The 552,721-nt window shown below is 46.9% G+C and overlaps 1 protein-coding gene and 4 long non-coding RNA genes across 8 annotated transcripts; 1 reads left to right on the plus strand and 4 right to left on the minus strand.

Moving 5' to 3' along the window:
- Positions 1-39,903: 39,903 nt before the first annotated feature.
- On the minus strand, positions 39,904-350,158 carry LOC128115253 (uncharacterized). 4 transcript variants are annotated; one of them, XR_008220050.1, is made up of 21 exons: positions 338,142-350,158; positions 335,270-335,463; positions 305,918-306,039; positions 214,962-215,040; positions 213,270-213,610; positions 202,506-202,633; positions 199,750-199,937; positions 199,156-199,207; positions 183,572-183,705; positions 175,378-175,443; positions 173,247-173,816; positions 172,162-172,293; positions 161,959-162,047; positions 157,705-157,855; positions 139,082-139,243; positions 138,371-138,475; positions 132,996-133,077; positions 122,361-122,833; positions 118,902-119,092; positions 43,973-44,020; positions 39,904-42,631 (listed from the first exon to the last, which is right to left on the minus strand). It is a non-coding gene; the product is annotated as an uncharacterized LOC128115253 (long non-coding RNA). The 4 variants fall into 4 exon arrangements; XR_008220049.1 differs by lacking the exons at positions 118,902-119,092; positions 122,361-122,833; positions 132,996-133,077 and having other exon boundaries at positions 199,750-199,899; positions 338,142-350,155; XR_008220051.1 differs by lacking the exons at positions 118,902-119,092; positions 122,361-122,833; positions 132,996-133,077; positions 199,156-199,207; positions 199,750-199,937 and having other exon boundaries at positions 338,142-350,155.
- On the minus strand, positions 148,251-156,462 carry LOC128115255 (uncharacterized). Its single transcript, XR_008220053.1, has 2 exons — positions 151,233-156,462; positions 148,251-149,349 (listed from the first exon to the last, which is right to left on the minus strand). It is a non-coding gene; the product is annotated as an uncharacterized LOC128115255 (long non-coding RNA).
- On the plus strand, positions 195,570-206,952 carry LOC128115256 (uncharacterized). The gene is made up of 3 exons (XR_008220054.1): positions 195,570-195,966; positions 197,258-197,367; positions 204,849-206,952. It is a non-coding gene; the product is annotated as an uncharacterized LOC128115256 (long non-coding RNA).
- Positions 350,159-441,698: 91,540 nt separating the features above from the next.
- On the minus strand, positions 441,699-551,135 carry Eipr1 (EARP complex and GARP complex interacting protein 1). The gene is made up of 9 exons (XM_052745762.1): positions 550,945-551,135; positions 542,901-542,984; positions 535,328-535,460; positions 480,944-481,100; positions 462,153-462,252; positions 449,232-449,368; positions 446,080-446,247; positions 444,319-444,483; positions 441,699-442,250 (listed from the first exon to the last, which is right to left on the minus strand). Exons 1-9 carry the CDS (start codon positions 550,984-550,986, stop codon positions 442,076-442,078), a joined length of 1,161 nt encoding a protein of 386 aa, XP_052601722.1. The 5' UTR covers positions 550,987-551,135; the 3' UTR covers positions 441,699-442,075.
- On the minus strand, positions 508,567-528,002 carry LOC128115258 (uncharacterized). Its single transcript, XR_008220055.1, has 2 exons — positions 527,325-528,002; positions 508,567-508,779 (listed from the first exon to the last, which is right to left on the minus strand). It is a non-coding gene; the product is annotated as an uncharacterized LOC128115258 (long non-coding RNA).
- Positions 551,136-552,721: the final 1,586 nt, after the last annotated feature.

The following is a 552,721-nucleotide window of genomic DNA, read 5'->3' on the forward strand; positions in this document are numbered from 1 at the left end:
AGTGTGCTTTGTGAAGGTGGATTATTGTCTCCACTTTCTTTTTTCCAGAACCTCAGTCTCCTCCATATTGAATTGTATGTTTCTCTGACCATTGTATGTTTCTCTGATATTGAATTGTATGTTTCTCTAAAGGAAGGATACTGATTAACTGCTCCCAAAGGCTAACCCTGCCCCAGGGAATGGAAATGTTCAGAAAGGAGGAAGGCATGGGGAAATGGCTAAGTGAATGAGCCTAAGAAATAAGCACCTAAGGGACGACTTGGGCAACTCCAGGCCCAGAGCAGGTGGTGACCTAGGAAAGGCTATAGCATGCTGGACTAACCTGGCAGGAAGAAGAGGAGGAAGAGGAGGAGTGGAAGAGGAGAAGGAAGTGGATGAAGAGAAGGAAGAGGAGGGGAAGGAAGAGTAGGGAAAGAGGAGGGGAAGAGGAGGAGGGGAAGAGGAGGAGGGGAAGAGGAGGAGGGGAAGAGGAGAAGGAAGAGGAGGGGAAGGAAGAGGAGTGGAAGAGGAGGAGGAAGTGGATAAGGAGAAGGAAGAAGAGGGAAAGAGGAGAATGAGGAAGAAGAGGAAGAGAAGGAGGTTGAGGAAGAGGAGGAGGAGAAGAGGAGGAAGAAGAGAATAGGGAGGAGAAAGAGGAAGAAGAGGAGGAGGAAGAGGAGGCAGCAGTGGTGGCCTATCTCATCACTGCATATCATAGAAACAGCCAACTTCCGTGTGCACCAGGGGTGAAAAACAGAGTCCTAGAAACAAAACAGTAGTGTTGGTGTGGATGTCATGATAGGATGTGAGGGTGTGACACCTCACTCTGTAGCCCACATGTCCATTTACAACACTCGCTTGCCATAAATGAGAGACACTTGCTCTGGAGACATACAACTTAGGAGGGCAACGTCAGCCAGGCACTTGCGCTGACAGTCTGGGGTGAGCTCCCTGGGATGTCTGCACACTCCAGCTATACTGCCAGATAAATGAGTGTTCCAAAGGCCTCATAGGATGTACTGTAGGGAACCAAGAGGAAAAGAGCCGGAGAGCTTGAGGGAAACCTGGGTAGTAGGTACAGCTGTCCTGTGCTGGGGGCATGGTACTATCCATGTTCAGGGAAAAACCACATATTTGAATCAGAATGTTATGGCTGCCAGTATATATCAAGTCCTCATCTAGAATGAACTCTGTACTTAGACTCTCAGCTGTGGTATGACAGGTTTCAAAGGGGCACTGAGGCATTACAATCTGTAAGGTTCAGCAGATTTTCATGTTGAGATCAAAGGGAAAATCACCAAGTTGCTGCCAACCAAAACAGCCTTCTAGGTCATTCCACAGTCCAAGGAAGAACAATCAGATATGGTATAGTCTTTTAGGGAGAGCATTCAGGAAGCTCTCTAGGGGGCATAACATAGCATACCCTCACCCCAACCAATGCACACAGAAGTGGATGTTTTCCTGGGAGGAGGAACGTAGCATGAGGTATATACAGAGTTCAGGCATACTTTAGAACCATACAGCTCTGTTGTCATTGGAAGTGAGGTCTCAAGAGGTAGGGTGGCTGCTCAGGGCTGGCTCCCTCCAGCAGCCACAGGGACTGGCTAGTCTAGCCTTGCAAGATGGACCAAAGGCAGCATGATTTAAAGAGGAGGAAGGCTCTGAACTGTGGTCATCACATTACCACCAGAATGTTCTAGGGACCAGTAGATGGAGAAGTGATAACAATTAAGAGGAATTTTACAGGAAATAGCATTAGGGATAGATGTGGTCTCAAAGCCCCAATTGCCATTGTCTCTGTGGCAGGATGGCTGACAACAGGCAAATGGGCTTCCAGTAACGTGCCCAGCTGCCGGGATTTGCATGTTGAGATGCTAACCACACACCATGAGGGAGGAGGGATCAGATGGCTCTGGCAGCGGGCCACAGTGAAGGGCCAGTCACTCAGTACAGAAAACAAGGCTCATCAGGGCACAGGTCCACGGACAACACTTCCTAGGTGAAGCGCTGCTGGAGGACCTTTGGGGAGCGGAGCTCCACCAAGTTCCACTGGTGGTACAGTTCATGCTGGGATTGGAAGGCAAGGATGCATCACTGGCTCTCCTTAGGAAAGTGGAAATGTGTAAGAGCCAGGCCAGGGAGCAGCGGGCGGGCTTGGAGAGAAAAGATGAACCAGACACAGCTGAAGTTCCTGGGTGAAGTGTCCTGAAGCAAAGCACCAGCAAGCTCGGGCTGCTATTAGGCATCTGATCACATGACTCCTCTGAGACGCTGTCAGTCAGAGGTTTCACTGGAATCCCAGTGTGGACATTTCATTCTCAGCCAAAAATTTCTCTTGTCACCGGAAATCCCTGTGACCAACCTCATTCGTTCAGTGTCCTGTTTTATGTAGGACATATTAAGAGACATACTCTCACCTGTCTGATCCAGGTTCAATTGGAGAGAACACCATGGGGTCAGGGACTGCTGCCTTGAAGACGCTGCTCTGCTTCCCTTATTATTGTGACTTGGAGGAGATCTATCTCCAAGAGGTGATATTGGAAACTTGTTGTCCAATGTGGGTATGTTATGAGTTGGAGAAATTTTTAAGAAGTCGAATCCAGTAAGACATCACCAGTGATGCTGCCCTAGAGGGATTTAATAGTTCTTGAGGAACCCTCAATAGTCATTACGAGTGAGCTATTGTAAAAGAAGAGAATGTCCCTTATTTCTGAGTGGGAAGGTGAGCTCCATGGACCTTGCTTCTTCATAAAGTTATGCCACCTTGGCATTATGGTACTAAGACAGAAAATAAACTAACACAGTTAGGTGGGTACAGTATTTAAAAGAATGAGCCCAAGCCAGGTACCTGAGGCCAGTTCACTCTACGACATCTGTAAATATGAGCTAGACATAGGGTGTATGCCTATAAACTCAGCACTCTAGAGGTGGAGGAAAGGAGATCACAAGTTAAAGCTTGCTTTTGACTGGCATGAACATGGGCTCCATGGTAGGACCCTGTCTCAAAAATATCAGTATAATCCATCACGTAAGTAGGCTAAACAATGAAAACCCTCATGTCAGGGCTGAAGAGGTGGTTCAATAGTTAACAGCACTGATTTCTCTGGCAAAACACCCTGACTCAGTTTCCAGCACCCATATGGTGGCTCCCCATGGCCCCTTGGATCCAGAACAGGGGGTCCAAGGCCCTCTTCTGGACTCTGCATGTACTGCACACACATGGCACACATAGGTACATGCAGGCAAATATTCAAACATGTAAGACAAATTATGTGATACTATCAATAGGTGCAGAAAAAAACTTGACAAAATTAAGCCCATATGAATGATTAAAAACTGAAAAATACTAGAATCAGAGAGAAACTTCCTCTGGTTGAAAGAAAACCTACTAAAATACTTTATACCTACAATTTTAGTTTCCATGAGAAACTGGGGTTCTTTTTCACTGTGGCCAAATTCAAGGCACAGATTTTTCCCCTCATTTCTAGTCAGCATACTGGAAGTCATAGCCAATACAATAAAGATAAAATATATAGATTTGGAAAAAAGAAAGAAATCTGTTTGCAGATGTCATGATCATCCATAAATAAAAGACACCAGGAATAAGCAGTTTTGACAATTTTACAGGATACAATCTTAAAATCAGGAAGCTTGTCACTGCCCTCTATAGCAGCAAGGAGAACTGGGGTTCAAAGCGAAATACAAGGTACCATTTACGTTCACACAACCCAAGTGAAATTTCCTGTCTGTGTCTAATAAAATACATCTAGTTTAAGAAATTCTTGTGAGTGAAATAGAACTGAATGGAAGGAGGGATGCTCCATGGTCGTGGGTAGGATGATTCAGTGTTGAAAAGAGGATAGTTCTGTGGATTCAACATCATTCCAAGGAAAGTCTCAGCCCCTAATAACTGTGATATTGACAGACTGACTCAAGTATGTGGAGAGGCAAAAGACCCAGGTTACTCAACCCAATACTGAAGAGAAGGAATACAGTGACTTTATTTACACTGACTTCAAGATAGACAATGATGCTATACAGTCTTGAAGACAATTTGATGTTAGTAAAAGAAGAGATAAATAGATGGTTGAAAAAGAACAGAGGATCCTTACAGATGAGCAAAGCCACACAATGAAACAAAGTTAGTGTTTGAACACAAGTCCCTAGAATGACTGGACATCTACATGACAAAATAAATAATGCATCAATAAAATAAAATAGAGACATAGAGCATGCACCTATTATGAAAGCTAACTCAAAATCAATCAGACTGCAATGTAAAACACATAACTATAACATCCCTGGAGCGTAACAGAGGAGAAATGTCCTGATGACCTTAGAAATGAAGATGACATTTTACCTACAGGAGCAAAGGCATGGGCCTTGAAAAAGCAGTAATCTGTATTGCCACAAAAAATAAAAACTTCTCCATGAAAGAAGATGATAGTAGGAGAATATTAAGACTAGCCACATACTACGTTGATCTATTTTCAAAAGACTTACAAGGTAAAGACCTGTTATTCGAACTATGAAAAGAACTTTTCAACAAGAAAATGAAGGGATTAAAGTATTTGCGGAAACCATACAGTTCACCAAAAACAGATGGAAAACTAGCATGTCAAGAGAGTATCCTCAGCACTCCTCATTTAGAGAAATGCACATTGAAAGCAGACATCTCTCCATCCTCACCAGGGTGACAGGAACAGAGCACACCATGACCCATGGGGAGTAACACGGACTCCTATTCACTGAGGCAAGAAATGCAGAATGGGGCAGTATAGTACGGCTCACTTAGTAAAGTGCTTGCCTCCCAGGCATCATCACCTGATTTTAATTCCCAGAACCCACATGCAAAAACCAAGGTGTGGTGGTGCATTTCTGTAACATCACTGCTAGCAAAGAGAAGACAGGTGGATCCCTGGACTCTTGGAAAAGCAGTTTAGCCTACATGTTCCTGGCCAATGAGACTTTGAGACTCTGTCCCCAAATGAGGTGAAATTGTGCCTCAACCTGAAGTTGAAATCTGACTTCCACATGCGTGTGTACACACATGCATGCACACACTTGTACATGTTTGCATACACAAGTACATTCACATGTATACACATCCAAAGTACAGGATGATGCAGCCAGTTTTGATGGACAGCCTGGTAGTTTCACACACACACACACACACACACACACACACACACACACACACACACACACATACACACACACACAGAGTCCATAGAATCTAGCAGTTAAACCCCTTAATATTTTCCCAAAAGAAGTAACAACTGTTATTGACACTAAACCCTGAACACAGATATTTACAGTAGCTTTCTTTCTGGGTTTCTAAACCTTGCAAGTAAATAATGTCTTCGGTGGGGGAGTTAATGAAGGGGGTGTACTCATATTACATGATAGTATTCAGCACAAATAGAATGGAACTCCAGAGCCATTCAAAACATGAGGGAAACTCAAATATCTGTTCATAAGTAGACGGTGTGAAAGTGCTACCATCATGGGAGTCCACTGTGATGAGGTTCAGGTATAGGTGAAGCTAAGAGAGGAGACAGTGGTGGGGCACTCCAGGGACTGGGGTGAGATGGACGGGATGGCAGAGCACAGAAGAATTGCAGGCAGTGATGGTACTTTATCATATAGATTTCATATGATCCACAATAATGGATCATGTCACTGCATGCATGCAAATACATCCATAGGCAGGATGAATATAAATGTGAACTGTGAACTTTGAGTGACCATCACGCATCAGGGGTCCTTCACTGACTGTGACAAATGTACATTCACCCTGGTGGGCATGCTTACAACAATGGATACATGTGCAGACAGGATATGTATGGGAAATCTCTTTGCTTTTGACCTCAAAAATAGAAAGAAAAGAAAGGAAGGAAGTCAACGAAGATGGGCAGGACCCTATGAGAAGCAACCATTTCCGGGTTAGATGCTAGCTGCAGAGTGGATTTGGGATAGATGACAGGAAGTGCCCAAGCCTCCATGCCAGTCCCACCTGGCAGTGCAGTCTCTGGACTACAGGGACTCAGGATATCAGCGATGCTGAGGCCCAGAGAAGGCAGGCCAGGGGGAGAACGATGAGTGTGTCTCAGTGAGCATCAAAGTGCCATCGGGGTCAACTGTGCACTTCCCCTACCCAGCTGGTCCTGAAGCTCTTCACAAGTACAGGGCCCCCAGGACTGTTCTACCCCAAACCTGGGCCTATACCCACTCATCCTGAAGCCTAGGATGTGTTGGCTCTCTGTATGTGCATGCCTCCTTCCCATTTTCAGGCTTGTTTAGTATCACGCTGTCCGACGACTCTTCCTTACTACCACGCCACTGCTCATGACAACCATCATCTGCTGTCCACTGTGTACTGACTTGCTCTCTGTTGTACTCTTCACCACAAGACAGGACCAGGGATCAGATGGCTTGCCTATGGTCTGTGCCATGTACCATGCATAGTGGGGAGCAGGGCAGGCTTGCTGTTTGCCTCACAGCTTATGCTAAGTTTCATCCAGTGTGTTCCTACTGAAGCACTGTCTCCACTTGGCATCCCCTGAATGCTTTTGGTCTTTATGTCTCTCATTAGCTTTTCTAAGCAATCCACCCAGGGGAACAGGCTGATTTCCCTTCCAAAAAGCCTTTGTTCCCATCCCACATCTCTATCCCTCCCCTCTCTGGTCAGTAGGGTCATGGTCCCCACATTGTCCATGTGTTCCAGCTCCCTGCCTTCAGGGCAGTGACGTGTCATACCCAGCTGCCCCCTAGTCTTGTCATGCCCATACTTTGGCTTTCCCCACTTAATTCACAAACTGCTCCACTCCAGCCCTGTATGGTCAGCCTCCCTGACTTCCCAGCTGTCCCATGGGGATAATCAAGCATGCATGCCCTGCCCAGACAGTGGGATGCTGTAGACAGCAGAGTCAGACTGGAGCCTGCTCCACCCAAGGCCATTTTTCCCGAGTGCTTCCTCTGGCTCCTCTGAGCCAGTTGACTCCCTGCTGTGCTGGTTCCTGGTTCAGGGACTAATACCTTGAAACTCCATTTGCATGTGTCTCACTTCTACCAGATGCTCTTTCTCTAAACAGAATTCTACCCTCTCTTCTCATTTCTGTAGATACATCCCTGGCTAGCAATGGCTAGCATCCATATCCATTGTTCTTTTCTGGAAACAGAGTAGCTCTGCTGGACATCTGGCATCCTTGACTGAGATCCTTGAGCCCCACTCATCCAAAACTACACAGGACGTCTCAGTACCCCTTGGTTGAGCAGAACATGTATAGGCCCGGAAAGGCCCACTCAATTCTTATGTGCTGGCAGATGTGAGCATCTTAGCCCTGACTTACACAGCTCAGGATTTTTTGCAGAAGATTTTCTGGGGCCAGACATCCTGGGCTCTGTGGTGTCTACTGCCCCAGAGACCTGGGCTTGTCACTCAGGGCCACCCAAAAGAATGTATCATCTTTACTCTCCATTCCCAGGTTCAGACCTCTAATGTCTGAACCACATGCAGGAGTGAATGGCCTGCTGTTTTCTGTGAAAAGATTGGACAGATGTACTAATACGTGGAATGGTATTTGCTCCAGCAAAAAACAGCTCCCAGGTCCACATCTGTCCCATCTTATTGTTCACAGACTGACCTTCAGGATGAGCCATGACAGCCACACCCTTCCTGGACATCTGGGACCTACAGTTGGGCCTAACTGTAGTCTGTCTACTCTGGCAGCTCCTCTGCCAGGGCTTCTGTCCCAGGGGGTAGAGGGACAGGAGTTTCAATGAGTATTGAATGTTGACAGCAAATGAGATTAACACCATTAGCGAGAGTGTGTGGGTTTTACTTCTGATTCGCCTCACCCTCCCTCTGAAAGACTCAGTGATGGCCTCAAAGACATTAAATGGCTCATTTTTATAAGGGAGGCAAAGTCAATTTGAAAAGTCTTCTAAGTAATTTGATTGTCAGGCTTTTCCCATCAATGAAAAAAATAAAACACACAGAGAGACAACATACCTCTAATACGCAGAGACAGAATACCCCTCACACACAGACCGTGCACCCCTAATACACAGACACAGCACACCCCTGACACACAGACACCACATCCTTACCCAGAAGCTGCATGCCCTTCACAAAGAGAGACTGCACACCACCCTTCCTTACACAGAGTGACAGCATGTACCTCTGATAGAGACAACATATACCTCACACAAAGAGACACCACCACCACATATGGGCAGCCATACACTAAACACCCAAGTGTGCTGTGTACTCCTGATAGAGACAGCACACACCTCACACAAAGAGACACCACCACCACATATGGGCAGCCATACACTAAACACCCAAGTGTGCTATGTACTCCTACCTCTCACTACACACACACAAATAAGACACATGAAATCACACATACTCTATAACACTAGAAGGTTCCTTCCAGAAAAATAATGTTGAAATAGATAACATTTCCTACAAAAACCTAGGCACTAAAGTACGTCGCTCAGCACCAAGGACCATGTTTCCCTGTGTGTCTGCCAATAAGAGTCATGGAGGTACAGATTAACAGAAACAAAAGTTTCCTTCGCCTGACCCACTGAAGGCTGTTCCTAGGTAGGTCATGGGGATTTCACGGTGCTCTTGTGGGAATTACTCCAACTGGAGGTTGGACATAATAGACTCAGGTCCCAAGTTCCATGAGGATTGTCACCTACACAGGGCTGGCTGGGCACAGGGGTTAGCCTTAGACCTGGGATCTGCTAGGTGGTCCAGGCTACAGATGGAAGGCTTGTCTAGTCTTAGCAGAACACTGGGTAACAGGAGACAACCCAGAGCAGCAGATGAGCACTTGGACAGAGTTGCTCAGTGGTCAGAGTTGAGCTTAGGACTCTGGATGAAATATGATAAGCACCTCTTAGTCAAGTGTCAAATGAGGCTCAGAGAACCCTAACATGTGGAGTCTCAACTGTCAGAGGAACCAGGCATGGACCAAGGTACATGGACAGGGGTGAACCTCAACCAGAAACTTCCCAATTGTGTTAGCCTGTTCTAAACTGTCACCTGGTCTATTGAGGTATGAAGAAACACAGCAGGTCTTGAACAAGGAGCCTTTTGTTGATTGTGGCTGTCACAGACCCTGCAGCTACCCAAGCTCTCCTTGGCTCCTTGGCATACCACCACCCTCTGGACAAGGATAGCATGGAGCTTGTGTTCCTGCCCTGACCTGAGTCTTTGCTGGACCACTCTTCGCCTTCTATCTCTCCTCCCAACACTGATCCTGTTTTCTCCCCACCTGGCCTGTGTTGCCCAGGGTATTGTTCATGCTCATCCTGAGTCTTCATAGTTTACCCAAGGGTGATTAGAGCTTTTTCTCTAGAGTTGTTTTTTCTTGGCAAGGAAAATCCCCACAGACTTTTAGAGCCTGGGAGGTTGAGCTTATACATGATATAACTACAGCTGCTGTGATGTGTGGGCCAGAGAACTCCAAAAGACTCAAGGAGCATGAGACCTGGGCTCTGCCCATGAGGTGTCTACAACCTAGCAAAACAACTTGGGCTAAGCCAGGCCTAAATTCCATCCCTATGTGCACAATGATTTCCACCTTGATACACCAAAGAGCTGAGCTCCTGGCTTGTATTGGCTGATAAATGCTGATTGCTCAGTTGTCAGTAGTTCTGTGAACTGAATGATAGATAGCGAACTGGTGGCCTGAAATCAGCCATAATGGCAGAATTTATGCCACAGACAAGAGCAAATGGAACAGCATTTACCAGCCCGACATTTATTCAACTCACTGATTAATTGGTTTATTTAGTGGCAATTGGCTATTAAGTAGCAGGTATGTGCTGGGAACTCACCTAACACAAAATGCATGCAAGATAATTAGGAAATGAGTCTTGCCCCCTAAATATCTCGCTCTATAGTTTTGAAACCCTGAAAGTTGGTGTATGTGATAGATGTATATGATAGAAGTACCGAGAGTGTGGCACACAATGTCAGGTGTGGAATAAAGGAGGATCGCACTCCCCAGGGAGCTGTCCCTGACTTCCTCAGCTGCCTCAGACCACGCTCAAAGCTTACCCTTCCAACATCTTGAGAGGCCCATCACCAAGGCCTTAAGCTTTGACAGCCTATGTGCCTCTCAGTCTTCCAACACCAGAGTGAAGGAAACTTGACATAAGGGTCCTTAACTGTGGGTAACAAGAGAGACTGTGACACACAGCAAGGAGCGTTGCCTCCGAAATGACATCCACCGCTGCGGTCCAGGGCTCAGCAACTTCACTGTTTCAAACCCTGGTCTCTAGGATGCTCACTCATGGCTCAGCTGTGCCTGCTGCAGGAAGTGCTGACTTTGATGGGCCTGCCTCCTTCTGGCAGGCCTGGAATAGCATAAGGACTCTCGGCTTTGTCTCCCTGGAACTCCTGACAGAGCTGAAGAGAGTTGAGGACTGGCTAACTCTTGTTATATAAATGAATGAATAAAATGAAGATAAAGGTGTGGGCCTGGTCAAACACTCAGCAGGTAAAGTCACTTACCACCAAGACCAATAATTTGAGTTTTGTCCCTGGGACCCACACAGTAAAGAGCTGGCTTCCACAAGTTGTCCTCTGACCACCACACACGCAGCACGGCACATGCATAAAAGTAACTAGTAAAATTAGGCTAAAGGACACTTTTCCAGGTGATCCCAAACATGTGCCAACGTGTGTACATACACACCTGTATTCCTAAATGCATGCATGTATGTGCCTATGCACGCTGCTTTGATGTGAGCTGTTGGATGGCCTGAGACCTGGTATGTTCTTCTTTGATGCTAGAGGTTTCACTTCCCCCCACCTCCTGCCTCCTTCCTGAAACTGCCATTCCCAGACTCCTTACTCAGACACTGGCTGGGGAGGTTGTAGCCTTTTTTAAGAAAGGGGAGAAAATCTTTGTGGCCATGGATTGTTTCTTAGACATAGCCAAACATTTTTTTTTTTTCAAACCACAAACTCAACAAAAGTTCTGTATCCAGAATGTACGATCAGTTCTCAAGCTGGGCAGTAAGAAATAAGCTGTCCAATTCCAGAATGGACCAACGCCTACCATACCCTTCACCAAAGAAGACCAGGAACCCATGAATGCATCTGACCTCACTGACCACTGACAAAAGCCGATTTGCTGGATGTCCTCAAGATGACAGATTTTCCCTGAAAGAGTACAGGTCACTGGTGCTCAGGGTTCAGCAGTAGACAGAGGCTGTGACCACAGTGACAGTACTGGGGAAGGGAAGTCCCCTACATTGTGTAACAAAATCTCAGAGAATGGTCCACATCTCTCCCCAGACACGGAAACACCTACAAAAGCTGGCAAATGTGAACAAGCCCACACTTAACGTTATTTCAGACCTCGTTTTCCCACTGCTGATACATGCTCCCTGTTAGATCATAGGTCATCCTTTCTGGGAGCTAGTAGGGAATATTCTAGGCCTCTTCACTCTTTCTGGAAGCTCTGAGTGATGCTAAAATCATCTTGGAATGAAGGCTCTTTAGAGTTTTTACTAGATTGCTAGTCTGACAAAAACACTTTAGGAACTCCAGACTCCATGACAGGACATTGTAACTGCTCTTCCCCACTCTCCTCCCCGATCTCCAGGATCTCTGGCCTCCACTTGGTCAGATGGTCTGCTCCCTCTACGTTTGTAAACTTGCTGATGCCTATAGCCTACTATATCTATGGAAGGAAAACCTCAATGCGGCTCAGCAACCCCAAACCCTTCTGCTGCCTATATCTACTGCCCATGACACTTCTCACAGAGTTTTCTCAGAGCTTGTGCATTAGTCCATAAGCAGAGAAAAGCACTAGACCTCCCTCTCTGCCGTGACCAGAGTGAGGTGGGCCTTCTTCAGTGTAGAATAAACACATGACATACAAAGCTCATGAACGTTAATCTTTGAATCAGTGCCAGCAACACCAAACGCCACAGTGCCATTGGTGCGGACAGGTCAGGGTGGTATCACTATCACACCCAGGAGCAATGGGCTCTGTTTAGGACCTGGTCCTATAGAATAGCTATAGACCTGCACGTGCTGCCCTAAAAGGGCACATGAAGGGTTTGTCTCCCCCTTCTTCCTTCTCTGTAAACTTTTTCCAAAATTATTTTGAATGAGTGTTCCTTGCCTAGCCTCACTAAAGCCCATGAGCGTGTAAGTAACTCACAGTCCAGCAAATACACGGAAGGACAAATCATCCACAGAGAACAGTGAACTCTCTGCGCCAGGGGACAAGGAAGGGTACTGTTTAAATCCTCATGGCTTCCTAGTGGCTTCTATTAGCTGATAGAGACTCTTATATTTGTTCAATGTTGATCTTTTGTTTTGTTTTTTTTTGTTTTTGCTGTCTTTACCTGTTTATTCAAGCTATGCAAACGTGTAACTATCTAGGACATTTTGATTACAAATCCATTTACAATAAGATTATTCGCAGAAGGCTGGTATAGATGCAATACTAAATGCACTCATGGAACACATTTGGAAAGCCCCCATGTTCAACTGACTGAAAATTTTAAAGTGAAAAGGAGACTATCACTCATGAGAAGTGCAGTGAGGTACCTGGCTTCAGCGAGAGGCTGGAGCAAGAACAGGGGCTCCTCGGACAGAGCCTGCACACCCTGTGCTCACAGGCAGCCCTAGGCAAATACAGGTATTCTATTGCCTTACCACCATTAGCTTTGGCTGTGTTTTCCAAAATGAACCTTCCTCCAGCTGGGATTCATGGGTCTTTGCCATCCTGGCCCCTGACACTGTTAGACCAAACTCTAGACATTTTACTTCTAAATCCAGCTTTCCTGGAAGAGAGGTGGGGAAGGGAGCTTCTGAAGCCAACCTTGATCCTACCAAAATGCTCCAGTCTCACCCGGAGTGACTCCCCTATGCCTAAAAGATGAAGCGGACTTGATTAACCAGACCGCCAAGTGGACTGCACAGAGCCATGAAGCTGCCACACACTGGTGTCTCCACCTTCAGGGAGTGTTGCTCTTCACCAATGGAGATTGTTTTTCTGTTTGTGACTAGATTTTCTAAAAACCTCAGTTGTTTTTCTTAGTCTCCTCTCCTTCTTGCTTAGGAAACTCATTCTCTTCAAGGGAGTCCTTGTCTTTAACTCAGGATCTCAGGTGACTCAGCATCTCTGGGCAGTGGAGGAGCACCCAGCCCTTATACTACTTCTCTGTCAAGGTGACATTTATGTGGCTTTAAACTGTTCCTTCCAGCACAACCCCTTAACATAGTACTTCTCAGGCTTTGTGACATATTAGATACACCCCTAGGAGATGGTAACACTCACTTGTTTCTATATTTTCTACTTTAGCTGGGCAGGGGTACACCCTGAATGCTTGTGTTTGTGGAGTCCTCTCAGTTGGGGGAAAGTGCAGCCCAGCTGAGAGGCAACAGGAACGTAGTAGGGCAGTCCCTCAAAGTTTGATCAATGTGCAACTCATATGTGCCCCAGGATGCATGGCCAGAGCTCCTGGAGACCTCACAGCAAATACTGAGTTCTAGTGGTTGTTCACTGAGGCCGAAGACAGCTCATCTGCACTGCATCACTCGGAACCAACATTTGGATGCATTATTCAATGTGGTCCTCATGAGAACCCCACATATTGTTAGGAAGACACTGTTTTCCTTGTCTTTTAAAGGTTCTGAGGCCTTAGATAGATGGACACCAGTACTTAAGAAATGATCTCCAAGTACACGGCTTCTAAGTGTCACAAACAACACACATGCCCTAGCTCTCTGTTCTCCCTCTACCTCACTATATATGACAAGGAAAGCTGAGGCTGCTGGGAAAATAGAGTCCACCCTCACCAGAGCAAGCCTTTGTGACCTTATAAACCTGCCTGCCTCCTCGCTGTTCCTCATCCTTCTTTGCAGAGGGCACAGACCACACTGTGATAGGTGGGAGCTAAGTGTCTCTACCTGCTCCAGTTCCCCTTCGCCAGTTCCAAGGGGCTTCATCTAAGTACCTGTTCGTTTACCCAGTTAAACCCGTCTCCGTGGCTTCGGACCCCTAACAAAGGTATTACAAGCCTTACATTTCCGTGTTCCTTTGTAGTTTTCAGAGCACTCTCCCGGTGACCACCTCATGATCTGAAGACAGTTAGTTGCTGGGATGCCACGCTTATCCTCCTCATGGAGGAGAATCTTCCTGATTTGTAGCACAGCTGGTGAGAGGGAGGTGTGAACTCTGTATCTAAGCCACGGGCTTCACTCAGTCAAGAGACTGCATACTTGCCGAGGACAATAAGGCAGTACTGGAGGGACACCAGCACCTGGGAGGCAGATCAAGTCAGATCTCAGTGTCCCATTCCAGCCATGTCACCCTGGTTGAGTCACAGAATCTCCACCCAGTTCCTTCAGCCTGCTTAGCTGAGCTCGGTGAGGTCTGAGGATAATGCGCTGTGCACCCAGGTTTTCGATGACATCTGGCTTCCTGGGCTGCCTCTTCTCAGCTCTGATTATACCTGGCTACTTAAGTCATAATAGCCTGATTTTATTCCGTATATTTTCAGAGGGTAAGAGAAGATACGTTGAGAATGCAGATGCTCAACCTAATTCTTTCTTCTGAGCTTCAGGCTGCCCATAAAATCCCTGCTTGATCTTTGGATTGTGTATAGCAGAAGCTTAACACCAGATGATTATAATCCAAAGAGTAAGAAAGGTGCAGCTGAAAGAGCATAATACAGTAACCGGCCTTGGGAAAAAGAAGAAAAAAAGAACATAATCGTGTGTGTGTGTGTGTGTGTGTGTGTGTGTGTGTGTGTGTGTGTGTGTGTGTAAGAAAGCATGAGCTTCACCAAGCTTGCCAGCAATGAGGAGAGATCCTCACTGACGGGGCTGACAAATGCTCAGTGCATTTTTCGGATCCTCTGTTTAAAAAAAAAAGTCACTCAAGGAGCATCTGCCTGGCCCAGGAAACCCCTCTATGCTGTGACTCTTAGAACTTCAAGTGCACCAGGAAAAAGACCCTCTCTAAAAGCTACCCAGATAGGATGGCTGTTGGTGATCTGTCTTTGGCCTAATTTAAACCCAAGCACTTTGGGCAGGGCTCTGTGGGTCAGGACTGGTCCTACCTGGATGCAGGTCAGGAACATGTCTGGTCTTCAGGCTCCACCTTCGTCAGCTCCCCAGAGAGGAGGCAGCTAACCCATCACTGAGCAAGACACCTATGCTGGTTAATTATTTGTCCATTTGCCACAAGCTAGGGTCATCAGGGAAGAGGGAACCTCAACTGAGAAAATGCCTCCATCAGACTGGCATACACCAATGGGGCACTTTCTTGATTGTTTCTTGTGGGAGGGCTCAGCCCATTCTGGTCATCCTGGTCAGGTGGTCCTGGGCTGTATACAAAAGCAAGTCAGAAAGCGTGGTCTCCTCCATGGTCCCTGCTTCAGTTCCTGTCTCCAGGTTCTTGGTCCAACTTCCCTTCCTGATGGACTATAAACTGTAACATAAATCGACCCCTTTCTCCCCAATTTGCTGTCGGTCAGTATTTTATCACAGCAGTAGAAAAGCAAAACAGGACAGCGTCTTTGCAGGAACCAGTGCCCAGCTCTTCTTGTCAACCCGAGAATCTGGGAATCTGGATTTCAGTCTGGTGTGGCCTCTCACTAACTGTGGTGACAAATCTTGATTGTCAGCTCCTGTTCTCAGGAGGGATTAGCCAGGAACAAAGACCCTCCCCCACCTTCCAGCAGGTGGCAGCTGTTGCTATTGCTGCCACCCTTTGTCAATATTAGAACACAGCTTCTTCAGCATCCCAGTGTGGAATGAAAAGTAATAATTCTCCAGGGATCTTCTAGGTCTTCAGCACCAGATTGGGATGCTGAGACATCCAGAGGAGTGGACTGTGGGCAGCCTTTGGGCTCGCAGCCTTTCTAGAGCGTGATGGTTACTGTTAGACCACTCAGTCAGTCTGTTGTATGAGCCAACCTGGTGAAGCATCATGTACACATTCTATTGGTCTGGTTCACCTAGAGAATCCTGCTTGATACACAGAGCTGTGATCTTGCATATACCAAGATAGGGACTAAACACAAATGTTCCAGCACAGCCACAGGTCAGCGCCATAGCTAAGGGAATCCATTGCTCCTGTTGTGATTCTGTGAATAAAATGTAGGCTGGCAAGTGTTGCCCTGAGTTGTTCATGGGGAGGGGTCAGTCTGTTATGTGCTAGGGATGTGGTCATATTGTGTGAGACTTTTCTGGGGAGATGAGAACAATCATCTACTCATACCAGTTAGGGAAATGACAGACCAAAGTAACCATTGCATCAAGGTCCAATCTGGCAATCCACTGGGTGTCTCAGAGTGAAAGAACATGGCATCCGCATTCCTGAAAAGTCTACCCTAACCTGGGTTTCCAACCCGTGGGAGCTGTAACCCCAGATCCCTTTGCATGACTGAAGGAGACAGGGCGAATAGTCATCCACAGGCAGCTCGTCTGGTTAGAGAGCCTCCTCACCAAACAGTTGTTTACTGCATCCATAACCTGGGTGAAAGGGCCTTGAGATCTGGTTAGTTTCAGGGATTTCCTGAGTCTTATGGGCCTCCCTCCTCCTCCCTTCAGGGGGGAAGGCTTCAGTTTGAAGTAAATGCTTGAGTTATCATATCTCCTAGGTCTACTGGAGCCTCCTCATCATAGAGGCTCACTGTGGAGTCAAGGGTGTCACTGATGCTGGCCCTCCATCCATGGTGCACTAAGCTGGACAGCGGTGAGGCTGCCTCTCTGGTCCTGTTCTGTCTTGTTGCTTTCGCACAAGTGAATTTTCACCCCAATAGCATTATGTGTGATTCCTCGTTTTCATAATTTGGTTCTGAGATGATTTATAGCTGGTGTGTTAATTATGAATACACGCATTACCATTTTTATAGCCTTCTCGGATATGGATCAGCGGAGAACCAACCGTTACCCTATTGTTTCCATTTATCAAGGAGCTCAGGCCCATGCGTTTGTAAGCCAAGAGCTGGGATGCAGACCCCAGGGGCCAGGCAGCTGCTCCTCAGGCTCCTCAGACTCCTCCACCAAATACATACTGCCCAGCTTCCTCCCAAGAGCTGCCTGCCAGAAGCCCTCGATGGAGCCTTCCCTACTTTTCCTCCAACATGTTATAGAAACACAGAGGAAGCCAGCGCATCACACAGATGCTGGAAAATGAAGCCTTCAAACCCTCCTTCCTCCTTCCTCCTTCCAGAGGCTGAGAGGGAATAGACTCTGAAGAACTGAAAGGGCAGAGTTGAAAGGGAGAAGATTGGACAGAGGAAATCTGAAGTCCTCAGTTCAAATGCCAGCAACACCCAGAAGTTAACAGTATTCAGGGTTCATCTCGGTTCCTGATCCTGGCCCTACCCTGTAATCTCAGTTTAAATGGTAACTGTACTCAGGGTCATCCCTTGACACCCAGGACTCCATTAAAATCACACCTGAAGTCCACTATCCACAGTGCAGTCTCGACCTCGTCTGTGCTCCTGGATCCTGTGCCTTAGACATAATATCCTTGTGGGATGGAGAGATAGATAGAATGCTCCTTTTCCTTTGTCCCAGAGAGCCAAAAGTTCTGCCACTAAAGGTATCCCAGTCCTCATGGCATAGCCTGGCACAAGGCTTCACCCTCAGTGTTAGTTATTTATCTGGTAAACGGGGACAGTGGCCCCAATCATTCAATTAGAGGCAAATGTAGACCGAATGAGTTCAGTGTCTGGACTATGGGCTCAAGAGAAGTAGCCACAGAAATTCTGTTAATAAACAGACTGCAGCATATGTAGCCTCTCCCAGTTTCCATGGGGCTCTTGAAGCCTTCTGGCATTATTCTGAGTGGAGCACTTCTTGAAACGCCAAGATTTGCCCTGGAAAGAGAAGCATCTGGGAGGGCAGACTGGGGATGTAGAAAGCTGGGCTGCCTGAGCAATGCCTGGGGATGAGCCTCTGGGGATGGTGGAGGGAGAAAAGAGGGGATGGGACCCACTTGGTTCTATACGGCTTAGTCCTGTCTCTGACGCTGAGCATTCCTGTGTTGTCAACACACTGACTTAGGTCTATTGTGACAGACGGTAGTTTCCTAAGAAGACTCTACCCTGGGTGTAAGGTGGAGGGTATCAGAGAGAAGGGCCAACAGCCTCAGAGCAGAGAAGTACGGGAAATGAATTGCGAGCACAGAGCCGATGAGATCCACGAGTTAGCTCTGCACTTAGTACAGGTGAGAGAGGTGTTACAGCAATGACTTAAATCTTAGGGCCTGTCGGGTCCCTGCAGCTCCTCGGCTCTCTCACACACAGTTTGCCTCTCTCGTCTACTTAGTAGACTACATCCAAACAACTGCATCCTTGGTGATGGCCCAGGCATAGGGATTATCTACTTTCAATACATCTTCCTGAAACACACGGTCTGTTTTTCTGAGTCTGATGTTTTAGGGTCTCCCAGTGATCCTGTCCTAAATCCCAGTCCTCCATTCTGTGCATCTGCCGACCTGTTAGAACATCAGCACATGACAGAGATGGTTGGAAGTCATTTGACGCTGTCAGGAAAGACTCCAGCTTTGGGGCGGGGGGGGGGGGGGGGTTCAGTCAGTAGAGTTCTTGTCTTACAAACATGAGGACCTGAGTTTGATCCCTAGAGCCTACGTTTCCAGTTGCACATGGTAGCACACATGTGTAATTCCAGTGCTGGGGGCAGAGATAAGTGGACTTCTATGGCTCACTTGACAGTCAGACTAACCTTCTTAGTGATCTCTGGACACTGTGAGAGACTATCAAACACATACACACACACACACACACACACACACACACACACACACACACACACACACGTACACGCGCGCACACACACACACACACACGCACACACACGTACACGTATACACGCGCACACCAAGATGAGAAGGAGGGAGAGTGGGATAGATGAATAGATGCTGCCTGGGGAATAACACCCGAGGTTGTCCTCTGGCCTCCACATGCACACATACTCTCACATATATGTGCACCCTCACACAAACATGTACATACGCACACTCAAGACAGATTTAACTCTTTCCCCTCTCTCCCAAACTCTCTTTCTCCAAAGACACAAGATGTACCATCCAAAGATTCACAGGCACCCAATGACTTACTTCTTTCAACTGAGCCTTACCTCCCATGTTCCACTACCCCCCAGTAATGACATCCCATGACGAATTCATGCATGGATGAATCTATTATTCGGATATAATCTATCATCCACTCTGGTGATTTCCAAGCTGCCTCTTAGCTGCCCACCCCCTACCCCAGATAAACCAAGAAAAAGATTTTCTGGCAGAAGCCTGTACTGGTTCATATCAAGGTTCATTATAATGTTGTGTTTTCAATAGATGTGACTTTATACTTAGACCTATCAAAAGTGACAATAAAACCTTACTGATTCTGAATGAGTCAAAATGTTTTTCTAATGAAGTTAATAGCTCAACTGCTGTGGCTCTGCCTCTGAGGTGTGTGTGTGTTGTGATGATGCTCTCATGCCACAATCTTTCCACACATCTTCACGGTTTATCTATGACCCCACAGACACTTTTCATAACTTTTTTCCTTAAGGAAAGTTTGAGGACATACATGACTATTTTGCTCAATTTTAGGTCACAGGCAATGTCACAATCACTTAAGCCATAGGCTCAGCTCAGAAACTAGATTGTGGAGAGCAGGCACTGAGGTTCTGAGCTCAGTGTCACATCAGGAACTCCTCCACTTCAGAGTGGAAATGGCAAGGGTTTGAGTGTGTCTGTTTCTCCCCAAGATTTGCTCCTTCCCAGACCATCTATGGTCCTCTGCTTGGCACATGGCACAGCAGGGTGGACTCTGAGAACTGTAAGCCCTCTCAACACAGCTCCTGTTGGCTCAGCAGCAGGGACATACAGGACTCTCTGTGAGCTGCTCTCCCCATGATGAGAGACATGTAACAGCACTCTCAGGCTCCATTGCATCCTGCTTCTGCCTCTTCCCCGAGCCTACCAATTTTATATTACAAGTGAGTGAAGTTTGAGAAGTGGCTTTGAATAACCTCCATTGCTGAGTCTCCGTGTAGGACTGACTGTCTCCTTCCTTCGTGCCTGTGGAAGGGAATCTGCTCATATTAACAGATCATGGGGGTGAGCTTGGGGGGACTTCGAATGTGTTTCCAACAAGCTTCCAGCTGCTGGTCTGAGGGCTCCACCTTGGGAACAGTGCTATTACCCTAGCCCACTTTCCCTGGACACATTTCCCTCTCTTCTCCCTTCCTAAGGACTCATGAGTGGTTACAGTCAGCCTGTGTGTAATCAGGGTATGGCACTGTCACACCTAGGCACACCTGGTTGGGTTTTTTATTTTACTAGGCTAGGAGGATTAAGTGATGAACATGTGGATCTCAGGAGCCTTGTGGTATCACAGCCAGCTGACCACAGCTAATTGGTTCTATGATGAAAAGAAATGAGCTCAGTCTTTAAGGGGGGGGGGGGGTACTTTGCACATGGTAAAAATGGCCATGATGGAAATAAGTTACAGTCACACCAACCCAAGTCCCTCTGAAAAAGTGTTTATCTTTATGAAGACCCATCCAGTGCCAAACATTTTACCAGGTTTGCAAGTTGAAGCTAATAATATAATTTCTTTCAATATTAATGCTACACTTCAGCAGATTCTAAAACACACCCAGAAAACATATGTTGTATGCTTTTGCCCACTGTTGGGTATATTTAAGGAGTCACATAAGTATGGTGGAAAAGGGAAAAAATAAATAAATAAAAAAGAAGTAATTTAATATTGAAAACTGAGTATTCATTTGGAATAAACCAATTTATAAAGCTGGAAGTGACAGGCTGGAATTAAATGCACTTTCCTTTCATCACTGTTTTTCTAACCCTTCATCAGCCAATTACGCTCTCAAATCATTTAGCAGAAGGATCATCTTTACTCGCTTTTAAAGTAGATAAATTCGTCTTAAAAATCCATTTTAATATCTAGTTGACAGCTAATTTACATTTGTATTTATCATTTCCCCGAGTCTTCTCTGTGGGAAGAAGGTTTTCATTCAGAAGCTATGATCTGGACCTAGGCAGGTATCCCAGCACAAGGGCATCTGAGTACAGCAAATCACTAAGACAGTGTAACATGCTTCCAGACGGCCCTGAAGTCCTCCATCCAGTGGGCAGGTTTTCTACCCTCAGGAATACTTTCAGTATATTTGGTTACTCATGCCATGGCTGCAACAAGATACTTAACAAAAGCAACTTAAGGATGAGAGAATATATATTTGGCTCACAGTTTAGAATACACCTCATTTTGGTAAGGAAGTCATGGCAGCAGGAACACGAGGCAGCTGATCACATGGCATCCAAAGTCAGGAAGTAGAGAGAGATGAATGTTGGTGCTCACCTCGCTTTCTCCTTTGTAATCAGTCCAAAACACAAGCCCGTGATTCGGTGTTGTCTGAGGTTAGTGTGCATGTCTTCCTACCTCAGCTAATCTAGATAATCCCTGAGACATTCCCAGACACTTGTCTCCAAGGTAATTCTAGATCCTGTCAAGTTGACAATCAACGTAAGCCATCTCAGTAAGCACATTCATTACAGGCTCTGTCTTTGAGGGTACATGTACACACCCACACACATGCAACATGACTGAAGTCAATTTAAGTACAAAACTCATCTCTTGTCCTGGGTAATGGACGTTTAAACAAGAGGTGGATCACGATATGGTGCAGAGAGCTTCTATTCCCTCCTTATCTCAAAATGACCTGATTTAATTTTGAATGTATATTTTACTTGTATTAAATGCATGTCACACATCTGTGGTTTGATCCACACTGGAATATTTATGGAAGCAGTCAACAGGAGCATCATCCACGGGCAGGGGTCCTTTCCCTTCCAGCTGCTAGGTGACTGGGGGAGAAAACACGTCATCCAGCTACCTATGTGCACACTGGTCTTCCGCTGACTGGGGTACATTTATCAATACCTCAATTCCACTCAGCCTCTGAGTCTTAAACTATGGGGGATGGTAAACTCTATCATGAACAACTATTAAGAGCAATGGGGCCGGGCAGTGGTGGCACACGCCTTTAATCCCAGCACTCGGGAGGCAGAGGCAGGTGGATCTCTGTGAGTTCGAGGCCAGCCTGGGCTACCAAGTGAGTTCCAGGAAAGGCGCAAAGCTACACAGAGAAACCCTGTCTCAAAAAACCAAAAAAAAAAAAAAAAAAAAAAAAAAAAAAAAAAAAAAAAAAAAAGAGCAATGGGAATTATGCATCACTAGGGGACAGCACCAATAACAATGCTTTACTACAAACCCATCCCTCATATCGACCCCACTCACCTTCTCTCATACTCCAAACAACCTTCCACAGTTCCTGCATTCACACCCCACTTTCTCGTTTCCAAGGTGCCTGTCAACTTTCTAGTTAATACTAACAACAAGCCAATGGGCTGTCCCTCCCAAGGTTGTTTCTCTTGAAATAGCATTTTCTCAGAGAATGGGTTACCTAGTTGAAGCAGAAGTCCCTCTGGGCTGTGGTGATCTACAACTGAAGACAAGAGGATGCCTACTCTCTCCAGAGGCTCTTCACTTTGAGGGATGTGCTGAGTGGTTTTCTCACTATCACAGAACACCTGACAGAGCATCATAAGGGAAGATGAACTTATCTAGCTCACAGATTAAAGGGCATATTTCATCACAGTGGGGAAGAAATACCAGCTAGAAAGGCTCCATCTGCAGTCACAGCAGCTGTTAGCTGCTGGTCACATGGTGGTGGTAGACAGGAAGAGAGTTGGGGCTAGAAGAGGAATCATGAACCTTACACTGAAGGTTCCTGTCCTATGGTCTATGTGCAAGTCATGCTGTTTCTCTTCAATCACTTTAATGATCAGCACTTTAACAAATTAAGCTGCTTTGTCCTCAGTAAACAGTTTCTCCATCCTGACCCGTTCTGCAGCCACTTCCAAATAATCATTCAAAGGCTTATATTAATTATAAATGATTGGCTGATGGCTCAGGCCTATTACTAGCTAGCTCTTATATTTAAATTAACCCATTTCTATTAATCTATGCATTGCCACAAGGCCCGTAGCTTACCGGTTCTCTGGCATCTTGTTCCTTGGGCTGCTGGCTGGAGTCTCTTGACTCTGCCCTTCTTCATCTCCATCTGGAGTTTGATTGTACCACCTAAGCTTATTCTTGCCATTGGCCAAGCAGCTTCATTATCAACCAATGAGAACAACACATTTCCACAGCGTACAGGATCCCACAGCAGCCCCTCACCTTCTTCACATCTTTAAATGAGTGCTTTCTCCTGTTCCCACCAAGCTGCACGTTTTTCACATCTTTCCGCTCTGCTGTCTGATCTGCTTTCTCCCTTTAAATATGGCTAACGTCAGCAAAAGCAATCTGAATGCCATACCGTCTTTAAATTTCCTCCACCAAATTAATTATTTCATTACTTTTGAATCCAACCTCACTAGATTTCCTGGAAACAAGAACATAGTTATAGCCTTTCACAGAATGTCACAGGAATTGCCCCTCAGCCAGACAGAGGTCCCATCTGAAACCTCACATATGTAGTCTCTCCTGACCGCATTGATATTGGATTCCTCTCTTCTGAACTCCCACCAACATCACCCTCTGAACTTTGCCTGCACAATTCTCAGGCTTCTCTGGCTCAGGACTCTGAATTCTTCCACATTCTTCCCACGGACCAGTTGTAAAAGCATACAAAGCGCATGGCCTTGTTGATCACAGCAACAACCTCCTCTCCTCAGGGGCAATTTGCTGTGTTACTTTCCTTTTCACAGTGACAGAATTCCCTACAGGACAATTTAAAGGGAGGAAGATATATTTTTGGATTACAATTTCAGAAGAGATAGAGACAGACAGACCCAAAGACAGAATCCATCATGGTGGAGCAGGCATGATGCTGAGACAGGTCCACTGGTGGTGAAGGGAACACTGTGGGAGCCCACTTTCAGGTTCCTAGTGGCTTTATCCAGCAGGTCTGCACAGAGAGGATGATTGGACCACGGGCCTGAGTGCAGGTGTCTGAGATGGTCTGCACTTGGTAGTTCTGGGGGCAGGTCTTTTGCTCCACCCCTTAGCATTCCTACAAATACTGTAGAGCAGAGACAGTCAGGGCCCGATGGAAGTTCCAGGCCCTCTCGGGGCTATCCTGTATTTTTGATCCCCTCTATATCCTTCTAACTAATATTTTCTGTTGCTCCTAACTCAAGAGTACTCTGGGGAAATGTGGGGCTGGTGGGTAGCCCCTCCACACCACACCATGAAGCAGAGGACTCAGGGCAGAAGCAGAAGTGAGCATCACCCTCAAGGCTAGCCCCATGTGGCTCACTTCTGCTGGCTAGTTCACATATTCCAAAGGAGTCCCACAAACTCCCCAAACAGTACCCTCACCTGAGGACCAAACATTTTAACACATGAGCCTACAGAGGCATTTTACATTCATACTGCAATAGAGGTTTACAGCTTAAAGGAACCACAAGGACAAAGTGTTGGTGGAAAAAAACCCAGAAAATTCTTTGGGAGCAGTGAAGGTATCCACAGTGTTCTTTTTTAACAGACAAGATTTCAGATTGTGTACAGCAAGACAGTAGCCCTTCAGATGGATGGTATTTAGTCTAGACCATATTAGTGGCATTTAAAACTGGTCCTGCATACATCTTGGACCCACATTTTCATTTATTTTATGATCATGGTATTTTTAAAATGCCTGAGGACAAAAGTGAAGAGTACTTCAAACCTTGAAACTCATGTTTCAGTCCAGCCTTGGGCTGAATGATGTATTGTGAATTCTCTGACTTCTGAGGGAGGCCTGTGGAAATCAGCCCTGGGAAACCCAAGGGAAGTTCAATCAGGGCAGTCAAGAATTGCCAGAAATGGAAACTACTGCTTGGACTCCCTGTGCTCACTTGGATGTGGATTCATCTACCAAATCAAGCCTGGAAACTTCAAGCTCGCATGGCTGAGTCTGTGCAGGTTCTTCGAGCATCTCTAACCCACAGGTGTGAGTCCAGCTGGACTGTGCATGCCTGGGTCTATGGGGAAACACTTGGCTGTGGGCTGCTCCGCACCATGGCTGTGCCTGCTATCCTGAACAACTGTGTCACACTCCGAGAGTAAGATACACGTATACCCTTTCAGCTCCCCATCTTCTTAAATCTGTCTTCCTCCTTGGCTTTTCTGTTTCTCCTTAGCAGTCAACCCCATGTGCCCTTAAACTCATGCTTACCTAGTGAGAAAGGAATACTGCAAGAAAATTACAAGACAATGTTCTAGATGAAAATAGATACAAAAGTCCACCACAAAAATATTGACAAACCAATTCAACGTCACATTAAGATAACCATGTGACAATCACATGGCATTGGTCAGGACAGGGTCATGAGGGACTTATGAATGGGACGCCAGAGAGGAAAATGAAAAACTCAAGGACGGAAAGACATTCCATGTTAGCGGATTGTAAGAATTAATATTGTTTAGTTGTGTGCATGTCCCAGCGTGATCTAGAATCAAGTGCAATTGCTAACAGAGTCCAAATTGTACCTCCACCAAAGTAAAAAATAATTCCTAAAATACAGTTTCTCAAAAGACGTTTAGGCACCAAAACAAGTTAAGCAAACAGAATAAAACTATAGGCATCTTTGCCACTGGATATCCAAACATGCCACAAAACAATAGCAATAAGAAGGTCATTCTGGCATGATAAACATACAGACCAACTGAACAAATGGAAAATTGTGCATTTCTGACTGCTCTTTAGCCAGGGTCCCAGGAACACAAATGGGAAGGCAACATTCTCTTCACTAAATAGTGCCTAGGCAACACACAGAAAAATGAAATTAGACCTTTACACCACACAAACCATCACAAAATGAGTTGAAGACTTAAACACAAAATGTAAAACTATACAACTGGAAAATAAAATGAGGGTGCTTAGTAACATTGCTCTGAGAAAAGCTAATTCAGATATGAACACCAACGCACAAGCAGCAGGAGCACAAATACTCAAGTGGAATTGCGACACTTTATAAAAAATGGGGATATGTCACATTAAAATTTTCTGCAATACTAAAGAAGCCATCAGTAGTCAAGTGACCACTTATGTAGTGAGGGAAAGCAGTTATGAATCACACATCTACTAAAGGCCCACTATTCAAAATATATAGAATTCAACTCAGCAGCAAGTGAACTAATAACCCAAATCAAAAGAGAACAAATAAAGGAATTAAATAGTCATTTCTCAAAAGAAAAGACACACAAATGGCCGATATGTACATGAAAACTGTTAAACATCACAAATCATGGTACAATTAAAATCATGATATGATTTTTGCCTCATTCAATCAGGAATGTCTAGCACAGTGGTTCTCAACCTTCCTAAAGCTGTGACCCTTTAATACAGTTCCTCACGATGTGGTGACCCCCTCAAGCATAAAATTATTTTCCGTTGCTACTTCATAGCTATAATTTCGCTACCGTTATGAATTGTAATGTAAACATCTGTGTTTTCTGATGGTCTTAGGCAACCCCTGGGAAAGGGTCATTCAACCTCCCAAAGGGGTCACAGCTCACACATTGAGAACTGCTGGGTTGTCACCAAAAAGACAAAACACAGCCAACATTACCAAGGATGTGGATTTAAAGGACCCCTGGAGCACGGCTAATAGGAATGTAAATCAGCGCGACTGTATTGGTTGTTGGGGGTGCCGTGACAAAACACTGACCAAAAGCAACCTGAGGAGGAAAGGGTTTGTTTCAACTTACAGTTGCAGCCCACCATTGAGGGAAGCCAAGACAGGAACTGAAGCAGAGACCACATGGAGGAAGAAAAACAGGACCAACGCTGTTTACTGGCCTGCTACCCAGGGTGCACTCAGCTTGCTTTTTAGACAACCCAGAACCACCTGCCCAGGGATGGCACTGCCCACATTGGGCTAGGCCCTCCTAAATTAATCAGCGACCAAAAATTCCCCGCCCCTCACCCCCCACCACAGACATGGCCACAGGCAACTCTGATGAAGATGATTGCTCACCTCAAGTTTACTCTTCCCAGGTGTGTGGAGTTAACAAGGTAGCCACCACAACAGCCATTATGGAGGTGAGGATGGAGGTTCCCCAAAAGGTTAAAAAATGTAACTACCATATGACCCCACAATCACACTACCAGATAATACACCTGAAGGTATATGGGTATGATGGATTCTGATTCATGAATCAGTGCATCAAAATTTTAACTGTGGACCCATGTTTGTTACATCATTGCTACTAGCCATAATTACGTTATATACTACATCTGATGTTATTTTGCCTTTCTAGTTGAATTACTCCTTGATCACCCTCTCTCCAATCTCCCACATCTACCCCTGGCTATTGAAACTACTATTCTGTTCTTTATTCCTATGGATTATACTTTTCTGGACTCCATATATTAGCAAGAATACTCATGGAATACTTGTCTTCCTGTGTCTGGCTCATCCCTCTTAGACATAATGCCCTTAAGATTCATCCATGTTGTTGCTAGTTACAGAATTTCCTCTTTTTCAAAGGCTGAATAATAATTCAATGTGTATATACATCACACTTGTCATCCATTCATCTGTTGATAGATATGTAGGTTAATTCCAAATCACTTCAAATAAATATGTGATAGTGGATGTTAGTTTCTTGACCAAAACATTTCCTAATGCATGCATATGTCAAAACACCATGTTGTGTACTATAAATATACACACAAAATGTATTATTTAAAGTTCAAATTACAGGCATAAGACCAGCTCAGTGGTAAAGTGCTTCTCTTGCATGCGTTCAACGACTTGATTTGATCCTCAGAACTGAAAAAAAATATATATTAATTTAATTTAAAAACAGAAACAGGACTGGGGATATAGTTCAGTCAGTAGAGTGCATAGCTACACACACACACACACTAATGTACAAAATTAAATTTCAAAAGATGACTTTTCAGATTTTTTTTATTTCAAGACTAGCAATAATTCCCAGATGACTGGGGCTCCTTGGAGATTCGACCTTGTCAACTCTTCTTTGTTCAGCTGTATCTTAATTAGCTCCACTTTTTTTATTCTTCTTATTGTTATGTGTAAATTTCTTATATTGGTTAATTTTTCCTTAGGTTGACCTCACTTTCTCAGCCTGGTGCTAGCCAGTTTTGTGGCAAGGCAGGTTTTTGTTTGTTCTGTTTTGTGACAAGTTCCCAGGTCTTGCCAGAACTCAGGGTTGTGTGCAGGTTAAAGGGTGCAGGGTAGGAAGGCACAGACACATCCGGGCTTCTAACCTCGAGAGTTATGGAACTACACTTCCCAGCAGGCACTGCAGCTGGCCTTTTCCATGATGAAAGGTGTGGTCTCAGGCCAGCGTGCACTGAACGGAGACCATGCGGCTTCTATTAGGGGAATTATGGAGTACATTTCCCAGCATGCACTGCTCAGGGGTGTTGCCAGTCCGAAACGGAGCGCTGCAGACTACAATTACCACTATGCATTGGGCCAGAGCCGCTGGCGAGCATTGGAGAGCAAAGGACTGCAGTAACCAGCATGCTGCGCACTGCCCCAGCATGCCCCGCGGCCTGGGCATTTGCCCTGCTAAGCGGGCGCTGCCGAGGAGTGGTGAGCGCTGCAGTGTGGCCCCTGGCTCCTTGTGTTCTCTGTGTGAGACTGACTACTGTGGCATGCAGAGCGCCCCGATTGTTTAAATAAAGAAGCAGAGCGTGCATTTTAACACGGCTTGGTCAGCGCAGTGCAACCAAGAATTCTCATGTAGTAACCATGCATGACAGAAAGTCCGGGTTAGGGCCTCAATGACAGCTGGACAGCCGTAGTTTCAAAGCGATCGCCTTTGATTTTGGATGGGTGCCTGTGCACCTGTCATTCTGTGCATCTGTATGCAGTGTCTGAGTGCAGCGATCGAGGGTGGGTATGGCTTGAGTAGTTCCTTTCTCGGAAAGAATTCCTTATTGTTTGCAGCAAAATTTTCCAGATTAGTGGATTGTACAATCTACATCCACTCCCAGGCTTGTCTCGCCAGACAGTCTGGTACACTCAGCCATAGCCCCGACCTGGCTGGTACGTGATTTAGATTTCTGGTCAGTTTCCTGTGAGCCCCGCAGAAGTTCCACGGTGGTGGCCACTCTGTGCAGCACCTGCCCTCCTAGGAACTTGAGCAATCAGGACCTAATGTGCCCAACCTGAAGTGGCTGCCTGCAGCTTCTGCTGGTTATAGCTGGAGAAGCCCCACTTGCCAGTTCAAAAGAGAGCTAGGGCCACGTCGGCCTGTTCTCTTCCTTAGGATTCTATAGGAGCATGCTAGGTTTGGTGAGCTGTGTGCCTACAGGCTCTTGCTGGGGGATTGTGTGTCTGTGCTTGATTCTAGTTTAGATGCAAAGATAGAAGTCTGAGGAAAACATAACTATGAAACAAAATCTCGTGTGAGCCTCTAAATTGACTATGGTGATATTTTGTTGTACTCGAATAAAACCTGGCTGAAGATCATTGGACAGAGTCAGCCACAGAGTCAAACATAGAGGTCAGGCAGTGGTGGCACACACCTTTAATCCTAGCACTCTGGAGGCAGAGATCCGTCTGGATCTCTGTGAGTTCAAAGCCACCCTGGACTACATGAGATTGATCCAGTCTAGGAGAGAAACAGAGCCAGGCAGTGGTGGCACATACCTTTAACCCCAGTATTTGGGAAGCACACACACCATTAATCCCAGCACAAGGAAGGTTGAGAAAGGAGTGAAATGGCTGGGCGGAGAAACGCACATAAGGCGTGAGGAGACAGGAACTATGGCCTTTTCCGCTGAGGACTCAGAGGCATTCAGTCTGAGGATTTGTGGAGATAGGATCTTGCCTTCCTTTCAGACTGAGGATTCTGTAGTGGTAAGAAGTTTCTCTGGTGGCTTGTTCCTTTGTTTCTCTGGTCTTTCAGCATTTACCCCAATATCTGGCTCTGGGTTTTTATTATATGACCTTTTAGAATTCATGCAACAATTGGCCCTTACACGTGAGGAAAGGAAAGAGGTGTGCATCTGCCAATTCTGTCCAGTGACAGAGCATCCTGGTTTTCATGGTTGGAATCAATTGTAAACCCCCCTGCCAGACACTGAAGATGAGTTTCTGGCCCAGGGTGAACTTGAGCTCCAAAAACCCCAGCCTAGCTCCAATCATGCTATTGTTACTAACTTACAAATAGAGGGCTATGCATTTTTGTTTTGCACTGGCCCTCACAAATCCTGCAGCTTATCAAGAACTAGACATCTTCCCCTGGGCCTCAGTAAGATAGGAAAACCAGTGGGGAAAGCTTCCAAAGGTGTTTTAGCTGTAAAAGCCTTTTGCAAAGAAAAAGGTATGTAGAGCTCAGGCTTAACTCCTGGGATAGGCTGATCTCTTGGCCCTTCCTTTTCTTCTTCTTATGATAGAGAAGGTGTCTGGAGGAAGAAGAGTCAGTTAGGGAACCTGAAGCCTCCCTGACCACCAGAGGCAAGAAATCTGTTTCCCTGTGGATGTAAGTAAAGGTGATGCCAACATTTCCAATACATGCAGGTTCAAGGGTCCCCTGGCCTCCTTCACAATTTCCTTCTCTATGAATGAGGGCGAAGTTCTCAGCAGAAAAAAAAAACCCAACCCACATCTATATTAAAGATTCCACAAGACTAGCTGACCAGAACTTTATGGTTGTAGAGAGTTGAATGTTACAGATCTGTGATCAAATTTTCTTGTGTTTGCCTGATAACTATCCATTGTCTGCCTTTATGTCTGACCTACTATCTTGAGTATCAGGTAGGTCATTTTCAGAAGGTATTAAGAGAACACAAGCTTCCACTGACTCTAAAGCTGAGAATTTCATCACAGAACTTCTAAAATCTATAACAGATTCCTCTGCTTTTCTGTAAACCTTTCTGTTGCTGTGACAAAACATTCTGACCAAAAGCAACTTAGGGGACAGAGTGGTTTTAACTTGTACTTCCAGGTCAGTCTATCATGAAGGAATGTGAATTTCCAGCTTGTTCTCTGGCCTGTTCACAAGCTCATGCTTATCTAGCTCTCTCATACAGCATAGGACCATCTGTGTAGGAATGATGCCATCCACAGTGCGCTGGGCCCTCTTATATCAGTCATCAACCAAGACAATTCCTCACAGACATGACCAATTTGAACTAGGCAATTCTTGAGCTGAGACTTCCTTTCCCCTGATGACTCTAGATTGGGTTAAGTTGAAAAAAAAAAAAACTAGCCAGCACACTCAAATACCTGATATTTCCATCAATGTATTTGAAAAGTGTTTAGATTTATGACTTTCTTTTGTTCTCTAACTACAAAAACTTCATAAAACCATTTCTGTGTTAGTGCATGATACTTGAAGCCATCTGATTCTGTGTTCCAAGGACATGATCACACCCATTTGGTTTCAAGAATATACTATCTCTTAATCCCTTTCAATGAGAGCTATGTTTGATATTGGCACCCTACGCTGCCTGATGCTCACTAATGAAAAGCTGTAGTAGGTATCTAGGGAACACTTCACATAAGCATAAGGCTTGCTTTTTCACACAAATTATTATTGTTGGTAGACATCAGTGAAGAGTTCACTGCACACATGGAGTGCTGCCATGAATGCCTATGGACACTTTCTGGCCAAATGCAAGAAAGGAAATCTGATCAAGGAGCAAGAACAGTGGGCGAGGCTAGGTTGGGGAGGTGGAGGCAATGAATGAAATATTGCAGGCAGCATGCCAAATAAAATAATCACATACAGACTGATAATTACTTCAAGGTAACACTCACATGCAAGACCTGGAGCGTTTTGTTTATAGAGCAAGAATTCCCAGGCAATGGAAATCTTAGGTCTAAAGGGACCAGGCTGGTTTGGGAAGATGGGAGGTTCTGGAAATGGATGGTGGCAGTCATTCACAGCAACCTGTGTACTTAAGGAGGGATGAAATGACAAGGTTTTTAATATGTTTATTTCACTGTAGCAAAGACTGAAGGAAAATGTTGCAAAGTAGAACTCCTGGAAGTGAGGCAATGTCAGATTAAAAATTCAAGTCACAACCCAGGATTAACAGTAGAATGGACCTGCAGAAGGGAAGGGCAGTGGAATTAAGACATAGCTTTGAGAGCCGTCCAAGGGTGGAAGAAAATTAAAACTTAGGCAAAGTAGGAGAGGGCGCGCAAAGGTTACTAGAAAAACAGTGGCCAGGATTTTAATGCAAGAAGCGTATTGAGTGTTGGAGCAGAGCAGAGAAGAATAAAAGAGTAACGCCTTTAAGTTACTGACAACTAATCCGTAAACTGGAAATCTGAAGAATGGTCATAGGGAAATACACCACAGGACTTTTCCAAGGATTAATCACAAAAAAAGACAGCAGGTTTCTCAGACATGAAGAGCCAGAAGGTACTTGGACAACATTGATAATGCACTAGAAAAAAACATTCCAGCTTAGAATACTGTAGCAAGGATGCAGTAGGTTCATACCAAGCTAAATTATGAAGGAAGGGCCTCGTTTGTGAGGAAGGAAGTGGTCTGAGATGGGAGAAACTGGACTGACAGATACAGAGTGCATAAGAAAGACATCAGCAGATGAGCAGAAGGTAACCCACTTTAAGGGAATTGCCAAACTTAACCAAAGAAAGTAAGAGAGCAGGCGGCTCCTTGGAACGGGACTCTGTGCTCCTTGACAGGAGTAGAGTAAGGTGGAAATGCTACTTCTTTGCAAATTAAGGTATGGATGTAAACCTCTTTAGTGAAAAATTAAAATTGGATAGAAACATTCAAAATATTTCTAAGTTTCATTAGAAAAATAAATCATTTAATTGAAAATTTAATAGGGACTATTTCTCCCAACTGTTATAAAAATGTATGAAGATGTGATAATTAAGAAGGTTTTTTCCCCCACCCCTAGAGCTAAGAAAGGTGGCCTGGTAATGGAAAAGAACAGAAAGTGTGTTAGGTCAGAACTAATTTATAGAGCAGGTGAATATACAACGACAGTGATCCTAACCTTAAAGGGAGAGGGGCTTAATATGCTGGAAATAACAGTCTCACTTAAAAGCAGTCACCTCTAAAACTTCCAGGAGACAATTATGCAGCAGAACTCAAAAGCCTTAAATGTGCCTGGCTTTACCTCATAGGTTCTACTTCTAGAAATTTACTTAGGTACAAATGCCAAATGAGAACCTCCACGTGTCTGTGCAAGAGCTGTGACATTAATGTTCACAGCTGTGAAACAATTGAAGCAACTTCAGTTTCCTGTAGTGCGGTGGCAGATGAATCATGGGAGTAAGATGATTGGGTACCTGTTTTTTTTAAATTTATCAGTAACTGACATTATGTCATATGATCAAGCAAACTTCCACAATAGCTTTTCTTTTTCCATTTTCTCGTGTGTGTGTATGCATAGAGATACATGTGTGATCATGCATGCCTGTGCATATATGTATGCACATATATGTGGAGGCTTGACATTTATGTCCATAATTATTCTCCAGGACTCTTCCACCTTATACACTGAGTGATATAGGTCTTGGGATATCCTGTCCCTATTTCCCAATGCTAGGATTACAGGTGGACCACCATGCCCACCAGCATTCACGTGTGTTCTGGGGGATCCAAATTTAGTCCTCAGGTTGGCCACTGACCTGTCTCCCTGGACGTTGCAATAGCATTTAAAGGTTTGTTATATGGTATGTTAAGGAAACCATCTGCCTTAAGCACCAACCCAGAGCTGGAAGTACTGATGGAAGGCTAGACCTGGGGAAGGCATACAGCACTGGAGACAACCCATTGGAGAACCCAGCAGGAAAGTTACAGAAGGAGCCAGTCTATGGGCAGGACAAGATGGCCACTTTGACCGCTGCCCACAACACAGAAAGATCCTCTGAGTATTGGTGTCCACAGTCCCGGTGCACCCTTTTTGCTGACCCTCAGCGTTCTCCAAAGCAGATTATCGGCATAAGTGAGTATCTGGAAATAAAGTCCAACTAGAGTGAGACAGGAAAGGAGAACATTGGCTCCTCCCATGAAGCTGGTAGTTACATTTTTGTCATGGTTTGGATACAAAGCGCTCTCTCAAAGACATGTGTGCTGATAGCTTAGTCCCCAACTGGTGATGGGATCACAGGGGTGCTGTGGGTCAATCCTGTCACAGCTAGATGGAGCACCAGGAGGTGGAGCCCAGTTGGAGAAGTAGGTCATTGAGGGTACCTTTGAAGGGTGGATTTTTGACTCTGATCCCCTCTCCCCCTACTTCTTGTCTACCATTAAATGAGTGGTACAATCATCCACCATCATGTTTTGCCAGAACATCAAAGGCCAGGTGTCCCTGGACTGAAACCTCTGGCACATACACCAGGATAAATCTTCCTTTAAGTGACCTCAGGTGTTTTGCTGAAGTGGCAGAATGCAGATACATATTTATGGCGTGTAAACTTCCAAGTTTTTCTCTTCATCCTTGGGTATGCAGTATGATGATATTTGAAGGTGGGGTCTCTAGGGTGGGATCATCACACTATGATTAGTGCTCTTGTAAGAGGAGGAAGACACCAGAGTGCTATCCTTCAAAAGACAGTGTCTACAGCCAGAGAAAGCCTCATCTAGATTTGGTTATTACTCGGCTCAACCTCAGGCTTCCAACTTCCAGGACTGCAAGGAGGTGACAGTATCTCATCAGTGACATTCTGCCATGGTATCCTGAGCTGACAAGATACCTTATACCTTCTTTTCCTATGTCCTTTTGAGGTTGAAACCTCAGGATCATCACTGTCTTTTCTGACCCTGGTGGCTCAGTCTACCTTGCAGGCTTGTTTCTTCTAGCATTGAGAGGAAGATCCCCTGTGGGTCTCTGTCTTGGAGAGACACCCTCAAGCCTAGAATGTCTAGGCAGCTCTCTAGTGTCTTCAGATGAATGTTTCATTGGGCTTACCAGTATCTTCCTGGTGGGGCAATGATAAATATCTAGCTCCTACATGTTTGCATCAAACAAACTCCAGGTGTGGTTTGGATAGGGAAAAGTTCACATGAGCTGTTAGCAGCCAATCTGGAATATCTGGACACATCCACTGCTGCAAATGCCCCACCTAAGATGAGACAGGTCAGGCTCACGATCCTTCGGGTACAGTGTACAGTCCGTAGACAGACAGCATTCCTAACTGACCATCTCTACGGCCTCCCTCTGCAATGCCACCTCAAGAATCTTAACACAACCCCATGTGCTCGATAAACTCAAGCCCACATCACCTTCCTGCCCCACTTATAGATTTCTGATGGAGACGACTGCCAAGCCAAGTGACACAGCTGTTGTTGGAATTCAATAGCTTTTTAAAATGACATCATGGTTTTCTTGCCTAGATCCAGACTGACTTGATGTGTTGGAATAGTTTGTGTCTTTCCCCCTCTGCTTGAGAAATGAGAAGAATAAAGCCCGTGACTGGAAAGGAGGGTCAGGAAGACTACAAATATTTGGGAAGCGACATGGTTTGAGCTCTCAGAAGAGAAGTGCCATACAAATGATTGTTTTTAAAGTGCCACGTGTAGGAAATGCAATCCAGCTTTTTTAAAGAAGTGTTTTGGAGTTTCATCCCAATTTCCTGATGAATGGCAACTAATGAAATGTTTGTCTGGGACTCTGAAGAGGCAATTCAATTGGCTGCATGTAGATAGATAACACCAGTCGCTTTGATCTTGCAGACCAAAGCATCTTATATGATGATAAATTATACCAGGTTTCAAAATCCTCTAAATGATGTTATCTGCAATACCCTGCCTTCTTACTATCTCCCATTTTTATTTTCCCTCAGTGAAAGAAATAACAGTTTGTAAAGGCTTATAAATTCCAACCCTTATCTTTTAAAGTGGTTGTTCCTTTTCCTCATCTTAACATGCAAATAGACTGCCTTTCTGTAGCCTTTGATAAAGAGCTAGAGGAAAAGTTCACAAGGGTTTGATAAACCATCCTGAGAAGCCCAGCCAACAACAAAGACATACAAGGAATTTATTATCTGCAGTGCCATTGTGTACAGACCCTCACTTGACATCCTCAAGGATGCTGAGCACCATGGTAAAAGATGCTCAGAAAGGAGGCGGGGCTAGAGAGATGGCTCAGTCTTTAAAGTCAAGGCTCCCAACCAAAACATCAGAAAAGGGGGGAAATAAATAAGCAGAGATGTGGTACAGAGTGTGAATCTTCTGTCCACAGAAGAATGTCTTTATTTGTCTATGCAGTGCTGTGAGCGTGGCTCAGGGCCAAGAGACTGTCCTAGGCAGCTCATGCAATGTGATATTGCAGGATTCCATTGACCTTCAAGTCTACAGATGCCTCTGCTCAGCCACAAATTGCTATATTACCTTGGGAAGACCCTTGGATGGTTAATATCTTTCTCTGTGAAATGAGGGGTAAGCCTGACCTGAGCTGGCCATGGCGATGCTGTCTGCTTCCTCTGTCCACAGACTCATATATCCAGTCAAAGGGACTATAGAGAAGAGCCCAGCTCTCTCCACCTGCCCATATTCAGTCCCCACATGATAACTCAAACTCACAAATCTTCCTCTCTCTTTGTTTCTTCTCCCTATTTTCCTACTAATTTTTATCATGTTATTTGTGTTTGTAAACATTATCATGCTGATACCTGGCTAGCCTTGTATTTTATTCATAAGGAACCCTATTTTATATTTAAAAATAACTGGCAAAGATTGGGCATGTTCAAAGTATGCAGTGTGATGATTTGATACAAGTTCACATGCACTAATTGCTTAGCACACCACTCACCCATATGGTACCTTAGCTCCTCATCCATCCTTATCCAACTTAGGGTAAAGACTGGCAGCTGCTCCCCACCCCGGCTTCAGTGTGCGGCATGTGTGTAAGATGTACCTACAAGTAAGATGAGAGTGTTGGTCATACAGCATAGTATCATCTACCTTCATCCTGCTCAGGATGAACATTGTTCCAGGGCACGCGCACACACACACACACACACACACACACACACACACACACACACACACACACACACACACACACAGTTAGTAAGGGCCATACCCTTTTGGAAAAGTCCTCCATCATTTTGGTCAATTTCTGAAAATACAGTCATTTGGTTTCTAGAACTAAAGTAGCATGTTTTTTAGACTTACACCTTCCCCACCTCACATCTATTCATACACAGCCTGATGGCAAGCACATACTATGCATTACTCACCAATCATGGGGCACAGAACACCTTCCTCCATCTGAACACTGTAAGAAGGGATTTCGACTCTGCCCTGGGGACCTGGCTCTCCTCAGAGTCCCAGTCATGTTGTCTATATGTCTTTCTGTGACATTAATAACTCTCCTAATAGATCTGTTACCCCAAAGGACAGTCCGCCTCACTGTCCTCCTTAAGCCCCAAACCCAAAACCTTCCATGCCCCACACTTTCATTGTCCCTCATCCCCTGCTGGGCACTTGGGTTGTTTTCTTACGCTGGCATTGTTGAGTTACCCCATGCCCATGGGAACCCTCCGGTACTATAGTGGTCCTTCCCAGTGCGACCTTCCTTCCTTCCTCCCTTATAGGCATCTTCCCTTAGCTTTACCATCCCGTGTGCCTAGTGTGAGTCCTTGACCAACACTTACCTGAAGGGAGAAGCAATCCTCTAGAGGGGAATAAATGTGCAAATTAACACCAGTTATAAATCGTCAGTTGGCGTGAGGGCAGGGAAAGAAAGAAAATATCCGGGGAGGAGACGCTGATCCCCAGACAATAAGACCATCTGGGTACACTACCATGAGATTCACCCTCCTGTTGCAGCTCAGTAACCATCAGAGCAGATGAGAACTTACAGGTTGCGTCAGCCTCACCGCAGGCCTCAAGGACACAAAGAAGAACTGTGAGAGCATCCTTAGACTTGGGCCGGTGCTGGACCTGCTGCTCCTCTGGAAGGCATGGAAGAGAGAGAAAAGAGAGCCCCCACACGCCTACCCTGCCTTGCAATTCAACTTCAAAACCTCAGACTCAGCCCCTCAGTGGATCCTGTTCATGTCACCGTATCTGTCACCTTCTCTGTCACCTGGTCACTCTGACCTATATCTGCCCTGGACCTGCCCACCCAGCCCAGGCTCACTCTGACAGATTCCCCCAGGTACCACTGACATCTCAGCTGCCTGCTGCTCTGGCATGGGGAAGCCCACCCTAGCCTCTCCTCTGTTAAGAGGCTTCCACCCCCACCTCCATCCACCCACCCCTGTGATCCTGCTTCATTTTTCCCCTCTATGTTCTTGTTCCTTCACCCTACCCTAGTGTTTCTGTTTCCTCCCAGCAGCCCTGTGTTCCTGCCTGCCTGCCTGCCCTCTCCCTCCACATTCCTGCTTCCCCTCTCTGCCCAGCCCCAGTGTGTTCCCCCACCATATGATGTGCCTCTGCTTTCTTTCCTCCTAGACCTTTGCTTCCTTCACCTCCATCACACACACACACACACACACACACACACACACACACACACACACACACACAGCCACCTGATACATGGTATTCATTTGTCTGCTTTCTGGGAATACGGAGGCAGTCTTCCTTCCTCTCAAGTCCTGATCCAGCAGAGGTCATGACACACCCTGGATATACCCTCACCTCTTGGTATCCCTGAAGGACCTGTGTACCTGCTCCTGGGATGTCTTGACAACTAGCAGTTTCTGGCTAGCAGCTGCAGGATTGGGCCATCCCTTATGCCTATCACACAACAGGTGCTTAAATAGCCTTTTCTCAGGGCATTTGGAGCACTGGTAGTGCTCCCAATGTAACTAGAGCCACAGTGACCTCACTAGGACTTTGCTGCTGTGAGGAGGCCAGCTGCTGGCCCAGTCTGGGAACAGCAGTGCACTGCCCACTGGCATGGATGTGCCCTCTTCTGGTAATTGACCTTCTTGTTACTCTCAGGAAGTCCTGCTATGAAACTCCCCAGAGACTAGATAGAAGGGTCTTTCAGGGTTCCTAAGAATCAGTCCCTCCAGGTCACCCTCATAATTGCCACTTCCTTTTCTAGTGGCTGAACCACACTCTAGTTTCCCTGGCTACCCTGGGAGGAGAATTGAGCCACCTTGGGATCCTTAGACCCTTGAGGCTCAGAACTCCTGGCCACAGGAGCAGCCAGAGCAGAGTCAGGGGCTGACATCCTCCACAGGATGTCATCATGATCCTAAACACAAAGGAACCCCAGGGAGCGGTGCATTTTGTGCATCCCCACAAATAGCAGCTATCAGGCAAGGCTCAGTCTCAGTACCTAGTCCAGAGGGTCAATGAGTAACAACAACAATAACCAAGCAGCCAACCAGGATCCTGTCTCCTCGGTTCAGACACTTAAGCTTCTGAAGAAGGAACATGGGAACATGCAAGGGCGGGGTCCTGATTCTGGAATTCGAACACTGGGCAGGCTTCAGTATTCTTCTCTCCCATGATCCTGGGCGTGGCCTGAGGTAGCCCTCTACAGATGAGGGTGTTTGCCCAGATGGCCTCTGAGGTTCTGCACAGTTCCAAAGATCTCAAGGTCTCAGGTATCTATTTTACATATTCTTCTTCTCCTTTTTGATTTTATTTTATCTTATTGGAGACAGGGTCTCATGTAGCCCAGAGTAGCTTCAAACTCAGTATGTAACCAAAGAAAACCTTGAACTTCTGATTTCCTTCCAAGACTCCCATGTGCTGGGATCCTAGGAATGTACCACAATGCCCAGTTTATGCAGTGCTGGGAACTGAACTCCGGGCTTTCTGCATGTTGGTCAGGTTGTCTACCAGCTGAGCCACACCTATTTTTCTTTATCAAGATGGAATCCACTCCATCTTTCAAGGTAAATAATTGGGTGGCATTTAGTACATTCACAAAATGGTCCGACCAGATGGGTTATTATTTTTTTAATAGATAGGAAACAGAGAAAACAAAGGCCCTGAGAAATTAAAGGATGAGGTTTGGGTTGTCACTCTGTCCCCCCACCCCCAGGGAACATCACCATCCCTGCAGTGACAGGACTATGATGTGGGGCCCACCAAGCTGGCAGAAGCTCAGCAAGAGCCCAACTCCATGTCAGCCTTTGACTGGCATCCTGGATTTCACCTGACACCTGAGGTGGCATGCTGGCCCACTGGGACTGCAGGTGTTCAGCTCACAGCCGTCTTTCCTCTCACCTCGGGGTCTACATCCCCACAGATGTCCTTGTCACCAGCCGACAGCCATGAGCACAGGAGAGCCCTAGGAACTGTCACACCCGGGCTCTAAGGAATGAGATAAAATGCAAGCAGCCAGGCCTGCTGGATGAGGAGTGCCCTGGAGAGGCCAAGTCATGCCATCGGTGCCCCTGTGGAGTGCAGGGGCTGCCACAGACCCTGGCACCTGGAGATTTATCCAGCTCCTGCTCAGCATGTTGGCCGGGTGGAGAGGGGGAGTTGCTGTTCTGTACAGCAGCCAAGCATTTGTGGAATGGAATGCTAGTGGCACTGCAGTGAAGAGGGGTGAGCAGCCACACCACATGTGCCACGGTTCTCACAGCTAAAAATAAAGTCTGAAGCCAGCCCTGGCCTCAGGTTCCCGTCATGTCTCTAACGTCTGAAAACGGATGTTGATGCTTTCTTCTTTGGATGCATCTCTCCTCTTTGGTGTATGTGTGAGTGGTGTGCATTAATGTCAGTGCTCTGCTTTCTGGGGGAAAAAATCTGTGCATCTGTATTTGTTGTAGTTTTTAAATATATCATGATGACAGCTTTATGAAGATGGAGATAAAAATGCACACAGTGAATCTGTGCTTCTGTGTGCCTACCACTGTGCCTCCAGTGTCCTAGGTCCCTAGTCAGGAAGACAGGCATCCATGACCCTGTGGAGACAACGCCAGAGGCAGTAGATCAGTTGCAGCTCCGAGTAGAGGGTGGGGGGCTGGGCTCCTCCTGCACAAGCCTGGCTGCTAGGCATCTGCAGTCAGCATTCATTTCGCAGTGAGGAAGCTGAAGCTCCAGAGGTCGTCCAGGAAGTGACAGGTGGAGATGTCCCCAGCGTTGGGCTCTGGAGGGCCCTTGAGCCCTGGACTGTCTCAGCCCCTCCTCAGTCCTCACTTCCCTGGGTGAAATCTCTGATATGACCCCTAGCTGGAGCAATGGAAAGGTAATTTTCCCCTGGAGCACTGGGAACGTGGTTTATGGCTGCTGCAGAGAGCACTCTCCGAGAGACTCTAAATTACCCAGCTCGCTGAAACATGCTTGCATGAATAATAGATCCAGCCCAGATGCAGAGCGCCTCTTGTGCAATTTCTCAAGGCGCCTCGAGACTCTCTCAAGGGTGCTTGCTGAGGTCACAGCCTACTTGAGCTATTCCGGGCTGGGAGAAGCAGAAATCTGCAGGTGGGAAGACACCATTCCTCAGCAGTGTGGCCTCTTGCCTTTGTGAGGGAGGCAGGCTCTGCCAGGGCTATGTCTGTAGGAAGGGGAAGGCTGCTGTCAGCTCCTGCTCTGGAATAGAGTGCTGCTGCAGGCTTTGTGATAGCTGCTCCATTTAATCCTCCCCAATTAGCAAGGTGGGCACGTCCCGGTGTCATAGTGTGGAAATGGCTAGAAACACAGAGCTCTTCCTGGCCCATGAGTACGTGTCACAGCAGGTAAAGGGAGCTTTAAAATTTGAGAGCAAAATGCACGCCTTTCATGAGAGCTGCTCCCCAGGAAGGAGGGGGCTTTCCTCCTAGCCTCACACTGGGCTCAGCGACCTTGAGCATGTCACTGTCACCACAATGTTCCTGGATCACAGCGACCTTGATGTCACAGTGTGCAGGAGGTACCCACAGTGCTTCCCTGCTACATTCTTCTGATCTTGAAGAGAGGATGCTGTGCTCCCTCAACAGCATGTGACAGCCATTGTTCTGTTTCTGTGAAATCCGCAATAGCTTAGGGAGAGAACAGGAGGCTGCACAAACAGGCACCTCGCTTCATGTATTTGGGGTGACAAGAAAATCCCACCTGTATTCATGTCTGGAGCAGAGTAATGGCTCCCAGTGATGTCCTGGTTCCCACCCCTGTAAGCTACGAATGTGTCTGTCAGTAGCAAAGGGGACTTTGCAGGTGGGATGGCATTACAGATCCAGAGATGGGGAGATGAACTGAGGTGGGCCATGACACTCAGGGTCCTAAGAGAAGGAAGAGGGAGCGTCAGAACCAGAAGGAAGGTGATTATGGGAACAATTTGAAGGATATGACTCGCCTGCCAAGGAAACCAGCAGTAATCAGGAGCCCTTCCACCCTAGTGGAAGCCATTCATGACCCAGCTGTACTGTGCTGTTTCCCAGCATGCTGTTCTCATAGGTGTGATACTTGCAAATGCTGAACCACCATACTCCCTGTCCTGTGGAGCACCCTTCTTGGTCCAGAATACACATGTAGCCATCTCTGCACACTCAAGGAGGGAAGCACAGAGGCACTGTTGCCAGTCCCAGCCTGGTTTGCTGTTGGGCATTGGGTGTGCTCACTCAGGGATGGATTCAGAAGCCTCCTTTCTGATACCTCTCTATGAAGGCAGAAGCTGAAGACGTAGAGCAGAAGAGAGGGATCCACTGAAGCCATCTGGGGTGGGGTCCAGTTTCTTTTGGGATATCTGGGAATGAGACATGGCTCATGGTCTGGGCAGATAGTCCTCTTAAAGGCTGCTGCATCCTCCTCATCCACCACTGCTGAGTTTTCCAGTCCTCAAAGGCCATGTGCACATCCTTGCTTACCAGCTACCACCAGCCCTGAAGTGCTGTCCCAACTCAGGGGGTAGAAGACACCCCTCTGCCCATATACACCCAGCATGCACTCAAGAAAGTTCTGGGACCTAGTGAATTTAACATTAAGAGACAGGCACGGGGCAGGGATCTGAGACAGGTTTGTGGTAGGGAGGTAGGAAGGAGTATGGGTGCCAAGTCTGTCCTGGCTAGTTTTATGTCAACTTGTTACAAGCTGTAGTCATTTTGGAAAAGGAAACCTCAATTGAGAAAATGCCCCAACAAGCTTGTGGTGCGTTTTCTTGATTGATGGATGATGATTGGGCCCAGGTCACCACAGGTGGTGCTACCCTCGGACAGGTGGTCACTGGTGGCATAAGAAAGCATGGTGGGCAAGTTATAAGTGAGTAACCAGTAACCAGCAGTCTTACATGGTCTCTGCATCAGTTCCTTGAGTTCCTGCCCTAGATGATGGACTACAAGTCATAAGATGAAATAAACCCTTTCCTCCCCATGTTGCTTTTGGTCATGGTCAGCAATAGAAAATGTAACTAAGATAAAGACCCGTTGGGGGCCTGAGGCTTGCTCTGCATGAGTGTTTGTCAAGGCAAGAGTCTCTTGTAGGAAGCAGGAGGAAGGCAACATGTCAGAACTTCCAGTCATCACATGAGCTTACTGTGAACCTGGCTTTGCTATGCCCAGCATGATCCCAGAAGTGGTTTTGCCTCACTCGTGGTGTGATGACACAGGAAGCAGCTTTTTCAGAATCAGGGTTCAGGATTACATACACTGTATGCCCATAGGGGACCCAGGGTGGAATCCTAGGGTTCTGTTTAGTACATGCTCACAGGGAACCCTGAGTGGGATGCCAGGGTTCTGTGTAGTGCATGCTCACAGGTGACCCAGGGTGGGATCTCAGGGTTCTGTGTAGTGTGTATTCATAGGGGACCCAGGGTGGGATGCCAGGGTTCTGTGTAGTGTATACTCACAGGGGATCCAGGGTGGGATGTCAGGGTTCTGTGTAGTGTGTACTCACAGGGGACCCAGGGTGGGATGTCAGGGTTCTGTGTAGTGTGTACTCACAGGAAGCTCAAGGTGGGATGTCAGGATTCTGTATAGTGTATACTCACAGGGAACCCAGAGCTGCACATTAGAGTTCTGTACAGTATGGTGTCTGCTCATAGGAAGCCTGGGCTAGCTCATTAGGACTCTGGGTTATGCATCAGCCTTACCTTTCCCACTCAGCTGCAATCCACTCTCTCTGGAAATCCTCTTCATGCCTGCCAGAACATAATAAATGTAAGATGACTTCAGTTCTTAAAGCCAGTGTCACATGAGGGTTAAATCACATCACATGCCTCAAAGTCAGAGAGAGAAAGAGATTGTCTAGACAAATCTGGAAGGTCGTACATGGAACTGTCACATGTATGCATGTTGCTAAATATATATGTGCCGCCAAATCGAGCACAACATACATGGAAAGTTTGAGGCATTGAAAAATTTATTTTAAAAAGAAAGAGAAAGAAATGATGATGTGTTAATTTCTGAGATAATGCCTTAAATGCAAGACTTAACTATGGAAAAATTTTAAATTAAAATATTTTTCTGTACAGTTACAGAGAATAAAGCTTACAACTTATTATGCTGCATTTATCCTCATTTCAGTATCTTAATTTATATGCAATTTAAACCCAGCCAATAATAACTGTGGGAACATTACCTCCTAAGACAACCTTTGTGCAAATGGTTTCACATAAGCCTAAGAAGTTTTCAGTAATGCTTTCTCTTTTGCTCAAGCTTACAAATTATATTGGGAAAATATTTATATAAAAAGTAAGGGGCAAAGGGGCAGAGGGTTGTGTGAATGTATCTAGACAATTTGATACCTACCTACCCTTGGGTGAGTTGCCTTGCACTGTGTGTATGCCCAGGGAGCTGGGAGTCTAATACTGCAGGTGTTTCTGGCCCAGCCACTTGGAAATAGAAGCTTTGTGGCTTTGGGGGAGCCTGGTAAACAGGAGGTCAGAGACTCAGTCTGCTGGGCTGCAGTAAGTGCCAAGATAATGGGCAGATGATATTGATCCTCACCCTGGGGAGCAGAGCAGGGGCCATTCAGTAGCTATGTGGACCCAGACAGAAGCTGAGTGGGGAAAACTTAGGGTTCATGAGGGAGGCCCCTGTACCCCCACATCAGCACAGCATCAGGACCCAGGGTGTTCATCTCATAGCCACCCTGGAATACATCTCCACTCACCAGTCCCAGACATGTGCCTGACTGGACCTCCAATGGGGTCCTGGCTGTGCCCTGCATTCCCTGCAATTTGTCCCTCTTTCTGACCCTGGGAGGGGACCAAGGCCTAGGCCTAGCCTCCTCCTGGGATATTCAGAGAAACATTCAGAGTTCAGGCCACAGGAACCATGTCTGGCTTTCCAGCTGCTCCATATCAGCTTACTTTAGTCCAATGGCTCCATGGGTGCCCTGTTCAGCAGGAATGTGGGATTCTTGCTCTGTGGGGCCCTCAACCATAGCTATTTCTCCTTGTCTGATTCAGAGATGAAACTAATGAACATCTGCAGAATGCACATTGTAGCATTTGAAAACCCCTGGCCTCCTTCAATCCCATCTATCCTCATGAGGAAGGGCACTTGCCAGATGGCCTCAATCATTCCCTCAGAACTTTGTGAGGGAAGGTATGTTCTATATGGCCTCCTTCATTCCTGTTGGCCCCTGAAAGGAAGAGTAAATACCAAGCAGCCTCTGTGGTTTCATATGACCTCAGGAGAAAGGGCATGTCATAGACAATCCCCCTGATTCTGATATAACATCATGAAAAACAGCAAGTGTCATAAGGCCTCCATTACCCCATCAGCCTTTTGAGGAGGGCATGGCCCAGATGCAATGAGGCTCAACTGTAGCTAGAGTTTTCCTGCCTGGCCCACAGTCAGGACAAATCTCTCTCACCTGCCAGACTCACAGCCACTCAGACCCGACCAAGTAAACACAGAGACTTATATTGGTTATAAACTGTATGGCCGTGGCAGGCTTCTTGCTAACTGTTCTTACAGCTTAAATTAATCCATTTCCATTAATCTATACCTTGCCACATGGCTCGTGGCTTACCGGCATCTTCACATGCTGTTTCTCATCATGGCGGCTGGCAGTGTCTCTCTGACTCAGCCTTCCACTTCCCAGCTCTGTTCTCCTCCTTGTCCCGCCTACACTTCCTGCCTAGCCAATGGCCAATCAGTGTTTTATTTATTGACTAATCAGCAACACATTTGCCATACAGAACATCCCACAGCACTCAACATTCCTCCATATACAGCTGGACTCACATTTTCAGTCCATCTTGAAAATATCCCTGCTCAGTTAGAAGTGCTTCTTCCGGCTCAGGTACCCTGAATGCCTCTCTTCTCTCCCAATGATGGCTGGCTACAGAGGCTCTGGAAACCCACACCATGGAAAGATCTGGATCCTAAATGACAGCCTGTATCAGAGCTCTGCTGGGCTATACCCTCCTCTGAAACAAGGGACAGAAAAGTACTGGGTGGGGAAAACACTTTAGTGAACAGCTCAAGCAGGTGATCCTCCATGACCTACAGGTGCAACCCTTGGTTTCAGTTCTGCACCTGGCACACGTTGGTGTCTGCAGGGTCCTGGTCCAGTGAGAAAGAAATGTCAACAGTGCTGAGGCCCTGAAATGGGAGTGGGAGAGTAGAGTGGGAGATTAACCTATCCTGATAAAAATGCGTAAATTAATATTTTCTGCCTTCAAAATGAGAAGCCTACACTTTAAAGTTCTATAGGTTTTTTTTCCCTAAGCTTAGAAGCTGAGAACAAAGCAGACACTCCATGAGGCACCAGGTGCCAGGCAGGGTAGACCAGGTTAGCTTATGAATAACTTTATACAAGTCTCTCACAGAGCCCCACACATCATGGATTTCTCAAAAAAAAAAAATCGTTGAGTGGCTAATCCCAGGGTTAATGTAAGATGCAGGCTTTCTACAAATTAAGTTTATCAAATTAAATGTTAGTTTGGCTAATTATTGTTTACTTTGGGGAAAAAACTGTTGGATTTCTATTGTCAACAAGCTGTGAACGACCCTTGAGCTTAAAAGTTAGGGGAAAAATTAACACTCACAGCTTTAATTAAGGCATGGAAGAAGGACATGATATAAAGCTTAGAGCCTGTCACACCTACTCACATCCCCAGGAGCTTGTGGGGGCGACTACTGGGTGACTTCAAAAGTAGAGTTGAATTTGAACCCCTGTTGCAGCATGAAGGCTGTGAAACTTCTCCAACATTCACTTTTCTTTTCTATGAAATCATGTCCATAAAGTTCTGTTTCTAGAGTTGCTTATAAAATACCAATTTACTATGTGCTGAGATCCTCATATAAATGCATCCTGCCACCATGTATCCTCATGCTACCTGCCTCATCACATTGCCTGCCCCACCACACCACCCTGCATCAAATTACCTGCATCATGCCACCCTGAATTTTCACACCAACCTGCAACACACCATCCCAGATCATGCCACCCTGCATCATCACACCACCCTGCATCATCTCATCAACCTGCATCATCACCCTACATCACCACACCACCCTGCATCATCACCCTACATCATCTCATCATCCTGCATCATCTCATCACTCTGCATCATCATCCTGCATCATCTCATCACTCTGCATCATCATCTTGCATCATCATCCTGCATCATCTCATCACCTTACATCATCATCCTGCATCATCAGACCACCCTGAATCATCAGACCATCCTGCATCATCTCATCACTCTGCATCATCACCCTGCATCATCTCATCACCCTACATCATCATCCCACATCATCTTATCACTCTGCATCATCAGACCATCCTGCATCATCATCCTGCATCATCTCATCACTCTGCATCATCAGACCACCCTGCATCATCACACCATCCTGCATCATCTCATCACTCAGCACCATCACCCTGCATCATCACACCACCCTTCATCATACCACCTGTACCATCACACTGCCTGCAATATGCCACCCTACATTGTGCCACTGTGGCTGCAATGATCACAGTGCAATGGGGCACTGCTACCCCAATGCTACATTTAACCTGTTCTGAACTTCCATCAGGATACAAGGTGAATTACTATTGAAGAGGACCACTAGAAAATCTGAGATGAATGGTTGTCTAAGGGAACATCCACTGCCATCCTAATTGCCCCCTCCTTCATCCTTTCTCCTCTGAGAATGCCTTCCTCCCTCAGCCCACCTACACTCCTCCAAGAGTGCCCTCTTCCTTTAACCATCCTTCACCCCCCCTTATCAATCCTCTCTTCTTCCAGATTGCCCCTCTTTCTCAGCTCACCACCCCCTGTCCCTAGAGTACTCTTCTCCCTCATTACATCTTCCCTACTCTGAGTATTTTCCTCCCAGGGTCACTTCTTCCCTGGTCCACTCTCCTTCTACAGACAGTGCTCCCTCCCCACAGTCTGTGCTCCCTTCTCTCACTTGCTCAGTCTGACATGGAAATACAAACACCTAGGCTCTTGTTTTCTCTATGTGTCTTACTTCTTCAGTTGGTGGTGAGGGGGGGGGGGGATGTTTCAGAAGAGACATCATCACAGAACATTGTGGGAATTCAAAACTCCAGGTGGAGAGTGTCTCCCATCTGTGTTTAAAGATTCTATTTCTAGAGCAGGAGGTAGCTGGGACATGGCTCTGGACTTCAGGGGAAGCTGCTCTGAAGAAATGGGCCCAGAGAGGAGCAGCAATGTAAAGACCCCACAGCTCTTCCCAGGCCTTTCCTGCCCTTCCTAGAGAAGGTCTGTGAGATGAACACATCTGAGAGTAGAATACTGACTCCTACAAGGGACCCATACGTCCTTGGAGGTCATTGATGACACTTTGCCAACAGAAATCCTGACAACTGTAATCTGTATCTTGACTTGTGGACGATATTAAACATGGTGTCTCCTCTACTTGGGATCACCCCTGCTTGTGTTTGTGGGCTTCAGTCCACTCACCCTTTCAGCTCTCCTGACGAGATGAAGTCTTTCCTGGCAGTCTTTCATGGGATTCTCTCTACTGCATCACCATAAGATACTCATCAATAGTCCAAGTTCTGACGATGTACTGTGTCACTGCTTCTAGATCACCGTGACCAAATATCTAACAGAAACAGCTTCAAGGAGGAAAGTTCAGTTGAGAGGCTACAGATTGCCATGGCAAAGACAATCTCTCTCAGTTGTGGTACAAACTTGCAGGGTGGCTGCCCATACCTTGGTAGATTGGCAAATAGAGAGATCAGGCCAGAAACAGACCTGGGTTATACCCTCAAGGTCTGAGTTCCCCAATGACCTACTCTACTAACCATGCTCCCACTCCGAATATTCCACAGCCTCTATTCTATCAGTTGGTAACCAAGTGTATGTGCAAATGAACCTGAGAAGACCATGTCAGACTCAAACTGCCATTCCATTCCAGCCCCCACAGTCTCATCAAGATTTCATAATGTAAAAAAAAAATTCAGTCCTATAGTAGGACAGGCCCATAGGGTTGAGGAAATTGACTCAGACCAGTTGCCAAGGCATGCACATAACATACTCCTTAAGAGCCAAACTGGAGTCTGCCCGGGGCCTAGCAACAGGAGCTGTCAGAGTTCCTGGTCTCTGTCAGAGTTCCTGGTCGCTGTCAGAGTTCCTGATCATGCCCAGCCAACGAGGGACAACCACACAGACTGGGTGCTGGGAGGGGGGTATATAAGACCTTCCCTGTTATTGAATAAAGGAGTTCATTATTTGCATTCAACAGACTCCCGGTGTCTGTGTTGCTGATGCCGCACCTTCTCACCCCCTACCCCGAGGGATCTGTTAGAATCCAAGCAACACAGTCCAACTTCAAAAGTCTCCATAGTCTTAATGTTAAAAAGTCCAAAGTCTCTTTGTAAATTTGGGGCAATCTATGAATTATGAGTCTCTGTAAAATTAAAAACAAAAACTGAGTTACATGTTTCTAATTTATGATTACAGAGAGTAAATACTCCCTTCCTAAAGTGAGGAATGGGAGGATAAAAAGAAACTTTGGATCCAGAGAAGACCAAGATAAGCAGGGAAACATCAAGCCTTGTAGCTCTACATATGGCATGTAGCATGTCATGCGGGCTACCACAGGCTTGGTTCCATTCCTGCAACCCGTACACCAGCAGCTCAGGTGGTGTCTTGCTTAGATTGGACCCATCCAGCATGTGCAGCTCTCCTTGGAGGAAGTCCCATGTTCCTGACACTTCCAGCATTCTGGGGTCTTCCCTGAGACTGACACTTTGCCATCATAGTTCATTTACAGCTCTCAAGGGATCCTTGAGGATGCTCTGGCTTGCTAGGTATTACCTCTCTGTGTGTATGCCTAGTTTGCTTTCTCTTGCTGTGATAAAACACTCTGAGCAAAAGCAACTTAGAGTAGGAAAGGATTTATTTTATCTTAAAGGTTAAAGTCCACCACTGAGGGAAGCCAAGACGGGAACTCAAAGCAGAAGCCTGGACCAGAAACTGTGGAGGAACTCTGCTTACTGGTTTGCTCAACCAGCTTCTTCACACCGAGGGATGGCACCACCCAGAGTGGACTGGGCCCTCCTACATCAATCAACAACTTAGAAAATATGTCACAGCCATGCCCGCAGGCCAATTTGAGGTTCTCTCTTCTCAGGTGTGTCAAGCTGACAACAAACATTAACTGTCACACTTTGTCAGCCATCCTCTGGAACACTGGTGCAAGCCTCGTTGGTTCTGCATGCCTACAAAACCAGCATTGTATGGATGGTGTCAAATTCTGTTGTCAGCTTGAGATATATGCTGGAGCACTTGGACCCTGATTGCAGCAGTCTATGGATGGGTACCTGTGGGGCTGAACCTGGAAAACATTAACCTAGCTATCCCTATTTGAGCAAGGTACCTCAGAGCCTCTAATTTACCAGTCATATGTTTTAAAGGACACTTTTCCAAATGGGCTTGCATTTTACACCATGGAACTTCCTGTGGGTGATCAAGTCTTACCCTAAAGCCACCGTTCCTATTGGCCCAGTGAAAATGTATGATTTTTCTTTAATGATACCAATGCCCTTACCAATTATAGCCACTTGGTCTACAATTTTAAGTGTCCTGCATGCCTTTCTTTGCCAAACAGCACACTTTTGTTGTTGTTGTTGTATATTTCTGCTCTGTTTGGACTCTTCAGTCTTGATATAAATCTGGCTAAACACAATAGACAGTACCCATGCCACAGCCTAATGACTATGCTATCTTGGAATCCCTACCCCCCCCCCCAAAAAAATTAGTGCATTAGTTTTGAGTTGAGTTTCATTCATGATTTCAAGACAACACCAGAACTCAGACAAGTACTTTGCTAGGATGTAGTGTGAGTGGCCCTAGGTGACTTCCCAACAGAGTCCTTGTTTTTGTCCAAAGCTTCACTAGCACAGTTGTGTTTAGTTTCTCATTTCTATTACATTCTGGTCTTCCAAATTCCCAGAACAACCTGTAAAACATTAATCACAGCATTCTGTGCATCTCTGGCTCACTTTTTCAAGACTACATCAAACTGGTTCCAGGAGCCTAAAAACGATATAGAGTTAATATATCAACAATCCCATTTTGGGTACCAATTTTTTGTCTTGAGTTATTTTTTCTCATCACTGAGACAAAAAAACGCAAAACAGAACATGACAGTAACAACCTAGAGAGAAGAGGTCTGTTTAGCCCATGGGTTCAGGAATACAGCCTGTGGCGGTAGAGAAGGCCCAGTGCCGGGGCAGCTCAGGCCATGTTGGTTAGAACATACAGCACAGCCTCTCACAACTCAGCAAGTCAAGACACAGAAAGCAATTCCAGGCTACAACCCCAGAAGGCTGTCCTCCAGGGTCATACCCACTTCTGTCAGCCCTGTCTCCTGCCTCAGTGGCTCCACAACCTTCCACAGTGATGTCAAGAGCAGGAATCCAGGTATTTAAACATGTAAGTGCATGGGAGGCATTTTAGACTCAAACTATGACCTGTAGTGATTTGCTTTTATGTCTGTATACCATTTCCACATGGAGAGCATCTCTGCTCTGTGACTCAGAGATCATTGAAAATGCCTAGGTGAAATGAGACATAATGTACAATTTATCCAAAACAAGGTAAATTTAGAATTTAGATGGCTAATTCTAAACTACTGGTTCCATGCATAACAGAGACTCTAGTTTCTTTTCTTTTCTTTTCTTTTCTTCTCTTTCCTTCCTTCCTTCCTTCCTTTCTTTCTCCTCCTCCTTCTCTTCCTCCTCCTCCTCCTCCTCCTCCTCCTCCTCCTCTTCCTCCTCATCCTTTTTTTTTTTTTGGCACACTATTGTCCCCCACAGGTGACTTTGAACTACAACTTGCATATTCTGACCAACAGGAAAGAGGAAGTGAACTGGAACCTACATGCTGTCACCATTAAAACTACACTGCCTGGAACTCAGACTTGAACCTTTTGTTTAAGACTCTTGGAGGGGCGCCTTTCTCCCTAGTCACTCTTAGATACAAAGAAAATAACAAAGTAGATCCTTATTTTAGAGGACCAGATGCTCAACTAAGAATTTACAGTTAAGGAAGGAAGAAAAATGGATATTGGGTGAAAATATGACTGTCTGGAGCAGGAACAATAAAATCCACAAAGGAAGACCCTGAGACTCCTTGGGTCATCAACTCACACCTAGCACCGTGCAGAGTCAACAGCTGTAAGGAAGTGAGTAAAAATAAAAGAACACCTCCCCTAAGGACGGTTGCCTTGAGTCTTCAGAGAGGCGGCAGTAGCTACAGTCTTGAAAACCTCCCCTTTCCTGTGTGTTATTAAACACAGCATTAGCAAATCACTAGACTAAAAACAGGAAAAGATGATTCTGGTGAATGATCTCTCCCTCTCTTCTCAAGTGCAAGTAGAGTGATTGATTGGATTTCCCCATCCCAATCCCAGAACAAAGACCTCCTCTTTGTGTGGAGTCTAATCAGCCCAGCACATCCTCACGTCTCCCACCTGCACCCTCTCCATTTGTTCCCTCCCCTCAGTTATTAAGAAGGTTGGCATCATGCCCTGGGTCCCACTTGTGTAGCAGCCAGAATTAAAACCAGAGCACTTTCTAACCTTGACTCTGTCCCTCGCTTGAGACAAGCCTGGTTTTTCACAGCCAAGTTATAGGTGGGTAGTGGTCTTGCCCTGTTGTTCAGGAAGACGTTAGATTTAGGAGAACAGCTGGAGTTGGGAATCGGATTAATGGGAAGGCAGAGTCTTGGTCAAGGGGGGTCAAGAAAGGTGCCTTTGACTATTATCCTGTGATTTCTACTTCCTCAACTGCCTTTCCCTCAGATCTAGCCTCACGCCCTTAGAGAAAGAATGGCCATGGGGGAACTTTGGAGACAGGATGCAAGTCAGGGCTGGGCCAAGTTCAAGGGCTTGGACAGCCACTGAAGAAAAAGAGGGCATGAAAGGGTAAGACAAGGAGGAAGGTGTTGTCAGTATTTGTGGAGGAAGGTGAAGGGCTAAGAAGCTGGGCCGATCAATGGGAAAAGCAGAGTAGATACAAGGTTTTTGGGGGTGTGTGTGTGTGTGTGTGTGTGTGTGTGTGTGTGTGTGTGTGTGTGTGTGAGACCATTCCAGAAAATTTATTCCACTCTGAGGCTGGATTATGCAACTCATAGGTGCTGCCCTAAGCCAGGGCTCCTTGACTCAATCCCTAAAGGACTAAGTGGAACACTAATATCCCTGCCCTCCACAATCTCCCTGTGCCTCAGGTGGCCTCCTTGTTTCCTGTGCTTCTGATGGTCATTTAGCTCCCCAGGCTGCTGACAGTTGGAAGCCTGGCTGCAGAGTATGGCTGGCCCCATTGCTTGTACTTGGGCCTTTGGTACTAACTGGTCGTCAGAGGTTCCTTTGAAACAAGTTCCTAGAAGAGGTGGTGGCATGAACAGAACTATAGGCAGCTAGGCTGTGTAGACTCTCCTCTGGGGTTAGAGACCAAATGGGGCCTTGGCAAGCACCCAGCCCCACTCTGCTGCAAAAATGAGAATGGTGATCACTCCAGGGAAAGAAGGGAAGGGAGAAGGAAATGGAACCAAATTCTGCCCACTCCTGTATGATCCAGGCACCATACCTTTGATACCTCAGATACTGCCCCATAGCACAGGAGGCAACTTTACTGCCCCCACTAGTGACCCAGCTCTGAGCAACTAGGCAAGGTCGGCAACATCACAGGAGCTAATCAGAGCCTGACCAGCCCCATCTGTCCCCTCCACACCTTCAGTGCACAGAGGAGGCTTCTGCGGTCTTTCACTGCAAACCCTGAAAGAGGAGCAAAAATGTGGGTGGGGACAGGGTTGCTGTGCTGGCACAGAGTCTTGGAGGTCATTTCAAACCTGGGGCGCTCCTCTTATGTTGTCTTTGTTTAGAAAAGAAGCCACTCCTGTCCTCCACGGGGCCCAGAGACAAGGCTAATGCTAGGATTGTGTTATATGAGTGCCTTCCCCAGGGGTTTATATGCCGGAGTCTTTATGCTCGGTGTGATGACATGACATGGGGTTGGGGGCCATTTGGGAAGGAGGACACGTAAGTCATATGCACTGTCCTTGGGAGGGATGAAGGTGGTTCTTTTGGGATACCGACTTAATGCTCATGAGAACACTGCCATAGAAGAAGCAAGCCTGTCTCCTCTACAGCCACTCCCTGTCCACCTTCTCATCTAGTGACATCATCTCCCCTCTCTCATATTCTTACTGTGATGCCATCCGCCAAGGCATGGTGCAGCTAGGGGAGCCTCACTAGAGCCAGCACCATGCTATTTGCACTTTGGGGCTACAAAATACCCTAGATCTATTATCTTTTCCTTATAAACTACCTAGCCTTGGTATTTCCCTACAGTGTAGTCACATACCCTGAGCAGGAGACATGCAAACCGATGGAACATGTTGCTTCTAGACCCACTCCAGGCTGTAAGACTTCACGTTTTTCCAGCAACCCAGTGTTCAACCTCTTCTGCAGAGGAGCCTACATGACTTTGAACTGTGACCCATGACTTGGCAAATTTAAGTCATCGTCCAATAAGTCTGATGACATTGATGACATCATGCCTCATTGAGCATTGCTCGTGATATGATTGCCTAAAGAACTAATTCTGGGAAGAGTTTGGAATACTAAACAGGGAAAGAATTCAGTGATATGTCTCGATTCTAGCATCCTTCAGAATCCGTTTGAATCCCTGTGATGTATTTCCTGATGTTCCTGACAATGTTTAGCTTTCAATTCAATGTTAGAAACTCAGCTATATGTGTTAAAAACAGAAGAGCCATCAGCAAGGCCTTGATGTCAACAATCCTGCATGCAAACACAACTTGAATCATCCTTACTCACAGGCCTCTTCCTCTGACCACTACTTGAACTTTCCCGGATTCAGAAGAAGACTCAAGCCTTCCATGTCAGTGAAGAGCAAATGACAAGTGAATCTGGAGCATATGATCTGCAATTTCCCTCACTACAAGGAGCTCACTGATCACACATAAGGGTCCGCATAGATGTCCATGGAGAACCCACCTCAAAGCTTATGAACAAGGGATAGGACTGGAATTTCAGCTCTTATTCAAGACCCTCTGGGACCCTTCTGTTTTTTCTAGTCCCCACAGAAGTTCTATTTGCTAATGCATCAAGCCACAAGTCCAGGCTTTTGAAAACAGGTCATCTTATGGAGTGAGACACAACTAAAATATAAATTTGGCAAGGACATGGTCCATTGGAAGACAACTCTTTTATTTCACCCACGTAAAATAATGAGGCCTTTAAAAATTGCTCTAATTTTCTTGAAAAATAATAGCATTTGCGGTAGTATCAGTGGAGGGATTAATAAGGACAATAAAGCATACTTTGTAGACCAAGGAAAGAGAATGAAATAGGGAGCTGTGGTGGAGACTTAAAGGAATGACTGCACATGCAGGCGGCGAACATATGGAATAAATGAAGAGGCGAACAAACGTAGCAAGAAATTAATTCAAGCTCCTGACTTACTTCAGGGAGGGAGGCCCGTCGACAGATGGTAAAACATCAGGAATATGAGATTAAGATAAATTCTGAGAGGACAGGTATGCTGTATTAAGTGACCTCCCCCCTCCTTATATTCACCACTATTTGGACCCCAAACCACAGCCCTGACCCCACCATGAGATGCCCACCAAAATCCGTCTTGCAAATGGCCTTAGGTCTCATCTCTGCCGCAGGGCTGATCTGCAATCCATCCATCCCAAGAAAAAGGGGGTCCTCTTCTCTGCAGTGGGGACATTCAGGACCCTTCAATAAAGGGGGGATGCCTAAGTTATGAGCCCTTGCTGTTAATAGTTGGGAGTTAGGAAAAAAATGAATCTAATGTTCTTCCATAAAACTTCACACATCATAAAGAGGTGGGTACGTTTCACTACAGGAAAATGTAAAAGTTTTGTATATAGAAAGAATTGTGGCAAAATTAAATGACAAGAGCAAATGAGGATTTGCTATGTGTAACAGGTCAGTATTCGTAAGGCTCAGAGAAATTTCACAAAGAAACAAGGGGAAAATCACTGGCAATGAAAAGGAATAGCCCACAGAAAATATAAATGGTTAATAAACATGCAAAATTTTTCTCATCCACCAGAGTTACAGTTCAAATTAAAAGTTATGTATCTTTGTGTCTATGGAATTGATAGACAGGAAAATAAATGCAAGTGAGTATTTGGAAAGAAAGAAAATAAATAGTTATTTCATATGTTGGCCATAAGAATGCAAGCTGGTGTCATTTCTAGTTTAAAATTTGGCAAATTTATCAAGGTCCATATAAACACCCACAGTTTCTGATCATTAACATTTTGTTACAGAATTTTCCCTCAATTAACCGTAGAAATACACCTAAAGATTCGCATGAATGTGTCTTACTGTAGCATCATTTAAAACATCTACAAGGGAAAACAGAAAAGTCCATACATCATCAACAAATATTTGTTATATGAGCTACTGTGTATTATGCTGTGTTCTTTGTGTGAATTACTGACAAAAGAATGGCTGGGAAACCCTGTACACTGAAGCTTCTATTTTAGCTGAAGACCCTGAAACAACCAAATACACTGGACAATGACAGAGAGTCTTGCATGTTCAATTGGAAATGTAAAGAGTGAAGACAGGAAAAGGAAGAAAATGCCTTTTTAGCCAAAATATTCATCACTCACTGGAATAATGCTACAAAGAATCCCTGGTGGATGGTGTGGGAAGAGTAAGATATTTAAAACACCACAGGACTTTAAGAAGGAATAAACACAGAAGACTATCACAGAAACACACATAGTAACTGCTATGGTTGACTATGAGACTCCATTGCATCGTATGTTGAATGTGTGGTCCCCATCTACTGTTGATATCCTGGAAGGCTGTGGAAGCTTTAGGATGTGGGGTCTAATTATAAGAAGTAGATCACTGTGGACAAGACTGGGCCCCTAGTCCCTTCCTCTTTGCTTCTTATTCGCCACAAAAATGAACAGCCTTTTCTATAAGCTCATATCACCATGATGTTATGCCCAAGAATACAATGTATTGACCCACTGTACCACCATGATATTATACCCAAGAATACAATGTATGAACCCCACTGAAACCATGATGTTATGCCCAAGAATACAATGTATTGACCCTACTGAAACCATGAGCTACTGTATTCCTTCCTTTTAAAGAAAGCTTAACTATTATTATCATTGTATCTGTATGTGTATGATGGGGAAGAGGGTATATGCCACAGTCCACATGTGGAAGTGAGAGGACAAATTTGTGGAATCAGTTCTGTTCTTTTAAATTGTTCAGACAGTTATTTTGCAATAGCAACCAAAAACTATCACTAAACATAGAAAATTATATCGTTGAAATACAAACTGCTTCTGAGATTAAATCCCAGCATGTGATTCTTAAGTCCTTGGAACTTGTTTGTTGGGAGGAATTTGGAAGCTCTTAGAGATGGGGATTAGAGAAAACACAGAATATTATAAGCAGAACATAAAGGGTAACTTTAGTATAATCTCAGAGGACTCAAATGTCATTTAGAAGTCAGGTAGTGAAAACCTAACTCACAAGGCTTTAGATGGGCACAAAAATTCCACTGGGAATCGGATTCGGGCTGTGGCATGGCTGAGGCTAGCTGGTTTTAGCCAGGTTTTCACTATGGTTATGAACAAAAGGAAGAATATGAAGATTTGAAAAACTTAAAACTTGGCCAGAAAATGAGCATGCGAAGGTTTGACTATTTAAGAGCTTAGTTACTCCATGAAAAAGGCACATGCTTTTCAAAACGGAAGCAGGAAAGATGCCCCAAGAGAATCTCTCGAACTGGTTGGACCCCACCTAGGTTCAAGGATATCAAAGAGTAAACTCTTCTAAAAAGGACTCCCTTGAGAAGAGAGTGGGGCATGCTGCTTGCACAGGACCAGGGACTTGTTTCTCTATGAGTCACTATAGGGCATTCAGCCACCCAGGTATTCAGTGATGTCACAGCCTTAGTCCAAGTTGAGGAGAGCAGCCACCACTGGAGCTGGTGATAGACTTTGTATTGCCTATGTAATCTGGCTTTGCAGGCTTTTAATTTCATGTAATTTCTGCCCAGACTACAAAGAAAACCGTGAAGGTAAGGCAATACATAGTACGATTGGAGTCTTTGTAAACAAGGTTCCATGATACATTGGTAGTGAATTTGCAATGGAGAGTCCAAGAAGTTGGAGATAGCAAGAATGTAGAACATCTTCTGAGAAGACCTATAAGAAATAAATGCAGTCAGCACAGGAAAAGAAAGGTTACTGATGATAAAGATGTAGGAGTGGGGTTCCCCAGGCTGTTGGAGCTCATGCCATGACACCAGGTGCTCCAGATGTCAGACATGGAGACACAGGATTTAGTGTCTGCACTGCTGGGTTTCAGGGTTGCTGTGGTCCAACCCACCCTTCTATTCTATCCTTTCATAATAAGGGCATCTGCTCTGTGTTGCCATGTGTTAGAAGTTTGTAAATTATGCTTTACAGGGGTAACACCTAAGAGATTTCCTTGAGTCTTGATAGAGATACTTTTGAACAGTGATGGAATGATTGAGATTGAACTCTTGGAATCAAGTTGTAACTAAACTGGAAACTCTCCCTGTTGGCTAGCATTCAGAGTGCTGGAAGGAGCTATGCAGACTGCTGGGGTAGAAAACCCATCAATAGTCTCATACAGCCTTAGACCGTGCATGCTGCAGTACTGACCTGCCAAATAAGATGTGCCCACTGATGTAACAGTGGCATGACTATTTTAAGGTAACCAATTACTCTGTGATTGGATTAAAGGCCTGCACTATGAGAAGGAATAGATATCTGGTACTGTAAGCCTGGTCAAAAGCCTATGCCTAGCCTACACTACTGTTATTTCCCTAAGTAGACATGTTGTCAAAACTCCATTCTAAATGTTTGTTTTATAGACTTTGCAGAGAGTAATAGCTAACACAAAGTCTCCTATGTGGCCAAAGTGCTGAAAATAAGCGAGTGTTGAACACATGGCCCTAAACAGGACATCTAGCTCACCTCTCAAAGCCCAGGAAACATCAAGGAAGATAGGAGAAAAGAATTAAGATCTGGAAGAGTGTTGGCGGAAGTTTTTCTGTGTCCCACCAGGTCCTGCAGCTGCTCAGTCCCAAGAAAAAAACACACAGAGGCTTATATTAATTACAAAATGTCTCATCTATGGCTCAGGCTTCTTGCTTGCTAACTCTTATGACTTAACTCAACCCATTCCTATTAATCTATGTTTTGCCACATGGCTTTGTGGCAATACCTGTTCTCTCACATCTTGCTTCTCCTGCTGGTGGCTTACAGCACCTCACTGACCCCACCTTTCTTCCCTCTCTCTCTCTCTTGGATTTTCCCACCTGGCTCTATCCTACCCTGCAATAGGCCAATGCAGCTTTTTTAACCCTATTTATTAACCATATGGGAGCAACACATATTCACAGCATTCAGAAAGACATCCCACAGCAGAGGAGTGCCATGAAATGCTACCAACCAGATTATGACAAAACTGTTGCAATCATGAACACACAGCAGCAGTGGATGCCTGCCTCTGACTGGACCCCTTGACATCCATCAAGCAGAGGTGTCCCTATGCCTCACAGGAATGAGCATTCAATGATGAGCAGAGAAATTATCCTTGAGACTCCGGACTTCCTGGGAAGCTATTGACTATTAATGGCTGCTGGGGGGAGTTGGAGATCAAGGGTAGTGGTAGGGGTGGTGTCATTTTCTTCAGTGGTAAAGCTACTAGGGGCTCGATATTGTGAAGAAGAGGTTTAAGGGAAAGGGAAGGGAGCTAATAGAAGGTAAAGGGAGTAAATATAGTCACCGTGCATTGTGTATATGTGTGAAGCTGCCAAAAAGTAAAGAAATAAAAGATTTTTTTAAACATAGATTTGCACTCTTGGGAACAGACTAAATGCATCTAGCACTTTGGAAGTGGTCGTTGAACTTTGGCGACCCAAGGCAAAAATGTTGGAGTGTGAAAATGAAAGTCTTTTATGGATTCATGAATTGAACACTCAGTCTCAACTGGTGGTGCTTTTTTGCGGGGGCACTCTGGAAACTTTAGGACGTGGGACCTGACTGGAGGAAGCAGGCTGAAGAGTAGGCATGCTTTTGAATCAACCCCTTCTCTCTGTCTATGGTTCCTGTCTGCCATGTGGTAAAGGGGCTCCTCTATCACATGCTCCTACCAACACGATGTTCTGCTCAAGGGAGCAGAGCCGAGTACCTACAGGCCGAACCTTCCGAAAGCATGACATAGAATGAATCCTTGGTTTGAGTTGTTTTCTCAAGTGTTTGGCCAACACTATATACAGATAAAATAACAATTAACAACACCCATGAAGACAGAAATCACTGGAACGAATGCTTACAGTGACCTCATCTCTGTAGGATGAGACGACACATGGCACTTTTTGTTTTCAAAACCATGCCCTGCATTTTCAAAATGTCAACTTGATTGTGTACTTAACTCAAGAAATAAGTACATAAATAAACACATAAAAGGACTTTGATTTCTCCCGATTAAGCAACTTGCAAGTATGCCTAAGGGGATCTGATAAAGATGTAGCAGGAAATCAGACATGGCCAGAGCTGAGGAGCCGGCAGAGGTCTTTACTGGTGTGCAAAATGGTTGCTGTGGAGATCTCTGGGTGTTGTTCAAGAAAACAGGCTCAAATCTACCTGTCTCTGCTGTATGGGGCTCCATAGTCAGAAGTGGGACTTGAGGATCCTCTACCCCCCACCATTATTTTATCCTCATGCTAATGTTTGCCTCGGCTCACGCCCATGAACTCCAAAAAGCACCCACTACCTGGTTATTGAGAACACTCTTCAAAAATAGCCATGCTACAGCATTTTAGACTCAAATGAAAGGAAAAACCAAACTATGAAAAAATGTGTCCACAGAGAGGGCTGGGTTCAAAGAACACACCACACACACACACACACACACACACACACACACACACACACACAAACACACACAGGAGCAGTCTAGCTACAAGAGACGATGTTACACCCCAAACAGGCAGCATGTATATTACCTTGATTGCCCTGACTCTTTCCATTTATAAAATGCATATACTACTCAAATCACATCTGTCTTCCACACATCTCCAAGGGGAGTGGGGGCAGCTCTTATCTGCCCTTGACAGAAGTGGAAAGTGACCCACAGAGCAGCAGCTGCCCACCAGGGGCCCTGACTTTTGTGTCTTCCAGGTGGCAAGGTGATAAACCCAAAGCCCTTGCTGCTGGTGCTGGGTTAACAGCTAGCAGATAAGGGAAGCCGTGGTGTGCTCCTCCCAACACCAGACCAGAGAGCAGTTCATCTTATGCTCTCCATCCCCCAGGATTGGATTTGGCATTTTTAAACCCTCAGATTATAGCCTTTCACGGCTGAGTCTGGGCTTTATGAGAAAATGGATCTGAAGCCGGCAGCCGTGCATGGGAGAAACCTCTCCAGAAAGGCCAACCTTTTCCTCTGTGTCTCCATCGACCAGGGTTGCAAATGTCTCCCCTGGTGGGGCCAGCCAGCTTGCTCGCCTGCCTGCAGCCTCAGTGCCTTGGAAGTCTGCCAGGCTCCTCTGCTGTTTAACACTTTGCAGGAGGCAGTGCCTAGCACTGGCTCAGGCATTTGGGAAGAAAGAAAAGGATCGATGAGTCTGTAAAGCCAGGAGGGGAAATGTGAAACACGTTTGGAGTCAGCAGCAAGGAAAGGTGTTTCGAAGATATGCATGATACTCTGTGGATATGAGAAACTAAAATCCAGAGACCTGGAGAGAGGTTTAAGAACCTTGCAGAGTGTGCTAGTCCATGCCTCTGATGAGTCAGCTCCACCAGGCCCTACCCCACAGATGCCCCAGTACTGCTTTCTGGTCCTCCCTCTTTGGGTTCTGGTCCTCCCTCTTTGGGTTTTCCTATTCAAATCTGCTTATTTTCTGGGACTCTGATTCGTGTTTTGTTTCTGCACCTAACACTAGGGTGAGTTTGAAGCTCCTGAAGTTAGTAGAAAGTCCGTGCTCTGACCTTTGTCCACAGTCTGTGGAGACTCTGCAGAAGTCTTGGGATGCCTACATCTGCAACTGATGCAAACTCAGTCTATCTGGAGCTGGATGATTGCCTTTTGTTTACCCAGTCTGCCTCCCTTCCAAATGCCCAGCACTGCTATACTCCACATTACCCAGAGTCCCATCCAGCCTTTTTCTCCTGAGTAATGATCAAGTCCTAGATGCTGATTTTAAATCTCCACAGGTTCCCGATGGACAGCAAAGAATGTGAAGCTCATGGTGACATGCTACCCAAGGAAACAGCAAATAGCCGCTAACACTGTTCTCTACTTCTCTGTGTGCCTTGCACAGCCCTCTCAGCCTCAATCTCCTATGCCCTCCACACTTATGCCAACCCAGCCATTGTTTCTGCTGAGAGGCACCTGCTCTTCCTTCCATAAAACTAACATACCTTCAGTTCCTCCCTCCACTGCTTTGAGGCTGGGCTCCAGCCCTGGAGCTGTGCTACACCCCATCACCCCTCCTGAGGCAACCCCCAGCCCTCCTCAGACCGCATTCTGGTGTTTTCTGTCTGAGAAGCTTCATGTGCTTCTCATGGCCAATACATGCCAAGATAAAGAACATAAGCAATTTGAGGACAGAGAGGCCTGACTTCCAGCCCGATATGCTGACATCCAACAAGCCACTCCATCTTCCCATGTCTCAAGGGGTCTTTAGAGCAGACTGTTACCCTGCACCAGAAAACAGATGTGGTTGCCATAATGACCGCCATTGTCACAATAAACACATGTTTCCGGGCTTTCTGCCCTCTAGGTCTCTTTCACATCCCTGACTGCCCTTCTGCAGGAACCCCAGTGTCTTCAGAACCCCTGCTCCCCTTTCCTAGAACCCATGATAATCTGCCCATTTGGGAGGTCCCCAACAACTTCACCATGTTGCTAACTGTGGGTCAGGGTGTGGGGAGGTGACTTCAGTGGCACTAAGCTTGGAGAAGGCCAGACTCGGGGGCTGCTCCAAGGAAATGTCACCTTCTCCAAAGCACTGACTGCACAAACATGGACTAAGACTCCATCCAGCTGTGGGACGGTGTGTGTCCTGGGGTTAACAGGATTGGTGGGGATGGAAGCAGCGGTCATGGTCACTGGCTTTGAAGCCCACAGGGTTATAGGCGAAGAGTGAAGAGAGAAGGTTGATGCCTAGCATTGTTAGCAGGGTGAAACCAAACAGTCATTTTAAAACAGATGTAATTAATAATCATAGAGAATATATGCTTTATTTAAAAAAATCCAAAATACTATTAAAATACAAAGATGGTGACTATCATGATGTCAGTTGACTGCAACTGATTTCTACAGTGCCTCAGAGGCAGGAAGTGGTCACACTGAGCTAGGATGGGAGACAGAACCAGATGCTCCAGGGCTGCAAGAAAGGCTGTGAATTTCCAACAGGGTGGGGACCTGTGGTCAGAACTGTGGCATGCAAGCCTGCCTGCCTGTCTTTCCTCGTTGCTGTGATAACACACCTGACACATGTAACCTAAGTGAGACAGAGGCTTATTTGGCTCATCGTTCAAGATACAATCCATCCTGCCGGGGAATGCCAGGTCAACAAGAGCATCTGATCACTTGATACCCACACTTAGAAGCAGAGAGTGATGAGCACATGCATGCTCAGTTTCCCTTCTCCATTTTATTCAGTCTGGGATCACCTGTCCACAACAAGGATGGGTCTTCCCACATCCATTGATATAATCAAGATAATACCTCACAGGCATGTGAAGAGGCACATCTCCCATGTGAGTTCGGATCCTGTCATATTGGCAATTAACACTAGCCATTTCAAGGCAGGAAGCAAAACCCATGTGCTCATGTGAGACTCATACCCTGGTGGTACTAGCGTGGAGTGGGGCCAATGGCCCAAAGGTATATTATGTTGGGACAACACGGAACAAAACAGTCCCTAACTAAAGATGGGATCTTTGCTAGGGCTGATGAATCAACACAGCAGAAACTGATATGATAGATTGTTGTAGTTTAGTTTCCAAAACACAATGAAGGTATTGTGTAGTCATTCTTTCTGAGTTGAAACCTTCCATTCTGAAGAATTCAGAATGTAAACAACTCACCCAAGTCTCAGTAAGTACCTAAAACTTAGGAGATCCACAAGTCTCTTCCAATTCCAAATGTCTTGGTTGGGGCTACTATTGCTGTGATGAAACACCATTGCCAAAAGCAACTTGGGAGGACAGGGTTTATTTCAGCTTGCAATGCACATCACAGTCTGTCAGTGAGGTAAGTCAGGGCAGGAACTCAAACAAGATAAGAATCTGGAGGCAGGATCTGACTCTGAAGCCATGGAGGAGTGCTACTTACTGTCTTGCTCCTTATGGCTTGATCAGCCTGCTTTCTTACAGAATTCCAGGAAGAGTGTCACACAACAAAAGAACGGGTGACATTGTAGTCATGGAGAGAGCACAGCACAGGACACAATAGACCTGCCTAGCTTGTTGGTCTATATCACATGCATCCTTATTGTTGGTGATGATTCCATTTAGATTGGCCTTCCTGGTTACTGCCCAGATTCTCAAACTGACCAAGGCTAATTAATCTTCACAACTAGAGCTCAACGATGCTATATAGTGACTGTGTCTCCAAAGGGTCTGTCCAAGTTGAAATCCCCAGATCTCTGGATACTTCTTTGTCTGAAGAGCCTTTGCATATGTAATCAACTTGAGATTCTCATGCCCCTGTACCCACATGTCATGAAAGAACGTCATAGAGGCAGATAGAGGCATGCCTAGAGGGAAGACAGCTGTGTAACATTGGTTGAGGAGATGAGACTACAAACCAAGGACACGCGGGCCTCCAGAAGCTGGAGTAAATAAGGACCCCCACCCCTGTGCTCATCGGATTAGTACTGCGGCTAAGGACCTGGAGAACACTGCTGGAAGGAAAGCTTATGTGGTTCAGCATCAGAAACTTCCCTCCATTACCGCAGGAGGGCCTGGCACAGAAACCCAGGAGCAGAGTGCAGCCATAATGTATGGGACCAGGCCCTCAAGGACACATCTGACCAGTACCCAGCTTCTTCCAAACAAGCCCCATCTTCCACCCTCCCATGGAGTCCTGCTAGTCCCCTCCCATTTCACTCCATCCGATGGATTGAACCGTTCATCAGGTCTGAGCCCTCAAGCTCTGCCTCATCCCTGGTACACCCTCACACACAACACCCAGATGCACTTCACTAATCTGTGCTCTCTCAGTCCAATCAAATTGACAGTAGGATTCTCCAGCTCGCTCTCAGAGGCTTCAGGGGGATCACTGCATTGCCAACACCTGGCTTTGGGATTTCCAGACAGATCTGTGAACGAATCAGTCTCCGCCGCTGCTTTAAGCCTCCTCATGCTAATGTGTACAGCAGCTCTGCAAGAGCTCTCACTCTGGGGACCTCAGCTAGGTCCCTGGTCCCACTGAAGGGCCAATCTCCACTTCCACTTTGCAGACTCTAACTCCAAAGTTGAAATCTTCCTGGCATGGCATTTCGAGCCCCAGCAGTCAGAACCAGGCAAAGGGACACGGGATCAGGCTGGGCCTGGTTCTGGAGAGGTCAAGATGACATTACATCTGCCAGGACCAGCTTCCTAAGCACTCCTGAGGTCCACCCAGACTCAGCACTCCCTTCTGTCCCTGGCAGCTTCAATAGTAACTGTGACAGTTGAATAAGATGAACAATAGACAGGATCAAGCATTCTCGCAGTGAGCTCTCAAATGGCAAATTTCTTCTCCATTCTCCGTCACTCTAATAAATATATTCCTTAACGCTTATTTATTTCCAAGGATTTTCCCCCTATCAAGTTATTTCAGCATTGTGGGCACAATTTCAATGCCCATAAAACCTTCAAAATGGGACAGAAGTGGGCAAAAGGCAGATGTGCTTTGTCTTAGCAAATCTATTTGTGTCTCTAGCCCTTGCTCTGCCTCAGAGTCCTTGAGGATGAGCCCAAGCCTCCTGCAAAAATCTCAGCAGCTGGGAGTGAGACTAGTCCTTCCAAGGGTAGTGCTGAGTTTCCAGGAGTCGGAAGAGAGCCCCCAGACTGCAGCAAATCCAATCATCTACCTTACTTTCTGGCAGAAGGAGAGGGAAGGTAATTCTATGTGATTCTTGGATGTCGGTGGGCCTCTGAGCATCCAAGGCTTTGTATCACTGTCCACGCATACCCAGGAAGGTCATTCTGAATGCTCTGGCCCCAAGCACTGGCTCATTCACATACCCTGCATACTACTCAGATGCCTGGCACTCCCTGAACAACAAATCCAGCCTGCCTTCTCCAGGAAGTTCCCAGCTCTGGTTCCTTTACTGGGCTAGGGAAGATGGCTTCCTGGGGAATCTATTATCAACAGAGAACTGACTCCTGCAGAGTCTCGGGGTCCCTGTGAGAAGAAGGGGCTGTCTTTAATCTGCTCCTACTGAGTCAGAACTTTTAAAGCCCTCACCTCACACTGAAGGACCCATCTCCCCACCTCGGGGTACACATGAGGTGCCTTCCCCGCTCACAGCCTGGGGATGGGCTCTGCACTATGGCAACCTAATTCCCCAGGGTCTCGCTAGCACTGTGCCCAACACATGGGAAACAGACAATAAATATTGGTTATTTGTAAAGTACAATACCGAGCTTTCTTTCACTGGAAATAAAAGGCACACCTCCTCTCCACGGAGCAATAAGATGGAGTATAACTCAAATCCACGCCTGTGACATTTTTAGGAGGGAGAAACCTCATGGTAATGTTCCTCCTGCAAAAACTCCTTCTAAGTGTCTGCTTGAGCTTTTGTGAGCATCAGTCATAGATGCTAAATTGTGCTCTCTGGTAAAACCTGGATATAGACGCTGGGAAAAATAAGGACTGTCTCTCCCTTTTAAAGAAGCTGTATGTGCAGCCCTGATGTGTCCCTGAATTTGCTGGCTGCCCCAGAGACAAGGTTAAGGACACCCATAAGAGAACATGTTCAAGACCCCAACATGCCCAGGCAGGCTGCTCTTGGATGCTCAGCACAGTCTTGCTCTGCAGGGAGGACCAGAGCTTCATTCCTGTGCCTGAGTCCTTTCAGACTTTTATACTCATTCTGCAGGGAGGGAAAGGTAGATCACTCCATGTACCTAACAGGAGGAAATGTACACACAGGCTCTGATCTCAGCGTTTCTTATTAACGTCTTATATTAGGAACTGATGCAAAGCTTCCAGGGATATTCATGAGTCCCACACCTTCTGCATGACATCTCAGTGTTTAGACCAGCACCTAGGCCATCTTTACACTGTGCCATGAGCATGCAGAATGTCATCTAGTCCTGATTATAAAATCACCACATGGAGAGGAGCCACTTGACTAAGGAGGACAGAGAACAGCTGAACACGGCTCCCAGTCACTGCCCATACATGTTCAGGTATCAACATCTTCCCATAGAGAAGTGGCCCCTGAGTGGCTGGATACTCTGACACCAACCCTTTCTGGACAGTGTGGCCTGCCTTGATATTCACATTCTAGGTAAGGTCAAGAGAAGAGGAACCCTGAGCCCTCTTCCAAGTCCCTCTGAATGGATGGGGCATAGACCTGCATTTTTCTGGTCTGTCCCAAAGTCCACAGTCAAATGCAAAGGAGAGTCAGCTATGGGTCTGCCCTCTGATGAGCAGGGGAGTCACTGGGCTATGAAGAAGATGCTTTCCAAGTCACAGACATGTCCCAGAGCTGCAGACAAGTGAAACGGCCTTTCCAGAACATTGCCTCCTGGCATGCTGAGGCTGTTCAGTAAATACCAGCTCCAGCATTTTGCCACTTGCAGCCAGTGTTTATGAAGATACTGTTCCATGTAAATGTCAGATCTGAGGACAAAGGGACTTGGGCCTGAAGTATGGTGGGCGTCTCCTGGGTTTCAGAACCTAGTCTTTCTCTGAACCTCCGTGAAGACAAGCACCTTGCAGGGTCATCATTAAGTTGAACCACATATGGCTTCACAAACAGCATTCCATCAGTGGCGATTCTTCCTCTGGGCAGACAGATCCAGTGAATACTGACACAGTCAGGAGGTCTACTCTACAGCTCATGGTCCTTCTGTCTGAGCTCAGAAACTCTTAAGTCCCTGCACGAGTCTCCTCATTTGGCCAGCACTGGGACCAGCCTGGCAAGGTCTTACAATGGGGAAGAAACCAGACATGCAGTGACTCTAGAGAGGGTACAGGCTCCAAGGCAGCCCATCATTTACAGAGCTGGGAAATTACAGAAGCCAGACCTTGTTAAGAACAAGATTTGTGTGACCTGGGAGTCACCATGTTAGTCCTATAGCATGATTCAGATGCACCCAGAGACTGGATGAGCCCACCCTGAGGGCCATCAGACTCTTAGGGCATCTCGGTGTTTGGATGAGCCTCCAGTCTCTAGACCATCCTTGCGATATGCCATGAGCACCCAGAATACCATCCGCTCCTGATGAAAATCACCTTCTGGAGAGAAGCCACAAGGCTGATGAAGCCAGAGAGAAGCTGAGGACTGGCTGGAGTCAAGTCACTGCCCATGCAGGTTCAGGCAAAGTATACACTTCCTGCAGAGAAGTGACCCTTGGGTTGTGGCTGGACACTGTGACAAAGCTATGAGATTTGCTAGAGGATCTTTGATTTTTTTTTTTTTTAAAGAACAGCATTCTTGCCACTGTGGACATATAAAATTTCCCTTAAATCAATGCCCAATGATCCCAAACAGCCTTAGAGGAAACTGGTCAAGCTCTCAGTCTTCAGTGACCAGTGTCTGTCCAAGCCCTTGACCTCTGATCACAAGTCTTTATTAATGATCAGGGCTTGCTATAATCAGTGGGTTCTACTTCTGCATTCTTCCCACACATTCCTGATCATTCATGCCTGTAGACTCCTGGCTGAAAAATGCCAGGCATGCTTCCTCCTCCATCCAGCAGAAGAGCCTGCTGTCCTAAATTCTCATCAATGTTCACAGCCTGAGATGTGAGTGTGCAATGTGAGAATGTCTAGACCGCATGGAGCCCCCAGCTTACCTTTCATGCCTCACGATGTATCTGACCCAGTTCCAACCAAAGCTTAGCCAATTCCCAATCCAGAGTAGAACAAAGCAGCAGAGGCTGCCAGGGGGCAGGGGAACTGGAGGTCACTAAACATGGGCTTGAGTCTGCTACAGAAGAGCACTGAGCCCTTCCCTTGACTCATGAGATGTGGCACTCAGTTCACCAGAAAGAAAAGCACCCTAGGGCCAAGCCTTTCCCTTCTTCTCTTGTGTTTTCTGCTCAGTGGTACAGGCTAGGTGAGTAGAAAGCATGAAGCATCATCTCAAGTATGTCCACAGACCCTGGAGAAGAAGGAACTCCTCCATATCGTTCAGAGCTGGAGGATGGAATGATAATTCTTCCTAGACCCACAATTCCAGTCTTTAGAAAAGATCTAGGTCAAGACATCATTCTTTAGGAGCTCACTGTCTGTGTCCATCATACTGTCAGTGCCTCAAGGCTACAGCTGATTCCAGCTAGTCTTACTGCCCATAAGCCAACCTTGTTCAGCTACCTGCTCACCTGGGTCTCATCACCCCTAATCATTGAACCAGTGTTCAGGAGCACAATTGCACGTGTCGCCCATGGTCACCCAGCAGCTATATGATCCAGGGTAGATCTCTAGTCAGATTGCTTTCCCGGTCACCAGGATCCCAGCCACTTCAGAGGAACTCTCTGGGTGTTTAAGCCAGGGAAACATGACAAACTAGGCCTGGAGGAAGGATGTTTGAGGAAGAAGCGAGAGAATAGCACAGAACAAAGAGGGAAGGGAGATGAATCCCTGAATCCAGGGAAGAGAGACCGAGACTCTGGGTGTAGTCATCTTGACTCACCTTCTGCTCATGCCTCAGACATTAGCATGGTGACTCAGACCTCCCATCTTAGACTCCAGGCAGCTCTGCAGTCCCCTCACTCCCTGACAATGTCTGCCCTTGTCACTGAGCTGGTTCCAATGAATGCCTCTGCATTACATGGTCTAAGGCAATCACTGACTATCCAAGGGATAATTTTCCTCCATGCATATCATATGTAGAAAATTCATATCAAACCTAGGCTCCCAAATTATTTGACTTAATTTTATTATGTGGATTTTTTAAGTCAAAATTAAAACCCACAAGTACATTGCATGAGGCTACATGAGTGACAGCAAAAGAGGAAGATGATGAGCCCTGAGTCACTGGGCAGTCCAGGATATAATTTGTGCCAAGCCCAAGCCAGGCTTCTGACCGCTGCATTTTCTGTGCCAGCCCATGGGGCAGGGGTTTAAGAGTGCTTAGCCAGACAGCCCTTAGCTCAGCTCCACCTCCCTAATACTTCCTGACCTTGACTTGGTCCTGACTGTCCCCTCCTGTTCCTTAATCCCTGCAACCAGAAGCACTCTCCAAGCTGCAAGCCCAGCCATGCCATTTCCCCCTTCTTTGTCCTGCGGATTCCCAGGAACCAACCCTCACCACCACCCCCAACTCCAGCTTCACAATCCAGCCCTGGTTTCCTTCCAAGACCTACTTTGCTGACACTTGGGTACTGGAGGGGGAAAGGCAATGAACAATTAACCAAATAAAACCGACAGCTATAGAGTTCACTAACATTTATGAATTGTATGGAATGTGGGGTAAAGTGACATGCAAAATCCCACTGGGGAGTCCTCTGGCTGCCATTGATGAGTGACATATGAAGAAAGCTTGGAGCAGGTAGAGAGAACTGTACAGTGTGGAACACCCATCTGGGAAGAAAGGACCCAATCATGGAAGAATTCAGGCAGGCAAGTACCTAATACATGCAGGTAAAAGCAATAAGGAACTGGTGTGTCTTGTGCTGGGCAGGCACAGGGCAGCAGAGGAGCTAGAGCTGGACAGGTGACAGAGACTAACAGGAGGACTTGGCCACTACAAGGAAGGTGGCTTTTGTTCAGAGGATTTAGGACCATCTGAGGATTCTGAGCAATGGAAAAACAAAACCTGCTGGGCTATCTAAGTAGGGAGCTCTGGTCACTGTGGAAACAGTCTGTACCAGGAAAGAGTAGTGTCCACATGCTCCTTGGGCTGTTACCATAACCCAGCTGAGAGAGGACAGCCATGGAGAAAGTGGAAGGGGCCAGACAGACTGTGGCTGGGCTGTGGTGACAGATCTCCACCAGCGTTGGGTCCAACATGTGAGACCAAGAAGAAGATGTGGTGCTTCTACGTCCCCTTCCCTTGAGTCTTCACACAGAGCTCCACTCTATCGCCAGACACACTCTGGAGCTATCTGAGAAAAGGGAACCACAGCTGATAACATTCTTCTATCAGATTGGCCAGTAAGGAAACCTGGGGGTGGGGCACTATTTCCTAATTAGTAATTGATGAGGGAGGGGGATAGCCTGTTGTGTGTGGTGCCACCCCTGGACTGGTGGTCCTGAGGTCTACAACAAAGCAGACTTAGTAAGCCATGGGGAGCAAGCCAATAAGCAGCATTCCTCCATGGCTTCTACTTCACCTTCTGAATCCAGGCTCTCGCTTTGAGTTTCTGCCCTGACTTCCTTAGACAATGCATTGTGGTGTGGAAGGGTAACCCAAATAAACCTTTTCCTACAAAATTGCTTTTGGACGTGGTGTTTTATCACAACAATGGAAACCCTAACTAAGATGCAGCCCCTGCCCCAGGCTATCTTGTCTATGTAGCCCAGGATGACCTCAAACTTGACATTCTCCTGTATCCACTCCTGTATTCTGAGACTACAGATGTATGCCACAAGCCCTGCTAATGCTAAGGTCTTTTACCTGAGACTAATGAGGGCAAATAATCTCTCAGCTGAGGTGGGGAAGGCTGAAGGAGGAGGTTCAGTACGAAAGATAAGACAGTGGGCACTTAATGTCAAGTTGGCCATATCTGCCAGACGTCTGGATAGAGGTGTCGTTTGGACAGGTGGAAGAGCAGGCAGAGTCTGGAAATGTTTGTGAGCCAGAGATGTCAGGCAGTGAATCCCCTCCCCCACAGAGACATTTCAAACAAAGGGAAGAAAAACAAAAACAAACAAAAACCCCAGAGGTGGAGCCTTGTATCCCACCAAAGTGGCAAGGTCAAGATTTAAAGCCACGTTAGTGGTTGGTGCAAACCTTTAATCCCAGCACTAAGGAGGCAGAAGCAGGCAGATACCTGTGAGTTCAAGACCACCTGCTCTGTATAGTGAGTACTGGGCCAGCCATGGCTATGTAGTAGTGAAACCCTGACTCTCAGTAAAAGAAAAAACAAAGTTTGAAAGAACTAGAAATTAGGAGAGAAATAGTGACCTGGAAGGAAGCTGAGATGAGATGAGATGATTCGGTTTCCTCTGAGCCAGAAGGAGAGAACAACAGGAAGATTGAGCGGCATCAGTGGATTCCTAGTCCAGTCAACGACTACGGATCGAGCACCGTAAGAAGGAACTGGAAATCCCGGGTGAAGGCTACCCTAGCTCCAGATGTGCTGCGTGTTTATGGAGACTCTACTTCACAAGAAGGGGAAGGGCAGATCATCATTGCCTGGGTCTGCGTGGGCTGCTACCAACAAGACACCGTAGCTGTTTGTAAACACAGAAACATGTGCCTTCTAGCTGGTGATGCTGGGATCCAGGATTAATGAACCCTCAGAATCTCCTCTGGTGAAGGCTGCAACTCTGCCTCTATGATGGCATCCGTTGCCGCGCCCTCTTGTGGTGAAAACCAGAAATGCGAGGGGTCTCTATCTGCCCCAGACCTTTTGTCAGGACCTTAGTCTATGAATGCCCTCACTACCCAGTCGTGGATGAACTGTGGAGGGGCGTGGGGGCATGTGTGTTCAAGGTGCAGGGGACTGAGAGGCTCTGGGGCTGGGGTGGGAGTGGAGGGGTGGGGTGGAGATATCTAGCTGAGCAGAAGCAGGTACCTGCGGGGTTGGGCAGAATGCTAGAAAGTCTAATTTGTTTTCTATATAGGCAGTGTGCTTATTTCTCCTCGAGTACCCTTTTGGTGAGCTTGAGAGGACGAGGGAAGTAGAGGTTCTTCCAATATCCAAATCCAGTGGTGAATACACCAGGTGGAGTAGGGGAGGGTGGAAATCCTATGGAATACACAGCTCTTCCCTGGAACCACAGTAGCCCTGTGAAGGATTCTTCACTGGGCACCCCACACTCCTCCCTTGGCTCCTAAAATCCCCATCACCCCTGCCTGCCTGGGAGAGCTCAGTGCTCATGCTCCCCCTCCCTTACACCGTCCTTAGAGAATACCCATGCTCACTTGCCTCTCCCTCCCACGTTATTTCTTCGTCTTCCTCACTATTGGTACTTAGCACCATCTTTGGACCTGGGTCAGAAATAGGTCGGGAGAATAATTATACGATGTCATGGCTCGCAAGGATCTCAACTACTGAGTAGCCTCGCGCCCTCATTCCCTCTCAGAGAAGAATGGGGTGCCAGGCAGTGGAGAAACTCCAGGGAGTTAGCAGCCTGCTTTGAACTCAGTATCCAGTTCATTGTCCATTGCTTTCAGGACACCCTGCCCATGTCCAAAGTGTCAGATACCTGAAGGAGACGCCCGCTCTCGTGAAAGACGGGGCAATCACTTTGAACTCCAGCATTGCTTTTGGTCAAGGGCTTTGGGGACATCACATTCCTACCCTTTCTTGATCAAATAGGATGGACACTTTTTGCTTCGACTTAACCTGGCACATTTGCCCAGGCCCACCCTGCCATGAAAATGGAAAGAGCTAGGCATGGTGGATTTCTTCATACATTGCACAAACTTTTTTTTTTTTTTTTTTGAAAAAAAGCATTTTCCATTCTGCATCTGTTTTGTCTATTTCTCTGGTCTTCTCCTCGGCAGAGAGCCAGGGCCTCCTTGTTCATTTTTAACTTACCAGAGCGTCTCTCCCTCCCCCTTCCCACACTGCTGCTGGGGAGGCCATTATCTTTTGAGCAATCAATGGTTGGCAAAGGCCCAGGCAGAGGATGGCTGGGTCTGCAGGCTGTTCCTTAGTAGAGAACCCGGGATGCTATTCTAAATAAATGTGCAGGCTTACAAAAAGGACAAATATCAAGTAAATCTTGCCCATAATGTCCCATCAAGTAATATTCGTGAAGATTAGCTGCAAGAACCTATGAATTTGGGGACATATAAATAACCCTGCTTTTGACAAGTAACACATATACTTTTTTTTTAAGAGCGAAATGGCAGGAAATTCATTACTGGAGGTCCACGGAGACATGCACATCAACAGGCTGCTACCTTGGTAATAAACTTGGGGATATAAAATACAGCTTGCGTCTTTGAATTCTCACACCCTCATCAGCAGCCTCAAAGAATGAAAGCTGAGGGAGTCCTGACTTAAACCAGAGGCTGTGACTTTCTCTAGAAGCAATCTCCACCCTGATACTTCCCTCTGAGCCCGAACTGTGAGAAGAGAGGGTAGGGAACAGAAAACAGGCGAGGCTTCTCAGGATGAGCATGAGGAAAGAGTGGAGGCGGCAGTGGTTTGGCATTGATTGCAGACAGCATTATCAATACAGCCACTGACCACTCCCACTGGGAGAAGCACCTGGGCTCCATGAAAGGGTTGTGTGGACATTTTTTAATCTATCTTGTCATCGAGTGCATGGAAGGTGACTGTCCTCAGAGCATTTGCAGTGTGAGTCATTTCACCCAGTACCGTTTTAATTTGCAAGTCCAGATCTGAATCTAAATCCACGAGGATAAAAATATTTCTCAACCTCAGAATTTGGGTAATTTCTAATTCTTTTCATTTTAAGGCTTTACAGATCTCTAACATCTACCATTAAAAGCCTTGACCCGCAATCTTCTCTGGGCAGTAGAAAAGACGAAGGGGTTCACAGCAAGGCCTTGGGAGGCCTTCTAATGAGTTAATGCACAAACGCTTTTACTTTCAATGCATTTGCTGGGCTGTGGCTTAACTCAGATGGTAAAAGGAGGTTCAATTGATCGCCCGATCGGCCCGCTCCCTTCTGGGTTTCTTGTTTTGCTTATTTGGTTTCGTCTATCCCGAGAAATGTCTTTACCGGTCCCTGCTTCCCTGCATCTGAGATTGGTAGGGCAGACACAGCCCCAGTGAACCTGCATGTGCTAGTTCACTGCTGCCTCGGACCCAGCAGTGGGTGTTGTCTTCACCAGGAACACACTCTGCTGAGGGTGAGACAAGGGCGTTAGTTCCGGGGCTGATGAGGGCAGAGAGCCTCATTATGAGGCCCTTGTGGGCCTGCAGATGAATAGCCCTGCACTGCGCCACCCTTGGAAGCTCACATGAATGTCGACCTTGGGATTCAAGGTCAATGTGATAAGTGACACAATGCATCTTGTTAAAAAAGATCAAGGAGATTCAGGAGTGAGAACAGCACCTCCTGCTAGTGTCAAGGGAGATGCCCTAGGAGGCAAGGGAAGCTGTGGGCAGGGGAGGGGAGGTCAGGGGCAGTTACAAATTTTCCATGGCAGGGCGATCAGAGCCTCCAAAAGAAATGCATGTGCACATGAAGTTATGCATTAGCATACTCATAAGCAACTCAATTGTCTAATTGTGTGAAAAACATGTAGATAAACCACAGCAGATTCATGGAGAGAGATTGTCACACTGCCATGGAAGCCCCTATGGAGGGGAGAGTGTGGAGCTGTGAAGAATGGAGAGAGCAGAGGAGATAAGAAAATCAAAAGAACTAGAGAGATGGTGGCAGGAACAGAGGATATTCCAAGGTCACCTGTGCCAAGTGCTGTGAAGACTTAAGTGAGGTGAAGATCGGGGTGTGTCTATGCCATCATATTCAGGTGGGGGCATAAAAAAGCTTACTGGAACTTGGGACCAGAGCAATGGCAGAAGAGGAGGGCGGGATAGAGAAGGACTCCATGGACAGGGAAGCAAAAGGTGAGGAGGAAAGATGGTTCTCTGGGCAAAAAGATGTGAAAGAAAGACACGAACTGCCCTTCAGGTGGGTGGACCAAGAGCATCCTTCTCCTCTTCAGTGTGAGACAGGATCACATAGCAGGCCTACAGAGAGGACTTGCCCAAAAAGTGTGTGGGATATGCAGGTGTCAGGCAGTATCTCCTCTTGAAGAAGACAGGAGCTGGGAATGAGTCATGAGCAGGGCCAGGTCTATGAGGGACAGGCTGCCTGGCTTGTCCAGCTAGGTGCCTCTGATCTCACCTCAATGTCTGTGGACTTCACCAGCACAGATTCTGAACTATCCATGCACATATATCTGTACCATAGCCCTGCCTCCCTTCTCTGCTGGCCCACACGAGGCCCTGAGAGACGAACAGGGCTTTGGTGTACAAAGCTCACGGCTCCTCATTACTCCAGTTCAAGGTTACACACTCAGTTACCTTTCTTCTGCAAGGCCCCATCTCTGAAAGGCTCTGCCACCTCCTAATATCACCATTCTAGGGATCAAGCCTTTACTGCATGAGTCTTTAGCAGGCCCCCCTCCTGATCCTCACACCCTCATGGAATTGCCTTCCATTCCAATGAATAGGATGCTCCTATCATGTCACACGCATGTGTTACACCAGGGCTTGTTCTCTGCTGCCTGAATATATTCTCTCTCTCCCTTCCTCCCTCCCTCCCTCTCACTCCCCTGTCCCTCTTCCCCATCTCCACCCCCTCACCTTTCACTGTCACCCCTCACCCCTTCCTCCTTCTTTCCTATCCCCCTCCTCCCCCCTCACTCCTTATCTCCCTTTCCCCTCCACCTCTGCTTGTCTTAATGGATGGACTGTGGAAGTCCTACTGGGAAAGCCTATATGGCAATGAACGGAAGATGTCCTTGAGGAACTACCATTGATTTTCATTTCAGTAATAAAGGATGACCTTCAAGAGCTTAGGGTGGCCTCCAGCAGGTAACTGGCTATATAACCTAAAGGACATAGATTGTACCTACAGCATGAGCAAGGTTGAGAGTAGGCGATACATGGTTCAGCATCCAGATGAGGTGCAGACTGCTCCACATCACATCACAGTGGCCTCGGGAGAGCCTGAGCCAGAACCTACCTAGCCAGGCATGCTGCAAGGATTGGGTAATGAATGTGGGTTCCTGGAAGCCATGAAGATGGTGGTGATGGCTGCCAGCAGCAGGTATCACACATAGGCAAGAACAGGCCTGACATCAGCTCCTGTGCCTGTTCCTCCCTGTGTGGAGGTCTCTCTGGGCACATCTGATGTGTAAAGTCTGGTCCATCTGCAGCTACCTGCCTACATCACGGACAGGGGCTGCTGGCCTTGTGAGGACGCTAGTTCTGATTGGTCACAGGTCCCTCCCTGCTTTCTCACTTGAAGACCTAGACACATCACAGGGCTGTCTGATGAGGCATGACTCTGTGCTTGTCGATAGTCCTTATTGTCAAGACATGCTCCCCACCCTTGGGGCAGCTGTGGGCTTCGTCACCATAGTGCCTCTTAATCCTCTTGCCCAGATTTCAGAGCTTCTGCTCGCCAACAAAGGTTGTTTTTGTAGTTGGCGCAAACTTACGACTTCGTGAGGTCTCTGAGAACAGCTAACTGGCTCTGGTGGCTAACTGAAACATGGCATCCCAGTCAGAACAGTGAAGGAAATGCAGACAGCAATGGAGCATCCTTGCAGGATGATTTCCCAGTCTCCCACCTAGGCTGAGTCCTCTGCTGCTCTCTGGCTGTGTACCTCATCATTAAGTCAGAGGTAGGAGAGGCATTCGATCATCAAGATGGCTTCTTTGTAGGGCAGAATTGATCCCTGGGGGATATTATGTCTTTGCCTCATCTGGCCTTCCACATCTCGGGAAGCTCCACAGCTCCTCCGGGGACACCTTCCCTCTGAGCAATAGCGTTCACCACCTGCTCTTCCTGATTTCCCAACTTTTCCTCTCCCAACTCACCCTATTACTTGTGTCTTACCTCACATATCACACATAATGATTCTACTCACAGCCTCCTGTTAACTAGGGCTGCCAGTTCATACGACCTCTTCCCTCGTCACCAAAGTGTCATTTAATATGACTTACTGTCATTGCTTCTCTTGAACCCCCTGGTTCTGTGCCAGTCTGAATTCTGTGCACCTGAATGGTCCACTGCCCGTACTATCTTATGAAACATCCTTCTGTGGGCAGGGCATGCTATCCAGCTGTGTTCTCTCTGCAGCAATGGTCTGGAATAGACTCAAGCCCTCTGTACACAGGGACATTATCCAAATTTCTATGAATAGTGAGCAGAGATCTTACCAGGAATCCACGCCCTATCACAGCAGGGACACAGTGTTGCAAGAAAACCCTGCAAGCCTGACCAGGACAAGGCAATGTCATCAAGTTTCTGACCCAGGGCCAGGACTGTGGAGGAAGAAGTGATGGAGACCTTAGCATGGCATGTTCAGATGTGTCTGCATCGACAATTCCAAGTTGCCAGGCTTGGGGAGGAGTCTGTAGCATCTCTGTGACCAGGGCACAGTTCACATAAGGGGCAAGGGCTTCTCGACAGCCAGCTAGACTCTAAGGACTAGCAGAGACCTCTAAGGACCTAAGCCCCACAAGGTGCTGATGCCCAACATGGCTCCAGGAATATTTCCAAAGCCTACACATGGCTTCTCAGGTATGGTCTCAAACTTGTCTTTCCACACTCAGCTCCAGCCCTACAGGCAAGTGCTTAGGAATAAAAAACTGACATGTAAGATCTCTTAGTGACCTCATCTGGGAAACAGTATCTATGCCATTATGTCTGCTTCTGGTGGGGAGGGGCTCAGATCTGTTTCTCCAACCTGGGTTCCTGCTCCTCCTCTGACCTCTGCTTCTCCACAGGGTCTGGTGCCATACATATCAGACATATATACACGGAGAGACATATATACAATCACATGTTATTGAACTGAGTCATGTTCACCAGGGACCAGACTAATGCAGATAGTATCTTGACCATCCTCAATGTACCCAGAGCCACGTAGTCCATCCAAAGCATACAGTCCTCTAGAGAACATTGGCTGGTGCAGATTAATGTCTAAAAGGGGAGACCGAGAGTCAGCCCTATTTCTTGGGTACTGTGGTTATCGGACCCCTGAGTACTGCAGCACACAAGTCCACACTCACAGTTTTCTCCATCTCAGATAGGAAAGACCATGTAAACAGAGAAGGAAAAAAGTACCATAGCTTGTAAGTGCAGCACAAGACCTTGTAAGGACCATAGAGAAAGAGAGGGGCAGTGCCACCAGAACCAAAGGGCTGAGACAAGCTTCTTGAAAATCGTAACCTTTGAGCAGCTGGGTGAAATGGGGGCGGTGGTGGCACTGACATGCTGAGCCCACATGAAGACACTTGTGAAAGCCAGAGAGTAGAAGCTTGGATCTGTAACAAGTGATGGACAGGTAGGTGCAGAGGACAGAGCTTAGTGAAGATGAGCAAGTGCAGGGCCTAAGCATGCCAGGTACCAAGAACCCACGTACACCATTAGGAGTTCATGTCCCACCTTAGGGAAATGGACACCCCCTGGACATCCCCTGCAGGGAGGGACAGTCACGTTTACACTTTGTGTCTCTGTGATGGACCTGAGGAGCCAACCATAGCAGAAACATCCTCCAAGGAAGCTGCCCCTACAGCTCAGCTAAAGACCATGTCCTAGTTGAAGACTGAATGGAAAGGGGAACAGGCTGGAGTGATACCACTTTGCACCAAATCATCGTCCATGGGGGTCCAGGAAGAAATCAAGTGGGAGTTGTGGTTCTGACCTAAGAAGTAGGACAGGAAGTCTTGGGTAGCACAGGAAGAGAGGCAGGTTAGACAGGTGTGGCCATGCACTAGTATGAAAATGTCTCTTTCATTCTAAGAGACTGGAACTTGTGCTAGACATCACAGCCAGAGTTAATAATATACCTGGAGGTCATTTCAGACTGCCATCCTATTGTGTGTTCAGCCTGTTGGTTTAGACTGCCTTTAAAAGAACCATGTAACAACTACCTTAATTCCCTTGGGTTTCTCGTGTGATCATGGAATTAATGTTTATGACCTAGCTGGAATCTGAATATAATGTGTGTATCCTTCCATACCCCAGACCCATGAGTAATAAATGTGTATACAACAGAAAACAAGCCAAAAGCAGCCTTATAAAGTGAACATTCTCCATAAATGTTCAGGACAACATATGGATATTGTCTGATAGCACTGGTTTGTTTATCTAGGTCAGTTGGAGTCAGTAACTTAATCCCTTGAAAACCTTGTTAAAGATTTCTATAAAGGATTCCTCCTTCCTTCCTGATATGATGCTTTCCGTATTGCTCAATAAAGAAAGAGCAAAGCCCTTTGGGGGGGCGGGGTGGAGACAGACAGAGGGACAGAGACAGGTTCACCAGACAGGCACAGATTCAGACTCACAGTGCAGAAAGAAAATCACCGAAGACACCAGGAAAGAGAAGTAGAGAATTCAAATCTGGGCTTGTCCTCGGTTAAACTGCACCAAAGAGAATTGCTTCTTAACTTCTTTTCCTTAATGAGACACCTACGCTTTATCGGTAATTCTGAGTCCATCATTAATGGAGGCAAACTGATTCACTGACAGGGAAGGTGGCTGCTCCAGAGTAAGTGACCACAGACTTCAGCAGAGTATAGGGCATTGAGGTGAATGGACCCCATCTCCCTACACAGAGCCTTCCTCCAGCCCCTCTGCACTAAAAACATTCACAGTCATGTTGATGCTGATGCCTACCCTACTCCTTCATTGAAGACAAAACTGAGCAAACCAGATCTTCTTCACCTTCTTTTATTACCTATTATACTACTCAAGAGCAGTGGAGCCTCTCAGGTAAGGGGAGAAGAAGGTATCAGAGAAGGGATGCTGAGCCTGCCAATGTGAGGGCAAATCCCTGCAGCCTTCATTGCTCCTGCAGGCCTGATAGTCATGAGCAGCTGCCAAGTGCCAGGGGCCAGGCTGGAGGAAAGGAAGAAGCTAAGCATCCTGAGATGGCCTCTCAGCTGCTGTGGCACAAGGCCCTGTGAATGTGAAATCTCTGGCTGGCATCAGAGATGGCAGTCTAGCAAGAGCAGTGGGCATGCTGTAAAGCCGCAGATGATGCTGCAATTATCAGGGAGAGCACGTTCCCACCCCACAGTTGACAGGAAACTCATGTATCTGGGCCACGTGGGGCCTTATCTTCTACAGAGCAAACAGCATAGGCAGTCTCACTAGCTGCTTTGAGACAAGAGAGGCCCTTTCAAGTTTAGATCCCCGCTTTTCCTTGCTAGAGATGCACACCTCCTATTCACATGGGGAGGGGGACTGCAGTCACTGTGTCCTGTGCACAAACACACAGGTATTACAGAAAGAGGTACTGCTGAAATCTGAGGACATAACCAGAACTGAACCCCAAGATTCTGGAACACAAAGGAGGACAGCTCCATCTGTGGATCCCAGTCCCTCTCTGTTCCTTCTTAAAGCCCATCCCCTTTCTGTCCTTAGAAATGCAGAAAGGACGGTTAATAATTAATAGGCAAAGGCCTCTGCATTATTAAATGCCAGGATGCTAGGCCAGCCCAGCCCAGAGCTGGAGACAGCATGGATGGTGCAGGAGTCCTGGCAGCCATCTGGAGTCCTCTGGTCACCTGTCCCAGGAAACAAGGCCAAACCCAGATGCCAGGTAGTATACCCCGACCAGGAGAAGGCAGGAACTTGTGTGTAGGGTTGCATGGAGGACGGCCATGACTGAGAAGCCCTGTGCACCTGATGGATGGGGTGACAAGGGTTAGAGGCAGCAAAATGCAGGACTTTTTAAGAGAAAACAATGTGGCAGGTTTATGAAACGAACCCACTGTGACCCAAAATGTGTATCACATAACACACCGGGTACAGGCACATTGGGAGTTCATGACCAAGCCCATTTAAGAGATGTTTAAATGGAGGTGCAGTCGAGTTTGTCCAGAGGGCATCGATTTACCCAAGAGGTGTGCCCCTGATGGAGCATCCTGTCATTCTGAGATGCACGTCTGTTTTCCATATGCAGACATGGAGGGCTAGAGACGTCAGATTCAGAGGGTGTGCTGCATAAGCAAATATCTCATAATTAGCAGAATTGGTAGAAGCTCATTTGGTCTCAGACTGCTTCCTCCCCCTTTTAACTCTTCTGGTGTTCTGCTTCTTAGAAAACAAGAAACTCAGGAAGTCAAGTCCCAGGCTGGGGCTCCTCGCCTTTCCTTCTCCAGGACAATGCTTGCATGTAGGAATCAGGCTCTTTAAAGAAAAAAAAAAAAAAAAAAAGAGTCCTGTGGTGATAAGTGGGACAAACTCTGGAGCAAGACTCACAGAGGCTGAGCCCCAACATCCTGTCCTTCAACAGAGCATGTCCTCTGCCCCACAGTTGACAGGGAACTCATGTATCCTGACATCATGGGGCCTTATCTTCTACAGAGCAAACAGCATAGGCAGTCTCACTAGCTGCTTTGAAACAAGAGAGGCTCTTTCAAGTGTAGATCCCTGCTTTTCCTTGCTAGAGATGCACACCTCCTATTCACATGGGGAGGGGGACTGCAGTCACTGTGTCCTGTGCACACACACACAGGTATTACAGAAAGAGGTACTGCTGAAATCTGAGGTCATAACCAGAATTGAACCCCGAGATCCCGGAACACAAAGGAGGACAGCTCCATCTGGGATCTGTGGATCCCAGTCCCTCTCTCTTCTGTCTTAAAACCTGTTGTGACTTGGGGGCTTTCTGAACAATGAGCTCCACAGACTTCTGACTGTCATGTGCAGTCATTATGATGCCCTACTCGGTGGTTCACCCTGAGCATTTTCTTGGGCATGTCCAGCAGGTACAGCTAGAACACCTTCACTTGGCTGTGAGCTTCTTGAAGGCAAGCATGGTCTCATCAGCCCCTCTCTAAACCTGAAAATGTCCTTATAAGTGACAAAGAAAGCTTTCAAGTATGTTATGTGATCTCGTTTCTAATACTGTCATGCCAAGCTGGGCTGGCAGCAGTACTGTTTGTTTGTGATGAGCAAAACCCATACTAGCTTATTCTAGAATCCATAGTTAATATTCTGGCAAGACTTTTATAGGAAAGTCCCAACAATAATCCTGCCAATGGCCTCTGCATCTCTGGTGACCTCTCCCACTCATACTTTTCCCCTACAAGAAACAAAGAAATGAGAGACCAGCAGGTCTCCTCTGCAGCTAACTGAGCAGCCTCAGGTATAAGCCTCAGGCCTGTGCTTCTCTTTGAAGAGCAACCTGCAAGTCAGCTCCATGAAGTGAGTTCTAGACGCAGGCTCTTTACAGCAGTGAGCTTCTACCCTCTTCTGCTGATATGGCCTGGAAAGAGTTCTCCCTTGCAGTCTGGTGGTTTGTCCAGCATCCCCACGCTCTTGATAATTCTCAGGCACCAAGTGAGGCCGGCAAAATCCTTTTGCAGGCGGGTGCAGAATTGAGAAAGGTCACATGCAGTAGCGTGGGGACCTGCAAGAGGCCTGTGGGGTGGTGCAGGGTCATTGCTTTGAGTCTCAGGAGTGTGGCCAAAGCAAATGTGGTGGAGGAGGTGGCTTAGGGCTGACAGGCTGTCCATTTACCCAGCCTGGGTTTCTGCCCGCTACCTCAGACTCCATCCTGCCTGGCAGCTAAAGTGGCGGCTGGCTCCCTCCAAGGTTCTCAGCCTGAGCTATTATCGATCCACAGACACTTTGAATGAGGCAAGGGAGACAGGAGGAGAGAAAACAGCAGCCAACCAGAAATAATTAGGAGGAAGGAAAGACTCCCCAAATCCATCTCCTCTCCACAGCACCTGGGCAGTGCTCCCCACCACCCCAGCCCAGCTGTCTTTTGTCTTTCAAACACACACACACACACACACACACACACACACACACACACACACACGTGCACACACATACATACATACAAATATATTCACATGGAAACATCATACACACACAAATGCATGAACATTCCACACATAAAAATACAAGCGCACATATATTAATACACAAATACCACAAATAAACAATGCACCCATAAACATGCATACATAAACACACATACCCAGAAACAAAAACACATAAATACAAATACATATGCACACCCATTAGTACACCAACACCACACATACGAACACATACATGCACAGACACTAACAGCACAAACATGCTAACACACAAAACACACCAGAAACACAAACACCACACATAAAAACATACACCTATAAACATACAAGTAACACACAGATACACACAGATACACACACACACACACACACACACACACACACACACACACACACACACACACACACACCTCAAAAAGAAATGTTAAAAATCCAGGTTAGACGATGTGCTAGACCCCAGCTGCTTTGGCAGCTGTCCAGCAGTGTGACAGGGGCAGCAGCTGCTGTGGCCCACAGTGGTCATTTTTAACTTGCTCTGATTCCCTCCTCCCATGAATGTTCTGTGCACACAGCCTGAACCTAGAGCAACAAAACAATCTGTAGTTTGGAGAAGGAGCTGAATGAACCTCCCAAACTGGGTTTTAATGGCCCCATTTTACAGACTGGGACTCTGAAGGAACCGCAAAGGTTGACTCTTGATGGACAAAGAGCCCATTCCAGCCTTTCTCGCCGCAGGGTCTCCCTGTGGCCTCTCCACACCCTTTTTCACTATTCTGTGAGCATCTGACAGGTAGGAGGAATATATACAGCCTGAGTTCCGGGAGGCAGAACAGGAGACACATGGCACATAGGATCTCCGTGTCCAATCTTGGACGCTACAACTAGACTTGTCACCTACAAAGTTCCCAATCAAAAGCTATGCCTTGAAGTTTCAAAAACAGAAATTACAAAGTCTCACGGTGTTTCAGGTACATTTATAATTTTGCACTAGGCCTTATTCATAGCTCTCCTTGGCCACACTCAGCCCACGGACAGTGGGTTGGACACTCCTGTTCATCTGAACAAACAGGCCTGGAGGGGATTTTGGTGAAGGGGGGGACAAGGACATCATGTCTGTGGACTTTTACTTTCAAAACTATTAAATTGGCTTCTTTTCTGTGGTTCCTACAATAACTAAGCCACATAAAACAATGCCCAAATCAATGTGAACCCCTCTAAAGTCATGTGCTGCTAGATGAGAGAGAGAGCTGAGGGTGTGTGCAGAGAAACACTAGCATTTGGGGCAGTGTCCAACCCATCATGAGCCCCAGAAAGTAAGAACCAACCAAGGGGTCAACACTTGGATCTTAGCCTCCAAAGGGCAAGAGACGCATGGGGCCTTTCTCCTGTACAAACCGAAGGCCTGGATTCTTGGCTCACCTCTGCCTCACAGTGCAGTCTTGGCCCCACCTCAGACCACACAGGTCATCACCCTCTAACGTGTTCTGTGATTGGCTCACATTCTCTAGGAGAGAATAAACAGAGATCTGCCATGGAGCAGCTGAGGCTTTGTGAGAGGCAGATGTGAAATAGGAATAACACAACACACACACACACACACATACATACACACACACACACACACACCAACACACACGTGTGATTGGTGCACACACAGCCCTAGCCTGCTGCCCTGTGCTGTATTATCATAACCTCCCCCCCAATCCTTTCTGTGGCTGGCAGCCCTATCAACCACTTATGATCACAGGCCTGATCTCAACAAACTCACCCTACATTTGTCCTGTGGAGAGAATGGCTGAGGGACCCCCGCCCCCAGGCAGCTCTGCAGGAGGCAGGGATGCTTTTAGACACTCTCATTTGCATGAGCAGAGTGCTGTGTGTCTGGGAAGATGAAAGGCTGCCCCTTTCTTCTCTTGCTTCCCTGATCAGGCAGCAGCGGCCAGGCACTGACTCTTATCAGGAGAGGGGGCATAGCAGCACAGGCTCGCCTTCTCTCTCTTGCCCAGAGTCTCTGGCTGCATAATTGAAACCGAGGAAACGAAAATGCACAAAAGGGATGGCACAGATGTTTTCATCCCAGGTACCTCCAATAACTCCAAAGGCCCTCGCGAGCAGAGCCTGTGCATATATTTCATGCCTGGCTCACTGAGAATTAGCGTTAGAAATCATCGTTGTGAACGCAGGGAGCTGGATGGATTTCAATCCAGTGCAGAAACCAGACACTTCTGTTGCCGGATGTCACAGTCACATCAAGGCAGATTTCTCTGCAAGACCAGCAGAAGCCGGAGTGTCACTTTTGACACAGCATCTTGTCCCTTTTCCCTGCTCAAATGACAGCATGCCCAGTGCCCGCCTGCCTGTTGCTCTGCACTGAACAGACCCAGGTGCCCAGGCTGAATCTCTGGGGCTCTCTGGGAGATGTCAGCTCAACTCTGTGTCTTGGATGGCAGAGCTGCTGGACCAATTGATTTGCCTGCCAGCCGCACTGGCATCCAGGAGGGGAGATGGCAGGAACATCCACAGAAAGCTGAAGCCTCCTTCAAAGGAAGTCACATTGATTTTGGAGAGAGAGAAAGGTGAGGGGGAGAGGCTCAGCCTTGCCAGCACTGGCGTTATTTTTCTTCACTCTGTCCAGGGCAGCAGATACACCTGGGCAACTTGGAACCAGGTCACCATGGCTGTGACCCCTGCAGAAATGTTTTCTCCATTTTACATACTTTCATGTGTTAATTTATTTGCCATTTTTTAATTGCATGGAGGAAACCTCAGCACAGAGAGGAATAAAACCCACCAAGCCATGTACGCTTATCACTTCCTGGCCAGCCATTTTGTGGGAGGGAAAACTCCCTTTTCTTCCTATGGTGAGCTCTAGACAGAACACCACCTTTGTCCTGGTGCACTTCGGCAGATGTATGTAAGATGCCTCTGGGGCAGGGAGCAGTACAGAGACATGCACCTGCAGGTTCTGTGTGCATAAAGTTGAGACACGTGCACCTGTGTATGCCACCAAGAACGCACATTTCAAAAGTATGTACACAAGGTATTTATACAGTTTGGAATCCGAAAGATGACTATGGGCTGTTCTACTGAGGATGTGATCTATGGCCTGAGGCTATTCACTCGGCTTCTATGAGCTGTAGATCTTTTAACAATTAAGACAATGATCCTTCTATCCGTGCCCCTAACACAGATGCGCATGAACATTGAAATTGTCCTTCAGACCCTGAGAGCTGTGGTATGACCTAACCCCTTCCCCATCACCTTGAGTAGTTCACCTTTATCTTCACTCTCAAGAACACCACTGCTTTCCTCACTCTGGCCTCTGGGAAAACGAGGCTGAGGTAGCAGGTCAGAGAGGTGGATTAGTAGCCATGTATGAAGCTCTGTATGCATCTTTCCACTAAGCCTCACTAGAGCCCACAAAGTCTGAGGTTCAGTCTCTACCTTGTCAATGAAGAGTGTGACACTCGGGGAAAGAAGTTGTTCAGACTCAAATGCTGACAGCAGCAGCCAGATCCATCCCGGCTTGCTCTGCTTGTGGCCACGAGAGTCCCAAAACAGTGATTGCTGAACTAGATCTGGACTCCCAGGGCAGTTGACCTGTCCATCTGGCCCCGCCCCAAGGCTGACTATAGGATGGAAGTACACTGCACTTGGGCTGCTCTGGTTAGCTTTGTTGGGCTGAGCCACTCAAGGGCCCCAGAAGGAGAGTGTGTAGACAAAGAATGAGAAGAGAGTGTTTGATCCCCATATCCATCACACGATATCCTTGTAGATGCCAAATATCATCTGATGGCCACCATGAATCTTGCCTGCCTTTCTATTGTCTCCCATGTGGTGACCAACCACCTGACTCAACCAGCCCTATGTTGAGTAAACCACTGTGAGGCTGGGTCTCCATCCCATTCTCAGATTTCCAGAATAACCTCAATGCAGTGTGACTTTAAAGTCTGGACTTTTGGCCTGAGAATATATGGCAGAGTGCTCGCCTACAGTGTGTGAGGCCTTAGGTTTAATACCCATCTCCCAACACACACAATCTGAGCTTCCATATCCTGGAGAAGTCTTTGACCTTCTCTCAATGTTTCCTGGGGGAGGAGGTTAAACTCAAGGGAGCTGTGAATCTGGGGGAGGACTAGTACTGTCTCCCAAAGTGGGGGCTGCACTGATGACATGCAGGGATTTTGAAACAGGCAGAGGTATAGGAAAGGGGATTTTTCTGAGAGTATCCTGTGCTGCTGGAAGCAACTGTGTGGTTCTCCAGCTGAATTATTAAACATAATTTGGGAGCAAGAAATGGGATGCTATCAGAGTGGGTTCCTGGTTGTCCATTACTGAGCAGAGTTCTGACAATCCAAAGGGGGGATGAATCCAGCAGGGCTCATCCTTCCCCTGTGAGTCCAGCCTTTTTCAAGCCCCCCTCCTCCTAAGCTCTCAAGAGGAGGTTGTACCTGAATCAATCCCCTTTCAGATCTGTTACTTGCTCCTGGCAAGGTGAAAAGAAGAGGAAAGCCCTTCTGAAAAAAATGTTGCAAACACTGAGTGTGCACAGCCTTCCTCAATGGCATGAGTCTCAGATGGGGGACAGGAAAAGGTTCCCTATCTGTAACAGGACATCTGAGGGCCTTTCCTATGGAATGAGCCACCCTTATAGCTCAGCGGTGTCCTCTCTCATATTCTGCACTTGAAACAGCTGTCCTAACCACAGACATTTGTCCCACTCTCTGTGAAAACATAGAGGCCCAAACCAACCACCTTCATGTGGGACATTGTCATTCCTAGGAGCCATTTATCTCCTTTTAGTTCTGGAATTCCAAGCCCAAGCCTGTCACCCCTCAAGACTGTGAGAAAATCCAAGTCCTACTGCCAACCAACCAGACTCAACTGGGGAGTATGACTCCTAGTTTATGCAGTCAGCTTTGCGTTCTGTGAGTCTTCTGAGTAATAGGACAACACTGACAAGATCAAGTGTTAGTTTCCTGGTTATTGCAACAAAATGCTAGACAGAAAAACAACTTAACGAAGTGTTGATACTTTGAGTGAATATGGTGCATCATGGCAAGGACAACACAGTAGCAGAAATACAAGTCAACTGGTCACATTGTATCCACAATCAGGAAGCAGAGAGAGATGTCCAGAGGCTCGTCTCCTATTCTGGATCCTGTCAAGTTGACAATATTAATCATCATAGCATTTGCAGATTCCTGCTCCCTTGGCCTTATAAAGTTTCCTTGTTAGTGGAGAGGTCAGGCAGTAGTGGAGAACTAACTGGCAGAGGGAAAGGTAAAATGGTAGCCACAGTATGGCATGTGCATAAAAAGAATTTCTGGGGCAGTGACTGAGGTGCTTAGGGATGCTTTTAAGATATGGGGGGCACTGGTGGCATTAGGAATGGAGCTACGATGGCATGCATATGCTTGGTTGTACTCGAGTACTCTTTAAATTTCTCTGGAAAAAATAAACATAGGCTCCAAGTGACGATCAACAACTTTTAGATGCTTTCTTTAGGCAGCCATGTCTTTTAGGCTGGGGTAACCATGAACCTCGATTTGCAGGAGTCCCAGGTTGCAATGTCCTCCTCCTTCTCTGTCCTCCCTCCTCTACATAGGCCCGTTGAGGTTCCCTAAAGTTGTCTCCATATGCTGAGTCATCATTCTTCACTGGGCAGACCCCTCCACATCTCTCTCAGGCCCAGTCATCTGCCACCACACACCACTTCCCCTTCCAGCTTTACCACAGCTTACCCAGCCTCCTGCTGCCCTGGTCACACCAGAGAGCTGCCACTGATTTGTTGTTGTCCTGCTTCCTACCACCGACAGCTGATCCATCACTAACTGTTAGTCACCACCCCCCAATTCTTCCAGCCAAGATCTCTCCCTCTCCCTCTCCCTCTCCCTCTCCCTCTCCCTCTCCCTCTCCCTCTCCCTCTCCCTCTCCCACTCCCCCTCTCCCTCTCCCTCTCCCTCTCCCTCTATGTTTGAGTGAGAGAGAGATTTTTTTTTCATGGATATTTCTGTTTTATTGGTTGGTTTGGTATTATGAGGAGAGAGTCTACATATCTTCTTTTCTTCCATTTATATTTTTATTTTGTTTTGAGATAAGATCTATATTTTCCTCTATTTTGTTATGTTTCGGTTGGCTGGTTGGGTTGTTTTGTTTTATTTTGTTTGAGGATAGGGCTCATATGTTGCCTCTTGTTCGTCTGAATGTGTTTTGGTATGGGTTTGGGTTTGAGGGAGAGGGTCCATAGGCCTCCTCTTTTTTGTGTGACTATTTTAGTTTGCTTTTTTATAACAAATCTACATATCACCTTCAGCCACCTTCAACTCATGTATCACATGAGCGACCACCTTTTTTTGTTTCTCTTTGGTACCCTGCTTCCAGTCACCTTCCTGTCTATTAGTCTCTCTGGTACTGAAATCCAATCTGCTCAGACAGAACCAGGCCCAAGGCATCCTGGGGCCTGAGATCTGAATGTCATCTTTTTACCCTTTCCCTGAAATGCAGGCCACATGGTGTAGGCCTTCAGTTCCTCCAGATCTGCCATACTTCCCTAGGCTGCTTGAGAATTCCTGTTTAGGGTGTGCTGTACCCTCCCTTCTCTACTCAGAACACACTGTCCTGATTCCTGACTGAGTCTTTCTTCTTAGCTATGGTTGCATCTCCCCCCCATCTTCTAGGAGGCCTCCCCTGAATATCATGAAGGACCAGTCCCTCGTTTCAAGAGCACAGTGCTTGCTCTCAACCCTTGGAAAACTGTGGTCAGAGCCACAAGCCCTCATCTCCTTTCACCACACACTCTGGTGTGTGAACTCCACTCTAAACCAGGAAACAATAATTCCTCAAATGTGTGTTGGCCCCTCCCTCTCCTAGCACTTATTTCATTCAAAGTAAGTATCTTCCACTGAAGAAAGGCATAAACTACATTTTGTTCACTTAAGAAGTTAGAGAAATAGAAAGAAGAAAATAAATTACCCATAAACATTCTTTTAAAACCTGCCAGCCACTGCTCATCATCACACAAAAGAGATGAATGCCCATGAAGACTCAGCCACTCAGTGTTGAGATCACACAGAGCTCAGATGGAGTCATACTATGGACATAGAGATGCAGATACACAGGAAGATGCCAGAGGAGCCTTACATATACTGTACCTCATCCTTAGGGAGCCAGAGAATCTTAAATTTTGTATGAAAAACATATCTGGTTTCTAGAAGGGAGTGAGAACAAAGTTGAGAACACAGTGGAACAGAGATTAGCAGCAGCAGCAGCAGCACCTACTGTGTGGTCCAAGACAGCCTGAGAGATGGATGCTGGAGCTCAGGAATGTCTTCCCAACAGGAAATAGCATGAAGACAATCGTCTTAGCCAGGAAACCAGACCTGACCAGGAGAAAGCAGTGGATAATTGCTCCTTCCTTCTACCCTTGAATCTCTGGCAGTGTGGTCTAACTAGAGTAGTCTAACAAGATGTGATAGGACCATGGGGACCTTGCCTAGGGTGCTTGCTCTGGGAATGCATTCTGCAGGGTACTGCAACCATCACAGACACAGAGTGGAGGAGAGGCGGTAGGGCCAGTGCTTCAGTGGTGTGGCCCAATGAGAATGCAGCATAGAAAGTGATTTTTTCTCATTGAAGTGGTGTCTCATGCATCTAAGCTGGGCTCAAACTGAGGATGACCTTTGTAGTAAGACAGGCCCACAGGGTCGAGGAAATTGGCTCAAACCAGTTGCCAAGGCATGCACATAACGTACTTCCTTATGAGCCAACCTGGAGTCGGCCTGAGGGCCTAGCAACAGGTGCTGTCAGAGTTCCTGGTCACTGCCAGAGTTCCTGATCATGCCCAGCCAATGAGAGACAACCACACAATGCCACCAGATTGCAACACAGCCTGGGTACTGGGAGGAGGGTATATGAGGCCTTCCCTATTATTAAATAAATGAGTTTGTTGTTTGCCTTCAACTGACTCCCAGTGTCTGTGTCATTGACACCGCTCCTTCTTACCCCCTTCCCTGATGGAGCCGCTAGAATCCAGCAACAGACCTTGAATTCTTTCATTTTCTTGCATCAACCTCCCTAGCTTTGGGATTGAAGGCATGCACCATGATACCTGGCTTATGCAGTACTGGAGATCAAAACCAGGGCTTTGTACATACTAGACCAACACTCTCTTGACTGAACCCCAGTCCCAGCCTAGAGAGTGATCTCATGTGGCATCATCTCACATTCCCACACCAGCATCAGCCTAACAGCCTCATTGTGAGGCCCCTTGAGCTCATCATCTGACTTCTAATTCAAAACCAGAAGTGAGTGCAGCCTTCCACGTGTTTATAATCATTCACTAAAAGCCACGTGCTTACTGACCAGCAGAAACAGCCTAGGACACGGTGGTGTCCAGGCGAGGCAGGGTGCTCTCAAGGTGTTCCTTATGAGACAAGAGCAACTGTCAATGGGACAAACACAACAACCTCTACAGTGGAAGGAATGGCATGGCAGATGCCCAGCTTAGAAGAAAACAGTTAACTTGGTGCTAAAGGATGAAAGGTGGGGCTTGCTGGGGAGCTTAGAATGAGACATCTTCCTCAGAGTTGGGAATAAAAACTATCCCTGCTCCTCCAATAGATATGCATAAACACACAGACCTAAGTAACACACACTCACACCACTCACACACATCATACAGAAACATATCATACACACACATCACACAGAAACATCCCACATACACCACAGTGTAGACACATACCACACACATACACAACACATACCATAAACCACACATCATACACACAAACATACACACCACACACATTTCCACACATACACCATATACACACACATACATACACACCACACACATTTACCATACACATATCATATACACACACATACATACACACCACACACATTTCCCCACACACACACCATATACACACACATACATACACACCACACACATCCCCCCCACACTCATCATATACTCATGCATACTCCACACAAACACACACACATACATATACACACATTTATATACACATTTACTACACACACATACACTCTGTATACTACATACTACATGTACTACACACATGCAAATACACACACTCACACATATTCCACACACACCACCACCACACATTCACACACCACTATACACTACGCACGTGCTGCGATTTCCATAAAGCCTGAGCCGGGTGTCATCACTTTCTGCCATCACTGGAACAATCAATTTCGTCTCCACATAATCACCACATTTGTGGATTTTCGGTTCCCTCTTCATCACTGGTACCCTGTGATTAGTGTGCACAGGGTACTGCAGAGAGCCCTGCACACACCGTGTGCCTTCAGTTCCTGTGGAGGGTTGGCCTAAAACACTCGGGCTTTGTGGGAAATGATGCTGCCGCACACAGAGGCAGCAAGGACAAACTCCCCTTCTGCTGGAAGAGCTTCAGAATGTTTGTGGTCCTCACCTCAAACATTGCACACAGTCGCTTTGACATTTCCTGCTCTGGTGCTTCCATCCCTTGGTTTCCGTCCCCACTTCTGGATGGTGACATATCTACTGTGCTCATGGAACTCTGTTTGAGGTCTTTGCGAGCCACCCTCACCAAGCCCCCAGTCTGGTTCTCCTGCCTCACACCTGGACAGCCTCCACGTGCTCCTAGCAGGGCCCATGGCATCAGCTTTCCTCCACCTCTGCTGGTTCCCATTCACATCCCAATGTGTTACTCTCAAAATTCCTCAATTAGCCCATCTCTCCTTGAAGACCAAATCTTCAGGATGGACTCCAGGGCCTCCCCCTCTATCTCCACCCTCCCATGACCCCTTCTCTCCTCCCTCCTTTCCTTCCCTCACCCACTCCAGCCATCCCTGGAGCAGGCCTCCTGATATGCTGACCACACTGACCCATGCAGCCCGTGAGGCCTAATTGCCCTCTGGGACATCCTCCTCTTTTGTTCAGGCATTCCTTCACCAGCACCTTCAATGGCACCTCTATAAATAACACAGAAGCCTGCGCCCCCAGGCACTCTCCACCCTCACACTTGATTCCCTTGCTACTTTTAGAACTCAACTCCCAGTGCCCTGTCACTGAAGCATCACCCTATGGCTTCTTGTCTGCCTTCCTGAACTGCCGCAACGCTCAAGGACAGGGAGCATTTGCCTTTTTCAACCTTGCGTTCCCCAACTATCAAGCACGTGACCTGAAATACTCAGTAGGAGTCTTCTAGAAGCCACGTGGATGCTTCACAGCCATGTGGGTGAGCTCAGGGAATGGGCCCTGTCACCAAAGCTTCTGAGGGGACCTTCACCATTTTACTTTCCTGTAGGAGCCTCATTGGCCATAGTTCCAGCATTAGAACTAAAACACCCCAAAAACTAACACCCCATCATGACAGCACCAGTGTGAGGCATTTTCAGACTGGATGTTCCTCTCAAGTAGGGGAGAAACACTTGGGACTGTCACTTGAGGGATAGAAGACTCATGTCCGGTTGAGTAAAATGATGGGTAGCCAAGGAACATGGATGGTGATGTGATGTGTAAGGATAAGGATTCCACTAGCAAATGTGACCATGCTGAGAACTGAAGACAGGGAACTCTAACAGGGAACTGTGTCTCCAAGGGTCAGGAAGCTGAAAAGGCCGGGCAGCCAGAGAAGAGCCATTACTCCCAAGGGACAAGGGCTAATGATTAGATCTGCCTGGGAAAGAGAAGAGAGAGGTGAGGGACCCCAGAGACCAGAGTGACAGATGAGTCGTCTGTCTAGAAAGGTACATGGGGACAGTCCCCTACAGCTGTGGAAAGGCAGAGTCCCTGCCCCGCAGTACTAGGCCAGTGTGGAGAACAGTGAAGGCCATTTGCTGGGAGTCAGCAGGAACCATCCAGGCAGGCAGAAGAACCCCCGGCACTGGAGAAGTTGACTATTTTTAACCTGTAATCTTTTCCTTCTGATTTCCTCTTAGAATTTATAAAGGATTTTTCAAAAGTCACCCTGTCACCTCAGAGATAAGAAGAACCAAGAAAATGGGATTTTGGAAGAGCACAGGGACCTCCTGGAGTGTCCTGGTGGGGGAGGCACAGGGCCAAGGCAGGGAGCTCCCTGGAGAGGGAGACACACTACCATGCTGCTGGGGAAAATGTCATCTCTTTTCACCTGGAGTTTTCTCTCACTCCAGTCTCTTCTGAACTTCAGCATAGGGCCCTCCGTTTGGCTGCTCATTAGGGTCACTGGCCCTTCCTCAAAGGTTGGACTGCCCTCTACCCTTGGACTCCTGCCCTCCTCTAATGAAGAACCTCTGCCCTGCTCAATCTGTGGAATACCAGCCCTGACTTATGAGGACATCAAGCAGGAGACCAGTTTTATGGCAAGGACATAATAAATGCATTGGACACAAATCTCTCAGTTATAAATTCACGGCTTTGGGTCACCAGAGACACTTGTCTTTATCCAAGACACAACATTTCTACGTCGCCCAGTCTGGCTTTGAACCTAAGGCCCTCTTGCCTCTGCCCCCCGAGTTACAGGCGTGTGCCACCAGGCCTGGCAACTCATTTCTGACCATGCATCTCATAAAACCTGTGATTTTGGAAGCCAACATAAAAGAGCAAGAAGGGCCGGGCGGTGGTGGCGCACGCCTTTAATCCCAACACTCCTGAGGCAGAGCCAGGTGGATCTCTGTGAGTTCAAGGCCAGCCTGGTCTAAAGAGCAGGATCCAGGACAGGAAAAAAAAAAAAAGAGCCAGAAGGTTTCTCAGCTTACCATGACTGCTCACAATGGGACCATGACTTAAAGCAGTGTTTGAGGTAAGAGTGCCATGGCTTGGCTGTAGGTTGAGTGTGTCCTAGGGTATCAAGTGCTAGAAGTAGGTTTACCCAGTGTTAAAAGCACTGACACAGTAGGACCAGAGTGCACCACACTGGTCTCACTGGCCCTGACCTGGTGACACTCTGCACTGCCTTTGGGATCCACCAGTAAGAAAAATGCTGCCCTCCAAATGGTCCAGGAAGCATGAGCCAAAATAACTTTCTAGTATAACTTCCACAATTGTGGCATTATATGACTAGCAACCAAAAATGGTCTAAGATCACAGATAATACCCATTAACTCCCTCTCATGTATGCACTGTGGGCCTGAGCCTCATCGAGAAATCTCCCCAGCCAGGTCCAGCCTGACTCTCCACAGGGAATCTGATAGTGCTGGCTGTAATCCCTGAAGGAGACAGGTGAGTCTCAACCAGTTTACACAGCCACTAAGTGACCAAGCCAAGGTGGGAATAATAATAGTCAAAGTGTGAAACCCACTCCAGATACAACCCCATACCTCCCACCACACCATACCACCACAAGGACCCACCCTGCATTCCCCATCTGTTAATACTTTTGTATTCTTTAAGATTTAGGACTTCACACAGGGAACACCAGGGAAGAGGGGTGGGGGTGGGGGGTGAAGGGATGTAAGAACCAGAGGATGAGGATGGAGAGGAGTGTCGTGAAATGCTGACCTCTCAACCTGGCATGGCTGTCTCACCATGAGCTCACCGCAGCTGTGGTTCCCTACCTAAGACCTGCACAAGAAAAAGCCAATTAAAAGTTCCACACAAGGGCTGGAGAAATGGCTCAGCAGTTAAGAGCATGCACCATTATTACAGAGGGCCCACGTTTGCTTCCCAACAGCTACGTCCAGAGGCCCACTATAACTCCAGCTCTAAGGGTTCCAGTGCCTCTGGCTTCTTCAGGCATGCGTGCGCGCGCGCACACACACACACATGCGCACACACACGTAGATATGCACACACATATTTTTTCAATTCCAGTATTGATGGGGAAGGCTCCTGAGGCCCTACCCTGTGCTGAGGGTTATTAGCAGTGATGACTACTGGAGAGTCACTTTTCTTTCTTTTTAATTTCCTGTCAATTTATTTTCTTTCATTCTTCTCTTATACAATGCATCTCAACCACAGCCTCTCTTCCCTTCACTCTTCCCAGTTCCCCACCCCACATCTCCTCTCCCCCAGATCCACTCTATTTGCCTTCAAAAGAAAAAAGAACAGGCCTCCCAGAGATATCAACGGAACTGGGCATAACAAGTTACAATAAGACTAGGCACAAACCCTCATATCAAGGCTGGATGAGTAGGAGGAAAGAGGTCCCAAGAGCAGGCAAAAGAGTCGGAGACACCTCTCCCCCACTCCTAGTGTTAGGGGTCCCACAAGAAAACCCAACTGCATAACCATCACATATATGCAGAAGTCCTAGCTCAGACACTTTACAGGGTCCATGATTGTCAATTCAGTCTCTGGAGTCACTTTTCTTTGTGAGTATAGCAACTGGTTGGGTTCCCCATGTCCCAGTGGATGACCCCATGCCACATATGGGCAACAGTCATCAGACTGCATGGGTTATAAATAAATAAATTGTAAAGGGACATGAAGTTGGGAGGAAGATGAGATGGGGTCTTGCAGGGAGATGGATGGAGGAGTGAGGGATCGGTCATATCTACTATGATCAAGATACACCATATAAGTGTCTGAAAAACTGAAAATTAAAAAACTGACCCAGCTTCCTTCGTAGAATTATTTCTGACCCACATCTTTCCCTACGGTCCCTTGGTTCACCCTGGGAAGGATCCCTCCCTCTACTTACCAAATATACATTAATCTGTTATCACTTTTTCACGTAGAAGATTTTATATTAAAGAAATGCATGTCAACTAATATTTTCGCTTAGAGAATCTGAAGTAGAAAGGAAAAAAAGTTCTACGTTTTTCGTGTATGTTTATGTTTTTCTATTTTCTGAAAAGCCAGAAATTTCTCAAGAGAGAAGAGAAAGAGCTCTCCTGAACAATCACCAGTCACTGGATGCCTGGGTCATTTGGTGGAGGGAGAAGAGCCAGCTGTGTTCCACAGCCACCTAGAGTACCCATCAGGAGAATGCAGTGGTTGCTATCTGTGACACAGTTAAAGATGTTCTGCAAACCCCGCATAAGGGAATTGGGTAGCCCACCTTAGCAATGCTTCAGCTCAGCATCGACTTGTGAATCTATGCTTTGCAGCTCAAGCTGGTAAATTTTAGATGTCTGGGAGAGGCTTCTGTGTACAGCGTCCCGTCGTTCCACAGTGTTGGGCAGATGAAGCATTCCCAAAGCAGCATCAGGTACCGGCAGGGATAACAATAAATAAAACTTATTTCGACTCTAATGAAGTGTCATTTACATAGCCTTTTCAGAATCTACATGAAGCTGATTAGGACAGTTTTTAAAACAAGCCCACCAGGAGCAGCTGTAGTGTGGTCACTGCACTGAAAGCAAGCATGCATCATGCCGCAGTGAGTTCCTCCAAGTGGCCGGGACTCTCGTGGGGCACCAGCTGGACCTGCCACCTTATTAATGATGTAGAGGACAATGTATAGATACCATTAGTTTAAATTTTCAAGATTCAAAATTGTCCAACAGACCAGTATATGAGAGCAATATGCCCCTTGCCTTTGTAGAAGGTCTTGATGCTCCACACACATTCAATCCCACATCGCTACCTCAGGTGGGAGATGAAGTGCTGATCTCATTATACACCCCATCACAAGCTTCTGATAGGGGCTTACAGGAGGCTAGGAATGTGGCTCAGACCTCTGACATGTAACTGTGAACTAATATCATGCCACAGAGAAAGAAACAACACAAAGGTGAGAATACTCTGGATCCTGGAAAGGAATGAGGATAGCACCTAGTATCTGATGGGCAGATGTTTTGTGGATGTTGCACGGTACATACAGGGTTGCTTCACAAAGGCTGTGCATTTTAAAACTCATAACAACTGGACGACTCATGTATTGTGATCTTATTATCAAGACAAGGAAATAAAAAGGGGTTTCATTACTCCAGTTACTGTTTAACAAACTTATTCTCTTCTTCTAAGGCATCGATAGTTCTGTCTTACAAAATCTGTCAGCAGCTTCTCAAGAGAGAAGATAAAGAAGCCTTCTGAACACTCACCAGTCACTGGGTGTCTAGGTCATTTGGTGGAGAGAGAAAAGCTGACGGCATCCCACAGCCACCTAGAATACCCATTGGCAGGACACAACAGCTGATATTTATGACATTGGCGTATATATTATATACCACAAGTAACGAACACATGAATTTATTAATTCTATTAAGATCTCTTATTCTCCTACCAGGGTTTGTGCACTATGCTAGGCACTGGTGAAGGGTCTCCATGCCCGATCATCTCATTGCTGCCTTCATGGATGGAGTTATAAATAGGCAATTAAAATGCAGAGTCAGGGAGAGCACCATTGCAGGCAGAGTAAACAGCGTGAGCAATGATCTGGAGGTGAGAGGCAAGATGGCTCGTTTAATGAACTGAGAGTAATTGGTTGTGGCTTCAACAGAGGATAAATGGGAGCAGGGAGTTGAGACGTGGCTGGGAAGACATCCCTCGGGCCAAGGAGGGCATTTGTTCTCAGTCCCATGAGAGGTTAGACACTTGGTTCTCAGAGAATTGGTTGGTACTAAGCCAGGGAGTGACTGCAGAGGGTTCCAATTGCCTCAGGGTGCACAGTAGTAAAATGAGAACAGAAACAGAAACACTTGGGTTAGAAGATACTGTAACAATTTGGGCAAAGAGCACATTGTTGAAGTAAGTTATTGGGGAGAAGATACATAAAAGACTTCTCTGGCTTTAAGTACCTAGTACCCAGTACCCAGGATAGATCCTGGCAATGGAAGGTATCCAGTGGGTATCCATCAGAGACAGGAAGGAGACAGTCACTGGACTGTTATGCATAACCCAACACCTGTCTTTTCTTTAGTAGTCACAGTGAGACCTTAAAAGTAATGTTGGACTCTAGTTGGAGAACTGTGAACCCCTACTCCGCAGCTGCAGCAAGGAGTGCATGCATTCAGCTTGCAGGGAAATGGCCACAGATGGGCAGGATGATAAACTACCAAATCCTGGGATGGTTTGGCATGCTCTGAGAGGACTTTGTGCACGTGAGTGGGTAGGATGGGGAGTAGAGGATAGTTCACAGCAGAAACCATTGAAAGGCAGAGTTCCTGCCCAGCATCTCAGGGCTGCTCTATAGGCACAGGCAGATGTTCATGCTTCTTCTGAGAGTAGTTGGTAGGGCTGGTATCAGAGGGCAAGCTGCTTTCTGCTTGCCTGTGTTCCAGATCCACATGAACTCACAGCACATCCTGTGGCCATGCCACAGGGCCAGCTGCCCCTTTCCCTGGTGCAGGTTCTCAGTGTTATCTCAATGGTAGAATCCCATAGACACAGTAAAATGGGCTGAGTCTGAGTCTCAGCTCAAGACTTCGGACTGACTATCTTAGTTCAACTTGTGCACCACGATGTTTAATGATTGCCAAAGTTATTTTAACACACTGTGAGAACTACCGCCATGGGTCCAACAAAGTATATGCTCAAGCAGGGTCCTCCCTCAGCTTTCCTGAGTTCTGGGCCACACTGCCTCCTCTCTCAGGTCTTATATCCAGGGCCCTAACTCGTTACTCTGCCCCACGGCAGCTTCTGAGAGACCGAGTCCAGGTTGGTGATTGATCACCAAAGCCTCTCAGAATGGAGTGCCTGCCTGAGGTCCCCATCCTCAAAGCCATCTCACCCTCTTCCTACTTTGGCTCAAGTCACAGGTGGATGTGGTTTCCTGTATCCTTCACCCTTTACGGCATCCAGGAACCTGGCTATGAAAACATGTAGCAGGTGCAGAGAACAAAGTAGATTCTAAAGATAGACCACTGTTAGCCAGAAGGTAGACATGACGTTATCAAGATCCTTAGCCAGCCCTGCTGTGACCCTGCAGGTGACTTTACAACTGTATGTTCATGAACCATGAGCTGGAGCCCATCATTCTAGATCACACTATCAAAGAGATGCTAATGCAGGCCTGGGGGGGAAAAGAACTTCTGGTGGGTGTGAAGGGCTCCAAGATTCTTTATTATTATTATTATTATTATTATTATTATTATTATTATTATTATTATTTATTATATGTGTCTTTCATATCATGTATCTTGATCCCATTCATTCCTCCTCCCTTAGCATCCATCCTCAGCCCCTGTACCCCCTCAAAAAAAACTTCAAGAGAAAAATGGAAGAAAATTAAAAAATAAGAATAATGAAAAAATTAAAAAATCTCATCATGGAAGCTTCAGTGGGACCCAACGAGTCATACCATATACCCTTTTGTCCATCCATCTCTACATGCAAGTGTTCATTGTACAGTATCATTGATCTGGTTCAAGGCCCCTAGTCTCCACTACACAGTCTATGCTGGGCCCCCACTAGCACTCTTCCTGAACACCCCACTGGCACTCTGTGTTGTGGAGATCCTGCAGCTTTGGGTCTGTGGGTCAGGTCCCCGTGCTCTAGCAGATCATAGATGGGGTGAATGATGATGGGTCAGCCAAGTCATAACCCTGGGTCTGGGCCTGGGTAGTTGTAGGACTGGTCCACCAGATGAGAAATGGGGAACCTCTCTCCCATGGTCACAGTTTCGGGGCTGGCTCTCCCATACCTCTGCTAACAGGGTTGGCTCTATTGTGCTGCCCTGGTGAGGTGCAGGGCCTGTTCTCCTGAGTGCTGCTGCTGGTAGGGATCAGGGACAGTTCTTATGCTCTTATGACCACAGGGCCAGCTCTCCCACCTGCCCCAGGCATTGATGGGGGGGAGGCATCTCTCCCCAACCCATGTAGCTATGTGGCAGATGAGGGGTGGGACTAGGTCTCCTATGCTCATGTCCTCAGGGTTGGCTCACCTGTGTTCTCATTAACAGGGTCATCTCTGCTGTGCTGCCCAAATTGCAGGCCTCACCCAAGGGGTCAGTTCCCTCACCATCTCAGCCTGCTCCCTTCCTCTCTCAGCTCTTCAGATATGCCTTTGTCCACATAACCTGAACCATTCTGTCTGTCTGTCTCTATCTCTGTCTCTATCTCTCTGTCTGTTTCTCTCTGTTTCTCTCTGTTTCTGTTTCTCTCTCTCCCTCCCTCCCTCCCTCCCTCCCTCCCTCCCTCCCTCCCTCCCATAAGCCACTATACCATACCTCTGCTCACTCTAATAGTGCCCATGTGGCTGCAAGGTACCAGGTGGGCCTGTGCTTTCTCCTCAGAGCCCAGGTGGGCTGCCCCAGGTCTGCATGTGGGTGTCCCTGTCTCACTTAAGTGACCATGCCACTAGGCTTGGCCATGCTTCCTCATCACAAGCAGATCACTGTAGTGCCCAACGGCCCAGCTCCTGGTTGGTGCATTTGGCGTGGAGTGGGCACTTGGCTGGAGTTCTGCTGTGGGCCAGGGTTAGATTCCCCACCCCCACTCCATGACCAATTCAGATCCCAGGTTGAGTCGGCGGTTCCTGCTTGATGGTCGAGCTCCAAGATTCTTAAAGCTGGTTGATCCTGGAATTCAAATCCCTGAATCACTTAACCTCCAAGATACATATCTTCTCTGATAAAGAAGGAAAGTGAATTCACATCACTTCATTTAGTCTTTGTCAATGCCCTATATATGTGTCCTGCATCCGTCCCCACACATGATGAAGGAACCAAGTCTTATAGAGATGGGTACATGTTAAATCAACATTCCCTAAAGCTTGTCGTTTTCAGTTGTCTTGATTTCAGAAACCCATCCTCTGGTCCCTCCATGCTTCCAGATCATTCACTCTACAACAGTGGTTCTCAGTCTTCTAGATGCTGCCGTCCTTGAATAGTTCCTTGTGTTGTGACGACTGACCCCCAACCAGATATGCTGCCTTGAGCCAAGTCTGAACCAATGACTCAGTCAGTCTCCAGTCTTTACTTTTTTTTTAACAGACCTAATTCACTTTATTTTTCTTGTATAAAAATCCTTATATGGCAGCCACAGCCGGAGCCTGGAGCCTCTGAACAGAGACTCTGGTGTCGGTTTTCACAAGATGGTCAGTGAATTTCTGATAAGGAGACTTGGTGAACATAGTCTTTTTCCAGAGATCAGGGATCACATATTTGTAGGTCTTAGACATGGCATCAATGGTGGCCTTGGCAAAGTTGCCCAGGGTGGCAGTGCAGCCCCTGGCTGATGGGTAGCAGTCATCAATCCTGGCCACCATCAGTAGCTTCTTGGGCACAGGAGCAGAGACTGTGACAGTGTCTCTGGAAACAGGGATGAGATGCACCAACACAGAGCCACATTGGCTTGCCACTTTGCATGTAACATGTAGAGCTTGCCAGTCTTGTTCCCCTAGTAGTCTCTGCTTAGGGACGACAGAAAGCTTCGCTAAGATGATGGCCCCTCATACGGCAGTGCCTCCCTCCTTGGAGCACTTAACACCAAAACCAACATGACCATAGTAGTCTCCAATAGTGACAAAAGCCTTGAGCCTGGTCCGCTGGCCAGCCCGAGTCGGCTTCTGCACTGACATGATCTTTCCAATCATTCATAGCACATTTGGACACTGCCATGTGACAACATCACCTTCCAGCTGCTCTTTCTCCAGCTCCTCCTCATCTCTAGCCTCAGGCTTCACCCTCATGCTCTCCTCTGTGTTACTCTGAAGGCTGCTTCTTCTGGAACCATCACCTTGACTCTCTTCTGTAGGCTGCCGACCTTCTGTCTCTACCTCGGACCCTTGGCAACATTCCTGGCACAGGCTGATATTACCTGACCCCTGACAGGACTTCTGTTTACTGACTAACAGACATTCCCAGCTAAGCTTCAAAAGCAGAGTCCTGTTTTCCATCCCTGAGTCAGTCTTCACTGTCCTTGACGAAAGACGCCACCGTTCAGGACACCTTTGGCAAAACTTAATCATTCTTCATTTCTTCCTTTCCCTCAGATGGAGGCGCCATCCCATCTGTCAGTGGGGTTCCTGTTCTAGGCAAGGCCTCATCTTTGCTTCTGCCATAGGACTCCGCTACACGGTTACCTGTTGTCTGGATTATGGCCACAGCATGCTGTCCTAATCACCCTTCCCCATCCCTTTGTGCACAGCCAGGTTCTAAAATGCAGCCTCATTACTTCTGTGATCAAAGTCCTTGCTGCCTTATGTATTATCACTCTAGCAACAAAACTTCCACAGCCTTCCACAGACCTGAAATGGAAGATCCCTCCATCCAGCACCAGTGACCTCCGATCCCACGGCCCCTCTCCTCTCCTCAGACCAGTTTTGATCATACCAAATACACCTGCTAATCCCAGTTCCAGGTCACCAGTCTCCCACCCCACTAACCACAGGTCACCATACCAAGAGGGTCTTCCCACAGCCTGAGGGTAACAATCTCCACACTATCCCAGCTGGTCTCGCCTTCTCATTACCTTGAAGTGTGTGTGTGTGTGTGTGTGTGTGTGTGTGTGTGTGTGTGTGTGTGTGTGTGTGTGAAGGCTCCTATCACTCACCACACATTTCACTTGTCAAGTTTATGACTGTTTACAAGAATAGAGTTACTTGCAACTTCAGTTTGGGTTTGAGGTTTTTTGTTTTGTTTTTGTTTTTTTTTTTTGTTTGTTTGAGGTTTTTGTTGTTGTTGTTGTTGTTGAGGATCGAACCTGGGGCCTTGCACTTGCTAGGCAAGTGCTCTACCACTGAGCTAAATCCCCAACCCCTGGTTTGAGGTTTTAACTCAATCTTTTCTGACATTCCAGTACCTACAAAATTTTCTAGCTTACACCTGTTAACCCACAAAGAAATCAGAAGCCAGAGAAATGCATGTTAAAACTATATTGAGATAGCATCTCACCGATCAGAACAACTCTCACTGAGAAGAGTGACAAGAAATGCTGGTGAAGATATGGAGAAAGAAGAACACTTACGCACCACTGGTGGGGACGTAAACTGCTGCAGACACTTGGAAACCTGTATGGAATTTCCTCTGGAAGTTACAAAAACAGAACTACCCTATGATCCAGCTGCATACCTGGTTACAGACCCAAGGACTCAAAGTCAATACACCACAAAGATATTTGTATGTGTACTGCTGCACTAGTCCCGAGAGCCAAGTTGTAGAACCAGCCTCAATGTCTACCACCAGATGAATGAAAGTGTGGTACACACATGCAGTGGGGTTCTAGTTGACCCTAAGGAGGAATGAAATTATGCCACTTTCAGGAAAATTGATAGAACTGAAGATTATAGTGTTAGACAAGATAAACCAGACTCAGAAACCCAGGAAAACAAATATTGTTTGTTTATTATACACAATATTATTGTGTATAATGTTGCATGTTTTCTCTCATGTGCAGAATATAGATTATATAAGTTCATATATTAAAAACATACAATATGTATATTATATTATATTATATATTATATAATATGACATGTGAAGGGAGGGAAAGGAAGTGAAGGAGAGGCAGTAAAAGAAACAGAGGACCTAAGGGTGCTTACGACAGAGGCAAGGTGAGGCCCAAGGTCCCAGAACATCCCAGTCTATCTGTCTCAGTGGTATCCTGATTACTGGATTTAGATAGTCAGTCTTGTCTCAGATCATGCTGCCTGCATGCCTGGCCGTATATGATTACCCTGAACATGTGGCATCTCCATGCTAAAGTAAGTCCTTAATGAGGCACCTAAAGGAAAGGCAGGGACTAGCATTGAAATAAGGTTAGAGCTAAGAAAAAACACGTATCGAGTACTGCAGCGCACACCTGGAACCATGGCTCTCCTGACCACTGTGCCTTCTCTACACAGCCCTGAAATTCGCTGAGATGCTCTACAGGTATGGAAGGAAGATGGGCTTTATCCAGTGCCTGGGACGCTGTGAGGAGCAACAAGTGAGGCTGCACCAGCAACATCAAGTCCACAGGCCAGTGGGAGACTAAATTATCCCCTGCTTGATGGTCTCCCTCCACATCACGCACCAGGCTGGAGAGTATCCCTCCACCACAGTGAACCTGATGGCCTCCCTCCACATCACGCACCAGGCTGGAGAGTATTCCTCCACCACAGTGAACCCGATGGCCTCCCTCCACATCACGCACCAGGCTGGAGAGTATCCCTCTGCCACAGTGAACCTGGTGAGCTTTGGATGGATGGACAGACAGATGAATGGACAAGTAATCAGCACTCACACCTACTTCCCATGTACCAGTCTACCGTCCAGGCCTACCCTCCCTACCTTTTACAACCTTCTTTCTCACACTGTGCCCTGAAACGCTTTCTGAGGATTGACGGGATACCCTTCCTCATCTGAGCCACTTCCAGCCGAGCAGAGGACCTCTCATCCCCACATGCAACCTCTCCCCATGTTAGGAGACCAGGGGCCTGCACCCCCCTGCTTGTCAAGCTGCCTTCTTCTGAGACTTGTAGTAGTCTGTACCTCCTACTGATGGCAGCATTCGGGCCAGGTAGATTCTGAAGACAGAGGGAAGTCTGGGCATTTTATTAGGAGTGGGCTGTCTGGGGCAGGAATACCTAATACCTCAACTTTTAATAGCTATTTCATAGGTGGCTATGCCCTGGGGACAAAAGTCACCAGTGCCCCACAGTACCTCTAAAGGTGATGCATATATATGTACACATGCACACACAATACACAAATGTTCATATACAGTGCATACTATCTCCAGAGGCACAGGCCATACCACAGAGACTACACACATACAACATCACAATACACACACACACACACACACACACACACACACACACACACACACACACACACCTAGTTACGTTTTATTCTGCATCTTGACCCTCCTCTCTTCTGCCCTGCTCCTGGCTCATGTTTACTCTGCTACCTTGGTTCAATCTTGTTTCTACGTACCAAGCCGGGGCTGGTGTGTGTGGGAGAAATTAAATCAGTATGTGGAGGGGACAACAACCACCCTCTGTGTTGGCTGGTTGGTGTGTTGGCTCATGTTAGCTACAGTTGTTTTAGAAGAGGCAACCTCGGTTGAGAAAATTTTCTTAATTGATGATTGATGTAGGAGGGCCCAGCTCTCTATGGGTGGTACCATCCCTGGACTGGTGGTCCTGGATGCTAGAAGAAAGCAGACTGAGCAAGCCAAGAGGAGCAAGCCAGTAAGGAACACTCCTCCATGGCTTCTGCTTCAGTTCCTGCTTCCAGGTTCTTGAGTTCCTGCTCTGGCTTCCCCGAATGATGGACTGTAAGAAGAAATAAAGCCTTTCCTCCTGAAATTGCTTTTGGTCATGGTGTTTCTGAACAGGAAAAGAAACCCATACTCACATGTATATTGCAGCACAATTTACAAAGGTCAAGAAATGGAAAATATCTTGTTATCAGTGGGTACATGAATAATTACTATGTATGTAAGTATATAAACATAGACATGTGGATATGTGCTCAGCTTTCTCAGTTCTAACTCCACAAAGGGGATTCTACTGAGATCAGCTAACATCTGTGAAGGAAAAACGGATCTCCTTTGCCCTGTCTCTACCAACCACTCACCCTACCCTGGAGGGTGACTTGGGTCGGACAGCAGGCACTCTCTAAGCCCTGTGCATACCTGGGTTAAGACCTACGTACTGTCTCATCCCTCCCTCTACAGCTCAATGAAAGGACTGCACCCCAGATCCTCCCCACAGAGGGAAAACTCTGGATTCATCATCACCCCTGTTTAGAGCTTCTGGGCAGAGAGCTGGTGGTCTCTATCTTCCATCTCCCAACAGGACATGGGATGAGATCTGTCCACAGCCAGGGACCAGCTACAAAGTGTTAGTAGCTGTTGGAAGCCAAGAATCATACTTTGTAGGTCGCATTATCAAGGAACATGTCATCTACCTCACCCCTTCCAATCTCCCCGGATGCCTAGGGGAGCCACATCTCCCTGTGCGCCGTCTCGGCCTTTGTGAAAGAGACGCCCCGTCCTTCTCTGCGGAGCCCCAGTGAGAACTAAGGAAGTTCTCATCACCTGATGAGCAGCTGCTTCTGTCCTCAGGTCAGGGCATTGGGGTGGCAGAAACACGGTACCTGTCCAATATTCCACGTCCCGTGACTTCAACTCTGGGGAACACAGCTGCGACACAGGACACAAGCAGTCAAAAGAGAACTGAAGCCATGAAGAGGTTTTCAGGACACTCTCCCCATGACTGCCACATCCCCTTCCTTCTCACACTGACAGCAGCTGGTCCTTGAGCGTATGGCAGAAGGTCAACACGTAGGGCTGTGTACCACAGTGCACATCATGCACATAATGGTAGATGACAGCAGGAAAGGGAGAAAAACAAGACACTGGAGAAGCAAAACTGGAGGTAGAGAAGATGGGGGTCTGCATCCAGAGACGAGGGAGGTCTTCTGAACAGGGTAGCACCGGGAACACCCCAGATTCACACAGGGATAGGGACTCCTGATGGTGACCTCGCTAGCATCCCCTTGAGATGACAGGGATATAAGTAAGCAGACCGGGGTGCATTTAAGAAGGTGAACATCCTAAGAGCTTAGTGTATGTGCTCTCGAGCAGCCCCACCTGTGTGGGCTGTGGACTGGACAGCACCTCAGTGTCTGAATTAAGAAGAGCAGGGCATTTTTGCTGCCTCTGTACTTAGCCTTCTGTGGAACATGTCTTGGACCAGCCACCTGGCTGTAGTACAGAGAACCTGATGGCTATTTCAAGACTTGATCTTCCTAAGACTCAGTTTCCTCATTTATTAAAAAATAAAAAAATCACAGGAATTATTCCTTCGCCTGCTAATTCCTAAGTTTACTGGTGAACCAATAAGATACTATCCGTGAATATATTGTGCATAGTATAAACTGCATTGCAAAGTAAGGGCTTTTTTATAATTGTACAAATAAATGCACACACATACCCACTCAGGCAGCAGATGACAACTATGTAGTAATAAGTACTGGGGGGGTGGTTGAAGGAGCTGACTCCACATCTTCTCTCCCTCAACTCCCCCACCTACCACCCCACGCCATGATTCTATTAAATGCGTGCATAATTAACCTGGTATTCAACAGCCCGTTTCCTCAGTGAAATACAGGAGCATTATCATGATATATTGTGAGATTCTGCTGATTTGAGGTTGCAAAGTATGCAATTAGCTCGTGTCACTCTACATAGTTACCTGAGAGTAAATGGCACCATTCATTATGGTGTACAATGAAACATGAAAACGATAAAGGAAAACACCCCCAATTCCTTCATTACCGAGTTCAGGGACAATAAGAAGCTAATTGCAAAATTTCATTTATTTTGCAGAGTTTGTTGAACAAAAAAAAAAAAAATTAGCAAATCTGAGAGTTGGGAGTATGCCATTCCTCAGTTCAAGAGTGTCCCCAGGATGGAGTTGTCTGAGGATGCATGTCTCCCACATCACAAGGGAACTGGTGTGATGGAAAGAGACAAAGGCTAGGTGAACATCAGTCAGGGGCCTTGATGTGTTGAGTTCTGGTGCATGTTTCCCCTTCCTTCTCTGCTCTAGGTCGCTGACATGTGCACTGCCAGTTCCATACCACAGTGACGATCTTGGACTCATAGGAGGCAAGTTGTCACTACAGGGTGATGCCAGAGCTGGCTCAAGTCTGTGGACCTCCCACTGAATGTCTTTTCTAATGCACCCAAAACAGTGACTGACGCATGCTCTGGGCCACCCTCTCCCATGTGGTCCCCAAGCTGTCCCCACCTCATAGAGGAGGCAACTGATATGGAGAGTCTCCCAGCCATCCATGACAAACTCTGGTTCTTGCCAAGTTTTGTCTCATATTAATTCCATGAACCCCTACCCCCAGAAACAGCTATGGGCCACATACCAGGAAGACTATGGAAGCACTCAGTACCATCATACAGGCCTCATTCCCCAAGTGCACTGAGGTCAGTAGAGGCCACTCAAATCCTGCCAGGGATAGACATACAGCTCAAACTCAAGAGCACAGGGCCAAGGCATCTCTCAAAAGCAGTCTGGGATCACTGCCTCTTATTTCTACAAGGCTACAGATTAGGGGAAATAGATTAAAGCCCTCTGGAATTGGAATTACTACAAATCTCAGGCATCTGGGAAAATCTTAGACCTTACCTTTAAACTCCAACTACAAATATGGACCTTTTGAAAGTAATTTAAATGGTATAGAGCAAAGCCAAGCTTCTTGGCTGCCATGTTTATCTATTTACTGCTGTAATGAGAATACTTAACATTACATCAGTTCTTTTAAATTGTTTCAGAGACTTTTAAATTCAACTTTTTGTCTGATCAGACCACAAGCCACCTCAACAAAGCACTGGGTTTCCAGTCACAGAGCAGGTGTACAGAATGTTTAATATTCCAGCAACAAGTCTGGCTCAGATTGGACCCCACTTCCACAAAACAATGTCAAAGCCAGAAGTTAACAATGAAGAGAATCAGAATGCTGTTTGCTGTTGATGGGAATATGGCATGGTGCAACCACTGTAGAAAACAGTACAGAAATTCCTTAGAGAGTGTGTGGCAGGCGGAGTTCAACCCAGGCCTCAGCTGAGCGTGGATATTAGTTCTTAGAGATAGATAGCACCTTAAGCTTAGACTCAGTTGGAAGTCTGTGGCTGGCTGTGTGGCAAGTGCACAGTGTTGGATAGTGGTAAATGTTGGCACTGGGCTGGATACCCTTCCTGTGAACAGCACTTACTCATATGTATCCTCTAGTGCTGGGTACTGTTAAGGGGGGTGGATCAAGTCCCAGTGACTGCTGTTAAAACACTTTGGTAAGTAGATAGACTTGAAAGGGCTCTGAGAGATTTGAACATGACTTAATTACAGGTGTCTTGCTTTGATTTCACTGTCTAAAGTAGCCTAGTAAAAGTCATGGACTTTTCTCCAGTCGGCTCAAACCAGTTTGTATATAACTGATTAATTCTCTCATACCTCTGAATCCCATGTTCCTATCTGTAAAATGAGGGCTTGTTCTAGAAAATTCCTCCCACATGATCATCCATTAATGATGAGGCTATAGAGGGATATGTCCAATTACAGATGGCAGAGTCCTGCTCACAGTGTGATGCGGGCTTCTCCCACACAGTGCCTGGTCCATGGCCTTTTGTGCATCCAAGGACATCTGAGGGACTCATCAAACCCAAACCTCCCCAAAGGAAGACCAGGTTAGACCTTCCTGACAGGGACACTGACTCCCAAAGGGCAGGGAGACAGTGACAATTAGTTGTGATGTCCCCCAGTAACAGTCCATCTACAGAGCGTTGCTCACCTCAGCAATGAATATTTAACAAGAAAAGATGTCATCAGGACAAGCCCCCACAGCAAAAGAGTTAATATTAATGAGGCAAAAAACCCAGTGTCCTTTGAACTCTTGGCAGGGACAGTAAGGCATTGACGGCAGAGCTCATGGAGTCTCGGAACTGACCCTCAGCTGGAAAACACTCTGCAGGAGCCTCAGGAGAAGCATTAAATATTCATTGTGGTTGTTCCCCTGGCCCAAATTCTGGGGCTTAGGTGTTCCTCGTGTGGTGTTTCCAAGCTGATCTGCTAAAAGCCTGACAGGTTAGGAGGAGGGTCAGGCATGGTTCTGGAAAGCAGCAGGGTACCCATAAGGCCAACACTGTCCCACAGGCCCACATCGGGTTAGGAGCAGATGGAGCTGGAGGCTGCTGCAGGGAGGGATCTGATGTGAGGCAAACATTGCTTCCCACAGCTCTGTCCTTTCTGGTGCAGAAGATAATGAGAAAGAAAAAAATATATAATGGGTTGGAATTTTTCTCAACAACAAAAAAAAAGCATGAAAGGCAGATAAAAATAAGTGTGATAAAATTTAGATAGGGTGTTGATGGAAGTCTCACTAAGATGCTAAAACTAAGTAAGAGACTAGAAAAAAACAAGAGAGAAAGAGGACTTAGGGGCTGATGGAGGGTCACCAGTGAAGGAGAAGGAAGCAGATGCAGGGTTACCTGGGTAGAGGAGACTGCTGATAGAGGGTCATCTGAGAGGGGGAGGCTGATGGAAAGTCTCCTTGAAGAGGGGAGAGTGAATGATTGAGGGTCACCTGTGAGAAGAGGGAGCAGCTATGGAGGGTCATTTGAGTGAAGAAGGACGATTGAGGGTCACCTGGTAGTGGAGGGCGGAGTCTGGTGGTGGAGGGCAGGGTCTGGTGGTAGAGGGCGGGGTCTTTTGGTGGAGGGCGGGGTCTGTTGGTGGAGGGCAGGGTCTGGTGGTGGAGGGCAGGGTCTGGTGGTGGAGGGCGGGGTCACCTGAGTGAGGGAAGTGACAGGTGGAAGGTCACCTGTGGGAAGAGGGACAGACTGATGGGAAGTTACCTAGAGGAAGGAGGAGGAAAGGGATGGACACATAACTGAAGCAGAGAATAGCATGTGTAAAGATTCTGAATCCAAAGCTTGCCTGGTTTGTTAAGAGAAAGTGAGTCCTGTAAAATGAGCCCAGGGGAGTTGTATACAAACAGGTAGGAGACATGATGGGCTGGGTGGTGGTGGTGCATGCCTTTAATCCCAGCATTGGGGAGGCAGAGGCAGAGGCAAGCAGATCTCTGTGAGTTTGAGGCCAGCCTGGTCTACAGAGTGAGTTCCAGGACAGTCAGGACCATTACACAGAGAAACCAGAGAGAGAGAGAGAGAGAGAATACGAATGAGGATGAGGATGATGATGATGAAAGCCATATTACAGAGGACCCTATTTCTGCAGACATTTTTCTCCTAAGCACGAAAGACTTCTTTATCAATCATAGGAGTGACTAAATCTTACTCATGTTTTATGGAAACACATTGGTTCCACAATAGGAACTGACTGAGGTTCAAGGCATTGAGAGGATGGCCACAGGGCCACGTGTGATCCTGGCTTGAAGCTGCAATGAGGTGAATGGTGTAGGTAGTGGTCTGCAGGTGTGGCCCATGGGATTTGGTGACAAGTGGTGCTTTAAGAGAAAATAAGTAGTGAGGACACTCAGACATTTGGTTGAGAGACTCAAAGGATAGGACTGTCATTGCCTGGGATTTAGAAAAGAATGTGAGAGAGAAATATAAGAGAAACAGGATGTGAATAAGGAAGACCTGGCTTTGGTTTGGGCGTGGGATATTTAGGCCTCCTGTGTCCAAATGAGGCATCGAAAGAATAGTTTGATGAGTGGGTTTAAAGTTCATGGATGGGTTAGGTTGGTGTTTCTAACAGGACTCATCAGCATATGGACTATATCTATAACTGTCTAGATCTGAATGGTATCAATAAAGTATGACAGTAGAATTCAGATGCCCAAGGACGCAGCCCCAAAGCCTCCAATTTTAAGATTTTGGAGATATTCGGAAGGAGTTGTAATAGAGAAGGAGCCACCGTGAAGGTAGAATGAAAACCAGGAAGAGTATGCACCAAGGGCCAAGTAAATAAAGAGCTTGAAGAAGGAAAGAGCAATGTACTGTTGCTATGGCTAATGTCAGTCCCAGAGAAATGGGGACAGAGCTATTACTGCGTTCAATATGGTAGAGGTCACGGATGACTTTAACAAGAGCAATTTTTTTTTGGAGGTGTGCATTCAGGAGAGCATGGAAGAGGAGAAGTGGGCACTAATGGATACAGGCTACTCTTTCAAGGGCTGCTGCTCCAAAGCCAACTAGACAAACAGGATGACATCTCGAGGATAAAGAAATGCCAAGGGAAGTTCTTTAAAGGATAAAAATCAAAAAGTAAATCCCATTTTCTGCCATTGAAAATAAGACAGCAGAGCGGGAAATTTTATGATGCAGGGGATGGAGCAGAGAATGTGGAGAGGACAATGCCCTTCGGGAGAATAATGTGAGACCCAAAGAACAATGGAGGATGACCTTTAGCTAGAGGGCACCTCATCAAGAGAAGGCCCGAGTGGCTGGGTGGGTGAATGGGTAGATGGCTAGTTGAATGAACAAAGCACAGATGGATGGATTAGTGGATGAGTAAGTGGGAAGGTGATGAATAAATGGAGGATGAATAAATGGATGTGTGGACAAATGAATCTGTGAATATGTCACCAAATAGGAAATAGACACCCAGGGCCATAGCTAATAGCTGCAACCTCTCTTTCAGCACCCTAAATTATCAAGGACCTAAACCCTAGGGCAGTTGATAAATGTATTTAATGAGCATCTTAGCCATGACAGAGGCCAAGAGGTCACACACTGTTTTGCTGTGTTTTAAGCCCTTCCCTTTTGGCATGCCATGGTGCTCCAGGCCCATCTCCATTCCTGACTTTTGTTCTTGGTAGTCATTTCTCTAAGGTTCTCATCCTTTGAAGGTAAATCCCCTTGGGAATTTCTAAGGGACCAACCTTGGAAATACATAAAGGCATGACAGTCCAAGGAGGAAGCCCTCCTTCATCAGCTAAATGACTCTCCTCAGGAGACAGCTCAGCTGAATTCTTCCCAGGCTGGCCTACCTGTCCACAGGTCTCCTCGACCTCATTTCTATAGAAATGGCAAAGACAGCAGGTGTTCCTCTGAAGGAAAGCTCTGGGAACAGAGCCTATTGGCAAAAACCACATGGTTAGCATATCTTCTCTGGTACATAGCACTGATTTCTTGGAAAAATCAATGAATAGATAAACTACCTGGGAATGACCTAAGGTTGTTTTTTTTTTTTCTTCAGTAAAACAGATCTTGTTTCAAGTGGTAACTGCCTCAGTATGCCTGCACCAGCTGGAAGCCTTGGCCCATCACCAAACTCCTGAGCCACGGCCTCTAAAAATAGGGATGATGTGCCTGTACCAAGGGGTCATGAGGAATGAACTAGAATGCACTGAGGCACCTAGGGAGGTCTCAGCACAATGTAGATAATCAGTAAACACCAGTTGTTTCCATGTATGCCCCACTAATAACACATACTGATTCAGCCCCCACTGTAAATCCCAAACATGGAGTACAGACCCTTTCCACAGGTCCTGAGAGGTCCCTGGAATTTCTAACCAGCCCTGGGTTTGCCAGTGCGCCCAGCTGATCTCAAGAGGGCAATACCACCAGAAACTAGTCAGATGTTATTGCCCATAGATAAAAGATGAAGTAATAAGCAAGCCAGCTTCTGCAGTGATCACTGCACCTGGGTTTAGGGTGGCCAAGGAAATGGCCAGCTCAATAGAAGGGAAGGAAACCCACAGCCACGGCATCCACCTCCATCCCTCCCTCTTTCTGTCTTCCTCTCTCTTCCATCTCTCTCCCCTCCCCATACCTCCATTTCCTCTGTTAAAATTAAAGATAGAATATGACAGTGTGACAGAGTATAGCTTTGACACCTGTCTCGAGGCTATGTACACCTGACACTGGCCTCCCTTATTCAGAATGAGAATTTATATCTTCGCTTTCCTGGAACCTCATGCAACTGAGGCTCAGTCACTTGCCCTGCATTTTCCCACCATCTCCATCACCAGCATCTACCATAACACATGAAGAAATTGCCAGTTAATAACCTAACATTTTGCCAGAGGCAGGACTGTTCTGCATGCCTTTCTTCCTCAGGATTATCCTCCAAAAACACTAGCCAAGGACAGTTATCCAGAGCCATGCCCAGCAAGTGTGACCAAAGCTTGTTGAACACATCTTACCCTGGGTCAGGCTGGAGTAGAGGGCTGCATTCTGGAAAGCAGAGAGAAGCCAGAGTCAGCAGCAAAAAGGGGAGCCCCATGACAAGGTAGCCCAAATTCTGGGAGTGAAATTGAGAAAGATACTAAATCCAGAAGGTGCCTGTCAAGTATGAGAACTACATGGGTACACTGTAAACTCTCAGAGTTGAGGCACACCCAGGATAGGCAAAGTGTAACCACCTGACTGGAGGTGAGGATTCAGGCCATGAACCCTGTCATAGGCATGAGCTCCAGCAGCCACAAGTACCAAAGGATTTGCCAAAACAAGAGGGAACCTAGCATGAACTGTAAATATTGATAGAGCACATGCAACCAAAGAGCTGTGCTAAGGGTAGGTGCTAACTATTAGGTTAACAATTAGGAACAGAGCTGCACACTGATCTCCATTTCCCTAATAAATTTAAAACACCCCCTGAAAAATGAATCAGCCAGCTTAGAAAATTGCCTGAAACAGGAGCTAACCTTCATTGATAAATTAAAGGACTCTTCAAGAAAGGCATCCTGTCCTGGCAGAGGGCCACAGTCAAGGACACACTGCTGTGCAGTGGGAAGAGGAAGTTTTCAGTCACTCAGCTGTCTTCCTCTTCCTCCTCCCTGCTCAGCCAAAATGCCTGGGTCAGCACCTTTCCCATGTGATGCTGGTCCTCAGATGCAAATGTTAACTGCATCCTCAGCGGGGCCAAGACTTTCATTTATTTTCCTTGAATTTTGTATTTGCCAGAGAGGAGCCTGGTTTGGAGCATCTGAGGAAAAAAAATTGGAATTAAAGGTCAGGCCCAAGACCCAAAGTCCCTTCCAGTACTGGTTCTGCCTATCACCTTATGAAGGAAACTAGGGTCATGTGTGTGCCACCCTCATCTTCAACAGCAACTGGCCAGCCCTACATCCACAACAATGGGCTCTCCAGTAGTCATTTTAAATATAAAAGCACCTGGGTCTCCTTCCAAAGTGGCTTCTGGACTCCCATGCTCAAACTGGTTCTTGACCCCCACCCTCAGCATGAAACTACAGTGCAGCCTCTGGACATTTTTCTGCCCTGTCTGGCTTTCCTGCCTCTGCTCTCTCACCCTGCCCTTTGCTGTAGAGTTCTAGTTCAATGAACACCTCCGGGCCGCATATTAATATTCCCTGCAACACAGCAGCTTTCAGGCCCTTGCAGATCTTTAGACTTATATCTGTTACTTTTCTCACCCATTCTAGCCACGGTCACAGGACGCCTTAACTGTGACAACGCCCAAGCCCCTAGTGATAGAGATTGATGAAATTTGCCCCAGAGTGGAGGCTTTCTTTGGCAGGCTCTGAAATTCTAGGTAGCATGTGGTAGTGCTGGCTAGCCTGTGGCTAGCTCAGTAGGTCATCCCCATGCCCACCGAAGCTGTATATCAGCCAGTGGGGACATCCTGATACCCACCTCTGACTAGGGCTGCTTGGGCTGGCTCAGTTGATTTCTCCAGTAAGCTCTCACTGCCTAACAAATGACTCCACACCTTGAAGGTTTTAAAAAGCAATCATCTACTATATCACAGCATTTGTAGGAATCTGGGCAAGGCTCAGATGGCCATGGTGGCCATGCACTCATTCAGGAGTCAGTGTGGCCATCAGAGTCACTGTATCTGGCACGGTAGAAAAGTAAAGATGTAGACACCAGGCTGTCTCCAGACCATAATATCTCCACCTCCAAGAGGTCATCCCAGCAGGGAGCCGAAGTTCTTTCACTGGACTGGGAGATCCTGTATGCAAGCTTCTGGGAAGACCAGGCAGAAGTTCCAGATTAGCCGGAACTGGCTTCAAAGGTCCTGTGGTTAGGACACAATTGTAAGTGCAGCTCAGAGTCGAGGATGGAAGGAATGATGATGAGTGGTCGGAGGGCTCATCAGAGCACAGTTCTGAGAATGGAAAGAGCTAAGGACTCTGAGATTCCCAACAAGACAGGACAGCAGGAGGTGGGGGGCTGCTAACATATGGTGACCATTTACCCCACACAGTGTGGGACTGGCAGAGCCTTCTCTTTCTGTTCTGAAGCCAGATTGAGGAAAAGATACAATACATCCTTTCCTGAGTAGAGCCATGTTAGCGCTGCCTGGTCATGCCAGAGCCATGGTCACAAAGCTGAGCAAACCCAGGCCCCAGGAAGGTGGAAATTAGTGTGGAGGCTGTGCATGGGACACGTCCCAGATACCAGAAGAAAGACTTGGGACTCACCAGGTGTCCTGTAGTTCCCCGGACCCCACAGAGGAGAGAAAGAACTGACTTCCAAAAGTTGTCCTCTGCCCTCCACACATGTGCTATGGCATGCACATGTTGAATACATACATACATATATACATTCATGTATACACACACACACATGTGCCCACACAAATAATAAATATTTTAATTTTAAATTATATTTGTAAGGGAAGTTTTATATCCTTAACATAAATGGAGCATCAATGCCCTTTGTCCTGTGTAAGCATAAATACGATGAAAGTCGTATGGTGATGCTGGCTGGATAGGCCTGCTGTTGAGGGAGTGGGGAGAAGGGAGGAGGAGAGATATAGAGGGAGAGAGAGAAAATGGGAGGGGGAGGGGGAAAAGGAGAAAGGGAGAGACAGGGGTGGGGTGAAGACAAGGCCTCCTGCTGAAACATTCCCTATTGAAAGCATGATTTCAACTTCAAGCCCCGAAGAATAAACTAAAGAGACCCTCCTTCCACCTGAGACCCAGAACTTCCTAAAGTGACCCAGATCATCTATCTGGTGCACACCACCACTTGGAGAAACTGGGCTTCAGCAAAAACCAAGGCAAATATCCCACATGGAGCCAACTAAAGGATCCCTGAGCCACGACCCCACCCCTCACCCTCCACCCCCGTGCCAGCCAATAATGCCCTGGACTGGAAGGCCATTCACCTCATCTAGTGAGGTGATCAAGGACCACTGGAGGACACAAAAGCTCTCTCCTGCATCTCTGCAATACACCCTGAATCTCAAACTTATCTCACAGTCAAGGGCTATAAAACTCACGGCCCCATTACAGGGCTACTGCATGCTAGGTGGAAGGCGAGGGCAAGCTCGGACAAGCCTCTTATTGCTGTGGAGCAGACCAAGGGCCGCGGAAGACCCTCTCAAACCCCTTGGGTAGTGTGAGAAGCCCAAGACTGTCGAGGTGATCAGAGCCTTTCCCTCACTGAGCTTGGATGTGGTTCACCCCACCTTGGTCTTCTCATGGAGGTGGAGAGGAGAAGGCTCCGGGAAAAGCAAGCCAGCCATTCTTCAACTTCTGTTGTCCTTTCTCATGTCGTAGCTAGTGCCCCCAACTCCACCCTGGTGCTCCTCCATTCTCTCCTCCCATGTAGAGGGTGGGACTCCACACACCAGCTCCAGATAACCAAAGACCTATGTCTCTAGAGAAGAGGGAATGGCAAGTTTCTCTCATAAAATATGTGCCATGAAGTGCATATCCCAACCAATGAGGCCTCAACCTCTCTCCCTTCCCCAGTATCAAAGGACACTTTGACATGTTCCCAAACAGAATCTCCTGAGTTTCCATAGTCCTCGGGGCCTTCTGTTGGAATGTGGCTCTGTCCTCCAAGAGCTCCCCTGCCACAGGCTTGATCCCCAGTTCAGCAGGGAGTGTGTGAATCCTGATAGCTGCTAATACTTTTGTGACACTGAGCACATGGCTGAGCCTCAGTATTCCCTTCTCGAAAGTGGGAATAATGATGCTTCCCTGTGTGAGGTTTGTTATGAATACCTTTACATGATGACAACCAGAGTGAGGCACTGGAGAAAAGTGGAACTTGTTGATTTCTGTAGCCTAGAAGCCACACAGGTTCATGGCACTGCAGGCCTTGCGGTCTACACCTTTCTGTGGACACACTTCTGTTGACTGCTGCTTGACTTCATCTCTCAGGTACATGACACCACCAGTACCTGTGACCCATGGCTCACACTGAGAGATCTATGAGGATTAGAACCCTCTTGGTCTCCCTCTGACGATCCATGGAAGGCTTCTGGCCCTCCCATCAATGTCGTACATCCCCTGAAATTGCCAAGACTAGAACCATCACACACTGGCACCATGTATGTAGGCCTAGTGAGATCAGCTCAGGAATTGGACACCAGCATGGGCTGCTCACCTAGAAGGAGAGACCAGTGCTGAACCAGGGGGAAAAATGCAATGACAGGAATATACAGCAAGGCCAGAAACCAGGGTCACAGCAAGTGCATGGTGTGGTATCAGGTGAGAGCAGGAATGACCCAACATTGATGGGACAGCAGAAGGCACAGCCCTGCCCATACAGCATCAGAGGACCAGGGGACAGGTTGAATGTTAGGCATCTCCCTGTCATCTGTTAGACCTGTCATCCTCTATCCTAGATCACCAAGAGTCAACCTAGGTCTGCTCAGGTATGGGGCTGGACACAAACAGGGGATGTTCAGAACGACCCGAGCTCACTGTCCTGGGCCACACAGTCAAAGGGGCACAAGCAGAAGCAGAGCCTACCCACATCTGCACAGCAAGTGCCGTGGTCAAGCCTGTAACCACAGCAAACAGAGCTTTGGAGAAGCAGGGGAAAAGCAGGAAATTGACTATCATTTTCCAAATTAGCATACAGTGAGATAAACACGCTCTGTCTTTCCTCTGCCGTGAGGAAAGTGTGTCCAAGCCCATGCCACGACTCATCACCTCTGACAATGGAGTAGCTTATCCTGAACAGCAATATTTACCAGGTGTTTATGCACAAAGCTTCCCCATCAGTCATATCAATCATGTGCTGCGCTGCCTCTGACCTATGACATAGTATTTCAACATCAAATGTCAAATCATCTCCGCTGGTAAGATTCTTAACACGTGCCTCAATATCACCTTTGGACCACGTCCACAGGCTTACTGGCTGCACAGTAAAGTCTACCCAGCTTCACCACATGGAATGTAGATGACCAGTTGGACAAGAGCAGAAAAATACTGACATTGCATATTCTATAACCAAACCCCTGCTTGCATCCTCTAAGAATAAGACACTTTATCTCCTCCAGTGTCGCTCTCAGATACATCCCTGGTAGACACTTGTAACAGGCTGAACCATGTGATATCATACATCCCTCTCTGAGCATTGTATGGTTCTTGATGGTGGTGCTAGTCCCTAAAAATGTAGCCTTATTCAATACCAGCTCTGTGGGTCCCCCAGGAGGAGGAACCATGGCAAAGACCCCAGGAGAGGAGGCAGAGACAATTATTACTGGGGAAAGGCTGGGGGCCATAGCATAGGGTCTGTGGACCTCAGGAACTTGCTTTCAGTCTTTATGGAATGTAAGATGGAGCTCTCAGAAGATAATCAGCTGAAGAAGGGGAAGTTTTTTACTTCCCTGGAACTTTCTGAGCATCTATGTACAGAGACAGAGCAGGAGGGCCAGCATGGACATGGTGGCAACATGCCACCTTGGAAAGAATGGGCATACCCACCAGGGTGACCAGCAGGCCAAGGGTCCCATGTGGCTGAGAATGCAGCACCCACAGGACATGCAGGTGAGACTAGACCAGCTTCTTTCAGTTAGATCCTGCATAGAGTCTTGAGTTCTAAATCCTTGGACCTTGAAGTCAGGGTCCTCTGTCATGGGCCCTCATTGAGAGCTCTGATGGGTCCCTTGCTTCTGCAGTGACTTTCCAGGCCCTGCCTCACTTGGAAGCTATCCCTGATACTGAGCAACTCTGCTTCCTGCTCCCTGGTACCTCATGTCCAGCAGGTCTAGCTAGGCCAGCAGCTGTGTGTGGGTACCCTGCCTCAGTCCCTCACAGGTAAGTAACCAGGCCCTACTGAAGGCCCTTCTCTGGAGTGTATCTTTTGTGTGACTGGAAAGAAGGCATCTTCCATTTTCTGACCCCGGGCCTGTTGTCCACAAGACATGACTCTGTGATGTTACTCCTGATGACTCCAGCCTCCCTGGATCCCAGTGCCAGCACATTCTGTGATATAAAATAGATGGGCTGATGGGGTGAAGTGAGGGGTATAGCCACTAGACAGGTCATCCAGCTGCCAGCGAGCTGGGTACAGCAAGAAGCCAAGTAAAAGGGAGGAGTGTTTGGCTCTGACCGGAGGAGCATCCACCAGATGCCCGTGCTGAACTGACTGATGGAGACAGTTGTGGGAAGCCAGCTCCACCCACAGGCTGAAAGCAAGACAAGGCTTCACAGGCTCGGTTTGGGGTGTGGAAATTAGAGGTAGTGAGTGAATGGACCTGCAAGACAGAAGAGTATCCCATGTAGAGATGCAGACAGACCCTGCCAATGCAACAAGGCTAGAGGGACCTGAGTTCCTGGGCTCTAGTGAGAGCTAGAAGTAGGAGCCAAGGTGAGCTCAGGGGAATTTGGCTCTTCTGAGAGTGCTAGGGACAATAGAGACTCTCAAGGCTTTGGTCTCTCTGTATGAGGACCCTCCGTCTGAGTGGCATGGTGTGCCACTGCCCAGTGGTGTGGGGTCTGCTTTGTGCTGATTCCAGCAGAAGTGGAGTGCTCCATGGGTTCTGCCCTGGGACATAGGAAAACAATTCTAAAGACTGTAAAAGCGTACCCCAGTGCTGTCAGAGCCTCACAAATTGCCACACGAACCCCAGCATATCACAGCTACAGTAGCAGCCACAAATGGATACCCATGGCCTCTTTGATCTCACCTGAGGCCTTCTGGGGAGATGTGCAGACTGCATGCTCATGCCACCCCCATCCATGTACTATGATGGAGGAAGCTCCAAGAAAGGCCAGGCTGCCATCCTCTTATCCTTGGGGGAATGTCCTCCCGACAGGCGAAGCTGGAGCCCACGCTGTAAGACCTCTGCTGGGCCTCCTCTCTGAGTGAGAATGCCAATACCAGGTGAGATGATACATTGATCCATTTCTCATTGTGGCGCCGCCATCCATCAGTGCCTCTTTCCTGTTCACATGGGGCATCTGGATGCCAGGCACATACTGCTCCCCCTTAAAAGCCAAAGAGCAGTGGGTGGCTGGTTCAGGCCGACTCTGTAGGTGAACAAACCTCCGCCATGCTGGGGTGGACCCACACCTGTGCCCTCTGCCTCCTGAGAACTCTCCATCCTGGGGAAGGCTTCTGGCCTCTGCTTTTCCTCCTGAACCAATCCTAGGCTGTGCTCTTTGTTTCACGAAAAAAAAAAAAAAAAGGTTTAAAATCCTAGGAGAAGACACCAGGTGCTCAGTGGGGTTCCAGTAGAGATTTCTATTCTGGTGTTCCAAGAATCCATCCCTGAAGTAAAATGATCAGTGTTACGGGGCTAACTCAGTGGTAGAGCACAGGCCTAATGTACTCTTGACCTGACTTCTATTCCAGCACTGGAAAAATTGATAGGCACTGAGATCAAACTAGCCAGAGTTTATGTTACCTGCATGGTCCCAAGTGATGGGACGTGGGAGGCTTTATGACATAGAACCAGGCAATGGTGAGAAACAAAAGCAGGGGATGCTCAGGGAAGAGGCCAGGAATGCCTTCCTGAGCTGGGCAGTCCAACTCTGTGGGATTAGGGTGCTGTGCTGGGTAGTTTTTGTCAACTTGACACAAGCTGGAGTTATCTGGGAAGAGGGCACCTCAGTTAAGGAATTGCCTCCATCAGATTGGCTCGTGGGCATGCCTGTAGGGCATTTTCCTGATCCATGATGACTCTGAGAGGGCCCAGCCCACTGTAGGTGGTGCTACCCCTGAGCAGGTGGTTCTGGTTAAGAAAGCAAAATGAGCAAGCCGCAAGGACCAAACTGGTAAGCAGTAGCGCTGCTCTGTGGCCTCTGCCCTAGTTCCTGCTTCCAGAGTCCTGCCTCGAGTTCTTGCCCTAACTTCCCTTCATGATGGACTGTAAGCTTTTCACTGAAATAAATCCTTTCCTCCTTGGTCATGGTGCTTGTTACAGCGATAGAAAGCAAACCAGGGCAGAGGCTAAAGCCACCTCCATCCCTTCCCTGATGCCCAAAGGAGCTCAGAGGCCTTGGGACTCACAGTCAGCTCTGCAGAGGGTCAGTCCATTGCATAGTAAGTGGTTCTGTGAGAGAACCTTCAGGAACAAACTAGAACAGCTGCCTCCCGGGAAGCCAAGCTTGTCTCTGATAGGATAGGCTGGGAACACCAATCCCTAGAGACATCCAGGTCCATCCAGGTCTCTGTGGCCACTTACCTTGCCCCCAATATAACCCCATCCCACTCCGTCCACCAGCTGGGGGGACACAGAGATGTTTCAATTGTCCCTGTCATGAGGAGGACCCAGGAGTCCCAGGCACCAGCTGTCTACTCATGATGGTGTCCCACGTTACACATAGGGAAGCTGAGGCTCCAGGTGGTTGAATCTGGTTTCACCAGAACTTCAGCACTCACAGAGCATCTGGGATCTTCCAGCCCAGATGTCTGTCTTGCACAGTCAAAGAATCTATTATTATCTAACAATAAAAATGGAGTGTAGTGAAGGTCCTCGGGGGTACATCTGTCCATCTACAGCACCCTTCGCCCCTAAACCCTAACCCCAAGGCAGTGCTGCAAGGTATTCATAAGGGGTTGAGGAGCCCAAGGCACCAGAGATTGGAATTATGGCTCCCCAACATGTACTAGAAAAGGATAAAGTTAGACAAACACCAAGAGCAAGGAGCTCTGTGCTTCTTCCAGACTGTTCCCCCACACAGCACTTATCTCAACAAGGGACCCAGGTAGGAAGGCTTTGAAATGAGGATACAGATGCCACCATCCAGAGGGTCCATCACATGGGCTCACTCTCCACACCCTAAGAAGAGCAGGTTTCTAGACATCTGTGCCACTGAGAGGCCCATAGTTGGGAGGACGAGAAAGAGACATCTCCAGGCTCCCACACCATGTCCCCATACTGGCATCACAGACAAGACAAGCAGGGGCTCACCACAGAGATTTCACTGTCAGCACAGCGAGCCGTGGGGCTGGAGACCCTCCTGTCTGGAGGCCCCTCAAAGAGCAGGGAGTGGCTGTACCTTCCTGTGATTGCCAGAGTCTCACTTGTCTCTGACCCCAGCCAGACAAAAACAAGAAGCAGGGTCTGGGCCTTTGCAGAAAGAATCTCACATGAAAGAGCTCAAAGTGATCTTTGGAGCTCACATCCTCTCTAAAAATAAGGGCAGACAGTGGGGCAGGCTGAGGAAGAAGCTGGGGGCAGGGGAGGGATGAAGGGGACATGCGGCAAGAGGGAGGGAGAGGAGGGAAGAGAAAGAGAAAGGGGAAGAGGAAGAGAAGGGAAGAGGGAGAGAGGAGAGAGGGAGAGAGGAGAGAGGGAGGTGAAAGGGGGGAAGAAAGGAAGGTGGAGAAAGGGGGCTGTCTTATTCTGTCATCGAACACGTTTGGGGCATTAAGTTCTGGCAAGGAGTCTTCCCACCAGCTTCAGAGGCTAGCTGGGGTGAGCCAGTGAGGGTCTTCCTCGGGCTTTTTTTTTTTCAGGCCTCCGGTTGATTGCGTGTTGATGCCTGCTAGACTTTCAGAAGCTTCTGAGTGTCTGCAGAGTGTTGTGGGGCATAGGAACAAACACAAAGAGAAGGGCCAGGTACCATGGTGGCACTGTTACCCCAATGCTCCACGAAGTCCCTTCCCACCGAAACTCAGGGTATCACTATGTGTCTCTAGGGCCTTTATGAGAACTCTGACCTCGCAGATGGTGGATATGGGGCCGTAACACAGCAGCTCCCCCAAGTCTGTGAGAGGCAGGCCTCTGTAGCCAGTGTGCGGAGAGTCCACAGATCTAGCCACAGGATATCATCACCATGAGCTGACCCACCTAGCAGAGATGCTCATTAACGGCTAGACATGCAGTTCCCAGGTAATCCAGAACATCTTTCCAGGCCTTTACCACCTGGCCTGCTCTTGGCCAGGCCATTCTGTGCCTCCTGTGGCCTGGCCTCCTCTGGGAAGGCTCTCTGCCAGCTCCTGTCCCAGTCCATGATAAGTGGAGGTTTATAGGATGAATGAATGAATAAATGAGGGGGAGAATGTGGTATCAGTGGAAATTTCCAGTCTCCAAAAGAGGCTACAGTTTAATATTTTGAGTCTCTTAAAATCACCACATAGGAAGCAGCTTTGAAGACAATAGAGAAGGCATCTTCTGGGGTGGCCCTGCATCCATATACAGTCACCTGGTCCAGGCAAGACTGAGCTTTGACCGCACATCACATCCTTAGAAGACCTCACCAGGTTGTCCTGTAGACACCTAACCCAATGGCCCCGATTCCTTGGGTTGGAGACAATCTGGACGGGGTCTAGCTGTGCACAAGTTTCACCTGCAGCCAAGGCTGAGCCACTGCTCAAGATAACCCACCCAGGGTTCTCAAAACCTATGATGCTGGGCCTGTGGATTTGGTTCCCTGGGACCTCAGGACTCCTCACCTACGTCTCCTCCATCAGGACTCCTCCCCCTTAGGTCTTCCTGGTGCACCCTCTCTCCAGTTTCCCTCCACATAAGTGTTTTAAGCCCCCCCAAGCTCAATAACCCTCCTCCCCACTAAGTCTCTCCTCTCCCTTCTAGGCTCTAATCCCCCCTCAGGGTACCCTCCCATTGAGGCTCTGCCTCCCCAGCCAGGCTCCTTCCACAATATCCCTTGTCTTTGGACCTCCCTTCCCTTACAGCCTCCCTCCCTCCACCTCCATCCTCTCGCCTTCTCTGTCTCCCTCTTCCAAAGTCCTTCCCAGTTTGCTAGGCATCTGTGTACCATGGATGTCTTCACAGCCAGAGGTAGGAAGCAGAAACAGTCGTCAGAGAGGATGTGCCAGGTCAAGAGGGAAAGTGGGGTGGGGACAGGGACGGTCTGGACAGACAAAGGGAAAGGTGCCTTCCACCTCCAGCCTAGCTTCTCCCATCAATATAGCCTCTTTCATCAGCTCCAAGAGGATGGATTCTGTCTTCCAAGATTGGCTTCCAGCCATGTCTGTAGCTGGGAAGAGTGCTCTAATTAACAGCCCTCATTAATCAGGGCTCAAACTGGGCAGAACTGGAGATGGGGGCATTGAGAGGGGCATTTGTATTTCACTGATAAAGACATTGTCACCACACGAGCTTGAGTGAAGGTCCTTGAAGTCAGGCCTAAGATTTAATCAGAGGAAAACAGAGGCTAGGCCTGAACTTGGAGAAGACAGGTGGAGGTACGCTAGGGGACTGGCCACTTTAGAATATGCCTGTTTTCTGTTAGCTTCCTTGTGGAAACCTCCCAGACATTCTCCCAAAGCCCATAGAAACTCCAGGTCCCCAGAGGAACACGGACTACAGAAATGCAGCCAAGGCCAGGTCTGTCCAGCTCACAGTCATGCTCTCATGATTAGAGCAGACCTACGTTCCCTCCTCACTGTGGGCACCACACAATGGACCCACTGGGGGAAAAAATCTGAGTGAGCCCTGCACAGGACAACTGGGTGCTTCTGGGTCATTCCAGAGAGTCTGCTCTGCCTGCTCCTTTATGGAGCTCAGCAGCTCTCTGAACAGACATCACTCACCCTCCCTCCACTCAGGTTGGATGTGGGTCTTAGAGCTTCCACATCTCGTGATGCATTTTGTGTGTGTGTGTGTGTGTGTGTGTGTGTGTGTGTGTGTGTGTGTGTGTGTATTTGTCTGTCTGTCTGTGTCTGTATGCATGTGTACGTGCATATGTGTGTTTGAGAGGCAGTCTCTGTTTCACTAACCCATGCTAGTTTTGAACTCATGGTCTCAAGCAATCCTCCTACTGAGTAGCTGGGACCACAGACACATGACCATCACACCTCAACTACACCACTTAGAATTCAACTTCAGACCTAAAAGTTTGGAGGCCCCGCCTCCTTCACCCACATCTGAGCTTGTTCCTATGACTGTATCCTCCTCCATGACTCTATGTATGATGACCCTGGGCTCATTCAGGGGTTCAGCTTCGAGGGCCAATCCATCCCTGTAACTCTGGAAGTGGAACATTGTCTCCCTTTTGCTTTCAGAGAAATTGCTACACTTCACTCTTGCTGTCATTCAAATAATACTCCCCCACATTTTATCTGCCTTTAAGGCAAGGCTTATTTGATAAGTCCCCTGTGCTTCCCCCGCCCCCAAAAAATAAGGAGATGCAAGTGAGCATGTATTACAAAATTTCTAACAGAAAAGGCTTTGCCATCAGAACCAAACTTCCCTATGTATGCTTTACCTCCTTTTCAGATAACAGAGGGAAGGTGAAACTTGCTTATCTTAAATCTGATGACTTTTAAATAAGTCTAGAACAGGAGAATTTTATAGGTAACTACAGGTGAGTCCAAATTATCATTTTGGCTTTATTAGCAAAAAAAAAAATCTGTCTTAGAAAAGGCTATAATTGTTCTGAGCTGGTGCAGCTGTGTCTCTGTTAGCAGCTTGACCAAAGTGGATTTGGACCCCCTACTTGTGCTCCAGTAGCTGTTTCCTGTAACATGCACAGTGGGGTTTAATCTAACACTAGAAAGTTATTCAGGATTCAGTATAACTTCATGCACACATAGTGTGTCTCCATCTTCTACAAGTGGAAAGCAGCCTAAAGTACAGGGAAGCAGAAATATCTCCTTGCTTCTGGGCAACGGGAGCTCCCCATCTCCCTCTCCTGCTGTGTGTTTATGCTTCCAGATGAGCTGGATTTGATGGAGTCCTAGGAAACACCAAGTCATATGGCTCTTCAGAGAATTGCATTAACTGTGGGAGCCATGCAGGAGCACCCTGTGATTCCAATCCTCAGCTGGAGACATAGCTTTACTGTTATCAGGATCTCTCAATCCTTGTCTTCTTGAAAGAAAATATTTAGTGAAGCAACTTGTACAGTTCAAATAGAAGTCTATTTAGTAAAGAAAACACTCCAAAGAGAGATTAGGTGGGTTTCCCCAAAGCAGGGGGCAGTGAGGTGGGTTCTAGATTGTGGATTTTAAAGTTGTTACAAATATTTCTGAGGTGGGCAGTATGTTCATGTTATAAGCAACCATTTTTCTGCTCCCAAATCATGGTAGACCAGATCTCCTTTTTAAGATATTTCTTTTCATTGATTCCCACAAAAGAAAGGATGTCAAAAATCACAAAGCATGAGGTATCATAATGACATCAGACCTTCAAGGATGCAGATCCTTTGTGAATACACATGTGGGAAAACACCCTGGTACCTTGGTTTCTGATAAAGTGAGAACCGTCTAGCAGCAACCTCAAGAGTACTTAACCACGAAGAGGCTGACCATCAGGAGACACAGTTACCAAGATGCAGATACAGTGTTCCTCAGCTTCCTCATCTATAACTCCTTGTCTAGTCAGGATCACGACACTTCATTCACTAGATTTTGGAGTTGGCAGAGGGTCTATGAATCACCTTCCCTATCTGAAAACTGTTTAGAAATAGCCATCTCATTCCACAAACCCACTATGAATCTCAGGACAGCGTAAGAGAGACACCAAGGTTCTCTCTGCAATCAACAAGGCAACTCTCACATATGCCACCCAACACATACTGGACCTCTTCTCTTCCATTCCTTTCCTGTAGGAACCTCCCGAACCAGCTGCAGGTAGGAAGGTATAATCTGAAATCTTCAAGTCAAGCAGGTCCCAGGAAAAATGGAACCTGGGAGTACTTGGAGGACAACCATTCTTGAGAGAAGTACTTACCTGTGTGTACATGTTTGTGTGTGTGCCAGTGTACATGCATGAGGACATACATATACACACACTTGCCTGAGATGTAGGGGTCAGAAGTCAACTACATCTGTTTGTTTGTTGTTGTTGTTGTTTTTAAGATGACTCTAGAAATTAAGGGGTCCTTGTGCCTTGCTTCAGGGTAAACACTTCACTCATAGCTAGGAAGCTTCCTGCTGAGCCTCAGAAACATCTTTGGGCACAAAGATCAGCTAAGAACCAGAGAAATACAGGCCTGGTGAGACCAGGCAGACACTTCTGAACACTGGAGCCCGGCCACACTGCATTCTCATACTCTGTTGCTCAAGTGTTCTGAGAAAGCCTGTTGCAGTGGTGCATTGCCTGCTGCAGTGGTGCATTGCACCTGCCTGGGCATGTACTTGCCATCCTCCTCCAGCCTCCCGGGAGGTGTTTGAGCGGCCTCTCCTTGATGCCCATCTTCATTCTAATCTAGGAAAATTGGCTCATGGCTATCCTCACATCAAAATGAGAAAGAATCATAAGCCGTTGATCCTCCTGCAGTGAGGGCTAAGCTTTGAGATGACCATTTCTTGATTGTGCAAAATAGACATTGAGCTTTTTTATCCTCAATGGTGGTTTTAATCCCCCATCAGTTGGCTCAGGTATTTTCTGAACTTTATTTGCTGCCTCTGGCCAAACACATAATTTGGCCAAGGTTCTGTGTCAGAAATTGGGTCAGTAGTCTCTGTCTCCTTTAACCTTGCCATGCCATGGTATAGAAAAAGCAGATACATACATACATACATACACACACACACACACACACACACACACACACACACACACACACACCCCACAACACAGCTCCTACGTTCTTGGAATGTTAGGGTAATGGGAGTAACCTTCATTATGCATTGTGAGCCCTTCTATTTATGCTAATGAGATGACAGAGTGGAAAAAAAAGGAGGGGCTTCAGGTAGGCGACCTGCAGATGGGAGAGGCTGGTGTGTGATCAGAGGCTTAGAACTTCAGGCATGCTCCTCCACCCTTCTTGGAGGAGAGGAGACTAGAACCCACTGGCAATGGCCAATGATAGTTTCTGTGCCTTCTCCAAAATGCAAAGCTCATGATTGACCGGTCACACCTGAACAATGCAGTCTGAGGCCTGAGCAGTGACATCTGGGGAGCTTTAGGTGGAGAATGCATTCAAGGATTTGGAGGGAACTGTGACCAGAAACAGTGGGAAGCTCTGTCTACTTCCTAGACCTTGCCTGGTATGTCTCTTTATGTGACTATTTATTTATATCCTTCATGATAAAGGAGAATCAGAAGCACACATTTTTAAAATACTTTTTTGACTTGTTCTAGCAAATCTTCAGACCCAAAGGCATTTGTGGGAAGCCCCAAATGTAGAGCCAGTTGGCTTTGCAGCAGATATCTGAAACAAGGGCAGTTTGGGTCTTGTGAGTCTGGGTCTTGATTTTTATGAATCATACTAACTTCAAGTAGCTCATCCCAGTGCTGGCTAAATCCCTGAACATTCAGCTAGTATCCAGTAATGACTGCTGACAACTGTGCTTCCATGAGTGTGTGGCTCAGATCCAAGCCCTACCCATCCAGCTTCAAGTAGCTCAGATTCCCTGCCTTGTCCATAGCAGGCCTTTATCTGTTATCTGCAGCAGTCTGTCAAGAGAGTCTCATAACACGTACAATCCTGTTGGACTCAGCCCACCTTCCTCAACTCACAGCAGTTCAGTGTCAGCCTCACAACCCTAAGATTAATAATAGACCTCAACCCACGCGGGGGATTCCTTGTCTTTGGTCACAAGGTGTGTCGCAGAGCTCTCCTGCCAGCAGGTCATGAGCTGAGCCCTTCATTAGCCATGCTGAGTGGGTCCAGATGGCTACATGGTACCCAGGCAATAAGAAACCTCTTCCATTCCCAGACACATGGCCACACCATGCAAAATCTTTCCCCAAAGCGTAAGTTGCCACATGCAAAGTGATTTCCCATGATGAAGCTCAAACCACATAAATAGCATTTGTGTGCTCGGGGAGGTGGATGGAAAGGACTATAGCATGTGCCTTTCACCTAGTGATTTGGCTTAGTGAACCCTGGGAATGCATCTGGAGAATAAAGGACTGTGGCTCATTCTTCTCAAAGCTTGCTGGATTTCTGTTCTCCAGTGTCCTTGTAGCAAAACAGACTTCTCAAATAAAGAGGCATCTCCCCATACAGTTCCCATCTGGACTTAAAATAACAGACTCGCCTCCCATCCTATTATGACCTTGGGATAGGTTGGCACATCACGTTCTGGGGACACCGTGATCTATAAGGAAAGTCTCTTATTATTCCAGGACTTCCCTGGGCACTCTCCTCTGGATGAGTGGGGGGGAAGTGGAGGGAGACAGGATAGGGAAAGTGGAAGGAATGGAAAAGGTAGATGTTGGCAGCTAATTTTGCCTATATTAGTTCTTTTCTTGTTGCTATAACAAAATATGGAACAAAAGCAACTTAAGGAGAGAAGGTTTAAGGGTCTAGCCCATCATGTGAGGAAGGCTTAGTGCAGGGCAGTGGAAACAGCCATGTCTACAACCAGGAAATGGAAGAGGGTGGGGTGGGTTGACTTGTGCTTCACTTGTTTTCTCTTTTTTATTCATTCTGGGACCCTGACCATGGGATCTGAGTCACATTTAAAGTAGTTATTCCCACCTCAGTTAACACAGTCTAGAACCCCCTCAGTCATTCCTGGGGATGCGTTTCCATGGTGATTCTAAACACAGTCAAATTGGCAAGATGAACCACCAGGCTACCCAATATTCCTCACACTAGGTCCTGCCCCTCCAACAACTCCATTGTTGAGCCTGGTTAAGGAGTCACACTGGATGACTTTCCTGCCCATCCAGGCAAAACTCACCCAGCTCTCTGCACCCATGCTTTTCCTGGTGGGATAAGAAACGGCATTTATCACAATTGAGCCTCAGGTTTTCCCTCCTGACTGCAGCTTCTTGGGGGCAGAAACTACGTATGTGCATGTTGATAACAATGCCTGCAAAGCAGTTCTCCTCTAAGCCCCACCACCAAGCTTCTAGTTTGTATTCTTTCTGAAATCTCACCAAACTGTCCTCACTCTATAGATGAAGCATCGGAGGCAGAGAGAGATAGAGAGAGGGAGAGGGGGAGAGAAGGGGGGGAAGAGGGGAGAGGAGAAAGACAGGGAGGAAGGGAAGGAGGGAGTCAGAGAGACGAGAGAGGAAGGAAGGAGAGAAAGAGACGGAGTGAGATGGGGGAATGGTGAGAGACAGAGACAGACAGAGAGAAGGAAGGAGAGAGGGGGAGGGAGAGAAGGAAGAAGATAAAGAGAGTGAAGGAAGGAAGGAGAGAATGAGGTAGAGAAAGGGAGAGAGGGGAGAAGGGAGGGAAAGAGGGAGCAAGAAAGAGGAACTACCAAGGGACTCACAGCCAGGAAACCATGCAGCCAGAGTCTGAACCCGGGCAGAACGCTGAGTGAAGGTAGAGACTAGTGAAGCCTTCATCCTTGGCCCTGGGTACCACTGAAGTGGTTACAATATCAGCACTCCATCATCAGGACTAATGTCTGAGAAGAGAGATCACTCTGGTGGCTATTTTCCTTAAATAACGTCATTTATCATATTCTCAAATGGGACTTGAGGCAGATTGACAAGTACCTTTATTGTGGTGACAGATGAAGGTCCAGTCCCCAAAGTCTGTGTGAATGCAGAAGAAGAGATCTTGCTTAGGGGCTGACCCCTGGATGGCATGTGGAAAGAGGGAGAGAGATCACAGGGTTTGGATGCAGACAGGCAAATCTGTGGCCCCCAGGACAAATTTGGCCTGTATGGAGAGAAGAAATGTTGTTCTCGACTGAGCTAAGTCAGCAAGCCCTTCTCATCTGTCACTGAGAGAGAGAGAGTGTGTGTGGACATGAGAAAAAGATGGGGCAAAGAATGAGTACCTGCCCTTAAAATATATATATATATTCTTTCTCTGAGATTATTTTCATATGTAACCAAGACCACCAGCTTTGGTTGAAGAGGAATTGTGTTGAATGGATACAACAGAAATGAGTCACAGAAATCTTGGTGCACTGAAGTCAAAATGAATGCCTGTCATGATGCATCAGAGTTGTGACAGACAGAATCATAATGAATGGAAATAATGATGTATGGAAGACATGATTTTCACAAGTCATGATGTTCACAAGTCATGAAGCACAGTAGTTGTGGCGTTCAGAAGTCATGGTGTTTGTGGTCATGGTGCATTGCACAGAAATCATAATGTACCCAACTCATCATGAAGATCAGTCACGATGAACAGAAGCCACAATGCCCCAAAGTCATGAGTCATGAAAATAGCCATGTATAGAATCCACAGTATATAGGGCATAGAAATTATGATGCACAGAAATCCTAATACACATAAGTCATGATTCATGGACATAGTGATGCATGGAAGTTGGGATGTACAGAAATCATGGTGTACATGATGGGCATAAATTATGGTGCTTGTGCAAGCATGAAGTCATGGTACACAGAACTCATGAAACAGGGACACCATGATGTATAGACGTGAAAGTACACAGAGTCGTTGTACATGGAAGCCACAGTGCATGATTTAAGGAAGCTATGATGCACAGAGACCATGGCACATGGAAATCCTAACTGATGCACAGAAGTCATGATTCATAGAAGTCATAGCACATGGAAATCACAGAAGTTAGCAGAAGTCATGGTGTGTGCAAGTCTTGATTCATAAAAGCCATGATGCTTGGAAGTAACAACACTCCTTTCCCCCATCCTAGTCTCCCACAAGACTACCAAAACCTTGAAGACAAGACATAGACCTCAAACATCTGACAATAATACATGCTAACATCTGCCATGAAGGAGTAGATGCACAAATACATCTGACAAAATAATCACAGAATGGGACAAGTACTATTTACCTACCAGTTTGGCTTGGGAGACAGGGCCAGGCAATGTGCCTAGTGCTGCTTTGTTATGTAGAATCCTCCCTTTTTCCCTGATAATCATGGTTCTCTTAGACTACAAAAGCTTTCCATCCTTCATAAAACAGGCCTACATGATATCACAGAGCAATCTGGGCCCAGGATGTCCCAGGAGAATGGGTATGGCTCTGTTTCATAGTGTTTTTTTCTGAGAACATGGCATAGGGTTTTGGGGGGTTGGGGGCTTGGGGAGATAGCTTCTGGCAGCAGGCGGACACACCCCTTCTGGAGTCTCCAGGTTTTGTTCTAAGGAAACACCGCAGGAAAACAAAGGCGCTTGAAAGACAGGAGATTGGAAGGCTTTGGAGACCAGAACTGCAAGATCAAAGAACTTTAAAGCTTTTGAGGTGAGATGTATAAATGGAAACTAATTAATCTGAAGGAGGAGTTTGCTGTGATATTTGAGTTTGCATGAATGCCATCTGCTGGGTAATCACAGAGGAGGTCCCATAAACAGAGAAGCCCAAGAAAACATCTTGGAAATAGGCATTTGCCTGTGACTGCTACTCTCGGGGACATTTAGAATGTGGTGCATGTGGCTTCTGGTAATCTTAGCTCTATCTTTGCTTTGGGTTGGGAGACAAAACATCCAGGAAGAACTGACGAGTGGGATAAAGCACCAGATTCAATCCAGAGAGCTGGGTTCAAGTCTCAGGTGGGCATTTGCTTACAGGTAGCCTTGAGTGGGCTACTGAGCCTCTGTACCTCAGTCTCCCTCTGTACCACTCACATAGGGCCACAGTGGGATGATGTAGCCCAAGTGAGAGTCCACTTCAGCGTTCAAAGGCTCTGTAAGTGTCAGCTGCTACAGTATGAATTGAGTTGCCTCCCTCATTCAGAAAATACTGCTGAGAATGAAAGCTATAAAACCATACACTTCAATTTATTTACACCTTTGTATCTGAACACAGCTAACACTTAAGACACAGGACTGTCTCCCCCACCCCACCCCACCCCCGCACCGAAATAGATGACACTGGAAACACAGGACCTCCCCTTCCTGGCCTGATTGGACTCTAGTGACATCAGGAACCAGAGTCACCGGGTTCTGTGCAGCCACATTACTCTGCTGGCCCTCCCAATAGTGTTTACTGGCTCAATGGGTTTTCATGGTAGGTCTCTCCCTATATGCCTGTGATGGTTAATCTTGATTGGATCAAAATCAACTAAGAAATTGGTGTCTGGGTAGGCCTGTGAAGCACTGACAGGAATAGTAACTGGTTAGGTATAAACTTTCTCCTAAAGCAGTGGTTCTGAACCTGTGTGTCATGACCCCTTTGATGTCAACCAACCCTTTTACAGGGGTCACACATCAGATATCCTGCATGTGGTGGTTTGAAAGAAAATGGCCCCCAAAGAGAGTGACACTATTAGGAGGTGTGGACTTGGTGGAGGAAGTGTGTCACTGTGGGGGCAGGCTTTGTGGTCTCTTTTCTCAAGCTTTACTCAGTGTGACACTCAGCTGACTTCCCGCTGCCTTCTGGTCAAGATATAGCCAGCACCACATCTGCCTGCATGCTGTCAAACTCCTCATCATGATAATAGACTGAATCTCTGAAACTATAAGTCACCACCTCAATGAAATGTTTTCTTTGTAAGAGTTGCTGTGGTCATGATATCTCTTCATGGCAATTAAAAAAAAACCCTAATTAAGACATTGCACATCAGATTTACATTACATTATGATTCAAAACTACAATTATGAAGTGGCAATGAAAATAATGTTATGGTTGGGGGTCACCACAACATAAGGAACTGTAGTAAAGGGTCACAGCATTAGGGAGATTGAGAACCACTGCCCCAGAGAGAGTGGAACCTTCTGACAAGTGACCCAGATACAAAGAAGTCTGAGGAGAAAGTCATGCTGCTTGCTCATATGCCTTCATTAATTGATGATGAGCACATCTACTTGTCTGCTGTCCTTTCTTTATTTCTATCAAAACCCAGCTTCTTCCACATACTAATACACACTGAAGACCATGGCTCTCCAAGAACCCTCTGGGCCTCTAATGCTAGACTGGGACCACTAAAGCATCCAGCTTCAGGGACTGAGGAGTGATGGGGTCTCTCAATATCTCCAGCATACACATGACCATCATTGGACTATTCCATTTATAATATATATTGATTCTGTGGGTTCTGTTACTCTATAGAACATTGACTAATACACTGTCCAGGTGTGCATCACAGTCTGTGGTGAGGTTTGTGTGTGTATATGTATTTAAGAAAAACAATAATAAATTTAAATTTTTCTGGTGATGGAGATGGAACTCAAGGCCTCACAAATGATAGGCAGAGGCTTTACCTGAAAGTTGTAAAGAATTTCTGGACATACTTGTACTCCAAATCATGCTTAGGGGGAAAAGGCAACTAGAGGTTATGAAACTCAGCAACACAGACACTGGAAACTTTGGGAAGAGAGTGTATGGGAGCGGGGAGGTGCTTAGCAGACCTCCACTTCTAGTAGGACTTAGTTTGCTGGACACCAAGGTGTCCGGGCAGGATGATCGCCTGAGCGGTGCAACAGAAGCATGCAGGAGTGGCGGGACTGAACTCAGCTGCCTTGCAAAGAGAACCTACGTCAAGTTCGTCTTCATCCCTTGTCAGCCCTACTATTCCTCACACCACTGTTCTAACCTCGAAAGCACATGCAGTGCCTGCTGGGTTGATAGCTCAGCTCTGGAGATGGGCCCTGGAGTGTCCAGTCATCTTGAAGGTCAGTTCATTGTCTATCAGCCAGGTCTATCTGAATGTGTACATTGAGTTCATGTCCACAAATCAAATTAATCAGCCCGTCTTCTCATGCTCCAGTCGCCGAGGCTGAAACCTGCTACCGACCCACGCTGCTCCCCTGGGCCTCTCCTGCATCACCAACATGTTTAGTCCACACCATGTAGCCCGGCTCCTTCCTAAATATATTTTCACTCTGGCTTTGTACACACACCGCTGCCTGGTTCAGAAGCCCTTTGCTCTTAAACCTCCCTACCTGTACCCAGCCCTGCTTACCATCTCAGCTGGACCATCTGGCTACTCTGGAATCTCTCCCTTTTACAGCTTTTCAGAAAACTCAAGTTCCACTCCATGCAAGGCAACTACTTAACATGGCTTACAAAACCAGCCATAGAAGAATTCCCTTTTCCCCCAGAGTCACTTCTTCTGCCAAACACACCCACACCTGATCATTGTCCCCTTAGCCTCTTCCTGTCTCCCTCACTGACCACCTTTCCCCGGACTTCATCCTTTGCAGGGTTACCACCCCCAGGAAGCACCTCAAGTCCACCGAAGACAGCCTTCCCATGAACCCCCTTTCACCCCTCTCTAGCCTAGGACCATCAGACCTTAGTGAGAAGTGAAGGTTGGGACCCCCCCTTAGCAAGATGCTGCTGCAGATTCCACATCTAAATGTGAGAGCCAATGGCAAGCATCTGCTGAGGTTGACTGAGATCAGTCAGGAACAAAAAAGAACTCGAAGATGGGCAAGAATGAGAGCTATTGGTCAAAACCAGAAGCCTGCAGTCTGCCCTGAAAGACAACCAAGGAACAGCTCTGCAGAGCCTGCACCTGCCACTACGGTGCTCTCACAGAACCATGCCAGGTCCCAGCAGCTGTTACTCAAGTCTGTCCCCGCTGGGTTCTATGGTCCTAAAGCCTGCTGTCTCTGCCTCTTCCAGTGGAGTTGCTCACATGGATGGAGCGAGCAGTCAAAGATGGATGCTGTTTGCTCAAAGCCACCCTTCCCCTTTGCAGCATCGTGGAGACAGATGGAGAACTGACTCATTCATCATCCGTCAGCAACATTTGATGTGGGGGCTGCCCCCAGTCCATTAACAGGCTCTGCATTCACACCGCCTCCCCCCAAGGTTATAGGATCATGGGATCCCAGCACCTTCAGCCCACCCTGTCTCCCATGGAGCCCGGCAGGTGTCCCGCTCATCGCTCAAGAGTGACAATCGTGGTGACATGGAGGTCTGATTACAGCTTCCCCTACATTCCACCCGTGATTACATAATTAATATTAGAACACAGTTCACCCACCAATGAGCCACGTGCTACAATCCAAGATGTGACCACTCACGCCTCCATCTGTAGGGACCCATTATGGTTGCTCATAGAATCTCCTCTGTTTCCAGCCACACTGTCCTGTAAGGAGGAAAAGATCATCTGTAACAATTACACAGCTTCTTAGAAGCACTGGTCACCCTTGACCCTTGTCTCTTTTGGTGACTTTTCTCTGCAGCCCTGTTTATCAGGCCCTTGCCATGACTTCTCTATAGGGAGATACCTCTACTGGCCCACTGCCCCAGTCCCTGGGGCTATTGATGCCTGCATCTCCTGAGGCTGGTGTGTGCCAGAAAACAGCCTGTTTTATGAGGGATAGACAGTGATGTAGGAACAGACAGAGGAACAATCTGTCCCTTTTCAATGCCTTCAGGTGGCAGGGCATGGAAATCTCTCTGGGCTTCAGGGTCCAAGCTCCCTTTCCTGAAGACGAGAACCAGGGACATGACTTCTATGCTTGTTTCCCTCCTATTAAGGAGGTGCCAAGTGTGCCGGATGAACGTGAGACTTAGAAGAAAGACCTGGTCCCCAAGTTAGTGTTGTCCACATCTTCCTCACTCCTCATCCATCCAGACAAACAGCAAAGCCAACAGAAGAAAAGCCAGAACAACTCTGAAGGCTTCCAGACCCCCTTCTTGGTTCATACCTCACCCCCACACAGCCTCCCCTCATTAAGAAGTGACCTACCTCCTACCTTCGAGCCACGCTTTTTCTGCCAAGATTTTGAATGATCTCCACCTGGGGCTTGTGTACAGCATTCTCCAAATATCCGTTCTAATTCACAATTGCCTGTTTCTCTTCAGGCGCTGCATGGCTTGCTCTGACCCTCTGCTCTGCCCCAAACACATGCTAAAACATCGAAGAATGGGGAGGGGGAGGGACGATGACTGAAAATAGTATATTGCAAGGAAACGACAGTGTAGGATGGGGGTTTTCCTAACGATCTCGATGAACTTTCTTCGTGGGAGGCACCTGAGAAGAAACCCCAAGCTGGCTAAGTCTTCTGGTAATAATTTCCCAATTGGTGAGGCTTCAGGCTCCAAAGTAAACGCAGTTATTATATACACTGACTCAGTTTGGAGACCCCAAAATTGCCAGAAGCCAAGATGAGTTCATCTGCTTCCGTGGCATTTCAAGAACCTGGTAGGACATGCCCCAAGCGAGCTGGACTGCCCAGGTTACAGGGACAAGGCAGCTTTTCCAAGTCCTCATTATTTCAAAGTTTGCAGACACAGCCCTCCACACTTCAGCTCCAGACCATAGAGAACTGCCAATCAAAGTCTGTCCTAGGAGACGCATCCACAAAGTGCTCTGGAGCAATTTCCTAGGCACAGGAAACCACTAGGGAGCTCCCTGCCATCACAGGGACAAGGAGGTGACAAGGAAGGGTGGCATCCCAGTTCCTAGCTCACTGAACAAGCAGTTCTGACCCACAGGCCCCAGGATACACCCGTTTGCATCCCCTGGGGCAGATGGGCTTCAGGGAGAGAGGCAAGTGCAATCAAGGAATACAGGTGAGCACAATGACTTCCACATGGGTCCTGAGGCTGCCAAGCCCCTAAGGAGGGTACAAATCCACCAAAAACTGCAGGCATCTTCACGGTTGTACCTGTTGTTTTGGTTGGATGGTTGTTTGGATACAATGCATCTTAGTTGGGGTTTCTATTGCTGAGAAGAAATACCATGATCAAAAAGCAAGTTGGGGAGGAAAGGGTTTAATTGGCTTACACTTCCAGGTCATAGCCCATCATTGGAGGGTTAGAACAGGAACTGAAGCAGGGCAGGAACCTGGAGGCAGGAGCTGAGGCAGAAGCCATGGAGCAGTGCTGCTTACTGGCTTGCTTCCCCTGGCTTGCTTAGCCTGCTTTCTTGTAGAACCCAGGACCAACAGCCCAGGGATGGCACCACCCACCACAGGCTGGGCCCTCCCCATTCACCACTAATTGAGAAAACGCCTTACCGCTGGGTCTCATAGAGGCATTTCCTCAGCTAAGGCTCCTTCCTCTCTGATGACTCTAGCTTGTATTAAATTGACACACAAAACCAGCCAGCACATGTGTTTTGCGTCCCAGACTGGCCTCTAACTCACGATGCAGATGAGGATGAGCTTGATCTAATCCTCCAATCTCTTCCTCCTAAGTGCTTGACTGACAGGCATGCACCACCACACCTGGTTTATATAGTGCTGGGGGTCGGAACCCAGGACTTCATACACTCTAGACAGGCCCTCTATCAAGTGGACCACATTCCTAGCTCACACCTCCATTGCTTTTGATCAAAAATCAGATGGGAACATAGATGAAAATAGATGAAGTTTACCTTGCCAGGACCGACATCAGAACAATGACACAAGAGGGGCAAGTACAGCACCAAGTGATTTGGCTCCAATTCTCAGCTGCTGGGAAGCTTTGAGGACTGGGTCTGCACAGCGAGGACTGGGTCTGCACAGTCAGGACTGGGTCTGCACAGTCAGGACTGGGTCTGCACAGTCAGGACTGGATCTGCACAGTCAGGACTGGGTCTGCACAGCGAGGACTGGGTCTGCACAGCGAGGACTGGGTCTACACAGTCAGGACTGGGTCTGCACAGCGAGGACTGGGTCTGCACAGTCAGGACTGGGTCTGCACAGCGAGGACTGGGTCTGCACAGTCAGGACTGGGTCTGCACAGCGAGGACTGGGTCTGCACAGCGAGGACTGGGTCTGCACAGTCAGGACTGGGTCTGCACAGTCAGGACTGGGTCTGCACAGTCAGGACTGGGTCTGCACAGCGAGGACTGGGTCTGCACAGTCAGGACTGGATCTGCACAGTCAGGACTGGGTCTGCACAGTCAGGACTGGGTCTGCACAGCGAGGACTGGGTCTGCACAGCGAGGACTGGGTCTGCACAGTCAGAACTGGGTCTGCACAGTCAGGACTGGGTCTGCACAGCGAGGACTGGGTCTACACAGTCAGGACTGGGTCTGCACAGCGAGGACTGGGTCTGCACAGCGAGGACTGGGTCTGCACAGCGAGGACTGGGTCTGCACAGTCAGGACTGGGTCTGCACAGTCAGGACTGGGTCTGCACAGGAGACAGGCCCTGAGGACAGACCCCTTCAGAATGTGAGTCTTCACAGAGTCATCAGAGAGACTCCTGGAAGAGCTGAAGGATAGGAGGAGACCCTGGGTCTCACTGGAGGTGGAAAGCCTTGAAGCGCTCTCAGCACAGAGAAGAAAGACCAGTGGCCTTGGTGTGATGGAAGCTGCCAATAGATGGGGGCGAAAAGAGAAAAAGGGAACAAAATCTCCAGGACCCTTGCTGGAAGGAGGCAGACAAAGACATGGTGGAAGGATTTGAACTTGAGAGAGCGGTGTGTTTTCAGGTTACACATCTCAGAGGATGTTGAGACCAACTGCAAAGGCAGATGAGGAAGCAGGTAGAGAAGGGAGCCATGTCGGAGGAGTGAAGGTCTGGAGAGCTGGGAAGGCGTCAGAACTATGCACAGACTTTCAGAAGATATGAAAGACCCTCACCAAGCCCGTGTGGTCTGTTGGCGGTGACTTAGTGCAAACAGAACCTACTACAGTTGAGGTTCTGATCCTCGGTGGGTAGCCTTGGGCAATGAGGCCCCATGTGTGGCCTCTGCTGGGCATGGCATATCCACACAGAGATGCTGCTCTGTGTAAATGATGCCGGTCAGCACCTAAACTTTGGGCCTTGGCAGCAGTGTTCAACATCAAGAGGGAAGTGCGGCAGAGCTGAGGTTTCAGGAACGGGAGTGACTCCTTCAGGACACTCGCCCCACATCCCCACCAATGACAGTTTTCTGTGATGAAAGGGCAAAGCAGCTTTTGTAAAGGAAAGAAGTGTGTGAGAAATAAAGAGGTGGATGGGGGGGGGGGGAATGTAGAGGAAGAAACAAATGCTAATAGAACTAAGATTTCAATATGTTTTTTAAAATGTACCCTGAAACAATGGATGGAAACTGACTCATTACATTGACGGCATTGAGGGGATTGTCTATGGAGCAGGGGGGATGCAAAATGCAATTTTACTTTATTTCATACTAAAATATTAAAATTTAATAAATAGAATTTAAAAATAAAACCCTATGTAATGTGGACTGTTTCCACGCACTGGCTAGACAGCCCAAAGTAAGGTTCTGGATTGAACACATGTAGTCCAATTGAAGGCATTTTGTATATGATATCATACAAGCTACTCAGCCCCTTTAGACTTCAAATTTCTGATCTATGAAAAGAAGAGGAAAGATGCCCTGAAGACTAAATTAAATACTGCATCCACAGCATTTAGTATAAATCTAGCCCAGTGTATGATAAGTACCCACGTTGTGTTGGCTATTTATAGTGCTGTAATTGTTTGTATTTTATAAATACTTGCTACAATGGTGAGGAGACACTTTCTTCTCCTTGATAAAGCATTCTGTCTCTGGATGTTCAGGAATTATAACCAGCCATGTTCTTACTCACTGTGCACCCCAATTCCATTTCAGAGTCAGATAAAAAGCCTGGAGGCCCCTGCTGAGACAGAATGTCAGTGAGGGGGTCTTTGTGGTGGGTGTGAGTAGCAGAAATGATGAGCTCCAGGCTCCGTCCTGGTCTTCCATGAACACAGAAGATGTGATGTCCTCAGTCAGGTCATGAGATTGAAAGGAGCCAAGGCTAGTAAAGGACTCCTGTTCCCCTGCTCTGTGACTGACAGGCAATAAAGAGAGAAGTTTCCATGACAACACAGCAGGTAGGAATTGTGGTCTCCTTTGTAACAGAGAAGGGATCCTGGACTAAATGAGGTAACCCACACAGAGTCAGAACTTGGTTCACGGCAGAGCTGAGGTTTGAGTCATGAGGTTGGCCTGGTATCCTGTGGAATCCTCTTTGGTTAGACATACTCAGCTCTCAGAGCCTCGAGATAACCCTGTGGGCAGTGGCAAGCAGCCAGCCAGGTGGCTCCAGCACAGAGCCTGGACTACAGAAGATGCCCAAGCAAACTCTGTGCTGAGCTTTGAGGGGTGAAAAGCAGGTGTGGGACTTGAGTATGGCAGGAAGTCTAGGATGGAGTGGTCCAGAGAAGGCTTCCTCCTTAAAAGAATAATATTTTTAAAGAAAACTATACTTTAAAAAAAAAAGCAACCAAAAAACAAAAACACATAGGAAAACTCACATAAATACCAGCACCACCCCACCGAAGGGGGTTTGGCTGCAGAGCGGCACCATGTTCCCAAGTGGAACAATTTGACCTTGGTGACCTAGGTGAAATCCTGCCTGTCTCCATCACAGACACTCCACTTCTAGGAGAAAAAACAAGGACTGTAACTAAGATGGTCCCCAGGGGAGTCCCTGGATGCCTAGGCGCCGAATACAGAATCAAGGGCCTGTGGCTAATCTACCTATCTGTCAGGGCTGGAGGGGATATGCACAACCTTCAAGTCCTGTACCAGAAGCCTTTAGGACCATGCAGCTGGAAAAGATCCACCTGGCTTCATGGCTGCTATTCTGACCCTGAACTTAGAGAGAGGAGGCTCAGCCTTTGAAAGGAAAGGAATTACCGTTAACCTTCAGACCCACCGCAGAGCTGTCAAAACCAGAGTCTGCTCCCTAAGATAGACTACAACTCCACCCCCAGGAGCAGAGTAGAGTAGGAAGCCCCCAGGAGGCAGCTGAGCAGGCTCCTGCCTCTGCCCCAGACAATGACCCAGGCAGTTAATCTGTTTTCCAAACTCCATTTGTGGGAGTTCCAGTGAGCAATTGTGTTTCTATCGAGGTGACTCATCAGCCTCCTGCCCCGTGATGGTGCCCGGGGTTTCCATGTGCCTCACTCTGCAGACCAGCACTAGCCATGCAATCTCCCCTGCAGGACTGACCTTATTTAGGAGATAGAATCTTGTAACCTAAGTAACAGGAGGGCGGCCTATCTGAACGTGACAGATAACATATTTTCTGCCAGCTACACCATGAACCAGTTTCCCACCTCATTTTTTTTTTTTTTTAGATCAAAAATAAATGAGGAAATGGAAAGTCTCAGGAGATTTTGCCTTAAGCGGTGGCTGAGTTCCCCTGGGTGGTAGCAAAGTGCTCTGCCGGATGCCTTGAACATGAGAGGCGCTCTTAAGCAGCACCCAGTAGGCCCTCAGGACACTGACCCAGTTCTAGAGGACTTGATTCTTTCAGCAGAGTCCCCCACTGCCCCAGTAAGTCTTATGTCTAAGAGCACACCCCTCTACTGCCAGGAGAAGCAGACCCTTGGGTTTGTAGCCATCTGAGGAAACCATCCAGCAAATATCTCAAGATCAAACCTCAGCTCCCGTCATCACCTCATAACACTACTGGATGGCAATCTCTTTTAGAGAGGCATCTTGGGTCTGTCACCAACTCATCACCAATGAGACTAACAAAGCCCTCTTTGGAGCAATAACAAGTAGCCTGTGGTCTGAACTCAATCTTCCAGAACCTTACCTATGACCTTGGGCCTGGCTGCAGCTCTGCCCAGCCTTCCAGAAAGGAATGAAAGGGGTACAGAGAACTACCGTGTGCAGGAACTGGTGGTGGCAGTTGCTTTACAGAAGGCACATGGGCTCCTTGTTCCCAGCCAAGGGAGGAAGAATTTGTTCTAGGGCATGTCCGCTCACCAGGTGGGAGGAAGATGGAGCGTTTCCCCCAGAGCAGAGCTGGTATGAGCTGCTGTCCTGTAGCTTGGCACCCAGAGGCCCTTCCTTAAGTAGCCTCAATCTCACACTGGCCAGATTGTTCCACATGTTTAAGCCAGGCCCCATCTCTGCCCTGTAGAACATGCATCATCCAACTGGGTGACCAGGAGCTTCTCTCTTGGCCCTCCATCTCTCCTCTTTGAGCACATGTGGCACATTCTTATATGTCTTGCCAGACCCACAGCCTATGTGAAGACTTTACCCACAAAGCAAGACTGAAGGTGGTGGGATTTCCTTCCCCTAACACTTGAAAGACTCACCTCAAGCCTCTTTGGCCATAATGCTACTGCAGGGACCTGAGTCTCACTACCCCTGCATCTCCCTGACCCTCCTTCTGCTTCCTTCTAATCTCTGCCCGTTAAGCCAATGGCGCAGAATACTCTATTCCACGCCTCACTGTTTTCTGAAAATTCCTTCCCTACCCATGATTCTCTGAAGAAAGCAGTGTTGTTGGCCCAATCTTAAGATCCAGCCTGGACCTCACTTTCTGGTAAGGCTTACAGCCCTTTTCATGCAGGACATCACCTGTGTGCCCCCCTGGATCCTTCACTGGACTCTTTCACACAGCTGCCTGTCATGTGACTCTGTTTCACCATGCCATGTGCTTCTGAGGGTGCTCCTGGAGCATAAGGAAGCCCTTTGCCTCCAGTACCTGCCCTGGGGCCAGGCATGTGCCCAGCACACAGCAGTTGCTGGGAATGTGACGAGGAACACTGCAGACCACAGAGGCACCACATTGGGAAATTCAAGTCGAGAATCCAATAGTCATCACACCCTTCTATTAGAAACCCTGTGTGTGTGACAGAGGGGCAATTGGAAACCCAGAAAGAGACATTTGAGGTTCATTTCAAGATTCATGAGCTGGAAGGTCGCTGCAGAGACCTGTCAGGAGAGAGACATGCTCATTCCCTGCAGGGCTTCCTACAGGAAATGCACAAGCCACGAGCTGTGTGTACTGGGACCCAGCAAGGCATTAGAGGTTGAGGCTCCATTCCAACCTGGCTCCATCTCTAAAGCTCCATCTCTAAAGGCGTCTGCATGCAGTCCTTTTTAATTGAGCCTGTGAGTGGCTATTTATCAACATTGGCAATGGGCTGAGCCCTGCTCTTGACTCAAGGAAATGGAGCAGAGAAAAGCACCATTCCTCCATCCTTCCATGAGGTCTGTGAGCACAAGGCTGTCTGATAAATCAGGATGACTCCAGGCAAGGTGCACTCTGTGTGAAAATGCACTTGGCAGGGAGCCATGCTGAGGACAAGAGCTCCCCCACCATTCCCCAGAGGGTGTGAACCCAGTATTCTTCAAGTCTGTGTCCCTAATACTCTTAGCAAGACTTCTTGAAGAAGGTTAAATTTTCAAACATCAGCAAGCTTTGTCAAAGAGGCCAGACTTTCAGAACATGGCTGGTTGTCAACTCTGTAACGTATGAAATGCAATGCAAAGGGAAGTCCCTCTTTGCTAAAACAGCCACCACCATTACAGGGGAACTTGGCAGTGCTACTGGCCATTAGTCATCCCTTTATGTAAATCTTGTCTATGGGTCTGTACAGTGACTGGGGGAGTCCCTGCTTTATCCTATTTTGTAGATAGTGGACCCACACCACCTTAGGCAGACCTGCCATTTCCTCAAGGTCACACAGTTGGTAAAAAAAAAAAGGCTGAAGGATCCTTAGCTCTCAGAATGCTCCAGTACTGCTAGGTTCTGTTGTACTCTGGTGAGAACATGCTTGACTCCCCTCCCTCCTCCCTCCCTCCCTCCCTCCCTCCTGTCTCAGAACACAGAACACAGCTATTCACTGCCAGGTTAAGATTTGTGAGGCATCCTCCATGGTCGCAAGGAACACAGGGGTACAAGGTAAGCAGCAGTGAACTAGCATCTAATGGTCTACTTGGAGCATGATGCTGAGAGGTCTGTCTTCTCATTCACCACTGAGTCTCCTGCAGGTGGGAAGGCCCACGCTCAGGGACAGCATGCACTGCCAGTGGGATCATTCACTGGTCATGGCTACAGAACACATGCTATGTCTTCTGTGTCCTCCTAGGGAACCAGTGGAAGTGTCCTGAGAACACTAGGGCAACATGGTTATGTGACTCTTGAAATCACCCACCAGCAGCATATGGTGACCATACGACTCTAAACTGATAAGGTTGGGGCTCCTCAGCCACCAAGATGGCCACTCTCGCATCAATCAAAGCAAGGGCAATGGTGGTACGGTGGCCATGAGACCCAGGGCCAGTAGGTCACAGTGTACTCCTTGACCTTCTTCTGCCCTACTGCATATTAGACAAGAACAACTCTGGAGAGTGTGACCCACCGCAGGCAACAGAGCCTGCTAGGTATGACCAAGAAGTCACTCCTTTCTCACCTGTCCCACGGCATCCATTAAAAACCCAGTATTACATTGTGTCACTCTTTTTCTACTTTTTTAAAAAAAAAAGTATTTATGTATTTTGAAACAGGGTCTCACTCTGTGGCACAGGCTGGCCTTGAACTCGTAGCATTCCTCCTGTTTCAGCTTCCCAGAAGGAAGGATTACAGGCATACCACCACACGTAGCTACCAGCGTTCATTTTAAAATAGAATGAACTGTGAGCATGTGACTGTTATCTTCATAGTTGCCAAAGAAGAGCTCGCTACTCATCTGGTCTAGGTTCTCTCTTCACACTTGGAGATAAAGCCCCCAAATCCCCTCTGTGGCCATGGATACCTCTTAAAGTTTCTGATATGTCCCACTAAAACCAGAACTTCAGAGGAGGGGAGAAGGAGGACCACCCAAGGCCATTCTCCCTCTACCCAGGAAAAGGTTCTTGCTTGTCATCCCATCCTAGTTTGGCGGTGATTTTCCACCAAAATATGTGACTTGAGCAAACATATCTAGATGTCCTCTGGCTTGAATCTGATGAAGTCTCTCCCTTCATGAAAAGGACATTCAGACATCAGAACTGCCAGAGACCCAAGTGATCACTCTGTCCTTGTTGGTAAGTCTCTGGTGTCTGGTCTCCTGTGAGAGACCAAGAACCAACAGGGTGGACACAAAGCCCCGACTCTGGGGCCATTGAGCTTGTGACTCACTGACCCATGTGGTGACATCTGACTTCCTGAAAGTGTAACCAAGAACACCTGCTGGGAACAGACCATATGACAGCTGAAATAAATACTAAATTCTTACGTTTTAATAAATAGGGTATAAGAGAAGTGCCTCGAAGCAGGAACAAGGCTGCGTTCCTTTGAGAGCCATGCCAACTCCTGCCTATCAAACCAACCATACCTGTCGTCTGCCAGACTTGGTTCACAAAGGGAAACTGTAAACAGATACACATACACTTAGCAGCCACTTCACCCTGACTCACTGCTGGGTGGTGGTTGCTCTGAATCTACCTCAACAGACCCCTCCACTCACAGCCCTGCATTCTACCCACCCAGTCTAAGGCCTCTGGGCCTCAGTGCATGGGACTGGCTACCAGGGAATCAAACTTTCTCTTGTGTATCCCCCCAGGTCCCTGCCGGGAAGATCTCTTGCTATCCTGCAGTGTCCAGAACCCCATGGTGAGTGAGTGATCCCTAGGGAGCAAACCCACATACAGAGACAGTGCAGCCTCAGACTTGGGGGTCACAGTGGAAGCAGAAAAAGGAGAAAAACACGGCCTGCAGGGGTTCCGCAGGAGAGGGGCTGGGGCAGGAGCATGACATTCAGTTCAGAGCAAAACCAGCTCCTGGGGGAATCAATGTGCAGAGTGTGATAGTGTCTGTTGGCAGTGGAGCCTCCTACATAACCATGGTCCACGCACCAGTGCTGAGCACACAGAATATGTGACGTTGAACTGTTTATTTCTAATAGCAACATGTTTAAAGCAGCTCGTTCCAGTTTTATCTGGAGCATGCATCTGTCCAGAGTCATGCTGATGCCTCCAGGCCCATGTATGTCTCCTGTCTTCTGGGGGCTTCTCCATGGTTGGCTTCAGAGTGAGCATTAAGGTTGTGAGGTCTGAGCAGAACAATTGCTCCAGGACAGAGTGGTTTCCAGTCCTTATGGGGACATTTGTCCATCACGTCTCACCTTCGTGATCACTCCTTAAAGTCACAGTGTGCTATGGACAAGGTTCTCCATGCCCCTTTGGCCAGAGTCAACCTGGCTCCTTATTGGTGCTTTTCCCCAGACAGGTCTTGATTGTGAGGCTGTCTTGGTACTGTGGCTCTTCTAACTGGGCTTCAGGCTCCTGTCCACCAGATGACAGTGGCATTTCCAGGTCCTGAAAACCAAGTATGTCTCTAGAATTTAGTATGTTCTGTACAGGGACCACCCTGGCTATGAAGTACTGGACAACCAGGGCTTGTGTGGTTTTGGAGCCCATCAGCAGAAAGATGTTGGACAGGAGGTCTCCACATTTTCAGTAATGAAAAAAAAAAAAACAGTTTCAGAATCCCAGGGACTGATTATTAGTTGTCCACTTTCTTGGACTTTAAGCCAGAAATCTGCTGACCTCTGCAGGTGGTCACAAAAAAGAACAGGTTTGGGGGCTGGAAAGAGTCCACAGAAGTTAACAGTGCTTACTGCTCTTCCAGAGGACCCATGTTTGGTTCCCAACACCTACACAATGGCTAACAACCATCTGTAACTCCAGTCCCCAAGGATCTGAAGTCCCTTCTGGTCACTGTATGCATGTGGTGCACATATGCTCATGCAGACACACACACACACACACACACACACACACACACACACACACACAGGTACCCATGAAAATAAATAGATTGATAGATAGATGGATGATAGATAGATAGACAGATAGACAAATAGATGATAGATAGATAGATAGATAGACAGACAGACAGACATATAGATAGATAGATAGATAGATAGATAGATAGATAGATAGATAGATAGATAGATAGATGATAGATATGATGAATAAAAAGAACTGGCTCCACAGAGAAACATCACCCACCAGTGGGATTGTGGGGGATTGTGAGGTAGTGGAGGTCCCCTAGCAATCAAGTGGTAGAATAGAGATGCTCTTCCATATCCAGCTATAGAGACCTGGGAGGGAATAGCCCAGTCCCAGGATTGAGAGAGAACAATCCAGCAAATTTCTAAAGGACACTGGCCTTTTCTCCATCCCCCCACACCACCACCTCCTGGAGTAGCAAAGCCACAGCAGTGTGTCTGTGTCAGCGCTAGAATAAAAAGAATACAAGTGGATGTCTGTCTTCTCTGGTCTTCAGGGAAGCTGCCTCATGCACCCCCAGAACAAAATCAAGCTAAACAGTGCTACAAATGCATGTTGGGAACATCCCTGAGAGAGGGGAAGGAGTTCCTGCACCTGACTTCAAACATAATGACTCCCTAGAGCCTGCTTCCACAGAGGAGGATTTGACTCCACACCTGAGCTTATTAGGGTGCCCTGAGCAAATAAGGTCAGACTTAGCACTCTGTCTCAGAAATCAGCCCTGGAAAGCCTCCCAGCACTGAGGGGAGCTCTGTCCCAAGCAGGAGTGCACCTCTATGCACTCTAGTTCATATCCCTGGACAGGTCAGAAGTCTCCACTGAGGGCGCACACTGGGCTGTGGTGGGTGTGGCATAAGAGGCCAGCATGCTCAGGGGCTCAGATAAACTTCACAAAAACCAAGTGCCCTTCTCTACTGCTGACCAGCAGTTTGCCTGTCATCCCGAGCATCGGAAATGTGAGGATGTATTGCACGCTGATTGGACTCCAAATAATAGCTGATTCTGGATGAAAACAATCTCACTTTTTTAAAGAAAAAATACTATTCATTTGGATAATGAGCATTAGATCAGAATTCTTGGTAAATATTTAGAGTGAGTACCTGGGGAAGAAAGAGGCCAAATTAGTTATAATTAATCATGTATAACTCATTACTTAGTAACGTGCATCTCACTAGAGAACCACTGGGTGAAGGACCCTACAAGGCCCCAGACTCCAAGCCAAGCTCACTTGAAGGAGGCAACATCCCCTCTCATTCTGACAATGACAAATACAGGTTCAGTGGAGGCACTCTCTCAGGAGCCCTCCTCAGAGGGGCCAGTTACAGTCAGGAGTGGGCTACAATTCATTCTGAGCCTCCACATGGCTCATAGCTCAGAGGGGATCAAAGGGTCAGGATTGTAGTCACCTGAAAGTCTCCTGCAGTCCTCGAGTCCTTGGGAAGGCCACTCAAATGCAGGACCTAAGAACCTCTTCCTCTGCGGGAGGAAGCACCGGTTGGCATCATGGTGGGGCACTGCCATCCTTCGGAGAGAAGGGTCTAAATTACTACGTGTGTGAGTGATGGTTCTGAAAGGAAATGCAGCCAATGATGGGAAGGACACTGTGCATCCACCCACATGCACAGAAAAAGAACAGGAACCTGCAGACAGTGAGCACTGAGAAGAAAGGAACACAGCCCCGTCTCTATAGGGGGAACTCAGGCCAAGGGTTCCTACACAGATCAGCTGCTGCCTCAGGAGATGGTGGGAGGGTAGAAATAGGTTTCTTTTGGAGACTGAAGCCCTGGACCTGGAGGAGTCCCACATACGTTGCCTCCATGCCTCCTTGGCTTGTTCCTTACACCTTTCACTACCTCTGAGTCCTCTCCAACTCTGTGGCACACCTCCCCGCAGCCTCCCTCAGGTTATCTCCAGGCTGCAGCGTCTTGAAACACATGAGCCTCTGGGGACATTTCACATTCAAACCACAGGAAGGGCTGGGGGATCCCACGGGGAGTAAACTGCCTGCTGTATAAATGTGAGGACTGGAAGTTCAGATTCCCAAAAACCCATGCAAATGTCAGGAGGGCTGGCTCACCTAGAATGTCGCTGTTTGGACCCCAGAGACAGGGGAGTCCCACGGTGAGCCAACTAGCTGAGACTAGCCAAATCGGCCAGTTCAACTGAGCGATGTAAGATGGAGTGACAGAGAAGGGTACCTGAGGTCAACATGCAGTCTCTACATACATACATACACACACACACACACACACACACACACACACACACACATGGACATATAGACATACCACATGCATGTACACCAAAACAATTAAAAACACACAACACCTAAAACATCCACCTCACAGAAACATTCAGAACAACGTTTGACCAAAAATATCAGCAGAATTACTCTGCCGGCTGATGTAGCGTTGCACACAACTCCCCATCTCAGAGTGACACCATCCTCTGATCCTGCGTGTTCATCAACAGCCAATGTGTGGTTCATGTCTGATGTGGTCCTCCACTGGCAGGTTCCTTATAGGATACATCTTGGTCATCCACTGGCATAGAACTCCAGGGTCATGAGGCTGCACAGTCTTGTGGACTCACTTTCTCCAGCCAAACCCTACCTCCTGAAAGATCCACAACCTTGGGAAAGAGCGCTACCAGCCAGAGTGAGGATGTGAGTCATGGGGAGGGGGCAGGGGGGTTAAATGAGAGTCTAGAGCTTGGTCATATGCCCTGACCACTCTCTGATTCCTGTTCCTCCACGGTGTGAAGAGGTGAGAACCCCCTTGTCTATGCCTCTGCCAAGAGCAAGCCAGGTGTCACCGTGTCTCCCTCTGTACGGTGAACTGTATCCCCTCCAGGCCACGTCACTCCCTGTCAGATATCCCAGCAACCAGAAGAGTTACTGATGTAGACAAGTTTAACATTAACTCAGTGAACAGTGAGCAAAGGAGGTGACCCTCCCCAAGGTGGTGGCCTCCTCCAGATAGTCCCTTCCTGCTCTTAGTGACACAATACCACAGACCAGGTAGCTCCCTAAAGAAAAGAAGTTTGACTCATGGTTATGGAGGTGAAAGGTCAAGGGTTACATCCGGCGATGGCTTCTTGCTGGCAAAAATCTCAAGGTGATGAGGATGGTGAGGAATGGAGAGCTTATACACACCTTCTCGTGTCTTTCCCTTTTCCTATGAAACCACCAGGACTCACTCTTGGGCTTCAACCTGATGACCTAGTCCTAGTCGTTCCTGAGGCTGCCATGTAGACACCACAATGGAGGGGATTTCCCACTTCTATACCTCACACTAGAGAGTAAAGAGCAGTACAAATTTCATACGCAAATCATGGCACAGTTGAAGGCCTGCATAGAACAGAGTCCCAGGTCCTTGGAACAAGAGGGATTCACAGCAGATGACCTGACCCAGCCTGCAGTCTTGGCTCTTCTGCCAGGCCACTAGGAGCACTGTGGACTTACCCATCTGCATAACTGCACAAACCAGTTCCTAGAATAAGTCACTTTCCAGATACAAAGCTTTTCAACCCAATCAAGCTTTGTCAGATTGAAAATGCCATAAACTGAAAATGCGTGGCATACACCTGACCCTCTGACCTTGTATCTTAGCCTCTCCCACCCTAATCAAAACACTTACCTCAGCCTACACCTGAGGAAAATCACAAACTGATGGTGTAAGAAGAGGTTGGCAGTTCAGGTTGTGTGAAGAGAAGAAAAGGAAGAGCCAAGCAGCTGTGCAGGTATACTTCCACACCATCTCAAATCCAAAAGCCCGTCAAGTTGAACCTCCCAAACCAAGGATAAACTACATGTCTAGGCACATATCCTACCCATTCTATTTCTCTGGAATAACCCCTAAGAAACTCCCCATGATTGCCCAAGTAGCAACAGTTCAGTGACCACAACATGAGTTTGTAGAAGAATGAGAAAGAGCTTCCATGCTCCATCTGTCTTGGTGTCCATGGTCTTCCTGGCCATTGCCTCGCATGTCTGGCCTCTCAGCCTCTTTCTTTGTGCCCCAATCTGTCCCTGATTATAGTTCAACCCTGGGGCAGAAATGATATATAAGTACATAAGCCTTCCCTCCTCACCTTTGTTGCAGAGCCAGTCAAATTCTGGTTCAGGGACACAAGAGACTTTAGATCAGTGGTTCTCAACCTTCCTATGTGACCCTTCCATACAGTTCCTCATGTTGTGGTGACCCCCCAACCATAAAATTTTTTGTTGCTACTTCAAAACTGTAATTTTGCTACTGTTATGAATTGTCATGTCAATATTGGATATGCAGAATACCTGATATGCATGCCCCTGTGAAAGGGTCCTTCATCCCCAAAGGGGTCATGACCCACAGGTTGAAAACTGCTGCACTAAATAAAACTCAACCTGGGAAGGATCAGAAAAGAGCACCCCAGGCAAGAAGGTCACAGTGCCCTGCTGGGGCCTCAAAACTGCTTCCCTGGATAGTGGAAGAGATATCTGCTGCAACCATGAGGCTCATAGAGCATCAGCAGGCTCTCCTACAACCTTGTCTCCATCTCTCATCCCACAACTGAGACTATCTTCAGTCTCCTCACCTTGAGAACTTAGTGGATCCATTAACATAGACACACGCTGGCATGGAGAATCTAGGCAGTGTGGTAGGCACAATTAAGTGTGTTGGCTTGCAATGTCCCTGAGGAATGAGACTCAAAAGGACGTGACAGTTAGTTCTGTGCCCACAGACATTTAAAGCCTGGTGCATTTGGACTCACGGAAGCAAGCACGGGGCAATACTGGTGAGAGACCAGGGAGGGGAGCACCTGGGTATGTCATATGATGCTTGCCTTGGACATCTGCTGTTTCTCCTCCTTTCTGGCCCACCTTACCACAGAGCTGATGGAGAGAGCTGGCACTCCATGCTGCTCTAGAGAGGGTGCCTGGAGAGCTGTGAATACCTGCCGCCAAGTGAGAGAACAGGGAGGTGCGAACATCTAGGAACAGATTTGGCTCAACAGCACAACAGTGATGAAGCTCCTAACTGTTCCAGCTATCCCCATTGCCAATGCCTGCAGTCCTAGTGGGTGTCATCCAGAGGGACGGGGGCAAAGAGACAGTCGGGACTTAGAGACCCACAGAAGACTGTATTGCCTTGTTCTCGGCTTCCTCGTGATTTCCTATGGGAAGGCCCAGGTCATCTCTCTCCTTGGAAACCATCAACTCTGATTCTTAGGCAATATCTGTTCCCAGGCCACATAGCTCCAGAAGTTTGGAGCCACACTGTGTGGTAAACCACAATCATGGTGGGAGAGGATGGTATGGACAGATACAAAATGTGAACATTACCTAGACTCTGGGCAAGAAGAAGCCACCCACCCTTCTCAGGGAATGTCCAGCCTCCAGAGAACCACACACTGGGCCACGCTCACCCTGCTGAGACCTTATTTGCACAATGTACAGAGCGAGGCCACCCTGAATTCTACACAGTGACCCAATTTAACTTCCTAACTCAGTCCAGGCATCTGGAACTACCTTTATTTACAATGATGACACTTAACAGAGACCAAATCTGACCAAGTAAAAAGTTAACAACAGAAGTCTCTGTCCAGACACATAGGTTCGAATTCTGGATCCAGAATTTAATATGGGATATAGGAAGAGAGACTGCCATTCTCTACCCATTTTTGGAGGAGCCAGGACACAGGGACAGCTATGTTTTTGCACTGATTAGCCTAAATATTCACAGAATCAACTCTATTCCTGTCTTATCAAAATAACCATTATGTTAAGAGTTCTTTTTTTTTTAATCATCTTACTGTTTGGCACTTGGAAAAGCTACCATGCCAGTGTGGTGTGCACATGTGTGTTAAGACTTGCTCAGTACATTAATTCTAATTCTAAATGAGCTCTGAAAATAAAACTTCAAAGGCATTCTATCAACTTGTTATTTTTCTTAGAGCAACTACTGAGGTCCACAGGGAAGTGTGGCTTGTCCCCAGCAGCAGTACACCCTGCAAGGCTACCCCCATATAACAGGGATGTCACCAACAGAAGGGATTGGCTCTGGATGGCACCAATAAAAACAATAGTCATAATCTTAATGACACCAAAGTAAATGGACTGAAACAAGAAAAGTTCTCTGACAGAAAAATGCCAACAATCCTCACTGACCACAGCACAGCTCCACCAGTCTCCTCTCTGGCCCACTCTGCAGAGGGCAGTCTGGAAAACACACAACCCAGAGGCATCTTCCGAGGGCTGAATCTCCCTCTACCTCTGTTGCTCACTAAGAATGTAACTGTGAAAGTGTCACCTGACCTGCACCCTGCCCCTGGTCCCTGCTAAAACCTGAGGTTCAGAAAGCCCCAAGAGACTAGTGCACACTGGTGATTTAATGGGAGAGGTTAGCCAGCATAGAGCCTGGCACATAGTAAAGACTGATACTGTCCCCTTGCCAAATGTGGACAGGTGTACTAGAAACAAGGTCAGTGAGCATTTTGCTTTATACCCCCCAAAAGACCTTCTAATATCTGTGGAAAGAAAGAGGACCCAGGGTTTTATAATGGTCAGAGCATCCTCTAGAGGTAGGTACATATGAAAGAGAAGTGGGATGAGGGAGGGAGGGAGAGAGAGAGGGAGGGAGAGAGAGAGAGAGAGAGAGAGAAGAGAGAGAGAGAGAGAGAGAGAGAGAGAGAGAGAGAGAGAGAGAGAGAGCAGAGTCACTCAGAGGATGGACAGTCTTGAAGGGGAGGGAGGGTTATGGGGTGGCTCGGATAACAGAGGTATTACCTGGCACCAACTTTGCCACTAACCAAGTGATAACCACAGATTGTCAGTCAGGGTCCATGAACACATTTTCTCAAAGGACTGTGAAAGGATTGGGTAAGTTTACATATGGACACTATTTAGATTCCATCTTAAGTTCTCAGTATTAGTCATATGTGTAGATCCAGGGTCAGCAAAGTAAGACCCCTGCCTGTGTGTGCAAATAAAATCTTAGGTGAACCACTCAGCTCGTGGGCTTACACCCAAGGACTGCATGTGTAATAGGTTTTCACACTGCCATGGAACACCAGATCCCCAAGGCATTGGCTACAGGCTCTCCTAAATATAGCAGATGCTGTCACACTTTCCACTTCTATCTGCAGGTGACTTAGGATGCTAATACCCAGCCCTGAGTTAGTACAGAGAGATCGCTGCCCAGGCCAAGGACCGCTAAGGAGACTGTTGGTCTATTTCCTGTTGCTGTGGTAGAATACCCTGATTAAGGGAGAGGGGTTGAATTTGGCTTAGAGCTCCAGATGGATAGAGTCCACTGTATTGGGGAAGACATGGCCACACACAGGGGAGGCATGGAGGCAGAAGCGTGAAGCTGGTTGGTCACACTGCATCTACACGCAGAACACAGAGAAATGCATGCATGTATGCCTACTGCTCAGCTGGCTTCCTACATGGTTATACAGCCAGGACCCCCACATCAGTGAACAGTGGGTGCCCTCCACTTTCAGGTTGGGTCTTCCTACACCCATGAAGGCAGTGCAGACAATCCCCACACACATGTCCATGAGCCGATCTTATAGAGACAGCCTCTCACGGAGACCTGCTTTCCGGGTGATTCCAGGTTGTGCCAATTTGACACAACTGTGGCTGAGCCAAGACCAACAGTGAGATAGTACCTCTTAGTGTGTCAGGAGCATCTGCACCCAAGACCTGAGTAACAAGAACACTAGAGTGAGACAAGGCCTCTCAAGGTGTCAGACACTTGTCCCCATGGGTGACCTGAGTAACAGGAACACCAGCCCTTGAAACCCTCCCATCTTTCGGTCTTTGGAAGGAGTAACTGAAGCTCCGGTCCTTAGGCATTCCTAATTAGTAAGCTTAATTATCACATTAACACTTACCACTGGGATTTTTTTTTCACTTTCAGTCATCTTTTGTGCTGTTATTCCAATTAATTGTGTTGGGAGACCATGAGCCTGAGCTTCAAAGAATGATGTGCGATTTTTGAAGTATGGCATTTGATCACAGGATTGCCTCAGACAGTTTCAGCATCTGCAAGGGGGAGTTGGAATATTATGCAGTCCTTTACGCTTATAAAAATTGGCAATAGAGATATATCACAAGTAAATGTGTGAGTGCATACACACATACATTCATACATACACACACACACACATACATATGTGTATTGTGTCAGGGTGTTTTTATCTGACACCTGGGATAACTATCAGAAGAATTTCCCTGTTTCTGCTCATCCATTTGTCCCCATACACACCATCAACACATTCTAAAATGTAACCTCCTTTCACTGTTTCTCTTTCCCCAAAAGCTTAAGGTTGAGATTTCCCTGATGCCCTCTAAGCTGCCGCATGGAGCCTAATAGCCATGTTGACAATATGAATACAATGTTGCGGTCAGGTAGCCATGTTGACAATATAAATACAATGTTGCAGTCAGGGAGCCATGTTGACAATATGAATACAATGTTGCAGTCAGGTAGCCATGTTGACAATATGAATACAATGTTGCAGTCATGGTTCACATCAGGCCTCTCAGTCCTCCTCAGGCATGGTTGGCCACTGTTACTTTTCCTGTGTCTGTGATAAAAGACCATGATGTAAGCAACTTAAGGAAGGGTTTGTGTTGGCTTACAATCAAGGGAGCAGTCCTTATTGGTGGGAAAGTCATGGCAAGGAGACCTCGGGGTGAAAAATGTCACATTGCATACACAGCCTAGGCAAAGAGAGGTGAATGCTGGTGCTTAGCTTCGTCTGTCATATGCAGCCCAAGACCCCAAACCTAGAAATGGTGTTAACTACATTCCAAGTGTTCCTACTTCATCAGTTGTAATCAAACTCCTCTCTTGCAGCAGAGTCTGAAGGTTAACCCACTGCAAACAGTTCCGAGTAGGTGTGCCTGGGGACTTCTCCCCTATGTGATACCAGTCAAGTTAACATCCAATGTTAACCATCTCAGAGGCCTTTCCACTGGAGAACCTTCCAGCTCTGTTCACCCCATGAAAGGAACCAAGCATTGCAGGGTCATCTGTAAGTCACCATCATGGGCCAATGGGACTGAATGACCAGTTCCCACCAGTTCAGTGCAGGCCTGACTGGGCAGGGGCACAGCCTCCCACATGAGGAGGAGACCAGGTGGGATGAAGTCTGAGTCTGGGAGCTGAGCAACTCAACATTTTATTTCCCAAATCACACTCCACAGCAAGGATGGTTGTCAGTAATTGCCTCTGGGCAGCAGGGAGCAAAGAGGCCTGGAGGAGAGGAATGCTTACCCCAAGTGTAGGAAATGAGCAAAACCCAGACCCATGGGAGAAATCTCAGATCCAAATCCCAAAGCTAGCTTCACACCAAGGCCTGGACCCCTCCTCTGTGTCCAGAATGTCCAACTCTTTTTCCACCATAGGACATAACACTTCCCCTGTCTGTCTGGCATTCATTCTCTCCCTCAGAACCTGGCTTAATGGAGGACAGCTATATGTTATAGTAATCACACACAGGCCCCTCACTCTGTAAACTGAAGTGACGTTCCACTCATCACACAGCTGAGAACTCTCCAAATAATCAAAATGAGGGAAGAAAGGTCAAGAAACAAGAGTGAGGGACAGCCCATCTGAAGACCAATGACAACAGGTTGTCAAGATTTGATCTTTTTAAATCTATCAGCACATTTTCATATAGCTCAGTCTAATTTTCTGTTCCTTTGTGAACTGGAGTTCCCAGACATCACCTATGGGGGTTGGGTGGTCACATCATCTCTAGACATGACACTGGCTCTAGGGGTGACATTGGCTGTAGGATGACATCACCTCTGAGGATGTCAAAGGCTCTGGGAAGACATCAGACATCACTTCTAGGTTGACACTGGCTCTGGGGACTATCACCTCTCAGGTCATCTCCTCCCAAAGTGATACAGACTCTGAGACATGAAGAGAATGACTCAGCCACACAGGGAAAGTCCTAAGAAAGAAAAGAGGCAAAGGGGGGGGGGGTGAGGAAGCAAGGGTACTTCAAGGACACGGAAGAGTCTGAGCATTGGGAGATGAGGACCAGGTGAGGAGGAGCCAGATGGATGTGGTGGGGAGGAGGACACAGTGCTGAAGAGCTGACACTGGCCTAAGGCCAGCAGTGAGGAAGGCTCTGATGCTGAGAAGAGACGGGATATCACCTGTGTTCCTGGAGGCAGAAAAGTGAATATGGGGACAGCAGCAGCCAGGCAGGCTGGTTCTGACTGGATTAAGTCCAGACATAGAGATCACGGTACAGGGAGTAGCTGGATCATAACAGCTTTGGGCAGCAGAGCAAAAGGGTTTTGCTGACAGGCTGGGTTAGGGGCCAAGGGTGAAGGAACTTGAGGTACCAGCACATCTCTGGTTTCTCTTCGAGGAACTGGGACTCGGTGCCACATTGGCTAGATGTGCTGGGCAGTGTAACTTCAGACTATGACTATCCATCCACGCATGTCACAGCATGTGCTATCCTGCAAGTCTGATAGCTTATTAATCACTCTGAATCCCATCTCCCTAAGGGTAAAATTACAAGCTCTACTGTGGGAGCAAGGTTGAGTTGGCAAATAGAAAAGTGACAAACAGTTCCTGCCAGGCCGCAGATGCCTGAGAAAAGTTGTCAACTTTGGGTTGCAGCATAACCTGCAGCTTATAGAATGGCTAGCCCATGCCTGGACGCAGCATGCCACCTGCTACCAGAGTCACAGTGGCTTGATGGGAGGCCAGGAGAAGTGCCTGAGAGTTAGACACACCCAGGCACATTCAGCAAAGACACCAAATGGGCCTGCCTACTCCTGTTTTCTTGAGGGGTTCGAGTCTCCCCAGAGAGCCCTTGCAAAAAGAAGAGAGGGGGTCATGTGACACCGTAGCTTAAAGATGTCTCCAGGGACAGAGTCTCACACACCAAAATGTCACAATACAAGTCCTGTGTCAGTGAAAAGCTCAAAAAAAAAAAATAAACAAAACAAACATCTATAAATTAGTCCACAGAAGTCTGTGAGATCTAGGCGAGATGCCCCTGACTCCACTCTGTCACCAAATATTCTCTGCCAGGCTCCTGCGTGTCCCTGAGGCTTCAGTACACATGCAGAGCACCCATGCAACAGAGATGATGGGCCTTGGCCAGGCTTGGCTCACAGCTGCCCGTCAGGTTGGCAGAATCCAGGGGCTGGAGGAGGGTTGACCCCAGAGGCACAGAATAAAAAACTAGCTAGAGTAAGTGGGTGGCATCCTGTGAAGGCTGGAGGAACCATGGCAGCGTGGGGTGGGAACAGCTACCAGCATGCTTGTTTCCTGAGGGACCTGTTAGTTCAGGGGAGCTGCTCCTCAGGAATCCCCAGGGAAACCCTGTGGGAGGAGAGTTCCCCCAAAAGAGGCGGGCTCCACCTGCCCTGAGGCTCCAGACAACAGCTGCCAGGGATCAGATTTCACCCCACCCAGGAACCCCCAACCCAGGGGACATAAGTGTCACCTCTCCTGCCTGAGTTCCGAAGGCAGGTTCCCGCAAATTTGTGTGAAATCCAGATACTTTTGTTCTGATTTGAGCTCTTTGTGTGTGGAATGTATGTGCATGTGTACATGTGTGCGCATGTATGAGGTGAATGCATACATAAATGTGCATATCTGTGTGTACATGTATGTGAGTACACATGTACATTGTGTTTGTGTATATGGGTGCACATATAGGTGTGTGTGGGTACACATGTACATGTGTGTCCAAGTGTGTGGATGCACATGTACATGTGGGGGGTGCATGTGTATGTGTGTGTGACAAGCAAACACATGTACATGTTGTGGGGTACATGTATATGTGGGGAGTTACATATCTATGTTGGGGGCAAAGGGAAAACCTCAAATGTCTTTCTTCAGGTGCCACCCAACCTTGCTGAGTAGGTTAACTTGTCTGGTTAGTGAGCATGGTCCCCACCTCCACCTCTCCAGGTCTAGGATTACCCGTGTGTACCACGTGCATATGCAGTGGACACAGAATACATCACGTAGGCCAAGGCTGTAGTCACACACATGGCTGTGGACACGGTTCTCAGCAATTCTGAGAGCTGTGTTCTCTGTCCAGTGACAGGAACTTACAGCCCACGGCTCAATGCCTGGACCCGGGAGAGGTAGAGATTCTCACCTCAGATTCTCTGATGGGTGGTGAACCTGATGCTGTGGAAATCTGGGCCCAGGGATCCTCTTTCTCCAGCTGTACCCACAGCAACATGCCTGCAGGGAAAGACAGATGGGGAGACAGAACAGCTTGGAGACCATCTGTCCAGGAGTGTCGCTGTACAGTCCACTCCCCAGCTCTGGCCTGTCTGTGCTCACTGCCACCGGGGACTCTGTCCATGTTCAAGTCGACTCAAGTCATCTTTTCTCAAGGCTTTTTCCAGCCAGGAAAGAGTCGGAGCCTGAGCAACATGCTTAGCCACATGCTTAGCAACATGCTTAGCTATAGACTGAGAACCACCATGTAGGTATTCAGCGCTGAACTCCGTGTGCACCAGGCCAGCAAGCTCCATGATCCCATGCCCTTCTGTTCCCATCTGTTCTCTCCACAGCCAAGGAAGTCAAGTCTCTGTGCGATGAGTATAACCTGCCTGGGTCAGAATCCAGGTTCAAATCCAGACCAGGCCATGCTCCCAACTGCCAATGACATCAAGTTCATGGGCAGCAGGAGGACCAGAGACAAAGCTCAATCCTAAACACTTTCCTTCTCCTCAGAGGTGAAGCAAGTTGCAGGCCACCTGCCTCAAGCGCTCTGTGACTCTCCATATTAACTACCAGGGACATTCAACAACCATGTAATTAGAGCTTGTACTAGCCTGGGTTCCCTAGAGGAACAGAACTGATTGAACGAAACACACCACACACACACACACACACACACACACACACACACACACACACACACACACACACACAGAGAGATGCACACACACTCACATTCACATGGGATTTACTAGAGTAGCTCACAGGTTGTGGTCCAGCTAGTCCAGCAATGGCTGTCTACCCACGCAAAGTCCAAGAATCTGGTAGTTGTCCAGTCCAGGAGGCTGGATGCCTCTGCTGGTCTTCGGTATGTTCTGGAATCCAGAAGATGTGAACTCTAAGGCCAGGGAAGGAATGGACTTGCCAGCGAGAACAAGGTCAAGCAGGCAAGAAGCAAATTCCCCCTTCTTCCTCTACACAGGCTGCCGGCAGAAAGTATGGCCCGGATTAAAGGTGCTCTTCCTACCTACAAGATTTGAATTACAAGTGGATCATCCTACTTAAAGTAATTTAAGAAAAACCCCTTGCGGGCAAGCACAGCCTCTTTGGTTATAGTTAATTTCGGGTGTGGTCAAGCAGACAACCAAGAATAGCCATCACAGAGCTAATGACCCAGCGTTCATCATCAGGGTGAAGGATCTACCCACTCCCACTCCAGAGCAAGTTCACAAACACTTTCTGTAAAGCTGGAAGGAGCCCGGAGACGGTCTGAGACTGAAGGGGTCTCTTCAGGATCCACCCGCCTCAAGCCCACAGTAGAGGGATATCTGAGCGGCTCCCGTCACATTCAGCTTAGGCCTTGCCACCCCGCCCTGGGTAAGGTGACCCTGCCAGCTCCACCAGCACTCGGAGGGGCCCTTGAAGGTGCTTTCCCCATTTGCTGACTAAGGTCCTGTAGCCTGCCTTTTGCACCCCTGCCCACACCTTCCATCTGCCAAACCAGGCTATCATCAGCCAGGACGAGGCTTCCCGTTCCCACGGTGACATTCCCAGAAAGCCGCAGAAGTGATCGCTCCGGCAGGTTCCTCCATCATGTCAATATTTTCAATAAACAACCCTTTGCTTGAGTGCTCTCGGGGAATTTGATTAGCATAATTCTCTTCCTTTCCTCAAAATTCGATGTTGACAAGGCTATTCTGGTGAGAGCAGAATACAGGCGAATGGGGCAGAGTTGAACCCATACTCCGGCCAACTTGTAATCATCCTGCTGTAGGAGCTGCAGAGGCGGAAACACCAGCCCTTACTTCATCACTTCTCCGGGGCATTTTGTTGAGAAATGCTGATATTTCTCGGGTGGGGAAGGAGCCTATGAGCTCCGGGGAACCTGCAAGCTGAACCAGTGTCTACAATGGAGGCAGATTACCTACTTTTTAAACATCAGTTCCTGTTTCACCTCTTCTGAGAAGCCCTCCCAGCTCTGCTTTCTACTCTCTGCCAGTGGAGTTGAGCCCTTCTCCAAACTCCATTAGAATTCTTACCTCTGTTACTATGCTCATATTATTTGTCTTAGTTAGGGTTTCTATTACTGCGACCAAACACCATGACCAAAAAGCAAATTTGGGAGGAAAGGGTTTATTGGGCTTACACTTCCACATCTTAGTCCATCACTGAAGGAAGTCAGGACAGGCACTCAAACAGGGCAAGAAACCTGGAAGCAGGAGCTGATGCAGAAGCCATGGAGGGGTGCTGCTTACTGGCTTGTTCATCATGACTTGCTCAGTCTGCTTTTTTGCAGAACCCAGGACCACCAGCCCAGGGATGAAACCTCCCACAATGGACTGGGCCCTCCCTCATTGATCACTAATTAAGAAAATGCTCTACAGGCTGGCCTGCAGCCTGATCTTATGGAGACATTTTCTCAACTGAGGCTCCTTCCTCTCTGATGACTCTAGCATGTGTCAAGTTGACACATCAAACCAGCCAGTACAATATTGTACTAATATAAATGGAAAGGCTGGGGAGACAGCTCCGTCAGTGAAGTGACTGCCTTGTGTCGTGGTGTGAGCACGAAACCCCACCCCCACAGGCTAATGCGTTTGAACACTTGGTTCCAGTGATGCTGTTTGGGGAGCTCATGGAACCTTTAGGAGGTGGAGCCTTGCGGGAGGAAGTCTGTCACTGGAGCCGGGGTTGGAGGTTTTATTGACCAGATTCACTTCCTGTATCCTTCCTCTGCTTCCTGTGTGCAGATGAGATGTGATCAGCCTGCTTCCTGACTGCAATGTCAGCCTCCTGCTGCTGCTGCTGCTGCTGCTGCTGCTGCTGCTGCTGCTGCTGCTGACATGCCACCCCCACCGTGATGGATTGTAACCTTCCTGGAACTGGAAACCAAAATCAGCCCTTTTCTCCTTAACTTGTTGTGCTGGGTTGAATGGCCCTTATAGGCTCATTTGAATACTTGGTCCCAAGTTGGTGGAACTGTTTAGGAGGTGTGGCCTTTGTTGGAAGAGGCATCTCACTGCGGTCAGGCTTTGAGGTTTCTGAAACCCACACCATTCCCAGCATCCTCTCTGCCTCCTGCTTGTGGATCAGGATGTCAGCTCTCAGTAAGGCCTGCTGTCATAGTGCCTTCGACCCACCATGATGGACTCTAACCATCTGAAACCATGAGTTCTGGCAAATCCTTTCTTTTGTAAGTTGCTTTGGTCATGGTGTTTCATCACAGCCACAGAAAAGCCACTAAGACACCAGGCAAGTGCCAGGACCTGAAGTCAATCTCCAGAACCCACATAACAAAGAGCTGGGTGTGATGGTACACGTTGGTTATCCCAGCACATGGAGATGTGGTCAGGAGGGGCCCTGGGGCTCGCTGGCCCAAACCAGCCTTGCCTACTGAAAAAGTTCCAGGCCAAAGAGAGAGAGACCTTGTAAGAAAAACCAGTGCATCAATTCTAAACAATAAAACCCTAGGTTGTTCTCTGGCCTCCACACATGTGTCCACATGCAAGTACATACATAACTCACAAATGTGCCAGCACACACATGAACATGCACACATACGCTCTGCATAAATGTGCTACTATATCTGCTTCTAATACTCATTGACTCTGGAAAGGCAGGTATGGTGATGCAGGCCTATAATCCCAGCACTCTAGAGACCGAGGAGGATCATGGGTTCTGGATCAGCATAAGATACAGAGTTCCAGGCCAGCCAGGATGACACTTGGAAACCATATTTTAAAACAAAGAAATGTTACAGGACTAAAGAGTGCCCACAAGGCACTGAAGAAAATCACAATAGTCTGCATTGCTACAAAGAACCACTTAGCCCATGTCCGCGGTTCTCAAACTGTACCCCCAGGGCCCGCTGGGAGATGTGGACGCTGAATCTCTCCTAGGACAACAGGCATCACTTGTCCCAGGTTGTCACACACATGGTTGTTACCTTTGATTTTTTTAAGAGTCTGTTAAATGTGATACCTAAGAAGTCTGGCTATTTCATCTAGGATAAGGAGATTAACCTTGGTAGGATGTTCTTGTCCGCTATATCCAAATATGAAGTGAGGGCCACTTCGACTCACATCTGAGCCAAATAAGCAAAGCCTGGGGTCCTAAATGGATTAGTGCTTTTCTATAAGGTAGAAAAGTGATTACCCACCATACAGGGCTTGGCTTGCCCTACACATTAGCAGAGTGGCTGATCTGCCTTCTCACCGGCTGTCAGCAAAGTTCCTTTGATAGGAAGTTCTAGTGCAGCTAGAAACCCAAGTCTGGGAGAGGAGAGGTAAAGGTCTTTGGACAGGTCAGCCGCAGAGACAGCCACACCCACCAGGCTGGCCTTGGCTTCCGGCTACACTTGGACCATCTTGGTAACCATGAGTAGCAAATATTCTGGTTACTTCTGTGAGGAGTCATAGCCCAGCTAGGAGAACACTGAGTGAGAGGCCTCAGACTTGTCCCATGAACTAAGGACGAGCGGTCCATGGGAGCAGAGGGCTGGGGAGAGAGCAGGAGACACCTCCATGCTCTAAGGGGAGGGGCTGGGGAGGAGCCATGGGGCTGTGGGGACACAGCAGGGGTTTCCCACTGTGTTTCTGGAACCAGGGCGGTCAGCACACTGAAGTCAAGTTTCTAATGCCAACTCTTTGGGACTAATATTCATTCTCGCTGATTCTCTTTGCTCCCACTCTGTACTGTCCATGAGGAATTGGAATGATAAGACTTTGATATTTCTGAAGGTAGGCCCAACTCGGTTTTCATCTTCATGAGCTGATAAATGGGCGGAACTTATATAAATACATGAAAAGATCCTGAGTGCGTGTTCTGTGCGCTGCTGGCTCCTCTCTGGCCAGGGCACTCCAACTCTCTACACAAGCTCCAAGTGTAAGACTTTGTCTGAAGAAACGAGTGTCCGAGGCTGCACAGAGCCAATGACTCCAGAAAACAGTCGACCCCCAAGAGGGGGGGGGGGGGGGTCAGGGCCTAGTCCAGGACCACAGGCTGGCGATGCCGTCCTTCTCTGGCCTCGAAACTTCAAGGTACTCACTTTCTGCCTCAGAACCTCTGTCTCCATCTCATAAAACAAGTTTATGAGGATCCCAGCCTGACAAGAAAAGGCACGTGTTTTTATCCCCCTGATCTCTCAAAACCCTAATGAAACCACAAGGGAAGTTTTTAAAGAGCAGAAAGAAGAAATCTGTAACGCAAAAGACAGGGGGGAAGAGAGTAATACCAGTGGAGGAGACATGTCAGGGAGTTCCCAGGAGCAGCAGGCCAGAGAGCGCGACGCCACAAGCCAGGAAAGACACGGTGCCAAGTCTGCGGGAGTCCAGCTCCGACCTGCTCCCACCTTCCAAAGGTTAGTGCACACATGTTCAGATTCACATGAAACATGCATTTATATGTACATATGTGCACACACCTATGCACATAGAAACATACAGGTGCCAGTGCACACACGTGAGCAAATACATACACATGCACACGTACCTGTGCACAAGCTCATGCAGAGACTTATGCATAATTCTAATCTATGCCTACGTATTCACATATGCAAACACATGCACACACACCATTGCACACACATACGTGCACATGCACAAACACAGGCACACACATGCCTCCATGCATGCATGCACACTTGAAAACACACACATGGGCACACATGCATGTGCATGCACAAACAGATGCACGCACAATTACAAACATACATACCACCAGCAAACCCAAAAACACATACATGTACATGACTGTACTTGTAGTCCATACTCATGAGCACATTTATACAGACACACACACACACACACACACACACACACACACACACACACACACACACGTTAGTGCCGGAAGTGGAAACTACAGCCTCCCCTGACATGTACAACTGTGATCAGAAGCCGGTCCTGTGGCCCCCAAGTCACCTCCACTCGTGGCCCTGAAGTGACCAGGGCACCAGTCGGATCAGTGATCCAGAGTCTGCAGAGTGATGGGAGCTGGGTCTTCACTCCACCAACATGTGTAGCCCATGTTCTAACCTCACAGATCACAACCGTTCAGCCCAGCTCATCAGAGCCTCTGCCACGCAGCAGGCAAAACCCAGAATTTGGGACCTGTGAGCCTTGTCCAGCAGCTCCGTGGGGGCCAGGTGAGGGGCCCTAAGGCCATATCTGGCTGCTGTGTCCCTCAGCTGTGATGACTCCCTCATGCAGACACCTGTACAAGCCCCAAAACCAAGATTAATGAGCAATTAGTGTGAAAGTCTTGAAATAAGCACTGATTAAACAGCAGACGGAGTTTTACAGAAATCCTGCCCAGGTTTCAGATTATTACAGACTCAGACTCGTTCATCCCTTCATTTGGGGACAGTCTGAAAATGTAGAGGCTGATTTATTTATTTTGTTTCCATGTGTGTGTGGATGTGTGGAAGCAGGGGTTTGTGGCAACATTTTGTTTGTGCTGTGACAAATAAAGCTGCCTGGAGATCAGAGTGCAGAACCAGACACTAGTTAACCATAGAGGCCAGGCAGCGGTGGCACACACCTTTAATCCCAGCACTCAGGAAGTAGAGACAGGAGCTCGGCCCCTTTTTTGGACTAGGGAGTTGGAGAGGTGAGAAGTGGCTGTGGCTTGTTCCTTTACTTCTCTGATCTTTCAGCCTTTACCCTGATATCTGACTCCAGGTTTTTACTATTAAGACCAATTAGAATTCGTGCTACAGGGGTTAATGATGTGAATCATCCCCGATAGCTCCTTCTCTGCATTTATTTATTTGTTTGAACCAGGGCCTCTCACTGAACCTGAAACCAGCTGATTCAGCGAGACCAGCCGGCCAGCAAGCCTCACAGATCCTTCTCGGTTCCCTCCCAAACCAAATACACGCACAGCTGGAGTGAAAAGTACGCACTCCCACATCCAGCTGTTTCCTCCCATGGGTTCTGAGGGACTGAACTTGGACAGCGGGCATCCTCCTGAGCCATCACCCTCCCTGGGCACCTCTTTAAACAGGGAGAAGCACACTTGGCCCTGCCTAGGGCAGAGTGGGTCCGGCACATGTTTGTCTTCTGGGCTGACTCTTGCAGTGGAACCTCCCTCCCTGCAGATCCCATGTACTCAGCCTCGCCTGGACTCCAAGGCCTGCTAGATGGGTCAAGTCTCTAATCCATTTGGCTCCCAACCCATTGAGTCAGGCCTGCGGCATCTCACTCATATGCTGTGAGGCAGGTGGGTGTTGCTGTGTAACACAACTCTGGAAAGAAAGCCAGGGGCGCACACCTCTAGTCTCTCAGGAGGCAGATGCAGGAAACTTACAAGCCCAAAGGCATCCCAGGCTATGCAAGAAACCCTGTCTCTAAAAAGGAAAAATCAACACGCAAAGTATCCACCCCACCCGTGAAGGTGTCAGCTATCCGGCCACTAGGGTTTGACGACGTTTCAGGGAAAGTGGAGAAGCCTTTTCAGAAAACCAGCAGGATGAGTGGGCTGGGGGAGGCAGAGTAGACCTATCTCTTTCCCCTTGTGACCTGAGGATGAGGGCCTTGGACTCTTCCAATAGAGTACACCCAGAGCCCTTCCTTTCTCTCAACACTCAGAGACCAGTCCTGAGCCTGTTCTGACCATGATTGTCAACTTTCTGGCTTATCTTGTACTCAAAGGCTAATTAGGAAATGCCTAAACTAGCCTTGCTATTGGCCACCATCAACACAGGGAGGGTACCACCATGATGTCCCCATTTTTACATGGTTTTGTTGAGTCCTTCTCCCAGGGTCTGTGAAGAGGACTCTCTAAATATTTGGGGATTCTTTTTATTAATTAATTTCTTCATTTATTTTACATCCCTACCACAGTTTCCCCTCCCTTCTCTCTTCCTGCCCCCTTCCCATCTCCCCCTGCCACACCTTATCCACCCACTCCTTCTCTGTTTCTGTTCAGAAAGGGGCAATCCTCCCATGGGTATCAACAAAGCATGGCATACCGAGTTGAGGTAGGACTAAACTTCTCCTTTGTATTAAGGCTGGGCGAGGCGATCAAGTATGAGGAACAGGTTCCCAAAAGCCAGCCCAAGCATCAGGGACAGGCCCTGATCCCACTGCCAGGAGTCCCACTAATAGACCAAGCCACACATGTGTAGAGGGCCTAGGTCAGTCTCATGCAGGTTCCCTAGCTATCGGTCCAGAGTCTGTGAGCTCCTATGAGTCCAGGTTAGTCGTTTCTGTGGGTTGCCTTGTCATGATCTTGACATCCCCTGGTAATCCTTCCTCCGTCTTTTCATGATGACTGGCTTTGCATTGGTTGTGGTTTCAACAGGGTCCCTTTGGTGAATCCTACCCAGAGATGCAAACTCTCCCCACCCAAGCCAACACAGCTCCCTACAAACAGTCCACCTCATCAGCAGCTCCTGATGTCAGTCCCTGCCATATCTTCCAATTAGTGGCTCTGTAGCTTTGGGCGCAGACTGTGCCTCTCTCAGAACAGATCTGGTAACAGGATGTGTGGTGTTTCAGGAGCTCCAGGGTGATGGTGACAGGCTGAGGAGCACTGAGCTGGAAGCCGGGCTGCTGTTCTTCAGGTTTCTCTTGTAGACACCCGCCCACGCCTCTGCAGATTGCTGTCCTGGCCCCTTCACTAGTTGCCATGGGAAGATGAGAGCTGAAAGCAGGCGTGTTACAGCAGCTTGTTGAGGTTCCAGTCCCCACAGAGGAGTGCTCAGCAGGCTGGAGGCTAGCTCATTAGCGCGGAGCCCCTGGCCAGGCCTACTTACAGCCGCTCTGTACATGCCTGGCACCCAGGTCCCAGCTCCCTCCTCACTCAGCCGTGAGACTTGGGCCAACTTAAGACAGTTACAATTCACATCTCAATTGATGTTTTCATTATTTTTAGAGTGTGTGTGTGTGTGTGTGTGTGTGTGTGTGTGTGTGTGTGTGTGTGTGTGTGGTACATACACAGAGGCCTGAAAAGGATGTCAGATGCCCCCCTCTATCACTCTCCACTTTATTCCTTTGAGACAGGGTCTCTCACTGAATGGGAGGCTCACCATTTTGGCAAGGTGGCTGGTCCACAAATGCCAAGAATATTCCTGGCTCTGCCCCCCCTCCTTCCCATGCATAATCATACACAGCTTTTCATGGAGGTGCTGGGGATTGAAACCCAGGTACTTGTGTATACATAGAATGAGCTTTTACTCACTGAGCGACGGCCCGGCATCCCACCCCCTCTTATTCTCAATGCAAGTCTTACTCCAAAGATCTGAGGCTGAGTTTCAGACCCATGTGAGATACGGGAGCAAGGAACGGGGCAAAGACAAGCCCAGCTCAGCCAAGGATAGAAGCAGAAACAACCTTTTCCCAGGGTAGCCTCTGTCGGGTACTGTAACCAAACTACTTATGTGCATGGCCTCAACAAACCAGATGATGACCCTTGGAGTATGAGCAGGATGCCCATGTCATGGAGGAACAAACTGAGGCCCCCACGAGTACTAAACAGGCTTCTGGCCAGATGGCCGAGACCATTCTCCAGCCCAGTTCCCTGGAATAGACACAATTCACAGATTGTGGTCTCACCCTAAGCTCGGTTCTCTGTTTTGAAGGTCCATCCCTACCCTATCCCAAACCTTCCTTTATGTCGTGGCTCCCAAAGATTGCAGGTCTAGGTCCCTGGAAACCAGGGGAAAGGGCCTCTGCAGATGTGGTGGGGATGGGTACTCTAGACCAGCAGATAGGCCCTGACTGAGGCACAGCATTCTCACAAGAGTCAGGCAGAGGGAGAGTGGCACAGACAGGAAGAGGTTGTGTGACCAGAACAACACAAGCTGGAAGGATACAACTACACGTCAGGTCTACTGGCAGCCCCCAGACAATACAAGACTTGGGGAGTTCTAGTCTGGCTTCCAGAGCTAACAGAGTAAATTATTCCTATATGTAATGTTAAGTTTGTGGTCATTTTTGACTACAGCCCCAAACAACAGACCCCACACAATGGACCCGACTGACCAAACCCAAGCTCAGCAGAGGACAGCAGCAGCAGCCTCTCCCCAGGGTGTGGCACATGTCAGGTACCTCAACAAACGGCTTATAGGTGTGCCCTCACTAAACCAGAAGGTTGTCTGTCCTTGACTGACCTTGCAGTCACACACCTGTATTTTCTGCGTGCAGATTTGCAGGATGAGACGGACTGATGCCCAAGAAGAGGATATACACTCCAAACGTCCACTGCTATTATGTCCACAGTCCACCTCAACCCACTCCTTCCACAGAGATGACAGTAGCTGGAAACAGAAGGGAAGACTGGGAATTACCAACTTCAGCTGATTTCACAGCACCTGGTAAGAATAAACTCCCCCCCTCCTCCACCTCTACCTGACTGAGTATTCTGTTCCTGCCAGATGCTCACAAAGAGGCAGAAATGCCAATCTCTCCAGGACACCGTTCTTCCCAACAAGCACCATGCCTTAGTCTGCCCGTTCCTGCTTTTTTCACTTCCTAGACACACGGACAGCACTGTCCCCATAGTTCCCATCTCCACATACATCTTTAGAGCAGGAGTGGGCTTTCCACAGCTGTGGCTCAGGGAGACACAAGACTCAATTCTGTTTTCCTTGCCCAGTCCCTTTGCTTTATTGGACTCAGTTCTGTGTTCCCCAAGTCTCCAAAGCTCCCCTTGCCTTGAAATGATGAACACCAAGCCAGCAGTCAGTCTGGGACACTTCTTGGATTGTGAGTACCAAGCACCAAGCTCCCAGAATGCAGCCTGCCTCCAACAGACATAAAAGCAGCCTGGGTTTCTTTTTTTAATCTGTGAGAGCTCGGCAGATTCACATTCTACCCACATCTAAGAACAGGAGTTGGGCAGCTGCTCTCCACAGTGTGAGGCTGGCACAGCCTAGAAGCAGACGTGTTCAGCCCCAGGCGTATGTCCGACTGTCCACAGAGCTCAACTCCATGGAGACAGAGATGCTGCTCCCAGCAGCCAAGCCTCCACCCTACTTCTGTGCATGAGGGATGCCACTCCTGTGGAGGCTCACAATCTCTCCCTTATAGCATCTGTCACACAGGGCTTGACTAATGTCCCCTGGCTCATCCAAGCAGTACAGAAACATAAAATCCCCATTCTCTGATGGAATCCATGGTTGTTCAATGAAACATTAGAGATCATTCTCAAAGCATTTCGTTCAGAGCTCTGCACCTGTCTGCTAAACTTAGACACTAATCTGGAGAGTACCTGGTTTCCCTCTTGGGCAACATCAGCTCTAAGAGACGGTGACAGACATGTTGGCCGTCCACATCTGTGGTATTACCATAGTGTTTGGCCTTCATTGCAGCAGAGCCTCGTGTCTGTTTTAGACGGTGCCCCGTGAATGTCTGTTAGAGACTTGAAGACTTTTGTTGTTTAGAGTTGTTGAGAAGAAAACTGGGCCATTCCACTCCACGTGGAAGTAAGTGGCTGATGGTGGCCTGAAGGACACAAGGCAATGGAGGGGCTCCAGGGCCACACCAGGGATGATCATTCAGATGTCACTGGGAAAAACCTGCCTCTTCCAGAGAGCACACCTGGAAGGAGCCTCAGGGTCTCTAGTGTCTGAGGGAGATTAAATAAGGAGAGAGAGAAGAGGGAGGGAGAGATGGGAGGGAGGGAGGGAGAGGAAGAGGGGAGTGAGGAGAACTTCTAGGGAACACACCTAGGCACCAAGGACTGAGTGCCCCTGGCAGTGTCCACTGAGCTGGGGCAGCTCAGCACAACCTTGATGTTGGGAGCCTGAAGAAGTAGCAGCAAGCCTGCCTCAGACTGTACCTGTAATGGGGGAGGGAGCATATAGAGAAAGGAGAAAAACATTGTAATGAGTCTACACACACTGTGTAGCAGATTGAATTGACCTGAGACAATTAGCCAGGAAGCAGAAGTCATAATTCAAAAGCCAGTATCCTTACTGGACACCAAGTTAAAGAATATTAGGGGATGGGGATGATTCTCATCTGGCCCAGGTCCTATGTTTATCCCTCCCCCTCCATCTTCTCCTCTCCTCTCCCCCACTTCCCTCCTCCCCCTTCCTTTCCTCTCCTATTTCTTTATGTTTAGACAGATCTTGACTTGCCCTACCCCTCTGCTGCCTCAGTGGCCAGTGGATCCTGGGCCCTGGGATCCTCTCTGCATGACAGTAAGGCTGATGTCATCTCTTTGCTAACTGCTGTACATCAGACCTGGATATCTCAGTTAAATTTTGCTGACTCTGGGACCTGGGTGTGTGACTATCTTGGGGGGTGGGAGGTTATACAGTGTGTATGTGCATGGTTTCACCATCATGCAAAGCTATTTGTTCACCTACATGATTGTGCCTGCAGCACTGACAGGGCCCAAGCTTTCTGCCCATGCTGCATAGACATTCCACAAATGAATGAGCAGATAAGAATGCTATAAAGACTGGTCAGAAGGCAAATGGGAAGGCAGAGCTGTTGGAGAAACCCTAGGATGACAGTCACTGCTCAACTCATGATTCCTAAGTTTCCATGAACAGAAACACAGCATGTGCACTCACAACCTACCCCTACAAATAACTATACACAGAGAAAGAGAGAGAGAGAGAGAGAGAGAGAGAGAGAGAGAGAGAGAGAGAGAGAGAGAAGAGAGAGAGAGAGAGAGAGAGAGAGAGAGAGAGAGAGAGAGAGAGAGAGAAATGAGAAATGAGAAATGAGAAATGAGAAATGAGACTAGCCACAGTCAGGTATGGGCCTCCTCACCCTCTCCAGAAGGGACAGCATCTGCTTTAGGGAAAAGGTAGCCCTGCTGAAGATAATTTAGAATCGCAGGACTCTGACTCCTAGCTCCCAGTGCATCAGGGGAAGGCAAGTGGGTAGTCTGCTATGATTTAAATGTGTCCACTCCTTCCACTTTCAAGTAGAAGCCCTCTCCATATATTACTGTTGGGATGTGGGCTAAAGCAACTCAGGCCATTATGTCTCACCATAGGGTGGCCACTGGGAGAAAGGCTTGTAGGAGTTGGCTTACTCTCTTTCACTATGCCCCAAGAGAGCACAGCACTCATCTCATCTATCCCTGCCCACTGCCATACAGTGAGAAAGCCTTCACCGTCATCATTCCTAGACCATGAGATGTGAGTCTCTGCTCATGTAAATCATCTAGGTGTCCTGTGACAGCATCACTGACCATGTGCCCCTGTCTAGGAGGGCCAAAATGTCTGCTCTCCCACAGTGATTTACTTCTTGGGAATGAAGATTCCCAGGCTCTGGCCCACATCGATGCAATTGGAATCTGCATTGACTATAACATGTAAAATCTGTGCGTACATCAAGGTAAGAGAAATTCGAAGGCAAATTAAGTTCAGGGGGAAACAGACCTGAGTTCAAGGCCAAGCATGTTCATACCAGCAGCTGGTTACAGTGGAGCAGAGAACAAATCCCACCTGGGAGGAGGGGGACAGGAGAGACATGCATAAGCACTAACATCAAGGACTATCACTTTGAGGAAGAGGGATACTGTGTGATGCCTAAGACAAAGCAGGAGGTTCACTGGTCAGAGACAGGACAGGGAGAATAGGGAAATTCTGTGACCAGCCAGAGCCTCGAGTAAGATGAGGGGCAAGTGTGGCCTGTGTGAATGAGGTGGAAGGATGACAGTGTGCACATCCTTTTGTGACCACAATACAAATGCCTTGTGCATAACCCCCAAAAGAACAGGATGGGGATAACATAAGACGATTTTGATCCCAAAAAGGTCAAGGAAGGGTCCTGGCCATAGTGTGCAAGACTAGAATATGATGAAGTGAAGTGTGATCCTAATGGGTTTTAACAATAAAAACCTGGAGTCAGATATCAGGGCGAAAGCTGAAAGATCAGAGAAGCAGAGCAGCAGCCACTAGAGACTTCTTACCTCTACAAATCCTCAGACCGACTGGTGGGCCAAGATTCTGTCTCCACCCACCTCATATTCCTGTCTCCATCTCCCTGCTGCTGGGATTAAAGGCATGCACCACCAACCCCAGGCTCTGTTGCTCTTTTAGAATGGTTCAATCTCGTGTAGCCCAGGATGGCCTTGATCTTCCGGTTTCCTCCTCCCACATGCTGGGATTAAAGGTGTGCACAACCACCACCTGGCTCCTATGGTTAACTGGTGGCTAGCTCCACCCTCTGATCTCCAGGCAGCTTTATTTTTCAGAACACAAAATATCACACAACAGTGAAGGGCTGAGGCTGCATTAGAGGTTCAGTGGGAACCTGGCAGGACTGAATGTGGGTTCTGGCCTGTTTGTTTGGACCACATAGGAGGAGGTAGCATGCTATGATGGAAGCAGGTAGGCATTGTGGAGAAGTCAGAGAGTGGCCTGGGAGGCCCTGGAATATGGTGTTTCCTGAGGTTACGGAGTACGCTGGAAGGATTCTCTCTTTACAGTAAGAAGTCCCTACCTGGAACAGTTTGGAGAGTGGAAGAAGTGTGGTTCCTAAAGAGTCAGAGATGAGTAAAACCAGAATTCCAGACCCTGACTGTAGGAGACCTGAGGATGGGGTGTAGGTGACCACAAGCAGTGGTGAAAGCTTGCTTATATTCTAGTTTAGACTGGCAGTGGGGTGGGGGGGTGGGGAGTTAGGCCTCAAGAGGATGAATATAGATACAGTTGATGATGCAGGTACCATTAGGGAGAAAGTCACAAACTGCCCCAGGCTGCAGGTTTTGAATGTTCTGTGAGTCTGCAGCAGTGTACAGCACAGAGGCCTTGGGAAGCAGTGGGTGCAGCCTGAGAGCTCTGGACAGAAAGCAGAGCTCCAGGCAAAGATGGGATGTCTACCAGGGAGAGGCTAAAGCCACCCAGGGATTGGTGCTTGGTAGGAAGGATGTGAACAGACTCTGGGGGTTGGAACCATCAATAGGGTAGGGTGAGCTGGTACCAGGAAGACCAGGAAGCCGGTCTTCCCTCACCTAATCCCATGAAAGCCAGCTAGGAGGAAGCTCAATGGGTCTGCTGTGAGTGACCTCAAACAATCTTTCTTCTTTGCACTACAAACCTCTTCTCAGTTTTCGTGGTGCCCCATCTTCCAGAGGTGTGGGCTTAGAGAGTGACACCTGCAGAATCAGGAATGGGTGAATTGCTGCCTCTGGCCAGCAGCTGAGAGCCACCCCCAACTAGGAAGCTGGCCTCAGCTTAGGCTGTGCAGCCTCCAATGTAGCCAGTACAGCTGGCTGCAGCAGGACAAGCAGCCAAGCATGGAGCAGACTGGGCACACCAGTGACAGGTCAGAGCACAAGTGAGACACCTTCTAGGACTTCAGACACACAGGACATGTCCAGTGCCACCTCCCACTCTTTCTCCAGAACACCAGGCATATACACACGTGTGCATACCTGCATGTGCAAAAGTACATGGACCATGTACACACCCCCGTGTGTACAATTACATAAGGGTGCACATACACATGTTTACACACAGACGTACTCCACACCACCCATTGACTCCCTCGGGAATAAAAGCGTCCCTCTCCCCCTTACCTCCTTCGCAGCTTGGAGAACCTTCTGGCCTTCTGCCTCCCCAGTGAGCATTCTCTGAACACAGGGACTTCCCAGCCCTGTCCTGCCTGCCATGGGCTGCTCTCCTGCCATCTGGTCACAGAGTCTGATAAGCATGGGCAAGCAGCCAACTTGGCCCCAGCTCTGCTTGGAGGCTGGACTGGCAGATAAATTGGTTGTGGAGGGGAGCGAGGAGAGAGGGAGTGGGGGCCTGGGGGGGTGGGGTGCAGGCAGAGGAAGAATTTCAGATTCACCCTCTGCTAAGCCAGGCTCCAGCTTTCCAAACTCATTGCAGTGCTGTGAAGCTGAAGAGTGCCAGCCGGGAGCAGGCAGATGGTGCTGGGCGGGTGTGGGCCAAGTTGGAATGGGCAAGGACCTTGTCAGAATAAGCACAGGGCAGCAGACCCATTACTAAACCCTGCACCTAGGAAAGGTGTGGCCTGCCAACCTCACTACCTCTAGAGGACACTCTAACTCATCCTGGCTTACTCCTGTACTGAGAGGCATTGACCTGAAACCTAAGAGTTACTCAGGAAAAGACTTGGTCCTGGCCATGGGGCTACTGGTATACCCTGGGCAGGTGGCCAGCTGTCAGCTTTTGCACAGAGCAGTTCTGACACTAGTGTGGCCTCCAGGAGCTCCAGAGAGAAACCATGGATAGCATGAGATTTAGACTTCAAGATACACTGGCTTTGCTGTGACCGATCATTACTAGCTGCTGCCAGTGTGCTCCCTAAGAGGGATGAGGATTGCATGACAGAGGTCAGCAATGTGGTCCTCGTCACTTAAGTCAGTGTCTAGTAAAATGTACCTGCTTCTCACACCACAAACTGAGTCCCATCATTCCCTGTTGACCTTGTGAGCATTTCTTTGAAGTCTCACAATGAGTCAACTCCTGTAAGACAGGCCACAGACATATGTGGAGCCACCTGGCAGTGGCCAGCTGGTACCATTGTATATAGAGTGAGAAGACAACTATGTTCGCTGCAAAGGTTCTCTTGATTTCTAATTCCCCTGAATTTACTGCTTGGTCCAGAGCGGTTGTGAACTATAGGGCTGCTAGAGGCTGGAACGGGGAACACTGAGGGATGGATTTGGGTGTACTCCCATAGACAGGTCCACTCAGGCCTGCCTGGGCTATCTGTGGTATGTGAAACCACAGCTACTTGATGCCTCAAGCAGGTCCGAGGAAGTATATGGGAAGGGGAAACCCCAGTGGACATCAGCCAAAATCTATGTCATGTTCTGCCTTGGATTTGAACATGATATTCGCTGCTGTGAGATTAATCCTCTTGTACACTGTAAAGATTTGTCGTTCAAGTTGGTTTAATAAAACACTGATTGGCCAGTAGGCGAGCAGAAAGTATAGGCAGGGTGACCAAACTAAGAATGCTGGGAAGAGAAAGGGCAGAGTCAAGAGTCACCAGCAGACACAAAGGAAGCAAGATGAGAATACTAGAATGAGAAAAAGGTACCAAGCCATGTGACTAAACATAGATAAGAATTATGGGGTAATTCAAGTGTAAGAGCTAGTCAGTAAAAATCCTGAGCTACCGGCCAAGCATTTATGATTAATATAAGCCTCTGTGTGATCATTTGGGAAGCAGCTGCTGGGTATTTGGGAGTTGTTGGCAGGACAGAAACCTCCAGTTCCAGTTTGCCTGTCCTGAAACCCCAACTTCACCTGTTCTTAGCATGACATGCTACAGAAGGTAAAGTCTTCAAGGCCCTGAGCTGTCTAAATGCCAAATTGTCCTTGCAAATGCAATGCCACAGACATGCCGCAGCAGTAGAAATGTGCTCACTGGACCCTTTGATCTACCCTGTCACTCAGGTCTACGTAGGCCAGCATTTAACATCAAGCCTTTTTTTTTTTTTTTTTTTTTTTTTTTTGAGCAAAACCACTTGAAATCAGCAAGAGGATGCCAAGGCCAAAGTATCTCTCCAGCAGCCCACATTCACAGGGAAACTAAGTACTTTAAGGACATGGTCAATGACAGATCAAACTTATTCCCAAGAAAGCCAAGTGGATTTGCAACAGCATGAATATCAGAAGAGCATATGGCTACCCCAATCTCAAGCTAAACTTGTTTATGAGAATGGCCACTGTGTTCACCTCCAAACATCCCTGTATTAGGATCCTAACCCATAGGTAATAGTGTTCAGAGGAGCAGGTGGAACAGACCTTTTTGATATATGTTATATCATAAGAGCAGACCCTCCTGAAGGAGATTAGTTTATTTATAAAAAGGGGCCAAGAAAGCTCTCGCCCCATCTGTTATATAAGAACATGAGAAGACATTGATAAGGCACACAAGGATTCTTCTCCAGAATATACCAGATCTCTATCCTAAACTTCCTGCCCACCAGAACTATAATAAATAAACTTCTGTCATTTATAAGCCATTTGGTCTATGGCAATTAGCCATAAAAATCCACACAGAATGAGACAAGAATGGGGTCTTGCTGCAGTAAATACCTAAAGCCATGGAGACAGCTTTGGAACTGAGTGATGGGTATATGGAGTAGGGGAATTTGGAGACATGTTCCATGAAAAATCCATAGACGATTATTGGATGATTACTCTTGAGGGCTCAGGGAGGGGATGGGAGGGGGAGCCATGGAGAAAATGTCAGCTTCCTTAGAGAACATGTAAGTGGTTGTGGGGGAGGGGTTAGTAGTAATAAGAGTGGAGAGAATATTCTGATGAGGCATCAGGTCGAAGCTGGTAGCTAGGAGCACAATATTGGATTGAGGCAAACACCCTGGCCAAACCATGTTGATGATTGTAGAAGATAGAACCTGAGACTGATTAAATTGAATACTTGGCTGAGAAAACTAGATAACGTATTTATTCTATAGAATAAAATGTAAAACATGAAAAGATGTAAAAACAGAATTGTATATCAAAAGACAAATAGGACTTCATTTTTTAAGTATTTCTCAGCCAATCCAAGTTGGGAAATTTGAGAGAAGCCATTTGGGAGACAGCAGGAATAGATATGGACAAGTGAACACTTGACATGGAGATTAGTATGCCTTGTCCATCTAAATAGGAGCCAGGACCTGTCATCCAAAACCAATAGAAGAGAGACTCCCAAGGCATTTTGGAGTTCATCAAGTCTGAACCATCAGAGTGCAAGGCCCAGGAGCAGGGTAGAGCAAACTGAAAGAAGAGCTGTGGCTGCCCAGGGCCAATGTCGCTCCCCAACTGAATCATGGAGTTCCTGGAGCTCTAGGCAGGTGCAATGCTGGCAGACACTTGTGGAAGTTATGGCACATAGTTTGTGCAGCAAAGTACAGGGGCTTGGAACCTCCCGCTGTATTTCAAGATGCCCCAAAGAGTCATGGAACCCAGGCAGGGAATCAGCACAGGGATAAAGCCACTGCAGAAAGTCCTCTAGGCCCACGTCTATGACAGCCATGACAGATTGACTTGCTCAAGGCCATAGATGCAGGGCTGCCCTGTGCCTTGGTATGCAATCCTCACATGGCAAAGCCACAGAGATGTGATGCTCCAACACACATACACACACACACACACACACACACACACACACACACACACACACACACACACAGAGAGAGAGAGAGAGGCTCTAGAGCATGAGGACAAAGAAGGTGACTTTTGATTCTTAGGAGTCGAAATCTTTCCCTTTCCTCCTTCCTTCTCTCTCTCCTTCCTCTTTCCTCCCCCTTGGAACAGCAATGTCTGTCCTGTGTCTGCACCACTGTTGTGACATGTTTGATCACGCCTACCTACAGCTCACGGGGAATTTGTCTCAATATAAAACATACCTTCAAAACCCAGATCACTCCTGCTACTTAGAGGAGGCTTTGACAAACTGAGCCACCAAGACAGGATGGTCCTTGTCCTGTAGACATGCCTGTAGGTGTGCCGAATGCTGAGTGTACAGCTTTCATAAGGCACACGCCACGCTAGTTTGGAGTTTCGTAATGGCAACTGTCTTTTAGTACTTTCAGCTGCAGTAAGAAACCCCTTCCCCATATTCCTGTAAGTAACCCCAACAAAGTTCATTGGTTCAACAAGATGGATGGAAAAAAAATACCTTCCAGTCCCGCCTACATGTGATGAGGTGAGACTCGAAAATATTTGATGTAAGACTTTCCCCTAGAATTTAGATTGTGGAGTGATTGAGATGGAATGCGTTCTGCCAGTGAGAGGAACAAGCATTTGGTGAAGGGTGGGGCAGGATGCTGTTTTGAGTGTGTGTGTGTGTGTGTGTGTGTGTGTGTGTGTGTGTGTGTGTGTGTATGTGTGTGTGTGTGCACATGTGTATGTGTGAGTGCACATGTGTATGTGTGAGTGCATGTGTGTGTACATGTGTATGTGTGAGTGTACATGTGTATGTGTGAGTGCATATGTGTGTGTGCACATGTGTATGTGTGAGTGCATATGTGTGTGTGTGTGCATGTGTGTGTGTGCGTGTTCTCAAAATTCATATACTGTAACAAAGACCCTAAAGTGATGGTATTGAGATGAGGACCTTTGGGAGGTGACCAGCCCATGAGGGTTCCACCCACTCGCATGTGACTAACCTTGTCAGAGAAGCTTCAGAGTTCTCTGGCTTTTCTGGCTTTTGCTTTGTTCATTTAGTGGCTGTTCTACCTGCTGTCATGTGGGAACACATTAACAAGGCGCCATCTTGGAAACAGAAAACACTAAATCTGCCTGGCTGACCACCAGACCTTGGGCTTCCTAGATGCTAACCACTGTGAGAAATGGCTTCCAAATATTTGCAAATTACAAGGTCAAGTATTTTGTTATAGAAGCACGATTAATCTAGGACAGTTGCTGTTATATAATATATAATATACATTATATTATATTATATTCCCACAGAACTTCCTGCAATTTGTAGCATAATTTGGAAATGGGGCATTTAACACCCACCGGGGAAGGAAGGGGGTGGCAGATGTCTCCCTTCCTTTTAAAAAGTCTTGAAATCTGGTCACTGATCACCTCCTTCCTCCAGTTAGGAACATACCTAAAACCAACAGGGCCTAGTGGTAAATGACTAATCTCAGCTATTCAAAACACTTAGGGAAGAAGATTGCAAATTCAAGGTCTGCCTGGGCTGTTGAATGAGTGTGAAACCAGCAGGGACTTAGTGAGACCCTGTCTCAATGAAAAGAAAAAGGGGGGTGGCGGGGGACCAAAGAGATGGCTCAGTAGTTAAAAGCACTCACTGTTCTCACAGTGCCCAGGTTTGGTTCCCAGCACCAACATGGGATCTGATATTCTCTTCTGGCCTCCAAGATCACTATATGCACATGGTATAAAAATGGATAAACATGCATGCCCACATCCACATAAATAAAGATAAATGGTAAATAAAATTAAAAAGAAAAAAAAAACAAGTTGGTATCTCGGTGCTAGTGTGATTGCCTGGCATGTGTGAGGACCTTGATTCAAGCCCTGTACTTGGGGGTGGAGAGGACAGCTCACATTATGTTAATGGTAGCATCTCAGGAGTCATATTTCCCTCATCCATCTATAGGAGTCCATGGGGCCACGTAGGTACAGCCTCGGGTCCATGTATGTGTTCCCTCGTAGGTAGATACAACTTCAGCTCCAAGTAAAAGTTATTTATAACCTCAGACCCCTGTAGATGTGGCTTCAGATCCCCACAAACAGGGCCCCAAATGTATGTAGATATGTTCTATGATGTATACAGATATATCCTCAGGTTCTAGAATGCAGTTTCTGTCCCTTAATCTCCGTATAAGAATGCAACAGAATACCCAAATTTTAGAAATTTCCCATCCTTGGGGGCAGGAGATTCTACGGAGACAGGTTTGGTGTTTTTTTTTTCATATTTGCCCAGATGCACCATGTAAGGTCTGTATGGACATAGATTCACATGAAGTAAACAACAGATTGTCCACATAAAGTCACTTCATGGCTCACAGATACACAAAGCCAAGCACACACTAGACTGCCATATCAACCACAAGACTTCTCCAACAGTCTGACGAGGAAGGACCCCATTCTCCATTCCCTTGTTCACCTGGTGAAAGAGGCATCAGGGTTCAGGAGCTTCCTTTTCTCACTCAGAACTCAGTCCAGGGCTTCTCAGGAGGCACGATGCACCCTTTTCCCTCCCATGGTATTGGGGAGGTACCATGGTTCTTCCTCTCCTTGCTGAGGTAAAAAGGAGAAGAGGAGGCACGAAAAGACAGGAGGCTGGTCATGGTGTGGCCTGCAAGCCACAGGCAGCCTCTGTTTTAGCATGGCTGCAGATGAAGAATCACGTTTTTAGCCTATAAATACGCCAAGACCTTCTTTGCCCCTAACCTTCCCAGACTATACACTAGAGAGGAAGTCAGGGAAGCTCATCCCCTCTCCAGTCCCAGCTGCGCAGGCTGAGTGTATAACATGATCGAGATGGCAGGCCCCACTGAGGGTGGAAGCAAAGCCAGACCACCATCCAAGTTGAACATGGACCCTTTTCTACTGAAAAATCCCTCAACCTACCACAAAAGACACCACAGCCGACTCTTCCTGAAGAGATGGGCAGACCTCAAATGGCATTGCTGTCTCAAGAGTGTGGCACAGAAGTCTCTATGCACCTGGCATCTTGCAGTTCACACAAGCAGGAGTGTGAAGAAGGCAGACCTAAGCCAGCCAACAACACCCATGGATGTCATCTGCTGTCTGCTGCCGCGTGTAGACAGGTGCTTACACTCCTTCTGCACACCGAGGCAATGCTCCATGACACTGAGAAATTCTCTCCACCTGTTTCTGCCTCTCTCACACACACGTGTGTGTGCATGAAGACATGCATAGTGCAGACAGCTAGAGCTGGTCCCTGCAAGGATGCATTCTGTGTGGAAAGCCACAAGCTGGCATGGCCAGGGGCCTTGCTGCTCTTGCATTTTTTACCTTCCCGAGAGAGACCTCTGGAGAACTCTCCTCTCCTGCACATGGTTTCCTTTTGTCTGGATTGTCTTCTCTTCAGAGTGAGCACCCCGGACCAGGGAACGTCAGCAGCCCTGGGGACGTGTGGCTGACTGCTGACCTCTTCCTCTCTCCCCTCCCCTTGCTGGGACCCTTGTCCTCCGTCCTCAAGAGGATCCATCTCTTGGAGCATCCTTTGGACTTCTGTGCTCCCCAGGGGCCTCCTGTCCTGACACACTGTGATAAGGCTGTGGCGTCCTGTGGCTCCATGCTGCGGAGTCTGGAATGCTGATGCTTTGGGATCCGTGTGGAAATGTGAGTTAGAATGTGCGTTCCTCACCTTCTGCTAACTATTCAGGAAGGAAAACACATCTGGTCGGGACGGGGCAGCACCTGTCAGTCAGGAGGGGCAGCACCTGTCAGGAGGGGCAGCCCCTGTCAGTCAGGAGGGGCAGCCCCTGTCAGTCAGGAGGGACAGCCCTTGTCAGTCAGGACGGACAGCCCCTGTCAGTCAGGAGGGGCAGCACCTGTCAGTCAGGAGGGACAGCACCTGTCAGTCAGGAGAGACAGCACCTGTCAGTCAGGAGGGGCAGCACCTGTCAGTCAGGAGAGACAGCACCTGTCAGGAGGGACAGCACCTGTCAGTCAGGAGGGGCAGCACCTGTCAGCCAGGAGGGGCAGCACCTGTCAGTCAGGAGGGACAGCCCCTGTCAGTCAGGAGGGACAGCCCTTGTCAGTCAGGAGAGACAGCACCTGTCAGGAGGGACAGCCCCTGTCAGCCAGGAGGGACAGCACCTGTCAGGAGGGGCAGCACCTGTCAGTCAGGAGGGACAGCACCTGTCAGGAGGGACAGCACCTGTCAGCCAGGAGGGACAGCACCTGTCAGAAGGGACAGCACCTGTCAGTCAGGAGGGACAGCACCTGTCAGGAGGGGCAGCACCTGTCAGTCAGGAGGGACAGCACCTGTCAGGAGGGACAGCACCTGTCAGCCAGGAGGGACAGCACCTGTCAGGAGGGGCAGCCCCTGTCAGTCAGGAGGGACAGCACCTGTCAGTCAGGAGGGACAGCACCTGTCAGTCAGGAGGGACAGCACCTGTCAGTCAGGAGGGACAGCCCCTGTCAGTCAGGAGGGACAGCACCTGTCAGTCAGGAGGGGCAGCACCTGTCAGTCAGGAGGGACAGCCCCTGTCAGTCAGGAGGGACAGCACCTGTCAGTCAGGAGGGACAGCACCTGTCAGTCAGGAGGGACAGCACCTGTCAGGAGGGGCAGCCCCTGTCAGTCAGGAGGGGCAGCCCCTGTCAGTCAGCAGGGGCAGCACCTGTCAGTCAGGAGGGGCAGCCCCTGTCAGTCAGGAGGGACAGCCCTGTCAGTCAGCAGGGGCAGCACCTGTCAGTCAGGAGGGGCAGCACCTGTCAGTCAGGAGGGACAGCACCTGTCAGGAGGGGCAGCCCCTGTCAGTCAGGAGGGACAGCCCCTGTCAGTCAGCAGGGGCAACACCTGTCAGTCAGGAGGGACAGCACCTGTCAGTCAGCAGGGGCAGCACCTGTCTGTCAGCAGGGGCAGCTCCTGTCTGTCAGCAGGGGCAGCACCTGTCAGTCAGGAGGGACAGCACCTGTCAGTCAGGAGGGGCAGCACAATGCCCTCCTACTGTGATGGGGTGTGGCTAGGCTCTCTGCTCCAGGCCTTGGATATGATGCTTTAGAAAGACAGATGTCTATCCCCAAGACATCTGGGTCCCTCCTCTTCCTCACTGCAGGTCCTTCTGATACAGGGGCCTTGATCATGGCTCTGTGGAGACTCAGCAGGAAAGCTATTTCCCTGGCCTGTGCATTCCAAACTTCCCTAAACATAAAAGAGTTAATCCAACCGGGCCAGTCTCACCTGGCTAAGAGACAGCCAGTAGGGAAAGTGGGGCCACCCAAGGAAGGTCTACCTGCCTTAAACCACAGAAGAGTTAATGAAATGATGAACTTCCCTCATCAGTATTCCTGCCCCTGTGTAGCTGCTAAGCATGGCCAAGAGGTCCTGTTGGGTCTCTCCAACTCAGAAAGTTGCCGTTTCCCCTTTCTTCTGCCTCTTTCCCTGTAATTCTGGGTTTCCTTTCTCTGCCTCCGAGCCCCTCTTCCCTACCACACGTCTCTTTGTCTGGCACATAGTCGACCTTCATGCCAGCTTAGCTCAAGTGGAATTTCTCTTCCTCTTCATCTCCTTGAGGCAGCTACTGAGATTTAGTTTGCCTGTCCTGGGGTTTTTATTTTAAATTCTAATGAAAATTGTCCCAGAGTTTCCCTTTGAGTCCATTCTTAAATTTCTTTTATTAATGAGACTGAGAACCCCAAGAGAGGAGCCTAATTTCCCCCAATAATATGTGACAACTGTAGGGGGACCCCCAAATTTCCAGGAACACTCCTGTAGAGTCCTGCTCACTCTCCCATTTCCAAAGCCCCATTCCCCCCCCCCCCCGCCCCCGCCCAGTGCCTGAGTCTCAGCTCCAGGACACCTCCTGCTGAAGCTGCTCAAGCCTCATGAGTGGAGACACGGTCTTGTGTGTCTTCCAAGTCGCTGGCTTCAGAACAATGCTGCTGAGCAGGAAGTGGAGTGCCCAGCTGGTAGGGGAAGCCCTGGTGAAGATCTAGACCTGCCTGCAAAACCGTGATCAGACAGCAGGAGCCACTGTCTCACCAGAGCAGATGTTGCTAGATTGCTACCAGTGATGAAGCTGTCAGGATGGCCGGCACAAGGGTCACCAGGGCTCTGCTGTTGGGGCAGAAGTACACAAGGGTCACCAGGGCTCTGCTGCCAAGACAGCAATGGATGAGGGTCCCATCAGTAGCAGACAGGGTCATCAAGGGTCTTGTTATAGTGGAACTATTTCATTCAGGCCTCAACAAGCATTGGCCTTCAGACTACCTTGGCACCGTAGTTATGGCAACAAAATGCACGGAGAAGTACAGGGATAACTAGGTCTACTGCGGTCATAACAGAGCTGTTCACATTCCCTTACACAGTCGGGGGAGGGAAATGTTGCCAGGCCCTCAGCCGAGATTCACCAGCAGCTGGGACACCAGGGCTGCAGCCTTCACTCATCACCCATGATGGAATGAGGCTTTATGGTGAGGCAGCTGCTTCTGAGTCATCATGTTCCATAAGTAACCCGTCATCCATGCGCCTATAAATAGCCCCAATAAACTAACTGGCTCACCAAACCAGACCCGGACAAAATTATTTCCTTGATGTGTCAGTTGTCTATCCAGGGAAGAGAGATGTTTCTTTACATTTTCTTTACATTTTACATTACACAACAAATCGATAGCTGGACTGGGACAGGACAGAGCCAAGGATGAGTCTGGGAGCAGAGGTTGCATGTCTGCTTATGGTTAGTAAGACACGCAGCTGAGGCTGAGCCATCTGAAAGTGGGAAATCTGCGGGTGGCTCCTAGGGCCACCCTCTCTTTTAATGTGGTTCAGAGCAGTGACCCCCCATGATGAGGAGCCAACCTATGAAACAGAGATGGAAGGACTGAAAAGTGTATCTCAGTCCCTGAAAGAAGCATGTATGAAATGAGATTGCCAGGAAGCTATGGTGGCAGTCACATGGCCCCTGAGATGGGTATGTAGTATTGCAGGTTGAGCTATCCACCCATAGGGAGCATGCCCATGTAAGGAAGGAATTACAATAAGAAACAGACAAGTGGGAGGCATCTCCTACACTCGCCTCTGATGTAGCAGGGAAAATGGATGAGAAGGATGAGGCATCTCGGCTTTCTGTTTCCTACAGCTCCTGGGAGTCGTAAGGCAAAGAGTACAAGACCTGTCCTGAAGAAGCCCTCAGGGAATCCAAAACATGGAACCAATGGGAAGAGTTAGACGATGGGGAGAAACAGAATGAGGTATAAATCATTCGGAGGACTAAGGAACTGGGAGTGAGAGAGGTCGTGTTGGATGCTGGTTCACCAGGCCAGATGGGACTGCATCTAATGGAGAGGTGAGTTAGGGCTGACTTAGCAGAGACCTCAGGACTAGTGTGGCAAGCTAGTGGCATTCTCAAGCCTCCTTATGGGACAAGATCTTTTTGTGATGACTGATACTCTGGCAGATCTAAGTGACTTAGGTTGGCATGTAAACCGGGTTTGTGAAGTACTAAGGAAAGAGGAGGACATCGCAGCAGAGGGGCGGTCGTTTGAAGGCAAATGTGGCAAGCACTGTGTCGGGGAGGAGTTCCTATGGGGAAAACAAACCAAACGCGTGGCTTGAGGACTTCCAGGAGGCTTTGCAACCTGGGGCAGCGGTGCGCTGTGAAGGAGTGAAGGGAGATGGGGATGATCCTGTTGACCTTCTGCTGTGAAGGAAAAAGATCCTGAGGGTCAGGAGCCTCCCAAGTGCCTCCCTCACCAAGGACCACAGTTGCCCAAAGAAAGGTCCGTGCAGGGTGACTTGGGGTTCTATTTGATATTACATAATTATTGGGCTCCCTGGTGATATGTGCATTTTGAGGTTTTGGTGAGTGCTGGAGGCAGATCTACCTTATTCACAGAAACTTCCCCAAAATATCAGAGCAAAGGATGAATAGAGAGAGAGAATGGAAAAAAAAAAACTGAACAAGATAAAACTTGTCTTAGAGATGGAAGAGAACCTCCTAACCCAAGTATTATTGCTGTAGATGAAAATATCAGTGTCCTGAATTCCATGGTCCTGCTCCTGGCCAGCAGTCTCCATCCCATGTTGATCAAATGTAGTCTGTGTTGGGTTCTGAGTGTTGCTGGATCCTGATGGGCACCAATCTCTCAGCTCTCCCAGTTCCTACAAGTTGAACATGGGGTCCCAGACATATATAGCATCTATCCAGGATTCTAAATGCAGCCAATGACAGGACAAGCTTCATGTGTGCAGGGAAATTTGTGTCCACCATGCTGTGAAGGTTCCTAGTGTCTATGGATGTGCATGTGTACACAGTTTTAACTATATGTCTATGCACATATATTTTTCTGTGTGTCTTTTTTGTGTGAGCAAATACGTTCACATGTGTGGCCCCGGATCTCCCATCTGGACAAGAGGTGAGTGCCTGGGCTCAGCCTAGATCCCATCCCTGGGCACCAGCCATTCCAGGGAAGACCTGCCCAACTTGGCCCCAGGTTCTGGCCATCGGGCAGGATCCCCTCCACCCCCACCGGGAAGGCTCCCCTTCTCCAAGACCCCCAGCAGACCCTGCAATCTCCATGCCCTGCCCCCACACCCATCCACCCAAGATCCCAGCCACTTCTTGAGACTTAGAGACCAGCCTCCAGCTCCCATCCTGCCCCGGACCTCCCATCTAGACAAGAGCTCCCATCCCTCTCCCCTCCCCCCCCCCCCCAAGCTCCCATCTGGACAAGAGAGAGAGGCTTCCTGAATCTGTCAGCTCTGTCTGGACCAAGAGTGCAGAAAAGACCAAGAAAGAATCCACAAGGAGATGGGCAGACATCAAGGCAGAAGTAAATACAACAAACTGAAGAGCAATACAGCATCACCAGAACCTAGCCCTCCTCCAACATCTAGACCTGAACATCAAAAAATGGAAGAAGAAGAAGAAACCAGCCTTATGAATAACATCATGAAGAAGGTAGAGGCTTATATAGAAGGAATCACAAATGAAATTGAGGAAAAGACAAACAAAAAATGGGAAGAATGCTATAAAAAACTAGAGGAAAGGGCAAATAAAGCAGAAGAAAACAGTAAAGCCCTGGAAGAAAACAATAAAGCCCTGAAAGAAAATCATGAAAAAGCAATGACACAGATGAAGGAAACAGTCCAAGACCAGAAAAGGGAAATAGAAAAAATGAAGAAGACACAAACAGAGGGAATGCTGGAAATAGAAAATCTGAGTAAACGAACGGGAACTTCAGATGCAAGTATAACCAACAGAATGCAAGAGATGGAAGAGAGGATCTCTGGCATTGAAGATACAGTAGAAGAAATAGATTCATCAGTCAAAGAAAACACTAAAGCTAACAGAGTCATGACCCAAAATGTTCAAGAAATTTGGGACACCATGAAAAGACCAATCCTACGAATAATAGGGATAGAGGAAGGAGAATAATATCAACTCAAAGGCACAGAAAATATATTCAACAAGATCATAGAAGAAAACTTTCCCAACATTCACATGTGTGTCTATGTGTAAAACATGATACATTTGTGCATTTAGCTTTCATTATATTTATGGTATGAATATATGTATTTGCATACATGTGTGCACCCATATTATGTGTGTGTGTATCATTATGGCTGTGCATGATAGCTTAGATATAAATTTATGCACCTGTGTTTAACCATATATTTATGTGTATATGGACTACAGGTTAGGCTTATTCATAGTCAGGAATTCTGAGCCCAGGCTGACAGGGTATCTCAAAGGCCAAGTCCTTGATTATGTGAGAAAATGGACTCCTAAGCTAAGGCACATGCCTCCATCTGCACAGTGTTTGAATGAAGTCATGGGTGCTGTCACCAGCTCGCTGATCTTCAGTTCAAATCACCAAGGGAGGAGCAAGTGTGACTTCCACTGCTTCAAGGTGATAAAACCAAAGCTCAGAGAAGACTCGCCTGTCATTGTCCAGCAAAGAAAAGAAAAATGGAGGAATAGAATTGTGTCAACTCTTGTTTCTTCCCTGAAATGGCCAAGGTGAATCTTCTAGGCATCAGTGAATGTGATGCACAAGAGGTCAGGTGTCTCTTCCAGGTTTCAGTGAACTCATATGGTTCAGACATCCTTTACTTCTTCAAAGCCAGACTGTCCCATAGCCCACCCAGCAAAAAATGGTCAGTCTCTGTGTCTGTCTGGCCCAGTTACACACAGAAAGCCTGAACTTGGCTCCCTCCTGCTCCTCCTGGTGAAGGCCCTATAGACACGTGTCACCCTTGCAGCCCTTCTGGAGCCCACATGTCTCCTCGGCCACAGCCGAGGTCTCTACTTCAATTCTGCTCTCTCTGGAACATGATGAAGAGAATTCAGTGTTTTCTCCTCTCTTCCCCACACTAAAATGTAAAGATTCTATGTGGAATCTCTCAGGGTCCAATGAACTGAGGAAAGTTCTCTACTGGACAGGGCATTCAAAGGGCCACATTTCACAGGCAAACCCAAGGTACCTCAAACTCTGGAGGCTCACCTAAAATCTGAGTCTGACCTTTGTGCATCCACAGTGTGCACCCAGCTGCTGCTCCATCCACACCGCTGTCTCTTCTCCCACCAGGGACCACACTAGTACAGAGATCCCTACACCACCCTTCAGAAACAAGGGGAGGTAAGAACACAAAGGACAAAGCCATGAGTGTTGCCCCAAAATGCCTTTGAACTGGGGACAATCAAGAACCCTCTGATGATCACCAGGAGGTCAACTGAGAGGTGAAATTGAAGTCTGCCTCCAGTTAAGGATCTTTCACACGCTAAGCTAGTACCACAGACTTCGTTTAATAATTCCAAATGTCCAATCTTATCTTCCCAAGAGGGGCTTTCCCAGACAGCTGATCTGAGTTTATAACATCAGGACCAGTAGGGCCAACACTGGTACCTGCCCTGCTTAGCATCTTCCTACCCTCTTCACTTAGGTCAGGATACTGGCATTGTCTTAAGTTGCCTGAAACCACTGGGTCTATGTGCTGGAAGCTGCCCTTAGTCCTGAAAGAGCAACCGTCCCGGGGGTCACAGGTGAGGGCTTTGTGAATGGTGGCTTCAGCACTACTGTGGCACCGTGATTACTGTAGTCAAGAGGGAATGACCACTGAGCAGTTTAGGGACGGGCAGTGACACCTAAGAAAGTCCCCAGGGTCACCCACAGGGTCAGAGGGTGTCTTATGTCCAAGAGAAGGTTTCTCCTCTTTGAGGGGAGTCCCGGGGAGACCCCGCAGAGACCTAGGGCCTTGCTAGGGCATGACTGCAGGGGCCGACCTCTCCCTGCTTCCCAGTTCCCTGCATCCGACCCACTGTGGTCTCTAACACACCCCACCAGGCCCACAATACTGTGCCCATTTTTACAAAGACCAGAGGTTCTGTAGCTCCCCAGGGTCTCATCTGTGGTGAGCGGCGAGGCCTCTGGGCCTCTCTTCCCAGCCCTGAGGCTTGTGTCCCTAATTCGAGCATTAGTCCCTACCCGGGAGGACGGTCTGTGAGCTGTGACCATTCTTTTTCTGCCTGTGACCTGATTCTATAAACTCCAGTCTGGGAGAAACCTGGAGCAGCGGCCCAATCTACAGCTTCACGCCGAAGCGAGCACAGTTAACCGAGGAGAATGGAACCTCCGTGTGCCGGAGGCGACTGATCCCTCGCCCTGGAAGGGTGCAGCCAGTGTGGACAAATCGAAGTCGAAAACAGGAGAAGGAAGCCGAACTCTGTGAGGCAGGCGGGCTGCTGGCTGGTTTGGGCGGCGGGCTCTGCGCACACACAGGGAGGGCACGCCGTCCCGACACCTCTGCAAACCCGTGGTCACTGCTCTGCTGTCTCTCGTAAACCTTCCATAAAACCAGCGAGACCAAGCCCCCGGCTCCCCAGGCGCCCGTTCGGAAATTTCATTTGCATTTGCGGCTGACAGTTTATGGGCGGAGCGCCATCCGCCTGACAGACGGGGCTCCCGACCTAGCCGCACCTGAGAGAGCAGCCAGCGCACCCACACGCACACTGTGTCCCACCCCGGGAAACCGACCAGTTCCCCTGCCACGGCCACACCGGAAGCCAGGCCAGAGCGTGAGCATCAGTGAGCTCAGACTCTGCAAAGCCCTAGTAAGCACCTCGGCGGTCACCAGTCTTCACCCGGACACTGCGGTGTCTGAGTCCAACCAGTACATACACCTGTGCACAGAAACGCACATAATGCAGTTATACATGCAAGCAGGTGCATATGTCATATCTGTGTATCACAACACGAACACATGCATGAAACACACTCGCACGTGTGTAATGCACACTTAGGCCAAGTATTGTATTATGCATGATATGTGTGCACACATATAAAACACATGCACACCATGTACACCTTTGCATACCACATATAAGGATACAACACATCACAGAGGCATGTATACAATGTACAAATATGTACATATAAGTATGTCATATATCTCATACTAGGCACATCTGTACAACCCATAGTCATACACATACATGTGTGCATAGGCTATATTGCACACATTACACATAGAAAAACATATACACAACATCATATCATCCATTAATACCAGATACCACACAGATATAATCCATAATACATGCATACACATGCACAACACACATACAGGCCACATATTTGTACCTACATGCACATATATGCACATTTAAAACACACAGAGACATACAAACACATGGGCATGGCACATACCACATATTCATTTGGTATTGCATACTGCAAACATGTAAAACACAAATACTTGTGTGCACATCCGTCATCACACGCTGACTAGAGGCAGTGGCTGTGATTGTCTCTGCCCTGTGGTCCGTGTCAGGGCCACAGATCCCAGAAGGACGACGGGGGGGGGGGGGGGGGGGGGGGGGGCATGACCTCAGGAGGTCACCATCCCTGTCCTCACACTGTCCAGGCCAGATGCCAAGCAAAGACCGATTCACACGTGCAGTGACCCCCGTGACTACCTGGGCCGCGGTGATCACCAGGTCACCAGGCTGAGACCCAGAACTACCACAGGGCAAGCATGACACAGTCTCCCCTGCTCCACGCCACTCTCTTCCCATCAGCCGCCAAGGACCCATCGGACCTGACGGGTCTCAGAGCTGAACCCACCACATCCCCGTGCTATCATGTTGTCTTATCCTCTTCCTCCCGACACCCTGGACTTGCCTTTTACCTGCTTTGCCCCGTCCCCACCCCGTCTTCTCTGTCCTGAGAGCCATGCCCATGACATCATACCCATGACATCATCATACCCATGACATCATGCCCATGACATCACAGCCCTTTCTCCCCACTGGCCATTTGTCTCCCCAGCCACAGTGCTCTGGGGGTGAACAGAAAGGCTGCCATGGGTGCATGCAGAGCATCCTCAGCCGTTCGTGGCTGCTGGAGACAAAGAGACATGTTCTTCACAGCAGCTACAGTGAGGCCGTGGGCCTCTGTAAGTAGATTTTATTAAATTCTGGTACATACACATGAGCGTGCTCAATCACACACACATGCACGCATGAATACACTCACACACATCTGCACACACATGCCTATACCTACACATGTGTGTGCACACACATACACACGTGTGCACACATGCACATTCACATGCATGGATGCACACACACACACACACACACATGCACAGTGGAGTGAGCAGGAAGGAGAATATCTAGGAAGAGGAAGGGGATATGCAAGACTGAGGAGAGAAAAGATAAGATCCAAGTATAGACATGTATGAAAATGTAATAAAGCCTATTGTCATATACTTCATGCACGCTAATAAAAATATAAATAAATGAAATAGAGAAGAGCGCCCTAAAGGGAAAACTGAGCCAGGACCCTGCTGCCAGAGTTAGGGAGGACTGGGGTCCAGGCCACCTTCCTGCAGGGGTGCGGAGGCCTCCAGCATCCCCACACAGGTGAGCACACGAGGGCCCTGCCCTGCAGGGCAGCTCCTGAAATATGTCATATGTCCCTAACACACTCCATCCCTGGAGCTCCCTGTAACCTGTGTCCATTCTCTAGGAAGCAGGCATACGTGGAGGTCAGGAAACTCTGTTTTAGGACAGGCACTAACAGGGGTCTTTATGTCGCCAGTCACCTGGAAGAGCCACACGTGTGCACACAGGGTCTCCATCACCACCCTGGGCACATTGTGTCCCCAGGATCACCTGCATATGCCGTGAAGCTTCATATAGGGAACATGTTCTGAGTGTGCGCGCACGCACACACACACACACACACACACACACACACACACACACACACACACACACACACCCCGTGAGGCCACGGCCCCACTCCTCTCCTGGGACTCTGCTCAGCCCCCGGGGTAGCAGCACAGGAGCCTGACCAGCTGCCCGTATGTCATTGCTACAAAAAGCCTGAAATTGCCGCGGGTCTCCCCACCCCCACCCCGGTCCCCGAGCTGCCCCTCCCCCACACGGCCTGCTCACAGCAGCAGGTGCTTGGACAAGCCCTGCTAAGTGAGCTAATTATTTCAGGATTTCTCTAATCCACAGACCCAGACATCACCCTTTGTTGTTTTGAAGGGGATTTGGAGATATTCAGGGACCTCTCCGAACAAAATTATGGAGTCGATGTTGATGCGGGCGCTGATGCCGCTGTGGACCTTGGTCCCCTCCCCCTCCATCTGCAAGCCTCCCTCCCCCGGGGCTCCTGTCAATTCCAGCCAAATTCACTGCTAACGGCTCTCGCGACTGGCTGCACGGTGCAGGGGGCCTGTGTTTTAATGAATTGAGGCTCTACTGGGAAAGAGACTGCACGTGTCTGAGGACTTCTCAGACCCCATCACCTGGACAAAGGGACTTTTAAGAGAGGCCGTCATTACCCAGGGTAGGTGGGTCCCGTCTGGATAGAAAAGCCGGTGCTCTGCTTCCTAGTAACATTTTTAAATTTTCACTGGTAGGTTTGATCCTATGAGCATCAGGGTGTCTCCTTGACAACCTGAGGATCAGATTTCTCAAGGGCTTCTTTGATTCCATCTAGAACTAGACCCAGGAGACGGAAGAACCCACCTTATTCCAGGAACAGTTCAAGGTCAGGTCATTCATTCTATGAGGACAATATCTAACTGGCTGGTTTCACCTTGACTGTGACTCATGGAATTATTGTCAGAATTATCTCTAAATGTGAACCATGAGATCTCAGTCTCCTTCCCTCTCTCCCTCTTTCTCTCATTCTCTCTGTCCCTCTCCAGTCCCCTCCCCCAAGCCCCCTCCCTTCTTCCCATAACCACAATGACAATGAATCCAGAACTTTCCAAGCTCAGGAACATCCAAAGTGAGTCCTGGCTGCATGTCTCTAGGGCACCGAGGGATTCTGGCTCAGTCTGGCCTCTGGCCTCCCTGAAATGGGGATAGACATCAGGGGCGTAACTGTGTTCCCCAAAAGGATATGTTGTCATCCTAGCTGCCATCAACATGACCTCATTTGGAAATGGGGGCCTTTGCAGAAGTCATGAGCTGAGATGTCATTGGAATGGGCCCTAATCCACAGGATCAGTGTCCTCATAAGAGTAGAGACACCATGCTAGGAGGGAAGGGTGGTGTGAGAACAGACATCCAGACACTGGGGAAGACACAGGTAGAGGAAGTGAAGTCACATTGCCTCAGTCCAGGCATCTTGGATCAAACAAGGCTAAAGAACAGACAAGCCCCCTCTAGTGAGATGCCTGCAGGTGCTTAGATTTAAACCCCTGGCATCCAGAGCCCTTAGAGATCGGGTATCAGTCATCTGGAGCCCCCACTGTTCTTCCTGTGGCACACAGGGGTTCTGGAAGCAGGACCTGTAAGGCTGGGCTTATCCTGGGAAGACAGAGTCCTGTGTGTCTATGGGAGACGTACTCCAAGACCTCTGGACACCAGCATGAAGGCTAACACTGAACTCTGCGTGCATAGATGTGTGCCAGCATCCACAGCATTAATTCTGCTAGAGTTGAGGGGAAGGACCACTAATGGAGGTTAGAGCTATTGTTAGGGGGATTGGTTCTAGAACCCTCCACAAATACTGAACTCGGCCAATGCACATGGCCCTCGTGTGAAATGGCATGAACAGGAACAGGATCACTGTAATTGCATACTGCATTACAGTATGTAAAACATGGGACTTTCTATCTCATTGCCAGGCCTGAGGGGCTGACACTATGGATACTGTGGATAAGGAAGCAGCTGGATACTTTGCTTCACTCCTTGTAGGGACTTGATCCTGCCTCCTGTGAAGAGTGACACCAGTGAGGTAGGATACAGAGCTGATCCACATGTTCTTCAGACTCTGTCTATGGCTTCTGTGGCTGCTATGTGGATAAACATTGAAGGTTGTTTGTGTTTGTGTGTGTGTGTGTGTGTGTGTGTGTGTGTGTGTGTGTGTGTGTGTGTGTGTGTTTCTCTCTGTCTCTGTCTCTCTGTCTCACTGTCTCCCTCTGTCTGTCTCTGTTTCTCTGTCTCACTATCTCCCTCTGTCTGTCTCTGTCTCTGTGTTTCTCTCTCTGTCTCTCTGTCTCCCTCTGTCTGTCTGTCTCCCTGTCTCTGTTGTCTCTGTCCTCTCTCTCTCTCTCTCTCTCTCTCTCTCTCTCTCTCTCTCTCTCTCCCCCCTCCCTTTCAGCAGCTATACAGAGAAGAAACTTTGAGCACATTGTGAATTCTGAAGTCCATACTTCCTCTGGGGAAAAAAAAATATCCTTCAGGGCTACCTGGAATGGATTCAGTTTTCCTTTTTTGATGTTTCTACATAATTTTGAAGTTTTGCCTCCAAATCTCTAACCCCTACATCGTTGACCCTTCCCCTCAACTCTAGCAAAACTAGTGCTATGAGGCTCATGCATTTTATTATAGCACTTACCATTCCTGTGCCACTGTGAGTGAGATGGGCCTTCCTGACTACAAAATGATGTCAAAGGCCATGGCACTGCCTTCCCATTCCATATTCTCGGGACTTAATATCTAACAGGGACCAAAAAGTATTTAGCCAATGAAATACCAGTCACATGGAATAAAGAATGGATAAATGGACAAATAAGTAGACTAAAAATAAAATAAGGGAAGAGGGAAAGAACTCTGCAAATTGGGGAAATTTTAGAAATTGGGTTGTGTGAAATAGACATGGAAAGAGATCTCTGAAGAGGGAGAAGTTTTTCACAAGGAGGCAAATGAGGTAAGAAGGAAACGTAGCTTGGCAAAGAAGGGGCTTTGGGAGCCATCTGAGCCCACTGCCCCGTGCTCACAACCCATTACAAAGCACAGACCTGGCATAAACAGAAGCCCCAAGAGAACACCATCCCACACAGGGATCCACACAGGCATGGATGGTTGATTCAGAGTTTATAGCTAGGCATGGGAGCAGCCTTGAGCTAGCCACATCCCTCCTCCCTGTCTTGGGTTCCTTACCTAAAGCATACCTAAAACACAGGTCATTCATACCACTCTAGAAACAAGACCAAATGAGGCATGCAGGAAGGCCTGAGCCTGTCCCAAGGAAGACTTGAATGTTCTCTACTTTCTCAACCCCCCAACTTCCCACACTCCTGGCCAGTGGGAAGCCAAATTCAGAAGCACATGTCCTGTGTCCTCATACAGAATGAATGACAGTCATAACTGCTATCTATGGCTTCTGATGTCAGCCCCAGACACGGAGGACAGACTGAGAGAAGCTTGTGGCAGACTTCCTGGCACTCTTTAAGGTGGAACTTTCATAGCTCTAACATTCCAGCCATGAGCAGACATCCCAAAGACATTGCTTTATTCAAGCACAACTTCAGAAAGGCTAAAAGCATTGGGATCAGCAATAAGGAGGAAGCCCATCTGGGTTCTGAGACCCTCCGACTCCCCATGGAACCGCCACCTTCACTTGAAGCTTGCCATGACAATGACTTTGAAACCACGGGAGCCCAAGAAGTCTATATGCATCTCTTTGCATGAGGACTCCACTATGAAAATTCTCATTATTTCCCACTTCCACGGGGAAAAATGCATTTCCAATTATGTTAAATACATGATTCACATTATTGCTAATATAGGCTATACTTACCTGCTGGCACATTCAATCTGCACTCTCTGAACATCAATATTGCTCCAGATGCCTGCACGAAACAATTTCTATGCTATTGCCACTATTTTTTATTCTTTTTTAAAATTTATTCTTTAGAATTTCATATATGAGTTCTGTATTTGTATCATTTCCACCCCTTTCTTCCCTCCAACTCCTCCTCTGTCCCCCAATTCCTTCTCAAACTCATGATCTCTTATTATTTACAATGGTTACATATATATTCACATATAAATTAATAAACACAATCTACTGAGTTCATTTAGCATTACTCATATGTACATATGTGTTTAGTGCTGACCAGAGGGGATTGGATAATCTATCAAGGGCCTCAGTCCTGAAGAATACTGATTGTCCCTCCTCTCACAGCAGCGATTATCTACAGCTCTTTATCTAGGCATCCAGGGATGGGGGCCCTGTGACATTTCCTCCAACCCCATTGACACGTCAATTGGTTGTGTCATTTTTCTAGTCTTGCTTAGCTAGCCATATTGTTGAGACTTCATGGGTACAACTTCTCTGACATATGTAGAAGACACTACCTCCCAGCACCCATCTTGGTCCCTGGGCTCTTACAGTCTTTCTGTCCTATGTTCCAAAAAGTTCCCTGAGCCTTCGATGTAGAGGGTGTGTTGTAGATGTGTCACGTGGTGCTGGGTACCTCACGGTCAGGGTCAATTGTTCTCTGTGGTTTGACCAGTCGTGACTTTCGAGGATGGTCTCCATCTGCCGCAGAAAGAAGCCCCTTTGATGAGCAGTGGGAACTGTGCTTATGGACACAAGGATCAGTATTTAGAACAGAGTTAGCAGTTATACTAGTTCACAGAAGTAGCAGTGGTAGATTCTCCTCTAAGGTTATAACCCCACCAGCCACAGGGAGTGGATTAAGTTTCCAACACCAAGCATGAATTCCCTCCTATCAAGTGGACTTTAAATACAATTAGACAGCTGTTGGTTACCCCTGGGATAGAAGTACCACTGGTATACCTTTGATGCTATGGGTATTTGTTGTGGTATATAAGCATTATAGTTGGGTAAAACTATTGATCTCCTTTTCTTTCTTGGAAGCTTATATGGCTCCTTCTGGTATTGTGCAAGCTAGTCCTCCAGAAGGAGGCTTCCAGGTCAATTCCAGCTCAGTTGCTTTGTCCAAAGTGGGTGGTATGTCTTCAGTAATAGGTTCTTACCTTCCATTTCTGAGAACTGATCAATACTGGCACTATTTTTCCAAGCAACTAGAAAAAAAATTCTGGGAATTCTAACTCATGTCAATCACCTAAAAATCTGGCTTCAGGACAAGAAGGTTGTCGCATAATTTAGGGAGAAAGGGGATGCCTGTGCCCCAGCACTCAGAAGGCTAAGGCAGAAAGATCAAGGCCAGCTTGAGCCACAGAGAGAGACCTTTTTGAGAGAAAAGTGATGACTAGGAAAAAGAGGGAGATGCTACCTCTGTCCTGGCTGTCTAATGGCTACTTAATCTAAATTTTTTTTGTGCTTCAGTTTCCTGATTTATAAAACATAATATCACCCTAAGCCAGGGGTAGCTGGCATGTGACTGTGTTTAGCAAACCCTGCAGAGTGAGGAAGATCCTGGTGAGTGGAGTGGACTCATTGTCCAGCTGTGTTATTCAGTGATTGTCACAATTGCCTTTCTCTGGCTACCACACTGAACTCCGTCCAGGTCAGACTGGGCCTTGCACATGCCCTGCTAGCTGACCTAACCTGTGTTTGGGATGAGAGCCATCTCCTGGCTATGTCCGAGATAACCAAGTCTGAAGTTGAGGTCACGATGCCTCCCTGAGCAACCGACCAAGCCACTGATGTATCAGGTCCCTTGGGTAACCTACAAACACTGAAACTTGCACAAGTCCAAACAAGCTTCTCTCTTCCCCCAAGAATGGATCCTGTTCAATCATGTTCCCAGCTGATGGCACCACAGTGGAATTGACTCCCTGGAAGCCATAGGGCTCACATGTCAATCTGACCAATGTGGTAGGAGTCCAGGAACTTGGTCCTGAGCATTCTGGTGGAGTCAATTGCCTCTCCATTATCTGTTACCCGGAGTCCAAATGTCTAGGCTCATCCTCCCCCACTTGTAACTCTTGCTGAAGGTGGAGGTATCTCTGAGAAACCCCAAACTTGCTTTCATGTGGCCGTTTTTGCAGTTTTCACTGCCCAGATACCAAGTGTCGGGTCCCAGACTTGCAGTTAGTCAGTTTCATTTTTGCTGTGCTGGGGATGGAATCCAAGGCCTTGCACATGCCACGCCACATCCCCTGACTAACCCCGAGACTTTGTAAAAACTCAGATCAACTTCATGCTGCCAAGGTGTCCTTGCTCGTTACTTTCCTAGTCACTGTGACCAAACACCTGACAAGAAGTGGCTTTCAGGGAGGAGAGGTGCATTCTGGCTCCTCACAGCTTTGAGAGATACAGCCCACCAAGCGGGAGAGGAGGCAAGAGCCTGCGGGTATGACACCTCACCTCCTCACATCTCAATAGTACAAGAAGAGAAGGAGTTCAAATGAGGAACCAGGGTCCATCCCCAGCAGCCCACTTCCTCAGGCTAAGCCCCCTGTCCTAAAGGTTCCATGCCCTCCCCAAATAGTGCCACTGTGTGCAGACCAAGTGTTCATACACATTAGCCTGGGGAGGGGGGTTCAGGTCATCTTCAAGCCATAAGATCTGTGAGGGGCTGTCTCTGCTCTCTGACACATCCACCTCAGTGCACCAGCCCAAACACAGCACTGTGTGTTGTCTATGGATACAGGGATGCTGTCTCTCTATACTTCCCAGACACCATGACAACCAGATCTGTGCCCAAACTATTTGGAAGACAAAAATAAACAGCAAAGCATTTTCTCCACCAGCCATTGTGGTGGCTATTTATTAATGAGCAGCCAGTTTGTCATATAGGATTTTTTTTAAAGTTCCCAGACGTGTCTGTGAAAATCACCTACACAGGGACCAGATGTTGATGGTGACTTCTCTGAAATTGATGCAGCCTCTTGGTCTTTTAGGAGGTGACCCACTTATCCACACACATGTGGAGGTGCTGAGAGCAAGTGTCAGCCCTCCTGGCATACTCCAGGCCATTCTCAGGTCTCTGGATATCCTCTTGAGCTAATTGTTTCCTTCAGACATGCTTGGAGTACTGGCCTTCCCGGTATCCAGCATCAGACACGTTCCCCCATGTTCCTCCCACCCTTTTGCAAGTAGCATGTGTCTCTGCCATGATAGGACTCTGTTGCCTCTTAAACTGACCCCAAACTGCCCTCATTCACTGTAACATGGGACTGAGCATTGTAAGACAGACAGGTACCATCACTCACCTGTGACCCTCTGTTGAAAGCTTCTGGGATGCCAGTGGCTCATTCTTGGTCCCTGAGGGCTGCTGTATTTCTATTATGACACCCACAGAGGCACTAGCAGTGGTCCAGAGATGTCTCCACAATATCACCTGCACACAGTAGGCACCCAAGAAATTTATTAGCAATACTGTAGCTCACCTATAACCTCCCAGCCCTGGACAGTATATTGTATACTGTCACGTTTCTGCTGACCACCAGCTAGTGACATCTGCCTTTCACACTTAAACAATTTAATGTGTACATGCATTTATTCTGGTTAATAGTAAGTAAATAAAGACTACATTTTACTAGGAGGTGTGACAACACTATTAAACTCTCACGTATAGAAAGCCAGATGTATTAGCTACATATGTTTCCAGTCTTATTCTTCACTTCTATAATACTGGGTGAACTTCTAAGGAAAGAAAGATAAAGGAGGAAGAAGAAAAAGGAATGAAAGTGTCTGGCAGACACTTATTTTTAAAAGTCACCTTCCAGCTGAGGAATGGCTCAGTCTCTAAAATGCTTGCTGTCCAAGTGTGAGACTCACATTCAATCCTAATAACCCACTTTGAGAAGCCAAGCACGGTGGCACACACTTGTGATCCCAGTGCTGCAGAGGCAGAGACAGGTGGAGCCCTGGGTTGGCTGGGCAGCCAGCCTGCTCTGTCTGGTGAGCTCCAGACCAGTGACAGACAAAGTAGAGAATGCCTGACAAACAGCACTAAGGTGGACTCTGGCCTCCACTTGCATGCATGCATGCTCCAACACTCACCCCCACACACACTCACATACTCATACTTGCTCAATTGCATACTTACACAAACTTGCTCATCCACACACTTGCAAACTCACACATCATTCTTACACTCACTCATTCACATACATTCTCACTTGCACATTCATGAACTCACATACCCATACAATCATGTACTCACACTTACACAGTAATATACTCACAATTGCTCATTTGAATACTCAACTTTCACATATATTCACAGGCTCACACACGTACACGCTCTTACACACAGGTACTTGCAAACTCACATGCTTACACATGCAGTCACACACACACACACACACACACTCATACATATAGTTTCTGCTTAATGTATATTCACTTTCATGCTATCAAAAGTCAAACCATAATAAGCCGGAGGCCACCAGGTAACCAATGCTGATTCTTTGTTAGCGGGGAGATGCCCAAGAATGTGGGATTTTCTATATAAAATGTGGTTTGATGTACAATCTGATGTGTGATTATACCACCTTTAAAAATGCTGCTTTTTGAAGTATTTAATTACTTGAAGAAATGCTTAGGTGATGCACACAAACTTATTTGCACACCTTGATGTCAAGAAAAGTTCTACAGGAGGAGCTGAACAAAGGGCTAACAATGGTGATGGTGTCCCCTCACTGCACAGCTGAGGACAGCTGCTTTTACCTTCTTAAAAGCAAACCCTACAATGTTTGAACATTTCCCAGTAAACATATATAATAAGGTGCTCTGAAAATTGGTCTTAAAACTAAAGAAGGCTAGCACTGGCTTTTCTAGATTTTGTCTTCTTCATATCCCTCTTATGATGTGTCTGTAAGTTCAAAGGATAAGTCATCAATTTCCTCCCACAGATAAAGACTTAGTTTTAAAGCAACATGAGAGCCATAAACAGGAGGCTCTGAAGTTCCTGGGAGGGTGGGAGGGTCTCTCACAGCCAGCAAAGTGGGCTATCCAAAGAGAGGATGAAGAGTGTTGGCATCTCTGAAGAGAAGGGCATACTGATCTGGACTCCATCTCAAGAGGGAAATGAGTCAGCGACATGGTGCTGAGGAACCCTTGAGCCTAGCCCTTGGCGGCCAAGAGAAGAAGGTGCCTTCTCTTCCCTTCATCTCCACAGTGTGTAGACTTCAGAGCCCACCAGCTCCTCTCAGTCCTTTTCAAGCTGGAAGCCCACTTGCTGCCAGCTCGCTAAGGAGAAGCATCCAGCATCACATCAATAGGCAGTTCATCTGTTCAATGGGATTCTGACATGTAATGCAGCACTGGATCCTCAGACCCTCTCTCCTGCCTCTGCATTCTTCCTGGTGGGCTGAAGTATCATTTCTGGCTGATAAACCCTGAGGTTATATCCACAGCCATGACTCCTTTGGTAAACCCCCGATTCGTTTCCACCCGATGCCCTTCAGTGATTATAATGGCGAATTTCACAAGAAACTCAAATTTTAAATAAAAAAAAATGAGAAGGTCTGATTCCCCAATTCCCTAGCTCAGGATGCCTCCCATGGACATTCTCCTTGGTAAAATTGGGACTTGCTTGTATTTTCCAGGTCAAGAGAACTGAGAGCCATAGACCATTAGGTATGCGAACCATACTCAACCTGTTCTCCCTGGGAGAGAAGGTGATCCAAAGGACTCAGAGAACTTCTGGAACTTCTGGAAGCCATGCCTTTACATCTCCCCAAAGCCACAAAGTGAACTCTATGGTCACACCCTGTTGCCCCCACAGAGGACTCATGCAGACGTTGAACAAGCTCGCCACCCCTTGATACAATAGCTCAAGCTGCAATGGGGGCTCTGACCCTCAGAGAAATGGTACATCACATCCAATGGCAGGGGACCATCTGCTTGTCTCCTCTGCTTTGACTGTGTGGCCACCCAGGTAGGATGAGAATGTCCAAAACAAGGAAGGCCAGAAGGTTGGCTTGTCCATGTTGGCCACTCACCAAGTCAGCCAAACACAGAAGTATTCTTGGTTACATGGGAAGCAAAGGTGCCCTATAGATGTAGTTTTCCTGGTCCTGCCTGGCCCACGGTCAGGACAAATCTCTTTCACCCACCAGTCCCACATCTGCTTAGACCCAACTGAGTAAACACACAGAGACTTATATTGCTTGCAAACTGTATGGCCGCAGCAGGCTTCTTGTTATCTAGTTCTTCTATTTTAAATTAACCCATTTCTATTAGTCTATAAGTTGCCACGTGGCTCGTGGCTTATTGGTACCTTACATCTTGCTTGTCATGGTGGAGGCTGGCAGTGTCTCTCTTGACTCAGCCTTCCTGTTCCCAGAATTCTCCTCTCTCCTTGTCCCATCTATACTTCCTGCCTGGCTACTGGCCAATCAGTGTTTTATTTATTAACCAATCAGATCAACACATTTAACATACAGAACATCCCACAGTAGTGCCCTAGTCAGAAATGGAGTTGCTGGCAGCCCATGATAAGCTTCCATCAAAACTCTCTGGCTGGTGCCCACAGGCTCTGGTTTAACCCACACGCTGGTGAAGAATTATTCCACAATTCAGAAAAGCAGATAGCAAAGTCAAGTCAGTGTTTTCACGGCCCCGGAGGGGATGATGGTCACTGGGCTCCCAAGGTGGGGCAAGGCCCTCGGCACCTGATTAGTCACACCTTGAAATAGGATAGCATCCTCAGCTGCCAACCAGGAAAAGAAAACCTGGAGCCCTGCTCCCAGGGAAAGTATCCTCACACAGGCAGGTGGGTGTATTTCTCTCTTTGGTCCAAAGCAATTGGAATTTGGTATCTTTTCCCTTGCCTGGTGGGAACTCAGGTCGGGCATGCCCATACAGTAGCAGAGCTGCTGCTCTGAGTCATGTTTAGGGAGACACAGACAACCTCCCTATCCATAGTCAAGGAATCCCCCACACGATGGAATTACCTGGATAATGACAGACCTCGGGACCATCTGACGGCAGAAACCTGACTTCACCATCTCTCTCTTGAATTCTATAGACAGGGTACCCGGGGTCTAGGGAGAGTCACTGATCAAAGCCACATGGGGGAGTCAGTGAGATAAACAAACGAGCACCATACTCCTGGGTCCTTGGGTACCCAAATGCAAGCCGCTGGAGGACAGGTGGGTTGCAGAGCATGTAATTAGAACAAAGGGCTTTTCTGTATCAGAAAACCTTGACCTCTGTGAGGTCAAAGTTAAAACCTTCCTTTTGTTTAGACAGAAAAGGGGAAGTGATGAGGAAATGTCTTTCTGTAGGCTGTGAAAATATGTTGCTCTGATTGGTTGATAAATAAAGCCATTTGGCCAATGGTAGGGCAGCTTAGAGGCAGGCAGAAAATCCAAACAGATAGACAGGAAGAGCCTTGCCGGGCATGGTGGTGCACGCCTTTAATCCCAACACTTGGGAGGCAGAGGCAGGTGGATCTTTGTGAGTTCGAGGCCAGCCTGGTCTACAAAGGACAGCCAGGACTGTTAACACAGAGAAACTCTGTCTCGAAAAACCCAAAAAAAAACAAAAAACAAAAAAAACCAGATAGACAGGAAGAGAAAGGAGAGGCAAGGCAGATGCCAGACGCCACCAAAGGAACAACATGCTGGCAGACCGGTAAGCCTCGGCCACGTGGCAACTTACAGATTAATAGAAATGGGTTAACTTAAGATATAAGAGTTAGATAGCAAGGAGCCTGCCGTGGCCATAATTTAAAAATAGTATTAGCCTGTGTGTGTTTATTTGGGTCTGAGCGGCTGCAGGATGGGTGGGTGGGAGAGATTTGTCTTGACCATGGGCCAGGTGGGACACAGGAAAGCTTCAGCTACACAGCTGCATACCAGGTGTTGCACCAACCACTTCTTCATGTTGTCTCACTTCATCCCCAGCAGTCCTACAAGGGAGGTGCCATTGCTCCTGGCATGCTACTGACTTGGGTAAGGCTTTACACAATAACCATGACTTGAAAAGGCCACCAACAGTAGCTTGGCCTCCAGGAGAATGCCAAGTGTTCACATGCCCACAGGAACAAGAAGTCCCCAGCTGTCACAAAAGACTGAAAACAGTCCAGTGGAGCCCCAGTGTACTGTTGCAGCCATCAGGATACTGGCCCTCCATGGAGCAGGCAGATGTTCTGTGTGGCTTCCCACAGAGAGTGCTTGCAGGGACAGCCTACTTTTCTGCACGTTACAGATGAGAACCTCATCTGTGAGGGTTCTGTGACCATCTGGTGGTGAGAGTCCCCATCAGCAGGAAGAGCCACCACGGCTCCTCATGTAACAGGGCTGACCTATGTTCTTGGCCCATCTTAGACAAGCCAAGATGAGACACAGTGAAAGTTAAGGCCAGCATGACAGATGCCTTTGCTGGTCCAGCCCCTTGTGTCTTTCAAGACCCAAGAGTGGGCCCCACAGTCCCTCCCTCACCCTTCCATGCTATTCTGAGGGTCTACAGCTGTCTTAGTTGGTGTTCTATTCTATGAAGAGACACCATGACCAAGGCAACTCTTATAAAAGAAAGCACTTAATTGGGGCTTGCTTACAGTTTCAGAGGTTTAATTTATCAACATCATGGCAAGGAAGGACGGCAGCACCCAGGCAGCAGGGGCATTATAGAAATAGCTGAGAGCTATATCCTGATTCACTGGCCAAGAGAGAGACGCCAGCCTTGTCATGGGCCTTTGAAACCTCAAAGCCCATCCTCAGTGACACACTTTCTCCAACAGGCTACTACACCTGACACTTTCAAAGAATGCCACTCCCTGTGACCAAACATTCAAATTTATGGGCCTATGGAAGCCATTCTTATTCAAACCACAGCAGTAGCCATTGCCAAGGTGCTGCTCTAGATGCACTAGAAAGGATCCCCTCTGACCTGAAAAGTGCTCACAGGGTGGCCTCTGTACAACCCCAGAATCTTGCAGCATTTTCTAGTAATCCTGCCACACAGACACTAGGTGTCTGGAAGCTTTGAGAAACATCCTTCCTGGTTATTGTTTAGTGGAAGAGGCAGGAAGAGGCTCTGAGGTAGGGCACGTGGGTGCATATCAGGATCATGATGATTTTGTGCCATCCCTCAGACGGTTTGTGTGAGCCATGGTTCTCCCCACACAGAACAGACTAAGCTTCTCTAGTTGGTTTGGGAGTGACTGTCTTGTCAGGGGAGTCAGTATTCAGCCTGACCTTTCTAAAACGAAAACACCATGCTTATGTGAGCAAAGCCATTTTGAGCCAGGGTTTTCCCAGGCTGCCCCACGTCCATCACCCCGTCTCTAAAGATGATCCCCACAGGGCTGGTGACTCCGAGAATCCATTGCGTATCTTACTGGTTGTGAGAAGGGACACCGGGCATCTTATCACTGATTGCAGAACTTGGATCCTCAGGTCCAAGCTGAGAGAAGTGATCAATGAATTCAGAAGGGCAACAGCGGCCAATCACGGTGTCTTCCCAAGCCCTTCCTATCAGACTCCAGCTCTCCCCGCTGACAGAAGCCGTATCAGTTCCTACCCAGGGATCAGGATGACACCTCAATACAGCAAGTCTCCCCGAGACAGACGACAGGAGTGGAAGTGAAGTTGTCAGTGTTTGCTGCATCCTGACTCCACACAAAGGAAGGTTTGAGCAAGCACCACCTTCCCAAACGCTTACCGAGAATGCCTGCTAGCCAGAGCTTTCAGGGAGTGACAGTCCGGTCTCCATGGTAGGTACCGTCACATCGTCATTTGCAGAGGAAGACAGTGAGGCATGAGAGGTTGGGTAACTTGCCCCTGATCACACAGTGCAGCAGGTGCAGGCAAGGCTGGGCGATGACTGAGCGTCCCTACCATGGCACATTTATGCCTGAGGGGTGTGCTACACTCCTGTCTGCCATCCGTGTACTTATGCCACATGTCGTGTTCATCAACCCCCTCCCCCTATCATTAGAACAGCTCCATGGGGCAGGAAAAGGGATCCAGGCACCAGAGTATGGGAGAGAGCAACATTAAACCCAAATGAACAGGAACCGGTAAAAGGAAAAACACGGCCTGTGAGTGATAGGGAATGGCAGTCAGTGCCTGGAGGAGCAGCCCTCTGATACACAAGGTGACCTCACACATACATACACACACACACATACACACAAGCACGCACGCGCGCGCACACACACACGCGCACACACACACATAGGAAATATGTGCTGCAGGACCCACACAGTATTCTGGAAGACCCACACTGCAGGGCTGTTGCTCAAGTTCCTTCCCCCAGGGGAGATATAAACAATGTCTACCCCTCTTTCTACGGTCTCAATGACAAATAGAGGTATGATTCCACCAAAATGCACTCTGAGGGACAAATGAGTTTATTGGGCTTCCTTACAGAGTAGTGAGTGAGGGGCCCACAGAAACAGTCACCCTGAAAGATCTGCACCCAGTGAGGATGATAGCTCCCCCATGGCCACAGAGATGGAGGCCTCCTCCCTAGTCCTTCCAAACTATATACTTCTAGCCCCTCCCTGAGGCCACCTGCAATTGGAATACAAATGCATAGATCTGTTTAGGGGAATTTCTGGATACTGGGTGAGGGTTCTATAACCTCCTCTGGCTATCTTTTGGTGAGCAATGAGGAAACATGATTAGTCAACGAGCCTGGCTAGGATGATCTTTTGCAAGTGAGCATAGCTGAACTCATAAAAATGGTGGCTGTTTGGCTTATAGGATAATCCTGTATAACAAAGGAACACAGATCAGCTCCCACCAGGGCCAGGGCATGTCAGCTGCCCATGAAGGGGCTCAAATCCAATTTGGGAGGTTGGAATGTTCTATCTAGAATGATGGTGGAAGTGGATACACAGCTACATGTTATCACACTTTAAATACTGGACTTCACTATCTGAAAACCACACTCAATTAACCCAAATCCAAAAAGTGTATAGCCTGACCTGGTCTACTATGTATCTCTAGGAGAATTAAGCCTGGGGCCCTGGACCATGGAGTCCGTCAAAGCAGCCAGTAGGAGCCTGATCTCAGGGCACTGTCTTGTTCAGCCTCATGTGTTCCGGGGGGCACCGGGAATTTCTATTTGTTCAGTCATTTTTAGTCATACATTGTACAGCCTTGTGGTTAGCAAAATTGTAAGTGGGGAGACTTCTCTAGACCTGGATCTCACTCACTGCAGTGGATCAGAGGGCCCACTGTGGATAGATACGTGGGGACGCCAGTGGCATTTCTGAAGAGGATGTAGACAGAGGGAGTGAGCATCTCCTCACAGGAGCCCTTATTAGCATTCTCATCAACACCTCCACATGGATTAGCGAGGATCCCATGTTCCCACAAGGGACCTGCTTGTATTGAAGGAGGCAAAGCCTGGCTCTGTTTACACTCTGCCTTGTGCATTCACAATGAACTCCATTCGCAGAATGGCATGTTCACCAGCATGAGGAGGGTGCTTTCCCTAGATCCAAGGGAGAAACCACAGCACTGAGTCCTAAACACCTTTGCCATGTTAGTGAAAGTGCAAGCATAGTGTCCCTCCCATATCTGTAGGAACACAGTGTAAATCCCCATTGTTCTCACATCAGAGTGAGCTAGTTAGAGGATACCACTAGTAATCAGAGGGGGAAAGTGGGCTTCAGACTCTCCCCACTGTCCTGGTTCCAGAGGACAAAGAGCTCAGGTGTTGCCAATTCCCACAGCCATTACTCTAAGTCAAGAGCAAGACTATTGGCTGGGTATCTGTTTTATGGGCATTCATTCCCTGTGCTGTTATTAACCCTCAAGTATCTGTAACAATCCCCATCCCCATTGTCACACAGGCAGACACTGCAATTGGAGATCAGGGGATTTGTTTCTGAGACCTGCACAAGGTCATGATGGAGGCAGAGTCAGTGCTTTCTAGGTAGCAGCATTCACCCTGAGCTCTCTGCACCCTCCACTGAGCTTCATAACCACCCTGTAAGCTATGACATATGTGTCATGTGGCAGAGAGATCATCTCTGCACCAGAGCCCTGTGTCTTCTGCAACACGACACAGAACTGATACTGTTGGCTGTGGGTTGCTGACATCTGGGACAATCTCCTAGTCCCCTTGTTCCGCATGGAGCTGCATGATTCATTTCTGGGAATGGAAGTGAACAGAGATGATGTGTGTCAGTTCCTGGCAAGGCTCTTGAAGAGTGGGTGGGACTTCTTCTCATGTTCCTTCTCTTTCCACCCACAAGCAGAGGCCTCATGGGTCCTTGGGCCAGCATAACCATGTGATAGAAGGGTCATCCTCAGCTGCCAGCCCACACACTCACATGGACTCCTAGCAAGCTAAAGATGGGTTTATGGTGCCAAGTGCTTTTATAGAAGCTGTCTTCTCCTAGTGAACCTTGTGCTACTTCACCCATGTTACAAAAACCGAAGACCAGAGAGGTAAGCCCAGTGTGGGTTCTTACTGAACATCTCCTCTTCCAAGCCCTCTCTCTCAATCCCCTGACCTGCTTCGGAGATCTGAGTCTGCCGAGTCGCCCACTGCAGAAACCTGGAGTGAAGACAGGACTCCACCTCTAGAGGGAGTTAGCCCCACCCCCACAACAAGAATGATGGGACCCCACAGGATGAACAAGGTGCCCCTGGGAGGATCAATATTGGTGACTATGATGCCTCACATGGCAGCAGCAGAGTCTACCCTCCCTCCAAACATAGTCACGTTGTTTACCAGCTCCCCTGAGACCAACTGGATAGCTAGAGCTTCTCCCATTCCTAGGAACTCTTTTTGTCTTCCCAAATGGTAATTATGCATTTCTACATGACCATGGGATATTTTGTACCCAGATACTGAAGCAGCTCAGCCCTATTGCTACAAGAACCCATCATGAACCCTCGTTCTGACGGTAGTGAGCAGGCTGTGGGCCCAGGGAGCAGTATGGGACCTCCAAAGGTAAATGGGAAGGGAAACCAGATTCTTCTACAGTTCTGCTTGGCATGCATCAGACTCTCAGAAAATATTTGCTAAATATGCAGGTTCCATTTTAAGATGAGAAGCATGTCTGGGATGTGGGTCACTGGTCAAGTGCTTTGCTTAGAATGTACAAGGCACTGGGTCTGATCACCAGCTGGAGAGAGATACAGATGGGAGGGAGGGGAATAATTTGATCACTAAATGAGGGCATCCAAAAATTATACCCACCATCATTACCATTCCATGAAACAAAATATTTTATAATCAAAAGAAATAGAAAGACTGGGCCTGTAGCTCAGCTGGTAGAGGACCTGCCTAGCAAACATGAAGTCCTGGGTTCCATATCCAGCACTACATAAAACAGGCATGGTGGGAACACCTGTCTGTAGTCCTTGTACTCATGAGGTAGAAGCAAGAATATCAGAACCCAAGGTCATCCTTGGCTACTGTCCTGGTTAGTTTCAGCTGTCAACTTAACGTGGCCCAATGTCACTGGGGGAGTCTTAATTGCAGGATCAGCCTATGAGCATTGCTGTGATCGTCTTGTCAATTGATATTGGAGGGTCCAGCCTATTGTGGGCGGCACCATCCCTAGACCAGTGTTCCTGGGCTGTATAATAAGAAAACCAGCTAAACAGGAACCTGGGGTCAAAGTGAAAGCAGTGTTCCTCCATGGTTTCCGCTTGAGTTCCTGCCCTAGCTTTCTCAGTGATGGACCATGACCTCGAAGTGTGAGATGAAATAAACTCTTCCCTCTCCTACATGAATTTTGGTCATGGTGTTTATTAGAGCAACCCAAAGCAAACTAGAATGGTTACACAGTGAGTCCAAGGCCTGATGGAACTCCATGAAAACTTTTCCCAAAAATCAAAAAGTACCACCACCATCCAAAAATAAATAAAAAGAAAGAAAGAAAGAAAGAAAGAAAGAAAGAAAGAAAGAAAGAAAGAAAGAAAGAAAGAAAGAAAGAAAGAAGGAAGGAAGGAAAGGAAGGAAGGAAGGAAGGAAGGAAGGAAGGAAGGAAGGAAGGAAGGAAGGAAGGAAGGAAAAGGAAAAGGAAAGAGGAGGAAATAATCTCAAAATACCCTTTGCAGGCATGCTCTGGACACTCTGAGCAACACACATCTTATTTGTGTTTTCCTGGCTGTCCCACAGTGGTGACTTCTTGGAGGCTGCCACAGGCTTGTGCCCCTGTGAATAGAAGTGTCAGGTATCAGAGAGTTGGAGCAGACTGGGCCCTGGCTCTGCCTTCCCTTGCTTTGTGTCTTTGGCAGTCAACTGCTGTGCCAAGTTCCACTTCGGCAGCACTGGAATAGGAACCCCAAGGAGACTCTTCATCCTTCAGCACCACCGTGAGGTGGATGTCCTCAGAGCGCCACCCGAGGACACCTGCTGTGGCCCTGGTTGGGTCTTCAGGAATCAGAGGCTGTGGAGAAAGTGGGAAGCCTTGTGTGGAGATGGTGTAGCTTGACAGCTCAGCCCTCTCCTTCCCAAAGTACAGATGCATTAGGCTGGCCCTGCTGTGTCAGCCACACATCCTCACTGACACAAGGCAACTACTCTGTCAGTCCACCTCTTCTGCCATTTTTACCAGTGGAGGATTGAAAAGATTCAGGAGAATGCCTACCTACTTCAGTTATCAGCGCTCCTCACCTCCCCATTGGTGTGGTAACTTATAACTCCAGGCTAGACCTGGTTCCCTGCTGTGCCATATGGAGGGAGCTGGTGAGGAGCCTTGTACCAGATCAGCAGCACATATGAGCCCAAGTTACAAACGGTTGGGCAGGCTGGGCTGGGGAGGCAGGCTGGGGGCAGGGCAGAAAGAGACATCTTGATGGGAGGGGCATTTCAGGGGTTAGGGGAAAACCTGGTGCCAGGGAAACCCCCAGGAATCCACAAGGATGACCCCAGCTAAGACTCCTAGCAGTAGTGGAGAGGGTGCCTGAACTGGCCATCTACTATAATCAGACTGGTGACTACGTTAATTGTCATCAGAGAGCCTTTATCCAGTAACTGATGGAGCAGATACAGAGATCCACAGCCAGGCACTGGAGTCTTGCTGAAGAACAGGAGGAGGAATTGTATGAGCCAAGGGGGTCAAGGTCATGATGGGGGAACCCACAGAGACAACCAACCTGAGCTCCTGGGAGCTCATGGACTCTGGACCAACAGTTAGGGAGCCTGCATGGGACCGACCTTGGCGCTCTGTATGTGTGTGACAGTTGTGTAGTTTGGTCTGTTTGTAAGGCTCGTAGCAGTGAGTCTGTCCCTGGTGCTAACTAGGGGAGACTACATCCTCAGGTGAGACAAACCCTTCAGAATTTGAAGGTTCAGAGTCCTCAGCCACACATCTCCACTCCAAGTTAAAGGCTCCTTTTTTTAAAAACCAACCTGTGCCCTTACTTTACCCCCTGACATCCTCGGAGGCTGGGGCTTGAACTTTGACTGTGGGTTAGCCAACATTATAATGAGGGATTAGGTTTGATTTTCTGCAACTTGAGTTCTGTGGCTGCTGGAGAGGAAGATTCTCTTCCAGGGCACACTTACAAGCCCGTAGACTATTTAGGTACATTGGGAGCCAATTAGTTTTTTATTGAGCTCATGCTTTTCCATTGTCCTTTTAGAGCTTCTAGGAGCATCCAACATTGTTATCTTCCTTATTTATCCATAAATCGTCAAAAGTTTTATACATGGTCGCTAAATTTCTTCTTCCCCACAGTAAGCTCTTTAAATATTTCTAACCACAGGCTTTTAGCCCATGACTTTAGATGTCTTACCCAATCTGGTGCTGGGGTCCTGGGACCCCTAAACAGCTGCTGGTCTTCATTCTACATTGGAATCCTGAAGATGTTAGATCTTGTACAGACAGCAGCACAATAGATGAACCAGGTGGCAAGAGGAAGGGCAGGGAGGCAAAAAACAAAGTTGCCTACGTCAGTGTCCAGAAGGTGTGGTCAGACTTTGGGTAGATCTTCCTGTTTTAATAATCTGATTAAGGAAGTCCCTCACAGGGATGGCTGGCAGCTTGAGTTTTAGTTGATCACACAGTCAAGTTGACAACCAGGATTAGCCATCATATGGTGCTAATCATCCACTTCAGCACAAACCTCCTGACCTGTCGGGTCTACAGTCACACAGCCTCTGTCTAGTTCCTGGGACTTCCAGGCATCAGACACACTCACAACATGTGACTCCTGGCTGCTGCCACAGCTCTGTAGAGTCAGGGAGGGATCACCTGTACTATATGCATATGACCACAGTTCCTGAAATGTACGCAGCAGGCTTTTGTCAGGATCCATAATGACTTGAAAGCTCAATATGAACTAGACTTGGGGTCTCTTAAATTGTCCCATCACTTGTAGACCTTAAATCTAGACTCCACAGAGACTCCAGCATGTCACCAGCAACCCAGACAGAAAGCCACCTTTCACTAGATGGTTGGGTCCACCCACAGAGCCTCTATTTCTGGAAATGACACTGAACAAGGGAATGGAGCCTGCTTGGTGCTACAGGAAGATGATACACAGGAGAGGTGAAGAAGAGGAGGAGGAGGGACTGATCTCCAGATCACTCCCACCCAAGCTCTGCAAAATGGGACTGTGTATCCCCAAAACTGCCAGCTCATCTGACAGACAGAGCAGCAATAGCACCCACCTCAGCCTACTTTCTGGGGCTGTTGGGGGGATTACAGTGAGGTAACAGGGTCTCCAGGCTGCCCTCCAACCCTCACTGTCCTGCTTGCCAAATATTTCCAAATGCTGCTCCTTCCCTGAAACCCACCTCTCTGCAGATGAAGGCTCACCTGTGCCTCATACTTCATGTCTGAAGAGCCCCAATCTTCCAGAAGCTCCAGTCACCTGCCTTGTGAGTCTATGACTCTTCTTTTATGAAGGGCCAGAGGAGCCATGTTGACCAGACAAGGGACTTCCTCCCAGGAGACTGCTATCTGCCACCACCACCCCTTGCCTGCATGCTCTCTACTATGAAAGTTAGCAGTTTTAAAGAATGTTTCACTGGTGGAAGAGCCTAACCCAGGGACATTTCTCTACCTTACAAGGCCAGGTGCCCCTGTCACTTAGCAGGTCTCCACTCTCTGACTCTGGGTGGCTCAGGTCACGTGTCTGACACACACCAGTGCATCTTTGTTGGCAGTTGCCAAGTCTAGCTCCCCAGATGTCAGAGTGGTGTCTCCTGAGTCATTTTGAAATCATCTCCAGCTGAGTCATTTCCTAGAGGACTGGTGTCCTCAAGACCCCTCTGGGAGGTGGTTGTAACTGGCTGAACCATATCTACCTACCGCCTTCTCCCTCCCGTACATGGCACACCCACAAGGTATGTCTACACAGGTATAGGCAACTAACAGTTCTCATTGACTACCATGGTTACTTTATGTCCTTGAAGTACAGAAGGAGGCTGGGATGTCAGCTAAACTGAAGGCTTATGGGTAATTGGGAGCCCAAGGCATGCCCTGTGTATAGGAGAAGAGAGCCTAATACACCCAAAGATATTGCTTCCTTTCAAAAGAATGAGCCTTACTTCCTTGGGCCCTCTCCATTGCCATATCCCATCCATGTCCTGCCTTCCACCCAGCTCACGATGTAGCAGGACTGCTGACAAGTGCTGGTAATAAGGGCTATGTCCAAGATGGCAACCACTCTGGTTCTGCACCCCAATGTTCTGAATCAAAAATCGGCCCCACAAATAGCTGACCCGAGGTTAAGGCTCAGAGTCTCTAGGTGATTAGGGTGGATGAGGCACCAAAGGCAACAGGTGACCTTCACCTTGGATATGACCTTCCAGAGCAACAGAACTGGAGCTTGGTGGTGCAGACTTTAATCCCAGCACTCGGGATGCAGAGGTAGATGGGCTAATATGAGTTTGAGGCTACCCTGGTCTACACAGTGAGATTCAAAACTGAGTGACTGAGAGGACTGAACCAGTGGCCCACAGACCTTCTGTCCCCCACTCATTAAGTGCCTCTGCCAGCTCTACCACCTGGTTCTGTGCAGACAGGTGCAGACCATCCCTTATGTCCTGGAAGGAGAGAGAGGAGGGTGGTCCCTTTTGGAGCTCTTTGTGACTTGATGATGTTAAAGTCTTTTTACCCGTCAGGGGTGGTGGCATGCACACTCCCATCATTCTAGCTCTAGAGAGGCTGGGGAGGATGAGATCTCAAGTTCAAGGAAGTCCTAGGCTACACAGTGAGACCTATGCAGCTCAGTGGCAACGGGTCAGGAGGATGGACCCTGAGAGTCTTTGTGCAAAGCCTACAAAATTATCATCCCCGCCCTGCAAAAAAAAAAAAAAAAAACATGCTGGCACATACAAAGACTGGAACACGCTCCTCCACATACACACACACACACACACACACACACACACACACACACACACACACACACACACACACACACCTTGGACATGCCGCATGCAGAACACACAGAAGAAAGAGCACATTGCACAAACGACCCATGAAAGTCCCAATCCTTTCTGCATGGGTACCTTTCACCCCTGCTCCATCCCACTTCCTCCCTTGGAAGTGTGTGTGTCCGCAATACATTCTATTGTTTCACTTGCCACTATCTGTATGACCCTGTCCAATTCCTTGTTGGAGAGCACAAGTGCCTCCAAATCCTGACCGGTGCCCTTTGAACCCCAATATCTGTCAATATTAGTGCAGCACTTACTGAACACATACAAGGCTCTGGGTTCATCCACTGCAAAATAAATACATTTATAAATATATATATATATGTATATATACACACATATATACACTATATATATTGCACATATATATTTATGCGCACCCATAAAATCCAATAAGGCCATGACCTTGGGGTTTTCCTCAGAAAGATAGCAGGCACGATGGCACTATCCTGATTTACCCAGCACTCAACCTAAGACAGTCAGTCCTGGGCCAGGGCAGCCCCCTAGAAGATCCAAACAGAAGCTCTGGTGTCCCTACCTCGCTCCCTGAAAATAAACTCATCCTATGACTGTATCTGCATCTGGCTGTTTCTCGTGAAGATTTTTTTTTTCCTCTTCCTACCAAAAGGGTTCAAAAGTTTAGGGCTGATTTGTATTCCGAGCACCAGGCAGACTGCTGCAAAACCAGCTCTGTGGGGGAGGTTGATTGAACAGCCAGCCTGGGGCAGGCACTGCTCTTCAGAACTGGAAGGGCTTCCTGGGTGTCGCTGTCGCTCTCCCCTCCCCAAATCTTAGCCTCTCTAACCCTCCTGTCCCTGCTGGGAGCGGCTGCTCTTTGTGATGATAACAGCTGATCCACGGGCAGCAGTGGAATGCTGGGGAATCTCCAAGGAATTCCACGAGGGCTCTTTCAAGCACTTCATTTGCATACATTTGTATAAGTTATGCAGCAGTATACACTTCTCTTTAACATTGCACCCTAATGAAATCACTCAGATGGGCACATTAGAAACGGGATTTACTCCGGGAAGGCTGACCCTTTGCCTGTTAAATCATTTGAATGATCATTTGAATATATTTGCACCAATGGCACAAGGAAAGGGCTGGGACTGGTGTTTTCAGAATTAATGAACCGACTTGGCTACCTCTGGGAGGGGGGCATGGAGGACTCAGAAAACAGTCTCAGGCATTTGGATTCCCAACAGCAAGCAGCAGGAACCCCAGTCCTAAGACATTCCCAGGAGTCAAAAGCCACCCTAGAAGTTCTCACACACAAATTCCCTTCAGGAGCCCTCAGAGTATCTCTGTGGAGATAGGAGAGTCGAAACAAGCTAAACAAGAGGGTACAGACCCCAAAGCTGTTGGTACACCCTATGGAAGGAGAGGCATCCAGAGGAGGCTCTGCTGAGACCTGTGAGCAGCGACTGCTACTTGCTAGGTGGTAAGCTCACTGGCCTCAGATTGGCCTGCACTCAAGGGGTAAAGGCAGGCCCAGCAGGGCAGTGACTGGAGGCTGACTATGCCCCAGGAAGCCAGCACAGCCAGCAGCTATCCTGGAGGATTTAGGTGCAGTGTTTTTTCAGCTCTGTTGCAGCTCCAGGTGAGCTGTTCAGGGTCTCCAAGCCTCCAGGAGCAAATGGGGTTCAAAACTGTGTTGGAGGGGCAGCCCGGCAGAGGAGGACCCGGGCAGGAGAGCCCATGGCAACAGGGCTTCCACCTTCCTACTTTGTATTTCACAAAGCTTGTAATTTATTCTTTGTGAAAACCTCCAACTGACAGACAGAAACTAATCCAGAAGTGTAAGACTTGCTCCAGGTCATTTTGCGTATAGAGGGCAACACAAAAGTTAACTGTTCAAGTCCCAAAGCCCAGCCCCCGAATGCCTGTCATGAGTTCATTTATCACATAGGGGAAACCTCTTTCTAATACCGTGAGGGCCTAGACTTGACTTTACAGGCTCTACCTTAGGGAACAGGCCACCATCTCAGACCACCTGTACTCAGTTCCAGGAAGGACTTCAGGAATGTGGCCCTTGAAGAGATCTAGATAATCCTGCTGAACAGTCCAGATAATCCTGTTCAGCTGGTTGTGGTTCCCCGCCAAAAGTCTAACCCAATGGTTTCAAATGTGGTTTTGTGCTCAAAGTCTAGACCAATAGTTTAAAAAAAAATCACCTTGAGCCATATCCCTTCTACCCAATCCCAAGTTGCCAGTTCCCGGCTTGTGGTTTTTCCCTATAAAAACTCTCTACACCTGGGCTCCTGGCCGCCACATTTCCTTCCATCTGCCATGCAGTGGCCCAGATGAATGAAAGGACCTTTATGTGCTTGCATTGGAAACTGACTCCTTGGTGGTCTCTGGGGGTTTTGCGAGACGGGTACAACAATACATCTTGCTGAGGCATGGCATGTTTCTCAGGGAGCATTGCCTAACAAGTAGCAATGGAGTATGATGCCACTGAAACCACCTGGCCTCTGGATAGGCCCATTCCTCAGCCTCCACCTTAAGGAAAAGCCAGCTTTAATCCCAGGGTCCAGGGGTTTCCATCAGCTGCCAAGCTGGCAGAGGGTCCATATTATCCCTCTCCAGAATCAAGACAAAGACCAGCAAGCATATAGGCTGTCTGCCAGGAGTCAGAAAACACCCAGGAGACCCTGGCCAGGCCAGACACCAGAGCCACCAGTCAGAACAGCCTTTGTAGATCAGCTGCAAGGGGCAGGTGGTGTTGGTTGTTCTTTGGCTCTTTTGAGGGCCCCCCCACCCAGCTCCCAAATAAATCACACACGTTGGCTTATTCTTAATTATGAATGCCCGGCCTTAGCTTGACTTGTTTCTTGCCAGTTTTCCTTAACTTAAAATTATAACATCTACCTTTTGCCTCTGGGCTTTTCCCATTCTCTTACTTCTGTAAATCTTACTCTTACTCCGTGGCTTGCTGTATAGCTGGGTGGCTGGCCCCTGGAGACCTCCTCCTTCTCTGGCTACTTCTCCTTTTTTTCTCCCAAATTTCTCCTATATATTCTTCCAGCCTGCCAGTCCCACCTATCCTTTCTCTTGCCTCACTATTGGCCGTTCAGCTCTTTATTAGACCATCAGGTGTCTTTGACAGGCAAAGTAACACAGCTTCACAGAGTTAAACAAATGCAACATAAACAAAAGTAACACACCTTAAAATAATACTCTACAACAGGCAGGGGCCTAGCAGCTCCAGCCCTGAGAGAATGTGGGAATCTGTCCTTTGACCAATGACCCCACCACTGCTTTCTCCCCTGCAAAACGGCCTGCTGGAATGAACAGGAAGTTGTTCTTTGTTCCAGGAAGTCCACCAGAGATGACACAGTCTATAGCCAACTGAAAGTCTTTATTCCAGCGGGCTGGAACTACACTTGTGTATTGGGTGGTCCCAAGTATAGCCCTGAGCATTTAGACCGAGGGGCTAAAAACCACATCCTGTTACCTCAGTCAGTGGCGGGGGAGGGGGGGTGCGGTTAGCCCAAGCAGGTAGTTTAAAAGAAGCTAAGATATGCAGTTACCTGCTCAGGTCCCTGGAAGAGAGATGGGTAATTTTCCCATGGGATTCTTTATCAAGGAGATCAAATTCTAGTTAAGCCTGAAATGGAACCTCTGCATGGTCTTCCTCTGTCACTCTTTGACCAGCCTGTCAGTCATGACTGTATTTTACCTTTCCCTAAAACACATACTGATAGCATGTTTGGAGTTGAAGTCACATGTTTTTTTCCAGGGGATTGGATGGCTGGGTGGAGACAGGGTTTCACTGTGCAGTCCTGACTGACCTGGAACTTGTTTTGTAGACCAGGCTGGCCTTGAACTCACAGACTCAAAGAGATCTGCCTGCCTCTGTCCCCACTCTACCCCACATGCTGGAATTAAAAGCATGTGTTCTACATAGTCTCCTTCTAGATCTGGTGGAGGGAGAGCAATGAGGTCTGGCTTCCAGGGTCACTTTACCCCTCAGTGATCCAGTCACCGCCCCAGAACTATGTTCCACGCTCCCTCTGCTCTCATCCGTAGTGGCATCTAAATTGCCATCTGCAAAAGTGAGCTTTGCCTGTCTAGTGGGGTCTTAATCTTTCCCCATGCAATGATGCAGGCCTGTCAAAAGGGACCCCACATTCCTCGGGCAGTTAATGGCTATGTGTATTATATGGGTGTGCATCCACTCACCATTTTAACTGCTGCCTGGTTGTGTAGGATGATAGACATGTCTGCATTGTCTGCAAGAATATCACACACCAGGGCCCTGTGTCACAACAGCATTGATAGCCAACGTTTCCTGTGAGTGTGGAAGCCCCATTAAGCTGAGTTCAGATGCTACCAAAGCAGATTCTCCTAGTGAGGTCAAGGTTTAGTAGCTACTTTTCCATGGTTGTGATAAAACACTGTGACCGAAAGCAACACGGAGGAGGAGAAGGTTTATTTGGGCTCACACTTCTGGCTGAGATTCGGTCCATCGTAGTAGAGAACGTATAGGGCAGAAATGGGAAGCTGGGTGATCATAGTGCACTCAGGAAACAGAGCGAGAGTGAGAGTGAGAGTGAGAGTGAGAGTGAGAGTGAGAGTGAGAGTGAGAGAGAGAGAGAGAGAGAGAGAGAGAGAGAGAGAGAGAGAGAGAGAGAAAGAGAGAGAGAGAGAAAGAGAAATAGGAACAGGAAGTAGCACTAGGCTACAAACCGTCAAAGCCCACCCCCAGTGACATACTTCCTCCAGCAAGGCTCCACCTCCAAAAGGTCCTATAACATCCTATAAATAACCCCACCAACTGGGAACCAAGGGTTTAAATACATGAGCCCATGGTGGTGTTTCTCATTCAAACCACCACACACGACTTCTTGCTATACCCACTGAGGCAGGTGGCCTGGCAGAGTCATTCAGGAGCCAGGGGCTCAGAGGTGAATGCAGAGGCTGGCTGAAGGGTGTGACCATGTGACCTTCTCCCTATGTTTCTCTCCTATAAGACCCGTGCTTTGAGATCTAGTCTCCCAGAGACCTTCCAATCCACACCCTGGGCTCACTCTGGAACACCTCAGTCTCTAGCTAGTGTCTGGGGCTCACATGGAAGATTACACTCAAAATCTTGGGTTTTAATTTGTTACTGTAAGATTTCTCAAGCACCAAAGACTTCCCTACAAGGTTGACGTGGTCATACCATAGCTTTCTCATAGAAAAGAATCTTCAGATTAAATTTGTATTGCTGGGTAGCCAGTATTTGACTGTGGAGAAGGGCCTTCCAATTAGGAGAGGAAAGACATTGAGACAAAAGACAGTTGTGAATGGACGTACCATCTGTGCTTCTCAACATCTCGGGCCTTGGTGTACACCCTTCTTTTTCTGAGGCTTCCTTTAAAATGGGCCACAAATGAGGTGGGATAAGCTGTAGAAACTGAGAGTGTTGTCATTCTGAAGGTTGCAGATGAGAGCATCTACATGAAGAAGTCCGAGGGAGCCCTTTCCTGACTGTCCCCTGGTGTAGGTGACAGACAAGCACTTCCTTCTTCCCGTGGCACTCTTCTGTGTGTCTTCATAGCACCTTCCATGTGTGTCTGTTTCCCGCTTCCTTCCATGAATAAGGATATTAGTCTAGGACTGGCCTTGTATAAACTAAATCTGCAAGGCCATCATCAGCGTATAATGCCACCTTCTGAGCTCTGGGGGCACATAAACCCATAGCGCTGGGGAGACCATTGTGTATACTTCATTCTAAAGCACCTCTGCCGGTATAAACTGTCATAAATCAACTTAAGTAACTTGCTATAAGGACATTTATCCTGGGAAATAATCCCCAGTTTTCCTGACATCTTGAAAATGTATGTAAAACCATGAAGTCGCACTAAAAAAAAAAAATAAATAGTATTAATTGAAAACTTCACACACATGCAAAAATACTTTTTGGTTCCCTAGTGATACTTTCTCCAGCCACATGTGAGACACTGTGGATACTGCTTCTGCCCCACAGCCATCCTGTGACGTAGCTATTAACATTTTCCTGGTACGTATATATGTGTGCATGTGTGTGCACACGTGTGTGCAGGTGCACATGCATGCATGTGTGGGGTACATGTTGAAGCCAGAGAACAACCTTGTACGTTGTTCCTCGGGCTCACTTCTTTCTTTTTCGAAACAAGGTCTCTCGCTGGCCTGGAATTCTCCAAGTAGGCTAGTCTGGCTGGCCAGCAAGCCCCTGGGACCTGCCTGTCTCCAACTTCCCAGGACTGGGATAACAAGCACACATCTAACTTTTCCAGGTTGGGTTTGAGGACTGAACTCAGTTCTTTGCATCTGCAAAACAACTCCTTTTCCGACTGAACCACCTCCTGGGGACCCATCATGTCCCTTCCACAGGGGTTGAAAGTAAAGCCTTGTGAGTCAATAGCCTGCTGAGAGAAAAGATGTAGCTAGCCATGAAGGTTTGCCTCAAGCCTAAGCCTGTTTCACTTTGGAGATGGAGACCTTCTAGTCATGTGTGGCTGGTGTTTCCATCAATACACAGACACTAAGCACGTCTGTCACCTCTACTGTGAGGTCCCTTCTTCAACCATGGCCTCATACTGAGGCTGCCCCTGCCTAGGTCCTTACTATTCTGCTTCTGAGGATAGAATCCCATGAAGCCAACTAGAACTTCCCGTCAAACCATTAACACCAGCCACATCGTTGCTTGATGGTTGCTCCGGAATCAAGTTACACCCTAGAAATCTCCATGCCATTAAAAGCCATGTGACATCATCATATGACATAGATTCAACTATGTTGTAAACTATGTTCCTGTTGTAAAAGTCCTCTAGAGACTACCAGGCCCTCTGAGACTTTCCTGCCCACCTTTTACCCAACCACAGCTTCTTGACATCACCAGCCTGCAGAACAGGGGTTAGGATTTGAAATTAGCACAGGAGTGATTTACAGAAGGATGTGACAAACTCCTAGACTCCATCCAAAAGACCAATTAATGACATTCAAGGTGGAGGCAACCATGAACATTGCCTTAAAGCCACACTTGAGCCAGGTAACCCACTAGTAACTATCAAGAAGCTCTAAAAGGCCGGATGATTTTGGGGGGTAACTTCTAGAAATGGTATGTTCCTCAAGTCATAACAGGGGAGAAGATAAATAGATTTTACTTTCTACGTTTATTTTTTTTAAAGTTGCCAAAAGGCCTGCCCTTTTCCAGTGGACTCTAGTCCAATCTTTTAGGAGGGTGTGATCCTTGTTCCTCTTCCCTTGATGAGGATGAGCAAAGGGGTGTGAGAGATCTCCAGGAAAAGGCAGATACAGTGGAGCAGCAAAGAAAACACTGGGGAAAAAGTGCTCTCAGGAGCACTCTTGCTAATTGTGTAGTTTGTTTGGGCCTGTAATTACAGGAATCATTTTTGCAAGCTCGCATCAGGAAAGATGACATGAGGAAGGTTCTCAGCACAGACAAATAGAGTCCAAAGACTCGGTGGTGTGGGGGTCATGTGTCTGCTGTAATTGGCAGGATGTGTTTTGACTTGTTCTCTTGAAATGTGATAATCATGTGCCAGAGAGGTAAATGGGTAATTGCATTTTTCAGCCTTTAGAATCGAGTGTGCAAGTTGTAAAGCCACCTCTCTTTCATCTTTTCAATAACCTACTCTGCTATTGACAACAGACACTTGAACTGTGGCATTTTACTTCTTTTATGGCATAGATCTAAGAGAAAGGGAGGTTTGCCTTGCAAAGGTAACTTCCCAAATGGTCCCTCGTGGGGAAGGGAAAAGCCAAGCGTTCCATTTTGAGGTTTATTTAATTACAAAGAATAATTGGAGAAGGGATGAAAAACAACATCAAAACAAAATGTGGCTGACAGCCTGAGGGTAACATCAGAAAGCCTGCTGACCAGAGGTGCCTGGCATACTTTCCTCCACAGCACCTGAATAAAACAGAAAAAACAACAGCCATTTCCCTGGAGTATTTGAAGAGGGTGCCGGAGTTCAGTGGTGATGTGGCAGGGATGCCACGGAACACAGATGAGCCACGGCCTTAGAAAGAAAAGGACGGAAGCTCACGGAATCCACAATCCCACTTCCTGACTTCAACCCTGAACCACAGGGGGCCTCACTCAAAAAGGGGAGCCAGGAGGCTCAACAGTCATGACTGTTACCACAAACATGGAGTACACGCTATTGGAAAATCCTGCAGGGCACAGAGGCCCTGGGCCTATTGGAAGAGCTGTCTGTCTAGCGCAAGACTGCCTTACCCAGAGAGAGAACTCCGTAGGTGCTCTGCCCCCTCTCAGACTCCTGCTGCTCAGCCCAGCATTGCTTGAAACCCTACCCACCCAGGGTCTTATGATAGAGATATCAGAGGTCATAGGGAGCCATAAACAGAGTCAGGCGGTGGTAGCCCACACCCTTAATCCAATCACATGGCAAGCAGAGTCTCTGTGTGGTCAAGGACACAGCCAAGCTTGGTGACACATGCCTTTAATTCCAGTACCAACCATAGAGACCCGGAGGTCTATATAGATAGGCAGTGATGAGGAAGTGATGTGGCTAGGCTTAAAGCCAATGAGAAGGCAAAACAGGGAGGCAATAAAAGCACAGATCAGACAGGAAGAAGTTCCCTCTTGGGAAGCTATGGCATGGTGGTAAGCTAAGGTTAGTCAGTGGCTCTTCGCTATTTCTCGGATCTCTTCGACTATTACCCCTATATTTGGCTCTGCGTTTCTTATTTAATAAGACTGTTTAGAAATTCATCTATACAGCTCAATTTGATTACTCAGCTGACACATCCCTGTGAACCAACCAACAACCTTGCCCATCCATCCATGGCCCTGAGACACAACCTACCCAAGCAAGTGAACCCCCAGGGGCCCAGGAAGATTATCTGAGACATGCTCAGATCCTGATACACATGCCAGTCTGCTATCAAAGGTTCTGTGTCACATGCATCTGTGCTCACTGGAGTGGGTCACCTACACACAGCCCTTAAGCTGGCAGACACTGGCCTCTGCAATTGCAACTGCTACACCTTTTGCCACGTTGGGGTCCAGGGCAACCCCTCCTTTACAGACCCACAGAAATGAATAGGTTCCCTAGAGCCAGGCACACTGTACACAAAGTCATCAACCTACCTCGGAGAGGTGCATCCAGCCACAATCAAGTCCTGACTAGGCTACAGAGACCCCCGTACACATCACTGACTGTGCACTCAAATGTTTACCTGAAACCAAAACTGTCATGACTTTTCCAACCAGCACCATTGGTTAGCTCCCAGGAGGTCTGCTACTAAAGCCATTCTGTAAACAGTAGGACAGCCCAGACGCATGACTATCAATGAAGAGTCACGTGAAGCATGACATCATGCTGTCACTAGGCCCTTAGGTCTATAAACTTGACACTTGGTTTTCCTGCATTGTACAACAAGTCAGGAATTGGTACATAAAAATAAATTTATTTATAGTTGGGGGGGGCACGCCTAATTTCTGTGGCCATCTTAAAGAACATATGCACATTTAACTGTGCATCAGGATAATCAGCCCTTTTCTGGGTCATAGGAGCTGGAACAGAAAAACAGCTTCCTAGTTGTCTCTCTCAAGTTAGGGGCAGCCTGCAGGTTTGAGCTATTTTATGGTGGGTTTGTGGCATGCGGGCTTGACCTATGCTATGTTACACGGAGGTGTCTCCAAGCTGCGCACTATGTTATGTGTTGGATATAGTTTTTGCTAGTTAAAAAAATAAAAAGGAGGTTTCTGGGCTACACGCAGCTTTAATAGAACTGCTTCTGATAGTTGATGGTATACATGGCTCCAGACCCAGAGCTGGTGGTAAACTGTACCACCGCCATGTTAGGAAGCTGAGGTGGGCGGAGCCAACAGCCATAGTGGCCATTTTGGTCTTACAAATGCTACAGCTTAAAACAATAAATTTACAATAAGACAGATTCAGATGAAATAGTTTACAATGTGTGTAAAAATGTACGTAGGCTTGGAAGAGAGAAAAAAATAAATATATACAGTTATATAAAGAAATAGATAGTTTTTAAAAATAAAGTCTTTAAAGAGACAGTAAAGGTAGTATAAAAAACAAGCCACGTAAAGATGGATATTACACAGAGAATCTGGATTTTGTTGTCTTTGAGATTCTTAACTGCAAAAAAAAAAAAAAATTTGATTGTGAAAGCTGTTGAGTTAACCCAATATGTATATTTTAAAGATACCTTGACTTCAAAATTTGGATCTAAGGATATGTTGCTTTGGAAAGGAGGCTCTGCTTTTGTTTCCACAGAAAGCCAGAGGCTTTGGATTTGTTCCAGATTAAGATACATCAGGTTTGACCAGCCAAGAACCCCTGAAAGGTCTCCGATGACCCCATGGCCCAAATGATCCAACATCCAGAACGGTTTCAAGGCAACTGGCTCAGATGATACACCATCACGGACTACTCCATAAGCCTAAAATTTTCTTTGTGTCCCCATAAGATACAGCGCCCCCCTCCAGCAGGAAGTAGTAAGAGAAGCTACGCCCAAATTCCCAAATATACCAAGCTGGCTTTGGAGATGGAACTGGCTCACTCCTTCTCTAAACCCAAACATATTGCTAAAAAAAAAAAAAGGTTGAGAGATTCTTTTATCCCAAATCAGAAGAGCACTCTGGTGTGGAACAGAGAAAAACCAATATTTTTATTTAAATCAGGTTGATTATAATACAATATCTTTCTAAAGAAGAAAAGGGGATAGTTTAGATATGATAGGATGAAAGGGTAGATTAATGAACCTACTTTTAAAGAACAACAACTTGTTTGAAATGTTTTACATTGGTATAGATTTTAGTTTATTGATACCAGTTTAAACCTAATTTTGTTATACTTTATACATATTTCTATTCTCATTTGAGATACTATGTTTATGTAACTCATTTAGATTGTAATGGATAATTAAGAAATACAGATTAATAATTAGTCTTCTATGATAGTCAAACTTGTAGCATGTTAAGGTTTCTAGGTATACATAGATATATTTCAGATAGACAGGTAATCTTCAAACACTTCAAAGACCTTCAGAATATGGCATTTAAAATATTTTTTAAAATTTAGACTTTCTGGACAGTGAGACATGTCTGCTCCTGGCAGCACCAGATTTACTTCAGAGAGGAGGATGGGCATCAAAGATACTCCATATGGAGTTTATCCTCGCCTTGGCAAAAATAGCTATTTGGGCAAGAAACTGTTTTTGCCTGTACTGCATGATCGACTGGACATGCAGGACCCATGACCACTGAACTCTGCTTGGCAAAATGGTTCTTTAGGTTCCTGCTTCCAGAGGAAACTGCCAGACATTCTACAGGACACAGAGAAAAATGATTGAGAGACTCTAGCCCTGTGGGCTGAAGACAGATGCCCCAACTTTACAAGAGAACTTTGGATGACTGTCCAGGCTGTCAGCTGTCTCTGTCTACCCTGCAACACTCCCGAAAGTTGCTTGCATCCTTCTCCCATTTCTCAGGTAATAGTATGTCCTTCTGAGGTCTTTGATGTAGTTGAAGACTAGTTATAATTTTCCTTAGTTATGATAAAGATAAGTTAGATATAAAACCTTAGACTCACAAATATAAGATAGCTAGGATATCTTCTTTAATATTGTAACTGTAATTCTTGCTTGATAATTGTTTTGTTACATGTAATTTTACTATGTTAAAGTTAAAACTTTCCTTTCAAACTTTTTTTTGAAAAAAAAGAAAAAGGGGAAGTGCTGTGGATGACTGATTGATAAATAAAACACTGATTGGCCAGTGGCCAGGCAGGAAGTATAGGTGGGACTAACACAGAGGAGAATTGAGAGAACAGGAAGGCAGAGAAGGAGATGGAGACACTGCCAGCCGCTGCCATGACAAGCAGCATGTGAAGATGCCAGTAATCCACAAACCACGTGGCAAAGTATAGATTTATAGAAATGGGTTAATTTAAGATGTAAGAACTAGATAGCTAGAAGCCTGAGCCATTAGGTCAAACAGTTGGTAAGCAATATAAGTCTCTGTGTTTACTTGGTTGGGTCTGAGCGGCTGTGGGACTGGCAGGTGAAAGAGAGTTGTCCTGAGTATGGGGCAAGCAGGAAAACTCTAGCTACATGGAACAAAGAGAATTAGGTGGATTTTGGTTTGTTTGGTTTCTGTTGTTGTTGTTGTTTTGAGGGGGCATTCAAGACAGGTATTTCTGTGTAGCCCTGGCTATCCTGGAACTCACTCTGTAGATCAGGCTGGACTCAAACTCACAGAAATCTACCTACCTCTGCCCCCTGAGTGCTGGGATTAAAGGTGTGCACCACCACTGCTCCACATGAGAATCAGGTTTTAGAGATCCCCTACTTTGGGAAAAGAAAGAATCTTGGGGGTTGGTGGGATGAAGACTCTCACCTCTTCTAGACCTGGAAGCATCCTTTGTTCCTAAGTCACCTCCTTTCATGGGTGAAGATGAGAAACCTTTTGTGTTTATCTTTGAAACTCAAATTGAAGCTCCAAACTTCTGTGTTCCTGTTAAACACATCAGTTTTACAAGTGAAAAAAACATGGTAGTCTACCAACTAAAGGTAGGAGCATGAAGTGTATCTCTTGGAAATAGAGACGGCTCTGTGGTTAAAAGCACTTGCTGCTCTGCCAAAGTACCTAAGTTCAGTTCCCAGCACCTCATATCAGGCAGCTCACAACTGCCTGTAACCCCATTTTAGAGGACCTGATGAGCTCTTCTGGCCTCAGTGAGTACACACACACACACACACACACACACACACACACACACACACACACACACCATATACACACACATACACATGTGGCTACCCTCACATAGACATACACAGAGACATATAAATAAAAACAAATATTTAAAATATCTTCTCTCTCACCAGGACTTTACTATAGGATCACAGTCACCATGTCTCTAGAGCATTGGTTCTCAATCTGTGTGTCATGACCCCTTTGGGGGATCAAACAACCTTTTCACAGGGGTTGCATATCAGATATTTACATTACAGTCCGTAACAACAGCAAATTTACAGTTACGAAGTAGCAAGGAAAATTTATGGTTGGGGGTCACCACAACGTGAGGAACTGTACTAAAGGGTCACAGTATTAGGAAGGTTGAGAACTGCTGCCCTAGAGGAATATACTCTCTAGAAACTGCCTGAACAAGAATTCAGAATCATGATTATAAGGAATTCCAGTGGGAATTTGAAGGGAAAGGAGGAGAGAGGAGGGGAGAGAAGGGGAGGAGAGATGAGGAGGTTAATAATAATTATTGAAAAATTTTTAATTTGGGAAAGCTACAGACATCTGGGTCCAGAAAGCTCAAAGGAAGCCTAATAAGTTCAACCACAAATATCCTCCCAGTGATGTATTCTGGTCAGGGTTTTCTGACACCCCTAATGAATGGTGTGATAAAGTCCTAAAAGAAAAACCTGCCAACCAAGAATACTATACCCAGCACAGCTACCCATCGAAAGTGAGGAGTTATAAAGTCTTTTCAAAACAAGCAAACTTGGGAAGAATTCTTCACTGGACCAACCTTCCAGGAAATGCTTACAGAAGTCCTACACTAATGGTGGATAATAGTTACCACCATAAAAACTTGTCAATTAGAACATCCACAAACAGCAAATACACAGATCTTACCAGGGCAGCAAACTGCAAAGAAAACAAATAAAAAGAAGGAACAAAAAGATAATAAGAGTACAAGAGTGGGTCTTTATTTTCAACAATAGCCCTTGAATACAAATGTTTAATTCTCCAACTGAAAAAAAAAAAATAGGCTTGCTGAACTTATTTTAAAAAAAAACAAGGCCCAATGGCCATGCTGCCTGGAAGCAACTTGCCTCAACAGCAAAGATACACATGACCTGAAAGGGAAGAGATGAAAGAAGGCAGTTTACACAAAAGAAAACAACTGTGGTCAGGAATCATGGTATCAGTCACGCCCATAACTATGAAAAGAGGTGAGGAGGATTACTATCCAGGATGAAGGTATCAATTCCAAAGAAAATAAGCTAGAACAATATGCAGATTGATGCTGGAGCAGCTAATTAAACAAGGTAGAATCAGACCCTCGCACAATAATAATTCAATGCTTCACTTGCATTAATAGATCACCCAGATGCCAGGCTCAATGGCAGACTTCTTAGCAGAAATCTGACAAGCCTGCAGAACGGTGTGAGGTGGCAGACATATCATCAGATTTAAACTAAACTACAGAACAAAGGGACAAGCAAACACTTACCAGACATTTCGCTAACAGCTGCAGAACAAACATTGTCCTTATCAGGTCATAGGGCATTCTCTAGGAGACACCAAATACCCAAGCCAGACAGAGTCCAAAGTAGAGCTGACAACCAAGCTCCCAGATGGAGCTCTCAACCAGAAATCAAGGCCAACAGTACAACTGAAACACATAATACACTCAAGTAGAATTTATCCCAGGGATGTAAGGGTGGTTCAACACATGCAAACCAATAATGCATCACCACCCATCAGGAAGAACTAACGTCATATGACCATCTCAATATGCACAGGAAAGATACAATGTGATCCAATATCCTTTTATGATAAAAGAAAAGAAACCCTCAACCAGTTGGGTACAGAGGAAAGTCCCTGGACACAATAAAGGCTGGTTACCAGACGCCTGCAACCAACATTACAGTTTCCTCTAAGATCAGAAATAAGATGAGGGTGTCTCTGGTGGCATTTCCAGAGAGGATTAGCTAAAGAGGGAAGATCTGGCCTGAATGTGAGTGAGACCTTCCCAGAGACTGGAACCTGGATGGAGTAACAGAAGGAAAGGAGAAGGCCACTGCATTCTCTCCCTCCCTCTCCCTTCCCCTCCCCCTCTCCCTTTCCTTTCTCCCCTTTTCCCCTCTCTCCTCCCCTCTCCCCTTTCTCACTCATGGCTGCTATGATACTAGTCATCCCCTACCATGGACTTCCTCAATGGGATGAAATAAAATTTCTGAAACTATAGGTCAAAATAAATCATCTCCCCTTGTTTTTTCTCAGACATTTGTCACAGGGCTGAAAAGTCTGCCTCACACATCATTCAACTCAGAAAGAGTCACCATCCAGAATATATAGGGAATTCAAACAACTCAGTAGAAAAAAAACCTATAATTTAATTAAAAGGTGGGTAAATGAAATGCCTAGACATTTCTCCAAAGAAGATATACAAGTGGACCACATATCAATAATCATGATCAATATCACCAATCATCACAAGATGAAATCAAAACCAGAGTGTGATGTGATTTCACCATAGTTAGAATGATTATGATCAAAAAGAGCAAAAGAAATAAATGCTTAGAGGATGTGAATGAAGGGGAACTCTCCTACTATTGGTAGGAATATAAATTATAAAGGCCATTATGGAAAAAATAGAACTTTCTCAAAAAAATAAAACTGGAAACAGAGCCAACATATGATTTGGTATGTGTCCAACGGAAATGAAGATAGAATGCTAAAGAAGGATTGGCATTCATGTTTGTTACAATACTGTTTACTGTAGAAGCAACCAAGGTGTCTGCTGACTAATGAGGGGACAAATAGCATGTAAGATGGATGTATAGATGGAGCTACTTAGACATGTGTGCACATGGAATATAATTCAACCATGAGAAAATTAAGTTCTGTTACTTTTAGCAACATAGCAAACTGGACCTTATGGTGTAATGATGTCTGGAAACTCAAAAGTTTGTTTCGGAAAAGTTACCACAACCTGAGAAGTGGGGAGACATGGATGGCCCAGAGGTGCAGCTGGATGGGAGAAATGGCTTCTAGTGTGTAAGCAAACATGTAGATCTGTGGCTTCTACAGAACACCGGCAAAGATTCTTACTACAGAAGACTCTATGTTGAGCTATCATATCTAAGAACAAACAAAAAACCATCTGACAAGGATTCTCCTCTCTCTCTCTCTCTCTCTCTCTCTCTCTCTATATATATATATATATATATATATATATATATATATATATAGATAGATAGATAGATATAGATATAGATATAGATATAGATATAGATAGATGGATTCTCTTTAAAACACAAATAAATCAAATACAACCAACAAAAAATTCCATGGTGTCTTTTCTCTTCCGAATCCCCAATTTGTGCAACAGGAAAAAAAAAAAACCCCAAGGGGCCAGAATTCAGAAGGAGAAGCTATACTGTAACTTACAGCTGACAGTATGCAGTTGAATATTTCAGAGTCACTAATAGATTATGGATGTTTCCAATATAAAGAAATGACATGTCTCGAGTGATAGGTGTGGCAATGACCACAATCTGATCTTTATACAGGATACACGGGCTGAAATGTCACACAATAATACATATGAACAGTTAGCACACATCAATTGAAAATAAAAGATATATTAAGATGCAAATGTAAGTGATGAACATGTTAGTGGTTTCCAGTAGTTAAAATTGACTCTATGCCCAGGCCTTCCTTCTTCCTGAGATCCACTGTGCACACAGAATTATGATGCAAAGAGGATTCTGTCCTGGTCTGTAGCACAGACTGGGGTGTCCTTTCCTCCACACTGTGGTGTCCTGACTCATGTTGCCATCTGCAACACCCGTCTCAGAGAATCTCCATCTTCGCTCACATCAAGCCAGTTCCACCAGGACTCTAGTCACAGAGCAAAAGTAAGGCACAATCCAAAGTATGGGATTCCATGTGGTGAGTTGCGTGTGAGCTTTTGCATGCTGCCAAGTAGTCAGCTTCACTTCGTTCTTCCTTCTGAAGCCCCAGTGTGTGCAGCCGGCAGAAGACCCAAAGCCCTGAGATTCAGAAGGAGAAGCCTTGGCCCCCGCCTCCCACATACCAACTGGGTGCCATGGCTCTGAGCTGGAAGGAGCCGCAGAACCAGACTGCAGCCTGGCACACACCACTGCTCTCCCTCTTTCCGCTGCCGATTGCCCATGACGAGGATGCCTGGGCTGGCAGAAAGTGCTTATCTGAGAATGTTCCCCGGGCTGATCATAACTGATGCAGTGTGCTGTGTCAAATCGCTTCCTGTTTCCTGACTGCCGATGAGAAAGTGTGATCAGAGCAGAGAGCCTTTTGCCACAGCTCAGAGCCCATCACCCTGAACAGGTTGCAGCCTCCCCTCACGCCTCCTGCTCAGCCTGGCTGACACCCATCCCATCCGGGGCTGGTCTTGGCTCACTGTGGAAAAGCTGTGTACTGGTTTGGGGAGATACCGAGATAGACTCCACAGCAAAGAGCTCCACTGGAGTGAGCTTGTGGGTCGCAGCTTCTACAGGATGCCAGCAGAGATTCCTACTGCGAGATTGTCTGTGCTAAGCTGTCATGTCTAATAAAGCACCTCCTTCCACAGGCGACCTTACCTTGTCCCTTCTACCTCGCTACTTTTGCTCATATTCACCATCAGTCTTTGTCCGCTCTGGGAACTCCTCATCGAGCAGGCACTAGGACACACTCTTTGTTTTATTCCCATTTTGCACATAAATAAAATGAGCCTCGGAGAAGTAAATAGAGAAGCCATATGGCTGCAAACATCAGGGCTAGTCCTGGACATCCCACCCACAGTGACCCATTCCACACAGAGACTGCCCCGACAATGTGCAGTCTGCCTGCTAGACTACTGTGGTAACTTCAAGCCTAAATAACTCTAAGAAAACATCCTTCGAGCTAAAAGCCCTTTTAAAGGAAGAGTTTCCTGTCCCTTTCCCAGCCTCTGCTGAGTCCCTCATGCATCTGTCATCATTACAATGGCCAAAGCTGACCCAGGATTTAAAAGGTTGAGCACTGTTCTCTGTCATTACATAACTACCATTCAAATAAATAGAGCTAGATCTAAAGCTAAACAACTAACGAAGGGGTGCCAGATAAGAAGGGGGCAGCAAGGGAACGTAGACAGACTCTGAGCATCGAGATCACTCCAGGTGAGTAGGAGGGTAGCACCAGAGGGAAGGCAGAAGCTGTGAAAATGTCTTCAGGAACAGTCTCCCAAAAGACACAGGAGGAGACAGGGAGAGGATGAGGAAGGATGAGGAGAGCCATGGAAAGTACCCTAGGTGACAGCAAGCTCTCAGGGCATCAGGCACCACAGTGAAGACCTCAGGCATTTGCCTGGGTTTGACAGAACACTAAAAAGATTCCAAGCACCAATATGAAGAGACCAGGTAGTGCTGGGTTGAGAAAAGATGTAAATCTTCAGGAACAGCTGTAGAGACACTTGGGAGGCTGTGCCAAAAATCCAGGGAGGGTATTAGGACAGGCTGGGGTGGTGGGGAGCTTTTCAAGGCAGTGGGTGGGAAAGCTCAGAACTGTGACAGTTCCATGTCACAGCCTTCCATAGAGCAGGCACAAGTCCAACTTAGCAACTCCAGGAACTTTAGACACCGAGTGTCGTTGCTTTGGAATGAAGCCTTGTACTAATGCAGGAAAGCCTACTGAAGATGGGCGGTGTACCACGCACCACCACCGAGGGGCATGCTCACTAGAGGCCCAGCAAGGCATGCTGCCAGCACTGTGCCGTGGGCTCTGTGGTTCCATTTGCTTTGCTTTATTTGTTTTATACCTACTCATAAATAATCCAAACCATGTATTGAGGGCATCTCCTAACTCTGTTTTTGTACTAATTCTGAATATCACTATTTTAATCTTGTACAGTCTGAGGCTGTGTTTTTTTTTTTTTAACTTTATGTAGAATTATAGTCTGTGTCTTTCTGCATTTTCTTTTCCCATTCATAATTATTTTGAGATCTACTCATATTGGTTTCTATTGACCTGGTCTGATGGTTGCACTGCCATATACCACCCATTTTATGTGTGAGCAGCAGCCTCTCCATTCCCTGCTAAAAGACATCCAGGTCATTCCACTAAATCACAGATGCTCCACAAACATGAGACATGCCACTGCATATGTGTCTTACACATTTCATAAGACTGTGTGTCCTTGTTATGAACCAGGAAGTGGAACTTCTGGGCCAGTGATGCTGTGACATTTCACCCAGATCTTTTCAGAGAGTTCACCAAAACAAGGGTTCAGAGCCACCTTCGCCAGCAGAAATGGCTCCTGCTTCCATGTGGCTATCCTTACTAGATACGAGAGCTTCTGAATGACCCTCAACAATTCTATTACCAGGTTTATAATGCTTTCTTAATCTAATGATTATAAAATACAATGCCTTGTTATTTCATTTTTAAAATTCCCAGCATAGGGGCTGAGAAGGTGGCTCAACAGTTAAGAGCAGTGACTGCTTTACCAGAGGACCTGGGTTTGATTCCTAGCACCCACATGGAGGTTCACAACCATGTGTAACTCTAGTTCCAAGGAATCCAACACCTTCTTTTACTTCCAAGTGTACCAGGCATGCACACAGTGCACAGAAATGCATGCAGGCAAAACACCCACACAAATAAAATAAAAATAACAAATTTTAAGTAAAACAATGTTCGACTTACTGGGGAAGTCATATGTGTGATGAGCTGAGGATGAACTGCATTGCTTTTAAGATAGACTGCCATTGTTTTGTATCTAGCATTTAAAAATATCCTCTTGTCTGGGCCAGTGACATGGCTGAGTGACTAGGAGAGCCTGCCACAAAGCCTGAGGACTTGAGTTTGATCCTTGGGACTCAAAAAGTGGAAGAAGAGAAGTGACTGCCCCAAGTTGTTCTCTGACTTCCAAAACATGTGCTGTGGCATGTTCATATTCGCACACACACAAATAAAAATAGACAAATAAATGCAAAATCTTTCAACCATCTGTTCCTTTCCAATTTTGGTAGCTATTAATTTCTTACATTGAATGGATAACTTCTCCAATACAGTACAAATGGAGGTAAAATAGCCACTGTCATATTTGCTGCTTTAGTGAGAACATGCTACAGATGTGACACTGAGTATTGTATTTGTTATAAGCATAACAAGTCTTTCTCTGTCCCACCAGGCAGATCACAATATATGACATAGACTGCTTACTAATTATGAAAGCTTGGCCTATAGCTTGGGCTTGTTTCTAACTAGTTCTTATAACTTAAAATTAAGCCATTTCTATTCATCTACAGCCTGCCACATAACTCGTGGCTGTTACCTCTCCTCCTGCGTGTCTTCTGTGGGATGTCTTTCTGTATGCTGTGAATGTACGTTGTTCTCATTGGCTAATAAATAAGTTACTTTGACCTATGGCAAGGCAGCTTAGAGGCAGGTAGAAAATCCAAGCAGAGACAAAGAGAGAAGGGTGGAGTCAGAGGAGATGCCAGCCCACTGCCCAAGAAGCAACAAGATGCCAGCAGATGGGTAGCACCACAGCCATATGGCAACACATAGATTAATAGGAATAGGTTGAGTTAAGTTATAAGAGGTAGCTAGTAAAAGTCTGAGCTATAGGCCATACAGCTTGTAATTAATATTAAGCCTCTGAATGATTATTTTATGAGTGGCTGCAAGGGTTCCAGTGAGAGATTTGTCCTGACCTGAGGGCTTGGCAGAATCGAGAAACCTCTCCCTACACGTGTCCTTCTTCCTTTTTGTCTGGCCTTTCTTCTCCTAGTGTTCCTCTCTGCCCAGAAGTCCCACCTATACCTCCTGCCTGTGGTGATACTGTGTTCCCCAAAATATTGTGCAACCTAATAAGTTTATCTGGGGTCAGAGAACAGAACAGCCACTAGACATAGAGGCCAGAAAATGGTGGCACACACGCCTTTAATCCTATCACTTGGGAGGCAGAGATCCATCCGGATCTCTGTGAGTTTAAAGCCACACTGTAAACAGCCAGGCATAGTCACTCATGCCTTTAATCCCAGGAAGTGATGGCAGGAAGCAGAAAGGTATTTAAGGTGTGAGGACGAGGAGCTAGAGCCTGGTTAAGCTTTCAGGCTTTTGAGCAGCACAGTTCAGCTGAGAGACCTCCAGTCTGAGGAAGCAGGATCAGCTGAGGAATTGGCGAGGTGAGGAAGCTGTGGCTTGTTCTGTTTCTCTGATCTTCCAGCGTTGACCCCAATAACTGGCACCAGGTTTGTTTTTTATTAATAAGAACTTTTAAGATTCATGCTACACCTGCCTAGCTACTGGCCATTCAGCTTTTTATTACACCAATCACAGCAATACAGCTTCACACAGTATACAAATATCCCACAACACATGGTACTGTTGCTTTGGGTGGTTTTGTTCATGGAAAATAGGTTTCATTCTCCCTATCTCTGTAAGTCGTTCTATAACTAAGTGGTATGAAATTTTACTGAAACACTATTAAAATAATCAAAACTCAGGGTTGGTGAGGTGGTTCAGTAAGTAAAGTGCTGTCTGCACAAGTATGGAGACCTGAGTTCAGATCCTCAGTGCCCATGTAAGACACTCATGGTGTTAAACACTTGTAACCCCTTTGCTGAGAGAAGGGACGGGACGGGGGAGCTCTGGAGTACATTGACTGGCCCCCTTGACAGAGCCATGAACTTCCAGTTCAGTAAGAGACCCTTCCTCAAAAACTAGGTGAGGAGTGATTGAAGAAGACACTTGACATTGACCTATGGCCTACAAGTGTGTGTGTGTGACACACACACACACACACACACACACACACACACACACATCTGCATGTGTACCTCCACACACTTAAACACATAACACCACACACACATGCACACTATACCACACATGTAACATCACACACACAATACTACACATGCAGTATGCTACACACACATAAACAGAAAACCACACAAAGAACACTACAATATACTGCCTCATAACACACACACAAAAATGATCAAAACTTGTTTCATTCTTATTGAAAATTTTTATCCTTATTTTCTGATGTTAAGTTACCTTTCAGTTGTGAAGATGATTATAACTTGTAATGATCACAATGAATCTTTATACGCTGCTTAATTCATTTTGCAATTTAGCATATGCTTGGCTCATCCATATCCATAAGGAAGGTTAGCTTAAAAGATGATGTTTCTTGCGGACTTTTTCAATTGATGATGAAGTTTATACAAACCTCAGAATGTGACTTGGTTGCCTTTCAACAAACATTTGTCACCTTAAAGTAAAACTGTACAGCTATGGTAAATGTTTCTGAGAATTTTTTAAACTATCATTTCAGATTGTTAGTGAATAGTGATTTATTCCATTATATTAATTACATTAATATTTCTAGACTTTTTATACGCATTTATTATAGTAATTTTTTTTGTATTCTTGTTCTAGTTAGCATCAACTGTCACCTTGACACAGCCTATAGCCATCTGAGCCTCAGCGGAGGGATTGATCATGTCAGGCTGGCCTGTGGGTATGCCTATGGGGGATTGTCTTGACTAAAACTTCAAATTAATGTTGTCTAGAAAAAGTTATATCCAAACTCAAGGCTTCTACAAAAGACCTTACTGAAAACAAAAAAATTGTAGACCATACATATATTCATTGAAAAATAAATTGCAATCAACTCAGAAGAGAGTATTAAAAACTGCATGGATGTGGTCCTAGAAAGATTGCTCAGTGGTTAGGAGTACTTGCGGCTCTTGCAAAGGACCCAGGTTCACTTTCCCTCACACATCTGGCAGCTCACGACCATCTAAAGCACTAATCTGATGCTGTTTTCTGGCCTCTCTGACCATGAGGCAGTCACATGGTGCACATATACACGTGAAGACAAACAGAAAATATTAACAAATAAGTCTTAAATCCTCAAGAACAAAGACCATGCACAAAAGAAATAGAATTAGGGAAATCATGTGCCAGCAAATCTTAGAAGGTAATAGAAATAATAAATCAATAATCAAACTATGGATCAGTAACCGTGTTAACAGTTGGGATCTGCAGTGACGATGGCATTGACTGCATCCTTGGTTAGAAATGGGCTGTGCTTCTCACCTCAGGAATGAATGCCAGGGCATTTGGATTCCTAACTCCTTAAGCAATTAGGTTCTCCCTCCAATAATAAGGAATAAGAGGGGCTATAATGCCACAGACAGCAAGTGTGTAATGAAGGCGTGTGTGTCATAGAGGCTGCCACATACCCATGAAAAAACACAGCTCTCAACTCAGGGAATAAAAGAGTTCATTCTGAAGCCAAATGAGTGACCATGGCCCAGAGACACAGATTTGGGTCACAGAAAACACCATGTTCTGTTGTGGAATATTAGTTTAAGATATGTTACATTTGTTTATGCTGTGGAATATTTATTTAATGATGCAAAGATGTGCTGTATTCTTTTATGTTGCATGTGTTTAAAACTCTGTAAAGCTGTGTTCCTTTGTATTGGTCTATTAAGAGCTGAAGAACCGATAGCTATGCAGGGGAGAGAAATAGGTGGGGCTGACATGCAGAGAGAATAAATAGGAGGAGAAATTGAGAGAAGAGGGAGGAGTGAGAAAAGAACCCCCTCAGCAACTGCTGAAATGCCATGCCTGTCTGCTTCTCTCCATAATGATGATGGACTCACCTTTGAAACTGTAAGCCAGCCCCCAATTAAATGTCTTCTTTTATAAGAGTCGCATTGGTCTTGATGTCTCTGCACAATGACCAAGATAAAGGGTGTGAGGATAAACACCAAGATGGACACTGAATGGCTATGAGGAGGGCCAAATAAAGATAGCCCAACATAATTTGCCTCTTACTTGCAACATCTCAGATCTCCATAATCATAGAAGTGTAGTCAATTGGCCTTGTAGAATATTTAATATGCATAGAGATTTTCCTTCTAGGAACCCAGTTCACACACACATAGCTAAGAACTTTTGATCAAGAGAAAGAATGAAAACATAAATGTAGAAAAAAATAACCTGAAATATCTCTTAAACTAAAGTGAGGCAGACTGGCTTTATGGACTACTTAAAATTAACAAGAAGAAACCTACATGTGAGAATTTAAGGAATATAGCTGAGTCTGTCTCTATGCTCAGGAGAAATTATAACTGCAAATGCCTTTATTATCATTCAAAATTAAAATAAAAGAAGGAAAATTCATAGCAACAAGAATGTGATGGTTTCATCAGAAGGAAGACCAACAGCATTTTATTAAGAACTGAGTTAGGGTTTTGTAAGGGCAGTCTGTCTTACATCATCGTTGTGACACTGAAAATGGACAAGGCCTCTCAAAAGAGAAGTTTGTCAGTAAATATTCAAAGTTTTTAAACTATAGGTTCCTTTTCTGGTGGCCACATTTAAGAATTTACTCTAACAAAACAAGAATTAAAGTACATAGGGATTTTTCTCTAAGAAATTGCAGTACAAAGTTGTTTCTAGTAGAACCATAGGAAATGTGAGAAATGGCTCTTCTACATGAAGGTTGTGCTACCTCATCAAGATAACACAGCCTGTGTCAGCTTGACCCAAGCTAGGGTCATCTGGGAAGAGGAACCTCAACTGGGGGATTGCCTCCATCAAACTGGCCTATAGAAAAGTCTTCATTAATAATTGTGAGGAGTACCAATCCTGGGCAGTGGGGAGCAAGCCAGTAGGCAGCATTTCTCTATGAACTCTGCTTCGGTTCCTGCTTTGAACTCCTGCCTTGGCATCTCTCAATGATAAAATGTGACCTGTAAGATGAAATAAACCCTTCCCCGACAAATTTTAGTTATGATGTTTGTCACACAAACAAAGCCAACCAGGAAGGTGTGAATCGGAGTCCACTGAAATGTCCAGGAACATATAATTGAACCAGAACACATAGATAGTCAGAGAAACACAGACAGTTTAATAAGGGAGGGAAAGGGGTTCCTGAGAGTGGAAAGTAGGCCAGAGAGCCAAGGGAAAGCCCAAGGCTCAAAGACCCTTGGCTATGAGGTCCTGGATTTTTTGTGAGTCATTTACATAGCCCCTCCTGCTCCTGTACCTGTCAATCACTAAGAGTGTTGGCTTCATCCCCTTCTATTTCCACCCCCACACACGCTGTTTTGTTGTATGTAGATTGTGATTAGAGGAGTTTCTATTCTAGATGCCTCTGGGACCTCCCTTTCTACTCCCCTACCTCGAAAAGGGCCCATTCTAAGCTGAAAAACATGTCTCCACTTGACCCAGGGCAGTGTCCCAAAGACAGCCAAGGTCAGACTGTCTTCCTCAGCTGACCCCAGTGATGCAAAAGGTTCCTCAAGCAGAGGACATGTGTTTCTATAACTGAAGCATGGGAGGGGACAGCTTGGGGACACCAGTATTACTGAAAGGACAACCTCTCTAGCCCACTTACCCATCGGTGATACATGAAGTAATGGTAGGGCAGTCCTGAAATAGCTTTCTATCAAACCCCTGTGGGCTGCACAAGCAGAGACCTGCTGAGACCACAGACCGTGTCTTTCCTGCTCCCAAGAAGCACAGGTGCCAGGAAGGCTGTCACTTCTCCGGGAGCTGAGCTGCCAGCCCTACTCTTCAACCCACAGAGGAGCCGACTGTCGATGCAATGACTTCAAATTGGTTTTTAAGTCTGACTCAGTTGAAGAGGGTAATTTACCCTCCAGGGTGGGGTGCAGTAGTGGAGACATCTGTCGAGTGCCTGCCTTCTGGGAACCTGTGTCGGCATCCCCTGCTAGCGTGGGACTGTCTTCCCTGCTGTTTGCAAGAGATCTCCCACGTGTTGGGTTTTGAAGGTCGTTATGAAAAGAGGGGCCTTGAAAGAGGAAGCGAAAGGAAGGACAGCTTCGTGAAAGAGCCTTTGTGGATGCTGTCATCGAGATGTATGTCTCTATGGTGACCAAGGCCGGCTCAAATGCAAGCAGAACAGCCATGATGCACTCCAAGTCAGAGGCAAGTAGGGAAAGAGTACAGAGAAGGACAAAGACTTTACAACCCTGACTGGGGAGCTGGGGTCTTGCTCGTGCCTCACAGAAGAGAATGTGACTTTATCCACAAAATTCAAGCTCTTCAGACGAGAAATCGCAAGCCCCTCCTCAGGTGGCCAGTGAGGTTCTCAGAAGATCAAGGTTATAGAAGCTTCTTGCCAAGAGCTGTCAGTGGCAGGAAGATCAAAGGCCTCTGCTCATTCAATATTTATTCAACAAATACACAGAATCCAGCTTCAAACTGAGAGCTGAGTTCAGTAAGCCAGAGAGGTGTCTAAACAGGTCTCCCAAATCAAAGTGGAGTCTGAGAGTCAGGTATCAGACCTTGGGATGCCAACAGCTGCAGGAGGAAAGAGCTGTGGGAGGGGTCACTGCCCAGGACAGAGCTGGGCTCTCCATGGCACACTGTGAAGCCAGTAGAATAGGTCTGTGAAAAGGGGACAGAAAAAGGAATAAGCCAGAGAGTGTTCACAACAGGCACTACCATCCAAGATGCCTTCCAAAGGTAAGGCCAGAAGAGCACAGCCCTGGTCTTGGAGAAAGAGCCACCAAGACCCTAAGCAACTAAATTTTGCCCCAGGAATCACAGACCTGCCTGGAGAACACAGCAATGTGGCTGACATGGAGGCAGAGGGGATTATGGAGAAGAAGCACACGGTGCCTTTCCTTCAGGGTGGGAAGCAGTAGCTCATGGTCAGCTGAGAATACTACACAACTCCTTTTCCACCCACCTCTCCCTTTCTTCTGGTCTTTACCATCACCTCGTTTCCTGCATATGAGAAGCTGAGCTTCAGTTCTATCAATGGCCTTGCTCAGCCTGGATGTAGGGCCCCAGAACCCATGGCTGAACCATGACAGCCCTCCAGCCTGATTCCCACAAGCCCTGCCCTGTCTCAGCTACCCTCATTCCAACATGCCAGCTTTCAGGAGACTGAGCTTTGGACACACTGCTCCATTTGTCTCTTCTTCATCCTTTGGCCACCTACTAGCCCTGGCCAAAGCATCTTCAGTTCCCTGACCAATCCCCAGTGAGAGATCTCTTCTGGGATAATGCATGTCCCGGCACAAGGCCCACCCCAACAATGTGCCATTCCCCTCTGCTCAGGAGTTAGCCTCTCCTCCCTGTCTGGGGTCTCCCCTCCCTGGGAGCCTCAGCTCAGTTTGGGATGAGCTCCTTCTCTGTAAACCCCAGTATCTTTCACAGACCTGGTATATGGCATATACACACTAATCTGTGGTCAAGATCTCACTGACATATGAACTGAACCCAGTTACCACAATCACCAGTGACCTGACAGCTCTTGTCCCCGTAGGAAGACAGTACATACAGATCACACAGGCAGAACATCCCAGTAATGCTGTTAACATTCACCAAGCCTGGCATCTGTACTCAGGATGCCATACTCTTAAGCAGGACACATCAAACTCAGGCTGCCATGTCTCTTTCTGATTCCTAAGTGACGAAGCCATAAAATAGTTCCAATTTAGAAACTCAAGATTAACCTTATCCTCAGGCTTATACAGAGAACACAAGAATTCCAGAGGGGGTGAGGAACACAGGTTTCCTGCCCCACCAACTCCTTCTCCTGTTATACTTTTTACCACACTACAGATGAGATTGGGATGGGCCAAGGTTTTCTGTCTCTTTTTTACTGGAGATCAATTCCCATATGCCATCCTTAAACTACCACGTACTGTTCATTGTTGGAGTTGCTAACCACAATGCAGAGTCAAGTTTACTAAGAGCTGATGAGAAGGCACCAACTCCAGCACCGATACCCTATCAGCATTTGTGGAGGAGGGGTGACTTCATGCTTCTTTCCACAGACTAGAAGATTCACTGTCACCCATGAGAAGCTAGATCATGTGTGTCAAACTGTGTCCCCCACAGAACACTGATGCTCTGAGCCTGGAGGTACCCAAACAATGGAAAGAGCAGATCAATGGTCAGAATGGCCTGGGACTTTCACCCTGACTCCATCCCTTTGTTTAAGGAGAATGTTCCCACCTCTCTGAACCTAAAGCTTCTCAGACAGAAAGTCATAATGAGGCTAGTCCTCAGAATTATACAAAGAACCAGTCATGAAAAAGCAAAACGCATAACAGTTTCCTGGAAGGCAGTAGATGATCAATTAAGTAGACTTAATATAGATTCACTTATAAACTAAGGCAACATCTTGAATGCTATAGTGATGTCTCTTAATGAACACAACATAATGGAATACATGGAAATATCTAGTTTTAGTTCTTTATACTGTGAATCATTTCACTGTGACTCATTTGGTCTAAGATAGCATCTGATTTAGCACAAAATTAGTCTAGACATTTTAACTGTTCCGTGATTAATTCTATCAGTGTTCTTCCCTGAGAAGGGTCCTGACTTCAAGCCCTCCATGTCCTTCTGGTCAACTGTGGAGCTTTATTCTGAGTGGGAAAAAATTCAAAGTAAGATATGGAATAACATATGCGGACTTTACTTTCTACACTAGGGAAAAACAGCTTAGATGTATTTGGTGTGGCGCTGGGAGATTCCATATGCATCCCAGGAGCCATACTGTGCTTTGGGGACTTTAGGAACAACCCAGCATTTCTGATTTCTTATAGTCACCCCTCTGTCCCCACCAACTAAGCCATGCTCCTATTGCCCAGCCCCTCCCCACTAGAACACCACTGTCTCCTCAGACACACAGACCAACCACCACCTTGATGCCTTCCTGGGTAGTTTCTTCCCTTCTTGGATTGGTCTTGTCAGAAGTAACGTCTGCCACAGATAATTATTTAAGATGCCTACTGTGCACATTTTCTTTTAATGTTTAGGTTTGCTCAATGCATAGTCATTATTAGCACATTATTGTTCAATGCTAGATGTTCATTAAATACAACAGTTTAAAGCCTAATATCTATTCCTGGAGTCTGGACAAGCAGAGGGGCATGGGTGCTGATGTCCTGGGGAACCACAATTTCACAGAACTGAGAAAACATAACAAGGCTTTCTGAACCAACACAAGCTGATGCTGTAGATTCTGACCCACTCAGCACCCAATATGGATACTTCTGGGCCTATCATCTCTATAAAATCATTATAAAATAATTTAGAAATAACCCCTTTACTTAAGGACACCTGAATCTTGGGACTTTCCTCTGAGCTTCCAATGTGCTTATAGAGATCTACCTACCTGGTCCAGTGAGACAGGCTGGAGTATTATTCATGAAAAACCCCCAAACCTAACTTTGAGGGACACATACTGAGACATATCGGGTGAGGCTTAAGATATTTCAAAATTATGTGCTCAAATTACAGGAGAACGAGGCATTGTGTCACTGTGGCTCCTGTGTGGCCTTGGGAAGCTGCAGCATCCTTCACTTCCCCTTCTCCATCAATTACAGGCCAATAACTGCCCCTTTCCTGGTGGCTGCAGAAGCTCAATCTAGAAACTAGTGTTCTTCTTTGCCATGTTGGGGGGAGGTGGGTAATAGTCCCCAGAGGCCGATTTTTTTTTAGAGGCTTGGTCCACAGGGAGCCAGTGCTAGGAAGCAGCAGAACCTTGAAGAGCTGGGCCCAGTAGGATGTCGCTATGTCACTGGGAATAGGCCTATGAACAAGACAGTAGGACATAAGTCTGTTTGTCATCCTCTCTTTCACATCTGTGCCATGGGGTGGCAGTTTTCTCTGCCACATGTCACTACCATGATACATGGCTAGAGTTCCAAAGCAATGGAGATGACAGACCATGGACCCAAACCTCTACGTCTGTCCTTGTGATTGGTCAGCTCAAGCGGTGGGGAGTTGATAGACATTGTCCTTATTTAAAACTAAGTAACTCTACCTGGTGGAATTGTTTTTTTCTCTCCCACAGCTGTCTTCCATGTGTGGTAGCTGACTGTGGCAAGGTTGTCCCTTTGCAGAGGGCAGGTTCCTATATTGCTCTGAGGGGAGATATGAGACGGTATGAGGACACCAGTTTCCTGGGCTCTGGGAAGATGACAAGCATCCAAGGTCGTCCTTGATGCCCACTGTTCCTAAAGAGCTCAGGGTTGGCTGGTCCTTCCCGCTGGCCCTCTCCCATCAGTGTCAAGTGCTCTTCCCTCCCACTCTTTCCCCACACTTGAACCTGTATCGCTAACCTAAACAATGTCCACTCCTCTGCCTAAGGTCCCAGTGACAAACCAAGATAGGAGTCCTCCAGCGTTCACTCTGGAAGCCAATGAGTTTGTTGGACTTACTTTCAGAGCACAGGTGAAGGGTTACTCACAGGAATGTGGCTGCTTCCCCACAAAAGGCTGCACCAGAAATAATTTACCCTTTAGGAATGTTGGCTTTCCTAGAGACACATAGATGGAGCCTCCATCCCTAGCTGTCCCCAACTATATCCTCTAGCTCCTCCTGCAAAACACACCCCTACCCCCTCCATCATCCCACCACCCCCAACTCACCTTCTGTGAGGCCTGCTGCCATGAGGTGGGAATTGCATACAGCTGGCTGGGAGCAGCACCTGGATCTATGCGGGCAAGTGTCCCACGACCCTCCATGCTTCCTCCTTCTATGATCAGGAGGGTATTGGGAGTTGACTAAAAGGTCAACAGGCCCGCTTTGAAGTTTTGGGGGTTTTTTTGTTGTTTTTTTTTTTTTTTTTTTTTTTTTTTTTTTTTTTTTTTTTTTTTTTTTTTTTATGATCAGGCCCAGCCAAAACTCCTGAAGATGGCAACGGTTTGTCTCAGAGGATAATCCTATATAACATTCACTGTGGCCAAAGCATTGGACATGGCTTCCCAGTGTGACTAACCCAGCATAACGGGAGATGGTGATGGCCTTCAATGGGGGGAGGGGAGTAGCTGATGGTGCAGATAAAAATGGTATCTTCTCACTTCCAGTAAGTCACCCCACCACTCCCCTTCTCAAAAGGGCTGATAGTGAGTGATGGCCCAAATGTTCATCAAGCCCCTTACAGAGATGTCTGCTGTCTGTACAGAAAAGCATTCGAACCCCACAAACAGAAACTGTCCTTGTCCTCGGTGAGGTTGCATGAGTGGCTACTCCTCTGCCTCCCTTCCCAGCCCGGAGCTCAAGCAGAGCAGAACAGACAAAGTGATCACTGCTACCATAGCTGTAAGGATGCTTCAGCCTATACTGTGAAAGACGCTCTACATACAGCCTGCCCTCAAGGACAGGGGCACTGCAAGGCATTACAGAGACATTTTCTAGAGAAGATCAGGGCAAGCATGCAGGGTGGGGCCCAAGAGAAAACACAGCCAACTGTGGCCAGGGAAATCCGGCTCCTGCACAGCACCCTTTCCCACAGCAGAACAGTACCTCTGTCTGAAGAAAAAAGAAAATGCAGAGACTGGGAGAGGAGGGAAATGGCCTGCCTTCCAGGTCACTGTCCATCAACGATACCACTGCCTTGTGTGTATGTGACATTGTGAGAATCCTTGATCCAGGAGTTAGTGTCCATAAAAGTTTGTACTCAGTAGGTGATGACACTATGGATGCTTTCTCAACCCATCTGTGTCCTCAGGACTGGCCCAGCCCTGACGCCTGCTCAGTGCTGCATAAATGGTAGAGGAACAAGTACTGTGTCTTCTCGTGACATGGCTGCTAATGGCTGCCATTCATCAAGCTCTTATTATGTGCCAGGCAGGTAGTTTATATTTAATCCTGTGACCGCCTGATGGAGCAAATACAATCCCAACTTTTTAGATGGGAAAAATGACACCACCATGAATACTCAATAGGTTAGATGAGGTCCCAAGGATAAAGTGATGGGGCCGGGATTCACAATCCTGTTATGGAGGGAGAGACCTGCACGGTTGTGTTCCTGCCTCTGGCCTGTTGGTACAAGCTGAGTCTGTGACAGCTAGCACAACAGACATTGGAAGAATGACCAAGACTGTGCTCTGCCATTATAGAAACACAGACTCTGCTGAGCAGACTACCAGCCTCCACTCACAAATACCAAACCGCAGGTGCTAGACTCTCTTACTGGAGTTTCTGGGAGGAACCTCAGCCCATGAGCAGTCCACAGCAAAGGTGTGCCTCCTCACCTGTGTGTGTATCCCAGTCATCCCATATCCTTCATGAAGAATCCCAAAGGGAAACCTGGTGTGCCCAGGAGTCCATCTCCATGCCTACATCCACACAATCTTTAAACTCCCTCTGAGGAGTGATCCTGACACATTCTGCCATGAATATGCAGGGGAAGTGGTAATCTCCTGCTCTGCTTGGCAGCCTGTTCAGCTTTAAGATCATGAACTTTGGGCATTGCTGAGGCATAGGCCTTGGCTCTCCCTGAGACTGCCTGGATGTTTCTGTACACCTGTGCCTCTAGGAGTCGTCTTACTACTCTCCTGTGGGGCATCTGGTCTCGCAGGAGGAGGGACACATCCCCCCCCCCCCCACCTCACACCTACCCAAAAACTCAAGCTTACTGTGGGACACTCAGGTTCAGTTCATTTTTACTGTCAGGGATGCAGTACATGCAGGCTGAGTATTCACTGACCTCTAGGAAAACCATCAGTGGCTTGCAGACCAGAGCAAAATCCACACAGTAACTCCTGGATTTATTTCAACAGACACAGACGCCCTCCCTTGGCTTGTGTCTAACAAGAAGCAGAAAGAAAGGCAATGAAGAAGCCTCAGAGTGTGTGTGTGTGTGTGTGTGTGTGTGTGTGTGTGTGTGTGTGTGTGTGTGGTGGGGTGGGGTGGGAGGTCAGCTTTCTGTGAGCAGGGGAGATTGGGTTATCATGCAAATGAGGTGCACGTTCAAGGTCAAAGAGTGACAGTTGGTTCCACTGCACTTAAAAATTAACACTGTAGAGGCAAATACCACCAATCTGTTTAAGGCTACAGAAAAACGGGCTCAAGAGACGAACCAGCAGTTAAGAGCTCTGGCTGCTCTTTCAAAGACCAAGGTTCGAGTCTCAGCACCCACATGGATGGACCTTACAACCCTCTCTAACACCAATCCTAGGGATCAGCTACTGTCTTCTGACCTCCAAGGGCACTGCACACATGTGGTGCCTAGACTTACATGCAGGCAAAACACATAAAAAAAAAAAAATTAAGACTGCAAAAAAATTGCAAACACATTATTTTTAGGTTACTATAAACCAGAACAACATGTTTGTGTGAGGAAATGCTGATGAATTTGAAAAACCACACAGCAGAAAGAGTCTTGTGGGATGGCCCCTTCCCTTATCTGTTGGGGTTCGTACCCATGTTCCTGACACAAGAGATACAGTCTCTTGATGCTGCCATGGCCTTGACTCTTAACCCAGCCCTGCCTCCAAGGTGCAGGCAGTTAGTAGCCCAGGCAGTGCATTCATCCCTTTAGCTCACAGTCCTCCACAGAAAGGACCAGAGACGCAGGCTCTCTCCCCTCCTCGACTCTCAGCTCTCCGCTGTCTCCCTTCTGTCTTCTTCCGTGTGTCCCTCTGCTCCTATACTCCACATTCCTCTATGTATTTAGTGTCAGGAGTGCGAACCCTCCTTTAGAGTTGATCCTCAGCGGAGAAAACATACAGCTAATGTGCAATTCTGAAATCCAAATATCACTGTTTCTTCCCATTTTACTTCACATGTGGTAATTTTATCACCGCCAAATTCCTATTAATACTTGAAAAGAGACCAATCAGAAAATGGAGTGTTTTTTTTTTTTACAAGTATTTAGATAATCAAGTGATTTGTCTTTACTATTGCCTTCAGTAATTTCAAGTATGCACATTAATATATCAGGATATTATGTGCTATTGTTTTGTGCTGGAAAGCTATGGCTGAAGATGATTAAGAACTCTAAATGAGGCTCATGAGCCAAAACATGTACAGATAGTCAAACCTGAAAGAGAGTGATAAACAGAAAGTCCATACCTTGGAGACTACCCCAGGCAGCAAAGGAAGGCAAGAGAGGCCAATAGCCATGGAAGGTTACAGAAGAATGCACAGCTGGAACAAGCCATGTGGCCTGAGGGCAGGGGGCACACAAGGGGACCTCTGGAGAGGCACTGCATGCCCACAGCTACCAGGGGAGATAGACAGCAGGGAATAAACAGTGAGGTGAGAGAATGAGCTGTAGAGAAACTGAGGCTGGCAGTCACTGAGCAGTAGGTTTTGAGTAGCCATGAAATTTCAGATAAAACATAGAAAGCAACACAGCAATAAGACAATAATCTGTTTTCTTTCTCGCTGCAGGATAGGGGAGGTTTCCCAACAGGAAAGCTCACAGAATAATAACAAGTTTTCTATGACCTGCCCATGGCCAGCAGCACACCCCCCCACAGGATATCGTGGAAGTGCGACTCTGCACTGAGGGTGTGAGGGTGGACAAGGGTCCCTCCTCCTAGAGAAAGGCTCACAATGACTCTTCAAATTCATTCCTACTGAGATGCCATTGAATCCATACTCTGTTCTGTGTGGTTCCATACCCATACAATGGCACATGGTTCCCTGTGGGTCTGATGGTTGGCCATTATCAGGGGAGGGTTGGGGTGGCCATACTCCCCATGTCCTGACACAGCTGCCTGATGCCTCCTGGCCTTTCTTCCACCCCTCGTTGGCTGATAGCATTCCAGTCCCAACACTTGACTGAAATGTGTGGGCCACATATCCACCCACACTCTTGGGCTTCATGATCCAACTTGCATCCGGCCTCCTCTAGTACTTTCCAGCCATTCCACTATGAATCACTTCATTCACTCATTCATTCATTACAAAAATGCTTCCTGAACTCTTCCAAGTGTCCAGAACCAAGATTCATTTTCAGAAAGTCAAAAACAAACTAGCTATGGGTTTGTGTCTTCTTCGAGTCAGCCTGACAGTACAGTCGGATACAAATAAATAAGCAATTAAATGTAGCATAATGAGAGAGGAACTGTGTAATCAGGGCTGTGTAATTAGTTTCATAATAAATCGGGCATTGAACAGCATTCCGATTTTGCATTCACTCTGGGTGCTTCCAGCTTCACTACCCCTATTAACATGCAGCTTCTTGAAGACAGGGACTAGGTCCTAACCTAAACACCATTGCCTGTCAGACCCATACCACACCAAGCATGTGCTTGACATTCTCCTTTTCAGTTATTTACATTGGCATTTTATACATCATGCTCTGAGATACGTGTATGTAAGGAAATGATGCATCACAATTAACCAATTTATGTATCGATATCATCTACCACAGTGGAGTGTGTGTGTGTGTGTGTGTGTGTGTGTGTGTGTGTGTGTGTGTGTACACGCACATGTGCACGCAAGTACCTCTTCTGTGGGTATAATTTTTAGTACATTTTAAAATTGGGATAGTGCTGGGCAGTGGTGGTGCACGCCTTTAATCCCAGTACTTGGGAGGCAGAGCCAGGCAGATCTCTGTGAGTTCAAGGCCAGCCTGGTCTCCAAAGCAAGTTCTGGGAAAGGTGCAAAGCTACACAGGGAAACCCTGTCTCAAAAAAATAAATAAAAAAAGTAAAATAAAATAATAAAAAATAAAATAAAATTGGGATAGTTAAGTTTTTGTTATTAAATTATGTGGATTATTTTGGTTTCAAGTTATATTAAAAACAGTATCAAGATAGACACAAAGGCCAACAGAATAGTAACAGAGAACCCTAAAATAAATCCAACTACATACAGTCAAGTAATAGTCAACCAACCACCTAAAATATACAGTGGAAAAAGGACAGAATCTTCAACTAATGGTGAGGAAAAAACATTCACTCATGAAAGAAGAAAACTGATGGAGAAGGCCATGATAGCCAGCTCAACTAGATAAGGGATCTTAATAGAAACTTTAAAATCCCCAGAAGGAAACAAACCAACAAATTCCTTGGTATTGACTGAGGCAATGGGTTGGGGGAGGGGGTTTACTTGTTTGCTTTTACTATCACACCAAACTCCCCGGGCAAAAATAAATAAAAAAAAAAAATATAAGCTGGCGCCCCATCAAGGTGAAAACTCCACAGCAAAGGAAAGAATGGACGAAGAGAAAAGGGGGCAGCTATCAAACAAGAGGAAACATTTGCAAACCACAGTTCTAATGAGTGTTTGATACCTACCTATGGATTTTGTCTGAAGACTTTGAAAAGGAAATTACAGACACCTGTGGGAAATTCCAGCTATTAACATAAGGTTTGAGAAGTTTGTGTACTTGTTACTTACCTGGCACATGATGTCACTCTGAATGATGGCACAGGAGACACGGGCCCTCAACTCATGGGTGACTCACTCCTCAAGACTGTGTTCAACTGGATGAACACACAGGGTCCGAGGAGCAAGGTCAAGGGGCTCTGACTCAGGCAAAGTGTGCAGCTGATGAAGAGCATGGTTCCACAGCAGTCAACACCTTGACACCAAATCATTCCTGGCGTCAGGATTCAGAGTCTGATATACTCAATGGACAACTGCCCCCCCCCCAACTCCAGACGCTCTGCCATCCATGTTTTTAAAGTAATTTCTATTTGAAAGACATTTTTATCTACCCACTTATTACAGAGAAGTTGATAAGGCAGATGTGGAAAGGACAGCAGCATCCATTCAGTATGCCATAAGCAGAAACTTCATGAGCACCTACTATAGCAATCAATGCACAGGTGGTGGGCTGGGATCTGGGACTCCCGGTGATTCCTCATCCCGGGTTTCACCTCAAATCTGAACTTGGAAGTCTGTGATTCCAGAGCCTTTGCGACTGTTAACATTGTCTCACATTTTTAAAAGATGCAATTTTATTGATGTGTATGTGTATATGTGTGTGACATGTACACAAATGCCCACAGAGGCCAAAAAACAGTCATTGGATTCTCTGGAACTGGAATTACAGGTAGTTGTAAGCTATTTACCTGGGCGCTGTGAACCAAACTTATTGGTGAAATTATTAAAGCCACTCCACGTAGTTAAGAGGGAGGTTTATTTAGTGGCATAACTTACAAATTAAGGGATAGGTAGGTTGCAGGGTCTGGGAAAGGCGTGGCACAGTCCAGCGGTGTTCTCTGGAGAACTCTGCTTGGTCTACCTCCAGCGTCCAGGGTCCAGGAACCAAGAGAGCCGCCCATCTGGATCTCAGGTCTTCAGGGTCCTCTCTCGGCCCCGCCTTGTAGGCGTGACAGTTACCGAAGCCTCAGTGGGGGTTGGAACGGCTACCCACTACAGAAACTGATTCACAAACTTCCTCTGGAAGGACCAGGAGTGCTTTCAAGCCTATATCCATCTCTCATATCTTTGCTGCAGATCTGGATCTCCATCTAATTTTGTGTTCCCTTGCCGTCTACCTGGAAACGCTGCTATCATGGCAAGACCCACACACTTTCTGGCCAACCCCCTGTGGGATCTGTCCTTCACAGGGACACAAAGATGGCAGATGGGTGCCCTTTTTAGCTGTGTGGTGATGATCTGAAGCATTCTCCACACTTCTCCATCCTTTTGAAATTTGATCCTTGACGTTTGCTAGTGGGTTCCCCCATCCTTAAACTACTTGATTGATTTAAAAAGGCGTGTTCATTTTTTTCATAAAGAGAAGGTGAGCTTTAAAGTATTCAGTTACTGTCTATACTGTTTTCTTTTTCTTTTTTTTTTTTTTTTTTTTTTTTGGTTTTTTGAGACAGGGTTTCTCTGTGTAGCTTTGCGTCTTTCCTGGAACTCGCTTTGGAGACCAGGCTGGCCTCGAACTCACAGAGATCCGCCTGGCTCTGCCTCCCAAGTGCTGGGATTAAAGGTGTGCGCCACCACCGCCCGGCCTTGTCTATACTGTTAGATTAAGCTAAATCTATGGAGAGTACCCTGGTAGGTGACTGCAATGGACGAGGATGATTCCTGGATATTCTGGGACCTTCTCTATAAGCGTAGATAAATGGGCATTGTTGACTCTTATTCAGGAATGATGTCAATCTCTCTCTCCTCTCTCCCCTCTCCCCTCCCCCCTCTCTCTCCCCTCTCTCCTAATGATGCTCCTATGTATGTGGGTACACATATACATGTATGTGAATGCAAGTGCAAGGCCAGAGGTCAACCTTAGGTGTCATTCCTTGGAATCCATCCACTTTAGTTGTTTAGCAGTCTTTCACTGATCTGGAACTTGCTAAACAGATGAGACAATATGGCCAGTGAGCCCCAGAGATCATCTACCTCCCCAACACTGGGCTTATAAGCATGCATCACCACACTTGACTTCTCCTGAAGGCTCTGGAGTTCAAGCCCAGGTCTTCATACTCGAATGTCAAAGCACTTTACCCACCAAGCCCTTGGTTTCCTAATCAGTTTTCCTAAGGACATCATTGTTCATTGTTCAGTATCTAAAACCATACCCAGACTCCCACCCAACAGTAAGCCCAGGATCAGGCATCTACAGACATGGGCTGTGGGGTTTCAGGCATTTAGTATCCCTCCAAGGACCCAGTTTCTTTACTATCAATTTATATGATCTGTCCAGTCAAGTCTACAGTTAGGTCTACGTGCTGAAGGCAAAGCACAGAACAGAGCCATAAGAGATAACAAGCAAGACTAGATTCTGAGAGATGTTCACAGGCATTCTCTTAGGGATGCTAAACATCCTGGGACAGGTGCAGTTTAGGAGAAGATGGAGGAATGTAAAGGATCATCCTCTTTACTGCCAACAAGACAGACTGCCTCAAAAAAAAAATAGGGTTAAGAGATGTCTTAGAGGAAGGCTGGGACTTTTGGATGCAAGCATCAGGGCCAGAAGGACCATGAGAACCTAATTCCTGGAGAAGGAAATACTGGGCAGGGGCACAAGTGAATAGTTGGTTAGGATGGCATATGGATATCCTCTGTCAGATGGCGGCAACAAGCTAGAGAAATGGAGTCTCGGGGATGTGAACAATTTATCAAAATAGACGATGAGTGGATAAACAGAATTACTCTCTCCTATAAATGGGCAGGACATGGAAATCAGTAAACAGTTTCTGAGTAGTCTTATTTTACTTCAGTAAATAGTAGTTTTCTAGAGGAACAGTTACGGGTTAGAGCCCAGAAGGCTCCATGAGGGGAGCCCAGGAGACAAAGCTTGGGGTTCCAATTAGCAACCCCCCGCCACACACACACACAGGGCCTGCAGCATCCAGGAAAGCTTCACCTAACTGCGAGACAATAGGCAGCCACTGAAGATTTCTGAGCAGAAGTATTGCAGGAGCAAAGTCATTAAGGCAATTAATCTGGGGGCTGTGTCAATGGTGGCCTGGGAGTGGGGCAGAGACATGGCAATAACTCACCGAGGAGAAATTCGATGGAGAAAATGAAAGAAAGGTGGATTGAATGCCAGCGCGCTCACATTTGTCATGTTGGACCATCCCACGGTGACACTCCCACAATGCCGCTGGGCACACTGCGGGCCCCCTGCACATTGCTGGGGTGGGTGTCGGGGTGGTCCTCCCACGGGCATTATCACAGCTAAAGGTCTCAGAGATCACACCGCATTTGACATTTCGTTTGTTTTATTAAAGCACCATAAATCCTGTTCACGAGAGCTGCAAAAACACACTCGGTGCATGGGAGCCGTCGTCGTCATAAGGCAAAGGAGAAAAATCCCAGGAGTAATGGGGAAAAAACACTGCTGTCCTGCTCACACTGTTCACATGGGCACTGTCCCTTTCCACACCCAACGTCCAAGTGTGTATTTCTCAAAGACCCTCAGTCTTCGGTCTACAGCCCCACCATCTCTCCCTGCATGTCCCAGTTGTACCCGGGACTATGGAAGAAGCCAAGAGCAGCGGAGGCAGGTCAGCCAGAGCAGGGATCACCGGCCACACAGTAGGGAGACTCCACAAAGAACTCTGGGAATCTCCATGTCTGCTAAAATCTGCCAAAATTGCCTCTGTCTCCAATTAGAAGAAACATCTGGTGGTGGTGGGGGGGGGGGAACCTTACTTTTCTCCTTGTAAATTATATGTATGATCAGCTACCTTTACAAGTGGAGTCTCTCAGGGTTAATGTCATATTTTTAAATGGTTAGTAGACAGGTAGACATCTTTTTTTGGTGTCCTCCAGTAGTTACTCCTCCAGTCAAAAATCCCATAAATTTGCAAGGCAAGGTAGCTGGTGAGAAGATGATTGTCTTTTGAGTAGAAACTAGAAAGCAAGCTAACATCAGCAAACAACCATGTGTGGCTTGCTTGCGGCTTGTGGTCTGTGGCTGTTATCTCAGCACCAAGGAAGCTAAGGCAGAATGATTGCTGTGGATTCAAGTCCAGTCTGGGTCACAACAGTGAGTTCAAGACATCTTGGTCTAGAAAGAGAAGGCTCATCCCCCCAAAATCCTATGTAGGACCTGGGAAGATGGCTCCATAGTTAAGAGCACATACTGCTCTTGCAGGGACCAGAGTTTGATTCCCAGCACCTCTATCCAGGGGGGCTGATGCCCTGGCCTCCAAGGGTATTTGCACCCATGTGCACATACCCACACAGACACAGACACACACATAAAATAAATAAATAAAAGTAAATATTAAAAATAAAAAATATAAACGATAAAAATAAATTTAAAGTGTTAAAATACAATAAGCAAGTAAAAGAATAGGAGGAGGAAGGAGATGGGAAGAGAAATGGCAAATTTTATATATATATAATATATATATATATATAGATATATAGATATATATATATATAGTTTTTTGGTTTTTTTTTTTATTTGACAAGGTTTTGTGTAGCCTTGGCTGTCCTGGAACTTACTCTGTAGACCAGGATGGCCTCTAACTCACAGAGATCTGCCTGCCTCTGCCTCCAGAGTGCTGGGATTAAAGGCGTGTGCCACCACTGCCCAGCATATAATTATATTCTAATTAAAAATTATATTTAAAAATGTTTTATGTTTTAAAAAAATGGAAGAAATTGCCTAGATTTTTAGCAAGCCTCTTGTTTCAACTTTTCATTGCCCAAATTTTAGAGGGATGGAATTTATTATGCAAATCAGAATATAGGCCTGAGAGAATTACCATACTTCCTGATTCTCAGGTGCAGTCAATTAAAGATGCAACTCCTATTTATTAGCAGCTTTTCAGAAAGAAAAAAAAAAGAGATCATGTTAAAAGCATCCATCAATTACACTCGGCATTCAGCTCTCAGAACTACTTACAGGTGAAAAATATGCATCGTATCATCAAGAAATATGGTATTTTAACTCAAAGGTCATCATCAATTAATCATTTTAAAAGACTTAAACAAAATGGATTCTCGAGGATGGAGGACATCACAGATAAGCGACAGCCAGGCCATGTGAAAGATGAAGCAGGTAAGTACATCTCAGACATCCAAGGAAAACATCAGGGCTACTGGAAGCCCTGTTTATAAAACAGGAAGACTCTCGGGACAGAAAAGGTGCTGGTCTCAGCCCTGGTCTGATCCGAGGTTGGGCAGTGAGGGCTTGTGGGATAAAGATGTGTTTGCTGAGTCCTACAGTGCTTGACACATCGGGTGATATACAACCTGAACATGGGAAATCAGGTCCACCTTGATCCCAGCTCTCCTCCAGCACTCCTGCCCAGTCCCCACAGCACCCCATCCTTGCCTCCGGGCAGCTCCGTCCCCAGTCCCCCTGTAGTACAGTTTTGATCTTCCATCTCCATAGACTCCCACAGTCTCCCACAGAGATGGGAACCTGACTCGCACAGCAAAAGCTACAGACAACTTCTTCTGCCCAGCGAGCTAGCATGTGGCCACCGGTGGGTGCGCCATTGCGCCAGGCCACAGCAGGCTGCATCCTTCAGTTCTGTGGACAGGTCACTGGGAGGAGGGGGACCCCTGAAAGGAAGGAGCCATCCAGTGCTGGCCAGGCAGTGGGAGGTGGTGGGAGGTGTCAGTGTCCAGGTCTTAGCCCAGCTATACTCACACCACCGCCAAGATGTCTGGGAGCTGTCACAAGTCAAGAGGGAACACAGAGCAGTGGGGAAAGTTGAGTTACAATGGTACACAAGAACCAAGAGAAGTGTCTGACCCAATCCAAGTGAACGGCTGGCCTCTTCCCTTTACTCCTCTGATAACACATTTCTCTGTCCTCAATAGTTTCCCTTCTCCCAAACAACTTCTGCGATTTCATGCAACGCAGGGAGACAAATTCCCTCCGTTTCTGCCTATGTGGGAAAGCTCCCTCTTCCCCATTGGAGGAGCAATCTCGCCCAACACACAAGTGAGGCTGGAGGGAATTTTCTTCCAGCCCTTCAGCCTACCACTCACCCAGCTTGCTTGTGTCGTGCCTTGAAGGCAGCCAGGATGTAATTTATTTTCTCACTTCTCTATAGGTTTCCTAGATTGGGAGTTTGGTGTCCACCACTGATTTTTGAAATTTCTCAGCCTCTATGAAGACATTTTCCCCCATGCCTGTCATTATGAACACAGAACGTATTGTGCCCTTTGGAAATTAGCTTACATTCTTTGATCATCTGTTTTGAGTCTCTCTCTCTCTCTCTCTCTCTCTCTCTCTCTCTCTCTCTCTCTCTCTCTCTCTCTGTGTGTGTGTGTGTGTGTGTTTCAGTTTGGGGAGGTTCGTGATGCAGCTTCAGGGCTGTGTGTTCTCTTGCATTTTGCATGACAGCCATCTAATTGTCTGAAGAGCTGTTCCAATATGCTTCCATTCCTATGTGGTCAGCAACTGACCCAGTGGGTACAAACCAGTTACCCACCAAACTGCTACTAAATTGCCATCCAATAGTAAAACTTGGTATCCTCTACTCTTGCTTTTGCCTTATGGGTCTTTCCCTCCCCGCAAAAAAATCCAGATGTGTGTAGTTCTGAGTAGATGCACATTATACAACAATGCTAAAGAACAAGAGGTAACTGGGACCAGAGCTCCACATCTGTGCACACTCAAGGACCTATGTGTGTACTCTCATGAGGTTAAGTATGAACACGTATGTGTGAACCTGTATGCCCACACACATGCATACATATTCATATGTGCATGGTACAGAGGCACCTGCATGTGCACCTGTGTCCAAAGAACTCTCACAGAAACTAAGGGTTCTATATGATCACATTCTTAATCATGTGCACAAGGTCACATGGCAGGAAAGACCACACAGGATCTGTACTCAAACCTGAGCCTTGGGAGGAGGTGCCCACCCTGCACTGGCGTTCACACATCCCTCTCATACCAAGTTCAGGGCTCACCGAATACTTCTGCCTTCCTTCTGCCGTGAAGACTAAACTTGCATTTTCTGACTTCATTATATAATTACAAATGTATACTCTGACAGGCTTAGATATTTTATTCATTCTAAATATTCAGTTTCACACTTTGTCCTCTATAAACAAGCCTAAAAGCAACTCTCCATCCATGTCAAACAGAAAACTCCCAGAAATTGATATTACACAGGCCTCTATGTGCCTAGGCACATGGGGCAGAGGGTGGGGCAGGGTCCCAGAGTCTGGAGCATTCAAGTATCTTCATGCCAGTTCCCTCTGCCCTGGCCCAGCCACTGGTGTCTGTCCCTGCAGTCCCCACACTTCAGTAGTGTGAACACAGCAGAACACAGGCTGCTCCTCTAAGAGACAAAGCAGAATTCACTTTCATTCTCTCCCTGATCACATTACTCATGGCCTTGATTGATAAGCCAGGCTAAGTCTCCTCTGCAGGAGAGGCAGGTAGCCCAGCTGAAGCCCTGCAGGCGTCTTCTCCTGAGACACACTCTCCCTGTGTGTGCAGGGGCACCTAAGCACCTCCATCCAATGGCCCATCCTCCTCTGCAGGGCTGATGAGATAAGCAGGCTGCCCCACGGTGTCCTTGACCCAGAGGTTCCTGGCCCACGCTACACATCTACAGCACCCTGCAAGACTTTTAATTATAGGAATGAGAGGCTGGTGAGCATGAAGGCCAACACAGGGTTGCTGAATGAGTGACAGGAGATTTATGCCTTGGGCCTCCTAGGGTGATTTCACTATGTGTGTCTGGACAACAAAACCAAGACACACACACACACACACACACACACACACACACACACACACTCACTCACACACTGCTCACAGTTTGGAAGCATCTGAATTTCTCACACCAAAATCCACTTGACACAATCCTCCTTGCAGGGCCTTCCCTGTAGAGTTCCTCTACATTCTGGGGGCCCTAAGACTACCTGATAGGACTATACCACATCACCCAGGCCATTCATGCCTATGTGTCTTCCTCCTCTGTCACACTGGTAACTGTGAGCTCCTGGGCTAAATATTACTTTCAAACATGTACCCAAGTATTAGGTGGGAAGCAACCGAGGCCCTGAAAAACCGGAAGTCTCAAAGGCTGTAAAGGGTCTGTGTGTGCCTGAGGCCAGGGGCCTCACACATCCTTGTAAAAAAGCCTTGCCAGCCTCTTCATTTAGTGGAAGGGCCCTCTGATCCTGTGGGTACCACAGCTGAGGCACAGGCTACCACGCGGCCTGTCCCATGAATGGTGGCTTTGGGTAGGGTCTGTCCTGCTTATCTATGATTTTGAACATCTGCTCCAGACTGTCTCCAGCCAAGCATACTGGCTGTGTCTATCTAGTCTCCTCTATAGTATGTTGATAATCACAAAGACTTCAGCCCAAAGTGAAGCTTTTCATAGCCCTAGCAACACCAACCTCAAACACACTGGTACGCACAGTCCAGTGGCCTCTTGTGCATCCCCCAGTTCCTTGGGACTCAACATTTCACGGAAAGGGTTTGGTTAACCAACAGTAAGGATGTTCAGGGGATGAACAAAATGAAGAAATTCCTGGATAGGAAGTTGATTCTCACTTCATATTGGATGTTGGATTAAGTTTTACAAATATATAAAAATCCCATACTTATGCCTGTACAAGGAGCTCAAGGAGAATTCTCAAGCAGGGACTTGAATGATAGGGCCTGTTTTGATAGTCACTACTTTATCAAGTCCCTTCCACCCTGTGCCCTCATGACAGAACCCACAATGCACTCAACCTGCCCTCCTCCAGGCCCTGGACCACACCATGAAGTGTGAGTCTTGCTCTGGCAGCCTGGATTTGGCACAAGATGACATCCCAGGCCTGAGGGACTTTCTAAGACATTCTTCCTCATGACCCACCTCCCACTTTCCTTATTTCTCTACAATTATATCAACCACTAGTCTAGGGGTGTACACTCTTCAGTTCCCCCAAACATACAAGGCATGAAGAATAAGGGCTGCAGGATCACATACCAGAAGTGTAAACACAAGGACCCAGCGCTGCACAAGGGCCTGTAGCCTTATCAACCTGCCTGGGTTTCTTTGTTATCTGTAATGGCTGAGTGGACACAGCCTGTGGTCACTGACAGGAGAATGTCGGCTGGGGAATGGCCTCAGTCAGATCGGCCTGTGGGCATGTATGTGAAGGTTTGTCTTGATTATAAACGGATAGAGAAGAGTCCCAAGGTGGACAGTACCACCCTCTATGAGCCCTGTGATGAAAAAAAAAAAAAAAAGATATCCAAGCATGAGCCAGAGAGTGAGCCAGCAAGCAATATTCCTCTAATGTGTCCAAGTTCTCTCCATGACAGACTGTGTCCTCAAAGTGGAACCTGAAATAAACCCTTCCCAACCCAAATTGCTTTTGGTCAGAGTGTTTCGTTATAGCCACAGAATGAAACCAGAACATTGATTATTTTAAAAGAAAAAAAAAAAACAGCACAGCAAATCCCAGGACCACAGGACTGGGTGGGCTCTCTGAACACGGATCCTGGTCCTGGTAGAGAGGCTGGTGCTCACTGAGTCCTCATAGGGAGACCCTGGTGTCTGATGCCTGTGCTGGGCATCACAAAGCCTTCCTGCCTCACGAGACACCATCTTCAACTAATCCAAGCAGCCTGGCTTGTGCTGCAGGCAGAAGGAATTCAGTTGCTGACACACTCACGTGCATATTTACATCACATACATTAATGAATACATATATGTCCACATGTGCAGATGCATGTATTTACACACACACACACACACACACACACACACACACACACACACACACACAGATGCACCTGCACACATATGCCCCTACAGACACATATGCGCATGTGTATACACATTTACACAGACACATGCATTCCTGGATGCATGCATGTGCTCACAAACATGTATGCACACAGATTCATGCACACACACACACACATTGTGCCTCTGTGGACTCTCTTAGTGTCAGGATCCTCAGATCCTCAAAATCCTGGTGCTCTACTCCTTTCCTCACCCACCCATGTTCTGGGGAGTCTCTGACGGCCTCCTTTGACTTGTCTTCCTGTGAGTCTTAGCGTGCATCCCTTGGTACCTGGGCAGTTTTGCTGACGGGCTGGTGTAAGAGGATGGGCTTCCAATGCACCTGCTGAATGCAGCTAGTTGTGAGCAACAGGCCACCTGGCAGCTGGCTGCACAAAGGATGCTTCTCTCATCACAGAGCCCGTCTGGCGTGGCACTTCAAGGCTGGAGGACTGCCAGGCTCCCTTAAGGGACTGGCTACCCTATCTATCCAACCTCCCCCAGATTCTGCCCTCACAGTCCTGGGAGAGTGATGGATCGCCCACTTTCTGAGCCCAGATTCTGAAGTTCAAGACTCCTCGGTGCTCTCCTCCTTCTGGACCATGCAGAAGGCACATTTCTGCAGTCAAAGCACCAGGGCCCTGTCTCCCAGCTCTGAACACACGCTGCCCCATCCCATCACCCCACCCTGAGCTGTCTGTGAGACTCTACCTAACGGGTCTTCAAGCGGAGAGCTGCCATCCTCAGATCCCCCACCCCACTCTAGGACTGTTCTAGGAGAGCAATCGCCTCAGATGGGAGCCCCAAGAAGCCACTGTTGTCTTGTTGCTGTCTTCCATCCCAAGTTTTTCTTGGTACTGCGGAAGAGGAGACTGAGGCCTGTAGCTACTGCAGGTTTGTGCCGTGTAGGGGGAGAAACCAGAGCTAGACAGATCCTCAACAGGTCTGTCCTCTCCTGTGAATCAGCTGGGAGGAACTCAGCTCCGCACATCTTCCAGCAAATGTTGGAAGGTACCAGGTGGACCCTGGAATCTGCATGCTGCTTTCTTCAGACGATTGAACCACCTAAGCTGTTTCATTCCAACTGACTTGAGGCTCCATGACAGATTATAATTTTTCTGCCAGCCTCACAAGGGCGGTCTGTGAAGGGACCTGTCACCCACCTTCAGGAACAAAAGTCTTGCTGTCGGTATTAGATTCATCAGTATCACTGCGACGTGTGTATTTTGAGTAAATCTGGTGGCATGGGGGCAGGGCTGGGTACAGGGCACCCAAGGCTCTCCACAAGGTCTTGGCCACTGGTTCTGGAACTCCCGGACATCCTGGCCTTATGGCCCTGTTCCTGCCTCAAACTTCTCCCTGTCACCCACTCTCCAGGGGCTTCTGTATAGGAGTTCCATTTCCAGGGGATGTGATCTTGAGTGAGCAATGCCACGTTCCTGCCTTGCTGGCAGTACCAACTGGTACATGCTGAGGGCCGCTGCATCTTGCCACCCTGAGCCAAGCCTTGCACATGTCTCCGCATTGAGGTTAGGATCACCTGACTGCTCTGAGCTGGGGCTGTAGACTGTGGATATCTCCCAAACCTGATCAGGACTCGAGGATTAGGTGGGCTCCAGTCTGTGTCAGGACCAGCAGGGAGGCAGTGCCAAAACTGTATGTCTGCCTTGTTAAGCATCCCCGTGTAGGATGCTTTGGTATTTCTAAGTCAGTGAGAGGCAGTGGGGCAACCATAAAGTACAAATTGTCTGACTACATGATTCTGCGTGTGATTTACGTTCCTCCATTTGCACAAGAGCGATGAGAGAAAAACTTCATTCTGGTCATTTGAGTTTTTAATTTTTCTTTACTCAGAATTATACCCATCAAATAAAACAACACAAGCCAAGAGCACAATCATACAATAACGTGATTTATGTTCCTTTTAGCGCTGCTCCGTCTTGCTTTTAAACAGCCTCACGATTGCATTTTGCACACGGCCCTGAAAATGATGTAGCAGCCTTAATTCTAAATCCTCTAGGAGTGTGTCCAACCATTCCAAACCAGGTCTCTGGGCTGAGGAGAAGGGAACCACCTTCTCCAGTTGCTGGACACAAGAATTTCCCCCAGCTAACCGACTGGGCATGAAGCCTCTGCCTCTGGGGTGTGAGCTCTTTGTCTCTTGCCGCTCCGGTTCTGCGGCCCCAAAGTCTTCAGGTCAGAGAAGCGCAGCTCCTGACACCTCAGCGGGGAACGACGCCAGCCTCTCTCGGGTAGATTGGCCATGCCCAGCCTGATGAGATTGGCCAAACGCTTTAAACATCAAACGAACTGACCCCTGACATGAGACGGGTTGATTTATTACCCTGCCGACACCGCTGACAACAAACGCAGGCTCCGTCTGGTCATTTTTCAAGCTCTCTGCACAGGAGTGGCACCTATATCCTCGAACGCATTACTGCAGACAGCTCCGCTAGAATACTAAGAGGCTCCTATTGAGATTTTTTTTTTTTTTAAAGGCTCAAAAGAAGAGTCTAATTGAAGGAAACTGAAAATGTCTGCAGCGTGTGCATGTCGGGTAACGATGCCAAGTTATTAAACCCAAGCAAGCTGGAGGGGCTGGGGAGGGGGCTCTGGAGGGAGACATCTGCCCAAGGTCACCTTGCTCCCTGACTCCTGGCCCAGCCTGGGTGCCACTCCAAACTACCCTGGTGTCAAAGTGCTGGAGGACAGCAGTAAGTAGCTCCCATAGTTCTCCAGTGCTAGGGTCAATTCTGTCTTACATGGTTTATGAGGATCTATATACTGAAACAGTGCTAATTCAGGTGCTGTGTTATGCAGGGAACATTATCTACCACCTGCATAAGGAAATCATAAAGACAAGGAAACATGTCACCTGTTCACAACTGGAGATATGAGCTAGTACTTAGGGACTAAGTACTTCTGGGACATGATTTGGTCATTATCCTACTTTCCAAAGATTAAACCTGGGCTTGGAAGATGTCTTGTGAATGCTACTCCAGCTCTGAGTTCCACATGGCCACGTGTACCTGAATGTATGTTGGTTCCAACCCCAGGCTATAGTGGCAAGAGCCCTAAGATGCTGGTCTCCTCGTTCCTTTTTAATAGACCTGCTCATGAAGGAATCCTCTCAACTCCTGGAGCCTGAACTCACACTGAGTCAAATATGGCTGCTGACCTATACACTGTCTGGAGAATCTAGGCATCAAGGAATGTCAGAGAGCCCAAGGAGACATCACATCCAGGAAGCTGAGCTCACCCTCCTTCCTGCTGACAGAGCCGCCTCAGGCTTCCCAGCTCTGTACATCTTTCCTTTCTAGCTCTTCCCTGTTGCCCACTGAGGCACGGGGGAGCCTCTGCCTCTGGAGGAGAATCTAAAACCTGAGCATTGTGGAAACAGTCACAGAAGCAGAAGCAGTACCAGGCTCTACCATGTGCTTTCCTGGAGGGCCACAGGGCGGTTTTGCTAAGCGGCCTCTTCATAACTTTTATTCCTTCATAAACCAGAGTGATGGTGAGCTTGCATGCAGTCCCAGGCCTTTAAAAGAACAGCAAACAAAAGCCTTTTGCCCTGAGATGGAAAGTCTAATAACACGCACACTCCCGGGAAGTTGATGAGAAAGTTGTAACAAGGACATATTGCAGAGTTTAATTAAAATTTTAGGTCTATTTAGGCATTTTAAATAAGTAGCAATTTCCCAGCCTTGGGAAAGGAGTAATAAAAAGCAAGAGAGATGGGGGAGGGGCAGAATGGCAGAAATGCACCCATAAAGTCCCTTATCATTCAAGTGGTATGCTCTGCAAGAAGGAGGGTGGCTCATCTTCTAAGAGGCAGCCGTGCAGGAGGTAAAAGGGCCTCCTCTGGGGACTATGTCTCTGCAGAGAGGAAAGAGCAGAGGCTGTCCCCTGGAGGTCCTGTCAAGCCCTCCCAGAATGCTCTTGAGTGAAGCCCACGGTCGGCCGACTCCGCCCACACGTTCAGAGCTGCAGGACTGATTGCCGGGCTGTCATTCTTAATCATGAGCAGATGGTCAAGCAACACCAGACATCTGAGAAACACTTCTAACAAGGAAGCCAGTGACCAGAACAATCCGATGGGAACAAAAGCAATTTGCTGGAAGCAGAGACTGGACAGGAAAGGGGGAACGTGAGAGGGAGGGCCCACTGAAGAGGCCACGTCCATGTTGCAAGAATGAAGGGCTTACAAAGGAAAAAAAAAAAAAAGCAAGCAGAAAACAGAACAGCCATTTGGAAATTAAACACAGGAAGGTAGACTTCTGACCACCGTGCAACAGAGAGAGTGAGATCTCATTGTGTTCATCCTCACAATGCAGCCAGAGAAGGGTGCCTACACCCTCTAAAGGAACACCTGCACTCGGATCCCAAAGAGAGCCAAGGGCACAGTGAAGGAGATTTCCCCAGATCTTGAGGAGATGTAACATAGAGGAGAGCCCTCAGTGTTCACTCACAGCAGAACGTATGGATACTGGCAGGAGGGACTCAGGGAAATTTGAGCCAATTTCTAGGAGTCCAGTATGAGCTAATTGTGGGGAACTGCAGCCCTTGCAGAAAAAAAGAAATCCACACACGTCCACAGGTTCTTCTACAGTCACTGGGTCATTTTAGGGGGAGGACCAGCACTGCTGCTGTGGGGAGGCACGAAGTTTTATTGTCTTAGTAACATGGAGACCCGTATACCTGTGAGAGGCAAGGGTGGCACCTGGCCCAGGTCAGGCCTGACGCAGAACAGGGGTTAGATACATGCCTGTGACTCCGATCTGGAAGCTAAAGCAAATGAGGAAAGAAACCATCACTCTCCCAGAGCACTGAGCCAGGGAGCATGCCCTGATGAAGAAAGAACGATTACCCTCGAGGAAGGATATGATGACAAAAACAGGTGTCCTCTGAAATCCGGCTGCAGAGGGAAGAGCCAGTGCTCAGGGCGGCCCAAATACTGACAAGAATACTCTAGTCTATCAGCCCCCACCCTGAGACCAAGGAGACATTGGAATCAGCAGTGTGCTGGGACAACCACATCAGCAACAGAACCCAAGGCAATTGCCAATCCACTGCCACCACCACCAACTAGACTAACTTGTTCTCACAGTAGAGGCACAAAAGATTCTAGTCTATTGTCCTACCAAGAGTCCAAGAAACTGTAAGCTACACACACATACCCTGTAAAGAAATTTGGTGTGCTACAGGACCCATATAGCATAAGCTTCCACACAGAGTGTGTGTGTGTGTGGTGTAGTGTGTGTGGTGTACATGTGGGTGTTCCCACATACATGCACACAATGGAGTTTTATTCAGCCATAGAGAATAAAATTATATCATTTTCAGAAAAGTGTATAGAACTTGAGGTCATGATGTTAAGTGAAATGAGGCAGACTGGGGACAATGGATACCACATTTCATCTCATGTGCAAGAGCAGGAAGGAGGGTGTCGAGAGGTGTGAATATGAGCAAAGAAAACTATCTGCCTGTGTGAAGACGTCACTATGAAACCCATTATTTTGCACAAGTTTTCGAAGTCAGGATTTTCTTTAGGGGCACAGTATGAGACACCAGCAGCATGCAGGGACTTGCTGGGAATTTCAGGGGAGAAATTCTCACAGTGCCTGAGAAGGAATCAGTAAGAAATATTAAAAACAGTGAACAGACACAGGAACGGCAATAAAGGATGCCCCTGATAGGCTCTCCAGCAGACTCAGAGGATGAAGTAGCAAAACAGAACAACACTGAAGCCCTGTGAGGTGACACAAAACCATCCAATATGACCAAAACCCAAACTAAGGCTGGGAAGAGGGGATAGCAGAAGAAAGGACACATCTAACAAATGCCAAGCCTTTCTCCAAATCAGCAAAAGACACCAGTCACACAACCAAGAAGGCGCCAAACCCTTTCAGTTCAACAACAAAATGATTGAAAAGCAGACCTGAAGGGATCGCATGCCAACTGCTCAAAAAGCAAAGAAAACATTGAAGGAAGAGCAAAAGGTGCACATGGCAAACAAAACTCAGAAAACAGGAACAAAGGACAGCTGTTGAGTTCAGCTGTGCAGCCACGCAAGCCAGAAGACCATATCTCACAGCCCATGCGGGGCTTGGCAAGAAGAACTTGTAAACTTGGTGCACTGTACCACCTGATCACCGCTCAGAAGAAAGAACGACGGTAATGGATGTTTGAGACAAATGGAAACTGAATCCCAAGACCCAATGTACTAAAGTGAGTTCTTCAGTCAATGTGGAATCTATGCAAAGACATGGAAGGCAACTGAAAAACACAGAAATCAGTCAATAATAACACCCACTTCACTCAGATATATACCCATTGTTGCATGAATCCTAAATGGTCTTATAATAAAAACCCAGAGACAGATATTGGGGTAAATGCTGAAAGATCAGAGAGACAAAGGAACAAGCCACAGCCACTTCTCGCCTCACCAACTCCACAAATCCTCTGACTAAATGCCCCTGAGTTCTCAGCCAAAAGAGGCCAATTCCTGTCTCCTTCCACCTTATTCCTTTCTCTGCCCAGCCATATCACTTCCTGTCTCAGTCTTCCTAATGCTAGGATTAAAGGTGTGTGACCCCAAGTGCTGGGATTAAAGGTGTGTGATCCCAAGTGCTGGAATTAAAGGTGTGTGCCACCATCACCTGGTCCTCTATGGCTAACTCTGTGGCTGTCTGTGTCCTCTGATCTTCAGGCAAGCTTTATTTCTTAAATCACAAATACAACACCACAACCCATAGATGGGTATTTTGCCTAAGCTCCACCAGAGAAGTTTCTCACAACAGTGGGTAGCAGTTGACCCAGGAATCCATAACTGGCTAGAGTACAGAGAATAAGTGATGGTGGCATGCTCAGCCCCAAATGAGCAGCTGTGTCACCCCCTCAAAGGATCAGGGGACATTTTGGAAGAATGGGCAAAAAAGAATGCAAGAGCCAGAGGGTGGAAAAACGGTCAGCAAAAAGATGTCGTCTTCTGGATGTGGAATGGCCATTGTACTCATGAATTCATGGCAGCTGCAGTTATCTGAACAAGAGGTTGGACCTATCAACGTCTCACCACTGGTAGGAGAGCGTCTCATGAGGTCTCACCCCTCCCCAAGACAGTGTCATTTTCTTCAGTAGTGCAGCCAACGAATATGTTGCCTTTGCTCCAGCAAATGACCTCCCTACTCATGCTTGGGCAAGAAACCAATTAAGCTCAATGGACCACCCACAAAAATAAGACATGAAACTAGGATAAAGAAGATGCAACCCAACAGCGAGGGAAGGGGATAAGAGATGGGAACAATGGGGGAAAAATATAACTAAAATTCATTATATAAATGTATGGAACTGTCCAATGGTAATTTTTAAAATAATATTATTTTATTTATATTTCTCTGAATATTAGCATTCAAAGCAAAACTATCAATACCTCAGGGTGTTCTGACATAGATAGAAACAGAATACAATACAGGAATGCAAAGGTAAGGAAAGGAAATTGGGAATACATTGCTGTAAGAACCTATGCTCCTGGCTTTCTGGATCCCATTCCTTATTGTCAGACACCTTGCTCACCCTTGATGCAGGGCAGAGGGGCTTGGTCCTGCCTCAACTGAATGTGCCAGTCTCTGCTGTCCCCCTCCACCATGGAAGGACTTACCCTTTTAGAGAAGGGGATGGGGGATGGACTGAGGAAGGGGGAAGGCAGGAGGAGGGAGCGGGAGGAGGGATGAGAGGGGAGTCTGTGGTTGGTATGCAAAATGAATAAAAAAAATTTAAATAAAAAAAAACCTTAAAAAAAAAAAAGAACCTAGGCTCCAGCATGACCTGATAGAATCCTAGGCAGAGCATGATTAATAGAAGGCAGGTACTGTGGGCTCTGGGGCGCATACTGATAAAATGTTAAGGAGGTATCAGTGATAGGTTAGAAAGGGACTTCCACTCTTAACTCAAGTAGGTATCATGCCACTTCTCCTGGAGAGATGTGAACACCCGACAGAGCACCCCAACAGAGCACCCCAACAGAGCACCCTGACAGAGCACCCCAACAGAACACCCGACAGAGCACCCCAATAATGCACCCCGACAGAGCACCCCAATAATGCACCCCAACAGAGCACCCCAATAATGCACCCTGACAGAGCACCCCGACAGGGCACCCCAACAGAGCACCCCAATAATGCACCCTGACAGAGCACCCTGACAGGGCACCCCGACAGAACACCCCGACAGAGCACCCCAACAGAACACCCCGACAGAGCACCCCGACAGAGCACCCCGACAGAGCACCCCAACAGAACACCCTGACAGCCCTGTAAGAGAAAGAGTTAAGACGTAGCTACTTGGCCATCTGGACACCAACTCCCCACACCTTAAAAGCATGTGAAAAAGAGACCTGGGTCTCTAGCTCCTTCCAGGAGCTGCCACAGGGTCTCATTCATGCCATAGCTGCACCCAGTGCTGGTAGCATCTGGTACGTGGTTGGCACCTGGTAAATATTGAAGAAAAGGAAATCCATGAAACAGTTCTCATGGTGATGACAATAGAAATATAGTCATTGATCAACTAGCCACCGAGGATCTATTAACTTGAGGAGCAGTAGGTCAGGTGCCAGAGGTGAAGATAATTCATTCTCCATAGGACCCAGTGCAGTGGTTGCTTGGGACATGGTGCGATGAGTTACAGACCAAAATGGGAGGCTACAGACACAAGGAGAGTGGTCCCCAGGCCTGCGCAGGTGCCCAGGGGCCAGGAAGGATCAAGCGGTAGAGGAGGGCTTACTGTTAGACTCTCGTAGGTGTGGAGATGGAAGTAGAGTAAGGGAGGGGAACGGCAGGGAATAAGGTCAGAGGGAGACAGTAATGTGTGTCAGAAACCCCAGCTCCAGACTCCTGAAGCTTCTGCTGTCCATTGATGATAGCTCCCGGGCGTTGGAGAGCCTAGCCATCCCAGCACAAGTGTCAGGCTCAGAGTTACATGCATCGGGTAAGGCTACAGGCATCAGAGGCTGTACGGCACTGGACAAAGGTGAGATGTGTCTGCCCCACAGTGGGGCCAGTGCCAGGAAGCTGAGCTATGAGGAAAGCAGACGGGGGCAGAGCTGTAGTGTAGAGAGATAGCAGCACATTCAAGGGACTTTAGTAGGGGTAAGAACTAATGGCTTGCTGCTCTGCCTCTATGATCTTTCAGCTTTTACCCTAATATCAGGCTCTGAGGTTTTTTTTTATTAATAAAACCATTTAGCAATTTGTGTTACATCCTGTCTTCTCTAAAATCCTCTTTGGGTAGTTAGGAGTGGCTACATGTCTGAGGAGTTCCCTAACCAAATATTCTTTCTTGAAGCGTTGGTTAAAATCTCTTCTAAACAGAGATGGAAGAATCATCTTTTACTTATAATCCTACAAGCCAAAAAATAAAAAGAAAGAAGAAGCTGTCCCCATTCCACTTCTGTCTTTAACAATAATCCTGTTTCTTTCTGGTAGATTTAGCGTAGCCTTGTGGGTCAGAAACCTGGGGCCCTGTGTTAAACACAAAGAATTAGTGGGAAGAAAGTAGAGTTGTCCAGGCCTGTGACTTTCAGTTCACCAAACCATCCATTGTAACCCAAACTGGCAACTGCTGCTATTGCCTCACACCCACCATCAGCCCCTACGGACTCGAACAGAAAAGACCAGACCATGAGAACATGAGGTAAAAAACAGCCTTTATTATAACAAATCTAGCGGCCATTGGGGCAAAATTGGGAACCAGGAGAGTTGCATGAACATTCTAACATCCTTGTGCCCTCACAGCACACTACAGTAGACGCCTTCACAGTAGACGATTGGCCCAACTCATTTCTAAACAAATATATCCAACAGGATGTGTAGGGCAGAGCACCTGTTGGACACACACTCAGATGGAGTTATTTCTGTTCTTCTCTCTGTACCAGACAGGGCCACATGTGCTGAAGTGTTTGGGACTCACGCCGCAGAGGCAGTGTATGAAACAATCTTGCTGGCTAGACAGAGAAGTGGCCTGAAATCCAGACCTAAACCATTTTCATCCTCTATTTGACCGATAAAGATAGCTTTCCATTCCAAAGCAAAGCAGGGACATAATCCAGGCAAAATTGGATTCCTGAACCTTATAAACACACTTTCGATTGGTACAGCACAGCTGTGGAATCTCAGCTTAGCTGTGTGGGCCACCTTCCACTATGAAGGGCACAGTCCAATGGGTCCTCTGGGACACCATACAGCCTCCTATGACAAATGTCAGTTTCAACACACAAAATAAAGTCTCCATCTCACTTGCCTATCAAAACCTCCACAGAATAAAAAGCCCCTTGAAGCCATCAGCTCAGACACTCTGAAGCGATCCTGGATGATTTCTCCTCCTGCATCCAGGAATGCCTTCGAGATCTCAAGGGTAAAGAGGACAGTTTGGTACTAATTGTTATAGCTCTCTACTCAAAAAGAAATAATCAACTTTATGTTTATTTTATGTGTATGGGTGTTTTACCTATATGTATGTCTGTGCTTGTGGTGTCTGCAGAGGCCAGAAGAAAGTGTCGGATTCCTCTAGAACTGGAGTTACAGACAGTTGTGAGCAGCCATGTGAGTCCTGGCATTAAACATGGGTTTTCATGGGAAGAATAGCCAATGATCCTAACTGCTGATTCATCTCTCCAGCCCCTAATTTCCAATTTTAAAGACAGTGTCATAGGACACAGGTACACACTGATGCTGTTCCCATCTCACTGTACATATTCACTCTACTACCTGCTATGAACATGGACCAGGTCAGGCCTGAGAATACAAAGACAGCAAGTATAACATTGGCCTGAGCACTGGGACCTGCAGGGCAGGGTTTTCACTGGCCTCCCACTCCACCCAGCTATGCATGGTTCTTAGTACATAGGGCAAGCAACAGGAACCCAAGTAATGATAGTGTTGTTGTGTGGCCATGGAATGGAGATGCTGAGAAGGTGAGAGAGGGAAATGGGTACAGCACACCAACAGACAGCAGAGCAAGCTATTGACAGTGATGGGTTTTCATTATCCTAACACAAATGGGAAATTGGGGATTTGCATAACTTTCTGGTGCCAAATGTGGTGAATAGCAGGTCCTAAGCCCATCTCACCTGACCTTTACAGACCATGCATATGACCACAACTCCTCTGTAAGCATCTCCATGCTCAAGCTGGAATTGGTCTCAAGAAACAAAGGATGGGCCTGAGATACAGGACCAAGAACTAGTCCCAGAGGTTCACATAATAGACTAGGCTATATGGCACTTATTACCTAAGCCCAAATGACATGACTATAGGTCCAACTGCTGAACCATAGCTTCAGTTTCTTCATTATTCATCACACTAAGGCCTTTCATCTGAATCTGCTCAGTGATTTCAAAGTATTTATACTTCCAACTCATTAGACTGATGAATAGGGGACACGTTTCAGTTGTAGATCACAAGCGCTTCCTAGATACCTAACTTGAGGTGCTCCACCCCAGTAACCTGAAGCATGTTTTCTTCACATCCAATTGGTCCCATCATCAATTCCTAACAGAAACTGAAGAAAACTTGGAATCACTTCTTTGGTAAAGAGTCACTTGGGTATCCCTCCCAAGTTGCTTTGACCTCCTTCCTGTTCTTAACATAGGCTGAGCTCTGGTGGCTGATAGAATTCTCTCATCAAGGACAACAGGAAAGAAATCAGAGATCCATGAAGACAACCAGAATTTATAAAAGCCACAACTCCAGAGAGGAAAGGGAAAAAACTATGTTGATTAGGACATTCTCCACCAATTTTTCTTCCACAACAGTTCTCAAATTTCACACTGAATCATAAAGTTTAAAGAGAAACCTGTGGTTCCTAGTGGAATCTTCACTATGTTAAGGACGTAACCAAAGCCTTTGGCGTAAGCCCACAGGTATATATAACAGAATGAAGATCCTGGAAATGATGGACACATAGAGAGGTGAATTGATTTCCTCTTGAAACACCTGGCCACCTCTTCAACTGAGCATGGCTAGAGGAATTAGCTAGGAACAGAACAGAAAGGTCCACTAAGATGGCACAACATATGTAGATATTTTGGAAGGCTGGGAAAACTATTCAAGTGTAAGCCACACTGGGGTTGGAAGTGAACCTGAGGGACATCCCAGACTTCCCTTGGAGATACTTCAAAGTCATGCTTGGAAGTAAATGCATATGACACAGACATGAAAATGCATGCAGCCAGTGCTCTTAACCTCTGAGCCATCTCTCCAACCCCCACAAGTCCCTGTCTTAACAGAACAAAGCAGAATGAAAAATTAAAATTATGGGCTAGAATGTGGCTCCAGTGTTAGTGGGCTTGGCTTGCCTAGCATGTGGAAAGGCCTTAGGGTCCATACCTGTACCATTAAAAAAAAAGGAAAAATTGGTTTTCTGTGTCATGTGACAAGTTAGTACAAACTTAAGCCTTTGTACATATATATATGCTCAAGAGTTCCTTGGAACAGAGGCATGGGCAGGAGTCTGTCTGGTTCACTCACACTCAAGCTGCAGTCCACAGCTGGGGTTCTCAGGAGAAACCCAGGACCTTCTTCCAGGCTCCTTTGTGCTGTCAGAATTCAGTCCAAAAAGGCCTCATTTTTCACAGCTATGGTCCAGGGACCACTCTAAGTCACTACAGACCACCTACATCTATAGCAGTTCATGGCATGGCTGTATGTTTATCCTCCAAAGCAAGATGTGAAAACTCTTTACATTCAAAGATACCACTTGACTTAACTGAGTCAGGCCCCATTGGGACATCTACCCCTTGATCTACTCAATGCAGCTGTTGTAAGATCCCAACTATATCTTCAGAATCTCTCCTGTCCAACACAGGGTGACCCCAGGAAGACTGCCTCCCATCCTCAAATGTTCAGGACCCATCTACTCTAAAGAAGAGGTTCATAGGCCTGAGGGCCACGGGGAGACATTTTACAACTCCAGCTACCACAGTAATTTAAAACTGCTGGGAGGGGGGAGAAAAGAAACAAAACTTTTCCTTAAAAGGAAATAGTAATACTGATCCCACCTTGACAGCCAGGACCATGGAAGTCCAAGAGCAGATGGATGTACAGCAGAAACTGCCTTTAAATATGAGAGTGAGTAAATGTGCTTTTAAACAAACAGGACTTGAAAACTTGGCATTAGTAGAACAATACTAAAGAATAAAGAAAATAGGAGGCTTTCAATAGAGGAAAAAAAATAATCTCAGAGGAATGAAAACTATCAGAAAGGGTTAACATATGGCTGTCTCTAACTAAACATGAATTCATTAAGGTAAAAATTATTCCAGGATTTAAATTATAAAGAGAATCAAAATATAAACTGCCAAGAAAAAAAATAGAGGTCATAGTGTGAGAATGTCCTTGTATTATCCAGGAAGTAGCAGAAGTAATATTCTAATGTACACTCCTCTAAAGCAAGGACACCTGTTTTGGTCTCTACAAGCAACCGCTGGGGAGTAAATGTATGGGTAGCTATGAAGGTAATAAGGTCAGGTGTAAAACACAAGAGAAATACAACTGATCATAACAAAGGAGAATATCAGAACAAAGAACAGATGGTACGGATAGGAAACGAGAGAGCAAAAAGCCTGGTGTAAATATAACTATATAATGTGAAAATGTAAATATTAGAACAGTAAAGATTTTTAAAGATCAAGTATATGTTTTAAATATAAGAACATGGAGAGTTTAAGATAAAAACTGAAAAATATACACATTGAAAATACTAAACAAAAGATATTTGATACAGCTCAGTTCCATCAGATGTAATTGACTTCAAGTCAAAAAGTATTTTTAGAAAAGGGATATTCCTAAGTTTAAAAAATTATAATTTAATAAGAAAGTTAATTTTTAACTTAGTATGTACCTAATAACATAACTTTAAAATACATAAAAACAAACAAAATTTATTAAAAGGAAAAATAGAGAAGCCCACACTTACATATTTTTTTCCATGTACAAGACTTATCTCTATGGGCTTGATAGTCATACACAAATTTGAGCACTATATACCAAAGCTGATATTTTTATAAATTATGTCTGAATAAGACCAGAATCAAAATACAGTATAAGCCTGAATCAACTTGATATTTTCCTCCCTTTAGAGTTTTTCAATGTTATAGTATTCTGATCAAATACCACATCAGATTCTTGTTTCCCTACAGACACCCTGTAGCTTAGATGCTCAAGAAATGGCATTTTAAATATGTGGCCACATTCCCAGCAGTTCCTGGTGTGTGGATTTTGTGGACTGTATTGCAGTAAATACTGATCCGCTCCAATCTCTGGAATCTCTGTATGACTTCAGAGAGGAGGCACTAAGGTTTCTCACCAAGGTGCTTACAGTCATTCCCCCTTCATTGAAGTGTGCCGCTCTGGGAGTCCTGATTTACACCAACACGGTGTTCATAGGGAGGTGTACAGATACAAACACACACATGAAAAAATAATGTATAGCAAGAGCTAGAAGCCCAAGAAATCATTTTTTAAAACTGTAAATTATTCAAAAGAAGGTAGAAAAAGGAGAAATAACAAAGAGCACAGATAAATAAATAAATAAATAAATAAATAAATCGATCCCAAAGTTCGTTGTTTAAGGAAGCAAATGTGGTTGATAATCTCCTTGGAGACAGGATGCACACAACATGGCCATGATAAAGGAGAGCTCAGCAATACAGAAGCAGATCTTCACAACCTGAGATCACACAACAGCCTCTTCCATGTGACACCAGAGGCGCAGGAGGGCCAGAATGTGACTCAGTTAGCCAAGCTTAGCTGTGAGTGTCTGGAATATTAGCTGGGGGGAGGAGGGGGGCAGGGACTGATGGACAGATCCTTGCTGCTCACTGCAGGCTAATCCAACCAATGTGTGATCTCTGAGTTCAGCAAGAGACCCTGGCTTGTTTACAACTATGCCACCTTAATGCATCTGGTCTCCTCTGATCTTGGAAGTTAAGCAGGGTCAGGCCTGGTTGTTATTTGAATGCGAGAGTGGAAAGAATTGAGGAAGACACTCTGTGTCTTTGTCCTTGCCCCCCACCCTCAGCAGACACACAAATGTCCACTTACACATGCACACAGAAAAGCATAGGAAACAAAAGAAAAAAATTGGATAACTGGATTTCACCCAAATTAAAACTTCTATTTGTCATAGAATCTGAGAAAGACAATGGAAAAGTAACCCCCAAATGAGTCACATTTCTAACAAGGATCTAGTACTAAGGATATACCAGAGATTCATGTAAATCACAAAATGAAGACAACCACATTGAAGATGGCCATGTGATTTGGGGAGGTTTTGTCCAACAGGGGTTACAAATGGCCAGTGCTAGGTATCATGGGCCAGAACACCACCATTGCTGAAAACTGCAGGGACACACTTTCACACCCAAAAGGGGGGCTATAACCAGAGAACAACTGTTGGGAAGGATGCACAGACATAAGAAACTCCACACCTTGATGGCGGGGATGGGTGATGGCACAGCTACTTTGGAGTTGAGCGACTTCTCAGTAACCTAAATGGAGCAATATTATGATGCAGTAATTCAATTTCCGAGTCTACACACACACACACACACACACACACACACACACACACACACACCACAAATGGAAATAGACATCCCACAAGCTCTCCACACTCACAGCAGAAAAGCATATTAGCCCAAATGTGGAAGCCACTGAGACAGATATCCATCAACTGATGAATAAACAAATTGTGGAATATTTCTCAGTCATAAAAAGGAAGGAACAACTGAAAATCCTAGAATATACATGAACCCTGAGATACTGCAAGAAGATAAAGAAGTCAGAGCACAAAGACATGACCCTGAGGACTCTGTGGGCTTTAAATGCCTAGAGGAGAAAGGTCTTTATAGACAGAAATGAGCTAGAGGGAGCCAACAGCTGAGAGAGGTGAGGAATGCTGGTTCAATGGGTATGAGGTGGTGAAATGTTTTTGAATGGATAGAGTGGTGGTTATTCAACACAGCCCACCAGAAATACCAATGTGCATACTTTAAAGTATGTTAAAATGGTGAAATTTTTCAAATAATCAAGTCTATATAAGTAGAGAATACATTTGGTTATAGATTCAAAGTATCAATATTTGAGAGATGGTTATGTTTCCCAAATTGATAGACTCGACCTAAGCTGAGGACAATAAGAGGAAACAATCTTTAAGAACGTGAAAAAGTCCTCAATTTTAGACCTGTAACAACACATCATTAATCTAAAGCAGGTTTGGTGTGAGGATAAGCAAACTGACCAGAGGAGCAGAACCAAAGACCACCCACCCACCCACCCATACTCACCTGATTTTTCATAAAGCTGTGACTATGATATGACAGAACAGTGGTTTTCAACCTGTGAGGAGTCCCTTATCAGATATCCTGCCCATTAGAAATTCACATAACGATTCATGACAGTAGCAAAATCACAGTTATCTAATAATAGCAAAAATAAGTTTATGGTTGGGGGTCACCACAACTATATTAAAGGTCACAGGGTTAGGATGGTGGAGAACCTCTGTGATAGGAGAATAACAGTAACTCCATTAAATCATGACCAAACTCTTGTGTCTATTACGTCAAGATTCGCTGACTCCATATGTGGAGCGAGCCCTCTCCCAGACCATATACAGGCAGTCAACTCCATATGGACTGCAGACCCAACTGACAAACAGCAAAGCATCTACCTCAGGGGATCCTTCCCTCTGCAGAGTCCTCAAACAAATGTAAAACAAATGAAACCTAGGCCCAAACACAAGCTCTACCTCATGAAAATGAAGTTCTGCACAGCCTGAGGCAATAGGAAGAGGCAAGGCACAGAGAGGCAAGTCTTTGCTGCACAAATACCACAGAACAATCTGTACCCATCTTATAACTCCAACAAATCAACTCTTTAAGTGAAGTCCCAGGAAACAGAAGTGGGTACAGTCTTGAATAAGAACTATATGCAAAGTTCACTAAGGGGGTGAGACACAGCTCAGTGGTTAAGAGCAAGAGGAACAGAGTTCAGTTCCCAGGACCCCCATCAGGCAGCTCACAACCTGTAACACAGTTCCAAGGGATCTAACACCTTCTTTTGGCCTCTGAGGGCACTGCATTCACATGTAGAAACCCACACATTTGCAGGATTTCAAAAATAATAAAGATAAAAATCGTTTAAAGAGGTCATTAAGTCCATTAAAAAAAACTGCTCAGCATCACTACCCATCATGAATATACAAATTTGAATTACATTCTATACTATTTCACACTCATTTAAATGACTAATGTGAAGGAAGTCAATGAGAAGACTTGACAAGAATGCATAGGAGCGGAAGCTGATAATAGTGACACACATCTATAACCCCGGCACCCAAGAGAAGGAACAGGATGACTTCAAGTTCAAGGCAGCTTGGGCAAACAATGAGACCTATCTCAACAATGTATGGTAGTCAGAACTTTCATAAACTTTCGATGCAAAGGCAAACTGGAAAAACCTGCTTTTCATACATAACCACTAAGCACACCAGCCCTCCTTCTAGACATGCATCCAGCACAGACATGCATGTCATCACACACACACACACACACACACACACACACACACACACACACACACACACAAAATATATACCTTATACAACAGCCTTATTATATCCAAAACCAATAAGCTCATTGAGAGTAGGCCATGTAAATAAGTCCTATCATGTTCAAATCACAGATACTATACAGGAATGAAAAGAAAGCCACAGTGACACAGAGGAATCTCACAGACAGGGTTATGAGAAAAAGAAGACAGACATAGGCATGTACACGGCACTATTCATTCATATGATCTCACAGTCTCCGACGTCCCACCACAGGGTGGGAAGTGACTAGAGGGAGCATGGAGAAGGCTGTAGGTCCTGGCATCACTTTAAGGTCTTATTTGGACCATGGCACAAGTCTGCAATCACTTTGTTAAAAATAGTATTAACAACGGGCCTAGTCAATGACTGCATTTGTGCTTTGTTTTCTAACCTTTACCATGCAAATTTTGTGTAGGAAGGGACTCAGCTTTCACTGGGAAAATGATGTTGCTCTTTAGCAACACCTCCTCATCCAGGCCTCGCAGACTGATGTAACAAACTGGCTACACACTGGTAGCTTGGGAGCAGCAGAGAGTTATTTACCATATTTTGGAAGTTATGAGTTCAAGATCAAGGCTCTGCCAGTTGGGCACCTAGTAAGGGCATCTGAGATCAGGGAAGGTACCTCCTCGGCATCCACACCTCATAGAAAGGTGAGGTGGTCTCCTGGGGTCTCTTTTCTAAGGTACCAGTCTCATCCTAAGACCATTTACCTTCATGACCTCATCACCTCCGGACCACAGCACTGAAAGTCAGGACCACAGTGTGTCCCTCCACTTCACAAAAGAATGGCAATTAACATGGGGGAGATAAAGTGAGTAACTCAAGGGTGAGTTTGGTGATGTAGATTATTATTTGTTATGTATTTTTAAAGTTTGCTCTTTATGTGTATTTTCATAAAGTTGCATCAGCAATTTTAAATAAAAATTGAAATCTTTCCGATAATCAAAGCAAAAAAGGTCTGAAGGAATTTGAATGTGTACCAACCCTTAATATCTTCATTGAAAGCTCATGGAAGAAGACAAACACAACAGCCTGCCAAGCTCGGTCCACTCAGGAGCCATCTGATCTCCCCAGGCCAAGTTAGCAAGTCTGGAGTGGGTTTCTGGAGCATATGGCCTGGCTCCCCATCATGTGTCTCACAGCAGTCCTCCAATTGCTGCGTGTGGCTGGCTAGACACAAAATAGCAAAGGGCTTCCTAATAGAGGAGCACCATCCTGGGGACCCACCACATATCGTTAGCACAGTGGGAGAGAGGTTTTCAGCTCCTGGGGTCTTCCAGCATCTCCTAGAGGTTCCTGGATATTTTGAATATGGTCTGGCTTTCCTTGGGTCTTCTGGATGCTTTGTGGAAGCCTGAATGCCCTTGCAGAACAAAGGTGGCATGGAGGGGGGGGAGGGAGGGAGGGAGGGAGGGAGGGAGGGAGAGAGAGAGGAGAGAGGAGAGAGGAGAGAGGAGAGAGGAGAGAGGGGAATAAGAGAGGGGAGAGAGAAGATAGAGGAGAGAGAGAGAGGAGAGAGAAGAGCGAGGAGAGAGATAGAGAGAAAAAAGAGGGGGAGAGAGAGGAATGAGAGAGGGAAGAGAGAGGAGAGAGAGGAAAGAGGACAGAGAAGGGAGAGAGGAGAGGGGAGGAGCGAGAGAGGGGGAGAGAGGTGTACTCATTCATCACATCCAGAGCTGGTTGATTCAATGGAAAGGAAAATCATCCCAAATCTAGAATGTGAAAGTGTACAAATGTGAGAAAATGAGACAGGCGACGTGACACTCAGCTGGCTTGGATGTGCGTGCTGGAGGCAGAGGCAGATCTGTGCTTTGGGGAACGAAGGACTGATAAGGCAGTCAGCAATCAGATGGCAAGTGATCCCACCCAGAGCATCCCGGTAGGCCTCCTACCCACATCCACATGAGGGGCTAACAGACTAGTTTTCCGGGTCTTGTCTGACACAGCCACATAGACTCATGAGGACCAGCCACTCTGCTCAGGTGTCCTCTGGTGGCTGAGAACTATCACACAGGAGATTCCTACACCGATGCCATCATTTCTGGTCATTACTGATGCATTCACGTCACCCCACTGACTCTGAGAGCCAACCACAGGACCAGCCCAAGCAGAGGTCCTACATAACCATAAAAACTTACCGACACATATTGGAAAAACCATGGCAAATGTCAATGAGAGAACAGGCATGCATCCACAGCTGGCTAGCACATCGCCTGGACAGGAAAGGCCTGCAACCTTATGCTCAGGACCCTTCCCAGGATGCAGAGTGACTCTAACATCAGCAGCCAACGGACTCACAAACTCAGTGATGGTTCCCATTTAAAAAATAACAATAATAAGGTTAAAGCCTCAGGCTGGTCTTGGGATAAGAAGTCCGGAGTCCTGCAACTCTGAGAGTAGGATCAATCACAACGGTCTGCCTGCTGCTGCCCACACTTCTCTCGGGCCGTGTGCTGAGAGCTGACACCTGCAAATGAGGACAGGGTGGAAGCAGGTGTGTGGAGGGTGACTGAGCCAGCCCCAGCATATACAAAGTGTAACTCTGGGGGATGCCACATGGACCTCTTCTGCCTTTGCTCTTCCACAACAGATTCCCTCTCCCTTTGGGTATATTTACACAGTTAATATACCAATGCCCAGTTAAACACATCACATATACACTCATTTGTGATATATACAATCCCAGAGTTACCTAATGCTATATAGAATGGAATGGGACCAAGCACAAAGGATGCACCCCTCTAGAGATGATGGTGGGGAGGGTCATTCCTCCCTCCCATAAGCCAAGCTCCAAGATTTGACCTGGCCACATAGCTTGGATCCTCCTTGGAGGTTATTTGAAACTGTGGAGAGAAGCATTGGCATGTGTCAGGGCGGCAAGCGTCAGCATCCCTGGCGGACAGGTCCAGCTGTGTGGCCTCGTATGCCCAGCAGCATCTGCTGCTCTCACTCGTCTCCTGTTGCTGTGTGGCTCCCCCACATCATGCTAATGAGTTTCCTCTCTGCTTAATTCATACAGAGTTGATTTGTGCTTCTTGCAATCAAGACACTTTGTCCAGCAGACATTTAAAGAACCTTCAGAAAAGACGGCAGGAGTCAAGCTCCATTCACGTGCTGTGTATTCACAGAGAAATCACTCAGCCTCTCTGGGTTTCAGATTTCCTGGCTGAAAAGCAATGGATTATGAGGTTCCTTAGAGTTTCCTACCACCTCAACGTTGTGGTGTAGTGACGTGAACTGAGGGGTTACATGATAAAAAATCTCCAGAGACAGAACATGAAGGAAAAAGTATAGAGCAGTGAGCTTTGTGGTGCTAGAGATGGAACCTAAGGTCTCTGCACTGGCCTGAATCCCAACAATGTATTCCATCCCAGTTCTCTTGATGTTTTGGTTGTGAATTGGGGTCTCACAAAGCAAACCAACTTCCTCAGACTCCAGGAGGAGTTGGGATCACAGGCCTGTAACACCAGGTCCAGCTAGAACAATTGTGTAGATGTGGGGGTGTAGGTGCAAGTGCAGATGTAAATGTGGGTATGAGCATAGGTATAGGTCTGATAATGCCCAACACATCATGAAGGTCAGTTCTAGTGTTCAGTGTGTGTATCAGTTCTTGGGTTCCCCTACCTTTTGTTTGAGACTGTATTCCTTGCTAGGCTGGAACTTTGCCAGCTGGCCCGAAAGCTTCCAGGGAACCTCCTGTCTCCATTTCCCTCACTGTTGCTGAGATGGAAGGTACATACCGCCATGACTAACGCTGCTTTTTTACACACGAGTTCTGGGGATGTGAACTCAGGTCCCCGTGCTTGTAAGACAAGCCCTTTATGACTAATCTCTCTCCCGTCCCAAGCCCCGATATTTTTATTTTGGCTCGCCAGAAGGCATGAGATGCCCTGGGTTCCTTCAGAGGAGACACTGGACTCTTCTACTAAAGTTGGGGATGTAAATGGGGGAGGTGAACTTGAACGTATTGCATTATGTGAAATTCTCAAGAACAAAGAAAAATTACACTTGTCAAAGCTGATGGCAAAAAGGAAACAAACTAAATACAGGGCTTTTAATATGAAGGCTCCGTGGACTGCACCACCCCCACCCTGACTGAGAAACCAAGACACTACAAGGTTAATTCACTTGCCTGGGTCACCTGACTCCTGACTGGCAGATCATCACATGAGAGCCAAATATTCTGACTGCAAATGCAGGGGTCTTTGTGACATATGACTGTCCCTCAGCCAGATTCTCTGCAGAGGAGCCCAGCACATCTGTTCTCTCCCCTGTGGCTGTGAGTCAGGCATGGCTGGCCTCTGCATTTCATTCTGTTATTGTTCTTACAAGGTCTATGGTCTAATTTTTTTTTCATTGTTTTTCTTTCAAACCTCAGTACAGTCCCTTTTGAACAATGCTCTGACTAATCTACCTGGATTAAAAAGAAGCTAAAACCAATATTTCTTTTCTGATTTCATACAACCTATTTTATCCATTTTAACAAGAGATTAGGTCATAAAAATGGCATGTAAATCCACAAAATAAACAAAGTCACTTTCCTTTGGACTCTAGACAAATAACCTGAAAATAATCCTGACAAGATGGTGTTTGCACAGCCAAAAAAAAAAAAGCTCTAAGAAATAAATAAATAAGGAAGTCACAGCCCTGAGGCAGCCTCCCTCCTGCTGCCGCTCACATTGGGAGATCTATGACTCCTCTCTCTGGGTCAAAGTTAAATGAATTCATTGGCGGAGCCTATAATTAGTGTAAGTGGCTCACTCTTCCCAGTCTTCCCAGTGCCTGCTCCATGGCATCTGCACGGTGAATGGGTGCATTAGGAAGGAGCGGGCTCACTGGGAGTGAAGGGTCATGGGAGCTAGGAAGGCTCTCACTGCCTCTCCTGCAATGTGGGAAGCTGATTTTCCATGTGGGCAACAACTACTGGCAACTCCATGATTTGGGACTGAATGACTGTAGGACCAGGCGGGACAGAAACTTCCGTCTACACCTGGGTACCTTCCACACAGTGAGCAAGGCTCACCCCACTCTAAGAAAACCCAACCTTTGGACCAGCTCCAGCTGGAGAAAGTAGGTCACTGCTGACAGAACAATGGCTTTCCTTACACGAATAACCCAAATAACGAAGCACTTACTTCTAAATCAAAACATAAACCCTCTGGTTTGTAGCCCTCCAATAACGGACACACTTGTGTACAACGAAGGGCACACCTCGGTCTTTGTGAAGTCATGCCTGTAATTAAAGTTACACAGTGAATAAGATAATAATAGTCCTCTGCTCTTTGATGTAACTGTGACTAGTGACAACATTTACATTGAGTTCGTGATCAATACAAACTAGATCTGAATGCATGGCTTTTGAAGTTTGACTACAAAAATAGTTTCCTATCCAAATCACAGATATCTCAAGTTAATTACCAACCTTATGTACCTGGATAGACAGTATTTTCAGAAATACTTCCATTTGCCCATTCATCCACTGTGTTTGAAGAGAGACCATGTCAGGTGCAGAGGCTCCATATAGCTCTGCCTCTGGAAGCATTCTACAATGACATGTTATGAGTGTTGCTCAGGAACCTGGGAATTGGGAGATGAGTGGCTGAAATCCAGGGAGCCTGGAGGCAGAAAGGCCAGTTGCAGGGCAAAGACTGTAACTCCAAAAATAATAGTATCTTTAATGGAAGTCACAATGAAGAGTTTGGAGAGTGGGTGGACTTGGGAGATGCCTTCAAGACTAATTCCTAGGCTTCTGGCAGCACTTTGGAAATGAAGGAAATAACATTCTGAATCAAGAATGACTTTGGAGCTAAGGGTGTAAGCTCAGTTGGTATCATACTTGCCTAGCATGCATGAAGCACTGGGCTCCAGGTCCAGAATCGTATAAACAGGGCATGATGGTACAGACTTCTAATACTAGCATTCAAGAGGTGGAGCCAGGATGCCTTAGTTTATTGTCTTACTGCTGTGATAAAACTACCCTGATAAAAGCAACTTAAGAGAAGGTTTATACTGGGTTGTAGTTCAAGGGATAGCCCATCATGGAAGGGAAGGGAAGGCATCAGGGGCCTGAAGCAGCTGTTGTATCTCATGCATAGTCAGGAAGCAGTGAATGAATGCATGCATGAGTGCTATACCTCAGCTCCTTTCTCTACTTTACACAGGCCAGGATATCGTGCCCAGGGAGTACTCCTACCTCCAGATAAGATGGGTCTTCCCACATCAACTAATGTAGTCAAGATAATTCCCCATATCTGTGCTCAGAGGTCCGTGTCTCAGATGATTCTGGACTCTATCACATTGACAATTAACACTAACTGTCACACAACAGAAGAGCCAGAAGTTCAATGTCATATTCAGCTACACATCGAGAAAAAAATAAGTCAGCAAATTGGCTAAGGAGAAAAGGTACTTTACATTTTCATACACAATTTTGTATACATGGTCCTGACCAGATGTGACAGGTGTTCATATCTTTGCCAATTCCCTCATTTAAACCATTGTTCAGATGCACTATCAGTTACATTTCACCACTGACCTAGCAAAAGCTTGTTGTCCTGTATAGTTGTGAGACATTAAAAGTTTAGCCACTGTTTATAACGTTGTTTAATTTTATCATGAAAGAGTGCTAAGTTCTTTAAGTTGTATCTGATCCTGTTGAAATAATCATGCCTCCTGCCCTTCATTGTGAAAGTATGGGGAATCATGTATTTAATCTACATATGTTGAACCACCTTGGGGATGACTCCAACTTGATCATGGTGAATGATCCTTTGACTGTGCTGTGATTTCAGAACACAGGATCATAAAGAAAAGTCTCTTGGATGCATGGTGTTGGGAAAAAACTGATCTCCACGTGCAGAAAAAAAGAACTGGAGTCCCATTCATCCCATATGAAAAATCAATTCAAAGTGAGTTAAGCTGGAATATAGCTGACATGTGTAAGGACCCATCTTGAGCTCTAGAATATATATATATATATATATATATATATATATATTAAGGAATAGTCAAAAACAATAGAAAAGTCTGTAGAAACACCAGAATAAACCCCAGGAGAAGCAGAACAGCATGAGTCTAAAAAGTGAATTCTTAGAGATGACCCTCAAATGCATGTACCATAACAAAGCTAGGATAAGGGAACTCCATGAACCCCAAAGGCTCTACACCATACAGCAGCATGCTCAGAGGAAGGAGACAACCCACAGAGCAGGAGGAAGCATCTGCACAGCATGCATCTGAGAAGGAACTCGTCACAATATATAAGAAACTCAAATAATGCAATAGCAAGAAAACAAATACCCTTATTTGAAAATGAGCAAAAGACCTGAGTAAACATTTCTCACAAGATACACAAAAGGCCAAAGAGTGCATGGAAAAAAAAGTTCAATCTCACAAGCCATCACAGAACAGCAAATTAAAATCACAGTGAGATACCACCTTGCAATGCTTGCAATGGCCAGTATCGAAAAATGAAAAACGAAGTATTGGTAGGGCTATAAGAAAATGAAGCCTTGTGCATTTTTGGTGAGAGTGTAAATTAGACTAGACATTGTGGAAAACAGTTTACTTGATATACCAATAAGTCAACAGAGCCACTTCTGGATTTATGTGTAAGGGAGCTGAAGTCAATACATCAGTCTGAACCCTCTTGTCCGCTGCAATGCTAGTCACTATAACCAATACAAGGATTCATCGCACATGTTCATCTGTGGGTGAGTGGTTAAAGCAACTGTGATGTGTGTGCACTGTGGATGCAGAATACAATTCAGCTGTATTTCTGTCATCATGTCAACATAGACGAAGCTGGTGAGTGTGAGACTAAGTAAAATAGGCCAGGCCTTAAAAGACAAACGCTGCAAAATTTCAGTTATATGAGGATCCTGAGAAGTCAAACTCATTAAAAAAAAAAAAAAAAAAAAAAAAAAAACAGAGCAGAATGGTGACTGCCAGTCCTGAGGCACGCAGGGAATGGTGATGTGTAGGTGGGAAGTACGATTCCAGCTGCACATGGAGAATGTTCTACATGTTCTTTTTTTTTTCTATTGCTGTGATAAACACACAGACCAAAGCAACTTAGAGAAGGGAACCTGAGTTTAATTGGCTTGCACTTCCAGCCCATCATCGAGGGGAACCAAGGCATGAATTCAAACTGGAATTTGCAGCAGAAACCCTGGTGGACGCAGCTTGCGGGCTCACTCATTCCCAGGCTTAGCTAGCTTTCTGATATAGCCCACAACCACCTGCCCAGGGAATGATGCTGCCCACAGTGGGCTGAGCCCTCCTCCGTCAATTAATAATCCAGATAATCCCCCACAGACACCCAATAGGCATCCGATCTGAGCGATTCCTAAGATTCACTCCTCAAATGACTCTAGGCTGTGTCCAGATGACAAATTTAACTAGGACAAAAGGGTCCCATAATCTGTGATGATAGTTGATTTTTAAAAATTGCAATTTTCACCATTGGTAAAACTGTGGCACTTGTACATGTTAACTGGTTTGATTCAATCATGTCTCAATTCATACCAAAATATCACAGATACTGCTTAAGGATATATGATTGTTATTTGTTGATTGTTTTCAAGGTCAATTCTTCACGTATTGTTATCGACTCATCTTGTAATCAGAATACTTAGGGTCACATTTCCTGAAGCCACCAAGGCCAGTGAGAAGACAGGAATTGGATATCTAAGTTATGCTTTATTCAGAGAGCCAGCAACCTGAAAAGACAGCAGCTTAACAGCCAAAAACTGTTTTACATAGGGAGAAGGGGCTAGATACAAAGGCATCCAAAGCTTAATATCATTATCATTGCTCCGCACAGGTGGTCAGCCACATTTTTTGAGACATGTGATGCTGTACCTCTCTCCTTATGATCCATGGTTCTCTTCCTCATTCAGTGGTGTTTGGGCTCAGGCACACCTTGGAACTTAGTATTAGTGTACTTAGTATCTGCTGGTATCAGCATTGGACTCCTTTGTAGGCATCTGGTCCAGGAGGGGTTAACTCAGAACAAACAAGCCATTAGCCCCGTGTACACACTGAGCTAGTAATAACATATACATGCTGATTCATTTCTATAATATGGACTACAAATGTGTCTTAATAATGCAGAATATGAAGGTACTCCTAACAATACCCCCTAGTCCCCAGTTCATTCTAGAGCTGCCCACCTTAAAGAGGACAGAATTCATAAAAACTGGAGAGATGGCAGAAGAAGCCATTCTCTAAGCCACAGGTGAGTCCTGGACCCCTTTCCCAGTGTTGAATGGAGGACTGCTGCCATGCTGGACACAGAACCCATGTTCCTCCAAGGGCAGTAGGTGGAGCAGAGAGAACACAGATCCAGAGTGGATGGTGCCTGCTCTCCAGATGGGGAAGGCAGACTTGTGCTCTGACCCACCCACAGAGAGCTTGGAGGATGGACACGTCATCAGCAACTCTACAGCTTTTTAAAGATCAATGGCAGCCATAAATAAGAAGCATCCTGTTGTACAACTTCTCCTGGGGAAATGTGAGTAAATGCCTGTATCTACCCCCAGAGAGAGCACTGAAGACAGACCAAAGGAAAGATTTGGAGTCGAGCTTGATGAACCGGTGGGTCTACTGGGGTGATGGGCAGGCACATGGGTGGGAGGTGATTTACAAGAGTAGAGATGATTCTGAGGAAGCTACACCCCTGAAAAGTCCACCCCAGCATGGGTGAAGGCTGCACCCCTGAAGTCCCCTACATGACTTGAGGCATCTCCCCAGAAACTTGGCACTACTGAGAAAACTGAGGGCCGGGCCTTGTGAATCTTGTGTCAGGAGGCTCCAGAGACTTGTGAGTTTTGTTTAATTCCTTGCTCCTGTTTCACTTCCTGATCAAGTCTTTAGGAGCCTCCTCTAGGAGGAGATGTTTCAACTCAGAGGAAATAGCTACTCAACATACCTCAGCACATAATAACATACATACAATAACCATAAGCTCTGGCCAAGAAAATTGTACCCAAGAAGCCAACCCCAAACTCAGTTCTACCACACAACAACCATTGAGCAGCACTCCTGAGGAGGCTCCCTGTGCCTGTGCTCTTCCTGATGACTGTGTGCTCTGATGATGAAGAACAATCTTGGCTCTGTCTACATGGCTTTCAGCTCAGCTCTCCTGGAGTAACAGATGTATACAGGCCATTGATATTGACTAAGCAGGCCTGAAGGCCAGCCCATAATTCCATGTGGAAACACTGACCCTATCACTGGATAGCAACATGAGTGTCATCATCACAGGTTTGAGTGTGACACAGAGCAGCTAGCATCCACTCATACCAGGGTCTGTTAGGAGCTACCCTCTTCCTCACCTCTGACTGCTACAGACTTGGACAGGAAGTTATCTGATCCCACCTTCAGACACATGTAGCTGCACCAAAAGTATGGGGACAGAAACGACCTTGAAAGAGGAGGCATTAGGAAACTATGAGCCCAGACACAGAATACTAGTTTGCTTTGATGCTGACGTTAGAACAGGAAGATTACAGGCTACTTTATGCTTGTAGATTACCGTTCGTCTCTGTTCTCTAACCCAGTCAATTGCCTTAGAATAAGAAAAAAGAGTGTCTGTGAAATTATTTTATCTTCATCTAAAGAAAAGTTTATTGAGAAGCCCCCCAAATTATGGCAACTGTGCGACCCAAGAAAACATAGCAAGGATTCTAGAACGGTGATGTTCTGAAATCAGCAAAACATCACAGAGAAGAAGGAATCCTGAAGCCAGACAGATCAAGGTTCTGTGTCTAGGATGAACAGGTGTCCATTTTGGCAAATGGCTTCCACTCCCTGAGTGATGGCCTTCTCATTAGAAAAGCTGACATGAGTCATTGACCCGTCTGCCCCTGCAGCATTTTAGTCTAACCCTCTTTGTGACCAGGAAGGAGGCTCTGGGTCGCCAGTCTAGACAGTGACATGACAAGACACTGGCTGCTTGGTCAGGGTTGTGCCTTCTCAAGTAAAGAACATCTGCTGGAATACCCCTGTCATGCCTGTGTCCTACCCTCTTATTACCTCTGGGGGTATAGACAAGATGGCTGAGGTCACAGCCACAGAATTAAAACCATGGGGTGGTAACAGAATTCAGTACACATCAAGATAGCTCAAGTGTAGATCTACAAAGAGCCTTCATGCCCCTCTTCCTCCACTGTGACTGTTCTCAGGGAGATGGCAGATCTTCTCTGTATACGACTGTCCCTGACTGTTACATACAGCTGTGCATCTTCCTAGACAGCAGTAATGGCCATGCTGTAAGGACATTATATGACTGTTCCTATTTTACTTCTGTGGCTGTGATAAAATACTTTGTTCCCAAACAGCTTAGGGAACAAAGAAGCTTATTTTCAGTTTATAATTCTAGGTTACAGCCACCATAGCCAGCGAGTCTTAATGGGGGGAGCTTGAAACAGCTAATTACATCAAACTGATGGTCAAGATCAGTGAGAAGTGACACATATGTGCTTGTTTACTTGCTTGTGCTCAGCTCAGTTTCTCTACATTTGTGTAGTTAGAGGTCCATCCTAGGGAATGGTACTACCCACAGTGGGCTGGGCCTTCCTACATCAATTAACAAGACACTCCCCCTAGAGCCATGTCCCTGGACCAATATGATGTAGACAGCCCCCACAGAGACTTTCTTCTTAAGTGATCTTCTGCTAAGCCAAATTAATAATTAATGCTAACCATCACCAGAAATGATTGATTTGCAGACCAATGTGTCCTTAAGAAATATTTAATTCTAAATTTTAATATTTTGTTGAAATTCATGAATTAAATTCCAATTATGACCTTAGCTGGTTTTCAGTGAAAATAACGGTCATCGTCAGTGATTACAGCCAATTAACACTTGCTTGTGAGTCCTCAGGTAATTCTTAAAGGGTCTCAAGGTTTCAGTAGGTGCCCTGTAGGTACCCCAGTGCTCCAGAAGTGACTGACAGGGAAGGGAGGAGAGACACTTTGCTGAGTTGCCTAAGGAAACCACCCCAGTTATGGGACACTGCTTCAGAGTACATACTTGCAGCATGTGTTGCTTAGCAACAGGTACATGCTGAGAAATGCCTTGTGCAAACACCACAGGAAGAGTTCCATGAATCTGAAGGGACAGGTAGTCATTTGGCAGGGCCTCTAGTGGCGTAAGGCCACCGCCAATGCAGCAGTGTGCAGGAGGCTTTTTCATAAACACTAGGAGCACACACTAAAATACCAACAAAAATACACTAGCAAATACACCAACCAATAACCTAGTCAATTGTTATTACCCAGTGTTGTGTACTCTGCATAGTTATCCATGCTGCACTTTGCCTGCACACATCAGCTTCTACAAATGTAAGTGGTGGTTAGCTCTTGCACATGGCTGAGACTCACATCCTGAAATGATAAGGATTTCTCAGCTCAGCTATACTCTTAAGGGATTACTAAGGTGTATACATGTGGCCTGTACATGACTAGGTATGTGTGCTTGTGTATGAAGCAGAGGCATGAAGTTGGGAGGAGTAGTTGGGGATGGATATGCTTAAAATACATTGCTGTACATGTGTCAAAGGATAAATTTAATGAAAAAAATTGAACCTAACATCAAACTTCTTATCCTCCCTGAAACTCATTCCTAAGTACAAAGCGCCAACTGCCCTGAAAATAAAGATGAAACTACTTCACAGCTTTAAACCTTCATCAAGACTGTACTGTTGAGCGTACGGCATCTACCAATAGGATATTGAACAAACGCGGAACTTTTACAGACGTCAGAAACCTTCATAACGTTAGACCATAGCATTACAGACACAAAAGTCAGAAGAGAATAGAGGGGCAGGCAGCAAGCACCATGACTCCCTCTCACAGCCAGAAGTGGATAAAATCTAAAATTAAATGTGGAGTTAAATGCACGGTAATTCCAATCTCTGATGAGCACTTCATGACACTTTTCTTCACTTTAGAGTAACATTTTATGAGATTTGAGGTACTAAGCAGTATTCTGGCTATCATTTTGGACTCATCTGTGTTGTTTTATTGCTTTTATTATGTTTATGTGTCATTTATATAAAAATGGTGATGTTATCAAGATTTTTTAAACAGAAATTAACATGTCTGTATTAATCTGGGTTCTGCAGAGAAGTATATTAGTAAGAGATTGAATGAATGAATGAATGAATGAATGCATGAAAGGATGAAGAATGAATGAGTGATGCACTATGGCAATTGACTCCTGGGCTCACAGAGGCTGTGAAGGCCAGGACAAATGTCAGTAAACAGAAGTCTAGGGAGAGCCAGTGATGTGAGTTCCAGTTCACATCTGAGTCCAAGTGCAGAAGAAAATGTCACCATTAGAAGACAGAACACAGAAAGTTCCACCCAGGCCTGCAGGTTAGATGATGGCCACCCACCCTGGGAGGATCACTCTCTCACTTTACTCAGTCTGCTCAAATCCCCCAAACCCAATGTACCCTTTTATCTGCCACCCCCATGACCTTGACACTTGAACTCCACTTTCACCTCTGCATGTCGCCAAACCACAGACAAGAGCACTCCATGTCAGCCTCTTGTGGTGTTTATCCAGACCCCCAGCGAGGACCTGGGTCTGGGGGACACTGACCTTCTGAAGCAGGATTTGAGTTTGGTGCTGCCAACTCTGCATCCACATTCTTAGGTAGTAACTGGAAGCCTGCTTTCCGAGGACCGAGATGCAAGTGTCTTTGTCTTTAACACAGCTTAGGAGCTTGGACTGAACAACCAGTGACCACTCCATCTCATCCCAGCCCCATGGCTTCAGGAGGGGCTGCAGGCAGCCTCGCCTGACGAAAGATAGAGACAACCTGAACCAGACTCTCCTGAGCTCCCATCAGGACAGCAGCCTGGACACCATGGCAGTTCGCCTGCCTCTAATCACCTCATGGTGACTAACAGGGACCTGGTCATCTACCTAAAGCATAGATTGGTCCAAGTACCTTACCAAGGTTCCAGACAACTCCTGCCACCATCACCTGAAACAAACCCAGCTCCGAAGGGATGGCTTCCTAAGGCCTCTGCTGTCTTCCTACCCCAACTCCAGCCTCCCTACCTGCCAGATCCCATCTCCTCCACACACTAGACAGCTACCGTACAAACATACCTTGATGATTCTTAGAGTTTGTGCTCAGCCTAGAAGCCCTGTCCCCAATTCGTCACTCACTGAAATAATTTCTGCATTGTAGAGCAATCTGATGTTCTTTCCCCTTAAAACTGGCCTGTTTCCCTATCACAGCAAATCACCCCAAACTTCACCAATGAAGATATCCTAATATATGGGCTCTCTCCTGAGCTACAAGCCACCCTGAGGTCACAGACAGCATCATATTTGCTGTTGGAGCTCACATCACCACAGTCTTTGGGTCAGACTGACAAGTCAAAGAATTTTCCTCTTCTGACTTCAGTTCTGAGGGGAAGCATTTTATCTGTGGTACTGACATCTACACAGTCTAAGAATCTACACTGTCCTCATTCCTGCCCTATGAGTTCAGACACAGCCCTTGACACTTTGTTCTCTAAGGTAAATGTAAATCAGAGCCTTTTAGTCAATAAATCTCAAAGGTATGAGAATGGACTCACGTGAGTTTCCCATAATAACCCTCAAATCCATGCAAACTGGAGGGAAACGTTCATTCCTTTTTCATTCCAAAAGCAATAAACTTCCTGATTGGGGGGAGGGGGAAGGCACCTGGGCCTCTTCCTCAAATTCCTCTAGCTGAGGAGGGACAGGAACAAAGCTCTGCCTGCAGAGGCAATCCGATGCCCACTCCCAGCCCCTCTCCACGGCAGTGTGCTGGGAGGGAGCCTCACTCTAATTGCAGCCATATCAATCAAAGGGACTGCAGACAGCCGACAGCCTTCCCTGGCTGGAGTTAATTAGAACACTGGCATTTCCCAGACTGTCAGCATAATGAATGCCTAGGAAGATGTGCACGTACGTCCAACGGGTAAACACAGGCTGTCAGACCCCTCCGTGAAGCACTCCCAGCCCTGGCAGGCTTTGTCACCTCACATGACCAAGGAGTGACTCATAACCTTCAGATATGCAGACATGCCCTGAGAATCACCCTGCCTTCCATCCGAAATAGGGTCAACTGGCAGGTTCACCTACACAGTCAGCCATGTTCTGCACAACTCTATTCACAGTAAACGTGTGTGCTGACCTTCACTAATGCGTAACTCCAAACTCGATTACCACACATGTTAACTACCACGGCACTGAATTAGTGCTGTCCTTTTGGTTAGAGTCTCACCATTGGCAAAGTCCTAAACTACTTGCCGTTCTTACCTACCCCATGAGGAAAGAATGCAGCCAACAGAAACTTGAATATTATAACTAAGGTTGTCACCTTAAAGCTGAGAGCTTGACTGCAGACTTCTAATTGTCCAACCCTTCTCTTGAGGAAAGAAAGCATCCAAAAGGGGGATTTTTACAACAAATAAGAACCAATTAACAAAGAAAGATGCACTTTATACTACAGAAGGAGAAAAAAATCCAAACGTTATTTCTTTGCAAAGTCCCTACACAGGCAAAGATAATGATGCATTTTGCTAGAAGAACTGGTCACAGGAGTGATAGCCACCAACAAAAGGCAAGTCATCTTCACAGTGGCTGACCCTCCATAGGCCTTACAGGTGGCATGTACCAGACGGTGCCCAGGGGAAAGTCACAGCATCCTCTACAAGGCTTCTGGACTTGCTTGAAGGGCATAAAATTAAAAATTAGAAGGAAAAAGAAGTTGGTACAATCCGAGTGTGGGGAAGGTCGAGATGGAAGACCCACGGAGGTGCAAGTCGCCCAGGGTGGGGCTGGGAACAGAAAGGAGACAAGTGTTGCCAGCGTGGGTGGCTGTGGGCTCAGGCAGCACACAAACTAGCAGAACCAGAGCGCCAAACACTCGCTAGAATGAAGAGTGTGAGTGAGCAAGAGGAAGAGAAGATGCTGCAGACAGAGACAGGGTGATGGAAAGCACAGAAGAAGAACTGGAGACCTTGGAACGCTTTACGCAAGAGAAGCTGTAAGGTCGGGCTTCCACTCCAAACGCACCCTGAACTAAACTGAACACATTTTCACCTCCAGCTCTAGTTTTGCAGACTGGAGTATCTTAACTTTCATCCTGAGAATGACTCACTGGGATGTAGCTAAGATACGACACTCCGTCCATTAAAATTGTGTGATCTGATGGAGGGGGACAGAGAACCAGCACAAGGACAGCAAGAGTGTTTGCTCTCACTCTTTCCGCTTCGCATGAGACGAAGAGTTCTACCAAGGTCAATCAGACACTAACAGGAAAGCGTCTCACAAGATGACTATTAAAACCAATCAACAAATTCACTACACTTGTGGGATATGAATTTGACATGAAAAATTCAGTTTCATTTTTATAGCAATGACAATTTATCCAAAAAAGAACCAAGGATATAATACCATTTCTAAAAGAATCGAAAAGAATAAAGAAATCCCAGAATAAGTTTAACTAAGAAAGTCAGAGACATATACAATGAGAATTACAAAATACTGTTAAAAGGCTGGAGAGATGGCTGGGCAGTTAAGAGCACTGGCTGCTCTGCCAGAGGACAGGCACTCAATTCCCAGAACCCACGTGTCAACGTGCAACCGTCTGTAACTCCGGTCCCCAGGAATCCAACGCCCTCTTCTGGCTTCCATGAGCAACAGATACACACATTGTGCACAGACAGACAGACAAAACACTCACATACATAAAATAAAAATCTAAAAGGAAATGGACACGGGGAGGAAGAAGGAGGGAAGAAGAAGAAAGCAGCATAGTCTGGGGCTCCACTCATCCTTTGCAGCCTTGGGGGCACTCGTGTGAGACCGGGAGCTCACCCCTCCTCCAGAGACCAGCCATCACTGTGAGGGGTGTGAAGGAGGCGCAGACTCTGTCTCCTATTCTTCTGTGTACCTAAGTTTCCTCCTGCACATCAAAATGCTTTTCCAGACCCTTCCATTTACCATATACCCACAGTCTTCCCTTTGTGACTCTAAGAATATCCTGTACACAGAATCTTCTGCAATAAAGTAAATGAAAACAAAGTCTCTTTCACCAATATTAAACATACAAAGAACATGAGGGACCATGAGACCCAACCTCCCTCCCTTCCTTTCACCTTTTACCTCTTCAACAGTTCCACCAGCTATTGCCCCTGGACCCACATTAACTGATTTCTCTAGAAATCCAACTTTTTTATATTGGATGTCCCACAACATTTCTCCAGTGCTCCCCATGTCCTTCACTTACCAAGAGTTAGAGCCACTTGACCAGCACCAGCAAGAGTCATCAAGGAAGAGCCACAGCCCAATTCTGTGGCCTCAGAGATCACGGCAACAGTCCCTCCTGGTCTTACTTCTTTGAGGTGAGTTGGTTGTCCTCACTGAATTAGGCTGATCTAATTCTACCATATCTGGATAAGGGTCACTGTAGCTCTGGAAATACTCAAACCTCACACCTGAAGGTTCTCCATCTCAGTGTCTCATCTCCTCTTTCAAGGGAAACCCAATCACTCAGCAGTCGTCCTGAATAAATAAAATTTGGACTGCTGATATAGGTAAAGACCAGAGAACATAAATTTCCATCTTCTCTCCTGGCACCTCACCTCTAAAAGCTGAAAGGAATAAATCCACAGAGTCAAGTGAGAGATGGAGGTAGCAGCAGAAAAGCACTTTCAGCCGCTGTTTGATGGGATGCCGCCCAGAGGGCAACTTAGCAGAAAGGAGACAGCGGCAGAGTGAAACACTTGCAGAGAGAGACAGGTCTCCCCCAGAGATGCGTGGGAAGACTATGGAGACAGAGCATAAACATGCATTAAATTTGGGGTGACCATCAGGGGTATAGCTGGAAACTCAACCCTCTCCTTGGGCACTGACCCCTGTTCCTCATTCTCTGTGGGCATAAGACACATGGTGGGCAAAGCACACAGGGCTGGACACAGAAGAACTGATGGTCTGCAAATGAAAGCAGCGCACACACTCAGCTGCTATCCCAACACCCGGGTAGATGTCATCATTTCCTGCTGGAGATTAACAGGCTTAGATGACAACAATGCCCAGCTAGTAATAGTGGAAAGTACTATGAGGTTACTAGCCCACAGACTGTCAAAACAGAATCAATCTCATCCAATGTGACACGCAGACACTCACAGAAGTCCCAACATGTAAGTAGGTAGGTGGATGGATAGATTGAATCAATCATCAAAATAATGGACATGATTAGTTATTAAATATCAGCTCAGGTGACTATGGAGACCAAGTCTCATGTTACTTGTACAAAAAGCCAGAGACATAGTTCAAAGACAGACAGTGGCATAGACAGATCTGAAAGCCTGCTGACCAGAACTTTCAAGGGCAGGAGAAGATCAACATTCTCACTCCAGCAGTCAGGCAGAGAGCCAGTGAATTCTTCTCCTCTCCATGATTTTGTTCTATTAGTCTTTCTATGGACTGGAGAGCGCTTGCTACATTAGGGAGGGTGGTCAGCTTTTGTTAGTTACAGATCTAAGGGCTATCCAGGAACACACCACTGCTGTGACCAAGAATAATGTTGAACCAGATGATCTGAGTATCTCATGGTCTAGCCAAGCTTTCATGGAACATTAATCATGGTGGGATGAATAAAGGAAGGGAGAGAGGAACAAAGGGAGGGTATATGGGTGCATAAATACAAGACTGGGTGGAAGGATGGAAGGGTGGACAGGTGGTGGGTAAACTGAGGCTTGGAACACCAGTTTTCGAGAATGTTTCTATTGTGGTATTGAAGACAACACAAGTATAGAGATACAATGTAGAGGACAGGAAAGCCCCATCCCCAAGATAATTCATTATGTATATACAAATGCCTCAAAACTGTTTTAAAATCACAAACCCTTCTGGTTTAGGACTTTCAGACAAGAAATCTACTGAAGCTAAATTTTATTTTCTAAACCAGGTGTATACACTGTTTTAACTAAATGTTAAATTTTTAAATGTTGAGTGTTTTCAAAGCCATTGTAGCCATGCTGTTGGGGCAGAACCACCATCAGGGCAATATGCGGTGACCCCGAATTTATTTATCTATTCACTGCCTCTTAGTTTACAATGATTTTCTTCTACTTCTTTAGTTCCCACAACAATCCTGGAAGGCATGGGCCATTTTCTTCTCGTGTTGAAGGCAGCTACATTCAGAAGACACGTACAGCATGTCTAAGGTTTGTAACTCAGCTGAGGTTGGATCTCAAGCCTCCTGCTTTAACACAGCTCCCTGAGACAGATAAACTGCAGTCTCAACTGGAGTCAAGGTTGGAGAATGTCTTACCAAGCCATGACAGAGGCATGGAAAGCATTCCTCAGACGTCTATCTTGTTGTCTGCCACTGTGTCTAATCTGTCCCCTGGAGATGGGTTACTTCACAGTCTGCCCTCTGCAGCGCTCATGGGACCACACACCAATCACCGTCAGCATAGCTGAGTCTCTCCCACTGCTTACTTGGCTATGTTCTGCCCGCTCTGAGTGTGATCCCTGTTTCTTTCCCAGCCACCCAGATATGCTCAGCTTCCTCTGCAATCTCCTTTCTTGGGCTCTCATTATTTCTCCAATAGCCAAACACTCAAATTACTACATAGACATAGTTAAATATCCATCTGACTTCCAAAACTACCTCCTTGTTTCATCTCATGCTGCCAAATCAATGAACTCACTCCAGGCCACCTCTCCTCTGTGGGCATCATTTGTAATTTGGTGAGAGCGCCACATGCAGTCTGGAGCTAAGGACAAGCACAGACCTGGATCCTTCGTAGGGACACGTGGCCTTACAAAAGCCACAGAAGGCAATTAATAGCTGCCAGAGTCTTCAGGACATCCATAGAGTTCTGGTTCACTTCAGTGACTGTGTTGGGAAATTGGTCATTCTCTGGGGACTAACGAGCAATTTTCTGTTAGAATGCAAAGTGTGGGGTTGGAGAAAAGAGCCACAAAGGACCTTGATTCCAGGAGGATTTCTCTCTAATGATTGTTCCCTTCTACATATTGAGAAGGAAGTTTGAGAACGCCATCACAAGCCAAGAACATTCTCACAAATGAAAAGGCAACCAAATACTAGCTCTACCAGACAGACAACCGGGTTCCACATGACCAGTCACAGCCAGCCAGGCAGCATGGACTCTGAGGGGAGCTGCAGGCAGCTGGCTCTACTCAGGTCATCTGCATCAGTCACATCTCACTGGTCTGAGCTGTCTCACTATCGTTCCTAAATGCCTCTGAGCCGGTGTCCCCTCCAAAGCACAAGGACTTCTAATGTGAGATGGATGTGAGAACTCCGATTATGGGCATGGACGCTGTATCCCACTAAAAACACAATCGGAAGTTTGCACAACAGAGAAAATATAGAACTGTATAGACAATTAAAAATACTACTACTACATTAACTAGCTCAAAGTTGTCTTCTATCCTTCCCAGTATAAGTACATTTACCAAAAAAGTAAAACAGAATGGACCACAATCAGTGCTCTTATTTTAACTGTATTTAATAGCAATTTTGTCCAAATTTTAAATGGGCTGCCTAGAAGAGTTAAGTACATTACAGGTAAAAATTAAGAACATTTGATATAAAGTATTTTTCCTAATTGAATAATAATTTTTCTTTTATACATTTATCCTGACACGTGTCTATAAAATGTTTTGTTTTGTTTTAGTTATTAAGAATAGAATCCAGGAGCTGAGAAGATAGCTCCTTGGATAAAGCTCTTGCCACACTGGTGTGAGGACAAGAGTTCACATTCCCACGACATACTAAAAGCCAGGCAAGCTTGGAAGCCACTGTAGTCCCAGGACTCAGTAGACAGACACAAGGAATCTACATAGACCTGGGCAAGGTGCTATGTAGACCAGCCAGAACTGATGGGCTCCAGGTTCGGTGAGATAAAGCGAAGAGTGAGAGAGGAAGACACCTACAGTCACTTGAAGTCTTTACAAGTGCAGGTACACATGGACATCAGCGCCCACATGTACATACCCCACAGAGAGAGGGGGAAGGGGGAATCCTACCATATGGAACAACCAGGGATGAAAACAGGTGGTGTGGGAATGAGGAGGGCGTATACCTGGCCGACATGACCATAGGAAACGCCCAGCTGAAGATCACTTCTCTGTTAATAGTTGCCACTATGTCTGTGCTACACCAGGTCTCACAAACAGGAAAGAAGTCTCTGCCCCAAGACACCAGTAAACGTACTTACTGGTGTCCACATATCTGGACAATGCAGGTAAAGACACATATCTGAAATACATAAAGTTAGAATTGAGCATAATTTCCTAAAACACACTTGGAATAAAAAGAAAGTACCTAGAAAATTTAAAGTGAATTTGACAGATCCGTCCGACATTGAAAACAGGAATCAATAGACACAAAGGCTGGACCCAGGCAGAGTACCTGCTAGCTCTGTCACCCAGAAGTTGCCAGCATTTCTGGGAATGGCAGGCAGGAATCTTCCGGAGATGTTTCGCGGCCTGGGCTAGGTCCAGATTCAGAAACCCACACACCTGGGTCAGGTCTAGCTTCAGAGCCTGCACGCTCATCCACACACCTGGGTCAGGTTCAGCCTGAGTCCACACTGTCATCCACACACCTGGGTCAGGTCCAGCCTCAGAGCCCACATGCTTATCCACACACCTGGGTCAGGTCCAGCCTGAGTCCACACTCTCATCCACACACCTGGGTCAGGTTCAGCCTGAGTCCACGCTCTCATCCACACACCTGGGTCAGGTCTAGCCTCAGCCCACGCTCTCATCCACACACCTGAGTCAGGTCCAGCCTCAGAGCACACACTCTCATCCACACACCTGGGTCAGGTCCAGCCTCAGAGCCCACACTGTCATCCACACACCTGGGTCAGGTCCAGCCTCAGAGCCCACACTCTCATCCACACACCTGGGTCAGGTCCAGCCTCAGAGCACACACTCTCATCCACACACCTGGGTCAGGTCCAGCCTCAGAGCCCACACTGTCATCCACACACCTGGGTCAGGTCTAGCCTCAGCCCACACTCTCATCCACACACCTGGCTTGTCAACACAGGCATTCCCTGTAGGATGCTACAACAAGTAATTAATACCCCTTTCATGTTGCATCTGAGTGTTTAGCGCCATGGTTTCTGCTCCTTTCCAAAAGCTCCTCTCTTCTGTTGTAGGGATGCTGACAGTCCATCTTTGCCTGTACTCTAGGCAGTCTCTTCTTTGAAGCCATAGCCCTGCCTGACCTTGACAGAGAGGATGAAACTATGAATGACTGAATCAAACAAATGCCAGGATGGAGGTGGAATTTGTTAACTTTCTTGTTGCTCTCGCAGAGTACAGGACAAAGGTGGCTACAGAAGAAAGGGCTCATTTATCCACAGTTTGGGGGTACAGGCCATCATGGCGGGTAAGGCCCGGCAGCAAGAGCATGCGGCAGATGATCTTATCACATCTACACTCAGGAAATGGAGACATGAATGGTAGCATTCAGCTGACTTTCCCCCTTTGATTTAGTCTAAAACCCCAGCACATGGAATGGTGCACCTCCATCCAAGATAGGTTTTCCCTCCTCAGTTTAAGCAATTTAGAAACTCCCTCACAGACACGGTCAGAGGTTTGCCTCCTAGGTATTTCTGGATCCTGTCCCACTGACAGGTTTAATCATCACAGTGCCCCATTTTGCCTTCGATGGGCAGTACCCATTACTCCTCACCCACTGGGTATGAACCAGAGACCTCTTCCTCCTCCCAGCAGAATGCCGTGTAGGCTTGGAGGTATCTCCCCTCATAGAAAGCAGACAGGTTTATCTCCATGCCTTCTAGTCTGCTCTTCCACCACCTTGTGAGGCCTCTCAAACAGTCTCATTATACCAGGATGGGATGCCCATGCCCCCACCTAAGTGTGAAAATGGCACTTGTCAGTGCCTTCTAAATGGAGTCACTTGTCTCTGCTGCAGACAAGCTGGGACAAGCATACCTGCCTCTGTGGGTGCTCTAAGGGAGCACTTAGGTTCGAACACTAAGAACTTGACCTCTCTATCCTAACATGGCAATCCCCTACATCATGCCAAGCCCTAACTTACTCAAGGGTGTCCCTTTATCACACTTCCTGTGAGTGTTATGTCAGATGGGCAGATGGCCCAGATGCACAGAGCACAAGTCTCCTTCCAGTGACTGTAGGGTATGACTATGATACTATGATGGTTAATCTTTTTTTCCTTTTTTTTTTTTGAGACAGGGTTTCTTTGTGCAGCTCTGGCTATTCTAGAACTCACTCTGTAGTCCAGGTTGACCTCAAACTCACAAAAATCCACCTGCCTCTGCCTCCCTAAGTGCTAGAATTAAAGGCATGCACCACCACCACCCAACCATGGATAATATTAATTATCGACTTGATAGAATCTAGAATCCCCTGGGAGATGGGCCTCTGGGTATACCTATGGGGGAGATTATCTTGACTGCCTTAACTGGACTAGAAACACTTAACGCTGCAGGTGGCAGCATTCCCTGGCTAGGGTCCTGGACGATGTAACTGGAAAAGGAGAACTTAGCAGAAGCATGCACTCATCCTTCTCTGCTTCCTGATTGTGGATATGATGTGATCCACTATGTCAATCTCCTGCTGCTTTGTCTTCCTTGCCATGATGAACCAGAACAAACCCTTTCTCCCTGAAGTTGCTTTTGTTAGTGTTTGATTATAGTAATAGGAAAAGAAGCTAGAATGATCAAGACATTGGAAAGGTATCTGTTGAACAGCAGATCTTCACAAACTGCTCCCTGTCTTCTGAGTGCAGCTTCTAGAATCCACCGATACCAAAACCTGGGGCTCTCAAGTCGCCTATAAGATGGCACAATATTTGCTGTTAATCTGTATATCTGAGATCACCCCTACATTACTTACAATACCTAATACAGTGTGAATGCTGCGCAAACAGCCCAGTAATGTTGTTAGGGTACTGACCCCCAAACATCTGTGAGGATTCAGGACAAGTACACAGTACAGCATGTTCAGACAGAATTAAAGCAAAGCACAAACAAACAACAACAGAAATAGTCTTCCTTAATTCTGGACAGCTGGATATGTTTGCTTCCTTGTGCTATCTAACATACCACAAGCTCAGTGGTTTAAACCAATTTGTATTTTCTATCTTATTGCAGTTGGTACTCAGGACTAGTCACTGGAGTGAGGGTCTCCACTCAGGATCCCCAGAAGGCTAAGCTGAATGATAAAATCCTCACTTTCCTGGCTGGCAACGGGGGTCCCTCAGCTCCTGCAGATGATGAGTCTGTGGGCAGCTGGATGCTCACTAGCAACGACGCATACATGATGTGCCTTCCAGGTTCCCAAGATTGTCCTGTGATGCCGCTCAACCCCAGAAATGTTCACACTATCAACTTCATCGCATGGCATGACCTACCCAGGAAGTAACCTTCCATCCTCACAGTTCCATGAACACTTTAGGCATGTGTCTTACAGGGCCAGACATGTTTCTTTCCTTTAGAAATCATCTTCCCAATGAGGAACTTACTTCCCAGGACTGGACTTTTCCACCTTTGTAGGGAGAAATGCCCACAGTTTCCTCCCCCATCACTGTTTGGAGGGCCAAGTTTGTACATCATGCCTCTGTCTGCACACAAAGCTGTTATTTGCAAAAACACATTTTTGTTTCCTTATGGTGGGGGCAGGGGTATGGTGCTGTTTCATCAAAGGAGCATTCCCCTTTTGGAAGGAGTCGGGACTCAAAGTGAAGTATGTGATTCTAAGAACTGTTGTCGTGAAAGCCAGCCCTGGTTAGAAAGGAGGAAAGAGGCAGGTTATGGAACACTGTAGCTTTCAGTCAAATTGAATTTGTGTTACTATTGATGGTTTTAAGCTTAAAATAGTCTACAAAGAAACCAAGGGATAAACTGTATACATCAGGGAAGAATGAAAGAATGCATGCACACCTACCTGCTGAAGGAAGGTGCGTGCTTCCTTTGGAGTTTTGGCTCAACAGAGACCAAAGGATTAGAACAATATTCTCCCAGTGGTTACAGTCTAGAGCTTTGGCAGGGGGTACAGTAAGGGGGGCCCTGTGGAAAACGAACAAAAAGAGAGAACAAATGTTTTTGAAAAAATAAAAAATTTAACTCTTTCTGGAAAACAGTTGCAAATTATAATTAACCTTTTGTTTGTACGTGGCCAGCTCTTCCTTAATTCAGATTTTCTCTACAGATAAACATTTAATCATTCCAAACCAATGTCTTCTCTCAAGACCATGTAAATGACCTTGACTTCACATACAACTAAGACCTTTCTGGAACCCCTCCCTCCCTCCCCTCTGCCCAAAAGTGGAGTTCTTTCTCAAATATTGCCCATGTCCATCCTAGCTGCCTGCCCGAAGACATTGAATTTGCTCCCAATTCTTTGTTTTTGCATCAAATTTAATTAACCAGTTGGATACTGACAGGCCACAAATCAATAGTAGACCGAAATTCTTAAAATATTCATGTGTTAGCTCCCTCTCGGGACTGGCATTCACGAGGATGGATTAGAGGCCTGCCAGGATGCGTGGAGATATGTCGACTTCTCGTTCAGACTTTTCCCTTCCTCTCACCCCTAACACCTAAGTGTGCTTGCCTAGCTTACTGATTCGGAGCCAGGGCCCCTGCAAATAGGAAATCTTAAATTATATCGATTCGCAACCCTGGTGATGAATCAGGGACCATGGTTCAAGAATCACAATCGCTGGGTCTGGGAGCTACTCCCCACAGCCTGCACACACCTGTTCTAAACCTTCCCGGGTGGCATTGTGTCAGTCCACAAATGTGCTCGGCTTAGACAGGCAGGCAGATCAAAGCCGCATCCCCCACAGTCTGTGTGGTTGATAAGCACTTGGAGATGGGCACTGATTAGCCAGCCCATGGTGCTTGACATGGGCACCAAGCCAACCAAAGAGGCCCATGGTCCCTCGGCTCCCTTCGGTATACCCATCGGTTTTCAGTTCTGTGCAGGATGCAGTTGTGTGCTTCTATGTTGATTTGCATTATTTTCCCTTTCTTTTTGAAATCAATGGTTTTTTAATTTTTGGAAGAACTAACTTCTAAGCACTCCCTGTTCATATTTTAGTCTGCACTTTTTAACTTTTATTTATTTTTGCCTGCCTTATACTTTATTTGAGATTATTGAGTCGCTTGCTGTCAAATTATTTTAATATGAGTTGATTGATTATTCAGGTTTTTTTTACATTTTATCATGTATTTATACATACATGCACCTGTGTGCAGAGGCCAGAGAGAAACATATGGTGTTTTCCTAAACCGTTCTCCACCTTACTTTTTTTTTTACACTTATTTATTGTTTATATGTGCCATGTGTGATGGGGGAAGAGCAGGTATGGGCCATAGCACACATGTGAGGACAACTTAGGGGATTCATCTATCTTCCTCCCACCTGGGTCACAGGAATCCAGTTCAGATCTTCACACTACACAGCAGGTGCCTTTACTCACTGAGACATGTCCTGTCTCTATCTCCTCAGTGCTGGGGGTACAGGCACACATCACGGGCCTCCTTCTTGAAAGGGTTCTGAGGGACTGAACTCGGGTCCTCAGAGTGTAAAACCAACACTTGACTAACCGAGTCGTCTCCCCCTCCAAATGCTCACTTTTTAACATAGGATTTTAGGTGCTGAGCTGTCCTTAGCTACTATCATGTACCGGCTGTTCTTTACTACAAAATATGTTAGGTTTTTTGTTTTGTTTTCTTTTTTGCTTGATTTATATTGAAAATATAGTTTATAGCTGTCACCATAACAATTGCATTTTGTACTGCAAGTATGACTACAGACAGATATACATGTGTGACCGTGTTTATACTAGATATCAACCATGAACAGTGGAAAGGCCATCACCAAATCGAGACGTACGGAAGATTGAAGTCAAATCTACCAACACAAAGTGACCATTGACAACTGCCAAGGCTCCCTAGGACCTTCGTGTGGCAAATGACCTCACAGTGTGAGAGCTATCATCCTGAGATAATCCAAGTCCGATTTTCAGAGGGATGGTTGGGGGTGGCAGACATAGCTTCACACATGTAATTTTATTGGGATACTGTCATCAAAGATGTCTCTTTGTTTCCAAAGCAGAAAAACAAGAGGTTTATTCGACGGAGCCACGTCAGCAAGAGGAACAAGGGGGGCCAAATGGTCCCCACTTTCTCAATCCCACCTTCTAAGGTATTTTCTGTATAAATTATTTGTGTTTATGGGAAGTTCATTTTTGCTCAGTTAATAAATAATATTTTAAACTTAGGAGTATGTTCATTTTCTAGTTGTTGCTCTCGTGTTCGGGGTGTGATCGAGGTTGACGGTTTTCTTCACATCATCTCTGACTTCATCCATCGTCTATCAGCTCCTGAGGAAGCACTGTAGTAACTCCCACTATGACTACTGACTTTTAATTTCTACTTGTAGTTCTTTCCAGTTTGTCATAGATTTTACAAGATGACAAAAAAAAAAAAAATGGACGTGAGGTTGTAATTATGCCAGGTTACCGAGAAGTTATTTTGTTGTCCCTGTCTTCATTGGGGTTCCTGTGGCTGTGATGAAACACCATGACCAAATCAAGTTAGGGAGGACATCACTGTTCATCATCAAAGGAAGTCAGGACAGGAACTCAAGCAGGGCAGGAACCTGGAGGCAGGAGCTGATGCAGAAGCCATGGAGGAGTGCTGCTTAATGGGTTGCTCCCCATGGCTTGCTCAGCCTGTTTTCTTATAGAACCAGGATCACCAGTCCAGGGATGGTACTACCCACAATCCCTAATTAAGAAAATGCTCTACAGCTGGGTCTTATGGAGGCATTTTCTCAATGGATTCGCCTTTCTTTCTGATGACTCTAGCTTGTGTCAAGTTGGCATAAAACTAGCCAGGACAGTCCTCTCTTGTCCATAATTTCTCTCATTATGGTATGTTTATCTGTAGAAGTCTCCTTCAGCCTAGTTAAAATAGCTACATTAATTTTAATTAATTTATGCCTTCCTGGAATACACTCTTCCGTGATTTTATCTTCAACCTTTAATGTGAATGTGTCTCATAAATTGCACATAGCAGTATTTTCTCAGGTCCCACTTCTGTGTCTTTCAAGAAGCAGGACTAATCAGTCTCCATTTGTTGCAGTTACTTATATGTATTTTAACGCGTCTTCTCTATTTAGCAATTCCATTTTATTTTTCCTTTCCTGCCTCTTGTTAATTGTCGTCTTTTCAATCCCTCTCTTCTGTGTGTTTAGGAATCTTATTTTCCATTCAATTCTTTTAGTGATGTTTTTTTCTCACACCTTTTGTAGTTTGCTAACAAGGTACAAAGCCAGTCAATTTCCATAATACTCCCTTCCAAGTAAAAGCCAGAGCCTTGTTTTCTTGACAATTCCCTCAGCCAAATCCACACTGTTATTGTCCAGAACTTTTAATCCATCAGGTTTTTAAATGATTAAAACATTAATATAATAATATACCAACATGATTTACTTTGTACAAACACTATCATTGCTTTTCTTCTGACAATTTGTCCCATCCAGCCTTGCTTCCCCTTTTTGCTAAAGTATGTCCTTCAGCAAGTGTGTGTGTGTGTGTGTGTGTGTGTGTGTGTGGTCTCACTTTGGATGACTGTCAGCAGGAAGTGCTCTTCTCAGCTGCTGCAGACATACTATTAGTTTCTCTCCCCCCACTAAGATTTCTCCTTCCCTTGCCATGGAGACTTTTCTAGTTTCAACATATAGACCCACACCTGCACTCATATGAACACACACATGAACTTATGAACACACACACACACATATACATATGCACACACACACATACACCCACATGTACACGTATGAACACTCACGCGCCTGTGCACACACATCATGCACATATGTCCGTAAGAACACACACCGAAATACACCCATATGCATATGCGTGCACACATGCACATACACTGTCCATTTTCTTGCAAGCGCCATGACTTCATTTTTCTTAACAGCTGAATGCAAATGATGCATCTGCACCGTGTTACCTCAATAGTTAAAGACAGATTTTCTTTATCATGTCTAACTCCTCCCTGTGATCCTCCTGCAAAGAGACACCACAGCCCATCATAAGGCTCTACTACTGCTGACCTTGCAGGACACTAAACACGTCAGAGACTTAGACACACCATTGTCATAGTGAGTTGTCTCCTTAGGAGCCAAAGTGCCTGGATTCCTGCTTAGGTCAGGAGTAGATTAACCAGAGAAGAGAGAGGGGCAGAGACCTGGCCCTCCTGTGTGTGCATGATCACGTTGACTGGAAATAAGTGCCCAGAATGAGGAGATCGAAGGCCCCTTGCCCACCTCCACCCAAGCCTTTCTGCTGAGGACCCTCGGGTATAGGACACTTCTTATTGAGTCTCTTCCCCACAGGAAGTAAAAGAGGGCAGCTTGATGTATGCCTCTTAACAGCTAACCCAGCAATGACCTCTGGGCTCCTGGCGGAGCCTGGCAGGATGGGATAAAATATTTAAATGCAGCTTTGCACAGAAAGTGAAGAGAAGTCTGCCAAAGGCATAGCTGTTTAGCTCACACCGCTCAAGACAAGTCACTTCAAACCTACGACTCCGCATTGATAAGATAACTCAGAGTTCACTGTGTGCCCCACTCCTTATGCAGCCAATGCATAAATACATGTGCACATGAGATGTGCCTGCACATGCACAGGCGTGTCTCATATGCACCAGGAAACCTGAGAGCATAAGGTCTGAGGTGCAGACATAAAGGAGCAACATGTGCTGCTCTACCGAGCGAGTTTTATTTGAATCGTACACCTGAATCTCAATCCCTCTACAAACCAAACACAAGAGAACAGCCTGATGCAGCAAGTGCTCTGCAAGTCACTTTTACTGAAGGCCACCATGGTGGTCTAACCATAACACTCACCAGCACTAAGATCCCATGTTAGGACAGAAGGAGACATGTCTTCCTCTTACACAGTGTCCCTGAGAAAAATACTTGCTGAGGAGCTAGGAGTTCTTGTTCATCTTATTTCTGAGCTACAATTCCTTTATCAGAAAATGGGATCCTGGGGTCTTGGGGCTAAGTGACTTCTTTGTCCACCCTACAGCACTGTACCCAGTTCGCTGGTGAGTCGTCCCAATACACAGGTGAGTTTTCACTCCTACCATGCAGGGAGCAGAAATGGGAATCTCTTTTTGTTGACAATGCCATCTCCCTGTCCTTCATGGATGTCACAGGCTCCCCTCATAGCTGACAGTGGCAGTTATTGCATCAATGACCTCTAACAATGCCATGCTCCACAAGCACACGGCATGTGGTGACCAGGAAGGGATGGCAGCAGGAGCCTCCTTGCTTGTTCTACACGTGCATTTGCAAAGTTCCATCCCAGCCCTAACTGCTGTGACCAGTGCAGAACAGGGCCTGGGCCTGGCCCTCGCCCTACACAGGTTTCCACACAGCACAGCTCGCCTGCACTGCCCTGCTGATCAAGACTAAGTACCATGCTGTCCCCTGCCCATCATGCGCCAATTCAGACATTAACATAGATGGACAGTTTACCTTGAAAGAACTCATAAGCCTAAGATGATGATTCCAACATCTGGTGCAGAGGATGCACCAAAACCACCACAGGAGAACACAGTGATGGTGCAGTGTCCTGGGGACAGAAAGCCTTGATGACATGCAGCCAGATCGGCACTAGAATACTATGCCAGAAAGAAACCAGTAGCAGAGGCAGAAAAGGACAAAAAGTGAGTCCTGAGGCCAGGGCTGGCTTCAGGTACACAAACAAACAGTGACTTCTAGCTAAAGAGAGGTATGCAAAATATACCACTCACACCAGACAGGCTGGCAGCCAGTCCACCATCCCTACCTTCTCTTTGTCCAGCAAACAGGAAGAGTGTCTGCCCGGCACTGGGGTGGTTGGACCAGTGCAGTATGTGGAGGGGAAAAGATATAATGGGAAGCTGATGGAGATTTTTCTCCAGCACCTGAGGTGGGTGTCGGTAAGGAGATAAGGAAAAAATGATTCCACAAACTGATTGGAAAATGAACAGATAGGAAGCTGCCCCCACCATGTTAGAAGTCAGACAAGCTAGCCATGTCACCACTATTTCCAGGAACATGGCCTATTAAAAATGTTAATAAAAGGCAAATTCAATCTAATGCAACCATCTACAGTGAGTCCTTGGAGTTCAGAATCAGAGGAAGCTGAGAGCTGAGGGAACCTGTGCTCCGAAAAGTCCCACTGTCCCCACTGCCCTGGGACCTTGGCCGCCGCAGGGAACAGGGCGGGCTGCACTCCAAGTCTCCATCACGGCAGGTGGGTGCATTTGACTTTCATGGGCACAAAGCTCTCATATCCCAAGAGACTTCATTCCATTTTTCCTTCTCTCATTCACCCCACACCCATCTTCTGGGAACTATGACACTTCCGTTTCCTAACGTTCATCTCAGAGTCGAAGCATGGCATAGCATTAACTATGTGTGCGATTACCACGAATTGCAATTAACTTTGTTTTGAAAACTTCCAGAGCCCCTAGGGAAACTCAAGGAATGGCAGGTTCAGGATTCACTTCTCCAGACCCCTGCTCTCATTCACAGGAAGGTGTGATGCACACCAGACTTCAGCTACAATCATCTCAGCACCAGGGCCTGGGAAAACGCCCTTCGACATCTCTTAAAACTCACACATGAAGTGTAAAGAACCTGCATGTGAATGTCGAGGGAGGTGTCAGAGGGCACAGGGGCGCCCCCACAGGAGCAGTGAAGATGGAGGGGGGGTGGAAAGACAGATCAAAGAGAAGAAAACGCAAGGCAGGTGATGAAAGAAGCCAGATTATTTAGCCTAGGGCAAAAGGCAGAAAGGACCAGTTTCTCACTGAGAGATTGCATCACTTATCCCTAAATTGAACAATTCCACTAAGCGTGCAAATAAGGGGAAACAGTTAATATGCAACCCTAATAAAGAATTGTTGAGTGGCCTCTTTGTGCCAGATACCGTCAGGTAGCAAAGTGGAGAGAATTATTGGTGGAAATATAAGATAAATAAGTTACAACCCTTATCCTAAGGGGGTCCTTTGCAGCACCTATGCATAATTCACAGTAGATGGGCTTAAAGAGGAAGGCAGACTTGTATCTGGGTTGCAGGGCAGCAGGGAGAGCCAGGCATTTCCTCTGCAGCTTGCAATAAGGAAGAGAATTTCAACTCCCAGCCTGACCAAGAAAATGGGCCACACAGCAAAAAAGCAGTTCAACTGGAGCCCGAGAAAAGGACAGGGGTGAGGGTGTGCTCTGGGACCATGGCAGACATGGAGAGCAAGAGGGACTGTGAGAGCAACGGGTATGGCTTGTTGCAGCTCCAGAACTGCACACACACCCACTCATTCATTCATTCTACCTCCCACCCTCTCTCCCCCTAACTGCACTTGTTACTGAACTTTGGGTCCTCATCTGTACCCCAAGAAGTCACAGTTGGTCACTCATCCTCCAGAAGCCAATTAAAACAGCCACATTCATAGTAAAAAGCAGAAAGGGGGGGTTTATTCCATATGGCCACATTGGGAAGAGGATGAAAGAGATCCAGTAACAGCCTCTAGTTCACCTTTGGGGGCTGGAATGAGATTAAAGTTCAAATAGAGAATCAGGAATATAAACATCTAAATAATCCCAGTCAGGGGGTAGCCCAGCCTACGGCTGACCCTGCGATGTCTGGGCTTCAGTCTCATTCTTCAAGCTGTTCTGACAAGTTGTCAGAACAGGGTGAAATCTTCTCCAGGAGACAAGTTCCCCCTCTGGCTAGTGTCAGCTTCCAGCAAGAGATTCCTATGGAATTCCCACCTCTTAGGTCTATTGTTTCGTTCAGCTGAACGCCAGATTGAGGAGCACGAACATGTCTTTAGAATATATTTCTGCCAGGCTAGTTACACACTTACAGGCACACGCCTTCTTGACCACTGTACACATACGTACCCTCCCTCCCTAACACTGCATTCACACACACTCACACATCTGCACACACGCGCACATGGAGGAATCCTACACACACCCAAGCACCCGTGTTCACATGTGCATGCATGCACTTACGCATGCACACACAATGCATACCGGTGCACAGACATGCTTATACTTTCACATGTGTTGTGTGCACAGATGACAATATTCACAAGTGTCCATACGCTCTCACATCCACAGAGGTAAAAAACACACACACAGGTTACCACCCATGCATGACACATCTGTGGCTGGGGAGCACCTGTCACCAGAGGAGTCACCACATAACCCTTTTTGGCAGTACTAAAAGCTATAGCGCAGCCTGAGGTAGAGTAGTGCAGACACTGCAGACAGAACTTGAAATGAAAATCCCATGCAGCCTGAGGCTGCTCTCTAGGAGGAGGAGGAGCTGTGCTGCTCTGGTTGGTCTGTGTAGGAAGAAGGTGGTGGCGGCAGCAGCCTGCAACCCCTCTCCAGGAACATCTCTTCTCCCTCTCAAAGGTCTCATAAGCATACCTCCATCTCTAGAGGAAGAAACAGGAGCTTGCAGCAAGTAGATTAATAGTAGATCTGTGTGTGACAGGGAGAAGGCACCCAGAGAGCATACCGGACCCAAAGGAGCCATCAGACCAGCTTGGATGCCATGTAGGCCAGGTGACCCTATGGAGACAGGCCCCAGTCCTACGGCTTGTATTCTGCCTACATGGCTCTACATGGCTTAGCCTTAGATCCTCATGGACAGATGGGCTGCCAATCTACTCCAGGCCCTAGATGCTTGATGGATGCACCTCGGCTATGGTTAGGTAGCAATTGGTTTTAAACTCCTCCTTTTGCCTGGCAGCTGCAAGACAGACCACGGGAAGCATACTTTTCCAGAAGTTTAGGAACAGAACGCACAATCTACTAAAATTAAATGATTTCGGAGAGTCAGAAAAAGAATCTAAGAAAGGCAAGGCATGTGTAAAGTCAAAAAGGCTAAAAAAATGTCAAACTAAACGCAGAAGTTACAGAAAGATACCAAATAAGGCTCATGCTCCTAACGTAAATATGGCTCTCACTTTTAAAACATTATCGCACCACATTACCATATTAGAAGAGATTTACAATTATCTCAAACACAGAAGAGATTGGCAAGCTTGAGAACCCATTGGAATTTTTTTCAATAATTAGCAATTAAAGAGGGGAGGTCTCTTTTAATGGGAGAAAGTATACCAATTAATAACCCAGAACAAACATATTTTATGTGGAAACTTGACCATTGGGTTGGGGTCGACAATCACATTTCTTGACCTATGTGGGGGCAGCTCTATACAGAAGGTTGTGGACAGTTCAGCTCATTCACAAGAGAGACAAACAGATGATGACTGGGAAGAAAGAAAGTAGCTATCGTTAGAACACACAGCATGACTCCATGCAGAAATCGGGTTAGAGCTCATGGAAGGTTCAATAAGCCACTGGGTACCAGGCCACACAGCAGGTGGGGCCACACCCACGGCACATAGAAAAGGGCCTTGTTGGAAATCAGTGATTATTTCTCAGAAACCAGTTTGGACACGTGAGGACTGAAGCCTCTGCACAGGATCTTGTTGAAGAAATTGAAACAATTTGAACATTAAAATGTATAACAAAGGATAGAGGGTGAGTCTTTAAATTAAAAAGAAGAATCTATTAATCTATTCTGGGATCATAATTACCTGAGAGTGGGAAAGGTCAGTCATCAAGACAGAGGAAGGCTGTCAAGTGAGGACAGGATGATTGAAATGAAAATCACTGTCTCGCTGAGCACAGGACAGCTGAGACTCCGTGATGGGCACTAAAACCACCAGGCAGAAAAGCTCAGGGACAGGACGTTCAAAGACTCTTGAGAACCACGCCACAGAGTCCTCATTTCTTTTGAGGGTAAAAGTTACCCTTCCACAGAGAAATTCAGCAAAACCATCCAAGCTGAATGATTGAGCTGAATGAACATCCCAGCAACAGGACAAGGCTGAATCCTGCCCCCATGAGCAGCAGGAGGAATGCACATACCTATGCAACATCCTGTAGATGGTGAAGCACGTAGTGAGTAAGTATATGGAGAGATGCAAACTGAGGCATCAGCAGAGGCCACTCAGACTCTTAAAACAAAACACGATGGAAAAAAATGTCTATTTCCAGAACATCTGAATTAACGTCGAAGGCCATAGAGCAGTTCAGTAAAATGTGTAATCCTTAGTTGGGTCCTGAGACAGACAAAGAAGGTGTCAACCGCCAACATTTGAACACAGAATGTATATGGGACAATATTATATCAAAGCTAAATTTCTTGAATGTGATAACTATATTACTTCACGAGAAGTAGTATTTCTGTTCTTTGCCTAAAAAAACCGAAGTATCATGATATTGCCATTCACATATAAGTTTAGATAGGCAGACAAATGGGCTGACCTGTGGGATGATAGGTATGTGTACAGATAAGATAGCAGATGATAGATAGATAGATAGATAGATAGATAGATAGATAGATGGAGAGACAATAGATAGTTAGATGAAGCAAATGTGCATAAAATATGCTAATAGCTAAAATATTCCCTTTGATGGAGTCATGCTCTATTCATTCTATAATTCCAGAAACTTTTGTAGTGTTTGAAATTTTCAAGAAATAAGAAATGAAGTAATACTATTTGAACCATGGAAAAAAATAAGATATAGTAGAAAGGAAAAGAGCTTCAAGGCCAGTCTGTAGAAACTGTACAGCACTATCAAAGGACATAAAGAAGAATCAAACATAGGTACATGTATATACATGTATCATGTGTTTAAGAGTCAAACTCAGCACAGGCCGTGGGCACCATTATGATGAACAAACAAGTGATGGGGAGATGGAAAGGATAGAAAGATGGAGCAGTACATGTGCTGTGGAGAGAGGTACAACTGGAGACTCAACAGAGGTGAGGACCATTAGCATACATCAGTGAGTAACCTGCACTGCCACGTGAGGCCATGGTGATGTCCGGATCCATAATGCCACTGAGAGCCATGTCTGTGGTCCTACTGTGGCCAGGGTCTGCGTTGATGTGCATGACTCATGTTGCCAGTGAAGGCCATGCAGATGTCAGTGGTCTGTGCTGCAGCCTGAGGCCACGTTGATGTCCAAGGGCCACGGTGCCCCTGGGGGCCATATTAAAGTGAGTGGCCTTCACTGTCTCCTGAGGCCATGTTGATATCCAAGGTCAAGGCTGTCTCCAAGGGTCTTGTCTGGGTCTGTGGACCTACTGCCACCGGGGCCTTGTTCATGGTCTGTGCTTTCGCCAGAAACTGTGTGGAAACCCATGATTCATGCTCCCCTTGACTATAAAGAGCAAGGAGGCAACTCTGCAGTGATATTATAGATGACTGCAGATGCACAGTTGAGAGAGACATGGAAGGTTTCTGTGACAACCCCTACCCTGACCGTACACCTCTCCCCCCAAAGTCAACAGCCTAAACAGGAAGTCATCAAAGAGAACTCTTAAAAAGTGTGGCAAGGATGCTGAGAGTTTGATGACATTCCAGTGAGTATATGGGCAACACAAATTGGATTTGTGTTTTTGTTTTTGGTCGGAGAGGACATGAAAGGACTGGATATGATCAGGGTGCATGATGTGAAATTCCAAAAGAAACAATAAAAATATTATGTTAAAAATAAAAAAAAGAGTCAAACTTAAGCACATGTATATTGTCTTAGTCGGTGTTCTATTCCTATGAAGAGACACCATGACCACAGAAACTCTTATAAAAGAAAGCATCTAATTGGGGGCTTACTTACAGTTTCAGAGGCTTAGTCTATTATTGTCATGGAGAGAAGAGAGACTGGGTCCTGGCATGAGCTTTGGAAATCCCAAAGCCCACACCCAGTGACACACCTCCTCTAACAAGACCACATCTCCTAATCCTTCTAATCCTTTCAAACAGTTCCACTCCCTGGTGACCAAGCATTCAAATATATGAGCCTATGGGGACCATTCTTATTCAAACCACATGTGTACATATACAACATGTTTAAGAATCAAACTGAAGCTCATGTGTAGACATGTATAACATGTTTAAGAAGAGTCAGTAACAATGGCATGGATAGTAATGTTCTAAGTTTAGCTATAAACTCATAACTGAGGCCCTACAGAATCCACTGTGAAATCTGAGGCCCCAATTCTATGCAGCACAAAAGACCCAGTGATCACTAGAAAATTTGAGTACACAAAAGAAAAAAAGCAGAATGTAGGGGATGGAGAAGGGAACACACACCCTACTTGAGAGCAGAATAATCCATCATAAAGCTATGGGCACTAAGACAATGGTGCTGGGGCCACTAAGGTGGCTCAGTGGGTAGAAATCTCTTGCCACAAAGCCTAGTGATGGGGGCCTTGATCCCTGGGACCACATGGTGGAGGGAGAGAGCCAACTCCCATAATTTGTTCTCTGACTTCTACATGTATGCCATGGAACACATACAAACACACACACACACACACACACACACACACACACACACACACACACACGCATACCAGATAAATAAATGTCAGAGAAACACTGTTATTAGAGACAGAGGACACCCACAAACCCATGCACACAACAGGAACACTAACAGGAGTCTGAAACACGGAGACAGCTTGATAAACAACAAAAACAGCATTAAAGTCAGCAGGGAGGTGATGGGCTGTTCCACAAGAGGTAAGACAGTTTTTCATCTACTTAAGAAAAAAATATAAATTAGGTACTTGCTCCATAACCTTTATCATTTTTAAAAATTGATTAGGCTCCCAAGTGAAAAGCAAAATGACACATATTCCACAGAGAGAACTTCATTATGGCATCAGAATAGAAAATGATTTCTTGTAAAAAGAATTTTTTTTAAAAAGTCCAAACCACAGAGAAATAAAAACTGATAAATGTAACTACATTAAAATTAAGGTTTTTCCCCCCTCATCAAAAATGAAGATGCCATCCACAGAACAGAGGAAAGATCTAGCAAACATATGTAAGACAGATCAGTACCTATACACCAGAAAGAGCTTCTAAGAGTCAGAAGGGCAAACAGAAACCATATCATGGAAGACTGAGCCAAAGACACACAGGCAAGCCTTTCAAAGACACAGAAATACACATGATCATAAAAAAGCACAACTTCATCAGCAAATCGGAAAAACAAAACCAAGTGTGAAATGCTAAAGTCTGTCAAATCCACTGGGCTGGCTAGTTCTATGTCAACTTGACATAAGCTAGCATCATCATCGAGGAGGGAGCCTTATTTGAGAAAAGTGTTTTCATAAGATTGGCTGTAGTGCATTTTCTTAATTGATGATCAACTGGGGAGGGCTCCTTATTGTGGGTGGTACTATCGCTGGGCTGGTGGTCCTGGGTTCTATAAGAAAGCAGGCTGAGCAAGCCATGAGGAGCAAGCCAGTAAGCAGCACTCCTCCATGGCCTCAGCATCAGCTCCTGCCTCCAGGTTCCTGCCCTGTTGGAGTTTCTGTCCTGACTTCCTTCGATGATGAACAGTAAGACCTTCAATATAGAAGTGTGAGCCAAATAACCTCTTTCCTCCCTAAGTGACTTTTGGTTGTGGTGTTTCACCACAGCAGTAATAACCATAACTAAGACACCCAGCATGGAGAGGAAAATGGACTAGTCAGCTTTAGCTGCAGTAACAAGAAGCCCCAGTGGTCATCATTCCTTCTGTTACACACTAGTTTTAGGGATTGTCTCTACCACTCCATCCCCATGTGTGCCCCTTGTGACATGCAGAAGAAACTGCATTACAAGATCTGTGAATACATAGGAACAGTACATTGCCACTCTGATCACACCGTTGGCTCTGCAGGTCCTAGGGCAGGAAGTAATCTTCAAGAGAGGAACCCTGTTAGAAGTTAAAGAACTGGACACACAGCAACCACCTCCACACCCATGAAGCAGTCAGACCTCACACTCTGCGGAGGACCATCCATGGCATACCACTTTTGAAAAACCATGCGGGCCTTAAGGAGATGCAACTTCTCTCCCCACAAGCCAGCTATGACTCCACCAAGAGCAGGTCCTTAATAAATGGCAGATCATAAGAGCCAAGAGACAGGTAGGCTGGGGGTATAGCTCAATTGATAGAGCACTTACATAGCATGTGCCAGAACCGTGGGTTTGATTCCCAGTTCTGCAAGGAAACAAAAAGAACCACAGAAAGTTCAGGAATGACACAATAACGTCATCTGCAGGAGAATGGACTGATGAGCCACTGTGCTGAGAGGATGGGAGTGTCCAACACTAATGCTAAGAATAATGAAGCCCAGCTACAGACAACCTAAGTTGGAAAAGATGAGTCAGCAACATTTGCACTTAGCATTCATTTTAGTCCTAATTCAAATTAAATAAAATCAATCAAAATTGGAGGTTATTCCTCATTTTAAAACTCCAAAGAACATTTAGACACGAGAGTCACAATGATGACAATGAGACGGAAGAAGGGAATAGAGAGTCTTTCAAAAACAAAGGGAATATTCCATACTTTGAATTTATGGTGGCTAGTTAGTTCCCTAAACTGTGCATAGACTCATATACACTTGGGTCTATACACCGTATTTCAAAGTTGTTCTCATGGAAGCTTCCCAAGGTGGGGATTAATGGAAAGAGAACACCTGGGCAGGGTTTCCATGCATGTCAAATCAAACATACAGCCTTTGAAGGAGACGTGTTGCTCACCAGAGGAGCTGCTGCTGGGAGTGACCAGCAAGAGGGGCCAAGGAAGCAAGCCAAATGTCAGCACACACACTGAGCGCGTGTGCGCACGCGCGCGCACACACACACACAAATAAAAATAAGAGAAAATGAACAATGATGTCAGAGCTATCACTTAATCTTCCCAGAAGCCAGCCAGAACTTCTATAGCTCCTGGCCCATCCCATCAGTTGCTCCTAGTGGGCAAGGGGCAGGGGTCCATGAAATCAGGGGGAGAAAAGAGCAACACTGGGAACCTGTTGAAATCTGAATCTACCAAAGCAAACACACCCACATCATCCAGGATGGCTTCTTAGCCCCTGATACCCAATACTCCAACCCTGGAGGTGGGGCACAGGCAGGCCTGGGAGAGGGGGTGGAGGCTGTACACTGACCTATGAGTTGTCATGACCTCCATGATATCAAGTCCTTCTCCCTGTGACGTGTACGCATGATCCTACATGGAAAAGGGGGCCCTGCAGCTGTGAATGAGTTAAGGACCTAGAGTTAGGGAGCCCACCCTAGATTACCCAGGCAGGAAGGTGCTAAAGGGGACCACAGTGTCCCTGTGGAGTGAGGCAGAGAAAGATTTATCATGCTGAGGAAAGGGGATGAGAAGATGTGAGGGGGGTCCCTGCAGCTGCCGGACAGGGAAGTGAACTGTGGGAAGAGATGAGAATGAAAACATGGTTCAGATTGACTTCATCAACCTGGATCAGACTTCAGAAGTCCAACACCAGGCGGTCCATAGTCAGCATATTAAAGACACAGTACAATTTGGGAAAAGGTTTCCAGGCAACAATCAGTCCCATTCCAGATGCACATAAAACTTAAGGTATGAGTACACAGAAACTCCTTTACATAGTACATGTGACCATGAGGGTGGGTTTTATAGCTAAAAGGCCTAGAATCTAATATGGTCTCTGACCAAGATAACATAGAGGTCAGCGGGCCATAAAGTACATGTGATATATCTCCTAAGGATGGGTAATGGTCTAGGGAGGGAAGAGTCTGGGATAATCATTCTGGTGAATTAGGGTGAGGTCTGCCTCTGCAGCAAAAGGTGCGTGAGGTCTGCCTCCACAGATAGCAAAAAGGTCACCAGGTCTTAAACAAAATCCACTCCCAGCCTTCTGGGCAGGAAAGCAAGTATTTTATCTCCTCCATTGAGAAGAGGCTCCTGTGTGTTTAACACTCCTGGTTTCCTGTGATCTATGATCTGTGGGCACAAGGACTTTTGTGCCCCAAGCAAAGATGGCGCAGAGGGAGATTTCCAGATGTTGGCTGTGATGGCTAGAGGGATATAGTTGCCACAAAGCTGTAGGAGGCCAGGGAGGACCCTCCCTAGAGCCTCAATATGAACTTGGTCCGGTCAGCTCCTTAATTTTTGGGTTTCTGGCTTTCAGAATTGTGAGAGAAGATACTCTTGTTTGTCTGCTCTGTGGTCCCTTGTTAGAGTAACCCAGGGAACTGGTGGTACATCTAGATCTGAGCAGGTAAGCACCACCATGTCAAGCAGAGGGAGCTAAACCAGATGTTATTCAGCAAGTACAGTGCCAGGACCTCCCAGAGCAAGGGGGCTAGAATGATCAATACCACAATGGCTACATAAAGCACCAAAGCAGGACAAGGAGGACAAGATGATTGACTACCAGCTCTGCCACACTGGATATACAAGCACCAAGGCAGGGATGCACCCTCAAATATGTGCTGAACACACAGTAGACTCACATAGTTTTGTGTGAGATCATCAAAGAGTTCCCCTCCCAGGACTATACATTAGAAGCCTCAAGGACAGAGGCCCACTGGAATATACCCAGACATGTGCACACCCCAGACAGGCTGCCAATACCCCAAGGATACTAGGAACTCCTTTGTGGTGACCCAGAGATAATGCCAAGAGGCCTTGGATTTGCCAAGATAAATGCCATCAATATCAGCAACCTTCATATTTAAGAGAAGCCAGAGCAGGAGCTGAGATGTGGGAGCCCACATAGGGCAGGGTGGGGTTAGACACTGATGGTGTGGGTCATGTACAAAGCCTTCACTTTGGAAAGCTGTAGGCAGCATAGAGTGGTTGAGAGTTCATAAACATTTCTATCCCTGGGCCCGGGAGCTGAGTGTGATGGTGAAAATCAGATCTTTGGCCATGCAATAGGGGCATAGAAATCAGTTTTCAAGGCAGAAGGAAATGTCATCACAACCTGGCGACCACTCAATTGACACCAAACAAGTCAGATTTCACGTGTATGTGGCTGATAGTGTGCAAGGAATACCAACATGCCACCCTGGAGCTGGAGTACAGTGAGTCAAACAAGGAAACATTGAGATTGATAGACCTGAAACTTGGGGCCCAAGGGAAGAAGTTGGCCTTGAGTTTGTGGTGGATGGGGCCCTGTATGGTCCAGGTGCATGCCCTCTGAACAGGAGCTTAGACACAAAATTTTACTTTTCTCATGTCAGACCTTATAAAGCTTCTCCAAGCTGACCACCAGAGCTAATTCTTTCTGGGAACATAATCCCAAGGCTCCCAGGAATACAGGGTAGTATGGGCCTCAGGGACTCCTGAGACTCCTCTGAGATGTCCCCACTATATCACTAGAGTTCCTGGACTTAATGAAGGACAGGAGGTAGTATCTTGTCACATGGGTACCCCAAGAAGCTCCTGTCTTGGGAAGCATATTCTCCTTCCTGTTCAAAGCACTGCCTGGAACAGATGACATACTTTCTTCCTCCCTGGATGCCCATATCTATCCCGTCCTCCTTTTCTATTTTCTCTGAGTGAATCTCATCCTCTCTATACTATGTGCATCCAAGAATCTAGAATATTCCATTTGCTCACCCCATTCCAAAGTTAAGCTACAGAAAAAAGAAAACCCACTGATATTCCTCCCCCAACACACCCTCCTTTGCAGCCTCCTTCCAGTCCAGATGATGCCTGATTAACGGTAACAGTGCAAGCTAACATGACAGAAAGTATCGCTGGGTGATGGACACCATTGGGGTTTCCCAAGATGCACTTGTTCTGGGTTGGGGTGGGGTTCAAACCTTCAGCGCCAGGCTCAGTGCACAGGGGTGCTCAACAGGATACAGTCCAGCTCCAGTTCCTGTCCTGTATCACCAGCCACATGCAGGGGCCTTCCCAACTCTACCATCTGTGCTGGGTAGGGTACTGTGCTCTGAGTGGAGGGACCCAATGCCAGGCTTACACACTGCTGGTTACTCAAGCCCCAGGTTCCAATGGAGGCAGCAGAGCCTGCACTCCCTGCCTGAGAAGGAAGACAACCCCCAACCACACTGAGATTAGCCAGAAGCCCATCTACAAGACCACCTCCACAGGGCACAGGCCAAATGCCCAGCCAGGTGCACTTAGGAAAGGCTGGGCAGGAATCAGCAAGCGAAGGGATGAGTTCAGGCCTAGGCAAGACTGGTCACTGCTGCTTGGTTTTGTAATCGCTGCTGCTTCTGTGCTGGAGATCGCTGATGAACTGGGAGCCTCCTGACAGGCTGATAGAGGGGGACAAACGGTGCAGGAGGACCAGGGGGATGGAGTAGAAACACAGATGGACAGCAGTATAGTGGGGCTTGACACAGGAGACACTGGGGGCCTTGACGAAACTCTGAGTCTAGAAGCACTGAGTTTCTTCCTACCAGACCCCAGACTAGTCTATTCCTCAGCTGGTTCCACCCACAGGACTCTTCCTGCTGTCGACATACTACAGAGGCCTCTGTTGAGTCTGGGACCTGGCCTACACACCACAACCTACATTGACCCTGCTAGATAAGTTAATTATTGGGCTTTTAAAAAAAAATCACACTGGTCCATACGTTATCCACAGAGATGATCAGATTTGGAACTATGTTTCCACCCAAGAAAAGAACAAACAATGTAAGAAAGGACTAAGGGGCTGTTTCTGGTTGGTCTTGTTCCGGTGTGGATGGAAAGGCTTGGACCTCAAGATTTAGAAAAACACTGGAGGAAACATGAAAGAAGAAAATGGGCCTTGAAGTGGAGTAGTCTGTTGTGTGACATTTTGTTTGTGTTCTGACAAATAAAGCTTGCTTGGAGTCAGAGGGCTGAGCTAGCCACTAGTCAACCATACAGATTTGGAGGACTGTAGAGAGAGGGACAGGAAGTGGTAAGGCGGGGCTGAGACAGGATCTCAGCCCTTTTGGACTGGAGGAACAGAAGAGGTAGGCAGCAACTGTGGCGGCTCCCCTGCTTCTCTGATCTTTCAGGTTTTTACTCCCATATCTGACTCCTGGTTTTTATTGATGAAATTAATTAGGTTTACACTTCAGTAGTCAGATATCAGGGCTGCATCAATCTTGCATAAATAGACCAGGAATATGGACCCATATGACCTCCCAATGCAGACCAGCTCTGCCCACTATCCCCCTGTGATATCACTTCCTGACACATACGTGTCAATATGAATCTTCTCTGGCTGGAGAGATGGCTCAGTCTATAAAGTGCTTGTCACACGAGTGTGAAGACCCAGGTTCAATCCCCAAGACTAATGTAAAAGCCAGGGCTGGTCAGTCAAGCTTGTAATCCCAGGGCTGGGAAGACAGACAGGTAGATCTATGGGGCTTGCTGGGAGGCTAGCCTAACCTAAAAGCAAACCTCAGGTCCCAGTGAGAGACTGTCAGCAAAGTGGATGACTCCTGAGGAATGATAGGGTTGACCTCTGAACTGCACATGTACACACACACACACACACACACACACACACACACACACATACACACACACACAAGATATATACAAGTCTGCTTAAATAGTTAATACTTCTACCAGGGACTTCTCCAAAATGCTAAATACTCTTTTAAATATAGCACATATATATATAAGCTTAATGAAACATATTTATTTACTTAATTAAGCTCATATATATAAATTTTTCTGGGCATCTATTTAACATATATGATTCAAAAAGATATTTTCTTATATTTAGAATACAAGAATTTATTAGAATATAATTGCCTGTGGGTTCATTACTGTAGTTCAGGTTTTCTCTTTACTATGGACCACGCTTGCAATAAATACTATAGTTTTATGATAAGGGGAAATGCCAGGACAATAAGACGTGTGTGTGTGTGTGTGTGTGTGTGTGTGTGTGTGTGTGTGTGTGTGTTGCTGGAAATTGAACCCAGGGACTCATGGATGCAAGTGAGCTAAACCCCAAGCCCTGATTTGTGGAAATTTAAAAGGAAAAGTTATTTGAGTGAAGGCCTTCTCAGGCTTCCCTATGCAACAGTCTCACCTCTCAGGAGGTGTGGGGCCTGTGAGTTATCTGCTCAGGCAGGACCCACTCCATAAGAGAGATGAGCAGGGAAATTTGCTTTGTTTGCCAGCCAAAAGCCTACATCCAAACACTACAGGCCTTTCTCTCCCGGTCTTTGTCTAAGAATTACAGCCCCAAGTTGGTCATTGCAGAGACTAAAATAAAACAACATTTGCATAAACAAGCTTGGCTTTCCCCAGCCCGATGCATGCAGCTGCTTGGCCCCCTCCGTGGACAATTTGATGAGATGGCCTCCAACAGAACAGGGGGGAAGAGCAGGAAGCATGTGTGTGTGCAGCTCAGACACCTGCAATGAGGGGGAGGGGAGGGGGTAGGAAATTCCGCAGACAAATGCTCTGCCCCAAACCCTACTCCTTGGCTCAGAATATAAGCTTTCTGGGACAGTTTTTATCAGTATCTTCATCTGTATTCCTGTGCCTGGGGTACTGGTGCCTCCTAAACTCTCTTTAGAACGGTGACTAGTGACATCCCAACTCATCTCTGGATGTAGCCATTACCCCTATTGTATGGCACACAGCGGCACATGAAAATACAAGCTCATGTCCTCTGGGACTACTGCACACTGACGAGAATGGCTAAAATTGACACTGTGGGGATAAAAACCCAACGGTGGGAAGCCCAGAGACTGGCCGCTTCACACAGGGCTGGAAAGAGCACAGGCCCATCTAAACCTAGCAAACAGCTCCGTCATTTCTTAAGGAAGTGAACATGCAATTAATACGTGACCCAGAGACTTCTCTCTAGACCACTTTTCCTTGAGGAGCAGACGTTCTTGAATTGTGACTCCTAATAAATGAAGAGGTCTAACTCTGAGTCCTACAGATACAGCTGTAACTGAAACAGGGTCTTTGCAGATTAGACAGCCCAAGATGAGATCATGCTGTGCTACCAACAGATCTAACTTCAATGTCTGATGGTCTTTATAAAAGAGGAGAGAGAGAGAGACAGCCCCTGCTCTCACTGTTAGGAGTCTCACACAAAGACTTAGTTACACAACTGTCACAAACATGCAGAAGGCCTAAGTCAGTCCCATGCAGTCTCCCTCCTTGTGGCTCAGTCTCTGTGAGCCCCTATGAACCCAGGTTAGTTGATTGTATGAGCTTTCCTATGATGTCCTTGACACCACTGGGTCCTGCAATTCTTCCTCCCCCCCCCCTTCCAGATGATTCCCTGCCTAATATTTGGCTGTGGGTCTTTGCATCTCTTTCCATAAGCCTTAATACAAGAGGTGCCTAGTCTCACTGCAACTTGACATACCATGGGTGGCTGAAATCCATGGGAGACCTGCCTGTATCTGAAAAGAAACAGTGGAGCAGGAGAGGAGGGGGTGGGGACTGGGAAGGGGAGGGAGAGGAAACTTTGATTGGGATATAAAAACTAAAAAAGAGGAGAGGAAAAGATAGACAAGGATTACACCCTGCTCAGACAGAAGCAGAAGTTGGAGGGATGTAACAAAAGTCAAAAATGCCATGGAATGTGAGCAAGAGAAGCTTGGAGGACAGAGAACAGATCCCCTCCCAGAACCTCCCTATATTTGATTTCCAGCCCAAAGAATTGCAAAAGAACTCAGTTATATGGGGTTCACCACTCCGTGTGGCACTTGGTTGTCTGTTATAGCCCATGACAAACTTGATGTCTGGATGCCAAGTAGACTATTAAGTTCCTTAGCTCCTGCACTTCACCTCTTTGAGCATCACTTTATTATCTGGTCATGATGCTGAAGGCAAAGATACCAGGTCTACTACTGCATGAGCTAATGGCTTGCATAGCCCAACGTTCTTTCACAAAATATGCATGTACCACGAGTACAGGTCTGAGGCACCATCTCAAGTGGAGCAATCGCCCTGAGGGCCACAACTCCTGTCCTGTGAGACTCAAAGACATTCACAATAATAAGCCCTCAAACCATGCAGCTCAAGAAGCTGTCAGCAGAGCTGGGGTAGCTGGGATGGGAGGCTGGGGCCAGTGTGGCAGGATCTGAGGGATCTCGGTGATGACACAGAACCAACAGGCATTGTGAGGACTCAAAAAGCTAATGAACAAGAATGTGGAATGTTCCAAAGTAAACAAGAAGGAGAATGGGTGACATGGAGGGGAAAGCAGAGAGCATTGCAAGTAGAGGGCCCTTTCCAACAAAACCATTTCACCCAGAACAGAGACATGACATTTTAACCAAAATATAGGGGTTCATACAAGTCTGTTTTGTGTTATAAGTCTCAAGGACATATTATCTTCACTACTACCACAAGAGGATCTTCAAGGCTGGTCTAAAACTGTAAGGACCACATCACTAACATCATTCTATAACATTAGCATAGTAAATGGTACCCAAGAACAGCAAAGATCACGATGGGCTGAGTAGCATCCCTGGGTTTAGCTACAGCACTCAGAGAATTTTAACAGGAAATCTTTGGTTGTGGAAGGCCTTCCAGACAGGGTAAGGACTTTGGATGTCATTCCAAGTGTGAGAGGAGAATATTAAGAGAGTTTTAAGAGGGCACTGATGGGAAGCAATTTGCATTTTTAAAGGATAATTGTAGTCCTGCATGGAAAATGGACATAAAGAGGGAGACCCATTAGGCAGCAGCCCCTGGACAGAGCTAATGGTGGTCAAGGGTAAGGTTGGCCAATGCCCTGGGAGAAGGGGTCAGGTTAGGGATGTGGTTGGAGGTGGAGCCAGCAGGATTAATATCAGACAGAGGCAGGAGACACAGGAGCTTCCAGGGTCGCTAGCAGGATGTGGAAGGCTGTTGGGAGATTCTACAGGGCATTACAAACAGGATGTTTCAGAACAGGGATGGCGCACTAGCAGGCAAGGACTTACTCTAGGAGACTCCCCTCAAGGGGAAATCAGGGATGAGGACCCCAAAAAAAGATCATTAGCATGTGGACATGCATGCAATCATGACACATAGGCAGACATGGGCTGAAGATGTGCCCACGAAAAAATGTCAGAGAAGAGGACAAGACAGAGACGGAGCCTGCAGCAAGCACAGAGAAGACCCTCAGATAAGATCCTAGGAGAGGAGCGAAAGTGGATGGGGTCCAAGCTGCAAAAACTGCCATGCACCAAAACCCCGTCTGAGAGTCGGAGGGTGAAGACCACCAAATACCATACGTGTGTGTGTGTGTGTGTGTGTGTGTGTGTGTGTGTGTGTGTGTACCGAACACATAGAGAAAAGTTGTTTTCTTTCATAGAGCAGTGAACATCCCATAAACTTTAGTCACATCCAATAATTATGCTGCCATAAAGGTAAACTATACGAGGCAGGAAATGGCTGGGTGGGTAAGGCACTTGCCACGCAAAGACGGAGGACCTGTGTTCAAATCCCCAGAACTCACATAGGAAGCCAGGGGCAGTGATGGGCATCAGTGAGCCCCTCGCTGGGGAGATGGGGCTCACCGGACACCATAGCTCAATCAGTGAGCTCCAGGCTCAGTGGGAGACTCCTCAAAAAAATAGGGTGGAGGGCAACTGAGGAAGGCACCTGATGGCTGACACACAAATCTTTACACCGACACAGGATTACTTTAAAGAAGAAAAAAAGATTTGTATTTTAACTTTATGAAGGAATTTTTAATTTTTGCTTTAAAACTCAAAGGATCTTTAATCTATGAGCCAATTTATTTGCTATTAATTTTAGACAGGTGGGGTGGTGCATTCTACATAGTATGGCCTCCAACTTAAGTTCCAAATGTCACAAAATTATTTACAAATGAGAAAAGATTAAAACATTTATACAAAGTACTTTTTAAAGATAACCTTTGTGATGCTGGCAAAGATTCTCTCCCACTCTTCATGCAGCCTCTTTAGGCTGCTGATTGTCTACTTGGCTGTGCAAGGCTTTTTAATTTCATGCAATTCCATTTGTCAATTTGCAGGATTATGTCACATGCTATTGGAGTCCTTTCCAGAAAGTCCTTGCCTGTGCCTGTATCTTGGAGTGTTTTCCTCTAGTAGTTTCTAAGTCTTGGGTCAAAAGGCCATAACAAAACCCATTCCTTGGTATGCTAAATTTAAGTTTTAGTTTAAAAAGAAATACTGATATAAAGAGAACATATAAAAAAGGGGAGAGAACAAAACAGAAAGGCAGGCTGAGAAGCTTTAAAAAAAAATCTGAAGTATCATCATTGGTAAAAAGCCAAGGTCTCCAGTGGAAATTACATGTGATTTTTACTTTCCTCCAAGGTATTTTTTTTACCTATAAAGACATATGTGACCAAAACATAAATAAATGGCAAATCCTCCGTAGTCCATTCCAGAAGCACCTGTAAGGCCTTGTACAAACACCTGGCCCAGGGCCCCATGCTGCCACAGTTCATATGAGGAAGAGGGACAATCCTTGTGACAATTGTGACCCCCCACTCAGCTGCAAACCTGGAGTCTTTACTCGTGTGTGTGTGTGTGTGTGTGTGTGTGTGTGTGTGTGTGTGTGTGAGAGAGAGAGAGAGAGAGAGAGACAGAGAGAGAGAGAGACAGAGAGACAGAGAGACAGAGAGACAGAGAGAGACAGAGAGAGACAGAGAGAGAGCATGTGTGCATTTTTGTATGCAAGCATGGGTGCCACAGGATGCGTGTGGGGGTCAGAGGACAGTGTTGAGTGTCAGCTCTCAACTTTCATCCTGCTTGAGAGAGGGTCTCCCATTGTTTGCCACTCTACAAGCCAGGTTATCTCTCTCCACCCTCCATCTCCTCATAGGAGCACTGGAATTACAGATGCATGCTACTGTCTCCATCTTTACATGGGTTCTAGGACTCTAAACTCAGGACCTCACACTTGTACAGCAAACACTTTACCCACAGAGTAATCTCCCCAGCCCCAGACCTAGAATCTTGTTCCCCAAGTCACTGGCATGCTTGAAAGCCAACAACACACATGATGTTCAAGAATCTTTAAGAAAGGACCCAACCTTACATGATGATTCTGCCCAACACAAGTCTTACCCATTATCAGACTTACGAACATTTACAATGAGAACAGCCACAGAAGCCGGGTCAGATCATTACTGGGACAGGAAATAGTTTTAAGTTCCTCTCAGGACCACAGAATCCCATGACAGGAAATGAACCAGTGCAACTGACATCCTAAGTACTTAGGAGACGCTTTCCAGCCTGGAGCTGGTTGTACCACTAAAGTGTAAAGCTGTTACATGTCCCAGATTCCTCCCTCCCTCCCTTCCACTTAGCTCCACCCTCCATGTCTCCCAGCTGTGCTCTCCACACCAGCCCCCTCCTCGATGTTCACCCCATCCTCCGCACCCCTCAGGCCACTGCAGACAATACTCACACAGGCACGTGGCCAGGCCAAGCTTACTTCCTGTATGCCCTGACCAAGAGACCTTTCCAAGCAAACTATCCAGTGGTATCTCTTTCCCACTGGAAGCCTTCTACTGACACCACAACCCCCTTGTCCAGGATGCTGGGAAGCCGGGAACCTCTTCCATAAAAAGTAAGAGAACAAGTATCTTTGTATGCTCTGCTAACCTCATAGTTTCAACCCTGACCCCAGAGCCTGAAAGAAGTGGGCACATGAGCCCATATGTCCATAAAGCTTTATGGACAAAACAGCAACAAGATGGACCTGAACTTTTGGGCCACTGCCTGCCAACCTGGCCTGCAGAATGAAGACTTGTCCGTCATCACAGTACATGACAGTTTAATTTTACACAGCCCCCCTCTATGAGCAAAGGCTATTGCCCAACTGAATCTGGAGATCATCAATGGGATGTGTGAGCACAGAAGCAAGGGAATGTGGGAAATCTCATAACTTCCCTTTAATTTGGCTATAAATCTAAAATTGTTCTAAAAACATTGCCTTTGAAGTGTCTTGCTGTCACATGACTTGTGTCTCCAAAGCCTTTATATGCAATGATTCTAGACCAAATAATGTACCCCTCTTCATTTTAACTCCAGCTTTTTATATATACCCTCCACATGTCTCTTCTACTACTTATCCCTCTGAAAAATGCCACCAAAGCCTATCTTACACAACGTGAATGAAGCTAGGTCCCCAGGGGCAATGGCTCACTTTTAATGTCCATTTGACTGGGTTTAGAATTACCTAGGAGACACATTTCTAGGTGTGTCTGTGAGGGCATTTCCAATGAGGATTAATTGAGGGGTGAAACCCATCCTGAATGTGGGTGGCATGATCTAAAGGACTTGGAGTCCAGACTAAACAAAAAGAAAAATGAGAAGGCTAGCCAAGCCCCAGAACTCACCTTTCTCTCCTTCCTGTTATACTGAGATATGAGGAGAAAGGGGGTCTGGATTCACCTGCTGCCTTGGCATCCTTGCCAACATGGACAATATCACCTCAAACCTAAGCCAAAATAAGTCCTTCCTCCCTCAAATTGCTTTGTCAGGTATTTGGTCATAGTGGAGAGAAAAGTAATTAGTAGAGCCAAGGAAAGGCTGGGGGTAGCTTATTACTTCTTTATCTGGGAATCCTGGGTGGGAGCAAAGGAGATAGTGAACATGGAGAACTGTGCAATGAGACAGAGAGACAGAGCCATCTTGTGTGTTATAGATGTCAACACAACAGACAGCTGGGTTGGGTTGTCAGGTCCCCTGAGAAGCCTTATGGGAATTTCTGGTGGAGGGGCAGAGAAGAGAAGCTGTACCCAGCCACTATATGTTCCAGCAGAAGAGATTTCTCACACAGGGGCTTCTGAGATGTTCCTGTTCATGCTGAGCCTACTCTGTTATTAGAGGGGGATATTGACAGCACTAAGTGGATCAAAATCCTTTCAAGTGCCTGCTCTAGCTGTTGCTAAAGTCAGAAATGAAGCAAGAGGACAGCTGGGGCGGCTGTGTCTACTATAGTCGAGGCCTCACTGAGGTTAACAGTTGCCCCTTCAGTTGCCCAGGTCCTGAAAGATGACCAGAGGAATCACTGGGGTGTGAAAGTCAGAGGCTGTGATAGCTGTTGCAAGAGTTCCAGATGGTAACTGCTCCCTGAGACACTTCATCTAGAATTCCCTGTCCTTCCGCCAGCACCCCCATTAGCCTTATTTGTTTTTGTGTCACTCCATAGTCTGAGCCCTCAGTTGCTCTGAATTTGCCGATGCTGTGATTGCCAATTCACCATTATCACCTGACGTGAAGCAGCTGATGAACTCCTGGGTCTGGGTGTGAGATCCTTCACCCCTTTATACAGCAGTTCCCTTTACTCCTCAGATCAATCACGTTGACTGCTTCTGCTAAAGTAGTAACTCTCCTCTGCCTATTGGTCTGATGCAGGGAACCCAAAGAGAATCCTTATTCTATATCCTGAAGGGAAAGACATCTAAGTGCTCATCTCAATGAATCAGAGCCCAGAGCTAGCATTCAAGGGACAGGAAAATGATTCCTCAAGGAGATGAGTGACAGAGGAGGGGGTTCCACAGCTCCATCCTTGACCCTGAGACCCATGGATTCTAGTTATTGTGTTCACAACACCCTGATGCATATTGCCTCATCCTCCAAGGTACAGGGCCCTGTTGTTGTAGGGTGCTGCCCTGAGTTGGAGGCTAAGATAATCCTTTTTAAAATTTTTAAAGACATTCTACCCCTAACTAGGCTCTGAGTCTGGGTGTAATATATGGTCATTGACTCATGGAGTACTATGCCCACCTTTAAGTTAGTATCTTGGTCTGACACAAGTTACGTGAGATCTGCCCAGGTTAATCAGTTGCAGGTGGTAGGTTATAGTGACAATAGTGGCCTCAAGGCTCCATAAGACAGAAAGTCACTGGAGAACTGTGATAGAGAAGTGGCCTGATTCCAGACCAGTTCCTGGAGGATGGGCCTGGCCACTTGGGGAAGACATAGCAGCCTGAGGGATGGCTGCTTTCCAGAGGGGTAATGGATGGCTATCCATCTGCTCAGAAGCATGGTAGCTTCTCTCTCTACTCCACGGTGAATTCTTCCCCAAGGACAAATTCTATGAAGAGTCCATTCCAAGCCATCGTGGGAGGATGAATTCCCCATGACAGATGCCAAACATCACTGAAATTGAAGACAAGGAAAATGACGGATACAAATCTGTAAAGCTTGCACAGTCCCCTCCAGCTTGCACCTGCACTTCTCAAGGCTGGGTGTCATCCCTGAATTTTCCATCAGTGGCCCTGTGTGCTGTCATCCTTGCAAGCCCAGAAGGGCAAAGAGATTTCCTATCAGCCTCCAACACTTCATCAACAGAGGTTAAGCATTGCTGAGTGGTGAACAAAGGAGCTTTGGTTCCATGGGAAGGAACAAGTATTTTCTTGACTGAGAAAGATTTGTGAAGGAGAAAATTATGTCTTAAGTAATAACAATGTGAGGATTTTATAATCTAAAGAATTGACTTTAATTCTCCAAGAGTTTTTTCATTGAGACTGAGACACCCAGTGTTCAGAACAGACTGGCCTAGCTGTGGTTTGCTGAAGAGACAATGTTGCCCTTCTGGGGACTCACCGAATTAAACCCGCTCTAAGCCTACTTGTGACTATCTGTGGTCTCCTTTCTCAGCCAAGTTTTTGAGAAATCAAAGTGACTAAGGTGATAACATTTGAATGCACCAGAGAACGGTTTAGAGTCATTCTACCTGCTCAGGAGAAGTGCTGGCTCAGGGTCAGACCCTGGAACATTGGCTCCATCTCTATCCTGATAAGGAAGCTAGTATCTTTTCATGAAAAAGAAAACTGATGAGATTCTGGCTTTGGCTGTGTCTGCATTATAGGTCACAGATTCCATAAAACGCTGTCCTTGTCACTAGATCAAATGTGTTCACCTTGGCCTTCACACAATGAGGGAAGGGTTTGTGGAATATCTGGCTTTAAAGGCTTGATTCTCCTATTATTGATAATTTAAGAGAGAAGATAATTTTGGTGGCTTTTGTTTATTTGGTGGTATTGGGTTTGAAGCAGATAGGGAGTGTTTGGATTTCATGTGTCCCAGGCTAGCCTTGAACTGACCATGTAACTGAGTATGACCCTGAACTTCTGATCCCCTACACCTACCTCCAAGATGCCAGGGCTACACCCCCACAATTACATATGCCTAGAGATCAAACCTAGGCTTTCATGTGTGTAACAAATACTCAACCACCAGAGCTATAACTCCAGATCTGATTTTAGGGTTTTTGAGACAGGATCTTACACTACAGACTAGGTTGGCTTTGAACCATGACAATTGTTCTGCCTCACACTCTAGACTGCTAGGATTACAGAGTACATATGTGGGGCACCACACTCTAGACTGATAGGATTACAGAATACATATGTGGGGCAACACACTCACCTCTGGCTTTTCAAAGGTAAATTGTTGGTCAGTTGGAATAGAACATAGGAATAGCACTTTTGGTTGTTGATTAGTTGGTTGGTTTCAGAAGGAGACATCAAGAGGCAGCCCTTTGGCTGTGGGAGCAACTGTTTTCTCGTCCCCTTTCTAGAACCCAGCAGAGAAAGCTCGGCACAGATCTCAGGATGGAGAAGCTGCAGCAGGCAGAAGGGGAGAGAACTCAAGATGGTCTCAGACTTATGGGAAGGAAGGGGTGCTTGGAGCCTTGGGGAGCTTCTGGCTTTACTTCTGGGAGAAGGAAACAAACTACTGAATGACTGTCTTCTTGACTGGGGTGCTCTTGCCTAGAGAGCTGATCCCAGAGCCCAGGTCAGGACATACATACACACAGCAAAGTGACATGGGCTACTGGCTACTCAGATACTTCAAGGGCCTTCATGTCTTGTCTTGTCTTTTCTTCTTCTTCTTGAGATGCACATTCATATACCTCAAGGTAGTCTCAACTTACTATGTAGTTGAGGATGGCCTCTGATCCTCCTCCAGGCATATGCCACTGTGTCTTGTTTATGTGGGGTTGGAGATCAAGCCCAGGGCTTTGTGCAAGGTAGGCAAGCACTCAGTTGAGTGACACTACTAGTCTCTATTGCCAGGACCATTCTAGCACCCGCATTTATCAGTTAATGGCTGGGCACTGGTGACATCTCAACTGACACCTTGGCTCTCAGGCTACAGTATGGCCAGTGTGGCACATGTCAGCAAAGGGTCTCCTGTATAGAAAGAGACACACTCCAAGTGTAGCCTGAGGCCTGCAGTGGCACAGAGGGAGGATCGGTGGAGTGCTGAAGAGAGAGGAAAGAGAAGGCAAATGGGAAAGACAAGAGACAGAGGAGGGAGAGTGGTCGAGACACAGAAATATTTGTTTGAAAAGAAAGGAGACATGAAGAAATGGAGAAGAAAGAGGGGGAATAGAAAGAGTGTGAGAGAGAAAGACAGGAGGAACTGCTTGGGGAAGGGCTGGCCTGGGTCTGGGTCCAAATCCCTACTTTCTAGAGGGGAGCAGGCAATCTTGCTCTGTTCTCTAAGTCAGGCCTTTCTGCACAGTAAACACTTACACAGGAATGGGGGTCAGACGGGCTCCCCTGAAAACCAGAGAGAACAATAGTGACAGACAGGAGGCAAGGACAGTCACAGAAGTGCTTGTCTGGCTGCAGCCCACCCCCACAGACAGCCATGCCTCTACTCTGCCATGCTGGAACAAGGCCTCAGCCAATGACCCAGGATCCTAACGTAAAACCAGTGGTACCTGTGGCCACCAAGGGAGCCACCCCAAAGCTGTCTGCTTCTGTATCTCTGAAGCCTCAGTCAGGTGCCTCCCATCTGGGGGACCCCAAGTTTACTCTACTAGAAGGAAGGGGACAAAGTCACTCTGGTATCAGGGTCTCAATGAGATGCTCTAAGCAGGAGGCAGCAAGCTGCCCAGAGCAGGGACTCTGGTGAATTAGTGACCACGTCACCTCCAGGAGAAGCCTGTGGCTTCTCTTCACCTTCAGCAGCACCCACCTCCTGCAGAGGCATGTGGTGTCTGGGAAGCATGCCTGTGTACATAGTGTGTGTGGTAGTGTTGTTTATATGTGGTATGTTAGTATAGTATGTGTGTGTTGGTGCAGTGTATAGTGTGTGTGTGTGTGTTGGTATGATAGTATGATATGTTTGTGTATGTTTGGTATAGTGTGTGGTACATTTTCATCTATGTATATGTGTATGTGTCCATGCATGTTTATGGCATGTTTGTGTGTATAGTGTGGAGGTCTAAGTTATTTTGAGTTTTGTGTGTGGTACATATGTTGGTTTGTGTATCATGCTTGTATATCTGTGTGTAGTATGTTGGTGTGTTTGTGCTGTATGTTTATCTGTCTATGTGCATGTATGTGTGTCTATGTATGGGGGCTATGTTTGTGTGTATAGTGTGTGGATATGTGGTAGCTATGTGTTTGTCTGTGGTATGCTATTATATACACATGTGAGGGTTGATATATACACTGCTTCTACCCTGAAGACTTTTGACTCTGTTTTCTCATCTTTAGAGACAGTCACTCTAGTCAGGGTCCCAGGGCCAAGCTATAGTGGATGATAGATGGTGCTGTGTGTTGTACAGTAAACTCCGTCATTGTGTGGTAGATGAGACAAGGCCTGTGCACAGTGCTAATTGCTGTACAGTGAAGCCTGTCACATTGTCTGATAGATGAGACAATGCCTGTTCATGATGCTGTATGCTGTACAGTGAACCCTGTCACACTGTTTGGTAGATGAGACAATGCCTGTGCATGGTGCTGTGTGTTGTACAGTGAACTCCATCACACTGTATACTATGCTCAAAAGCTTTTCTGCCTGATGGAGTATTCCTGATGTGCTTAACTATAGCTGCACCCCAGCTTATCTCCTGCCTCAGCCCATCTTCTTTCCCCCACCAGTATATTCACATAACCCATCTCCATCCTCTCTGTACCCCACTTGTACCATAACCTAAGAGTCGCACCACCCACCTCCAACCCAGCCCCCTCCACCCTCCCCACCTCCACCCACCCTTTACCCTCTTCACCCGTCACCCCATCCTCCCCCCACCCACCTGCACCTCATCCGTTAATCCTAACTGGTCCTGAGCTCAGCTCTGCCATCTCCATTAAAGAGCTGCCCCCAGCCTCTTGCAGACAGGTGTACTTCCTGCTCTCGGTGGTGTAGCACTCTACCACAGCGGTCCAGTCTGTGTCATCCTTTGTCCACCCACCCCACCTCCTGACTCATCTCATGTACCACAGAGAGCTCAGGACAGAGACTCCACAAACACAAATCAGAGAAGGGCACAGTGGCTCACCTGCAGGGGGAGCCACAGAGCCACGGGCTCAAACAGGACCCACCAAGGCCCGCCCAGTGTGCCCCACCAAGCTAAAAGGTCTGGGGTAGCTTCCTTTCCCTTCTCATCTTCCAGGTCAACCTCCTGCCCCGCACCAGCCAGGCTGTTTGAAAAGGAAGAAATAGCAAGTTAACATTCCTTAACAGCAGATGTGCCATCACGTAGAAAATAAAGCTTTCCCTCAGCGCTCTGCGTTGGTGTGCCTTGAACAGTTCATCCTGGAACCTGTCGGTTTTACATGCTCTCTGTTGCCATGGTAATGCTTCAGTCAGGGCTGGCAAACACTGGCACACATTACAAAGGATGGCCCTGAGCCTTGCTCAAAAGTCCTCAAACTGAAATGGAGCCTTTACACGGAAGGCTGAGGCCTCTAATTCAAATCTTGCTCTGTTGGCTGATAGTGGGAAGCTCCAGGCAAGCAGGTGCACACAGCGCTGAGAAACTGCCATGTGTGGATTTTTTGTATGTCACAGAACCATTGACCTCATTGCTAGAAATGTTTTCTTTGATTTTTTTGATACCTGTTTTGCCCCCTCTGCTTTCAGGCAAGTAGCATTTTATTTCACACTAATGACTCAAGGACCCAGAGCCCAGAAATGTATCTAGATGAAGCCATCAGTGACCACACAATAGAGCAAGGCTGGATCTTGGGCCTCAGGCTTGGGACCTTGCTCCTCAAAAGCTCTCACTAGCATGTCAAATATGTGTTCTTTTCCATGTGAAAAGATCTCCAGTAATCTCCAAGGACAACCAGGGAAAACATAAGTAGATAGATGATAGATAGATAGATAGATAGATAGATAGATAGATAGATGATAGATAGATAAATTGATAGATGATAGATGAATAGATGGATGATATAATAGATTCTCAGTTGGTAGATAGATGATGATAGATGATAGATAGATAGATAGATAGATAGATAGATAGATAGATAGATAGATAGATGATAGATAGATAGATAGATAGACCATTAATACACTATGAATCTTAGGTATGTTGAACACTGTGAATATTAGGTATGATGGTGGCATAATCACTCTAAACCCTCTAGTTTTAAAGACAAATACAACAGCTTTTTACAGGTGAAACATATCTGTTATTGATAGTGGTAAACAGAAGAATCTGATAACATATTGATGAATATTGATAATTGTAGGTAAAGGTGATTAGATTGGTGAATTGGTGTCTGTGCCTCTTCAGGAGCATTTAAAATTTAAAATTTTTCATTACAAATTTTAAAAGAAAGATAAACAAATAAACAAAATAAAACCAAGGCCCAAGGACTGTTGAGGAAGATGGGGTAGAAAGATCTTAAAAGTCAGAGATCAAGAAGCACTGGGGTGAAACAATATCTTCCAAATATAAAAATAACACAGGACTCATGAACTCACAGTATCTGTGGCTGTCTGCACAAGATCAAATCAGTCAGCAGACTCACCACTTCCCACCCATAACTGAGAATCTATTGACAGTTGATGGTTTCTTGGGAAGGCAGAGTCGGTTTTCCTTAAGATTGTGTCTTCTGGTAGGTTCACAACTCTCCAGGGTGATCCCACACCTATATGTTTATGGGCAGCACACACTAGATTCAATGGGTCATAGAATAAGGAGAAGAGGAAGAGAGGGAGGAGGAAAAGGAAGAAAAGGAAGGAGGAGGAGGGAGAGAAAGAGGGAGGAGGAGGAGGAGGAGGAGGAGGAGGAGGAAAACAAGAAGAAACAGCCTGCATAACAAGAAGACTGGAACAATAGCAGTATCAATGGACATGTCAATATGAAAGGGTGAAATTTTCACAGGGTCCTACCCCTAGACAAAGAACTATAAGCAATTTGGCAACTCTTGACTGCTGGGAAGAGAATTAGCCTTTCCCAAAGATGAGGCCCTTATTGATTGTCCAATGCAGAGTGGTCAGCCTTGAAACCATATATTCACAAACAACAAAACTGGACTCAATAGTTTATATATATATATGGGTGTGTGTATGTGTGTATATATATGTGTGTATGTGTGTATATATTTGTGCATACACATACATACATATATACATACACACATACATGTAACAAATATAATCAAAGATGAAGAATCTATCAACTTGAGAGTGGGAGAGCATGGGAAGGGTTTGAAGGGACTAACTGGGAGAGGCGTGAGGGAGGAAAAGAAGAGAAGTGATATAATTCTATTTCAATTAAAAACATTTTTTAAAACACAAATCACCCCCATACTGCTCCTGAGTCTAACCTCCGGCTAACTCAGCCTTTCTACTCTTGTATCTAGATATCTGTAAGGTGATGTTTAATATGGAATGTCAACTTGGAAGATCTAGAACCCCCTCATACTCAAGTAATTGACCGTGTTTATGAGATGGAATACACAGACTGGGTTAATTGAGGTGGAGATACCTACCCTTACTACAGGCAGCACTGTTCCATGGTTAGGGTTCCAGACTGAATAAAAAGCAGACAGTAAGCTGCCCATCAACATTCATCTTTGTCTGCTTCCTGAGTGCAGATGCTATGTGATCAGCTGCCTCTAGTTTCTGCCGCCATGATTTCCTTCACATACCCTGTAACCTTGGACTATAAACCAAAATAAATTCTGCCCCCCACCAGAAAAAAATGGGGGACATGAAATTGAGAGAGGATAGAGGATATATCTGGGAGGTGTTGGGGGGGGAGGGAGGCAAAGACGATCAAAATACATGGCATGCATTTACAAAACTCTTAATTAATAAAAGTAAACTGATCGACAGGGTCATCTCAGTAGGAGCTCTACGTGTATCCACTCCCATCTGTGGAGCACCTGCTTGTGCCACATTTTGTCCAGCACAAAGGCTTCAGATAGGTAAAGAGCTGCCCAACACAGAGCATAAGAAAAGCTGAGGGAGGCAGAACTGGCCTTGGGAATAGCATTGAAGGAAGACCCTGCATTTTGTGTTCAATATGGCTGATCAATAAGGCTGCCAGGTGTTAACTTACCTCCAGGGAGAAGAACAGTTCATACAGTGAAGAATCTGTAGGGAAGACAGGTGTTTGTTGTGTAGACAGCAGAGAAAGCACGGTGTCCTGCAGATATGGGGCCAGAAGACCCAGGCGGGTATCTGCAGAACATCTAAATTAGGGAAGAGACAAGAAAGACCAGCAGGGAGGGACACTCTTCACCCAGGGAGGCACTGCAGACACTCTCCCTCCTAAAGTAATGAAAACCAGTTCCTGGTGGTTGGGAGCAAATCCTCATCACTGATTCTATCCTGGCTGTAAGTCCCATTCACACAGCTCAATACTCTGAGAAGGAAAGGCTATATACTGAACAAATGCAGTTTGAATATTGCTCATCGTTTCCAAGATAGAGTTTGTATAGAAAATACAACAAAAGAGAAAATAATGCTATGCAATCTCCATTGCCTGGTAGCTTTCAGAATAGCTAATGTTTTGTTCAATATCACAAATCTTACCAAACAACTGTGTCCTGAATCACATGGTTCATGGGTGTCTTTCATGTTAGTGTTAGCCTTTGGAAACCACAGAACCATGTGGTCTCACAAACAATGCCAGGCATATACTGAATATATCCATCTGTAAGTATGTGTCCCTAAAACTTCTGAACATTCAGTAATGGGAGTCATAGATGCCATGTCAACTAGGAGTCCTTTCCTTCAATGTTATATGTCACTCAAAATCTAAGAATTGAGTCTACATCTCAGAATCCTCTATAAATACCATAATTTAAAAGGCGATGCCGGGGCTGGAGAGATGGCTCAGAGGTTAAGAGCACTGCTTGCTCTTCCAAAGGTCCTGAGTTCAATTCCCAGCAACCACATGGTGGCTCACAACCATCTGTAATGAGATCTGGTGCCCTCTTCTGGCCTGCAGGGATATGTGCAGATGGAAAACTGTATACATAATAAATAAATAAATCTTTAAAAAAAAAAAAATAAAAAAATAAAAGGCGATGCCTTTTCAAAGAGCAGTGTGTCCTTCCATCACACTGTCTGTCCAGGAGTCCTTCCCTTGGGGAAAACCCTCCACTCCAATCCAGCCCCACTGCCTTCCTGTCCCCTTTCTCCTACAGAGGCCTTTAGGTTCTATGGCAGGCATATCCCATAGTCACTGGGGGCTCCCAGGGGCTCAGCAAAGCCAAGTGGAAGGCTGCCCGTTCCCTGGTATCTCTCTAAGCAGGAGTGACAATTGGCAGCAAGAGTCATCCCGCTGCCACTCAGTGAAGCATTGATGAGCAGAGATGCAAGGTTGGAAGGACAAGCAAGGGCAGCCATGGTTTCCACTGCTCCTCACGCCCAGGCCACCCCTTAGACTATTGGGATTTTCTTGGGTGATGAGGATAAAATTGGGTTATATTCTTTACTTTCTTTTACTGTAATAAAAAAGAAAGAGAGACCTAACAAATACAATTTAAGGAAGAGCTCATTTTGGCTAGCAGTTCAAGGCTACAGTCTATCATGATGGGGAAGGCGTAGTAAGGGGTTCCAGCCTCCTGTGCAGCTCTTAAGCACCCCTCCAAAAGTACCAGACATGTAATTATACTCAAGGGCACCTTGTTTCCTTTGTACTGAGAATGGAAACTAGAGCCTTGCTTATACTAGGCAAGCCCTTTCCTACTGAGTTACACTCCCAGCGTGCAGTTCTGCTACCAAGAATAACAGCTCCATTTATTAAGTGTTTAAAATGAAGCAAGAACTGAACGCAGCTCACCAGTGGTTTTATGTCATTTAGTCCTTATAACATCTAGAAAGTGTGAAGAGGATGGATATGCCATCCGTTTAGCTCTCATTCTGAGATTACAGAAAGAGAGAAGAGAGGAACAAAGAAAGGAGGAGGGAGAGAAACAGGGAAGGGGAGAGAAGTCCTCAGTTGCCCCCACAGGCAAAAGACATTAAGGTTTATATAAGCAAAATATTTTTGCAGTAAAATTGGTGAATTTGCTGAAGTCAATATTGTTAATACCAATACCAATAAGCATGCTATTACAGCTTGTGAAATACCCCCGTGGGCTTAGTGTCTGAACACCTGGTCCACAGCTGGTGGCGGACCTAGAACCCCCAGGACGTATGGTCTAGCCTGTAGAAGTAGGTCACTGAGGGGCAGGACCTTGACAAAGATAGATTTGCCTCTGGTTCCTGCTTTGTTCTTTGCTTCCTGTCTACCAGGATTTGAACAGCCTCTATCGTCCACTTCTGCTTCTGTGAACTGAGCAGTTCCACCATGCCTTCCCTGCCATGATGGGCTGAAACCATCAAACTGTGGGTCAACAAAGCTCCTCTGTTCTCGCACTGTGTTTCCATCAGGTGCACTGGTCATACCAAAAAGAAAAATAACTAATACACATGGTAAATGTGTGTGTGTGTGTGTGTGTGTGTGTGTGTGTGTGTGTGTGTGTGTGTGCGTGTGTTTGTGTGTAAGGAAAAAAATGCACCTTCAGAAGATGGGCTAGGAGAACTTTCCTCCAGTGTCTCGTATTTCATAGTCTTGCTCAGTGCCCAGGCTTGCAATCCATCCCAGAGCATCATCTGCAGGGTGTTATCTAGAACACATGCTGGGAGAATCACACCTCCCTAGACACACTGAGCAAAGTAGGCAGAGGCCCAAGGCTGGCTCTGTGGATTGGCAGAACACAGGGCCCTGAGATCAGAAGGCTTCCCTTTTGGCCCGAGACACCGCTGTCACTATTGTAAAATCCTTAACTTCTGAACAAAAGGGCCTGAGTTTTCTATTGCACTGGACCCAACTCGGCATGTGCATGGGAAGGGGACTGCACAGTTTGTGTTCATGGAGAACTGGAATGCTGGAGGGGCTAGGGAAGCAGGCCTGAGTCTTAGCTAGTGCCTGACAGGAGCAGCTCTAAACTCTGTAACCCCAGAGGATGATAACATACCTTCCACATGGCTGGGAGGCAGCTGCTCCACTGGTCCCTTCTCCTGAATCAAAAGGTCACTGCTTTAGTCTGTAATTCACAAGATTCCTAAAACAAATGCTTTACTAGTCAGCATGACTATAACAAAGGCCTGAGACAATCAACTTACAAGATTAAAAGGTTTGTGTTGGCTCATAGTTTCAGAGGCTCCAGTCTAGGACCAGCTGAGGATTGTGGTGGTGAGGTCATGTAGCACAGCAGAGGATTGTGGTAAAATACTTCTTCATAGCCAGGTTGTCCAACAGAGAACAAACAGGGGACCAGGGTCCCTCATCCTCTTCAAGGCCATGTCCCCAGTGACCTAAGACTTCCCCCTGGACCTTACCTCTTAAAAGCTCCATCAAGTCCTAACAATGCCATTATGAGATCCCAGGCTTTAGCTCGTGGACTTTTGATAGATAGCCCAGGTTCAAACTATAGCAAACGTCTGACCGAATGAAAATGAGACTAGACTCGGGAAAGTGGCTCAGCGAGCAAAGAACTGGCTACGCAAGCATGCAGGCCTGAATTAGAACCCCCAGAACCATGTGAACGGGATACAGCAGGACACATCTGCAATCCCAGTTCTCCTATGGCAAGATGGGAGTGGAAATAGGAGAATCCCCAGACACTGCAGGCTACCAGTAAAAAAACCAAGAGACCTGTCCAAGCAAGGTGGAAGAGACTGAGCAACACCAGAGGCTGTCCTCTGACCCCCACACACACATTGTGGGATCACCCCCATGCCCATACATATACATACATGCATGCATGCATGCATGTTGCTCCCTTGGGGGAGGGGGTGAGAAGGCACGGTATCAATGGCACAGACACTGGGAGTCCTTTGAAGGCAAATAATAAACTCACTTATTCAATAACAGGGAAAGCCTTATATACCCTCCTCCCAGCACGCAGTCTATGTGGTCATCCCTCATTGGCTGGGCATGATCTGGAACTCTGACAGCGCCCAGGACCTCTGATAGCTCCTATTACTAGGTCTTCAGGCAGACTCCAGGTTGGCTCATAAGGAGTACATTACGTACATGCCTTGGCAACTGGTCTGAGCCAATTTCCTTGACCCTATGGGCCTGTCCTACAACACACGCACACACATATCACATATACACACATGAAAAGAAAGAGAGTGTATGTAAGAGGCTGGAGAGATGGTTCCGCTGTTAAGAGCACTTCTAGAAGGCCCAGGTTCAATTCTCAGACACCACATGGTGGCTCACAACCATCTGTAACTCCAGTCCCAGGGGAACTGATACCATCTTCTAGCCTCCGCTGGTGACTATGCACATGTGATTCACAGACATACATGCAGACAAAACACCTAGACGCATAAATTGCTTTAATGGAAAAAATAAAATTTTAAAGAGAGCAAACAGAAAATTACCTGATGAATATTATGACTTAGTAAAGAAAAATTTCTTCTGCTAATGGAATCGGCGGAGAAGGGAGATGTGGAAGGATTAAAAATAATAAGAGTCTGGTGCCAAGAAGTACAGGCACCTCACAGAGCAGAGCAAGTAGCAGGGGTGCTCTGTGGGTCAGTGGCCAGCCAGTGATAGAGGAGAACGCTCGCCGTAGAAACCTCAAAATAAAGGTCTGGTCAGTGTCTCATGTGTGTGTGTAAGGAAGCTGAGTGAAGACCTGCAGATATTTGCTTGTTTTGCAATACTTGAGGGGCTCAGGGTGCTATTCTACAGAAATCTCAGGGTTACAGCAGCTCAAGTCTGTGTCCTTGGCATGTTCACTGCTGCCAGAGGCAGATGGGGACCCACAACCATGTTAAATATGTGGCATCTAGACTGTGTGGAAAGGGAATGAGGATGGCAGTAAAATGGGACAATCAGAAGTCTGACTGATTGACAGGCCACCTGTCCCTAGTACCGCCTCACGTCAGAGTGAGCGTGAACATTGAGTCTACCATCTCAACAACCGGCTCCTGAGACGCTCAGGCCTGCACTTCTGCAGCCTAGCTCTGGGGTCATAAGGCATGCCACTCTGGGAAAGTGTTTGTTCAGACCCAAGTAGCCTCCTCATCCAGGAAATGTCTCATACTACAGTGGGAGCTAATGCCAGCTACAGTCCAAGGGAAGATGAAGACAGACCACAGTCAGGTTACCTTACTCATCAACCTCATATTTCACAACCTCGATGTATTTAGGGTCTGTGTGCTTATTGAAAATCTGCCTGGAATAAGATAAAAGTAGGACAGTGGACAGGCTGCTCGTGAAATTGCAGCACTCTGGAGATGCAGGTGGGAAGACAGCAGGTTCCATGCCAGGCTGTGCAACAAAGCAAAAACCCTGCCTCGAAAACAAGAAAAAGGTTCATAGCTAGTTTCTGTTGCTGTGATAAAGGAAATTTAAGGGAAAAAGAATTTAATATGGGCCCATGGGTCCAGAGGGATAAGAGTCCATCATGGAAGGGGAGGCATGGCAACAATGGCCAGAGGAAGAAGCTGAGAGATCACATTGTCAACCACAAACTCAAAGCAGAGAGTGGGAACAAGGTGGAGTGGAAAATGGAATGAGTGTGTGTGGTGGTTGGAATAGGTATGCTCCCCCATAGACTCGTGTGTTTGACTGCTTGGCCATAGGGAGGGCCACTATTAGGAGGTGATAGGTGGCCTTGTTGGAGTAGGTGTGGCCTTGTTGGAAGAAGTGTGTCACTGTGGAGACAGGCTTTGAGGTCTTATATATGCTCAAGCTATGTCCAGTATGGCTCACACAGCCTCCTTCTGCTGCCTGTGGATCAAGATGTAGAACTCTCAGCTCCTTCTCCAGCACCATGTCTAACTTCACACCACCATGTTCTGCCATGATGATAATGAACTACATCTCTGAAACTGTTAGCCAGCCCCAGTTAAGTGTTTTCCCTTATAAGAGTTGCTGTGGTCACGGTGCCCCTTCACAGCAATAGAAACCCTAACTGAGACAGGGAATAAACTCAGAAAGCCCACTCCAAATGATGTGCTCTCTCCAGCAAGGCTCTGCCTCCTGAAGGTACTACAGCCTCTCAAAACCACACCACCCACTGGGTACCAAGTATTCAAATCCAGGAGCCCGGATGGGAGACACTTTTCATTCATCAGTTGGGCATTATATTGAGGAAGCAGCATGGTATAGAAAAGAATGGAGAACTTTCCAGGGCAAGAAGGCAGACTAGCCACAAGAGTAGCCTGGCCTCAGTCCAAGGGGGCAGGGCTTTAGTAGTGCTCAGTGGGGCCTTGCTATGCAGCCCCATGCCTGAAACCCCTCTGTGCATTTGTCCTTCTGTCCTAGGCTGCTTCCAGGTTCAGGTGTATCTATCATCTACTCACAGAATGATGTTGTGTGACAACCCACCTACACCTTGTGGAGCAAAGCCATCCCCACTGGTTATTGTCCACAGATCAATATGTTCTGGGCATCCTGGGCTTGGTTAGCTCCAGAGTGCTCAAAGGACTTGGGGGTCTTCCAAGTCTGCATCCCTTGTACAGGCCAATCCAAGCATTTCCGTGAAAGTGGCCAGGGTCCAGAGAAAGGCATAGAGATATACAAGCTCCTTTTTAGCTGCAGGCATCAAGGTCACCTCTGTCCATAGGCAAATCCAGTGAGATGAGCATGCCCAGTGTTAGAATAGAAAAGTCACCAGAAGGCATTAGAGCAGGGGGGGCATCAGAAAGAGGTCACCAAGATGCCCACAGCCACAGAGCAGAACTGATGAGGAACTTGGCTCCTGTCTACCACTCCTGATGGGGCCATAACATACTCAGAACTCCCTCTAGGGAAAACAGGCCCTAAGGGAACTAGGTACTTCTGAAGGAAGAAAAATAACAATCCAAGGGAGGGACATCACACAGAGAAGAAAACCAGCATATTAGATAGCTCCTGTGCATCCACAGTGTGGTTTTCCTAGCTATAGCAGAGGGGCCACATCCATCTGAACTGTCCCATTCGGTAGGGTGTCACCTATACCATATTCATTAACATGGGCTAATTGTGAGGACTCTACCCTAGAGTCGGGCTGCTGGGTTTGTGTATTATTTCCTCACTGCAGTGACAAAAGTAACGTAAGGAAGAAAGATGTATAGGTTCTCCAGGATTTCAGTTTTCCATAGCAAGGATAGTAAAGGGGTGGGAGAGGCGCTGTCCCCAACAGCGTTAGTGTGAAGCAGTGGTCTCTCACGGTGGCTGATAGAGAGCCAGTGGAAACCAGAAGCAGGTATAACCTTCAGAGTCCTGCCCCCAGTCACCAGTTCCACAAGACTTCAAAATAACACCATAAGCCAGATACCGAGCATTCAAAACAAAGACATGGATGGAGCATTTCAGATTCAAATCATAGCCCTTTGAATCCCAGATTTGCCACTTGCTGGTTCAGAGATTTGGGCCAATTTATTTAAACTTCCCTATACCTCCCATTCCCCCAACTGTGAAATAGAGATAAGAATCCAACTGCCACGAAAGCCGATAGAAAGCTGAAATGTCTATAGAAACTATAAAATTCTATAAAACTACCACAGTGTAAGCGGTAAGGTCGTATTCTATTCTCATTACCATTATTAAGATTATGGAGAATAGGCTAACAATGGTGTAGGTGATGATAGTTATGATGAAGAGGAAGATGATAGCTGTGGTGATGGTGATGATGATAATGGTGGTAGTGATGATGGAAGCAATGACATGATGATGTGGATGATAGAGATGATGATAATAATGATGGTGGTGACGATGAGACAGATGGTAAAGCATTGGTGTTCATGGTGGTGATGACAGAGGTGATGATGAGGGTAAAATAACGGTGATGATAACAATGGTGATGATGATGAGGATGATGGTGTTGATAATGCAGATGATGATGGATGTGGTGATGAGGGTGAAGTGACATTGATGATAACAATGATGATGATGACGACAGTGTTGATAATGCAGATGATGATGGATATGGTGATGAGGGTGAAGTGACAGTGATGATAATGATGATGATGATGATGATGATGATGATGATGACGATGATGATGATGGTGTTGATAATGCAGATGATGATGGATGTGGCGATGAGGGTGAAGTGATGGTAATAATGATGGTGGTGGTGACCGTAATAATTGTGGTGGTGATGGTGGTGATAAGGGTGGTTTGTGATGGTGACGGCAAGTGATCATGATGATAAAGGTGATGGTAGACACGGTGAGAGTGATGGTGGTGATTACAGTGCAAAGGATCCTGAAGGTGATACGGGTATTTTTGATGATCGTGGTGGTGATGATGGTGGTGATGACGGTGATGGTGATGATCATGGAGGTGGTGATGATGATGGAGGTTCATAGTGATGGCAAAGTGATGAAGCTGATGGTGGCAGTGATGCTGGTAGCTGTGAGGGTGGTGATGAAGCTGACGGCAGAGATGGTGTTGATGGTGAAGTGATGATAATTATGATGGTGGTGATGGTGATGATGACGGTTGTGGTAGTGGAGGTGGCAGTAGTGACAACGATAAAATGATAGTGATGATGGACGTGATGAGGTTGATGGTGGTAAAGTGATGACCACCATGAGGATAGTGTGATACACCATGGTTGTGTAATGATGGTGGTGACACTGGTACCGATTATGTTGATATGTCCTCCCTCTCCTCCTTCTCTTACTCATTTTCTCCACTTTTATAAATTATGCTTACACTCCATCTAGTTTTAGATGTTGACATGAGTTTTCTAAAAATCAAACAAACAAAATAAAAATGTGTGCACACACCTTTCCTCAACAGGAATGAAAATACTACTAATTAGAAAGAGATTAAGAAATCTTATTTCATCCACATGAGAAAGGCATTGGAAATCAAAGCACATTTCCTTGCCAGAACTGCTCACCCAGCCTTCCCAAATGAAAGGTGCAGGGCTCAAAAGACAGAAAACAACAGGCTTGTAGATTCGGAACATGATGAGTTATGGCTAGGGATAATCACAGACAGATCTGAGGTATCAAAAGCGGAATCACATTGGTCGTGATCAGAAACACTTGGAGATCTTTCATGCAGATTTGCACAGTTGTCTCGCTTTTACTACAATCATAAGCAGTGCATCTCAGCATACAGCTTGACAAATACAAAACACAGGGAAGAAACCCACCCTTCTGACTACCTGCTACTGTGAGTAGCTTAGTTTCTAAGGATGTTTAAAGGCAGTAACTAGTATTTTTACTTCATTACATTCACACAGTAACAAAGTTTATACCGGAAAAGCAGTTTCAGAATGGAAAATTACATGCTGCCAATCTGAATCGGTCAGACAGCACCTCCTTGATTAAAACTCAAGCCTCTACCAACGCAAACGCATTAACTGTGAAAGCACTGTAGCATTTCATGGTGGGTCCTACCCAGCTCAGAAGAGGAGTGAAATCATGTGTGAGTGTCTTCGCACTAGACACTGGTTCAATACACATTTTCAGGGTGCAAATTCTGTACCCAGGCCCCTCATTGGTTGGCAGAAGTCAAAATGGACAATTCCCAGCCTCACCTTCAAGGAATGCAGGCTGGCCAACTGACATCCTCACCACAGATCTGATGCGAGTAAAGATGGGCCATGGGTGTGAGGGGGGCAGCCTCTTCTTGCTCTGAAACGAAAACCCATTTGGGGGGCATCCTGTCCAAGTTCCCACTGCCGCTAGCTCCTGGCACGGCAGAGAACAAGCAGGGTGTCTTAAGAACCAACATTTCTGTTTCAAAATGAAAGGGAAATGGCTAAATTTTGTGACAAATCTGATCACCCAGGAGGTGATGCCAAGTCCCTACCTGTCTCTTCAGATGAGTGAAGCTAAGCCTTTCTTGGTAGGTGAAGAATAAATGTTGCTGAGGGTGCAGCAAGAAAGGGGCGTGCATTCTGGAGGGGTGGCTGAGAGGAGCTAGGGACGTGGCTCACAACAATGTGGACAGAAGTAGAGGAAACATGGTGACAAGGCTCTCGGGGACTGGCAGCAATGGCTTGAAGGAGTGCAGGAAGAGGCTGTCGTCATCCACGGCCAGTCAAGATGGAAAGGAGCTGGGGATGTGGGCCCGTCTCTCCTCAGCCACTCTGCACCTGAGCTGGAGGCCAAAGAGATTAAACTAATGTCCTCCGTAGAGATGAGGTCAGGCACCGCAGCACCGAGCCAAGCAAGGAGCTTCCCCAGACAGGGCAATGAAGAATGCTCCTCCCTGTAAGAAATTATGGATTCTGGAAGCTTGGAGTGTGTACCATATGCCAAATGCTGGGCTTCGCTGTGCAGGTGGGAAAAGCAGTTAATGGTCACTTTCTCAGCCTTGAGGATCCTTGAGCTCAGCCACACAGGGACATGGTAGCCCATGGTAGTCTGGCAATACAAAGATGTTCCTGGTGACTCATCTGGTGCACTAGGGGATGACAGAGGCACATGGCTGGGCACTCCTTCACCTTCCCTCTGCAGAATGGCAAGACACCGCTGCTGTTGCCTCCTTGCTTCTGGCTGGGGAGAGAACTCCATAGTGAACAGACTTCAGTGTCTCATAGAGTGAAAGAATACTGAACATCTAGGTTGTTTAATTATCTTCTACAAATAATTGCAAGCTTCTTCTAATGAGGAAGCTTTATTGACCTGCCATGTATTTGCTAAACTGCTGAAGGGGGCAAATCACTGCGTGGGCAGCTGAAGGGCCCCAGTCAGATTCAGATCTGCATCCCTCTTCCTACCGGGTGAGGAAAAATGTTTCTCATGTTTCCTTTTAAAAAGAGGAATTGTATATAAAAACGCCAGGAAGGGAGAAGTAGGGAGGCAGAGTGTATGGAAAAGTCAAGAGGGGCTCTAGATTGCAGAATGCTACAGCCATCTCAGGGCTCTGGGGGAGGGGACACTGGGATTCAGATGGGTAGAAGGGTAAGAATCATCTGCAAATAATTCTCATCTGTTCATGAAGAACAGCCTCAGAGAGACGGGCTTCTCCCACAATGGTTTCTTCTACCTCCCGCTTCCTCCCATGGGCACATCTGTACCCTACAGGAGAAGAAGGTCCACTACAAAAACCACAGGAAGGAGGGGAAATAACGAAATCTAAAATATAATTCATGAAAAAGCACACTGAAGCCCCCGACAGTGACCCCTGATAATTCATGTGAGAGACGGAAAAAAAATAATTGGCTTAGAGAAAAACACATTTTTTTAAGACTTTGTGTATTAACCCAAGCTCTTAGATTAGTTAACCATGAGCACAATTTGATCTGGAGACAAACAAGCCATTTGTCACTGTAGGGATAATTTTTCTTGGGGACATTGAAAGCAATTTTAAAAAGTAATAAAGTATTTAAAGGGGAATTGTCAGGTCAGGAAATGGAATTTTTTTAAAAAAAATGTATCTTCATTATTTTTATTCTACCTTCAAGTACTGAGTCCATGTAAAAACTACCTGTTTGTCTACGCTACTGTCGCAGGAGTCTAATTCTGTACTTCTACTGTGTGGCCAGAAAGCCCCAGCCATGGAGAAGGGAATAGCAGTGGATGGTACAGTCAGCTCTGCCCTGCTGGCAGTCAGGACAAAACACCTTCTTGAAAACTATGATTGACATGCTTATCCAGGACAGGCATCTGACCGGCCCTGACCAGCCCTGACTAAGATCTCCCCAGACAAGTCCAAGGGAAAGCCAAATTCTTCCATGTCACAGATATTTTCAGAAATCTCCATCACCAAAGGCAGAGACGCAATCTGAACTCACTTGAGGAAATGAAGAATCATGGCAGCTCCTGTAACCAAACTGCTGAAGGCAGAAAGCATGAACCAAGCTCCAGCACTTGACTAGGTCAGGATCCTGGGCAGACGTATAGATAGCCAAGGGCAAGTCCCAAATCCACAAAATGGAGACCATCTTTCGGGAGAATCACTGAGAAGATGCAGCAATAACCTTTGAACTGTCAAGAGCTGTATAATATAAAACATTATATCATTTGCGCATCCTGATGGGCTATCTTCATAGATATAAACAGTCAAAGCACCCAAATAAACATGCATTGACCTAGGGTGGAGAAGACACTCAGGGACGAGAAGACCCTGGCCCAGGCCTGGCTAGACCGTGCTCTTGCCAACACAATGGGCAAGCCTGTTAACCGTCTGAGCCTCGGTTTCCCTTCTTCTAAAGAAGAACACTAGGGCAAAGCCCATTTCCTCCGAAAGATCTTTCTCTAGTGCTTTCTACAGTAGGAAAGAATGTGAGTCATGAAACTGAAGCTGTGTCCCTGCTCTGGTCACATGCAGCCACGTGACAGAACTGGCTGACAGCCTCAGCTTTGGAACCAGCAGGACCCAGGCTAACAACTCACCTAACCTCTGTACCTCGGTTTCCCTGTCTGTCTTGCCTACTCTGTGAGGCTGTTGGCTCTGAGTCTGCAGCAACAGTACCTAACCTGAAAACGCTTCAACTTTCACTCAGCTGATGCCTCCTAAAATACCAGCATTCTCCACATGAGTGCAAGACTCACCAGCTGCCGATTCCAAAGGCATGAAAGGCACTTCCGGCCAGATCAGGAACCTGCACAGCCCTGAGTCTCAGCTCCCTCAGCCCTGAGGTCCTAAAGTTGGTGGGAGGCATTCCCTATGGTGAATATTTGAGTTGCCACATTCCAGCCACTCCAGGGAAGAAACAACTGAAGAGTCTGAGTGAGAAGGAGCCTCCACATCTCACCAGCACCCCAGCTCTGAAGGGACTGCTGACAACAGGGAGCAGAGTGGTTCCTCATGCAGCCAAGGATAAACCAAACCCTGGACAGAAGGACTGGGGGACACTGTCCCTTAGCACAGCCTTCCGTCTGATGGACACAGTGCAGAGATCTGGCCTTTTAAGGGTTTGAAATGATCGCACCCATAGCTCCTTACCAGACTAGAAGCTCTGGACTGGAAGCTGTGGGAAGTAAGCTGTAACACCCAGGGGCTGCTTTCCACTCATAGACTCACACACATAGACCCGCAGGCACGTAATGGAATTTCTGTGTCCTGCCACTTGTTAGATTCCAGAATATGTAGAATAACTTCATCTCCAGAAGACCTTTCCACTTACACATTTAAAAAAAATGAATGAGCACACATAATCCCTGTCCTCTACCCCCTGGGTTCCAATTGCACTCTACTGTTATGATAGCCAAGCTTTATTTACACTAGAGACTAGGTTCCTAGGCCTCTCTCAGGAACATCAGCAACCAAAGCAGAGTTGGCCCAAAATATATAAAGAGCTCCTGCAATTCAACAACAAAACTTGACTGAAGAAAAGTGAGTATAGGACTTGAATAGATATTTCTCCTAAATGGTCACAAAAGGTAATAAAGACATAAAAAGATTTTCATCATCATTAGTCAAAAGAAAGGCAAGACCTACACTATGTGTGTCTCTTTGCATACATACACATCGATAGATATGCTGCAACCCATGTGGCCTGGGTCCTGGAACCCTGATGAAATGTAGTAAAGCAGTGAAGAAGACAGACATACAGACTCACATACAGGAGAGCTGGGATCAGGTAGGGGTGTGCTTACTCTAACGGAGGGTACCTACTACCGCCCCCTAATGGATTATCAAATACCAAGTAGTCAGCCCTGAAATCATATAAAAATAGGATACACCAAATGGACCAAGCAGGTCTTATTTATATATTTAGACATTATAACAACACAATTTCTTAAAAAGAGGCCAAGATTTCACGAGGCAGGGGTGGGGGGTGTCACACATGAGAGGGATGGGAGGAAGGAATAGAGGAAATGATATAATTATATTTTAATTTGTATAGTTAGTTTTTTAAAAAGAGGGGGTGGAGGTAGCATGTGACTCAGATTGCAGCCCTGCCTGGTGACCAATTGCAGAATCCTGAGAAATGGCTTATCATTTAAAAGCCTCCATTCACTCCCCTGCAAACTGGCTATCGCACACCCACATGAGGGCTGAGTCTGCCTCTTGAAAAGTGTAGAGAAAGGCTTCCTACCCACCTTTGACAATGAGCTTTCTCAAATATCTAGAAGACATTTCCATCTCTCTTGAGGTGGTTAATATGTTACTTACTGTGGCTGTTATTTCACATGTGTATTTACACTATGACATCCTTCTCAAAGTGTTTAGGAAGAAGGGCGAAGGGAGAGGGGGGAAAAGGAAGAGAGAGAGAGAAAATGAGACCAAAGCCACAATGTGAATTCCATACGATTTTTATTCTCTCCTAAAAGTTACAGCTTTTAAAATATTGGTGGGAAACTGAGGATTCCACATAAATATGTCCTGTGAACTTTCTCTAGAAAGAAATTCTATGACCTTCTTGAGACTGAAGGCTTTGAAACACAGAAACATTAAAGTTGATGGAAGGTACTATTATTTGACGATGTAAGCACAGTTGAAATGTAATGGACTTTAACCCTGTGGGGACTGCTCGACTGGTAGAACCCCATCCTCTCCTGCTCTCCACACAGGTTCACTGATTGCATTATATGTTGAAAGGGAGGGCATTGACTGAGGTCTCTGGATGGATGCCCAGGTATTTTGCAATCCACAGTATATCTGGACATCTCCAATATCAGCTCCCAGCACTCTATATCAACAAAACACTGCCAGGGGGAGCTTGCTTTATTTTGTGGTTTTAAATATTGCTTGGCTCAGCAAAAAAAACTATATTACCATGAATATCTCCTCAAAAAAAATAAAGATATAAGCAAAGCAAATAACTAAATAATTACACAGAATGCAGTATGAAATGCTATCCAAGCAAATAGAACTGCCCACCCTGGTGCATGAGGTGACCTACATCACACAAGACTCATTCCTTCATGGACCGGACAACATGGATGCCATTTCCTTTGCAGATATAAAAGAAAAGGTGCCCAGCAAAGCCAAGAACTCTATGCCTTTATTTTCTCCTCATTAAACACCACGGATTCAAGCCCCACCAACAGGACAAGATAATCCTTTATTAGGAACACGAGGAGAACCCACTCCCACTGACATATTCTCAGGCACCCAGAAGTCAGTAACCAGTGTTCATGGTTCCTTGCTATGCTTCTTGGCCTCAGGTGTCACCAAGGCAGCTGTGAACCAAGACAAGCCCAGAACATGGACATGGTCCACAAGGCTATTGTAGAACACATCCTACATGCCTCATGTATATAAAGGGAAGTTCAACACCATCACTATTAAGAAAAAATAGCTCAATGGAATGGCTATCAGTAAGGTGCCTGCTACAGAACCATTAGACTCAGTTCAATCCCCCAAAACTCACATTTTTAAAACTCTGGAGCAGAAGCATGTACCTATAATCCCAGCACTGAGGAGGCAGAGACAGGAAGATCTCCTGGGCTCCCTGGCATGGATACTAGGCAATGGATGAGATCTAGGCTCAATGCAAGACCCTGTCTCAAAAAAATGAGGTGGTGAGCAGGTGAGGAAGACATCTCATGTCCACTTCTTGCCTCTGCACACATGCACACACAAGTGCAAACATGCCTACACACTCAGCAAAGAAACCCAGACACTCTAACCCATTAGTTTGTTAACAGACTTTAATACAGTGGTTTTCAACCTGTGGGTCATGACCCCTTGGGGGGGTCAAACAACCCTTTCACAGGGGCCACATATCAGATATCCTGGATATAAGGTATTTACATTACAATTCATAACAGTTGAGCTACAGCCGGCAGGGCAGAGAGTGCACAAGAGCTGCAGCAGACAGACAGGGCAGAGAGTGCACGAGAGCTGCAGCAGACAGGGCAGAGAGTGCACGAGAGCTGCAGCAGACAGGGCACAGAGTAAGAAGAGGAGAAACAAGGCAGTAGGGTGGTCAAAGCATGCAGGAGCTACCGACAGCATCGACAACTCTGGCATGCACTGGAGCTGGGATAAGACCTCCTCTTGCAACGTATAACACATCTGAGCTTCATGTGAGAATGAACCAGAGCACTGGCTCCCCAATGCTCTGTGATAGCTGCAGGGCTGTGGGGCAGAGACCCAGAGGCAAGGGTATCACAGGCTGAGACAGGCACCTGTAGCCCAACAAACAAGGGAGAAACACGGAGCAATCCCTGTTTGCGTGCGGTCTAACTCCTCACGTCAGGCCACGTGGAGAATGGTGTATTGTCTCCTCGGTTTTGGAAAAGGGGCTTCTGGGCATGACTGTTGTCTCCTAAGATGGCATTATGATGTGGGCCAACACCCTATCTGGAACTGTGTGTTAGGAGATGGCGTGCAGGAGCCTACGAGGGGCTGACGGAGTGAGTGGGGAAATTAGGTGGTCTGGAAAGAACTCTAAGAGGCCTCCCGGGTAACAAAGGCAGGTGTGGTCTCAAATGTGGTCAGTGGACAGCAGCTGAAGCCCCTCCTTCCAACCTGCTGGGGAGTGAGTACAGGAACCACTGGGGATAACGGCATGGACCCTCGACAACACAGGGCATCAAACTCAGAGCACACCTACCGTCTGCAAGGAGTCGTCCCACCATATCCCCCGAGAGCACGGTGAAATACAGGTCGGGGCAATCAAGGTGGTCCCCAGGCAGCCTAAGTAATAATACTAGGTTTTCCAAAGCAGAAAAGGACCTGCGCTGATGGCCCTGGGTCTCCAGAATCCCTGGGTTCCAACATCACCAGACCACATTTTGTAATGAGGATGGAGATACAAGGGACAAGTGGCCAGGAAGTTGCACTTAGACTCTCTGTCGCTCCCATCAGCAGCCTTGACCTAGAGATACTTTCAGGGGCCGTTTCTAGAGGGTTCAGATCCTGGCCTCTGTAAGACATCCCTTAGCCATCAAGATGATGAGGAGAAGGCGGCCATGGGCAAGGCAGAGCTGTCTGTCAGCCACCCCTGGGGCTGTCCTCCTGTGACATGGGTGTATTACTACGTACGTGAGAAAAGAACAAAACTTCTGTGTAGCCGTGTTCAATCCAAGAGGCTGTCCCTAAGTAGCGAGTTTGTCCCAAGGTGAGCAGTGAGCACAGGGGGTGAATGTCTCTACCTGAGGAGAAGGCATCCCCCTTAACACCAAGGATTTCACTGATTAGGTACAGCAGGTTATGCAGCCAGCCCTTGCCATGGCTGCAGGCTGCACTCTGTCCCACCCCACTGCTGTGGGATGGTCTGTATGTCAAATGTGTTGCTGATTGGTCAATAAATAAATCACTGATTGGTCAGTGGCCAGGCAGGAAGTATAGGTGGGACAAGGAGGAGAAAAAACTGGGAAGTGGAAGGCTGAGTCAGAGAGACACTGCCAGCCGCCATGATCAGAAACAGCATGTGACGATGCCGGTAAGCCATGAGCCATGTGGCAAGGTATAGATTAATAGAAATGGATTAATTTAAGCTATAAGAACAGTTAGCAAGAAGCCTGCCATGGCCATACAGTTTGTAACCAATATAAGTCTCTGTGTTTACTTGGTCGGGTCTGAGAGGCTGTGGGACTGGTGGGTGAGAGAGATTTGTCCTGACTGTGGGCCAGGCAGGAAAACTCAAACAACAAATGGCGTCCAACGTGGTGGCAAGAGTTTCCACCTAAAACCTGAGAAAAAAGATTCTAAAACGGAGCTAAAAACAGTTCCTAGTTGTCTCTTTCAAGTTAGCGGCAGCCTGCTGGTTTGAGTTACTGGCGGGTTCCTAGCGTGCGTGCATGCTCGACCTGCAGTATGGCGGGAATGAGGCCTCTGCAAGTGGCATATTAAGCTGTGTGGTGGATTTAGCCTTTGCTAGTACAAAACAAAAAAAAAAAAAGAGGTTTCTGGGCTACACGCTGCTTTGATAGAAGCATAGACCCACTATTTCTGAGAGTTGATGGCTCCCAGAGCTGGCGGAAAACGTATCACCGCCATGTTGGGAAGCTGAAGTGGGCAGAGCCAGCAGCGCCAGCGCTGTTTCAGGCTTAGAAGGCTGCAGTTGAAAGCAATAGGCTCAAGCTAATATAAAAAAATAAGCCACGTAAAGATGGCTACCACACAGAGAATCTGGATTATGTTCTCTTTGATATTCGTAACTAAAGAAAAACATTTGATTACAAAAGCTGTTGAGTTATGCCAAAATGTATATTTTAAAGGTTCCTTGACTTCAAAATTTGGATGTAAGGATATGTTGCTTTGGAAAGGAGGCTCTGCTTTTGTTTCCACAGAAAGCCAGAGGCTATGGATTTGTTCCAGATTAAGACACATCAGGTTTGACCAGCCAAGACCACCTGAAAGGTCTCCGATGACACCATGGCCCAGATGATCCAACATCCAGAACTGTTTCAAGGCAACTGGCTCAGACGATACACCCTCATGGACTACTCCATAACCCTAAAATATTCTTTGTGTCCCCATAAGATACAGCGCCCCCCTCCAGCAGGAAGTAGTAAGAGAAGCTACGCCCAAATTCCCAAATATACCAAGCTGACTTTGGAGATGTGTAAAGGTTAAAACCTTCCTTTTTAAGAAAAGAAAAAGGGAAGTGCTGTGGGATGGTCTGTATGTCAAATGTGTTGCTGATTGGTCAATAAATAAATCACTGATTGGTCAGTGGCCAGGCAGGAAGTATAGGTGGGACAAGGAGGAGAAAAAACTGGGAAGTGGAAGGCTGAATCAGAGAGACACTGCCAGCCGCCATGATCAGAAACAGCATGTGACGATGCCGGTAAGCCATGAGCCATGTGGCAAGGTATAGATTAATAGAAATGGATTAATTTAAGCTATAAGAACAGTTAGCAAGAAGCCTGCCATGGCCATACAGTTTGTAACCAATATAAGTCTCTGTGTTTACTTGGTCGGGTCTGAGAGGCTGTGGGACTGGTGGGTGAGAGAGATTTGTCCTGACTGTGGGCCAGGCAAGAAAACTCAAACAACACCCCACAGTCACACTGACACCTCCTGTCAAGGCGTCATGCCAGGCAATGCTCTGGCTCTTTGGCACCCTCCCTCCAGGGACAACAATGGCCCCCTGGGCAGTCTCATACTCATACATGGTCCTGCTTTTCCCTTGCATATCCCTATTTGGCTTATAGCAGACTTTTTGTCACCATGACAAATACCCTTAAAAGGAGGAAAGAGTCATCTCGGCTCATGACTTTAGAGGCACGGGATTATGGTCCTCAGACCTGAGTCAAGGTGGGGCATTAATGGTGGCAGAGGACACTGCTCACCCCCTGGCAATCAAGGGAAGCAGTTACGGAGAATGCCTATCCTGTGGACTCCTCCTCCTTTCCCTCTGTTCCACCCATGCCAACAGCCAGAGCATGTTGCCCATATCCAGGATGAATCTCTCCCTTAACTAATCCTCTCAAAGAGGTCCTCACAGACACCCCCAGAAATATGCTCTACTGACTTCCCAGGGGTGTCTCAATCTAACTAAGTTAACAATACAATCTACCCCTTGTCAGCCTGACACTCAAACACATGTCCTAAAGCCACACTTATTCTCCGGGCTGACAGAGGGTTGTAATTCTGCCGAACGTGGTGTAGCATTCCTACTTGCAGCTGAAAATGCACAGCTCTCCACACACATGGTCTCAACAGCTCTAGTGCCACTCAAAAGATATAAAGTACCCTCTGGGACATTAAGGCAAACTCTTAGCTGTGAGTCCCTGTGAAATTCAAAAGAGAAGTTACATACCTCCAGTGGCAGAGTAACCATTCCCTTTCTAAAAGGGAAGAGGGAGAAATGGAAATCAAGGATAAGGCCAAAGCAAGCCAACCCATGGCAGGACAGCCCCAACCTTGTGGCCTCCCATCTGCAGCCCACACTTCCTCTCTCCTGGGATGACTCTCCATGCTGCCTCACTCACTGGGACAAATATCTGAGATTAACAGCTTCTAGAAAGCTGTTTATGCTGGTTCATGGTTTCAAACGTTTCCCTCCATGGGTGTTTGGCCCATTGCTGTGGGCTAGGGCAAGGCCAAACATCATGGGTATAACAGCAGCATGGTAGAGCAGGGCTGCTCACCTCATAGCAACCAAGAAACAGAGCCAGAGACGCAGGAAGGGGCCTGTGGTGGTTTGAAAGGAAAGGGCCCCCAAAGGGAGTGGCACTATTAGGAGGTGTGGCTCTGTTGGAGTAGGTGTGGCCCTGTTGGAGGAAGTGTGTCACTGCGGGGGCGGGCTTTGAGGTCTCCTTTGCTCAAACTTCACGCAGTGTGACACTCAGTTCACTTCCTGTTGCCTTTGGATGAAGATGTAGGACTCTCAGCTCCAGCACCACATCTGCCTGCATACTGCCATACTCAGAATTGCCATGCTCCCTGCCATGATGATAGTGAACTGAACCTCTGAAACTGTGACCTGCCATCTCAACTAAATGTTTTCCTTTATAAGAGTTGCCATGGTCATGGTGTCTCTTCACAGCAGTAGAAACCCTAACTAAGACAGGGCCAAAGACAAAATATCCTTTAAAGACATGTCCTCAGTAACCTACTTAGTTTAGTGAGGTCTCAGTGACTACTCTTCCCAAAATAGCACTACCAGTTGGGGACAAGTGATCAACAGATGCCCCACCCCCTTTTCAAAGTGTCATAGCCCACTGATTACACCAGCCCCTCAATGTGCTTGCCTACACACATCATCTGCAATGTCAGAAAGACATGAGATCCAGCTCTGTCAAGATTGAACCCCTCAACCCCTGGAATCAGGGGCAGACCTGCAGACAGTCATAGCTCCAGGCTTTACGTGGCTTCAGACCTCTAAATTAGAGGCAACCCTAAAATGCCCACTATAGAACCATTGATATGGAGACCACACTCTCAGTTGTGGGACTTAATGAGATGCGTTGGCTCCCTAGGTCTCCATTGGCTGAAATGCCTTGTCCTAGTATCCTTTCCTACTGTGATAAAATGTCCTGACAAATGCAACTTAGGAGAGAAAAGTGTCTGTTAGCTCCACAATTCCAGGTTACAGACTACCACAACAGGGAAGTCAAGGCAGGAAACCTGAAGCAACTAGCCACATCCGCAGCGAAGAGCAGAGAAAATGTATGCATCCCTACTAGTGCTCTGCTCTGTATTCTTCCCTGTCACATAGTCCAGAATCCAAACATAGGGAATGGTGGGTGGGTGGGTCTTCCTATCTCAATTAATATAATCAAGACAGTTTCCCAAAGACAGGCCCTTACTCAACTATACCTAATCTAAACAATTCCTCATTGAGCCTCTCTGCCGAGGTAATTAAGTGTATTAAGATGACAGTTAAAAACGTACTCTCCCAGGCACTACATGCAAATTCCCTGCCTTGGTGATAAACAGTACACTGGATCCTAACCCAGAGATCCTCATGATTTAAATAATAACCCCACACACCCTAGAAAGTGTGACACTAGACAGCTGGCATCAGATTCGATCAGAGCTGAGCCATGATCTTGAGCTATAAAATAGTGTGATAAGTTGAGGGGTGCTGGGGAAGGTTAACTGTAAGCCGGGCAGCTCCCCAACTTCCCTTGGCCCCCTTTTCTGGAAAATGAACTTCCAGAAGGTGCAGCATGAGCATGCTTAAACTAAAGCGTGGAGTACATGCACGTGGAGGCATTAAATCACAGCTGGTTTGGGAATTTTCCCTCCTAGGATCTCGGGCAATCCTGCCCCTTCTCTGATGGTACGCAATCAGGAGCTGTCCCGAGTTTTTAGCACAGATTACCCCATGGTCACGGGTAATTGGCGAATCAAGTACTATGCAAATCAAGCGCTAATTCCAAGCAATTAAAATCTGAGATAGAGCTAAACCGAAGTTAATTTGAAATTTTATTTATTTTTTTTATAAAGTGCAAAACAGAAAAAAAGCCACATGTCGAGGAGAGGAAGGCCAAAGACGGTCTCAATGCTGCAGCTGCCTGTGCCCTCTGTCACTCGCTGGCATCAGTGAGATGGGGTCGCCCGCTTCCTGCTTTCTGCCCACTACAAATGGCATGAGGGGGCAAAATGACAAGAGGGCCATCAAGAGGTGAGGGCAGACAACTGACCTGATGCCACTCTGAACTATCAGCCACCGCAAAGGCTTCTCCTCCAAACCCTGGCCTCAAGACCATCAGCAACTGACCCAGCCAGGAGTGGAGACTTGGGAGTACACGGAATCCTCTTCTTACAACTTCAATGACTGAGCAACAAAATCGTACCCCTCTGTGGATATTCCTTTCTGAACTGCCCAGAGATATAACAGACACCCACCCAATGTCTCAAATCCTCGCCTGGACATTCCTCAGGGATCTTAGCAGACCCCATGTCTGTTAACGCTGACACTAAAGGAGCCCCAAAGCTGCACAAGGCAGAAGGAAGAGGCGCGAGGTTCTGCAAGCCGGGTGGCCACCGGCCCTTTGTCCTAGGCTTCATTTTAACTCCTGAGATTTTTTTTATGGCTTCTTTTAACTGCTAGAACCCACCACAGAGGTCGATGCCACATGTGCGTGCACATACAAAAGCCTCAGAGAGGACAAAGTGACTTCAATGTCATTCTCGACACAGGAATGGAAAGACATATGGCCTCCGTGACAGGCTGTGGGCAATTTGAGCCCAGGACTCAGACTGCAAGAGAGGCTATCAGCAAAGAATAAATCTTGGTGCACGGCGGGTAATCACTTTGGATTAAGGCCACTTTTCCAGGGCCAGCAGGAACAAAGGCTATTTCCCAGAGCCCATAGAATGAAAATCAGTTGTTTTTCATGCTGAGAGAGACTCAGAGAGGGGGGAACAGACTGTATGTACTTCCTTCCCCACAGCAGGTCAGGCTGCCCCAGCACAGCACACTTCATAGGCCAGTCCTGCATCTACTCTCCGTTCCTGTACACAGGACTGCTCTCCCTAGTGATGGTGGCCCCACTAGGCTCCCAGAGGTCTTCAAGAGACCCACTTGCCCAGACCTGTCAGATGAGGTAAAGGGAGTCGGCTGGGAACTATCTCCCTACTTTCTTACAATACTCACTCCTCAAACAACCCCCAGCCTGCACGGTTTTGTGTTTGTCTTCTAAAAACCCCTTGTCATTGTTTATAATAGATATTACAATATGGTGCTGCTGGGCCTGCAGCAAGTTACATGTCCCAGGCATGACCTAGACCTACCTAAATATGTCCCACCTGGTCACCACAACCTTAAGCCTGTCGGGAAGCGCTCACCTACCAGGCCACCATGGGAGGCAGTTTCCATCTCTGCTCAGCTTCCGTGGCCCTGCCATGTCCCAAACTACCTTCACCAGATGTTGCCAATTAGAATAAGTGCCTATATCCAGAGCCATGGGAAGGTTGTCCCAGGCTCAGCTACTTGGGGAGAATGGACCTTCCCTGGGAAAGAGGACACCCAAGGTTTGGCATGCATGACTCTTTGGCCTGAATACCAAGAAAACAGAAGTGTGGATGTGTGTCGGGGATGGATATAGGGGTGTGTGTGTGTGTGTGTGTGTGTGTGTACACTTATGGAATCTGTAAGATATCTTCAGATGTCCTGCCTCAGGCACCGTACACCCTATTTTAAGACAGGGACCCGAGGCTTGCGAACTAGGTTAGGCTGGGTGGTCAGTGGGTCACAGAGACCTGCTTGTCTCCCCTCCCCAGTGCTGAGACTACAGACACATGCCACCACATCCTGCTATTTTTATAGGTTCAGGAGAGAGACTTCAGGTCCCCCCTTTTTCAGGGTAATCCCTTTACTAAATAACCATCCCTCCTCAGCCTCACAAAAGCAATTTTTAACATATCAGAGACACATCCCTCTCAGGAGCAGGCCAAGCTGTTGAATCATCTTTCTGGACTTTTGTTTTAGCTCTGTGCTCTCTCTCCTCCTAAGCAGAGCTCTCTGTGGACAAACCTCACCATCCACAGCATCGAAGGTGATTGTCCTGAGTGCATACAGCCTGACCTGCTTCCTATCCCCGGGTGACTCTTGTCCTCACGTACATGAGTTGAAGCCCCCCTCACCTCCCTTCTGTATTGCCCTTACTATCAGAAGGCAGGTGTGGTGCCTGTGTGATGGCGCCACACAGGAAAATGCCAAGGGAGCTCTGGATCTCCATACCCCCAAGCCACTTACTCTCCCAGAGAATCCCTGTGCCAGAGGATTTCAAAGTGACATGCTCTGCACAGCTCCTCCAATTCCTCCTCTCCTGCAGGCTGCCACCATAGACCCAGATGAGAACCAACCCGTCCTCTGAGGAGCATCCCTGAGATGCACTTGGGATGCACATCAGTTTACAAGGCTCCTGTGCAGGTGACAAGATGCTCAGGGCTCTGTAGCCAAACCTGAGGTCCCACGGTTTGAGGTGCTCTGGCCTGAAGTGCAGAGAGCAATCCTAGACTCTGAATTATTTATTGGGTCTCCAAGGATTTCACTATGTCTGAGGAGCTGTTGGCCCACGTAAAGCAAAAGACAAAGGCTGAATAACCCATCTCACATAATTCTGGTTCCTTCGACGTTTCTTCTTAGTCTAGACTTGGAGATGAGACCTTTTCTGCTCATTTCCATTCCATTCATGAGATCTCTATATCTAATCAATTAAGGCTTGTTTATTGGTACACTGTGCCAAGCACCCCACCAAGTGTTCACTCTACCTTAGGGCAATCAGGGAGAATGGCAACCACTCCAAAAATAGGGAATACGGGCATAGATAAGGTGACCGGATTAGCTATTTTTTTCTTGCTGCCATGATCCAATGCCTCCTAAGAAGCAACTTGGGAAGGTTTTATTCTGCTGCACAGTTGAAAGGAACACATCAGGGTAGGAAGACACGGTGGCAGGCCCATGAGGTGACTGGTCAAGTTGCATCCACAGCCAGGAAGGAGAGGGGGCCAGGGATGAGCCTTTGCAGCAGGCTGCATCTCCTAAAGGTTCCAGAACTTTCCCAAATAGCACCACCAGCTGAGACAAAGGATTCAAACACATGAGCCTGTGGGGATCATTCACACTCAAACTATCACAGAGACATACTTTCTAACTAAGCAGTGAACTTTTTTTTAACTTTGAACTTTTTTTAAGTTTGAATTTAAAAATAAGTTCACTGACCCATTCCTAGTGCTCATCCTGTGGAAGTCCTCAGAAATGTTTACTAAAGCGGACTGGCACTAAAGGGAGGACATATGTGCAACTATTTTTGAAACAGCAGAAAGAGTCTAAAACATAATTTCCAAGCACAGAGGACTCGAGTTGTGAACTCCAAAGTCACAGAAGCGAAAGGGTGAAGGGTCAGCAGGGAGAGAGCCTCAGGGTGACTGAGTAGGAGAGGAAGCAAGCAGGGTGTCTTTCCTGCTTGCGTATTCAAAATCAGTTAACTGTTATTGAGAAATAACCACAGAAAGTACGCCTTGTGTAGCTTTGGTGAAAGGATGCTGGGAAAGGCCACCTAAACTTATTTTGTAAGCTGCTGGGTTCCTTGGGGTCCTAGATCTTCTTGAAGATAACCTCCAACCTCATGGGACAGTTAAAACAAGGTTTGAGTTGATCCTACAGGGGCAGAAGAGAGAAACATAAACAAAACTCTGACAGAATAGATTCCTATTGACTGGGAGCAACAGAATCCACTAGGAACATGGCTGCCTTCTTCATAGCCAGCACTGGGTAGAAGTGTCACAGTGTTCTTGGGCTGAGGTTCTCCAGCCTTCATTAACAACATCAGTCCTCTGTTTGTTGTAAATCATCTGTTAGATTCCAGAGTTTTTGGAAGCCAAGTCTTACCCTTTTTCCCTCAGCTTTCTTAATCACTCCTTCATGGAAAATAGAGTATAGGTTTTTCTCTATTTTCTCACTTTGTAGGGTAGTGGTGGTAGCTGATATTTGACCAAGGTGGAAAAGTAAATCCAACACAGAAAATGTGGTCTTCAGCAAACAGTACAGGAACAATGGAGCATCCATGTGTTAAATTATACATCTGCCTGAAACCTCAGACAATATAGAAATTAGCTCCAAATGGACCAAAGACTTAAATGTAAAATGTGAATTGTATATTTTTGACAAACAGAAAACTTCAGACCTAAGGCTAAATGAAAGATTTTCTTACACTTGACACAAAGTACAAGCTAAAAACGAGACACATAGAGCTGTTAAGAGCATCAAAACCGAGAAGACTGGAAAGAAATATTTTCCCACCACATACATGAAAAGAGACTTATCCTGAACAATCAAGTTAAAAGAAAAATCAAAGCCTAAACCAACCCACAAAGAAGCAGAAACTCCAGCAGACGTTTCACGAGGAGCTGAAACATACGGCAAAGAGGCTCAGAAGGAGACTTTCCATATCATTAGCCACAAGAAGAGTGCAGATCACACTCCTGATCTTTAGTCAGTGTCGGAAAGCCAAAGGAGCTGGATTCTGATGTCAGCAGAGGATCACAGCAGCAGCACCTGCCACAACCGAATAGATGCCCTTACCAGCAAGGAGCAAGGGTGGGTAGGCCAACAGCAAAAGCTTTTCCTCGGACTTCACATAGCCACACTGACAGAATGGAATGTGCTTGTTACTCTGTGGGAGGGTCTTCCCCTTACAGACCCACACACAGGCATGACTCTTAGTTGACTGCACATCCAGCCCAGATGAATCATCACAGCCAGCTTCCAATCAAAAGAAATTTGCCATTCAAAATAACAAGAAAGTATATTTCATTCACTAGAAATTAAGAAAACGATTCAAGAATGTCACAAAATATATTACAATGATGTGATTTAAAAAACTAGACTGTATACAAAGGACTAAAAGAATGGAAGAAAAGCATAAACTGAGAATTAAAACAATCAAAGAAAATTATGTCTTACCAAAAAAATGCCAACAAAAAGATGGAACCTTTATGCAAGGAATCCATTTGAAGTTAAAAATGCAAAAGTACAGTGTCTGCAATGCGCAAGTGGACAGGCAGACGAGGAGTCACTAAACTTGAAGACAGGTTAATAATATGCCCCCCAGATCATGGAACAAAAAAACAAGAAAGAGTAAGGAGAAATGAACACAGCCTTTGAAACTTTGCACACAGCAAGCACATAGCGCGCGCGCGCGCGCACACACACACACACACACACACACACACACACACACACACACTCACACACACAAAACCAGAGTTCCAGAAGTAGAGGGTAGAGATCAGGGAAGAAATAAATGCTTGAATGAATAGCAGCAAAAGTCACCCTAAATTTAATGAAACATAAATCTACATATCTCCAAGAACATCAACAAACACCAAGGAAGATAAAATTAAAGGTAGCTATACTGAGACATAGTTAAGTTTGAGGGGGTGGGGATACACACAGAATTTTAAGAGCAGCAATATGGGAGAAACACCATGCACAGGGATTGCAAGGAAATTAAAAGGCAAATAATCAAAAGAAATTATAGAATCCAAAAGGCAGTAGGATGCCCAATTTAAAGAATTGGTGGTGGGGTTCTGGCAGTCAAGAATTTTATATCCAGCAAAACTACCCTTCAAAAAAGACAAAGGAGAAATTTAAATACTCCCAGGTAAAGCAAAGCTGAGGAAGTTGGCCACACATAGACCTGACCTATGAGGAACGACAAACTGAGACTTTGCAGTTGAAATGAAAGGACAGTGGATAGGAACTACTGGCTACACAAGAGAACAGCAATGGTAAAGAAAAACTGTATCAATTAATATGAAACACAATAGCTTTGGTTAGTAACCTGTTACCTTCCTCATATATTTCAAAACAATAATTATAACAGTAATTATAAATCGGGGCTAGTGGACACACAAAGTAATATGAAGTCATTTGTGACAATAGCAATATAAGGTGGAGAAAGAGCTGCAGAGGAACAATGTGGTGCGTATGGGTCGGTACTAATTAAAATTATTATATATTTTAAATTATTCTAATTTTATAGAGGTAGCTACCAAGAAAATAACATATCTATAGAGGAAAAAAACACAAGAAGGAAGTCAAAAAAGTAGACTAGGAAAAACACTAAATCAACAGAGGATGAGGAATCAAGAAACTCAACATATACAAGAAGTATAGAAAGATGGCAACAGGGAAAGAGCCCCGTCTACCAGTCATGATGCCAAGGCAAACAGATAAGGCTATCCAGTTAAGACAGAGAGATTGGCTGAATGTCTACAACCACCAACCTAATCGTATGCCTTCTGTAAGATATTCATGGCATGACCCATTGTATGATCCAAAGACAGAAGCATGTTAAAGTCTTTACAACCCAGAGTCTACCAACCCATGACCTTGGGATATTTTTCTAGCAATTTAGGTATACTTTAGATCCTTTGACAGTTGCTTGAAAGTTCTAAATATCTTGAGTCTCATTGACCAAATAATTATTAAATAATTTACATCTTGGGTTGTTGTGCAAGGAACTGTCTTCTTTCTTTGGGGGCTGTTTATTATTGACGAACAGAAGTCTAATGATTTTTTTTGGTTGAGTGCCAAGAACATGATCTCTCTCTCTCTCTCTCTCTCTCTCTGTTTTTATTTTGTTAGCGCTTTGGATTTTTCAGCATTTAGACCCTGTATTTGTTTTGTTGGTCATGGAATTATTCCATTTTATCTTGGGATTTTGCTTATAACGATGTGTCTTTAGTTTTTATTTTCATCTACTTATTTGCCTATGTAAATTGCTTGATTTTCCTACATTATTCTTGTACCCTGCAGTTTATTAGCTCGGGGAGCTTTGTTTGTAGATTCCTTGGGATTTTCTCTGAAGATAACTATGCTGTCCACATTATTTTCCTTTTCTGATATGTACAACCTTTGTATTATTTCTTTATCTGATTGAACTGGCTCAAACTTTCAGGATTGTATTGGATAACCCTTATCTTAGGGCAAAGCATCCCAGCTTGGGAAAACCTTTAGCAACAGGGAAGCTAGGAGCCAAAATTATCCTCTGGTGAGACAGACTGGCCCAGGGATGCAGAGCTGCAATTTCTCAGGAATCTCCCTGCGAGAAGAGAACCTGTGAAGCCAACAGAGCAGAAAGGCATGAAACTGAGGTAATAGAAGAAAATAGGAATTGACAACTCCAGCTTAAGTCAGTCAGAGAACCGGGTGCCTTATTGTGCACGGAAATAGGCATCTGTCCAGAGTCCTGTGTTTGTCCTTTCAATAACTACCTATATCAGGATTCGTGTGAGTATTTGACTAGCGCTACTTCGTCCATATTTACTTTAAAAATTGCAAAGCTGCAACATGTGATCTGTCTACCTGAGCACCTACAACACATCACATACACTGGGAAGAAAAACACAGCAGAATAAGTGATCAAATGTCCTGTGGCCAAGGACTAAAAGTTCTCAGAAGTACCTGGGTTTCCCACTCAGCACATGCACCAAATGTGACACTGCTTCTTCCTGAAATCCCAGGTTCCCCCACCCCCAGGCTGTTTCCATCACCACAGATGCCTGTGACACAATGCTCTCTCCCTCTTCACAAAGTTAGACTTCAGTCCACTACTTTTCTTCCTTTCACCAGATTTCAGAAGGAAGCATGATAGACTTCAATCATGGGATTATTAAAGGATGAGAGATGGTCCAGCCTTCATCCTGGCCAGACCAAATTAAGAACAGACAGAAAGTCAAAAGAGTATAGGAGATCACCGAGGTTGTATACACTTGTGCTCCCTCAATACTCAATGATGAGCCACCGTTAGCCAAAGCATCACAGCAGCAGAATCAATAAGTGAAAACAGCCTTGACCTAGAAAGACATGAAGACAAAACATGGGCATAAGATCAAAAGCCACCACAGACTGTAGGCTCAGCCTGGCCATTCGTAAGGGAAGGGAAGAAAGAACTAGCCAGAACCATTAGTGAGGCAACATGGTGGCACACACCTGTAATCCCAGCACTCAGGGGTGGGGGTTGAGGATGCTGAGGCAGGGGAATTACAGCGAGTTAGAGGTCATCCTGTGCTATACAGCAAGACCCTGTCTCTCAAAAATAAAAACAATAACAAACAAGTTCCACAGTGCACATGACTCCAGTTCTTGTTATAAACAAGAAATAGTGCTTATTTCAGCTCAGCCAAACATCAGTCACGTGATTATAAAAAATTAAACACATACAGCAAAGTACAGAGAATAAACCACAGAGCACCCAAATATCCAGCCCCATCCATCTAGTGGTAGCATTTGTCATCCATAATTTATGTTTTTAAAATATGTATATAGGTATCACAGAGAGAGTGAGGCGGTAAAGAGTCTTGCTCTGCAACCATGAGGACTACAGTTTGGATCCCAGCACCCACAGAACATGCCAGGAGTCCATGGCTTCCAGCCTAGCCAAGAAAACATGAGGCCCAGCTTCAAGGAGAGATCTGCCTCGAAGGTACAGACATCAACTGTACTCTTTGGCCTCTGTACACATGCACAGGCACACACATGTATGCACTAACATAGAGGCATATACACATCAAATAAATAAATCTTTTGGAACATTTGTCAGTATCAGTGATAAAATTGAAGCCTTCTATCTCCCTCTAACTGACCCTGATTCTTCCTTTCTCCATGCCAGACTCTCCCCTGAATTTGGAATTTATCATCTGAACCTGTTTTTACACTGTCGCTGCATATATATTGGGCTATCAATAATTTGAAGCACCGTTTTGCATATTTCCAAACTTTATTTATATTATCAGGCTGTAGGAACGCTATGCAATTAGATTTCCTTGATTAACCATTAGCTATTTATCAATTTTAACCATGTAGAGAAAAACAGGGAGATGGAAGGAAGTAGATTGAGGGAGGACACAGGGTCAGGACCAAGGAAGACCAGAGACTGCTTCCACAGCATCAGTTATCTGTTTGTCTGTTACTAGGAAAGGAGCATGCTTTGACTAGCTTTGTGCATGTTTTCTGGGCACATGCTTGTGAGTGTCCCTGGAGGAAAGAGATAAGAGAATTTTGTGATAACCTTTGGAACATGTTACCAAGTTCAAGCCAAGCAGGTGATGTCATTAATGTCTCCCCTGTTCTCTGAGCACAGAATCCTCCCTGGTTCCCCACCCCACATGTCCTGCTTTTCATAAAACAAGGGTCTGGGCCATGCAAGTTGGTCTCCTTTCCATCAGGCTACCATTATGGGTGATTTGCCTTCTTATAACCACACATCTGATGAGGACTTGTGACATCTAAGCATTCCAACAAATGGGTTTTTTTTTATGTTCTTAAACTTACTGATGGGATTTTATTATCTTGTCTTATTCAGTTAATAAACTCATTTTTTTAATCAAACTTACTTTCTTAAGTTGCCGTAAGGACCATATTCCCCCTCTATTAATGATCTGGTGAGCTAGCTAGCAAGTGTGTATCTAGCATCAATGCATGCCAGGCTTTGCCATAGTCATGACAACTGTGTTCTCCAACAGGTGGAGAATGTGGAAAACAAGAGCAATCAACTGAAAAGACACTGTGCTGGCAGGAATGGACAGGTGCTCTGAACCAAAATAGAAGTTAGAGAGTGTTGAGACGCGGCAGGTAGAGCAACTCTGATGCCACATCTTGAGGTCTGCCGCTAGGTGAGCTGAAGAAATAAGGTGGGCACAGGTGGGAAAGAACATTCCAGGCAGAGGCAGCAACAAGGGCAAGGCCCAGCAGCCTGAGCTGCCCTGGGGTGTCATGAAGCATGAAGAAATACCACAGGCAGGGACACGTTGAGGTATAGATGAGCTAGGAAGTCCCCTATCTGCATAAACTGTGATAGGGATGAGAAGAAGTGACCTGGTATATGATTTAAAGAGTTAGCTCTCTCTGAGAGAAACACTAGTAAGGGCAACATCAGAGGAATGCTTTTGGGGACATGGTTACCAGCCTGATCATGAGAGTGTGTGTGTGCATGTGTGTGCACGTGTGTTGGGAGGTGTTTTAGACTAGAATTTCTTAACTGCAAAACTAGTGATGTCTTAAGCCCAACACCTACTAGAGTGGGAGCTATGCTATGCATAGGAGATGACCTTAACCATAACACATTATAAACACGGAGCTTGTAAACCTGCAGTTCTTAACTTGTGGGTCTCAACCCCTTTAGGGGTCAAATGACCCTTTCACAGGGGGTCACACATCAGATATTTACATGATGATTCATAACAGTAGAAAAATTAGTTATGAAGTAGCAACGAAATAATTTTATGGTTGGGGGTCACCACAACATGAGGGACTGCATTAAAGAGTCACGGCATTAGGAAGGTTGAGAACCACTGTTGTAGATGGTAGACCCAACTTCCATTCAGGAGCCACCATGCACCTGAGATGGTGGTGGTATACCTGGCCTTTATCTATGAAACACTATACACCTACACTACTGGATGGTACAGATGGCCTCTGTCCACAAGATACCATGTACCTAGGGTGGTGGGAGGTACATCTGACCTGCTCCTATGGGATGTCAGCAAAACCCCTCTGTGCCTAGGATACTCAAAATCTTTACACATTTCCGTGTCCCCTGTGAGAATGTCACCCCTGACAAGAGTCCCTGGTTGGGAGGCATTACAGTGAGTGGAGCTTTTATTTCCCCGTGGGATCTGGTAGGTCTGGAATGGTTCTAACCTTCTCCATTCCACCAGCCCGGGGTCCTTCCATTCCTTGATGGATACCATGCCCCTCTGAGTAGTTGAGGTTTCCTACTCACCATCTCCAGCCTGGGCATGAAACTGATGGAGTCCTGGAGAAGACACAACAGTCCATCCCAGGGCTGTATACTTAGAGCGACTTCTCCATGCTCTGAGGACACTCTGACTTTGAGTCTGTCCTCACTCCACCATTGGATAGCCTCATTCTATCAAAGCTGCCTGGCAGCAGGGTCATTTTCCATGGAAGAGCTGACGTCTTCACTCTTGTTCTTGGGCCCTCTGAGGACATGGGCAGAGCTGGAAGTGGGGGTAAGATTTCCTGCTCTGCTTGTTCAGTGCTTTCTAATTAAAGGATTTCATTTTCCTCTGAAAAGTCCTCATTCTTCTGTTTAAAATGTGCATAAAGAATATACAATTGTGTAGGCATAATCCTGTCATTTAAAATAAAAACCTCTGACAAGCCCCCGTCTCTTTCAGGGAATGCTGTTCCAAATCTCCACAGTTAACACACACCACCTTCACCATAAGAACCTAATCTCCATTGTGCGGTCTGCAACAAACTGTGGCAGTTTCCAAGAGAGAACAGGAAGCCATCTTGTGTACCACCCCTGCCAGACAGGGCCCCCTTCACACACAGCACAGCTTCTAGGCAGCATGATGAAACTCATAATCTCAACACTTGAGAGGCTGGGGCGGGAGAACTGACATAAGCACTAGGCCAGTCAGAGCTACGTATGTCTAGGGTCCTCCCTAGTTCCTCGGGGACCTCAGAGCCTGACTCTCCAAATGTTCACTTCTACAGATTACCTTCTCAGATGACCCTACCCCTGGTGGAAGAAAGGGATGAAGGCAGGCTGCTGCCTCCATTTGATCCCACACTTCACCCGCCTCCCAGGAGGAGGCAGACATTGATGCACAGGGGGAATGTTCAAGCCCACTCTGCAAACCCACAGCCTGGAAGGACCTAGCCTGTGCCCGTATGTTGGAGCCAATAGTCTCCTCCTCTGAAAGGGAAGCTGACTCCCTTTCTGTTTGGCAGTGAGTGGACTAGAGGTTAGAGCAGCAGATTTGGACACACCTGTCCCATCTTCAAGGTGGGGGTGAGGCTTCTGAAATACCCAGAGCAACTCTTAAGACAGAGGAGTCAGGAGAGGTGAGGGGCAAACCCCAGGAGTTAGAGGCTGAGAGGAACTTTGAGACCACTGCAGTGACTAAAGAGTTTTTACCATCAGGACACCTGCCATTCCATTTTAGGTTGTTTTCAATATTCTGTATTGGTCTTTGTGTGACAGAGATGCTCTGTGCAAGGAGATCTGAAAAACAATATACCTTTGGGGCTCCGGCAGGGGAGCATCTGGGATAGCAGGCAACACTAAGATGTTAGTAGAGAGGAAAGATGACTTTTAGTTAAGTATTACAAAAACTGGGGGTGTCATATTGCTGGAGATCTCAGGAAAAGCCAGGCAGAGAATCTCTGAATTCCACACCAAGCATCCCAGGAGAGATTACCTCAAGGTGTGCCCTAAGAATGGGAGGGAGGAGGTCTCCTCGGTCCAGTGTGAGGATGGCAATTCTTAGAGGTGGTTCTTACCCATGCTCCCAGGGAGGCTGTGAAGGTGCTGTGACTATCTCTCAACTGTGAGCCTATGGGTGATACATAGTGGATGCTTTAGTGTGACTGTACAGAGTCCTCCCCTGGGTGATAGAGATGTCTCTAAACCAATGGGACAGGGGTCCTTATTAGGAGCTGGCTTAGTTAGTAAAGTTCTGCACAACTTATGAGGGCCGAGTTTGATCCCCCAGAACCCCTTTTAAAAGTCAGGAACAGCACAAGGGAAATGAAAACTGGAGGGTCCTGGGGGTTGCTGGTGCCAATCTAGCCAAATCTATGAGTTCAGGTTCAGTAAGAGCCTGTCTCAAACACTAAGGTGGTAAGTGGCATGTCACTTCCATCATTGACTATATTCTTGTCTTGCTGCGTAGACCTCTCCTTTTTCTGATTAGGTCACTGGACTCGGACTTGTTCTAAGTTCAGTATGGTCTCATCTTTAGGACCTCATCCTTGCAACATTTTCAAAAGTCCCCTGTGGTCAATTAGATCACATTTGGGAATTATAATTGGAGTTAGAACTTGGGCATACCTTACTGGGGGGGGGCATAATGTACAATTTTCACAAACACAGGAGAACAAGCCATTTATAACAGTTCTTCCCCCACCCCAGGGTGTACATAATAAAAGCAGAGGGAAGAAAAGGGCCAATGGCAGACTGAAAGGCAGCAGCTAAAACTGGGCAGGTGTTGCACCACATTGATGCAGATGATTAAGAAGGATCTGGAGAGAAAGCTGGGAACAACAGGTACATGGCCTCTATCCGATGCCCCCTGCACTAACCTTCAGAGCTACATATATAACCCACCCCATGCAAAGATCAGTATGGGTTACCCCTACAAGGAGTGACATGGGGAAGTGACTCCTGGGAAGAACTGGCTTACCTGAGCTGGCACCATTTAGATCTACGTCAGGTGAGGAGAGGAGACTGGAACCCAAGAATGACATCATTCCCACACCTGAGGAAAGTCTAAAGCCAGAAAAGCTACTCAGATACTTTCTTTAAAAGTGTTCAGGAAAACTGAGTCCACATTTAAAATGAGCAGTGGGGCCAGAGAGATGGCTCCTTGGTTAAGAGCACTTGCTGCTCTTGCAAAGCAGCCAGGTACAGTCTCCATCACCCACGTGGTGATTCACAATCATTAGGAGCTCCAGTTCCAGGGAATGCAATGCCTCTTCTGGGTTCCTTAGACATCTGCATGCATGTGGTACACATACATAACTCACGTGTGTACACACACATGCACATAAAATTAATAAGCAAGTAACAGGCAACAGGAAGGGGTTGCAGTCAGATGCAATTCACACTCGTTAGCATTTGAAATTATGTTGAACAGAATTACATCCAAAAAGACAATTAAGAAATACCAGAAAGTACTGCATCAGAAAAAATATGAAAACTAACTTTCCATCTCTAAGATAATTTGAAGGAATTTTGAAATTATACAAGAAGTAGAAGTACAATACTAAACAGTCCATTTAGCTGTGCATGGTGACACACATCTGTAATCCCATTACCTGGAGAGTTGAAACAGGATAATGAGTTTGAGACCAGCCTAGATTAACATCACAAAAGTCCTGTTTCATAAAAACAAATCTGTAAATTTACAAGTGTATTTTTAAAGAGAAAGAAGATGGTGGACTCTGTACACACAGTGACTGCTGGGATCTTAGGGGATGAGCCAGGAACAGTGGGAGAACGGCCATTCTTACACAAGGATGGCCATGAGAAGGCACTGAAAAGTGCCCTAAGGGAGCTGGAGAGATGGCACAGTGGTTAGGAGTGCACCCTGCTCTTGCAAAGGACCCAAGTTTAGTTCCCAGAACTCACATCAGCCTGTAACTCCAACTCCAGAGGGATCCGATGTCTCTAACCTCCACAGGTACCGGCACTCATGTGTATATACCCACACAGAGATACATGCACATAAAAATAGATAAAGAAAACTTAAGAAAATAGAACAGAATAAGAGGAGGTCTCAGATTTGAGTACAGGAAACAGGCAACTACACAGGGCAGGAACCAATTCTAGAGATCAAAGTGAGAGTTTCATAGAGTGTGCACTGCACTTTCAGAGTGAAAGGGGTGTGTATGAGCAGCTGATGGGGAAGCAGAGACCAAAAGAAAATAAACCAGTTAATACTGGGCTCAGTGCTGAGTGGATTTGTGTCCAACCAAACAGGGATCTGGAGTCAGCTTACAAAATGCTTCTAGCTACAGGAGAAAGCTCTGAGTAAGAACCATGGAGAGCTCCAGAGGGCGTCAAAAACTTCTAGGAGAGTTGGTCTTCAGCTGCACAGCAAACAGGGAAGCTAACTTTCAGAGGTCTGCAAAGGAGGGATGTACCATGCACAGGGCAGCAAAGCTGTCCACCATGGTCCCCAACACAAGCCCAGAAGCTGATAATCACCAGGGTCTAGGGCCTGCCAACGAGAAGCTTCTCATCAGCTCATTGAGTCCCAAGACACAAAGACCATTTATAACAGTGGTTCTCAACCTGTGGGTCAAGAACCCTTGGGAAGTTCAAATGACCTATTCACAGGGGTCACCTAAGACCATCAGAAAACACAGATATTTACATTATGATTCATAACAGTATCAAAGTTATAGTTATGCTGTAACAATAAAAATAATTTTATGGTTGGGGTCACCACAACATAAGAGACTGTACTAAAGGGATGCAGCATCAGCAAGGTTGAGAACTACTGACTTACAGCAACAACAACCTCTGCCCCACGTGTGAACCATACCCTCTGGCTGTCAGAAAAACATGGAAGTCGTCTGTATAGCCAAATAGGCTTTCCCGCAGGGATGGGGCTCCAACCCAAACAGCCAATGAAGGCAAAGCTACTCAGACAGAGTTCGCCATCCTGCCCATGCAAGTTGCACCCCTATGTGATGGGAAGCTAGTTCTCATAGCTCTGATTTTGTTGTTATTTTAATTTTAGTTTTTTATTTATATTTATATTTCATTTTATTTATTTCTTCCCTTTTCCCTCTTCTCTGACAGTATGATTTTTAAATAGACTGCTTAGGCTACATTGACTAATTCAAATAAAGCAAATTTTATTCTGTTTTCTTAAATGTCCTCTTCTCTAAAGAGTTCTTTAATGTCTAATTTTATGGAATGTCTTGTCCTTTCCTGTCTTTTTTTTTTTATGTTGATAGGAACACATCATAGGAAACAGTGGCCTTGAGCTATAGTGGTCTCTCTGCCTCAGTATCCCAAGTATTGGGATTACAGACATGGATTACCACACCTAGATTTTAATATTTAAACCTCCATTCTTGTTCTGTCTTCTTTCTTCTTCCCATCCCATGTGTTTTACTCCTTTTTAGTTTTAAATAAAACCTCCACCTCTCTCTATCTCCCCCCTCTCTCTTCTCATTCTCACTCCTCTCTCATCATTTATCGTGTCTTCCCATCTCCTACTCTCTAGTCTCACTCTCTTAACTTCTTTGCATTTCCCTTTCTCTTCTGTCTTTAGCTGAATATGCCCTGTCTCATTTATTCCTTGTTGCTCTTGCTATTCACTGCTCCCTCTTTTCTCTCTGTTGCTCTGACACTGGTCACTAGCCTTACTCCTCCTGTGTTCCTTCCATGCACATCTAATCTGTTCTTGGTGTACATGACATTAGCCTTGCACCTTTATACCTCTAAGGATATGGGAGCTGTGAGGGTGATTGCTTTTCATTGCTCTTTACTATATTTTGATGATGAGTTTATCTGTCATTTATGAATGCTTTTTAGTCTTCTTCCCTAAGAATGGTTTGGAGATCAGGCCTTAGACCCTGAGCACATTGCTGAGTATTTAGTACTGAGCTCAGAAGGGAGACACTGCTATCAACTCAACCACAACTTAGTCCTATCTGATCACTGCAAATGCTTCAAACGAAAAAAAAATACAGGATATTAGAGAATCAACCAATGACTTAGTCCAAGATGTGCAGAGGCCAGGGCAGAAACACAAGAGCTATGAAAATCAAAAGCAAACAACTCCACAGTGATGGTTCCAAAGAGTGGGGAGTAGACAAAGTCCCAGACAATGAGTTAAAAGGAATGATTAAAAGAATGTTCAAAAAAATCAAAGAGGACACAAACTCTTGAATGAATCAAAAGGGAATAAAAGCAAAGAGCTGAATGAAATAAGGAAAACAACACAGAAAATGAATGAGGAATTCAATAAAGAGAAATATAGAAAAGTCAAATTGAAATTCTGATAATGAAAAAAAAACCTGCCACAGAGATTAGATCAAGAAAGTGAAAGGCAGAGCATCATGACCTGAAGAAAGGAGAGCTGAAATAGAACATACAGACAACAAAAAAGAAAAAAATAAGAAAGTACAGATAGAACACGTGAGATCTCTGGTGTGCAGCTAAACTTGCTGATTGTAAGTAGGGAAGAGTAAGATGAAGGGTAAGATAGGAGGGCACAGAGAATACTTTTAATAAAATCATGGCTCAAAATTCCCAGGCTTAGAAAACACATGATCATCCCAGTAAAGCATTTAGAGCAGTAGGCAGACAAGCAGAAAGAGACTCCCCAGACACTAAATATACAGAGGAACATGGAAGGCTGCAAGACAGAAACAATGAACTACACATAAAGGCTGTGTTAAATAAGACACCCGTCTGGATAACAGACTTCTTAACAGAACTTTATGATCTAGGCCATGAAACCATGTGCTTCAAGCCCTGAAAGACAGTAACTGCCAACCCAGAGAACTGTGTCCAGCAAAGGTCCCCTTTGTAACTGAAGGAGAAGCTAAAGCCTTCTGCAAAAAAAAACACAAACTTAGAATTTTTGAGACCCCTAAGCCAGAACTGCAGAAAATACTTCTTTAAATACCCTACACACTGAAGAGAAAAACATTGATGGGGACACAGGAATTATAGACAAGCAATTGAGGTTTGTCCAAGTATAAACATAAAAAAACAAAGACAATAAAATATCAGGAAATAATATATCTTGCAAATAAGAATTCTAAATGTTAATGACCCTAATTCTCCTACCATAATACACAGACTCACAGATTGTAATTAAAAACAGGAACCAACTATTTGTTGCCTGCAAGAAATACTTTTTATTGGTAAACAAATGAAGCCTCAGATTAAAAGGATGGAAAAAGATATCCCAAGCATGTGGCATTAAAAAGGCAGTGGAGCAGTATCCTACCAGCTGCTGAAGGAGGCTTCAAATCAGCATTTAAAAACTACAGAGGTATATACTAATGGAGAACCTGACAATATTCTAAACACAACACACATGAAACAGCACACCCAATTTCAAAAACACCCCTGGATGTAAAGGCATAGATTGACCTCAACACAATGGCAGTTGGTAACTGAAGTACCTTACCCTCACCAAGAGACAGGTCATCTAGCCAAAAACATTAAATAAAGAACCATCAGAGTTTAATGACATTGAAGATTGATTGGACTTAACAGACACCTGTAGAATATTCCACTCAACAGCCACAGAATACACATTGTCCTTAGCATCCCATGGAACTTTCTCCAGAACAAGACATATTTGAGGACCCAAAGCAAGTCTTAATAAATAGTTGAGAATTTAAATAACTCCCTATATTCTATCTGATCATAATGGACTAAAACTGAAAGTCGGCAGTAAGAGAAAGTACAGAAAATACACAAACTCATGAAGACTGAAAAATCCATCATTTAACAATCAGTGGGTCATTGAAGAAATCTGGCAGAGTTTTCAAACACCTAGAATAAAAAGCTGAAATCACAACATACCAGAATCTGTGGTATACAACAAAGACAGCTATAGAAAGGAATTTATATCTATAAATGGCCACAAAAAGAGATCTCAACTGAATAACCTAATGATATGTCTCAAGCTCTTAGAAGAATATGGACAAGAAAACACAAAATTAGTAGACAGAAATAAGGTTCAGAGGAGAAATTAGTGAAATAAAAAGAATAGAAAGAATCAATGGTACAAAGTGGGTTCTTTAAAAAGATAAACAAAACTGACCAACCCTGACCCAAGCTGTTAGAACACAGACTAAGAATGGAGTATGAGGAAAATTCTGAGTGCTTGTGAGAAAACTCCAAGAAAACAAGCCAAGAGTATTGTGACCTCAGCTTCCTCAAAGCACAGAATTGTTCTTTGACTGTGTTTTCATGCTCCTCTCATATGTAGCAGATAGGAGTGAGTTTACTTCAGCTGTTATTCATGTGCCTCTATGGAAAAATATGCTTTTGCCATATGTGACTTCTCCTTGAACACCTTACTCATGTGGTTGTTCTTAACCCTCAGAGTATAAACTGCCTGATGCTCTGAATAAAGTTAGTTATTGCATGAGATGTAGTCCTCCTCAATTTTAGGCCCTGTTCTCCCAGGTACACGCCACCAACTAGAGCAGTAGACACCAAGTTAACCAAAAGATACAGAGTGGGGAGCCAAATTGTTAAAAGCCAGAGAAAATGGGGTATATTACAATAGGTATCAATGAAATCCAAAAGATCATTAGGGAATACTTAGAAAACCTATATTGCAATATATTGGAAAATCTAGAATAAATGAGTAATTTTGAGAAACATATGAACTACCAAAATTAAGTGAGGAAGCTATAAAGATTGCAAACAGATTTACAATGAGCAATGGGATTGAAACCATAATTTAAAAAAGTCTTCTGACTTAAAAAAAAAACCAAAATTGGGTAAAATGATTGCTAAATTAGATCCAATATATAAAAAATAACTTCAAATCCCCATGAATTATTCTATTCCATAAAATTTTAAAGGGAATACTACTATCAAGGTCATCTTACTAATTCTACATTACCCTAACACTAAACCTGATGAGAATATAATTTTAAAAAGAAAGTTGTAGACCAATTTTTCTGATGAACACGGATACCAAAAATATCAATAAAGTAAACTAATTCAGCAACACATTGAAAAGATCATACACCATGACAAAGGTTGTTTCATCCCAGGGATGCAAAGATAGCTCAACAAACACCAAACAATAAATGCAATATAGCACATAAGTAGACTCAAAGATGGAAATTACACAATTATATCAATAGACAGAGAAAAGATCTTTTACAAACGTCAACATGCCTTCAATATAAAAATCCTTGAAGACATTAGTAAAATGGACACATTTCAACACAATAGTTTGCATGCAAGAACTATCACCAACATAATATGAGGAAAAACCAAAAACACCCTCTCTTAAAATCAGTCATTCTCTTGGCTCCTAATCAGCAAAGTACTTGAAATCTCAGACTGAGCAATAAGGCAAGTGAAAGAAATAAAATGGATATAAATAGAAAAGGAAAGTCAAATTATCCCTGTTCAATTTTGTCTTCCCCTAACTTCTACAATAATCAGGTAACATATGTTTTTCCCATTAGTATGCATTGTCAATCATCAAGAAGGCCTCTCAAGCCTGAGTAATATGTCAGGAACTGCACATACACAAATTAATTAGTGTGGAATATAGCCGAGGAAATGGTGACATATCCCTTGAAAGTTGCATTATTGAAAAGCACCCTATGACTAGGTGACCAGGACAGGTTATGAATCATCTCTGTCATCTGTAAGATGTCCTCCATTGTACAGTCACCAACCATCACAGAGAGTAGACATTCACCAGGATACAATCATCAGTCAACACAGTGAGGGGATGTCCACCAGGATACAGTCACCTATCACCACAGTGAGTAGATGTCCACCAGGGTACAGTCACCAGTCAACACAGTGAGCAGATGTCCACCAGGGTACAGTCACCAATCGCCACAGTGTGTAGATGCCTACCAGTGTGTTATCGCCAATCAACTACTATCTCCACTATGAGCAGATGTCTACCAGTCGGCTATTACTCACTCATACAATGATAGGCACCCAACTGGGTGGGTTACTCATCACCATTGTGAGAAGATGCCTATCAGTCTGAGAATGCTTGACTGTCTTTATTGATTACTTAAATTAGCTTCCCAGAAAGATGGCCATTGAACAAAAGTTTTCCATCTTCTCATCAAACTGGTTTTCTAAAGTCCCCTTCCTTGCCTTGATACATTGTCCCTCAGTTTAATTCGTCTGTTGAGAAGCAAGCAGCTGGACTTGGGTTTAATAACAAGACTGAATGAGCACATAGGACCAAAACCATGATGTTGTCACTTCTTGTCCTCAACTCTGCCTTCCATGCTCCCTCCCCATCATGCCCACCAAATTATCTACTCAGCACCACAGGTCTCAGGTCCCATCCTTTAGTCACCCCACATGGATTACCCTCAACTGTAGAGTTGGGTCCTAGACTTTCCTGGCATTAACACTCATGGGCGTGGACTTAGAACAGATGTGTCATTATTTACACATATTTGTCTTGTCCTCATAGAATAGGTTCATTATGATTCTTACTCCTGACCACATTCTGTGTGTGTGTGTGTGTGTGTGTGTGTGTGTGTGTGTGTGTGTGTGTATACCAAGAAGGGAGGCAGAAACATCTTCAGCTGGAGGGTGGAAGCCTCAAAAGTAATACTGAAAGCTAGAAAATAAGCAAGGTTCAAAATTCCTAATAGAAGGGTGGCAAAATGGCTGAGAAGACAAGAGTTCTTGCTGCCAAGCCTGATAGGCTTAGTTCAATCACCAGGACTCACATGGTGGGAGGAGAGAACCAATTCCTGCAAGTTGCCCTCTGACCTCCACATTGCAGGCTGTGGAATACACAGAGAGATAGACACAGATGTAATAAATGTAAATAAATGATGAATTCCAAATGAATCCCCATCTAGGATTCTGTGGATACCAGATATTATCAAGTTCCTAAACACAGGAAAAACTCAAAGCTTGCCCTGGTGAACCAGTAACTCATAAAGGACATTGACTGTGGAGCTGGAACTATGGAATCCACAGCAAGGCAGAGAGGAGTGCTCCCAGCACAAGAGGTGAGAGGTGCAAACCAGAACAGCTGAGTGGCAGCCAAGAGGAGATGGGGAGCTTTGTCCAGTGGAATCCATTCTCCCAGCAAGAAACTGAAGAAATCCTTGCTGGGCCTGAGAGTGTCAAAAGGAAAGATGGGGCCTGGTTATTTAGACAGTTCATGAATTTAAAAAAAAAAAAAAGCCTATTAATTCTAGAAAAAACAAGCACCATCTCAGGAAGGAAACACCCTCTGAAAAGTTCCTGTAGAAGCAAAATGGACTCCTAGCATTTCTACTGGACTTCCTAACATGTTGATTGTAGAGAGGCTGCCACTCTATAGCAGGACTACCAGCCATCCTCAGCCCTGTCACTGTCTGGCAGACTATTGGCTGGCTACCCTTTCTGGGCCTCGGCATACTCACCTATAATGCAAAGATAAAACTGCACCACATGCAGGTTTCAGGAAGAGACGCTAGGCCTGCACAGAGATCCTAGAGGCAGCTCTTGCTAACATTTCTATTTCCGCAGGACTTAAAAACAGCTAGTAGTCCTCCCAGCTGAACTTTAGGCCAGCCTCTGCAACAGCAATGCTGTACAACTGACAAGATATTAGAAGCAGCTATGTGTGAGTATGGGTAGGATAGAAGAAGAGACAGAGGGACTCAAGGCTGCATAGCCAGGGAAAAGGCAAATCTTTGGGAGCCAGGATGATGCTGGATTAAAAAAAAATAAGAAAAAAGATAGGCACTCTCTGGAGAAGAACATCGGTTGGAGGACAAGGCTGGACCAAGTGGAGAGTGTGACAAGGCTCCAAACCCTGCCTTTCATAGATCATGACACAGGACACCACCCTAGATGCTCTGAAGGAAGCTGTATGTTTCCCTGACAGCTAGGCTGAGCTGTGATTGCCCTAGGCTGGGGGGAGGAGGCGGCTTACATTTTAGACAGTTGCTAGAGAACACTGAGAAGTAGCTACACACCACCAGGGCAGAGTTCCTTATATTTCCATACAGATACCATGGCCCAACTCCTCATGGAGGCCATCTGGGAAGAACACAAAGATGCCGCCTTTCTTTGTAAGCAAGACCCCAGAAAGCACTCTAGACCGATGACCCCAGTCACTAGTGATTTTTTTGGAGGCCCTCCACCCAGAGTTGGGAGTCTCGTATCACCTTGGGAACACATCCCAGAGGGGTGCCATATGGCCTTCAAAAGAAGCTACAAAGCCAAGATCCCTGCTGCCAGTCCCACAACATGACCCTTGCTGAAGCCCTGGCCATCCCACACCTGTTTTCCCAACACTCCCAGGGAAACAATGCTTCCTAAGAAGCAAAAAGAGCTCACTGCTGGAGAAGCCTGCCTTCCTCAGCCTATTTGTGGGGCTTGAAGGGTGCTTCCTTCTCCCTGGATCACTGAGCAGGACCACCACCAGTGGGCTGTCGGCATAAACATAAGCTATTTCCCCCTCACTTATAATAACCTCATTCTACTTTCTTCTTCCTGAAGTAGTTATGGTGTAATGATGTCATGTATTTAAGCTTGATAAACATAATTACTATCAACATTTAATTGATTCTTGATTACAATCAATTATATTTCTGAAACAATCAAGCATCCTACAATTAAAAATAATTGGTTCATTAGCACACGCCCTTACTTGACAATTACACAAATGCATTATTTATGTAATTAGACGCATTTACAGTTCATTATTCCACATTTTATGCTATTGTTACAAAGCTACTAAACTCTTCAACTTACTTTTCAAACCTCCTTTGGCTAATAGTGAGATGGAACACTAAGTTGCTTCAAACAGATCCAGTAAGAACGGGAAGTTACCTACCCGCAACACAAGCCATAAATCAGAAGCCTGAATAGCACACTGATTCCAAAACAATAATTAACCAATTTATCACCCTTATTTCTAGAGGAAGACGTGAGGGCCCATATTTGTGTGCATTCAATTGTGTGCTTTACAAGTTAAGCTGATCACTTGATTGAGGTGAAAATCTTCATAGAGTTGGGAAGGAATATTAAAAAGCAAGCACCCATGTAGGCTGTGAGAGGTTACTCTGATCCAAGATAGCACAAAGCCTTTCTGTGACTCTTCTAGCCTCTGTTGTCTAGAGGAAAGACCTACTCTATTGAGTGACTACTCACTAGCTTTATCAACACCAAAGCCCAACAATGTTTTGTTCTCCTAAGTCCGTCTGTCACCTATTTCCTCCCTCACTCCCAGAACTCCGGTTTTTCCTCCCATGATTCCCAGCATTTCTTGCTTCATGTGGAGACTCCTTTCTAATTTTGACACTGGTGTTTCCCTCCATGGTTCCCAGGACTAGGCTTTCCCAATAGTGGCATAACCTGTGCAGCTTCCTTGTTCCCCTTAGACACTATAGACCAAAAATCAGAATTCACCAATCCAGGCTGGAGCTGAGAATGAGAGCTAGAACCAGGAGCAAACCTGGGTCTGAGTAACCCCATGGAAGAAAGGAAACAGTCACACTGACTGACAGACTAGATGGAACATATGAGACAAGACTCTTGTAGAAAACTGAAGTTCTAAGGGACTAAGACAAGCTTGAAAAGATATGTCTCCTCCAGGAGCTCAGTACCCAGGAACCAGGGCAGAGATTCAGCTGGCTCCACACATCCTCAGAAGATGTGTAGGAGGAGAGGAAGGAGGTGACAGTTCTGTGCAGGGAATTCTTGAGCAGGGCAGGATGTCACAGAATCTGCAGAAAACCCACTGTATCATCAGTTTACTCACCACTCAATAGAGTAAGACTTTCCACCAGACAACAGAGGCAAGAAGATCCACAGACAGGCTTTGTGCTATCTTTGATCAGAGCACAAACATTCACAGCCCACATGGCTGTTTGCTTTTTTGATGCTCCTACCCAACTCTATGAAGATTTTTCACCTCAACCATCCATGGAGATGGGGCCAACACTGCACTAAAGGAAAGGCCTGGTGGAGAACCAAAGTATAGAAGAGGGAAATGAAGGGAGAGGAAGGGATAAGTGGCAGAAAAGGGGAAGAGAGGAAAGGAGGGAGGCCCAAAGCCAAAGAAAATTAGTCAGTCTGTGCTTTCACCTCCAAGGCAAATACACAGTGAAATGTTTGAAGATCATGAATAGCCCAAAAGACAAAAAAAAAAAAAAAAGTAAGTGAATCCCTTGAGAGAGAAATGATTCAGCTGCCAGACAATGACCTTTCCAGAAGTTTCCATTCAATGAGAGAGAACGTCCCATGGCAGCAAAGCCATCTAACAAGATGAGGGTCCTGAGAAAAAGGAGCAACAGGCACCTAACAGAACTCTAGAGAAAGTCTTGAAATTTGTATAGCTGTTACATAGTGAAGACTGAATTAATTTTCCTAAAAACATGGCACAAAAACAATTCAAAACATCAGAGAGGTATGAAGGAAGACTTGGGATACCAAGAGCCACACAGAACATTCCACAGTGAGTCACACAAAGAACAAAGAAGTGAGCTGATGAAATGTTTGCTAAAAAACTGAATAAAATTTTCACAGGTTTAAGAAAAGCACAAAATGTTGAACTAAGCATATAAAGCCCCTGGAGGTATAAAAAGAAGTCTCATATTTAACATATTCTGTGGTGAAATGTCACTATTTCAAGGATAATAATGATACAGCCATCACTGGAATGCTGGGTAGTTGAAAACATGCATAAAATATTAATATATAAAGATGTGCACCATGTATTAAGGAGCCAAGGAAAGCTCAGTTATGAAACAGTGAGAAGGAATGTGGCATGTTGGCTTATAGATGCATGAAAACCTTCTGGGAGGATGCATGGAGAAGTGAACACTCAGACTCTGAGATGCAGGCTGAGGCAGGACAGGATGAAGTAAACATTTCCATCCATCACTTATTCTTAAAATATTAACCATCCAAAAGTCATCTATTTCAAAATTATATTAAATAACAAAAGTTGCAGCAACAAAGATATATTTTCCTTTTTCCTGGTGTAACATGAATCTTAAAAGGTCTTATTAATAAAAACCCCGGAGCCAGATATTGGGGTAAAAGCTGAAAGATCAGAGAAACAGAACAAGCCACAGCCAACCTCACCTCACCAACTCCTGAGCCGATCCTGTTTCCATGAATCTCAGAATAAATGCCTCTGAGTCCTCACCCCTGAGTGTCTCAATTGTTCATCTGTTTAGTTCCTGTCTCTTCATGCCTTATATACCGTTCTCCACCCAGCCATGTCATTTCCTGGGATTGAAGGCATGTGCCACCACTGCCTGACTCTGTTCCCAGTGTGGCCTTGAACTCACAAAAATCCAGACGGATCTCTGCCTTCCAAGTGATAGTATTAAGTGTGTGTGTCACCACTGTCTGGCCTCTATTTCTAATCTAGTGGCTGGCTCTGTCCTCTGATTCCCAGATAAGTTTATTAGGGTACACAATGTATTACCTCATTTAGGGTACACAATATATCACTACATTTAGGATACACGATATATCACCACAGCCTGGAACTTACCTGAGTGCTCTGCTCAGGGGCACTGTCAGCTCAAACGGGGACCCACCACAGTCTGCAGCACCAGTGGCTGCCCTGACAGAGGGAATGAACAGGATCAGGGTGAAGCATAGGACCTGGAAGTGACAATGTCACAGAACAGGCCTACATTGTTAGGGGATGGGGGTGGGTGCCTTGCTAGGGGTGGGTTGGAGAGTGAGCATTATGTTTTTCACTGAGAAGACTATACAAGGAATACAAATGTTCATATCAGGATCATTTGTAATAGCCAAAGGTGAAGCAATCAGCATGTCCATTGAGTGATAAATGGATAAACATGTATGGTATATCCATACAATCAATGTTTTTTTTGGCAATAGAAAGAGATGAAGAACAGGAAGAGGACATGAAGTTGGAGGGGAAAGGAGGCAGGAGTAGACCTTGGAGACATTAGGGGGAGGAGTGGAGGCTGAATATGATCAAATAAAATATATTATATGAAGTTCCCAAAGAATTAATAAAAATATGTGTAAAGGAATGAAGTATTGATATATACTACAACATGGATGATGCTTAAAACACTAACTCAAAGAAACCAACTGTAAAGGGTCATATACTAGATTATTCTATTTATATGAAGTGTCCAGAATAGGTAAACCCATGGGTGTAAAAAGTAAACTGGTAACTCACAGTTGGTAAAAGGACAGGGCACTAAAATCCTTGATAACAGCTGCACAATCCTGAATACACATACATACAATTATAGCCTTTACAGGGTGAATTTTATATCATATTAACTTTAATCTCAATAAAGCTGTTTCTTGGAAAGTAGACACCATGGTATATGCTTGTATGCCCAGCACTCAGGAGGTATAGACAAGAGGATCAGGAGTTCAAGGCCAGCCTCAGCTATACAGCAAGTTCAAGGATGTCCTGAGCTACATAAAACCCTATCTCAAGAAAAAGCAGGAAAAAAACATACAAACAGAAAGCTGTTGTTTATATATGAGGAAGCATTCTAAACAACTGGAATTAAAGTATCAGTTAATAAGATATCAAACTAAGAGGCTGGACAGATAGCCTGGCAGATAAGAACACTTCAAAGGACCTGGTTCAGTCTCAACCACCCACAGAGACTCACAACCCTCTCTAACTCCAGTTTCCAGGGATCCAGTGCCCTCTTCTGGCCTCTGTGGGTACTTCATATATATGGTGCACAGACATACATGCAGGCAAACACTCATACACCTAAAAAATTAAAACAGTAAATCTTTAAAATAAAAAATTGATGTAAAGCTGGAAGATGCTTCACTCAGGAATAACCTAAGAGATGAGTAATGCCCCCAGAAGAGTTAGAAGTACCTTTGGAAGTATCAGGAGACACTAATAACTCAGCAGAAAACCCTGAAAATTACCTTGAAGGGAGATATGGGAAGCTAGACCACAAGGCAGAAGAAAACAGAAAGCAAAATGCCCAAAAGGAAGATGATAATAAGCACACAGAGCTACACACGAAGAACCTGAGGTCAGTGGAAGAGAAATGCTGCCCCCACACCAGAAGACACACCAGAAGAGTTCCTCCCTGAAAAAAAAAAAAATCAAACTGTGAAACCCTGATGGGCACATCCTACAGCAGCTACCACTGGTAACAAGATTCAAACACCCAAGTAGAACACTGGAGGAACTTAACTCTGAGGATGAAGGCTCTTTGGAAACTCCAGTCTGTGTTCAATGCTCATCCCCATGTGGGTCATCTACACCACCTCCTCCAAGGCTTAAGGATCATCTCAAAAGAGGGTGTGGAAAGAGTGGAGGAGCCAGAGAAAGGGGTGGAGTCTTGAAGACCCATGGCCTTCTGGGTATGGCATGGCTCTGCACTCTTAAAACTCAACAGCAGCTGTGATTGCCTACACATCCTATGCATCATGGATGTATTATATATGTGTATAAAATAGTCATGATGGAGTCAGTCATAACAGATGAAAGAGAGACTCTTAAAAAAACCAGTCAGGGAGACTAAGCCTCTGTTCCACAGGCAACTTTCAGACTGACCTCAGTTTCCCTCCTACAACTTCAAAGACTTGAAAACAAGGAGAAAGTAGCTGAGCTTGGGTGGTGGGGAGAGGGGAGATTAGGAGGAAGGACTGGGAGGAGGGGAAGGAGGGAGAGAAAACTGTGATCAGGCTGGGGGAAAATAATAATTAATTCATTTTTTTAAATGGAAGTTTTGGATGGGTATAGTGACTCTCACCTGTAATCCCAGCACTCGGGGGACTTGAGGCAAGAGGATAATTGCAAGTTTGAGGCCAGCCTGGGTTACATAGCAGAGACTCCTCCAAAACAAGAGGAAAGTCAACAACCCTGAAGTTCTATACCCAGCTGAGATTTCAGAACTGGTGACCTCACCTCTGTCTTCAATATGAAGGAAAACCCCCAAAGAGAACAGGAGGGCATCACAGCCACTTGATCAAACAAACCTAAGGACTCATCAACTAGATAGTCTGTGCATGCGATCTTTGACGATAAAACACTTCCTGTGAAGAAGGCCTCCATGACAACATCATAGGGAAACAACGGAGCCAAAGGAAAGGGTACGAGAAAATAAATGCACCAATTTCCTCAATTTAGATAGGAGAAATCAATACATACGCTTCATTCTTGATGCGGGCATCCAGACAATGTATGCTTTCTCTTCTCTAGGAAAATGAGTCACCATAATTGAATCAATAAGCAATAAACAAAAAGCCATGTATGAAATTGAAAATGGCATTCAAGAATTACTGCTCTCAAGTTCCCAGCATTTTGGGGGCTGGTTTTTAGGCTGTCATGGAACAAATAATGCCCTTGCTGGGTGTTTCCAGAGAATGCAAGAAGATGGACGGCTCCTGGACCCTGCGTTCCCCAAGCTAGGATATCCTAGAGACCTGGGTAAAGGTGGAAGAAAAGAAATATGAGGCGTGTTGGATGGCTACAGGTGCTGACATCGCATATGGAATTGTAGCACACATGAAATTCTGTGCTCAGCCATCTCCAGAAAAACACCCATGCTGGAACCCAAGCCCTATCCCAGAAAGAACAATGCTTTAGCATTGACAAAAATGGCCCACTGTCACCTTCTCAGGTACTGAAAAGGTGTTGGTGGACACTTCCCCCATAGAGCAATGGTCCTCAGTCTTCCTAATGCTGTGATGCTGTGACCCTTTAATACAGCTCCTCTTGTTATGATGACTCCCCCACTATTAAATTATTTTCATTGCTACTTCATAACTGTAATTTTGCTACTGTTATGAACTGTAATGTAGTATCTGTGATTTCTGATGGTCTTAGGTGACCCCAGGGAAAAGGTTGTCCGACCCCTCAAAGGGGTCACAACCTGAAGGTTGAGAACCACTGCCATAAGGGGACATGTCTTAACATGGTGAAGTATGTTCTGAAACCTCCAAGTGAGTAGCCAGGGCTTAAACACAACTCTCTGGTGGTAAATCCAATGCTGCTGTCACTGAAATCTTAGGGGAGCAGACAGCTTTATGTGTTTCACCAGCATCCTTCCAGCTGAACAAGGTAAGAAGAAAGGAATGGATGTATGACAGATACATCTGCACATACATACAGCTGCATAACCATATATGAAATTATTGGGAAAGAGGGAGAATTGACATTTCTCAAACAGTAAAGAATTGCCTGCTTGAAAAAAGAAACTTAAAACAACATACTTTTTAAAACGTTTTTATGATTTCCTTTATTCTTTGAGATTATAATTACACCATTTCTCCTTTTCCTTTCTTCCTGCCAAACCCCTCCCCATACACCGCTCTTTCTTTCTCTGAAACCCATGGCCTCTTTTTTCCATTAATTGTTATTACATACATATATAAAACACTTTTAAAATCCACTAATATAAATATGAAAAGGCACGTTCCCCCAGGGAGCCACCATTAACAGACGGCCGTGGAAGAGAAACTAGATCAGTCACGTTGACTATGGAGTTGACCTTAGAGACCACAGTCAGGCTCTAGTGCTGAGAACCAGGTCCCCGCCAGACTCATGACAGGAGACCTCGGGAAAAGGGGAACACAATGCCCACACCAACAGATCAGTGTAAAGGAGACACATGCTCCTGCCAAACTAATTTATGAATTGGATGCAACACAGTTAATGCCATGATAGAATTTTTAAGTAAAATTGACCACAAAGACCATCTCAAAGAACAAAGAGCAGCAGGCAAGGGAATCAGAACTTAGAAAGAACGTGAGTATGGGTACGCATGAGATGCTTCGTGCTGAGATAAAGCTGCAGTTTGACAAGAAGGGAGAGAGGAACCAGGGCAAAACACAGCACACTCCTAGGTCAGGACAGAGCCCAAGGTGTGGCTGGGGGTCTAGGAGTCATGGGCACAAGGCAAGCTGTGGCCCTTGATCTGAGAAGGTAGTCTACAGTGCCGAGGGCGTTCTCACCTCACAGTGTGTATGTGTCTTCTGCTTGTCATCTCTTGCTGGCCAGTGGAGAAGAATGGTAATAAACTACGTCATACAGAAATATTTGAAGGATAAACAGGAGCCCCACGTAAGCCTCTCTTAGGCCTGGACACAGACTATCCTGTAGAAGATATTAAATAAAATAGATGTAGCTGCGTATTATGGCTCATTCCTGCAATTCCAGCCCTTGGGAAACTGAGGAGAGAGGACAGCTGTGAGTTCCGGGCCAGTCTTGACTAGAGTGATATATACCCTGTCTCAAGATTAATCAAGTAACTGAAACAGGTGCATTGAAAAATGAGTTATCTGGGAAGACAACTAACAAGCTGTGTGTGCTCAGCCACACCCCCACTGAAGGGCTGATGGACTTCAAAGGAACATCGCAAAACATAACTGCTAATTAGCGGTCAGAGAGGAGGGATCAATACCTAGTCCTGGGTGGAAGGCACCTGTTTTAATCCAAGAGAAAGGAAGGAGATGAAGTGGATAGTAAATGTGAATGCTGGAAAATTGGGAGAAATCATCAATTTTTAAACAGTGTGTGTGTGTGTGTGTGTGTGTGTGTGTTCCTAAGTGTATATGTGTGTGTGTGTGTGCCTAAGTGTATATATGTACACCCAAGTCTTCTGCAAGGGTGATCTTAACCATTAAGCCATCTCTCCAGGCAGCACCTGCACTTCCTAAAGCAGAGGCCTCAGGAAGAAGATGAGAGGGCTTGGTTTATGACAGGCAAATAAGTGTGTGTGTGTGTGTGTGTGTGTGTGTGTGTGTGTGTGTGTGTGTGTGTGTAAGAGAGAGAGAATTGAGAGTGTGTGTGTTGTGTATGTGGGTGTGTGATAGAGTGTGTGTGAAAGAGAGAGAGACAAAGAAAGAGGGGAAGAAGAGAGAGAAGGAGAGTGTATGTGTGAGAGAGTGTGTGAGTGTATGTGGTGTGTGTGTGTGTGTGTGTGTGTGTGTGTGTGTGTGTGTGTGTGTGTACACACGTGTGTTCACCCCCTTGCACATGTGTGCTGCTGAAACATAGAAATCCATGTGGAGGCCAGAGTTCAGCCTCATGTGTGTTTCCCTAGGCTGCATTCACTTCGTTTATTTGCCAATTAGGTTAGGCTGACTGGTCGCCAAGCCCCAGGGATCCACAAGTCTCCAACTCTCCAGTGCTGATATCACACATGTCTGTCATCACACCCAGATTTTCACACAGGTTCTGGAGATGGAATTCAGGCCCTCTTACTTACACAGTAAGAACTTCACCAACAGAGACATCCCCAAGTCCCCATATTTACGTTGAATCTGATAGGGGATATAGCACCTATCTAAAAGAGAAAATAGGCAGGAAAAAATGAATTTCCAGCGCGAGATTAGGGATACCTGCACTCTCCAGGTTTCATCTTATGGGAACCTATAGAAAAAAGCATGCGAACTGACACACGGGTAGGAAATGTCATTTTTCTAGCATTAAAAATATACCATCTCTATGGAATGGCATTTGCTTGCTATGGTTACAGTCCCACATGAATATCAACACCGTGTGACAAGTGGCCCAGGAGATGCAGGATGCACGCAGGCAGCCATGAGCTGGGAACGCCGCTCCCTCTCCCCTGCATGCAGCCACTGCTTCAAAGACGGCTGTGACGGGATCAAATCAAACGGCACCGCGTGAAGCCCTGCCGCCACCGCACCGCCAACTTACTGCTATCATTTGCAGGAAATATGAGGCACTAAAACTCTGACACCACGTCCTTAGGAAAAAATTGCAACGGGAAGAAGAGACGGCACAACATGAATCCAGCCTCTCAAATGAGTCGGCCAAACCTTGACAATTGATCTAGTGCGCCGTGATTTATCCCAGGAGACGCTGACCCTCCAGTCAAGTAGAGCCCCAGACAATCCGAGAGCGCCGTGCGGGCTCCATTATGAGGCACTGCAGAGGCAGAGTGTGCCCTTGGCAAGGTCTTGAAGATGTGTGGAGATGGCTTGCGACCGCCACTGTCACAATGCCTGTCCCTCAGCAAAACAGAGAAGCAGGGAGAGTGGGATTCTGGTGCCTTCTGTACACAGAACAGTCTGCACCCCAGCCCTGCCCTTCACCCTATGTAGCAGTTTCTACCATGCCCAGCAGCACCCATCAAGCACTTCCTAGGAATTATCTAACCACAACTGTCCTAAAAGAAACAACATCCTTGTCCTCATTTCACACACACACACACACACACACACACACACACACACACACATACACACACACACACTCAAAGGGCAGCAAACCTCCTCTGCTGGTAACTTGATATAGGGACGTGTGTCAGTCTCCAGCTCCAGTAATTAACATCTACAGAGCCAGCCAGAGCCCAGGGTCCTGGCAGGATGGGAAAGGCAATGCACCTTGTATGACCTCCCAAGTCACTCATGAAGACAACTCCTGCCCACACATACCCTGACTGGCCCTTTTGGACTTGTTAGACCTCTCTCCATCCAATGGGCTTTGGGCTCTTAAGGTCTCTATTGATGTCTGGTATGATATCCATGACCCAGAGCACGGGGACGACACAGCAGAATTGTGGGACTCCAGGCCACACTCTGGACATGGTACATAAGAGTCTGGGTCTCCATGTGCCAGGCACCGTTCCCACAGGGGAAGAGGAGTTCCTGATTCACATGGGGCGCCAGAGAAGGAAAGACGATGTGTCTTCATGGTAGAAACAGCTTGTAGCATGAATCTTAAAAAGTTCTTACTAATAAGAACAAACCCAGAGCCAGGTATTGGGGTGAATGCTGGATGATCAGAGAAGCAGAACAAGCCACAGCTTCCTCACTTTGCCAGTTCCTCAGCTGATCCTGTTTCCTCAGACTGGAAGCCTCTGAGTCCTCATCCAGAATGGGTCTCAGCTAAACTGTTGCTCAAAAGCCTAAAAGCTTAACCAGCCAAATGCTTCTAGTTCCTGGTCTTCATGCCTTATATACCTTTCTGCTATCTGCTATCTGCCATCACTTCTTGGGATTAAAGGCATGTGTCACCATGCCTGGCTGTATCCTTGAACACATGGATTTCTGCCTCTGGAATGCTAGGATTAAAGGCGTCTGCTATCACTGCCTATCCTCTATGTTTAATATTGTGGCTGTTCTGTCTCTGACCCCAGATAAGTTTATTAGGGTGCACAATATTTTGGGGAACACAATGCCACCACAACAGCTGGAGATCAGAGGACCCAAGTTCCTTCTCACCTCTTCCATTCTCTGCCGGTTGATCCTGACTAGCCAGCATTATTTATCTTTTCTGAAGTCCTTTCATAAAATGTGGCGAGGACTCCCTCCCAGCTCATGCTGCCTCTGCTCATCGGGAAGGTAGTGCAGGCTGAAAAGGAAGGTCAGCGACCATGTGTGGACCGTGGCTCCGAACATGTCGGGTAACTTGGGATGTCCTTCGCAAAGCGGAGGGTGCTTCTGGAACTCTGAAGCTCTGTGGGCTAAGCCGCAAGCCACCTCTCACCTGAGCAAGCGGCACAGGAAATAACGGCTATCTCAAGATCCCTGTGGAGGCACAGGCTGCCCCCACCTCACCGTTCCCTGGCCACTCAAGTCTCATTTAACTTTCTTTTCTACAAACTGTATACATAGTGCTTCCTGGCCTCCTCGACAGACTGTGGGAGAGCGGGCCCGACAAGGCAGAGACCTGAAGAGGCTGAGGAAGAACGGTTTCCCCAGAGAGAACTCTGCAAACCTCCCGTGCATCACACAAGACGATGGATCAGCAGAGCCAGAGTGCCGCCTTGCGCGGCTGTGATTTACCGGAAGCAGTGGCCTCCTCCTTCATGACAGAAACAATGCTAGAAGCTGCCAGTACAGCCCCGAGGCTGCCGAAGAGTGGCATGCCTGCACCGCCACTCCAGATGGCGGACAGACGTGGCCTCCACAAGGCCAGGCCCGGCACACCAAACTACCCAACATCCCTCACTCACAAAATACGCTGCACTTCCTCCCAGGCCAGAGCCTGGGGCCGCTGGGTCGTAAAACCAGCCTCAGACACAGAGTCTCTGCTATGGTCAGGGACACTCACAGGGAGGGCAAACAGCCTCAGCTGCTGATCTTTGTCCATCTCTGTGACAGATGCTGAAGTGACAGCTAGTCACAAGGATGCTTTGGGGCTGACAGCTGCCACTGTGCCTGTAGCTGACATCCCAGGCATGTGTGAGCGCGCGCGCGCACACACACATACACACACACACACACACACACACACACACGCACACACACACGCACGCACAGACATGTGCGTAGCACAGAATGTGCATACTGTGCATACTTGTCTTCTCTGGCCTTTCTCCGGAGTGCACATGTTCCTTCCTGACTGTGGTCACTTCATTTCTGGAAGGCCAAGGTCCTCCCTGCAGAATGGTCTTCCTGTTGGCTGGCATCTACCTGACAGGCATCTCTCCCAGGAGGAACAGCACTAGTTCCGAGGGGCAGGACTGCATGCCTCTCCATCTGCTCTTCCCTCATCCACAGAGACCGTCTGAACTGCCAGATGTCACAGTGTCCCTGAAAGTTATCCCTGAACATCCACAGGCAGAACCAGAGAAGAGATGGCCTGTGGAGTTGCTAGGCCGCTGTCAGGGAGCCAGCACCCACACTGGAGGCGCCCAGGTCAGCTCAGAGCCAGGCCTGCTGGACGGCTCTTCTGGGATGGCTGCCACGCACTGTCCAGGGGCCCAGCCACCATGTACCTCCAAAGTTCGCAGCTCCCAGCCTCCAATGAAGGACATCAAGAACTCAGAGGAGCTGAGGTCATCAAGGATCAAGGATGGACCTGGGGCAAGACACACAAGCTTCATCAGCTCACCTGAAGCCTCCAAGAGTAGCTCCAAAGAAGCCCAAGCAGAGGACACAGGAGGGTGTCAGAGCTCAGGCACAACTGCCATCAGAGAGAGAGACATCTAGAGAGAATCCTTCTCCCAGCACCCTGCTTCAGCCTGTGGGTTAAGTGTCACTATGGACCAGGGCAACAGGGCAGCTTTGTCTTCCGTCTGAAGCCCTGGACCCTTTATCACCTCTCTGTTTCATGTGCCTGCCCCAGCCTGAGGCCACACATCTGCTCTGCTTCTCAGGACCTACTTCTGGAAGCTCCTGCGGGAGAAATTGTGTGGAGTTTGCCTGAGACCAGAGTACCCTACTCCCACATATGCTCAAGGCTCATCACAGGTCAGAGTTGGAGGAGGACTGGACAGCACTGGTCCCTGTTTACAGCAGAAACAAATGACCATGAACACAGAAGCTTCACCATGTCCCCAGAATCACAGGCGAGAACTTGTGTCTAGTGTGTGGCACAATCCACTCTTTGTGGCCTGAGATTTCCTTGCTGATGTCATTCCTGTGTCCAGAGAGTCCCACTACCTGTGCTCTCCTGTGGTGATATTTTATTTGTGCTCTAACAAATAAAGCTTGCCTGGAGATCAGAGTGTGGAGCCAGCCACTAGTTGACCATAGAGGCCAGGCAGTGGTGGCGCATACCTTTAATCTCAGCACTTGGGAGGGGGAAACACGAAGTGACATGGCTGGGTGGAGAGAGGAATATAAGGCGGGAGAAGACAGGAACTTGGCTCCCTTTTCAGGCTGAGGAGTTGTAGAGGTAAGAGGTGGCTGTGGCTTGCTCCTTTGTCTCTCTGATCTTTCAGCATTTATCCCGATATCTGGCTCTGGGTTTTTTATTATTAAGACCAATTAGGATTCATACTACACTCTCATCTGTCCTCAGAACTGACAGGTGTTTCAGCTTCCCATGTAACCATTCTCAGCACCACCTTCCCCTTCTACCTCCCAAAAACCTGGGATCATACTGGGTAAGCCAGACCCTCTCTCTTCCTTGAACTCTAACCTCCACTCTCTCTGCAAAGCCCCAAGGCCACCTAACATCGTAAGTCCTGGGCATTTGGAGACTAAGGCATGGACACCTTTATAACCAACTGAGGTCTAGCATCTGAAGCAGAGTTGGCCATTTGAGGGACCATGTAAAGGGAAATGCCCCCAAAGCACAGCAATACCACTCCCTGAGGCAGGAAGAAGCTGGCCTTCTCTGTGGGCTAGACAACCATGGGGTGCAGCCATCATAAAGGGGGTGATGGAGCTAAGGACCAGGGGCAGCCAGGCAGGGGCCTCAGATTTACTGAGAGGGCAATTGGAAACCATTCAAGGGTTTAAGCTGAAGAATGACCTCGTCTGATTTATATTTCTAAAAGATTGCTCTCGTGTCTGACATTTGAAATGATATTTGAGATGTGCCTGGAAAGCGCAGGTAGGATTTAGAGCGATGAGGAGGGGAGATACATGGGTGCTCAGAGCCGGACAAGCCTGGTGGCAGGAAGGGAAGAGGGGAGAAGAGCAGCACCCTGGGTGAGACAGAGGGGCCAGGGCTGGAACTGGGGAACCCTCTGGAGCAGCAGAGAAGGGGGATGAAGTCCACAGGGTGTTGGGGAGGGGAGGGGACGCGGGGTCTGCTCCATGCAGCTCCTCAGAGCAATCAATAGAGCTGAGGCTTCGCTGGCAGTGTCTTTACATCATCATTAGACACCATTAAAGGATCAATAATTGGAATAAAGGGGAATCTTTGCAAAAGGTCAGCTTCAATGCTGCAGGGACAGATCACTCCAGGAGGAGCCAGTCTGGGGCCCAGAGCCAAGACTCTTCACAGACATTCTCTGCTTCACTCGGGAATACAGTAGAGAATTAATTCACTCAGAGAGCTTGAAGGAAAGATCTTGTGTCCCACACTCCCTCCCCTGTTCCTTCCTCTCTCCCTCTTTCCTCGTTTCAGACACACAGACAGTTGCACCTGGTAGGTCAGAGAACTCCACAGGCTGTGTCCACGTCGAAATCAGGCACAGTACATGTGACACACTGGAATGGGCCTCATCCTCTAGAGGGGAGTCACCAGGTGACCAACGGCCATGAAGACCTTCAGTTCAGGCCTCAGAGTCCCTCAGCAGGAGGGCCACACCACCAGTACCTTCCCATCATGTCCGGGAATAACCATGGTCTTAAGCTCCGGTTTTCTTCTACTTTATGTTGTCACCAAAACCACGAGGCCGGAGTGGTTTTCTGCCTCTTCTTAACGAACAAAAAAGGCCATGCTTCAGAACAGAGCCCAGGGTCACGCAGAGCTTTTAAACATGCATCAGTAGAAACAAAGAGAAAAACGGTGGAGTAAAAATACGGACCCTGTCCCTTTAAACCCTGGGCTCTCGGTGCAGTCGGGGTAAATTCACTGTGTGTGGTCTCCCTCAGATTGAAAGAGGACAGAATCATTGCTGGAGGTGTCCGCCACAGCCACCGTGCCTGCCCTATTTGTAGAGAAAAATAAAATATGAACCTTCCCTGTGATCCACAGACCTTTATATATTCTACGGAGCTGCTTAAGCCTTAAATTAAATGAGTGATGTCATGTGCAGCACCGTCTTCGGATGGCTCTGCACCTGTCTGGAGTAGGACTGTTGCTGCCCGCCCCCTCTTCGCCATGGGTGTCATGCTTGTCTCTTATTAAAGGGAAGGATGGAGACCCCTGTGGAAAGGACCAGCTCTCAGCCAACAAAGGAGAGTTTAACCATCTCCTTTCCTACTGAGCACAGACATCATCCACACAATGTCACACAGCCAGTGACGTTGGCTCCGCTCAGGGACAATCCTAGGTCAGAACTGATTTTTGCTCTGCCCTGAGACTCTGAAAGTGCATCCCAGGGAAATGCCTGATTCTAGTTACAACCTGCTAACTTGCCCTCACCTCTCATCCTTCACAAGATCCTACCGATTTATAGATGCTTCTGTCCACACCTCCAAACTAGAGGTATGCAGAAGCACCCAGCCTCACTGCCAGGAAGAGATTCGAGGACCAGGTCAGCATCCTTGAGTGTCACCTCGGCACACGGTAAAGAGCTCTCGTGTCTGGCTGTGGCAATCATCCAAACAGAGCTGCGTCTCTTTGGAAGAGGAAAGGGAGGTAAAAATTGGTCATGGGAGGGGGGAATCATTTTCTTCAGCGATGTCGCCACTGCCAAGATGCCCAAACACCAATAAATATCTCTCACGCATGGTCATGCAAGCCATCTTAACGTAACTCAGTGGCTCACACAAAGAGAGAGACATGAAAGGGAGGTCAAGAGAATGTGAGTGTGAGAGTGAGTCTGATCAAAATACACTATATACAGGCACGAAATTGCAAATCCTAAGGACAGGTCTGGGAAAGCAGCCTCTAGGACCAGGTAGGCCCAGGAACCAGATTTTATGACACAAGTCAACAGAGCCAGAGAGGATACCAAAGGCTGTAGCCCACCTGCCTCTTCCACATGGATCTCAAGATCCCTGAGAGCCCAGGGATCTTGAGAGCCTAAGGATGGCAAAGGGCTCCAGTCCCTTCCCCTTCAGGACTCACCAGCCCCATGGAGTCCTGGAACCCACACACTGATCTCAGAAGATGGATCCTGCAAATGAGGCCCTGGGGTGCAGATGGCTCTAGCTTTCCATTTCCTTCAAATCCTGTGAGCATCACCACAGGGTGTGAGCAGTGCGGTGAGGCCCTGTGGAAACAGCATGAGGGGTCCACTTGTGTGACCATCAACTCCACTTCTAAAGTTACCCCAAAGAGAGCAGGAAGCAGGGGCTTTATATCTCTCTTGGTCCTTTTGCTGTGGCAATAACAATACCTCAGGCATGGTGGTATTTGCTCACAATCTGTAAACTTTAGAGGTCTGAGGCCAGGGCTTTTTGCTGGTGGGCACAGTTGCAGAATCGCAGAGTTGCCCAGGGTTAGAGAGCACATCTAAGCACATCACACTCAAAATAACCCACCAAGCCATGAGTGGACCACCCTCCCAACCCATCACCCTGCAAATGTCACCTTGTTCAAAGTCTTGAAACTTTACAGCAGGGATTTGATGTCTATATGAGTTTGGGTGGAAACTCCCAAACCACAGGGCATGAACGTCCCAGCCATAGCTCATGCCAAGATGCTCTGTGATGGCTACAGAGACAAGGCAGATGGACATTGAACCAAAGTTGTACAGAAAAAAAGAAGCAACCACCATCTTTAGCCATAAGGCACAGTCTGATGAGCAATGAAAAGTCACCACCTGTGAACTTGGCTGATTAAATCAGGGCACAGAGGCCTGTGGGCTTTCCGTACTATATCAGAGACACCTGGCTCACGAGTGTGTCACCCACCAGAGCAAGGGCTGACACAGCCACCTTGCTAAGATACACAAAAGAGGGACATGTGAGATGGGCGTGACTTCTGGAAGAGGTCCATCCATGTCACAAGTTTACCTCAACACCATTGTCCCAGGGGTGCTACCAAAGCTTTGATGCTGCCACATTGTCGTTGGCCTTGGCAGCCCTGCCACATTGCCGCTGGCTTTGGCGGCCCTACCACAGACTGGTAACCCGGCACCCGATCACCTGCAGTGGCTCTCATCTTTACTCTTTGCTTTGACTCCTCGCGTTTCCAAGGCCTCATTAGCTCTTCCATCACTACATAAACTAATTCAGCTGTTTGGAAGCACACTACTTGATTGGAGGGTTGCGGAACGAGTAAATGGAATAAAGAACTCACGGTGGCTGTAGTCACGGTGACCGGGTGAGATCAGGAGCAAAGCCAGCTCATGCTGTAGCTTCAATAAATCTAACTTTGGCTGTCTTTGTTTTCTGTCAAACACCACGAAAGGATTTATTTCAGCTCCCATGACCAAGGGAAGCCAAGGCAGGAACCTGGAGGCAGGAACTGAGGCAGAGGCCATGGAGGAGTGCTGCTTACTTGCTGGCTTCCTCTGGCTTGCTCTGCTATATGCCTTACGCAGCCCAGGCCCACCTGCCTGGGGATGGCACCGCCCACAGTGGGCTGGGCCCTCCCACATCGGTCAGCAACCAAGAAAATGCCCAGGAGCCGGGCACGTGGGGCCTGTCTCTGCTCTCAGTATTCAGGAGGCGGAAGCAGGTGGATCTCTGTGAGTTGGAGGCCAACCTGGACTGCAGAGTGAGTTCCAGAACAGCCAGAGTTATAATACATAATGAGACCCTGTCTAAAAAAAAAAATTTAAAGGAAAAGCAGAGAAAAATAGAAAACGCCCCAGACATACCCACAGGCCAATCTTCAATTCAGGTTCCCACTTCACAGATGGCTCTAAAGTGTGTCAAATTTACAATAATAACCAACAATGGCACAGCTCTATCTGAAATGATCTTCAAAGCATAGACAAAAGGCAGAGCTACAGAGATGGGGTGGGACACAGGGTCCCTGGCCAGTTCCCTGACTACCACAGTATCACGGAACCACCACTGTTTCTAGGAGCCCTAACACATCCCCACTCCCCACTCCCATGGCTGGTAATTTCTAGGGGTCATTACTTCAGCTCTGGGACCCTTCAGCAGACAACAACGGAGTGGGTCCAGACCCCCACAATCCTCCACATAGCGCTGCCCCTCCAACACACATGCACATGTGTGTGTACTCACAGCCCTGGAGATGTGTCCAGGCATGTAACTGAGGTAGTTTCCTTGGAAAAGGCCTGAAGATGCCAGTGGATTCCCTCCCCAGGACCTTAGGAGCCTTGCCCATTTACACGTACACTCCCCTCTCCTCTCACAGGTGATTTCAGACGGCTCAAGTGAGAGACATTTTATTGGGCCCGCTGAGGACTAAGTGCCCTGACTGGTTTCCAAGAACAACCACAAAAAGGGGAAATGCCACCCAGAACTACATCGGAGGAGCATCCGAGGGAAACAAGAGGGTCCTATGTGGCTTTTTAACAAAATTGGAAAGGACCCTCTCCCCCTCCCACCTCAGGTCCTTCCGGAAAATGCTTCTTCCCCAGTGAGCCAGACCCCCATGCAGCAGGCCATGCATCTCCATTTGTCTGGCTGTCTCTGTGGAAGGAACAAAAGAAAGGAAGCAAATTGGCCCTTTTAGGAGGAGGCAAGCAGACCACAAACAGTGCTGGCAAGCTAATAGCTGTCTTTGCTAGGATTTTCCACTTCCCTCTAAGCCTGAGACTTTCTCCTTCCTTTAATTCCCAAGGTACACACATGGTCATGAACACACACGCAGACAGACATGCATACATAACACAAATGCACACGAGCCCATGGGCACACCTGCACATTACACACACACACACACACACACACACACACACACACACGCACACACACACATAGATGCACATAGGCAGATGCATACACATCTGCACACACCAGCTAACCGTGCATTCATATACACCCAGGTGTGCACACACAGATGCCTGCCAGCAATATGCGTATGCACACACACACAGTGAGGACTGTCTCGTGGCTGGAGAGATTCACAACTGGGTTTTTACCCTGGGTCTGCCCTCCTGATGACCCTCTGCTGTAAACCAGCTCGCTGCCGCACATCAGGAAAAAGAAATATGGAGCCATTATCCCACCATTAACTCAGAGCTAATGGGCCAGGTTCATCACCCCTTTCTCCTGACGCTAGGTAGCTGCGTGGACCTGCTCCTTCTGGACTGTGACTCATCAACAGGGCCACAAATCAGCCTTGCTGGACAAAGGGAGCAGGGAAAAGCAGCTTCCCCTCGGCACTGAGTGTGAGTCAGGCAGGAGCTAGGGCCTGAGAACAGCCTAGAGCAGGGTCAAGCCCCTGGAAAGCTGGTTTCTATGTGAGGCTCCTTTTAGTGCGAAGTGTGGGCCTAGAGTGTTTACCACTCTAAAGTCTACGGAACCTGAGAGAATGGAGTCTGGAAATGAGGCCGACTAAAGTCTCATGCAACAGCCAACTTTTTTCAGAGCCCCAGACAATTTATACTCTGGGGGATAAGGAAGGTCACATGAGTAAAGTTCTCACGAGTTCAAGCTGTATACACTCACAAGGACAAGCTGCACGTGGCAAAAGCATGTTTTTCCACAGAGGCATACAAACAAATAACAATAGCCAGTCGTAATGAGTAACCGAAAGTAAACTCACTCACCCAGGAGGGGCACGAAAGCACATTTCATTAACAAGTCTGTGGTTTTGAAGAAACTGAGGGCACAGGACTCTTGTTTTCTTGGAGTTTTCGCACAAGCACTCAGAATTCCCCCTATACAACTCCATTCTTGGACTGTGTTCCCACACTAGTGGAGAGGCATACTGGGTTAAAGGTTAGCATAGTCCTCACGCTGTGTACCCTTGGGCTCTAAGCAAGTATCCAACTCCCTAAGCTCCCGCTCCCTCAGTGGCCAGTGGCCAAGGGAGGCAGGGAGGAAGAAAATGGTCCCAGAGCCACCTTGCATTCCCATCACACAGGGACACAGCCAGGAGGCACCATCTATGAGTGGGCACACAGCCACAGCCCTCACCAAACCCCCAAATCAGCCTTCAGAGCAATATAAAGTGAATCTCTGCTGTCTGGGGGTCCACAACTGCTCCCAGGCATGCACGTGCTCATGCTCTCTCTTCTTCTCCCTCCCCCCTCCTTCTCCCCCCCCCCCCCCACACACACACTCTGTCATAGCACTTTTGATGGTTCTTGTTGTCATCTTTACACAATTATCTAGGAGATAACTGTGCCTAGGCGTGCCTGTGAGGAAATCCCTTACATGAGGTTTACTGAAGTAAAAAGACCTAGTTTACCTGAGCATCACCATGCCGCAGGATGGAGCAGAGGGCTGAATGAGGCAGACAGCAAGTTGAGCACCAGCACGCAACACTCTGCTTCCTGATGGCAGGCACAGAGTGACCAGCTGCCTCAGTCACCCAGTCCTAAGACGTCCCAACCATGATGGACTGGTAGCCTTGGACCATGAGCCACAAACAAACCCTTCCTTCTTTATTTTTTGTCATGACAACAGAAAGAGTTAATCTGGCACCCAGGCAGACCAAGCTGGCAGGCAAGGGTGAAGAAGGGGGACCATGGCAGTTCCTCACTGTGGCTGAGTACAGATGGGGCTGGCACTGTGACCTCAGTAAGGACTTTATACATGAGCGAGATGTGCAGGGCAGCCAAACGACAGCCTCTCTCTCTCTCTCTCTCTCTCTCTCTCTCTCTCTCTCTCTCTCTCTCTCTCTCTCTCTCTCTCCCATTCCCTGACTCGGGGTCCTGAGGCCATAGGTCCAGCTCATGCTGTCCAGGCCAAGGTCAGCTATCACTTGCAGGGGGTATATTGCAAAGCTGGATGAAAGTGAGGTCTCCGAAGTCTTCCTCGTCAAGATCCTAGGAACATCGTAACAGTCCATGATGCACAACGTGTTGACCCAGCCCCTACAGCCCACCATTCTGAGGGTCCTGAGTGGTAGGTAGGGACAGATGGTTACTGTTGGCCAGTGTTTCTTGCCCTGGTTGGAGGCTTTTCCATAATAAATAAGTATTGATTGAACCCACTGATCCTGGCACTCTGAAAAGCAGCCCTCCATGTGTTTCCCTCTCTTCTGAAGTGACACGTTTTCTTTTAGGCCTTCAGGACTCCCGCAGCCTGCCCACTTCCGAAACCCAAAGGTCAGGAACATGGTTGCCATGGCTTAGAGTAGCCAAGCCTGACTTCTGCCACCTGGCTCGAGCTTGCCCCTAGAACTGCAGACAGGGTCTAACTTTGCTGTCACTGATATAAAACCTGGGGGCGTATTGCTGCAGCTGGCTCCCCATGCATGGTCACCGGTGAGCTCTCCCAACTCAGGGTGTTTCGTGGGAAGCCGTATCATGTGAGGACTCAGAATGCCATTGGGGTGGGGCGGTTTCTGGGCAAAACTTGCCCTCTGTGTGGCCTCACTCCACAGCCCTGCTCTGTGGGGCAGAGCAGGCTTTATGACTGGGTGCGAGGACAAAAGCAAGGCTGCCCCATGATTCTTTAGACAGAGATAGACCCAGTACAGTACCTTCCATCCCATCTCCCACTCAGTGCCTACGGGTCAGTCCAGGTTAGTGGGGAAGGGACCCAGCTGGAAGGGAACATGCCTGCCGTCATCTGAGCTATCCAGATCACCCCCCCTCTCTCTCCCTCTTTCTGACACACGGCCTGTAACCAATGAGCCGTAGCCGCTGCAGCACAGATGCCCCCGGAAGGGCAGCCAGGAGGAAAGCTGCACTGCCAGACCCATCTCCAGCCCTGCCACTTCCCAACTGTGTGACCCAATAAGTTAATTAACCTCCAGGAGCCTCAGTTTCCTCAACCATAAAAGTACCATAATGCCCGTGTGCCACCCAGGGCTGTTGAGCCAACGGATTCATCAGTATGAAACGTGGGTGCTCATGGGCTCTCTGTCCCAAACACTGCCAGCACCCTTGGCGTCACCCCCACCTTCCCAACAACATCACTTTATAATGCCGACCCCATCCCACGCAATCCACCATGTTCTGGGCACGTTTGTGCCTCACTCGGCTAGGCAGGGCAGGACGGTGTCACTGTGACACCCCACCAGAGTGCTCAGACTGGAGAGGAGAGGGAGACTGGCCTGATTCGCTCCCGGGACAGCTGGGGGAGAGGGGTGTGAGCAGCAGTTCAGACTTCTCTTCTGTCCCTACGTAGTGAGTGAGACATAAACCTCTGTGAAGAGTGTAGTGTGGAGCCTAGTGCATCACAAATGCAGAGTACACCTGCCATGACCACTGTGTAATAAAGAGACAGTGTGGGCTTTCCTTGAATTTCCCTTCTGGCCCCCACCTCTCCTGACTTAACCCTTTCCTAGGCCTCATTTATTTATGTCAGCTTTATGCAAGGTATTTCCCATGAGCCAAGTTAAACCCTCAGTGAAATGAAGCTCGCATAAACAAATGAACACACCAGACAGTCTTCAATGTCCCCAGCCCCACCAAGTGCTCATGTCTTCCAGAGGGGTTCCCATCGATTGCTCTGCACTCCCTGACCCCTGGCACCTGACCTCTCTCCTCCCAGAGGAAAGAGCACATCAGCAACTTTCCTGCCACCATCCATAAACCTTGCTGAGTTAGACCCTCATCCTTCTTTCTGATTAGACCTTCCGCTCCGTTTGTCATCCGTCCGGGTGATCTACTTCCCTCCAGTCTGTCAAGTTGCCCCATAACCTCGTTCCCAGGGACTTCAATCTCTCAAAACCGGACTCAGATTTATTGTGAGGGACGTTCCCAGAATAGGAATTGCCTTGTCTCCCTTTGCAGGAAGATCAAAGACCTCAGCGCCCCTCCCTGTGGGCTGTTCTGGTGCCTCCCCCCACCAACCCCACAGTGCTCCACCAGCCACAGTAACCCCGACACCATGGGGTGGGACTAACAGATAGTGAGGGCCACAGGGGCATGGCAGCAGGGTCACAGCTCAGCTATAAGGGGAGACCCCCAACCAAGAAAGGCAGGACTAAGCTCAGAAAGACTGTGATCTTGCTGTGACCTCACTCCGTTTTCAACTGATAGATCCATACTTTCGGAAGTGTGTGACATCCAAGATCAGCAGAACTTGCTCAGCCCTCTCCATGAGCAAATAAGGTCCTCTGGAAAATGGACTTCATTCAGCCCAGATGGCTCTGAGCTGATGTGACCTCATCCTCAGAAGCCATACAGCATCAGAAATGTCAATGGGGACAAATGGCATATCTCAGCTTGCTAACACTGTCAGCTGGTAAGCCAGGTGTCTCACTCCCTAGGGCGGGGTGGGAAGGTGTGTCTGCTAGTTTTATGTCAACTTGACACAAGCTAAAGTCATCTGAGAGGAGAGGACTTCAATTAAGAAAATACCTTCATAAAATCAGGCTGTAGGCAAGCCTATAAGGCATTTTCTTAATTAGTGATTGATGGGGGAGGGCCCAGCCCATTGTGGGTGATGCTATCCCTGGGCTGGTGGTCCTGGGTTCTATAAGAAAGCAGGCTGAGCAAGCCATGGGGAGCAAGCCAGTAAGCAGCACCCCTCCACAGCCTCTGCATCAGCTCCTGCCTCCAGGTTCCTTTCCTGCTTGAGTTCCTGTGCTGACTTCCTTTGATGATAAAGAGTGATATGGGAGTGTAAACCAGGTAGACCCTTTCCTTCCCAATTTGCTTTTTGGTCACAATGTTTCATTGCAACAATAAAACCCTAACTAATACAGAAGGCTTGCCTCAGTTTACCCACCACATATAACAGTGGTTCTCTATCTTTGGGGTTTGCGTATCAGATATTTATGATTCATAGCAGTAGCAAAATTACAGTTATGGTGTATCAATGAAATAATTGTATGGTTGGGGGTCACCACAACACGAGGAACTGTATTAAAGGATCACAGCCTTAGGAAGGTTGAGAACCACTGACATAGAACCTTCCAGAGACAGACAGTTGATCTGCATGCTCCTGCACCTCTACCCTAAGGCTTGATACAAAGCACCTCCAGGAGTTATTAAATGGATGAACAGATGGACAGAGAGATGAGGGGTGTGTTTGGTACATGAAATGTATATGTATAGGGCACGTATATGACACTTTTCATTTTCTTTGAGAAATAATAAAACCATCAGACAGATGCCCATGGCACCTGTCTTACTTTTCTGTTGCTACGAAGAGACACCATGACCAAGGCAACTCATGAAAGAAAACATTTATCGGGGCTCACACAGTCCCAGAGAGCGAGAGTCCATGATCATCGTGGTAGAGAGCATGGCAGCAGAAAAAGAGGCACGGTGCTGGAGCAATAGCTGAGAGCTTAGATCCATAAACATGAAGCAGAGAAAGAGAGACAGAGACAGAGAGAATGACAGAGAGACAGACAGACAGAGAACTGGAAATGGCATGGGCCTCTGAAACCTCAAAGTGACATACCTCCTCCAACAAGGCCACACCTCCTAATCCTTCCCAAACAGTTCCACCAACTACAGACCCAGCATTAAAACATGAGCCTAAGAAGACCATTTCCATTCAATCCACCACAGCACCCTTGTTCATTCCTTCTGTCCTTTCTATTTGGTAACAGTTGGCATGGCCTTGTTGGTCCCACCACTCAGAGGAATCTGGATTCTTGGCAACACCACAGATTACCAGGAAACTTGGTGACTTTAGTCTGAGGAACACATAGGGTAGAAACTGCTTCTAGATAACTGCTTGGGACCTTCCTAGCATATGGCCTTGGAGAAGTCCAGTCTTCCCCCTTATCCTGTAACTGGAACAGTAATGCACTGATCCCAGAGCCATTGAGGATGAGGCGGACAGGGGACCTGGGCTAGCATGCATTGCCTCTTTTGTCAGTAGGTTCCTTGGTTCATCCTTGCCAGTGGTGGTTTTGGAATCCTGGGGTTTGACAGGCAAGGTGTAGACACTAGGGTAGGAGGTGGCTCTGGAGGCAGCATTGAGAAGGATGGGATGCATATATATGCTGCTCCAGTAATTCTAGAAGACAGCAACCCCCCTAGGCCACATGCATGGGGGTGAGAAACTCTCTCTCTCTCTCTCTCATGAGCTACTATGATCAAACAAGAAATATCAGGAGGCAAGTCTTTGCAAGCTAGAAGCACAGAGAGTTTGGGGCATGGCAGGTTCCTAGGGTCCAGACTCCCACCTGTGTTTCGGATTCCAGGCATAATGTGAAACATAGAATGACTCTATAGAGGACAGACCTGAGATCCTGTGACTGCACCTGGGTGTATCTGAGTAACATCTATGTGCTAACACACCTGCTGATGTGACCATATGCCTGGGAAGGGGGAAGGTGTCCTCCAGGGAGCTGAGTTGGATTGTGGTACTGGCTTCCAGAAAAATCTTTGGTGGATGAACAAAGGTTCTTTCCTGGTCTAGGTCATGTGGTAAAGCTGAGGACAGGTATGAGTCTACCTGGGGAGGCCCAGGGCTCTGCAGTTTCAACAGAAAGTGCATGGGCTGCGCGTGACCCCTGTGCTCTGGCCAGCTTTATTTTCAGCCTCCTGATTCCTGGAGCTAACAGGAACAAGGTTTTCCCAGAGTTACTTTCTGCCTCCTAAATTTTTAAAGGCTGAATCTGTGTTTTATTAAAACAACAGCTGGGTAAACCTTCCAGCATGCTCTCTGTACTCTCCTCTGGGCTCTGGGGAAGGCATAGAGCAAGGCTAAAACACACAGCCTTGTGCTGCGTCCACAGTGCCCAGGAATGATTCTTTTTTTTAAGTTCACTGTGGCAACACGCATAGATGTTTCCCTTGAGAACATGCCTCATCCAAGTTTCTCAATTAAAACCACAAGAAGAGTTATGTTTTTAGCCAATAAAAGGAGGCTTTCACTCAGCCCCGATGTTGTGTGCAGTTATGGGGGCTGTCCCAATACTCATCTGACATGTGATGGCATGGGTGGCATAGGCAGAGGAGAGATGCCCCCCTGACTCCTTACCCCCACCCACCACCACCGCTACCCCCAACCATCACCACCACCACCACCCCCACAACCACCACCCCCACAACCACCACCACCACCTCCAACCACCACCCCCACAACCACCACCACCCCCAACCACCACCACCACCACCACCACCACCACCACCCAACCCAATCGACATCAGGGACAAGTAGAGGGCCTGGCCCTGGGCTCACAGGAGTGGAAAGGCTGTCCCTGTCGGGAGGGAGAGTGGCCCCTGTACCTTGTCTGGGTAACACAGGGGAGCTGGCCCTGATGGTGTAGGTGTGGTAGAGCCGACCCTGAGGGCATGAAGGCAGGAGAACTGGCCCCGCCCCTCACTCATTGCTGCTAGGGGTAAATTAGCCAGGGCAGTGCTGGAGAGCTCACCGGGTGTTGAGGACAGGAGAGAAATGTCATGCTGACCAACTCTGCAACCACCCACGCCCAGAACCAGTTATGACTTGGTCTGCCCCAACATCCACCCCACCTGTGATCTGCTGGAGCATGTGAAGGGGTCTGACCCACAGATCCAAAGCCGCAGGATCTCTCCAACCCAGGGCAAAGACAGGGTATACAAGAGGAGTCTCGATGAGGGCCCAACATCGATAGTGTTTTAGAAACCAGAGCCTCGAACCAGACCAATGACTCTTTGCAATAAACACTTACAAGTAAAGATATATGGATAAAGGGTTTACTGCGTGACTCACTGTGTCACACTGCAGCTTCCATGGCATGACAAGCTTTTTAATTTTTTCCTCTTAAATTTTGTTTTATTTTGGGGGAGGTTGCAGGGGCAGAGGGCAGATGCGAAGGGACAGGAAATGAATGAGATGGAGATGTGTGATGTGAAAGACACACAGAATAAATAAAACAAAAGTTAAAAAAATTCATCCCTGGTTCATGAGCAGGCCTTCTGGAGCCCACTTCTATGATGGGACACCTCGCACAACCTTGAGGCAGGGGGAGGGGCTTGGACCTGCCTCTACTAAATGTACCTCCCCAATGGAGGCCTTGCCTTCTTGTAGGAGGGAATGGGGGGTGAGTTGGGAGGGGGAGGCTGGAGGGGCAGGAGGAGGGAAGAGGGGGATCTTTGATATGTAAAATGAATAAAAAATTTCCTTAATTAAAAAAAAGGCTTTCCTGAAAACATACCCTTCCCTCCCCTGAAGCTAGACTGACTCAATCAATGTCCTGGGTCCATGCATGTATGGAATGGACATGAAGTAAGCTTTTGTATAGCCACAGCTACCCTCGAAGACCTAGCATCGCCTGCTTAGAAAGGTCCTATGCATCTACCACAGCTATTTCTCTGGCCTGGCCCTCCTCCCCATCTGTACCATTATCTCCTCGGCTATAAGAACCCTTGTGCCTTAGGGGACCAAGAACCTGCACTGGGCTGTGGCCTCCTCAGCTTACCTGTCCACTGAGGCAGTCTTTTCAGGAAATGGTGCTTCTTCCTGGTCCCCAAGGCATTTCTTAACCTTAAGCCAGACTTGCCACAGCTCAGGCCTCTTCCCACGAAGCAACCAACATTCCTGTCCTGGCACATGTCAAAATGAGTAAGTGGAGGGTTTTGAATAGATCACTTTGTGTGTGTGTGTGTGTGTGTGTGTGTGTGTGTGTGTGTGTGTGTGTGTGCAGATATACATATGTAGGGCTCTATGTGCCCATGAATGTGGAGGTAAAGGTCAATCTCATCTGTTATTCCTCAGCTGCCATCCAACTTGTTTTCTGAGGCAGTCTCTTGCTGACCCTAGTGCTGACCAAGAAGGCTAGGCTGGCAGGCCATCCAGCCTCAAGGATCTGCTGTCTCCACCTCCCCAGAGCGGGGGTGACAGGAGCATGCTACCATTCTCTGCTTTAAAAAAAAAAAAGTAGTATGTTATATTCTTTGAAAATCTCACACATTCATATAATGTCTTTTAATCATATCTATCCAATACTACCTCCTCCTAACTCTTCCTGGTGTCCCCCACTCCTCCTCTCTCCAAATTTCTGAGTTCTGGTAACCAAACTCAGGTTCTCATACTTCACAGCCAGCACCTTATCAATTGATCAATATGATCTCTTTATCAATATGATCTCTTTATCAATATGATGATCTCTCTCTCTCTCTCCAGTCCCAAGATGATTTCTTAAATAAGTGAAAACCTAGAGAATGTGGGTCTGAGTCCTCTTGTCTCATGATACTCTCAAGCCAATCCCACCTACTAGTCCATGCTGTATACTCATGACCCATTGTGCCCCAGGCTAGTGGCCTTACCTACTCTATAGCTCCCTGTAGAGTCTCACTGTGTCACTGAGGATCAGGCAGGCTATCTTACTAGAGTACTGTCCCTGTGCACTCCAGCCACACTACCCTAAGATGTCCCAATCTGTCTCTTCCTCTCAGGAATCTCTTAAGATCATGCACACCATCCAAGGTGACGATGATCCCTAACTGTCCTCCTCAGGAGGACCACTGAATTTCCTAAATTGTCCTGCACCATCACAAAGGACAAGGAGACCAAGAGTATTATGGAAGACCCCTGTCACAGAGAGGATGAAGTCCAAGGGAGACAGTAATCACCACCAGGCTTCAGTACCGGGGAAGGGGTATCATCCTGTATTAGACACCTGCTGTATGCAGTGACTGGAGACAGGTACAGAAGGAGACTGGCCCAGCGGATGCTTGTAGCCTCACTGAAAAGCAGGGCATCCCTGTAGGGAAATGTAGCAAGCAGAAGATGAGTCTGCAGATCTGAGAACCAACGGTTCTGTCCTGGCCCTGGTTGAGCCTCCCAACCAAGCAGGACTGCAGCAGACCCAGGACAGCATGCAGTGGGCCGGGTGAGAGGAGGGAAGAGGTAGGAGCTGGGGCTGTGAGGATGCTGGGGTCCCCAAGGAGCACAGTCACTGTGTGGGGCTCAGGGGTTGGGTATGCCCACCAGAAATGAGTTTTCCCCGAGGTACGGTATCATCCATGGAGTAGTATCACGGAACACAAATCTGAGTGTGCATGGACACGGTAGCTCATGGCAGAGATGATGTGATTTTTTTTAACAGACTAGAAACGAAGCGTGGCACTCGTCACAGACATGAGCCCCTCCAAGCACATTTCCAGTCCATCCCACGGGGAGGGACTCTGCGTCCCAGTGTGAGGGACCCACACTGATCAATCACAAAGGAGGAAGGAGTACACCGGCAACACCGCCACCAGAAGGCATAGCCATGTTCTGGGGAGCCCACAGAGGCCATTATCACTCCTCAGAAGCCTTTCCCTGGGAGACTGTGGATGGGACTTGAGAGAGAAGCATCCTATTTGCACAAAGATCCAGCTTATAAATCCTACGCTGCCTGTCCTTCGGGATGTGTACCCAGAGCCAATGCTTCCTGCTGAGCAACTGTGGCCCTGAGAATCCAGGACCTGCAGTCTGGGAGTGCTCTGGTAGCCAGGGGACAGAGCTCACTTGGCTGGGTGTGGTGTGCCCTGGGAGGCTTGTAGTCCTCCAGCTGCTACTCTGGGACTTCCCACCCAGCTCCCTCACAGCATCTCGGAGACCGTTTCCACGCAGCATGTTCGGAGCCCTCATTTTCCTGCAAGACAGACTAGCAGAGGTTCGTGAGCAGTGACGTTTCTCATGTGCCTGGCCTCTGACATCCAGGTGATGGGGAAGCCCTTGGATCTTCTTTTATTTTTAATTATTCATTACATTTGCTATCTGACAATTTCACACATGACTGTTATCCCCACACATCTTACCTTCCTCCCACCTCTTCAGTCAGTCTGCTTCCCACTTGAATTTAAACACAATCATCTGTATGACCATGGGTTTGGAACTATCCCCTGGAGCCTGGCAGGCTCACCTGTGGATACACAGCTGAAGACAATGACGTCTCCCTCCCTAGAATCTGTCAGTAGCCAATAGTCCTGCAGTCAGGGATACGGTCCATAAGCACCTCTCCATACAGGGTTGACTGTGGACAGGCCCAGTGCCAGTAAGAGGAGTAAGTGAACTCAAGGTTGCAACATCATGCCCAAAGGTGGCATTTCACAGCTCTTCTCTCCTACATTCCCTCCCCATGTTCCACAGTGTTACCTGAACCTTAGATGGGGTAGTGTAAGTGTCCTGCTTGTGACGGAGCTCTCAACTGTGACCTATTCTCAGCATGCTGGGCGGCCACACATCTCTGCATTCATCCATGGTTCACTGCAGAGAGAGGCTTCTGGGTTCATGGGTATAAAAACAGATATTTACAAGGCAAGTTGGTGCTGTCTTGACTTAAACAACAGAAGTAAGTCCCCACCTGGAGTCCATGGCTTCCCAAAGCATGGGCTTTTGACTGGGTTTATAGCACCAGATATGGGCTCTCTCTTATAGAGTGAGCCTCAAATCCAGTCAGAGAGCAGTTGGTTACCCCCACTTCTGCACAGATGGGGTTCATCTGCCTGGCAGGTTGGAGTCACGCCTCACAGCATTCTTAACATGTTCCCATTAAATGGTGTCAAGTAAATATGATCATTGTTCAAACAAATGAATCTATGTCTCTCTTCTCTGTGGGAACCCTGCACAGTCATCTGCTTTCGTATTTTCCTTCAAGTGATCTGTGCACGTGATTTTCCCTAGCTTGTGGGTCCTAGAGAAGCAGTCCTCGGCATGCCACGCCCTGCCCTCCCACTCTGTGTCCCATCCACACATGTGTCATTTCCACGCTACAAAGGCAGATCTGCTTAGCCCTCACAGAACGAAGAGATGGTTGGCAGGAGAGTGGTCCTGTGACAGTTGGGAATTTTCTCAAAGGGTAGCAGACAATAAGAATATCCTAAACCAGAAGCCTGGAGATCTCCCCAGATACAGAGACAAGGAGGGTCCGTAAACTGATGCCAATAAATAATTGATGGCCCCGGGTACTAGAACCAGACAAGCTTCATGTGCTTTGAATAAGCTTTAAAAAAAATCTGTTTGCTTAGTAAATCTTTAATAAATGCACATGTTTAATGTATAAAATAATACAGGTGGTGCTGGAAAAAGAAAATGTGGGCAGGGGCTGAGGAGGGAGGACAGAGGAGGGCGAGGGAGGGGAAGGAAGCCTCAGGTCTTTCAGAACTTCCCTGAGGTACAGCTGTTCTCACAGTACACTGTATTTTATTCTTCCGTGTCTCTGAGGATTTCATTATTGTTTGCCTACACGGACTATTTTTATCCTATTTGTTTATTTTGAACAGTTTTGAATATTTCCAATCACATTTGAAGGATTGTTTGTGGTGTGGGTATCAGAACTGAAGTCAAGCCAGGGTCTGGTGCCTGATAGGTGAGTGTTCTACTACTGAGCAACACTACCAGACCCCTCCAGGCACATTTGAAAGTGAAGTTCTGTAGGTTGGTGGCAGGCTTTTCTTTAGAGGTGAGCAGGAGTCCCCAGGTGTCATAATTAATCATCTTTACTTCAAGGTACCAGCAGTACTGACCCCTGTGTGCTCACCTTGTTCTCTGAAGATCTCTAGAGAAGAAGGGAGGGCTTGGGCCTATCTGTGGAGTGAAGCACTGGTACCTTGCAAAGCAGGTCTGCCTGGGATTGGCTGTCTCCACTGTATCCAGCATCCCTCTGCTGTGATGCCCTGTATCCAGCATCCCTCTGCTGTGACTCCCCGTATCCAGCATCCCTCTGCTGTGACTCCCCATATCCAGCATCCCTCTGCTATGACTCCCTGTATCCAGCATCCCTCTGCTGTGACTGCCTGTATCCAGCATCCCTCTGCTGTGATGCCCTGTATCCAGCAACCCTCTGCTGTGATGCCCTGTACCCAGCATCCCTCTGCTATGACTCCCTGTATCCAGCATCCCTCTGCTGTGATGCCCTGTACCCAGCATCCCTCTGCCTCTCCACTCTGCTCCTCCATCATATGCACACACCACTTGTGCCTGCTGAGCAGGAACAGCTCCTCCACCCCTGCCAGTGCTCCAGACAGTCTCCTGGAACTCCTGTGCTGACGGCTCCTCTCCCAGCTCATCTTAAAGAGATCTTGAGAAGTAAAGAGATAAACACTGAGCCTAACCTGTCATCTCAAGCCAGAAGTCTAGCCCTCCCTTGCAGACAAAGGATAGCTGACAGGCCCAGCAGCTCCCAGGGAGCAGGAGGGGAGAAGACAGTGTATCTGGGGATACTTTCTGGGGGCATGCAGTGTTCAAGATGCCTGATGCCAGAGAGATGAGAGGTCTGTGCATGAAGGGCAGGGTCTGGTCAGCTGGGGTCTTCCTGGAAAAGAAGGGAGGGGAAATACAGGGAAGAATTTACCATTTAGTCCACCTGATACTTGGGGTTTGTTGTAGTTTTCTGGTTGAGAATGTAGAAAGCTGTGCTGAATGATGATTTACCTGTGGAGAGGTCCCAATTCTTCAAACACCTTTCCCTAACTCCTGTGATGCCTGGTCTCTCCATAGCCACCAGAGCACACTGTCATACTATGTCATGCATGTGGGAGCAAATCGAGATGAGCACCTTCTGTGGCCCCGAGTCCCTGAATTCTGTACCCTGTAACATGCGGCCTCCTGGAGACAGTGAGTGCCAGAGGGTAGCAGAGCTTCACACATGGGCCCCAAAGCAGAGAAAGCTTTCAACTCATTGGTTGAGGGTCAGAAACTCCATTAACAACTCTTCAGTGATGAGCCAGAAACCCAGTACAGAATGGCCCTGAATTCTCTCACTTCCTGTACTTACAAAGAAACAGGCATACTGTAAGGCTGAGAGAGGAAACTGAGGTATGTGTAACCTGGATTTGAACCTGCATCTCCGTGGCCCAAAGGCAGGGCTCTTCCAGTACATCACCGCCGTCTCCTAACACCACAGAACACCACAGATACCACCCAGTGCTACACTAACAACACACCAAGAGCAGGCTGGAACAATGCTAGTGCCACGTGGTGCCACACAAACACCACGCTAAGCATGCCAATCCCACACCAGCACCACACTAACCACACTCACCCCACACTAGCACACACTCACCCCACACTAAGCACACTCACCCCACACTAACCACACTCACCCCACACTAGCACACACTCACCCCACACTAAGCACACTCACCCCACACTAACCACACTCACCCCACACTAACCAGGCTCACTCCACACTAGCACCACACTAATGCCAGCAACAGGCACCAACCTACACAAAAGACTAAGCATTACCTTCACAAGAGAACACTGACTCCCATGTGCCAGGACCTACAAGCCACAATATGAACCAAGTCTTCGTTTTGTTGGCACAAAACAACATGAACGGAGGAACAGCTGTGGCAGCTAGAGTGATAAACTGAACTCACTCACACAGGTCCCAGGACGAAGTTCCTCATCACAGTATGTGGCAACCAGACACAAAATCCCACAGTGTCTAAATCCCTCCTCGTGCTGTGAAAATACTTCTGTCAGCTGCCACCATGTGCCAGCAGAACTCAACCGACATATCAGTAGCCCGGTTATGGCCATTGGAAGTGGGGGCTTCAACACACTCTGGAGGCTCCCTCGTTCAGTTGCAGACACACTCGTATCTCTTTCATGCTTCCTCACAGAAACGCTGGGTAGAGAGCAGCCACCACCATGCCATGCCCCGGCTGGCGCACACAGCTCTCAGAGCTGCGGCCCACAGGACTTCTCCGGTGCCTCCTTTGTTCTGCTTCTTTCTCACTTCAATACCTCAGTCCACTCTAACAGAGAGATGAGGTTCCGTCTGCAGCAGTTGGTGGGGTCCTCGTGCAGTGGCCCGCCCCAGGCACTGGGTGGGCCGTCGTGGGCAAGTCTGTATCTTGACCATGAAGCATGTGAAATGGTTCAGAAAACCACACACACACCCAGGCACAACTGGGCAGAGCCAGAGGCGAGGACGTCTGCATCGGGGTGGTTTATGTTAGGGCCCATAGCCCGGCTCTGATGAGTTTACAAGGCTGTCTTACAAGACGTTTTATGGAAAGAGTCTGGGTAAAGAATCCACAGGCCTCCCTGCTCTGTCTTACGTGTGAGCTGTACTTGTAGCAAACTAAGATGGTTTCTTAAATCAGAGAGTACATTTCCCCCTTGCAAGCAGAGTCTAACTGGAAGTCTGGCTGGACCCGGGAATGGGTAGCAACAATAAGCCCCTAGGGACCAGGTAGCCAGCTAGGACTAGGAACCGATGTTCAGTGGACAAATCTTGGGCTTTGTCCCCTCTCCTCCCTAGAGAGGTGGGGGCTGGAGAGAGCAGCTTCCCACAGGCTCTTTTAACAAAGCTTGGTGCAATGCATCTCACCACAGCTAACGGAATCATTCAGGTGAGTGACTCCCTCCACTTGCTCAACATGGGTTCTTAAAGGAGTTTCAGCAGCAGCCGGCATACAAATCAAAGCTCAGGCAGAGCGGTCTTCTCTCAGTGGCTCTCCTTGCTTCACTAGGCCACATCACTCAAGTGATCTGGGCAGGCTGAGTGCTACTTCCCCCAGCACTGTGCCATGAAATCCTGTCTACAGAGCTAGCACTCCCAGGTGGATGGGCTAGATCCTTCCAGCTGTCAGTCAGAGTGCCTGGGAATGATTCTATTCAGGGCACCGCACCATCAGAGGGAAGGCAGTGATGGGGAGTCGGGAGCCATGCGCTTTTTAATTATCTGCAGATCTCAACTGCAGAAATGATACTTCTGTCAAAGCAAAGGGTAACTAACGATTTTTCTGTGTGTGCTCAGCAGAGTGTGCCAAGAATTATGATAAGGGCAACACCTCATCCGCTCAGACCTTCCGAAGACTGCTTGGGTTTCTCTCTCAGCAATACTGAGGAAAAATAGAAATGATATCTATGGGTCAGACCAATGGACCTGTTTGATGGGGGTTAATGGAGATGAGAGATAAGAATACCTCGTCACCATTCTGATGCACTCAGTGGTCAAGTCAGGGAGAGATTCAGATCATCAGGGACAGCATGTTTATTAGGGTAACGAACTAACACTAACACGCACTTCATTCTAAACCAGCTTGTCTGTGGCTCAGGCACTCTCTGGCCAGGCAGCACTCACAGACCTCCCACAGCGCCTGGTGACAGAGCCCGAGTGTCTCCAACTGTGACTCTGTTACAGCACCCCTGGAGTCCTTTGTGACCTCTGCACTCAGCTGGCCTGAGCGCGGGATCAGGGCCACTGGGGTACTCACAAGTGGCCACAAGTGGGAATCCATCTTGTTTCTCTCTCTTCCCTCTCACCACCTAGCCCTGACCACTCCCATCAGGTGAGTGCACAGGAGAGGATAAATCTAAGACAGAGAAACCGGAATGTTCCTGCTAAAGGTCTGGGGGAGACGTCCTAATGATCCAGGCAGTACTGGAAGTTCCCAGCGAGTGTGGGGTACCCTGAGAAGATTCCCTAGTGAGTGGACTCTGACGCGACTCATGCTTCCTAGTAAGCTGTGCAAATCTGAAGCAGACCCAAAGAAGCACAATGCACTTGGCAGCCCGGCCCCGTTCTACAACACAGCAGACCAGTTTAGTCAACAGAAACTGACATTGTCCATGACCAGAGTGCCAGCAAGGCCAGGTGCTGGCAAGGCCTCTCTCTGGTTCCAGACAGCCCATGTCTTCAATCAGACAGATCACCCTGGCCTATCTTCTTAACAGGGCACTAATCCTGTGATGGGGGCACCACCTCACGGCTTCATACAACCCTAATCATTCCCAAATGCCATTACAGGAAATTCCATCCATGGCACACACTGAAACCACCTTGTGTCATGTGAGACAGTCCTCATGATCTGAACCCACCTCCTCCAGCTTTGAGCAAGGATTTCTTAGCATACTCATGGTTTGTGTTTCTGACTGAATATCTGTGAGCAGAGATTGATATGCTCCAAGATGTGGTACACCACGGATGATCTCTATCCACTAGATGCCAGTAACACCCCACAGCTGGGACATTCAAAACTATCTCTAAAAATTCCCAAATGTCCTGAGGGAGGCAAGAACACTCTTGGCTGAAAACTGCAGACTTAAAGAGAACTCATATCTCACAACATGGTACACACAGGATAGAATTTAAGACTACTCCTCATCCTAGGAACCAGGAAAATCTGATTCTCAAGGTTAAAGACAGCCAGCACATGCCAACCTTGAGATGCATTCAGTGTCTGAATTATCTATTTATCAACATCAGCTATTACTGCTATGCTCCAAAGATGAAGATGAACACTGCTGGAAAAAAAGAAGGCTTCAAATACCTGCAGAGAAACAGCATTTACACAGTGGAAATGTCAGAGCAGAAAAATATAGTGCATAGGAAGAAAAAACAAAGTCCCAAGAAGACTTCAGTTGGAGACTTCAGATTACAGGAAAAAGCTAAAGACCTTGAAGATGGTTACATTCGGTTTATCTCAATAGGAAGAAAGGAAAGAATAGCAAGCATAGTGTTTGAACCCGACGTGGGGCAGGGCTGGAGAGATGGGTCAGAGGCAAACAGTGGACTGTTCTTGCAGAGTTTGCTTCCCAGTACCCACATCAGCGCCTCACAACAACCTGTATCTCCAGCTGCAGGGCATCCAATGTCTCCTCTGGCCTCTGTGTGCACCTACATTCACATTCACAAACCCACAGAGACACAGATGTATACACATAATTAAAAATAACAATAAACACTTAAAAAAAATGGTGAATGAAAGAATTAAAGGGAGGGAGGGAGGAAGAGAGGGAGGAAGGGAGGGAGGGAGGGAGGGAGGGAGGGAGGGAGGGAGGGAGGGAGAAACCTGCTGGGTAATTTCAAACTCCTGACCAAGAAACCCCCCAGCCCAGATGGTGTTACTGAAACTCTGCCAGTGCCTAAGGAGGAAGAAAAACATATTAGACCACACTGACACTCGGTTCGTAAGTCCAGCACCGCTGATGTCAATCGTAGACAATGAGGAAACCAGAGACTTGGCCTTCATGGACGTAACACAAACTCCCGGGCACGATGTTAGCTACCGAAAGCAGAGGTGCTGTGTGAGGACAGTGGACTGGAGCAAAGGGCCTTTCTGGGGCATTGGGAAATCAGCCATCCGCCATGTGAATGGACTGAGGGAAACCACACAATCTCACCAGCAGACACAGGAGACACATTTGACAGAATCCAGCTTCCATCCGTGTGAAAGTTCTTGCCGCAGAGGAACAGAAAGGCATTTCCCCACCCTGACACAGGTACCTCTGAAATGCAGAATGTTGCCCCCACACTTGCCTCAGAAGTTTGCCGTCCTCTCTCCTGGCTGTGCAAGCCTTGGGAAGTTGAGCCAAGTGTGTGCTTCCAGATCTGATGTTCTCAGCCCTCAGCTAGGGTCAGTGTGGGAATTCTCCACATGAACAACCCGTCATTTTCTGCCAGAGCTCTGTAGCGGTTTGGCTAACCATATTGTTCAGAACCCACAGAAGAATTCAGTTCAGTTTTTGCAAATGTATCTGCTTTGCTTATCTGTATTTTTCTCCCTTTTATCCTAATGAAAGGTTTATGTCAGGACCTTTCTAAACAGGTGTGGTTTAGAAACAAAAGCTTCCTAGTGAGATCTGAGCTTGCTTTACACAGCAGGGTTGCATGAGGGGATGGCTGGACCATGTGCATGGTCCACCAGGTGTCTTGGATGGTCTGCACTTGGCTGTGCTGGGGGGAGCGGGTCTTTTGCTCCACCCCCTTGGCATTCCTTTAAAAGCCCTTCAGTAGCAACAGGGGCTGGTGGGTTCTGACCCAGGCCCTCCCTAGGCTATACTATGTTTCTAACTGTCTCTCTTTCCTCTATATTTTTATCTATGTATTCCTTTATTTTTTTTTCCCTGCTCAAGAGTCTCCGGGGAAAGAAAAAGAGGGAGCTGCTCTCCCTCCAACAGGCAGACACAAAAACCGCACGCCTACACACAAGAGTGAAAAGGCAGGTGGGATGCAAGCTCCGCCTACTCGGACCCAGGGGGAGCAAGTATCCATGCATGGCAGACGGACAGTAGGCTCCAAGGAGTGACCTAGCTCTCCACTGTCAGCTGTGGCCTTCAATAGACACCTACCCATTCTACCTGCGGGATTCAACAGCCTAGATGGGAAGGTCTGAGGGGGGTCCATGTGGTTTTCTGCCACTAACCAGGTGTGGTCAGATGTGGTCAAGTGTACAATATCTGACTTGCCTACCAATCCTGTTAAATCAGTGGCTTAGTGAACAGGAGTGGAACCAGAGACCGAAGGTCAATGAGCCCCATTTCCTACATTCCAGACATATGGGCATCAGGTGACATTATCAACCAGCGAGGAAGGGATCAGGATGCAAGCATCCTGAGAAGGGGTGAGTCGCCTACATCTCCAGATGCACTGACTGTCATCTGCTACCCCGGGCTCACAGTCCTATTGCTCTGGACACTGTGCAGTGGGTCGGTGTGCTGTGACTGATTCACAAGTCACCTACCAAGCTACATGTGGAACAGGGAGAAGAGACAAAGATAAAGAGAAGGGTGGGGTCTTAGCCGTCTCAGTAAGTTCAGAGTGACCGAGAATCAGGGCATGCCTGCCAGATGTTACTGCCTTTTAACGCAGTTATGCATGAGATGTTTAACCAGCTCATTAAAACCTCCAGCTCATCTGAGATTGCCTCACCCAGGGTCATCCCCCAGCCAGGTTGACGAAAGCCATTACTGACCTATGGGAATGAGCTGCAGACAGAATGACCCCAGATGGAAAGGACAATGGTATCAACCCTCTCTGAGTCTGGCAACTCAGCCCACTTCCTGCCTCACTAGGGTCCTACCTTAGTGACTGCCAATGCTCTTTCCTAAAAGGCAGTCCTCTTGGCTTTGTTGTGCTAACCCCGCCCTGTCAAGTGGTGACTCCCACATCTGGTACTACCCAGACCCTCAGCACAACCTAGTGGAGGTTCAGAATACACATGAAAAGATGTTGCCTCAAAGGGCCCTGGCCCCACTTCATCCCCAATATCCTTCGAGCACAACGGCTTAATTTATTGCTGTTGACACTAAGTGGGCTGCAGATTAATTTGTGGCACAAGGTCAGTCAAACTTCACTTTACTGTCTCCAGGGTTTTGCCCTGCATATGTAAGATCTATTATCTGCCTTGTTCCAACACAATAAAGTAGAAGTCTCATTCTTTTATAAGAAGTTAGTTTATACACAGAAGGAAAAGAAGAGAAGAAAGTTATTTGTTATATAAAAATAATTTATACTCTGCAAAACACTCATTTGTGGAGATAGTTTGAAGTTTAGTCCCCTCTTTGGTGGTAGAATGGCTGGGCCAGGCCAGACAACTGGCATGCCATGCATGAACTCCAGATTTTCAGACACTGAAAGGCAAGCACTCATTAGGCTATGCCAACATCTTGTTGTCCCTAATTCATGTGTCTTTGGAGCCCTGGCCACATCCCCAGCAGCAATGACCAATGTTCCACCAATAGGTGTGGTCAGATGAGGTGCCAACTGACACACTACATTCTGTGCTGTGCTGTCTACTGTTACAAAAGGAGTTGGTGTCATATCCAGCATGGCTCCAGGGATGTGGCCCAACGAGGAGGAGAGAGAATGAAAAAAAAAGACAGACAAACAGAAAAGCTGGGCTTGGGTAAACTGTGCTCTTAGATGGAAAAGCCACAGAACCCTGGAAGCTCAGTGTATTATTATACACAGTTGAACAGGGAGGTGGGGTTAATGCATATAGATAAACAAGGAGGCAGAGTTTATGATATACAGCTAGATCGAGGAGACAGATTTAGCTCATCTATGTAGGGGAGAAAACTATGGTGAGCATTTTCTTCATACACTGTTAACAACCACTCTTGGACCCACTAAGGAAGGCTTTACCATTTTCCTCTGAGCCTCACCTAGGAAAGGTAGGAGAGTTTGCTATTTCCTTCTGGGTCTGAGGCATTGGGGTCATTGACGTGGCCGTGCCCACGTCAACAGTACACATTCACTCATGACTTTCTCACTCAGGGCTTCCTCTACTCCCCACAAGTTGTGGTATGTATCTTCTTGGTAATAAGGTCCAAGCCCCTTCCAGCATATTCCTGACCCTGCTTCCCCTTCTCACACACCCACAATCTATCTCATTTTCTACTCTATCCTGCAAAAGAATTTCATTTCCTCTTTAGTCCCACAGGCCAGTATCATATTAGCTGTATTGTGCAAGGGGTAAAGGTATATGTTTAGGTGTGGAGAGGTGTATGGTGGGTATGGATGGATTCGGGGTGAGTGTGTGTGTGTGTGTGTGTGTGTGTGTGTGTGTGTGTGTGTGTTCAAGTGCACACAGGCAGGGAGGTGTGGCAGCTAGAGGACAAACATTAGGTGATATTCCTCAGGCAGTGTCCATTTTGTTTTTTGAGACAGAGTTTCTCACTGGCCTAATGCTTACTGGTTAAGCTGGGCTGGCTAGCCCGCAAGCCCCAGAGATCCACCTATCTTTGTCTTTCCAAAGCTGCAATTACAAATGTTACAAATGTATGCAACCACACCCACTCAGCTTTTCTCTTTTATTTAATATTTAAAAGTTTTCATATGATATATTCTGATCATATTCTTTTTTCTCCCCAACTCCTCCCAGATACTCCCCTTCTCTACCCAGCCAACTTCCTGTTCTTTTTCTCTCTTTCAGAAAAAGAAGAAAAAGAAAACACCCACAAAACAAAACAAAACAAAACAAAACAAAACAAAACAAAAAAAAAAAACAGAGTCTTCCTGGAATGTAGTTGATACACAGTGACACTCCAATACAGAAAACTGATGTTCCCTCTCCTAGCAAGTATCAATTGCAAATAGCTTCCCCTTCTTCCTGCTGGGACTCTGTCTGACTTGTATGGGCTTTGTGTGTGCTGTCACAGTGTGTGCATTAGCCCTGGTGGATCTGGAAGACGAGGTTTTCTTACAATCTTTCTGCCTCCACTTCTGAATAGATCCCTGAGCCTTGAGGGGAGGGGTGTGATACAGACCACTTAGGGCTGAGTGTTTCAAGGTCTCTCAATCTCTGAACATCGTGCAGTTGTGAGTCTCTTGTGTTAATTACCATCTACTGCAAGAAGAAGCTTCTCTAATGAGGTTTGGGCGATGTTCTAATCTATGGGTATAGCAGTGTGTCATTAGGAGTCATTTTATTGCTGTTCATTTACCAGAATAATAGTAGTAGGTATTCTCCTGGGTCCATGACCTCTGTAGCATCAGGTTCTTATCCTCATTGACAGTGTCAGCTACAGGTTCCATCTCATGGACTGGGCCTTAAGTCCTATCAGAAAGTGGTCGGTCCCCTTGCCCCGCCCCCAAAAGACAAGCATTGCATGCATTCTCATATATATGTGGATGTTAGATTTTAACATTTATGGGTGTGTGTGTGTGTGTGTGTGTGTGTGTGTGTGTGTGTTTCATTTAGAATATCCAGAGGTTAAATACCTATAGTGCTACAAAAAGATAAAGGGAAACTAGAAGGATTAAATGAGGTAGATAGGAGGGCAGGATAAGGGAGGGAATATGAGGATGGTCAACAACACTAAAGTCCTTTTTAAAAGCCATATGGAAACCTACTACCGTAGAAGCTTCATGTGTGTGTGTGTGTGTGTGTGTGTGTGTGTGTGTGTGTGTGTAATTTAAATGGTGTTACCATTGAAATGGGGAAGACAAAGCCCCACTTAGACATTTTATGTTACCAAGTAAACACCTCAGTACCAAGAATGGGTTACGTCTCTTTGAGTCATTAGCCAAAGGAGTCCCATGGATCACTTCAAACATTTCAGGCTATTACCAGTGCTACTGGCTACCCTCCACAACCTGAAGGCAGACTCTATTGCTGAAGATACCATATACGTATGTCACTGAACATGGGGAAATCAAGTTGCTATTCAACTAGAAGTTTCATGCCTGCTGACAAGCATTCAACGTGCTGGAAGGTGCTGTCTAGGCTACCAGAGAAGAAAGATAATCATCCATCGCTCCCAGCTATGAACACTGTGAGCTGTAATAAGAACCTGCGTGCAAGACACACTGGCACAAATTCTCTGGAGGCCACACACCAGCTTTTCAAATGTGGGTCCTGGGGATTGAACTCAGGTCCTCGTGAAGGTAAGAACTTCAAGGTAAGAGACATCTCCCTACCCCCTACCTGCCTTATTCTAACAGTATCTAGGCAAGGCCTGCTTCTTCCTGGCCATCCTGTAGCTACTGAGGTGAAGTTCTTCAGACTCATGTCCACCTGCTGTTGTGCACACACGGGGCCCTCCTGCCATGGGGTAAGCAGCCATAAGAACCTCTTTTCATAGAATATACATAGACTTACATGCATCCATGCCATTCCTCCTTTGCTACCACAGATGATATATGTCAACCTGTCCATCCAGGGTAGTAGAAGACTGCTCCCTGCCAGTTCTGTCTCTCTGGCTTCATCTCATAAACCTCAGATAAACACCTGTACTCCACGCACAGACTCTGGTTATTTTAGTAGCATATTTTCCCCCAGGTGTCTTCTAATAGCATCATTTGCCTCTTTGCCAGACAACTCTCATCTCTCCCGAAGCCTTAAGACATCTTTCTAGTTCCCCTTAGGATTACATTGCCTGTTCACAACTATCTCTCACCATCCAAGTCTGAGCTCCCTGAGAGCAGGGACATCATTACACTTCTCTATACTCACGCCCAACCAGGTCATACCTCCCATGGGCCCTTGGACACACTTATGAACGAGGCCCAGAGCATATGCCATACCTGGGTGAGTTCTCCTCATTCATGAGTCTGTATTAGTTCCCAACCTGTGCTGAAAGCATGCTGGTCCCTCCTCTTCCATCCTTGCAGACTAAGCCAGAGTACTGGCCAGCCAGCTGGTGTTTGCTACGCCCTGCTGAGGGTGCAAGGACAGTGGGCAAATTTAGCACCTTGATTAAGAGCAAAAGAGGAATGCCAGATGTGGTGGTACACACCCTTAATCCCAGCACTCTGAAAGCAGAAGCAAGCGGACCTCGGTGAGACCAGCTTGGTTTACATAGAGCGTTCCAGGCCAGCCAGGACTGCAGAGTAAAGGACTGAGACAAGAGAGAAGGGGGTGGGGGTGGGGAACCTCAGTCCCATGGGGCAGAAACAGGCAGGACATAACTCACTAGAACAACTGGAACGGGGGGTGGGGGGGGGGGGAGTCCAGATCTGATATGACTGCCTACAGGGCATGAAGCAGTTACTTATGCAAATTTATAGGCCAGTGTGTATAACTGCAAAATACAAATCACAACTAACCTATCACAGTACAAACAGAGCCCCAGGCACTCTAGTCTGAAATGAATTCTGCTCCTGCAGCAGGCTGTTCACAGCCACCTTCATGGGACCCTGGACAGAGCCCCCTCAGCACACAGCATCAGAACCGGAAGTAGCTGTTAACTGCAGAAGTACCTATAGCCAGTACCAGGCCAGAGGCAGCTACACACTTTCATCTGTACAGGCTAGATATGACCTGCAGGATTCCTCAGCTGCCTAGGTTTGCACTGTGGGGTGGGGGTGGGGCAGTGGTCAAAGCGATACGGTTGTCTCTGCACCTCACAACCATCCCTACAGCTACCATTTCCACATCGCAAAGGTGTGGTTCTTACTGTGAGGCATAGCACTAAGTCTAGAAGACCCCGCAAATATATGCTACTTCCTACTTTACAAACGAAGAAACAGAGCAGAGAAGGCTAATGGCAGAGGGCAGAGGTAAAATCCAAGTCCAACTCAGGAGGACTGGCCTCTGAATTCCAGTTCTGCTGGGGGTGCCTGGTAGGTATGATTCCCATAATGCTATCAGCACAAACTCAGACAACAGGGAACAGGAAGCTTCCAGCCCACCTGATTCCCCTACACCCAAATCCAATCCTCCCTGTAACAGTCCCCTCAGCATGGATTTCCTGGGAGTGCCACACACCAACTGATGTGCACTGGGCTTAAGGAAGAAGACTTACCTTGCAGGTGAAGGATTTGTGAAATGGAGTGGGTCTGGGCAGAAGCATGGGACAGCTCATCTTTAAAGGCCAGAACTCTGGCTGCAAACATGTCTGGAAGAAGCTATTTGGAAAGCACTTAGCAACAAAGAAGCTACAGCAGTAGGAAGGTATGTGGTTCCTCAGCCCAACCTTGGCTGCCTGTGGCACTCCATGAGTGCTCAGGGGACACCCACGTCTTTTTTTGCCCAGGCTCCATCCAAATCAAGGCAGGGTGACATGGATGTGTTAGGGTGTCTGATAAGAGGCTCCCCCTACACTGTAAGACATGACTTCTTACACCATAACATGCCCCTGCCTGGTGGTTCCATGAACACTTTAAATCCCTCCCATGTGAGTCTAGCCCAGAAGCTAAAGCTTAAACAAAGGAGTGACTCACCTTAATCCTTCTTCAGCTTAATCACACTCAACATCTTGCATATTTCAAAAGGAACACACATTAGCAGTATTCGGTCGTGAGCATTTGAAGGTCACACTGGATTTATTCTCCACAGCTGGAATAAGAGCTGGCAAGACTGTTAGGAAGAGAGAGGGCTCAGGTTGCTGCAGGGGCCCTGAGTTCCAGCCCCTCCTTCATCACGGTTTCCCTGGAGAAGGGTCTAGGCTGGTGTCAGAGGCCAGGATATTCTGGGAACCTCATTCCCATCAGGTGGAGTTCTCTTAATTACATAGGGACAGACATTTGCAAGGCCCTTGGCCAGATCCTGGATCCTAAATGCAAGCAGCTCTTTGCTATCTTCTCTGCTTCCTTGCCTTGAATGACTGAACTAAATCATGAGTTCCCCCAAGATAACATTTCATCTCCTTTTGTCCCCAGCACTTAGCAGAGCACTGAGGCCCAATATATGCTTGGTGGATGAATGGTGCCAAATACCAATCTGTGGTGACCACAGGATAGAACACACCCTCTGCCCTGAACCTGTACAGACAAAGCTTTGAGAACTAGTCTATCGCCTTTTGTTTCAATGTTTGATAGCTATCCTTAAAATGTTGTATTCTTTCCTAAAAGATCTGGGCAATTTTGAAGGAAAGTCTGTCTCTTTACTCATTCAGTATTGACACTTACTGGAGAACAGTGGCCCAGGCTTGGTGAAGTGCACAAAATTCAATTAGCATGGGTCACGTTCTCTGTCCTTTTGACCCCTAACCTCTCAGTCTGAGCCCCCAAATGAGACAATTGCTTCAAAACTAATATTAAATATGAAGTGGAAATACTGATGAACGTGGAGGCCTGGGGTGCACCTCAGGGATAGAATGCATGCCCACCATGTTAAGGGCTTCCAACATGAAAGGACTCAGGCGCAGACACACGGGGTGCTGTGCTGTCTCTCTGGGGTGAACAAAGTCTTTGCTCCCATCCTGACTCTACTCTTAACCTGCGGCCCAACATCCTGAGATTTTTCTGTCCTCTTCCCAAGCCTCACAGTCAGCATGGGCACCCTAGGTCAGAGTGTCCTTCCAGGAGAGTGGGACCTAGCTGTGGGCAGCAGATGGACTCAGTACAGAGAAGGTCACCAGGGGATCCAACAAGAGAAGGCAGCCTTCCTGGAAACAGCATGGAGCCAGGCCTGCTACAGGGGCTGCAGCCTCCTGGAAGCCATCATCTCTAATGAATGCCACACAGCTGGCCAGATGCCACAGCCCTGACCATATACTGTCCAGACATCTACCACGCTGCACTGGTCTCCAAACATGATTGTAAAGCCCACCATGTTTTTCTTATCAAGCTCAAACCTGCCTCCTTTTAACATTCATTAGTTTTCACAGATGTCTTGAGCTTCAAAACATATACTCAAATTTCACTTCCACAAGAGTCTCCAACCAAGGTCACTCTACCCTTGCCCTGAAATTTCTTTTCCCACGGGGGTCTAAACCACCCCAGTATCTGGATATGAGGCCACTCTATGCAGCACTCAGCTTGGGGAGGCAGCCCAAGCTCCATGCATGCTAGATGGTGCTGGGCAGGGGTGCGGTGCAGAGGAGAGGTCACCGGCTGGGCCAGCGGTTAGCAGGCCACAGCTGTGCTGTGCCTGACCACTATGGTATCAGCGAACATGTATCAGTGAATGAGAGGTGCCCATGGGTGTAAGGACCATGAAGTGTGACCTGTCATGCTAGATGCCCTGAGGACTGGGTCCAAGTGTCTCTGAGCTGAGGGACACCTTGGGGCCAGCTGAGTCCCTGCTCAGTGTCTGAGGAGTTGGCAGTTCCATGACTTCTGTGCATGTGTGTGATACCCCAGCATGACCATGGGCTGAAGCCCAGGACATAGATAGTGCTCATTGTCCAGGGCAGCTCAAACCAGGTATCCAACCCAGCTATATCATCTGGAGGGATGCCTCTTCCAGGAGCAGACCACGTCCACCATGGGGTGATGCAAATGTGCTCTCTTCTCCCCTCCTTCCCCTTCCCCTCCTCTTCTGCTCTCCCTGTTCTCTCATCCCTCTCTCCCTTCTTACTCCCCTTTTTTAGCATGGAGGGGGACACTGGGAGGTCTTCATATGTTGTCCATGCTAGCCCAGAACTTCTGGCCTCAGGTAATCCCTGTTTCAGCCTTTCCAAGTAGCTGAGACTACTGAAGCTGGCTTGAATGGTCTCTCCTTGATCACATCTTATTGCTTCACAGAAACGTGCACAGGATGGATGAGTCTGCAACGTTCAACAGGAGAAGGCACGCAGGATGAATGGGCCTCATCAGTGTACACTCTTGCCCTGGCCTTCCCTCATTTCATCCGTAGCCCTCCTGAGCCACGGGCTGACATGCTTAGCCTACCCCCTCTGCAGTTCACAGTCCAGCCAATCTGGAGTTCAGATGCCTATGGAGCCTCTCAAGGCCAAGGACAGTAGCCTCATGCAGACACACCTGAAGGGTCTCTACGACATGTCAAGGTCCTGTGCAGCGGCAGTTGGGACTTTGTGCCCTGTTACTTCCCTGCCAGGATACTGCCACTTCGAGTCCTCAAGCTCCATGCAAAGGCTTCAGGCTTGTCCACTCCACAGTGTCCCCCATTTCCCCACATTCTCTTTGCTACAGGCACCATCTCTCATGGCACCTCTGAGTACTGACAACAGTGCACCGACCAAACATCGCTGATACTTGCCTGAACAGGACAAGATGAAGTACAGAAGTGATGACACTCTGGCCTTCCAGAGATGCTGCATGGTACCACTCTGACTGCTAAGGTGGGTGCACATGGCCTGTCTGCAGGGTGTTTGTGGACTAAGGGGATGAGCCAGGAATCAAAACTATGATAAAAGGGAGGATATAGGGCCAATATTTATGAAGGGTTGTCCCAGGGAACCCACTGAAGCCACATCACAGATGTAGAACTTGTAGTACTCCACAGTACCCCTTGTCTTGATGAGGATGTTGAGGCCATCACTGGCCTGAGTGATCAGAAGTGCCAGCATGGAGCACCTCCCAGAAGGCCCGGTGACAAACCTCACGCAGGGCTCTGGGAACAACAGGCTCCCTACAAACATCACAGAGTTCTACCTTCACTTTCGGGACAAGGTCCATGTTACCTTCTTTTTACAGGTGGAGACTCCTACCCAGAAAAGGAAAGAAACCTGCCCTAGTTCATCAGGGAGCCTCCCCAGTAATCATACCCAGATCCCCAGGCTATCATAACCACCTGACCTGCTCTGCTACCACGGCTGAAATTTAAAAAAAAAAAAAAAAAAAAAAATGACAGAGGGGCAGAGCTAAAGACACAGGATCACATTGGACAGAGCACTCCTGTGCTGAGTGTCCATTGACAGAGGGGCAGAGCTAGACACAGGATCACATTGGACAACGCACTCCTGTGATGTGTGTCCATTGAGGATCACCGGCTGGCCTGTGTGCAGGGAACTCACACAGGGGGGTCCACCTATTGCGACTGGTGGTCTCAGGGAACCCCTGTTCTACTGAAGATGGTGTAGCCAACAACCCATTAAGAATAACTTTCGCCTAGTATGTGCTACCAATGCTGAAACACATGCCCGGGACCAAGTCTGTTGCTCGCTTCTGGGAGGCTGAAGCCAGAGGCTGTCCTTCCATGGAATATATCCTTCTCCCCTGGCTCGTGCACTATGGGCTAGGTCCTGTACTCCCTGCCCCTGGCCTTGACGGCTTCATTAGTCAGGGCTGCACACCTCGGTCCTCCCCTGCACTCCGCAGTGAAGCCAGCTCTGAGATGGCAATAGAAAGACAATTCTAGCACAAGCCTTTCCATACGCTTATTAAGCAGCAAGACACAACAGGGCATGAATTATTATGCAATAACTCGTGCCTGGGAGCAATTCCAGACGCGGAAGTCGGCGGATTCATCATTATCATATATTCGGTTCTATTTTTCTTTTTCTCGCTATAAAAAATCATGTCTAAGTCTCCTAAAACCATCATAGTTACATCAAAAAGTGGATTGGGCTATCAACTTCGACAGTTTAAGATAAGCTAGGCGCTGAGCAGGAAAAAAACTCTTAAGAATTCTTTACTTAGGTTTGGGTTCTGTTGCTGGGAGATGATGATAAATATGTGATTTCTTATTCCTGCTTAAAAAAAAAAATACAGCAAAAAAGGAAGTTCCCAGTTTAGGGAGCCAGGTACCCTCCAAGACGCCACTGACCACCCACTGCTGCTGCACAAAAGGCGAGCGGCACACTGCAGGGCGGAACGATGGTAAGAGGGAGGCCATTCTCCCAGAAAGCGTGGAGACGGCCTCAGTCACGCAGCTGCTATTATGGATGGATGGGCATGGGGCGGCTCAATGCTATTCCGTGTCCTCACAGGAATATGGACATGGCACCTTGCCATCCCTAATGAAGAATGGACAGCAGTGATGGGCTGCAGAGTCCCTTAAAGAGACTTGAGGGAAAATTCAGGATTCTGCGGCCACCCATTCCTGGGACATTAACGATGGCCTCAGGCCAGCCGGAGGGAGGTGCCACCAGCAGCCTGAGGTAGCTCATTACAAAAGACACCCAGCTGTAGGCTCTGGCTTAGGGCCCAGCTGCGGGACTCATTAGTTACAGCAGAGAAATCAGTGATGCTGGAGAAAGTGGAGTTTGAGGTCCCACCCACCCTATGGAGAAAAGTGCCTTCTCTGTTATTCCCACATGGCTGAGGGACAAGGCCAGCACCACCCAGGAAGCATCATGACAAGGACAGCATGACCTGGTGGGGACAAGTGAGGTGGTTAGGGCCTCAGCTGAGACAGGCTGCTTTGATTTTTCAGCCCCCAAAGTCCTCAGCTGACGTTACATCCCCTTCTGAACCTTCTCAGCAATATCTACTCCAGCACCTTCCTTAGTTTCCATCTCAGTACCCGCCCCAGCACCTACTCCAATATCTACCCCCAGTGCCCATCTACCTTAGTATCTACCCAAATATTTACTCCAGCATGGAGTACCAGTGCCTACTCAGATATTTACCCCAGTATCCATCCCAATATCTACCTGAAAATCCATCCCAATACCTACCTCAGTACCTACCTGAATATCTACTCCAGTACCTACCCTAGTAACCACCCAGTACCTACCCTAATATACCCCCAAATACTCACCTCAGTACCTACATGAATATCTACCCCAGAACCCACCCTAATGTACCCAGTGCCCAGTACCTACCCAAGTATCTACCCCAGAACCCATCCTAATGTACCCCAGTGCCCACCCCAATACCCATCCAATATCTGCCCCAGAACCCACTATAATGTACCTCAGTGCCCTCCCCTGCACCCACTCTAATATCTATACCCCAGTATCTGCCCTGGTACCTCTGATATGTATGCCACAGTATCCACCCCACCCAGAACCTGCCCCAGTGCCCCCTGAGTCTCCACAAGGCCAGCAGCCAAGACATGGGGAACACCGAGCCTTAGGATCCAGCAGGCTGTCTCCTGCTGCTCTGCCTCCCTCCCATATCTGATTTAGCTGACCCCAAACCTCTGGATCTTCATCTGCAAGGCTGGAAGACTGCTGGCAAGAACACCCTGAGAACAACAGGAATCAGGAACCAGGAAATGTCGTTCAGTGAACACAGCAGAAATTCCATAATCAGAGTGGCTGATGGTACAGCCACTCTGTGTGTACACAGCTGTGCACCTCAAGCATGCACCCGTACTGAACAGCACTGGAACAGTGCTGGGTGACTGGGTTTGTGTGCCTGTTGGTACCCCAAGAGTGCAGAGCACCAAGAGTGAACTCATCGTGCACCCACAGCATCACTTAACCACAACAGGTCGGCGTGGATCGCCAGGTGTAACTGTCACATAGCAAGAGGAGACGAAAGAGGCATGTGGAACTTTGTACATTCTGCTCAGTTCTTCAGCAAACCTAAAGAATATCTACCACTAAATGCAGTGGTGTGGCCTCTCCATGAACAAAATGAGCCTTATCAACTGGTAATTTATGTGAGGAGAAACTGAGTCTCAGAAAAAGGCCCTTGTCCAAGATACCAGTCAATAACACCCATTCACAACTCAAGCCCAGTGGTCTTAACTGAGGGCCCTGCGGCCCCTGCTGTGCTTAGGGGTCACCTCCAGCCCCCCGCCCCCAAAAGGCCCTTGGCTGGCCCTTCTCATGCTGAAGCTGCAGCCCCGATGCAGATGGGCTGGAGGTGAGGCAGTTTGCCCAAGAGCTCCTAGCTCCAGCTCTGTGTGTGTAATTGGCCTGGAAGGCTTTTAACAATTGCTGATAGCTGCAGACCTCAAGAGCAGCTCTGTTATTTTCTGCATCAAAGCAGGGCCCACGCCAGCCCAGCAAGTGCAGCCCCTTCATTCTGAGACCATGGTGGGGGCTGGTGGGTGTCTCTACAAATGCGTGCTCAGTCACACATAGCTATGTGTACAGGACTGCACAGGACTGGGGTGGGGTGGGGGGTGGTCTGCGCTGCCCTGGGGTAGGCCTGGCCAATGCAGGGCCTGTGTGGTATTTGTGTCAAAGGGCACACCCCCCACCAAAGCCATTCCTCAGCAGGCTGTGAGGCACTGTACCAAGGAACTGCCAGGCATGAGCGGGAGGGACTAAGAATTATGGCTATGCCTGGTCCTAAATCACAGAGTGGTGACAGGCATTCCAACAATGATCCATGAGCAGCGGCAGAGGTCTGCATGGCAAGGCCTGTGGTTAATCTGTGTGAGCTGGTGACCTGGATGGGGCCAAGGTGCCCCCCACCCCCACCCCCCGCTGAGCCGCTGCTGGAGCTTTAGGACTGGCTCTGCTCTGGAGAGAACTAAGACACAGCAACCCCGTCTGTGATGACCTCATGTTACTTTCTTCACAGCAAAAGCCAACAACCACAAGGAGATGCTGAGGCCTAGATCAACATTAGCCAGTCCTGACAGCCCCACCTACGGGGACACTGAAGCTGGTCATGTAGATGGCTCCTGAGAGGCAGGCAGTGTGGTACTATATGGTCAAGGTGCTCACTCAGGGGGCTTCACTTTGCCTGGCACACTGCAGTCTTCACCCAAAAGCCAGTGTGCATCCTGGCCCTGTGTGTGCCCGTCGCAGGCCACTGTCATGTGAGTCTCCTTCAGTGGAGGCAAACACCCATGTGAACAGAACAGGGACTGTGATTTCATTTCACAGGCGAGGAAACGCCTCCTACGCAATTCTGAGCTTATCTGAGAGGCAGGCTTCAGACCAGCAACATGCCACCCACTTACAAGCTCTGCGCTTCCTCAGGGACGGAGTGAGACAGCTCTTCAAGAAACAGGATTTGGGATCTGCGCTTCCTCAATGAAGATGCCCATCCCTCTTGGGGAAGCTCACCAGCTTCCACATACTGAGGAAGGGCTGAGGTCCTGGGGTCCTTCTGGGAATCAACTATTTCCATCACCTGCACAGCGAGCCCACCTGTGCATCTTACCGATGTCTGAAAATTACCTGAAGTGGATGACTTGCCCCTCCCTGCCAGTACCACAAGCAAGCACACCACAGATACTGATTCCCTCTCCCTCCACTCTCCTATCCAGCCTATGCATCTCTGCCCATTCTAAGAGCCAGGCACTGGGCTGGTAATATCCCTTAGTTGGCCAGGCACCATCTGAGACATGGATGTGCTCTTTAGACGACGTTCATCCACCCAACCCAGAGCAGAACACCCAAGCTTCCCAGTTGCTCCTGTGGCCCAACACAGGTCCACACTGGTACAGGGCCAGCCAGAATGTGTATGCCAGCTCCTCGTTGCCTGTGTGCATGGATGGTGACCTAGCTCTGCTCAGATGACCCCGGCAGGCCTTTCAAACCATGCTGCTCTTCTCCTTAGCCCTAACCTCTTAAGAGGGAAAGTGGGAATGTCTTGTGCTAGAGGTCTCTCAAGCCATCCCTGCCACGGCTGCAGGACCTCCTCACTCTCAACCAGCCCAGCTCAGGATGGTCTGGGTCTCAGATACAGCACTGTCACGCTGGGCCACATCTGCCCACAGCTGCCCATGTACCTCTGCACTCCATGTATCCTCATGCACAGAAGGAAGAGTGCCAGTCCGCCCTGAAGGTGATTCACATGTGTGGAAGAGTGGGCACTCTGCTGCCACAACCCTGCTGTTTGCCTCCCAGCCTCAGCAACAGTCCATCAGGTCCCACAGAGGCCTGCCTTGCTAGAGGCATCTACATTGCTCTCCGTGTCCAAAAGAGCCCGGTGTCCCTCAGTCTGGCAGGCACAGGCCACTGAAGGCATCTGTGAGTACGGCGTGCACAGCAGCCTCAGGATAGCCCGTCTTGGTGGCTTCTGTTTGAAACCCTGATAAGTGCAATCCCATCATATTTGACAAATGAACCCCTGAAGTGGACAAAGAAATGCAAAGTCCATTAAGGGTCCTGGAACCTTACTGCTGCCCTGAAAAGTGGGCTGCCATGCCCTCTCCCTGAAGAGACCTGATCAGCCAGCCTAAAGTTCCTGTACACCGGGTCTTGCTCATCCCTCATTCACGCTGGTCCTACTTTCCTCTCTTGCACATTTGCCTAGAGGACTCAGAGCTGACTCTCCTAGTGAAGGCTGCTGCCCTGACCTGCCTCAGCTTGGGCCCCAGAGATGACAGGCATGTTACATGGCTTGTCTTGCCCTTCCTTTTCTCAGCGTGGGACATCCAACACTCTGGACAGGGCTGCGTCTGAGGAGGACTTTCTAGACCACTAGGCCTACTGCATGGAGACACCAGCCTTGGGAAGGTGGCGAGGACGGAATGCAGAGGCACTCCTGTAGAGCTGTCTCTGATGGGTAGGTGGCAAAAGGACACCAAGAAGATGCCTGGGGTCCCTGAGCAGGTGTGGCTGCCCTGGTCACTCTAGGATGTCAGTGCAGCGGAGGGGGACAGATGTGGATGAAGGAGGCTTTGGGGGCCCTTGGTTCCTACTAAGCTTCGGGCCCTCGCCTGCAATGGGATTTTCTGCTCCAGATGGCGAACACGGAGCGGAGCGTCCTTGAAAATGTCAATCATTGAGGAAGGTAATTTATACTTTATGAAACTAGATGAAAAACAGTTGGCCAAGGTCAGGCCTGCTTAGACCTAGTGACTGACGGAATGGATACTCAGCCGCCATACATCGCCCCTGCCCTACCTGGCCTCACTTGCCCCTGCCCTACCTGGCCTCGCTTGCCCCTTCTCGGACTCAGAGTATGATGCAGTTTTCTCTTTCAGCTGCTTTCTGTACACAGTGGGTGTGGGCAGGACTAGGGGCAGCCTGGAAGGACCTGGTGCTATGAGGAAGAGAAGGTTCTGGAGCATTCATAGAAGGCAGGACTCTCCTGTAGCAGGTAGAGAGAAGGGTTTTGAACTTCCCCACCCAGCTGTGGGGCCACAGGGGTCATGTAAGCCTCAACTATGGATGTAGACACTCCTCTGACCAATCGGAAGACACAGGGTCTTTTCTGTTCTTCTGCCTCTGGCCCAGAAACAGGCATTGCTGTGAGATGGGTACCAACTGAAGGACTTAGTCCTCAGGGAAGTGGTCACAGGATCCAGAGGGAGGCTCCAGGGAAAGTTCTGGAAAATATTCCATAAAGGTCCAAAGAAGTCCTGATGAGGCAGAGAGCAGAGGAAGGGAATGAAACAGCCAACAAGCAGGACCTGATAAAATGCATAAAAAGAGCCATAGCAAGGGAAGGTCAGCAGCAAGGGATGCTGGGACACCTGGATGTCTATGTGCAAAGAAGTGAAACCATCCCAAATGGATCCAGGAACTAACGTAGAACCAGAAGAAAACACAGTTGGTCAGGCAGGGTCAAACCATAAAGGGGAAGGCTAGACAAGTTGGATTTCATCTTTTTTTTTTTTTCTTTTCTGTAAGAGATACTGCTCAGCAAGCCACAAGGTGAGGAAAACAGAGGCTATTTGAAATTACACAGCTGATAAGGGACTTATACCCAAAATAAAGAACTGTCAAAATCAATAGTAATTAAACACACAATTAATTCACAACCAACCGAATTTACAGGCTTTGGCAAGGAGGGCATGAGATGGTTAATGAGTGCGTGAGGTGTGTGGCAGGGGCAAGGTTTGCGACGTCTAAGGCTGCAGTGTGGGCTGAGGGACAGGGACAGGGGAGCCCATCAGCCTGGAAAGCACAGTGTACAAAGTTATACACATCTACCATGGACCCTGACACCCACTTTTTGTTTGTGTCTTTGAGACAGGATCTCACCATGTATCCCAGGCTGGCCTTGAACTCACAGCAACCCTCTTGCTGAAGGCTGAGTGCTGGGGCTACAGGCATGTATGTCACATCCGGACCTGGAATCTATTTCCAAGTGTCTACTTGGAGCAGGACCAGTAAACCTGGAAGTATCAGAAGAAACAACCAGATCCTAGGGCCAGAGGGTTACCAGGTAGCCCTTCACCTCAGGGGTTGACCACCATGTGCTACCAAACATGGCATGGATCTGGCCATACATCCTCGGCTGACCAATCCCTGCCCAGAAATAAGTGTCCATTCCCAGGGACCTGTGCATGCATTCAGGAGAGCTCTACTGTTGACTACCTATCACCACAAGCCACAGACACCCTTTGGTGGGGAACTTGCAGTTGTTATGGGTCCCCAGAGCAGAGGGTGGCCAGCAGGAAGAAGCAAGACGTCTGGGCTCAGCTACCCAGGCATGATGCTCTGTGACAGTCTCCAAAGACAAAATTCATACAGGCAAAAGAATCCAGATAGTTAGGCCAAGAGCTGGGAACCAGAGACACAGAAGGGAAGAGTTTGGTTTGACAGACCGTCTGCATTGTAAAAATCCACAGACTGTGCAGTGAAAGTGACATCACCCAGCAGGGCAGTGAGCATGTCCATGCACACCTTCTGTCCCTGCCTGTGCCCAAGCATGCAGAGCCAGGATGTGATGTCCAGAGAAAGCAAGTGTCAACTTCCCAGGTGTACAGAGATGCCAGGTCAAGGGTTCAGACTGAGGCTGTGGTCTGATGAACAGGCCCTAGCACTGACTGGGCCACCCCCTCTCCTCCATCCCCTCTCCTCCATCCCCTCTCCTGATAAGCAGGACGAGTGGGGCATCACGGTAGAGAAGCAGTGTCCTGTAGGAAGTTTGTCCTGTAGGAACAAACAGACACCCTGTCTACTGCCAAGGTGGCTTTCTCGGGTGTGATCATGTGTCAGATACACAAAACAAGGCTCTAGGACCCACAGACAAAGCTATAGACCGGAGGGTAGGCCAGCAGTGCCCAGGGCTCCCTATGAAACTGATGGTGGAATGTGCTGCTAGTAGACCATGGCGACTCTAAATCCTAACTTCTGACATGACAGAGACCAGCAAAAAGCTAGCTGGCCATAGTTTCATTCTATAAGCAGACATAAGGATGCCCCACAGGTTGAGTGAGGACTTCATTATATGTGCTGCTGGATAGTTTTATGTCAAACTGACACAAGCTAAAATCATCCAAGAGGAGGGAACCTCAATTAAGAAAATGCCTCCACAAGATCCATCTGTAGGAGATCTTCTCAATTAGTGATCAATGGAGAAGGGCTCAGCCCATTGAAGGTGGTGCCATCCCTGGGCTGGTGGTCCTGAGTTCTATAAGAAAGCAGGCTGAGCACGCCATGAGGAGCAAACCAGTGAGCAGGACACCTTCATGGCTTCTGCATCAGGTCCTGCCTCCAGGTTCCCACCCTGTTTGAGCTCCTGTTATGACTTTCTTTAATGATGAATAAACCCTTTCCTCCCCAACTTGCTTTTTGGTCATGGTGTTTCATGACAGCAATAATGACCCTAACTAAGATACTATAGCAAACCACCAACAACCCAGACTCTCAAGACTGGGCACCCGTCCTTCACACCTGGGGTCAATAGTCCACAGGAGCTCTGCCTAAAGGATGGCACCATGGGGAGGAGACACCTGTCCATAGGTGAGGGATGGCCCTGTGGGTAAAGGCACACATGTCAACAGGTGAGGGATGGCCCTGTGGGGAGGGCACACCTGTCCACAGGTGAGGGTGTGATAGAGAAAACAAACCAAGAGCCATGTGATTTCCTCAGTGAGGCAGAGAGCCTGAAAGGAGGCTGTGTGCATCCCCCTGCACTTTATTTCAGTCTGTAATCTCATGAGAATAGCAAGGTGGAAACACACTCGTGAAAAGTTCAACTCCCAACACCCTTAGAACAGAAAACAGACACCATCAATTCACACAGCGGCGCAGGAATACCCAGCATGGCTCCCTCCCATGCTGTGCACTGTGCTGACGGCCTCAGATGAGCTTCTGGCAGACGCTCCACAAGTCCCTTAGAGCTTCTGTAGAAGCGACATGGGCTCACCCATGGAGGCATCGGTCTGCAAAAGGAATTACCCCACACTGCAGATTTGTGAGAACCTGCCACGTACCAACCAGCAGTGCCACAGGCCACTAGAGCAGTATGTGGTACTTCAGTGCCCTGGGGACTCTGTTGATAACTAGCCTCCCGTCGTAACTCAGGGAAGCAAACAGCCACGGGTCAGCTGAGGCCCAATCCACAGCATACACGCTGTCCTCGTGTTCCTCATAGGTGGCGATAACGTTGTCCTGCAGGGGTTCCTTACTCCTACAGCACAAGAGATAGAGAACCAAGTGAGGCACAGAGGATGTGAGAGTTCACAGAGGAAAACATGGCAGGAACAACAGGCAGCCGATTTGGGGCCAGCATGCTGAAGGCCAGGAGCCCTCATGACAGCTATGGGGACAGGGTACAGCCTATGGATCATAAACATCTTGAGTGTCTAGCAATGCCTTGTGTCCCCATCCTTGGCACCATGAGTTCCTGGGTGATCATCTGTCCACAGACAGGGACACTGTGCCTAGTAGAGCAGAACAGCAAAGCTGCCAGCATGTGAGCCAGAAGGACACTGGGAACAGCCAGGCTGGCTCTGTGCTGCACAGAGTAGCCGGATTCTGGCTACAAAAGGCTCTGTCCAGGATCTCTGTCCAGGTGTGAAGCCTTCCTGGGTCTGGTACTGGTGAGGCAACACCCTCTCCCCACATCCTTAGATGTGAGCCCCAGCGGTCCTCACAGAGAATCTCAGGGCAGTGAGCATGTGGCATGCATTCCCAAGGAGCAGGCCTGCTGGCCTGCATCAGGAGGTCTGAAACCCCATGTGCGTGGGCCACTTCTCAGAAGGCACAGCTTTCTCCCCATTTCACAGAATGACTGCAGGCGTTGAATGCAGTCTGGGGGCCCTGAATACCTGCACAAAATGCTTCCTTTTCCCAGGAGACAGCTGAAGCTCTTAAAGTCCTCCACCCACCCTTGAATTCCACCTGGAGTCTACGGTATCAGGAGGCCCCCACTTTCCCAGCAAGTGGACCTGCCAGTGGTCAGAGAATACTTTGTGACAAATACCAAGAAGAGTCTCCACAGGGAATCCAATCTTCCTGAATTCAGTGGCAACAACGTGGCAGGAAGTCATCAGAACAGTCTGCCAGCCACAATCCCTCCCCTGCTTCCTTAATGTTCCCCACACGGGTGGGGGGCAGCACACACATCCATCACTCAGCACTAAGGGAACACGTCAGTTTCTCCCCTGTCACAGGGGAGGTGAGAGACAGCCTCCTTGGCAGAAGCCAAGTCTACACGGCGCCCGGGAGGAGCAGCCGGAGGCTCTGCACCTGTGCTCAGCAATGCACCAACAGGAAGTGACGGTGGACAGACAACCTGCAGAAGAGCCTCACCGTGTCTCCTCACCAAGAGAACAAAGGAGTATGTGTGGACGCGGACCAGTGCGGGGCCTGCAGTGGGCTCTGGACAGTCTAGCTGTCCGACCTGTTGGGCTTCACTCCAGAGCCTCTTTTCTCGGCAATCTGGGCACAAATTTCTGGGGCATACCTTAAGGGAAGCCACTGACACACAGGAACACAGCAAAACCACTTCAGAGGACAAGAGCATCTCCCTCCAGTGTGAGCTCCACAAAGCAAGCTGTGTGCCCTGCTGCCTTCTCTCACGGCATGAGGGCACCCATGCTGACTCACACTGGGAGCCCAGCCAGGCAGGAACTCTGCGATCACCAGCTGCAGCAGCAGCCTCAGACCCCTATGTGTGCAAGAGACAGGAGCCCTGACAAGAGGAGGGTGCAACCACAGCCATCTCCCAGTCCAGGTGCAATCAGCATGGGAAACTCTGAGGAAACACTGAACTGCAATGGTGTGGCTGGGATGTGCACACCTGGACGTTCTGTGCAGTTCTCGGGGCTGAGGAGGGCTGACTGACTCACTGACCGGGGCTGAGACCCGCATTAACCAGCTGAGGGCTACAAGAGAATGATCAGCACTAGGAACTATCCACTGAGAATCCTGAGGACACTGTGATAGTTCCACAGGGAGTGACAGGACCCAGGGAGAGTCATTCACATTGTTATCAGTGTTCAAATCTGGAGACAACAGTAATCTTTCAGATAAGACACATGGCATTCAGAAAGAGTGGAGAATACAGAGGTAGGGGCACTCCATGCAGGAAGACCCCTTATAACTGCACTGCTCCTTATCTCACAGCTAATGACCTTCAGGTCTGTGGTCTGTGGCTGCAGAGGGAAGGGGACATCATTCTTATCACATGCAGAAATTGCCTGGCCCCAGATGTCATCTGTGACCATAGAGCACTCTTGCCTAGAGTCCCTTACTTCTCAGCATGGTGCTCCTCTGGGTCACTGACGTCATCATCGTCCACCAGGTGGCCGAAGGGCTCTGAGGAGATAGACACCATGTTGGACAGGATGACTCTGCTGTCGCTGCTGCCAGTGAGGACTAGCTGGTCGTGAGAGTGGTTGTAGCGGACGCTCCACACCCTGCAACGGTCATGGGCAGATGAACAATGGTGAGTGAGCACACTGACCTCACTGGACCGAGCTGCAGTAGGTGTGGCAATAGCATCAACACCACATCTGCTGATGCCAGGGACTTCCAGGAAGGAAGGACCCAACAAACAAGGCCAGAAGACTAAATGTCAGCCTGCACCTGTCACTCAGCATTCCACCTCCCTTGAAGCAACACTTGGATCAGCACAACCTGGAGCATCTAATGAAGCCCCACACGCCTTTGCAGCTATGCGCTGCCTAGGACCTGAGACGAGGGCCTGTGCATCTCCCAAGTGTCAGGTCTGACACTGGGGCCATTTCCTCCTCACAGTGGCCGGGACCGTGCTGAGTTTGGTCCCCGATCCTGCTAAGATCACAGGAGACTCTAGTGCCTGGCTGGAGAGTGCAGCAGGCCTCACACACAAAGCTGTGCTCAACATGGTGGGTACAGCCAAGCTTTCTGCTCAGGCTGCAGCAAATTACAGCCGTTCATCCAGTGCATCAGAACTGCACAGGAGGACCCTGGGGCTTCACAGACACGGCAGCACTGCTGGTGAGGAATTCAGAGTCAGAGACACAACTTAGGAAGGAAAAGCCCCGGAGGGGCCTCCTTACCTAGGGAGGAGTCCTCGGGAAAGTGGCTATCTTACACACACATTATACACACATATATACCCATTTCCTACACATACATGCACATACACATTACACATGTACCCTCATATACTCACACATTTCCTACACACACACATGCACACTCACATTTCCGACACATACATGAACACCCACATTCACATATTTCCTACACATACACGCACACACAGACACATATCCCAAACACACACTATTTCACACTCACATTTCCTATACACACATGCACATATTACACATACATACACATCCACACATTTCCTACACATACTCACATACACACTCACATATGCTCACACACACACATTTCCTATACACACATACACATTGCCCTCACACATTTCCTGCACACATACACACACAAACACATGTGCACATGCACATATAGGCTTTGCTGGAATAAAAACATGTTTTCATGCCATATATACTAGTCTGCATTTCACTCCTTTTTCTCTTGGCATATGGTACACATCCAGACAATATTTGGAGAGGATGAATGGTCGTGGGCGCCCTTCCATATCCACGCATACAGATACGCCCCATTCCTTCTGGCAGCTGCATAATCTCCCCTGCATGGATGTCACCAAATCTACCTCACCAATCCCCTGCTGATGGACATTTGGGTCCCGTCCAGGTTCTGTGCGTGGCAAACAATGCTGTGTGAACATCTGTGCACATTTACTTTTCCACACTTGAACCAGCGCGGTTTAAAGAGGAACCAAATCTGGTGTTTTTCTTCTTCTCCTACACTTATAAATCACAAACATTCACATTTGGAATTAGTGTTTCTTTAGGAAGAATAAAACTGGGCTGATTGAATGATTCACAGCAGCACAAACTAAGCTGGTTTGTGCTTTTCCAAATGGTAAAGTAATTAGCAAAATAAATTACATAATCCCCTCTTCCCTAAAGCAGCATGCAAATGAGTTTCCGTACCAGTGGGAGTGCTCCTCCAGGGTCTTCACAGGCTCGGTGACATTCCGTGTGTCCCAGAACTTCACCTTGCAGTCATCTCCACAGCTGGCAAGGTAATACTGCTTGTTGGGGTTGAAGTCGAGGTCACGCACCAGCTGCCCATGAGCGTTCTCGATGCAGTATATCTGGCTGGAGGGAGAACGGCACATGTAAAGAGTGACGAGCTGTGGTAACCACCTCACCTTCCCAGGATGCTGACTAAGTCCCCAACTGAAGGAAGAGCTGGCTCACGTCCCTGTTGGCAGCCAAGCAGAGGGAATCCCAGCCTGGGTGCCCGGGCCATCCACGTTCCACCCCTGCAGAAGTGGTTCATGGTAGAAACAGTGCTGACATCCCAGGAGTGTATGTGCAGTTCCCCGGACCAACTGCACAAGTGGCTGCAGGTACCAAGAGTGTGACGTGGTGACCAGTGAGAAGGCACAGTGGGTAAAGGGGCCTGCCACCAAGCTGGATCACCCCAGTTTGCTCCCAGGGACCCACACTGTGAAATGAGAGAACCAATTCCTGCAAGTTGTCCCCTGATGTTCACAGGCACACCATGGCACAGCCCACCACCCACTCTAAACAAGGGAATGTAGTAGGGTTTGGGTTTGTTTTTTTAAGTTTTTTAAATGTAACTGGTATCTTGGGAGCGGGAGTGGCCAGAGGGACGATGACAGCCACGCAGAAGCTGGACTAGATGTGTGAGGGCCCTGGCAGCTTTGAAGCACAGAATGAGAAAGAAAAGAGGAGAAGACTGGACAGTGATGATGGTGTGCTGCTACTTTTTGGAGATATATATATAGAAAGAGAAAGAAAAATGGAAAATGTTGAAAAACCTATGAGAAAAATGTAGATGGGGTTTTCTATGCTGGGCTTATTCTGTGTCTGTCTGCATCCCCACTAGTTCTCAAGGCAACAGATGTGGGAAGGGGGAGTTTGAAATTACCCATATGGTAGTTTAGAGTGCACATGCTCAATGCACACACACAAACACCTGAACACATATGCACATTGTTCACACACATATGAACTGTACATGCACATGCATGCATGTATGCGTGTACATATATTCATATTCATTCTCTCTCTCTTCTCCCCTTTCTTTTCCTCCCCCCATTCTGCAACTCCTGTTTCTCTGGCTGCCCCTCACAGAGTCATTATGATGCCATGTACCCAAAACAGGGTCAGGTCACCCAGTGAGGGTGGAGCATAGTCCCAGTTAGTGCTGGACCCAGTATAACCCTGCAGTGTCCCTTCCTACCCACACTTTACTGACCCCCTCTTCCTCAGAGAGGACTCAGCCTCCAGTGCTAGCATTGGCCTCCTCGTTTGCTATGGCTTCACTGGGGGTTGGAGAACAACCTGGAAGACATAAGTACCTTTCATATAACAGAACCTATCATATAGTCTTCTGCCCTGCAACAAATATCAACAGAACTCCTTCCCTTCCCCTCAGGTTGAACCCCACAGTCTGATGGCATTTTAATTAATTAACTTATGCATGTGTGAGATGTGTACACATGTGTATTCATGTACATGGGTGCAGGGGCACACATGTGGAGGTCAGGCCACACTCAGGTGTCTATCCTGTCTTTCCACTGTAAGTTCTGAAACAAGGCATTTTTGCTGCTGTGTACACCGGCATCTGCCCTTGAGTTTCTGGAAACTCCCTAGCCTCTGCCTCCCATCACCCCTATCAGCAGGGTGTGCTGGGATTACAGACACTTGTGTTGCTGCATCTGGCTTTTATGTGGGTCCTGGGGATGTGAACTTGGGTTGTCAAGCTCATGGGGCAAGTGCTTTTACCCATGGAAGTGTCTCCCCAACCTGGCATTTTACAGCTTCAGCTGGCTCATATACACTACACTTTTTCAATATCCTGGTATCCCTACCCCCAAAGTAAGATGCCCCAAAACTTCAGAACTCTCGTGCGAAACAAGCAGAGCTGTGAAATCAAAAGTGTGGCGCACTCTGAAGGTCATGGGCAGTCAGAGGTGTACTGTGCCTGACTGAGGTTTGCTTCAGATTCTGGCAGCACAACTTTAACAGACGCCAGAAGAAACAGCACAGGCAGCCTGGCTAGACAAAAAGGAGTCACCGTCAATGGGAGGAGTAAAGGTTTGCTGTTCCAGTGACATGTCCTTTGGAAGTCGGTGCCTTGTCACAGAGACAACCTGGGCACAACAAGGTCACTGTGGGGAGCTGCCAGCCAATGCCGTATGCATCCTGTGTTTTGGTGTGTGAGCCAATCTTTGAGCTTCTCGCCTTCACATCCTTCAAAAAGCAGCAAGGAGAGAAGCCCAGAGGACAAAGAGAAGTGGGCTGCGTGGGATATCCATCCCGGTTTGAGTCTACGGCCTCCAGCTTGATCAGGAAGCCAAATCACTCCTCTGTGCAGATATGCACAGAGGAGGAGTGCCTACCGGTTATTTATCAGCCCTGGACTTTCACGGGGGCCTCGGAACTAAAATTAAAGGTGTTCCCCCACCATGGAAGAAACTCACGTTATTACATGACATCCGTCTCTTCAGCTCAGTGATAAATGATGGTGTGCTAAGGGGATAAACTGCATCTTAAAGAAGCCTGTGCAGGCTCCTTGTTGCCATGGCAACAGACATCCCACCATCACTCCTCTGCCTATCAAAATCACAACTGGAACAGAAAAATCGCTCTTGTTTGTTCCATTAGAACTGCTGGTTGTTGCGTATAATTACTTAAATGACAAAATATGATTGCCCAATAGGTATGGCTCTTGAAAGCACAGAAATGGCCAGACGACTCCACAAGGGAGGCTTAGGCTGGGGACTGAAAGTGCCAGCCTGCAGCGCTAATCACAGAGATGGAGCATCTGTGTCACCATGGGGCTTATGAGGCACCACAAAGCCCTGGCCTTGGTTTGCTTCTACACTGCCTCTGACACAGGAAAAGCGAAGGGACATCACAAAGCCAGCACCATGACAGCTCCCTGCAATGGACCTGCCAGCTTAATTTGGGGTAGATAATTCCCACAGAAATGAGATGAAGACAGCAAACCACGTGTCCCCAGCACCTCTGGCTTTCAATCAACTCCTTCAGAAGAGGAAGGGATGGGAGAAAAAAGCAGCGATCCAAAGTGTGGGCACATCACTGACCTCATGCTCCGGGTGTCCCATCCTCGCAGGGTGGTGTCACTTGCTGTAGCCACCTGGGTACAGTTGTGGTGTGGGCTCCACCGCCCCGCGGTGAACCTCAGCTGTCCCCTTCCTTCCAGAGCTGCTGAGCTGGCCAGCTGGGCATGATGGGTATTGTTCAAAGGAGAGAAGAAAAATCTGAACTGTTTACAAGATTCTCAGAATTTTATGGAAATAATTAGGACAATTAGGAGGTTCAGTCTTTGTTTTCCTCCCTTAAAAGGCAAGAGCATTTGAACCTTATTGGAAAAATAAAATAAAATAAAACCGAGCACAGCAAAAAATAGAAGGCACATTAATAGCCCTATTATGGAGGGCTTGCTTCAAGTATGTGATTAGAGACAATCAGCTCAAACTTGAAGAGAACAATATGGAATAACTCAAAACATCTGGCTTTTCCGGAGACAGAGAAAGACCAAGTCCCCATGGCCAGTTCCTTCCGGAATGACACATGTTCTTTAATCAAATGCTGTTCCCAATACACAGCCTCTTTCCCCTTTATCATGAGGATCACAGCATACTCACAGGGTTCACTCAATTTCCACAGGGTGGTGAGGTCCACAAAGCTGTCTCTTGGGGTGCTGAGAGAAAGCAGGCCTTGGCTGCAAGCCTGGGAGAGAAGCCCACTGCATGTTCCCCCTGCCTGGGATCTTCTGGCAAAGGCCTGCAGGTCTTCCCATTTTCCGTTTGAAGCTCTATTCATCTGGTTAACTTGGGCACCATCTCTCACACTTCTCCAACATGCCCAAACCCACTACTGATGAATTCATTTAAACCTTCAAACTATGCTCTTCAGAGCTCCTTGAGAAGCTGTGTGGCCAGTCACCCAGGGAGCCTGGCCAGGCCTCAGCAGCTGGGAAAAGCCAGGGAGAGAAGGCCTTCTGGGGTTGCTAATGAGGCACAATGCCCTGTGGTAAGACCTGGTGTTAATGTGCCCTCCAACCATCAGAGGAACGTGGGTCTGAACCACAGCACTAGGAAGCAAAGCCACGAGGGCACAGAATGGCAGAGTCATCAGGGCTTCTGGGAGGGACTGAGAACCCACCCTTACCTGAGGCTCAGGCCTTCCTCTCACCAGTGGAGGCCATCATAACAGAGGTATTCTGAGGCTGGAGTTGAAAGATCTCTACATTGCTTTGAAAGAGTTGACTGGACAGTGGAGACCCTGCAATAGTCCTGGCTGGACACAAGAAGACAGGTGCACAGAGGTGAAGGCCCATCTGGTGGGCATTATGACAACTGTAGCTCTTACCTCTCAAAATCAGATACTCAGGAAGCTATCACCCAGCAAAGCCTGGGTGAAAAGAGGTCACAGGTAGGTGTGACACAGGAAGTCCTTGAAGGGAAGAAGATGGTGGACCAGCCTGTCCCACAGAGTCCATGGAAATGGCCAGGGTGCCCAACAACAACTCAAAAGAGGCTATGAAGATGCACCTCCTATTCCTCTTCCCTGGGCATTTAGGGGAAAGCACTCTCCTTGCCCTTCGGGGAAACTGTGAGCCAAGGACTACACAAGCAGCCCTTCTCCAGAGCAAATCTCTCTGCCCTGCTGCTGTCAGGTGTAGTCAGTGGTCACCACCCAAAAGACTTCAGTACCCCTAGAAAATCACACACACTCCGCAAGCCTCATGCTCCTACCTGACTCAGCAGCATGCTGTTTGGATGAGCCCAACTCTGAAGACCCACAGGCCTGAGGTTTCAACCCCTCAAAGAGCTGAAGGCCATTTCTGCTCTATGCAGAAGGCATTCACCCTGTTCCATGGGGACATCGAGGCAGGTATGCAGGTACCAGAAAAAGGCCCAAACAAGAAGATAGAATGAGGGCAGAGAGAAGAGAATCCCTAGGTCCTTGAGGACTCCAGGGAGAGATTAGGAGGAGGAGCTATCATGTGGGACAGGCCTGGGAAATGTGTTAGGTGCTAAGGTGGAATGGGAGCAGCTGTGCCAGCAGCAGCAGTGGAAAGAACATACAGATGGATGTGGAATGTGTTTGATATAGCTCAACAACCCCTTGCAACCGGTGAGGATGTGGCAGTGAGGGTAGGTAGACATGGTGAGCCACTAAGTTCTCATAAGACAGGACTACAGCAGTAGTCTGCTCACACAGCAGCATGTAGCAGAACAGGAGGGATGGGTATGGTGAGATGCCAGGAAGGGATGAAGAGCTGGAGGCAAGGTCACTCTGCAAGCCAAGGCCTACACTCCAACACAGTCAAGTCACCCAGCAACTCAGGAAGAAAGTAGGAAAGAGGAAGAGGAATTGGACCCCAGTCTGGGCTATCTCAGGATCATCAGTCAGGGTGGTGGCTGGAGATCAGGGCAGATGAGTTCTAGGGATGCCAAGACTCCACCCACCTCTATTAGGAATGATGCCCAGAACATCTAGGAGGCCATCACTGGCCAGGTGCAAGCCAACTTTCAGAACTCACCATACAACTCCCCAGAAGGGTATCGCATAGCCTAGCTGCCAACCAGAGACAGCCAAAAGGGACCAGGTGGGTGAATAGGGAGGTGGGAGGGGGGACAGTTAAAAGAGGGGTGCTCCACTCATGAGACTTGTGTTTTCTGCCCTCTCTAGTTCACTGTATCAGGTTCCCAATCTCTTGCTTTTCCTTACGCTTGCAGAATGGGGAGCTCAGTTCTGCTACCAAGGTCTAGTTCCTTTCCGTTAGCACAGGGGCATGAGGAGGGCTGGGCATGTGGCTCAATGGCAGAGCACTGCTTGCCTAGCAGGCACAAGGCCCAGTTCTATCCCCAGCATTGCAATAACAGCAACAAAAAAGCACACGAAAGGAAGGTTAGACCCTGACCAAGCTACCAGGAGACACTGCAGAGCAAGTGAATCGCACAATGAGGAAGAAGCTGCTACGGTGCTGCACAGGAGGGAGAGAACAGTGGCAAGACGGCATGGGGTAAGAGCTGGCAGCCATGATGGAACACAGTTACAAAAGGGGGAGCAAAGGCAATGCTGTGTCAAGCCCTAAAGAATTCTAACCAGACAACGATATTAACACCCACTTGGTATTACCACAATAGGACGCAGAATGGCTAGTCTCGGGCAATAATGCTGACAACTTAGGCTCAATGTCTAAATCTCCAAACACACAGTAGAGTGAAAAACTCTTCCCACAGTACCTTGACACAGAGCCACTCAGTCTCCTGAAAACCTAGTGTTCTGGTTAATGACGACTCACTGGTGACAGAGACTACACTAAAGCACTTGAGCTCCATAAGCAGGGACTCTGGGTTCTCGTCAATTTCCCTTTAAGCACAATCATTTGCTGTCAAAGACTTCAGGAAAATGACAGTATAAGGTCATATTGGGTTTTTTAAGATTTATTTTTATTGTATGGGTAAGAGTGTTTGCCTACATGGATGCCTGTGCACCACATGTGTGCCTGGTGCCCCAGAGTCCAGAAGAGGGCTTTGAATTCCTTGGGACTGGAATCACAGATGGTTGTCAACCCTCCTTTGGGTGTTGGGACTCAAACCTGGGTCCTCTGGAAACTAGTGCTCTAAACCACTGAGCCATCTCTCCAGCCCCAGGTCATATCTTTAAAAGAATACAGATTCAAGGAGTGGACAGAGCAAGCTCACTGACAAAGCCGATGTGAGAATGCCTGGTACTATGCCAGGAGGAACGACCCCAACCTCAGACAGCACAACCTCATAGAGCCTCCACAGCAGAAAACCCAACTACAGAGCCAGGCAAGGCTATTGGTTCATTTCCTGATTATATAAATGAAAGTCACAAGATACAGATGCGGAAACCATGGCTGTCTTGAGAATTCAAACCACACGGCAATGAATAAACCTAGCAAATGAGTGGTGGGGCCAGGTAAGCAATGACGGTGTAAGTTTCCAAGATTTCCCCAACTGCAGGAAGGAGTGCAATTTCCTGAGGGCAGCCATAATGTAAGCTGGGAAACAGGAGTGAGGCATGCGAGGCAGAGGAGAGAGCAAGAACAAACAGAAGGAAAGGGGAAGGGGTGGGGAAGGGGTGAAGACCAGGGCAGGCAGAGGGGCAGGAGATGTGAGCAGGGGTGGGGAAGGGGTGAAGACCAGGGCAGGCAGAAAGGGAAGCAGCCAGGATGTCCTCAAGGTGAGCAGGAGACGGAGCTATGGGAAGATGAGCTCCTCACTGGGAGCTGGAGATGGAAAATGCCTATGGCTGGCCACAGCCAAAACAGTCAGAAGTCTGACTCTGGGCTTTGTGGCCTGGGCAACTCACTCCCTAACCAGTCCCACCTCAGGGACCACACTGTGAGAAACACCCTGCAGAGGCTCAGTCAGCAGGAGCTGCATCCTCCAAAAGCCATGTTGCTGAGCTTGGAAGCAGACTTCCCAGGAAAGCCTTCTGTCAGTCAGAAACCTACAGGTCCAGGGACAGTTCAGGTGAAGGACCCATTGGGCCATACTCAGGTCTCAAGTGGGATGTAAAACACAATGTATCGGTGTGGGCTGTGCCAGACAGGCAATGTTGTGGTCAGGTATAAGACAGCAGCAAAAGTCCTAAGCTGAGGTATCAGTAAGTTCAGAGGTCAAGAGGAGACAAAATGAATCTCAAGCTTAAGACTCCACAGAGCCTCCCTTACTTTACTCCTCAAGTCGAGTGGGGAACTCACATATGACCACACAGCCAGCTGAGGCAGAACCAGGACCTGACCCCGAGCAGGCTAGTGTATGGACTCCCGATGCAAGGAGTTGAGAAAATAAATCTTAGAAACGGCCCACTCGGGACAGCAGCATGGGTATGCTGCAAGGACGGCCACCACACCTCTGTTTACCTGAGACATGGAGACAGCTCAGCAGGAACTCCACAGGGTATGACAAACACAGTCATGTTTTCCAGCATTAAAGAGAAATGTGGTGGTATTTTACTTGTACTGAAATGTGATTTTAATTGTATGTTAAAAAATAAAGTTGCCTGGGGGTCAGAGCTATTAGAGCCATAGCAAGCGCGTGGCGGCGGTGGCGCACGCCTTTAAGGACCTGGAGGGCGGTACATACAGGCAGTGACGAGGCAGTCACATGTTTGGGTTTACAACCAATGAGAAGGCAGAACAGCTAGACTATATAAAGACATACACACAGGAAGTAGGTCCCTTTCGGAGAGCTCTCTTGGCTGAAGAGGATCCCTGAATCAGGAAGGGTGAGGCTCTTAGCTCTGACCTCTTGGCTTTCTTCTCTGAATCGGCTCTGTGTTTCTTATTTAATAAGACCGTTGGTTACATCTACATTTGTTCCAGATTAAGACACATCAGGTTTGACCAGCCAAGACCACCTGAAAGGTCTCCGATGACACCATGGCCCAGATGATCCAACATCCAGAACTGTTTCAAGGCAACTGGCTCAGACGATACACCCTCATGGACTACTCCATAACCCTAAAATATTCTTTGTGTCCCCATAAGATACAGCGCCCCCCTCCAGCAGGAAGTAGTAAGAGAAGCTACGCCCAAATTCCCAAATATACCAAGCTGACTTTGGAGATGTGTAAAGGTTAAAACCTTCCTTTTTAAGAAAAGAAAAGGGGAAGTGCTGTGGGATGGTCTGTACGAGGCTGAGGCAGAACCAGGACCTGACCCCGAGCAGGCTAGTGTATGGACTCCCGATGCAAGGAGTTGAGAAAATCAAATGTGTTGCTGATTGGTCAATGAATAAATCACTGATTGGTCAGTGGCCAGGCAGGAAGTATAGGCGGGACGAACAGAGAGGAGAATTGAGAGAACAGGAAGCTGGGTGAGAGAGACACTGCCAGCCGCCACCATGACAAGCCGCATGTGAAGATGCCGGTAAGCCACGAGCCATGTGGCAAGGTATAGATTAATAGAAATGGATTAATTTAAGCTGTAAGAACAGTTAGCAAGAAGCCTGCCACGGCCATACAGTTTGTAACCAATATAAGTCTCTGTGTTTACTTGGTTGGGTCTGAGTGGCTGTGGGACTGGCAGGTGGCAGAGATTTGTCCTGACTGTGGGCCAGGCAGGAAAACTTCAAGCTACAGAGAAATATTCAGGGTTTCCTGGTCCAAAAAGGATGATTAAAGGTAACTAACAAATGTTTTCGGATGAAATATCACTAAAACAAAAGGAAACGCCTTCCAGTAACCTGAGTCCTCCTTGAACCTCCCATGGGTACATTTCAGAAAAGCCTTGGTGTTGGAGTTGCAAAGACAAAGAGCTGCACTTTTACCACCATGGCCACTGAGCCAGGAAGCAACCAGGAACAAGTGTAATGCTCACAGCAGCTCTTCGGAAAGAGCCAAGCATCCCTACCCTGCCTCCTTGAACAAGAGACAGGGCTGTGGTGCTTACACCATAAGGCAGCACAAAGTGACCCGTGCATGCTGTGTGAAGGGCAAGGCTGGAGCAGTTTATGTGACAGCTCTGCCACCTTACTCTGAGCCCCTTCCCAGCCTTGGGACTGAGACTGCCTGAAGCCAGTGACTAGTTTAGATATGACATGGGATAGTGTCTGACACCTGGACAGAGGAATCAGCTTTCTCTTTGCTGGTACTGCAGGAATCTGGATGTGACGGCGGGAACTGCTGCAGCTGTCTTGCCATCGTCATGACAACACAGTGAAATGAAGACATGGCGGTGTAGACGGGTATGGAGCGGAGGACCTTACGCTGCAGAAAACTGCTATGTCTTCTTTATCCTTGTGTCCGACTGTCCAACTCCCTTTTCTCTCAAGCCCATCTTGAACTTGCAGTGAAATGCAGTCTACCATCTTGCAACACCATTTATAAGTGCTGACTACAGCACACACACGCACACAGAGAGACAGAGACAGAGACAGAGAGAGACAGACAGAGAGAGAGACAGAGAGAGAGACAGACAGAGAGAGAGAGAGACAGAGAGAGAGAGAGAGAGAGAGAGAGAGAGAGAGAGAGAGAGAGAGAGAAACAATCTCAGGCTAGGAACTCTGCCCCAGGGGTGATCTGGCTTTGCTAGCTTCTGAGGGTTACCCTGGCCAGGTCGCTAAGTCTCAGGAGGTATGGCAACCTCTAATGTAATTTAGGTGCACAGTGGAGATAGTCCTGGTAGGACTGGGTACAAGGATCAAATAAAACAAAACAGCAATTGTCTGACACATGGTATTTTTCTTGAGTTTTGTCATGACTCAATACACAACACATGGAACATTTCAAGAGCTCTGAGTGGCCCTGGGATAAGTTCAGAACAAAGGCAATGCAGTCTGTAGATACTAGAAATGGAATTAATGGGGAAGCCTGAGTTTAAAGACGATGGACTAATCTGTAGGAAGAAATCTCAAAGCTGTGGCATGGCCAGTGTTGGCTGCTTCTAACCAGGTTTACAGTGAGAATCAGAAGCTAAAACACAGCAGAAAGGCCTGAAAACATGTACTTTGGCTAGGAAACGAGCATACTGGAAACTGTGAACTAGCTGACATAGCCACTAAAGAGACTTAAGCTACTAGAAAGGCCTCACTTTTCAATGGGACAAAGGAAGCCACCTTGAGAGCATCTCAGGAACTGGACAGACCCCACCTGCCAACAGGGATGAAAAAACAAACTACTGAAAAACTTTCCTTGAGACAAAGCATCCCAGGGTCCCCTTCTTACAGAGGCTGCCCACCCAGGCATCCAGAGGCTGCTACCAGTCCAAGAAGACCCGGCTGCCACTCAAGCTGGCAGCAGACCTTGGCATCATCCACATGATGCTAATTTTACAGGCATGAAGAATATAAGAGCTGCAGTGTCCACCCAGATTTGAAAGGAAAGCTGGGGAGGCTAGGCAGTGTGTGGAAGGGATAGGATCCCTGTGTGCAGCCCTGGAAAGGAAGAGTTGCTGAGGGCAAGGCCCTGAGAGAGTTGTGTGGACTACCAAAGCAGCAGTCGAGATCCCAGTATGTTGGGGTGAGGAGAAAAACATCTACAAGGGAAAACAGCAGGCACTGAACAGAGCCAACCCAATAGAGAAACCCCGTGGCCTGGCACAGGGCTGCCCAAGTCCTCTGGCCCTCGCATCACACTGCTGTGTGCTGGTTGCCAGACACGAGAAACTACAGGTTTTAATATTTGCCCTACTGAGTTCCAGTTTTGCTTTGGTCCGATCTTTCACTGCTGTCTTCCCTTTGGAATGGAGATGTTTACTTGGTGCCATTGTAAACTGGAGTGAATAACTTGTTTTTGGAGTTTTATAGGGCACACAGCAAAGAGTGGCCTTGGTTGAATCAACATGGGCTTCTGAACAATGTTTGAAATGTTAAGACTGGGCACTCTTCAAGATAGGCTAAAGCCATTTTGCATTATAAGATGGCCATGACCTTGGGGTGGGTATTAAGGTTTAATATGAGATGGCCTCTCAGTTTCACGTTTGGAATGTTCCCATTAGTGGTGCTATTTTTGGGGAGGGTCTGGAAATATTAGGAGGTAGGGCCTAGCTGGAGGAAGCAGGTCATTGTTATGTGCCTCTTTTTTTTTTTTTTTTTTAATTTATTTGCATTGGTGTTTTGCCTGCATGTATGTCTGTGTGAGCACCGGATCTCCAGGAACTGAAGTTACAGACAGTTGTGAGCTACCATGAGTGCTAGGAATTGAACCTGAGTCCTCTGGAAGAGCAGCCAGTGCTCTTAACCTCTGAGCCCAGTCCCTGGGATGTGCCTGTTAAGGTTGCACCTTGTTTGAATTCTATGGTTTTTCGCTGTGCTTCCTAGCCACCATGATATGAATGCTATGCTCTGCCACCACTGGAGTGGGCTGAAACTGAGCAAAATAAATGTCTTCTTTCCACATCACCAGTAACAGGGGCTGTGGCACAGCAGTGAGAAAGCTAATGCAAACAAGAGCCTGGAGACAAGGTAGAGATGGGGTCCTGCCACACTTGTATGGGAACCACAGCTTGAATGTGACACTGCACATCAGTGGGCACAGAGGCCAGTGTGTCACTTATATACTACCACGGCGGAGACATCTCCCTGGGATGACGTACTCTGAATTATATTAAATTAGCTGGTTTGAGGGTCTGGAGAGGCCTCCTTGGAAAGGGAGTCTTCCTGCATAGAAAATGCACACAGGGTAGTAACAGCATCAGGTAGTAGAATTCCCTATCACGGCCATATACTCAGTTTATACCAAAAATGGCTCTGTAGACCTTTGCTAAGCATACTCTTCCCCTCGTTATATAGAACATCTTGGTCCTAGAAGGCCACATGTGCAAACTCACAAATTTTTACCAGGATGGTCCAGAATGCAAAAATTGTTTCTGTGATACCAATTAGATACCAGTGACCTCTGAAGAGACCGTCCTAGTTATGGTCAATTCTTTGGCCAAGAATAGGACATTTTGTGAGGAACACCGGAGGCTTAAAGAAAAGTAAGGCCAACAGCAACAAAGTTAGACTATGTCCACAGCGGGCTTTTTTGTTTTTGAGATGGGAACTCTCTGGGTAACCCAAGATGACACTGAACTTGAGTTCTTCCTGTCTGGGTCTCTCAAGAGCTGGGCTTACAAGCTGAGTACAGACACACCTTCTGTATGTCTTCTTTTATGCTGGAATGTCGATCATCACTCGCTGACTCTGGGAACATCATTAATCATGAAGTAAATACAACCTGCTTTTTGGCACCTTGGTTTCTTTCGTCTCTAGCTCTTGCCTCTGTCCTAAGATGTTTAGTGGTCATTATCAAATCCAGTCTGGACATCAAGTACTATAGCATCCCATACTTGTACAATCTATCCATTTATGCACCATGTACCCATGCATCTGCCAGTACACCTCTCCATGCAGGCACCTCTCCATGCATGCACCTCTCATGCTAGCCTCCCAGCCAGTGGCCTACCATCCAACACCCACTCACCCACCCATCTGTCATCAGGCACGTGCCATATGCTAGCCATGTCACAGTGGGAGTTTTTGTCCTAACAACTCTGCTATTACATGTCATGATCTCTCACTCAGGGATGTGGATGGAGATGCTTGGACAGGCAGGCAGAAACAGGCCTTCATCCCAAAGCCTGCAGTGCCGCCCTGGTGACAGGCATTCCCTTGCCTGTACCCCTTCACCTTAGCCTTGCCCCTGCCAAGGCAGCATCTGGGTACTGCAGCCATAGGTTCTGCAGTGGGTGACCTGTCAGAGAACCCTGGATGTAGAATGGTGGGCACTCAGAACATGAAGACACTGGGCTTGCACCACAACTCCAGAGTTAGCAGCTCCTTTCTGTAAACACACTTAGTCCTAAAGGTTTCTGCTACTCTGGAGATCAAATTCAGGGCGTGCTAGGAAGTGCTCTACCACTGCATTAGAGCTCTGCCCTCTTAACTTTTTATTTTGAACAGTGTCTCACTGACCTTGAACACACTCTACATATAGTCAAGAAAGTCTTAAAATTGCAATTCTCCTGCCTCAGCATCCTGATTAGCTGGAATTATAGGCCTGTGCTGCTTAAAGTCTTTTTTTTTTTTTTTTTTCTTTTTTTGGTTTTTCGAGACAGGTTTTCTCTGTGTAGCTTTGGAGCCTGTCCTGGAACTCACTCTGTAGTCCAGGCTGGCCTTGAACTCACAGAGATCCACCTGCCTCTGCCTCCCGAGTGCTGGGATTAAAGGCGTGCGCCACCACCACCCGGCTTAAAAACTTTTTTTTTTTTGAATGAAAACCTTTTGTGTGGGAAAGTACGGGGTAGTGGGATAGTAGGGTAGTAGGAAGGGAAATAACAAAAACAAGAACAAATTTTGTTTCAAAAATGCTATAATGAAAGCTATAATTTATATGCTAATTAAAAATGAGTTGGGTGGGTAGGGAGGTGGAGGAGGATCTGGGACGAATTGGGGAGTGGGCGAATATGATCAAAACATGTATAAAGTTTTCATTGAGTAAATAAAAACACTTAAAAAGAAAGCAAGGAGAGAAACAAAACAGCAACAGAAAACGGCATGGGCTTTATGCCGGCCCATACGATAAAGATGGAAACATAGGTGACATAGTAGGAGAAGTATTTCCAAACGACACAGTTCTGGGAAAGGAGACCTAAAAGTCAAAGGAAACAAGCCTGTGAACACGGATTTAGAACTTTAGGGACACTGTGTGTAAGAGCCATCACGCGGAGGAACCCAGGGTGGACACTAGCAAAAAGGTCACCAGGGTCTTTGCTGTGCCACCTTGACAGAGACAACGACGTCCACAGAAGGAAAGCAGCAGGATGTGGAGATGAGCGAGCAGATGGAAACAGGGAGGCCACCCATACCTTCATCGCTGTCCACACACCCCATAGACCCTCCCACTCCAGGCCTCCCCGGGGTTCAGCTAATGATTATAAATGGCAAAGGATCTCCAATTTAATTGCAGAAGGTAATGATGCAGTGAGCATAAGATTAGATTCACCACAGAAGGCAATATCCTCAAACAATAGAAAAAGAGAAGCCAGTGTGAGGAGGCTGCAATCGATGGGAAGGTTTCTGTATTAAATACCACGGCACTGGGTCACAAAGGGATATTGACAGAACTGCTGACAGCAGATAAAAAAAGGGGGAGAGAAAACTAAATTGGTCTCTGCAGAAAATAAGTTACAGATTAATCACCCCGCCATGAAATGCTTTAGCAATGACTTGGGGTGTGAAGACGTGTTCACCATCTGACCACAGCACAGGACAGCCAAGGGCAAGTAGGGCCTCCTGAACTACTGTGTGCCCCCAGGCCTCTGCTGGACACAGTCCCAGTTCAGGGACACCAAGAGTGCTTGGGAGGCTATGCTAGCTCTTCCCCAGGGTCATGGCAAAGCCTGTCTGATGTGCAGGGGAGGAGTATCTCCTTTCTTTCGGAAAACTTGGACAGCTAAGATACAGCTGAAGGAAGAACTGGAGGGCGGGCCAGCTACAGCCCAGTCCTCCCCATATCTCCTAAGGTGGAGGTCATGAGTGTGTTCCCAACTCTGAAAATGTCCACAGGCTAGCCCAGGCACTACATCCCTGCCTGACCTTTTACCTTAAAAACTCCTGTGCATTATCATACAGAATGTGGTGATTTTTAAAAATTATCTTTTAAAAACGATGACTTTTTTCCCTTAAATAATATCAATGCTCTAGGAAAATACGTCGACTCAAACTTCACTTGATAGTATGACCAGAGTGTTTAAGCTTTAAAAAGTCAGCTAATATTTTAAGAAGTCTAGCATCCATACCTCATATGAATAACGACGCATCATCACTCATGTTTTCTCTTTAACCTAGGGGCATTATTAATATTGTAAGGCACCGAGAGGGAAAGGAGCTCAGTAAGCATTATGGGAACAAATAAACATAAGACATTGCCACCTGAGGAACCCATGCTCTGATGCTGTAAAGGTGACGACATGGCCCTGCGGACATGACACTATAAGGTTTCATTGTAGGGTTCCTGAGTTTTCTTCTTCCTACAGCTGATACTTTGACAACAAGCACAATGAATGTATAAAGTATAAACTCCTGTAAACATGCATTTAAAAAAAAGATTTAAAAGACTCAAACAAAAATACATACGGTTTTACTCTACAAAAGGCAAAATACTTAAAATGAGTATCCAGAAACAAACTGACTCCTAAGAAAGGCTAGAATTCATTTTAAAATTCACATGAATACATGGGAAGCTGGCCAGCAATGTGGAGTCCAGCCTGTGTAAGCGTCCCTCTGCAAGTGTGGCTTTAAAGAAGTCTTGTAAGAAGAGCACACGTGGACCTGAAGCCACCTTACAGTGCTTTCAATTTGTATCCACAAGGCCTAACACTCAGTTCTCTGCTTTACACCTCAGTCCCTGCATCCTCCCTATCTGATAATTAATTTCAAAATTCCAAATGTGTAGACCAGGTGTGTATTCTGAATTCAACCCAAAAAGTCCAATTCCAAAGATCACCCAGTGAGACCTTTGTCCTTCTTACTCACCACTGCCTGACTTGAGCTGGCCTGGAGGTCCCACAGCAGGATGTGGCTGTCCGCCAGAGAAATGACCTTCTTCCCATCCCCCATCGGCTCCCACACAACACTAAAGAAAGACAAATGCCAAATATTAATATGAGCAATGGGGACCCCCGAGCACGTAGCCACAGTTTTTATACATGCCCTTCACACTTCAGCAAGCTCTTTCCTGGCCCAAAGCCTCTAGTGTTTATTAACACTGGCATCTAATAACCTATGTCAGAGACTAACATTGTCTCTGTGTCCCCAAAGTCATATGTCAAAGCTGTGACCCCAGCATGATGGACACATTGGGTGGGAGAAGATCGTGGGAGTAGGCTCTCTGGATGGGGCCTGAGTCCCTGAGGAGACAGCAGTGTTTGCAGCCCTGCCTCTCTCTGCCATGTGAGGACAGTAAGAAGGCAGCCATATAAGCCAGGAAAACAAATCTCACCAAGAACTAAACCAGCCAGTAGCCGGGTGTTGGTCTCCCAAGTCATGAATCCCAAATGAACCCCACGCTAACTCAGGTACTCAAACTACACAGCTCACTAGTAGCTAAGGAACAAACAGCTGGCCACAAGGAGTGGGCAGCTGGAGAAGCACTGGGAGAAAAGATTTCACATGTGATGCCTTGTCTTTGGTAGGGCAGAGCTGAGAGCTGCACCCATACCCCAGGCTCTGGGTGGTCCACCTGTGACAGGAGCTGCTTCCTTGTCTGAGCCAATCACAGCCATTTCCCGCTGTGCAGCTCAACTACTCCAACCATGGATTTGAAGGGTCAATAAGAGGCAAATGTCTTAGAGAGCTGGGGTGGATGTGATAAAGGTACACAGTGAACGAGGGCTCCCTTTTCCCAACATCCTCTTCAGCATTTGTTGTAAGCTGTTTCTCTGATATTTGCCATTCTGACTGGAGTGAAATGGAATCTCAAAGTTGTTTTGATTTGCAGTTCCCTAATTGCTAAGGACAATGAGCTTTTTTTTTTTTTTTTTTGAGATGTTTCTTAGACATTTTTACTTCTTTTGAGAACCCTGTGTTCAGATCTGTGGTATACTTTTTGACTGTAGATAAAAAAAGAAAGAAAGAAACCTCCAAATGGATCAAAGACCTGAATGTAAAACCTGAAACACTGGAAATGCTAGGAGAAAACACAGGTGTGAGAAAGGACTTTCTGAATAGGATTCCATTTGCCCAGGAATTGAGGCCAATAATTGACAAGTAAGACTAAAAAGCTTCTACACAACAATCAATGGAGAAGATGTTGAAGAGTAAGCCCACAGAAAGGGAGGGACTCTTTGCTAGCTATATACCTGACAGAGGATTAATAGTGATAATATATAAAGAACTCAAAAGACAAAGAGGCCAAAAAAAAAAGAGAAATGAACCATTGGGGTTGGGGGGGAGGCTGGGACCTAAACAGAGAGTTCTCAAAACAAGGGATAAAATGCTAAAATGCTAATATATATATATATATATATATATATATATATATATATATATAGAGAGAGAGAGAGAGAGAGAGAGAGAGAGAGAGAGAGAGAGAGAAAGAAAGTAACTTAGTTCATCATTCCTAGCAACTAGAGAACTGCAAATTAAAGCAACTTAGAGATTCCATACTACCCAGTCAGAATGGAAAGATCAACACAACAACTAACAACAAATGCTGGAGAGGATGTGGAGAAAAGGCAACCCTTATCCACTGTGTGATTACAAACATGTCCAGCCACTCTTGAAACCAGTGAGCAGAGCCCTCAAAAGGCTAAAAATAAATCTACCATGTGACCCAGCTATACCACTCCTCAGCATATGGCCAGAGGACTTAGCAACCTACTCTACAAATAATTCCTCAGCCATGTTCACTGCCACTCTGTTCACAAGAGCTACAAAGTGGAAACAACCTAAATGTCTTTCAACTGACAAATGGATAGTGAAGATGTGGTACTATACAGATGGAATACTATTCAGCTGTGAAGAAAAATGGAACCATAAACTTTGCAAGTAAATGGATGGAACAAGAGAAGATAGCCCGGGTAACAAAGGGAACTCTAGTTCTGTGTTCTTGTCCAGGAATGGATTTGGCAAGGCCTATCTGACACTTGCAGAAGCCAGTGCCTTGCAGAAGTCAAGGTTGTGGTTTCTGGGGACCCAACTCTTCCCCCTGGGCTGTGGTTATCAAGCCTATGGCAATTGTGTTGGAGATATCCAATGTTCTCTTTGCCAACATTGTCTGTTCTCAGTTGATTTTGGCCATTTTGTGGCCTCTCTTTGTTTTTGTATTTTTGTTTGTTTGTTTGTTTGTGGGTTGTGTGGTGGGGGGAAGGCTGGGGAGGTGTTTTGTTGTTGTTAGTTCAGTTTGGTTTGATTTTTTCAAGACAAGGTTTCTCTGTGTCAACAGCCCTGGCTGTCCTGGAATGCACTCTGTAGACCAGGCTGGCCTCAAACTCACAGAGATCCGCCTGCCTCTGCCTCCCGAGTGTGGGGATTAAAGGTGTGCACCACCACCATCCAGCTTGCTGCTGTATTTCTTAATAAACTTACATCAACTTATACAAGACCTCCTGGTCCCAGCTATTGCTTTTGTCTTCTTTATTTTTCATCCCTGTCCTCCCTCTCAATACTTCACCACTCAGAACCATTATTCCTGCCAGTTCAGACCACTGAGGACTAGCTTTCATGGTAGCAGAAGGTTCCATCCAAGTTTCCAAGGGAGGGAAGCAACCAATAGTCTACCCAGATATGACACCTATGAACTAAAGCAACAACCAGCATGGCACAATAACCCAAGGGTACAGTGGTGGCCTGCATACTTTGCAAATAGCCCAACAGCCCTCTAGTTGGACTCAACAAGAGGGAAATCATGCCGAGTACAGGGAACCCAGCCAACCACCCAGGGCTAGTGAAGTCATGATCTCAGAGGAGAACCTCTAACAACTATTTCACTAGACTATAAACTACATTCTAAATATTTATCCTTACAGCCACAGGTTAAGTATAGGTCTTACCCTTCTCATCAAAAAGTCTCCTTGCAACAGATGAAGACCATTACAGAAAAACCACAATTGATGAAAATACAGAGAATAAGTGCCCCTGAGGTGCCCAGTGCTAACTGACAGATCAACAACACAATTGCTGATCCTAAGGCTCAGGGATCACCATGAAAGAGGAGTGGGAAGATTCTAAGAGCCAGAGGAACAGGAAGTTTGCTGCCATTTCATCTCCCAGATATATCTGCGAAGCTATACCCATGAAGTCTCCTCAGTGTGGGTGAGCCATGGTGTTTACAGGCTGGCTTCTCCTCCATCTAAGTGGTTCCCTATCCATGGACATAAGCAGGGAGCTTCTTCCAGTCGCCATGCCTTTTCTGCCACAACAGACCGTGACCTCTCAAGACCATGAGCCTGGATAATCCTCTCCTCCCTCTTGCTGCTTTCTGACAGATGTTGGGTCGCAGCCATGAGAAAAGTCACCTGTACACAAGGACCAGCTGAAGCGCATCTCACGCCATCCTAACCCAATGCTCACAGGACCTTATGGGCAAGACATCGCCCCTGCTAACACAAGCCTGCAACAGCACCTGTCCCCAACAAGCTTGAGTCACACACTGCTCCACCCTGCCTCCTCGATTGCAGAGCTGTCTGTCCCTGAGAAAAAGCTCACGTTTCTCAGCATTTTGAAAAGGGGAATGGATAAAATTATTTTCAAGTGGCTGTGGAAATAGCTTTTATATCCAAAAAGGAGAAATATATTCTAATTTGAAAAGAAGCCACATATGCTTAAGGCTCACAGGAGGCAGCATTCGCTTGCTTTAGAAAATAACCTGGTTTTGAGTTTTTACAGCTGAGCATTTACAAAAGTTACATGTCCCAGACACAAAGTCTCTGTCACTTGTGTTCTGAAGGTCACGATGAATATAAAACCTAAAGACATTGGCTATGTAGCCTAGAAGGGGCAGGTAGGCAAGACAAAGTACTCGTCAAATGCAAAGAAGCTCATCCCTGCCCTAGGACCCCAGTAGTCAGACAGGTGCATGATGGCATCACAGGCTGGCCCTCCATCTCACTAAATGCTCACTAGATAAGCACACAGACAATGCTAAGTGGTTTCTAGAAAGTCATGAGACTGCCTGTAGACAGGAAGCTCCCTAAAATAGAGCTCTGTGCATCGAGTGTCCTGCAGGTGCCAGATATCAAAACAAACTGGAAAGGGTCAAGGAGGAGAAATTTCTAGGACCCAATAAGAAGCACCAGCATCTTAAACACCCTTCTGATCTGAGGTAAGAGTAGCACTGCTCTTCACTGGCCCAGAACTGACACCAGAAAGGGCAAGTCAGCTACAGGGAACCATAGTCTGCAGGTATTAAGACTCTTGGGAGATGGCACCTCCTCTCACCACCTTCCCCATAGACAGCAGTGAGCTGCCCTCACTGGATGCATGGGACCATCCCTTGCCTTTTTAAGTGGCAGGTGCACCTCACACTGTTCACAGCTGATTGTCTGGATTCCCGGCCAAATGTCAATTCTCACAGCCTAGAAGAGCACCGCACAGGCGAGCATGTCCAGTAAACTTGAGATGCACAGGGGAGAAATGAGTAGAGATCCCACATAACAGGTACAGGTCAGGGAGGAGAAGCTCAATTGCAGAGCTGCTCCCCAAGAGCACAGGCTACTTCTCAGGAAAAGTGCTGCTCCCCAAGAGTACAGGAGTCTCCCCAGGAGGAGGGCTGCTGGAGAAGTAACTCTTGGCACGGCTGAAAGCAGGAGAGTAAAGACCTGCAGGCCCTCGATGGACATAGACTTTTAGGCACCTCTGTCCTTAACCTCCAATGTGTCCACTCCTATTCCCAGCTGTAACCTGCAGGGCAGCCTTGACATCTAGCTTGCATGCCTTGCCCCAATTGCATTAACAGTGTTGCTTCTTCACCTGGAATTCCTAGGGTGCCAGATGCAGCACTCAGCCATACTGCCCTTCTGTCAACAGTGTTATTTGTGGTGTTGATGCTCTTTGTGGAGACACAAGTTTGGGAACTCTTAAACTCCACAGGAAAACTAAGCTTGTTGAATTGTGTCTTTTAAGGACCTTAGATTGCCATATTTTACGGAAATACTGCCCGGCCAACTTTAGCTCAGTGCAACTCTCAACAGGAAGCCTGCTACAATATTGCAGTAAAATCTGAATCTTAAGGAGTACCAGGCACTGCCTGTCACCACTGCCTTATGCAAGATACTACATGTCATCATCTGTCTCATGCCAACCACTGCACGTCACCACCTGCCACATGCTGGGTGCTGCATGTGATCATTTTCCTTAATGCAGATACTCACCACCACACACTTACTGCAGATACTCACCACCATACACTTACTGCAGATACTCACCACCACACACTTACTACAGATACCACCACACACTTACTGCAGATACTCACCACCACACACTTACTGCAGATACTCACCACCACACACTGCAGATACTTACCACCACACACTTACTGCAGATACTTACCACCACACACTTACTACAGATACCACCACACACTTACTGCAGATACTCACCACCACACACTTACTGCAGACACTCACCACCACACACTTACTGCAGACACTCACCACCACACACTTACTGCAGATACTCACACCACACACTTACTACAGATACTCACCACCACACACTTACTGCAGATACTCACTTCTGCACACTTAATGCAGATACTCACTACTGCACATTTAATGCAGATACTCACCACCACACACTTACTACAGATACTCACCACCATATACTTACTGCAGACACTCACACCACACACTTACTACAGATACTCACCACCACACACTTACTGCAGATATTCACTACTACACACTTAATGCAGATACTCACTACTGCACATTTAATGCAGACACTCACCACCACACACTTACTGCACATACTCACACCACACACTTACTGCAGATACTCACTAATGCACACAATGCAGATACTCACCACCACACACTTACTGCAGATACTCACACCACACACTTACTGCAGACACTCACCACCACACACTTACTGCAGATACTCACATCACACTCTTACTGCAGATACTCACACCACACACTTACTGCAGATACTCACTAATGCACACTTACTGCAGATACTCACCACCACACACTTACTGCAGATACTCACCACCACACACTTACTGCAGATACTCACCACCACACACTTACTGCAGACACTGGTCACTACGTTCTTCACGAAGATATGCATCACTATAAACTTACTCCCGCTTAGAAGTACTTTCGCTACACCCCGTAAGTTTTGCTGTATGTGATTCCACTGTCATTTGTCTAGAGACATTTATTTCCCTTCAAAGTTGACTTCTTCTGTCATCTTAAGTCTGGTGGCTGGAACCCACCTAGTGCTCTCTCTCTTTCATCTTGCTGCCTTGGGGACTTAGCACACAGACTTGCTGAGTGTTTGTGGCACTGGCTTCCCTGCTCTTCCCGTGGGTTTGCCAGTGGCAGCTTGGCTGACCATCTTTACTGCTCCCATGTGCTCCCTGCCAGCACCGTCCTCTCTCCTTTTCAATGAGCTTGAAATACATAACAAACAACATCCCTCCTCTGGGCATTAAGTTCAGGATGGCATTTGACTTTGTGGCACCTCATTGAATCTCAGTTTTAATTTATTCTGCACACACAAAGTCAGAGGCCCAAGTTAACAGGTGTGGATTTAGAAAGGTTGGCACCCCTCACATTTTCCCCACCTGATGACACACTGCTTGGGACACGTGTTCTCTAGGCCCTCTCTAACATACAGGGTGCACCTAACACAATCACAGAGGTTCCCTGGAGGACTGTCACCAGCCATTGGTATCACTGTGCAACCTCTTGTTCCTTCTTAAAATTTATCCTGGTCAACATCGTAGGTCAAATACATACACTTCTATCCGCAGGCTTCACACTTCTGTAATTTTAAATTTTTATTTTATGTATATGGGTGTTTTGTCTGCATGAATGTCTGTGCACCACGTGAGCACCGGTCATCATGGAGGACAGAAACGGGCGTCAGGTCCTCTGGAACTGGAGTTACAGGTGGTTGCGAGCTGCTATGTGAACGCTGGGAATCACACCCAGACCCTCTGCAAGAACAGTAAACACTAATCCATCTCTCCAGCCCTCGGATTTCTGTGCCATTAAAATCCAGTTACTACTACATGATGGTTCTGGGCTTTTCCAATTTTTCACACAACTGATTCATATGATAAAGCTGTAGGTATCTGAGAGATAAACTTTTTGACACATGTGAGGACCGGTTCTCAGGACCGCAATTTCTGGTTTGACAGACATGCTTACAGCCCCTTCCCACAGAGGTGTGTTCCCATTTTTGGTCATCAATATGATCCTGGCCATTTGGTTAAAAACTCCCAGTTCCCCCAATGGATTTGTTGCTCTGATTTGCATTTCCTTGACAACGAGGAAATTGTGAATAGCTGCTTCCAGTTCTCTTGTGAACTTGTTCTTTACGATACCATCTCTAAACCTTCACAGAAGCACTTCCTGACTTGTGAGGACTCATTCTTCATCATGTTTCATTGAAGCAAATTCTCAGTGAGCAAAGGCCTAAGTGGGTGAAGAATTACAGGACCAGAGAATCACTATTCTTTCTTTTAGAATGCAATCAAATTTACTCAACTGGAAAATAAAAAACTATAATGCTACTTACAACATTAAGTGAAATCCATAATTTGTTCAGCAAAAATTTGAAAATCTCAAAGTCAGGAGTCATTGTGTCCTCAAGCCTCCTCCACAGGGGCTGGATGGCAAACAGTGTGGACTGGGTGAGCAGTGTGGCTTCTGGACCAGCAGAGCTCTCCCGGATGCATAAAAGCAGTTACAGGAGACACAGGACCAAACCTTGGCAGCCATGATGTAATAAAACTTTATTTACAAGAGGGACCCAGTGACGGGGAGGCAAATGCTGGGAGCATTATTGCCAGAGCAAAAAAATTAGCAGGGACACAGAGTTCTTCATTTGTTCAGAGTGACTCACTGTGCTTAGTCTTTTCTCAGTAAAATACCCAAAAGTCACTCATTTAATGTCAATTCATGCTACCACTCTGTTCCAAACATGAGGACACCCTCATCATCATCATCCTTTTTGCTATCATTAGGAACAGGCATGGAGCCCTAAGAAGGTGGCAAAGTTCCCTCATCAACTCAGGACAACCACCTGGGAGTAGAGAGCATGCTACAGTCTTGGCTGTCAGGCCACATTGCCAGACTCTCCTAATTAGACCACAGAATACCAACCCAGGAGTTCAGAGGAAATCAAAATGGCCCAGGTTTTGGCCAGAATAGCCCAGGGAGAGGTTTGCTGGCACCCTGACAGAAGAAGAAATAGAATGCTCACCCCATTCATTCCGTGTCTTTAGACTCTAACTGTCCCCAGTCTCCCTGTGGAAGTACACTACTCCAACCATGTATGACAAGCATCTATCTGCATTCACAGCTTGGAAGCTCCTGGACGCTGCCACAGCTTCTTCCCATGCCCTGCCCTAGGCTCACAGCTCCCTTACTTCTAACAAAAGGCCACCTTTCCTGGGTGTGGGACTCAGAAAAGAGAAGACAGACATCTCTCTAGCTAAAAGCCATGTCTTTGAGAAGAATGCAAGTCATGGGATTTAGCAGACCAAGGTAGAAAATACTCATTAAAAAAAAAAGGCTTTCTTTTCCCAAAATACTGAGTAAGAAATTTCAATGAAGTCATTTTTGTTTGTTTGCTTGTTTTGGGTTTTTTGTCTTGTTTTATCTTATTTTGTTTTGTTTGTTTTTATGAAACTGAAAGTCATAAATGATTCCATTAGCAACTTAGAGGCTGAGGTGCAAACCTGCAAGAAACCACCCCCACCCCACCCCTGAAACAGTAAGTTGAGAACAGAAAAAGAAGCTGGCATGGTAGTGCACACCTTTAACCCCAGCACTGAGGAGGCAAAGGTAGGAGGATCACTGTGAGTTTGAGGCCAGCTACACAGTAGATTCCAGGTCAGCCTGATCTACACAGTAGTAAGTTCCTGGTCACCCTGGCTACATAGTTATCGGTCAGTATAAGTATTAGAGCTACCCTGAGAGACACTCTTTAAAATATATACATATTTTACCTGCTTGATGACCTGCTACCAGAAGAAGCCTTTAATTGCAGCTATTTGGGAAGCTAAGGCAGGAGGGTCATGAGTTCAAGGCCTGCTTGAGCAACTTGGTGATCTTATTTCAAAATAAAAAGAAGGCTGGGATCTGGCTCAGTGGTACAGCCCTTGCCCTCCATGTGTTCACTTCCACATATAGAATCTGGGGATTAAACATGGGCTTACACATGGTATCAGTTCAACACTTCAACTTCTGGCTCTCACTGTGCAGATGGTAGCAGCAGTAACTCTCGATCACTAGAGGCAGCCTTTGAAAACACACACATGCACACCCACATAGACAACATGCATGCATCAACAACCAAAGCTCATTGTGACTTCCTGGTATCTCGAAGGTGGCTGCAGTGGGCTGAGGCCTTCAGGGTCTCACCTTACAACTGTCTGACTCTCCTGTTCAGAGCCCAGCACCAGAAAGCCCTTGGGGTCCTTCAACTAAAGCGCTCAGGTAGGGCTCAAAGTGGACTGGTCATGTCAAATCCAAGACATGGCCGAGTTATAAGTAAAGATTTAACATGTTTCCTAATGATTACAGAGTTGTAAGGTCTGGATTATAGCAACATAAGCAAAGTGACCAAAAAGCAACACAAATTCTTCCTTCAGGAGTCACTCCTTATCCATCAGAACTCTACTAAATGTTGACGAGCACTAGGATTTGGTCTGGACATAAAGAGCTTAGGATGAAGAACACCTTTTCCTAACCATTACCCACAACTGCCTCCTCTGCACTGTCTGAAGCTGGAGTCTCAATACCATCTGTTTACCATGAACCTTAGGTTAAAGCTCAGCAGAGGAAGGTGTACCTTGTAATCAGGGAAAAGTGACATTCATGTCCCACAGACACTGTCAGTGTTCCAGCCATTTCACCACAGAGCGTTAGCTGAGAAAGAGTCACCACGACCATGGGGACCACTATCTCAGGGACTGGGGTCCTGGGCTAACTAGAATGGAGAAAGTGAGCTGAGCACCAGCATTCATCTCTGCTTCCTGACAGCAGATACGGGATGACCCATACTCCCTTCCTAACACCACAGCTACAAGCTACTCTCATCATCAAGCCTTCCCTGACATGATGGACTATGCCCTCACACTAAACACCAAAACAAATCCTTCCTTCCATAGGTTTCGGTTGTCAGATATTTTTGTCAATTAATACAATCCCATGTATACAAACACACCATAGAGACTGGTTTTACGGGGGAAGCAATCAGCAGAGTCCAGACACTTGGCTCTTGGCTCTGTAATGTGCAGACACTTAGCTGTGTTTCACTCTCCTGTGCACCCGCAGTCCTGGAACACAGAGTCTCCTTCACAGTACTGGGCTTAAGGTCTCTGACAGTCATCCACCTAAGCCGTGCAGGGGCCAACCATGGTCCCAGGTGCTCGGGGTCATACTGATGATGCCACTAACGGCTCACTAACCAGTCCTTTAAAGGAGAGTCGGGGGAAGCAACCAACCAGCAGGACTAAGGAAGTTCCTGGACATTTCCTTCTAGGACAAGTCCAAAGTGGGCTTAAGGACCAGGGAGGAGAGATCAGGGATGTTCTAAGAAGAAATGACATGAAAACCACTAGCGACCACACATGAGATCCACCTCATCCAAGTCAGGGACACAGAGCAGCTTCCTGCTGCCACCATCAGAACCCCAGCCCCTAAAAGCCAAGACATTTTGGAGTCAGGCTTCTTGGAATCTCTGACAGTAGACTCCCAGAAAAGTGAGGAGTGGCCCTTTCATGCTCCCCGGTGGCCGCATGAACCCAGAGTGGGCCCTTCAGGACATGTCTCCCTGCTGATGAGCCCCACCCTCAATTCTCCTAACTCTTACTTTTCAGTTTGTCGTTTACTGTGTGGCATGAACTCACAAAAGACCCAGTAGAATGGATTTTAGTTTCCTGCACGCAGCAGGGAGCTGCAGCCCTGGGCAGGGCTGGCAGGGCCTCTACAGAGCTGCACTGCCAGTGAACCTTTACCCATGGCCATTGCCTCTGTTGCTGTTTCACAGGTAACCTTCCTCTAGTCATCACTGTTTATGATAGCTGTAGTCCACAAAAGGCAATAAAAAGGGAAATTCTGTCTTCTTTTGGATCATCACCATGAAACAGGGCTATAAATAGGGGGAAAAGCCTCTGGTTCCTGCCATCCTTTCCACTCCAAACTAAGTTTTATTTATTTTCTGTTCATAAAAATCACCCACTTTTTATCACACTCTACCAAAGAATGAGGACATAAACAATATTAAAAAGTCAAGAATACAATGCCACACAGCCAGTAGGAGTGTGCTCTGCCCCTATATAACCATGGTGCAAAATCACAAGCAAGGGCTGTCTGTGAGTAAACCAATGAAGTTACAGCTGAGGTCCTCTGAGAAGTCAATGAGGGCCCAGGAGCAGGATGACAGCTCCAATTCATCATTAGCACCCAGGGAAGGGACAGCTCCGTGGCCATCAGGAAACTCAAAGCAACCCAAATGCAACTTAAATATTTCTTAATCGTCATGTAAGTTCCTCCTCGCTTCCCTTGATCAAGTGGAAGAGCAGGGCAGCTGACAAGAGGGTAGAACAGTCCACACGGGTCCACTGCGTGAGAAGCAGCAGCCACAGCTGCCAGGTTTTTCACATATTACTTACTGAGTAGAGAAATGCAAGAAATGTGTCTATGCAAGACAACTCTTTAAAAATAATATTGCATAATAAATTAAATGTAATAAACTCTTTCCTTGGATCACAGAACAGTGCTCCCATGGCACAAAGATCTGGTTAATAAACCTCACACAAGTGCTATAAGGATTGAAAGAGTAGCTTTGAGAGTCACATCGGAAAATCAACAAGCCCTTTTGATCTATCTGCAGAGGTGCAGGGCCTTTTTGCTGTGACACAAGGAATACTTCCAGTGACAGAGTCGTGTTCATATGTTGCCTGGGAACTTTCTGACAGGTGAGCATGTAACTTTTGACATCAGGTGACTTGGTTATTAAAAGTCTGTTTATTCTGACATCTCACTGGGACAAACTTAGAGCTCCATCAACCAAAAAAAATTCCACTTTCAGGCAGACAGAAAGCCAAGGGCAAACACTGCCTGGAGGTGAGGGGAAGGTGGTTTTGTCAGATGTTTTCTTCCTGTCTGAGTGTAACATCCAGTTAACAGCTCAGGTACAGTTCCACAGGATGTATGCCCAACTCAAGAGAGAGTCATCTTCTACAAGTCAAAGAGGGCCAGAGACTGAGCATAACAGGGAAGCCCCTTCACACCAACCATGCAAGAGCAAAGAGAAGTCATGCACTGAGTATAGGCACACAAACTCTCCACTCCACACTGCTGTGCGCTGCTGCCTGGGCTGGAGGAAGGCTGAGGGATGGGCAGATCATGAGGGGCTCTATGCTAGAGCCTGTTCCTCATCTACCTTAGAGCTGAATGAGCAGAGCTGGCTCAGGTCATCTTAATACAGGGAATTCAAAACTCACACTATCCCTGAAACCTACCCTGGCTCATGCTCAGAGCCCCAGCCCTCCTTTATGAGGCTACCAATGCCCAACACTCTCCTTGCAGGAGTCCACCTAAGATTCAGGGAGAACACAGCAAGCCCAGGTAATGTTCGCCTGACTTACAAGGGCACATTACATAACAACAAAGATTCCTGTTCCTACGTCTCTCAGCAAGTTTAAAGGTAGCTTTTAAATTACAGTAAATTTTGAAATAAAGAACAAACTAATATTGGAATGCCCTTCTGATCATCCAGGTAAGTCCTTCTGTCTTCTCATCTCTCACCTCCTCAGCATTCGGAGTGCCAGCTATAGAGAAATGTGCTACACACAGGGTCTCCATACCTTTAGGTTTAAAATTGTTATTGGACCTTCAGCTTCAATAACAGAACTTCAAAATCATTGGTAGTTGCATCAAAAGCAACAAGGCCCTGGGAGCTCATCTTCCTGTGTATACATGAAGACACAGCAACGGAGCCATTGGTGAGCTGGACAGAGGGACTTTACCAGATGCAGTCTCTTCAGGGAATATGAGCTTGGATTTCTAGATATCAAGACTGACAGGAATTGCTGTGGGATGGTCTGTATGTCAAATGTGTTGCTGATTGATCAATAAATAAATCATTGATTGGTCAGTGGCCAGGCAGGAAGTATAGGTGGGACAAGGAGGAGAAAAAACTGGGAAGTGGAAGGCTGAGTCAGAGAGACACTGCCAGCCGCCATGATGACAAACAACATGTGAAGATGCCGGTAAGCCATGAGCCATGTGGCAAGGTATAGATTAATAGAAATGGATTAATGTAAGCTATAAGAACAGTTAGCAAGAAGCCTGCCACGGCCATACAGTTTGTAACCAATATAAGTCTCTGTGTTTACTTGGTCGGGTCTGAGAGGCTGTGGGACTGGCAGGTGAGAGAGATTTGTCCTGACTGTGGGCCAGGCAGGGAAACTCTAGCTACAAGGAATGAAATTCTGCCATTTAAAAAGCTGCCCAGTCTGCAGCACTTGGTGGCAAAAGCCAGAATGGGCTAGCTTCCTCACTCTCCATGGGGCACAGTGGTACTCTCTGCTTCCTCCCGAGTTCTGAGTGACACTTGGTTCAGAAAAGGACTAACACAAACATACTCCTAAAACATTTTATTTAATGGAAACAAGAACAAGTTTGGGGAGAATATGAATTTCTCTTTGCAGTGAATAATGACCTATACTTTCTACACCATATTTCCAGATTTCTGTACTTTGACTCTTCCCAGGAAAAATTTTCTGTACACTGCATTTAACTTTTCTAACACTCAAGGGAATGACACACATTCCTTTTACAGTGGTTACTGAGGAAACATCGTAGGACTTTCATAGTGCCCTTTGGCATCATAGAACTGTCCCCGTCCCCCCGCACAAACTAAGCAACAGTCTAAGGGACAAGTCTGGTATTGACCAGTAGCTGGGAATCAGCTCATGAGTGTCTGCTTACGACCTGCATGGAATGACCTTCTCACAATGTGGTCGATCTAACAATGACCTGTGGTGATCACTGACAGAACACAAACCTCTGAAAACCTCAGATGTGCTCAGATGTGTGTCCTTCCCTCAAGCAGCTTTGGAGGACTTAAGACAACCATCAACTTGCTCCTCACAATATTCACCCTATGCCAACATCCACTGTTCCTCATATAAACCAAAAGAGAAGGAAAGAGACACGGGGCCAGGTCTTCTACTCCAGACAAACACTCTAGGTTCCCTCCCTCTCCTCTCTCAACACGACTCCTGCCCTTTACTTCCTAATCACCATCTTGCTACGCACGCCAGCCCTCCCAGGTGTCCTGCATGCTCGGCCTGGCTGGCATTTCAGTGTGATATTTACTCTATCTGTATGGGAGGGTGTTTCTTCTTCAGCAGCTGGCTCAGGAAGCAGGGGTCAGTTGGCTGTGCAATGCCAGTCACTCAGAATGCTGCCAGAGAACTACCTGCATGGAGCTGCACGCTTAATACTGACACCTACACAAGCCAGACCCTGGATGCAGGAGCTGGGAAGATGCCACAGTGGGCTGCAATTAATTTTATACACATCCTCAAAGCTTCTGACGACTAATAAAGCAACTTCTCCTATGAAGGAGATCTTCATCACTCGGGAGAGTAGTTTGCAGGACTGCTCCATACACAACTGGAAGGGGCACACACAACAAGACATGGTGAGGTTTCTATTGTTTTGGCTTTTCAGTTGGCCAAAGTGCTCACTACCAAGCGGCTGGAGGCCTCTTGATCATCAGAAAGAGATGAAGAGTGGCAGAATCACCCTGTTGTGGCTAATCAGCTGTTAAACTCATGGTGATGCTGCTACATTGTATGAGTCTTGGAGAGTAATCACCTCCTTCCTTTCTCACAAGCTGGGCTCCAGAAAACCTCCCCATTATCAGGACCCCTAAAGATGCTGAGGTACACCAGCTGGGCAGATAGAAAAGATAAAAAGTGCTAGAAGCATTCAAGCATGGTGTTCCAGAGCTAACAGACCCACTCCACACCAAGACATCACATAAGCATCAGTGTAGTCACTAACTCAAGGAGAACTACACAAAGCATAAATGGAAGACTTTTAAAGAGCTCGTCCTCAGGCTGGAGAGATGGCTCAGTGGTTAAAAGCACTGGCTGTTCCTGCAGAGGACTCAAACTCAAATTCTATTCTTAGCACCCACATGGCAGCTCACATCATCTGCAACTCCAGTTTCAGTGACTCTTCTTCTGCGTCCCCCACCTACCATGGACACCGGGCACACATGTGGTACAAAAACATATGTGCAGGCAAAACACTCACCACATAAAATTATAAATAATAAATAGATAGTCCTCATCTACTCTTGAAGTGTGTAACGGACTCAGAAATGTGACACTGGTGATCACCTCTTCTAGCCTCCATTCCCACACCAGTGACAAGGTAGAATTCTGTTCATTGTATTATGTAGATTCCTGCTATAGGAATGCAGCTGCACACAACCTAATGTTTCATAGTGTGTGACACACTAAAAATGGTCAAAATGTCACAGCAGACTGGCAATATCTGGCCAAAACACCCCTGGTGTTGGGTCCACATCCACTCTGAGGCTGCCTGTCTGCTCACTTGCCTCAGAAGGATGCAACTGGGTGGCCTCCAATCCTGTGCTAGGACACACTGGGACTATTTCTCTGGCAGGTCCCTTGTCCAGCCACCTCAGCCAGAAGAGATGGTATGTCCATGCATTCACTGCTGGATGGTTAATAGCAAAGTCCTGTGGTATTGAGTCCTCGGAGAGAGTCCACAGCATCTCACTAGCAGCACTAGAAAGCATATCAACCATCCTACAAACACCCAGCCCATGGGAGAAAAGAAGAGCAAAATGAGAATGTGGTAGGCTGTTGGCTCTGGACATGAAGTCAGAGGCAGGGCTGTGCCTGAGCCCACTGCTCCTCCAGGGCGACAGCAAGCCACCTGAGAATCTGAGTGGGGACAAGAACCATGCTAGGAAAGGTAGCAGGGCCTCCCCCAAAGCCTATCGTGTTGTATCTGCCTTCCATTGGAGGATGAGAGGGCACTGGAAGCCTACTCTGATGAGGTTAAGCATTCCCAACACCTGAAACAACTGCCAGATCCCAAGTGATGATAGCTGCTTCTGTCCATGTGGCTAGGAGGCAAACAGGCTTCTGCCACAAGTCCAGCAGCCCTCTAAGAAGTCAGCAGGCCTCTGCACTCTGCTTCACTCCCCCAGCTGCAGGACTGGCAAACCCTTTCACGGGCTCAGTGGACAAAGGGCCTGACTAACTGATAGGGGTCTGTCTCACACACAGGCGGCTCTATCTGGCTGTGGCAGTGATCCATTCCCAGCCTCTGAGCCAATGCTGTCCGTGGTGCTGAAGGTGCAGCCTTGCCCTGACTGAGCACAGTGGGTGAGGGGGGCATGAGCGTGAGCAGGGACAGGGAACGCCGGCTGGAATGGGCTGCTGGGAAGAAGATGGCATAGAAGTGGCAAAGCCAAGTCATGGGAGAGTGAAGCACAGGACCTCTTAGGAGCTGAGGTAGAGCCAGAAAGTGACTAGCAACAGTTACTGGTCACCTGACAACTCCACGAAGCACAGACGCTCTGTCCCAGTGCAGACCCAGTGGGGCTGAGGAACACTTGTCAGGCCTCACTGCCTTACTGTGAAGTCATTACCACAAGATGGCAGTTCCATCAGAGAGTTTGTTTCCAGTGGTGAGGTACTGGGAACTGAACTCCCATGCATAAGCAGAGGCTCATTGTGAAACCTCCAGGGATAGTGGAGTCACTAGTGTTCTGCCATCATGCAATTACCATAGGAACCGAAGTGAAGGGTACACAGAGCTCCCAGGTCATTCCTACAATAGCTATTGGAATAGTTACTTTAAAGTAATATACTCAAAACAAGCAAATGTGAAAAAAGAATATACCACAATGCATTGGGAAACCAAAAAGAGGTTGAGATATTCTGAACAATACAGCAAGGTCAGAATCAAGAGCACTCCAGATGACTCTGAGGACTGCCACCAACCACACATACTGGGTGTCGGCCTTTGTAGAGTGCACGTGGGCAGAGAGCAAATGAGCAGGCACTCTGACTCAGTTTCCTATAGTGCACACAGGTGTGGGTGTGACAAGAGTACTTTCATGCTGGAAGTCAAGAAGCGACCTTCAGGCCCCTCATTCCCAGGCTAGGTGGGAACCTTCTGGATAGGACCAGCCCTCTCTAAGTACGGCTCACCTGCCATGGGATCCTTGGGCCGCCCTCCATTGCTGCTGTGCCTCCGGAAATGTGCATACCCATGGCACCCACAGCCATACACCAAGGCCTGTTTAGTCAGGGAACACCGTCACTGTGTGACATGAACTCCGCAGGACTATGTAGGCAGTGGAGTGACAGCACAGATGTGTCTGCTCCTGCAGCTTAAGGACTCTCTAGTTTCCCTTCGCCTGGGAGACCAGGGTGGCACCCACACTTAGCGCTCTTCTGGACAGGCAAGTGGCCGGTGACCAAGCAGAAACACAGCAGCCATGAAATCAAATTCCCTATGGCTAGCACTGAAGTCAGCAGAGCCCCACACAGCTTGCCTGTGGCCGACAGTGACAGACTGGTCCCACAGTGAGCAGTGCTAAGTGCTACCTCCAGGTGAGTCCCTCTTTGGTTCTCTACAAACATGACTCACTGCTTCCTGATGGGGCACAGTACACACTCACGGCAGGTCCCAGGTATGTGACAACCCATCTGGGTCTCCCCTCGGGACCATGACTCCTTAAGGCCACGTCTGTTGACATTCATTCACCCATCATCCTTGGAGCTTGGCAGGGTATGTGCAACAGTTGGTTAATACATGTTGCTGGGCTGAATTTATGCAATCAGATGAACTGATTGCCTGCATAGGGTCCGTGTCTTCTTACAGACATGCACATGCACACACGTGCACACATGGGCCTGGGCACTGACACTGAAGGGCACAGTATCAAGTCAAGCAACAGTTCTTGCTGGGAACACCCGTAACAGCATCATGCAGTGAAGTCTGAAGCCATGGTATCCAATTTTACCAGATCAGCCATTGGCCACTGTGTGAGGCCCTGGGTAGATAAAGCCAACTTCTAACCACATAGACAGGGACTGCCCAGGAGCCCCACAAACGGTAGTCACATTTCTTCATCTCTGCACATGCCACAGGATTGACAGGAAACCAAAGGAAAGGACAGAGACATGGGGGGACCGGGGGACACCACCAGGCATATCCTTTCTTCCTAAGGAGTCCACAGGAAGAGAAATTTGTGTGCTTTCAAGCTGAAGTGATGGGTGATTGTTTTAAGTGCTGCACTGGGGCTGGCTAGTCTATTATTCAGTCAGGTGACTGCAGGCAATGCTGATTTGGAAGAGGAAAGTGCTCTTCACCACACTTGGGGGAGAGGCTCTGTAACTGCAGGTAACCTAGAAAACACCTGGACCAAAAGTGACAGCCGAGGACAAACATCTAAGAGAAAGAGTATTGGAAGTGGGGAGCAGAGGGGAGAAACTGGATGAAGGGAGCTGTGCACACACAGCACCTGACAGCCTCTAGGCTTCTTCTCCGTGTATGAAATATGTAGCAACCTACCAGGCCACGTTGCCGTGGGCCCCGTTGTCAAGGTGACAGAGCAGCTCCAGGGTCTGTGCAGTGCTTGCAGGGTCGTCGGGGGATTCGTGGCTCCCGGATTCTAATTCCTTGGGCATCCTCCACACAGCTGCACACGCCTGGACTCGACTGTCTGAAGCTAAGCAAAAGGAAAATGTCAGCAGAGCTCAGCCCCATATACACTCAACACTTACACAAGCCTACAAGCAGGGCATGCTGCTCCCTGAAATACTAACGTGCAGGCAGCAGAGCAAGGCACAGCCTGCATCAGCAACAGGGAGGCCACGACCCTTGACTTATAAACCATCATTGTGATTTAGAGAATTTAACCTCCTTGAATTCAGTTCCACCCTGCTCTTTGACAGTGCTTTTTAAGAAAGGAACAAAATGGGGATACTGCCGTAACTGCCAGGCCCATGCTTGGGGTCTCTAGTCACAGCTTCATGGGATCATAAATAGATGTCAAACACTGAGATGCTCTTAATTTGTCAATGCTCTGCCTCGGTTTGTCTGAAATGGTCAGTGTCAGGGTCCAGAGTGCGGGGCCACTTAGAAGTGCTACAAGATGAAATCCACATGTGCTCCTCACGAAATGCTTGCATGTGAGAGGAGAGCAGCCAGGACCCAAGGGCACCTGCAGAGCGCCCTCTGTGCACAAAACCCATCTACCCAGCTCCCACTGCAGGTAGCTTAGTGCCATTCTCAGAGTCTGGGTGTTCTTAGAGCACTCTGAAAAGTGTGAACACAGAAAATAAACTCACACAGAAAAAGTGGATTCACAGCTCTCCAGGCATGTGCCAGCACAAGTCTCAGGCACTCCAGAAAATATCTTAGCAGGGAAAGTGTCTGAAAATAAGATTTTACATTCGATTCTGAGCTATACTTTTTTTTTTTTTTTTGGTTTTTCGAGACAGGGTTTCTCTGTGTAGCTTTGCGCCTTTCCTGGAACTCACTTGGTAGTCCAGGCTGGCCTCGAACTCACAGAGATCCACCTGGCTCTGCCTCCCGAGTGCTGGGATTAAAGGCGTGCGCCACCACCGCCCGGCGATTCTGAGCTATACTTTTAAAATTTGCTTTCCATTTAGTTTTAGTTTGGATTGGGTTTCATTGTTTCTGTTTCTGAGTCTCATGTAGCTCAGGTAGGCGTTGAACTACCTATATAGCCAAGAATAGCTTTGAATTCCTTATCTTCCAGGTTCCACTTCCCAGGTACTGGGTACAGCAGCACCACTCACAGCTGCCGTTTAGTTTTAAATCGCAAATGTACTAAACAGCATCCCCTGGCCTTAAAGATTACCTCGATGAACAGGTCCCTAGTGTGAAAGCGTCTACTCTGTGGAGTGATGGGGACAGGGCCCTGAGATGTCCAAGCAGCTGCTATGTGGGATCACCAAGGTCAAGTCCCTGGTGCCAAAGCAGATGTTCTGTGGAGTGATCATCTGTCCCACCCTGGCTGCTCACCAGAATCCTTGGTCACGTCATATAACTCTCAGTAAGTACTGAAAAGGTGCTTATGGTGTAGCAGTTTCCACTTTCCAATAAGCTCTCTCCCTTCCAAGCTCATACCAGCTGGCCAGAACACTGCTTACTGGGTGACCTTCCTCTCTGTTCACCCTGCACTATTAGCCAACCCACAACAGAAAGCAAGTGAAGAGCATTCGAGAGCAAACTGTTAGAGAGCACACACTTGCCTCCGTGGCCGTACCACTCTGAATACAGCAAAAAGGATCCTTTGTCTCTATTTTCTTTTCTTTTATTTACTCTTACTCTTTTTTCTGTGTTTTCTCCTATCCGGCTTTAAAGACATAAACCCACATGGACAGACATATAGAAGATGGAAAGCAAACGGCTCAATGCCAAATGACTTAGCAGACAAGGAAACTGACTGGAGGCAGCAGTGGGGAAGCTCAGAGCAAGGTTGTTTACACCACTCACAGATCTTGAGGCTGGCAGCACCTGGCTGCCTACAGAAGCTAGGTAAACAGGAGAACAGGTCAGGAGAAAACGTCAGGCACAGCGGCCCAGCCCGCAACCCCAGCATTGGGGAGGCTGAGGCAGAAACACCTCCAGCTCAAGATCAGTCTGGGCTATACAGAAAGGTCTGTCTTGGCACAAACAAGCAAACACACGCAAAACTCAAAGGAGAAGAGCAAGGCCAGCTATTTGTACCTAGAGCAGCAACAAAGGGAGGTACAGGCTGTCAGCATCTGCAGGGAAAGGTGGTGTCACAACAGATAAAAACACAATGAAGCGTCACATGGAGATGTCACAGATTCATATTAAAGATGCTCAGAATTCAGATGAGATGGTAAATTTGTAGAAAGACCAACCCTTAACAGAACTGACAAAAGAAAAACTTTCTGACTAGACAAGGATCTACTTAAGGCCTGGAGAGAAGGCTCAGTGGGCAAAGACACTGGACACCAAGCCTGAGGCCTGAATTCAGTCCCTGGGACTCCCAGAGCAGAAGAGGAGACTCGGTTCCTGTCCGTTGTCCTCTCACCTCCCCATGTACACACACACAATAAATAAGTAAAGGAGTGAATGGAAAATTAATTCTTACACAAAAACCACTAAGTTCAGCTGATTACATCACAAATCTTTCTAAGTTTCTAAACAAAGGGCAAGACAGCAGGTGTCGTAGTTCCTGCTTAGAACCTCAGCACTTACAAAGCAGGGGGAGGAAGACCGAAAAGTTCAAAATCTGCTATGCTACATAGTGAGATCCTGTCTTAAAATGGGGAGAAGGGAGAGAGGGAGGAAAGACAGAGGAGGGAAGGAGGAAGGAAGGAGAGCTGTCTGCTTGATAACAAGAATCTAGAAGAAATTGCAAAATACCATGTGGCATCATTCTCAGTAATGCAGATGCAAAAATGATAATATGTTGCAAGGAAATGAGGTTGGGCCAGTGAGACAGTTTAATGGGGAAAGGCGCTTGCCTCCAAGTCTGAGGACCTGAGTTCAGGCCTCAGAACCCACGGAGTGGAAGGATAGAATCAGCTCCTGAAAGCTGGCCTCTGACCTCCAGATGCACTCCATTGCATAAGTGTGTCACCAACACACATAAATCAGTGGATGAATGAAATAATGAAACAAGGAATGAAATAATGAAACAAGGAAATGAGGTTGATTCCAAATTAAGCAACCTAATTCATCACATTAACAAGCCAAAGGGGGAAAGTATGACCATCAAAACTACAGAAACACCCAATACAATTCAATCTGGGCTTTGGTAACACTCTGAAGACTAGAAAAAGAAGAAAATTTACTCCGAGGGGAGGGAAAGGAGAGGAGGGGAGACAAGGGGCTGGAAACATGGAGGGGAGAGAGTTGGAAGCAAAAGTCCTACAGCAAATGTAAGCGTTGTGGATGAAGTGTGAAGCTGCCTCTGAGGGAGGAGACGCAGCTTCGCACTGCCAAGGCCACTTAACATTGTGCTAAAAGGAGAGCCACTTCATCTGTGTGGCAAGAAAAAATAAAAGTGAAGAACAGGAAAAGAAGAAATCACACTGCCGTTGCTAGCTGAAAAACGTACATGAACCTGCATCACGCTATCGGGAGCAAAGCAGCTGAACAGAGATATGAAACTAACTCGGCTGGCTATCTACTTACCATCAGACAAGACCAAAGACGGCACAGTGGGCTGGAGAGATGGCTCCGTGGGTAAAAGCAGCATGGCGCTCTTCCAGAGAATCTGAGTTCAGATCCCAGAACCCATGTCAGGCAGCTCACAACCACCTGTACCTCTAGCCTGCAGTCACGTGCACATATCCATACATAGTCACACACACATACACATAATTAAAAATAATAAAAAAAAACCTTTTTAAAGGCATTAAAAAGTTTAATACCAAATATTTTTTAACTAAAAATATGCAAGTGTGAGTGTGCACACGTATTTAAACAAATTAACACCTGCAAGAAAAAAGAAACTCAGAGAAGTGAAAAATGGTGAGGCACACCATGTTCACGGACGGGAGGAACTCACGGGGGTTGGAAATCAAAAGCCGGCATGAGAATGTGCACACCCCAGATACCCAACAGTCCTGAGAAAGGAAAACAAAATGAGATGATGTACAAGCCAAATGTCAGTTTTCTGTGAGTACAGACAGGCAAGTGGTCCAGAGGAGAAGGGTCCACAAAGGGGCCCTTGCCAAGACAGTCACCTGATGTTCAACAAAAATTCCACTGCATGAGAATGGACAAATGCCTTTCAACAAATTATGCTGGGTCAGTTTTGTGTCCATCTGAAAAAGCCGACTTTCACCCTTCCCACAGCACTCTCAAACGTCAAGTGCAGATGACCGCTGAAGATAAAGCGTAAGAGGAGCCGGGACACAGAGTCCTTCCAGGTGCACACTGAACACTCACAACCTGAGGCCAGCGGAGTTCTTCAGCAGCGGAGGCAAGGCAGTCACTAGGGAAAAGACGGACAACAAGCAACGTTAAAACTAACATCTGCTCACTGGAACACACTATTGTCTGGGCTTCATCAAAATAAAACACAGCTCTATTAAAAACACGAAGCAAGCCGGGCGCCATGGTGCACGCCTTTGATCCCAGCACTTGGGAGGCAGAGCCAGGTGGATCTCTGTGAGTTCAAGGCCAACCTGGGCTACAGAGTGAGATCAAGGACAGGCACCAAAACGACACAGAGAAACCCTGTCTCAAAAAAACAAAAACAAAACAAATAAAAAAATTTAAAAGCAAAACTAGGAGGAAACAATATAAGACATATAGCTCACTAAGTAAGGGCTGTGTCCAGAAGTTATAAAGAGCCTTTCAACTTGATAATAAAACAAATAGCTCGATTTTTAAAATGGGTGGCAGACTGAATCAGACACTGCAGCAATGGAAATGTATAAACAGTCGGCATGTTCCAGGAGTGATGCTCAACACCTTCAGTAATCAGAGAAACACAAAATAAAACTGAAGGGAGACACACCACACTCGGCCGGGTGTCAAATGCCTAATCCAAAAAAGACAACTCTGAGTGTGTGGATAGTCCAAGAACCAGATCGCCCATGGCTTGAAGGGTGTGAAAACAGTACACATACTTCCAAAAACACCAGATGACCCAACAGTCCCCATCTTAAAGAGCCTGTTCAAGTTCTGTGGCAGCTTCCAACTCCGGCAGTTAAGTCTGCCCCCCCACACACACTAGTGACCATGTATGGACTGCTGCAGCCGAAGTCAGGGAAGGCATGAGCACAGTGTTGGACTGGAAGAGAGTTGAGGAGATGGAAATAAGGTGGCATACTCAGGGACACAGACATGCATCCAACTGCCTAATATGAATGCACATATGTGTGTGTGCAGATACATTGGAAACAGCAAGAGTGAGTGAACAGGAAGCTGGTAGAAGGCAGTCTTTACCCAGGCCCAGCTGAGCCTGTTTCAAAACTGGACCCCACTGACTGTAGAGACAGCAGCCCAGGGGTGAGGAGCCTGCAGCCCTAGGACGAGTACACACTATAACAGTCACTCCAGTCCGCACCAAGAAACACCTGCTGCCATTTGCTCAAGTGGTTGATCACTGAAAAGAGAAACAAACACCTAGATATGGCAAGGCCTGCCTAGCCAGGTGTGTGCTCATACTACCACCTGGAGATCCAAGGCATCATGTCTTCATGGAGGTATTTGGGGACCAAATGTCAAGTAAAGCCCTGGACTTTACTTACAGAAGGTCCTTCTGGTGTGTGCCACTCTGTGTCATCTCCATGGTCTACACATATACAATGAGACTAGCAGGACAGGTAGTTTAGAGGATGTCCATGTTCCGATTGTGGCCTGTGCTCTCACAGAAGCTTCCTGAAACTGCCCCCTCCACCATACTGCCAGAGGGTGGTAGAGATATTAGCCTACTCCCTCCAGAAAAAGAAAAGGGAGGCTAAAAACTGGATGCACACACAAACAGTGGAAAGCAGAGCACAGTCTTCCATAGGATTGTGTCTGCTTTCCCACGTCCATTAGGATACAGTCTGAGGCTGGCGGACAACCCCCACAGGATATCGCACTGACAGTGGTTGGTGACATTATGCTGACCAGGCAGGAGGAGAGTGCTGAAGGCCTCAGCCAGGGACAGGAGATGCAGCCATCCAGAGTCAGGGCCTGGCACTTCTGACAGGACTTTAAATACCGTTCTGTCCGCAAGCCATGGAAGCAGAGACGGCACACATGCAAGAGCATGGCCAGTGGCCTGGCTGGATCATCAGTAGACTGAAAAGGATACACCAAAGAAAGGACTAGACATCCACCTGGTGACAGGCAGATGTTCCAGACCCCATCAACCCTCAAAGAGCAATGTTCATTCTTGCTGTAACTGACACCTACTCCAGGCATGAGTTTTCCCCCCGAGCTCTGAGGCAGTCAGTGCATCGATGGCCGGGCACCTTCACACATACAGAATCTGAACAGGAAGCCACTGAACTACTGAGTATGCAGACTGACCCAGAATCACTGGAGCCACATCCTCCTCACACCACCTCTCCAAAGACTGTCAGGCTCTGCAGAGGGAAACCCAGCATGGCTTTAGCTCTAAGCACCAAACAGCACTGTGCCCCAGCAAGTGGCAATGGCAATGCAGGGGCTTAGTTTTTAGTTATCGGAAACTGCATGTATTTATGACAGATAACATTACATTCTGAATTGTATAAGCACTGGAATGACAAAATGGAACTAAGTTAATATAAGCATTACCTTACCACATCTAAAAGTTACTCCCGCACCAATTTTCAGGTAAACAATAGACTTCTGGAACCATGAACCTACCCCTCTTGTAAAATGTGTGTCTTTAGACCGGCATTCCCCATTAGCGCCCCCAGCCCCTGGCTCACCACCAATCCCTCTATGGCTGATGAAGCAGGTAATGCAGAACTGCTCTTCTGTGCTCACTCGTCACACCAAGCACAGTTTTGGCCACACTCACCCAAGGTCTCATTAGTTAGCGTCTGCCTCTTTCCCAGGCTGAGTGGCAGTCCATGGTACATACCGTGGCAGCCACCCACACCCCCTCCACCCAATCCCAACTCACTTTCACAGCACAAGTCCTACTGCCTGTCCTCGATTCCCCCTACAGCTTCATTTTCCATTTCTCATGGGCACTTTACTAGTGCCCTGGCCTCTCTGCACACTCTCACAGAAACACAGATACATGACAATTAAGGGAACTGAGTGTGGAAGCCCACACCTTTAATCTCAACACTCAGGAGGCAGAAGCAGACTGATCTCTGAGTTCGAGGCCAGCCTGGTCTACAGAGCTAGCTCCAAGACAGCAGGGGAGATGCAAAGAAATCAAAGAAAGGGTCAGCGAGATGTCTCAGAAGGAAATGTATTTGCTTATAAGCCCACAGTTTCAAGTTTGACCCCCAAAACCCACAATGACAGGACAAAACAAACTCTGGGGAAAGTTCCTTCTGACTTCCACCAGCATGCTGTAGTACACATGCACCCACATTAACACTTTCACACACACAATAAATAAAACTTGATTTTAAAAAATTACAACCTAGGATATGCATGAGAGATAACATGATATTTCCTTTCTAAGCCAGGTTACCTCACTGATTGTATTTTCCATTTCCATCCATTTTCTCCAAACTTTCATAGGAAAGCAAAGACTTTAATATTTTTTTTACTGTCACCCCTCAGCATGTATCTTGCCATTGTTTGACTTTGAAAACTGTTGCTTGAGTTGGTGGCTGAGTCTCAACCAAAATCATTATCACAGGGTCTGGACAGGCAGCTCAGCAGATAAGAGCATTTGTTGCTCTTGCAGAGGACCTGGTTTGGTTTCCAGCACCCACATCAGACAGCTCACAACCACTCCAGCTCCCGGGGACCTGACACCCTCTTCTCGCCTCCAAAGGTACACACACAGTATACATATACCTACACATATACTAGACAGACAGACACAGACAGACACAGACACACACACACACACACACACACACACACACACACACACACACACACACACACACAAATAAATCAAAGGGTTTTTTTAAGAGAAAAATCACTCAATGAATGTTGTCTTGGAGTTAGGATAGGATTTTCAACAGTTTTTAAAACCCTGAACACACTGCTGCTGTACTTTTTCAAAGCTGTTATCTCAGCACTGGTCATGATAATCATGGAACCAAATCACTGGTCAACTCTGAAGAAGGCTGAAGATGCCCCACGTCCTGCAGTGTTGGCTGAGAGCCAATTCCCTGTGTGAGCATATGCACATCCATCTTGTGCATGAACTTCCTTTCATCTGCAGTAAATACTAAGATATCTGTAACCAAAGAGTTGTTTTTAAAATAGATTTATGAACTAAAATGTTTGATATGCATAACTATTTCATATATGTAGGGTTGCACAAATATTTCTTAGGCAAAAAAAAGGGTGTTACCAGGCATAGTGGTGCACACCTTTAATCCCAGCACTTGGGAGTCAGAGGCAGGTGGGTCTCTGTGAGTTCAAGGCCAGCCTGGGCTACAGAGTGAGTTCCAGAACAGCTAGGGCTGTTACACAGAGAAACCCTGTATCAAAGAAGGAAAAAAAAAGGGGGGGGGGGGGGGGTTTGTTGAGTAGAAAGGTTCAGCAACCCTGCTCCAGATGAACATAAACAGCAAAACAGTTAGCTGAGACAGCTGGGAGATGCCTGGGGTGGAGTGCAACACAAGTGCCCATCCCAGGACTGACCAATTTGCTTGTACAGTGGACACAAGCAAACCTTACCAGACACTTTGTAAAATGCCACAAATCAGCACATGTATCAGTTCCAGTACCAAACTGTCAGCCCTGAAAACATCCACAGGAATAATGCTGTACAGACTGAGCAGGGAGTATTTAGGATATATGTATACACATATATTCATATAACAACAATTAAAAAAAGAGACAAATTTGAAAGAGCAATGAGGGGGTGTATGGGAGGGTTTGAAGGGAGAAATGATGTAATTATAATCACAAAAATGAAAGGAAACAATGTTAAAAATCAATACATTATTCTAAAAATTGGTAAGTAAAAAGCAAAAAGGACTGTCAAGTATATGTAAATTTATTTTGATTTCTGAAAGATTACAATTTCTGTTCCAAAGCTTACACTGAAATTTTAATGGGTTCAAGACTGTCTAAAATTACCCACAAAAAGATGTTAACACAAGAATGCACTAGGGAGACCAGAAACTGCAGGTGTCCCACTCAGGCAGCGACTGCTAGCACCATGGCCCTAGAGATAAAACCAGCTTAATAAGAACTGTGGTGTCAGTCCAAGGAATACAGTAGACACTACCAGAAACTCTACTTCCGTGGAAACAGATGAAATTTAAGGTAAACAGAGCTAAGCAAGAAACACAGGAGGTATGCCATGGAGACACACAAATTGGTTCTGTAACTGAGGATTTCCATAGCTGCATGCATCTCAGCAGAGCAGTCAGCGCACATCCAGTGGATATCAAAGAGGGACTTTCAAGGAGGAAAGCCCACCTTCAGAAGCAACGAGCTCTAATAACCAGGGAGGCATTCGGCTTTCATCTCTATTGTAACACTTGCCTGAAATAAGTTCCTATGATGTAACCACCTGGGCAAGATTAATATTACCATGACTAGGAGCCTATAGAGGGCACCAGGCACAAATCCTGTATAAAACAAAGCCCGCGGCATGGCACAAGAGACAAGGTCTGTATGCAACCGAGACAGCACACCAGGCACAGACTCTGTACAGAAGCAGGCCACAGCACAAGAAACAGGATCTGCATATAACCAAGCCAGGGCACCAGGCACAGCCTCTGTATACAGCTAAGCCAGGGCTCCAGGCACAGTCTCTGTATACAGCTAAGCCAGGGCACCAGGCACAGCCTCTGTATACAGCTAAGCCAGGGCTCCAGGCACAGTCTCTGTATACAGCTAAGCCAGGGCTCCAGGCACAGTCTCTGTATATAGCTAAGCCAGGGCACCACACACAGTCTCTGTATACAGCTAAGCCAGGGCTCCAGGCATAGTCTCTGTATACAGCTAAGCCAGGGCACCAGGCATAGTCTCTGTATACAGCTAAGCCAGGGCACAAGGCACAGTCTCTGTATACAGCTAAGCCAGGGCTCCAGGCACAGTCTCTGTATATAGCTAAGTCAGGGCTCCAGGCACAGTCTCTGTATACAGCTAAGCCAGGGCTCCAGGCACAGTCTCTGTATATAGCTAAGTCAGGGCTCCAGGCACGGCCTCTGTATACAGTTAAACCAGGGCTCCAGGCACAGTCTCTGTGTACAGCTAAGCCAGGGCACAAGGCACAGTCTCTGTATACAGCTAAGCCAGGGCACAAGGCACAGTCTCTGTATACAGCTAAGCCAGGGCACAAGGCACAGTCTCTGTATATAGCTAAGCCAGGGCACAAGGCACAGTCTCTGTATATAGCTAAGCCAGGGCACCAGGCACAGTCTCTGTATACAGCTAAGCCAGGGCACAAGGCACAGCCTCTGTATACAAGCAAATCATGGCACCGCTTCACACACCACCCCTGTTCATGCTGACACAGAGTCAGAGAGCCACAAGACAGTTAAGCTAGAAAGGAACTGAACTGTCATTCAATAACCTAGCCTCTCCATTTTAGCAATGAGGAAACTGAGGCTGGATGAGGGTAACTGACTCTCCCAGGTCCATGGGGCTCATGACAGTACCAGCATCAGGAATAAAACAGAGCCTCTTGCCTCAAAAGAATCACTGCTTTGAAAGAGAAAATACTCAGTTATGTCTTTAAGGCCAATTTGATGCTTCTAACTATTTTTTTGTATGAAACACAAGAGCTAAAAGCACTTAATGAGATAAAAAGATAATCAGGGCAAAATGAATGGAAGAGGCATACTTGAGGCGCCAACTGTACCCGTGGAGTGTGCTGCTTGCTGTAAGGATTAGAGTCAAAAGGCTTAGAGGAATTCAAAGGGGATTAGAGCCTTTGTGGGCTGAATAGCAGCTGCAGCCAGCTTGCTAAAGGGCTAACAATGCCCTGGCTGGGGGACGTGGTGTGATCCCCAGCTGGAGGAGGAGGATGCTTCCGTGGGCTGCTGCATAATGAGCATACTCAGAGTCTAAGGGCTATTTTTAGAGACTACAGCCATCTCAGCATCTGGTGCAGGCCAGGCAGGTGAGTGAGACGGAATCCAGCCGAGGCAATCACCTGACACAGGCATAGCTCCGGGTGTACAATGAGTGCCTTGGCACCTGAGACTAAAAATACCTTCTCCAGTGGCCTCCACAGTGCTTCAGAGATGTGGTCACGTGCATAATGCACAGTGAGTATGTGGGATACACGGACTGACTGTGGTGAGGGGTCAGGGTTGTAGGCATCCCAGCATGGCATCGGGTCCATCCCTTTGCTTGGCTCTTGTTGTCCCTCTCCAGGCAGATAGAACAGGGCACAGGCAACTCTTAAAGTTTCTGTGCAGGCGGCAAGTGCATAGGTTCCTGCTCACCATGGAAAGATCGGCTGAGAAGGGGGTGTTGTCAGCAGCTCTGGGGTACTTGAGCACTCGATACTCACTGCAGGTCCCAGTAGAGCACTGAACTCAGTGACCAGGGAACAGTCATGGCCTTTTGCTCTGTTCTTCACCTGAGCCAAGTAACAGATCAAGACCTCAGTCTCAGGAGGGCCCTAGTCCTCTCAAAGACAGGAAGTAGCTAGACCTGTAAACACTGCCTCTAAGACCATGAACGCAGCCAGTTCCTACAGACTCAACACACAAGTCCGTGCTCCTATGGGGCTGTATCTTAAATTCAGCTCACAGAAGGCTTAGGGGCTATCTGTTCAACCTGCACATACTTCCCTAATTCCTGAGTGTGCATCAGAAAAGATGGCCTTGACAGTGGCAGGGCTAATCCTCTCTCCCTAGCAACATCCCACCTACAGTGTGCAGAAGAGCCAGTCATGCTAGCGGGGACAGGAAAGCCCCGAGGAGTTTAGAAAACAGCCAGTCAAAGACAATATTACATCATGGATGGCACAGAGCAAGGTCTCTATGAGTTCTGACCCTGGCTGCTGCCTTTTTCCCAGCCACCTGGCAGAACTGTTGACCTAAGCATAAAGTTAGTAGAGAAAGCTGCACAGGCCAGACTCTCCAGCAGAGGGGGCTGTCCAGTGTGCCACTGCTCTATCAAAACAGCGTAGCCAAGATCTATTATTGAGATTGATGTAACTCTTAGTTTTCACCAGACTAGTTTGAAAGGGTCCTCAGAGCCACCTGTTACTACCTAGCAGGGCCAGGTATACACTCACTGTCCTGCTACATACAGGCCTATATCAATCCTTGAGTTCTCCACAGAATCTGGCCAGGGACTAAAGGGGTGGGTGCTGGCCAATCTGCCCTGCTGTCTGTTGTGTGATCCATGAGTCAAGATTGTCATAAAAGGACAAGAGGAAGGAAGAATGTGGGGCCATGTGGGCTTCAGAACCTCAAGTACTGTCTCTTTGGTCCTTTCCAGCTGCTGTATCCACATCCTATTACCAGCTTCCAGTTTCGGGTACTAACCTCACCAACACCCTCTGTTCTGTGCAAACGGCAGCATCCTTTAAGCACTTCTACAGAGACACTGTGGGGAGACTGCAGAGAGAAAGGCGTTTACAATGTGTGCCTCTCTGTACCCTCAGTCATTCCCCAAGCTTCTCTACAGAGACTGTATGGACAGCTTCTTGCCCACATCAGCTCTAGAAGGCCTTGTGCCTGTGCCAGAGTTCCCATTCCCTCTGGAGGTTGTCAGGGGGCTCCCAATTCCTCTGTACCCATGAACTTTGGAAAGTGGTCACTGCCTGCCCAGTCACTGCAGACAAGCTCTGGGCTGTCTTGGACCCAGGTTCTCTGCCCTTCTGGGCCTGGGCTACACTACTCCACAAGGTCAGCACTGTTTCAAGGTCTCTTCTCCTCGGGATCCTGGCATAGCACCAAGTCTCCTGCACGTGGTCACCTACTTGCCTTGTTGTCTGCGTCGTTGCCATAACTCTGCACTGAACTCTGTTGTTTAAACTGCCATCTGCTTCCCACCCAAACCAGACTGCAGAGCCCAGCAGAGTGCTGAGGAACCTCACACTGCCTAGTGAACAGCAGCCCTTGGGGTAGGGATGGGGAGTCTTAGATGCCTAAGGCGAACAGGGACCTGGGGTGGTGAGTAGGCCCATGGAGCCCCCAGCACTGTCCCGGTTACAGTGAAGCTTCCAGGGCCAACAGCCTGCAGCAGTGTGGAGCAGTTTTACCACTAAGCCAACTACCAGTGGCCTTCTGAGGTCTGGGAGGCACCATCTGACTTGTTGACAGGAGGGCTCCACCCAGTGGCCTTCAAAGCTGATAGTTATGCTTGAATGCAGCATCACACTGACGTCCACAGAGTCACGGGCAAACCTGGACACCCACAATGGGATAAGCACAGCTAGATGCTGGGGTGTGGAAGCCAAGTGGTGAGTGCCCTTTGCACACACCTTCTCCTGTCAAGAAACAGCTCAAGACAGACATGGCTTTGCACATCTGCAACCCAGATGTACACAGGAGGCTAAGGACAGATCTCACTCTGGTCTCACGGCACAAAGAGGACGTGTCACATGCTGAGTGTGGGCAGCTCTGCTGGCCACAGCACAGACAGATGTAGCCACCCACTCCCCAGAGGAATCTGCATGCTCTGTAAACACTGCCACCCCCAGAAGGTGAGAATACGGGTGATGCACAGCCCAGATTGCTACACAGTGCTCCGTGTCTCTGCCTACTGTGAGTCCTGGAGCCTGAGACTCCTCCCTCAGCTTTCAGAGATCTGCCTCAAACATGGCTCTAGCAGCTACTACACAGAGAGGGGTGCCAAAAGGAACTGAAGAGAAATCCCAAGAAACAAAACCCAGAGAGACAACCTGGCCACCCACATTCTCCAGACAAGGAGACAGTCAGAAACAACACCCTCCATCCACTGATAGGCAGGGCCCATTCAGGCTATCTGACCAAAACATGGACAGTACAGACCTGGTCCATGAGGAGCATCTGTGACTATACAACAGGCCCAGAAAGCCCTGCTCTGCTGCTGCCAGCTGTGAGCAAGGCCTGGTATGCACTGACCATGTTCCATGGTGACCCTCAGGTGATGTATGAAGATACAGACAGGGGTGGGGTTACTCCCCATGGTGACTAAGATCTATGTTGTTCCAGTATCCACCAGAATGTAGGATTCCCAAGTTCCTAGATAAAGCCCTTCTTTCTGAAATAGCTACTGTGGTTTCTAGATCCTAAAGATCAAGCTGGATATCTTAAGCAGAAGGTGGTGTTCACAGACATGAATAATTCAGAGGATGGTTAGACTGGGTTGTATCGAAGATGTCAAGAGATGTCCAGGTGAAAATGACCACTAGGCAGTTGGATATCTTCAGCTGGAGGCTGACGTTTTGCCACTAAGCCAACTACCAATGACAGATGCAAAGGACTGAAACTAATTTTATCTTACAGTATGTTTAACAATTCCTTTTAGTTACCAACTGGCAAGAGTCTAGGATTTCTGATGTTAGCAATAGTACAAAGCCCTGCCACCTATAAAGTTACTAGACAACATGTTAAACACACAGCTGACTTTCAAAAGACACAAAGGACACAACCAAGAGCAAAAACTAAAGCTAATCAGGAGAGTCAAGCGTTAAATACAGCTTCGCTGTCAGTACTGGTCCCTCCTGAGACTCCAGGACTACACACAGAGCAGGAAATTAAGCTGCAGGCATGCAGAGTCAGTCAGAACTGAGACCTGTGTACAAGACCAAGGCTCCTAGATTAAAGCCTGAGCTATAAAAGACCACTCTCAGCTGCTACTGGAACCATCGAGAACACGTTTATCCTCTGTAGAGATACTACTTTATATTCTGAGAAGTCTTTAACTTATATGGGTCCTTTAAAAGTTTGAGGGTTGTTTTTCTCTTTTGCAGGGCCAGGGGTGGTATCAAGATGGCTCAGTGGGTAAAAGCGGCTGCTACAAAGCTTGGCAACCTGAGTTCAATCCCTGGAACCCACATGGTAGGAGAGAACGGACTCCTGCAAGTTGTCCTCTACCTCCACACATATTGTGTGGCACAAATACAACAGCAGCACACCATGGCATGTGTGCACAACCCACATGCCCAACCAGCACAATATAAATAAATGCATATCTCCTAAAATTTGGGTTTGTTTCCTGGCATGGTTCAGAATTCTGAACCACAGGAACTCAGAGTCCCAGAAAAGGATGGCAGAATGAAGAGGAACAAGCAGCCCAAGGCCCCAGCTGCCACTTCCTGGCATGAGAAGGCAAAGGTAATCAGGCAGCCCTGGTGAAGAGCCTGGCAGTCTACCCACAGGACTTGCATGTCTCAGGGCTGTGGCTGAGGACATCTAAAGAGGGAGAATAGGTTCAAGGCTCAGCTACTCTAGGGCCTGGGAATGGGAATCAATCCTAAGTCAGGGTGGGCAAGTCTGAAGGGACTGTCTTGACTAGCTGACATGCGAGGGCCACCCCACTGTGGGAGGTGTCACCCTGGGCAGGTGGCTCTGGATGGTACAAGAAAGCAAGCTGAGCAAGCCATGGGAGAAAAGACCATAAACAGCACAGTCTCTGCTTCAGCTCCTGCTTCCTACCCTGGCTTCCCTCGACAGACTGTAACCCGGGAGATGAAATAAGCCCATTCCTCCCCAGGTTGCTTTTGGTCATGTGTTTATCACTGTGACAGAAGCAAGCAGGAGAGGCGGTAAACACTGACTGTCAAAGTGACATAAAAAGTAAGCCTTGGGGCGTGTGGGTAAAGGAGTTTCTGGAGTGGGTTAGTTGAGATAGGCAGTGTCATTCCATGGACTTGGATCCTTAATAAAAAGGAGAAGTGAGCTGCCTCCATCCCCTTTCTACTGCTGTGACACAACACTATGACTAAGACACATTATAGAAGAGAGAGTTTGTTGGGGTTCACAGTTCTGGAGGGTTAAGAGTTCATGGTGGTAGAACAAGGGCAGGAACACCTGAGAACTTACACCTTACATCTTCAAACAAGAGGTTGGGAGCGACACATTGTGAGACCTCAAAGCCTGCCCTTCTCTAATGAGACCACACCTCCTAATCCTTCCCAAACCGGTTCACCAACTGGGGACAAGTATTCAAACATACCAGCCTATGCCGTCATTCTCCTTCAAAGTACCACATAGCTGAGCACCAGCACTCACCACTCTGCTTTCTGACTGCACATGCAATGAGACTAGGTGCCTGGCACTCCTACCACCAGGCCTTCCCACCACAACGGCTGTACCCTCAACTGTGAGCCTACATATCTTTCCTTCCTTAAGCAGCTTTTGTTTGGGGGTTACTGTTATTGCAGCAGTTCAGTAGCTGAGCAAGGGGCCTTATATGATCAGTGTGCTGCATGATTGTGCAATCTGTGCATGCATGGCATAGCTCCATAAGCCCATGTGCGCATGTGCAGGGAAATCCTTAAAAAGCTAGTCACAGACTTCTCCCTTCTCTTCTGCTCTCTTCTCCTCCCCGACTCTCTCTCTCCCTACATGTGTCTTTCACAGGCCTGGCCATGCTCTCTTCGACCTCCTAATAAAGCTCTGATACTGGGTTTTGTCGTGCCTCACACGTGACCTTTCTTGTACAATCAAGCGCTGCATTTAAAAACCAGCCTGCTCACCAGTCCCCCCTCCTCTTCTGCTCACCAGTCCCCCCTCCTCTTCTGCTCACCAGTCCCCCCTCCTCTTCTGCTCACCAGTCCCCCCTCCTCTTCTGCTCACCAGTCCCCCCTCCTCTTCTGCTCACCAGTCCCCCCCCTCTTCTGCTCACCAGTCCTCCCTCCTCTTCTACTCACCAGTCCCCCTTCCTCTTCTGCTCACCAGTCCTCCCTGGAATGTGCTCTCAACTGTGCTCTTGCCACTGATACTGCTTCTAACAACCACTTATTTATCTTCATAGTCAGTGCTTAATGAGATCTATTGACACTTTAACTATTTTTAATTAAAAAAAAAAAGAACTTGTTGGAAATGCAGTGTCTTAGCTTGGTAGGAGCCTAAGTTACTCCTCTCTCCCTTGGAAATATGGTATCCTTTCAAGTTTTTCCTGTCTGGATCCTGACTTGAGGAATGCAATCCTGGATGGGCTGGCTACTTCTAGCTGTAGTACAAGAGGCACACACAACCAGGTTTCTTCAATTCTCTCTCAACCTCTCCCTTCCTCCCCCTCCTCTCCCTCCCATCCTTCTCCCTCTCCCTCTGTCATTCCCTCTGTTGAGAATTGAAGCCAGTGCCTTCTGAAGTGTCTTCCAGTGAGCTGCAGCCTCAGATTCTGGCAGCTTTCCTGAATCTTGAGAGACTGATGCACATCAAATCCAGAGCTGCTGTTGCCCCTTGCTGTTTATGTAGAAGTAATAACTCTGTTTCATGTAAAAGGGTGAGAGGGAGGGAAAGAGGGAGAGAGAGAGAGAGAGAGAGAGAGAGAGAGAGAGAGAGAGAGAGAGAAAGAGAGAGCAGTCCCAGGCATTTTCCAAAACCCAACACATGCTGTGATTGGAGGAACACACCCACAAGTCACCCTCAATTCCTGTAGAGGTAGAGCAACCTTATGGGAGCTTATATGAAACGTGATAAAACTCACAAACAAAACTGTGACCTGGAGTGAGAGTTGGCCAAGAACGGCAAACTAGAGCTACAGCTCTCACGACCTCAGAAACTGGGATTATAAGTGTGTTTAAGTGAGCGCTGGAATACAAATGTGAGTGAGGAACAGTGATACTAAGTTTTAACAAAGGTCTGGGGGTTTGTTTGTTTGTTGTGTGTTGTGTTTTAGAGTTAAATGAAGTACCTAGAAATAAAAACTACAGTCATTAGAAAACCTCACTTGGCGATTGCAACTGATTGGAATACAGATGTCAAGAAAGCACTGGGCACGCACAGGAAACTGAAGAGGGCGACACTGAGGCAATGGGTACTGCGACAGCTACCACACAGTTAACTGGGACACAGAGGGAAAGCTTGTGGTGCAAAGGCCTGCACTTTACAGAAGCTTTACAGAAAAAGAAAACAATAAGAGAGAGAAAGATACACAAATTCTCCAGGACAGGAAGCAGAACAACTTCTGACCAGTGTAAGTAAAAGCAAATCCATTCCTGGGCTAGCTACACAAAAATGCATACCCTCAAATAGAAGACAAATCTTAAGACAGCCAGACCTGAGTAGCCTGTGACTGCTTCTCCAGAGGAACAGGGAGTCCAGAACAGTGTACTTCAGACTGTACAGAGGTGTGTCCAGTCACCAGAAAAATCAGATGCTCAAGAAACACGGGCTGTAACTGTGCCCACAACTCCAGTACATGAGAGACAAAGGCAGGTGAGTTCCAGGCCAGCCTGGGCTACACAGGCAGACTCTGTCTCAACCCTCCCAACCCAAGAGAGAACCACAGGCTTTCTCAGATTATCCGAAGTATAGGAATTGCTCCCACAATGTGCAGACCTGCACGCACACACACACACACACACACACACACACACACACACACACACACACGTTACTTAATACTTTTAAAAAGAGACAAACTTCTATTATATCTGAACTATTATACCTTTGGGGTTCTGCTTGTTGTGAATGAGTCTAAAATATTCCATGTATTAAAAACAAATACACAAACAGATAAACGGTTAATAAAGCAGAGACCCACATTCAGAGCAAAGCTGACAATGTTGAGCTTCTGGATAGATAGCATACTGCTTCAGAATTCCTCCCAATTATAAAAAGGAGCATTGACAGCTGGGACTCTCAGGGTCTACAGGGTGGGTGGATGCAGGCAAAGGAGCAAAACAGCCCACTGGAGGTTACATGACTCTGAGTGTAACTATAGAGATGGTTAGAGATCTATAGTTTTGTGTTTCTTTTCCATATTTTCTATCATCTTCATAGTAAAAATAATAAAGATATAAATTATTTTAAAAAAAAGAATTGCTCCCAAAAGACCTTCTGAAAGCAGCCTCTAAGACCCCCCCAAAACAGGCACTGTGACCATAGAAGGGAGGTCTCAAGTTGCAGCTAAGAGAACCAAATGGCAACAACTGAGAAAACATCTAGATATGGATCAACATGATGAGATGAGTAACTTTAATTCTGAGTTTGATAAAAGTGAAATTTAAAACCTGCCCACAAGATATGAGGTGGGAGTGCAGAGGCATTCCAACTTGTTACACCAGGGGAAGGAAGACAGCCAACATTTAACGTAAGTTTTACATTCAATATAAACAATAAACTTCAAGAACAACCACGTAAAGCGCAGAAAAGCACTAAGTAACTAAAGCAATGAGGGGCTACTTGAGGCTCACGCCGTTCGGAAGAACAGACCAGCAAAGCCCATGCACATCCGATGAGAGAAATCCACAGCGTTGGACTTCCTGAGTTCAATCCCTGGATCCCAGAGGTGGAAGCAGAGAAATAACTCCTGAGAGTCATCCTTTGACCCCTACCAACACACACGGTAAATAAAAAATTGTTTTAAGTCAGTGGAACATTCTTTTCGAGAAATTACCCTAAAACTTAATGACACAGAAAGACAGCAAATGGGAAATTATAAAATAATGGTAACAGCCAGGATATTTTAGGGCATAATCAAAGCTTCAATCCACTAAATACATACAGAAATCCCTTTTAAGATAATTTTTATATTATTTAATTTTGAGACAGCATCTTGCTATAGAGTCCCACTGCTCTCAAACCATCCTCCTGCCTCTGCCTCTCAAGTACTGGGATTATAGGTGTGTGTCTCCACACTTAACTTAAAAAACACCTTAGTTTACATGTTTGATAAAACTGTAACCAAATATGTTACAGGAAGTGTCAGAGTGCCATTGAGACTCTCTTTTCATTAATTGGGATTCAATGGGAAAACTTAAGGCTACACAAGAATTGAACACAACTTTTCTCAAACATAAATACAACATATAAAAAGTCTTAAATAAAGCACCAAAAACCTCAATCTAAAACTTGGCAAACAATCAAATTTTACTTTTCACAAACATCTCAATCATGGGGAACAGACTCTACACCAGCATTATAATGTTTGAAATCCACCAGGAGAGATTAAGAGACTAGGGAAATCTTTCATCTTCAAAGAACACACCTTCCTCTAAAAGGCCTCAGCAAACAGAGCTGACCATGGAAAACCAGAACAGAAGCCATTCCATTGCAGAGTGATGTCGCACTTACTTAAACATCTAATGCCAACAAGACACAGCTGCACGCAAGGACAGAGCATGAACAGAGCAGGGCTTGGGGCCCCAGCCGGATGCTAGCTGATAGGCTAGTATCCACAGGTACCTATGGCCTGTCCCAAAACATTAGGGCAGGCAAAGAAAGGACCACACTAGAGTGAGGAAGCCATTCAGCTGGGTAGACAGCACTAGGACCTACAGACATATTTTCAAGACAGATATGCTCCATTTTTAAAATGGCTGTTTAGGGTGAAAATGGACCAATAGTGGATTATTTACTTCCTTGTAGTTGCAAATAGTATACATGGGATTTTACAAGATTCTTCCTGGGTGATGTATTGCAAATATAGTACCTACTCTGACAGACTCAACATCCATCCACAGTGAGTATGTTGAGATTCTATGATGACAGGTCCACAGTGCATGACCCTCCCTCTCCTCCATAAGAAATGCTGCTCCACAAGGAACCTGAGAGGCAGCCCACAGGGGATGAAAGGCCATCTCCCTGCTACTCTGAAGGATTGCTTTTCTAGAGTTGGAGAAGCACAGACCGCCACCACCTCCTTTCCTCCAGCAATCCACAGCCTTGGGTCTATCAGGACAGGCAAAACAGTGTCCTCCACTTGGGGTTTGCCATCTGATCTAAGGCTGTGATTGATGCCCTCTCTAGTCCCACTTCACAGGGACAGCTGTGCCTATGGATCACTTGTCACTGATGGTGTTCTCTGCTGGGATGCCCTGGGTGGACATCACTGATGATGTTCTCTGCTGGGATGCCCTGGTGGACATCACTGATGATGTTCTCTGCTGGGATGCCCTGGGTGGACATCACTGATAGGTGTTCTCTGCTGGGATGCCCTGGGTGGACATCACTGATAGGTGTTCTCTGCTGGGATGCCCTGGTGGACATCACTGATGATGTTCTCTGCTGGGATACCCTGGTGGACAGCTTCTACTTGTTCAGGGCTGGAGAGAGGGCTCAACAATAAGAGTACTTACTGGTCTTGAGGAACCTAAGCTTGGTTCCCAGCACCCACAAGGGGCCACTTACAACTGCCTGTGATTTCAGGGGATCTTATGCCCTCTTCTAGCATCTACTGTGTGCGTGTGCACACACACACACACAAAAATAAATCTTCAAAAAATAGTAGGCAAAAATAAATCCTAGTTGTCTTAACAATGAACAAAAACGTAAGCATAGCTAAGGTTAAAAATAACAGCATGAGTATAGAGGAAGAAACAGCAATAGCAAATGCATTATTAGACTTAAGATGCTGACGTCGGCACTGGCATATCAACTGTCTGAAATTCCTCTAGAGTTATATTTTATACTTTTAGTAATACCATGAAGAGTCGCCTGGGGGAACAAGATGACAATAAAATTATGACATAGACACTATGATTATAGATTAAAATTTTTCCTCTATAGAAACAGTATCAATATCCCAACAGAGCTATCTGATTCCTCTGAAAAGATGAATCCTACCAATATCTGAGCCCAAGTCCTCAGTCCACCCACTGCTTCCACTCAACTAGCAAGTCCCATTTATACCAGCTGTGTGTTGTCTTGGTTAAATCCTGATTTAAAATACGACAGAGAAGTGTCTGTGAAAATGAAGTACAATATTCTTAAAAGCCTCAATAATAGCAAGCTATTAAAACGTCCTGCCTACTTAGAAGACCAAAAACAAAAGAAAACAAACAAACAAAAAACATAGGCAGGAGTCACAGAACCACAGCCTATACATCCAGGCTGTGCATGCCCTCGTTAACGGTTTTTATGGGAAGAGTTACCGAAGAACGGGACTACAGATGCAGGAGACTGGCTCCATAGAACTTCCTGATCTCTATCTCTGACATACAGCATAAACATGAGAACCGGGGCTGAAGAGATGGCTCAGCAGTTAAGCGTGTGCACATGTGGTACACTTACAGAGGACAGCAGGCTCCCAACAGCCCCTAACTCTAGCTCCAGTGGAAACCCAATGCCCCTGGCCTCCGTGCACAGACCCTCACACAGCCCCCCTCATAATTTAAAAATATATAATAACTGACATGAACACACATTTACCTACAGCAGTGGCTTTGTGCGTCACCAAACACTTGACAAACACTGATGCTAATGGGAGAAGGGACAACCTGTTCATGGTTTGCTGCCTCTTCTTAAGTAGCTGACCAGCCTTAGTTGGTGAGTGGGGGCCTATGTGTCTCCTGAGTGTGTGAGGTCACTCAGGTGGTGCTCCATCTGATCCCACTTGTGTCTTGTAGAATCTTGGTTCAGAAATGCAACCTCTGTGAAGGTAGATCTTGTGTGTGAGCCCCAAGGACTACAGCGACAGAGAAGTGACGAGGGCACCACCAAGAGTCCTTCTCCTTCACCGCTCTGGCTTTAAGCGAGAGCCTCACTGTTTGGCTGACGAGCTGAGTAGAGCAAGCAAAAACAAGTATAACTGCTCTGGCCCACCCCACCACCCTCCCAGCCTCTCCTGAAACTGCTGTCCCTGGTCATTCCTCATACTTTCAGGAACGCACCTGCAGCTAAAGCTGGCCTCAGCACATCTCTGAAGCTTGACTCCAGGTCCTGATCCAGTGATAACCCCCAGAGGGTCTGGAGGAGTCAAGCAACGGCAACAAGTGAGCTGATGCTGGAGCCACCTACAGCCGCCCCTCCCCAACAGGGGCTGCCCTGCCTCCTCCAGGCTTCTGCTTCCAGGCATGAAACACAGGAACACGTCTCCACCCACACAGGCTCTGAGAATACCCAGGGCCCTGTCCTCTTTAATCCACAGCCCCTATTTCCCCAGACCTGCAGAATACCTGGAAGGGGATAGGTCAAAAAACAGAAAAATTCAACCAAGGAGCAGCGCAGGCTGGCAGCCAAGAGTGTTCTCTCTGAGGTGACTGAAACATCTCAGTAAAGTGCTTATGTTGCAACCCAAGACCTGAGTCTGAGGTTCAGATCCAGGTAAAAAGCCTCCCAGAATTGGGGAGGCAGAGAAAGAAGAATAAACACTGAGGCTTGCTGGCCTTACTCTACTTGGTAAGCTCTAGGCCTGGCCTATGAAAAATACTCTCTTTCTCCTCCTCCCCCAGGGCCTCCTCTATCTAGGATGCTCTGCTGCTCCCACCCCTAACTTTCCATGTACAGATTGGCCTACTCTCCCAGAGCCTTGCCCCATGGCCACTTCTTTAAGGGAGCTGGAGGGAGGGTGGCTGGTGGCTCTCTCCCTCAGGTGAGCCTGATTCAAGAAGCCCTGGCTGGCTATTGAAAAAGTTTGTCCTAGAAACTGAGTATGTGCAAGATGCAAATGTCTCCAGAGCATCGAACAGACAGAGTATGATTGCTTCACTTGCACTGGCACCCTGATACCTGGCCTGGCCTGGCCTGATGGAGATGCCATGCCCAGGACAGGAGTGATCTAGCCTCAACCCCAATCAAATGAAGCAATCTGGAACCTGAAGCAGCAGAGACCGACACATGGTTCATACATTCATCTGCCTGCTCTCTATAGCATACCTCAATGTCCTAAAACAGGGCAGTGGTATCCACAAACTGCCAAACTATTTGCTCTTTGGACAGTGTTCTCCTCGTTACAGAGAAACAGCGATCCACAGCATGAGCCAAAGCAGCAGGCCTAAGAGATGAGGTTTCAAACTGACATCAGAGCTCTATTCTGGCACTTGGCCATGTCAGAAATTAATTAACACCCTTGCGGAAAAAAAAGAAAAATCACACCTTCATTCTTTGAAAATCTAACGATTTGCAGACTGTCATGTTTAGGTTTCTTTTCTACTATTTTTCCTCAGGCTGAAATACCAAAACACCCTCTTATAAAAATATCCACTTGACACAATTTACACATAAAAACATCTTAGTTTTCTCAGTAAATACTGAGGGAAGTTGTTCCATCGTATACAAAGAGGGTGCACAAAGCAGCCACCGAGAGGGACCACTTGGCCATCAAAGGTAGCAAATTATATTTTGGGCTTCCATTCATCAGCTGTATGACCACAGGCAAGCTATTTTGGAAAGTTCCTAGGCCTTGGTGCCTCGCCTGCAAAATGTAGACAGGTTAATCTCTAGGGACTTTGGAAAAGATTAAGTGAAAGGAAAAATGAGCATCTTTGCCCCATTCTTGAGACAGGCAGATACCAAAAGGAACAGGTCATGGGAAGGTCTAGCAGCTAACACACAATAGGTCAGTGTGATAATGGTGACACACAGCAGGGAACTGAGTGGAAGGTAACCAGCAGGACAGCCTTGCATGGAGATGGGGAGCATGGCTCTGTGTCACAAGAGACACTGAGGTGACATAACCGAGGCCCAGGGCTACAGCTCATATCATCACCTACCTACACCTAGAAAGGGAGCCTCATGTTTATTGTGTCCTGTTGCAGCCTGTAGCTCTCAGCTCAACTTTCACAAGCATCCTTCGGTAAAGAGAGAGAAAAGCAGCATGACTTTCCATATAGTCCATGGGTCACCTTTTTTTTTTTTTTTTTTTTTGTAACCTCTTTAAAATAGAAAAATAGCCAGGCAGTGGTGGCACATGCCTTTAATCCCAGCACTCAGAAGGCAGAGGCTGATAAATCTCTGTGGTGGTATTGTGTTCCCCAAAATATTGTGTACGCTAATAAACTTATCAGGGTCAGAGAAGAGAACAGCCACAATATTAAACATAGAGGATAGGCAGTGGTAGCACATGCCTTTAATCCTAGCATTCCAGAGGCAGAAATCCCTCTGGACCTCTGTGAGTTCAAGGCCACATTGGAAACAGCCAGGCATGGTGACTCACGTCTTTAATTCCAGAAAGTGATGGGAGAAAGCAGAAAGGTATATAAGGCGTGAGGACCAGAAACTAGAAGCATTTGGCTGGTTAAGCTTTAAGGTTTTGAGTAGCAGTTCAGCTGAGATTCATTCTGGATGAGAGCTCAGAAGCTTCCAGTCTGATGAAACAGAATCAGCTGAGGAATTGGTGAGGTGAGGAAGCTGTGGCTTGTTCTGCTTCTCTGATCTTCCAGGATTCACCCCAATGCCTGGCTTCAGGTTTGTTTTTATTGATAAGACTTTTTAAGATTCATGCTACAAATCTCTGAGTTTGAGGCTAGCCTAGTCTACAAAGTGAGTTCTAGGACAGCCAGGGTTATACAGATAAACTCTTGTCTCAAAAAACAAAAACAAACAAAAGAACAAAAAAAAATTAAAAAAATAAAGTTGGGTAAAGGTGCTTGCCACCAAATATGATGACCAGAGTTCAGTCTCTAGGACCCACATGGTGGAAACAGAGTGTAGATTCCCACAAGTTGTCCTCTGACCTATACAAACACACACACACACACTCATATATACACATGCACAAAATAAATAAATGCAAAATTTTTAAAATAAAATAGAAAGGGGAAGTGATGTAGCTGATTACTTTGTGGTTTTTCAAGTTGCTGGGAAAAGGAGACATTCTTCCCATATGGCCAGTCTTATACAGCAAAATCCCATTAAGCCTGTTTAGCACCTCACATGGCAAAGTCTGTTCATGTCATCCTTTCTCTTCATGCATTTTATATTGTTATCCACATCCTCAAGTGGGTCAGGAAAACTGCAAAGAAGTTATCCATGGACACTGGCTCCCTGGGAAGGACTAGGACCAGGTTATCCTCCACCGTGGTACTCTCTCCTCCTCCTGCTGTCTCAGGGAGGATGCTTCAGGTTGGAAGAACTGTATTAACTGACAGCTCGCAAAGGATTCTTCTGACCCCAGGCCTGGGAGGATGTGGCATTCCCATATCTCAGAGCTCACCTGGATGGATGCTTCAGCACCTGAGTAACCAGTCTCCCTCAAGGAAAATGAGGATGCTAGTGGCTACTCCCTTTTGCATGTCCACAGAGGGAAGGAGTTCCTTAGCAGAAGGTCTAGCTCCTCTCTGACCTATTCAAGCCTTGCTCCCATTCCAGCTGTAACAAGCAAGCCTTATGGGTGCTCTTCTTCAGTTTGATGAAAGGCTTCCACAAACACAGCTGCAATGTACCAACAACCACTGGGACACAGCAAAAGGGACAAGAGGCCCACATTTGAGGACACTCCAGGGCAGATGGCTCCTCCCATCCCATTCATCTGTCCACCCAGGGCTGGGTTCTGCACATACATGGCCTGCACCACTACAGGGCAACTTCTGGATCCTGGTCATCTCCCATGGTTATTTTCCCACTGAACACTACTCCTAGTCAGTCTCCTGCTGGGGGCTGAGCACTGGATTAGCTTTTCACCTCTTTTCACCTTTGCCTGATTAAACCAACCTAAAGGAAGAAGATTTGACTTTCCTTGGTTTCAAGCCAAGGTCATAGGCCTGTCTCTGTGGGCCTGAGACAAGGCTGAATACAGTGTAGAAAGTGCACAGTAGTTCAGTTTCCCACTCAAGGCAAGTGAGAGGCACGGAAAGAAAAGCAAGGACCCGAGAAAAGACAGTTCCTTCAAAGACACACCTCCAAAGCCTTGCTTCCTCCAAACAGACCTGGCCCCCGATAGTCCACTTAGCTATGAACCCCTAAGATGTTAGTGAACTCATGATCCTTCCTCCTCAGCCAGCTGGGGACCATACCTTTAACAGGTGAGTGAGCTTGGAAGACAGTCTCATAAGCAAACTGTCACCAAAGTGTAACAGTGCTCACTGGGGACAGTGACCTGTCTTTGCACCCATGATCACAACGTAGTTATATCTATTCTGGCCTGTGTGAAATCATGGTTTGGCTCCACACTCATGCTGGAAGTCCACTTGGTAACTGGAAAGGTAAGAAAACTGCATTTCTCTTTTTACACGAAGGTGTCCCTGGTTTGGGGATGGTCACACACACACACACACACACACACACACACACACACACACACCCCACAGTTAGCAGTCAGAGCACACGTACGCGACACGGAAGGGCCACAGGCAGCTCTGAGGTGAACTGGCTTGTGCGCACGTATGCACTCACAGGAGCACATACCCCAGAGAGAGCCACACAGGAAAGGCTCAGCGCTGGGCATGCCAGCAGTGTGGGACAAAGCCTAGACCACAGCAAAGCCCTGCAAATGCCCCTCCTGTGGCCATTCCAAAATACCATTCATTCACTAAACTGTCACACAACGTGAATAAAAATCATCCTTGTGCCGGGCGGTGGTGGCGCACGCCTTTAATCCCAGCACTCGGGAGGCAGAGCCAGGCGGATCTCTGCGAGTTCGAGGCCAGCCTGGGCTACCAAGTGAGTCCCAGGAAAGGCGCAAAGCTACACAGAGAAACCCTGTCTCGAAAAAACAACAACAACAACAACAAAAAAAAATCATCCTTGCCCATCTCAATGACCCAAATTGAAATTCTATGCTGAAATTTGATTCCAAAATAAATCATTTAAATTTCCCATATTCTTTTCAAATATACTGTGTTTATTTCAAATCTCTATAGATGACCCAAAAAGAAAAAGGGAAAAAAAACAGAAGACCACTTATTGAGGACGCAAGTGGTGATGAGAAGGTCCAGTTGGGATCCAGCTGCTGCTAGAAGGAGGCGGAGTGTCGTGTTCAGTGTAACAGGCCTGGGGAGCAGCACTTCCAGGGACAAATGGCAGAAAGGATCCAGTCTGTGAAATGTCAAACCTAGTAAACACCAAGTCCACAGACCAACAACACCCTACTCCCCCACCCCTCCCCAATCTCCCCATCCTCCTGCGCTAGTCAAGAAGGACCTGTCCTGTGAAGGAGCCCTTCTGGTGGGTCATCCCTCTCTCACACTGGGGATCCCACACACGATCCTGGAGACTGACAAGCAATGACATCTGGCCTCTCTGGCCTCCTATCACAGGCTCCCATCAGATGGCATCTCCTCTTCCCTCTTCCCTCCAACACTGTGCACATCTAACTATTCCCAGAACTGCCTCTCAATTCCCTCCAGTTTAACCTTGGAGCTGACTACTAAGGTGTCTACCACCCAAACCACAGAGTGGAGCAGGTGGAAAAACCAGCTCCTGGCTGGTGTGTGTGTACTCTGATGGGACAGAGCCAAAGGCCACACTGCCCAGGGAACAGCTGCTGAAGTGTACGCTCCAAGGCTACCCTGCACCAGGCACCTCGGCTATTTATGGAGAAGCCAGGAAGACCCAGCTGGTGCCCATTAACGCTTCCCAGCACAGGAACAAGGGGACTTGCAGGTGCCCTAACCTTCCCACTGACAAAAGACCATGTGGCTGCCCACTAATGAGCCCAGTGTCTCTCACACCCCAGGCCACATGCAGAGGTATGAAGAAATAATCGCCTCCAGGACGAGCCTTGATTATTATCAACAGCACCTGTCCAAAGAAACAAGAGAAGTAGCCAGCACACCTACAGCTTGATCAGCCCTTCTGGTGCTTCTCATTATCCCAACTATCTACTGCATTTTACAGGCGTTCCACCCCAATTAGTCTTCCACCATGTCTACAGTCCTCACTCAAAAGCATACAAAACATACAAGCCGGGCCACTGTGCGCAATCTTGGGAGCCCAGCTGCCCCGACCTGTGCTCTCTACTTTTCTCATATCGGGGGAGGGGGTAACTAGGCAAGGTCTACCTGGGCAGAAGCTTACTTCCTCCCCACCTCCTGAGGTGCAAGTCAGTCAGAACAGCTAGCCAGACAACCCTCTGAAGGACTGACATCTGGCTCTCACACTCCTGTCTCTTCATTCCATCATCCACGAAGCCACTGTTTCTGTGAGCAGTTTGTATATATGAGTGTGTCTGTATCTGTGTGTATGTATATGCATGCATGTATGTCTGTGCATGTGCCTGTATCTGTGTGTGTGTGTATGCATGCATGATTCCCAACGCTCAAACCCGCCGGCATCACCAAGGTTGTTCTTCTGTTTTAAGAATGTCAACTTCATAGAAAAGTCAAAGACGGTTTTGGTTGTTTTTTTTTTGGTTTTTCGAGACAGGGTTTCTCTGTGTAGCTTTGCGCCTTTCCTGGAACTCGCTTTGGAGACCAGGCTGGCCTCGAACTCACAGCAAAGATGGTTTTTTAAAAGGGCATTTAAAAAAATGCCTGCCTTCATACACACATTGTATAGATTGTGTCATGAGCTACTGTGTGCCTCCAGCTGTCAGGGTCTGCACTTCAGAAAGCTCTAGGACACAACCCAGAAGATGCAGGACACATTCTGCAGGGTGAAAGGGGCCAAGGAAAAACACCCTGACCCTGACTTGACCCCAGCACTTGAAATTGCACTAATCCGAGCCTGCCCCAGAATCAGACTACCAAAATCTACCAATCCCAAGCCACCCTGGAACGCTCCTCCCACCCCCAAACCCCATATAAGCTCTGCACCCTGTTCAGTTTGCTGCTGTTTCCCACTGGAGGCAGCCGCCATCCTGGATTCTTCCTTCCCAACAAATCTCAAGTGAGGTTTGTTGTGCAGTGTGACATTTTCTCCAGAGCAGAGCAGAACAGAGCCAGCAGAACTGTAACACTTTCGCTGGGGAAACTTTCTCCTAGCGAAGCAGAGTTACTACACTCTGTGGGACCTAAGAGGAGCTGTAACAACTTCGCTGGGGAAACCCTCCCCAGCCAGAGCAGAGCTGTTAGACTTGCACTGGGAAACCTTTCCCTGGACCGGGAATGTAAGCTGCTAAGTTTATGGTGACTTTGTGGTATTCCTTGGCTCCCAACTGCCAGGATCCCTTTCCATCCTAGCTGCAAAGTTTACACACACCACCAGACTCAGCTTCCTACCAGGCACAAAAACTAACGGAATTTTCCCAGGGGCCTGCCTGAGAAGATCCCTCCCAGGGTCCTGGGGAAGAGGATACGTCTGGTGGGGTTTATCAGAGGGAAAAGAATCTATGTACACCATGCTCTTTCATCCGTTTACTTTATTTCTCTAAGACAAAATTCTATCTATACAGCTTCAGCTCCATCCTCACATACAGCTCCTCTCTGACCCTACTGCCCTGTCATAGTCCTAACTAAGCTTCTATGCTTTCGACCTCATCTTCGTCCTCTGTTCCTTCATCCTCTATCTTTCCTTCCTTGCTCCTTACCTCTGCTCTGAGAAACTCTGCCTTCTTTTCTTCTCTCTGGTCATGTGGCTCTCTGCCCATCACCTACAGAAATTGCCTTGTTCTTTCTCTCCCGGCCACACAACTCTGCTCTGCCCAGGAATCTTGCCCCACCCTTCACTCCACCTGGATATGCAAAAAGCTCCTTTGTTTTGAGTCAATTGCTCTGAAATGCCATTTTCCCTGTCTGGGGAAGGGAGGTCTGTGCTTCATTTGCACAAGAAATAAGACTATGCATCTACAGCCTGCCTGCCTTCTAGGCCCTGCAGGGGTGTTACCTAGTGGATGGGCAGTAGGTCTGAGAAGCTTACACTGTTTGCCTTATGGCCTAGTAGTATATGGATGCACAAGAATGTCATAGCAGAAGACAGCTGATATATATTAATAAGCTAAATGACACCAAATATTCCTTGATAAATGGCTTCCTCTTGAAGGACTCCTTGGTTGGTCAAGGTATAGCTTATTCTATACAGCTGAATCTCTGTAATATATTCTCGTGGCTCGCTGCAAGAAACCAGGGAGTAGACACACTATGTTCAATGCTGTTCTAGTCTGTTTCCAGGGAATACCTGTTTTCATCTCGAAAGCACCTAGGCATTTTCCTAAACATATATAAAGGTAGTTCTCTGGAGGGTGGGGCATCTCCTATTCAGAGGCCCCACAGCCTAAATCAGTGACTGGTAGACACTGTGTATACATGTCATAAAGTTGTCCTAGTGGCCCCTTGGGGATGGGTGTCTGTAGTGGTTTGTATAAGAATGATCATCACCACCACCACCACCCCATTGGCTCATGTATTTAAATGCTTAGTCAACAGGTAGTAGAACTCTTTGAAAGGATTAGAAGGACTAGGAGATGTGGCCTTGTAGGAAGTGTGTCACTGAGGGTGGCCTTTGAGGTTTCAAAACCCCATTGTAGCTAGAGTTTTCCTGCCTGGCAAATCTCTCTCACCTGCCAGTCCCAAGCCGCTCAAACCCGATCAAGTAAACACAGCGACTTATATTGGTTACAAACTGTATGGCCGTGGCAGGCTTCTTGCTAACTGTTCTTACAGCTTAAATTAATCCATTTCCATTAATCTATACCTTGCCACATGGCTTGTGGCTTACCGGCATCTTTACATGCTGTTTGTCATCATGGCGGCTGGCAGTGTCTCTCCTCTCTCAGCCTTCCACTTGTCAGTTTTTTCTCCTCCTTGTCCCGCCTATACTTCCTGCCTGGCCACTGACCAATCAGTGATTTATTTATTGACCAATCAGCAACACATTTGACATACAGACCATCCCACAGCACCCCATGCCAGGCCTAGGTGCTCTATCTATCTATCTATCTATCTGTCTGTCTGTCTGTCTGTCTATCTATCTATCTCTATCTCTACCTCATCGACAGCAATCCCATGTGTTCTCAAGTGTCGCAGGCACTCCTGTCACAGTCTCACAGAAACCTGTCTATCTGCACCAGCTATGGGCCAGGGATGAGCAAGGCAGCTTCTGTTCACACTTCTAAGAGAGCCTTCATCTTAAGCAGTGACAAGGACATGTGCTGGACACTGAAAAGCCAGTGCCCACATGATGAGCAAAGTTCATACACCAGCTGCTAGCACCAATAACCGTAGAGACAATCAGGATGGGGTGAGAGTTCAGAGCAGAGTCATGGTCCCACCCAGCATCACTACACGTACTTAAGAGGTCAAAAGCTCAGAGCACAGCCAGGACCCCACCTAGCATCACTCCATCCACTTACGAGGGCAAGAGCTCAGAGCAGAGCCAAGGCCCGACCTAGCATCACTACATGTACTTAGAGGGTGAACGCTCAGGTTTTTGTAATTAGGATCCACACCAGTGCAAAATGGGATGCTGTACTATGTGACTGGTACACAGTTCATTACATTACCTCTGTATACCAGTGTGTTAGGCACTGACTATCTATAGTTCCTAACCTGTTTGTTTCAAAAGTCATCTAGGATGTGCTAGGTGCTGAGTGCATTATAATGTAGATCAAACCACATTATAAAAGTGATCCTATATATTTTAAAGATCCTTTATCTACATGCAATGCACAGCTCCTAAGATAATAGTTTTAAAAGCAACCAGATTTTCCATCTATTCACCATTAGCAAGAAACATACTTGAAACACACATGGAGTGATACAATGAGTCTGTGAATGAGGAATGGTCCCAGCATCTTGCCTATGTTCTTCCTGTAATCTGTATAAAAAATCTGTAGATTATGATCCTTCTAGAACACAAAATTATCACATTCAAAGACACACTGGTTAAGGAAAAGAGAGTAAGCCAGACACAGCCACATGCCCTCAGGCAACATGAAACAGGCAGAAAGAAGTGTCACAGTGCTTTCCTGCTGACCCCGAGCTGGTTGTGGGCTGCACTTGGGCACTGCAGTCCATACTGTCCTGCAGCCCCATTCCTGGCCTGCAAAAGGAATCTTATATCAAGGCTTGTCACTTCTGGCTACATGCTAGCAACACTGGGAAAGGTTACTCTACCAATGGGTAGGTCTACCTGGGAATTACTCTGATCAAGAAGCCAGCACATAGGGTCCACAGGACCCCCGTGACTGAGACTAGTCCAGCAAGCAGTTGCTCAGTTGTACATTTCCATTAAAGGTTCATCATCTGTAACTTACGTAGTAGACATAAATATCTTGTGCCTTCTGGATCTAGCTCTTCGACTGCATTGACCAAGCTGTGGAGGACAGAAGCCCAACCCTGGTTCACATTCCTCTAATTCCTCTTCTTTCTGTATGGAGTGATTCTAAGCCTAGCCTAGAGAGGTAAGAATGTCCCCTAGGGTACTGAGGCCCTCCTTAGAACTGTCACCTAAATCCAGGGGTGTCTAACATTGTACTTTTTCTGATTCTGCTGGAAACAAACAGCCTAGGGCCCTCACGCCCGCCACAGCAGCACAAAGCAGATGGAAATGATGGCATTGTCATAATAGATTCAAGTACTCCTGAAAATCTAATGTTTAAGACAGAGAAGGGAATATTTTGTCCTCCTCCCCCGCCAAAAAAATAGACATCACTTTAATGGCTTGATCTAGAAAATAAAATTATTAGTTGGAATAAGTGAGCTGATGTTCCACATTAAAGAAGACAAGCCATTCTAAACCAACAGTACCAAATGCCTAGCTGAAGCACTGGCTTTCTTCCACAGTGCTCACCATCCCATTTCCCATGTGCCCTTCATGTCCTTTCATGCCACCACAGAGCCACCTTTGAGGACACATCACACCCAACACTGTGGACTGACGACATGATCTGCCAAGGGTTAACCTCAATAACATTTTTGTACCGCCACAGCCTTCCACACGCTTCCTCCACACTCCTGGGACCTGAGGACGGTTGTTGTGGGATGTCTGCACACTGTGTGGAGGTGTGTTGCTGTGACCGTGTAATAAAAAGCTGAAAGGCCAATAGCTAGGCAGGAGGTATAGGAGGAATTTCCAGGGAGAAAGAGGAAGTAGGAGATGAATTGAGGCACGCAAGATGGCATTGAGACTCGGAACGAGTTGGACACACAAAATGGGAGAGAGATAAAAGCCACATGGTAGAACGTATATTTAATAAAAGAATGGGCTAAGTTATAAGAGCTAATGGGACAAGCCTAAGCAAAGGCCCAGTTTTCATAATTAATAATACGTCTCTGTGTTGTTATTTTTGAGTTGGCAGCCCAAAGGAAAGTCCAATTACAGATGGTCCAGAAAAAAAGAGGACAAATGAGTGCTTGTCTAGAGCAATGCTCTGGGTAGAATGGGTCCTATGTAGGTTAGAAATGCCCAATGGACAGCCAGCCTCCCATCAGATACTAACATCAGAGACCCTCCTACATGTCACATTCTAACTACTGTCTGAAGATCACACTGAATGGGCTCCAGTGATCCTATCCAAATTCTTTCTTGCCACTACCAAATTCCATGAAAAATGGAATGAAAGCTGCCTTGGGAAGAGGTCATTTCCAGGAAAAGAAAGCTGAGGCCTACTCTCACTTAGGAAGCCAGGTCCACTGAGTCTGCTCTGGATAGTCCAGGAAGATCTGGGGTGTGGGCATACCCTCTGGGTTTGAGACTCAGTTTCAGCAAGATGTGGTATATGACAACAGACATCCATCCCTTCCCCAGTCCTCCTCTCATTAACAAGCACACAGCTTTGCCCATGGACAAGCCACAGGATCTGGATGGATGACAGGACTCCCCAAACCAGACTGCTAAGCCTGAGGACCTTTTCCTCTTTCCATGGAGATCAAGCTAATCACCAAGTAGAGGATAATCGCTGGGGACTGACAAGGGGCCATGACTAACACCTAGCTAATATACCAGAATTGTGTTAGTCAGAAACAAAACAACTTTTGGAAGAACACGCCTGGTCTTGCAACATTGGTCTAACAGTTCAAAGTTCTCCCTCCAATCCAGACTGAGTAGATGTGAGCTCAGGGGACACACTAGGAGACGCAGTACAGACACAGTCACAGTGCCGAGGGAGAGAGGTAATCCTGTATGTCTTCTCACACTTGACTCCACTGTTTACGCTACCCTGGGCCTCAGCTGTGGCAGGTGTTTTTATTAGAACACAAGGGAACAAGACAAACGGGTCAAGAGGCCAGGAGGTGGGGCTGCACGCTAATTAGGACGTGACAGGACCACAGGAAAGCTTGGGGAGGGGAGGCTGCAGATGCAGTGAGGCAGAGTCTAGAGCAGTTTTTAATGGGGCTCCTGAGCCTGCACAACTGCAGCAAAATCTCCAGAGGGTAATAAACTCGAGACACTGCGTATAGAATACTCCCTCGGTGGACTGAGGTTTTGAAAGCCTCTCGGCACAGAGCAAGAGAAACTCCCTGAACTTGTGTGACGAGGGCATCACCGGCAGTGCCTAGTGGGAAGATCACAGGCCCTGCTAATGTTTACGACAGTGGCAAAGCACACACAAGGCCACCCTAAAGCAAACGGAGAGTTGACTTGAAAAGCCAAAGGCAAAATTTGAAACTGAATTTTTGAGTCTTAATGAGTTGTTTGCAGAAGAATGTCTTCCACGTCAGTCATACAGTGAGCTGCACATGCTATGCAAGGTGAGCTGCAGGCTTCACAGCTTCGAGCAGTTAAGGTGCCCAGCGCTGCTCCAAATTCAACATCAGTGTCATCACACCATCCACCTTCCTACTGGCACCAGCCTTCTCTTCACGGTCTCACTCTACTTATCAGCTCCCTGGAAGTCAATCCTGAAGATCGGTGACAATACACAGAAGGCTGTGCTCATCATCATGGCCACTAGGGGGATTCCCAGGCCTTGGCTTGGGGTCAACCTTTGGTCTTCTCTGAGTAACCATCCTGACTAATCCTTCCTGCCACCCTCCAGCATGGCCCTGCACCAAGGTCACTCTGGTGGACAGCTGTCTGCTGCCTGTCCTCCCTACACAATTTCAAGGGAGGCCAGGGCTTCACACTGGCTGGCCTACTGACATTCCAATGTGGTAGTACCCACAGCACAGTGAAAGGGAAGTGATGTGAAAGAAAGTGGGAAGACAGACTTGACAGCCTGGAGCAAGGCGGGAGGAGGGAGGCCCTGGGGAGCCATAGCAAGGGACTCAGGCCCTGTGACCCAGCTCCTTCCCTGTGACATGCAATGAACAAAGAGAGTTCCAGGCTGCCGTTAACCTCACCACAATTTTGTAGAAGGCCCCGTTTGGGATCTTACAAAGCTTTATATTGAATATATTTTTTTGTTTTCAGGCACAATCCATAAAATATGAGCCCAAGAACTGTGGAGCTCTATGGAGGAAGGTGATGAAGGGAAGGGGTTGGGGGCATGTTACAGAGGGAGAGATGGTGTGGTCCTCACAGGCCAGAACCTTGAGTGCATGGAGCCATCCACCATAGATGAATGAGGCTAAGAGCCTACACCTTGCCTGGTATACAGAGATAGCCAACAGGCCAGAGTAAAATCTCCTATTTACCAGCCTCTTCTCATCAACTCTGATATGCACCAGGGACTCTGGCTTGAACACACTGATCTAGCCTGAGTCTTGTAGGGCTTGACTAGCAACTCTTCAGGTGGGTGCCAAGGGGCCAAGTTGAGGCCTTGGAGGGAAATGAGAGAAAATGTGCTCCTGTTGGGGTAGGGAGATGAGGAAGGGCAGGCCTGGCTAGTCTGCATAAACCTGGGGTCTTAATTCCCAAGTGCCACAGCAAGAGCTAGAGTGGTCCCCATTCACAGCTCAAGGAGGGCATGCTGCCTATCCCTGGTGCACACAACCACTCCCCCACTCCCCGCCATTCCAGGAGGCGCCAGCAGGAGCACCGGACACAGCGAGTATTTCATCTGCACTGTGCGCTGTCAGCCCCTATGCTTCTCATTTCCTGAGGATGCAGTGCTGACATGATCTACGCTCTTCCTGACATTTCTTTCACCTTCCTCTGCTGAAAAATTCATGCTGGTCCTTATGTGGGATGCTCTTGCCCAAGCATAAGGCAGGAGATCGATGCTGGCATCATTCATATCTGCTGCCACTTGCTGCCCTTCTGTAGCCATGGATGGAGCTCAGCAAGTTGTCATTTACAAAGCAGACTTTAAAGCTTCTAATTTACCAACCGGCTGCCACAGTTCTCCATAGGGAGCAGCTGTTAATTGTAACAATACATCCATCTTTTAGTCTTCCTGAAGTCCAGTGGTTGAGGTCCCCAGCTCCACAGTATTGTCTATTCTACTCTTGCTGCTTTGTGTGCTGAGATAAGGGTCCAGAGTGACAGGCAGAAGGGCCTGAGGAGGAGGGTTAGGTTCAGAATGGGGACTTGCCAGCCTTGGTTGTCTTGTGCCTGCACCCGTTTCTCTTCCTGAACCTCCCCTATCCTTCACCAGTACCCTGGAAACACAGACCTGACCCCAAAGGCCCTGGGTCTGGGTTCTGATGAGGTCACTGTGATGGCCTCCAACACCCACACTACCTGCCCTGGGTCACCTTATCATGCCCAGTCTCACTCTGTGAAAGTCTCCAACCCTGCATTGCCTGCCCTAGCTTCCTTCAAAGTACCCAGCCTTACAATGCCCTGGATGCTCAGCCTGAGGTACTCACCAAACTGCCAGTCAACTTCCTTCTATCCACAGGCCCAACAGCAAAGTCTGTCATTCACTCATTTCTCTGGCAAGTTGTCCAGCCATGTCCACTTAACACTTCCAGCTGTATGACACAGACCCATATGGATAGGTACTTATACACCGCCACCATTATTATTCCCACCATCCTCACATCCTAACTACATCCACTATTACCTTCCACTATCTTTACCACTATCCCTGCCATCGCCATCCCTACTGTGAATAAGAATGGCCCCCACAGGTCCACAGGGAGTGGCACTATTAGGAGGTGTGGCCTTGTTGGAGGAAGTGTATCACTAGGGGGGTGGTCTTCGAGGTCTCAGAAGCTTAAGGCCTAGTGTGTCACAGTCACTTCCTGTTGCCTATTCCTGTTGCTATATCTAAATCCAGATACAGAACTCTCAGCTACCTCTCTGGCACCATGTCTGCCTACACACCACCATGCTTCCCACTATAATGAAAATGGACTAAACCTCTGAACTGGAAGCCAGCCCCAATGAAATGTTTTCTTTCTAAGAGTTGCTGCGGTCACGGTGTCTCTTCACAGCAATAAAGCCCTCACTATGACACATCCCAACACCATTACTCTCGCCATCACTGGCAACCCAGCCACCACCACCATTCTCACAACATCCCCACCACCAACACCACTGTGACTCCACCCAGTCCTGTCTTGCCCCTCATTACCACCGTTTGCATCATCACTACCATTACTCCCACCCACCCCATCACCAATATCCCCACCATCTCTCCCCTTCCACACCAGGATGTTTGCGTACCACGGTAGCACAGGGCACAAAGCAATTCACCATCACAGGTACTGCACAGCAGAACAACCTCCTCACCTTCCATTTACCACTTTCTCCAGGAAGACCAGAGGACAAAGTTGACTTATGTAAGCCCCTCGAGGTATCCAAGTGGCCAGGGCCCTATCCCTAAGGACCTCCAACCACCAGGCTCCACCCATAGAACACTTTAATTACCCAGCCCCCAACCTACAGAGTACAAAGCCCAAGCTCAGGACTTGAAAACTCACCAATCCCCACCCTGGAAAGCTCCACCCTCAAGAAATGCTATATAAACACTGCCTTCTGCTCAATTCTCTACTGTTTCTTGCACAAACAGAGGCAGAGGCAGCCACCCTCCTGGGTTCTTCCCTTCCAATAAATCTCTTTGGTGAGGTTTGTTGTGCAGGGTGACTTTATAACTTGGCTCCCAACTACAGAGCTGTAAACTTGGGGAAGTATTCCCTGCTGGAGCAGAGCTGTACACTTCCACTGAGGAAGCCTTTCCCCTTAGAGCTGGAATACAACCTCCATGCACACTTAAGTTATACACTTCAAACTAAAATTACTATGAGGCCAAGCAGAATGTGAACTCACAGATGACCATCATACTTGATTTTGCAGATTCATAAACAAAGTCATGTCACATACATAATTCAGTCAATAATGTACTCTGTATACAAAAGTGGTCCCACAAGATTATAATAGAACTGAAGAGTTCCTGCCACCTAGTGACACTATTACCACCATAACATCACAACGAAATGCATTCCACATTCACTAGTGTGAATGAAGCCACTGAAATGCCAGTCTATAAAATTACAGCACATAAACTCATGTCTAGAACATAACATTGGATAACTATCAATTATGGTACTGGAGTCTGTATTTATTCTACTATAATTTCTACTGTTATTTTTTAGTGTCTCTCTTCTTTTTTATTTTTTTTAAAGTTTAGAGCCACCTTTAGTGCTGTGGGGGGTTTTCTTTTTGTACTTATACAACTATAATCCTACCCCTCAAGAGGCTGCGGCAAGAAGATCCTGAGTTTGAGACCAGCCAGGCATCAGCCAGGGCTACACTAGTGAATTCTGTTCCAGGTCACCCTGGACTACCAAGAAGACCTTGTCTCAAAAAAATAAAATAAACAAATAAATAAAAACCCAAAATCAGCATGCAGTGTTTTACCAGCAATACTTACCCCTTTGGTACTATGAGGTCTCTCTTTGCATTAAGAGTAATGACCCTCACCACCCAGGTCTGTGTACGTGAGCTCTATGCCCTTTATGCAGAAGAGCCCAAGCAACATGATCCTCAGAGTATATCCCATCTTCTTGCAATGTCTGATGTTCTGGATCGAATGTGCATGGTTCATGAGCAGAGACTCCTTCCTCAAGCTAACTGCTCTTTAATTTCAAGTATCTTTGTCTTAATTGGGATTTCCTTTTGACAACGAAGTCTTTTAATTATTGTTTCCTCCCTCAAGAGTTATTACAGAAATAACTTCAAGCCAAAGACCCCAGAGCAGGCTGCACAACAGACACGGGCTGCTCAGCCAGGCCCCTTCACTCCAGAATCCACTTGATCTAGGCTCCACCTCTTCAGGTCACAACATCTTGCTATACATACCCAAGGCAGCCCCAATAGTGAGCAGCTCAAAATGCCCCCAGTAAAACAGAGTGTGGCCTGCAGGGTGTCACTTCTAATCAGAAACACAAAGCAGAATGTATGCAAGCTGGGGGCCCATGTGTGCTTTGCACAGGGTATGGCTCACGGAACACCAGGAATGCACGAAGTGATGACAAGCAGGCTGCCTCACAGCTGGTGTGAGAACCTAATGGTGACAGAAGCCCCTTCCTAAACCTCCCCATAAATAAACTAATAAAAAAGACATCATGGCTGTTAAAGATGTGCATATGTTAAAGCCCCAAGTCCCAGGTGACCATGTATGGAGACAGGCTTCTAGGGAAGAATTAAGGTTAAATGAGGCCACAAGGGTAGGGCTGTGACCTGACATGATTGGTGTCCTTACAGAAGACAGACAGAAGAGCACACAGAGGCAAGGCCACTGAACACACAGAGAGGCCTTGGGAGACACAAACGGCTAGGCCTTCCTCTTGACTTCCAGCCTGAGGCCCATCCAGGGAGTAAACTCTGTGGTTTAAACCCCAGCCATATAGAGTTGTTGTTCAGCAGAGTGGACCAGCAGTCTTGCATCTGTGTGAAGGGTACACAGTATTTGGGACAAGGAACCGCCTCAAGGCTGCCTTCCTAATGCAGTCCAGGCCCCGAAAAGCCAGGGAAACTGCATGTTCCTTCTCTGCATCTCCAAAGCAGCACTGCAGATGCTTTGGGAGAGGTGAGGGCCAAGGACACAGAACAAGCACCAGGCTGTGGGCAAGCACAGCAAATGACCCATCTGGAGCTGAGGGAGGAAACTGGCATAGTGTTTTTTATGGTCTTACTGGAAAAATTAATTCAGATTGGGTTTCATCCAAGCACCCCCATGGGCTGAGACCAGGAGGAAGGACTATAAACAAAGCACACTGATAAATGGCAGAACACCGAGCTTTGAGGAGCATCCAGGGTGCATTGGGACCAGGCCTTATTTAACATCTTCATTAGTGATCTGGAAGGAGCAGTAAACAGCACATTAATTACACATCCAGATGATTCTGAATTTGGAGGTGCTGTAGAAAGTCAATGAGGACAGAGAAATGATGCAAACAGGACCCAAAGGCCTTTGTGAGAAGTGTAGGAACTATCCAGTGCTTGGCCTCACATAAGGGGCTGATGGGAACACTTCTGTGCTCTGAGTCAATATCCACTGCCCCAAGATGCAAGGGCTTAGCAAGTGCAGCCAAGTCCTACCCACCCACAACCAACCAGTGATAAACAGCAGCACTCAAGCTGAGGTTGGCAGCCCCAAGTCTCCCTGCCTGTTATTTGAAAGATTCAGGTCTCATGTCACACCCTAACCCTCAAGCTTGTAGTCCACACTCAGGAGGACAGCTGAGTTCACCATTGATACATGGATGACAAGGTGGACACCCAAAAAGACAAGAATTAAGACTCTCAGGACTGAGTCAGCAACACAATCCTTGGGTCCCTAGGACTTCATTCCATTTTAAAGATATAAAGAAGACACGTGTTTAAGGCCTTTGAACTCATAACCTCTGGCTCCAACATGTAAAAGTTACTACGAACAACATATAAAGTGACAATTACAGTTCAATTCCACAGGACAAAACACAGTAAGAAATACAACATGTATTTACAAAATGTACATCCCAGAAGAAACATCCTCGAAGCCTGACAAAGCCTTGTGCCATTATACCAAACGCTGTTCTCCTGAAACAGCAAATCTGGAAGAAGGGCCAAAATCCCAAAAATATTGCTCTGGAAAAAATAGTAAAATTAAGTTTTAGTAGAAGATATTTACTGACATGTTTAGAAGGACTTATTTATAGAAATGAGAACACTGCAGAACATGACATCAGTCACACTATGTAATAAAGTCACATATTTGTGTAAAACATAAGTTCTCTGGGATAACAGCAGTGACACACTGAAACACGGCACTCCTGAAGAAAAGGCACAAAGGTAAAACCTGGCGACTATCAGACAGCTCTGTAGCAAGTCACCACGACAAACAGGTTCCACCCTCAGAGGAGACATACTGGCCTCATGCAGTGCTCAGGGGGACCTCTCTTCATGACATACACAAGCACACATACAGCAACCTTCTTGAGTCGGACTGTCAAAAAAGCATAAAGCAAGTGGGAACTGTCTCCAGGTCTTCACACCATCTGCACCCCCAACAGTGGAAGGGTGTGAAGACAGCGGCCTGTCGTGTGAACTGGAAACATGATGCTGAGTGTTGTAATGAGGGCAGTGGGCAGTGACCTGAGGGTGAGCCATGAGACCTAGCTGACACACATGAACAGTAGCTCTAATCTGAGTCTCACACAATGGGAAGTGTGCTTTCCTTCAGGGCCTGGCCCTCTTCCAAAGCACACACTCTCACACATTTTTCAACCAGTGAGATTGGGATCCCAACCCAATACTCTTTTCATATGCACAGGAACTTCTGGGAACAAGCTCATAGAAACCAGGTCTCCAGATGCCTGTTTTGTCTAACATGATGCAACCACAACGGTCCCTTCCTCAGAGGGGGCTTTCTACTCCTGCTACACAGCCTTTTCCAGTGGGAACTGAGGGCTGCGGTAGCATTCAGGATTTCTGTATTCAAGATTTCAGCACATACAACTATAATCTGCACTGGCCTCCTGACTGCAGATGCATGCTCTAGAGCCACGCTGCACACCACTGTCTTGTGCTACTCGCTTGCAAGTCACTGTGATTCTTCCATGAGAAAATGGAAATGAAAACACAGTAGCAGCCAGGCAAGGCACATGTATGTAATCCCAGCACTCAGGAGGCAGAGGCAGGGGGATTGCCCATTTGAGGCCAGCCTCCTCGACAAATCAACACTCTGTTCCAAAAAGAAAACAATCCATTGGCTAGACACATAGCTCGGTGGAAGAGTGGTCACCTAGCATACACCCACAGCACCATCAAAACCAAAGAACAGGGCCAACAAGATGTCTCAACTAAGGTACTTGTCACCAAGCCTGACAACCTGATTGGAATCCCAGGGACCCATGTGCTTGTCCTGATTTCCATGCATGTGAGCATCACACACACACACAGACACACACAAGAGTAACTTTCAGAAGGCAGGCGTTAACCAGGTAAGTCATAGTCTCTGTTTGGATAAAGCCCTTGTCTTCACGTCTGACAATGCAGCACTGAAAAGCATCACTGTGCCCTTTGTTGCCACCACCATTCTCATTGTCACTGTGAGCCTTCCTTGTGTATAAAATACGGATGTGTATAAAAAATGGATGATGGAAATGATAAAAGCCAAAAATATTAAGTGACTTGTCCAAGTAGCAGTGAGCTGAACCCCAAGTGCCCTGACACCCTGCTCATTCTCTAGGACTCTCAAAGCAGCTTTAGTCAGGCCACTCTGTGGTCTTCTTACATTCACAAGGGAATGCTGTCCACTCTGCGTGGGGCCACAGAGGCCTTTAGACAGGCCTTCGGCACCCCTACTTCCTGTCCACATACATCAAGAGACTTGGGCATGAGCTAGAAATGGGGAGAGTTTATGTCTTTACAAGACTATCTATCCTGGGGCTGGAGAGATGGCTCAGAGGTTAAGAGTCCTGGCTGCTCTTCCAGAGGACCTGAGTTCAATTCCCAGCATCCACATGGTGGCTCACAACCATCTGTAATGAGATCTGGTGCCCCCTTCTGGCCTGCAGGGATACACACAGACAGAACATTGCATATATAATAAATAAATAAATCTTTAAAAAAAAAAGACTATCTATCCTATGTTTACCACTATTGATTAGAACAGATAGCAATGAAATTTCAGGGAGAATAAAATTTAGGATACCTATACCAAAAAGGAAGCATCATCAAATTAACATAATAACTATTTCCCAAAATCACAATCACTGGAACCCGGATGAGTTGACACTGTTTGAACATCTCATCTCTCACCACAACATAGTGACCTCAATGGATCGTTTCTACAGAAACTCCAAACCAAAAGAGAACCAAGAGCAGCACCTTCCAATGTTCACAAAATGAACACATTTAACTACCCACCCATGCAGGCTTTTGCCTCCCAGGGCAGTCATCTTCAGCACACAGCTGTTCCAGAGGAGACAGCTCAACCAATCTGACCTCTGCTTATCACAAAAAACTAAAACCCATAAGATGAGGCAATGCAATTCGTGATAATTCAGTCAGCAACAGGCTGCACATTAAGAGAGTTGCTCACAGTCTCCATCACCTAACATTGTCACAACACAACACATTACTGCTGTGAGCAATGGTGCTGGTCTGTGTAAGCATGCCACACACAACTACACACTACTGTGATAGTAAACTGTTACTGGGTTATGAATTTACCACACTAGACTGTGATCAACTCTTACAGAAGATAAAGACATAATGTAAAACTACCTATCATGTCAGTGGGCAGCTGCACTGCCCATTTCGTGTACACAAAGTCTCTTGATTACATCATTTTCTCTTGGTCTAGATCTATCCCATGTTGTTCTGTATTTGGTGTGTAAGCACAGCACAATAGTGTGTAAGCACTCTCTATGATGCCATGACAAAATCACCTAACCACACAATTCTCAGAATGTCCTCATGATGTCCTCATGCCACTAAGTAACAGGCTGCATTTAAGTTTAAACTTAAACACAAAACGTTTCATTTCAAAACATATTCTAGTGTGAAAATCAGTATGAAATTTCAGACAAGGTCTGGGAATATTGAGACACTTTCACATTCAACATCTGAGTAAGGCAGAGGTTCAGAAAAGAATCCTGTCACCAACAGACTAATATGAAGGATGCCTGGGAGCCCCAGTTTGTGAAGAGCCCCCAAGGGTCCCCAAAGTGACAGGTCCTTAGCAGTGAGCTCTTGATCCCTTTCTCTTTTTCAAAGAGTTTGTTCTTGGCCCAAGATCATGAGAAAAGCTAGTCCTGACTTTTCCAAGTATGCATTACCTTAAAACAAAGTCAGTATTCAGTCTTAGTATCTACTCAGCAAGCAGGAAGAGAAGTAAGCAAAGATGGAAGCCAGTGAGCTTCAGAGATATGCAGCAGGGCCCTGCGTGCAGCCATGCATCCTCTGGTCCCACATTTAATTAGCATCCCCTCGACAGTGATCCTCATGGACTCTAATTGTTCTCCCTGCCTCTCTTGGGTGCCGTTCTCAAAGGACTCTTGATCATTTCATCTCAGAATTCTGGTTTTATAAAGAGAAGCCTTAAGATACTCTCTTCCCAGGAAACCCTTCTTCTCTTCGCTCATTTTCACCAAGCAATCATTTAAAATAAAAAATGTAATTCTTTTCTAATATGGCACAGAGATAAAGGAGAAATGGTGGCTTTTAACAGAGCTGTACCCTGACCCATGGAGGCAGCCATTACTGTAATCAGAGCAGTCAGGCTACTGGGCCAGTGGGTTATCATGGACTACCCTGCCTCAGCAAGCTACAGATAAAAAAACTAAGCCAGGGAATCTCAAGCAGGATAGCCCTGGGATGTCTCTCTATGCTCCTCTGAAGAGCTGCATGCTCAACCACAGGAGACATACATGCAACTTCCCTTCCTGGCACTGCAAGAATCCATGTGTCGTGGATAGGACAGCAGTTGCTCTGAAAAACTGTCTCACAGCCTCCAACCTAGAGTGGACAGTGGCCCCCACCTCATGAGAAGATCTAGCATTCAAACCAGAGCAACAACTGGCATTGTTGCCAGCCACATCTGTCTGCCACACTGGACCACATGCTCAGGAGCCCTGTACTGGGACTGTGTATCCTCCTTTCTCTTACCTGGACACTTCAGCTCCACCCTCCTCACAGACCTGTCACAAGGCTCACACCCATGAAAACACTTTCCTGATTGTACGGACAGCCAGGTAGCACTCCACCCTCACCCTCACATGATCCCAAACCCATGACACAGACTCAGCTCACCATCTCCTCCACAATTATGTTCCGTTTATCCTACCTAACAAGGCAGGGGTGCTAGGGGTGTGAGCCAAGAACTGAAGAACTGGGTGCAGTCCTGGGACAGCAGCCCAGGCTTCAGGCTGTCACCCCTTCTGACACACCAAGTCAAATCTCATAATATCTGTTCTTCCTCTGGAAAATAGGAGTTATGGTACAGGTCACATGGCTACCCCTGTGTGAAGAGCAGGGCAGTGTGTACAGTGCTACACTGGATGCCTGGTGCTGGGATAGAGGTGCTCCTCTCCTGGTGCTGGTTTGTGCACAGTGTTCAGAAGGATGACCTTAAGTTCTCACTAGATTTGGAGAGCGGGCATAAATGCAAAAATCAAGTTGATAGCACCAATGTTAAAATAATGCCAGGACTGAGCAAAAACTTCCTAATACAACAGACTGCTCCGGTCACCACCAGGGTTATCAAACACCCCATGCAGACAGGCTTCCTGTGATCTAAACAGCTGCAAAGATTCACGATGCTCCTTCCCATCATACAAAGGCCCACCCCAGAGCTGTGCTGATACATAAAATGGTATGGTTGTCTAGCCCTTCTGGCTTGGACCAGTCTTATAACTGGTTGCTGCCTTTGAGAACATGGTCACTACCAGATGAAAACGGGACAGAGCAGGTGCCTCAGATCAACGATGGAATCATCGCAGCTGTTCTTGAGACCAACTCCAGCTTCAGCTTCAGCTTCTTGAAACAGAGACAAAATGGGACATCATTTCAGGAACATTCTGCTGACTGTGTGTGTTTAAAAGGTTCATCTTCAGAACAGTGAACTCAGGCAGGTCCAACATCACAGGTGCCTTCCTGGGGTTTCAGCCCTGAGCAGGTAGCACTTCATGGACCCTCCTGCTACATGCCCCAGGTCGAATCACCCACAGTGCACCAGTGTACTCACTGCTGGTTGGTTCACTCACATTCTGAGTGCTGACCACACCACACCACACCAGACACGGCCTGTTATATTTTTGAGTGTGAAATGTCTCTAAGAGGATTCTGTGTCTGACCAGTTAGTCTCTAGCTGGTATCTCTATTTTGCGAGGCTGTGGAATCTACCGATGTGAGCCCTAGCTGTTAGACCTAGGGTCACAGGGCGGGCTTGGAGAGTTACAGTGAGGCTCTGCTTCTGGCCCAGGACCCACTTCCAGCAAAAGCTCACCACTGTGTGGTGTATCACAGTGTGAGCAAGAGGACATATGCTCCTGCCGCCATACCTTCGGCTCCATGATGGACTAAGCCCTCTCACACCACAAATTAAAATAAATCTTATCTTCCTTAAATTTCTTTTAGATATCTTGTCACAATGGCAAGAAAGGTAATGAATACACTGTTACTAGCAACAAAAGCCAGCTCATCTTATGATTCCATAGATGAGAATCACCTCCATCAGCACACCCTTGTCTCTGGTAGATGAGTCTGCTCCACCAGAAGACCTTGTGGGTTCAAAGCCCTGGACACCTGGTCACATGTGGTCCTCAGAGCACCCAGACACTGGGGCAGATTCTGTCAGCCAGCTGTTACTATGCCTGCTCCAGGAGGCCAAACGGGATTGTCCCACTAGCGAGGCCCACAGAGGCAGGCCCTGAGGGAGGAGCACTCTTATGACGACTCTGGCACCCTGATATGCAAGGGAACTGGAACTCCCAGACCTGGGGAGGCCCAAGGAAGTATAGTCTCATAGCAAATCTTCCTGTTCACACCTGTGAGGCCCCCACCCTCCCCCATCCTATCCAGAACAGAGCAGCTGTTCCCGTTCTCTGGAGCTCACCAACAGAAAGGAAGAACATGGCGTCCAACAGGGCTGTGTCCTTTACAAACTGTTAAGTGTTTGCATAGCAGATCTGAGGGGTCCTCAGTAGTCTGGAGTTTTATTCATGAGACTCCTGTGAATTCCGCACTCTGCTTGCTAACATATCCAAATTCATTTTACACTATAAATAATCCTTTCATTGCTTAAAATCAATACAGTTGACACTAGAGAAAGAATACCACATCTACCCTGTGGATCTGGCTCCCACTCTGCAGCTCCCCCGAGTCCTGTACCTACATTTTAGAAGTTCCTGCTACCATCACAGAAAGCTACATGAGTAAGGTGTGCACATGGTGACCTAGAGGGTGGGGGTACACCCCACTCCAGGTGCTGGCCAGTCACCCACCATATTCTAAGCATCCCAAGTCCTACTGGTCTCCTAGCCCTGAGGACCCATCTGTGAATCCCTGTGGTTTAGGAGGCAGGAACTAAATTCTCTACAGACCCTGTGCCCACCCCATGATACACAGATGCCAGGAGTCAATCCAAGTCTGAGACATGTCTTCTAGGCAAGGCCTGAGACTCAGAGCACATTTTGAGAAAGGTCACAAGAAAAGGTTTCAGGAATGACGTGTGGCCATTCAGAGCAGCAGTAAAGATGGGTTCACCAGAACACGTGATGGAAGGGACCCTGTGATGGGTCACAGGCAAGGTCACAGAGCCAGGCCAATGGTGCTCTCTACTGCTACATGAGTAACAGCAAGGATGATGTCAGTCAAGGTAGAACACGAACGAACACACACACAGTACATGTGTCAAAAGAACACACACATACTACCCACCACACACACAGGGACAGTATGAACACACACAATACACTCTAATTCCTAAAAATAAAAATGCTATTAAAGCAAGATAGTTGGGGCTGGAGAGATGGCTCAGCAGTTAAGAACACATGCTACTCTTTCAGAAGACTGGAGTTCGATTCCCAGCACCTACCTTGGTAGTTCATAATTGCATGTAACTTCAGCTCCAGAGGATCCAATGTCCTCTTCTAATCTCTGAGGACACCCACACACATGTAGCAGATATTCACAGACACACACATGAACACATAAAGATAAAATAAATCTTGAATAAATCCATCAGAGTTCCACCATTCTCAGACTTCCAGTAACTGGAGAGTCTGCACACCCCAATTAAGATACAACCTGAGCACTGTTGTTTACAGTACTGACCACACCATGATGCCCACAGAAGAGCACACATCTCTAAGTGAGTTCCACGTCTAAATCTCTTCTTAGAAGCCCTCTTCCCATGGTTCTCTCTCCCATCCTCTCAGTAAGATCCACTAAGAATTTAACACACATATGAAAGGGGGGTACCACCACTGGCCTGAGGACACAAATTGAAAGAAAATGGTCCCCCAAAGCCTGCTGGTCTCCACCCATCAGTCTACTTCCCATATCTGTGGGCAGTACCCAGTGGGCTGTGCACTCTGAGACACATCTTGAATGCCTCAGGCCTTGACTGAATGGTGCTACCCCTCCCACAAGGGGTGGGCTTCTCTACAAACACACACTAACAAATGATCAATAACAAAAAGTCTACAACCAGCCAAGGAAAGACTGCTGGGGAAGGAAAACTCTGCTCCTCATAGGAAGATCTGCATAAAGGGGACACCTTGAGCAACACATTCTAATCCCAGTATGTAGTGGTTTCAATTGAATTCCTATTTAATTTACAGAAGCATGGAAACCTAGTAGTTCATGGGCAATCTGCATGCAAAAAAGAAAAAAAAAGGCACAAGTATTCACTTGCAAAATAAGGTAGTTCTCTCTTCTCCCTATCTGTATTCAGGCACATGTGGCAGAGCTGTGCTCTATAAAGCAAAGACTTTCTGGAGGCATCAGGAGAGAAGTGTTGGGTACTTGGCCCCACGATGGGGACTGTCACCACAGATCATTCGAGTAGATTAGGCACAACACAAAGCATGGCTTCAGAGAGCAAAGAGCTAAGGAGCTCTAGTCAACCCGCTCCTGCTGCACTGAGAAGAAAGAGCTCAGCCTTCTGGAAACCAGGGCTTCCTGAAGACCGAATCTGCAAACAGGGTTCCTGGGATTCTGACTTGAATACTGTCAAATTGCCTCCTTCCTCGAGAGGGTAACAGACAGGAAAATCCTGAATGGTGGGCCAGGCTGCCTTCAACATCTAGTGGGGAAAAGGTCCTGACTTGAAAAGATTCAGGGTAACTGGAAGGAACTGATGCACATGGCAGCCACGAAAAAAGCCAGGACGAAGGCTTCCTCTCCTACCACTCTGTCGCTGCCACGGCTGCTGCTGACCACTGCCAGGTGAGCAGCTCCGGTCACTTCAGCCCCATACAGCCTGAGGAGCTGGCAAGACGCAAGTGCAAAGCCAAGAAAACCTGATATTCAGACCCACAAGCCCTAGAAACTTAATTCTACCCACAACCAGGGATCACAGCAAGACTCCAAATCCAGTCCCACCTAACACTTGGTATGAGACTCAGCAGAATATCCGCTAAGCCATCGGTATATACCTCTGGACCCTAGGGTCAGAATGCATGAAACTGTGCAGTGGGTACTGTGGTAGCAAACCCCTACAGTGGGCAGCTGCTCCAGATCCCAGCAGTGGGAAGAGGTTGGAGACTTGAGAAAGAAAATTAAAAAGAAATGGAGGTTCATGTGTTCCCCCTTGAGCCTTCCTTGTTACTTAGCTTCTTTGGGTCTGTGGATTGTAGCACGGTTGTCCTTTTCTTTACAGTGAATCTCACTGTGAAGAGGAATCAGAACAGACATCACAGGTGGACACGGGGAAAGGTCTGGATGGGGAGGTGGGTACAAGGAAAAATGAGGGATCAGGTTGGGGAAGGATGGAGGGAGAGAGTACTGGGAAAGACAACTAGAATCAGGAGCATCTCTGGGATGAGCTAGAAACCTAGCACAAAGGAAACTCCCAGGAATCTATCTAATAGCTAAGACTCTGGGCAATGGGGGATACAGAGCCTGAACCAGTCATCTCCTGTGGAAAGACTGGGACCCCAAACCAGGCACATAAACTCTGACCTACAATTTGCCCTGCCTACAAGATATTCTGAAACAAAAATGGCACAAAAATTATGGGAATAGCCAACCAATGACTGGTTCAGCTTGAGACCCATACTATGAGAGGGAGCCCACCCCAACACTGTCTGGAGGGCCAGGACCCAGAGGCTGGACACCCCAGAGACCTAGGATAGAACTAAACACAACTGACAAAAAAGAAGAAAAAGGCAGTGAAATGATTCCTAATGACATTCTGCTATACTCAGAGGTCATGCCTAGCCCAGTTATTATTAGAGAGGCTTCACCCAGCAACTGATGGAAACAGATGCAGAGATCAACAGTCAAACATTAGTTGGCCCTCAGGGAACCTGTGAAAGAGGGGAAAGAAAGATTATGGGAGCCAAAGGGGCCAAGAACACCACAAGAAAACACACACAATCAACTAACCTGGGCTCACAGGAGCTCACAGAGACCGAACTGAACATAGGGCCAACCAAAGAACTTGTGTGGGACTGACCTAGGCCCTCTGCACATGTGTTACAGCTGTGTAGCTTGGTCTCTTTGTGGACTCCTAACAGAGGGAGCAGGGGCTGTCTTTGACTCTGTTACCTGCTTTAAGGACCCTTTCTTCCTACTGGGATGCCTCGTACAGCCTTAATGGGAGAGAAGGTACCTATCTAGTCTTACTACATCTTGATATGCCATGGCTGACGGATATACATGGGAGACCAGCACTTTTCTGAAGAGAAAAGGGAAGAAGTGGATGGAGGAAAGAGGAGAGGACAGGGGAAGAGATTGTAAGGAGGGGAGGGAGGGAGGAGAAACTGTAATCAGGCTAGGAAAGAAATTAATTAAAAAATGGATATAAAAAAAATGGTAAACATTCAACAAGCAGCAAGGCCCAGCAGGAAGTGAGGAGCTCACATGCAGGCAGAAGAAACTGCAAGGCTGCCTACTCCTTGCCTGCAGTGTGAAGCTGGCCCCTCCAAGAGGGAAGTCAACAGAGGAGACCGGTAGAAACGCAAGAGGAGAGATGCAAATTGAGGAAAAGCTGTTTAGAGGGGCGAACAACAATGATGACTGGAAAGTTCAGCTGTACACACCAAAATGTAAACAGGTTAACCTCAGGACATCATCCCAGGGAGGATGGTATGGCCAGAAGGACAGCGAGTTTATGGAGGACAGGAGTCTATGGAGGACACACAGAGTCTATGGAGGACACAGAGTCTATGGAGGACACACAGAGTCTATGGAGGACACACAGAGTCTATGGAGGACACAGAGTCTATGGAGGACACACAGAGTCTATGGAGGACACAGAGAGTCTATGGAGGACACACAGAGTCTATGGAGGACACAGAGTCTATGGAGGACACAGAGTCTATGGAGGACACACAGAGTCTATGGAGGACACAGAGTCTATGGAGGACACAGAGTCTATGGAGGACACAGAGTCCATGGAGGACACACAGAGTCTATGGAGGACACAGAGAGTCTATGGAGGACACACAGTGAGTCTATGGAGGACACAGAGAGTCTATGGAGGACACACAGAGTCTATGGAGGACACAGAGTCTATGGAGGACACAGAGTCTATGGAGGACACAGAGTCTATGGAGGACACACAGAGTCTATGGAGGACACACAGAGTCTATGGAGGACACAGAGTCTATGGAGGACACACAGAGTCTATGGAGGACACACAGAGTCTATGGAGGACACAGAGTCTATGGAGGACACAGAGTCTATGGAAGACACAGAGTCTATGGAGGACACAGAGTCTATGGAGGACACAGAGTCTATGGAGGACACACAGAGTCTATGGAGGACACACAGAGTCTATGGAGGACACAGAGTCTATGGAGGACACAGAGTCTATGGAGGACACAGAGTCTATGGAGGACACACAGAGTCTATGGAGGACACACAGAGTCTATGGAGGACACACAGAGTCTATGGAGGACACACAGAGTCTATGGAGGACACACAGAGTCTATGGAGGACACACAGAGTCTATGGAGGATGGTGAGTCTATGGAGAACACTGCACCTGGGAGGAAGCATGACCACAGGGTGGAAACAAGATATGGACACCCCAGCCCTGAGACCTCCAGAGAGATATCCAATGAGTCCTTAAAAACCACCATTGACCCCAGCCCCTGACTGCCTTCCATCCTTTTCTGAACAGAATGCCCATAGTCACCATACCTGGCAACCACTGTGCACAGCATGTGGGTCAGCCAGGTTACCTGGTGCCCATACCACCAGCTAGAGGGAACGGAACTGTGCCTGAGGGGCTATGCTGACAATAGCATCAGAGTATGTTCTCAGCTACTGCTCCTGTGCCTTACTTTCCTGCCTGCCTACCACCATGCTCCCCAACATGATGGTCATGGACTCATCCTCTGAAACTGTAAACACATTCCCAATTAAATGTTTGTTTGCTTTTAAATAAATTGTCTTGGTCATGGTGTTTCTTCACAGCAATAGAACAGTAACTAAGACAGGGAAATACAGTGTGAATGCCTTTCCAACAAAAGGACTAACACCATGTAAAAAGCTAGAAGTAAGAAATGAAGGCTATGTGGGCAGTGGTGGCACATGCCTTTAATCCCAGTACTTGGGAGGCAGAGGCAGGAAGATCTCAGTGAGTTTGAGGCCAGCCTAGTCTACAAAGTGAATTACAGGACAAGAACTACACAGAGAAACTCTGTCTCAAAAAAAACAAAAAAGACGACAGGAAGGAAGGAAGGAAGGAAGGAAGGAAGGAAGGAAGGAAGGAAGGAAGGAAGGAAGAAAGAAAAAGAAAGAAAGAAAGAAAGAAAGAAAGAAAGAAAGAAAGAAAGAAAGAAAGAAAGAAAGAAAGAAGGAAAGAAGGAAAGAAGGAAATGAAGGATATGGGGAACACCAGGCATGGTGGTGAGCACTGGGTGGGTCAGCACACAATGTAACCCAAGGATACGGAAAGTTGAGGCAGAAAGGTTAAGAATTCAAGATGAGCTTGGGCTATACAAGAAATACCTATCAGGTTGGGTCCAATGGATTATGGGAGGAAAAGACCTTTCAGCAAACTTCTGTTTTTTGCCCTGAATAAGAGACTATATATTGTAAAATAAAGACAGGACGGCTTGACGTTAAGACAGAAAGAAGTGAGCATGGAGCATACTATGGAGGCAGAGTCCAATCAGAAGGTCCTTGAAGAAGGCTTCCTGGTAGACACCCAACAGAAAGTGATGGCATAAGATGAGGGTTTCCCCTGAAACCAGCATCAGGAAAGTCTTCACAAAGACAGAGAAAGAGAACTGAGGGAGAAGTGAGGTCGGCTCACTGTCTGTGTCAAAGGTCCCAGAGACTAGAGCACTAGGCTGGCCACAGGAGACCTGCCAGGCACATGGATACACACTCGAATGTGCACACAGACAGCGGCCTGCCAGGCACATGGATACACACTCCAATGTGCACACAGACAGCACCACTGCTGTCAGAGAGAGCCGGATGACAGCTGAGGACACCCATTATTCCCAACATCAGGCAGTGGGAAGGAGGCTGTCATGCTTGGGCTCTTGTGGATCACACCAGACCGAGTCCACCTTTCAGGACCCTCCAGTGCTCCTGGAACCGTGACTGACCCTGAACCACAAACATCTATTCCAAGTGTCACAGTGTGTAAGGGCAGCACCTAGGTGAATGGTCACAACTTCTAAATCACCCATTATCAATATAAATTCACTCTCACGTGACACCTCCAGGTAAAACACACACAGAATAATAAGCATGGCACTTACTTTTGTTGTAGCAGGTGGCCAGCACGCCTTTATCCGCTGGGCTGGCACTGATGTGCCAGATCTCACCCGCTTGATGGAGGAGGACATTTTTATTTATAATGTTATTTTCATCATCAAAATCTATGATGTGGATCTATAAATACAAGAAAAAGACAATCAGCATCTCAAATGCTTTCCTTGGCACCTTAATAAGCACTGTGATTATAAGGAACCACATGCAGACTCTGTGACAGCTATACTTTGAACAGTACACACCCATGAAGTTTAATTCTCACTCAGCCCCTTCCCCAGGGAAGAGCAGCAAGTCCTCACAGAGTGCTTCCACAATGCCAAGCTGCATATTGCTGCCAGCTGGTCTTCTCCAGTCTAAAACCAAAGGAGCTAAAACTCTGCTCTCAAGTGGCTCAGGGACGAGGGCATGCTATATCAACCTCTCCGTTTCTCAGACCTGCTCTGTGGCTGCAGGGAGGATGGGAAGTGGCAATGAACTGCTGTCCAGTGAGGTCCAGAGTGACCGTGGGGGCTGCTGCCCAGTGGGATCTGAGAATAACTGTGGGGCTGCTGGTCTGAGGGTGATCGTGGGATCTGCTGCCCAGTGGGAACCAGGTGAACTAGGCCTGGTCCCTCTGTGATAGACAAGACTAGACTCAAGGCAGCAGTGACTGGAGTGGGATGGGACTGTATTTTAGTACATTTTTTGTTTCTTTTTAAAAATGAGGCCAACATATTAGCACCCATGGTTATATACTATTAATTACAACACTGTTAAATTTAGGTCTCTGAGGATGTTCTGTATGGCAAATGTGTTGCTCTGATTAGTCAATAAATAAATCACTGACTGGTCAGTGGCCAGGCAGGAAGTATAGGCGGGACAAGGAGGAGAATAAAGCTGGGAAGTGGAAGGCTGAGTGAGAGAGACACTGCCAGCCTCCATGATGAGAAACAGCATATGAAGATACCGGTAAGCCACGAGCCATGTGGCAAAGTATAGATTAATGGAAATGGATTAATTTAAGCTGTAAGAACAGTTAGCAAGAAGCCTGCCACGGCCATACAGTTTGTAACCAATATAAGTCTCTGTGTTTACTTGGTTAGGTCTGATGGCTGTGGGACTGGTGGGTGACAGAGATTTGTCCTGACTCTGGGCCAGGCAAGAAAACTCAAGCTACAGACTGGAGTGGGATGGGACTGTATTTTAGTACATTTTTTGTTTCTTTTTAAAAATGAGGCCAACATATTAGCACCCATGGTTATATACTATTAATTACAACACTGTTAAATTTAGGTCTCTGAGTAAGAAGGTTAACTACACCATCTCCATGCTTTTCTGGAAAAAAAAATTAGAGGAAATGTAATGATTTTCACACTCAATCTCTCTGATCAGTACTCAAGCCAGTAGAAAACACGTATTTTTAAAAATATACATAGACTAAGGAAATGCACAGATCTGCACAGATTTCTTCCAGGAAAGCTCCCCATTGGCACCGATTACTGTAATGAAAGAGTCAAGGCCACCTTGATGCCCAGGACGAGTTCAGATGCCTTCCCATAGCTGGCTATGGTAGAACCACATGAAGTTATTTAGTACCTGGTAGACTTTTAGCAGTGTGGAAAGATGTCCATAATATAGATTCAAGAAGACAGGAACATAAAAAGAACTACACAACTAAAACACCCATTTTTGTTTTAAAAAGCACACATGTCTACAACTGAGAAGAAATTAAAGGAATTGCTCTGGAGGTGGGAGCCACAGTCTTTGCCTTTAACTCTCTGTGCTTTGCATTTTTAATGGTTTTTCTAATGACTAATACATGTGACTCTTGCTATCAAAACAAACATTTAATACGAAAGTGTTTACACAATGGCTAACAGCGTGTTGATGTGGTGTGGCTTCAGAAGGCCTCTTGCTTACCCATAATTCTTCCTCATCTGCAGTGTTTAGTGCAAAAATGACCCCATCCTCTTCAAGAGTCGCTCTGCGCTCACCAGTGTGAAATTCAATCCCAGCAGTGGCCTAAGACGGCTGGTGCCAGCCACATGCAATGCTGAGCAGCATGGCACAAACCCAGCACACACAGGTCCCGTCCCTTCCCTGTGGGAGACAGCAGGAGTGTCTGCGAGTTTCTCCCTGTCCTCAAGCTCAGTTCAAAAGCAGATGAGGCAAATCTAAGGTAAAAGAGACCAGGAGTGGTAGGGCTGCTAAGGGCTAGGACACTGGACAGAACAATGAATCAAAAGTGAGTGGTCACGCACGCCTTTAATCCCAGCACTGGGGAGGCAGAGGCAGTTCCAGGACAGCCAGGGCTACATAGAGAAACCCTTTATCAGAGGGGGAAAAAAAAAGTGGGTGACATGTGTGCCTCTCTCACATCAATGCACTCAAAATAAACAAAATGCAATTTAAAGATTTATTATTTATTATGTATACAGTGTTCTGCCTGCAGGCCAGAAGAGGGCACCAGATCTCATTACAGATGGTTGTGAGCCACCATGTGGTTGCTGGGATTTGAACTCAGGACCTCTGGAAGAGCAGCCGGTGCTCTTAACTGCTGAGCCATCTCTCCAGCCCCCAAAATGCAATTTAAAAAAAATTTTTTCAGCCATGAATGGTGGCACATGCCTTTAATCCTCAGCACTTGGGAGGTAGGGGCAGGTGGGTCTCTGTGAGTTCAAAGCCACCCTGACATAGCAAGCTCTAGGCCAGACAGTGCTATATGGTGAGATTCTGTCAAAAAAAAAGTTAAAAGCAGGGTCCCACAAGATGGCTCACAGAGTAAAGGCACTCCCCACCACAACTGATGGCCTGAATTTCATCCCTGAAGCCTAAATGGGGAAAGGAAAGATTTGACTCCCGTGAGTTATTATCTGACTTCCCACACACAATAAATAAATAAAAACAGAGGTGGGAAGATGGCTTGGCAAGGGAAGTGCTTGCCAGACAAGCCTGAGGACCTTAGTTCAGATCCCCAGAAAGCCAGGTGTGACTGCAGGCATCTGCAGCCCCACATAGTGGGGTGGAGACAGGAACCCCACAGCTCACAACTGGCCTATGGAGGAGTGGGCTAAGTACAGAAGGAGATCCTGACTCAAAAAGAAGAGTGATTAAGGAGGATACCCGACATCCACCACTGCCCTCCCAGGTACACCCAGGTGCATGTACCCACACCCACACCCATCAAAAGCTACCCACTTAAAGAGCCTCTAGGGTGGTGCACATGGGGATCCTCACACACCAGCTGCTGCCTTTCCCAGTATTCCATGGAAGTGTCCTAGCTGAACAATGTCTCCTCCAGCCACTCACTAGCTTTCCTTGCCTGAAGCCCCATGACTACACCCAGCTCTCCACTCACAGCTCAGTGACAATGACAGATAGCCCTCCTGGGCTAAAGCTGGACAGGGCAGGCCAATTAAAGTCTGTGACACTAAAAACACTACAGTCTGTTTCCCTCTACCACATGAGGCAGGGAACCTGGGTTCTGGCCTCAATTCTGTCATTTCCTGGCTGTGTTATCTTAAGTGAGTCACTAAGGCCTTCTGGGTTCTTTCTTCAACATTTGAAAATTTACAGAATTGGATTTCTAAATCCGTTTAGCTAAAACCAGTGTCCATCCTTAGGCTGTGAACATATATAAGAAATGGCAACATAATTAAATATGTCACACTTTCCCCAATGCTCATTAGGCCAATGGTGTGACTCCCTACATATGTTAATATCCTTGAGTCTTCCACCCCAGGACATGAACCCCAAAGAGGCTTGGCAGCACAGAGAATCACACTAAATCCCAGACCCCCTAAGCCTGTGATGTGTCTTTCAAAGCAATGAATAAGATGAATATTCTATTGCACCAGGAAGCCACATCCATGAAATGAAGGCCAGGGAGATAATTGACCCAACCAGGTTACTAAATACCACCAGCTGTCTCTTTATCACCTCATTTATATGTAAATCTAAAACTCAGAAAAAACTAAGTATAGCACTTTTTAACCTTTATTTTTATTTTGTGCGTATGAATATTTTGTCTCCATATCCTTCTGTATACCACATGCATGCAGTGTCTGTGGCGGCCAGGAGATGGCATCTGATGCCCCAGGCCTGGAGTTACGGATGGTATGAGCCCTCTTGTGGATGCTGGGAATCAAACCTGGGTTCTCTGCAAGAGCAGCCAGTGCTCCTATTGTTGGGCCATCCCTCCAACCTCAAGTTCAGCATTTTGAAAAGAAATTATAGGGGCATAATCAATATGTCAGATGAGACCAGAGTTCTCAGACACTGAAGAGCATGACTCACAGAGGCAACAATCAAGGGAAGCATGGCAGGGGACTGGCTGCTTGGTCTCTGTCTCTCCTAATACTGACTCACATGTACAGCCTGCTCCACGTACACAGTTCCAGGAAGAGTAACCAGCAGCCAACCCCGGGGGTGCTCACAGAGTCCTGACATCTCCTGGATGGATTTTCCAACAGAAGCACACCCTTCATGTTCCACTGAACCACAACACACCACCAACCGAGGGCTGTAGCACAATTTCAGGGCAAGGTAACATAAGGTCTATGGAAAGTTGTGGAGTGTTGGCATCACCCTCTAGCAGGCAAACTGGCCATGGGTTTTTAGCCAGATCTCTCTGACATCCAGACCTACAAGCCCATGGGATCCACTGTGGCAAAAACCACAGAACTGGAGCTCCAGGCACAAGAGCCCCAGATATTATCATTTCTTTAGGGAAAAAAAAAAAAGAATCTAATTTGATTGCCTACAAATATAACAAATGCCATACAAAATCTAGGACATCATTGGATTTCCTTGTAAAATAAACAAATGCACTTTTTGTCTTAGAAATAACCATGGGAGCTGGAAAGATAGCTCAGCCATTAAGAGGGCGTACTGCTTTTGCAGAGGACCAGGGCTCCTCTGGCCTTCTTGGGCTCCTGCACTTGTAGGCACATACCCCCACACAGATGCATACACATATACATATAATTAAAACTAAACCTAAAAAACTTAAAAAATTGTTCCCAAGGTGTCTAACCTTCCTTAACATAAAGTCATCTGTGACAACTGCTTAGTAACAAGGTGACGGGCATTAAAAGATCCTTAGTCCTCAGAAAATGCCCAGTGCATACCCCAGTAGAGAGGGGTAAAACTGGGGAAGAACAGACACAGGAAAGAGCCAAGCAGAATCCTACAGCAGAAGCCCTACACTGAAGGCACATGTCCCAGAGAACAGGTGACAGCAGAGTCCACAGCTGCTTCCGAGCCAGGGGAAAAGGAAGGGGAGGATGTCACATGACACAGCTGGGAGAGAGGAAGGCTAAGAAACCCTGAGCAGGGCACTCTAAGTTTCCACATACCCTTTTTATGGTGTATTCAGAGACCACAAACACACATCTCTTCTAAATAAACTTTATTTTATATGTATGGCTGTTTTTCCTGAATGTTTATCTGCATACTGCATGTGTTTCTAGCGCCCAAAGCAGCCAGAAGAGAGCATCAGATTCCCTGGAAGTAGTTACCAATGGTTGTAAACCACCATGTGGCTGCTAGGAACCAAACCCAGGGCCTGTGGAAGAGTAGCCAGTGCTCTAGACCTCTGAGCCATCTCTCCACATCCCCTCCACCATTAAACAAATTTTCAAAGCCACCTCTCCACATCTCCCCAAACACACACCATTAAAAGCATTTTCAAGGTATTTTTTTCAGCCCCTTATTTTTTAATTATATGTATGTGTCGTGTCTGAGTACAGGTTTGTGCAAGTGAGCACAGAGCACGAAGAGGCCAAAAGAGGGTATTAGATATCCCTAGGCTAGAGCTACAGGCAGTTGTTCCTGACTGAAGTGCTAGAAACTGAACTCAGGTCCTCTGCAAGAGCAGTATGTGCTCTTAACCACTGAGCCAATCTCTTTAGCCCCTCAAACACACATTTCCATGAAAACTTTTGATAGCTTTGCTCTTGATCCTGCCCCATCCCCTCATGAAGATAGAATCTTAATATTCTTCCTATGTAGCCCAGGCTGGCCTTGAACAAATGATCCTCCTGCCTCGGTTTTATAGCCATGACTCACCATGTCCATTGAGAAGCTGGGAATCTTAAATGAGCAGAGAGAATGAACACTATTCAGCTGAGAGTGTCCCAGGTAAGGACGAGTCTGTCGCTCTAAATAACAGTTTTGTTACTATCCAACCTAACATTCGTACATTTTCATATTCTGATCACTTCTCACTTTTTCTGAATACTGTTGACGTTAATGTTGTTCATATACAAAGCTTTTTCTAGGTTATGGATACTGAAATTGCAGGTTAGATAACAGAAATGTTCACTTACACAGCTCTATCTAGAAATGACTGCCATTTTTAAACTCCTCAGCAGTCCTCAAGAGTAACAATTTCACCATGCCTATCCCACACAGGTATTCATCAACAGCTGTTAATGCCATCTCCTGTGTGAAAATACTAACTGGGTAGAGGCCTTCTACAGGACTAACATGGCTTTACTTTTCTTTTCCCAATGTCAAGGACAATGTACATTTTCATGATATTCATGGTCTCTCTGTGAGGTCCATAAAGCAGGTATGTTTATTTCCATTTTTAGAGGAAGATGAAGTTCAGCAAAGTCAATCCATTTGTTAAAGGTCAGACAGTTAGTACTAAGCCACAAACTGAATCCAGATCCCCTATGTGTCCACTGCATTGTCCACACCAGCCAACTGTTTCTCCTTGTTGAGATGGGAGCATGACCTGTTCCAGGCTTAGCTACACACAGTATGAGGAGCAGCTAGAAATGACCAGTGATCATGTTCCCCAGACTGCTTCTTGATCATTTACACAGTAAAAATCTATGTGACCATAAAACCAAACCAAACTACAAAAGCAACTAAGCAGGGCTAAAGGAGATGACATAGTCGTTAAACTGCTTGCTGCTGGTCATGAGGACCTGAGTTTGGATTGCCAGTACCCACATAAAAGTCAGGCACGGTGGCATGAACCTATGATCCTCGCAATAGAGAAGTGGAGACAGATTTCTGGAGCTCATGAATTTAGCCAAATCAGTGAGCTCTAGATTGAGTGAGCATCCCCATCTCAACATGTCAGGTCCTGCCTGGCATGGTGGCACACACAGAAGCAGAGGCAGACAAGTCTTCTGCAGTCTGAGACCAGCTTGATCTACACAGTTCCAGGCCAGCCAGGCTACAGAGCAAGATGTCTAACTGTTACTTACCCAGAGACAGACAGACAGACTGACAGAGACAGAGAAAGACACACACACACAGAGAAAATACAATTGGAGAAGATACCCAAAGTCAGCCTCTAACCTCCACATTCACATGCATCTATGCACATGTACATACATCATACACACACAAAAAGAAACACTAAACAGACTATTTATTGTACTCAATGATTATACAGTTGGATAATAGTCATAGCTTGGAAATACATACTTAAATCTAATGAAAATTTTGTTTGTGTGGCATTAAATTTTTTTAAGTGTTGCTTAAAAAATCAAGAGCAAAATGGATATGAAACTAAGAATAAGCTTAGTAATTAACATGTATACATTTGTCAAAAATAGTTACCTGATTATCATATTTAAGAGACTGCGTCCCAACCAAGAAGCGAATGGCATCTGTTTCCGCAGTTTGAGGTGTTAGAGCACGTGCCTGAGGAGGAGGGAAACACATACACATTTATGAAGTTAGGCTTAATAGACACAGAAAAGTCGGCTCATCTCATCTGCTGTGATGAAGGATAAATCAGCAGTGACTAGAGGCAACTGCACACTCCTAACACAATTGCACTCCAAATCTGTACATGAAATAACTCTAAGTGGGCACTAATCTAAGCAATAAAGATACAAATTATTTACACAGCAATAGTTAAGTTGTGTAATAAAACCACCATGTCAGCAATAAATAGATTGGTTCAACAAATTACACTTCATCAAAACAACACTACAGAAATGCAATGCAGGTAGTTTAAGTCAACTTCCCTGAAGAGAACTAGAAAAGCTATGCAAAATACAGTCTGCCTCAAGGCCTCAGAGTCTGTGAAGAAGCCCAGGATCTGGTTCCATTACACCTGCAGGTTTAAGTCTGAGGAGAGTTGTGCCAGGGTAGGAGGCGTAGGATGCAAACATGCACAGGGCAGAGCCCACCACAAAGAAGCCAGCACAGCTCTCAGCACACAGTAATTCAGAGAGGGGGAGCAGAAATGTAACCAGTGCGGCTGGCACATGCTCTCAACCCTTGGTCTGACAGACTGAGCAGACCACTGCTCCCAGGCTGGGGAAACCTGCCTGCACTAAGTCCTTCACAGGAAGAGAATATTCAAAGTGATTATATAGAAACCTAACCTTTAATCAAAACTGAGTCATTTCACAGGAAGACAAAAAACATATGGGCAAAAACAAAAGAAAATGGAAAAGGGCAGGAAGTTCAAATGGCCCATTCCCTAGGAGACAGGTCCTAACATTCTAAGATGTGTTCAACAGGAAAAGTGGAGCTCTGGCATTTGTCACAGACATCTGCCATGTGGAGAGCCCTGGGCTGGATGGCACTTTAGAGCTTAAGCAAGCAGCTAGGCTTTATACCACATACCCCAGATGAGCAACTGGGGCTGCAGGTTGTCCCTGGAGAGTGCAACAGGCTTGGGCAAAGTGCCTTTGCAGGTGAAGCCACCTCCAGCTCCAGGATCCAACTAAGCTACCAGCCGCCACCAAGCTCAGAAGCTGCCAGCCTTCATGGGGGTGAAGTCTAGGAAACTGGGGAGAGCATAAACTGTGGTAACTACGATTACAGCGTTCACGCTTGAGAAAAAAAGACTGCCCAACTCCGGTGCTTCCAGCTTGTAAACTGGCTCAGCTCTTTCAGTCCAATCACTCCCAGGACCCAGGCCGAGGCCCTGTAACTTACACTTTACTTCCTGCTATAGCAGGCACAATAATGGCCCAGTGAATGTCTGCGTCCTGATTCCCAGATCTATGACTGTGTCCACACACACAGAGAAGGGACTGTGCAGCTTCCACTAAGTCAAGGACTGGCGAAGGGGAGAATGTCCAGGATGTTAATCCTGCTGGTACTGGAAACCAGGAACGCTCTTGTGGATGCAGTCACAGACACTTGGAAACAAAGCAGCGTCAGAGATGGAGTTACAGAGAGGAACTTCAATCAATCCTCTAGTTTCATTTGCTCCTACTTACATGCAGCACTGCATGCCCATGATCCCAGGCACAGGGGTCATGAGTTCAAGGCTAGCCTGGGCTATATAACGAAACCCTCCCTCAGAAATCAAGGGGGGGGGAAGGAATCAGCCAATCTGGAGGCCACACAGCTAAGCCACACATTATTAGTTTGCCATTGATAATACCTCTGCTGTGTGGGGTTACAAGTTCCCTGGGCCACTTTTACCGAGAAGTTATTCTTCACTTAGTGTGCGGCATTCCATGAGTGACTAGAGCAGGGCATGGGTTTGGTGTCGGTCTCCTTGGCGGCCTCATCTTTAGGTTAGACCCTATTATGCTCTGCATAGGAACATTGGTCACTGACAAATAGTTTGTCTAGAACTGTAATATAAGGCTTACTTGACCTAGACTTAAGTCTCTCTCCTTCTTCAAAGCTAAAGATGTTTAACCAGCCATGACTGGAAATTCCAGACCATGGAAAGAGGGAAGAGAGGGGGCACCTATTCTGAGAATGTTGGGAGATCCCCACCATTCTCAGAAGAGACATGAATGTTCCTCCATTCCTTAGTCACTGCCGTTATCATTCCCACCCATGATCCTTCTGGAAGAGAGATGCTGATTTGTGAACAAAGCTACGTCTTCTCCTTTTATGTTCTTTATCCTCAACACTCCTCCCTCAGACGCTGGGCTTTCAGCATGATGAGCCTCCAGGAACACTGACAGTAGCTTAAGAAAGACTTGGGCAACTGCAAGGACTCACTCGGGCAGCTGTGCTGGCTCTAAAGATGGAGGAAGCAGTCATGTGCCCAGGAGTGTGGGTAGCTCTGGATGCAGGAAAAGGCAAGGGAGCCATCCAAAGTGACAAAGATCTCCCAGTGAGCTGATTTTAGCAGAGTGAGGCCTTTATGGGGCTTCCCTCCTAGGGATTAGTGGAAGCCTCTAAACTTCTGTCCCTGCTGCACATAGCCACTCCCCGACTAGAGCTTCCTTCCTTCCTGTCACAGCTGAGCTTCCTGCATTTTACTATTTATTTATGTACTTTTTTCTTCTTTCTTTTCTTTGAAAATCAGTAAAAGAAAGAGTTTAACAGCTGTCTTGACCATCTAGTCTACACCACTTATACTGTTTTCATGATTAGTACAAATTTTAGATTTCAGAAGACCCAACCACACTACCTCTATGTCCTCACCTTTCCCCAGGGACAGCAGCATGAAAGTCAGCTGATGGTGTGCTTCAATCAAATGGAGGACCTACCCTTCCAGGGTGGTATACACTCTATGACACGTGGAGAAGGTGTCCACTCACCATGCAAAGCAGGCTAAGGAAACATGATCACTCCTGCCTCCCCTCTGCACACTTGGATGGAGGGTTTGAACATCCTTAAACCAGTTTGTGAAACTGATCATCCTTTGTGGATCTAGAAACCTGCACAGACATGTACCAAAAACTGGGGACTATCAGTAACACCTCAGAACCTCTGAACTCTATGTGCCTTAAAGACCCAACTTAGATCACACTGACTTTTGGAAGGAAGAAAGCAGTTACCAAGGACCCAGGCCCACCCTGGTGGGAAGAAAATAGGTGAGGGGCTCCACCTTTAGATTCATATGCAAAGACCTTCAAATGCAACCTGGGGTCACAAGATGATACACAGATGATCAAAAATAGGACCAGGGAGAGGATCCAACTGAGAAGGAATGACTATTTCACATTAAAAGTCTTTTTTGAGGGTTGGAGAGATGGCTCAGTGGTTAAGAACACTGACTGCTCTTGCAGAGGACCTGGTTCAATTCCCTGCACCTCCATGGTGGCTCACAAACACCTGTAACTCCAATTCTTCTTCTGACTTCCATGGGCACATGGTACACAGATTACCTGCAGGCAAATACTTATAAACATAAAATAAAATAAATAAATATTTTTTAAAGTCTTTTTTGTATTTCAAGTAAATTGTGAAAGGCTAACATGCATGTGTCTCTTGCTCTATAGGTGCTGTGGAAGTGTCCAAGAGGTTCAAGGCCTGGACTCATCAAGAGAGAGAAGACAAACAGCTAAAAATAGTGAAAGACAAACTGGTGTGGGATTAAGGATCAAAGACACTGGCAAAGACCACAGCAAAAGGTAGACATTTAACAAAATCACCCTCTGGCTCAAGATTAGGTAGAAAACAAGATTAAATGTCTTGGTTTTACAAAAGAAGAAAATCAAAATTAAGTGCCCTGCATTAGCAGCCATCTAAAAAAGAAACGCAATCCAGAATGCACACATTCCTGGATGAAGATGCTAGGCAGGGACACACATCACCCTGTGCATGCTCCTTATGGAGCCTTGGAAAGGTATGGGGAAAGTGACAGAGAACAGTGCTCAGAGAGCAAGCTGCTAGAATTCAAAATGGCATACTGACCTAGAGAATGGCATACTGACCATTGAAAAAGAGGTATCTTTTTCAATCTCATACAATACATGGTTGTGTTTTTGTTGTTTTGTTTTGTTTCTAGAAAAACAGATAAGGGAAATCATTCTCACAAACAAATCTAAAATGTGTCTGTAAAAGTCTCACAAAAGTTTAAACTGAGACCTTCCCATTTTTAGGAGTGGTTATTTGTTAAACAGAATTACTAAGGTCATTTTATTCTAGCCATTCTGGTATCAGAGCGCTTGCTCTACATTAATTTCTTCCAATTAGCTACGAATAGAGTGCAAGGCCTGGACTTTCCATTAACAGAGAGAGGACAAAGCCTTTACAAGACCAGAAGAAAAACTGGTATAGAGTATTAAGTGTCAAAAACACTGGCACAGACCACAGTAGCAAAATCACCCTCCAGTTCAACATTAGGCAGAAAGGAGAATTAAATGCCATCACCTAAGGAGGAAGTTAACCAAATTAAGTGACCTGCACTAGCAATTTGGTCTGGTCAGAAATATAATCTAACAGGTTCCACTAAGTCAAGGACTGGAGAAGTGGAGAGTGTCTGGCTGTCTCTAGAGTTCTTACAGTGAAACAGGTGGCATCAGTAGCTGCAGTTAGAATGTCAGACACCTTTCGTAAGTCCATGTGTTCCGTTGTCCTCATACCGAAAGGCTTTGGTATATTTTTAATGAGATTTCTAGTCTGTGGTCTCCATGAAGTAAGCCAAACAAATAACAGGAACTGGAAAGGCTGAAGGGTCCAGAAAATGGCAGAAAACAATCACCAGGAAATTAGGAATTTACAGCACTCCCTTGGGAAACTTAGCATCTTACCTGGCTGCTTCCTAAAGTGTGAAATACATGACTAACTACACAGCAGACAGTCAATGCATCTAAAAGCAGTGGCCTTCAAAGAGTAATGCTAATAGAAAGGAAAGCAGTGAAGAAAGGCTGTGCTCTAGCCAGAGAACAGGACCAGGCTAGCCTTCTACAGTTAGCAGACTCCCTGCATAAACAGCCTCCTCACCAAGGCACCAGGAGAACAGAAAACTGAAGGAACAGAGAAGGGAAAGAAAGAAGAAAAAAATAAAAATACATATATTAAACAGCTACCTGATGAGTTTTTAAACAAGCCATGGCTCAGTGGTAGAGCACTGAATTACCATGCAGGAGGTCTCAAGTTCCATCCGAGCCCCACAAAAAACAACTGACCAACTGAATCCTGAACTCTGTGTACAGAAACACCTCTGCCCTGGGCATGGATGGATGGAATGCACAAGAGCTATAACTTGTCTGTTTCCCACTCTACTGTGATCCAGCGACTCAAAAGGCCTGGCACACAGTAGGCACGATGTAGTTATTTGATGTCCTGATCAGTTTTTGATCAGTTTGTCACAAGCTAGCGTCATCCAGGAAGAGGAACTTCAACTGCCAAAGTGTCTCCATCAGATTGGCTGGTAGGCAAATATGTGGAGCATTTTCTTAATTAACTATTGGTGTGGGCAGTGCCACCCTTGGGTAGGTGGTCCTGGGAGATCCAGGAAAGGTAACTGACTATGAACCTGAGAGTAAGGCAGTAGGCAGCACTACTCCATGGTCTCTGTTTCAGTACCTACCTCCACATCCCTGCCTTAAGTTCCTGCCCTTTCCTCCCTTCATAATGGACCTATGAGATGAAATAAACCTTTCCTCCCAAAGTTGCTTTTGGTCATGGTGTTTATCATAGCAATAGAAAAGCAAGCTAAGCTGGGCAGTGGTGGTGCATGCCCTTGGTCCCAGCACTCAGGGGGCAGAGACAGGTGGATCTCTGAGTTCAAAGCCAGCCTGGTCTACAGAAGTAACTGCCAAAGCTAGAGCTACACAGAGAAACTGGGGGGCGGGAAGAGGCAAGCTAAGACATTAGTGAACTGAATAATGAATAGATTCCACCAGAAAAATATGTTACCAAAACTTATCTCAAAGAGAGAGAGAGAGAGAGAGAGAGAGAGAGAGAGAGAGAGAGAGAGAGAAGATCTGGAGATATAGCTCAGGGGTTAAGAATACTAGCTGTGCTGGGCGGTGGTGGCACACACCTTGAATCCCAGCACTCGGGAGGCAGAGGCAGGCGGATCTCTGTGAGTTCAAGGCCAGTCTGGGCTACAGAGTGACTGCCAGGAAAGGTTCCAAAGCTACACAGAGAAACCCTGTCTCAAAAAAACAAAACAAACAAAAACAATACTAGCAGCTTTTTGCAGAGAAGTCAGGTTCAATTCCTAGCACCTACATGGAAGTTCACAACTATCCATAACTCCAGTTCCAAAGTATCTGGACCTCTTCTGGCCTCTGTGAGTACTGGCACACACACAGTGCATAGGCATATATGCAGTCAAAACACGGATACACAGAAAATAAAAATAAGTAAATTTTAAAGAAAGAAAGAAAAGTAAAAATAAATAAATAAATAAGAAGTCTGAATTGCTCTTACCAGGAACTACTACACCACGATGATGTATGTGAGAGGGAGAAACCAGGGGCAGGTAGTACCACGCTGCCTGCCTGTTCCACAGCCTGAAGCATAGGAACTCCCAGGTCAGATGAAGCCACCCTACCACCTGAACAAAGCTCAACCGCCAAAATCACATGCTGAGAAGAGCAAGAAACTTCTGGAGAACTTTCACTATATAAGCTGGATCTAGCATGGGAAACTTGTCCAAGAATTTAGGGATTACCCAACATCTAGAAAGCTGTTAGCATAACTAATCAAAGACGTGAAGGTAAATAATGTGCTGGAAAGACAGCTCAGCAGCTAAGAGCTTGCTGCTCATGGAGAGAATCCAGTACCCGTATCAGGTGGCTCATGACCATCTGTAACTCCGATTCCAAGGAATCTAATGCCCTCTTTCTGACCTCCCTGAACACCAGGCACACATGCGGGGCACATACATGCATGCAGGGGAAACACTCACATGTATACAATTAAAACAAACGAATCTAGAAAGAAAGGAAGGAAGGAAGGAAGGAAGGAAGGAAGGAAGGAAGGAAGGAAGGAAGGAAGGAAGGGAGAGAGAGAGAGAGAAAGAAAAAAAACCTCTGAAAACACATCTATGGACGACGCTCTCAAGCACAAGGCCTCCTCAGGAAGCAGCAGGCTGACTCAAGCACAGGCCCAGTAGCATTCCCTGACTCCTCCCAACAGTGCTAACCACTCAGCTCCTCCGTAGCATGAAATTCCTGTGCAACTGGCTTTGTGATTTAACGTGTGTCGCTTAGTGCACATTTTAAGTCAATCTGCCCCCCCCACCCCCCACCTCTTCCACAATTCCTTTACTCATACATCAGGCATTCCTAGACTTAGAGACTGTTAGTAGTACACGGAGCAATCTGAACACAGTTCATTGAACGTGTGTGTGCACTGTCTCAATTACGTCAGGCTTGCCTGCAAACTTTGAGCCTAGAGGCTTACACTAACTGCTGGGGCTATGCACCTCATTTACAAATCATCAGTCCATAGACAAGCCTCCCCTGAGATAAACCGGGAGATGGAAACCCCATCCCACTACTCATTCGAATCAGTAACCCAAACTGCACACATCACGAATAAGATCAAAGTGAGGGTGGGGAGAGGGAGGTAAACAAGTAGAATTCAACAGCTACTGGGAGAGAAAAAAAAAAGTTCAGACGAAAAATAAGCAAGTACGTTTCCAACCTGAGTGAGCAGAAGGTTTCCTAACACCCACCCAGCACTTTTTCCCCCCTGAAGCCCCTCCTCGTCGGTCTTGGATTGAGCAAGTATCCAACGCACACGTCAATGCTCAAAAATTGCTCCTCAAGACGCCAGTAGCGCGAGTGTGATTGAGACTCCTGCGGGGCCGAGGGCCGCTCACCCTCTGCGGTCCAAGCCGGCCCTAGGCCTCACTCGGCCACACTCCGAGCGGGTCCCTTCTCCCGAAACCCTGCCCGCGAAGGCCAGAATCCTGGGAATCAGTGTGAGCACGCTCGCAGGTGCGGGTCGGGCACCGGCGGCACCGGCCCTCGGCCTCCTCCACGCCCACCTGGAACTCCAGGCCGTAGATCACCGGCGCGTCGTCCTCCATGACGCGATGCTGGCCCCGCCGCTCACGCCTCAGCGCCCGAGTCCAGCCTCACCAGCGAACCGCCAGAACCCATTCATTCCCCGGCCGAGAAGGCGAGACTACGCGCCCCAGGCCGGCTCCCTGACGGCTCACTTCCTGTTTTCCTCGTGGCGTCATCAATGCGCTCCTCCCCGACGGCCAATGGCGGCGGTGCTTTTCTCCTGCGCATGCTCATTTGGACTCTCATGCGGGCTGGCGGCCGCGGGGGCTCCTGGGTTGGAGGGCGGGGCCAGGAGCAAATGCTGCGGGAATGGGCGGCCACCAGGGCGGCGCTCTAGCGCTTCTGAGCTGCTCCCGGGCGCTTCCATGCCCTGCGCCCTCAAGACAGCAGGTACATGGACTTTATAGTCGGCAATACTCAACTCCTAAACCGTGGTCCTGGGCACCAGCCAGGACCTTTGCTCCAGTCTCAGGAGCAGGGTCGTAAACGTACATTATTAGCGCCTTAATAATCTCAGGGAATTTTAGATAGTAAGTTTGATTTGATCCAAGACTTCTGTCTTTTAGAGTCTGTCTTTTCTGATATTGTTATTAAAAATATGTTTGACATCTCTGTGTAGCCCTGGCTGTCCTGGAACTCACTCTGTAGACCAGGCTGGCCTTGAACTCAGAGATCAGCTTGACTAAGTTAAAACACAGAACTCTTTATCCTTTTTATTTCTTTCTTTCTTTTTTTTTTTTTTTTTTTTTGAGACAGGGTTTCTCTGTGTATCCCTGGCTGTCCTGGAACCCACTTCATAGACCAAGCTGGCCTCAAACTCATAAAGATGCGCCTGCCTCTGCTCCCCAACATTTGGGATTAGAGATGTACCTCACCACTGCCTGGCAACTTTAATCTTTTATTGAGAAGAAACCACAATTTTGGCTGAATTATCCAGACATTTTCTGAGATTTGTTTTCTAAAAGCTACACACACATACCCAATCATCATTTACATTCATTAAAAAGTATGGATTGGGCCGGGCGGTGGTGGTGCATGCCTTTAATCCCAGCACTCGGGAGGCAGAGCCAGGCGATCTCTGTGAGTTCGAGCCCAGCCTGGGCTACCAAGTGAGTCCCAGGAAAGGCACAAAGCTACACAGAGAAACCCTGTCTCGAAAAACCAAAAAAAAAAAAAAAAAAAAGTATGGATTGGGTCAGACATGAGAACTCATCTTTAATCCCAGCACCAGAGAGGTGGAGATGGGAGGATGATACCAAGGTCAGTCTGAGCTACGGAAAAATTCAAGGCCAATCTGGGTAATTTAGATCCTATCTCTAAAAGGTAAAAAGGGATTTGAGATACAACTAAGTGGGAGAGTTTACGTGTGCTTGCTAGGTGGTAGAGGCACATGCGTTTTATCCCAGCACTAGGGAGGCAGAGGCAGGCAGCTCTCTGTGAGCTCGAGGCCAGCCTGGTCTAAAAAGTGAGTTCCAGGACAGCTAGGGCTACACAGAGAAACCCTGTCTCGAAACAAAACAAATAACAGGCAAGTATGATGTCACACACCTGTATTCTCAGCACTGGGAAACTCTAAGGCCAATGTGGGCCACATAGCAAGACCCTGTATCAGAAAAAGGAAAAAAAAATCCATGCTGTCTATTCACAAACCTAATCCCTAGTAAATTGTACATCAAGGTTAGAAGTGACCTGATTATCCAAGGCCACTCTTGTTGTAGAATATTGTTTTAAGATGTGTCACATTTGTTTATGCTG

This window comes from Peromyscus californicus, unplaced genomic scaffold, assembly GCF_007827085.1.
Source record: "Peromyscus californicus insignis strain IS unplaced genomic scaffold, ASM782708v3 Scaffold_1__1_contigs__length_55948999, whole genome shotgun sequence".
Classification (NCBI taxonomy): Eukaryota; Metazoa; Chordata; class Mammalia; order Rodentia; family Cricetidae; genus Peromyscus; species Peromyscus californicus.

Coding starts and splice junctions, on each gene's coding strand:
- Eipr1 (XM_052745762.1), bottom strand. CDS start 550,986: ATGGAGGACGACGCGCCGGTGATCTACGGCCTGGAGTTCCAG. Junction 449,369..462,152: donor CCAGCTCAAGTCAGGCAGTG/GTGAGTAAGAAG, acceptor CATCATGCCCAG/CTGGCCAGCTCAGCAGCTCT. Junction 444,484..446,079: donor CTGGAGGAGCACTCCCACTG/GTACGGAAACTC, acceptor TGACCGTTGCAG/GGTGTGGAGCGTCCGCTACA.